Genomic DNA, 576,716 nt, shown 5'->3' with positions numbered 1-576,716 from the left:
ATGAAGCTGACCACTTTTAAGACTTCCTATGTACATGGCGCATTCTGGGTGCAAACTATGTGTAAATGCACATTGCCTGTTCACGTACGAGGCCTGATACTTAATTTGTGCTCAGGAAAGACTCGGTAACTCTTCTCTTTGCTGTCAACTCAGAATTTACAGACAGCCCAAAACAAGGAAAAACTAATTTCCCTAATCGTCCATTTTTTGGAAAGTTAGTTATACATTTGCAACCATATAAATATGGATCCATCTAGACCCTGGATTATCTCAAATAGTTGATAAAAATTGGAAAGGCATTACTTTTGGTCATACTCGATATGCCCAAATCATATATGCATATTTACACACACACACACACATCCAGAAAGCATTCTGTAACGGGGCACCTGGCTGGCTTAGTCAGTGCAGCATGGGACCCTTGATCCCAAGGTTGTGAGTTCAAGCCCCATGATGGATGTAGAGATTACTTAAAAATTAAAATCTTAAAAAATAAAAAAAAAGAGGGGGCACCTTGGTGGTCAGTTAAGCATCGGCCTTCAGCTCAAGTCATGATCCCAGGGTCCTGGTATTGAGTCCCGCATGGGGCTCCCTGCTCAGTGGGGAACATGCTTGTCCCTCTCCCTCTGCCCCCGGGTCATGCTCTCTCTCTCTCTCACTCTATCTCAAATAAATAAATAAAATCTTAAAAAAAAATAGAAAACATTATAGAATATATATAGAACATCACACTACAGTAAAAAGCATTGTTACATATATATGCAACGTCATATAACAATTATACAATGTATAACACTGTACATAGTATTATAATAATGTATAACATAAATGTATATATTGCATGACATGTATAAAGTGTAAATGTGCATATATATGTGTATATACATATTATAATGCATGCATATATCAATGTATTATAACATTATAACATCAATATATGATATTGTTATATCATATACATTTCAATATATATTTGCATTTCAGCGTGAAGTTAGACTTGTTCCGCTACCTTCCTTCAGAAGTTAAGTCTGACAATTTCTGGAAGTAGCTCAAAGAGGTTTACCTTCCATTATTCTCTGTACACAGAACAGTATCTTGTTCTCAACACTTTGCTAATGAGAGTACAGAAATGAAAAGGAAAATCTAATAAAAATGTCTTCTTTTTACTTTATTTTTGGTAGCTACACTGCAGAAAACTTTAAATCCCCTCTGAAGCTTAACAAATGTTCTGCAGTGGCCTTCGCTGATCTCCTCCCCCCACCCCTACCCCCACCATGCTTTCCTTTTTGGATCTGAACAAGCAGGTTTGATACTATACCCCCCAAAAAAAGGCAATTTATTCGTCTCCCTTGTTCTAAGGACATTCAATGAATCTCTGGACAATTTTAAAAGATTCATATATCCTTGAGGAAAACCTCCTCCTGACAAAATGAAGCAGAGATTTTTTTTTTTAAGTGAGAAGAAAACAGAAGTGCCACTAAAATCATAAAATTACGTAAATTATGCAAATATGGGTTAAAATTCAGGCAGAGTGAATTAACAAGTCTGGATTCCTGCACAGTGAATTTCTAAGGTCTGTAGCACGTAGAGGAAAAAAATTCCTTCTCCTTCCAGTTTCCCAGTTTCATAGCAGATCTCAAAACCTTTCATCAGTGGGACGGATGGTCCTTTGTAATCTGGGAAATACCTAGAGAGTCCGGTTTCCATGGAAAGCCAGACCGTGGGTGGCTGTCACATGGCTTTCTTACACTCAGTTAACTCTAGGTGAAGTCTGCATCCCGAGTGTGGTCCCTCCATAGACACGAGGGAGGCGCTCTATCTCCATCACTTCCCTCATCAGACCTGGTTCTGCGTCTCTCACGGAGGAAACCGAAGAGTAGCAGACGTTTTCAGTACCGTATTCTCCCTGGATCTCCCTGTGTAATTTCTTCATTCACACTCCAATGTACCTGAAATAATCATATATGCTCGTGTACTTGCTTATCAACTAAACACAACACCCCCACAGGAGGAATTGGCTTTGGATTTCATGACCCAGTCTGACCTTCACACCAACCAGTGACCACAGTGTTGGGAGTCCCATTCTTGTCTTACCAGCAATTTATCTCTAGATTCTGATCCTGGCTGCATTTACATTTCCTCTGTAAAATAAAAACTAACACTTAGTGGGCACTAACCACATGTCCAGCCTCGTTCTGTCTGCCGTACAACTAATGTTGCATTCTTCAACATCCCCATGACACATGTGCACCATTTTCCCCGTTTCACTTCTGAAGACCCCGAAGAGCAGAAATGCAGACTTGCCATAAATCATGCAACATTAGGACCAAAATCTGTGGCCAGGACCCTGATTCCCAAGAAGTTTCCATGCTTTCATCCCTGACACTATGAATATGCCAAAAGTCACTTTGCAGGGGCGCCTGGGTGGCTCAGTTGTTAAGCGTCTGCTTTCGGCTCAGGTCACGATCCCAGAGTCCCGGGATCAAGCCCAGCGTCGGGCTCCCTGCTCAGCAGAGAGTCTGCTTCTCCTTCTGCCCTTCACCCAGCTTGTGCTCTCTCTCTTGCTCTCTCAAATAAATAGATAATCTCTTTTAAAACAAATTTTTAAAAAGGTACTTTGCAGATATAATTAAGGTTCCTAATCAGTTGACCCTAAAATGCGATTATCAACGTATGTATCCTGGTAGGAATCCAGGAAAGTTCCATGTAATCAATCACATAAACCCTTAAAAGCAAAGACAGAGGAAATCAGAGAAATTCAAAGTATAAGAAGGATTTGGTAATGGCATCGCTGACTTTCAAAACGAAAGGGGCATAAGCTGATAATGACCCCTGGCTGAAAGCCAGCAAAGAACCAGGGAACTCAGGTCTGCTATCACCTTCATGCCAATAATCTGAATGGGATTAGGAGCAAATCCCCTCCCCCAGAGCCTGCAGGTAGGAGGCCAGCCCCATTAACACCTTGATTTCAGATTTGTGAGACCCTAAGCAGAGATCCCAGCCAAGCCCACCCAGACTCCTGACCTACAGAAATCTGAGTCAATAAAATGAAGTTGTTTGCTGCTGATAAATTTGTGGTAATTTGTTATGTTGTGGAAGCAACAGAAATCGAACACACAATTTTAAACAAACCAGAAACAGAATGGTTGCTGTTGACAAAGAAGCTTCTCTGACCCGACCTTGAAACCTGAGACACATTCAACTCACGAGGATCACGGTACTCAGCTCTTACCTGCTCATCTTTGCTGCAAACTCCCAGCCCCGCTGGGATTTACCTCCTTGCTCCCAAGCACCTCCCTTTTCCAAACATTCTGCCTTTCCTAAGGCCAACCCCTTCAGTTAAATGTTTGCAGAATGGAAAGAAACATGGAAATTTCTGACTTGAGTTGCTATCTTGCTTCCCTCCATCAAGGTGAAGATTAAAATTCCACACTCAGTCATCTTGTCTTTTTGACCTCTTTGTCCTTGATATTACCAAAATTGATATATTCCACTATGAATTTTTATGTTGGTCTTCCAATTGAATCATAACCTAGTAATTCCCTTGTCTGAGCATCTTTCTCTTTATTCAGTTGTCTGTTTCTTCCACACTTTTGTGAACAAAATAGAAACACTGGCAATAAATACATAAGAAATGTTGACAGGGGGATAAATGTATGTGGATCTTATTTCATAACAGATTCTCCTTCAACTTGTACTAAATTTCACTTCTCATCAGAACCCCTAGGGCTCCTCATAAACCGGTCCCTCCTAAACATCCACCACATCATTCTTGCCCCTCTCCCCTTTATCCACTGTTTTCCAGAGGACTGGCTTTCCAGTTAACCAGTCAACTACAGCAGTGTCCCATAACTGCTGAATTAATTCACTTACCTAGGAGGGGCACTATTGGGAATTCCTTACCTCTCCCCCAGGGATTCTACTAGTCTTAGGAAGTTCTTTAATTTTCCTAATAGGATCAAAGAGGACATGGCCAATCTTGGGGCCATTACAATATGAAATTGAAATTTGATTAGGTTGCCTCTGATTCTCACAGATTCTATGGTAAATCTAGCCTAAATACTAATAATGTAAAGGTAACAAAAGGTACATCATTTGGAGGTAGAAACAATTATTGTTTAGATTTCATTAGATGTCAAACTCTGTCATGCCAGGGCACTTAGACGCTGAATCTTTTGAGGGCAATTGACATCACCATCCAGGTACCACCCCACCTTAGCCCTAGACAGAAAACTCACATGACTTGGGTCTCTGGATTGAGAGCAAGGCAGAACCCAAGTCCCCAGTGTCGAAAGGCATTGATCGTTTCCTTGAGGTATGCCTGTAGGTTTACTATTAAAGTTTCATTATTCAACTGCTGCACCCAGTTAATGGGTTGATTTCTTCCCCAGGTATTTTTAAATTTTTCTAAAAATATTTCCATGTTAAGAGTGTACATAAATGGAGATAACCCAACCAGCCTTACTAAAACTCTCCTAGGGCACAGATATTGTATGCCTATGGCTCAAACGTTGGTGGCCAAGGTATTGTAACTTACTCTCAAAGGGTCAGGAGAGAAGATACAGATAAAATGGAGGAAAATGCATACAATTGATGAATCTACATAAAATGTACACAATACTCTATGTACTACTTTCCCAATGTTTCCGTAAGTTTAAAATAACGTTAAAATAAAAATATTCCAAAGTTTTAAATGTTGACACATATAAGCATTTACTAGCTCAGAAAAGGTGACTCCCAAGAACGGGATATAAAATCTGGTAATGAGTGGATACACCCAACATATAAAGAGTTGAGTTGCCATCTTTAAAGGAAGATATGAGCTCTGGTTCAAATGATGAATACATATATATTGAATAGACTCTACAAATCCATACATATGAGGTTGCAAGACTGCAATAAAAACAAATTTATTTCCATTGCATTTGTTTTAATCTCCAGCTGCCCGTTTTATGAGATTCAGTACCCAGTGTATTTTCAATTAATTCAACATACAGAATGCATCTGTAGTATGTTTACGGTCGTTTAAGACCCTAGTAATCTTCTTAATGGTTTCAGCAACCAAAAGAAAAGAATAAGAAAACACAAAAAAGTCTCCCTTGGTTTGCTTCATTGTTTCCTTCTTTCATATGGACACTGACCTCTTAAAGATTTTCTTTCACTTAAAAAATATGCATTTGAAGAGGATGTGCGCTTACATAAAAAGGGAATAAAATGATGGAATACAGCATTGATTGTGTGAAATCAAAAATTCTGAATTATGGCTTCTCAATTTTCACAAACCCTTCCCGTTTCCATGTCCATGTCTTCCATTGAATAGAGATTCGAAGAACACATACATTTTACAATCACTGATAACCACTTCAGAATAAAAACCTTCCAAAGTTAGAAAATGATGCTGTCAGCTTTTCTTCTAACTCCCAGCCCAGTGACTCCCCAGCCACGGATCACGTTTTGGGGATTATCTTTGAGTCTGGCCTGTTCTCCTTCTTTACTCCTACACCACGGAGCTGTGGATTAAGAATTATTTAAATTCAAAATCCACTGGTCTTTGCTTTTGCTAGTTTAGCTTACCAAAGTTTCGTGATAATGTTGCATGTACCTGAGAGTTCTATTTGATGTGCCCTGACTCACCAATGAAGAACTAAAATATTGCTAGAAGAGTTTCCTCTGCCGGGGTACTTTTCAGTCTCCCATGCGGTCAGGATTCACATTCAATGTGAAGATGCCTCTGTATGAACAATGTAATCAAATTGTTTTTGAGGTTGGATAGAAAGACTCCTACCCTCTTGCCTCAATTCCACAATTGCTGGAGAATAAGTAAACAATAAATGGTTTTGTAATGCCAAGATGACACAGCAGCCAGTAGAAATGGGAAATAATTTCCATCATACCGAACTCCAGGCAAAAAAACTTTCACAGTTTAAAGACTGACTGGAGATATAAAAAGTCCCAGATATGTTTCTCCTAAAATTTTTACCTCTACTTTAAAGTATTTTAGATACCAGATTCACAGGTTTGCACCTCCCTCGGAAAAGTCTTACTGTCATAAGTTAAAAGAATTCCTAGCTTTTTGTAAATTGAGTTTTGTTTTGCCTTTATCTTGTGCTCCTGTTATATAGAGTCCCACCTCCATTATGAAATAAATCAGAACTTGCGGACACAGTGGTTAACCAAGAGCTTACTAGGTTGAAGTGACTCCATCATTAAGAGCAGCATTGCTAGCCGAGACAGAAAACACATATAATGGACTTTTTCTTAAAACTTCATCCCTTACACAATGAAGTGAGCCTGTGTCCTGCAAACAGATCAGAACTGGGGTAAACGTTGTGGCCAAAATGGGGCCAATTAGATTCCTCCTTCTGGGGGTAGGAGCTCAGATTTAAAAATATACCATTGACTGGGCGCCTGGGTGGCTCAGTCATTAAGCGTCTGCCTTCAGCTCGGGTCATGATCCCAGGGTGCTGGGGTCGAGCCCCACATCAGGTCCCCTGCTGGGCGGGGAGCCTGCTTCTCCCTCTGCCCCTCCCTCTGCTCGTGATTTCGCTCTCTCTCAAGTAAATAAATAAAATCTTAAAAAAAAAAATACCATTGACTATGCAACAGTTTCTTGAAATTAGGGACATCAGCCCAGGAGCTAACTAGAGGAAGACAAACTACAACAAAACAAAAATCCAGTACGTGGGCTTGTTCAAAGATCCATTTGCAGGAGAAGGTAAAGTCATGCCCGTGATACAGATAGAAAATGAGTATGTGTTAAAGATTTTATTCTACTCTTGCAATAGGGGGGCAACAGGCAGATGTTACAGTCTATGGATAGGCCAAGTCAACAATACACCCGAATTGCATACGGCAGCAAACCGTTTTTTCTGCTGGGAGGAGGAAAGCCTACCTAAGTCTACAGACTCTGCAGATCCATCACTTACCTGCAATGTAGAGACGCAAAGTAGCTAAAAGACAATGAACTGTGCGGGAGCAGACAGCCCAGAAGAGTGGGCTCCAGGAAATGCAGAGATTTCTATTGCAGAACACCTGGTATCTTTCCACGTCTTCCCACCCCCAACCCCACCACACCCCTACACCACACAAGACAAGTTCCAATCTGGTCTGTTATTCAGGGTCCACATGGACTACTAGGATAGCAGAAAGCCATATTTAATTCCCTCAACCAGGATGTCATGGCAACGTCTTCCAGACCCCCAACAACCTTTATCTGTCATGCTTTACAGTACTTATTACGCACTAATTTGAATAACAGTGAGTCCTATGTCTGTTTTGCAATCCCTTGATCTACACCAGAGCCCCCCCGCAAGGGCTTTACATAACAGACATAATTCAGTGAAGTTTTGTGAGATGAATGAATGGACATTGCCCATTCCGGTTTAAGGTCCTCTGTCCTTTCCCACGGATACCTGAATTCTGTAAGGCATGTTTGAGTTACTTTTATAGCCATTCTATCTGTAGGAGTCAACTTTGAATATCTGCTCTGCGCAAGAACCATTCCCAACCACCAAGAGTACACAAGTGCACTCTCTCTCTCTCTCTCTCTCCTGGGAACTTCCTCCCCAACATCCCAAATATGGGGTCCATTAAACATGTGGGCAGTGGGCGGTCTCACCCTCTCGACTCACCTAACCTTACAAGGGTGGAATGATGCCTGCTGAACACATAAAAACACATTCTTCTCTATCGGGAATTTGTAATTGAGATTTCAAGGCACTGTTCCTTTGAACCGAAATCATGCAAAAATCAGCATGGGATGAAACGGCCACGTTCCTGGGTGCATGCAGAATCAGTAAAAGCAAGAGAGGAAAGATGATTTAAAAAAAAAAAAAAAAAGATGAAGCTTGACTCTTATACAGATGAAAAATGAACACATCAAAGATTTTATTTTACTCATTAATCCACAAGAAACCCAAACACATGTTAGAGCTGGTTCAAAGGGGGGAACAAATGGAGCAAAGGAATTGAACTGTAAATCAAGGCAAAACTTTTTTTGCAGGGGGGAGGGACACGGTTGGTAAGTTAAAATTTTCTTGAACAAGGCAGAGTTTGCATCTCTGTCAATTACCTCCCATTTGCAAAGTCCAACACAGTTCACAGAACACGAACAAGTTGAGAGTCAGCAAACTGGAGGGGCACATGGGAGCCAATGCCAAGTTTTTCAATGAAGTACGATTCTTTCTTACAAGACCGCGCAGGAAGAGGGAGAGAGCCAGTGCCTGTTTTCCAATACCTTTGCTGTGCACTGTTTCATTCCTCAAGAGGCCCAGCTATCCATCTGCCCAGGGGGTTCTAAAGGATGTTGTTCTAACCCTGCAATAAATTCCTTTTGCTTATCTTGTTTAGCACTACTAGGTTTTGTTTGCAAACAAAAGTGCCTCTGATAAGATATTCATATCATCAGAAAAAAAAAAAAAGGTCAAAACTTGCTGATGAAACTCTCCAAAGCCCTGATTTCTTTCCTTTTCCAGGACAGGGTTTCCAGAACTGTTTTGGTTAAAGCAAGACCTAGGGAACCGTGGATAGAGACACTCACATACTTTCAGAATGTCTTAATGCTGCTCTGTGGTTCAGAAAAACAGACAATAAAATAAATAATGGAAAGAAGGCAATGGTCTTAGATAATTGTACTTGGAACAGAGGTAAGGGTCCTATCACCAGAATCATGACAGAGAACATCTATCTTTTCTTGCCTCTAACCCCCACCATAGGGTGTGTCCTTGTAGGAAGACCCTCACTACTTTATTATGTTTCCTTCCTACAACACAGGCTGCACCAGGATATTTTCTGTTCCTCTTCAGGCTACATTAGAGGTTTCTCATATTTAGTTCACCTGGGGTCAACTTGTATTTGCATGCCAACTGTCATATCCGCTAGGGTCCCCCAGGGAGTAGTCTACATGTGGATTAATGACACCCAAGAAATTCCTATGACATTGCCTTTCGGACTCAATCTTTCCAAGAAACTCATTAAGACGTTAAATAAGGGGGAAAAAAAGGGCGTTTTATTTTATTTTTTAAGCAGGCTCCACACCCAGCATGGAGCCCAGCACGGGGCTTGAACTCACAACCTTGAGATCATGACCTGAGCTGAAACCAAGAGTCAGACACTTAGTGGACTGAGCCACCCAGGCATCCCAAAAAAGCAGTATTTAATTATATTTTGACCCCACCACATATATAGATAACTACAGAAGTTCCAGGTAAAATTCCATTTTTCTCCCTAGTGCCTAGAGAACTTTTTCTCTTTAACATATATTTCAAAATTTAAACATCTGTTCATTGCATTTTGCTTTATAGTGCTTTTAGTTTTTTTATTACTTCATACTAATAATTCATTTGATTTCAAAGAATGAATTAGCTACGTTTATTCTTTTCTCATAGACCTGCTTGATTAAAAATGAATGACTAAAATAAATGAAATAGCTTTTGTTAGGAAAATTATAAATGCTTAAGTCACCCTAATTTTTTTATCTTCTCATAATAATTAGGACCTCAGTAGAGAATAATGAATACAAACGCCTCTACTTTTGAGCTATATTAAAATTTTTGCTCAGTTTCCTAGGCTCAGAAGTCAGTTTCCTAACAAATAAATAGTTGTATGGATCTTAAATCTTTCACCGTTCCTTAGCTATGGACCCCTCTTTTTAAATAAAACTTATCAAAAAACTTAGTTTCACTATGATAAAAACAAACTACAAGATCAGCAGAAATCATTAGAATATGAGGAAAAAGAAAAAAGTCCATCTATGGCAAAGGAAGAAAATATTTTTTTTTTTTTATTTTTAGCTGTCTTAAAAAGAAAAGAGCTGAGTTTTAAGAAGTAGTTATCTTATACATCTGGACCAAAAAATGTCTTTGTTTCAACAGGTAGATCAACAAAGATGAAAAAATTTAGTACTACCGAATACAACGTCAATAGATGTATAGAAGAACAGCTGGAAATACATTATAAAAATCTTACATGTGCATGGGCTCCTGGGTGGCTCAGTTGGTTGAGCGACTGCCTTCAGCTCAGGTCATGATCCTGGAGTCCCGGAACCGAGTCCCGCATCGGGCTCCCTGCTCTGCGGGGAGTCTGCTTCTCCCCCGACCCTCCCCCCTCTCATGCTCTCTCTCTCTATCTCATTCTCTCTCTCAAATAAATAAATAAACTCTTTTAAAAAAAAAATCTTACATGTGCATGCCTTATCTACTCACCAATTCCACCTGAGGAATTTATCCCCGGGAGATCATCAGGCAAATGTGCAAACACATGTACAAACATACTTATCCCATTTTTGTTTAAAAAAGTTTAGAAACCGTCTACATATTCATCAATAGGGTTGGTGAAACAGATTATCATCTAATTGACAGAACAAAAATACCAGGAAGCTACTTAAAACGATCCTAGATAGAGAGAAATACTAGTAGACAGACAAAATCTCCTTAATATAGTCTTATAGGGGAGGAGAAGCAAATTCAAATTTTGGAATATTAGAGCAGCCCCGTGATCATGGCAAAAATCAGAAGTTACATTTTTTAATGCCAGGATCAGCTGATTCCTCAACTGATAATTATCACCAGGGTTTGGAGCTATGAAGTATCTATCACTCCTGGAAACTCTGGTGAAGCCAGATTCCTACTGGTCCCTGGAATTACGTACATCTCCTAATTTATCCCCATTCAATGATGGGACTCTCCATTCCGTTAACAGGTCGATCTGAGCTAGATGAAATGAGAAGGTATTATTGGCATCCCTTACTTTTTCTCCCACACCTGGCTGGGATCCAGCTCAGGGACCCTGTCTTCCATCCAGCCCAAGCATCAAGGCCAAGGAGAGCTGCGAAGAAATTATTCTCCTCTCTTGGGACTATTTGCACATTTAGGTCTCTTTCATCCGGTGGGTCTATATCCTCAGGACTGGGACTCGAGGCAGGTTACACAAAATGTAGGATTTACAAGCCCAGGTCATTTTTCTGCACAATGTGTTGTAAGTATCTTACTCCATCCTCACTTTAGAGTGATTTTTTCCTCTCTTTTCTGTCAGTGAACAGATGGACAGGAACAGGAGTTTTCCCCTATAATATCAAATAGTGTGTGTTCAACATTTGGGAAACTTGCTGTCTTGGAAACTTGATCAGACAAGTTTGGATTAAAACCAGATATATGGTAACAGAACAAAATTGGGCTTCTTTCATTCTATTTTTTTTTTTTTTAAAGATTTTATTTATTTATCTGAGAGAGAGAATGGGAGACAGAGAGCATGAGAGGGGGAGGATCAGAGGGAGAAGCAGACCCCCTGCCGAGCAGGGAGCCCGATGCGGGACTCGATCCCGGGACTCCAGGATCATGACCTGAGCCGAAGGCAGTCGCTTAACCAACTGAGCCACCCAGGCGCCCGGGCTTCTTTCATTCTAAATTCATACTTGGCACAAACGTATTATGAATAACCACTGCCCAAGATAAAATCAAAAGAATATTAATTAAAGGTTGAGGAGGTCTTCATTCCCCAAATCCTTCTCTTCCACATCTCCTAACTTAGAAGAAGTACAACAAGAAAAGAATACCCAAATCAGAACTTATTAGTTTTATTATCACATAAAGTTCTCTAAAATGACCTCGATGTAATCATCTGGTCAAACTAATCAACAGAGAGCCCATTCTTTCTGTAAAATGTTCCGGCAAATTTGCCAGCACGCTGACCTCCTTGTGGCAAACTAGCTAGCCTCTAAGTTAGGTGAATATATATTCATATATAAATATATAATGTGAAGACCAGAGCTCATGAGATGCTCCACAAAATGTAGAATTTAAAAACTTAGATCATTGTCCTGCACTCAGAGTTGGGAAATCTATACATATTCATTTATTCATACTGTTTAAAGTATGCATACATCATTTTATACAATTCCTTATATTAATGGACTGTTGACTAACTGAATGAGGATAAGCCTTGGTCTTTTTGGATAAAAAATGAGGAAGCTCATCACAATCCTTCAAAAAATGCTCTAGGAAATACCTGAGCTTTGTTCCAATATTCTTGCAGTGCCAGTTAGTAGAACAAAACCCCCAGCTTTCTAGTAAAGGCTGAATTAAAGACCAGTGGGGCTCCTCGCGGTGACCCCTAGACTGGGAGATGGTCAAGCCCTCCCACCAAACCAAGGCGCACAAGAACATGCAGTCGTGCGTGCTTCCCAGAAGGAGACAGAAACTGAACAAGACTGCACTCGTTCCCAAACTCCTTAAAACACAGTAATCCTGCCCAGGGGTCAGGTGATTCTCCCATGGGGAGTAGCTGTTAAGTAAGGCAGGTCATGGGGAGAAACGTGGAGGAGGGGTACAAAATCACCAGCCCCTAAATTTATGGAGACATGAGCAAGCTATTTCCACAGCCCCGCTCTATGGTTCAAACCAGGAGTATGTTAGGTAGAACAGAAAATGCTATGAAATAAATTATTTGCATGTCAATGAACTAAATGTGACTTTTATAAATGCCATTAGAATTTGAAAAAAAATATTTGTAGTGTTGGGGCGCCTGGGTGGCTCAGTTGGTTAAGCGACTGCCTTCGGCTCAGGTCATGATCCCGGAGTCCCGGGATCGAGTCCCGCATCAGGCTCCCTGCTCGGCAGGGAGTCTGCTTCTCCCTCTGACCCTCCTCCCTCTCATGCTCTCTGTCTCTCATTCTCTGTCTCTCAAATAAATAAATAAAATCTTTAAAAAAAAATATTTGTAGTGTTTAGCTATGAACCAAAGGTTTTAAAATAATTTTCCCCCAAAATAACTTTTTTTTTTTTTAGTTGAGAGATTTTTGCATTTGAGAAAGAAAATCCAATATATCAGATGCCTGATGTCTCAAGAAATATTTCAGTCAGGCTCCACATACCCTGGAAGCTGGAATTATTGATAAATATATCAAGAAGTGTCTTTGCTTGTCATATTATTTCTGAATCAAGCTGATGACGCTGTTTACCAAACTATTCAAATGGATTAGTTCCATGAACACAAGCTTCCTTTCTTTTCCAGATTATAGGCACCATTCCAGGATGGATTTTTCTCCCCGATCAATCCAGAACAACATTCCCACCATCTCCCGGGCCTATGCCTTGGGGGTACAAAAAAGTGACAGAAACTTACTTTTTCTCCTGTGTGCACTTGACCTAAACGTTGACCTATCCTTGAGTCCCACTCCTCTTAGCACACTGGATATAGAAACTCAATCACTTTTCCATAAATGCAACATAATCGGCCATGGGTTTTCTGAAAACACTGTGTTCATATGAAACACAACTTCGTTTTTTTTCCTGTTTAGCGTGAAATCAATAATCAGCAAATCCCAGCGCTGTGTGTGGTGAGCGAGATAACACACCTCAGGAATTCCAGACAGAAGCTTGAAATCTGGAGATTTAGTTAAGCTGTTTACCTGCAGATGGCATTGACTTTTTGACTTTGAAAAGTCTTTTGAGCTTGCTTATTTCTTCATCCTCCAATTGGGGGAGATGCGATCACGAGCACACCTCGCTCACATGTGGAGAAGAATAACTAACCTACGACACGATTTGAGTGCTGTGGGACCACCAAGGGCTCACGAGACCCACCAATTCTTTGTGGGCTTCTTTGGAGGACAAGTGGATTTGCACTCCGAGCTAGGGGACTGCTTGATCCAAAAAATGGCAGCTGTTAGCAACTTGGATCCTTCTCAAAGACTGCCTTGCTCCCCATTGGAAATCACAGTGCAGAGAGGACAGGCTTTCTTGAAATCCTTTGACTGGAATATTTCTATCAACCTCCACTGTCAGATAAACCCCTACTGAGCCCACAATTCACTCCCCCAGTGTAATTAAAAATCATCCCATCTCTGAGCATCAAAGCAGAGTCCAGCATGACAAAATGACATTATGTTGCCCTTCACTGCATATGTCTGTCTTTCACTGTGCACTGTGAACTCTAGAGGGTAGAGAATGTGCTTCATTCATGTTTATGCTCCCAAACTCAAGCACAGTACCCAGAACACAGCAGGTGTCCAATTAATATACATGGGATGATGGGAAAGACAGACCAGCCGATGGGCCATATGAGAAAGGAACTGCATGCATATTCTTTCTCCTAACAATTCCCATTATTTATATTTATAGTCACAATTATATTATTACAACTACATTTCATTCCACTTGAGCCTCTCCTGACAAATAACAAGCTACTCCCTCTTAGCAATTAGGACATTTTCTAAAGCCCTCTAACTTCCTCAGCTTTTATTTCTCTGCAGTTTATTCTCCCATTTGTCCATATCTGACTTAATTCAATTTGCCGGTTCACTCTTGCCATCTGAGTTATTTTTCAGCCGTGCTAGAAATTCAGGCCGATTTACCTCATGCAAACTCAAATCCACCAAGCACTGCCACTTCCAGTCCCTGGTTCCCCAGAGATGTCTCCTCCTATCGGCCGGGAAACCCTCCACAGGGCAGAGCACAACTGATACCTTGGCTTTGCGGTGGACTGCAGCCCAGAGAACAGGGACGTGGGAGAAGGGGCTTCCTATCCTGGTGGACAATATAATCACTGGACCCCAGTGCTACCTTGGCTTGTCCCCCATGCATATCATGCTCTTTCTATATTTCAGTCACTGAGCGCTAGGAAAAAAAAAAACAAAACCAATAAACTTGAACATCCCTTTCTTTAGCCTTCATAACCTTTACTATCTTCCCTTGGGACAGATAATACCATCCAGATCCTATCTCCTAAATTTAACACTCATGTCCTCGACCTGAAAACAACTTCTGGATATGAATCACTCAGAATGGTGTTTCTCTCCTACAATCCACATAAACAGTGTGAGTGCTTTTTCCGGGCACCTTCTCTACTTAGAGCATATTTGTTCACCCGGAGTCTTGCAGTCCATCCCAACAGATTGACATTGGGACCACTTGGCCTGGTTGACCAGATATTCACAAAAATGCCTGATTCCAGGCAGCTGTTTGATGTTATTTCACGGGGTGTCTTTCAATTCTCAAGCATACCTGCCTCACTGCGATTAGTCACAAAGACCTGGATACTCCTGGTCTTCCGGGCCTCAGAGTCCCACCCCACTGGCGATCCCGCTTCAGCCTCACTTCTTGGAGTCCTGGAGTTCAGTGAAATGCCTCCAGACCATGATACAGATTAGGAGCATCCGACAAACCCAGAGCTTCTGCAAATCCCCTGCCTTCCCAAACCAGGATTCCTCAACATCGGCACTATTGGTATTTGCCCCTAGATTGCTATTTGCCCCGGGGGCCATCCTGGGCACCGCGCAAAGTTTCGCAGCATCCCTGGCCTCTACCCACTGGATGACAATATGCTATATTCCCCTCCTCTTGTAACCAAAAACATCTCGCCAAACAGCATCCCCCAAAAAGCTGTACATTACCACTCTCTCCTGTACATTCACGAAGAACAACCGCTTGGTAAAGGCTCTGAAAAGTCCTGCGGTACGAAAAAAAAATCAGATCGACAGCATTTTCCAATGTACTTAGCCATTTGCTAGAGGACACACAATTTTATCTCACGAGAGCCAGCCTTGAACAGAAGAAAATTTTGGAATTACTGTTCTAGAAAATATTCCTAATAACCCTATTTTAAGTACATGAGGCAAACCCACCTGACCTAATTTCAGCACTTGTGAAAATATGCCCCACAATCAAATGTCTATTTAAAACCTCCAATTACTCACTTATGAATATGAATGCCCACCTAACAGACAGATTTGGAATGCAGATGATCACGCTAAGATCATTTAATTACTATATGATTTGTTATTCGTGAGCATATTTATCTAGAAATATATATTTTTACCAATACAGAGTGCCCCAACAGGAGCACTTTGTTGTACTCTTGTTGTATTGGTGATGCATTATTTATTTATTTGTACACACCTCATGTTTCAAATGCAGTTAGTAGCTGATCATTTTTACTGGTGAAATCTGAAAATGCCAGGAGCATTAAAGTCCGTTTTGAACCGAACTCCCTGGCAAACACAGCTTTATTGGGAAAATTAAAGTCTTGTGAAGTAAGAATGGGAATATTTAATCCAGAGAACTCAAATCGTGTGAAATTCTGGTCACTACATTCAATGTGTGGGGTTTTCTTGCCCACACACCAAGCCATTTCCCGCACAGCAGCCGGGTGTCCTACAGTTCAACTCACTCTACCTGGAGGGAAAGTCTGATTCCAGGGGTAAGGGCTCCGTCCTACACGACTGCCCTCCCCACCCACCCACACACACAAACACACACTCAGACTCGAGATGGCAATCGCAAGTCCGCACTGTTCCCTGTGCTTCTGAGCGAAGGTCCCCACACCCACTTCCTTGGGTTCCATTCATCTGCTTGAGCAGCTCACAGAACTCGGAGAAACAAGTTACTTACTAGATCACGGGCCTATTACGAAAGGGTAGAACTCAGGAACAGCCAGCTGGAAAAGACGTGTAGGACCCGGTGTGGGGGGAAAGGGCACAAGGTTTCATGGTCTCTCCAGATGCTCCGCTCTCCCCAGATCTCCACGTGCTCACCAACCCAGAAACTCTCCAAACCCAGGCCTTATGGAGGAGGCTTTGTTACCTAAGCAGGACTGATTAAATCATTGGCCAGCAGCAACTGACTCAACCTCCAGCCCCTCTCCCCTCCCTGGAGGTGGGACTGAAAGTTCTGTCCCTTTAGTCCAGGCTGTTTCCCCCGCCGGCAAGCAGACCCCTTACTCAGGTGCATTCCAAAAGTCACCTCATTATCATTACAAAAGACACCTCTGCAGTTCTCTTTACAGGAAATGCCAAGGGTTTTAGGAGCTCTGGGCCAGAAACCATGACAAAGACCAAACACGCATTTCTTATCATAAATCACAACATCACGTCATGCTTATAGAGGATATGTAAAATTATCCAAACACTTAAAAATGCTCATTAAATGTTGATCTATGTCCAAGACCCGAACCCACCATCTCCTAAACCGGGGAGAAAATAATTCTCTGAGAGCTTTTACAAGTCTGTAGCTTTGCCAAAAGAAATTTGTTTTCTTGCATGTGAAGCTAATATGACAATGTATGTTAGCTATACTGAAATTAAAATAAAAACCTTGAAAAAAAATGTGTTTTCTATTATAGAACGTATACCTGCATATTTATTGTTAAAATGCAGAAAATAAATACATGTACAAAGAATAAAACAAAATCCATCTATCATTTTAGTAGTCCGAGATAAACCATTGTTTAGAGTTGGATGTGTTTCCTGTCCGTCTTTTTTACTATATAATTTGGAGACTGTTAAAGAAAAGATTAGACATTAGAACATGTTGTTTTTCTGACCTTTCGCACTCTCCCAGGATCTTGAAAAACACAGTTGAGGAAGGAAAGGGGTGCTGGGTATTTTGGAATTCCCGATACCCTAATGCAGGGGTCAGCAAACTTCTTCTATAAAGGACGAGAAAGTAAATATTTTAGGCTTTGTGGGCCATATGGTCTCTGTTGCAACTACACATCTCTGGTCTTGCAGCACCGAGGGTGGCCATTGCTCTGTTCCAATAAAACTTTATTTACAAAAGCAGGTGCTGTACAGGATTTGGCCCTTGAGCTGTAATTTGCCACCACCTGTCCCAACAGTGTGAAATGCTAATAAGGAACAAACAAGTAACAGAAGTTCAGAAAAATAAAACAACCCTTGTATCTAACTGCTGGAACAGTTCCCGCTCTATGATAAGAAAAACAAACAAGCAAAAAAAAGAGCTCCAAGGTAAAACTCCATCCAAGTATGGGACTAAATAATCATTTGTTAAAACTTTTTATCGGGGAAAAATAGAGCACCTCCAAATTCTTTTCTAATCGAAGGTCTGTCATGGCTTTTGGACCAAGCTTCACGGAACGTTGTTCTATTCTCAGGCAACCTGTTCACAGGAGTATTGATTACATTATAATCCCTCTGATTCAGCATTTTCTGGCTCCTTTCCAAGTTATAACCATTTCTGCCACTACATAAATCTCCTGCATAATTTTCCCCAAATTAAGTCCCCTCTGTCTATTCTGATCAACCAATTTCCCTCCTACAGACTCCAGATCGGATCAGCCACACTTGGCTGACCGAATCTGTTTGTAAAATGACGTTCTGTGATTAGGCAATTTTCTTCAAGGATGATTGCTGAGAAAACCATCAACAGTAATATTATTTTCCAGACAAAAACATATTTGAGATGGAGATGAGTTTCTTTCCTTCTTTCTTTCCTTCCTCCCCACCCTCCCTCTTTCCTCCTTTGTTTTTTCCATGAAGTCTTCAATTTGCCACAGACGGAATCTCTGCACAATCTATAGGCAGATTTCCATTCAATAAATACTGAACGTCCACTCCAGCCCATGTTGTTACAGCTCTGTCGTGTTCCCAGCACATCCCTTCCCCAGTCCTTTGTGCCCAACACTCAGTTTTGGGGTGTTTTCCTCCAGCACCTGCCTCGGGGGACCGACTGTGTTTGGGCTAATGGAACAGAGAAGGACAAGAGCCCAAAATGCCCTCCTCACTTTGCATCTCCATCATATCCACTGGTGCATCCCAAATTGTAACCAGCCCTTGCATCCGGGATAAACATGAATGCCCAGCTCCCAGACCTTCAGGCAAAACAAAAACAAAACCTCTAAGGCATTGTTTATGTCCCAGGACTCTCCAGAAATCAGGCTGAGGATGGGATTTTGCAGAAATCACCCTCTTTGGGCCCTCTCTTCTTTCCTGTGCTGCATTCTCACTCCTTGGCTGGCTTTCCCTGCCTGGATCCCAAGCATCCTAGCCCAGGGTCTGCCTGTGGGGGAATCTGACCAGAGTCTCAGGCTGTAGTAGGCACTCTGCCAGTTATCAGGAACGTTTCTACACCCCTAACTACTAAGGGCCCATGCTCACCTAGTTGGATACCACCACCTTGCACAAATATCTTAAGTCAATGCACCAAACATCTGCAATAAGAGAATTAAAACATATTTATTATATATATATAATATACATATATATTATATGTACATATATATGCAGGGAAAAACTGGGTCTGTAGTCATTTACATTCTCTCTGATCTTCCCAACTGGCTTTAGGCCATCTCATGGTTGGGGTAATGTGAGTCTCCCACAAGGCATCCTAAGAATTGTCCGACACCTAAACTAACCAAAGTATTCCTTAAGCACAGGATATTTCTATCGGGTTCCATCCAGTGATTGAGATAACAAATAAGAGTAGGGTCTCCATTGATTAATACGACCACCTGTTCTCTTGGATCAATATAGTCTGAACTGGCTCCCAAATACAATTTTTATCTATTTACCCGGCATCGATCAGACCCTGGTAAATTGATTCAGAATGATACAGAATAATTTATGAAAAAAAATGTCAGCGTCCACGACAGCCACGAGAAAGAAAGTCACACAGTTCAGCTCAGCCCGCCTTGGCCACTCAGGATGTGCCTGGGAAACAGGGCATATCATCACACCGTAATTTCTGTTGGAATTAGAGAAAAGTAATTTGAGACAGGTCCCAGCTAGGCTTCCGCATAAACGTCCTAAACCCTTCCAACAAGGGGGATTTGCATGTGGAATTAGCTGGAAGGCTTCCTCCCTCCTAGCTCACTGCTGTGGAGAGCTAATTGCTTACATAATGGCAAGTGGCTGATATCAAAATGCTTTCCTTGTATTAGACTTTGTTTCACATCTATGTGTGTTCCTGTTCAGGTTGTTAATGATACTTTAGAGTTACACTGATTATCTTCACTTTTATTAGCGATTAAGCCTGAGCCTGTTATGTACATTTTACTTTCCATTCTTCAACTCTGATGACACGTCTTGCATACTAATTATCTGACTGGATGGGTATTAAATACTTCAGAAGCCAGATGGTTGTGAAGGAGTGCTATTTTGAAAGGAAATGTAATCCACTGTACCTGAATGTGAAAAAAAAAAAAAACACTTTAAAACTTTGACAAGAAAATATATTAAAATGAGGTTATGACTGAGTAGTAAAAGTTTTCTTAACTGGTATGAAGAATACAAATCAAGAAGGAAATGACTGATGTGTTGATAACCTCAAAATTATACAATAAATTCTGTAGCCTTAACTTTAACGACCAATAATAAACAAAACACATAAAACACAGCTGATACTGTTTTTTCATGCATAAAACTGATGAAAGTTTTATAGCGATAATATATAATTAAGATACATCTTATATAAATATATATAACATATAAATCATATATTGTAGGATACATATTATATAAATATATATGATATTTTGTATCAATAATATATGCACATATCTGCATACGTGTGTGTCAAAAAAACCAAAAACCAAAGAAGCAAAACTGGCAAAGAATATAAACAGGAAATTCTCAGAAAAGGATATTTAAATGGCTAATAAATATACGAAAAGATATTTGAGTGCACCAGTAATCACAGGAATGTAAATAAAACACCAATGAGGTGTAATTTCCCAACAAGATCAACAAATAAAAGTCTGCCAAAGCCAATTGTTAGAAGTTGGTTCAAACTCTACATTGTAGAGCAATACAAAGATGTACCTTCCCTCGGAGCCAGTAATTCCATTCCTAATTACATATTTTAAAGAACCACTCATATCTGTGTTCAAAACAACATGCATAGGTCACTTGAGGCATTTCTTAGAACAGCAGAAAACTGGAAACAACTTAACTTGCCATAATAGAGAAACAAAGTCCTATGTTAGATATTCAAGCAATGAAAGAATTGTCTAGCAGATCAAATGAATCAACCAGAGATACGCCAACATGCAAAAACCTCTAACACAAATAGGGGGAGCACAGATCATAAGTACCAGAAGGATAGGCACAATATGAGACCATTTATGTAAAGCTTTAAATCCTGCAAAACAAATCAACATATTATTTCTGAAAAGATGTCACCCATAGCAACATTTTAAAGACAAATAATGAAAAATAAATGCCAAATTTAGGATCCAGATTTCTCTGGGGGGAAGGCAGGATGGGAATGAATGGGGAAAGTGTACAAAGAATATGTCAACTCTGTAACTTTCTATTACTAAAGATGATAGACATTCATAGATGGATGAATGGATGGATGGATGGATGGATGGTTGGATGGTTGGATGGATGGATGGATGGCTGGTTGGTTGGATGGATAGATGGTTGGATGGATGGATGGATTGAGACACAGATAGATGATAGACAACTGACATTGAGGTTACCAATAATTTTCTGAGAAAAGCTATCCAACATACAACAGTCATTATGTATAATTTTATGCCAGACACTATAAACTAGTTATTTAGTGAAAATAAGAAAGCCACATTATTTTCTCAAGGCAAATGATATGTATCTAAACTACCCATGCCATGGATTGGCAATGAACTGTCCACCAGCCCCCAGATTTTGTGCCACTTCTGTCCAGTGAAATGTGTTCTGAGTAGATAAACATTCATTTTAGGTCCCTTTAAGGTGGACATGACTGGAAACTTGACTCTGATGCTAAAGTTAAAAATGAAATCCTAACGAAACCAAAGCCAGCATTTTCTTCTGAATCCTTGTGAGCACTGCATCGCCATCGATAGTGTGTATGTGAAAGCCTTACATAAGGGTTTCACTTAAAACTTGGTTTCTGGGATTTATTTTCATAAACACAATTTGGAGTGTGGACAGGATTGCATGTCAGTATTCTGTTTTCTGTTTGGATTCACAAGGTCATTTCAAGGAACAGAAGTCCTATCAGGTTTCTATTAAAGTAAACACAACTTGAAGAACATACATAGAGAGAAATACACGAAGGAGCGGTTCTCAGAAGACAAGAAGCAATTAACTTCTTGCTCTGTAAGAAAGTCTTTGCAAATTATTTTCAGGAATTGTAATAAGAAGGTCAGTTAAGTCTTAGGTATTAAGAGTATTCAAATCCTGTAATGTTTAACTTCTATGAATCTCATCAACAGTCATGGAATTATTAATCTGATAATAAATATCCCCGAGTTATAACAAGTTGATATTTTTCAACTCAACACTTGCTTGATTTTAAACAGTTCCAAAAAGTTACTTCAACCAAAACAGCACAGAGCTGCAGATTTTCGAGTTTATTCATAATCACAGCCAATTCTATTAAAGAAATTGTGTTTCCATCCTCAGCGTTTGGCCTATGACCCTCTATGTACACATAATTTGAGTGTCATGTCCTATTTAGATGACTGACATTCTGACTGACATACACAATGCTTTGTGTCACTCCTGAAGGCTGATATCATTTACTCTTAATTCTAAGGCTTATTGAATCTTCAAGATGTGACTCATGCAGAGTAGATGGAGCAAAATGAAAACAAGGAACATAGCATCCAGGTCACAGTTTGGTGGACCATATTACATGGAAGAAAAAAGAACATTCCAGATGAGACATAAAAGAGAGCTTCATGCTTGGCACCAGCATCAATAATCGTTTTGTTGGATACCCTTTATCATATGAACATTGGAATATTAGGAATAAAACACACAAATACCCAGTCTTCTTGCACAATACAGGTCGTATGCACAGACACCTATATCGTTTTGTGGATGAAAATCTCACTGTTGTTCTGCTTCTAGTGTACTCACTAGAGGATTCTAAGGAAAGATCATAAAACCAGAGCACCTCTTTGAGGGTCAAGCAGCCCAATTAATAGCATCCCTCTGCCCCATCGAAGCTCTAAAGTAATTAAGAAAAAAATGATTTATGGAGACAAAACTGTCCACCTATCAACATCATTACAGCAGAGACTGGAGAAGGTTGCTTTAGTCAGGAGCAATCTTGATGCTGACCCCAAAAATCACACTCATGTTCAGTTCCCACCACAGCACTGGATGGAAGTAGGCTTCCCTTAAGACTGCCCCCTTAGGACTCCCAATATGAAAAAGCAGACAAGATGGACTGTCCCATAGGCTTCTGACTCCCAGGAGACAAGGGAAAAAGATGCCGCTGGTGGAAACATGCCTCTTACAACTCAGACAAGGCATTCCACTTCCCATGGGGATTGAGTGGGGGACAGGGAGTCAGGGAAAGGCAAGAGACATTGCAAGATCTACAGCCACCATTGGAAGGACACACCAGGCATGGAGAAGCGTCCCCTCTTTCCTCAAATTAGGAGGAAGAAAATTATATATGTGAGGACTTGAAATCCATGGTACTCAACATGACATCTGTCACACAGATATTCGTTCCAACACCATGTGCCACGTGCATAAATGCACAATGTGTGCACCCCTGTGTCCATACTTGCTGGAGTATGTGGGTCTCACTGGCACATGACATAGCAAGGGTTTCTTTATGCCCATTATGCACTCACAGAACAAGAACAGTTTACAGCCAATTAAACAGAGATCGTGGTATCTAAACAAGATTTAGAGGTAGGTTTTACCCATGAAATGAAGCTGAATGAACCAGCCTTGACAAAGCTGGGAGGGAACCTTAGGCTACTCAACATGGTACCAGAACCACAATGGATTTAGAGCTACCTAGTGCATGGTCTCATGTTCTGATGATGGAAGGGAGGGAAAGAGGGAGGAAGGAAGACAGAAGGAAACAGAATGACATAAAGGCTTGTATCTCCACCTTGCTAACAATGCCAACATAGTTGAAACTGACTTCTCTGACAGTTTTCGGGTTTTACCAACCATGGCCAACAGTTAACAGAGAAGCTGTGCAAGAAACACAGAGCAAGAACGTATTCTAAGCCAGAAATATTTGAAGAGTTAGTGAATGGAAAATAAAAATATGAAAATATGATTTATAACGCTGATACTACTCATTGAAGAAGTAATGTTCTGAGCTATCGGATTAATCACCACTATTACTAGAACACAGACAGGGAATCAGTGGGCTATAAAGATATCTTTGTCTATAAAGAATTATGCTTCTAAATTTTTGTAAAACATTAAATTAAAAATAACTTATGTGTATCTCTACGTATTTGCAATGTAATTTTAAAGTCAATAGGCTCCATAAATTTTAATTTGTTAGAGATGCATAGCCCTTTCTACACAGATAATTTTATGAAATCTTTCCTGCTTACCTCTAGTTACACAGATAAGAGAAAATGATTTTCTTTCTGTTATATACATCAGTAAATTTAAATCCAAGCAAACTTCCCCTGAGGAGAAAATTCTGGTTATTAATTTTTCTTCAGTTTTATAAATATCCTCTGTACCTTTGAGTACAACTACTTCTTTTCATTTAAAGCTCTAGTATTAAAGAAAGAAGAAGAAATTATAGGGAGGAAAACTCCAGTAACTACATGGTATACTGTTACCTAATTGATTATAAAACTTAGGAACATTAATTAAAGAACATTTTTTAAACCTGAGAAGCTCCATTTCCAGCATTATGGCCAACTGGATGTTGCAGCAACCCTATCTGGTACAGTAACTAGAAAATGACAGATAAAATGTACTCTTTTTTAAAGCAGATCTGTGCTGGTGACTGAGAATCAGGTACTATGAAAGACAAGTCCCTGAGGTGAGCTAGCATGGAGGAATGCTAGCCCTTGAAGATGCTTTCCAGTCACTGGCCACCACGAGCCTGTCATTGAAGGGGTCTATGTGCCAAAGACAGCAGTCTAAAGCTTTGGTCTGCAAAATGAAAGCTCTGTTTGAAACTCTTGCATTCATGTGAAGACTCAGGGTTACCAAGCTTTGTCATGCCCCCAAACTGGCATATCAACTTAATTCAATCACGATCGTAAAAAAACAAGCAGACTTTCGTGGAAAGTGAGAAGCTGGCTCTAAAATTTATATACAAATTGAAAGGACCTAGCAGAGCCAAGACATTCTGGAAGAAGAGCAAAGTTGGAAGACGTACACTACCACATTTGGGGACTCAGAATTGTGGAAATAAACAAAGACATCCCTCTCTCTAAATGAGAACAAGCCAAGACTCTTCAGTCGGTCGAGGAAGATGGAGGTAGGCTAGGTAGAAGCAGGACATCTCAGGTGATTGGATTGGAGAGTACGGTTGTCTTTCCCAGGTTGGTTCTGAGTTGTAAGAAAGGGGAAAATTAGGGCAACTGGTAGACCGTGACCAGGTCCTGAGCATTCCAGGCTAATTGCTGCAGAGACTGGGGTTTGGCTTCTGGGCTGGTCCAAGTTCTATTTTCAGATTTGATCTGGACATTGTCCATGTAATATTCAGTCTCTCAATATAAAGCTACTCATCAACATGGTATGGTCCTGGCTCAAGAATAGACAGAACTGAACAGAGAGTCTGAAAGAGACCCACACTAGACTGACAGATTGATTGGTTTTAAATGAATAATTCTTTCCCTTTTTATTTTAAATATTTTATTTATTTATCTGACAGAGAGAGAGAGAAAGTGGCAGAGGGAGAGAGAGAAGCAGACTCCCCACTGAGCGGGGAGCCCAATGTGGGGCTCAATCCCAGAACCCCGGGATCATGACCTGAGCCCCAGGCGGATGTTTAACCAACTGAGCCACCCATGCATGCCCCCACACACTTGATTTAGGGCAAAACTGTGAATGCAGTTCAGGTGGGGTAAAGATGGTCTTACATGGAGTGGGATTAGCTGGAGATTCTCATGGGAAAAACTCTGATTAATATTAAACTTTAAAAAGCTAAATATGCATATTAAAGGAATAAAAACAGGCTGAACAACTTTCAACTATGCAGACAAAATGGGAAGGGGATCAGAATATGGTACCCCAAAATACACCACTTTGGCGTGAGGATCATTTTGAGCCACACGCAACTGAGAACTAACAAATGCAGGAAGCGTTATCTGCCACCCAGTATCTGCCTAAAAGCAGGGTGTACGTGGAAGTTCACCCCACCTGCCCACCCAGGAGTGCAGCATTTCTTATCAGCACAGAGGGGAGTGGACACCACGGTGAATCTGCACAAACAGACCTTACTAAAATAGCTCCCCCCATTTCCTAGTCTCTTTCACACAATTCATTACCCCTTGAAGCCCAAAGGGTATAGAATCTTTGTTAATAGGGTATATAAGCCCCTGAGCAAAATCATTTGTGTTTTCCTACCTTTCTGTGCACATAGAAATTAATAAAGACTCTGTGCCTTTTCTCCTGTTCACCTTTCTTTTGTTCTTTTAACTCTCACACGCCCAGTGCTCACTTCGGCAGCACGTATGCTAATTCTCACACGCCCACGTAATGAACCTTGAGAGGCGAGAGAAGAAATTTTTCTTCCCCAACAAATGAAGTCAGGAAAGAAAATTAACCTGGGGCCCTGTCTGAGAGCAGTTCAGGTTTGCATTTTCTTTACTGTGCATCAATGAATGCAAAATTCATGGTCTAAAATAAAAAAGTCTAAGGGGCCCATGTTAATGAGCTGAATCTAATTATGAGCGGTGCAAAATAACAATAGCGATCACTAATTTGGATACAATGGCCTGGCTTTTTAAAGATGGGCAATAAAAGAAGGTTAATCTGTGACTAGAGCCCTGGTTTGCAGGAGTGTCAACTGTTCTTTCAAATAATAACCTCAAAATGAGTTTGCTCTTAGCCAAATTTACTCTACATAAGCATCAGGATAAGGGAGAGAGGATAAGTTCTGAAGCTTAGATTCAGCAGTTAAAAGGTTGAAAGTATTTGAATAAAGTGACGTGAGTTAATGTGATAATTACTGCAGTGTACTCCCCACAATGGCGGCCTCAAAGCTTCCTGCTGCACGCCTGTCCATGGCTGGCCATGCAAGCATCTGCCGAGCAGAGCCTCACAGAAGAAACGGGCCATCATCTCAGTTACGTGGCGTGTAAGGGCCCAAATCAGGCAGAGCCCCCAAAAGGGAGCATTATGCAAGGGGATATTAAGAAATTAATATCATTAAGAAATGATAGTCTCAGGATTGGCAGGTCAGAAGGGAACAGAATGATGGCTGATTGTTTCTTCACCCGGAGGCAGACACGGGCACACCTCCCAGGCATCCTCTTGCTTTAACAACTGGGATAGTTAGATCTTCCATACACCTAAATCCAGGCATGCAAAAGAGGCAAGCACACATACATTCACGCACACTTAGCTAAGTCTCTGAGAGTAGGTCACCATGGTTCTTCAAGAGCACATTCAGGCAGAAGGACCCTGCCTGCTTTCACAGCCCTATAAAGAATTCTAAGAACGTACTTGTTGTCATACTCAGGAAAGCTGAGTGAGAAACAACCCAAGCCTGACAGAAATGCAATCATTGTTTCAAATGAAACACTTAAGGGCAAATTGAGACCTCTAAGTCCTAGGACAAGTTCTGCTCTAACTAGGGAGTCAGCTGCCATCCCATGTGTTTGGCAGAGAAATATATTTCAAAGAGGAAAAAAACAAATTTTCTAAAGCAAATATTCTAAGCAAAGGAAAGGGAGGACATCTCATCCCTTATTTTTAAAATATCAGGGAGAATTAAGTCTCTTATTTTTTTATTTTGTATTTGCCCTTACAGTGCCTGGTAGGTCAAAAAGAACCTCAAAGAGGAAGCTTCTGAAGAGCTTCATACCTCCCTTAGAAGTCTTCTGTTATTGTTCAAAATGCCCTCACATTTTCCAAAATGAATGCAGTCGTGCTAAGTACTGTGACTGTCTCTGGAAACCCGACTGGACAAGGGAGAAAAAAAATTTTAACTCCACCAAATAAATTAAATAGTGTTTAAAAAAAACAAAACAAAACAGTCTATTTCTTGGCTCTGTATGTGGGTCACTCCTGGTAGGACGGAAGGGAGAGAGGGGTGTAAGGGAGATAAGCGGTGTTTTTGTCTGCCCCTCCTCCAAACTTCTGAGAGGATGTCAACAGAGATGCATCATCCAATGTGGCCCAGACATTATAATGGTATCAGGCTACAGGGATACCAATTTAGGAATTGATTTCAGAATTATTTGACGAAAGGAGCAAGCAAGCAAAATCAGAACTTATGGCTTCTCTTATGATTTAATGAGCACACCATTTATGCCATGCTCTACCCAACACATTATCCTCCAAATTCAGATCCTGAGAGCTGTAACCAGAGATGGAAAATCAGAGAAGAGCCTGCTTCTTTCACCCAGCCTCCATCTGTCATATAAAACATTTTCTATTTTGTCACAAATAATCTTCTGATTCAACCTGCACTTATCAATCATGACAGGAGAAACCATGCTGAGAAGTAGGGTCAGAGGCCCACATGTGGCCTATGGCTTACTGAAAATCCATAAGAAGGATGAATAAAACCATCTCCTCAGATTTCTGGAGGCTCAAAGCCAACAGAGCGATCCATGTCTGCTTGTTGATGCCAATGCTGACCATTGATTCCATTGCTTTGTTTTCTGGTTCTCACTGTAGTTACACAGAACTTTGGGGCTAGCTGTATGGCACAGGACCTGTGCAGTCAGTCACACAGGACCCCATGCTTGCTTTAATGCTCTGGTGTCATCATTGAAATTCTTGATAATTTTTTCTTTGTACTTGTGTCTCGTAAGTGAAATGCAATGGGAGAATGGAGCATGCATGTGAGAAGAAGAAATGCACACAAGATGCGTGTTCAGTGTTTCTTGCTGCCCTGTTCATGTACAGCACATGCAGTGTTCCAAGAGCACTGAGTTCTGGGGGACCCCCAACGTGTGGGGGATCTGTGAGGCTCAAAGTGAGGACAAGGTGAGCACGTCACTTCTATAATGAGTAAGTGTGAATGCTAACAGCTCAGAGAGGCCCTGCCTTCCATTTGAACCACAGCATGCTTCAAATGCAAAAGGAAGGGAAGGCAATGATATTCTACAGAAATGCAAGAATGGAACCCATCATAGCCTTTCTTGTGGTACTTCCCAATCACTCAGGCTGAAACTAATAACACAGAAGGAAAGACAAAGCTAGGTCAGCCCAGAATTCTTTTCCTATTCTGTCCCTCATCTTCCAACAGCAAACCAGTGATGGAAAGTACTGGTAGAAGGTGCACACAGAATGAAGCAAGATAAAAACAGCTGATTTAGTTTTATGCAGTGTTTCCCCTGTTTTGGTGAGAACAAAATACATATGCATGTACCAGCAATGAAATATAAATTGGGTAATTTCAGTGGTTCTGTATATAAGTTAAATGCTCTCACATTTGCATTTAAAACTGGCGTTGCACAATAGAAAGAAGAATGGTAATACCCAAGCTAATAATTTAAAATTTTAATTTTCCTTTACTTAGGACAACATTAAAGAGCAAATACAAAATACCATGACAAGGCAAGAGACAGAGTGTGGAAGAAGGGAAACAGCTTTACACCTTGTTCCTTTGACAGCATGTTTTTCCTACTTTTTGAACTTGGGGCCTCACATTTTCATTTTGTACAGGACTCTACAAATTACATAGCCAACTGTGTCTGGATCTGTACCCTTTGTATATTCCACCCACATTTCTAGAAGAATCTAGAGGTTATAAAGAAAATTCTGCCATTAGCTTCATGGGTAGCTTTTGTTTTTTAAGTAATCGCTACACCCAACGTGGGGCTCGAACTCATGACCCAGCGATCAAGACCCACTCTACCAGCAGAGCCAGCCAGGTGGCTCCTCATTGGCAGCTTTTATTTTTTTCACTCTGATATTCAAAAACATCTTACTAGCAGACGCTGTGCAGTTATGCTTACATTTTGGGACATTTTAGAGTCAATCACTTTAATGAGTAGACTTGAAAGATGAACTGACATTCTTGCTTTGAGGGAGTCAGTTTTATAGGAAAGTATATATTTGCTCGAACAATTGTCTCTATATCCCTTCCCCATTGGAAAGCTAAGCATGGATACTTGATAGAATCTTCTCCAGTTACTGATATTGAGCTTGCTCTAAGTCAGCAGTTCCCAACTCTGGCTGCATATTAAAATGCCTGGGTAGCATCTATAAAAAAACAAAAAGAAAAAGCAAAACCAGTCCCAGGGCTTCACTGCAGACAAGGCGCCTCAAACTCTACAGGAGTCTTAAAATACAATCAAAGTCTAGATAGGCTGCCTAAATCTATGACAGTGTTTTGCAACTCAGCCTGTGCACAAAAATATGTGAGCACCTTGCTGAAATTCCAGACTCCTAAACCAATTAACTGAGTCCTAAAGGGTAGAACTGTGCACATTTCAAAAGCACTCCCAGGTGATTCTTATGATCAGGGTCATTTAGAAAGTACTGCTCTGGAGTGCCTGGGTGGCTCAGCTGGTTAAGCATCTGCCTTCGGCTCAGATCATGATCCCAGGGTACCGAGATCGAGTCCCGCATCGGGCTCCCAGCTCAGCAGGGAGTCTGCTTCTCCCTCTGCCTCTACAGCTCACCTTGCTTGTGCGTGATCTCTCTGTCAAATAAATAAATAAAATCTTTAAAAATAAATAAATAAAAGGTACTGTGCTCAGAGATGAGAGGGAGGGGAAAAAAGAGAAAGGTAATCAACAATGAAGCTGCCACTGATAAAAAGGCTTTGAGAACCATGCTGTTTTCTAAACATAGTAACCTTCCTCCATTACCTACATCTGTGCAACAAATAACTATAAGCTTAGGGGCTTCAACCAGTGCAGTTATTATCTTGTGGTTACTGTGGTTCGGTAATCCAGGCGTGGTTTGACTGGGTCTTCTACTTCAGGACCCCTCACAAGGCTGCAATTGAGGTGTTGGCCAGGGCAGTGGTCTCATCTGAGGTTCAGGTGAGGAAGGATCCACTTCCAAGTTCATATGGCTGTTGGCAGGATTCAGTCCTTGTGAACAACTGGACTAAGGGCCTCAGTTTCCTGTTGGCTGAACACAGCTCTTAGTTCTCTGCCATCTGGGCATCTGCAACATGGCAGCTTCCGTCTTCAAAGCCAGCAAAGAAGAGAGACTCCAAGTAATACAGAAGTTACAACCTCATGTTACATCATCACAGCAATGGCATGACACCTCCTCTGTTGTGCTCTGTTAGTTAGAAGCAAGTCTTAGGGGGTGCCTGGGTGGCTCAGATGGTTAAGCGTCTGCCTTCAGCTCAGGTCATGATCCCAGGGTCCTGGGATCGAGCCCCACATCGGGCTTCTGGCTCAGCGAGGAGCCTGCTTCTCCCTCTGCCTCTGCCTCTCTCCCTGCTCATGCTTTCTGTCTCTCTCTGTATCTCTGTGTCTCAAATGAATAAATAAAATCTTTAAAAAAAAAAAAAAAGAAGCAGGTCTTAGGTCCTTCCCACACACAAGACAAGGCAATGACATGAGGGTGTGGATTCCAGTTCAAAACGTTAGGAGCCAGCTTGGAGTCTAATAAAAGGCTGAACGGTGCACACACTAAGAGTGGACATGGAATCTAGTGGGAGAACCCCTAGGTTCATGTGCCTGGCATCCCATCTTACCATCATATAACCTTGACAACCCCTTAGCTTCACTGGTCCTCAGTTTTACAGATCTGTACAATGGGGTTAAAAATGATATATACTTTAGAGTGTTGTTGACATGGTCACCCGAATTACTACATGCAATGAGGCTGGCAAAGTGGGCAGCGCATAGTAACAGTTCCACAAATAGGGGTTTAGTATTGTAGTTCCGTAACACACTTGGTTATGCCATATTCAAGGCTCATTCTCTCTTTTGTCCCATATTAGTGAACAAGAAAACATGTGATCTTGTACAGTGGGCTGATGAGACAGTGGTATAACAAGGAAAAGCCTGTTTGACCCTCTTAAATGTGTACTTGTAAAAGCTTGGTGCAAAACGACCAGCACTTTGTTTTTATCACATCTTTGCTATGGTGGCTCAAGATGGATCTATAAATACTTCAACGCGTCCTCATAAATGCTCAGTGCAAATTGAATAGCATTGTGCTTCCATCGCACCTTTGCTACTGGGGTTCAAAATGGCTTCATTCACACATTCATTGAGCATGGATTCTGTAAGGCACTGTTTCATAATGAGCAGATAACCCCACTGCCCAAAGCAATGTAGCATATCCACATAACTGTAATAGAAGGAAGATCATAATCAACTGTTCAAGAAAGTGACAAACAAAACACTATGGCAGTTCATAGGGGAGAGAATCACTTCAGGCCTCAAATCCCATGTACATGGCATCTAAGGAAAGAGCAATAAATAAAATATATCACTATTGGAAAATCTGTAAGAAGCAAGTTATTCAAATATTGATGGGTGAGTGCATTTTGGGCTCAAAGGAGTGAAGCTCTGGCTGTCCTGCAGAATGATATTGGCCTCTTCCACACTATTGCTCAGGACTGGGATTTAGCATCTGTTAAAGTCCTTCCACAGTGGTGGGTTAGACCCCCTTCCACTCACAATTTGGTTTAGACGTCAAGATCCATAATAGCACAAGCATCATATATATATTAAAAGATTTATTACTCGCATAATGAAGCTTTCTGGGGGAGAACAGGGCAGGCTCGCAAACTAGTCCAAAATGGGTCTACAAAGCATGGAAAGAGACAGCTGAGCTTTCATGGTGGTTAGGGCATGGAGGTGGTCTGAGGGTTTCTGAACACAGGTTGGGGCTTGCAGGGCTTAAACCTTCCACCCTGGCCAAAGGAGGGTGCACCTAGGCATTCTTACCATTTTGTTTGCATGTAGGACGGAGAGGGAGGAGGGGTTCTGCTTAAAGGCTGTCAGCAGGCAAATGTCAAAAATGGAGGCAGATCCTTTAGTATAGTATCTTATTTGTGCACGTTAAGTAACCATATCATTAGAATTCATCTATTTGCCCAGGATAATGAACCAATCCAAGAATTCCAGAAACAGTAAGAATCCAGGCTTCACTTCACTACCTATGCTCCAGGTTAAGCTTGTGCCTGCTTCCCATGCGGAACAGATAATGAGAATAACAAAGGGTCTTCCCCTGCATGTAACCTCCTGAAATGCATACCCAAGGCTGGGGGTGGGGGGGTCGGGAATCACAACCCCTCCAGACCACATCAGAGAATAAGATGAGTGAAGAGACCAAAAGTCTGGGGAAAAGGGCTCAGCTGTTACAAGATATAAATCATCATTCTTTCTTTTTTGTTGTTATACCTAGAGATTAAACACAAAGATTCTACACAAGGATTTCTCAAAAAAAAAAAAAAAAAGGCATTTTTATGCCTCAAATTAAACACAGGTATTCTTTGCAAGGATTCTTTTTTTTAAAATGGCATTTTTATGTCAGGGTTATGAATTCCACATCTCTAGAGGAGACAGCTTAAGGCTCTTTATTATGACAGTATTATTATTTAAGAACCAGTGATCAGAATCATCCCCTCCTCTTCAAAGAGCTGGATTTCTTAGCAGATTGTGAAGAATAACATGAGTTTTCAGACATGAGGGTCCTCCACTGAAGAATCTGTCTCATAGAAGAAGTAAATAAAGGTCAAGGAGGATGGCCAAGGACTTAGTTATCTGGGGTACCTCTTACCACCAGTTAGCCATGCCTTTTAATATGGGGAGTAGAGAGTTTCAATTCCCATTCTCCAGAATCCACTTCTCCTTCTCAGTAGCCAAACCCAATTAGCCAACAGAAGTGATAGAGACATCACATAGCAGATATTCTGTCTTATAATTAAACATCCTTTTAAAGTTTGCAAAAGGGCTAAACATGAAAGGGAAAAATAGGCAATGTTTCCACTGCCTGAGAAGTTGTTTTATCTGATTTTTTTTTTTTTCTAGCAGACACACACTCATGCATCTACAGGCATCTGTTCTGTGCTTGGCCCTGGGTCAGGCATTGAAAATATCCCAAAAAATAACTAGAAACGTAAAGTAAGTTCAGGGTGCTAAGACATACATTGAAAAAAGTAATGTGCATGGTGTAAAATGAGCAGAAGTAATCTCAGACTAAATCAGGGATAAAATTCAACTCATTCTTTGACACTGAGCTCAAAGGACACTTCCTTTATCAAGACTTCTTCAATATTTTCCTATTCAGTTTATTGTGGATGACTAAGCTGTTTCCTGCGTGAGGTAATCATAAACAGTGCTGCTAAAAAAAACATTCATTTCCATGTGGACGGTGAATAAATGTGTGGATTTCTAAGACTGGAATTGCTGAACCACAGGGTGAGCATACATCCTTGCTTTGGCAGGTGATTCCAGGTTTACGGACCGACCAGGGCACACACCCATAAGAGTTCCAGTTGCTCCACACCTTCACCAACACTTAATATTGTCTGTTTTTTCCATTTTAGCAACTTCTGGAGGTTGTACAGTGCTAACACTCTGTGGGCTCAATTTGCATTCTCCTGATTAACAAATTTGGGAAGCTTTCAATATGCATCTTGGTTATTTTGATGGTATCTTCTAAAGGTGTCTATTCAGCCCATCTTTTCGATTGTGTTTTCTGCATATCTGGTATTGATTTAAAGGTGTTCTTTATATATGCAGTATATAACTCTTTTCTCTGTTAGGTGTCACAACTACTTTCTCCAATGCCCTAACTGACCTTTTCACTCTGTGAATGTTGTGGGTTTTTTTTTTTTTTTAAAGATTTTATTTATTGACAGAGCACAAGCAGAGGGAGAGAGAGGGAGAAGCAGGTTCCCTACTGAGCAAGGAGCCCGATATGGGACTCGATCCCAGGACCCTGGGATCATGACCTGGGCCGAAGGCAGCTGCTTAACCAACTGAGCCACCCAGGCGTCCCGAATGTTGTGTTTTGATGAACAGAAGTTATCAATACTTTTACTTTTGATTGTGGCATGATTTAAATTTCCCTGATGACTACACCTCCCACACTGAGGCACTCAAAAGCCCACATTTTAGTCCCAGTGTTTACTGAATGCATCCACTATAGCTTCCAAAAAGCTGTATCTTGAGTATTTGTTCATATGCTTAAACCATCATACATGAGGGTCCTCCACTGGAGGACTCATTTTACACCATGCATACATCATACATAGAGCATAATCTTCACCACCACAAGCCTGTCCTCTTCATCACAGTAGGAGCATAATAACGTTTGGTTTCTATTTCTACAAATGTGAAGATTTAAGCAACACCATTTGTTTACTGTAAAAAAAAAAAAATCAGCAGGCAGTTTACAACATTTGAAATCATCGAATAATTTCATATCCAATGAACAGCCTCTTGATGCATTAGAGGGAATTTCTGTTCTATAGATTAATCCATAATTTACCTGTATTAGTCATTAGAGTTACACATTGAGCTACATTCAGTTTGTTTTTATTCTGATATCCAACTGGTTTTGCCTCTGGGAAAGTTTAACTGCGGATACGTTATCTCTTGAAAAGCTAGATCAAAGAAGCCTGTTAGCTTCATCTTTGACAATCAGGATGCTTGAAAGACCAGTGCATAGGGAAGGTGCTTGGTGAGTGCAGTAGTTAGCAGAGAAAACAACAACTCAGGCCATGGCTGAGATCAAGGATCTGGGAGGCAGAGCCTGATGGAGAGTCTTGTAAAGACAAGATAACCCAGATTAGAGGGAAGACAGATTGATTATTAACATGCCCACCATGTCCCCAGACCAGCTGTCAAAGAGAAATGATCACCCTGGGTTTAAGGAGTTGACAAAGTGAGTGAAGGAGTGGCTGGATTCAGAGGATAATCCACGCCAGTAGCCGGCAGGAGGTAGACGGAGAGACACTTCAGGAAGCCCCAAGGTGTTCGTGATGAAAGGGAGGATATGAAGGTGGTTTTATAAACCTCTGCAGCAGATGTTGCCCTGTCCTGCCCGGATTAGTGTTCACACAGAAAACCGACATCAGAACTGAAAATGCAAAGATCCAGGCTGAAGTCAGTTTGGCTCCCAGGAATGTTCCTGTCAACATCGCGTTAACACAAGATTTGCCAGCAATGAAACAGACTACGAGAATTACATGTATTTAGAAGGCTTCAAACAGCTGAAGATAAAGAAATGTCCCATAGACTGCTGTTTCCTTGGAGGTGTCACTAAGAGATTGATTTTATCTAAGTAATTTTTGGAAACCTCTCCTCACGTTGCTAAATAAGAAAGAAGTTCCTCCTTGTCCTTGGATCTCTGAATGGAGACAGGTAGCATTTGCATGCACAAGAAATGACCTGGGCATCTTGTCCAAACACAGATTTTGAATCAGCACATCTGCATGTGGCCCAAAGTTCTGTATTTCTAACAAACTCCCAGGTGATACTTAAGCTGCTGGTCCGCAGACCATATTTTGTGTAATAAGGGGCAAAATCCCCTGAGGTCAAAAGGGAGTGTGCCAAAATTATGGCATGATACACCTGTATTAGTTTTCTGTTGCTACTGTAACAAATCAACAGAGATCGAGCAGCTTCTAACAAATCAGCAGAGATCACGCAGCTTCTAAAAATACCCATATATTAGCTCACCGTTCTGCATTTCTGGAATGTAGCTGGCTCTTTAAAGTTCTCTGTTGAGGGTCTCCCAAGGGTGAAGTTAAGGTGTCACCCAGGCTGGGTTGTTATCTGCAGGCTCTGGGAAGAATCCATTTTCAAATGCATGCAGGTGCTTGGAAGAGCCCAGTCCCTTGAAGTTGTAGGGCAGAGGGCCCTGCTGTCTTTCTGGCCGCCAGCCTTGGTCTGTCCTTTGCTCCTGGACTGGCCTCTATGGTCCCTGCATGACGTCAGCTACATCTCAGACCCAGCAAGGATGCACGCAATCCTTCTCATCTGGCTGCATTGCTTCCTTTGCTTCTGCTATGTCTGATGGACTCCCCCACCTCCCTCTTTAAACAGGTCAAGTGATCAAATGAGGCCCGTTCCCATAATCCAGGATCATCTCCCTATTTCAAGATCCATGACTTTAATCGGATCTGCAAAGTCCCTTTTTGCCATGAACATATCACCTTCACTGTTTCTGGGGATCGGGGCGTGGAAATCTCTGGGAGGCTATTATTCTGCCTATCATAAGGCCAGACATTATCATCATGTGATCACCTCAAGGTGTATATCCTCATTGCTTTAGGGGTTGGGAGTGAGTTAGGTCTCTGGATTGATCTTTGTTTTTTTTTTTTTTGTTTTTTTTTAAGATTTTATTTATTTATTTGAGAGAGGGAGAGAGAGCACAAGTAGGGTGAGGGTCAGAGGGAGAAGCAGGCTCCCCGCTGAGCAGGGAGCCCAATGCGGGACTCGATCCCAGGACTCTGCGATCGTGACCTGAGCTGGAGGCAGATGCTTCACAGACTGAGCCCCCCCAGACAACTTCTGTATTTATCTTTGAAAGACAGCTACACCCAAACACATGTGTATGCATGCATATACATACACACACACACACACACACACAGTGTCCTTTCAGAATGCATTCGTCTGCTCTGGATGCCATAACTAAGTACCATACACACTAAGAAGCTTAACCAATAGGGTTTCATTTTCTGACACGTTTTTTTCTCATTGCTGGTGTGAGCATCTACATGCAAATATCCTCTTCTCATGAGGACACCACCCATAGGACCTCATTTTATATTAATTACCTCTGCAAAGACCCTTGTCTGCAAATTCTGAGGTCCTAGGGGCTAGAGCTTCAATGCATGGATTTTGGGGGCACACAATTCAGCCATAACACATAGGAAGGGCCTAGTCACTGGTCCTGTCGCCAACCCTCATTTCTGACCGCTTCTGAGCAACTCTAGTCAGTAATGAAACTGCCTCTAAAATGGAGCTTCCATTTCCCACCCTCACCTACCCCCCCAGGCATCTCAACTCTTTGCTCTTGCAAATGGACCCCTCATCCTGTTGAGGGCACAGGGAGGCACTTCAAGAGAAGAGCTAGTCTGAGCACTAAGTAAAAATAAGACTAAAACTGAATTCTTCATAATAGCTTTGCAAAAGACCTGAAATGGTTTCAATTATATGGTTTCTTAAGTTATCTGCATTTGAGTTATTCTCTGAGGTCAGATTCTAGAACAAGCAAAGCAATTAGCTTGAAAAGGGTTTAGGAGAAAGCCCAGGTAAAGAGAGAGAATTCACTCTCCAGTATTCAAATGCAAACTCTAACTGCAACAATCCATAGTTTGTATCTTCGTCAACAGTAGGCGGATCTGCATAATGTTAGATTCCTTTGTCACCAGGCTGGCTTTGTTTGCCCAGCAGGGACAAGGCAAGGACTCTGAGCTGGTTCCTGCGGGGTGGAGCCAAATTGGCCTCATTCCACATATATGGACACCCTTGGCCCTTTAGTGAGGACTGCTGTGTGTTGAAACAGAGTTTCCAGGGTTAGGGTTTGGACTGTGGGCAAGGACTGCAACCAGCACAGGAAGCTCTTCTACTCTCAACCTTGCTACTTCAGAAGACAGCTCTCTCTGCCCAGCTGTTCAAACCAGAAACGGCTGAAGTCACTTCAGACTTCAAACCTAGCCATGGCTAGCAAGATACCCTTGTCCTCCACGTCTCTCACATCATACTGATTTTATTTCTTTATTAAGGCTAAATGAACACTGGCTGACTGGATGCTGAAAAGAGAGACCGTCTCATTAAATGCACAAAGAAAAATGTGGTTGTGTAAGGCAATGGTACTTTGAGCAAACTGGGCAAGATGGAGGAGGTGGGCCATTGGAAATAACTTAGTGTCGAAATGAGTCCTACGTTCTGCCCAGACTGGCTAAATAAAGCACTTGACAACGACATCTAGGCACAGGGAAGACTCCATGGGTGACGCACAAGATGACTTCAGGACACCGCTGGTGCATCTATTTCTAGGGAGCCTGCCTACACGGTGCAAGGTGCCAAGACCCTTTCTTGACTCAGCACAAGTGCCCCCACCTGCACGCACTGGAATGTAAAGCAACGTGCTAACGAATATGGCTTTTATTCCTGGTCACAGCCTTTGTATCCCTGTCCTATCCCTTGTTCTCCTCTAATTTCTCACCTCCTTGTTCATCTCTCTACCTTCAGGGTTACACAGAGCAGAACCTAAGTCAACAGAGACATTCTTCCAAGTAGCATAAAGGAGAAGACCTTCCATGATCATTTCACCACCTCCCCCCAAGATCAACTTCCCAGCAACGGGGACACAGGTAGGACATTTCTCTCCAGAGTTCCAGGTGGGTCCAAGTTCCTGGTCACCAGCCACAGCCCCTGTTAGACCTCAGAACTCTGAAGACTAGCCAGTTCCAACAGGGAGAAGCCTTAATGTCCTGGAATCAGCAGACCATTCGTTAGAGCAGTAATTTCTAATCTTGCCCGAAAATCATCCTAATTAAAGCAGCAGCAGAAGGAGACCTAGGAAAGGCAAGAAAGTGGAGAAGAAGCAAGACTGCAGGATATGGAAATGCGGTGTTTGGAGACCCCTGGGCTGTATAGGGCACCGCTGATGGGGAACACAATGAAGGGGGGGCAATAGAAAAGAGAAAATCTGTAGGCATCGTAATCTTGACCCTCTGTAAGGTATCATAAACTTACCGCCCTCTCCTATGCTACGCAATCACTTAATTTTCAGCAATGAAAGTTTTGAATCAGCTAACCTTTTCTTTCTAAATTTGACATAAATAACTCAAGCATTTCCAACCATTATTTATGTTCAAAGAAGTGACGAATTCTCTTCGTGCAAAATCAGATTTCTTGAACAAGAAAGCCAGGTTCATTGTCCACATTGAATAATTCTGACTCACCATATGCCCTCTTTGTCTTGTGTTCCCTTTTAATTACTATTATTTTAATTCTATATTAGATCAGTACAACATTGTACTGTGAAACAAACGTCAGTAGACTTTATTATCACCAAACAAGAATTTAAGCAGAAGTGGACTGTGAAATCTCCAGCCTGCTTCCACGTAGCAGCAAAAAATTGTGGCAACGCTTAACTTTGTTCATCTCTGGATGTTTTGTGGAAAAGGGTTTTATCCACCCCAAACTATGCAGCTTGGGCGTGTTTCTATTGTGTATGTTGTCAGATTTTGTCTGCCGAGTTTCTTATAATTGAAAAGAGATTAGACTGCACTTATAATTGTATCTATAAATATAATGGTTGAGTTTCTCTCTCCCCGTAGGGATAAAAGGAAGATTTGGAGAATATGCTCTGCATAAATTCATATTTTCTACTAAGATCAACTCTTCCCTCTTTCTGTCAAGCCTACCTTTTAATTTTTCCCCATGGCCATGATCCTAATTTTACTTGAGTCCTCAAACCACATAACACTGAAATGACAGCTGAGTTTAATATTATTGCAATTTAACATGTCGAAATAGCTCCACTCCAAAAGGATGACATTTCTGTATATTGACTCTGGGTAGTCAGTTCCGAGTGCCAATTATTATTAATTGCTAGTGATATTAGGAGTGTTTGTGAATGCTCAAGATGTTTTTACTCCAGTTCTCCACCGCTCAGGCAAAACTAGGAACTGTGTGCCCCTCTGAAGATCTGCACGCTACCCTCTCGGGATTTCTGACTTAATGAAGTTTGTCAGAGCCATACAGTATGCTAGCAAGGGTCCAGCACTTCAGAACTCATAATGTCAGGAGTTTTGATAACCTCCCAGGAAAAAGATGTTTCCAAATAGGATTTCTAGTAGGTTGTAATCTCTGGGACCAGCCAGAGCTTCTACAGTGGCTATTTGTACCCTCTGAATGTTATATTAAATGCTGACTACAAACTTATCATCAACAGCAAGCACCACTGAGTACTGCCTGCCATAATTATTTACCCCCCCTGGAGACTTTCAGTGAGAATAAGCCAGGTTCTAGGACCATACCTAACCACTCCAAAATCTCTCTGGTATAGAACACAAAGCTGTATTTCTTGCCTACTCTTCAACCCCAGTGTGATGAGCAGAGAGACTCTGCTCATCCTTGTCACCCACAGACTGGCCAATGGAGGCTTCGCCATCTTATGATGCCACCATGTCAATACAGCTGTCAGGCATTCTAGCACCAGGGAACAGACCACTGGAGAGGCAAGTCAAAGCAAGGTTAGTTCATCCTCATCCCAGAAGTGACACACATCACTGTTGTGATGCCTCACCATGTAGAGTCTGCAGCACATGGACGGTCCTCCATGTTTCCAGAAGTAGAGGAGGACCACATGCAGAAGTGTACAAGGCACACCACAAGGGCAAGGAGATTGAGCATGCTTAAACCACGGCATGAAGCAAAACCCAAATCCCCGGAGGTTCTCCAGGCCACTTTCTGAAAGAACATCCATGCATTTCTCTGAATTACTTCAATGCGCTTGCAGAGCTATATTATGAACATACAAAATTGCCATGACTGAATATTGCCTATTTCAGACCCTTTACATGGAATGCTGTCAGTGTGTCTGAAATAGATTTTATTAAGTAGATGACTCTGGTCATGTCTGCATTTGGGGCAGGCAGGGGGTACATCAGGTTCTGGTGTGACAATAGCAACTTCATAAGGGAGACACCAGGAGAACTTGAGACTAATCATGCCCATTTCTAGTCTCTTCAAGGCACTGGAGATTTACTCATATTTACCTTATGAAAAGCAAATTGTACGACCACAGGAAAGTGAGAGGAGAGAGGAAAACACTCTAGAAGCATGCTGATATCTTATTCTCCTACAGTTTCCCATCTCGTTTTGGTCCCCTCTCCTTTCCCTGTATTTTCACTTCACGACTGACCTGGAAAGTTCATGCAATCTGCTTTGTTTTCACATGGAAAACCCCATCCCAGCAGGATGTTTGTCCTGCCCAGTTATGTGCCGACTGGCTATTAGGATGGCTGAAAATTATTCGTAAGAATAATACACGAACAGACAAGATCCCTCGAGGGGAAAATGGAGCCCCACTGGACACAGATTACAGGATCCGTTTCCAAAGAATAAATTGTCTTGACCATCTTTGCTCAATGTCATATAATCCTCTTTCAAAAGGGCAGCGCCGAATGTTTCCAGAAATTTTCAAATTATAACAGCAATATTCCTTTTCTGACACCATTAATCTTAGCATTGTTACAAAAAAAAAAAAAAAAACTAGCAAAGGATTTTTTTTTTTTTTTAACTAGTAAGGGATGTTAAGTAAGGTTTGGTTTTACTATACTCTAAATGTTAGTATTTTGAGAGGAAAATGATCACATTCAGACACATCCACTTTGCATGGATTGTGAGAATGTGAGCAGACAATGCCAGTTAGATCACCTACATTAGCCCTGCAGGTACTTATAATCCTTTAGTCCAAAAGGCCAACATCTTCTGCTGTGTCTTCCGATGCCAAGTGTCCCAGGCGGTGTTCTGGGGTGACGAATTACAAGTTTACAGTGTGCAACACAAATTTCCAAAAATGCATAAATTCACAGCCTCATTATGCAGGTTTTCCACGTATGTAATGGCACGTGGCTGTGAGTACCAAGTAGGTGGCTCTGCAGATATTAGAGGGAAACAATAAAAAAATATGTTCAAGGAAAAAGTAAGCTACTATGTACAATTGTCCATATTCTGGAATGACTACGGACAGACGGAAATGGGGATAATGGTCTTATTAGACCTTCTAGACTCTGCCTTCCTGAGCTTGTAGATTAATCTTCACAAGTGCCACATGGTAGGTTTAAATGTTTATTTTTACTTAATTCATATACAATATATATTCATTCATTATGCAATAAATAGGTCTGAAGGGCTGGCAAGTGCTAAGCATGGTTCTAGCCATTGGGAATACAAAACAAAGTCCTGCCCTCATGTATTCATTTCTTTAATCATCTGGCCAAGGAAACAGACAATCAACGTAGATACAGATATAGATATATGTGTAATGAAAGGAACGGAATGAGTGCCAAGCTGGAATTTGGAATTGGCACTTTATACAGATTGCCATTATATACTGCCATTTTATATACTTCAGGAAAGCCTTGCCAAGAAGGGAATTTTTGAGAAGAAATTGAGCCTAAAGACAAAGCCACCCATCTTTCCACCCACATACAGGCAACAGTGAGTACAACCAGTATATCTGAAGACCGCATGGGTGGGAAGGAGCTACTCCAGGTTGTCTGGAAACGACACAGAAACCAGGATGATGGCCAACAAGACGGTAATCTGAAGGAGAGGGACTGAGACTTCCCGAGCCTACAGGCTCCCAAGCAAAGGGATCATGGAATTTCATTGCTTAAGGTCACTTCTTCAAGACTAAAAGGATGAACATGAAACCAGTCCTCAAACGTGGTGGCAGGCAAGGCTCTGGATGATGGACTTACCCAGAGCAAAGGAACCCAGACCGTCTGATGGCAGAAAGCCCAGGCTCCCTCCCGCTCCTGCAGAGCTCCTCTCCCCACCAGGGTGAGACCATTCTCTCATGCATCTTCAGTGCCCACCTTGTCAGATTCTTTCCCTGCTAAGTCCAGACGGAAGCTGCTGTGATGCTCATTAGAATGATCTCTTAACCTTGTTCCCTCAGATGTGCTTTTCACTCTTTATCTAGTTTCTTACACCACTCTAACAGGAAGAAGCACGTACACTCACAATGCACGGCCATTTTCACAGCCCCTCTGTCCTTAATATCCTACACTTGACCTTCTGTCTCAGCAATATTTTATTAAGCCATGCAGATAATTCCCCCTTTATCACGAATCATGTACCTCTGGTGTATGAGTATTCTATTGCTGCTGTAACAAACTGGCCCCAAATCAGCAGCTGAAGACAGCACTGAGTTACTCTCTCATAGCTGTGTCGTTCAGAAGTCCGACTGGGCTCAGCTGGTTCTTCTGCTCATGGTCTCACAGGCTGGAAATAACATGTGGACCGCTACAGACTCTCATCTAGAGACTCTGAGAAAGAATCACTTCTAGGTTCATTCTGATGGTTGGCGGATCCAGTTCCATGGGATTCTAGCACTGAGGTCTCACCTTCCTCACTGGCTCTCCACCAGGGTTGTTCGCAATTTCTAGAAGCTCCTTGAATTCCTTTTTTTTTTTTTTTTAAGATTTTATTTATTTGAGAGAGAGCAAGGGCGAGCATGAGCAGGGAGAGGGGCAGAGGGAGAAGCAGACTCCCCACTGAGCAGGGAGCCAGATGTGAGGCTCAATCCCAGGACCCTAGGTTCATGACCTGAGTGAGCCAAAGGCAGACACTTAACCAACTGAGCCACCAGGCGCCCCAAAGCTGCTTGAATTCTTTAACACACTGTCACCTCCATCTTTACACCAGCAACAGCACATGATGTCCTTCTCAGGCTTCAGCTCCCCAGGACTCCCCCTTCTGCCACACCTGTTCCTCTCCTAGTCAGCAAAATTCCCTGCTTTTAACCATTCATGTGATTCCACGCCCACCTTGATAAACCAGCATTATTTCCCCAAATAAGGTCAGCTGATGAGTAACCTTAATTATATCACTAGAGTCCTTTTACCATGTAACATCACTATGGGAGTTATGCCAGGGGTTAGAGGTCATGGGGCCAGAATTCTGCCTAGCACACCCACTGAACACCTCCATATGAGCATCTATGTTGTTCCTCAAGCTCAACATGTCCCAAACGCCTTCTCTTTCAAAGTTATCTGTCCTCTGATTTTCTAAATATCTGTAATGGCACCACTATTCACCATTTTTGCCCCTTCTGGTTTCTCCCTCTACTTGTTAATTTCTCAATATCACACCCATAACATGGTGAGACAGCATGCATGCCAACTCTTTTCTTGTCCCAGCAAATATAGAAAATTAGCACATCTTTATGCCATATTGGTATCAATAAACATGGCAGCCGAGAACTCTAGCCACTCCTGGCTCCCCTCAACCATCCCAAGTTGGAGTGTATTGATATCTCTTATATGGCAACGTTCTCATGCTCTGCAGACCACCACCATTAACACCACCTTGGAGCTTCTTAGAAATGAAGAGTCTCATGCCCATCCCTGACGGACTGAATCCAAATCCAACATAATCCCCAGTTGATATTAAGCCAGAGCTACAGAAAGAGGTCTTATGTCGGGGGTCTGGGAATTTCCTCCCTCACTTTCAGAGTGTGGGAAGAAAGTTTTTCAGGGTGCCTGGGTGCCTCAGTCATTAAGCGTCTGCCTTCGGCTCAGGTCATGATCCCAGGGTCCTGGGATCCAGCCCCACATCGGGCTCCCTGCTCGGTGGGAAGCCTGCTTCTCCCTCTCCCACTCCCGCTGCTTGTGTTCCTGCTCTCGCTATCTCTCTCTCTGTCAAATAAATAAATAAAATCTTTAAAAAAAAAAAAAAGAAGAAAGTTTTTCAGGTCAAAAATACAACAAATGAACCATGTAGATTCCTTCTTTCTCTTTCTGGGTTTTGATATCTTATCTCTTATGTCCTTGAGATATGAACGTCCTTGCCATCCATGACCCTTTCAGTCAATTTTATCCTGAATTCTCCACACTGATTTACTGTCCATCACAAACACCACCTAAAGATGATCCTTCCTGAAGGTTCTTTGAACACCACTGACAGCACATTTAATCTTGCTGGATAATCATGCATGTCTGGAGATTTTCTGACACATGCTCTTCCCCTAGATATGCTTTGTGAGGTCTGAATATCTGTCTACCTTATAGGAACAGCAAGTATACATAAATCATGCCAAATGATGTATCTCTATGTGGTCTTGTTTTCTTTTGTTTCCATAATTCATATTGTTATCAGCGTTCATACTCATGTTCACAGATGGATTACTGCCTGGTTAAAATAAATATCTATTATTGCTATTTGTTATTAAATGTTCAAGGTGCAATGGAGTTTGATTTCTTCTTCATTTTTGTAAGGCAAGGAAGAGACTGAATTTTAATCTCGGTAATATATCTTCCAGTCTGTTACATCTGTAGGAGAACATGAATCTTAGACTTAAGTTGTTTATGGTGATAAATAGTATATCACTCAACAGGCACCATGTTCCTTGTACATTTAAAAAACAGGATTTAATTGCAAGTGTCTAAAATTACGATATAAAATTATGATATAGATTGTTTCCTGGCAGTGTCCTTTAGGTGATCAGCATTTTTAGATGATTCACGTTTTTTTTTCTACTTTTAGAAATTAGAATGATTTCAAATCTTAAATTCCTTAAATGATACGCATTCTTTTTTTTTTTTTTTTTTAAGTGAACGTAGTAGGCATAAAGCCCAACACAGGGCTTGAACTCATGACCCCGAGATCAAGACCTGAGCTGAGATCAAGAGTAGGACACTTAACTGATTGAGCCACCCAGGCCCCCCAGTGACACACATTCTTACAACTAATAACTAAATGTCACTTTTAATGTAAGATGCATACTGCAATCCTATTGTTAAAATGTATAATTATCATATAATTTTCAAATATAGAAAGCAACTATAAAAGGACAAAAATGAATAAATAAATGGGCAGATTTCAATGTTATTCTAGGCCTTCCAAGTAACTATGTTCCACATGGTTGGGAACTACTGCAATTCAGTCAACATTATACATTTTATTGAGCATTATGAGAATAAAAAAATAAGGAAGACACAGAGCCATCTTAAGACCTTACAGTATAATTGCCAAACACACTCATGAAAAGAGCAAGTACTCCTTTAGCACACATGAGAGAAATCACAGTAGACAAGAATGGCCAAGAAATGGATGGCTTTGTGCCTTCAAGTGTAGCTAGATTTTGAATAAATGAAGGGCAGAGGGAATTTGGAAAAAAACCTCAGTAATGGGAATACGTGTGGTTGTGCAGAAGAAAGCCACATACTTCAAAATCCTAATTATCTGAGGCATTGCACGTGCTGCTGTGGTTTTAAGTCTAGAGAACCAAAATGGCGGTGCTGATAGGAAGAGGGAATGAGGGGAAGATGGAATGTTTCCCCTTTTGCTGCACTCATTCCTTAATATCTTGGAATTCTTGGGGGAAAATTATGGACTTCTGAACTTTCAGTGACAGGAGAAGTTTCATAGGGAACAAATGATGTGTATTTACCAATTTTCAAGTTCTGTTGCAAGAGGGAAACGTCCTCTTGGGTCCTTGAGAGATTCTCCCACAATTCAGATGGTCCATAAATGTATCACATTCACTATTTCTTGCATTCTACAAACCAGTGCCACTGGTCCATTTTCAGATCGTGCAGCAGCTATGATGACATGCAATTTACAAAGGTGTGGGAAGAGATCTGGCCCTGGTGAGTTGCAATATGGAAGGGTCTTATTTTGTTCTCATTGGGTTTAGAGATGATTTACTTCATGGCCTACTGAAACAGTTTTATACTCAAAGTTGCTAAGGCTTCTTGCCTTTTCACCTCTTTTTGTGGCTTTTCTTGGCATCTGTCTAACAATAGCAGGGTTTGGTAATTTTTGTACATGTCTGCTTCTTTCACTAAAGAATAGCCTTCCTGATGTCTTCCCCAAGTCTGCATCACTCACTGCCTTAATATGGCAGGTGTGTGTTGTTTGGAAAGGAGGTAGGAGGAATTGCCAAAAAAAAAAAGGCAAGAGAAGAGGGAATGTAATACTGTCCAAACAGAAACAGATCAAAGGCGCATGGAGTCAAGAGACACTGTATAACACATATTTCCAACCTTATCCTACACATGGTTTCCATGTTCTCACCATGGGACATGTTAGGAAGCTCTGAATGCAGCATCTATACGTGGCATCTCTGTACACAGCATCTATGAACTTTGGTTTTCGAGGTAGTTTCCGTGTGTAACTTGATGGCCACACTGATGTGGACATTTTCCAGTTTGGGCAGTTTCCTTCACTACATTTGAAGTCAAGGAGTCCTGCTCAATGGCTTACAAATGGGATATTAAACTTTTGACATTAAACTTTTGAACTAGAAGCAATTGCTGCTCACAGATTGGGACAGAAAGTATGAACACACAAAACTAAACACATCTCTTAAGTGTTGGAAGAGGGCTCAATACCGCATATTGGGAGAAGAATCTTTTAACCAAATCTGTTACCGTTTCCCCCTTATCTAGAGACATTTATTTTCATTAGCATTGTTCACCATTCCCTTGAGCCTGTAACTCAAAGTTCTAAAACCTGAGAAACTGTCAACCTTCCCCCACACCACTGATAGGAAGTTGAAGTTTGCAAGGAGTAACTCTTAATGCTCCTCGTCACAAAATCGGTATTTTCAGATAGTTCAGGAAGGCTCTGCAAATGCACGTGTAACTTCATTCTGAGCTAGTGTTGAAGAGAATTTTTACACTTGAGTAGCAACCCAGGAGCCATAAGAAAGACTTCACCAAAACAATAAACTTTATCACATTGTGGCTGGTGGAACTAGTTTTCTCTCCTATCAGGCTAACAGTTTATGTCTTGGTTTATGTCATTTTATTTAACGAAAACACACACATGCCTGAATTTTCCCAAGATCCTCCTTATAAAATTTTTACTGGGACATGAGGACTGCTGGAGGAGAGGCTATTTATCGTCTCCATGCCCTGTGTTCATCAGATGGCACCAATATCTTTGTTTCCCTTAGTTTTTATTGCTTCTCTAATCTGTCTCTGTCCCTCCAACCATTCTTTTCATCCTTACTTACACTGGAACAAAACTGGATCTCTCCATCTAAAGGCCCCTCCGAGGAGCCCCCTGGGAATAAATCTCTAGTCCCTGGCATGCTACAAAGATTAAATAAATGGTAAATATTATGATTAAGAAAGAACACGTATCTGCTGTGTGAACATACAAGTTCCATGTTCTCTAAGGGAATGAGCTCTCATACAAGTTTTAAATTTTATAACTAAAAATAATCCTGTATCAAGTACACCTACCTTTGAAACTCATTTTTTACTCAACATCCACTTTCAGAGTGAAAGGCCATCGGTTCCTATGTAACCATGTATGGCCAAAATTCTCTTCCCACAATGGACCCAAAGAGACAGAAGCTTAAAACGTTTTTCTCTTATCACACAGTGTTTACAACATTTTATTTTGGACAATGTTTACTGTGGATTTTTCTGAAGCTATTATATCAAAGTCACTCTATCTCTGACTTCTATAAACGAACATGACAAATGGCTTCTGCTATTTCTTTGTAATCCACAGCCCAACACGCTTCCCTAAAACGGTAACCAGAGCCTTCCACAAATTTTCCATGACTCACCGTGATCACCCGCCTTTGAGAGCGAGGCATGATGGTAGGGAAGTGAACAAAGGATGTGCCTTTGTTTTACTCTCCAGGTTCATGTGCAGAAAAGTGTTTTCCACTCCCTTGTCCTATGATACTTTTACTAGGGCATTGCTGCATAATTATCTCTACTCAGCTTCCAATATTTCCTTCCTTTGTCTGGGAACTGGTCTCCCTCCCATTTATTCTTTGAAGTTGAGAATAATTAAAAAGCCATTAGAGTTCTCTCTTTGCAATGACACTACATAAATTAAATCTTGGTGGTGTTGAAAAGCTGTAACGTGACCTAACCCTTCCAAAGTGTCACTTTATCTACAATTCAAATTTCATTTGTGTGAACAGGTCTCCTTCAAGTGTTGTTAATTTGAAACTCAAGGATTTAGATGTAAATAATGAAAATATATTACTTATTATTAATGTGACAGCTTCTTGATTGTCTTCAGTCTGGGGAAGTATATTAATCGGTAAAGAATTATATTTTCTAAAGGACCTACCACAGTAGGGAAATCTCTACTGGTATTTTTGAAGTAGAGTAGAAGATTCTCTTGCATTTTTGGTGGAAGGAAGGTTCTTAATCCTTACACTCTCTGTCAATGTTTATGTAGTCAAAGAGGGTTTTTTATTGGTTTTCAAATAGAAAGAATTGAGGTCTGAATGAAACCAATTGAGGGTGACTATGGTAGCAGGCTGCAAAGACATTCAAGAGAGACCAAGACGTGTTCTCATAAACATGCGTTCACTCTCCCACCCTCTTCAGCTGAGTAGCATGCAACACTTATGAAGATTCAGGGTTGAACAAGAGATTGTTTTTGCAAGACTGAATCACATGGCCTTGTACATACAACAGCCCCACGAACAGAATTACAATATAAGGTTCAAGTATGTAGCAGGAAATGTAAACTCAAGATAGCATGGGGACACATGAGAGGCAGGAAATCAGCCCTGGAGAGAGTAAGAGCTATCGTTCCCCAAATGACTAGGCGGGGGAGTCTTTGAAGATGAGGAATAATTAGCATAGGAAAAAAGTAATTAGTACAGGGAAAAGGTCTCTTCCAGGAAAAGCAGCAAGTGAAAATGGACGTGGGTAGGTAATTGTATAGAAATTCTATGACAACCCATTGACAGGGAGAAGATCACCAAGGGCTTCGGCACCATATAAAACAGCTTAGAGTTTTATCTCAAAGGAAATCAGGAATGACTCCTACTGGATTTTAAACAGGCACATGACAAGGTTGAGGTTTTATAAAGATCCTCTGGCTCCAGCACAGAGTATCAGCCCAAGACAGCAATAGAGAAAGTCAAGAGAGAAAACTTGTTGTAATCGATGAACTTCAACTATGACACTAGCAACAGTGACCGACAAAAAGGGGGAGATTAAAGAGATTTTTATAGTGGATTCTATCCACTGTGGTGGCTGAGAAAGGAACACAGGCATGAGTCAGGGTGACTGTGGGGTTCTGACTTGGACAGTTGGGGTGGGGGTGGGGGGAGTGATGTTCTTCATCAAAACTGAAACATTAGGGACGAGAGTGAATTACTTTTATATACAAAAGTATTTAAGCATAAAATAAATAATGAGTTCATGGAAAAAGAAGTTCTAAGGAAAGAGCAGATTAGTCTAGCTATAAAAGTTACATAAAAGATTCAGGATTTTTAAATATATATATTGATATGATATATATATATATATATATATGTATATAATCAAAACTCATTAACTATTGATAGGCCCACCATACCCAAATCTATTTTAAAAATACCCTTCCTTATTTACACTGTGAATTAGCTGCAGCTTAGTTAACCATCTATAAACTGTACAGTTGAAATGATGAACACTAACTGTGGGAAGAATCTGTTTCGCGGTAGAATAAACAGGGAATTGAGAGAAATTTTTGGAGATGTATTAAAAAAGAACAGAGAGCATAAAAGTCAGATGCAATGCCGTTACCATTTGGACTGTCGGTGAAGTCAGCAGACTGAAGGTTGAGCTCTCCACAGCACCAATGAAGCCATGAAAAAGAGAAATGTAGGGGACCCTTCTCCAAAATCATTAAGAGTTTCAAGACAGTGACAGAGGAACTTGTACAAGGCAGGAGGCCCTGTGGGACAGCCCAGCTCACACATTCATGACACCAGCTCTGGGCCCTGGAAGAGAAATCAACTGGAAGCTTGCAACACAGGCTACGGTCCATCATCGGACCCTTTCCACGAGCCCAGGACTGTAAAGGACTCACAGAGATACAAACAAGTAACTGGTGCTGATGGAGAGTTTTCTTGTGGGCAACTGCAGAGGTGGATGTGGAAAATTAAAGACTGGCTTAAAAATCTGAAAAGAATGATGTGTCTACATTGGACAATAATGACAAAATGACAGTATGATTTTAAGATGAGGACAGTACCAACAGGTAAGAGGGATTTAGAAATTAGATGAGCAAGAAAGAAAGGTGAACAGGAGGAGTTTCTAGAGTCAATACTTAAGAAGTGGGACTCAAGAATCAAAAAGTAAATGCAAAGAACTAAGGAGAGCATAGAGTTGGTAGACGCTGAGTGGGGAGTGGGAAACATGCATCCCACTTGAGGTTCTAAACTGTAGTGACAATGGATGACAGGATGGGCTGAAAATGTAACCAAAATCTAGGACAAAATCTGTCTTCCCACACGCCACCTCCCATGTCGTTACCTTTTCAACACCCTGTTTCCAGAAAAAGAGAAATACAGGATCTTCATTCAGAATTTCAAAAAAAAAAAAAAAAAAAAAGGAGAGAGGCAAAAATGTTCTGAAATAAAATATAGCTAAACTGATAAAGTAACATAATGTGTGCATTGTCTAGCAAGGTATCCAAAGGACTATGAATGAATACGGTGTCAAGACTGTCCATGTTTTAGGGAGAGGATCTTCAGAGCCCAAACACACGGTGATCCAAAGAAAATGATCTGTTACGAGAATATCCCAGCTACAAAGTAAGCCAGAAAAAAGCTGCTTGGGGGTGCACATTATTCTTCACATTCTTGCGACCCAAGATGCATCTACTAGAAGGTATGCAAGGGAAGAAATTTTTTTTTTTAAAGATTTTATTTATTTATTTGACAGAGAGAGACACAGCGAGAGCGGGAACACAAGCAGGGGGAGTGGGAGAGGGAGAAGCAGGCTTCCTGCAGAGCAGGGAGCCCGATGCAGGGCTCGATCCCAGAACCCTGGGATCATGACCAGAGCCAAAGGCAGACGCTTAACGACTGAGCCACTCAGGAGCCCCAAGGGAAGAAATTTTTGAAGGACAGGTGTAACACACGTGACAGTGGGATGTGCAATGATTGCACACATTGGGTGTTTGTCTCTATAATAAAATCTCTATGGAAGATTATTTCACATCTCACAAACAGAGCTTCTGTTGTGTCTTACTCCTGCCTAAGGCTCTGTCCCTATTACCCACCCCAGACGGTCTAAATTCCTCCACCTAGCAGTCAAGATATTATAATAACAGGACCTCTACCATGACGTTGACCCTAATTCTGCCCATCTTCCAAAGCAGGCATATTCCTGAGTTCCCCCTGCATCCATTTACTCCTTATTTGAGAAAAATCAAAATCTCCGCACCCTGTAAGGACCACTGCAAATGACCCCATGGTCAATGGACAACAATGAGGATGAATTGGCTGTGTGCATGTTCACAACACTAGTTAGTGAAAGAAACACCATCTGGGACCTCAGCAAGCTGACTGGAGCAGGGAGGTATCCAAGATTTACAAGTACAAATAGAATCTCAAATTCTGAGCATGGCAAAACAAAACAAAAAAATAAGTGTTCTCTCAGAATGGTAAGAGGAACCTCATTGCGATTTGGGCATGGAAAATGATAAGTTAATGAAAGTGGACTTCTGAAGGGTTTTAAAGACACCCGCAACATGACCTAATTTACTTTTTCCAAGCCATAATCCTTCTTTAGTTTTCTAAGACACATATTCTTTACCCAGTGACAGGCTTTGCTGAATTATCCCGCTGACCATACTGGCTTCTTCTTCTTTCCCGTTGGCACATGTTGGCTTGGTGTATGACTGCGCTCTTCATGAATCAATCCTACTATTTCTCTTTAATATCTTAACCCATCTCTCCTCAACGGGAGAGCCATTGCTATAGACTTTACAACCTGACAAATACTTGTTTTTAGCAGTCAAGTGGGGCACGGGAATAGTCCAAAGGAGCTAACGTTAAAGCAGGGTTTCTCAACACCAGCACTGCTGATGTGTGGGGTGGCTGGATGCTCCGCTGGGCAGGCTGTGCTCCCATTAGAACCTGCAGTGGCATCTCTGGTCTCCACCCACTAAACGCCAGGAACAACCCCTTCCCACTTGGAACCATCCAAACAGCATCCAGACATTGCTGGATGCTCTGTGGGGAATAGAGGTGACCGAGAACCATTATGATAAAGATGTATCTTTCTCCCCCATAAAAGGGAAAGCAACATTCAGGAATCAGGAGAATAATTTTTGGATACAAGAGATATTCGAATTGCATAAGACCGTAAAACATAAAAACTCAGACTATATTACAAATTTCAGAAAATATTAAAAGTCAGAAGCCGTATTAGTATTGGCAGAAAGACAGGTGTATGGAAATACTGGTAATGTATTCTCCTAATAAGATATGAAAAAAGAAATGCAGACTAAACATAGGGCACTCCTGCTTCTTCTCCAATGCAAAAATAAAAATTCTTTCAATTTCTTCCAGTGCTCAATGATCAAGCCATAGTTCAGTTGTGGGTAACCTTCAGAGTCAATGGTGCTCACTCTCCCAAAATTAAGGGCATGACAAATCTAATCCTGTTCCACCATGAAATCAGTTTTGCAAACACTGTAAGCCCTGTCCCTAGATCATAAACTCCTCTACTTCCTGTAACTTTCTCAAAGATAAGCACATTTTATATCTGAAATTTCGCTGTGTGTAACCAAGAGTACTTCTCCCTGAATCGGACACAGTTACTCGGACACTAAAAACAAAAACAGGATTTTGTGATAATGGGATTTTCTATCCAGGTCTTTTTCCTTGCAGCATCATTTCTGGACTTGACTTAGTTAATAGCTTCTTCCAGGTGTCCTTAGTTAACTGATATTTAAAAATATTTGCATTCTGCAACAGCAGGTATAGGATATTACGCATTTTTCAAAACCCAGACAACGGTACAACACAAACACAGAACGCCAATGTCAACCCTGAACTTCAGTGAATAAGGATGGATCCATGCTAGCTCAGTAACTGTGAGAAATGTAGCATGCTAATGTAAGGTGTTAACTCTCAGCAGAAACTGAGGAAGGAGGAAAAGCAGGGGACAGAGGAACTCTCTATACTTCCTGCTCATTTTTTCTGCAAATATAAAACTATTCTTAAGAAGAAAAAAAAATTTTTTTAAGATTTTATTTATTTGAGACAGAGAGACAGAGAGGGAGAAGCAGACTCCCTGAGGGAGCTGAGCAGGGAGCCCAATGCAGGACTTGAGCAGGGAGCCCAATGCAGGACTTGATCCCAGGACCCCGGGATCATGACCTGAGCTGAAGGCAGATGCTTAACCGACTGAGCCATCCAGGTGCCCCCAAAGAAAATCTATTAATTAAAAATGTGTGTGTTTAATAACATTCAAACTTATTTAAATCCTCTTGGACACCAGCCAATTAAAATGGAAAGGCACATTTTTTTTTTAAAGATTTTATTTATTTGACAGAGAGAGACACAGCGAGAGAGGGAACACAAGCAGGGGGAGAGGGAGAAGCAGGCTTCCCGCCGAGCAGGGAGCCCGATGCGGGGCTCGATCCCAGGACCCTGGGATCATGACCTGAGCCAAAGGCAGACACTTAACGACTGAGCCACCCAGGCACCCCAAAAAAAGGCACATTTTTTAAAGACAGGACAGATAATGGGCCAAAAGGAAATGGTAATTGGGGTGCCTGGCTGGCTCCGTCATTGGGGCGTGTGCCTTGATCTCAGGGTTGTGAGTCCCACGTTGCGTGTAGAGATTACAAAGGAAGGAAGGAAGGAAGGAAGGGAGGGAGGGAGGGAGGGAGGGAGGGAGGGGAAGGAAGACATTTTTTTGAAAAGTAAAAGTTAATTATGGAATGGGTTCTTCTCTCATGTCTCCCAAGGTAGAACCTGAACAGTAACTTCAGTAACTGGAAGTAGCTACAGATGGGTGTGATGTTATGAATCCTCAGGATTTGTCTATAGCTGGACCACTAATTTAGATGCTTAGCTTCCTCATTTAAGAGATGTCTTCAGGACCTCATCAAGCCTCTGAGCATCATCAAGTAAGATGTGCTGCCTGGTGCAGGTTGATTAGGATTCAGCCCGATTTCTCTGTTTTTCCCATGGTCTGAGCTCATGACTACAAAGCTGAGCTGAGTCTTCTATGGGTACCCTGCCCCAGGGCTTGTCTATCAGGAACGGGATAAGTATGTTCTAATGACTTCAGTTCTCTATTTCCCTTACTGTAACATGAGTTGGTGGTGTTGGAAATCAAAATATTTCTCTATGACCAGGATACACTGATCAATATGAAATGATCCCTTTGGGGAACACTGTGGCCATTTCTCATAAAGTTAAACATGACCTAGCCATCCTACTTCTGGATATTTACCCAAGAGAAATAAAAGAATATGTCCACATAAAGACATGTACAAGAATGTTCATAGCAGCTTGATGCAAAAAAGCCACAAACAGGAAACAGCCTTAAAGTCCATCAACAGGTGAATGAATAAATGCACTATGGTACTTTTATAACTGAAACAAAAATAGACAAAGAGGCTGAAGCAAATAGATGGAAGAATATGAATCTTGTAAAAAACCAAATAAACAAAAAGCAGTGCAACTGTCTTATCAGACAAAATGAATCACTGCTAGATAAACAAAATACATTGTGAGAAAGAATATAACACAGCCTTAAAATACATAAAGGAAAAATTGAAAAAAACTAAAAAGAGTTGTGAACAAATCCGTATTTATCATAGGGGGGATTTAACGTATCTTTTGCAGGAACTGGTAGAACCAGCAGACAAACATTAGTAAACACAGAGATTAAAATGTTTCAGTTAGGGGCGCCTGGGTGGCTCCGTCAGTTAAGCATCTGCCTTCGGCTCAGGCCATGATCCCAGGGTCCTGGAATCGAGTCCCGCATCGGGCTCCTTGCTCGTGCTTCTCCCTCTGCCTCTCACCCTGCTTGTGCTCTCTCTTTCTGGCAAATAAATAAATAAAATCTTTAAAAAAAATGAAATGTTTCAAATTAGCACACTTAATAGACATATATATGGGTGTATGTATATATATACACTAAAAATTAGAAGTATACATTCTCTGCAAGCATACAGAAAATGTCCAAGTAAACTGATGTTCTGCTGCACAAAAAAACAAGTCTCAATGTACTTCCAAAGACTGAAAACACATACTGCATCTCTCTGATCACTATGCAATTAACTTTGACATCCCCAGGTATTTGGAAATGTTTTTTAAAAGCTGCATTATCCACCAGTAAATGCGGAAAGCATAATGGAAACTGAAAAATATTTTTAAATAAATGATCTGGAAATTACCTATCAAATCTTTTGGGTGTACCTAGAGCAGTGTTTCTAGAAACAGTGTGCATTAGCCAAGAAGACAGACTGAAAATTCACAAACCCATCACCATCCTAAAATGTTAAAAATTGGTAAATAATCAGGAAGGAGGCAGAAAGAAGGAAATATAAAGAGAAGAGCAGAATTTAATTAGAGAGCAAATATGTAATAGGGCACATGGATGAAAATAAAAATTGGTTCTTCAAAAGGTCCAATAAAATGAGCAAATTAGGAAGTCTGATCATTCAATAGGCAGGGAGAGAGAGAATGTAGAAATAACCAATATCGCAAAGGAAAATGGGGGTACCTTAAGATCTTACGGCATTAAAGAGATACTAGGAAAAATATTAAGGCAATAAATCCCTAAAAAGATGTCACTTAAAAACCAAGAGAATAAATAGAAAGCCTCAAGTCATATATGTCTTAAGAAAATTAAATTCCGGGCGCCTGGGTGGCTCAGTTGGTTAAGCAACTGCCTTCGGCTCAGGTCATGATCCTGGAGCCCCAGAATCGAGTCCCGCATCGGGCTCCCTGCTTGGCAGGGAGTCTGCTTCTCCCTCTGACCCTCCCCCCTCTCATGTGCTCCCTCATTCTCTCTCTCAAATAAATAAATAAAAATCTTAAAAAAAAAAAAAAAAGAAAAGAAAATTAAATTCCTAGTCAAATATTCCCAGAACGAAAATGCTAGGCTCACACAGCTTCATCAGTGACTGTTAAAAAAGCACTCAAAGAACAAGTAATTCCAATTTTATTCAAACTCTCATGGAGAACAGAGAAGGGAAGGCTCAAAAAATCATTTTATGATGCTAACATAATCGTCCTTCCAATACCTGACAAAGCAGCATGGGAACAAATACTTATGGGCCAATCTCCCTCAACAGATCCAAAAAAAGAAAAAAGAAAGAAAAAATTTTAGCACATACAACCACCAGTGTGTTACAATTGATAAAGCATCATAACCAAGGGGCTTTACTCTGGGACTGCAAGGGCTGGTTTAGAATATTAGTATCATGCTGGAAACCATTCCCCAGGGATTATGTTTTTGTTGCATGCATTTGCATTTCAATATGAAATTAATAACCTCATTGGACTACTTGAATCAAAACGATGTGAAAGGAAAGATACGGTTTGTTAAGAAGGAGCCAATTCTTTGGAACATAAGGTTGAAAGTGGGTCATATGTGAACTGATTGTGGTTAAGTATTGCCTGATTCCCATGTTACCCTTAAACACAAATTTTTAAAGAAAACTCTGGGGGCGCCTGGGTGGCTCAGTCGGTTAAGCATCTGTCTTTGGCTCAGGTTATGATCCCAGGGTTGTGGGATTGAGCCCTCCATCGGGCTCCTTGCTCAGCAGGGAGTCTGCTTCTCCCTCTCCCTCTCTCCCCACTCATGCTCTCTCTTGCTTTCTCAAATAAATAAAATCTTTTTTAAAAAAACTATGTAGATGTATCTTTTTCATGTTGTTACTTCCAGTAAACACTGCTAACAATAAACACTCCTGAGTGTGTGTCTTATTATTTGTGTACTGGGATTAAGCACTCTGAATTGACCAACAATGCATCCCAGATTTAGGGGAAATGTAGCTTAACCACCTTAACGCTCAGCACCAACGCATTCTTCAGTCTTCTGGGGTTGAGGGTGGAGGAGATTTATCCCCTTTACCCCTGGGTTACTCTTTGTTCGGTGTGGTGTACTTGGGGATGTGAACATTATAGAGCAAGGTCTTCTCTGAGACCCTAGGGACTCCGGGTTTTCACGTCTGCCCTGTGGGTCCTATCGATCATCTTCATCAATGCTCGTTCAAGTAGTCCCAGGAATGTCTTCTGAGGAACAGTGTCTTTGGCGTTCTGCCCGTCTCTCTGTGCTTCCCATATCACTTAGATTTGACCAACAGTCCTCTTGCTATTTGTCACCTCTTTCATCCCGTGGAGGAAATGTCTTCCTGAGTATTTCAGGCATGTGCACTGAGAGGGACACCGTCTGTTATCTGTTTGCCAGATAACAAATAACGTGATCCCTTAAACATTTCATAACGGTTCACAGCACAGTGTCGTTTCTTCCACCAGGAAGAATTTTCGCCCTTCTCTGTCTACCTAAGGCAACTTACCCCTGCAGCAACAAGCTCCCATTTCCTACAACTTCTTGAGTTGTATTTTGTCCATTTTCTCATCAGACCCTCTCTAGGCTATAAGCTCGTTGAGGGATAGCGCAGATCTAATTTGCCTTAGTGTCTCCAGACTCTAGCCCAGACCTGGTACTTAGTCCGTTATCAATACTAGACACAATAATGTGTCTACTCAGTGGGATGTGCTAAAGGCTGGGGGACAGAGTCAGGGGCTAGTCAGGGAACAGGTCAGTGAGAAAAACAATAAGTTCTGTTAATTGATAGTAAAAATTCCTCATAGTCCCTGTCCTTCTCGTTGGCATCCTCTACCATTGAGCTCAGAGACTAAAACATCCATAACCAGTTGACATGAAGCTTAACTGGATAGTCTTCCACAAAATGGAGCTAAATCTTCCTTGTTATGGGATTCTCACCTACGAAAAAGGATTCGTGAGTTGAAACTATGGCAGGACTGTGGACATGACCATGTCAAAGCTCAGTGCACATGGCATCTGGACACTTGTCATTCTCCTAAAAACAATCATCTTTAAAGCAGGGGGATCATATTCCTCTAAGAGAAAAGCAAGTAGGGCATATCCTCAAAACACAGGACACTGTAACTGTTTGACTTTAAAAGCAATCATAAAAGAGTGTTCTAGTGTCAGGAAAAAGAAAGAGGAAAAAAAAGAGCTAAAAGCATTGTAATTTCAGACTACCCGGAAACCATGCAGCTGAATAGGTTTGCAGATCTGTGGCTCAGATTTCAAGGTTATCACTCCAGGCACTGACAGTCTGTTGTTGGTAAAATTGACACAGAAGCATATTTTAAAAGAAAACTCTCACATCCTGGCTGCCACTGGGCTTTGAAGGTCATGAATGCAGGTAGGGTGTATCCACCAACAGCACATGAGAAGAACCCTCTACGAGCGCGTGGGCAACCCGTGTTGCCGCTTTCCTCTACACATTGTCACCATGAAGTTGGAAGCCAAAGGAGGCAAGTCCAAGGATAAATCTCTGCCTGGTAGTTAGCATCAGGCCATGCTGGCTGGACCCACATAGATGAAAAGGCGCAAGACTGTCGGTGGGTCTTGGACAAACTGTGAAGGAGAAGGGTTCCATTCCAGTCTGTGTCTTCTCATTCAACGCCAATTCTTGTGAACTGGCCAATTCACTTATCTTGCTGTTCTTAATTGTTTCACTTTGGGATTTAGTGAGTGAGGGTTGGCATCTGTAGAGGGCAGACTTCCACGATGACCCCTGCCTCCTAATATTCAAGTCCGTCTGTGTTCCCCTCCCCTAGGGTGAGGGCTGGGACCTAGGACTCACTTGCATAGAACACAGTAATGGATGTTGCTTCCGTGACTAGATAACAAAGGACTGCCACTTCATCTTGCTGGCAGAACCTCTCGGCTTTAACGGCACAAGATGCCATGTTGGAGAGACCCAACTCCTTGTTGGCCGTTCCATGGCAAGGAACGGGGGTGACCTCCCGCTAACAGCTTGTAAGAAATGGGACCCCATGTTGGGCTCCCTGCTCAGTGGGGAGTCTGCTTCTCCCTCTCCCCCGCCCCTCCCCTGCTCATGCTCTCGCTCTCTCTCTGTCAGATAAATAAATACAAATATTTAAGACATAAAATGAAATAAAATAAAAATCTAGGCTGACAAATCTAGTGTATTTCTAGCAACCTACTAGTATATTCCCCCAACGATCTTTAAACTCCTAAAAATGAAAGTAGAAATTATATTATCATTTCAGAAAACGGTTTACATACAAGTCAAGACCACATTACCTATTGCATCAACATCCTGAATAATGTACCATATTTTTTGGGATTTATTATGGATAATACACAGAATTGAAACTGCAACACAATTTTGATGAAGCCCTTCTACTTCAAAAGTTATAGACCTGCTTTGTGCATTGGGGTGGGGGGTTACTTTTATTTTTACTTTACAGAAAGTAATGAAATTGTCTTCATGTCACGAGATCTGTGATTGTATGATGATATCATCTGTCATGCAACAGTGATCATTCATGAACCTAATTTTGTAATTTGCCAAATATTCCATGAAGATCTAACAACCAAAATAATTAGCAGTCATTTTTTCCTTCTGGATGAGAAGATGCATGATGAAATTGAAATTCTGCTTGACCATTAGTTTATAATGTTTACTGCTCCTTTTTGTTCATTTGTATTGTTTTTACATTTCAGTGTTTTGTTTTGTTTTTTTTTCATTTGATACTTGATACCAATAATCCATGACATTGTCACTATCATATAAACAGTGATTAAAGTTAGGAGGAGACTTTCTCAAAGTCACATTACTGGGGAGAATGGTCAAGAATGTACTCAAAAATCCCCATCTCAAATCCAGAAATATTAGATATCATTTCCTACGTGCCATGTTTTCATGACAGATTCCTATGTTTTGTATTATTCTGCCACTTAAAAAAAATTTTTTTTTAACTAGCTCTACCCCAACGTGGGACTTGAACTCATGACTCTGAGATCAAGAGTCACATACATATTCTACTGACTGAGCCAGCCACGTGTCCCTCATTCTGCCATTTTTTCTCAACTAAAATCTACCTTCCCCAATTTTAGTACCAACAAAGTAGTATTTTCTAATCATTCAAGGTGACCTCACCAATGAATCCTATTCAATGCCTGTCCATAATATAGAGACTATGAGAAACTCTGGTTTGGTTTTACTAAACCAATGACCCATTAATAATGAGACAGAAAAGATAGAGCAATTCCTGGTTTCTAAATCTTACCCTGACATACAAAATCTGAAATAATTAGAAAAAAGTAACATTCAGTTAGAACAAAACTGGAGGTCTCACAATCCTTGATTTCAAGATAGACTACAAAGCTGTAGTAATCAAAACAGTATAGTAATGGCATGAATATAGACAGAAAGATCAATGAAACATAATATAGAGTTGAGAAATAAACCCATGTTTCCATGGTCAATTAATTTATGATGATGAAGGCAAGAATATACAATGGGGAAAATTCTCTTCAGCACATGGTGTTGGGAAAACTGGACAGCTACGTGCACATGAATGAAAGTGGACCACTTTCTTATACCATACACAAAAGTAAACTGAAAATGGATGAAAGACCTAAGTGTGAGACCCGAAACCATAAAACTCCTAGAAGAAAATATACGCACTAATCTCTTTGACGTCAAATGTAGCAACATCTTTCTAGATATGTTTCTGGAGGCAAGGGAAACAAAAGCAAAATTAAACTATCGGGACCTCATCAAAGTAAGAAGCTCTTGCACTGTGAGGGAAATGTCAACAAAACTAAAAGACAACCCATCAAGTGGGAGAAGATATTTGCAAATGATATATCTAGGGGCTACTATCTAAAATATATAAAGAACTTTTTTTTTTTTAAGATTTTATTTATTTGAGAGAGAGCGAGAGAGTACCAGCAGGGGGAATAGCAGAGGGAAAGGTATTAGCAGACTCCTGCTGAGCAGAGAGCCCAAAGTGGGACTTGATCCAAGGACCCCGGGATCATGACCCTGAGCCGAAGGCAGACGCTTAAAACTGAGCCACCCAGCCGCCTCCAAAATATATAAAGAACTTATACAGAGGTACCTGATTGACTTGTAGAGCATGCAATTCTTGATCTTGGGCTTGTGAGTTCAAGCCCCACATTGGGTGTAGACATTACTTAAAAATAAAATATATTTTTTAAGATTTTATTTACTTATTTGACACAGAGAGAGACACAGCGAGAGAGGGAACACAAGCAGGAGCAGTGGGAGAGGGAGAAGCAGGCTCCCCCCTGAGCAGGGAGCCTGATGTGGGGCTTGATCCCAGAACCCTGGGTTCATGACCCGAGCTGAAGGCAGACGCTTCACCGACTGAGCCCACCCAGGAGGCCCTAAAAATAAAATCTTCAAAAACAAAAAGAACTTATATAATTCAAGACCAAACAAACAATACAATTAAAAATGAGCAGAAGACATAGAGAAACAGACTCTTAACTACAGAGAAACAATCTGATGGTTACCAGAGAGGAGGTGAGGGGATGGGGTAAATAGATGATGGGGATTAAGGAGGGCACTTGCTGTGATGATCACTAGGTGTTGTAGGCAAGTGTTGAATCACTATATTGTACACCTGAAACTAATATAACACTATATGTTAATTACACTGGAATTAAAAAAATATTTTTTTTTTAAAGTTGAGACAAAGATGTTTAAATAAATGGATTAAGATTTTAAAAGGAAACATTCAACTGAGCTGGTACTATCATCTATCAAGTGGAAAAAAATCTTTTTAAGATTTTACTTATTTATTTGAGAGAGAGAACGAGTGGGGAAAGGGCAGAGTGAGAGGGAGAAGCAGACTCCCCGTCGAGCAGGGAGCCCGACTCGGGACCCAATCCCAGGACCCTGAGACCATGACCCGAGCCAAAGGCAGATGCTCAACCAACTGAGCCACCCAGGCATCCCTAAGTGGAAAGTTTTAAGCATTTTTTTTAAATGTCAGAATGCTAAAATACTATTTCTAAAATCATTGTTCTATTTCCTCTGTAAAAAAAGGTTCTTGCATCTTACTACTGATCAGAAAGTTACTGGCAGCCACACTCTCACCTTTCAAAATGTTGGACCTTTTCCATTTCAACATGGGGTCCTTTAAAGAAATTTTTTTTTTAAATAGGCTCCATGACCAGCCTGTAGCCCAACGCAGGGCTCAAACTCACAACCCTAAGATCAAGACCTGAGCTAAGATCAAGAGCCAGAAGCTCAACTTATGGAGGCACCCAGGTGCCCCCCAAATTTTTAATAGTCCAGTAGGTATGAGGCTATTATGGGATGAACAGGCATAGAATATGATTGGGGATTACATGAATGCAGGTGACCCTGAAAGGCAAATCAGACGCCCCTAAACATCACCCAGAATAATCCTGAAATCTCACCATTAGCTCATAGCAAGTCTGTCAGATCTGTTTTCTGAAATTACGCACTGCACAGGGATTGCCTCTGAATCGATATCAGAGGCATGGCTGTAGACGGAACTCTGTCCCTCCAAAATTCATACATTGAAGCCTTAACCCCCAACATGATGGCATTTGGAGAGGCGGTGGCGCGGGGTGGGGGACGCACTTTGGGAGGTAATGAGTGTCAGAGGTGGTCATAAGAGGGAGTGCCCATGATGGGATTAATGCCCCCATGAGAAGAGACCCCAAAAGCCTCTTCTCCCACTTTCTCTGTCTCTACCACACAAGGTCACAGTGAGAAGGTGACCATCCCAAAGTCAGAGGAGGGTCCTCAAACCTCTGCATACATAACTATTTCCTTCTGTACTAATTGATTTAATACACTATCCTCAGACTCTATAGTAGTATAAATATTCTCTCTCCCCCACCCCAGAACCTAGCATGGTTTATCATAGAAAGACAAACAAACCCAAAGTCAGTAGAAATGGGCTTAAGCTCCAGGTTTCCACCTAATATATGATCTTCAATCAGTTTTTAACTGCTATTTGTGTTTCTATGTGACATCCTCTGGCAACTGTGAACCTGATTCAAATACAAACTTTTGTTGTTCTCCATATTAATACTACTGCTGTTATTATAGATGTTCAGCTAGAATGGGCTCACGTGGTTTCTAACATCTCGATTAATAATATCTCAACTCTCACAAGATAGTCATCTTATGATGCATGTGGACTATAACTGCATTTTTTGATGTTTGGATAATTTTGGAAATCATTAAAAGACCATTGGAGTCTTGAGCACTTTCTCTGCAATGCATTTCATCAAATGCTTGATATGATGCACACGGACTGACCATTTATGTCTCTTTGCAGCAGGGGAGGGGAGCCCTTATCAAGCTGAACCTTAAGTCCATCGGATGCATTAGCAGTGACTAGTTATTAATCTTACAACCTTTTCTAATTAACAGAATAAACTGTAAAATGAAGACAAATTGAATGTATCCAAGGGTAAAATACATTCAACCACTAAATGCATGCTTATGCAGGGAAAAAAAAAATCTATTAATACTTCACCACAGAGGAGAGCTGGTCTGTGCTTATTTATAGACAAAATGCGAAGATGCAAACTCACTCCTTTTTCACTTGCTTCTCTATGTCTTCTTTCATGATGCTCATGAAACTGCTAGGGATAAATACTATACACATCATCATTATTGTTATTTATTTTATATAGCACCCCTTTGAAGGATCCCAGAGCTTCAGAAGACACAGCAAGACACAGAGAAATAACAAACAAATTTGTAACAGAAGAACACCCACAGGGAAAATCATAAACAAAGACTTGAAGAGAAGTAAGAGGCACGAATCATAAAAATGAACTGGATTAAATGCTATGGCCAACAGCAGTGAATATTTACGTCCAAAAAACAACTCCAAAATAGCAAAGGGGTGTGGGCCTTTTGTTTCCCTCTAAAAGCAATGCTTGAGAAACAGTTTATTAAGTCAAAATGTAGTGCAGGGTGTCCCAACCTCTACTGACGTTGGCACTTTGGACATTTTAAACCAATTATTTCTTTGCTGTGGGGGGCTGTCCTGTCCATTGCATGGTATTTCCCATAAGCTCTGGATTTCCTTCTGGCTTTCTTCTCAGCATGGCAGAGGGAATGGGAGTGAAGTGGTTTCACAGATACAGTTGAAGTCTACCTCATCAGTTGGCTTTGGGTTCATCAAAGGGGAGATTATATTGGGTGGGTCTGACCTAATCAGGGGAGCATTTTTTTTTTTAAGATTTTATTTATTTATTTGACAGAGAGAGACACAGCGAGAAAGGGAACACAAGCAGAGAAAGTGGGAGAGGGAGAAGCAGGCTTCCCGCTGAGCAGGGGGCACGATACGGGACTCGACCCCAGGATCTGGGATCATGACCTGAGCCTAAGGCAGATGCTTAACGACTGAGCCACCCAGGCACCCCCAGGGGAGCCTTTTAAAAGAAGACCTGTGGACAAAGCTGCAAAAACCCCCTCTCCCAGCCACTCAGTTGCTGGTTTTGAAGGAACAAGTTTCCATGAATACCACCATCACAAGGAAAGAATTTCCCCCAACATGCTAAGGGAGCTCAGAATCAGATTCTCCTTCCATTGAGCCTCCAGATGAGAACACAGCTCAGCGGACATCCTGACTGCAGCCTTCTGAGCAGAGGACTCAATGAAGTTCCCAGATTCCCAACGCATGGAATGTGTGAGATAATAGATGGGTGTTTATTTAAGCTGCTAAGTTGGTGGCTATTTGTTATACAGCAACAGATATCTGATACACTATCCACTACCGAAATGTCTTCACAAACACCTACTCTTTAAAATCAGACTCCCCAAAGTCAACCCTGGCTGGACTGGTCATAGGACAAGACACTAACATGTACTCAAGTTCAGAGGCTAAAACTCACGCTGGAATTATATATAGTTTCATTAAGAATGGAAACCTCTGTGGTATGTTAATGACAACAGAAAGTGTGCAGATCCAGCTCTTCTTCTGAATATTAATAGAGAGCATTTGCTATGACCCTCAACCAAGAACAGTTTGGGGGACTTGGCTACCAATACTATGCTCATAGTTCACTTCTAGGTGGAAAGGGAAGAGAACCATCAATAGCATGGATTTGGGTGGAATTTATCCATATGCATCATGAAGAGCTAACCAAGCAGCTTGTTCTCTACACAGACTTCATGCATCCAAAGTCTTTGGCATTTAACATTTTCTCTTTTCTTTTTTTAAAGATTTTATTTATTTATCTGACAGAGAGAGAGAGAGAGCGCACAAGCAGGGGAAGTGGCAGGCCGAAGGAGAAGCAGGCTCTCCGCGGAGCAAGGAGCCCAATGCGGGGCTCGACCCCAGGACACTGGGATCACTACCTGAGCCGAACACAGACACTTAACTGACTGAGCCACCCAGGCGCCCTGCATTTAACATTTTCTGATGAACTCTCCTATAAAACTGAAGGTGAATTTTTAATATGAAAACTTATTTTTAAATACAATTGAAGAATATGAAAGCTATAATCCCTAAAACATTTCTCAGCCTCCGGGCAGCCTTAATAAACACCGGACACCACCAAAGATCTTGAAAACCGCTGTGAGAGGCAGCAAGCTTGGGATGCATGGCCAGTGTTCCTGAATCCTGTTTGCGCCTGCCAATTCATTTTCTGCAATCAGAAGAGATTTGCCCCAAGGCTGCCACTGGATTTGGAATGTCCCTGACTTTCAGGAAACGCATATATTGGCAGAGGGCCCTGGGTTTAGGTCAGGGCAAATTTGGGATAAACTAGCATGCTCCCAAGTGCCCTGGGAGACCCACTGCATCAAACATACTCCCATGGCAAAGGGTTAGAGCTTACTATTTGTGTTCCCTTCAAAGTCCAGCTTTATTGGGTCTTTTCTGGGCCAAGAAAACCATCATGAGGCATTTCATAGGGCATGCCTGGATTGAGTTCCAATTCAAATGCAGAAAGTGACCCCTCTACCACCCCACCCCACCCTAAAATAACTGGCCAGTCATTCCAGCACGCCCACTGAAGTCTAGCAACGAGCCTTATTATAAAATATTAAGAGGAGAACTTTTATCTTAATCAGAAGGGCTAGAAGCCAGGATAATCCTACATGATGGACAGAAAGACTTTGGTTGAAAGGGCCTTTGAAAACCAGGGAAATAATGTAGCAGGATTTCCCTACAGTTGCCAGGAGAGATTAAAGAACCTCTTCCCCTATTTCATTTGTGTAAAATTTTAAAAGTACAATTTCCAGAGGTTTCCAAACCCAAAGTACAAATCTAAAAAAAAAAAACCCCAAACCCCCCCACAATATATAATAGTGCATTTGCTAGATTGATATGGCCAGACTCACACATTACCATCACGAATTGCAATTATGGGTAACATTAAGTGTAACAAATCTATCCAAATAAAAAAGGGATATATGCTGAAAATACTTACACATATACACGCAGCATCATTTCTGCTAATATGTGTTTACTTTCCATGAGTCTGCAATGCAGTCGGGTTTCTCTAGTTTCAAAGAAATCTAAAGAATCTGTGATGCTTTCCACAGTCAACCGAAGAATCTAACTGTGTATATGTCATGAAACAAGAAACTGCAGTACGTAATCCACGTATTCTGGTGAATCCTTGAAGGTTATACGTTTGATGGTGGGTTTTTATCCCGCTCAAAGAATGTCATAATTATTGATGATGATCTAAAAGAGTCATTTTTCATCACGGACACTGAAGAAAGATAAGAAAACAGATGCTGTCCTATGTGTGAACGTCTTTCCTATTTTGGGGGCAAACAATTCACGACTTGTTCTGGGAAAATAGGAAAGAAGAGATGAGCATAATGCCAGAGGTTAACAGAATCAATGTAAATAATTGTGCATTTTAGACTGTTCCCTTCCAAATATTTTGAAGGCTCACTGAAATGATTTTCTGACACACACACACACACACAGAGACACACTTCTGGAAAAAAAATAATGTGCACATCTGTATTCCTGGAAAGAAGATGTACAAACAGCACATCTTTCTTGGAATATGTGAGTTGATGGTTTTGCCCTTAGGAGAGAAGAGAAGTATCTGCACCATTTTGTCTGAGCGCCATAGCAACAGGAGGCAAATGATCAAGTGAGGAGTCGCTTCAAAGGGTCGGCCTGCCGTGCGATATCTGAAACACTGCTCCCATGTACGTCCCTGTGAATCAGGACACGGCATTTAACGTTAAAGAGCTCTGGGCCAAGCAAGGACACTAGGGGGAGAAAAGCAGGTGGGTCCCAGAACTTAGCTCACTCCATCTGTTTCCCGCACTAGCTGTATCAAAACGAGTGGTTTAAAACAACACAAATTGAGTTATCTGACTGCTCTTAAAGCCCTAAGCCTGAAACAGGTGTGAAAGGGACAAAATCAGGTGTTGATAGGACAGCATATCTTCTATAAACTCCAGGGGGGAATGTGTTTCCTGGCTCTCTCCAACTTCAAGAGGCTGTCCACATTCCTTGGCTTATACTCACGTCATTCTGACTTCTGCTTCTGTTGGCATATCTCCTTCTCTGACTCCAACCCCTCGTCTCTCTCCTATAGGACACCTGTGGTTACATGGAGCCCACCTGCATAATCCAGGATAACCCTCCCCCGCCCAACTCAAGGTCCTTAACTGAATCCCATCTGCAAAATCCCCTTTGCCATGCAAGCCCCCATATTCTCAGGCTCCGGGGATTAGGGCATAAATATCTTCAGGGCCAGGGCAGAAGGGTCATTATTCTATCTAGAGTACTCATTATTCTAATGGCAATGTTCAAAGATTTCCTCGAATGGATTCTGAGGGGATGCTTCCTGCATGTGCATAAACAGAGTGAATTCTCCCCATGGCCTGATCTTGCGGTTTTCCTTTGGTGGGTTCCGAGACAATTTTTATCCACATTGAAATGCATTCTCTTTCCCTTTTGTGACTCTTGGCTTCTTGACCCTCTGTGCTGATCAAATAAAATGTCCTCTGTTCCACTAATCCTTTCTGGCCACACACTTGGAAGTTCTCTTTTTGTCCAAGAACTCTCTATTTACATACCACATCTATCTTCAGTTGCTGACATTTACAAGCAAGGCAGATTCCCCATATCAGAAATGAGAGCAGCATCCCTATTTCGGTCAACTTTTTACCCCTTAACCCAAGAACACCTTCTTACACAGGAGTTGCTCGTTCATTCATCTACTCAACACATATGTATTGAGCCATACTATGCACAAGGCACCCTTCTAGGTACTCAAAACATGTTGGTGAATCAACAAATAAGTAAGTAGATTCATTGCTTAATAGTCTTATAAAACTGATTGCCATGGAGCGCCTGGGTGGCTCGGTCAGTTACACATCTGACTCTTGATCTTGGCTCAGGTCTTGATCTCAGGGTTGTGAGCTCAAGCCCCACGTTGGGCTCCATGCTGGGTGCAGAGTCTACTTAAAAAAAATGATAGGGGTGCCTGGGTGGCTCAGTCAGTTAAGCATCTGAGTTCAGCTCAGGTCATGATCTTGGGGGTCCTGGGATTGAGCCCCCTGTTGGGCCCCCCCCCATTCATGCTCACTCTTTCTCCCTCAAACAAATAAATAAAAATCTTTAAAAGAATTTAAAAAATACTGACTGCCAGCATAAAGCCTTCTTGGCTTCATTTGGAACCCTGTCTCTAGAAATTAGTTTGATGCACGTCCTAATGTGACAAATATGGAAAACAACAATTTACACCATTAGGAAAAGTTTATACAGTCTATGTAAATTGCTGCGTGCAGAGCTCATCATGAGGAATGTCAAATATCATAGTTATGTCATCAGAACTGTGTCAGAGGAGGGATTTTTCGAGAGCCATGCCCACTTCTCCTACCAGCAATGTGCAAGCTACATGGTGGCATGGAATGCGCAGAATTCATTTATTTTTGCAATACTTTGAGATAACGGCAGTGCAAGGCCAATATATTTCCTTAGCACAAACTGTGGATGTGTGTGTGTGTGTGTGTGTGTGTGTACATGCACAAGTACTGCTTCTCCACTGTAAGAAACATTTTTTTTCTCTTAGTGGCACTTGTATTCATTTCATTTCTCAAGCTTTTACGCAGCTGGAGTCCCACTGAGAATTGCATTTCTTTCTGCATGGCCTATCCAAAACCTCTGGGAAGATGTGAGCAAACAAATCCCTGGTTGTCTTGCAGCACATTTACTGTACTTGTAAAGGGTGTTGTTTTGTGCTAGACTCTTAGGAGAGGTCCTTGAAAAAAAAAATCGCTTCTCTATTTTAAACTGAGAAAATGAACTTTACATTGATTAGAACACAGACCTTTAGTAAGTATCTCTAATAGACTTCATCGACTCTGCATGCCTGAGATAATAGAAGGATTAAATGCAAAGAAATTATACTTGAGACACATAAAATATAGAGAAATGGATTCCTTGATCTATTATTCCAACCACGATTTCATTCCCTTTTCTTCTGCCCGCCCCCTTTTTAAAGATTTTATTTATCTATTTGACAGAGAGAGAGACAGCGAGAGAGGGAACACAAGCAGGGGGAGTGGGAGAGGGAGAAGCAGGCTTCCCGCTGAGCAGGGAGCCTGATGTGATGCGGGGCTCGATCCCAGGACACTGGGATCATGACCTGAGCTGAAGGCAGACGCTTAACAACTGAGCCACCCAGGGGGCCCTCCTCCTAGACCTTAATCAACATGCTCACACAGATGTTCTACAGGTCTCAATATAGTGCATTCTTTTTTTAAGGTTTTACTTATTTATTTGAGAGAGAGAGGGAGAGCACAGAGTGAGAGTGAGATGGAGAAACAGACACCCCACCAAGCAGGGAGCCCAAGGTGGGGCTCAGTCTCAGAACCCTGGGATTATGATCTGAACCAAAGGCAGATGCTTAACCAACTGGGCCACCCAGGCATCCCAATATAGTGCTTTCTTTTTTCCCATTTGAGAAAGGCTCTGGATTCCCAACATGGAAACAAACCGGTAATGCTTGAAACTGAGGAACACAATTAAAATGTACTTTTGCATTCCACTTCTCCCTATCCCTACCACCCCAGTCTCTCCGTAGATGCTGGAAAATGTAGATTTCTACTTCCTGGACTATAAAAAGCAGTGAAAAAAAGTCTAAATCTCTTGTTTTTCATGAATTGTCTTTAAAAACTGATGGATGGGTTTCAGATTACCCAAGATTGGAGGGGACTGTAAGGAGATTAGGAAAAAGGGGCAGAGGGCCCCCATAAGACAGAATGCTTACTTGCACCATCTCACTGTACTTCCCATCTCTGAAGGCTATCCGCAGAGAAAAGGAGTCTCTCAGACACCTAGCAGCCTCGCCACTTCCTATGCCATAATAAGGAGTCATGCTCAAGAAAAATCCAGCTCAACGTAAGACTGCTCGATTGATTTCATGTTTGAGGTCATCTATTGCTCTTCTTAGGAAATGCATTTGAATTCCTCCCTGCTGGGTTCGCCATACAATAAAAATAATTCTCTGCCACTGTCTGCATGAGAACAAGGCCTCAGAAGGAGAAGACAGGTGCTCACTCACGTTGGCTGAACTCACCCTTGTGTGGAAAGCAGGGTGAAACCTGCATCTCGGACCAGAAGGGACATGCTGGGTACATCCCAAGCACCTGCTCGTCTTGGGGCTTACCTGCCCAGGAATGACAGGTCGGGGAGATGTGATGTGAATCCGTGCTCCACCGTAGTCTAGCCTGGAAACCTCAAAAGGGCCGTGGATGGCCAGGAATCCAGACTGCTACCATGCGTGTAGGCTGCCTTTCTCTGTCACTGTGTTTCTGCCTCTGTGTTCATCCTAAGCAATGTGCCTACAGCTTTCACTCTCCTGCCCACGGTCACAGCAGCCCTGACTCATAATGTGTGGAACCAATGCTATGATATCCCGAATCTGACTTTAAGAAACACTACTACTGAGCCACTGAGGTTCAAGGCATCCAGTGAGGAGAGGGAGGATACAGAGGATGATAAGCTGAATTAGAGTAATGCCCCTTTCCAGCACAGAAAGTGATTAAGAAAATGTCTCTACTGAAAGAGACAGAGATATGGACAAATGACATTAATACAACGTGCTTGGGTCTGTATCTGAGATATTTACAAGGACGGGTATGATTAATTTTTGTTGAGAAGGAGTAACAGAAGACATGGAAATCACTACTCAGTTGGTGTTGCTCAAAAACGGAAGGAAGCCATGCACAAAATAAGAAATGGGATGACAGGAAAAAGAAACACAAAATTAATAGAGAGCACGGAAGATGTGTTCCTTATTGAAGTATGTTTCAGAAATGATTTGTAATACATCCCCTACTTGAATTTTCACATTTTCAGAAATAAAAAGGCCCAAGAAAAATCCAGTTAAGAAACCTATTTTGAAGAACCAGGATTTCCCAGATGGATTGGACACTGGACCCTTTTTTTCAAGGAATACCACTTGGGACATACTGAGCTGGGGTACCGTGTGTCTTGAGAAGACAGTCTTGGGAAAGGAGGGTGCAGGGGTTGGAGGGGCTTCTGTAGTTAGAGCAAGCAGTGAGGACAACCCATCTTCTCACGGATGCTCGACCTGAAATCACCATCCCCTACACATTGGGGAGGTCTCTCCCAGCCACGTTGTAGCTCGAGGAGGATCCTCTTTAGCGAAACATGTACAACAGAACACGGATGTGTGCATGTGCATCACAAATACAACTCCCATGAAGAGCAGCATGATTGCATGGTCAGCCTATTCTCTCCCCTCCTGAGCATCATCAGGAGAAACTCCAATCCAAGAAGACAGTTACTTGATGAACACGTGTCTTGCTTTGTTAGGGCTGCAATAACAAAATACTGTCTCCTCACTGTGTCTTCACATGGTGCAAATAACCCATCAGAGGCAGAGTCACCCCATTAGAACCACTCCTATAAACTTTGAGGCTGGTAAGTTCTATCAAAGATACTAATGTGACCTCTACAAAACGGAAATATAAATTGCCTACTACACATCTCTACTAAATATAAATTGCCTACTACACATCTCTATTAAAATGAGAAGCCAAGTCCTCAGAATACCCCCATTCCCTTGGTGCCTCTCCAACTTCCTTTGTCCCCAGATCTCCATGCTTCTGCCCCTGGCTCATGCCCCTGCCTACAATACCCTCCCCACCCATCTCTATCTGGCTGGCTCTTATGCCTCCTTTAAGACCTGCTCAGGATGCAACCCACTGGTGAGACTATCCATCTCTTGGCACACGGATATAAATGCTTGAAAGGTGCTGTTGAATGAACGAGGTAGTATCACTTTCATGCTTCAGCAGAATTATCTGTAGGCATGACCCAGGCTCAGTTTGCAAGTCTGGAAGTGAGCTGACAATAGTCATACAAAGGATATTGATTAGCCCTTATCCTCAGGGGACAAGAGTGAATAAAACTTTAATTTCACACTCGGTGCATTCAAGGCAGTGTATCAGAGACCCTGCATGTCAAGATAGGCACTGGAAAATGCTGGGGCAATCATTGGAAGGATTTACTGGCCACGGGCTCTGAGCCAGGGGGGTGGGAGGCCATGAGTATCACACAGGAGTGTGAAGAAAGGCAGAGAGTTTCTAGACAAGACCAGTGGAGGCCACTCATCTACCCTACTTCTTGAACTCCAGAGAGTGAACAAGAGGCCATGAAAATGCAAAGGCCTTGACCCAAAAGGCTGTTGAGAAAAGCTAAGAAGGCTGAGCTAGAATCTAGGAAGGACTCTGGGTTTGCCTTGAGAATAAAGCATGAGTTACCAAGTGAGGACAAGATGGGTCTACAGAGGGTCGAGAGATCTCCCGTGGGGACATCTATGCCATCCCATCACACAAGCAGATGGGGCCCATGCCGTGAGGCTCATGTGGTAGCTGCACGACTGCTGCATATCAAACCCTCCAACTAGAAGAACCCATGTGTTGTCCATGCATCTGGAGTGGAGGCATGCGCATCACCTGGGCTTGCTCTCACGTCAGGGGGGTGGCTGGATGCTGGGTGAGTCCAATGGCCCCGAATGGGATGACTAGGGTGAGCCAGGGCTGCTGCAGCCCCTGCCGCATTCTCCTGCACCTGTAGGCAAGCCTGGGCTCATCCTCGTTTTGGTGGTGGTGGGGAGAAGAGCAAATGGCAGGACACTGATGCTTTCTCTAGCCTCTGCCTATGTCATGTCTGCTCGTGTCCCACTGGCCGGACACACAGACAGGCCCACTCTAGGATGACAGGGGAACGGCCATGAGCACGGGGAGGGGGGTGCACTGGGACCATCAACACTATGCGTCTGCGCTCAGCACACGGGAGGGTTTGGAGGAGCCCCCTCCAACCGTAGTCCTAAACACTTGTGTTGGATCTGCTCAAGAACAGACAGACTGCTTTACTTAACCCAACGAAGAGAGTTCTATACTGGAAATCAGTGTGAACGTTGGCAGAGTACTTGAAGAGCAAACAGGAGAGGCAGAGGTGATGCCCGTGGAAATGGCTTTCATCCTGGGGCTGGGCACAAAGTGAAGAGATGATGTCAGGCCACCTAGGAGCCTGGAAAGAGGGGCCTCAGGACCTGTTCTGGGACCTCCTCGTTCATGTCTGAACCTCTGAGGGTCCAAGAAAGTGGGTCTAGAAGGTCCAAAAAGATGAGGACCTTGGCCAACGGCTTCTCCTTCTTCCCGCTTTGCTGTATCTCTCTAGCATCCCCGATGGGCAGACTCCAACAGGAAGCCAAGAGGTAAAGGTGAAAGTAGACAACCCTGGACCACATGAATTGCCCATATTCCACTGTTTTTGCCCCATAAGGACTTGAGTTTCACTTGGATCCCACCACTACTTTCCAGAGATCCAGCTCCAGTCTCCCAGAGCAGGGCACTGAAGGATCGCTAAGAACAAGCCAATACTCACCCTACAAGTGCTTTCATGGTATCTGACCATGGACCCCGTATGCACTGGTCCAGTCTCCTCTGCATATCCATAACTCGCTTCTGAACCACGTGATGGAGCTCCCGCTGTCTGTGGTAGGGCTTCCATGGAACTCTCCATGGACGTCCAAGACTGTAGCCCAGGGCTCGCCCTGCAAAGCCACGGGACAAGAGTCTGCTGCTTCACCAAGTCAGGACGCCACGGGGGAGGGGTACACAAGCATGTGCAGACGGGTGAACATCTAAAAAGAAGAGTCATGTCATACTCTCAATGAGAGTATTTGTCTTTTCGTAGCAGCTTCACGGAATGAGGATCAAAAAGAAAGGCATCAGTAAACGCCCTCCCACGCCACATCTCACCATCCTCATGGTGGTCACTGCAGCAGGTGGACTGATGAAGTCTATGGCACGGATTATTTTTCACGGGCCACGTATGACATTTCCACAGAGCATGTGGAAACGCAGGATATCTCTGGACAGCCATGAGAGGCTGCCAGTATCAGAAGGATCCAGAGTCAGCCGTGTGAGAGGGTTCCGCCACAAAGCATTTCCGGCGGGGCCTACAGTCTTCCTTCGGCTTCTGGTGGAAGCCGGGAAACCTCCATGTACACCAAAGAATGAATAAATGAAATTAGAGAATGTTCTTCAAGGCTAACCAGAGACTTTGTGTCACGACTGCATTGAAGGAAAAGCTGAAGTCTGGACATACACTAGCTGAATCCACTGGTTTTCCATTGATAAAAAATACCTCTTCCAGATGTTTCTCTTCCTCCCCCCTCCCGGTGTCTTTCCCTGCTTTTCCCTCTGTTTTTCTCTCTCTCTCAATTATTCTCCCTCCTTTTTAAAGCTTTTATTTTTAAGTAATCTCTACACCCAACGTGGGGCTTGAACTCACCACCCCGAGCTCCAGAATCGCCACGCTCCACCAACTGAGCCAGCCAGGCGCCCCTCAAGTGTTCTCTGTAAATCTTTCTCTGTGCCCACCCACTGGGTTACACCTTTCAAATGCTAACCCCCAGGTTCTACTCTGACACATAGTTTTCTTCTGCCTCTGAGCAAAAAACCGATTCTACCAGCAGAAACCGCGCTTTGTTCGTGGATGCGGGCAAAACTGCCAAGGCATTTACGACAGCAGGTGGATGGATGTTTCCACACATGTAAAATTTTTCAACACACAACTGTAATCCCGCTTCTCTGGCATGTCCACGCCTACTCCCCTTTGGGAACTCTCCAGCCTTGAAGCAGAGACAAGCGAGGGAAGTCGAAACCCTTCAGGCTAATCGAGGGACACCCTATGAATCGATGTGATGTTCCAGTGACCTTTTCTATGCCACACATGGGAAGCAAGGGCCCTTCCTGAGCAAGTGTGAACGGGTCGGTGGGTGTGCATCTTAGGGTCCTGGTGGTTCTGGGGGCTGGTGAGAGGAGCCCTACGAGACTAGTCACACCCTCTGCCTCCCCACACCACGTGCATCCCCTGCTTCTTACTTCCTTGGTTCTTACCCTCTCAAGAAGGCACAGAAGCAAAGTGTGAACATTCTAGCTGAGCCGAAAGACATGGAGTAGGACGCAAGGCCAAAGTCAGAGCAGAGGGGAATGAGGCCTGAAAGTGCGGAATGCTGGAGTCCCCAGAGCCAGAGGTCCCAGGCTTCCTGTCCCTCCGCTGCCACAGAGTGGGGCAATGAGGAAAGAGGGGGGTCTCTCATTCTTCTCCAAGGCTGACAAACGCAGCCGGCCCAATAACCTGACCCCAAGAAGGAAAGGGTTGGAGGAAGATTCGAATCTGTCTGGAGGATTGGAGTCTGCCCTGAGCTATAAAGACGCTCTTTGAGGAAGAACTTGACAATTGTCGGTCTTCATATTCTAGTCACCCCTCTTCAATCACTCTCCCCTTTATCAATCACTCTCCCCTTTAGAATATTAGAGTTGAAAATTGCTACTTACCCTAATAAATATGCAAAACTCGTTTATTTCAGTAAGTAGCTGTAGGCAGGGAATCAGTGATTGCATAGAAAATACACATATATTAATATATAAAGCTAACAGTCTACTTGGAGCATTAAACCAAAATAGTTGTTTTTTTTTTTTTTTTTAAGATTTTATTTATTTATTTGAGAGAGAGAATGAGAGAGAGCACAAGAGGGGGGGAGCAGGCGAGGGAGAAGCAGACTCCCCGCTGAGCAGGGAGCCCGATGTGGGACTCGATCCCGGGACTCCAGAATCATGACCTGAGCCGAAGGCAGTCGCTTAACCAACTGAGCCACCCAGGCGCCCAAACCAAAATAGTTTTTATTCCCCGTCGTTCCCAAGGCCGTGCCCACCGCACCCAGGGAAACAGCACAGTGGGTTACTTCAGGAGGAGGCCCCCGTGCCTAGAACAAAGAAAGCCTTGCTCAATCTTGGGTGGCACAGTAGATGCATTTCGAACTTTAGGGATACCCACGTCTGTCGTGCCAGGCATTGACGACAAAGGAAAAGGCTTTCGAAGTTGCAAAAGCTTTTTGTCATAGACCAAGAGCAAAACTTGGAAGGATGAAACTGGCATTTCGCTGCAAACAGCGCATGGACGGGTGCACAGGTTAACAAGTAAAGATGGTTCTCAGCAGACAGCAGGAGAAGCTGAGGGGGAGGAAGGGGAGAAGCGAAGCCAGAGAGCTGAGATGTGGGCAGGCTGAGCCACGGAAGCTTCAGACCCTGAGAAGGGGAGAGACCCGGGAAGGTGAAGGCGGGAGTCCGAGGCAGACGGAAAGCAGAGCAGAGTGCCGCGACGGCCTGGCTTGTCTACACAGAGAAACAGCCCCGAGAAACAGTTCCAGACAAACCTGCCTAACACCTCGACGCTCTGGCTCTCCAAACAACTCAGGTGAGGTTCAGTCTCTCCCAGCTGGAAGAGAGCGGACTTTTCTTCCAGACGTGGGGGAACATGACTCCGTATTGCAGGACTGCAGAGTGCAATGCCCCACACAAGGGACAAATGGAAGTAAGAGCCCGAATGCTGGGAGCAACAGAGCCAGCCACGGAAGGGGCCCCGTGAGCAGCTCCATGGGGGTCACGCTCGCTCATCCAGAGGGCTGACCCTGGGCTATGCCAACTGCAGGTACTTGAGTGGGGCAGGAAGCAAGGAAAGAAGGGAGAAGGAATGCCCCCCAGCCACTCTCCCACCTCTAAGAAGCTCTGGAGGCTCCCTGTGAACCATCTTGAGACAAGGTTGGGGGACAGGTTTTGAGATGGGTGGTAGAGGATTCCGACCTGGTCGGGAGTCTGATTCTGAATACTGACCCAAAATATAAAAGCAGAATTCACTGAGCTACCCTGGACCACAAGTTGAGTGTTTGAGAGGTTTCTTTTCTTCCCCCAGCACCAGTGTGCATGGGAGTTTTGACAAGACAATGAGGCCACATAGAACATAATGAAAGTTACTCCTCAGCCCCCACCCCCACGGGTGAAATGCAGTGTAAACTATTTTAACATGTTTTGTTCTTGGCCTCAAGTCTCTGGCTATTGTAGCAAGCTTTCCTTTAGCTTTTGATGGTTGTTTTGTGATCGTGATCCAACAGCCTGAATCCAGAGCCAGAGACAAACAAAGAAGTGTCACACTAATCCAGATCACTGGCAAGGATTCTCTCCTCTGCCAGGACTGTGTCTGGGAATTTCCCGCAAGCTCATCTTGATGCAAACTCATCTGCCAATCTTTTATGAATGCTTAGCCCCCATTGCCTTAAGTCCGGTGGTACACACGTGTGATGGTTCAGAGGCTGCAAAAAGATGCACCTGCTGCTGACAACTGGCAGCAAAGAAACCTGACATATTCAAGGGAGATTCCAATCTTCCCAAGATGCCAGGCTGAGTCTGCAGAGCTGGCTCTGAGAGACATCCTGTGTGTGTGCCCACAGTAAACCAGGATTATTTTAGAAAGCCACGGCCATCCTCTGCATCAACCACGTGTGTATCCACATGCTACATGACAAATGTTAAGAACCACATATATATCCATCTGGCAAGCAGCAATAATGATAATTCACGACATTAAGATATGATTGTCAAGATGCACACAACATTCTTGGAATTAGTCAACAGGAGTGCCTTCTGTGGCAAGCGTGTTGGTTTCAGGATGGTTTCGCCGGGGCACACACAGCTTTCCCTTCAATCTCCTCGGCGATCAGCAGTTGGCACCTCGAGCAATAAAGACTCCTTTGGTTTATATGAGAGCACAACAGCACAGATGAGAAATCAGATCCTATCCCACGTAACGCATTCCAAATTCTGCATGGGCAACTTCTGGGTGATCAGGGAGTCATCCCACGTGACATGAGTTATATGCAGTACTTAGGGACCCTATGTACTATTTTGAAAGTACTTGCCAATTACAGATTTTGCAATGATACTGTGATACAGCCTTATGAATAAATCTTTTATGCCCAGTAAGTACTCAAAACATCCTGAGCCTGTCTACCGCTGTGTTCGTATGAGTGCCAAGGTCATAAAACTACAATCTAACACGTTTGTGCACCTTAGATATATTTATTTAGCGTCTATGGGATAATTACTCCATGTAACAGCTATATTTTGCCGATTAGTTTGAAGCATTGGATTCCTCGTGGCCTTAGCTACTTTTGTGACACGAATGAATTGGCCACCTCTTTTCTCATTTGCAGATGGATCCCGGATGCATCCTTACCCTACTTCTGAGAAATCTGAGAACCTGGCGTAGGAAAAACACATTGTCATTAAAAGGCTCATCAAAGAATACCTCTATGACAAGAGAAAATATACTCAGCCTCATTAGTATGAGAAAGAGCTCAATCATTCCATTAAAATTAGGTTACTGAGTTTCACTATTTGACACATATTTATTCCAATTAATTTCAATTAGGAAAAGCAAGTGTAAATGGGTGTGTAGACACAGAGTCACCAGGCAGCTTGTCTGAGATCATTAGATGTGATATCCATGCGTAACTATTAGTATAACTACTAGACAGTGAATCATTCCTTCTCACCATCAGCTGTACTGGATAGAAGTCATGCTGGGACAATCCTTAAATTACATATCCATTAAGGATTCTCATCAATCTTGATATGCACATTTTTTTTTTTTTTTGGTTAAGAAAATTAATAATGCATCAGAATTACAGAAACCTCCAAAGCTGTCTTCCTGCCATCTCTTTTATCTCGTCTCGAACGCAGTGCACAAAGGAAGGTCAAGGAGGGGCTGATACGTTTGAGGCAGACTTTGGTAAGGAATAGTCAAGACAGATTCCCAACAGGATTGCCCAGTCATGGCCCATTCATCTTGGAACTTGGGATCTACCATTCATGGTACAGATGAATCAATTACAGTAGCCATATTAGCAAGGGATGTCCCTTTTTTCTGAGGGTTCCAGACCCACACACCACAGAAAGTCAGCAAAATGGAAGCAGACATGTAGAACCTTTTCCCAGGGAAAAGTTTTTCAAGAACATGAAGCCCACGTGACAGATGGAAATGCAGGGCATGTGAACCAATGAGCTCAGGATACAGGTGGGGGTGGCAGAGAGAGGGGGCCGCTTAGCATCATTAGCAATAAGAGAAATGCCCCCAAAAATGTGTCCTTCAAGAGGTGAGTTATGGGGATCATTGAATATTTTTAAAAACCTATTTCTTGGAGAGCAGTGGATTGGAAAAACCATTATGTGAGCATACAGAATGGACCTTATGAAAACAAATTACACTCATTGCACACAATAGGATTTCTGACTTTGACAACACGATTGAACAGCAGACGTCTTTATTCCCATTTTGCAGCAAAGGGAGCCGAGACCCCGAGAGATGTCAAGGCACTCCCCCATGACCCAACACTCTTGGGACTGGTATCCCGCCAACTCGGCCATGCTCAGAAGACAAACAGGTCAGTGCTTTATGACCGAAAGGTACTCCAGGTTCCATACAGGGAATCAGATGTGCAGCGGTAACACCGGGAATAGCACATGGTCCTTCATCAGAAATTTATACAAATCTCCTCCCCGTAGCATGCAAAGCAGCGAGCCTTACAATGGGAATGCCGCTGGGGCGTGAACGTCGAGAGTCACAGCTAAATTTTAAGACCGCTCCCTCATGCAAGCTCGACTGATAACGGGGCAATTAAAAAACAGTTGCTTTTAGAGGTACGTTGCTGTTCAATCAATATTCATTTTAAGTCCTATTTATCTATCTCAAGCACGGCTTTATTTGTAATAGCCAGTGTTGCCTGTGGTGTAAGTTTCTAGAAGCTTTTCAAGGTGTGCTTTAAGCAGATCAGAATTAAAAGATTGTTTCCATTTGTTTGTCTTTCCAATCCACTCTTTTGTTATTACAAAAACAAGGACAGCTCCTTTCGCCATGGGGTTGATATGCTGAACTATATCTTTATTTTCTTTACCATATGATTAGATGGTGCCCATTTCTTTTTTTTTTTTTTAAGATTTTATTTATTTATTAATGAGAGACAGAGGCAGAGGGAGAAGCAGGCTCCCTGCGGAGCAGAGAGCCCGATGTGGGACTCGATCCCAGGACCCTGGGATCATGACCTGAGCCGAAGGCAGATGCTTAACCGACTGAGCCACCCAGGTGTCCCAGATGGTGCCCATTTCTTTATCTTTATTTAACAAAGATCTTTGAAGGGTTTCATATTTCAAAGTATCGTGCAATAGACTAGGAAAGGCAAAGAATCTTCAGAGAGCTACCGAATCTAGTTGGACAGACATTTGCAAACACAAGTAAATCAGTAAACAACACACACGAGTGACGTTCTGCATAAAGAAGGAAAAGGTAGAGGTGTATACACGACAATTAAATTAAACAACCACCACTAGGAGAACCCAGCAGGCTCCGAAGACCCGGCTGTGGCTACTGACTGTAGAAATAGCCAGTAATAAGTTTCTTTCCCCGTTGAGAAGCTTTGCTTTGTTTTGGTGACCAGCAACGTGACTGATGGCGGGCAGAGACAATGGCCAGTGGAGGCTCAACCACAGAGTTGACGGCAGAGTGTGCATGAGCTCTCAGTAGAGTCGATCTTGACTTTCCTGACCTCCAACAGCCTCCCTCAAGGATACTGCATGCTGGATTCTAGCTGAGCGGTTTGCAGAGGCTGAACCTTGGTCCCCTGGGAGTCTGAGAGTCATTTTTACAGGGTCCCGACGAACACATCTGTCTTCCTAATAATACGGAAATGCCATGGACTGTTTTCAGTGTGCGAACCATTGCACTCAAGGAGCAAAAGCAGGGGTACGTGGAACTGCTCTCACCTTATGCCTGATCGAGGCAGTGGTCCCAAACGGTGTTCACATCCATCACTACCACGCTCCTGAGAAGAACGTCACTTTCACTTAAGAATGTTGTGGAGTAAGCTGTAAAAATCATTCGTTTTCTCAAGTATCTCTTGAGTATATATCTTTTTAAGATTCTGCACGATAGGGCGCCTGGGTGGCTCAGTCAGTTAGGCGTCTACCTTCAGCTCGGGTCATGATCCTGGGGTCCTGGGATCGAGCCCCACATCAGGCTCCCTGCTCAGCGCGGAGTCTGCTTCTCCCTTTCCCTCTGCTGCTCACACACTCTCTGTCAAATAAATAAAATCTTAAAAAAATATTCTGCATGATAAAATGGGGAGTACACATAGCATTGTTCTCTTGCATGAGGATGTTTGATGGTTGTCTCCAGGAAAAAAAAAAAAAAAAAAAGTATGCCACTGTTTGAGTTGGTGACGGGACTTAGTCGCGACACTTTTTATGTGATAGAATGCCTGGGAGACGATTGTGGTAATTCAGACTCGGCTGTTTGGCAGACATTTTCTCAAAAATGAACAAAGCGAGGCTGTCACTTGATGGAATACAACTGACGAGTCTTTGCTGCCAATGACAAAAATCAAGATTTCAGGAAAAATTAGTATTTTAGAAATCTTGTATCTGCCACCATAAATGTGATGGCCTCCCAAAACTTAAATCCATTCCTAATAAAACTGGTGGCGATGTTAATAAATGTGAGCTTCCCATGTTGTATAATGAGATGTGTGAATATTTGGAAGGCCGACATAACTTAGCGAACTGCTATTTTCTGAAAGAACTAATGCATAATGTTACAAAATTGTGCATGGGTAAAATATGCACTTTAAATGCAAGATAAAACAATGAATTTTAATGGTATAGAGAACAAAACGCGTATGGATATGGTCATAGGACACTTTTTAACCTGTAAAAACCTACTGGTGTTGAGTTTTGCTGTAGTACTAGAAAAAAATATCCACAGCTATTAATTATCCTATTTTTTTTTCAACTACATAACTGTGGGAAGCCAGATTTTCTGAGTACACACCAACCAACACAATACATTTCAACAGACTGAGTGCATTATCGGCAATGAGAATCCAGCTGTCTGTTGTTAAAATCGGGACATAAAGAAGACTGGCAAAAATGTAAAAAATATATATATAATGCTACAAGTTTGCCATTTTGTTTTACTTTAGAAAATATAGTTATTTATTTTTTAAAAGATTTTATTTATTTATATAACAGAGAGAAAGAGAGAGAAAGCATAAGCAGGGGGGAGCGGGGCAGGGAGAAGCAGACTCGCTGCTGAGCAGGGAGTCTGACACGGGACTCAATCCCAGGGCCCTGAGATCATGACCTGGGCTGAAGGCAGACGCTTCACTGACTGAACCACCCAGGCATCCTGAAAATATAGTTATTTTTATAAATATTTTTATGTTAACATGAAATAGGTTTATTATTGTTACTTTTAAATGAATGAGTAAATATTTTTAAGCATCTTCATTTTCACTTCTAATTTAGCACACATCCATAGCTAAAGCCCATATAAATATCTCTGTGGGGTCCTCAGTAATTTTTAAGACTAAAAAGGTGTTCTGAGACCAAAACATTTGAGAAGGACCATCCTAGAAGCATCCTGCTTTCAACACACAACGAGGAGCTCCATGGTGCTGCCCTATGCCTTCAAGTGGGCAGGCAGGGTTGTTAACTGCTAGACTACGCCCTGATTATTTTTTTCAAGGCCAGGAACTCTGGTCTCAGTCTCCCATTCATCTTCTCTCCATATACCAAGTCAGTTTCCTCAAAGTATCACCAAGCTCTACCAACACCTGCTCTTGTTCTGTCCTCCCAGTGCACCTACTCTTCAACCCACTGCGTGACTTCATATGGTTCAACATCCCTGTCTCTGTAAAGATGGATGTGGCAGGCACACCCTTCACTGACCCCCAAAGATCCAGCCTCCTGATAATCCACACCTTTGTGTTACCTGCCCTGGTATGGGCGCTGACCTAGAAACCTGCTTCGAACAAAGAGGTGGGACATTGCTTCCATCATTATCTTACAAAAGATTAGAACTTCATCTTGCTTCTGGTCTCTCTGCCTTCTCAGCTTGAACTCTTGTAAGAAGCAAGATGCCCAGTTGGAGTTGCTCATGTGGGAAGGAACAGAGACAGGCCTCCAGCAAACAGCTGGGAAGGAACTGAATCTGCCAACAACCACATGTGCTTAGAGGGGACTCCTTCCCCAGTCAAACCTTCAGATGAGACCCCAGCCTGGACTGACACATGCATGGCACTCACATGAGACAGGCGGAGCTGTGGACCCACTTCAGCTGCGCCTTTATGCCCGACCCACAACGAGTGGTTAAGCTATGTCATTCTAAGCCTCTGATTTCGTGATACTTGCTTATGCAGCAACACACAACTAATATAGCAAGTGTGGGGCATAGGGGTGCCTGGGTGGCTCAGTCAGTTAAGCGTTTGCCTTCAGCTCAGGTCATGGTCCCAGGGATCATGTCCCACATCGGGCTTCCTGCTCAGTGGGGAGCCTGCTTCTCTATCTCCCACTCCCCTTGCTTGTGCTCTGTCAAATAAATAAATAAAATCTTAAAAAAATAAAAAAAAATAAAACCGCAAGTGTGGGGCATATTTCTCCTTCCATGTAAGCCAGAGTGTATCTTGATGTGAGGAACACTAAGGAAGATTTACCTATCATGCATTTACTTTTGTAGATTTTTTTTTAATTTTTAAAATTTTTTTGTAGATTTATTTATTTAATTATTTGAGAGAGAGAGAGCATGCACGAGCAGAGGGAGGGTCAGAGGGAGAGGGAGAGAGAATCTCAAGCAGACTCCTTGCTGAGCACAGAGCCCAATGTGGGGCTCAATCCCAGAACCCTGAGATCATGACCTGAGCCGAGATCAAGAGTCAGACGCTTAACCAACTGAGCCACCCAGGTACCCCACCATTTACCTTTGTATTAATTGATGCCTTCAAATGGCTCATGATCTGGAGGTCACAGTGTCTCAGACATGTCAAGTATTTCATAAATATTCACCAAATTATTATAAACATATTCATTTTATTTGACAAATGCACATAAAGCAGTGTGTTGGAGGCTGCACATGAATATCAAGGTGATCGCAGTGCCTTTCCTGAGCTCATGCAATTTATAATTGATGGGATGAGGCACACCTGTAAATTTGTATAATAAAATATTACATAAAGGAAGATAATGCATTAGGAGGACATTAAGAAGCACAACATGAGGGTACTACTTTGAAGGAAGCTACTAAGCAAAAGTCACTTTATAGACAGATTGCGTTTTCCAAAATCAAAGGGCTTTTGTGTAAGCAGAATGCCTTCCGAAAGATATCCACACCCTAATCCCTTGAATTTGTGGCCATGTTAAGTTACAGGACAATTACACGTAAAGATGTAATTAAGGTTATGGATCCTCAAGAAGATAGAGAGACAATCTTGAATTATGCAGATTGGCCCAATCCTATCACATCAATCTACAAAGGCGGAGAACTTTCTCTTGCTGGAATGGAAAAGATGTGCCACAAGAAAGAAGTCAGAGAGATCTGAAGTCTGGCAGGACTTGATGTTCCTGCTGCTTGTCTGAAGACGGAGGCACAACATGGCAAGCAACACTGGTGGCCATGAGGAGCTGAGAATGGCTGCCGGCTGAGCCAGCAGGGGAAAAGAGAATGCACAGTCCCAACCCGGAAGGAACTGAATTCTGCCAACCACCTGAATGAGTCTATAAGCTGATTCTCCTTCGGAGTCTCCAGAGAAGATCTCAAGCCACCCACCACCTTGATTTTAGCCTTATGAAACCCAAAGCAGACAAACCAACCAACCACCCTCCCCCCAAAAAAACTTCTGACCTCCATAACTGCGAGGTAATAAATGTGGGATGTCTTAGGGTGCTAAGTCTGTGATAATTTTCTTACAGCAGCAAGAGAACATGAAGGTGGACATCCATGGGGGGCTGGAGAAAAGTCATTGCGGGCGGCACGGTCTGTTAGCATGAGCCAGGCTATAGAGATGGCCATGAGCAAGAAGAAGAAATGGCAAGTTATCTGATGTGCCTCGAACATAATAAATATGAAGAAAAGAGCAAAGACAGACAGGACGATAAGGTCAGGGAGGGAGCGTCGAGGAAGACAGTTGTGGTGTTTATCTGCAAAACAGATTAGAATGGGCCAGGAGCCGCAGTGGGAAAGACGATCAATCAGAAATTATCTAGATAAGAGATGACAAGACCCTAAAGTTAGAGCGTGGCATTTGGAATCAATACGAGCGTACAAGTTCAAGAGATGGTTCTCGAGTGGAATCAACAGAACTTGATAAAGTTAAATGAAGAGTTGCCCAAGAAGAAAAGGTGACTTCAGTATTTTGAGGCTACATGAATCAGAAGATGGGAGTGCAATTAAGCAAGAGAAAGAGGGGGGATACATGGGTTTTTTTAAACATTATTGGGGAAAGGGGAGGTGAGTCCATTCCATGGGGAGTGTGCTGAGTTTCAAGTACGTGGGGAGGAATTAATATCATGGACTGCAACTTCGAGGGGGTTAGAAGTCACTTCTAACAGGAAGGACGGACAGCCAGGAGGGAGTCTAAGGAGAGAGGGCAGAGAGCTCCAGGAAAATCCCGACCCTGAATAGCAAGGCAGCAGGGCGTTGGATTAAGGGTGAGCTGGTAGAAAAAACAGGTTTTGGGGTGGTCACAAAGAGTGGGATGCAGTATTGGTATACAGAGGAGGGGGCCTGAAGGGAGTGTTGAGGGCAGGACAATCTGGTAGGAAGCAAGAGTGGCTAGAAGTTACCAGAAACAACATTCAGATGGCTCAGGGTCCTAGAGAAATGGCACAGTGACTGGACCCCAGCACTGAAGAGCCCAGCATGGCAGGTGGACCTCCCACAGGGCTCTGAGCTCTGGAGTCCAGAGTGGGGAGATGGGGCACAGGGCTAGAGACTTGAACTGGGACCCCAGGTCAGCAGCCACTGTGGAGAATGGGGCAGATCCTGCAGAGATGATGCAAGGTCTGCCAGAGGGTGGCCAATGCTGTTGGGTATCTGGGGGCCAAGGAGTGTTGGGAAATGAGGGTCAGCCAGACCGTCTACGTACTGCAAACATGCCAACACGTGAGCGCGTGTCTGTGTGTCCATCACATACACTACAGCCCTCCATGGTGACAGCGGTCTGCGCACCCACCCTACAGGAGAGGGATTCAGTGCATGGGCATTGACCAAGGGCTTTTAAGAGCAGGTTTGGTGGCTCGCAAGCCCATGTTCTCTGCAACAGCGTGGAACAACAGGGAAGGGGGGAGTTTGCCTGGGATGTAGGACATCTGGAGAAGTATGCCTCAACAAGGCCAGCGAGGGTTTTGTTCCTGGGACTCATGCCTCACCGTCACCCCTCACTCAACTTGCTCAAAACCACCCAATGGATACAGTCAACAGAACGACTTCCCCGGTTAGTCACCTAGGAATGCTCCTTACACTGACGCAGCTCTTCAGGTGTAGCTGCAGTTTTGTCTTTTTCTTTCTTTTTCCTCTAGAGCTGCCCTCTGCGTCATCACCATCCACCAGCGGTTATCGGCTAAATCACTGGGAAGCCCTGGCTCGGCATTGATATAAGTCTTCATGCAAAGCCAGTCCAAGGGCTGTCCCCAGCACAACGGAGACTCCTCCATCATACGCGGACCAATTAACACATAAAACATACCAATTAACACATAAAACATACCATAAAACCCCACATTTCTTGGGGTGCCTGGGTGGCTCAGTCGGCGGAGCATCTGACTCTTGGTTTCAGCTCACATCAAGATCTCACGGTCATGGGATTGGGATCACACTTAGCAGGGAGTCTGTTGGACATTCTCTCTCCCTCTCCTTTTGCCCCACCCCCTCCCCATACGCACTCGCTCTCTCTCATAAGTAAATACATAAATCTTTAAAAAATAAAGTAAAATCCACATTTCCTTCTGTTTCACATGCAATGGAACACATTCCCATGAGTCTCTCAGCCTGGTGGCTAATGCAGACGCTAAGGGCGTGGCATAAGAGTCGCATTACAACTCTGACACTTCCTTGCATGGACGCTTGAGGCAAGGGGCTGCCCTCTTTAAGTCTCAGTATCCACATCTGGAGAATGGGGATAAAATACCTCACCAATGTTCTCGGAGAAATAACGGAGTCGATATGTATAAAGCTTTTCGAATATTGTCTGGCACCTGAGCAGTATTCTAAATATTGCAATCAATATTAGCTAATTTTGAGTTAAAGTGGGCTTTGTGCTTTTATAGAATTATTAGGTGTTCTCTTGAGAGAACTCTGGTTCACAAGGCACCAAATGTTATTGTAAGAACTCACCAAAAGCTCATGAAACATAGAGAAAGGCAACCAAGTATAGCCCACCACCAGGGACTCTGGACGTGGAGCCATGTTTTTGCAGAAAAGACAACTTTTGCTCACTCTGTCTTACACTGAGCTTTCGTGCTTCTCCACCTCTCTGTTCTCATCTCTCTACCTACCACCTCCCCCTATTTACCCAGCTTCTCTGTATGACTCCCGCCATCTGGTGGCTCCCAATGTCACCCCAAGAGAAGACTCATCATTGGGGTCTTGGCTGGAGGTCTTGCAGGCAGGTGCCTGACTCCAACCCAAATTGTTGGTAAGACATCTGCCCCCACTGCTCTCCTCACCTGCAGCGACCCAAGATCATCTATTTCTTACCGGCCGACAGATGCATTCATCATCTACTCCAAGCTGCTTATGTGAATGCCTGGGGGACAGCCAGGTGAGCTGAGAAGGGGATTACCTAGTTCAGAAAGAGGCATGGCCTCCGAGCAGGTGCTCTGGGCAGAACTCGCCCTAGAAGACAGTTCATTACCTTGAAATACCTCGAGTACAGCCTGCCATGCATGGGATTTAGAGCCCTTTCACTCCTCGTACCGCCACTGTATTTGACTGTGAGGCATTTTCTATGGCACCTCAGAGTCAATAAGGAGAAAGGAGGAAGAGCCGTTTTTCCTCCGAGATATACAGTTTGGCATAGATGTCATATCTGAAGACGGCAACCAGTTTACAGTATCTGCCGCTCCTCCAATTCATTTACAACCCTCATGTGATTTAAATCTGCCTGCAACATGACATTCGAGGCTCTCCCAAAGACACTCGGTGCGGAGGGAAGTGGGTGGGAAGAGACCAGGGCTGAGCACCTCTGTTCAAGGGTCATTTCCGCCTTCATCCTGGGCGGGGGGGTGGGACACAAGCCTCTCGTGAAAATGACGCTCTCCCTCCTGGATGGAGATTCCAAGCCCCAAAGCACAACTCGCTGAAACGTGAGGAAGTGCTTCCGTAGTTTAGAGAACGCTGCACAGAGCCAGGTGTTTTATCCCTCCAATCCCACAGCCTGCAGTCTCTTGTCGAGACCGTGGCACAGAGACCGACTTGTTACAAATACTAAGCCTGCAACTTTTATGTCCATCGCCCTTCGGCCTGCCTGACCCAGGTGGGCTCTGAAGCTGCCAAGGAGCCACCGCGGACATGCACCTGCTGCCATCTACACTAGCTCGGAGTAGATGATGATCGTTTTATGTCGGGGAATCATTTCAGCCTCTTCCTTCAAACTCGCAGTGCTTGCCTCTTCAACCAGACCTCTAATTGCAGCCCTCACAGGGAGCACATGCAAACGCACACTCAAACACTGACACACAAACACACACAGGCATGCACATGCACACACAAATCCAGACATACAAACACACGCAGGTATGTGCACACACACAGGAATTCAGACACTCGAATCACACAGGCATGCACACAACACACAGGAATTCAGACACACACAAACACAAGTATATACACGCATACACACAGGTATGCACACACATAGGAATTCCACACAGAAACACACACAGATATGCACACATGGGGATTCAGACACACAAACACACACGCACAGGAATTCAGACACACACACAGATATGCACACACATATGAATTCAGACACACACACAGATATGCACACATATATGAATTCCACACAGAAACACACACAGATATGCACACATGGGGATTCAGACACACAAACACACACGCACAGGAATTCAGACACACACACACGCAGGTATGCACATGCACAGGAATTCCACACACACACACACACAGATATGCACACATGGGGATTCAGACACACAAACACACACGCACAGGAATTCAGACACACACGCAGGTATGCACATGCACAGGAATTCCACACACACACACACACACAGATATGCACACATGGGGATTCAGACACACAAACACACATGCACAGGAATTCCACACACACACACACAGGTATGCACACATGGGGATTCAGACACACAAACACACACGCACAGGAATTCAGACACACACGCAGGTATGCGCATGCACAGGAATTCCACACACACACACACACACAGGTATGCACAGACATAGGAATTCCACACACACACACACACAGATATGCACACATGGGGATTTAGACACACAAACACGCATGCACAGGAATTCAGACACACAACACACACAGGTATGTACACACACGGGAATTCCACACACACACAGAGATATGCATACACATATGAATTCAGACACACACACAGATATGCACACACATAGGAATTCCACACACAAACACACAGATATGCACACATGGGGATTCAGACCCACAAACACACACGCACGGGAAATCAGACACACACACGCAGGTATGCACACGCAGACACACAAGCACAAGCATATTAACGGGCTTGCAATCGCTAGAATGCACAGTACCATTTCACCCTCCCTTCCTCAGCTCCTGTCCCACCTTCTGCCTCCAAGTCCTTCCCTGCTTTACCCACTCACTCAAAACTACCTCCCTCCAGTGAGGCTCCTTTTTCTCACTGGTAAATTAAGGAAAATGCTTCCTCCCTCACGGATACAGCATGAGAATAAAATAACCTAATGTGGGCAAGAGTGATGACAGGCGGGATGTAGGTCATCCTGAAGGGCAGCTGAGGCTGCCCCGCATCCATACCTATTCTGCACGTCTTTCACAATTATGAAATCATCTGAGCACCTAGCTCTCTGCTAAAGACTACATTTCCCAGGGGGCGCCTGGGTGGCTCAGTTGGTTGAGCGACTGCCTTCGGCTCAGGTCATGATCCCGGAGTCCCTGGATCGAGTCCCGCATAGGGCTCCCTGCTCGGCGAGGAGCCTGCTTCTCCCTCTGACCCTCCCCCCTCTCATGTGCTCTCTCTCTCTCATTCTCTCTCAAATAAATAAATAAAATCTTTTAAAAAAAGACTACATTTCCCAGACTCCTCTGTGGCTTGGTCATGTGATGATGTTCCAGCCAATGAGAACTAAGAGCCAGACACCTTCCAACTTCTACAATAAGGTCCTAGACAGAACAGGCATGCTTCCCCCTTTCTCCTTTCCCCAGTGACTGTAATATCGCATGATAGTGAATTGTCTCGGAAAGCAGCACCCCGAGGATGGCAAAACAACAAAATGGAAGGACTATAAACCCCTGACAAACTATGAACAAAAAGGTGCCCAAATACTAGCACATATTTTATGGGGCAGAGAAATAATACTCAGTATTGTGTAAGTCACATTTAATTTAGGTCTCCGCTACAAGTGCAAAGCCCTTGATTGTAATTACTATGTGCAGTCATCCAAGCCCTAAATCGCAACTAATACCTGCAGTCATCAAAGCCCTTGATCCCAACACTACCTGCAGTAATCATGGCTCTGGTAAGCAGTGAGAAAGCCAAAGTTCATTTTGAGTATCCATTTCTCTTCTCTGAGCCCACGTCCTCCCGGTCTCCCCTCTTCCCATTCCCTGACTTCATGCCCCAGGGGCTTAGGCTGCCCTCAGCCTGTCCTGGAAATCATTGGCTCCCCATCTGCACTGCCTGCTTCCTCCAGAGTGGGTGAGGGAAGCCATGGACACCTTGAGCCCTTCAAAAGATCAGCCACCCTAAGAAAGGTGTCATCCTTTCCTCCTGGGGTGTTTCTTCGTGTCTCTTGTTCATCTTACTCTTTCCATGCAGCCCTCAACTATCTGCTTCCCCAGAGCTCCCTGTGTAGTCCACAACCCTTGTCCCCATAATTGTTAACCATGTTCTCTGTGATAATCTCTGAGAAAGAAGAGAGACCCCATCAAGGGCTGCACCAATCCCTGTATGAGATGGGGAAGCAGAGCTTGTACCCATTCTCTACAACCCTCAGTTCCACACTAATACAACTCCCCACACCCCTCCTACTCACAGAAACCCGCCTTTACACCCTGGAGATAGTTATGGGGGGTCCCCAGCTACCCTCTATGCGTATTCATATTCCTGATCTCACTCTTCTATTTTGTTAATTTACAAATTTATTTTATATTAACTAGGCATTATTATTATTATTTTTAAAGATTTTATTTTTTTATTTGACAGAGAGAGACACAGTGAGAGAAGGAACACAAGCAGGGGGAGTGGCAGAGGGAGAAGCAGGCTTCCCACTGAGCAGGGAGCCCGATGTGGGACTCGATCCCAGGACCCTGGGATCATGACCTGAGCCGAAGGCAGACGCTTAACGACTGAGCCACCCAGGCGCCCTTAACTAGGCATTATTTATTACACAGCCTGACTGATGAACTTCTAGGCTCCACTCTGAGCTTGGCACTGGGGATCAGCAGGAACCATAACAGGAAGTCTTGCAAATTCCAATGGAGACTCTGGAATAACACGGCAGTACTCAGTCCTAGGGCAGATGCCCACATCACCCAGAAGGTTTAGGTAGTTTTGTTTTGGGTGTATCAGTAAAATGATAACACAAGATAAAAATTTCTATAGAGAACTCACAGACAGACACTCTGGTAATCAATAGACTACAATTGGGAATCCTTACCCCAGAGTATATGTAAGATCTTTACAACTGTATTGGGTCCCCTACTAGGGAATCTCCTTTCTTTTGCCTCAACTACTATGTCTGGTCAACCGCCAACTCTCGTCCACTTCACCTTCTAAAGAACTCTTTTTTTTTTTTTTTTTTAAAGATTTTATTTATTTATTTGACAGAGAGAGAGATAGCGAGAGCAGGAACACAAGCAGGAGGAGTGGGAGAGCGAGAAGGAGGCTTCCTGCCGAGCAGGGAGACCGATGTGGGACTCGATCCCAGGACCCTGGGATCATGACCTGAGCCAAAGGCAGACGCTTAATGACTGAGCCACCCAGGCGCCCCTAAAGAACTCTTAAATATGCCCGTTTTCCACATTCTACAATGCTACACCCAAGCCAGGCCACCATCATCTCTCACCTAGATGACAGCTATGGCCATGTACATAGTGAGCCCTTACCCCCAATATATTGCTCTGTCCTTCCATGCAACGTGTTAACAATGTTCTTTCAAATGTGATCAGCCCTCTCCCCTGCTTCAAATCCTCCCATGGGGTCCCAACATTTTTAGAATACAGGCCAAGATCTCCTATGAGACTTTCCACACATGGTCCCTGCCTTTTCCCAGCCCCATCTCCCCTCCGTGTTTCAACATGCTCATGAACTTGGCATGTTCTGTGACAGTTAATTTCATTACGTATCACCTTGCCTGGGCTAGGAGGTGCCAAGATATTTAGCTAAACATCCTGTTCTGTGTGTGTCTATGAGGGTGTTCCTGGATGAGATTAGCATTTGAATCCATAGACTGAACAAAGCAGATTGTTCTTCCCAATGTGGGTGGACCCCATCCAATCCACTGAAGGGCTAAACAGAGCAAAATGGCAGAGAAGGACTTCACCTGCTGTTGTCAGTTTAAACATGGAGGAACCTATGTAGAAAGTGTGAGAAAGAAATTAATTCTGTGAATAATCACTGAGTGTGGAAGAGGCTCTCAAGCCCCAGGTGAGACCTGTAATCAACCCTAGCTGATGCCCTGATTTCAGCCTGCTGAGACCTACATAGAGAACCCAGCTTAGTTGCAATGGACTGTGGCTTGTGTAACTATGAGACAATAAATGGGTATTATTTTATGCTGCTAATTTTGTGGTATGCATTACTCAGTAATGAAAACTATCTAACACAGTCCCCTCAACATCTATGGGAGGCATAGAGTTCCCTGCCACACGCTTTGGCCAAAGAAATGTGGACAGAAATGGCAATTATAGGCATAGACCTGAAGAGTAGCAGGTGTCTCTTCTTGCTCTTTGGGGGAGGGGGGGGCTTCTGTCCTCTGCCCCTGGGTCCTGAATGCAATACACAGAGCAGAGACACACCAGATAACCTGCAGACCCAGAAGCATGAGAATAAATGCATATTTATATGCCATTAAGTTGGGGTGACTTGTTACATAGCATTACTGTGGAAATAGCTAACTAATACATGACACTTTCCAAGCCAAAGCCTGGGTCAGAGTGATACACTTCTCTGAAGGTCTACAACTATGTGTTTCTACTACATGGACTTACACAGAATGAGAAACTAGAGTTGAAGACCAGAGATCATTACCAAACAGACTCAAAACCAAGAAACTGACAAGAGCAAAAATAAACCTATAGAAGTGTGTTCTGAACCAGCTCTGCTGAATGCCACATACTGAAAACATGTGAATGTTTACACAAATTAACCGCATTATAAATGCCTAAGAAATTTTACTTTTTTAAGGCACCAAATGACACAGTTCATGCATTAACAATCTATCCAAAGTTGAGTCCTTCTGTGATCTACCAATTCAGTAAGTCAGTCAGTTAATTCTGGGCCTGACATCAGCCGATTAGCTCAGATTGATTCCATTTTGCACTTGGAAAATCTACATCTTCTTCAGAACATCAAGCCTTAGGAAAACTGTTTCATGTCTTTAATCCCCAAAATGCAAGAACAGCTCAGACAACGAGAAAATAATTAACCAATCAATTTGGTTGATGGGGTATCACAAACACATGCACGTTAACACCCTGTTTTAAGGTTTTATTCTATGACTAAAGTTCAATTCTTGTTGCCAAACCCTAAGTATTTGGTCTCTCAAATAACGGAAAGTTGTATTATCTTATATATTGTTAGGAATGATTTTAATTAGTCCAGGGCCCTATTCCTCTTATATTCAAACATGCATCAAAACTATCTTAGGTCTGTGTTATCCACACACACACACACAAATATATATATATATAATAATTTTTGTTTTGTGGCTCTGCTACCTTTATTCCTAGAGCTAGCTAAGTTTGCATTTTGATTTTTTATTACTAAAAATTTACCTTTCCAAAATCACCAAAATATCACTGGGGATGTGGAACCTGGAAAAAGTTTAGAATCTCTTGTTCTAGGATTATCTCATGAGATGTTATTTCCAAGTAGCCGAAAGAAAAACAAGAAGTTGTCCTCTAAAGCGGTAAGTGGATCCAGATGACACAAAATCAGTCATTTAGTTGAGATTTTTAGGTTAATGAGAAATTAAGTAAATGTGCTGGGTATATAAATTTAGATTATTATGATTCTTACGGAATCATTACTTGTAAGAGAGCCATTTTTAGTAGGTAATCTGGATGACTCTGAATGTAGCTGAGCTGATGTGGGTCTCAAGTGATCTGCACCTTCTGGGTGCCCCAGATGAGGAGACAGTCCAAAAACGTGTGTTTCTTTGAAAGATCATGTTAGCACCCTGGTCTATTAAGAATTTTTCCAAGGCAGAACTTATTGGGTCATACAGAGGAGGGATATGAAAATATATACAACTCCGGAGATAAATATTATCACAGCGATTTATGCAGTTGATCTTGAAACACTGAAATGTTTATGTTCTGCTCATGGACGATGATGCGCAATTTTAAAATATGGTAACACAATGGTGTTTGAAGACTGACACAGTGGTGATAATTTTTGAAGCTTGGGGATGAGTTCACGGAGGGTTCCGTATTATCGTCTCCACTTTTGTGTATGTTTGAAATTTCCCACCACGCGTTGTTTTGTTTTGTTTTTAATTATGGTTAGCAACTGCAATGCACTCTTTCTATCCTGTCTCCCCATTTGGAAGAGCACAGATAAGAGCGGATTTTAAAATTTAAAATTTCATCTGTGTCTCTCTCATGAAACATGAGGACATTATTGTATTCTAAGCTTTCATTCCAAATTGCTGAGGCTTCAATGGGTGGATTGAAAGCATGTTCCTTTCAGCATAAACACAGTGCAATCCCATGCATATTATAAATAGATGGTCTTTACCAATACCACATGTAATATAAAAATGCAAAATGCACAGAGTCTGTTCTAGAAGTTCACGTCTTATTTTAGCGTTTGATGAAGATGTGTTGCTTTTGTAACACCTATGGTACCAGCAGGTAAAATGAACCACAAAGTAGTCAGACAACTGAGTTTCGTGTTGGAAAGAGCTCTCTATTTCTCTGCCAAGATAAAAGAAAATCTAGGGCAATGTGATTAACTCTCTCCATTGGCAAATCCACACTTTATGGTTGAGGAAAATACTCATCGACCAAATAGGAAATGGTTTAGAGTACAATTTCAGTTTCCATTTGTCCTTAGAAACTACAATTAAAACAGTAGGAAAGAGATACCAAAACAGGTCTTAATATGGTGCTGCTGAAAACATTTCCTAATTGGGTAATGGTCTCTTATCAGGATAATTAAAATGTGTTCTATAAAATAATCGTGTTTAATCACAATGATGCCTTACACTTCAGCTACCACTGTCTTGACCATCCTGCCTGCTCAGGCACTAGAATTACTCATATTATAGAGATAGAATTCTTTTATGTTTGAAATCCTCAAAATTCGTGATTTGGAGTATTATTCATGGGCTGGGTCAAATCCTTTCCCTTTCATAAATGCTACTTTCTGTGGTCGTGTTGCAAAAAGGAGAAATGAGAACGCTAGCCAAGGGTAAGGTTAGTCTGGAGAAACAGCAGAAATACAGAAGAGGCAGAAGAGGACGGGGCTAGCTCCATGCCATCACAGAATGTTCCAAAATGGATGGGCGATGCTAATTACCTATGGTATTCACAGAGTGAGCATTTACGTAGCTGCCTGGGCTTCAGTAGAAAAGAGTTTTGTCACTGCCATTAATTTCTCGAAAGGGCACCATGCCATCTAGCTGTTAGGGACACTGCTCATGGCCAGATCTCATCAGAAGATAATCCAAGAGCACTGTCATTTCCCAGAATGAACGCTTGCCTCCATCCAGAGTGATTTCTTGTATTTCATGAGAACTGTGTGAAGCAGAGAAGCAGAGAGAGCATCTTCTGCAGAGAAATATGTATTTTTAAAGCTTGGTAAGTGATGAGCTGACACTCGATGCCTGCTTGCTTTTGACACACAAGACAGTGAGGGGGGAAGCTCTTAAATTCTGGCTTCTCTGCCTGCCCTGGAGCTAGACAGTGGTTTGGACAGAAGCATTAATCAAACGCTTTCCTGTACATTATCTAAGATTGTTGCATATTGAGTCTTACTGGGTAATTGCCACACCATGACCAATGGCATGCTGGATCCCCAACCTCTAATTTATCATCTTGAAAGAGCACGGGACCACACACAGAAGTGGGGATGATGAAGCTTCCATCCTGCACACCAATCTCTGTGTAGCCTTCCACCTCCTTCTGCCACTGTTAACATATAACTCGTGGCCTCACCTTGCTTGGTGGTTCTAATTGTCACCGTTGTGAATATAAACAACTAACCATGAGAAGAACCATTTATAGTCCTGGAGAGTCTCTAACAATGCCTTACTGGGACAGAAATTATACAACGTGGTTTTCAATATTTCCCTAATGTGAAATTTAAATTGCCATGGAAGATAATGGCAGTATATAATTTTTTTTTTTAGCACCAGAATTCAGTAAACATTACTGGGGTGGGGGAAAAAAAGGGGCAAACTTAATTCAAATGATAAAAGGTCGAAAGATGGTTTACTTGCATTGAAAAGCTAACAGCAGGATGCAGATAAACATTAGTGTTCTTATTATCCTTTTTTACTTAAAATACATTGTCCCCAAATTTTAACATACAATTAAACAGGACTGAACATTTTAAACACACTTAAAATGGCATTAAAATGTAGGGTTTGTTGTTGTTAAAGCAAAAGAATTGAGCTTGCGGAACGGTTACTGAATCTCTATGTGATGTAAGATATTCGAAGTGATATTTACCTCCCTCATTCCCACTCTGGAAAGGTTAGCAGATGTGTGTATTTCTGAAGATACAGTCAATCTAGACGTTCACTTCTGTTGTTTCTTTCTTTCGTTTTAAACTGGCCCAAAACCATCATTTTCCTCTCCTCCAACTACTTAAAATATCTTTCTATAAGCCTGATTAAGCCTCAATTATTGCAGTGTCCAAAATGCCACAGGATTGCTTAGCATAAACAGCAATGAAGTATTTTGCCCAATTTAATTAACTATTCGTTTGCAGGAACAGGGCGGTAACAGGAGGTCTGCAAGATGAGGGGAGTGTGCTCGTTCTGTCGTGACAACATGCAGCTCTCACTCACTAAAGCAACAAAAGAGTATCTTGTGGTCACCGTGCGTGCCCACCAAGGGTCATCTGGGGCTCTGTCGCCTGTCAGCTTCACTCAGGCCCCAGGCTGGGGGAGCAGCCTCTACCTGGGATGTTGATAACGTGCTGGGGGATTTGTATACTGGCTAATGCTCTAGCCCCGGAGTAAGAGGTGACATTTCTACTCACGATTCGCCAACGGCCAGAAGTACCCTCTTACTACGTGTCTGGACACTGGAGCGAGCCGGACCTCTGTAGCAAATCCAAGGATGAGACGGTGCATAATGGTAAGCACACAAACACAAATCCAAGTGCCTTTTTCATCTTTGAATGCAATAAATCAACTATTTGAACTCTATTTTCATGATTGGCACACTCGGCTTGCTTCTTTCACTCTGGAAAGATCTCAAGTCTGTATGCTAGCTCATGGATTCAACACACGGCTTTTTTAAAAAAACATTTTATTTATCTATTTGAGAAAGAGAAGAGAGTGCATAAACACAGGCAGAGGGAGAAGCAGGCTCCCCGTTGAGCAGGGAGCCCGATGCAGGGCTCCATCCCAGGACCTGAGATCATGAGCTAAGCCAAAGGCAGATGCTTAATCGACTGAGCCACCCAGGCGCCCCAACACATGGCTTTAATTCACACACAGTGCTTCTGTGTTCTTTGCCAGGCAAACCAACGTAAGAAGCGCTATCACTGACTTCTCTATCCACCTAATCACACTATGTCACAATCTAACCAGTACTATATATGGTGGTATGTGTTGTGCACTGCACAAATTTAGGAAGCAGTCTTCCCAATGCATTGTGTTAATGTGACCCCTAGAGTTGTGCGGTACACACCATGAGCAGTAATATCTGGAGATCATGTAAATCTATCCATTTACTTATTATTTTTTAAGATTCTGTTTTTGGGGCACCTGGGTGGCTTAGTCGTTCGAGCGTCTGACTCTTCATCTCAGCTCAGGTCTTGATCTCAGGGTTGTGAGTTCGAGCCCCGCATTGGGCTCCTTGGTGGGCATGGAGCCTACTTAAAAAAAAAAAAAAATTAAGGATTTTATTTTTAAGTAGTTTCTACACCCAATATGGGGCTCAAACTTAGCCTGAGATCAAGAGGCCCCTGCTCTACAGATTGAGCTAGCCAGGTGCCCCATTTTACTTATTTTCTTAACCAGGAGATCACTACATAAATCTAAGTCTAAAGCAACCTATTTATGTCCTGGTTCCATGTACCTCTTTCCTCCTCTGTAACAGAACCATTATAACATCTATTTGACAGATGCGGAGTGAAGATTAAGTAGATTAATGCACAGAAGTCCTTGGAGGCAAGCCGGGGATGCACGAGCCTAACTGAGCATGAGCCCCTATTCCATCCTCTCCCAGGGGGCCAGCTCTGGGACCAGTTCCTACCTCACCTGCAGTGCCAGACAAGGTGCTACAGAAACTTGTATGATCTCTGCTCTGGACACGATGGCTGGAAACAGGTCTCCCTGAGACCAGCTCTAACAGATGGTCTGTCTGATCCCCCCACTCTCTCTCAGCAGTTCCCGACCCAGGGCATCTCCCTTTTCTGAAAAAATACCACACGCATCCTCTCCTGAATTATCTGCAACCCTGACTTCTCCCAACCTCTTCATACCACGCTTGCTGCCTTCAACCTGAGAGGCAACAACTCTCAGATCTTCCTGCAGAAGGTCCTGATGTGTGGCAGGAACTGAATGTGTTCCACCCTGACTTTTAAAGAAAAGCATCAGAAGCACGAATCGCAGGAGTTACGTGGTATTATTTCAGAGGGTGCAGAAACAAGTCGGCTTGAAGACATTACATTGTCTTTTGATCTTTTTTCTAAGACTAAAATCTGATTAACAAAACTAAAGCACCACAGTCAGCAGAGTGCTTAACGTATGCACAGGAAATATGGGTTTAAGGATTTCAAAGGTTATAAAGTTTATAGGGATTTCAAAGACTATTTTATTTTTATTTTTTTGAAGATTTTTGTTTATTTATTTGAGAGAGAGAGTGAAAGCACAAGCTGGGGGAGGGGCAGAGGGAGAGGGAGAAGCAAACTCCTCGCCGAGCAGGAAGCCCGATGCAGGACTCGATCCCAGGACCCTGAGATCATGACCCGAGCCGAAGGCAGATGCTCAACCAACTGAGCCACCCAGGTGCCCCAACTGACTGCAATTCTTTTGGATAAATACCCAGAAGTGGGATTGCTGGATCATACGGTAATTCTATTTTTAATTTTTTGAGGACCCTCCGTACGGTTTTCCATAGTGGCCGCATCAGTTTGCATTTCCCCAATGCATGAAGGTTCTCTTTTCTCTACATCCTTCTCAACACTTGTGGCTTTTTTTTTTTTTTTTTAAGTAATGTTCACCACCCTTCAATCTTGAAAAGGAAGAGAGTCTCGCAAAATGCAACAACACAGATCAACCAGAGGGACGTTATGTGACATGAATTAAGTCAGTCACAGAAGGACAGACACTGCAGGATTCCATTGACAGGAGGTATGTACAATAGTCAAACTTACAGAAGCAACAGAGCAGCATGCTGGTGGCGAGGATCTGGGGGATAAGAAAGATGGGAAGCTGCACATCATCGGGTAGAAAGTGGCAGTTATGCAAGATGAATTCTGGAGGTCTGCCATGCAGTCTAGGGCCTAAAGTTAACAGTATTGCATTGTACACTTAAAAGTCAAACAGGCTAGATCTCAGCTGAAGTGTTGGGACAACAATAAAATCGAAATAAAAATATAAAAGAACAACACACACACACACACACAAGAATTAACACATGGGGCTTCTACTGAAAGCAACACCAGTGAATCAGAAAAACCGTCTGCAATACAAAGAGCTTTCACAACACGTCTCGCTCATCTAGTGTGACCAACCTACTGGATTAGCCAAGGTAACCAGTCTACCTGCTATGACACCATCAACCTCCGGATCTCAGTGGCTTACGAGAGAAAAGTCTGGATCTTGGTCAGGTTGCAATCACCTGGTAACCAGGCAGCTCTCCCTGGTTGCCCCAGCTGGTGACGTGGCTCAGGGTTCCAGGCTCTTGTAACTGCACCGTGGCATCCTCATTCCTCAGGATCTTCTCTGAGTCCTTACCTGGATGTTCTGCGCTCAGCGGCCACGGCAAAGATGACATGCACGGAACTTTCTGGCCAGGCCCGAGTGTCTCATGGTCCCAACACGACAATAAGGGAAGACAGAAATGCGTCCCTGCCTCGTACCAACAGACATGAAACTGCCCACTTGCTGCAGGAGAAAGTTTCTGCCTCAAATGTAATTACAAAGAGGCCATGCCCACTGGGGAACACGCCCTATCTTTGTAAATACGGCACTTTACGTACTTAATTTTGCACCTTGTGCTCAATTTAGACAATACGCATTTTCATAGTCAACTCAAAGTACATAGTTATAAAAAATACAGTCACTGGAGATTTTGCCTTTAGGAAAACACCACCATAGACAATACAGGTTGTAACGTGAGACTCTCACATGAACCGTGAGGCCAGTTTTATATCCTAGACTTCAATACGAAAGTGACGGGTTGCACACTGGGTAAAGCAAACCCAGGCATTGTGCAATCCACCTCTAAAAAGATGTGATGGATTTGCCGCGTAAGCCAAACAGCGCTATCCTGCAAACTCATTTAGAGCATTTGAACCTCATGAGTAGAACCCCAAGGATGACCAGGGCGCTAGAGTCCCCCACTTAGACCCACTGGTGGTGTCCTGGAGGGAGCCTGGATTTAACAGGGACACTGACATCACACAGCACGTTCTCTGAGGGCTAACGAGCGCATAATGAGGCTCGAAGCCAGCTCGGAGCATCTACAAGTCACCACGCGTCATCCACACAGACCTCTCCCTAAGGACCCACGTTAGCGTTTGTGCAGAAGTGCTGGGTCAAACGGGAACCCACGTGGGGCCCTCTGTGCCCGCACTCTTCCTCGTCCTTCTTACCGCTGCCGAGCTTGATTCTGACCCGGCTTCGGTCTTCCAAAGGAATCCCGTCTCAAGACCGGACGAGAGATCAATGTTTTCTGTTTCTCAGTTTCGACCCTGCAGACTTCTCTGCTGCAAATATCTCATGAGCACAAGAGGTGTTTCCCCCACGTACAGGGCCACTCGAGACTTTGACGTGCACACAAAGGGAAAACATAGTAAATAGGTTTTAAGATAATGACGTGTTGCGTGCGATCCTAAAACACGTGAAAACACATTAAGATCCTATTCTATGACTGTATGGGTACACAGGTGTATGTGATCTTCAACCTTCAATGTTCATCTTGTTCCTTCTGATTTTAAAGGGAATTAAGGCATTTTTCACGCGCCCCCGAAAAGACCTGAGGCAGTGTGCATGTCCGATCAGATGGGAGGGGCTGTTTTACTTCCTGTCTGTCTCCACACTTCCGACCCCTCCCTGCGGCTTAGGGATGCAATCAGTATTTGTCCCATCGAAACCCGCAGCCCCCATCACTTCAGACAGTCAACCCTCCACATACTTGCTGCATCTAGTCACGCGAGAACACAAAGCACTACAACACATTTCGTCGCCAAGGAAAATTTTATTTTACTTTTGCATGGACATCAGAACGGTGTTTTCAGAAACCTTAAGCAGGTGCGTCACTTTACAGACGGCATCTCTCAGACGTGGACCAAGTCCTTTCCCTGCATCTTTTCTCCCCTCTCCCCTGTACGTCCTCCAGGACAATCCGATGTCTGTTTCTTTTCTTGAATCCTTCACGATGCAGGCTGCGATTCTGCTTTTCACGCAGGGTTACTGACCTTGGGAAATGAGGTCTGTCCATAGTTCCTGTTTGCTTAGGATGTTAGCTAGGACATGCTACGAATAGAAAGCCTTCTTTCTTTTAAAAGAATCTGTTTAAAGCTCCAAAACCCAGTAAGGTTTAGACGTACAACTCAAGAGGCAATACCAGTGAGATGTTTTGAAAACAAGTAGCCTCTTACAGACTCGTAAAAACAAAACAAACTAGGTCATAAAGAAGGCTTGCTAGGTGTCTGCTGAAAAAAGAATTCCAATGTCCTGCTGTGGACCCCAAGCAAAACTTTCAGATGGCAAGTGGGTTGAAACCTAAGAATTATGCTTATCATGAATAAATTTGATTTTCCAATACCCTGATTCATAACAGTCATAAGTTATTTTGAGGCCAATAGTTTTTTTTTAAGATTTTATTTGCTTATTTGAGAGAAAGAGAGAACACAGAAGCAGGGGGAGCGGCAGAGGGAGAGGGAGAAGCAGGCTCTCCGTTGAGCAGGGGGCCCGATAGGGTACTCGATCCCAGGACCCTGAGATCATGACCTGAGCCAAAGGCAGACGCTTAATCATGTGAGCCACCCAGGCGCCCCTTAAGGCAAATACTTTAAAGCTGATTTTATTTCTAGAGGTATATGTCCTTCATTGGCTGCGAACATTCAGTACAGACTGAACAACTCTACACATACATACGTATTCACATATTCTATAAAAGTGCTTCCTTTCACTTAATCCTCCAACACACATCCCCACCCCCTGAAGTGTTGTCTAGAAGAGTCCACTTGCATTGAGTGTGTTAAACTTTGAGTAAACATGATCAGCGTAATACCGAAGTTTGTAATAGTGGTTTTAAATAGTTTCTGCATAGTAATACCAGCAATAACCCCACCCCGTTATTAACAAGCTAGTACAGTCGTTAGCGAAGGTTCCTAAAGCAACAGGACAGATTCTCAGCCACTTCTGGAGTTAGAAATCCACATGAAAAATAAGAAACCCGTTTGCTCGCCAACCTTCAACCTTTCCCGGGGAGGGGAGGAAAAAAAAACATCACTTGTAGGTTGTAAGAAAAGAAAGATGTAAAATGTGAAATCACGGATCTCAAGAGGAAATGCAGTAATACTACTGGATTTGGAAGTTCTTCCCGGGGTGGGGAACACGTGGAGAGACGTGTGGCCCACGGTCAGGGCGTCTGAGAGCACACATTCTCTCCACAGGGCCACGCGGGGTCCAGGCTTTGCATCGATCTGCCGTCTCCCGGAACAGAGCAAACACTGGGCCAAGAGGGAATGCTCAGACATGTGCACTAAAGAGACGAATGGATAAGCACGGAACAGCAGGTCCTCTCCACTGACCCGAAAAGGAATCCCCACGATACCGTTGGCAGATGTCTAGAGTCTGATCGAGTGACATGAGCATCCTCTACTCAGGTGCATCCTCTCCTCCGTGGGGGCTGGTGGTGCAGACTCAGGACCTTCCTCCTACAGAGCCACTGCCCACCGCCTCCTACGTGGCCTGCTGATGCCCTGCCCCTCAATTACTGATGTCGGAATAAGCAGGATTAAAGCGAAATTGTACATCTCATCGAGGACGGAAGGCACAGGTATTTGTTAGCCACACAATACAAGTGTAAAAAACAAAGGTACCTATATGAACTACTGTGGTCTCATCAGTAAATTCTGCAAGAACGAAAGGTATCATGATATTGTGCCAGGGTCATGGACTCCTTACGAGTTCTCCCCGCTGAGTAACACACTTTCCAGGCCAATAATTCTGCACTGCATTGGGAGGGATTCCTCGTGCTATACTATCCCCGAGGTAGCCTTTATCTGGGAACTTCCATTCACCAAAGAAACAGTAAAACCCAAATATAACACTATAAAGTATGCAACGGAAATCCATTCAGGACAGATTTGTCTTGGGATTATGGTTCCCGAAGGATTTCACAAAAAAGTCTGCTGCACGAGGAAAGTCTTATCTGTGAACCTCTCTTGCTTTTACCTAAATAGTGTGAAGCTTCTAGTTTTATAGTTCAAATATCTCTGAATTCCCGAGGAAAGAAACTGTGTATCTGTAAATATATCTATCATGCATAGTTTTTAATATGTGCTCTAAATAACACTGATAATAACTGCCTTCCAAATCAAACTGCAATTGAGCATCATCTATTATTGGTGAAGAAGATGGTCCTTTACTCATTCTAGGTTGCATATATTAAGATTCAGTAAGTGCTGTTTAAATGCTATTCCGTTGTTTATTGGTGTGCCAGGGAAATCATGGCGGCCGATGCACCACAAGGCATCGTGGAGTAACGGCGCCTTATGCCATGGGTCCGCTCATCTGCAGAGGAGTCAGCATGATACCTTCTGCTCCTCACCACCCACCTGACCCCCCACACTTACGGGACTCTAAGAATTTTGGCCACGGAACCCCACGTCTGGCATTTATCCCTGTGTATACCGTAGACTTTGCTTTCCCCCTGGCGTAACCGGGGGGCTCTTGACGGAGCCTTTGGGCAGTAAGATGGAGAGAGGCTCCCAGTCCGAGGTGCCGACAGGGTGCCGGGCCTCTGTCCCCAGACGTGCACCTAGTGGCTCGCCCTCCGGGCCTGTTCCTCCCGGTCACACTGGCAGGACAGCCCGGAAGACGAGCAGCACATCTGAAGCCACGGCTTCCAGAGAATGTTGCCCAGTGACAGCTGATTGGGGACCTCCTGCAGGGTCTCGGCGTGGCGGTCTGCGGCCCGCCGCATGACGTCGACGATCTCCTGGAAGCGGGGCTCAGTCGTCGGCGATAGCGGGTTTCTCTCCCTGGGGTCTCTGGAAATATCGAAGAGCAGCGGCGGGTGATGCTGGTTCACAAACGGCCCGTGGCATAAACACACGTGTGTGGAAAAGCACCCGTTGGCGCCCTCGGGGCTGAACTTGGGCGTGAAGAAGAAGGCCTTCCAGACGGACGTGCCTGTGGTTTACAAGGACACAGGTTGGCGTGGGGTGGGAAGCGCCCTGAGCCTCACCGCAGCAGGGAGCAAGCACACACACTACGCGGCCAAGTGCTTCCGGAATGCGGGGCACCGGACGGGCGTCTCGCCCTTCCCGCTCCGAAGAAGAACACCATAGCCCCCAAAAACAGCAAGAGCATGCATTAAGCTGTAACGGCCAAAGAAGAAACGGTAAGACGGACAGAACGACGGCTTCTATGAGGCAAATTTACACAAGGTCACCGTGGCGTTTTCTTCTGATGCACAAAAATCTCTCTATTTCCTCCCATCTCCTTCTTCCTCCTCTTCCCCAACCCCCAACGTCCCAGGCAATGCTGTGCAGGCAAGAGAAGAAAAAGCCTGTGAATCGTCTGCTCAGAGAAAACTCAGCCGGGATGGTCGTTTGGGTCTCATGGACTTTACAGCTTGGAACCACAGGGCAGACATTCGATAAACACACACACACGGACAAACAGATTATTTTTGTTTGTCTCTCTACCACCCAGCTCTACCACCTAGCTCTAGCATTTCCTGCTCTCCAACCTTTTCAACCTGTGGCCTCTATTTCCGTTTAAAATTAAGAGGATCTGGGGCGCCTGGGTGGCTCAGTCGGTTAAGCGTCTGCCTTCGGCTCAGGTCATGATCCCAGGGTCCTGGGATCGAGTCCCACATCGGGCTCCCTGCTCGGCGGGAAGCCTGCACTCCCTCTCCCACTCCCCCTGCTTGTGTTCCCTCTCTCGCTGTGTCTCTCTCTGTCAAACAAATAAATAAAATCTTTTAAAAAATAAAATAAAATAAAATAAAATAAAATAAAATTAAGAGGATCTTCCGAAAGAGGGAGGAGGCTCCCTGCTGACATGTACAGAAGAGATGCGAAAAGCACACGCACACACACACATGCACACACACGGCCATCACACACGATCTTAAACACGCAAAGACCTCGGTGAACATTTTATTTTCTCTGCTCTGACAAAGCCTGAAAGCAGCAAATCAAGAATTAAATGAGCCTGCTAGCGAGGATGGGGAGGGACCGCAAATGGGCAGCAGAAGGGAATGTTCTCAGATTAGATTGGGGCTGGGTGCGCACAGCTCCACACATTTGCTAAAAATTGTGGAATTGGAATTTTAGGGTGCATAAGTTATCTCTTAGTAAAGCTGTTAAAAATGCCAAATTAGGAGAATTCACTGACCCCAGAGTAGGATGGTTACATCATTTAAAAATTAAGTTTTTTGTTCTTTTGTTTTAATGCCTGTGCGGGGCTTGAACACATGAACCTGAGTTCAAGAGTCGGCGGAAATCAAGAGTCGGATGCTTAGCCAACAGAGGCACCCAGGCGCCCCTAAAAATTAAGTTCTTTGAACATCAGGTCTGTGTTCCGTTATACTCCCCAAGTATTAAAATTTTCAGGAAAAACCTGCTTTACAAAAAATTGTTATCAAAAAACGGATTCCCTATTTATTCCAGAATGTCCTGAGTCTGTGAGGGGCTGAGTGCTCATCAAACAGGCTCTGAGAGAGCTCAGCAAGTGGCTTCCTTCGTGAAAAAAGTGGCAGGTAGCGAAAGAATTAGCAGCTACTGACCTACTGCAATCAGATGCAGAACGAGAATGTCGAGAATGTCGTCCTTTGCATTTTCCTTACAGCGCTTTTAATGTAAAGCCCTGAAGACCTTCCCACTGTGTGGCATCCCATATGCATTTATTAATCCACTTCCATAATCTGCATATATTCTGGTGCATATTTAGTGACCAACCAAGGCCAATACAAAATAAACCAACGGAAGCAACTTAACACAACTGTAGTGGGCGTCCGCGTTGTATCCAAGCAGCCCCTGACCTCAGATGAGCGTATGCAAGGGAACGTGAGCCTCTCTGTGGTTTTGGGGGGCAGGTGGGGGACGTAGGAACCACAGGGCAAGCCCTGTGCATGTGCTAGAAATGAATACATTACGGGGCATCCGTATCAGGACGCCTCCCGCCTTAGCCTCACTGATGCCGGGAGAGACCACCCCGCACCTGTCTCACCTCCCAGGTGCTCGGCACACCTGCCTTTTAACGATGAAGTCAGGCAGACACGCCAGGCTGCAGACACCGTTCCCTGAGCACCCTCTCCACCAGACTTTTTCAAAAGCACATGGCTTTCCTGAACGTTCTCTCCATCCACTCCTCTTTTCCCCGTGTCCTCACAAGTATGACCGATTTCCTTTAGGGCTCTTTCCGGCTACCCAGGCCACAGCCACTGAGAACGCATCCCCGGTCAGGGTCATGAGGGCCAAGGCTGTTACAGACAGATGTGTGCGGGAATCCCCTCGGGCAGCTGCCGATCCAGAGGGCGTTTCCAACCTGACATTCGAGTCAAGTCTCGGTGTGTTTAAAACCCCCAGAGAATGCAGGCTCCCGAACAAATTCATTTTAAGGGCCCGTGCTCCCCGCTTGCTTTTGAAAGCCATGCACACAGAGTCCCATGATGACCACCTTCGCTCAGGCCTGCCCGGTTGTGAACTGCAGAACTGACTTAAAGGCTGGGCAGGAAATCTCCAGCATCCTCACAGCGGGGGATCGCTATCCAGCCCGGACAAGTGTACAATGAAGAATTCATTTTTCTGATTCTTTGCTTGTTCGGTATGCTCTATGTGGTATGTGCCTTTTTATTTTCTGATCTGAAATTTCAACATTTTTGCAAAAAGATCGCTTATTCTCTGTGCTATTTCTTTGGACCATTTTGGATTTGCTCCACTTAGAGCAATGGGAATACATTTTATTGCACGTAGGCTCACAAGACACGGACCCCGTTCCATTCATTATTCACCAGGAACCCAGGAATCCACATCTTCAGAGCTGCCATTTCAAAGGAAAACACTACATCCCAGGTGTGTGATAAAATAGGAAGGATCTGGTCACCTTATAATGCTAACAGCTATATTCCGTCCTATCTCCCAAAATTATTTTGATAACGTATTTCATCCTACATTTCTCCATATACTAGAAAAATGTTTTCTTTTAAATACATTTTTTCTCTTGTTAAAATTCCACTGTACTCTAAAGAAAGACTGTTCTTCTCACCTCTGCAGAGCCTCCTTGAAAACAGAACGGGTTTCCTGTTTCCGTGGCTCATGTCGTACGATCGGCTTGAACCCCGGCTGTGACGGACAGCGTGGGTTCTACTCTCAGCCCCACTGTGTCCCAGCTGTATGATGCTGGGCACGGCTGTGACCCTCTCTGTGTCCCACTCTCCCCTTCCGTGAAGTCAGCATAATCACAGTCCCTGCCTCGTGACATTGCTTTGAGGGCCCTCAAAACCCCGCTGCTACCCAGAGGGGGTGCACAGTGAAGACCACGTACGAGTGAGCTGTGAACATAAAGCATCCGTCCAAGCAAGACACGCAGTGGATTCCCTCTGCTCTTAAATCCCTTCACTGTCATACACGTCTTAAGACACTCCCCACCCCCCGAAGGATTCCTAAAGAGCATGGACAATTAAATGTAAATGGCTTCAGCACACGGATTCTTAATTCATCACTCGGACCCAGGCTTCCCGTGATGAATGCCGTCGGACTGCTAGGCCTGGCAAGATGTACTTTGGACGCTTGAGGACTCCGTGTATATACCGTGCAAGGCACACACAGACACTGTGGGTTTTCCGTCTGGCAGGGTTTCCTGCTACACCGCCATCTTGAAGTTCTTCAAGAACCATTTCAATAACACTTTGTTTTTGCACCGCGGGGGGCCCACACCCGAGGGACCCCAGGAGTGCCCCCTCAGGAATGCGGACGCCATCTACTGATGTCTGCAAATCCGTCCCACGACCCCCAAGACCACAGCGACCTCCCTGCTTCCAAGATACACCTCAAACAGCACACCGTCTGCTCCCCTATCCTCAGCCATCCACCCTACACCAACGCCCCCGTTCCCTTCTCAGACCCAGAAATGTTACATCGGGGGTCCCACCTGGAGCCGCCCGGGGGCACCAGCATCTTCTAACTCAGTACGCACTCACCGTGGACCCACACCTCGTTCTTCTTGACCCCCCAGGCTCAATCCCACCTGTTCACCTTAGCCCAGACCCTGAACGGTCCAGCACTGAGCCAGTGGATTACAGGTCCGACTGCTTCCTGGCTGGAACCCCATATGAGAACAGTAGCACAAATGAGGACGCAGCTAAGGGCTCTAGCTAAGAGCATCTGCCTCAAATCCAGGCAGGATTTCCAGCAATCCTAGCTCCCCCAACTGATGGCTGATTGTCAGAACAAAAAACACTCCCTTTGACTAACTCTCCGCTGTAGAAACAAACCAATCATTGGGGAAGAGAAATATCAACCCCAGTACAAAATGGGTACACGATGCATGCTAAACGCCCTGCCTCTTGCTCTTCGCCTCTGCATGTTGAAATCTCCCATCGTTCAAGGCTCTCCAACAATCGCCGTGGGCCTGTCCGAATCCCAGCGGGACTTGATCAGGGTCTCTGTCTGCTCACCCGTTCTCACTACACATTCGCTGTCTATGGACTCACTCCATTTCCTTCACTCTCTGAAAATGAAGGAGGAGGAGGAGGAAAAAGAGGAGGAGGGAAGGAGAAGAGAAGAAGAAGGAGGAGAAGGAGAAGAAGAAGAAGTAGCTCCCATTCATGGAGGGCCAGACTCAAAGCACACGGCGTGGCCACAAATCCAACTCTGCCAACGACTCTGTTGTAATATGCATGCCAATTACGCAGCTTCCCACACCTGTGTGTCCCCATCTATAAATGAGAGAAATACCTGTGCGAGACACTATTACCTCTCCTCTGAGCCTTCCGCACTCAGCAGGGGTTAGATGGACACACAGACACCCATAATGAAGACGCCACTTCCCGGCCTCCTTTGAAGCTAGGTGTGGACAGGTGAGCACCTTCTGGCCTGTAGGATTTACTTGGGAGGGTCTGCATATCTTCCTTGGGAGAAAACTGACCTGCACTCTTTTCCTCCCATCATTCCCACCCATTCCTCCATCCCGCTGCCCCTCGGTGGACACTACCATCATTCATTCACCACACTCAGGAAGCTGCTCCACCCTCCAGATGGTGGGGGGGAGCCTGGAGTCTGCAACTCGAGACTGCGTAGACCATCCACCTCTACGTGTCACTCATGAGATGGACAAGGGAATCCCCCCCACCCCGATGTACACTACAGTTTCTTTGTGTTTTCCTGTTACAGATGAACCTGACACTAATGTAATCAAAGCCCCTTTAAATTATAAGGATTAGAACAGGTATCAGATGCAAAGTGTGCAGTAGGAATATCTGATAGGCTGTGGATAAGGAAGAGATGCCAAGGTTTACGGTTATCGAGTATGTTTTCAAAACACAGACAATGGCCACAAGAGAAAAAGGTGACAAATTTCAAGAATAAAAGATGAACAGAGGGCAGAGTGTGTTACCACATACAACACAGTTTTGCATAGAAGATGCGAAGATAACAAAGACTTGTTAAATAGGACGTGCCTTGGTTGGCACTCCAATGTCCCTGTAGCAAACAGCAGGTCCCAGAGCACACAACAGCAAATCAGGAGGAAGCTCCAACATCAGCAGGCATCCTGAGAGAACGGGGATAGGCCCTGTGTCGAAGAGAGGAGATGTGCAAGCCAGTGCAGACAACCGATAAAACGGTAGAACCCAGTATGCAGGCTGAAAAGGGCAGAAGACAGGACGTCTGGTAAGATGAGAACAAGCCGCATTCTGAGCTTCGACCGAAGAAGGTGCCTGAACATTCAAAACACTGTCTTTTTTGGTATTTCAGAAAGAAAATCTAATTTTGATTCACTCTGTCTCTAGAAGGAAGTAACTTTTCATTTCTTCCTTGAAGATTTTATTTTTAAGTAACGTCTACACCCAACGTGTGGCTCGAACTCACAACCCCAAGATCAAGACTCGCCAGCTCTACCCCCTGAGCCAGCCAGGTGCCCCAACGTTGTCACAAATTAACCAAAGTCACGGCTGACACTTTTTTCATCCATGATATTAATGAAATCTTAGGTCAGGCATATGAAAGCTTTAGTAGAAAAATGGATGTCTCTTTTAAAGATTTTATTTTTAAGTCATCGCTACACCCAGCGTGGGGCTTGAACTCACGACCCCGAGATCAAGAGTCAGGTGCTTCACGGACTGAGCCAGCCAGGCGCCCCTGGATGTCTATTTTAAAAACTGCCTAATACTGTCTAATATAAGAGAATACAAAATGTCATAAGAAAATATATGTTTAATGGACTACATTGAAGAAAACGAAAAATCCATTTATGAGGTTTTTTTTTTTTTTTTCCCCATTAAAGGAAATGAACAGCCGGGAAGTGCAGCTCGTTCCTGAGAGCCTGAGCGCTAATGAGATAAAATAAATGAAATAGAAGTCTCACAGTTTCAGGGAAGCCTCCTCCATCCTCGTACATCCCTTGCTCTCCCCGGATTGCCACAGTGGATCCCGCTGTGTCGTGGGACACCATCGGGCCCATACGGCCACAAGTGTGCGTAGGCGTGCTGTCCCTTCCACCGGGCTCAGAAGGCACATACAGCAATGCGTGCGTGAATGCCTGCAAAGGCTGAGCTCACGGGCTGCGGCTTTTGGTGCAGGGATTCACACACCAAAAGGAAAGCCTGAGACCTAACGTATATCCCTCCAGTGGCTGCGGTCTATCCACCTGCCACACGCGTCACAGCAGAGGGCAAGAGCCGTCCTTCTCAAGGTTAGCTGAAGGACGAGCACATCCTTAGCAGGCCCTCGCTGCAAAATGCCACAGCCCATGTCACCATGGTGTCGGCCCTTGATATTTTATTTCTGACCCTTTAGATCCCAAGTCTGACTGACGATCAGACAGGGAAAGGCTTCCGGCGGAATGAGTCACGAAGACGAAAGCCAAGCACAGCCCTGCTATCCTGGTTAACCGTCAACCCATGAAGGCATAAGCAGCTGTAAGTAGGATATTCTCTCTTCTTAGGTGTAGTTCAGAGGCAAAATTAATTTGTTAACTGTGTGGAAAATTTAGATGGTCCACAAAGCGAGCATTTTTCTTTCCTTAACCACGGTCATGCTGTCTTGATTTTAAACCTTACTTATCTCTTGCATAGGTATGGGAAACAAAAAGGAGTTAAAGAAATCTGCATATTCATTACAGAAATTCTAATAATAAACAAGATTACATAATCGAGAAAGAATAAACCTTCCTCATCCCCTACTTTGGAAAGTAGGCACCTTTTAAAAAGTTGGATATGAACACATTTCTTGAGAAGGAATTCTATTATCCTACAGCATTCTGTTCTGATTTTATTTTTTTTAGTCACAGATAAAAGTTTCCAGAAAACTTGAACTGAAAACATAGCTGGATTTGTGAGGCCCTGTGGGTTCAGCAATAGGATAACCACATCCCGTGGATTTTTGTGTGACCAGCTCTGCTGGGGGCTTTCACACATTCACATGAACATTTATTTTATATGCTATAGTCAAAAGCTTAAAAATCGGGGCGCCTGGGTGGCTCAGTTGGTTAAGCGACTGCCTTCGGCTCAGGTCATGATCCCAGGGTCCTGGGATCGAGTCCCACATCGGGCTCCCAGCTCAGCAGGAAGCCTGCTTCTCCCTCTCCCACTCCCCCTGCTTGTGTTCCTGCTCTCACTGTCTCTGTCTCTGTCAAATAAATAAATAAAATCTTTAAAAAAAAAACAAAAAAAACAAACAAAAAAAAGCTTGAAAATCGGTAACAGAATCCTAGAGCCAAGTAGGTACCTGCTTTCTAAGATAAATTTTATCCATAAAACCAATTTGTCATTACGCTGAATTTTTAATAGCACTGATTCATATGCCCAAACTTAAACCCTAGACTTATAATGCACATCGAACACTCCGTTTTAACTCAAAATTCCCATTTTAATGCAGGAAAACTTACGCATGTTCTAATAATGTGTTTGTAAGTTCTTTTCACAATGTAATGGGAGTAATGATACTCACTCATGATTAAATTATGTCATTCAACTTGCTGAGACAACTAAATTATAAAATTATTATAATTACAGATTTATTAAATTATAGAGAAGACATTGTATATAGCAGTTAAAAGGGATTCATGTTTCAAAAGGGTGGAAACAGAATTGTAGCTCCATGTGTTTGGAAAATAAGTATTTAATAAGTCCGGAACACTCCGGCCTCCAACTAATCAGGACAAATGGTAACTGGACCTTAACATTTGTGGTCAGGTCTAACGTACCAGCACCAGTGACCTGCTGCTAAGCCAGCTCTTTCTGAGGGAGGAACAAAGCCCGGATTTGCTGTGTCTGCTGAATCCCGTGGGGTAAATATGCCCAGCATGGACTGACTTGAAGTTAGCCATGGTTTAACGGCACACGGGGAAGATTCTCGACCAAGCACCCCTACCTGCGACTAAATCCTGATCCTATATTTTCTTTTCTTAAGATTTTATTTATGTATTTGAGAGAGAGAGCAAGAGAGAGAGCATGAGCGGGGGGGGGGGGGGGGAGACTAGAGGGAGAAGCAGATTCCCCGCTGAGCAGAGAGCCTGAGGCAGGACTCGATCCCAGGACTCTGGGATCACAACCTGAGCCAAAGGCAGACGCTTAACCAACTGAGCCACCTAGGTGCCCCTGTTTTCTTTTCTCTCCTTTTCCTCCCCTGTTTTCTTTTCTAATAACATATTGTGAACTCAGGTGCAACCCTCTTATCTTTAAGACTTATGGACAGTGTCCCAGCACCTAGTAGAGCGATCACTGGCAATCTCCTCCCAAAGTAGATCTGCGATGATCTCAGCCGACCTACCCAACTAGTACTACCCAAGTCCATACGGACGAGAGTCCACTTCCCCCACGCACCTCTGCATTCCTAGCATTTGACCCCGCCGGCCGTGCATCATGGTCTATCTAGGCTGTAACCAGCCGCCCGGCAGGGCATTTGGTCTGTTTTGCTCACTGACAGACACTCATCCGAGCATGGAAGGTGCCCCATAGCAGGTGCTCAAAAATATTTGTAGAATAAATAAATAGATGCAGTACTGGATAGACACTCCCAAAGCCATGGGAGATCGTGGACAAACGCCGTTACTGAGTTTCAGATATAACATCAAAGCCAAGTAAGAGATGGGTCATAAAAACCATGGTGTGTCATGACCTCTTAGCTGGATGGATGCCTCCAGCACTGAAATACCGCCCTGTCTCCTTTCCTGTTGCCGGTTCAAGGCAGCAGATGTTCAAGAATTGCACAGGAGGAAATGTTACTTGGGTGTGTCTGAGAAGCAAATTTTAGCCCAGCTGCCTGTCACAATCTGGGTCTTGTTTTTCTCACGTACTCTTATTTTCTGTCTCTCTCTGTCCCTTTTGTCTTTCCTCCTCCACAGAGTGTGTTTCTCCAGCCCCTGATCCAATATGTTCCTTCGGCTTTTCCGACTGGGGGTCAGGGGGGGTGGCGGGGGAGTGCTGGCTTTACAGAAATGCGGTTCCATGAGGTTCTGGACATGCTATCGCATTTCTTTAATCAGCCAAGAGTCACAGAAACTTCATTCTGTGCATTTACGGCTCCGTGTAAACACAAGCGGGAAGGAGGACACCTCCCATTCACTGGAAGACTCACACCCGACTGTGTCGATTATTCTGAACAAGAAACCGTTCCCTACGGATGTTTGGAATTACAGACACACTGATGAGATCAGTATAAAGAACGCTTCCTGGTCTAGAACCTTAAACTCATGCTTCTCTCATATTTATCTTCTGGAAAACATTGCAAGGAAGCCACCCGGGTTTAAAGTAGAAACTCTGAAGGGTAAACCTACTGCGATTTCTGTGGCTAATGGAAGGGTTGTGATTTTCCACTTTAAACAGAATCGTGAGGCTGCTCTTGAAACAAGCCCTTGGCGAACTGGCTGGGTGTGCAGGGTGGGAAGTGGGAGGTGTGGAAAACCAGCATGAACATCATCCCGAGTTCAACAGTGAGCCCTCAGGTGGGAGGTCCGGCAGAGTATAGCCTCCCGAAGCAGGACCCAAAGCACAACACAGAAAAAGGGGAGTTTTCTTCCACCTCCGAAGATGAAACGGGAAGTCCCTCCTCGACATCTACCTGCCGCAGGTACAAGCCTGGCAGGAACTGTTTTCCACACACTCCCACGTCTCTTCACGATCTGAACATCACTACGATTCTAAGTTTAAAGACACGGGGAAAAAAAAAAAATCTAAAGCCTATCCCCGCACCGAGGATTACCGCTCGGTTGCATTTGCTCCTTTATGCCTGGGACAGATACAACCCCAAACTGGTATCAGAAGACCCAAACGCCATCCTGATTCGGGTAGAGTGCATGGTGCAAAGAACACCCAGTCTGGGATGTACGAGGACCTCGAGGCATTTGAACTGAACGTGAAAGGTCTGAATCTGGCCCAGGCCCCGCCATGGCTGAGGCTTTGGAGAGAAAGCACAGAAACATCTAAATGCCATTCTGCTTGACAGCACAAAGCTCCAGGAGGGCACAAAGCGCTAGAGAGAGGGCACCGGGGTGGTGTTTCAGGGGGGCACTGGACGGCAGGCGCTGCTAAGCTGCTAAGCATTCCCCAAAAGGCAAGAGAAGGAAAGTCCTTCCAGGCAGAGGATGCACAAACACAAGTCGTGTGCCCCCTAAAGAGGAACGTTGGTTTGGCTCCAAGTCACAGCGAGAAGGGACTTGTGCTACGGGCTTGAAGCTGGGCAGCCAGCCAGCAGGCCATGAAGGATGGGGACCACCGTGCCCCAGCTGCAACCTGGGGCTTCCTCTGCCTAGGAGGAAGAGCCACTCGCAAGTCAGGGCCAGGGTCCGCTGATGTCGTGCCTGGACTGTGGCAAGACCGGAAGGAACAAGACAAGTCACAGGAGGAGGAGCTCGAAGCGAAGCACCGTGACATGCGGACGCATCCCCCAGCCTTTACAGAGCAAAGCACTCTTGCCATCTCATCTCCTTGCACGGCCCCAGTGGCGGACATACTAGAATCACGGAAAGGTCTGTTTTACTCACTATTCCGAGGGCTCCAGCGCACAGCGTTTAAGTAGAAGTTGCAGTAATGGAAGAGAAACTCATGATCGGAGAGTTGGGTCTTCCCTTGAAGCAGAGGCATGAGGTCCCGTCCATCGATGATTCTGTAGGACAAATGTTAGACAGGCATCAGCTGGGGAATGGTCACATCGTCTTTGGGCTAAATCGCCCCAACCTTTGACCTGTCCTTCCAGCAAATGAGAGCATGAGAGAGTCACCTAGTTATAATCCAGCAACCAACACAAAGAACACTCACTGACCCGTCGGGCACCATATGCAACTTCATGAAGCCAGTTCTGCTCTTGCATGAACTCATTTAATCCTGCACCATGAATTGGGACCATTATCATCCCGTGGTGATGAGTTGAGGAGACATCAGTCAGAAAGCGTACATGACTTACCCGAGGTCATGGGACTGGGACCAGCTCATGGGATGCAAACCCAGCTGATTATTGGGTATCGGTGCTCTCTACTGCTCTCCCTGCTGCTCATCCTAAACCCAACTTCTGCCTATTGCCTTGGCACAGAGGAAGCTTCACTCACAAAGTACATAGCTCTATGGAAAATAAGAACATCTAACAATTTAGGTGACAAAGAGGTAATACAGAGCATGGCCACAACTTGGATTGGATAGACGTCCGTGGAAGCACATATCTAAATCAGAATGAACTAATTTGTGAATAAATACTAATGACAATGATACTAAAAACCCTCTGGATGCATTGTTCCCAGATGCAAATATCTCTTCCAGGCCTGCATGTGTAAGTAGACCAAAGGGAACTTCCAGACTGCAAACATTTGATAATATCCAATTGGTTATGAGCAAAAGCAGATTATTAGGCATTTAAAGAAAGGAAAAATGTACATTAAGAGCCACTAGACCAACGGAAGCCATAGATACCATCAGGCCCCATCATTAAAACTAGGGACACAGAGCAACTTTGAAGGAGTCAGATGGTCTCACCTGAGGATTATCTTCCTCTCATTAAAAACACGCCATCCCTATCATCTCTTATTATGAGGAATTTAGAAACTGGAAGGCAGAGTTGGCTATATAATTTGGGTTAGCATTCTTGAGAGGCCCCACGTCCCTCAAGCTTTGTGTGTGCTTTATTTTGGTGTCCCTAAAACCCCCATCCTATAATTACAGCCCTGTTGCTTAGCACTTCTCCGGCCCCCACCCTTGTTATTAATCTCGAGCTCCACAGAAGCCTACAGACTGAAAATATCCTACTATTGTGAGCTAAAAATAAGAACAAAAGGCAGACTTGGCCCCCTTCCCAAGCCCCCGCTTCCGTTCGCCATGACAGGAGGAGGAGGAAGCAAGGTAGAGAGACGCTTCTATTGAGAAACGCTATGCTCTCTGAAATACTCTTTCTATCCCGAAATGGCAGTCATTGTGCTTTGGTCCTTTCAAATCCCTTTCGAGAAAGACTCAGTCCGTACTAATATGCAATCCTGAATAGGGTGGAAAGAAAGAAAGTGGTGCACTAGAGTGAGAAGGTGTAAGTATCTGAAGAGGAAAAGCCCCAAGCGGTGAAAAATGACCCAGAGGAGGGGACAGAGGGATGCAAAACGCGCCCCCCCCCCCCACCCCGGGACCTCTATCTCATGTGGAGAGCAGGCCTTTCGAGGACCATTCAAGATGGAGAACCCATCTTCATTCCCAGGACACAATCTCTACCTCTATTTCCTTGTGCTTTAGATGTAGACCTAGAGCTCATTTTTTTTTTTTTTTTAATATCTTACACCTAATGTGCTCATATTCTTAGAAGCGGGCAGTAAATCACACGGCCATGGAGAGCCACCATTGAAGAGAGCTACAGAAATATGACCTGTCAAAAGGGGCTCGTTTCTGCCATGAAAAATGGAAAGGGACCCTACTTGAGCTCAACTTTTAAATGGTGTCTAAGCCATCAAAACACTTGGGATTGTTTTAAATCGCATGTGTGAGTCACAGTTAGCCGTGGCCATAATCCGAAGACAGCACATGACCCCTGACGTTGCCCGTATGGAAATGTTCCCATAACGTCACAGCCTGGGGCACCGGGGCCGAGGTTCTCTCAAAGTGACATGAAGCCAAATTCCACATTCCTCGGACGTGGTGTTGAATTTGGAGAGTGAGGTAGGAATATTCCCCATGGGCTCCTGTCCCACGACACGGTCATGATTTCAAGCATTCATTTCCAAGCACTGTGCATTTCAGAATGTCAGGTCAAATTAAATACCGTGGGGATGACCTTCACATCATTGCAGAGAGCATGTTTTGGGAACGTGCCCGGGCTACAGTGACCCTCATTCCCCCGTGAATGTGCTGGCCTCTCTCTTAGCTCCGAACCAGTGAATCGTCTGCCCGAATGTCCTTGCCTCTGCCTGGCCGGCTCTCAGAAGGATTTGGGGATCATATGAATAGAGAAAGCTTTGGGGGTGAGGGGACAGAGAAGAGACAGTTTTGGGGGACTGACAAAGAGGTTAATTTGGGGCACAATGCTACCTGTGCAATATTCAAAATAAAGTGATTTCTTCAATGTAGAAAGTTTATCTTTCATAAAGTAAGGAAAATCCCAAGAAAACAGAAAGATATCTTCATAAAGGAAACCCCAAGTGACCAGAAAGTTATAACCTAAAAAACACCTCCCTTCGTACATATTAAACTCACTGCCTAACTTGAACATAAAGTAAGGTCAGTCGTAAGTGGTGGTGCATACATGAAGAGTTTCACCTTTTATTCTGCAAAATGCAGAGGAATTAGCTTTATCTGTAGGACTCTACTGAAATACTCCTCTAGAGCTATCGGGCAGCAAAATTAAACAGGAGAATGAAGTCACTCCCCTTGTCTTCATTACACAAAACTGGTATCAAGCATTCAAGCACTGATTTCCTTTCTTAACTTGAAAAAAAAAATCACATTTTAATTTTATTTTCTTTATGGGAGAGGAGACCTAAGTATTTCACCTTCTTTAAAATGTGATTCTCAAGGATGTTGGCACCCCCCTTTTCTTCCCGCCCAGCCGAATCATCTCTGGCCAGAATATGGATGGTTTCCAAAGGTTTAACCAATTAGGGCGTGGTGCAATTCTTCATCACCAACATCTGTGGACGAGGAGCATCGTCATAGGCTTCCTCTGACAATATTCTATCTGCTTGCAAAGATGTGACTGATGGTAAGGTTTTTCATTTTTGGGAATTAATACATTTCATTATACATTCTTCTTATGTACATCCATGTTGCTTATGTTTAATATCACACACACAAAAAAGGGTTGCCCTCCCTTTATTTCCAGAATCAGCTCATTTGGAGACACAGGGGGAACAATTTTTTCTGAACACGCCGGAGATAATGGCCACCAAAATTCTTTTGATAAACTGTGCCGCTGAATGCAAATGGATCAGTGAAGTTATGTGTGAAGGAAAAATTCACGGCAGAGAGGAATCTCATGCGGGCTCAGCACGGGGTCGAATGAAAGAATTATTCTCCCAGTAGCACTGAGACTCTGCTGAACGAGTATCTCTTATGTGTATCCCCGGAGCCCTGCTCTCTTGACTGAAGTAGAAACCCTGCATGGAAGGGCTTCTCATCTCCCACCGAGCTCTGATTGGTCAGGAAGGCCACCCACCAGACTCAAAATGGTTCTTAAGAATGACAAGGTTGTACCTGAAGGCTAGCGGTCTTTTGAATAGAAATCCTCCTGATCCCACAAAACACACAGAAAGATGTGAGGGCACCTCATTAAGTCCTCGTCAGACAGCTTGGGGTTCGACCCTTCAAATGAGTTTATTCTCCTGAGAAATGTAAATTTAATACTGCTAATGCAAGAAATCAGGGAAGCTGACCTCCACCAATCTTTGTGGGGGAGAGTTAAGGTTATCTTGTGAAGAATAGATATTGTGAATCATTTGTAGATGGATATACATATGGGGATGTTGTCCGGATGCTTTCATTGAAAAGTTTTGATGATGTTAATACACCATAACAATATTTTCCATAAAAGAGCAACAGTGAGCCTGAGAGCAGAATCTGTCAACCCCAGCACTACTAATATATTTGGCTGAATTATCTTTTGTTGTGGGAAGCTGTCTTGATCTTTGTAGGATATTAAGCAGCATCCCTGGCATTGGGATGCCAGTAACACTGAGTTAAGACAATCAAAAATATCTCAAAGACATGGTCCATGGGCCCTGGGAGAAAGAGTCACCCCAGTGAGAATCACCAAGTTAGATGTTCCCAGTCTCAAGGGCAGGTATATGAGGATGTTTTCTGGACCTGGTTGGTAACACGATTTAAATCAGACATTTTGTGACTAATTTTATTTCCATGAAGGATGTGGCCAACGCAGTTCTGTTTCCTTCTCTGTGCGGTCTCCAGGATGACGGTAGCATTCTCTGGGGCCTTAGAGCTCCACCCAGAGATAGCATCGTTGCATTGAGCTGGATCAACACACATCAATGAGATCCATGAAAAGCATCTTCTATATTGCAAAGGCGGTTCTTACCAATGTCTTGGCTCCCACATGAAATATTTTGGACCTGCCGAAGAGGGAGGCCGCTTTTTTCTTCAGTGGGCACATACAATGAAAACAGACTGACCTCCATGAGCCTCAGACTGCCGTGGGCAGGAGGCCGGAGCCACAAGATTTCCCTCAGCAGATTTTCCTCTTTGCCTCTGACCTTTCCCTTCCCTTGTCTTTCCCCGATTGCATCAAAGCCCATTTAAAGATACTGTGAAGGCAAAGGCAGCGCTGATTTTAAGATTATGAGCCATGAGAAAAAAAGGTCATTAATGAAATGGCCTGAACACTTTGTCTGCACTACTTAAGGAGACACTAAGTGTTACTCCAAGGCTAAGAACAAGGGCCCATGAGTAGATGAGACAGAGCGTGAGATTCCTGGCTTCATATAAGGTAACACTTTCTATGACCTCCTGCTGTCATGTTTTCCGTCTGTCACTGAGGTAGCAAAGGACTAGTTTGACCAGAGTAAATCCTAAAAGTGCCCTTCAGCCCTCCCCCTTTAGGATTCTATGATCCCGGATGAACGTTGACCGTGGAAGAAGAAAGAACTGCGCTGATGTACTTCTTCCCTCTCAATGTGGCAGGAAACCCGACAATGGCCACCATTCATGCACTTACATGCTCTCCTGCTCTCAGTCTTTCCAGGAAGCCTGCAAGGTCAGTGCCCTGACCGAAGCCACGTTCCAGATGAGGAATCAAGGCCCACGAAGTGAAACACAGACCCAGCGGGGAAGCCAAGATCAGAACCCAAGCAGGATCCCTGCTCTTAGGCACAGTAGCAGACGCTCTTAGAGTGTGGCCCAGAGACCCACAGGGACCCCCAAGACCCTTCCACACGGCCCACACGGCCAATACTGTTTTCACGAGAATACCAAATGCTCTCTGCCTTCTGAGCTACGGCTCCTGCAGGAGCGCACAGTGCATTCCTCCAGTGGATTCACGGCGGGTGATGACATCATCACTGTCCGCGGATGCAAGGTGCACTTGGGCACTCGTGTGTGTTCAGAATTTTTTCAGGTTTAAGGTCTCCTACGATAAATGTTGACAGACATAAGCCACATATACAAAAGGTCTTTGGGTTCCTCAATGACAGAAGAAGTACATGGGTGTTGAGACTGCAAGGTTTGTGAAGGGCTGAGCTGTCCAATGTTGCCTAGTCTCTAGCATGTGCGTGTGTGTGTGTGCTGGGGGTGGGGGGAGATACAACTACAGAACAAACTTCAAAACAATAAGGAAACAATAAACGATAAAACGAGCTTAAAAGCAATGGGAAATGAGCAAACCTATCCCGGACTCAGTGCTGGCTGAGCTGCGCTCTCCTCTCTGTTTCCTGTTTCCTCTTCATTCTGCTGGCAGCTGAACTGAAACAAGATGTGCAGCCCCGCCTGCATGACATTAGCCTGGCCTGCCACCAAACTAATGAAAACAATTAGTCTGCATGGTTCACTAAAAACTCTTCAGGTTGGTAATAACGCTTAAGAAGAAACCATTGGCAATGTCATATGAAGTTGTATTTAAATTCAAGAGAAAGACGTTTCATTTAGAACTTGCTAAATGAAGACACACTGGGAGGGAGGGCCGTTGACGGGAGAACCAGCTGCCTTTCTTGCTGCCGCAGCAAAGAGCAGCTGAGTGGGACCCCAAGCAAAGGCAGGGGAGCCAAACATGGTGGGTCAAAGAGGTGGCTGCCCACCTGCCCTGTGACAGGCCCGTGGAAGGCACAGCCGGGACAGACAGGATCAGTAGGACGTTGAAAGTCGAAGACTCGTGAGAGCCAACACAGACACCGCACCTTGCCGCTCATTTCCCACTGGGAGAACGGGATTGACGGCTTTTCTGCGTCGGCAGCCCCATCAGTGAGCCCCCTAACTGGACGTGGATAACAAGTCCATCTGGAGATAACAATGACGTCATGCAGGCAAACCAGAACACACTTGCCCCTGTGAGATCTGAATGACACAATACCAACTGCGTCTGAGTCACAGTACCTGTCCTTGGGCAGTGGAGATCCTGCGAGGTTGACCACCGTAGGAAATATGTCCATGTTGCTCGTTGGCTCGTCAATCTCTAGCCCAGCCTTTATCACCCCTGGCCACCGAAGAATGCCCGGAATCCGGATACCTCCTTCCCAGTTGTTTGCTTTCCCCCCTGGAAGACCAAAAAAAGAGGCAACAGGGAGACGTATGTCTTTTCAAAGCTTGCTTTAAGGCTCATTTCAGTATACTCTTCCAAATGTTCAGCATGGGGTGGGTGATTTGGAAGAGCCAAGTGCTCTAATTACATGGATTCAATAAAAATTTTGTGAGCAATACAGCATACATGGTGGTGAAAAAAAATACGACATGGTCCCTACTATGCACAGCACAGGCCAGCATCGCCTAGTGGTCACGAGCTATGACTGTCATCGGGGAAACTCAACTCTCAGAGTAAGAAAGGACTCAAGTCAATGACTATGGAGTCACAAAGTTGAAATTCTATTTCTACTTTTGCCAGTGGTCATGGGCAAACCAATAGTACCCCAAAATGCCCATGTCTACATCCTCAAAACCTGGGGATGTGGTACCTTTCATGGCCAAAATGCTTAGGATTGTGGATTATCTGAGTGGGTCCAGTGTGATCACAAGGGTCCTTAAAAGGGGAGGAGGGAAGCAGGTATATGGTATATCTTACAGGGGAACCATATCCCCAGGATAATCTGGAATATGACCCTGGATTATCTGAATGGGTCCAGTGTGATCACAAGGGTCCTTATAAGGGGAGGAGGGAAGCAGTTATAGAGTATATCTTACAGGGGAACCATATCCCCAGGATAATCTGGAATATGACCCTGGGTTATCTGAGTGGGTCCAGCATGATCACAAGGGTCCTTATAAGGGGAGGAGGGAAGCAGGTATAGAGTATATCTTACAGGGGAACCATATCCCCAGGATAATCTGGAATATGACCCTGGGTTATCTGAGTGGGTCCAGCATGATCACAAGGGTCCTTATAAGGGGAGGAGGGAAGCAGGTATAGAGTATATCTTACAGGGGAACCATATCCCCAGGATAATCTGGAATATGACCCTGGGTTATCTGAGTGGGTCCAGCATGATCACAAGGGTCCTTATAAGGGGAGGAGGGAAGCAGGTATACGGTATATCTTACAGGGGAACCATAATCTGGAATATGACCCTGGATTATCTGAGTGGGTCCAGTGTGATCACAAGGGTCCTTATAAGGGGAGGAGGGAAGCAGGAGACTCAGAATCAGGGCAGAGAGAGAGGCTGGCTGATGCTATGCAGCGGGCCCTGAAACTGGAGGAAGGTGCCCCACACCAAGGAATACAGGTGCCTCTAGATGCTGGAAAAGGCACAGAAACACCTTCTCCCCCGGAGCCTTTACAGAGGCACACAGCTCTGTCAACACCTTGATTTTAGCGCAGGTGGACCCATTTTGGACACCTGCACTCTGGAACTATAAACTAATCAATCTGTGTTGTTCCAAGCGACCGAATTTGCGATCATTTTCAGGGCAGCCATAGGAAAAGAAAACGCCAGCATCCGTGCCTCACATCCCCAACACATCCGGTTCATCTAGTAGAATACTAGATCTACTAGTATTCTACTAGTAGATACTTCATCTAGTAGATGAGTATTGGTTGAGTATTAGGTAGAATTATCGCAAATGCCACATCCAGTGTCTAGAACATGCAGGAAGCACACAGACAGAGGTAAAACCAGACGGTTTCCCAGAAAGTCCTTCCCCACAGCTTTAAAATGCACTAAGCACAGCTGAACACCACAGGAATAATAACCATGGGATGTCAGGCTGGAAACAAGGGAGAGAATGGATGTTCAACTCCTTGAAAATACCTTTTCAGACTTTAGAAAAAAGAATGAAATAAAGAGTGAGATGAAGAAAGTTGAAGGACAACGCAGATACATAGCAAGGAGAGAAAGCATGAATACGAGGCATGCTTAACAAAGGATGCAAATGCCATCGAAACTTAAAAAATGGACTGCCGGAGACAGAGGTTCAAGGGATCTTGAAGCAAAGCTTCACTTTGTCATGCTGATTTTTGATGATGGTACACTGATTTCTGACCATTGCAGAATGAACTGTAGCTCACGATTACAGCCTGAACTCTTATAAACAAGATCTTAAAACTTCAGGCACTAAATGTTTTGTATGCACAGACATCAGGGAAAATTCACACATAAATTCATATTATAGTCTGCAGTTTCTAGAACGGCCTCCACGAGAAGTTAAAAGTATCGCACTAAATCTTTTCAACATGATCTTAAGGTAATTATCTGACAAATACTGTTACTCTTGCATCACAGATACCACATCAAAGAATAGGGAAGTTCAAACACTTTGCCATAATTTATTCAAGTTGTCAACAGCTGACTGAGCTACAGGAGGAATCACAACCTGTGAATTAGTCTGATTATCCTTCTGTGACATCAACTACATAGAACTTTCACCTGCTTATTCGTATAGTAGATGAGGCTCACGGCATTTCACCTGCTTATCCTTCTACTCAATCAAACTCAGAATGTGCACCTGTTTACCCTTTTTACCAGATCAAGATAATGGGATTTTCACCTGCTTATCCACACTCACAGAATTTAAATTTGCTTATCCTTCTACTAGACCAAGCTCATAGACTTTCATCTATGTATCCTTCTACTAGATCAAGCTTACAGAATTTAAACTTGCTTATCCACCTACTAGATCAAGCCCATAGACTTCCATCTGTTTATTCTTCGAGATCAATCTCACAGATTATGCACATGCGAATACTTCTACTAGATGAACCTTGTAGTATTTTCAGCTGCTTGTCCTACTGGATCAAACTCACAGATTTTTCATCTGTTTTTCCTTCTGTAAGATTTAGCTCACAGGATATGCACATGCCTTCCTTTTACCACATAAGCCTCATAAAATTTTCACCTATTATTCTACTAGATTAAACTCATGGAATTTAAAAAAAAAATCTATTCTACTAGATCAAACTCATAGACTTAACTCTTACTCTTCTTCAAGTTCAAACTCACAGAATATGTACCTGCTATCCTTCTTGATGAACCTCATAGGATTTTCATTTGTTTTTCCATCTATGGGATTAAGCTCAGAGAACTTTCATGTGTTTATTCTTCAACGAGATCAATACATACAAGACTATCCTAGATAAACCTCATATAATTTTCAGATGTTTATCCTTCTTTGGGATCAAGCTGATAGAATACGCAGATGACTGTCCTTCTACTAGATCAAGTTCGTAGAACTTCACTTAATTTAAGAACAACAAAGGAAGTTTGCTACATAACATAAAGATCTTGTTTAATTAATGGCTACAGTATATATTTATTGCCCCACTGGTTAACATAAAAGAAATAAAGAAGAAGGTAGACCAAAATACCACAATAATGAAAAAGAATCCTTTAAAATGTATCATCTAGGTGCAATGTGGCGTTGCAGATTGGATCCTGAAACGAAAGAGCACATTAGTGGAAAATATATAGTTCAGTTAAAGGTGATGTTCCAATGTTAATTTCTTGACAGATAACAGTGGTTATGCAGAAGGTTAATGCTGGAGGAAGCTGGGTACAGGGAAAGCAGAAACTATCTTTAATATTTGTAATTCTGTCAATCTATACTGATTCCAAAGTAAAAACCATACTAAATACACAGAGATGGTTCCCCAGTTGATTAAATACTTGCATTCTCTAGATGACATCAGGGAAAATGATATGGATTACTTCACGGGGTTTTATATGTACTGTTTTTTAAAAATGTTTTAAAGATTTTATTTATTTGAGAAAGAGAGAAAGTGGTGGAGAGCGGCAGAGGGAGAGGGACAAGCAGACTCCAGGCTGAGTGGGGAGCCCGACACGGAGCTCGATTCCACGACCCTGAGACCACGACCTGAGCCGAAGTCATTCGCTTAATTGACTGAGCCACCCAGGTGCCCTATATGTGCTGTTTCTAATGGCTAAATTTAACTGATCACATATGATGTGATATGGACTATGATGTGCATTTCATTAACTAAATCCTTACATCTCCCTCACAAGGGCACTACCATGACTCCCCATCTATAGAAGAAAAATATGATGGCCGAGGATATGCATTTCATCTCATTAAATCATTACACCTACCCCACAGTGGTGCTACCTTTACTGTCCAATTTATAGATGGAGGCTATCTATACATACACCTGAGGGGGCTGAGCAAAATTACGTGCTGAAGGTCACTGATCTAGTGAGCTAGAGCGCAGATACAAAGCTTTGTTCAACACCAAAGTCTGAATTTGCACAGTTCCTCAATACAATTTCACCTCTGGTGCAAGAGAGAGTGCTGTCTTGCCTGTATAACGTTGGAAGAGGGCCACAGGTGGGCTGGATTTAGAAATTCAGAAAGACAACTCTGAACCACAGGCTTAAGAAAAACTGGGACACTGAGCACATTCTTTTATGTTCCCAAGAGTCAACAGATGTACTCTTGAAGGAGAAAGGCAATGTCCCAAGGATGGTTTCCCGGGGCTCCCCAGGTGAAGGCAAAGGGACAACTAGCTCCAAATCCGCATGTGAGCGGGCCTGAGACGTGCCAAACCTCCCATGCCTTGGCTAGAGTCTCCGTGTCTTAGAATAGCACTGCCATGAACATGGGCCACAGATGTCTCTTCAAGATTCTGACCTCATTTCCTTTGGATATGTACCCAGAACTGGAATTGCAGGATCACAGTCTCTTGAGGAACCTCCATCTGTTTTCCACAGCGGCTGCACCACTTTGCATCCCCACCAAGAGTGCACGAGGGTCCCCTTTTCTCCACATCCTCACCGACACTTACCTTTTGTCACAACAGCCAAGATATGGAAGTAAATGTCCGTGAACAGATGAATGCATAGAAAAAATGTGGGATTATATAGACACACACACACAGTGGAATTGCAGGCATAGGCAAGAAGGAAGTCCTGCCATTGGAAACGACATGGGTGAACCTGGAGAGCACTATGCTCAGTAAAATACACCAGACACCAGAACGATGAATACTGCGTGATCTCACGTACGTGAGGAATGGAGACTAGTCAAACTCAGGGAAGCAGACAGTAGACTGGCGATTGCCACCAGGAGGGGGTTGGGGAATTGGGGGGATACTGGTCAAAGGTACAAGGTTTCAGTTATGCAAGAAGAGTCAGTTCTGGGATTGAACGTGCAACAAGAAACTACAAGTTAACCAAACCGCATTGTCACGTTGTATACATGACCTACGCTGAGAGAGTAGATCTCAAGTGTTCTCACTACAACAACAACAACAACAAGACAAAAATGGTAACTATGTGAAGTATCAGCTAAGTTAAATAACTTGATTGTGCTGATCATCTCACAATGTATACACATCCCCAGTTTTGAATTGTGTATCTTAACTGTGTACAATTTTTACTAGTTTTAAAAAGCTGAAAAAACCAGCAATGGATATACTTGCTTTTATTTTGTAAATATGACTCAATCTTGTCATAAGAAAACGGAATGGTTCTTCCATCTCTCTTACCATTTCTGTAAATGCCTATCCACTTATATAGGCGTGTGCACATGTCCACATACACACACACAATGTAGACGGTGCCACAGGAATCCACAGGCTCGTCCGAGGTACGTATCTATCATGAATCCGACATCAGGGATCTGTTATGCTCTAGGAAATTTGCTGAGGTCCCAGGCCTCCGGGTGATGGAAGAGAAGTCTCTGAGATGTATAACCACTTGGAAAACAAAACAAAACTCCTCGAGAGACCCTCAAGACGTCACACCCTGCCAAAGATTCAAGATCCCCCAGAGAGTTCCAAGCCACGAACAGCCCCCTGGCGGAAAGAGTTCTATGTGGGTGCAGGGAAGGGGCTTACCTGTGCTCAAGTGCAATGCTCAGAGCACCCTCAGGGAAGGCACAGGATTTCCTTGGGATCCAGTGTGGTGCAGCCCCCAAACCCAGCCATCCACTGACCACTTGCATGTACGGGTGGCAGGACCAGGTACAGTGTCATCCCCAGCTACTTTTCGGAAGACAAACCATCATACTCGGGACGAACTCTTACACCTTGTATGAAAATACGAACCCACTGTGTATAACCTAAGTCTCTCATCTTACAGTTACAAATTTATATTCAGAAACTAGAGAAATATATCAACAAACAGAATCTCACCCAATTTTCTAAAGCTGTAAAAGGAGTGTTTTTTTACAACAGCAATGGTAAAAAAAAAAAAAATTAAAAACTGTTTAACAGATGATAAACACATCCGTGCACACTCTCCCCAGGGAACAACATGTTTGATAAAGTATGATCACACATTTCCAGGCATGTGTTCATGAGCAAATATCCTTACTTGTCAGATGGTGTAGCTTTGAGTCTCATTCCTCATTCCCTGGAAAGGGCTATGTGCAAAATGCACCCGTCGGACTTAAAAAGGGCAGTACACACTTCTGCTCTCCCAGGAACTGCTATGGTTGCTACGGTTGTCCCCGAATGAAGTTCACAGGAGCTCGAATGCTGAGCTCCATTCATTTGGCAAGTATTTATTAAGCAATGACTTACAACGACCAGGAATAATGATGGAGTGCCCCATGTTCCAAGAACGATTCAAGCTCCTTGCAGATATTAACTCATTCCTTCCCCACCGCCCTCTGTAAGGTAGGTACCCCATTCCACAGCTGGCAAATCTCTGGCCAACAGGACATGGCAAGCAAGCGATAGAACCAACTAGAGCTCCAAAATCGGGGCTACTGAACCCTAGCTTTTCCTGATTCTCAGAATCCCACAGGGAACACAAATAAATGTGAGCTTTGTAGGATGTATGAACTGTATGAACTGGATCTCAACTGTATGAACAAGGATCTCACCCCACAGAAACTCCAAGTCTCCAAGGACAACTCACATGACCCCACAGATCCCTCTGACTGGGAGTCAACAGCACAGGAGGGTCCCTAGAACACCCGCCCTGACTCAACAGAGTCTTGATTTAAGTCGTGAAGGAGAATTAAGTGCAGGAAAGTTGGAGGCAGCTTACAAGAGAAATAAAGAAAAACAGGGTAAGAAATCTGGATCTTTTTTTTCTTCTGAAAATGTATGAGCAAAGAAAAGAAGCAAGGTCTAAATTTAAAATCTGGTCAAGTAACTGTCAAAGTCACATGTCTCTCATCTAGATGGTCCTTTGCCATGATGGGAAGTCACAGAGGTATGATGGCTGAGCTCATCAGTCTCTCCAAGCAAGTGCAGAGAAAATTCTACCATTTATTACCAGACTGTTGTCAGGAACAGCTGCTTCTGAACCAGGCTTCAATTTTTGTCCTTTCTAATGCTGCCACCTGGCAGGTCAAATCACTTTCAGTGGCAAGAGTATATGACAGTCATTCTAATGCTTGATCAGGGTGCAGAGTTTTATGAAATACATTCTTGGCCATTTTTCTCCTCTTGGGCATCTCCATGTCTGCATAACATGATTTCTCTGGATTGATGCAAACCCCAAAGGGTGCAATTTGCATTCAATGCTTTCTCACCCAAGATGCTATATTTTACTCTTTCCTTAATTTATTCATGCCAGACGGGAGATACGATAGAATAATGATCTGCGTTCTATCAACCTATTCTGATGGCAAAATAAAGAGCAACAGTCTCCTGATGTCAGTGCTCAAAGAGGGGTAAAACTTTGGAAAACACGCTTAAAATGAATTGACACAGTTTGAAAAGAGTAATTCCTTAAGGAACATGACCTCAAACTGCTAACTCGTCTGTGTAGGGGTCAGTCAACATAATTGCTTTCCCAACACTCATCCTCTGCTGTCATATTTTGAGACATCACATCAAGGAATGAGTGTGGCTGTATTTCAATAAAACTTTATTTACAAAATCAGGCATTGGGCTCCATTTGTGGATCCCTAACACCACAGTTGCCTAAGCCCTGCCCTGAGTTACTGAATTTAGATTGTGCTGTCAGGTGAGTGACTCACCCAACCTTATTCTGAATTTAGATTGTGCTGTCAGGTGAGTGACTCACCCAACCTTATTCCACGATATTAAATCCTATAGTATTGAGTGGAAATGTCAGTGAGGCTCCTACTAACAATGCATTTCTTCACTCAGCTGAGCACCTTCTTATTATCTCCTGCGAGTCGAAAAACTAAAGCACATATCTTCCCCGAGAATGTAAAGCGAACCATGTCCTGGGACTGATCCACCTCTGCACCATCACACCTTGGTTGAGCTAAGTCTCACTTTAGTGCTACAGGAAACAGCTTGTCCCATCTTGCCTTCTGGAAAGTTCTGTGTCTGGATGTCTGCTCTGCCAACCCCCAAATGATTCTACACATCCTTGAAAGCCTGGACAACATGATGCCCCTCCTATTGAATTAAGCCCCCAACGGCCACCACTGCAGGCGACGTTTTCCTACTGTCCATTTCCTTCGTATGTTTCCAGTTCCTTGTTTATGGGATGCCTGACAATCATGACGATCAATTCTGTGCACATCTCATCATCCCAGCAGGACCACAAGCACTTGAAAACAAACTAATTCAGCACTTAATCAACTGACGTCCACAGCATCATCTTTTCCAAATTATAGTGGCCAATCTCTTTCTTGAATGAATGAAATAATGGATGAATCAGTGAACAGTATGGTTGGGGAAAAAAAAGGCTCTCCTGTAGATGAGTGTGATGAGAAATTCTTATTTCCAACGTTCTGTTTGTCCGTTAACATTGCTAGGACTTTTCACTTCCCTCATCAACTGCATTCCAAAAGTTCTCTCCTCCAGAGTCTTACCAAACTCAGAAGAGAGCCTCACCTTGCATGTCATCCAGGAAAAGGAGCTCATTACCATGAAAGACCCCAACTCCCCGCCTGCCCAGAGCTCAGTTTATATACCACCACCATATCCTTCCCACTGTCCTGCACTTTGCCGCCATGCAACCTCAGACTCCCTCCGCACAGACCACAGTAGACCACATCACTTGCATCTGCTCCGGCTCAAACGTGAGTAAATCAAACACCCATCCTCCAACCACGAACCCTGCCCCCTGATATGGATTCTGCAACCATGGGCCCAAACTGCGGTATTTAACCTTGTGGTATCACGGCCATACATTCTACCAAATGAAAACAGTGCAATGAAATCCTTCTGTCACGGCACTAAGATGTTGATCATTCGGCAGGTCTCTTCTCTGCTTAAGGGGACAGTCCCAATCATTCCAAATGGCACGGCAGTGTTCGGGGTGCTTGCTAAACTTATCCCATCTATGTGGTTGTGACTATTGGCTCCGATCATGTAATACACCATTGTCCATCATATTCTTGCCCAAACACTGACCCCCGTATAAACTCTGACTTGAGTTGACATCTCCCCAGTAAGACACCAGCTGTCAACGAAAAATGTATCTGTTCCCCATAAATCTTGATCTTCTCAGCAATCGGAGCTTCTCAGTGATGCCTTGTACGTTAGCTCTCTATGGAAGTTTACCCCTGATCATCACATATGCTCCAACCTTTCCCACAACCAAGTCCTGCTTATAACAGCCTGCCTCCCTGCACAGAAAATTTCTTAAAAGAACGTGAGAATTTTTTCCCCTTCCCCCACCCTTCCATCCATCCAGCCTCTGTCCCCACACCTCTCCACTAAAAATATACTTGTGAGCATCATGTGAGTAATAAATGAAATGGACCTGTGTCCTCATCTTACTGGCCATTTTAGCACCACTCACCATTCATGCTTTTCCCTGAATCTTCTCTTCTCCTAGTTTTCTTCTTATTTCCCAAATCACTCTGTCAACATTGCCTTTATGATATCATCATTGTCCACATCACCTTTTAGGTAAGAGTTCCTCAGGGCGTGGTCCTTGACTCTCTTCTTACACCAAACCATCTCATACACCTCCCCACCTGCCAACCAAATATAGCTCTCTGCCCATGAGTCTCAATTCATCAAGAGAAATGTCCATCTATCTACACAACCACGTAAGCCAAAAACACAAGACCCATCATGGATGTCTTTCCTTGTCTCCACAATCAACAACCAAACAGCAGTGGATTTACCAAGGTCTTCCAGTCCCGTGTTCATCTACTCAAACTATGTATCCTTCGAACCCAAGCTCAAGAATTTTTTTTCCACTTATGTATTCAGTCAGAAGTGAGGCACTGTTGTAGGTCCTGTGGATACAGAAGTGAGTAAAACAACACGTATGCCATCACAGATCTTGTATTCTCATGGATGACAGTAATGCCTTGCATGTACTGAGTACATTTGCCAACACTTTGCATGCACTGACTTGTTAATCCTCACAAAAGTTCTTCATGATATTCCTCTAATAACAACCATATTATTCCAGCTCTAAAGATGAGGGACTGGATACACAGTCATTCCTCAGTTTATTATTTGCATGCGTCTACCCTTTCCTTATACTGGATTTGGGCGATATTCTTCACACACAATTTTAACTACTACCCAAATGGCAATAGTTATTTTTAATACATCCCTATTGGACATATTAACTTGGATGTGGGGTATCTCATGAGCCACATCCCCTGACACTCCTGGTTTAGTCTTCCATCTCTAGAAAGGCCAAGCTACTTTTCTGTTCACCGTAAGCATCTCACTCCCACCTAGAATGAATTCCTCACTTCTCCTCTCCTTGCCAGCACTTAAAAACATCAGCCTGCAAAAGGTCATCTCTCCCTGGGAGGCTCTCAGAAGTCCAGGTTGGGCTGACTACCTCTAAGCATCCGTTCCCAAGAGTTCCTTTAGTTCGTTATTCTAAACTATCTCTGTAGATCTGCATCTCAGCATTAGAATATGAGCTACAAGAGCTCAGGGACCCTGTCTCCTTGGCCTTCATGCCCTAGAAGCTAGCCCCACGCTTAGCATACTGTACAGAGTCAATATACGAGTGCTTGTTGCTCGAATGTAACTGAATGAGCACACTCAGAAATGAAGACAGAATGCGGTCTTCTTTCAAAGCTGAAAAGGCTGCAGATGCCTCCCGGCACACTAAATACCCACATCAGCAAGACAGGGCTACTTTGCCTACTCTGGGGAAGCTGATGAAAATACCTGTCAAAATCTGAAGTCAGAACCTACATGTTGCATAACCACCTTCTAATAAACTCCCAGACCCTCTTGCTGTTTGGTCTTGTTTTTGTTTTTTTGTTTTTTTCCTCCAACAAAAGCATCCACTGCTCTCTGAAAGTTGTGTTACTGCATGAGGGCACGACACGCCAAATTCATGGAGTATAAGAAGCAACTCATAAGCCGCCCAGACAGGAGCCAAATTGGTTGCTTTTGGAATCCACACTTAAGGTAAAGGAGAGATGCCAGGAATGGGAGGGCCTCAGACGCGGGCGTCAGGGAATTTGGAAAGCCTTTTTCTGCACGTGGGGGAAGTCTATGTTCCTGAACGGCTCAGGAAAATAGGATTTCCACCACCCCCATGCTTATGCAGACGCTGTCAATAGAGTTAATTTACCCATCCCATTGACCTTTATTACTCACGTTTAGGCAGAGTAAAAGGGAGGTAGGGGGAGAGCCTCCTTCAGGATGACCTTGATTGGAGAGAGGAATGGAAATGAAGCCAGAGCTAATCTAACCGTTCTCTTTCCAACACTACAGGGACTTTTCTGCTCTGAGAAAGAGGCAGAAAACTCTAAACGCGACTATAAGAAAATCTTAGGGAAGTTATTCTGGTCCCAGCAAAAAGAGGCTATTTTAGGGGAGAAAGGGGGAGATACTCAGGTATGGTACCAGGAGCAGAAGGAAGAAAAATCTGGGACATGTTCACTATTCATTCAGCAAGTATCTACTGAACACCTACAATGTGGTTATTGTAGCAAAGAGACAGAGAGGTGAATAAGGCACCCCAGATCCCCGCTCCCATGGGATTTACATTATAAGAAGGGAGACAGATCATGAGCACAAAATTATAAACAGACAACATATCAGATGCACAAGAAATTTTACTAAGTTGGTATGTTGAGTTCTGATTGAGGGAGATCTCCAGGGTGATCTTACAGAGGCAACGCGGGAATGAAAGATCAAATCAATGCAAAGACCAGGGGACGAGCTTCCCGCCAGAAGGAACTGCCAATGGAGAGGCCCTACAGTGAAAACAAGATTAAAATGCTGGGGGACCCCAGAAAAAAGCAGACAGGCATGAGGAAGATAAAGCAGCTCTCTGTCATGGTAGGACTGTGTACTGCCAAGGTGCAGACCTCACATTTCATTCTCAGTGGGTGGGAATATAGTAGAGTGTTTTAAGAAAGGAAGAACAGTTGAGAAGTCAGAGGAGACAGAGACTGGAGTGATGTGTCCACAGGCTATGGGAAGCCAAGGATTGCCAGCGACCAGCAGAAGGCAAGGAAGGATCCTCCAGTAAAGCCTTCAGAAGGAGCATGGTCCTGCTGATCCCTTGATTTAGGACTTCTGGTGTCTGGAAGTGAGACAGAACAACCTTCTGTTGTTCGTAAGCCATCCACTTTGTGGCTGCCCTAGGAAACTCAGCACGGTACAGTGAGCGCATGTGTATTAAAGCTCATCCAGGTGCCTGGGTGGAGAGTGAACTGACAACAAAGAAGAATCAGGAAGGTGCGATCCCAGAGCATGAGTGTGTAGGTAAAGAAGTGAGGGGACTCAAGGCAGAGCCCCAGAGGTCCCCACCTTTGAGAGGTAGGTCAACGGAGTAGGAAGAGCCGGCACTGATGGTGGAGCAGAAGCTTCCAAGAGTTTGCTTACACCCATCTCTACAAGAAGCGTTCTAAGAGCTTCAAACGTTGACTTAGACATCAGGTGACGCAGAGTGGGGCCAGCCGCTCCTTCCATGGGAGAACCACTATTTACAGGACTATTGCCTTGAGCTCTGGTCCAGATGAGTGTGCAGAATGAAGAGAGCCTTCTGAGGACTCCTCCACCACAGACCCAACACCTGCCCAGGGAACATTTACACAAACGGAGAGCCGGGACTTGTGCGTCCCAGAGACAGTACAGGAGCGCAGGGAGATCGTACATCCTCTGTTCCTTTAAAAGCACCGATTCCCAATCCCCGCTCTCAAATTAGCAATGTGCACATTTTCAATATTTTAACAGCCCTGCTGGAATTTTTACATTTATCTGCTATATGTGGTCACAGGCCAGTGTAAACGTTCTGACATTTTGTTGTTCATTTATTTATCTTGCTCTTGGCGAAAATCCTAACAGCTCAGTATGGGAACGCTGTCAGATTAACTAAAAGCACTAACGGAGGCAATGCTTCCTGAATTCTTATGGTGGGAACACGGATTGTTACTTGGTGGGCTAGGTTTATTAGGTTGACACAATCATTCAGAACACGTGGACAGTGGAAGGAAAATTGATTTAGGAGATTCTCAGAAGTAAATGTATCAGGATCTGTTAGGATGAAGACATTGCCAAGACTGCTACAATTTCACTAGGTCCACACTGGACCCTACTTCTATCTCTCAATTTCCTTTGATGCCTTTTGACCAACACGGTTTACCCTTCTCTAAATCTAAACAGGAGATTCATGCTGCAAACACATATCCTTCAAAAAAAAAAAAAAAATGAGAGAAAGTATTAATGGTGTCACTATTCCTTCACCCCTATAATATTACATTATTTTTTTTAAATGAAGACTACCACAGGAATCTTCTGTCCCTACGACTAAAAGGAAGATCGTGTTGAATTCTGGAGAAGGATGATTTAACTGTAGCCATTCTATCCAATTCACCCGCAGATTCCATTAGGCAAGTCGACTTGACTGGGTAATAGGGTAGAAGCACTCACTCATATGCTAAAGATCTTTCCGAGAGGTTTAGATTGAGACTAAAAATCATTAACTGTTCAGAAAAAGATGCTCTTTTGATCAGGGAGTTTAAACAGCGCGATTCCTCTGTGTACGAGCGTGCTGGAGTTGACAGCTTTACAAAACGAGATGTGACACTGAGAAGAGTCTTTGGTCGTCTCCTACGGCTAGAAGGAAACCATATCTTCCTTTTAGGGCAGCCGCCTTTTAACAATGTTGCCCTGTAAGCCTGATTCCACCTCGATCTGACAAAGGGATAATGCTTTGCCACAGCAACGTGGCTGAGATATTAACACAGCGTCATACTCTGGTAGTATTTCTAGCACTCAAGCGAAATAGCAAAACACTGCTCACACATCCAATATGTTCCTCTTAAAAAAGAAAATCAGGGAGTAGCTCCTGACATGCTGTTAGGGTTCTATGGTAACCCTGGCTTGCGACCATCCTTCGGGACCCCTGACACTCTTTCCGACCCACACCACTGATATCTCCAGGAGAGTCAACTGTCACAGCGAAATGCTAAGCCCATCTCGTCTTGCTCCTCACGCATCCCAAGATCCATTGGCCGGGGGTCATCTGGTCATCTCCCTGAACCGACGCGCTTCACGGCAGTCATAATGTGACTTTCTTAAATCACGTATTACTTTGTAACCGCTTCTGTTACTGTGATTTACGTATGTGTCTCACCGGCAGCCGCTTACCTACTTTGGAACGTCGCAGGCCTTCAGCGGAAGAATAAATAAAAGGCTGAATGCGTGCATGCGATACAACCCATCACTCCATCCTTAGAGACGCTGTCATCTCTAAAATAAAATAAAAACGACTCTCTCTACACAGGCCATAACCTCGCTGAAATACGGCGATACACCTAATCTTAATCTACGGGAGTAGAAGTTTTCACTTCTCCCTACACTAAAATAAGAGGATGAACAGAGGGAGGGCTGGTCGGAAGAGGGGCTGCCGGGGATGGTTAATCCTGTGCCGAGGAAACACGACGGGTCATTCACCCGACCCGAGTCAAACAGCATTTGCGTGCCGTGCTCTGCCCAGGTAACAACGGCAAGCAAAGGAAAGGGCCGTGCACATCCTATGAAGGTCACCCGGACGGGCACTCAACAGGAATCTTTCTGTCCGAGGTTCCAGGGAAACAAACGTGTGAGCAAGGTCCCTGCCCCGAGGTGCTCTGAAGAGGACGGCAGACACACATATGAAGGTGTAAAGAGAAGTACATGGTAGGCATGTTTGGGACAGATAACACACGACCCTCTCTCCACCTCTCTGCCTCGCTGCTCTGTGACGCAGAGCGATCCAACTCCTTCTCGTTGCGGGACAAGCCGGGTGCTGTTTCTCACCCCCAGTGCTACGGTATTGAGTATGCGCAGAGCTAGACGCAGAACAAGAGAGCAAGCACGCACCGTGGCTAACTTCTTCCAGGCTTGCCAACTTTGCAAACATTTCCGGGGCCCCCGGGCCTCCTGAGGCTCTCCTTGTCGTATGCACCACTATTTCTTGTGCCTATAAATATTGATGCCTTTACTAAATTCCACGGTCTTGGTTTCCTGATTCCACACACTCAGTCACCCACCCACCCAACCACCGGCTGACCCTGAGTTCCTCCAGGGCACAGACCACATTTTATATTTATTTTTGCGTCAGGCCCAGGGCCAGATGCACAGCCCAATCAATATTTCTAAACCAATTAATGGACCAAAGCATCCTATTTATTATCCTTTCATATCTTTGGAGGTAAACTCGGATTCCCTGCATCCCTGGGAATCTCTGAAACATCCATATGAGAGAATATAAAAGGGCAATCAAGCACTTTTTCACCTTATGCTAGGGAAATTTTACCGTCACCTGCTTTCCTGGGTGTTACACATCTTGTTGTCTTAGGGAGGTGGTCCCCACTACCTGGGACACGATGAGTCACCATGGTCACCTCCACTCATCCTGCCCCACGGTGCAAAAACCCACAGCCACCGCAGATTCGGGTGGGTGTCCTAACCCTTCGCACAGATATGCCCCTGTGGGCCTGTCGTCTAAGTCTGTGGAATGGGTCGCCTTTTATCGCAATGAGATACGTATGTCTTGTATTCACCATGTGCGCACGCTACAAGGAACCTGGGATCAGTGGCTGGGTCTGATCTACTTTGGACTACCTCACATCCCCAACGACTAGTCTGATCGGTCTTGGCGGTGGCTTAGCTGAGGCTGTGTCGGGAACGAAGCATGAGCCCGAAACGCTACTGCACATCGAGGTCGGCAGAATAACCATCTCCCAAAGAGGGGCACAGCCTCATCCTCCAGAACTGGTGCCTCTGAGACCATCCACAGCAAAAGAACTTTGAAGATGAGATTAAGAACTCCGAAAAGGGAAAATCAGCTGCATGACTGGGTGGGACAAGTAGAATCAGAGCAGTCCTTCGGGAACCATATGTTAGAGTAAGTGAGGGAGGGAGATGACATTATGGAAACAGAGGTCAGAGAGAGAGAGAGAGGAAGGGAGGTCCAAAGACTTGTGCACTGTTGGCTTTAAAGATGAAAGAAGAGGTCACCAGCCAAAGAACGCAGGTGGCCTCCAGAAGCTGCAAAAGACAGGAAATCAACGGCTTCCCCAGAGCCTGCAGAATGACACAGCCCTGCTGTCACCCTGATTTTAGACCAGTGAGACCCATCCCAGACTTCAGACCTCCAGAACAATCACTTTAATAAACTATGTTGTTTTAAGCCAGAAGTCTGTGTTATTTTGTCACAGTGGCAACAGGAAGGTAATACACAGCTTTATTGTTTTAACCAGCTATCCAGTAAAGAGGCTGAGTTTACCCTGGGTGAACAGGCCTTCATTCCAATGTCCTGACCTACAAAGTGTGCTTTTAATCTCCGTGGGGACCGTTAACAGAAACGGCAACATGGTCACTTCCCTGGTCAATGCCTGCAACGCAGTCAGGTCCTGTATACTGCGAAGTAGCAGAGGGACAACATCAAAGCTCAAAGATCAAGGCAAAGTGCCCAGCAGGTGAGCTGGGAGGCCAGAGCTTACCGGTGTCGGCAGATTCCTCACCTTTATAGATTCCGTTACTGCCTCCGTGGACTTCTCCCTTGGTGCTCACCTCTTCCACATGGGCTCCTTGATCCGAGGTGAAGTAGACGAGGGTGTTATTAGCCAGTTTCAACTCATCGAGAACATTCAAGATCTGCCCTGAAGGGGAGAAATGTTCAATTTTAATACAGTTCCATCTTTACAAAAGAAAGGGAGATCATTTGCTCTTGACTTCTCTGAATATGGGAAGGAAATGCTCCCGTACATGGCAGCTAACCCACATTGATGCCAAGAGGGATGCAATGCAATCAGAAAGCCCATTTGTGGCAGGGTTCTTAGAAGGTTTAGTCATGGAACCAAGTGTCACCTAGAAGCACCATTTGCAACTCTAGGCATTATGGAGTGGTTCTGTACAGAGACGTGAGAAAGCATTCTGGAAAATCAGGCCCTGAGATCATGACCCACTTAGAGGAAGGTGCAATGGGTTCTGAAGATATAAAGAAGTCTACCAGTTTCCCTTATTCAGTGCAAAACACCAAACCATCAATGTTCTTCTTTTTTTTTTTTTTTTTTAAAGATTTACTTATTTATTTTTGAGAGAGAGAGAAAGCGAGGGTGGAGGAAGGGGCAGATGGAGGGAGAGAATCCGTTTCCTTCTACTTTCCTTTTTCTTGTCACATCTAATTCCCCACACCTAAGATTGTATACTACCCGCCCACATAGCAATGCTTCAACACAATCACAGTTTCGACAAAAGCAGTAAGAGTAACAGGTACCATCTACGGAGCAGTCTCTGCCCTCAAATGACTATTACACACTCTCTTATTTAGACACTTGAAACCCTGTGAGTAAACAGTGTAGGCTTCCTTTCTCAGATGGGAGGAACTGCGCTCTGTAAGGACAGTGACCTGCTCAAGCTCACACTAAGTTAGGAAGTTGAAGAGCCAGGAAGTAAGGGTTAAACCTTATTCCAAAGGCCAGATTCGAAAACCTTACATAGTTAACTGGATGGACTCAATGAGAATCACAGAGCACTAAACAACATATAAGGGGAGAAAAATAGAGACACCTACTGAAATACTCCTGGATAAAATGGTATCATAGCCGCTTGTCTTCTTCAAATTAGTAGAGGAAGAAGGGAAGGGAGGATGGGGTATAGATTAAACAAGATTAGGCATGAGTTCACGGCTGTTCAATGCACATCAGGGACACATGCAAGTTTACTGCACTTTTCTGTCTACTTTCTTTTATGCCTAAATTTTCCATAAGAAAAAAAACAGATGCTGCTTGAAGACAGAAGGGGCTGAAATATGGATGATCTGATTAGGACGTTGCTGTCAGCTGTCAGATCAGAAGTAAATGAGGGTCAAACTAGAGGAACACAATTTGTAATCTCCATGGAGAACCATATACTCATATGCTGCCGGTTTAATTTCGTAAGTTAACGCATGCACTTACACTCTGAGGTATTAGGGTCTGACTCCACTTTTGATGCTTGACTGCGAAGAGCTCTTAAGCCTCGCCAGTCCTTATTTGACTTGTGCCCAATGAGTCAATAAGAAAGCCTGGGTGCTGCCCCCTGCAGTGATGTGGGAGATTCAAGCTATGCCAGTCTCTGCCTGAATGCCCCACCCAGTCCCTGCCTCCTCCCACCATGAAAGGTCAATTATTCTCCTTTCCCATCACTCTCAAGCTATTTTCAGACCAGCCTGGGAGCAACCTTGCTCTCCCACCCCCAGAAAGCCTCATTATGTGAGTAATAAACCTTTTCATAGACTCTTGCTGTAGGTGTGGCATCATTAGTCTAGACATGGGAACCAAATTTGGGAGGGGGACCATCTCATTACTGCAGGATAACCCACAGTAATTGAAATTTTATAAGGACGCCAGGTATCCCTTGCAGCAGGGATAATAAGTGAATATGAGCACATCCTACCCGGCACATAGGTCATGCCCCAGTGGGTACAAGCCCTCTGCTTTGGGGCTGCACCTTTACCTATGTGGTCCAGAAAAGGAGGACAGGGGCTGCAGAGTCAACTCTCCACAGAGGTGGCACGGATGACTTCTGAAGCAAAAGCAAAACCCAAGTCATCTGTTACAAGACATATTTTTGCTATTTGATTGCCAATGCCACCGGCTATGGTATGTTCAATCTTTCTCAATTTTTTAACTCACATAATAAACATTCCAAGAAGCCACATCATATACATAAATGCCAGACTCAGAACCAAGGAATAAGATGCATGAGGGCCATTTTAGATTTGTCTCCCATGATAAATCATTATCAGGCAGACGTTGATTGTGGTGTTATTTGGTACAGCAAAGCAAATCACCTGTGTGCTTGGGGATATTTGGCTCTAACACTAATTTAAGCTGTATCATTCTGAATATGATAATTAGTTTAATGAGTTAAAGTAGGGAGCAGAAATAAGACAATATAACCCCCACTTATACTTTGAAGGAAAAATGCCCCTTTTGACTCATACAACAGTTTCTAAGTAAAATAATACAGACTAAGCAGTTAGCAGAGGACTGAAGATTTTACTTCCTTGTGTTGTAATTAGTATTTTGCAAAAGGGTGTGCAACCATGCACCTCCATTTCAAATATAATTCACCTTTCATATAAGAAATTTTTATTATTTTTTTAATTTTTTTTTAAAGATTTTATTTATTTATTTGAGAAAGAGAATGAGATAGAGAGAGCATGAGAGGGGGGAGGGTCAGAGGGAGAAGCAGACTCCCTGCTAAGCAGGGAGCCTGATGCGGGACTCGATCCCAGGACTCCAGGATCATGCCCTGAGCCGAAGGCAGTCACTTAACCAACTGAGCCACCCAGGCGCCCCAAGAAACTTAGTTTTAAATGTGCCATCCGTGATAATTTGTATGGACACAAAACCTGCACACAAATATTTATAGCAGTTTTATTTATAATTGTCAAAACCTTGGAAACAACCAAGATGTCCTTTAGTAGGAGACTGGATAAACTACAGTCCACCAATGGATTATTATGCACGCTAAAAAGAAATGAGCCATCTAGCCATGAAAAGACATGGAGGAACTTGAAATGCCTGTTGTCTGGTGAAAGAAGCCAATCTGGAAATGCACATACTATAGGATTCCAACTACGCGACGTGCTGGAAAAGGGAAAACTATGGAGACAGTAAACAGATCAGTGGTTGCCACAGCCTTAGACGGGGAAGGGAGAGGGCGGTGAATAGGCAGCACAGGGGACTTTTTAGGGCAATGAAAGTATTCTGTCTGATACCATAATAGCAGGCACATGTCATTATACCTCAGTCCAAATCCACAGAATGCAGGATTCCAACAGTGAACCCTACTGTAAACTATGACGTTTAGTCGGTAACAATGTATCAGCATTGGTTCATCAACTGCAAAAAATGTACTGCACTATTTCAAGATATTCTAAGGGGAACTGTGTGCAAAAGAAAGGGATAATATGAAAACTGTACTTACTACTCAATTTTTCTGTAAACTTAAAACTGCTCAAAAAATAGCCTGCTACTTTTTAAAAAGCACCTTTTCAGATACAGTGTCCCATCCCAGACTCCCTCATCCACATATTCAACCACGTATTAGGAAGCACCTACTGAACGTGGGCTTTGTGCTGAGGGCCGGGGGCTCAGAGCCTCCTGGAGACCCGTTTTCTTTGTTCAAGCTAGCTACAACTCCTTTTTACCATTTCCCCGGCAGGCTCTTTCCATCTCCAGATGATCCTGTGGTGGCACTTACTACCCGGACTCCTTCTACTGAAATACATACTAGGGTGCCTGGGTGGCTCAGTCGGTTAAGCGACTGCCTTTGGCTCAGGTCATGATCCTGGAGTCCCGGGATCGAGTCCCGCCTCGGGCTCCCTGCTCGGCGGGGAGCCTGCTTCTCCTTCTGACCCTCCCCCCTCTCTTGTGCTCTCTCTCTCTCATTCTCTCTCTCAAATAAATAAATAAAATCTTAAAAAAAAAAAAAGAAATACATACTATATCTTTCCCCATCCCAACATGCCCCCCCTTCCCCGGGGGCATTTCCTCCAAATCCCAGTACTCCAAATGACCATGTTAAGATAATCACTTTGTCCCCATCAATTTTTCTCATTCATTGCCTAGAGTGATGACTTCATCTTTTTCATCAAAATGCCCTATACAGCTGGGCTGGGATTAATAACAAGGGAATCTAGCTGAGGTCACCATGCATCTATAAACCATACAGTATTTGGCCCAATGTGTGCAGAAACTGTCAGATTTCTGATTTCCTTTGTGTTCCTTCTTCAACAAAAGATGGACTCTGGATCCCATACAGTTTAGGTCTTATGCCAGAATCTTATTTGTAAAGCCCAGAGTCCATTAACTGTTTAAATTTTCATAAGATTGATCCCATAAAGGTCTAACATATTTCTCTCCTAAAAATTCTGAACGGAAATCTCCCATGAGAACAAAAGCTGGTGTATTATTCTTGTTTTCAGAGCAGTGTGCTGTAAGTCAGAGGTCCACAAATATTATTTTTCGGTAAGGTTCTCAAGGTGTAATGATACCAATTCATACAGGATGATAGTTCTGAATTACCGATGGTGGGCCGCAGGATAGCTTATAAATGAAATGTGTTATTTCCAAAGCTTTCGCACATTGTTCCCTGAATGAAACAAATACAGAAAATAAGCCATTTCAGGAGCACTTTGTTATTTAACCGGGGACAAGAGCAAGCTTATCAAAAAAACCAAGAACTTCAGACCAGAGTTTTGTACACTGAAGGGACACAACTTGGAAATGTACAAATGTGGCTCCTTCCTTCTCCAGGTGTGAATGTGGCTTCCGGAGGAAGCCTAAATTCAACAGAGTTCCTTCATTCCATTTATTCATTCTACAAACAAGTGGTAAGCCGCTGTTGAGAATCAGGCGGTGGCACTCCATGCAGGAGACAGAAGGCTTCCCGATGCACACGCCAAATTCTACGTTTTGCTCAAGAAAGAAGCTATCAAACAGAACTAAGTACTCAAGCTCTGCCTCCTGGTTTCTAATAGGACCAGACCTGGTTTGAATCCTAGGTCCCCAGAGTGCTCAGTGGGCTTCTTTGCTTCTAAGTCAGAGATAATAATGTGAAATAGTTAAAGTGCTGCCAGGAGGCACCAAAGGAGGAGAATTTCATCCCAAACAGCCCAAGACTGGTCCCACTATGATTGCTCAATGCACCTTAGCTCTTACAATGGGCTTAAAAAATGGGCTTGCCCAATTGAAGACTTGTGATTTCAGCTGATTTGGCTTTCTCTTTTCTCCTACGAGGTAGGTCAGCTCAGACAAAATATTGGAGCAAAATGCTGTGAAGTAACTATTTACCCTTTTGGAAGCACTGTGCTCATTAAGGAAAGAAAATGTCTCAAGCAGCCACAAAACATGAATAATTAAGAAAATTTCCACCTACTCAACATGACTCCAGGGAACACAAAGAAACCCTAAAAAGGCCCCCCAAAACTATTTTAGTGTTTTATCTGATCAACAGGTTAATGGTGGAACTGAAATAATCCTCCTGGGGTTGGAAGCTGAAGATAAATAAATGAGAGTAGCTAATTATAGCCCCTAGTGGTGGGACTCTCCATCGGGCATGTGCAATGCTTGGAATTGGTCTAGAAAGCTGGCTTTAACCTGTGTCCTCGTGCTCTCCCAAATCCATCATTGACTGGCACAGAGAAATCTGTCAGTGGCCCTAAAGAGGCAATTCTTTCTTGGCTTATGTAGGACTAGAAGTATAGCCAACATCCCATATATCAGGACATATCAGCCAATGTACAGATAGATTTATTTTATCTCTGGTTGGAAGCAATGCCCATTGAATTCAGGTAAACCTGACCTAGTACTTCCTTCCAAAACAAGATTTCCAAAACTTTGGTCCTGATCTTCTCTATGACATGGACCTCAGAGATTCCCCCAGATGGGGCACTGGAAAGCCTATGAGTTATCTACAGTATAAAATCAAGTTCAAAAGCTTACACATAAAAAAACAGTATATGAGCAAAAATAAAATTCCTGGGATTGGATTATTTATCTGCCCTCCTTTTTTTTTTTTTAAAGATTTTATTTATTTATTTGAGAGAGAGAGAATGAGAGAGAACACATGAGAGGGGGGAAGGTCAGAGGGAGAAGCAGAGTCCCTGCCGAGCAGGGAGCCCGATGTGGGACTCGATCCCGGGACTCCAGGATCATGACCTGAGCCGAAGGCAGTCGCTTAACCAACTGAGCCACCCAGGCGCCCTTTATCTGCCCTCCTTAAGTCACCAGAGATACGAATATGATGCGCTGGCTTCCGTGGTGTGGAGGGGAGAGTTGAAGTTCTTTGTTATGACTTTTGTTTTGCGAGGGTATTTTTAGAGAAGAGCAAGCAAAATATTGTAAAAGGTAAATGGACGTTGTGGCGTTCTGCCTTACTAGACTTGGATCTAACACAGCTACTGCCTGAAATGCAGTCTGGGTCTCGATTATTCGCATGGTGCCTGTACGTGAAGGTCTAAGGAGGCTCCGAACATCAAAATCTTGCAGGATGATTTCAGACACTAAGGAAGTGGGGGCAAGAGGGTGAACACCCCCGCGTTGTATATCCATGCCTGAGTGATGCGAGAAGGATGCCGGCTTCCGCTGTCACTAATGACCGAGCAAGAGAAAAGGGGCTGGAATGCTCTCCCCAGGAAGCGACTCCTGCGAGCCTGGCTGCCACACGTGGATTCTGGAGGAGCCGGGGACCATCCCTCCCAAGGCCTTTAATAGAAGGATAACTCCCTCCCTGGCCGCCATGGGTGAGATATCCATGGACACGCCCAGTGCCAGATCTTGTTTGATTTCGATTCAATCAGACTCACTATATCCATTAACGTGGGGATCACCCTTTCATTACCTCACTGACTTTCACATCTCCCAAGGGAACATGAAAATTTCCCTCAAAACATGTTTAGAAGACATGCCTCATCATTTTTGCAAAAAGCTATGGGAAAGTAACCCAATGTGACAGCAAAGACAGTGATTAGACTGCTTTAGGCATTGATGTAGGTATTTTGTTTTTCGTTCCTCTGGGTGATGAAGACTAATAATCAAGACCTTGTATTTAGAACATAGGTTCCTTAGCGCATTCATACCACACATTAGCGTTCTTCCACTTTTAATGGGCTGATCGATCACCTTGGGAACCACGTTAACATGAAGACTCTGATTCAGTACATCTGGGGCCTTCGGAACTTCTAAAACACTCCTCAATGACACCTGCCTGAAGGCCATACTTTTAGAAGAAAGCTTATATGTGGCTAAATGTTTAATAAACACTAACATAAAATAAAAGGACATGGTTGGTATTTTACGGATTTCAGGAACTGCAACAATATTGAGATTTGGGTACAGTTTCAATTTCACACCTAACTTTTACACCCAGGAAAGAAACATAATAACGTAGACTCGGGATTATTAGGGCAGTTAGGAAATGGAAAAGCCTAGGATTTCAGTGTTGCTTTTCTACAGATAACCCTTTGCTCACTTTTGCTGGAACTTCTCGCTCCAGTCAGTTTTTGTCTGAGCTCCCCTTGTTTCTGGGAAATGCATCCTTATTTTGTGCTGTACCTGGTTGTTATGATAATGTTGTGATTTCCTCCATTAAGCCTGTCTCTGCCCTCATCACAGTTGTAATGTGTGATTTATCCCCTGCACCTGCATCTGCTCTCACCATCTGGGGTGCTTTCATGGCTCAACTCCAAGATTTTCTTGGGTTAAAAATAACCTGTGGTTTTTTTTTTTTTTTTTCCCCAGGGCATTGCATTGGCTGGAAATAATCTGAATAATTCCAGCTCGTTCTCATTCCCGGTGAGCTCACCGGTGTTCTCCTGCGTCAACGAGGAAAATGCACGCAGAAGAACAGTGTCACTGTGTCTGTTCACTGCAATCACACACGTGTGTGGGAGGAAACCCAACGCTGGCACACCTGTGAGCCAGGGGAAGCCACGCCGAGTGCGTGCTTGAGGTCACTGCTTCCCTAGGGTCCTAAACATCACAGGGCTGACCTGGGCAGCAGGGGCTCCAACTACTGGTGGGGAACTGTTCTCAAGGGCACTGCTCAGAGGGAGCATATGGTCTTCCCACTCTTGATCGGGCCGTTGTACTTCCTGCACTTTACTGTCTGCTAAAAAATAAGGTTTGGGGGCTCTGGGGGCAGCCCTTTGCTCTTTTGAATGGCCACCGGCTGAACATGCCCTGGGGAGTTATCCAGGCTGTGTCATGGTGTGCAAGGTTGAATTCTTATTGTGATGCTCAACCACACCATCCACACTCACTTTTATTTTAGGACTGGGTTTTTTGTTTGTTTGTTTTTTGGCATTGGGTTCTACCATCCATAAAGCTGAAGGTACACAATTGAAAATTCTGTTTCCTTTCATGGACACCCTGCACGTACATCACAGAGTCAAGCCCTCCTGGGCACCCTGGCTCACACCACACCGAGTTCCTCTCTTGGGTTTTGCTCCTAATCAGTGTGACCTTCAGGTTTCCTTATGTGCAGCTCCCCTGCAATGTCTGCCGAACTCCAGGGTGAAGGGCTGGCTTGATGGGGAGATCTCAAGCTCCTAGGGGAGAGTTCAGTTGTTCCTACCAAGGCTCTGGGCAGACGGACTCTTCTGGAGAGTGTGAGGTCCAGAGCGCACCATCTCAAGTAGAAGCTATAGTAGCAATCATATTAAAAGATGGTGTGAATTCATGTTTACTTTTTCATCACAGACTTTTTTCTCATCCATGAACTATTTCCAAGAGTTTGAGATCTCCCCATCAAGCCAGTGCTTTGCCCTGGAGTTCGGCAGACATTGCAGGGAAGCTGCACCTGGTAAACTGAAGGTCACATTGATTATGAGGCATAATATGCACATTTCAAGCAAAGATGTTTCACACATCTGGGAAACAATAATAAGTAGTCATCGTAGTATTTGTTGAGCATTTTGAGCAAGCCAGGCACCATGCATTGTGCTCTAAACACACGACTTCACAGAATCTGATTCACTGATTCCACTAATTCAAGCAGGTGGAATAAATCTCTATAGGGGGACCGTCGTACCCGATCTTCTGACGAGCCCTGAGTGGGTCCTGACTTAAAAGCAACAGGTATTCAAGAGTCCAGATATCCCTCCAGCTCATGGAGGTGCCGCTCTATCCTGGCTGGTGGGCAATCACGCACAAGCTACTTCACCCCTCAAAACCTCACTTTCTCACCTGTAAACGACACATGATAAAAATACCTCCCCGTAAACTCATTAATCCACGTGCAACGCTTCAATAAGTTACCAGAATATCACCAAATGATTTCACAGGTTATGGACTGTTGGTCAATAAACGTTTCTCATTCTCACACTGGTGGTTGCGGCTAACGTTGGTATTATTAAAATGCGCCCACATGTTTTATTAATCCTGTTTGAATTAATTGGGACTTGATTTCCTGGATAATTTATGATGTTATTTTCTTTATGGAAAGGATTTCTCAAACAGCATTAAAATCGATTCCTTTTAATTCGAGATGTAAATTCAAGGTAATATAATATCCGTCGAGGGCGCCTGGGTGGCTCAGTTGGTTGAGCGACTGCCTTCGGCTCAGGTCATGATCCTGGAGTCCCGGGATCAAGTCCCGCATCAGGCTCCCTGCTCGGCAGGGAGTCTGCTTCTCCCTCTGACCCTCCTCCCTCTCATGCTCTCTGTCTCTCATTCTCTCTCTCTCAAATAAATAAATAAAATCTTAAAAAAAATAATAATAATAATATCCGTCGAAGCCCGAGAACGTGAAATTAAGCTTTGGGCTTTGTAAAAACGGTAACACTCCTACAGAGTTTATGAAACCCAGAGGTTAATGATTTATGAACTAAATTAATTTGGAGAACCAGAATCAATATCCCACACAATGCATTTACAGCTACATATTACAGCAAAATGTTTGTTGGGATTGCCAGATGTGCCTTGGTCCTGCCCCGGTGACCTTCCCCTTGTTTCTCTGTCCCCTACTCTGTAGTCTTTACACCCCTGGGCTAAGGATGCAAAACCCCTTTTTGCAGAAAATGGACTACTTTGCCACAAATGCAGTTTTACTGGAAACTCGCATAGGAATGGAAGAGAAAGGAAAATGTGCACCGTACACGTTTCCTTTATTCTTCCTGCCTCGTCATTGGGTTTTTCTGATACTGTGATTTACGTGAAGCTTTCCAGATGTGCATTCATGCAGTGCACACATACCATCAAAAATTGGTTAATGGAGAAAAGCATGCACTGTTGAAGATAAGGATGAATCTGTTAGAACAAAGCACCCGGAATGAAGGCAGTTGAGAGCAGAGTCTGGGACCGAGCACAGCAACTATGCAGCGTGTCCAAAGGGTGGGCGAATGGGTCAGACAGAGTCATGGAGGAAGAGACAGGAAGTAACTTTAAGAGCGCCACCCATACAAGACACGGGAAGAGAGATGATTAGATGGCTCTAACTTTATGTCCCTGGTGGCCCTAATGTGTCTATGTCTTTAACCACACACTATTTGGCTCTCTGGTAGGAACTGTATCCTTTACTCTTTAGAAAGTGCTGAGCACAAAGCCTGATAAACATGCTTGGGGAGCTCACGTCCAGTGGGCACCAAGAGTCTCACTTTCCAAAGCCAGGAGGCCGCCCAAGTGCACAGATGACGGATCCTGCTGAGCAGATGGTGACGGAAGGCCAATGGGCTCTGCAGAACTGACCTCCAGAGGGCCGATGGGATCTGCAGAGTTGACCTCGAGAAGGCCAATGGGATTTGCAGAGTTGACTTCCAGAGGGCCAAGGGGATTTGCAGAGTTGACTTCCAAAGGGCCAATGGGATTTGCAGAGTTGACCTCCAAAGGGCCAATGGGATTTGCAGAGCTGACCTCCAGAGGGCCAATGGGATGTGCAGAACTGACCTCTAGAGGGCCGATGGGATCTGCAGAGTTGACCTCGAGAAGGCCAATGGGATTTGCAGAGTTGACTTCCAGAGGGCCAAGGGGATTTGCAGAGTTGACCTCCAAAGGGCCAATGGGATTTGCAGAGCTGACCTCCAGAGGGCCAATGGGATGTGCAGAACTGACCTCCAGAGGGCCGATGGGATCTGCAGAGTTGACCTCGAGAAGGCCAATGGGATTTGCAGAGTTGATTTCCAGAGGGTCGATGGGATTTGCAGAACTAACCTCCAAAGGGCCAATGGGATTTGCAGAGTTGACCTCCAAAGGGCCAATGGGATTTGCAGAGCTGACCTCCAGAGGGCCAATGGGATGTGCAGAACTGATCTCCAGAGGGCCGATGGGATCTGCAGAGTTGACCTCGAGAAGGCCAATGGGATTTGCAGAGTTGATTTCCAGAGGGTCAATGGGATTTGCAGAACTAACCTCCAAAGGGCCAATGGGATTTGCAGAGTTGACCTCCAAAGGGCCAATGGGATTTGCAGAGCTGACCTCCAGAGGGCCAATGGGATGTGCAGAACTGACCTCCAGAGGGCCAAGGGGATCTGCAGAGCTGACCTCGAGAAGGCCAATGGGATTTGCAGAGTTGACCTCCAGAGGGCCAGTGGGATTTGCAGAACTGACCTCTAGCGGGCCAATGAGATTTGTAGAGTTGACCTCCAGAGGGCCAATGGGATTTGCAGAGATGACCTCTAGAGGGCCAATGAGATGTGCAGAACTGACCTCTAGTGGGCCAATGGGATTTGCAAAGCTGACCTCCAGAGGGCCAATGGGATTTGTGGAACTGACCTCTAGAGAGCCAATGGGATTTGTGGAGTTGACCTCCAGTGGGCCAATGAGATTTGAAGAGCTGACCTCCAGAGGGCCAATGGGATTTGTGGAACTGACCTCTAGAGAGCCAATGAGATTTGCAGAGCTGACATCCAGTGGGCCAATGAGATTTACAGAGCTGACCTCCAGCGGGCCAATGAGATTTGTAGAGTTGACCTCCAGAGGGCCAATGGAATTTGCAGAGCTGACCTCTAGAGGGCCAATGGGATTTGTGGAACTGACCTCTAGAGAGCCAATGGGATTTGCGGAGTTGACCTCCAGCGGGCCAATGAGATTTGCAGAGCTGACCTCCAGCGGGCCAATGAGATTTGCAGAGCTGACCTCCAGCGGGCCAATGAGATTTGCAGAGCTGACCTCCAGCGGGCCAATGAGATTTGCAGAGCTGACCTCCAGCGGGCCAATGAGATTTGCAGAGCTGACCTCCAGCGGGCCAATGAGATTTGCAGAGCTGACCTCCAGAGGGCCAATGAGATTTGCAGAGCTGACCTCCAGCGGGCCAATGAGATTTGCAGAGCTGACCTCCAGAGGGCCAATGAGATTTGCAGAGCTGTCCTCCAGAGGGCCAATGAGATTTGCAGAGCTGACCTGCAGCGGGCCAATGAGATTTGCAGAGCTGACCTCCAGCGGGCCAATGAGATTTGCAGAGCTGACCTGCAGCGGGCCAATGAGATTTGCAGAGCTGACCTCCAGTGGGCCAATGAGATTTGCAGAGCTGACCTCCAGAGGGCCAATGAGATTTGCAGAGCTGACCTCCAGCCGGCCAATGAGATTTGCAGAGCTGACCTCCAGAGGGCCAATGAGATTTGCAGAGCTGTCCTCCAGAGGGCCAATGAGATTTGCAGAGCTGACCTGCAGCGGGCCAATGAGATTTGCAGAGCTGACCTGCAGCGGGCCAATGAGATTTGCAGAGCTGACCTCCAGAGGGCCAATGAGATTTGCAGAGCTGACCTCCAGAGGGCCAATGAGATTTGCAGAGCTGACCTCCAGTGGGCCAATGAGATTTGCAGAGCTGACCTCCAGCCGGCCAATGAGATTTGCAGAGCTGACCTGCAGCGGGCCAATGAGATTTGCAGAGCTGACCTCCAGCCGGCCAATGAGATTTGCAGAGCTGACCTCCAGCGGGCCAATGAGATTTGCAGAGCTGACCTCCAGCCGGCCAATGAGATTTGCAGAGCTGACCTCCAGCGGGCCAATGAGATTTGCAGAGCTGACCTCCAGAGGGCCAATGAGATTTGCAGAGCTGACCTCCAGCCGGCCAATGAGATTTGCAGAGCTGACCTCCAGCGGGCCAATGAGATTTGCAGAGCTGACCTCCAGCGGGCCAATGAGATTTGCAGAGCTGACCTCCAGCCGGCCAATGAGATTTGCAGAGCTGACCTCCAGCGGGCCAATGAGATTTGCAGAGCTGACCTCCAGCGGGCCAATGAGATTTGCAGAGCTGACCTGCAGCGGGCCAATGAGATTTGCAGAGCTGACCTGCAGCGGGCCAATGAGATTTGCAGAGCTGACCTCCAGAGGGCCAATGAGATTTGCAGAGCTGACCTCCAGCAGGCCAATGGAATTTGCAGAGCTGACCTCCAGAGGGCCAATGGGATTTGTGGAACTGACCTCTAGCGAGCCAATGGGATTTGTGGAGTTGACCTCCAGCGGGCCAATGAGATTTGCAGAGCTGACCTCCAGAGGGCCAATGGGATTTGTGGAACTGACCTCTAAAGAGCCAATGAGATTTGCAGAGCTGACCTCCAGCGGGCCAATGAGATTTGCAGAGCTGACCTCCAGCGGGCCAATGAGATTTGCAGAGCTGACCTCCAGCCGGCCAATGAGATTTGCAGAGCTGACCTCCAGAGGGCCAATGAGATTTGCAGAGCTGACCTCCAGCGGGCCAATGGAATTTGCAGAGCTGACCTCCAGAGGGCCAATGGGATTTGTGGAACTGACCTCTAGCGAGCCAATGGGATTTGTGGAGTTGACCTCCAGTGGGCCAATGAGATTTGCAGAGCTGACCTCCAGAGGGCCAATGGGATTTGTGGAACTGACCTCTAAGGAGCCAATGAGATTTGCAGAGCTGACCTCCAGCGGGCCAATGAGATTTGCAGAGCTGACCTCCAGCGGGCCAATGAGATTTGCAGAGCTGACCTCCAGCCGGCCAATGAGATTTGCAGAGCTGACCTGCAGTGGGCCAATGAGATTTGCAGAGCTGACCTCCAGCCGGCCAATGAGATTTGCAGAGCTGACAGTCACAAGCCTGGATGTCATCCTTCTTCCTAAAATAAGGGCAAGCCCTGCGACCTCTCCCATGCTTGCTACCAGAGCAGAAAGCCAAAGCGATACCAAACAGCAGGCAAATGGCATGTCAGTCAGGGAGCTTGGGAAGCGATAGCCCTGGCCTATGACTTGCCCTTCCAGGGCCCCCTAGACCCGGGTAGGAGCAAGGTAAGAAGAGCCTTCCACCAAATAAGGAAATACTTCAGGTGGGACCGTGGAGCAATCGCAGGCGGGGGATTGAAGGCTTTCTTCCGTGAGAATAAGGGCCCGACTCCGGGAAATGGCCTTTCTGAGGCTGGCCGCCATGGCATGGGGATGAACTCCAGAGTGAGGTCGTGAAAACCAAAGGTGTGGACAAAGCCAAGCAGAGGCCACGTGCAGAGCCACACTAGCTATAGGGGATCTCCTGACTGCTGGTGAGACTGGCTGGAAGGAACGACACAGGATATTCATGTTCAAGCAAATACAGACGCAGATGAGTGCATACTCTGTACCATGGATCCCACCCGTATTCACCAACCCTTGTGGCTGTCCTGAGTCCATTTACACCGTTCTGGTCAAGGATTCCCTTTCTCCTCCCCCAGGCTAATGGACTGCAACCTGCATGGGCCAATGATACATGAGCAACACCCGCTCCTATCCACTAGAGCTGGGGTTTGTACGGAATCCTCCCCCTGCTGGGATGCCCTCCCAGAAAGACCCCAGTGCATAAAAATGACAAAGCGTTCAGAGACAGAGGCATCCACCCTCTGTGTGAATATGGTAATTCCTCCCGTGTCAAAATAAATCACAATGTCCTCTGACTTCTTTTCCTCCCCTTTGCTTAGCTGCAAGGCAGCACGAAACAAAAGCAAAATGTCACGTTGTGTAAACAAGGCAAAATGGTTTTTTTTTTTTTTTTCCTCATAGTCCTCGAGGCTTCAGAGATTGTCAAACAAGCTTATTGACTGTAGGTTTTCTTCTGCCTAAAGTGCGGCATATTTACTTGTTAAAATTCAGACGCATAAATGCATTTATCCGATGGCTGTTACTGATGAAACTTGGCAACATACAGCAGAGCCAACAAAGGTATCTGACAGGCAATTCCACCTTCCAGTGATTTAAGTTAAAATACTTAAAATGCTGTAATTCTGTCATATTTGTTCTCTCCCGAGTATTGTCTTACTTCAGAATGAAACGGTATTATGACAACAGTGTTCTTTCATAACCACTTTCTATTAACTGGAGACGTGCACATACGCAGAAGTTACATTTTGCCCCCACTGGCTCAAAGGAGATTTTGCAGGTGAATGTCACTGAGGATTTGTTCTACAGTTTCAGGAACTGATAAACATCAGAGGCCCATGGGTGCGCCTACAGTTGGAGACGTTAAATGAACGACATCGAGTGTGCAATACAGCGAACACCCACTTAACTCCAAAAATGACAGACATCTGTCCCCATTTTAACTCCCTGCATCGATGGTGTCTGCGGTACCCAGTGGACGAGATCTGTTTTGGATCGAGAAGGAGTCGTTTATGCAAATACGCTACTTTATAATCTGCCTTCACTTTTTTCCTACTGCTCGGGAGCAAATAAAATGACGTACAGAGTCCTGCCATAAAGAAACTGTCCTTCCCAAACGCTTGAGTCCCTAAGGAAACAGAAGAGCCCTGAGCCATCACCGTCTCCAGCCCAGAGCTCCGGCCACCATGTTGAGAAATGCGGCTCCGGTGCCTGAGCCCAGCAGTCAGCTCAGAACACGGACGGTGAGCAACCAGCAGACTCTGAGCAAACCTGAATTTCCGTTCCACAGGGCTCCTTGGAGATGCAACTCTTACAGACTGTAGGCACACAGTCATGCTCCAATCATCTCCAAGGACAGAGACTATGGAAAGATGGCGATTCATTCTGTTTTCTCACGGGCAGGCAGCAAACCAAAGGTCCCAAGAGCCTGGTCCATGAAACTGTGCCCTGGGACATCTATGGCCGTGTGCTTCCTGCCTCCACCAAACAAGCATTAGGAAGTCGGTGCAGAATGACAGGAGGAAGTGAGTGGAAGGTGTGTGTGCGGCCATCATAATAATAACAGCACACTGTCGAGGTCTTCATACATCCCGGGCATGCCTCAAGACATCCCAGCAACACAGGCAGGGGTATAATCCCATTTCACAGATGAGCAAAGAGAGGCCCAGTGAGAATGGTAATGTGCCCTGGCTTGCCCGCCAGGGGGTCCTGGGGCTGCAGCAGGACCTCAAGCAAATGGCCCCAAAGTCTCTGCCCTTTCCCAGCACTCCTGCTGCCACCACCATGCACAAGTCACATGTCATGAGGCCATCCGTCCCGCTTAATACCATTTGGGGCACAGAGGCATGGTCTTGGGTCTGAATTCCGCCCCTGCCCCTTGCAAGCTGTGAGAGCTTGCTGGGGCAAGCCACTTCCCTTCCATATGCCTAGGTTTCCATATCTGCAAAGCGGACTAGTGAGGGCCTGTCCTCAGGGGACTGGATGAGGACTAGGATGGATGCATAATGCCCGGAGAGAGAAGGTGGCCCCGAGTAAAGATGGGGATGCTTATTATTAGTAGCATTCAGTATCATTACGGCAGGGGGCAGGTGGTAACGCTGTGGCAACGGGACATCCGGAAATGACAGAGGAAACCGGAAGAGACAGGAGATGCAAACACATGACCCTAAGCCTCCACTTTAACACAGCCAAGAACAGTTGACATCCCTAACGGCCTTTTGAGAACAGTCTTATTAGGTGGAAGAAAGGACCGAGCTCATGAATTGCTTGCTTTTTATTAAATCATATGTTCAGTAACATGCTAGAAATGTCTTCTAATGATCCCTAATTGTTCTTTTCCTGTTCTAAATGCAAAAATCAATGTAGCTTTAACACAGGTTGTTGAATATCCTGGAAACAAGGTGAATATATGCTAGTTTCTGCCCCCTTCCTATCCTTAACTCTCTCTTTTTTTTTTTTTTAAAGATTTATTTATTTATTTGAGAGAGCGAGAAAGAGAGAGAGAGAGAGAGTACATGAGAGCAGGGAGGGTTAGAGGGAGAAGCAGGCTCCTCGCCGAGCAGGGAGCCCGATGCGGGACTCGATCCAGGGACTCCAGGATCATGACCTGAGCTGAAGGAAGTCGCTTAACCAACTGAGCCACCCAGGCGCCCCCCTAACTCTCTTTAAAAGTGAAACAACTAATCTGGAAGAAATACAAGTGGAGACCATCAAGGGGAAGCAGAGCAGGGTTCCAGGAGTACACCTGGAGCTTTGGGAAGCAGGTGGGATCACCAGTGAGGTCAGGATGCCCCATGGCATCAGCCACCTGCTCCCTCCTTGGTGCCCAGGAAGATGGTGGGGAGCAGAGCAGGAATGTCCTGCTGGGGACATTTGGGGACAGCCTCTCCCCTATGTGATCTCAAGGGTTTATGTCCCTGGCCAGGAGGAGCAAAAACACCTGAGAGGAACAGGTAGCGGAGGAGGGGTGCAATAGACAGTCCTGCATGCCCTAATGTACTTTAGCACCAAATCTACTGGTGACGACGCAGGGATGAACCTGTCAGCGCTGCCCACTCACAGAGCAGACCTTCCCTGATGCATCGTCTCGTGCTGGTCACCCTGGGAGGTGACCACTGGACTACACCTACCTGGCTGAAAGCAGCCACAGGGTTCTCTTTAGTGTGAACTCTGCAAAGGCCTTGCAGAAAGAGCCTGACCTGATGCCTGCTGCCCAGAGGCAAAGTACAGCCCTGGGACACCACACCCCATCTTCCTTAACAACCACGCTAGCCAAGAGCGCTGAGCACCTGAGCCCAGTAGGCATAGGCAAATGGTCACACACATGTTCCTTTCCATACTTTACGTACCTAACAGTAAAGCATGAGACCATACACATATCTGGAGGAAACACAAGAGAAAAGGTACGTAATTTCGTAGGTAGAAAAAGCCTTTTTAAAATCCATCATCAATCCCCGAAGTCACAAAGGAGAGGCTCTTAACTCTGACCACAGAAATTCACCACAAAAGGGTCTACAAATAAAATGAAAAGACAAAAAAGCAGGAAAATATTTGTAACATACAACAAATAAACTACTAATGTCCTTAATATGTAAAGAGCCCATACAAATCATTAAGGAAAAAAAGATGGACAATCCAATAGAAAAGCATTCAAGAGATACAAGAACGGAATTCTTAGGAGAAAAAACATAACCGTGGATGAGAATGTATAGTTTCAATGGCAGGTGTAACAGGAAGGAAAACTGAAATGGTGAAATAGCATTTTTCACCTGAGAAATGTAAAAGTAAACATCTTTTCAGAATCATAATATCTAGAGTTGTTGAAATTATGAGAAAATGAGCATTCGCACAGATAATCAATGGGTGCCCCACTGTAGAGGGTCATCCGTGTCCTGTAAACCATTACTCACAAGGGAGTCCTCAAACATACATCTCAGAAAGTGACAATAATGGAAAATCTTGGCACAGCTGATTTTATTTTCATTTATCATAAATTCATTTACTTTTTCTTCAAGGCTGGGAGGTGTATGAACCTAAATAAAATTATATTCTAGGAACAACACCACATATACAATGTTGAGGAAGCCCCGTATTTTGAAAGTATACATTAAGTGCTCTGACATGGCTGCACTGAACATTTCCTGAATTCTTTTGCACATGTCCCAAAGCTTAGTGCAAACTTTTGCAAATCAAGCATGCGATTTTTTTTTAAAAGATTTTATTTATTTATTTGAGAGAGGAGAGAGAACACCTGAGAGGGGATAGGGTCAGAGGATGAAGAAGAATCCCTGCCGAGCAGGAAGCCCGATGCGGAACTCGATCCCGGGACTCCAGGATCATGACCTGAGCCGAAGGCAGTCGCTTAACCAACTGAGCCACCCAGGCGCCCAAGCATGCGATTTTTTATAGTGTCTCTTGATTAAATCAGTTTGACAACTGTGGAGAGAAAATTATACCTGGGTGGGTCCGTATTAGACATCCCTTTACAATTTATTGGTTTTCCTCATTTCCTAGATGTCTTCCTCAAGTTTCCACAACCTCATTAGGTATCCTGCTTTCAGGTAAACAGCGGTCTATAAGGACTATTTCATTTCTCTCCTGGCTAGATATGCTGGAATAAAAAATCTGCCCATTAGGCAGGGGTGTTGTAATAGCAGTCCCCATCAAAAGTCCCTGGGAAGATACTGTCTGTCAGCAAGCTCTATGTCATGATTATCTTGGTAAGAAGGGCTTATGGTGACAAGACCGGATGTCGTATTTTTTCTGATTCAGAGCTGAGGTGTCACTCCAAGCATATACCCAAGATTTGACAGTCTGGGATAAACTAGTAGAGTTCCTTGTTTTGTTGTCTTTTTTTTTTTTTTTTTTAAACATTGGGCGCCTGGGTGGCTCAGTCATTAAGTGTCTGCCTTCAGCTCAGGTCATGATCCCAGGGTCCTGGGATCGAGTCCCACATCGGGCTCCCTGCTCCGCGGGGAGCCTGCTTCTCCCTCTCCCACTCCCCCTGCTTGTGTTCCTGCTCTCGCTCTCTCTCTCTCTCTGTCAAATAAATAAATAAAACCTTTAAAAAAAAATAAAAAAAAGAAAAGAAACATCAATTTCCACTTTGGGGAATTAGCGTAACACTGAAGTTATTGAATTAAGCAGATTTTACAAACTCTGCCAAAAAAGTATGCTATTTAGGATGCACTTGAGGAGACACCTGATGTCAAAGGACCCCATGTGCGCGCACACACACACACACACACACACACATGTGCATGCTCCCAAGCAACTTAAAGTCTTCTGAAAATTCCAAAAGGGAATTTTCAATGAAGAGAAGCACCAGTGTGAAAATAAAATCCAATTTGTTGCTTGAGTTGAGTTTTAATAATTGTGTCATAGATGCCTTGGGATTCAGAAATGGCGAGTGCTGGCTGAGTCGTTAAACAATACTTTGTAAGTAAACTGACTGCTATGGTCAGCAGCGGCAACTGGGAGAAGACCAGGCAGCCTTAGCTCTTCATCGGCTCATCCTGGGACGAGGGGCTTAAGAAAATATGCTGACTCTGCTGCATGAATGACAACAGACTTTTTTTTGTTTGTTTAATTAAAAAAAGAAAGCCAAGAGAAATGTCTGCTTTAGGACATTTTTAGGAATCAATATAATGTGGCACATGGAATTTTAACAGGTTTATTGTGTCATTCATCATATTAGTAAAGATATTTTCGGGGGGTGATCATCATCATCATCATCATCATTATTATTTCAGAAATCATAATGCTCAATGCTACCAAGTGTGTAGTGATCGGACACACTACTTTGGCACAACTAGGTCCCTTTTCCAGTAATTATCTTCTAGTCAATTTCTTTGTATAAGTTCCTTCCTATACCTCAGGGATTTTCTCTTTATTTTAGGTAGATACAGCACGTGCTTTTAAACCGGTTTGTTACCAGTACTTTGAGTTATCTTTTTTGATGTCAGGAAATTTTAAATTTTATATAAGCCTATAAATATTGTCCTTTACTATTTATCTCTTTGCTTTTAAGCTTAGAAAGAGCTTGCTCAAGGATATCCCGGATAAGTAAAGCCCAATCATAATAATGTCCCTGCATTCATTCGTGGGTCGGTTTTCCAAATTCAATCTGCATGGGGAATTCAGTTAGATGAATGGGACACAGCAGTACAGCACAAAACAAGATTAACCTTCTAGGTGTTCATATGCCACCTCCGCGAACGTGGGTAAGTTACTCTAGGTCCCTAAACTACAGCTCCCTGAGAAAACTGCCTTCCTTGTCTGGACCATCATCACTTCTTTCCTCTTCTCCTCATCTTTGTTATTTTCATTATCGCCATCTTCTTTATCATTCTTCATTTGTCATCGTTTTCTTCACCACAACCATCATCACCATCACCATCATCTTCTTCACGAATCACCTTCAGCACCATCACCATCATCATCATCATCATCTCCATCACCATCATCATCACCATCATCACGATTATCACCATCATCTCCATCATCATCACCACCATCATCACGATTATCACCATCATCTCCATCATCACCACCATCATCACGATTATCACCATCATCTCCATCACCATCATCACCATCATCGTCCCCATCACCACCATTATCATCACCATCATCCTCCTCTTCAAAATCATCACCACCTCCATCACCATCATCATCACCACCATCATCACGATTATCACCATCATCTCCATCACCATCATCATCACCACCATCATCACGATTATCACCATCATCTCCATCACCATCATCACCATCATCGTCCCCATCACCACCATCATTATCATCACCATCATCCTCCTCTTCAAAATCATCACCACCTCCATCACCATCATCATCATCAGAACCACCATCACTGTCTCTTTTAAGTGCATGCAAAGCACTTACCACAGTGCCAGGCACTGGCAAGGTAATTATGTCTCCCAAAGTTTAATCATCCTATTGCAATTAACATTATCATCTATTCTTAGCTGTCTGCCTTGAAAGGCCACCTTTACATTTACATGATATTCTCTTTCTGGGCTTCCTATTCTTTTCCATCATTCTATCTGTTCTGGAGCCAGTGAGTCCTAGCTTCATTTCTTTATTTTTGTTTAAACTCTACAGAGCACACTTTTAAACACAATGCAAATTAAAAACACGTTTAAGAATTCACAATGCATCCAACCTTGGCTGCAGAAGACTGGAGGTTGTGCTTGTTCTACATGAGAAGCTTAAGAGTTTTATGACAAAATGCTTCCATGTTCTGCTTCACACTGCCTAAGAGTAGGGACTGTCCTGAGCATAATTCACTGTGATGTGCCCCACAGCTACAAGGTGACAATGAGTCATGTGTTATGAGCATTTCACTCTTAATACTGCCTTCATGCCATGGAGCTGACAGATGGGGCTTTGCTGTACAGAGCTGGAAGCCAGCATGCTTTAGTGTGCATAGACCACCTCCCTTACTCCCTGAAACCTACTAAAAACCTGGAACTTTGGCTGGTGACCAACCATTGAAATAATTTTCAAGTCTCCACTGACTGTCTGATAAAACTGGAAGCTCAGTTAACGAATGTGTGGTCCATAATGGCTCTACATTGCTCCCTATAAAGTATACTATTATTCATCCAGTGTCTTGCCCAGACATAAACCTCCACTCTGAAAATGAGTGAAGCTAATCAGCTATTCCAGTCATAGGGGAGCTGAGCTTGGTGTCTTTCACGTGAGCGCACTCACAAGGAAGGAGCCAGCTGGATGCCCTGGCTCTCCAGTCCCTTGATGTGCTTGACACAAGACGCTTGACTTCTTGTCCTTTATCCAAACCCCTAAAAGCACACCACACACCGGTGCATACCTGTAATGGTTCTACCTCTGTCACGTAAACACTTTCACATCTTCCCAGTCTTCCAATACCTTCCCTACATCATGTTTGGACGTGCAACCCATCACCTCCCAAGCCACCAGCGCCCGCCCCCCCCATTCTTCTCATTCCCCTGCCGTGGCCTGACACTTGGGTCATTCCCTAATGCCCCAAACTCCAAAGCTGAATTGTCTTTTGTGATACTCTCTGGCAACATTTCAGTTATCAGTCAATTCAATGATCCATCTCCTGCCTCAACATTGGACTGAAAATTATCCAGTTCCACATCTTGAGCCAACACCCGACTCCTGGTCTCCCTCCAAGCAGAACAGAGCTCAGACAGAATCCAGTAACTTATCCCTCTGCCCACATCCCTCCATGCTTCTTGAAGGAATATCCAACCCCACTGACCCTGAGCTCCTCAAATATCGCTCATTCAGCAACCTCCTACAACCATAAAGTTTATAGTAGCTAAATGCACTTGTGTCTTTTCACCTCTTCCTAGTTGGAGTTGATTGTCTTTTAAAGTGTTCTTTACCCCTGAATTCTGATACCCCATTTCTCCTACTCTTCTTGGTCTCACGGGTTCCTTTGTTTCTCTTTTGGGGATTGTTTCTATTTTGCCCTTCCTTTGAATGTTCTACCTGGCCTTCCATTTTCGGTATGCATCAGAAGCGAACACATTATTTTCACGCTTTAGAGGGAGGCCACATTTATCAAGAATAGGAGTGTTTAAAAATTCAAGATAGAAAACTGATGTATTGAATCCCAAAGGAAATACACAGCATTATGGCCCAGATTACATTCCTTAGAGAACAAAAGAATCACAAAGAGAATATTGCCATTGCTTTCTTAGACCCTGTAATGCTAGCTGATGAGAAGTAGAAACATGGAAGTTTATTTCTAAACTTTCACCTTGAATTTCAATGCAAGTAAACCTTGAGTCACGAGTTACTCAACTGCTTTCAATATCCTTTCAAAGCAATCTTATCCACTCCCACAGGTGGACCATTATTATCCACACAGGTAAAAGAAAGCCACATTTCCCAAGCAATCTCAGCACCTCGGACAGGGCCTTGCAAGTATCAGGCACCTGACTCCCCGGATTTCTCCCTTAAATATGATTTATTGAGCCCCTGCCGTGCTCCTGGTCTGCAGCATTCTAGAAGCAAATGTCTTCTGCATGAACCCAACCAGAGCACTTTGGCCCAGGCAAATGGGACCTACTAAGTGAGGGGTTATCCACTGCACACTACATTTCAGGGTCTCACAATGGTCCTAGAAAGAGTCCATGTTTAAATGGATAGTCCATTAGACTCATGCCCCAAAAGCCAAACCCTGGTTAGAATTATGCCATGGGTCTGAGGGGCTTTGACCAACATCCAAGTCTCCTCATTTGCTTGGGTTACCTGAGGTTCTTGCCACTGTCCTGATCTGCTAAATGAGACCTTCCATCCCTGCACCCAGAGAAGGTGGTACTGTCCAGCCCCACAGAGGGAAAGGCAGGGAGAAACTGAGGTATCTAGCACAAGCACTAGCAGGTACTGAGCATACTGAGCTATCACAGATACTGAGCAACTGAAAACTCACTCCTGAAGACTTCTCCATGCCACCAGCAAGGTTGGTGCTTCTTCCACTAAAGAAGAAAAGCTTACGGTTTTTGTTTGAAAGAAAAAAATCCCACGTCAGCCACTGGATCCCAACGCTTGGAAGTGGCAGGAACTTTTTTTTTTTTTTTAATTGGAAGGTTTGATCTGAAGCTAGAGATTTACATCAGCATTCACTCATTGTTCTCGAGTTGCATCTCTCTTTGTAGGATACAGAATTTGGTACTTGAATCCTGAACAAGTGCTGATTTATGATGCCTTCCCATGGCTCTATTAATAGCATGGGGCTCTAAGTAAATGCTGAGTGCATGCAAGTTCCACCTGAATCTGAGCCAACACCCGACTCCTGGTCTCCCTCCAAGCAGAACAGAGCTCAGACAGAGTCCAGTAACTTATCCCTCTGCCTACAGCCCTCCATGCTTCTGGAGGTGTCGTCTAGATCGGTACAAGCCACAGAGAAGAAACCAGTGACAGCAACCACCTCCATCCCTCCACCTGCTCCCTCTGCCCCGTTCCCATTCACAGATCTCAAGCAAATATCACTCCATTTCCGGGAGAAGATAAACAGCTAGGATGGCATGCCCCCAAGATACTCGGTGCACATTTGAACACACTGTGATTTTGCCCGTTTGTTCCTCTCCAAATCTCTACGGCTTCAGAATTACTTGGGATTGAAAATCGCACTTTGCGACGGTGCCCCTACTGCCCCCAGGATTCGACGGCGGGGCTATCCTGCTGAAATGACATGGTGGGCTGTGTCCACTGGCCCTGTATGCCCATCCATCTCCTCTCCAAACTCTCAAGCGGCTTATCTGCATCTTCGCTGGGACACTCATTCATCACTTTCCGCGCTGTGTTATTTTAAGATCTCCTGGAAGAATCTTTGATCCCTCCGTGGCTCCTACCTTCCCTTACATCAAGGGACTCGTCATGATTACACTCCCCCTCCAAAAAAAAAAAAGAAAATTAGGCACACAGTATTCAACAAACGTGAGTAATGCAGGAATGAGTGCTATCCCTCTGATTGATTGTTGACCATCCAGCGCTCATGAGGAGGCCTTTCTCGTTCCAGGGAGAGTGGTGGAACCAGGTGCAGCAGCCTTCACACTCTATGGGAACACCTGCATTCGGGTTCCTGCTCATCCCTTGCATTAATTCTGTAAGTACTACACCTGAGGCCGGCAGGTGCATCAGCCTTCAGCAACCCTCACCTGCCTTACCTGCAGAATGGAGACAAGGAGCATACCACCTGCTGGAACGATGGCCCACGGCACAAAGGAGGGAATGCGTGCAGGCTCCAGGGCTTGGTGTGGGGCACTCCCTGAGCCCGCAGTCACTGAGATTATGAAAGAAGGCTAACCACCCCGCGGGTTACTTAGAGGGATTCTAGATCCAGGGTGTGAGCCACCCACGTGGTGTCTCGGCAGGACCCCTTCTGTGGTCCTCACTCCAAAGCTACCTGCTCACTTCCATCAGTGACTATAACCAGGCAAGACAGCGCCATCACACAGCTAGGAATAAGGCAATAAACACAAGGACGTGGCATGGGAATGGCCCTGGAGCACAATTAAGTAGTAAAGGTGCTTCTGTTGTGACTATGCCTTTCTAGGTTCAGAGAACCCTGCCGTGGAGAAAGTTAGGCTCCATGTAATTAGGCCGCATCCAACAATTTTGAAAGAAAATGCTCCGCATGGCTGAGATGTGCCCTCTGCAGCTCTCCGCTCCTCTCTCAGGGGCCTTTCCTGCAAGATGCATCATTTTTAAGCAAATATCCGCATTTTATTTTATTATGTAATTATTGAGAACACTGCAGTCCCCTCAGCCTCATAAGGAAAGGCTTTTCTTGGAAAGAAGGGATGTTCTTCGAAACGCTCAGATGTACTGGATGGGTAAAACAGCAGAAATATCCCAAGAAATTAACGTCATGGCTTAGGGGGAGGATTTCATTTTTTGGCAAAAAGAAAAGCACAGAATCATCTACAAATGGGACATCAGGTTCTAACGCAGATCTCAAAGACTGAAAAACACTCTCTGTTTTGTTCTAGAGGGGACCCAGAGTAGGAAAACACTGAAAGTCAGACTTGCTAATGAGTCAGGGCACGCATGTGTGGCATGATAATGAAATAAAAATTAATCAGTCCGCTTGATGAGACCAGCATGAGCTCACGTGCTAGCCCACAGACGTCTTGGAGGCGTCTTTAAGAAACCTGTTACTTAAAATATAACACTCATCAAGGAGATGAAATATTCTACTGACTCACACCGCGAAGATGTGGAAAACATACAGGGATTCACATGCAACATTTAAAGAAGCAAGAACGAAAAGAGGCAGGCTCATCCTGGTGTATGGGAGAGCCCTAGTACATGCATCTGTTCTGTAAACCTCGTGAAGGGGAATGTTGCGTCACAGGGACTCCCTTTCTGTTCTTCTACAGAATCACAGACCCTCGGAGAAGAAAAACCGAGGACTTGCCTCATCTGAATTCTTCATGTAAAGATGACAGACCTGAAGCCTAGAAACTTAAGACATCTCTCCAATTCACAGACTCTGTAGATGGAGAGCTAGAAGCTGGCATAAGGGTCCTGTCCTCTTGTTTCTTAGGACGGTGCTGCTTCCAAGATTCAGCAAAACGAAACAAACCAAAACTTGTTCTTGTCATCACCAGAGTAGGCTAAGAGCATCACATTCAATTTGCAGCTTAAAACAAACCAACCAACCAAAAAAAAAGAATGCTCCTTGGCAATGATCAGGTTATTTCCAAAACATCTAGATGAGGGGCGCCTGGGTGGCTCAGTTGGTTAAGCGACTGCCTTCGGCTCAGGTCATGATCCTGGAGTCCCTGGATCGAGTCCCGCATCAGGCTCCCTGCTTGGCAGGGAATCTGCTTCTCCCTCTGACCCTCCTCTCTCTCATGCTGTCTCTCATTCTCTCTCTCTCAAATAAATAAATAAATCTTTAAAACAAACAAACAAACAAAAAAACCACATCTAGATGAAAGTTAAAAACTATTAATTTGGTACACGAAGAAAAGGAGGAAGAATGAGAGAAGGAAAAAAAAAAAGAGGAAAAGAAAAGAAACACCTGAAAATCCTAAGCAACCTATGGACTGGCGACATTTGGACAACGGTGTGCCCTTTTGTCCCCAGGGATTGCGCAATGTCCACACAAGAGAGCATGTCACCGGCAAAGACAGGCGCTGAGTGACGAGTTCAGAGCCCCGTGGGTGTTCCCCTGCCTCGCTTCCCCTGCACACTACAGAACAGACCCGACATCGCTCAGCTCTGCCAGAGAAAAGCAAAGACAGCAGGGTCCTGATGATCTCATGGAGATGGAGAGGACACATTTTTTTTTTTTAAATAAGAAGTCTTCCAAGCACCTCTGGAAAAACAATGGCATGTTTTTCAGGAAGAGAGCAATCTGCTTAGGAAGGAGGAGACAGGACACAAAGAATGAGACAATCTTGGCGTCCTGGCAGAGGCGGCCACAGAACGCTGGCCCTAGAAGATGCAAACAGTGGGTTCCGACGCCAAACAGAACGGCATCACCAGGAGACCCCACAGCAGCGTGCCACGGCTGTGCAGGCCCGTGGTCTTCTGGAACCCCAAACCTGACACTTATCTAACAACGCTGCGGAAGACACTGCTACCTCAACCATGCACTAGGAGCTGAAGATGCTGTTTATGTTCCATTTATCTTTCTGACTTAGTGTTTTATTACCTTTTTGAAAAACACAGAAGGGCACCTGGGTGGCTCAGTTGGTTAAGCAACTGCCTTCGACTCAGGTCATGATCCTGGAGTCCCAAGATTGAGTCCCGCATCAGGCTCCCTGCTCGGCGGGGAGTCTGCTTCTCCCTCTGAGCCTCCTCCCTCTCATGTTCTCTGTCTCTCATTCTCTCTCTCGCAAATAAATAAAATCTTAAAAAAAAAAAAAAAAGAAAAGAAAAACACAGAAACCCATCTGCTGTCTATAAAGGCACGGGGCCCAGAGGTGGACCTTCACAGGACGTGGGGGAGAAGGAAGAAGACTCGGGCCCACCGTGAGCACACACAGAAGAGAAAGACACACATACCAACGCCCCAGTCCATTTCCTCGACAGCGTCACCGTAAGCACCATGTTTGCTTTTGCCGGAGAAGTCCTTGGAAGCGAAGAGGGCCGTGTGCACGTGGAGGTATGACAGGACCAGCAGGAACGGCGTCTCAGCGTTCCTGCCAGAGGAGAGAATTTCAGAGCAATATGAGCATGTGCACCTCCGACCCCACCACCATCAAACTAGTATGACGTGATGCCATCTGAAAAGTCAGAAAGCACCACCAGGTGATGTCTAATATGGAGACATCACTTTTATTTGGAGAAATGGAAGTGTCCACGGCGTACCTATGAAGAGAAGACTCATGGTCACCTTGTCCAGGTCAGCAGACTGAAGCGCTATTTTCTCGACACATTCCCCGAGGACACAACTCTGGAAGGAATGTCGTGGGAATGGCCTGCTTTGCCCTCGAATTCTATTCTTCCTTCTCTATTCGGTGATTAGTAGGAACTCATGGGCCTTCAAACGCGTATTCTCTTTGGAATATGTACACACACACAGATAAGCTATTGCCTAATAAACACCCATTTCTTGACTTCTTACGGCAACACCTATCTACCCATCTAATGCCAACTCAACTGTTCCGCCATATTGTCCACCTTCTACGACCAAGCAAGTCTCCTAGAATAAATGTTCAACTGTCAACACTGACGTTTTGGAAGTTGCATGGAACATTCTTTGAACTAGCCCCGATCTATAAAGAGTCTCAGGTTATTGCAAAAGCATTTCTTAAGTCAGAGCGTATCAAAACATCCTGTGCTGTAATGGGTGAGAATACACAGCTGGGGGAGAGCTGTAAGTCATTGTCAACGGGTGGGCCTTGTGACAACAGTCATGAGCCTGGTGAGTGTGGGAAGGTGTGGGTGTTTTCGCCCAGGTCTGCTGAGAGGGGTCAACAACTTATATCCCCTCCTCTTTGCATTGTGCCAATCTCTGAGAAATGCACTTAGTTGATGCACTTTGGTTTTATGTAACCGGTTCAAATTTCACACTAGTCCAGGAGAGCGTCAGAAATGCCTTTCCGTCTAAACAGGACCATTGCCTAAGTGCCCTTTTGAAGGCTGCTGGGGCACAAATGGAGTGAATAACGGAACAGATGGGTGGCCCAATGCCATTTCTCCTAGAGCATCAGGTGCACTACCCACGAATCCCTTACGTGCTTTCCTTGTCCCACTAGACCATGAGCTGGGGCATGTCACAGACATCTCGGGGCGGCAGGGACCAGCACGGTGACTGCCAAGGAGCGTAAGCTCAGTCAACTCTGTTAGTCGATGAAACCCTGCATCAGCTCTCCCAGCTTCCTCAGGTCCACCCAGGACTCCCAGGCACTGCAGGGATGCATCAATGCACTGTGGTTGGAGCAAAAGGTGCTCTAGAGTAGGTAGCATTACACATAGTAATGCATGTACATGCATGCACATACAAAATACATGCATGACATATACGCGCACATATATAACACATACTTCTACGTACCTATATTCATATGTATACCCATATACACACAAAGATACACTGTGCACCTCTACATATTAGTATAGGGCTGAGTGTATATGGGCATATACATGCACATACACCTCTATATGCTATTAATATAGATACGTACGTACACAGAAACACAGACATGCACACCTATATATGTTATTATCATACGTGTGTGTATACATAGATTGTACACACATATATCTATACATAGAATTACTATAGGCTTATATATGTGTATACACACATGCAAATAACATATATTGTTAGTATAGCTGTGTATAAATATATACACACACAAATACATAAGATATAAGCTCTTAAGTCAGAAATCTCTGATCATTTCGAAGGGACTATCCCCTCCGTTCATCATCTTTGCCAGCCAGCAAGAGCTCTCAAGGAATAATCTGTTTCATGAAATCAATGACACTTTTACATATTTATTTGGACTCCTTAAGTCCTCATGATAACGAAAACATTTCAAAGTTAGAACTGGGTATCAGAACGCTAACAAGCTGAGCTCTGATAAATGAATGCATGCTTTGCTAAATGCATTTTTAACGCATTCGTGTGCATAGAGCTTGGGTGCGTCCAGCCCACTCAGCGCCTTACGGGGTCAGTGCTCAGACCTGCTGCTTATCACACTTTACATGGAAGGCTGTTCCTTGCACTGATGTTCCCCTTGCCTTTTGAAACAGAACATAAGCCTAAAACATCAACTTTGAATGAGCCAGGTCCCTGCTGGCTCAAGATCAAATTGAGCCAGTTACTGTGAATCATCTGTATGGCGCTTTAGAGTTGTAGGGCTTGTGTTGGATTCTGTCGCTTTCCCTTTTTACAAGAATATACGAGGAAGCAGCACTCTTATTGTTTCACAACTAACTAGAAAAGACCAAAAATAAACAAATACACAAAAAATACCCCGCCAAAACCCAACCAGTAAACAAGCAAAAAGCTTGCATGTAGTCTATGCCACATCTCCACATAAAGTAGAATTTGCATGAGAATCCAAACCCTAGACATCTAGTCAACCATGACTTGTCCCCATTAATTTTCAGAAAGGAAAGAAGATGCGTTCACGTTCAGATGGACCCACTGGGGCTGCCATCCGAGCTGATGGTCTGCACACAACGCATCGCTCTGGGTGCTTCTAAGTGCAGATGCCTTCCAAGACCCTGGGAGAAGTGACGCTAAGCCGTGATAGGGCATGGACCTCTGCCCTACAGGAGGCCAGCCAGTGCGGCCCCCTTCCGAGTCATCCTGGGGAAGGTTTACTCACACCTGGACACAAGGCAGCTGCTTCTCAAGAAGCAGACTACGGCTCTAAAAACCGGCTTAGATTCCCCCAAATCAACATGCAGTGACACTGTTCCCAAACAGTTACATGACCTATGGTTACAATGTCACCCTCCTCTGCTCTCCTGCTTATTTCTAGATTTAAGGAAAACAGATCGGGTGGCTTAAAAATTCAACCTTCTGACCATGTATGTGATCAGAGCTGGTGATACGGGATGTGTCTGAGAGAATGTGCTGAGAACGAAGAGGCGTCGTGTGCCCAAGAGCTTCCGAAAAAATAATAAATAAACAGAAGATGAAGAAGAAAGAGCCCGCCATTGACCTCCCTGGCAGGATCCCAAGTTGGAGGCATTTTGAAATATGAGCCCAGAACGAACAAACAGATGACCAAGTCCACCCACCAAGCAGACGAGGGAGCCTGACATAAACACCGTTCATGACCATGGTAATTGAGAGCCGTCAGGCCAGTAGGGGAGTTCAAGCCAAGCCGTAGAGTGGGATTCCTGTCCTGCAATGTACGCAGACCCTCCGTGGAAGGGGAGAAGGCCGTTCCTGCGTTCATCCTAACACTGTGCGTATTTATAGAATGCTTGTTTCTATCATCTCTCTACAGAGCCGTTTTTCATTGAGCAGGCTAGACACTGTGGGTAGCAGCCAAGGTCCTGGGAGTCCAAGCACAGTGACGAGGTTTTAGATGCACCAACAATCCTGGAAAATGCAGAGACGCGTATCAGCTTGCAAAGGACTGCACGGCAAAGACTGACCGTCCAGGAACACAGGTCCGGTGGACGGTGAACGGGAACGTGGGCTACACACCCATAAATCCTCGGCTGTGACTGACAGACAGCCTGCTCTCCGGTGAGGGAATTCTCACTGAGCAATATCCTTCCCGATGCAGAGAGCAGCTCAGGCTCATGGAGGAGGTCTGGGTCTCCCTTTCCTATGACCTTGAAAACTCCATGACACTTCATCGAGTCGGTGGGCGGGAGATTTCCCATGAACAGCTCAAGTCCTGTGTTATTCGCTGGAGCTATTCAGTAAACAATGCTTTTGGAAATTTTTTTTTTTTTAAAGATTTATTTATTTATTTGAGAGAGCGAGAATGAGAGAGAAAGAGCACATGAGAGGGGGGAGGGTCAGAGGGAGGAGCAGACTCCCCGCCGAGCAGGGAGCCCGATGCGGGACTCGATCCCGGGACTCCAGGATCATGACCTGAGCTGAAGGCAGTCACTCAACCAACTGAGCCACCCAGGCGCCCCGCTTTTGGAAATTTATTGCCACTGGGAAAAGACTGAACTTTTCTGCTGCTCCATGCCTTCGTGCTATTTGTGAAAAATGCCGAAGGAAGCTGCTTCCCAGCAACCTGTAATCACTTCAATCTGAGGATCACAAGACTGACGACCTATGAACACAGACTGAAAACATACTCAAGGGGATGGTGAAGCCATTATTTTTTTTTTTCCTGTCTGCCACGAAGCTCTTGAACAGAACATCCCTCATCCGAGGGCTTGACCCTTTTTATGCCACCAAGGTCCCAACTTGACCGGCGTCGGCCACCACTGTGAACATCACACCAATGTGTAAACAACCCGGCTATTTCTTTGTTCTGTCCACGCACTGCGCATCCACTGGAAGTACATCCGGCTGACACGGTCCTAGCGACTAAAACCTAAAGGTAAGCTCTGCCGGGTCCTGCCACCAGATCGCACCTCAAGCTGGCAGGGTCAGAACTTGCTCCCGGAGAGAGGCGGATGCCAGGGGATCGTGCAGCGGGTCAGCGCCCCCGAACGCTCTCCGCAAACACGTCGGTGTCCCACCTATCCCCGTGCATACTCACACAGATGACAATGGCAGACACCTGTCCTGGCTATTCACCTGGTGAGCTAGAAGCACAAGTTCTATTACACAGAGCCCCCCAAATTATTCATTCAATAAATCAGAATATTTTTTGAAGATTTTATTTATTAGAGAGAGAGCGAGCACAAGCAGGGGGAGGGGCAGGCAGAGGGAGAGGGAGAAGAAGACTCCTGACTGAGCAGGGAGCCCGATGCCGGACTCGATCCCAGGACCCTGGGATCACGACCTGAGCTGAAGGCAGACGTTTAACTGACTGAGCCACCCAGGCGTCCCCGATCCAAATTTTTTTTTAAATATTTTAAGTCATCTTTAAACCCAGTGTAGGGCTCGAATGCACAACCCCAAGATCAACAGTCGCATGCTCTACCAACTGAACCAGCCAGGTGCCCCTAAATCAAAATAATCTTTAAACTAAGGGTGCCTGGGTGGCTCAGTTGGTTAAGCAACTGCCTTCAGCTCAGGTCATGATCCTGGAGTCCCGGGATCGAGTCCCACATCGGGCTCCCTGCGCAACAGGGAGTCTGCTTCTCCCTCTGACCCTCCCCCACTCTCATGTGTTCTCTCTCTCTCTCTCTCAAATAAATAAATAAAATCTTTAAAAAAAAAATCTTCAAAATAATCTTTAAACTAAAATCCCATCGGGGCACCTGGGTGGCTCAGTCAGTTGAGCATCTGACTGTTGGTTTCAGCTCAGGTCGTGGTCTCCGGGTTGTTAGATCAAGCCCCACATTGGGCTCTGTGCTCAGCATGAAGTCTGCTCGAGATTCTCTCCCTCTGTCCCTTTCCCCCACTCACTCTCTCTCTCTAAAATAAATACGTAAATCTTTTAAAACTAAACTAAAATGAAAGCCCACAGATGTGCAAAGAAGCCCAGAAAGATACCACTAACACATGGCCTTTGCTATATCTTGGGTTGGGGAAGGCAAGTCCTTAGTGTGAAGGAGTGAGGACCAGCAACGATTTCAACTTCTTACTTTACACACTTCTATTCTTCTTCAATTTTTTAGAGCCTCACATGTTACTCTTGGACCACAGAAAAATGGAAAGACATTTTAAAAATAAAAACGAAGAGAAGAAAAATAAGAAAGCAACCCTCCTCCCAAAAAAGATGAAACGGACACCGTGGTCTAAAAGCCAGTCTGTGTAAGCAGAGTTTAAAAAGCGGCCTGAGGGGCGCCTGGGTGGCTCAGTCATTAAGCGTCTGCCTTCGGCTCAGGTCATGATCCCAGGGTCCTGGGATCGAGCCCCGCATCGGGCTCCCTGCTCTGCAGGAAGCCTGCTTCTCCCTCTGCCGCTCCCCCTGCTTGTGTTCCCTCTCTGTCGAATAAATAAATAAAATATTAAAAAAATAAAAAAGTAAAAATAAAAAGCAGCCTGATTTCAGTCTTTGCTCACGCTGGATCTCTGCGCAAGGATTGTGCATGCTCAGCCCTGTCTGTGTCTCCGTAGTCTCACGTTAGATTCGAGGGCTTTTCAGCCACCAAGGATGCCGGACTCTGAATCCATCAATCACCACCTGCGATGCCCGCTCCCCAAACCCACTGTGATCTGAATGCAAATACCTGAAGTCACCCACATGCCCCATCATACAACAGGTACAGGAAGGATCCTTTGCTGGTTCTGGTTGTAAATTTCCTAGCATGCATTCATTCATTTTCTGAGCCCAGAGAGTGCAAGATACTGAGCATATGCAGAAAACAGATAGATAGATAGATAGATAGATAGATAGATAGATAGATAGATAGATAGATAGTTTCCCTGTAGTTTAGGTAATAGGAACTAAGAAACAATTAGAATTGTTGTAATAGGAAATGAGATTCTGAGGAAGGAGATGCATTTTCCAAGGTGCCTTTGGAAAATCAATCACGTGTCTTTGACGTCACTAGAAGAACATCCTAAAAGGGTGCAGAGAGCCTCCTTAGATGGACCCTCCGAGGGAAAAAAAAGAAAAGAACAGGAGAGTATATCCACCCCATCAGAGTAAATCTGTCCTGCTAGGAATAACTGTCCTGATTCAGGCAGACAATACCAGACAGATTGTCTACTCTTGAGGTTCACACTCAGCCTGGGGACGGGGAGAAAGCCCATGAAGGACCTGAATAGATGAGCATGGGAACGGAGTCAAACTGGGGTCTATGCTAAGGGGCAGAGAGGACAGCAATTCATTCATTCAACAGGGGTTCTGAATGCTAAAAAAAAAAAAAACCAAGCTAATATCAAAAACGCTGGGAAGTTTCCTCCAAATAGTTCCCTCTCGCAGACAGGTGTTTCTGCTTTCTCTGGGAAAGTCAGCAGAGTGGGAAGTCAGCAGCACCAGCCTGCGTCCCTGTGGGATAGCTGTTCACCACTCTGAAAGAGCTGAACCACATCCCGTTCCCTGGGGCCTCAAGAACCATACCACCCATCCCTAATTTCGTCATCAGCCTGGACCCCCGTGAACCTGTGCGCTCCCATTCCCGACATCCAGAAGCTCACGCTTCCCCATTTCCAGTTTAAGTCACGACCCCCAGGGCATAAAAGAGATCTGTGTGTTTGATGGAAAAAGGGGGGTCTGAAAGTGCTTTATCCACGCCCCATTCAGTTAGGAATGACATGGATCGGGATGCAGAATCACGAAAAGCAAGCATCCCTCCACAACTTCACGCGGCATGCTCGGCCTGGAATGGGGGCTTGTCCAAAGAGCCAAAGATCCCCTCCACTCCGAAACCTGTCTCCTGGTGACCCATGCACGGTAGAGGCCAATCGAGGGGCACCTACCCTTACTGAGCGAGACAATTCTTTAATTACTTAACCTTTCCACTGGTGAACACGTGTGCGTGCGTCCCTGTAGAATTGCCCTTCATTGTTAATCTGATGCACTTTTCTCACCGTGAATTAAAGATCAATATCACCCCTATCCCTTTCTGGCTTAAACGCTTATTGAAACTAATAAAGTCCTCCCACGATCCCCTTCTTCGGAACATGCTTTGGGCCGAATCACAGCCATTCATTATGGCCACTTACACCACGGTCTGGCTGCAGATGTGAAAGGCTAGGTTGAAGGTACCCTGTAAATGCATTTCAGGATTCCGACGGTGCCCAATACCGATGGCAGCAGGACAGGAAGAAAGGGCAGGTCTTCCGATGATACGTTTACCAGCTGTCCCAGGTTTTAGGGCATTACGATGAACCATGTTTGCAGGAGCAAGTCTCGATTTCCTGTAGAGCTACAGAGGACAGGACACGGCAGAGGGAGCTCATGATCACTATCCTCCAGTAAGGGCATAATCCCTGCACGGCAACGCCACGTCCCCCCACGACTCGTACTTTCCATCATTCCCACGGCGTGCTCACTTCCCTCTGGGGACCGGTCAGGGATCGGGGTTTGTTAAAGTTGCAAAAATGAGCTCTTACCACTCCAGGAAGTCAGTGATTAAAAATAGAACTGTAGCTCTTTTCCAAATTGTGTATTTGTTCTCTTCAGTGCTGAAGGTCCAAGACATATCCCATCCTAAGCGTAACTGAAAGTTACTAGCATTTATCTCACTTCTACTGACAACCTCTTAGAATACACATCGCTGACGTTGAATATGTTCCATGCATATGGAACACATCCTGAATTTGTTCAATACGCGTTTAACGTGGGGGCCTGGACAACAGAACACTTGCGGTAAAGTTCACGGGAATTTATGAATCCAGTCACTGGAGATCATAAACTACAGAAATCACGTGGGTGCGTATAAAGCTATCATCCTTGAAAACATCCTCTTCAGCCTGAACATCTGTATATTCGCAGAGAAAAAAAGAGCGGTTTCTTTCAACTTAAATGTTGTTCCTAGCCACGAAGCACTGTTTTCGATGTATCTGGGGAGGAAAGGGGCCAACATTTCTGGCTCCTCGTGCTGCAGAGTGACCAAGGTTCACCTCGCTCTGCCGAGGACGATGTGAAACGCGGCTCGCATTCTACCCACTGCCATTAACCTTTTAAAATGTGGCCTTGACCAGTTACGCGAAAGAAAAACTACTTTGTGAATAAAATTAACTCGCTGAATTCACCTGTTCCTGTGCGGCCTCTGATTTCTTTTCAGAATAAGCAAATACCTCTCCATCTCCATGGTAATGAGGATACGGACATCAGAGCTCCCGTGAGAACTATCAGGATGCGTTCTACTTTTGGGGCATGAGACCGGGACTCTTCCGCTTCCACCTGTAAATTTCCCTGGTCTTCTTCCACCTCCTCTGTACTGAGACCTAAGCGGTAAGTCGGCAGAGTCTTCATGGTCCACTCCGACTGAGAAAAACAGCCTTCACAGACATTTTGCTGTGCTTTCTGATCCATGCTGTACTATTACCATAGGGCTTTGGCTATTCACTCCAAAGTGTGGAGCCTCAAATTCCTCTACCAGAAGACATCTCTTTTTCCCATCTGGTATGGATGTTTTGTAACAAGAAGGAGGTGATGTGGGTGGTGAGATGGGTCCCAGTAACGTGTGTATCTCCAGTCCCTAGCGGGTCATGCACAAGCACTCCACAAGGGTCACTTACACTTGAACATGTCCCAAGCTGAGCCAACATTTGCACTGTGCACCCGAGCTGGCTCTGATTTACAGAGCCCGGAAGAGACCGATGGCCAAGGGAGCAAGCTGGGTGGCTGCAGGATCCTTCACTCAGGACAGAGAGAGGGTTGGGAATCTCTTAGAAATCCACAGTTCATTCCTGCCTGTAAGAGCAACACAGACTTCTCGCTAACTAAATTGCATTAAGGATGACCTGTCTCTTGCATTACGATATAGCTCATAACATGGTGTGGTGAGCTAATTATCTAGCTTCCCCATAGAAGCAACTCCCCAAGGTAAATTTTATCCTTAAGAGTAAACTAGGAGGGGCGCCTGGGTGGCTCAGTTGGTTAGGCGACTGCTTTCGGCTCAGGTCATGATCCTGGAGTCCCTGGATCGAGTCCCGCATCGGGCTCCCTGCTCTGCAGGGAGCCTGCTTCTCTCTCTAACCCTCCCCCCTCTCATGTGCTCTCTCTCTCTCATTCTCTCTATCTCAAATAAATAAATAAAATCTTTAAAAAAAAAAAAAAAAAAGAGTAAACTAGGAGGAGGCACCATGGAGTGCACGGTGATATATTCCAAACCACTGCTCTCTTCAATGCAGAAGTGTGCACTTTACTCCAGGCGCACATTTGCAGCAAATTTGGCTAAGGAGACCTCATGTGAGAGCATCATCCACCAACGAAGCATCTTTGCCTCACGCCCTTGCCATCCACAACTCCATACCTCACGTGAACATCTGCACTGTCAGTCGTTCCAGAGACGAGGCTTAGAGAAAGAAGATAAATTTTAGAAGTAAGAGTTTAAATCATCTTCCTCACTACTCTCGACGTAGGAATTGCATGGGAACTGTGCACCCCCAAACAGTCTTTTATGTTAATGCACGAATTTCACAAGCACTGTCATGGCTTTTGGTCATTTTCCTTCTGCTCCTAAGTCTGAATCCGTTTCTCACACAAAGGTGGTAAAGACCTGCCTACATTATTCAGGATATGCTGGCCAATGACACAACACTTATAAATGCGTCTTCAGAACCTCAAAATACTATTTTTTTTTTTTTTTGGTAAATACTGTTATGTTTCTTTGGTGATGTATTGAGGGGATTCTCAAGATACGTGGCTATCCCATGGACTGAATCAGATATCACACATCGCACAAGATGACAAATGTAGCCAAGGATGGTTTTATCCAGATGCTTTCGATCTTTGCATCTTCAGGTGACGTAGGGAGAAAGCTTTCTATGAATAGCAACACGGTACACAAAAATGCGGTATTTTCACTAATACTGACCATGCACATGCTGTGTCAACATTCGCAATAGGCATTTCCTCTGGAACCACCTGTTGTGAAGGATAAACCCTCCTGTAGTAACTCGATAACCACAAGGTTCAACTGTGGTGTTGGTACAATGTCTTAAATCTCTAGTTCTGCCGCAAAACTGCAGAAACTCCACATCATCAAGATCAACTACACAGGCTTCAAGGCCCTTATGATCAAATTGCTTTTGGTCCCCTCCCAAAGGCACATGCTGAGGAACCCATTAAAATGCCTTGCAATCATCTGAATATTCATATTCTCTACAGATTCAATCATTTCTGTCAAAATACCGCATGTTTGAGAGAAGGAAATCATCTGGACGCCGAGGATGATTCCTGAACCCTGTGATTTTTGCAGGGGGCCCTGTATTGTTCATCTCCTCTCATATGTTTCTGAGAGATTGCTGGTAGATGCAGGCCAATAGGTGAGCGTTCAGCTCTTTTAGCAAATTTGGCAAACAGCATACTGCTGGGTTTTGAGCTTCGACGGACAGGTCTGCAATCCCGCAGGGCGCCATCCTATCTTGGAATGGCTGTTCGCTTGCTTATAAAACGCAGCGAGGTTAACCCACGAGGTAAGAGCTTCGTCATCCACGCGGACTGTGCCCCACTCTTGAGTGATGACACTGATTTACTGTCCCAGCCAGAGAGATTTTTAAAAAATAAAACGCAGTGCAATAAGATGGAAAGTATTAGAAGTGATCACTCTGCTGGAAGAAAATGAAGAGAACCTTGTTTCTATTAACCATCTCTGTATATCTTACTAGATGACGATATAAAACATATACCTCATAAAGTTCTTAGATTTTGCACCCGATCACAAGGCAGCATCCCCTTGTGGAAAAATCTACAGGCGTAACAACAGTTGTGACTTTTGCAAAAACCCAACCATGCTGCAGTTACTTCTCCGAGTGTCCTAGGAGACGTGGGGTTTAGACCCTCTCCGGGCGCATGAAGCCTTCTCTCAGCACTCCACAGTCGGAATCTCAGAGAGGTAAGACTGGCAATCCTCAGTACTCACCACCTCTGGGTTCTGCTAACACAAAGCCTGAGCAGTGGCTGCTCTGGCTGTGTAGGCCAAGAGTTAGGCTTACGTAGGCACCACTAACTCAACGGTACCTCCATGTGCCCATGGTGACCACAGATGCTCAGGAGCATGACCACCAGCTTAAAATCCTCCTCCTTCTGTCCAGAACCGCATTACGTCCTTCCTCCTGCCACTGTAGCTTGGACCCACGGGTGTCTCCAGTCTTTGGTGCCTGAGAAACTCGTGTTCTCGGCATGTGCCCGGCAACTGACCACACAGACCAGGTGTCTGATTTTCACATGGTATTTCCACCTTTCTCTAAAGTTCCAAATGGAACAACATGGTTTTGTCTGGTTTTGATAGCAGGTGTTCTTGAGATAGTCTCTACTCGGGACTGCCATCAACCCCTCTGTGGATGGTTATTCCCTTTGCTCACTGCAACCCTCAACACTGTGCACCCAATGTCTGGTTTTGATAGCAGGTGTTCTTGAGATAGTCTCTACTCAGGACTGCCATCGACCCCTCTGTGGATGGTTATTCCTTTTGCTCACTGCAACCTTCAACACTGTGCACCCAAGGGGTCCTAACCGACCTAAACGAGATCCTTCGCTCCACCCAGGCTCCTCATACACTTGTTCTGCTCAGAAATTTACACAGACTGTTTGGACTTCCCTATGTTGTTTCTGTCACAAGAACCACACCTATACTCACCCAATGCACACTTTAAGAGTAACGACCGTGGTGACACCTGAAGCCCCTTTGATCACCTGGAAGACACTTTCTGGCCTGGCTTCAGAAGCACAGGACGTAAGGGACACCTGGCAGAGCCCCTCGGATGAGAGCCCACTCCATCACACTTCCTTGCACGTGCCATTCCACTGTGCACACCCCTCCTCCCGGGAGCCTGGCTGGAGAAATCTCCGCAGCTGGGAAGGGGAAACGTGGCTAGAAGGACCACCCTGTTTCTCCAGCCTCCATGGAAATCACCAAGCACCATGTGGCAACAGGCAGCACCCGGATAAAAGGCGATACCAACCGTTGTATGAACTGGACCGCGTCCGCCGTCAGCCTCTGCATGAGGTTGTCGTAGGATATGGGCTGCTGGGTGATCTCATGGTTCCTCATCAGGAAGCAGTTTAGGGGCCGGAAGTAATGCAGGAAGCACACCAGAAGGCCGAGTATCATGGCGGCCAGGCAGAGAAGGCAGACGAAGATCCCGGGGGGCACATGGGCCAGCCCAAGGAACTTGAGCACCGCCAAGGTGAGGAGCGTGATCGCAATGATCTGAAGGGGGATGAAGACCAGCACCCTGATGCCTCCACTGAAGACGCTGCCTTCTCCGGGCTTGCAGTCCCTCAAGTTGGTCATGGGGATCCCATGGAAATAGTCAAAGCCGTGGCTCAAGGGGTGGTGACAAAAGTCTGTCTTGTTGTGACAGTTTGTCCCAAGGTGCCACTTGCCTGAGAAGACAAATGGATGATATGTTTAGACCCAATGAGCACCCCCACCTGAATGTGAGCTTCTGATCCCCACACACAGAAAAGTGGGATCACTCTGCACATTTATTAGCCAAACTCCTATTCTGTAGAACTCCACAGTGTTTCACTTCCTTTTCCACAAACAACAGGGTATTAACTACTCACTCTACCAGAAAACAATAACTTAGTGCTGAAAATAACAAAATAAAACAAAAGGCAAACACCTGACATAATTAATAGGCAGTTGACAAAAATACACAGAAAAACACAAGTGTCTTTAAAAGACATTTCCTTAAAATTAAAGTCGTAGAACCAACTTGGTTTTGTCCCTTGAATATTAAAAGTGAAAATGAATCCTTTCTCAAAAAACTACCCCTGAAGCATGAGGAAATCACACTCATAACTCAGCAATTATTTTAAACATCTATGAACATTTCTTATAAAATGTTAATTACACCACTAAATTAGTGAATGCCTAACAAAAGAAAAATATGATGAGGGTTTTATGACAAGAGGTGGGAGGAAAGAAAATGGTCATTTTGCTTCTTTGAGAGATTTTAGGAGTCATCTGATGACCGGCATAGACCTATGTTTATCAAGTAAAAAGGGAGAATGGATCATTCCTATCAATTGAATAAAATCAATGAGAATGTCAACTGAGAAAAGTCTGACACAATTTTAGTATTAATATATAAAATGAAAATGTTCAATAGCCTAGTGTGTATATGTACTTTTGTATGCTGTATGGCTACTCACAATTATCTATTTATCAATCTATTAATCTGTCTCATCTCTGTGTCTCATCTATCCATCCATCCATTATCCATTTATCCAACTGCCCATCATCCATCCATCCATCTACCATCTATCCATCCACCCATCACACACCCATCATCCATCCATGCATCCATCATCCATCCATCCATCCACTTATTATTCATCCATTCATTATTCATCCACCCAACCATCATCCATCCATCCATTTACCATTGTCCATTCATCCACCCATCCACCCATCATCCATCCTTACATTTAACCATCATCCATTCATCCACCCACCCACAATCCATCTCTCCATCCATCCATCTACCCATCACACACCCATCATCCATCCATACATCCATCATCCATCCATCCATCCATCCACTTATTATTCATCCATTCATTATTCATCCACCCAACCATCATCCATCCATCCATTTACCATTGTCCATTCATCCACCCATCCACCCATCATCCATCCTTACATTTAACCATCATCCATTCATCCACCCACCCACAATCCATCTCTCCATCCATCCATCTACCCATCACACACCCATCATCCATCATCCATCCATCCATCCATCATCCATCCACCCACTTATTATTCATCCATCCACCATCCATCATCCATCCATCCATCCATCCATTTAACCACCATCCATCCACCCATCACACACCCATCATCCATCCACGCATCCATCATCCATCCATCCACTTATTGTTCATCCATTCATTATTCATCCATCCATCCATCCATTTAACCATCATCAAACTATCATCCCTCCATCCATTTAACCATCATCCATCCATCCATCCATTTAACCATCATCCATCCATCCACCATCCATCCATCCAACCACCCATGATCCATCCATCCATCATCCATCCATTATCCATTTCATCTACTGATGTATCCATTCCTGCCTCTATCACCTATGTCATCTACCTTTCCATATATCCATACATCCGTCAGTCCATCCATCTATCCATCCATCATTATCTATCAATCTCATCTATTTAACTATCTATCCATCCATCCATACACATACACACACACACACAAAACGACACATATCTTTATTTTCAAATAGCCCAGATAGGTGCACTGCATTTTAATTTAGAATCGAAATCATTTCTTCCCCATGTGAAGTTGTGCAAACTGTTATCAGTGATGTCATCCTTAAGAAGACAGTTATCATGCCCTCTCCCTCTCGCCCTGCCCAGGCCCTCGACTCCCCCTCCTCAGCTGCACATACCTATCAGAGCTGTTGAATAGCCTTGATTCTTGAGAAGCTTGGCAAAGGTAATCTCACTGGTGGGAAGTCCTCCAGAAGAGGCCGAGAAAATAAACACCCCCACGAGGGACTCAGATGCCATTCCTGAAGCCAGGACAAAAGACCTATTGAAAGAGGAGGTCGGGGATGCCCCCAAGAGGACAACAGCCATGGCTATGGAGCCCGGGGGTTACCTGATCGGATGGGGTACCGGCCTGTCATGAACGCTGCCCTACTTGGTGTGCACAGGGGTGAAGCTGCCAAGTGGTGAGTGAGCTTCACTCCTCCTTCAGCCAACCGGTCAATATTGGGCGTCCTAGAACAGAAGACTCATGTCATTCATGATGACCTTGAAACATGCAGTTTCCACTGTGCATTTTATAGTGGGTCACCTCTCAATCATCCAGGGAAACTACCAGAAGGATAGGTGATGCATTCTGGTGCCTCTGCTCTGGGAATGGACTGGCCGATCCTGTCGGGGTGTCAAGCCACACTTGCTAGGCATTCAGAAATGAACCTCTTCCAGTTCTGGGACCACGCTGAGCTCTCATCCCACGTCTTCCACTGGGAACGCAGCCCCTGCCTGTCTGCCAGCCTGGCTACCTTCCATCCTTCAGATCCTGGCAGAGATGGGATTCTCGCGGGCCTCCTACCACCAACCTTGTCCCGTAAGGGGACCTGGTCCATGGGTAGGACACAGATCCTATCACAGCAGCTCCTCACTATAAAGGGAAAGCACAGCTAACTGCTCCCTCCTACACAGAGGCCCAGAGGCTGGAGCACGCATCCTGTTCAACATGGCCTGCAGGCCCTGCTCCAGCACCCACACAGACTAGCCCTTGCTAATGCACAGCTTGAAGGTGAAGGCCATCTCATTCCATTGCTCATGTCCACCTGCTCTCCCATCCATGAATTTAGTGTATGCATTTCACACTCCACATTTCCACGGTGCTTCTGCCTTCCATCACAAGATCTAGAAGGCTTAGAAGACCAAATCTGTGTACCTGACTTAAACCTCCTCATGCCTAGATTGGCCCACTGAAACATCTGACTACTTTGGGGTGTGAGCTGACAAAATATAAAATGAAAAATGAAATTCATAAAAAACTGGAACCCAATATGGAACAAGACAGATGTGGGGTACGTTGTGACGTGAATTCTTCACTGTGATTGTGTACGCTTTTTTTTTTCTTTCGAGATCTGGTAGAAATGGCATGTTAAAACGTGACTGTAAATATTTTGATTACAACACCTGAGTAGGAAAGGTTATCTATTATCTCAGTGAAATTCAGGAATACATATAGTATTAAAAATCATATTTGTCTTTCTCTGACTGACTGATTCCACTTAGCATAATAGTCTCTAGTTCTATCCATGTCATTGCAAATGGCAAGATTTCATTCTTTTTGATGGCTGAGTAATATTCCACTGTGGAATTTAAGAAACAAAACAGATGAACATAGGGGAAGGGAAGGAAAAATAAAATAAGATGAAATCAGAGAGGGAGACGAACCATAATAGACTCTTAACTGTAGGAAAGACAAAGTGTGGGTTGCTGGAGGAGAGGTCGGGGGAGGGATGGGGTACAAGGGAGACGGGCATTAAGGAGGGCACGTGATGTGATGAGCACTGGGTGTTGTACGCAACTGATGAGTCACTAATACTACCGCTGAGGGGTGCCTGGGTGGCTCAGTCAGTTAAGTGTCTGCCTTGGCTCAGGACATGATCCCAGGGTCCTGGGATTGAGCCCTGTACTGGGTCCTTGCTCAACGGGGAGTCTGTTTCTCTGATTCCCTCTGTCTGCCACTCCCCCAGCTTGTACTCTCTGTGTCAAATAAATAAATAAATAAAATCTTAAAAAAAAATACTACTCCTGAGGCTAATAATACACTATATGTTGACTGATTTTAAATAAAAATAAATATTAATAAAATAATAGACTGAAAAAAATGATAAACAAAACTTAAGAAATGATCACGACTCTGATAAGAGGAACTAAATTAGGAGCAACAGAGGTATGAGAAGCGTCCAAAAGTAAGATCTACACGTTTTACAGAATGAGGCCAAAGGTGGGGCGGAAAACGTACGTGGCCAACTGAAATCTCATCCTTGCCCACGTGTTTCAAGGTCTAGCAAGTGTAGGTGAGCACACATTCCAAACACGACAAGCAGAATCTGATGCAAAGCTTCAGCTCGGGACGGACACACACATGCACGCCGCGTTCTCCTCCAAAGAACAACAGATGCCCGCTTTCTGTTTGGCCTGACACATAGCAAATGCAACACTCTCCCAAGCTGCAGTGTGGTGTTGAAAACAAGATGAGGAGCCGGCGTGAGGCCGTGACAGTCAGTCGGCGTCCACAGCACTCACCGGCGCGTCTGTCCCCCTGCTACATGCTATTATTATTCATAGATCTTATAAGGAAATTCTAGTAAAAGCTAATGATCTCTGCCCCCGGCTCGCGCCATTCGGTTTGTACTGATCGTGGGTAAGATGAGGCTCAGAAGCACTTTATGACATTGTGTCCCCATGATTATAAAGAGAAAATGCAGTATTGATGCCAATATCCTATGAGACAAGGACCGACTCTCCTTTTTAAATCAAGGGGCCCTCCAAATACGTCTGTCGTGACCGTGGTGTTGAGCAGACGGGTGAGACACAGAACGCCCTCCTCTGTCCCGGACTCCAGTTCCCCTTGTGCTTCTCCCCCCATTGCAATGACCCCTGGAACTTGAGAATTTGTGCAGGCTTCCAACCTGGCATCTGTCCTGTGCTACCTGACCCGGCCAGGCTGGCTGCTCATGGTGACAGCAAGGAGGCATGGAGGTGGCCAGCAGGGACGGGGGCCGTGGGGGGAGCCAGTACCCAACAGACAAACTTGCCTAAGAGAGGGGAAGCAATGGAAAGGAGAGAAGGAGGACGGGTGCAAAGCAGTACAGTATCTGAGTAAGAAAGAGTCCTTATGAAGATCTGTCTAGCGGTCCCTCTGGGTTTACCTTCTGCGAACAGATCGCGTCCCACCCGCCTTCCTAACGCCCGTATCCGTGTGCATCTCCGTAAAGCCCCACGTGAACCTGTGCGCCCGGAAGGGCTCTGACACGTGTAGGCGCTCTGCGCTCTGTGCGCGTGAGCTCATGTCCCTGCTGCCCAGCTCTGCACGCAGCAAGCCCGTCCCCGCACCTGAGCGTCTCGTTCCCATAGCAGCCAGGGTCTCCGATGCCAAGGTCGTCGGCCATCAGCAGGACGAAGTTGGGCCTTGAGGCTGCGTGGCTGTGGGCCTCAAACAGGAACAGCAGGAGGAGGACACGGATCCTCATCTTCCTGCAAAGGCCAAGCACACAGACGGACGTGAAGGACGCCAGCGTGCCGCGTACCCTCTCCTTTTGTGCGACCTTCCCCCAACCCGTCCGCCCCACACAATATGTGTTCCAAACACATGCTGACGCATCGCTGGGCAAGGAAAGTGATGCTCTTATTTCCAAAACAAGCACTTCTTCCTCCAAGGACGGCAATGACCTCCCATTTCTTCCCAATGCGAAAACATACGCTCTGTTTGGAAAAATGCAAACAAGATCACGGGCCATCTCTTCCTGGGGGGCCAGCTCCATAATTCGCTAAAAGCTCTCTATTTGAGCCCTGGATGGACAGGCACTCCAGACTCGTCTCTTCTCTGAAATTATCTTTCTTTTTTTTTTTTTTTCTAAGGGTAACACGGGTACATATTTCCAAACTCAAGGAGCACCAGGTTCAATGGCTGAGGCTGCAGGCCCAGGTGCTGGATAATCGCTTAGAGCAAATGCACAAATCCACAACCTTATCCCTGCAAGCGGTGAGCACGTGACGTTCCAGACGGAGGGGCCTCTGCACGTGGCATTCCAGATCTTGCAGTAGGGAGATGAGCCTGGACCGTCCAGTTAGGCCCAACACACTCGTAAGTGTCCTCACAAATGGGAGGCAGTGGGGCATTCGGTAGGTGACAGGACCAAAGGAGGGGTCCGTGGTGAGCAAAGCGACGTAAAAGGTGACGTAATGCGGGGCCAAGAGCCCAGGAGTGCAGGGGCCTTCTAGAAGCCGCTAAAGCTGAAAGTCCCGAAGGAGCCCGCTGACACCCTCATTTCAACCCCGTAAGACTCACTCCAGACTTCCTACCTGCAGAACGTTAGCATAAATGAATTAGCGTGGTTTTAAACCTCCAGGATGGTGGTAGTTTGTTACAGTATCATGGGAAACCAATTCACGCAGAACACGAAACAGGTGTACTGTATGCTGTGTGTCTGTTCACTGCTCCGTCCTACAACACAGAACAGTCCCTGCCACGTGCTGGTGCTCATGTTTTGGGCTGTGTCGTGTTAGAGACTTTGCTCGCAGATACCCGGGGTTCCTGGTGGTCTGCTCCCCTTGAAGGGTAGGACACGGGAAGCCGGAGGGAAGGCCTGCGTGTGTGTGGGTAGGATGAACTGTCAGGACCTGGGAGCCTCTTCTCCTGACCTGTGTCTCCACGGAGCACCCCTCAATCTCCTGCTTGGGGCCAGGTCCCTCTGGCGGGCCGCATTCTGGGACTGCAGTGGGGTGAGGACTTGGCTGCCCTCCCTTCCCAACACGGACATTAATGACTCTGCCTCGATCCAACCCTTCGTTTCCCTGTGTCCCAGCTGGGCCTGATGCCCCGAGCTCAGAGCCTCCCTGACGCACATTCTCCAATGACCCAGCCTTTTCCCTCCCGGGGCTGGCTGACGAGGGGGACCTGCCAGGTCTGTAGCCTTCGGACGGGGACCTAGAAATCCAATCTCTTCCACACAGATGTGCAAACCATCCTCAGGTTTCCACCCTCACTCCTGACCCCATCTTCAGAACAACCTGGAGCTTCTGCTTTCTGGCCCTTTCTGGGTCCTGGGATGCTAAGTTCAGTCTTCCTGCTGGCTTCTGCATCCACAGTCAGGGAGGGACTTCCTTCCTGTCTTCGGCTAACCCCACTCCTGCTCTGCCATCTTCCATCCTTGTCTAGCCCTCTCTTGGACAGGCGGTGGGGGTCAGTGTTCCTGTCCCACTGGAACCAAAAGCCTGACCTCCTTGGAATCACATTCTCAGCTCTATGGGTGGACGTCGGCTTCCCACTTCATCTGGCATCTGCCTCCCTCCCCACTCTGCTCCCCGTCCGAGTGGTTCTCAGCCCCAAGCCCGTGTTCCTGTCCATTCAGAGCCAGAGCTGAGGCGGGGGCTATGGTGGGGATGCCGTTTACCAGGCTGCCCGGCCAGGGAGAGGCCTGGCCCCCTGGACCATGGGGACAGCAGGGAGGCGTGCAGTACATAAGGCCATACAGTGTCCGGCCACGTTCCGCAGCCGTGTTCTCCGTACTCTCTCCTCTCTGAACATAGCCTCTGACGTCAGGCGGTCTCTGCGACGGAGCAAATGAGCAACCAATGACTGACAACTTGTGTGGATACGAGGCTGGAAAGATGCTCTCTTTCCTAACCACACTGGGGACCCCACGAGGGCAGTGGCTGGGGAAACAAGGACCCATGACAGCCGCGTGAGACAAAGTACCGACGTTGTCTCTGCTCCATTAACAACGCCTCGCTCCAACTCCACCAAAGAGGAGATTAATGAGGACGGTACCCTGTGTTTTAGATGGCTGGAAGGATTTATGGGTAATAGAAGGATTCCAAAATTAGCATCCATCTGTCAGCATGAGGAGTGACACACAGGAGAGCTTTGAGGATGACTAAAGACCCCCGTTAGGGATGCCCACGGAATGCGGAGGGTTGGCACGGCAGGGGTCCCTAAGTGGATTGAACGCCTTGTGAAGCCGTAACTAATACCAGCGACATATAAAAGAGTATGCTCACTAACCTCCCGTCCCCGCAAGGATGCCACGGGGGGCGTTCACACCCAGAGAAGCCGACAGCCACAATCCTGCGGTCACGTGCTCCCAACTCCTTAGTCTTTTCACACTTCGCTTCATATAGAAAATAAATAAATACAACTTCCTACTGCAAAACCCCAGCTTTCTGAGTGCGTGCAGGCACTCTACGTGCTTTGCCTAGTTCTCTACCGAGTCAGCTCTGTGAAGAAATACTGGGAGCAGGCGCTCATCACCCTTATTATTTTAATTGTATTTTTCTGCTATTAATGATTTGTTATGTAAAGAAACGATGATTGGTTCTTAGCTTATTGCTGTCATTAACAGGGCTTCCCAGCCTTGGCATGACCGGCACTCGAGATGGCAGAAGTCCTCGCTGTGGGGCTTGCTGGTCACTGGACAATGCTAAGCTGCACCCCACGAGCAAAACTGCCCCCCACAGAGAGCCTCCGAGTTCCTATCTGCCTGCCACCCTTCCCGGCATCTGTAAAGTCATCCGCAACATCTCTGCATCCTGCACCTTCCACTCACCCTCTCGGCTGTCCCACGCAAGCTGCTTGGCGTCTACGGAAGAATTCGGAAACTGCCACCCATCCGAGTGACCGTGAATTTCTCCCTTGCACCCACAAGCACGTCTTCAATGCTGACAGATGATGTTCCTCGGCCAGGACAGGCCCCCAACACTTACAGAAGCCTTTCAACTCCCACGCACGTGGGCACCAATCTCGGGAAGGGTCTTCAAAGAGAAAGTCAGGCCCTGAGCATACCTCCTTCCCTGGCTTTACCTGCCTCCTGTCTGTCACTGGTGTGTGTCCATGTACCACCTTCCCTGTTCACCAGGGGAGACCCATTTCCCAACACTCATCTTGTCCGCTGCCTTTGAGAACCCACATCACAGGATCCTTACCCTCATGTGTCAATGACCCGAAGCAACACCTTCCTCTCTGTCCAGACCTACTTCCGCTCCCCGCTCTTGCATCTCTCTCGCTCTCGAGCATCCTCCCTTCTCGGAAAAGCAAACTCTGCTCCCCACTCCTCCTGTCCTCTAAAGACAACCACGCAGGGACCCATGGTTCTGACTGCAGCAACTCGCTCATCCCTAATGCTGCCCTCAGTTCTCTCTTTGGTGGCTTTTTCTCCCTGCTTGTCAGGAAGTAGGGGAATGTGTGGAGAATTACGAGTCAGGGGTTATGTCCCTGCTCAGGTCACCAGCCACGAGGTCTTGGGCACAAAGCACCAGCTGTCTGTGCCTCAGGCTCATCCACCATTCCCTCCGATCCTGTCTCTGCCATGGGGAGTCAGTGCACATGGTGGAAATAAAGGGTTTCCACAAAACCGGGATCTCAGGGACCCCTGCACTCCCGTGTTCTCTGCATGGTTCACGGCAGCCAAGGCTCAGGAGCTAGCCAAGCATCTGCCAACAGATGGATAAAGAAGACGCGGTCTCTATACAGACAATGGAATATTACTCAGTCGTAAAAAGAAGAAAATAGTGCCATTTGTTACAACAGTGATGAACCAGGGGGCTATGATGTCAGACACAGAGAGACAAATGCAGTATGAAAAGAAACGTGGAATCTTGAAAAAAGAAAAGAGGTCGAACTCACAGACGCAGAACGGAACACACTAGCTTGGGGCAGAGACACGGGGAGGTTGGTCCAAGGGGACACGTGTTCAGTTTTACGATGACCACGTTCCGCGGACCCTGTGGACAGCATGGACACCGCAATTAATAATACAGTGCTGTGTACTTGCTAGGGCCTTCAACAGTAGATCGTAAACATTCTCACCACACGCCAAAAAATGGTGAATAATAGGTGAGTTGATGAGTATGTTAATTAACTGATTTGTGATAATCATTTCACAATCTACATGTATATGAAATCATCACGTTTCCATTTCAGATGTACACAGTTTTGTCAGTTATACCTCAATAAAGCTGGGGAGTAGGGCAGGAAGAACATCCCCCTGCCACCCCACAATGAAAAGAAAAAGAGAAGAAAAAGTCTCCAAAATGATGAAGCGCTAGACAAACAGCCCTTGTTAGGAGGAAGTTAATCCATCTACACCTTTACAACTACAAGCAATTCACTGACAGTTCAACCAAATCCATTCCAATTCAACACACTTGTGGGGCAAAAACCGGATAACCGACACTGTGACAGCCTCGGGAGGGTTTCACGGTTGCACGAGCTGCAGAATGACCCCACACGCCTCCAGCTGGTCAAAGGAGGGAATCCATATGAGCATGGTGCCCACTCCAGTGACCACTGGAGTGGCAACCGTGGCTTTGGCAGGTGATGTGAGGTTTCAATCCCGGCCCCCCGCCTCCTGGCGGAGAAACCTGGGGCCATGACTCAGCCTCTCTATTGGTACTTTCTCGTGCAAAATGGGGATAATCAAAACAATACCTTGTAAGCATCACGGAGAAGATAAAATTACACACTTAGCACTATGAACACATAAGAGGCTCATCACTAGGAGCCAGTGGTTGTTAGTGGTAGTCATCATGGCGCTATTATTATAACTTTGTGTAAACTATAAGGACAGCAACAGAGTTTCAAGCAAAATGTGGCAGCTGACTACATGCTGGCCCCAGTGACACCCTTCGGGTATTCCCATCTTGTATAATCCCCTCCCCTTGGGAATGGCTGGACCTCACAACCTGGTTCTCATGAACAGAATGTGGAAAATGGACAGCACGTGACATCTGTGCTCAGGTTGCAAAACACTGTGACTTCCATCTGGCTAGCAGACTCCTCCTCCTGCTGGATTTTAATGGAGTGAGATTCTATGTAGGAGAGACCCCCTCCCCCCCATGACAAGGAACTGAGGGAGGCCTGCAGCCCTCACGCTGACCACCTACAAGGAACAGAATCCTGCCCACAACCACCTGAGTGAGCTTCGGAACGGAGCCTTCAGATGAGACCACCACCCTGGCCGGCACCTCAATCCCAATGCACCAGCTACATTGTGCTGGATTCCTGACCCAGACACTCTGAGATAAGAAACCCTTGTTGCTTTGAGCTGCTAAGTTTTACACTCATTTGTTACACAGAAGCAGAAAAATAATACAAAGTCCAAGAGCTTTGGATGGGAAGTTCAGTTGCGTTAATGAGGATCTGCAAAGGCTTTTGATGGCAGAGGCTCAGAGGCCATGCTGAACTTATTTTAAGAACATGCTTCATTAGCAATGAGTGGTCAGAATTTATGTAAATAATTTAAAGACACATTGCTCAGCTCACCAACCATGTGAAAAATGAATTTTTGTTTTACGATCGAAGGTTGAAAATACCGGGAATGGAAAATGTACTTATGGGAGCCCAGAGGGATATGGTTGACAGAGAGATTAAATGAAGCAAAATCCAGGCTCCGTGTGTCTTAAGTAAAGTTTCACCCAAAATCCAGCTATTTCGAGCATTACTTTGGTCCACCCTGCCTTTACTGTACACGAAGATCAAAATTCATTTTTTTTCAAATAAACTATTTTGTTGTCTTTTTACTTTTATTCTGGATGTACAGAAGGAAAATATATATAAAGCCACTATGCAGAGAACCACTCAGATGATAGGTTTCCCTATCCCTATCCCATTCTTTTTCTTGTGCTACTTCTGGGAATGGCCGAATGCACAGCGTTCCTATGGTGGCACACCGTTGTTTTGGTTTTGTTTGTTTTTCCATGCAAGACTCTCACTGTGCATTGGAGAAAAGTTTCAAGGAAGAGCAGGGATCAGAAATGGGTAGCACTGTCAGCCCACCCAGGACATGACGGGCAGACAGTGCAGAATTTAATCAGGGGATGATGTGCCTTCTCCATCATTCTGCTGTTCTGTGGCAGATGGATCTGGCAGAGTTTAGAGGCAAAGTGAGCCCAGTGGCCATGACGTCACAGAGATGCTGGTACCCAGTCTAGGTGGGGGCAGGCGGGACAGAACATCAGGACTGATTTGAGATGCAATTAATACAACCAGGTAATTAACTGGATATGAGGTGTCAGACAGAGAGAGAGAGAGAGAGTAGTCAAGGAGACTTCAGCCTTGCTCTCCGGAAAGACATGGGGGCCATTAGCTTTGCGGAGAACAATGAAGACAGAAAATGTCTGGGCTTAAGATGATATCTCCTGCACACCAGGATGTTGCCACAATAAAGACCCATTGTACATATGTGTCTTCCTTTGGAAAAATCCATTCCAATTTTCTGTGCATTTTGCTGAGACGTTTAGTTCAAGTATAGACCTTTTCTTTTTTTTTAATTGGAATTAAACCCAATAGGATATCAAAGCCCTTTAATAATTATTAATATCTACAGAGTATTAATTTCTGAATCACAGAATGGGTTTGGTTAGCTCAATGTGACATTACGTCATTAACTATACCTCCAAAATGTGACTGCATTAGATATGGTTAGGCCTTTCAACCTAGTTCAAAATGTTAGAAAATGTAAGTTTGTTAATAGCCATTTAGAATCCCCCTGCATATAAATTACTACTGTCTGAAGTAACCAGAACTTATTTTTTCCCCACAGCATGGACATTTATAAAGATGTTTCAAAGTATTAAAACACAGTTAGTTGATAAAAGTACTTAAAAAATAAATGAAAGTGCTCTACTTCAAAAAATGAGCATGGCACATTTCTGAAAACCTGCATAATTTCCCTCCTTAAAAAATTATTTTCCTGAACAATCTTAACTTGGCAAACAAGCAAGAAAACACTTTTGCGAGGAAGTAGTTATTCCTAAAACAGAATTATCATGAAGGAGGGAGACAAAAGAATATTTTCGTAACTGGAGATGTAATTACATTAAATTTGTTCATTAAAGAAAAACTAACACTGCGTTTACATAACAGAAACTCTACCATGGCAACGAAAATGTTCCTAATCTCTTTGCTCAATGGGGGAAAAAGGCATATTGAAAATAGAGAAAACCCCACATTACAAACCATATTTTTTAGAAGAAAGGCAGATTTATTCAATTCAAACTATCTACAATAAATTTCTTGACCAATAATTGGTTAACAAAGTGTTAACAAAGCGTTATCTAAATAGACATCCTGTTTTAAAACCATAAAAATTATCTAACAAAAACCTATCTGAATATGTGTTAAAACAGGTGTTTCCATAGATTTAAATAGCCCTTTAAACTGTTTATGATTTTTCTAATGTAACATTATGTGCCAAGTATACTTTAATAAAAAAACAATAAATTGCTTGCAATTTTCTAAAATAAATATTTATGTTTTACTTATCTAGCGAATCGCTATTTTTATAGACTCTGCCACAGTAGACGGCGCTCTGGTCTTGGCATTTCTCAATACACTCAACTACACATATCACAATTAAGTTAATTATATTAATGTAATAGTATTAATAATGAAAGCTATTTGAAAATTAAGTTTTTCTCAACCTCTTTCTTTACAACTAAAATCTTTAGACAGCTTGGGGAAACACCAAGTTCAGAAAGTCTTTGGAGGACCCCCATGGCTCCCACTGACTTTTCTGTCTTCTTTGCTGGTACAGCTTATGCTCTAGGACATGACGAAGAGGGTAGCATGCAGGCAGTCCAGCCATGATGCTTCCCAAATTGGTGGCAAAGTTCCTTACCTGCCAACATGCAACTGAGGAGCCTGATCTTTGCACACCTGTGTCTATGGCTGGACAACACCAGGGCTCCTACCACATCTAAGCTCCTGTAATATTTATGTTCCCCAAACCCAATGGTTTTTCCCTAAGTCTGCCTGGAACTGACTCCGTATTTTCTTCCAATTTGAGAGGAGAGGGCTAAGCCCCTGAAAGCATCCACACAAAGCAAAATAGTCCATGAAAATTGTAAAAACCCGAGTCTGAGGAGCCTTCGGCACCCCGTGATGTCTGGGTTCCTGAAAAGCCTTTCCCCTCATTGCCCAGGTCCACATCTGGCTGCCTCAACTTGTATTCGGTTCCTCGGCAAGGATGAGCATTCCCATTGACACTGAGAAGGTGCTCTATGGCAGTGATGAGACTGAGCCTGTCATGAGATGAGACCCCTCCCAGCCCGGTCCAGGAGGTGGGGAATTTCTCAGGCAAACAGGGTAGTGGTCCCGTAGTCTCCTCAAGACCCAACCCAACCCAACCCTCCTCAAGACCCAACCAAGCCAGATGAAGGGGAGCCCCTCTCTCCCCTGGAGTTCAGAGCAACCAGTAATTACAAACTGCACCCCAGTGGGGAAAGCAACTCCAAGAGCAAAAGGCTTCTGAAGAAGACATGGTGGTGTAGACATGCACCAGTGGCCAAAGGAACAGTAACAAGTTGCAGCCTTCAGTTTGTGTCAGAACATTAGCCGCGAGGTACCCATGCTCCAGAAACCACTCTCTACATCCAACAGCCAATGTGGGAGGCTCTGGATGACTCCCTTGTTACAGGCGAGGAGAGTCAGCCTGAGAGGTGACATCCCCGACTCAAGGACATGTGGCAAGTGACTGATGGAATGGGGGGGGTGCTAGTCTAATACTCTTGGACCCCAAATCCATTCACAGACAAGAGGGGCTGGGCCACGAGGTACCACCAAGGGGCAAGACGTGGTTGGAAGGAGCATTCCATTTCACTTTATACATGGCTGGGTTGTTTGAGTATTTGATGACTGATTTTGGAATTTTTAAATGATTTTTAATTGTGGGAAAGATTCCCATAAAAGTCACCCTCTTAACCATTTCTAACTGTCCCCCTCCATCAGCCCCTGGCCCCCACCCTGCCACTCTCTGTCTCCATGAGTCTCACTACTCTTGAGTATCTCATGGGAGTGCAATCATACAAGATTTGTCCTTCTGTCCGGCTTATGTCACTCAGCATCACGTCCTCAAGGTTCATCCAAGTGGTAGCAAAGACTCAGCACTTCCTTCCTTTTTAAGGCTGAATAATATTCTGCTGTGTGGATGGACCACATTTTCTTTATCCATTCATCCAGTTTTTTTTTTTTTTAAGATTTATTTATTTGACAGAGAGAGACACAGCGAGAGAGGGAACACAAGCAGGGGGGGTGGGAGAGGGAGAAGCAGGCTTCCCGCCGAGCAGGGACTCCGATGCGGCACTCGATCCCAGGACCTGGAATCATGACCTGAGCCGAAGGCAGACCCTTAACGACTGAGCCACCCAGGCACCCCACATCCAGTTTTTTTAAAGATTTTATTTATTTGACAGAGAGCAAGAGAGCACAAGCAGGGGGAGCAACAGAGGGATAGGGAGAAACAGACTCCCCGCTGTGCAGGGAGCCTGATGTGGGACTCGATCCCAGGACCCTGGGATCATGACCTGAGCCAAAGGCAGGCGCTTAACCGACTGAGCCACCCAGGCGCCCAATGTCCACTCATCTGATGATGGCAATTATGTAATTTTAAAAGACAAAATGTACAAAATAGCTAATCAGCATTAATTGCACTCTTGGACTACTGACCACAGTTACGGAATTCTTTTTTTTTTTAATTTTATTTTATCATGTTACATTAATCACCATACATCACATCATTAGTTTTTGATGTAGTGTTCCATGATTCATTGTTTGCTTATAACACCCAGTGCTCCATGCAATATGTGCCCTCCTTAATACCCACAGCTATGAAATTCTTCACAGCTCTTTGCAGGGGTAAAATTAGTGAAGATGTACATATTTTGAAAAAACTATATCATGTACATGCTAATAACATGTATGTTGGTAAATGTGCCCCTGCATATAAGACATTTTTGTAGAACCCAAATGAACATTTTTATTCATCATTAAGTTTCTCATTGAATTCTTAAATAACTTCTGGGTGTTAAATTCATAAATGCATTCTTGGCATACCACATATATGTATATATATATGCACACTCTATATATTATATTCTCTCTCTCTATATATATGCATATATACATATGTGTATATATACATGATGTGTGTATATATATATATACTATATATAAACATAAATATGTATATACAGAAGGATAAAAAGTATGTGAAAATATATACCTGTCTCTGTTGATAGATTACACACATGCACATCTAGATCACCTTATATTAGTTCGCTGAAATATCTTCGAATATCAGTGTCTTATAAAAGTTAATACTTGAACGTTATCCCAAATGTCACAGGAGAAACTTACTGCTCCTGATTCATTATTTTCATTCTACACAGCTGAATGTTTTGTAGCTAGATGTTCACATCTAATGGCTTGCTTTTAAGACAAAAGAGGATTATCAGTTTCCCCACTTTGCAGATAATAATTCATGATTATCATAAGCAAATAATTTACTTATGCTCTCACGGTCCCCAGAAGATACTTAATGCCATGGAGCTTTGATTCAGTGTCATTTTGTGAAAAGTATATTTTGTAACGAGTGGATTGCTTTTAAGATGAGAGGTTATCTTAACGGTGAACTGCGTTTCTCTCCACACTAAAGAACAAAGTGCATTTTGAGACGGAGTCATGCTATCAAGATAAATAAATAAATTTAATATTTAATAATAAATAAATAAATTTATCTAGCACATTCACCGATGCAAATGCCCAACATGGAATACTGCTGTCAGCACTTCGTTTCTGATGCTTCGGAAGAGTACAGCCCTGAAAACAGTCGTTCTTTCGGGACGTCAGAGCCCTGTAAGGAAGAGATGCCTACCCTACCAGCAGCCAACTGGGAGAGACGGAAATCACGTGTGTCACGGCCATGCATGCCCCCTCCGGGCTAGCACATTTCCACGGGGAATACGTCGGAGGGAGTTCACAAACGGGATTCTCCCATTGCCATTTCAACTGGAGAAACTCTCTGGGATCCCCAAGGTCTGTAATGTGGCAACTTTGTGACTTGGCCGAGCAGAGATGTCAAGGGCGCCCGCCGTTAAGGGCTGAAAGGCAAGTGTGTGAGAGGAGGAAATCGCCCCGGTGCCGCTCAGCCTTGTAACACCTCTCCTTGAGCTCCACATCTAAACGCTCCGCCATCATTCCCTCGTGATCACGGCGTACCTCGCGTGGTTATTTAGGTAAAATTTACTGCATCTTGCGAACCACAGGGGTCCTCAGAAGTCTGGGGAATGTGATCATGTCACACCTTCCTCTTGGGCTTGCTGGGGGTCACCAGAACTGGAGAGTTCTTGGTACCGGACGGCACTGCACGGAAGTCTCATTACAACAAGACATGGTAGAGGGTGAGGGGGCCAGACTTAGGTGACCTGTTTGCTGGCAATGCTGAATCCCAGCAGGATTTTGTGACCAAACCACAAATAGAAACTGTCTTGGTCTGAATGTTTGTGTCCACCCCACACTCCAAAGAAATTCAGATGTTGAAATCCTAACCCGCCTCCGAGGTGATGTGATCAGGACGGGCAGGGCTTTGGGGAGGGGATGCAATTCGCACCCTTATAAAGGACACTCCAGAGAACCTTGAGCCGTCCCCACCATGGGACAAACTGATGCTGCCTGTCTCGTTCATGCAGGACAGAAGCTCTGGGCAGGTCCCAGTCTAAGTTGCTAGATTTCTTTGGAGTTTGGTGCTGGAGCAAGTAAGAAAACCTAACTTTGCCTAAGGAGGTCACTGCTCTACACAGAGCTTTCTTGGAGACCTCACAGGAAGACACAGAGCCTGGATCAACGCAGGTTGGGAATTATGTGCATGTTCCTGGATCCCCTGGCCAGGATCCCCCTGAGCACCCCGACTTCACCTTTCTAACATTTGTAGTTTCTACCATTCGGTATGAAGGAGTGGGCCTACGTCACAGGCAATCGGGAGAGAACGCTCAGCAAACTTAAAAGGAGAGAAGACAGAGCATTGCAGAAGGTCTGAAGGAGAAAAAGGGAAAGCAAGAAGGGTTGAAAATAGAGTGAAAAGTTTCTTTACGTCCTCATCTTGTCATTGGGGCTGCGATGTCAGAAGGCCTCCGGGGTTGTTTGCTCTGGTCTTTTGGGGGGTGAGATGCATTCAGCTGGGCAATGACTCGAGATGAGAAAGAGGAACACGATTTTAGCTGTTAGGGATGGGGGCCGGGCATGACCGATTTCACAACCAGATCAGGGATCAAGACCAAGATGGCTCAAAACAACTAGGCCATCCCCGCTAAGTGCATGGCCAGCCAGCTGTGACTGTCAACCCCACCCTTCAGCAAGCTACTTAACTCCTCTGTGTGAACGGCATTTGAGAGAAATGATCATCAGCCTGGCCATCTTTGTAGGGACGAATGGAGGTGGGTGCCCCCACCCCCAACATAGAAGCTCTCACAGAATCACGACTGGTTTTTTAAGTGACTATAAATATATGGACATCGCTGTCAGGATATCTAAGCAGAATGTAGAACCTTTTTTTTTTTTCTTTCCATTTAACTATTTGGATATTAAGATGGTGAAATTCACATGACATCAACTCCACCATTTAAAGCACTGTAAGGTGTAGAATTCAGTGGTATTGAGAACACACACAACGTGGTGCACCCACAACCTCCAGCTACTTGCAGAACGTTTCAGCTGCCCCAAGCAAACCGTGCGTCCTCCACACTGACATTCCTCATTTCGCCCGCCCGCCCTTGGCAACCACTAAGCTGCTTTCTGCAAGGATGTGCCTATCCTGGACACATCACAGAAGTGGGATCATGTACTATGTGGCCATGAACGTCTGGCTTCTTTCTCTGAGCACAATATTTTCAAGGTCTGTCCACAACGCAGCAGGTACGAACACTTTGTTCCTTTTCGTGGCTGAATACTATTCCATCATAAGGGGCTGCCACCTCTTGCTCAGCCATCCATCTGCTGATGGACGTTTGTGTTGCTTCTAGTTTAGGGTTATCTTCCTGACCCTTGTTGCTGTGAACATTTGTGCACAGGTTTTCACCGGAACACCTGTTTACAATTCTTTGGGGGTACAGACCTAGTGGTGGGATGGCTGCATCATATGGAGATTCTATGTTTACCTTGGTGAGGAACTGCCCGATGGTCTTGCACACCAGCAACACTGTATGAGGCTCTTGATTAAAGCCCTAGTGTTTTTGTTTTTGTTTTTTTTAAAGATTTTATTTATTTATTTGAGAGAGAGAATGAGATAGAGAGCATGAGAGGGGGGAGGGTCAGAGAGAGAAGCAGACTCCCTGCTGATCAGGGAGCCCGACGTGGGACTCGATCCCGGGACTCCAGGATCATGACCTGAGCCGAAGGCAGTCACTTAACCAACTGAGCCACCCAGGCGCCCCTAAAGCCCTAGTGTTTTAAAAAAAACCATCAGAAAGCTGAGGATGCACTGAAAGCCACATGCACTACAATCCAGAACGGGATGAAACTTGCTACACACCAGAGACCCTCGTCTGCTTCCCTCGCAGGTGGAGGGAATGTGGAGAAGAGGGGAAACCAGCCAGCCAGGCAGTAGGCTGTAGCACAGAGTGGAGTCCTCTGAGCCTCCCTGGTGGTCAGACCCCAAGGGGGGAGAATGTGGATCTCCCATAGAGCCTCTGAAGCCAGAGGGAACTGGACTTAATTTGAGCTTAACACACAGCATCTACACTGAGAGAGCAGCTCACACAAGGGGCCAGATGGGCAAAGGGCTGTGATGTTTTCTTGTGGCAAATACTGAATTTAGTGTCCACCAGTCTTCTAGACTCAATGTCCGCCTTTAGAAAAAAATCTATATATGTATATACACACATATATGTAAGTATTCATAAATACACATGTATGTTACATACACATACAATGTGTGAAGTAGTGTAAGATGTACAAACGTTAAAATGATCAGGCACAGCCTCTAAAACGTCCATAATAACGAATAAGGACGTTAAAGGACTTATAAAAGAATTCAAGCATTTCCACTGAATTCCAATGGTGGTACCTCCTGGATAAACAGTATCTATAGACTTCGTTAAGCCTTTAGTAAGATTAAATGCAAGTCATTCAAAATTGCCTTCAGCCAAAAATCAGTTTTGATATAAATATATAAGGAGAGCCAATCTTCAGAATAAAAAGTTGGAACAGACAGTTGGAGGTAGAAAGGAAGATAGGCGTGCAGGGACTGTATCCTGCAAGTCCAGTATTTAGGGTAACGTTCTCTGCTCTCAGACAAGCAACACCATGAGACCCTACATAGTACTGGACACTTAATGACGGTAAGTGCCTTTGGGTTAAATGTTAAATCTTGAACAAGACTCAGGATATCACATCTTCAGCCGAGAGTACGTTTCCCCCTACAGAACTATGTTTTCTGCACTCAGTTCCACCAGGGGTGTCCGAACGGAAGAGCGTCTTCTCTAAAGTAAGACATGCCCTTGGCCAAGATCTTCACATGCTGAGTTTGCTCACACTGCAAGCTAATTATCACTTGCTGATAGACGGTTACAACAATAGAAAACCAAGAAGATCCAAGTTCAAACAGCAACACGATTATACTTGACAACAGACTATAATCCTACTTAATTAATTAGCAAGTAATGCCACTTCCTTATTTTTTCACATGGTGCCTACACAAACGCAAACAATGGACTCCCAATGTAGTCACACAGCGTGCTGACCTTATTAGGGAAATGTCCACAGACGTGCATTTACCAATTGGAGGGACATGCTGCCTGATCATGTCCTCTCCTCAACAATCACATCATGTTTGCAAGTAAAACAAGAAAGGTATTAGAAACTAGACCCTAGGTAACCAGCTAACTCAAGATGTATCTGCCACCAGATTCTAGAATCAATATTTCTGTAGATGGTCCGTGTGCGCATAGGAAGCTAAGTGGCAAACGTCTGATACCGTCCTGAGCTGGCTGAGAACAAGGCAGGTCTCCGCTCCTGGAAGGTCATGCAACTGGACCTCTTCAGTTCTGCTAGCTTCCGCAGCAGAACAAAGCATCACGGTAGCCAGGAATCTGGACATCCCATGCTGTGGTCCCTATGGTGTTGCAGGCTGGCTGAGGAGATATTGCAGAAGAGTGCCTGCGCTCTTAGTAACTGATACCAATGATCTGTACGAACGTGCTAGGAGAACATGCATCCAACACGCGGAGGACAGTGTGTACCTCGGAAGAGGGGACGGTCTCAGAAGGACGCTGGTAAGTGAAACAAGAGATGAACACTCGCAGAATCAAATCCAGAGGTGACACACAATCTACTTAATTTAACGAATATCATCAATGGCGGGAGGATGCTGATATCAAGAAGGTGTGATCTCACCATGAGTCACATGGAGAAGATGTTAGCCAATGAAGGCATAGGCGTTAGCTAGGTGAGCGATGATGTGACTTGGTCCCTAAGGCTAAAATTAATGCTCCTTTAGCACACATTATGTAAGGGGATGTTTCTGAGACAAAGAAGAGAAGTTCCAGCCAACTCTGCCCAGGTCGGACCATACTTGAAATGATACTTTTCAGTTCGTATCACTGCTATTTAACAGGGAGGGACAGACGTGGGCTTATCGAGGTGCAGGCAAATAAGATGCTCGGGAGCACAGACACCATTCTGCATACGTGATTGCTCACGAATTGCTACCCTTTCTCCCAGCACACAAAAGACACGAAAAGTGCTTTTAAATCTGCGTGAGCAGCCATCTGCAAAAGACAGAAAGGACTTATCTGCTGTCTCAGAGGCCAGAGCCAGGACTGTGTCCAAAACCAGGAACGCAATCTTACAGGAGCCGCCAGACCATGAAATGATCGGCCTGGCACGTGGCATCTTTTCCCAGCCACGACCAGGCAGAGAATGAAAAGCCCCATCTGCTGGGGCTATTGTGGAAAGGGTGACTTGGTGGAGAAGTAGGGAATTTGATCAAAGGGACGGCTATGATCCTTCCCAACACGCAGATCCTGTCAGCTCACACGCAAACTCAGCATCTAAGATGGATCCAAGTGGAAAGAGAAACATGAAAGTCTACCCATTGAGAGAGAAGCCCAAGCAGATGAGCACTCTGGTTGTTCTCTGCAAGGCATCCATCTGCACGATGCTCCTTGCTCTGCACATTAAACTGTGCATGACATCTCCTGATGAAATAAACTCAATAGGAAGATGATAATTAAGAAATAATTTGGCAACATAATTTAATTATGGGTCATTTAAATGTTTGGAAGAAGCCATAAAAGCGATTTGCATCTCACTAATTAGCCCCGTTTATAACCCCTTCTAAACCTTCCCTTGCTAAGCATCCCAGAAAATCATTGTAATCAATGGAAATCACCAAGCAACAACAGATTTTAAACACCAGTGCGGGACAATACGTCTTAGGAGAACACCCCACGGAAGCAGGTAGGTGCCGTGCACGTCCCAGCTCTGTTTGCTTCAAGGTGGAAAGCCACAGGCACACCTGCTGGAAGATGTGCTTATCTGCAAGGCATCTTCCTGCTTCCACCCACCCGGCCCATGCCATCGGGTACACGGGCTGGTGGCCAAGGAATCTGCAACACCACTCACGTCCCCTCCTCTGTTGCTTCCTGCATCAGCGGGAGGTGAACGAGTATATTCCCAGGGGGAGCCTTCTCCTTGAAAACAGGGCCTGCCCAACCAAGTCTTGGCATCCCTCTCAGGTACATCTTTAAGCACAGCTTGGCTCGGCTGCAAGAGCTTGGCCAGCTGGTCATGGGACGGAGACACGCCCAAGGATGCATTCTCTCGGAGTACCCCTGAACATTTCCTGCCTTGAAACTCAACCACACTGAACAGAAGAAAAGGCTGTTAGGTTCACGAACAATGTTCGGTTTCACCCAAGCCCTGTGATCCTGGAAAACACAAATGGTTAAGAAATATGCCCACTCGCGCTGTTCTGCCACATGGCTGAGTGCACTCCTTTCCTTGGATGACTCAGGTAAGATTTCCTGATGCCCCCAAGACGACCCTGGACAAAGCCAGACACAGATCCTCCTAATTCCCTTTCTTTGTCTCAAATGCTTCACGGAATGGCTTGCCCCTACTCATCAATCAGAAGAGAATAGTTGTCAGACTTTGGTTCAGCTTCTCTCCTGCTCGCAGGACCCTGCGTGTTGGCCCAACTCTCAGCCCGAGCCATCAGACAGCCTCTCCCGAGGACAGCCTGGCCCCAGGGAAAACCTTTCTCGGATCTACCGTCCCATCAGGCCACCCTCTCGTCCCATTTCCCACGCCTGGTTCCCCCTGGCTTTGTTTACTTCTCCTTATATGAGTAAAACCCTTTTTGCCTAAGCTTTGAAACTATGCAGACCTTGTGACAAGTGTGCTTTTCCCACTGAAAGAAGGCCTTTGGATAAAAGTCTCTCCTTCCTGGCTCTGCATTTGTGTGTCTGTGTGTCACCATGGAGACCAGGTTGTCTTGGGGGGCGGTGGGAGGGGGAGGGGGGTCTTGCCCGGGCAGAGATGGAGCCCTTTCCAAGTGTGGTTCTGCCATCAAATCAAGCTTCCTGTCCCGTGAGAGATCATAAAGAAGGTGCCAGAATCACAGCCCTCTGTGTACCGTCCTCAGTACTTGGGATCCAGAGAAATGCAGATGCAACTTCACCAACATCACCTCGAGGATCCTGGAGGAAAGCTGATGCAGGTGTGTGCCTGCCCCATCGCATGAGATCTTAGTCATGTAGTTGTTAGGCTGCAGGGCAAAAACATCTCACTATTTCTCCGTGATGAAGGGAAGCATCTCTGCTGGGTCTGAATGAGCTACCTACTCCAGTATGTTTGCTCAACACGTGAGCTGCAAAGGAGCAGTACCTGCTCTGTTTGAGGCTACCGTGGATGGCCTTTGGGGTCGACGAATGAACTGCCATTTTCCTGGGGGCACCAGGAAGAACCCAGAATCGGTCAGACATCTCAGCAGGAAAGGGGAGATTCATGCAAAATACGAAAATTATGGAAGAATTCACTAAAAGGTTGACAGGGGTGTGGGTAGGAATAGGGAAGCCAAGGGGGACAGGGTTGACCCCGAAGGCTGGTACCATCCTGATGCCCAAAGGGGAGAAAGGGGTCACCAGAGCCAACAAGGGTCCTTGATGGGAGCAGAGACCCCAGTCCAGAACACAGCCCTTCCTCTGCAGACCTTTACGGAAGGACGAGGGGCTTGCATGAAAACCTCAACCCGAGTCCCCTCCCCTTCTGGATGTTATATCTCCCCTTAAGCACATACACCAGGGCCAGAGGAAATGCAGCCTGCTGATGGTAGTCCCCAGGGGGCTTCCTCCAGGGAAGAGAAAAGAATGGGTGAGGGGGACAAAGTGAGGACAACAGGGAGGAACCCAGGACGGTCACAATGCCGCTGAGGTCTCCCGCCGCATCACAGGGCAGTGTTCTCTCTCTCTCTGCTCAAGAGAACCCTGAGCTGACCCGCCCAGGAGTACAAGAGGCGAAACCATGAACGGAACCCTGGTTCACCTGCTTCCACAAAACCCGTTTTTCTCTTCAGCACCACCCACTGCTGTGTAAGCTGCCTTCATTCCTTCCACAAGCCAGGGGGACCCAAGGAAACCAACCACAGAAGGCCTGCACGGGCTCAGACGCCCATCACAGCACACAGACATCAAGTTCTTCTTTCTAGACAGCAGGTTTCGATGGCGGGCACCCGGAGACCATACGACCACGTGAGTTCCTGGAGGATTTGGGGGCTGCTTCTATGCGAAGGTAAAGAAAGGAAAGACATAGATCAATCTGCCCGAGTTTCCAGTGTTGTACTGGGCGTCCTTGGCAAGCCATCCAAAACGATGTGACTCGAAAAACTGACCGTGCTCGGGTGGGAGGGATGTCGAGAGCATTTACAGTGCACCTGCTGTATGCCAGGGACAGCCCTGCCGGTGCATATCAAGGACGGTGATACGGACAAAGAGGAGCTGAGGGCAGGGCCAGCGCCCGGGGTGCACGTGGGCACCCTGCAAGCATGTTTCAGACGCCACTCCAGGCTAAGGGCCGTGCTCGTTGTCCCCATCATTAACACCTCCTTTCACTCTCAAAAACGCCCCGCGGGCAAATGAGGGACAGGGTGGGCCCACATCCAATCCTCACCATGGACGCCCCATCACCATCCGCCTTCCATAAAGGAGAAAGGCAAGGAACGCTCCTAGGAGCTTAAGGGGCTACATGGGGGGTCACACCGCTAATCAGTACAGAGGCCACGATCGCAAGACCAGCTAGGTCCAGGGTGACGGTCTGCATTCAGCCACCGTAAATGACTCCACCCAGCCCCCTGGTTTGCAGACAGTAAATCAGAGAAGGTCTTATTTGGATGGCCAAACAACCAGGGAAGAGCCTGTGAGGACTTTTCACATTCTTGTGCACCCATCTCCAAACACACCCACCTGCGATGTAATACCTCTGCGGAATGTGCTCTATTTGGCTGAAGGGCTGGCATGAGTCCCCTCAGCACTGATTGCAAAAGAGAATTTGCAGTAAAATTACAGAGAAAATCCCCAGGCTGCAGGAAATGACCCTCCCAAATTCCAATGTGAGGCTGCCTACTATATATATATATATGTATATGTATATTTTGTATGTACGTATATATATATGTGTGCGTGTATATATATTTGTATGGGCTCCTTAGGGATACATAATGTTGAAAGGATGTTTCTGATAAAAATAAAACTCCTCTTAGGAAACTCGATCCATGGGGGCGCCTGGGTGGCTCAGTGGGTTAACTGTCTGCCTTCGGCTCAGGTCCTGATCCCAGGGTCCCGGAATCAAGTCCCACATCGGGCTCTCTGCTCAGCGGGAAGCCTGCTTCTCCCTCTGCCTGAGCTCCCCCTGCTTGTGCTCTGTCTCTCTCTGACAAATAAATAAATAAAATCTTTAATTAAAAAAAAAAGGAAACTCGATCCATGGATGCAAAAATAATTATTTTTACTCTCACCATTTCCCCTGAAGGGGTTCAGATCAAGCCTTCCCAAAATGTGCCACTTTGGCATGTGTATTATTTTGAGCTGAAGACAATCAAAGCCCAAAAGACTCAGGAAGAGCTATTTACACCCTCCCACCACCCCACTGCCTGGGAGAATTTAGACAGAGGGGCTGGTCCAGGAAGACAGCGATCATCAGCGAGAACGACAGAGTCTGGGCTGACTGGGGGGTGGGCGCTGGGGGAGCTTGGCACGGCTTGTTTGTTCTCTGTGACCCTTATGCTTCCTGTGAATTCCCTTCCTCCCCCTTGAAGTCCCAGACTCTGACCCCTTTGTCCTTAGCTCAGGATGGTATATAACCTTCAACTGCCTGACTGTCTTGGGGCCCCTCACGACTTTGTCTGTACGAAATTAAATTTTTCTCCTGTTCATCTGTCTTATGCCAATTTCATTAAAAGACCGGCCAAAAGCACCTAGCAAGGGAGGAAGGGAAAATATTTCTGCTCCTATAGCCCCCACAGGAAGTGCACAAAAACAAGTGCCTCTTTGGAATTAAAATTAAACACTTAATAAAAATTTTTTTAAAAAGGAAAAAAAAATCGAAGTGTCTGCTAAAAGATATGCAATATTCCAGAACTCAGTTCCCATCTCCTGGTGATCTTGTGCAATAGTATGTGAGCCCAGAATGTTGGGTCAGCCACCTGAATCTGTCGGCTGGTCCTTACAAATCTCTCCTTTGATTTATCCTAGATATGGAGGTCTCTGTCATGAGATGTCCCCTGAGCTTGAAAGGACCCATACGGAAGACACTTAATGGGACATCCAAGCTGGAGTTGAGTCTGGCTCCCCACGGCTGACAGGATAACCCTACCACGACCAACCCAGTCCACTGCCTCACTGCCCACCTCTGAAGCCGAGACCCAAACACCATCCTGCGTCTTGTGGTCAGTTCTGGATTTCATTGATGGGATCCTATTTCCACACTGGACGCCGAGCAGTGACCTTCCCACACTCAGGTCTGCGTGCGGCTCTCTCGATCCTCATCCATGGGATCTTCTGGGATACAGGATTACAGACAAGTCCTTTACACAGTAAGGTCCCAAAGAGCCCATGCAGTCCTTCAACAAAAAGTAGGTAACAATCTTTGGAGCAGACAGGCAGGGATGGGTTGGGAGAAGCCAAAATCCCAATGGGACGCAGAATAAAGTAAGGAGCTGGCCTGGGAGGATGGCTGTGTATACGGTTCCTTTCCCACAGTCAGAGACAGATACAATTTTTACACATAAAGAAGAAACAGTAGCAAACCTGTGTGTTGATTACAAACCTCTTTAGACTGTAGCATTCCCAACAGCAAGGAGGTGTGTGGATATTTAAATGGCAAGCATTACATTTAATGCTGAGTACAATCATATCATGCAAATTCATTAAAGCACTGCATTTGTTAGCAAGAAAACTGTTTAGTGCAATTCCTGATCACTTGCATCAAAAGAGAAGAACTGTTTTATGTGTATGTAAAGAAGGAAGTATTCTGGTGATCTCAGATGGATTATCTTCAGGATCACTGGAAGACTTATCTACTTAAAACAACTCACTCCTAGGGCAAGTCCAATGCAAGCAAAATCCCCCCTATGGATAGCAAACTCTCAGTGAGATAAAGTCTGACAGACCCTCGTCTAGCTTGAGACCTAATTCTCTCCAGAGTACTTACAACCGCACGCCCTTCTCAACTGAAATCTTCCACTAAGTCAGCCATTATGTGAGTCCAACTTTATCACAGCCCACACTGCATTTCTTTACTGATGCAGTCCTGAAAGGTTCTGACGGGTCCCAGGATGAGCAGACGGAGACAGGAACACACAGACAACAATTTGGTACATGGATCTGCGTGGGGGAGGCCCCAGAAGGAAGGGGAGGAAAGCGGACATGGCAGGTGTTTGGATTCCATCCCAGCCTGGCTTTTAGACTTGGAGACATGCCTTCTACCCATCTGGGGCAGGGAAAGGCCGCTCCAGCCCTGAGATGGATGGAAGGAAGGAAGGAAGGATGGATGGATGGATGGAAGGATGGATGGATGGATGGATGGAAGAAAGAAAGAAAAGCAAGCAAGCCAGTGTGAATTGAGTCCAAGAGCAGTCCAGCCTTCTCCCTGAACCCCACCAGCAGCCATCTCGTTGCCTATTGGGAATCTCAGCAAATGAGGGGTGGCTCAGGATATAAGAATATACTATGGATATAAGAAAGAGAAGGAGGGTTGTTTGCATGCAGGACAACCTTCTACAAAGGGATGAGGTCCAAATGATAGAGGCCAGAATAACTGGGGAATGACAGGCAGAATTCCTAGATGGCCAGCAATATTCCTGTCACCCTGGTATGCATGCTCTGTATAATCCCACCCCTGTGAGGGGAGGACAGGACCTGTGAATACAACGGATGTCATTCCTGAAATTAGATGACGACTCATCTGTTGACTTTCAGTTCATTCAAAAGGGAGATTTTCTTGGGTGGGCCTGACCCAATCAGGTGATCCCTTGAAAGGGTCCTGAGCCCTTTGGGGAGCCAGATATGCTCCAACTGGCCCAGAGAAAGCAATGAAGAGTTCTGACGTGAACTGCCTATGGAGGCTAGTGCCGCCCAGGAGGCATGGGTGACCTCTAGGAGCTGAATGTGGCCCAGGGCCTACAGGCAGCAAGGAAACTTGGACTCAATTCAGACCCCAACAGCAAGGAATTGAATCCTGCCAACACCCACTGAAGCTGGACAAGGATCCTGAGCCTCCGATGAGAAGTGTGTCTGGCTGACACCTTAATGTGACAGCCTGAGCAGAGGATCCATCTATCCCAGGCCTGGACTCATGACCCACAGACACGGGGAGATAGTATAAGGGTGTTGTTTGAAGCTACTGGTTATTACGAAACGAGAAGCAAATACAATGGGTATCAATGTTAAAGCAAATGTGCTCCTATCCAAACCTAGAGAGATCTCAGGCTCAGGATATTTGGATTATAAATGCCTATACATAACCCACTTATGAAAAAAGAAAATCTGTGCCCTTCATCTTTGCATCCAATTTTTTTCTGTATTCTATCTCCAAATACAAACAGATATTCCTGCACCTCTGGTGGTGTGCTCATCCCCATAAACCCACTGCAAGTTGAAAATATCGGAACGTCAAAAATGCATTGAATCCACCTACCCTACAGAGCATCCCAGCTTAGCAGAGCCTGCCTTAGACATACTCCGACGCTTCCATTAGCCTACAGTTGGGCTAAATCATCTCACACAGGCTTTTATCGTAAAGTGTTGACTATGTCATCTCCTGAGTCCTGAAAGTGACAGATGGCTGTCTGGGGCCAGAATGGCTGTCAGGGTGTGGGTTCTCGCCCCCCCGCCCCACCGGGATGGTGTGACCGACTGGGAGCTGTCGCTGCCCAGCATCACCAGACAGGATGGGACTGCGTGAATCTCGTCTGGGAAAAGATCCAAATTCAAAATCCCAAGTAGAGTTTCCACTGACTGCTTTCACACCACTGTAAGATGAAAAGTGGAAAGACCCTAATTCGAATGGTCACAAGTAGGGGACCATCTGCATGGAGCTGCAATGCTATGTACAGAGCCCCCCAGGCTTAGCACAGCCCCGGGCATCCGATCAAGACCCAGGAGTCACTGTCCGGATGGACCAACCTCAGAGCCGAAGGAATAAAGAGAAGTGGGGCAGGGCAGAAGACAGTGATAGTCAGGAATTTCCAGGTCTAGAAGTATAGGAAATACGTCTGTCTGTCTGTCGAAAACAATAATCCTTTGCCCAAGACACCTCCCTCCACTACTGTTTTGTATCTATCTCTGAATCTATAATTGTTTTCAAATACAATGTTACAAGATGGAAATTATACAATGGAACACATAGTATGTTGTCATTTTTATACATTATCCCTAAGAATTTCTGCAAGGACACACATACACACCCAATTACAGGAGTTTGTATGGCTGATGCAATTATGGTGGGGTTTTTTTTTTTTTTAGGCTTCTCTGATTTTAGATTTTTTTTTTAACAGTAAACATGTCCTTTTTTTTTTTTTTTTAAACATTTATTTACTTATTTGAGAGAGCACAAGCAAAAGGGGCAGAGGGAGAGGGAGAGAGAATCTCAAGCAGACTCTGTGCTGAGCCCACAGCTCGATCCCACAACCCTGAATCACGACCTGAGCCAAAACCAGCAGGAGGATGGGTAACCAAGCGCACCACCCGGATGTCCCAAACATGTCCTACTTGTATTACGACAGTGAAGACAAACACACTTAATAAAGCACAAAGGTGTGAAGAATCAGGAAAACTCAGCACGCCATGGAGGGAAACAGCTACATGCCCACGTCATGGAGGGAAATAGCTAAATGCCCACATTCTGTTTGTGCATATTTACACCCTCTTGTAAGCACAGCAACACAGGAGCTCCCTCCCACCCCAGATTGTGGAGCCAACAGCCAGCTTTACTGTAACACAGAAGCGGGGACTTCAAACTCTGTGTTGGCTCCAACAGCGTCACCTTGACGGCTGCATTTCCCATTGTCCTACCAACTCTGAGAGGCCAGGAGACCATTCTCCTTATGCTCCCCCAGACAATCAACTCAGCTCCTGGGATGGGGTGGGACTTAGGAAATATCTGTCATGCACTGATTTGTGCAAAGGTCATGATTTTTAACAGGTACGTGTAACCCCGGACCTGCCCCAAGTTATCACATAAATGATTCTTTCCCAAGTTAGGAAAATAATTCTTCTCTTATAAGCAAGTTCACTTGTACATATGGATCCTTCTTCCGCTAAAGCTCCAACTGGGAACACAACGTTGAAATAGCTCAAGCTCTAAATTTTCCTGTCAAGCACTACATCTGTGCTATATGGTGAAACCTTAAATTAGGGTTTGTTTTTTCACCATTATCCACAAGACCCTTTTCTCACATCATTTAGAAAAATTAAAATTTTAAAATTAGTGTTTGCGAATTCAAGCAATAGGGAAACTGTAAATTCAGTCCTTCCTCTACCTGAAAGTATAAGGAGAGACTTTTTTGACTCAGTCGCTAAAGATAACCAATATTGTGCAACCCTCCACTTGTGAGAACTGCCTTACTCTCTACGGTTTCCATACATCCTGGAAATGCTCGAAGACAATGCCAAGACAATTCACATGTGGAGTGCAAAGGGGGAGATGAAAACAGTATGCTGGTTGTTTCCTGAATAAAAACGTCATGTCCTGAGCGATGCAGAAAAATCAATCAGCGCCTCTTAAAAATGTGTTTCCTCTACAGGACGGGACAGGTGTAATTTTTAATAAAATTTGTAAGCTCTCAAAATGGATTACAGGAAAAGAATATCAATTTGCTTGCCAAACCTAAACGAGTAAATTATTTTCTCTGATAGCCATGGGGTCTGTGTGATCTATCAAATAATAAGTAAAGTCACAACACAATTTTTCAGCATAACTTGGGTTAGCACTTCCTTCAACTTAGGATATAGTTTTACTGAACACGGAAACACCCATGCCTTTTCTTTAATGCTTCTGGATTAAGCTATTATTATTTTATTATCATTATGAAAAAGCTTTAATTATTGATAAATGGGACAGGATCTTTTTTCTTTCTTTTTTTTTTAAGAAAGAGAGGGTTGGGGGAGTGGAAGGGGCAGAGGGAGAGGGAAAGAGAGAATCTTAAGCAGGTTCCATGCTCATCATGGAGCCTGATGCGAGGCTGGACATGGGGTTCCATCCCACAACCCTGAGCTGAAACCAAGCGTCCGATGCTTAACCGACTGAGCCACCCAGGCTCTATAATTAATAAATGGGACAAGATCTTTTAATCAAAGTAAGAGGACAAAACATTTGAAATGCCCATCATGTAGGTCAGAAATGAGTATCAGCCCTGTCGTATGGCCCAAACAGATACCATAGATGAAAACTGGTAAAATGTGAAGTTTGGAGTCAGGGTAAGCTGGCTCCAGCCTCAGTTTTAATGTATTTCCTGTGTGGCTCTCAGGAAATTTCCTAACCATTTTGAGGCTCAACTTTCTCACTGTCAAATATTGTTGTTGTACGGTTGGGGAGGCAGCCAATGAGAGTTTTTAGGGTAAGGTAGCACATGCATCGTCATCAATGGCCTCTACATACCAGTTAAAACTGCAGTAAGGAAATGTTAAGTGTCTACTAACCCAGGTAGATGAAGGCAGATGGAAAGAAGGCAAGAGCAGATGGGTTCCTGGAGCATGGCAAGCGGACGCTGGAAGGGTCTCTGAGTAAGGAACCAGGAGGGCGTGAAACCCGAGTGCCTGAAGAGGTGGCCGTGGTACTGAAACGGGGTGGGCCACCCTGCCCCACACGGCCAGGGGCCTCCTCCTGCCGGCCCTGAATCTCTGCGTTCCTCTCTGCAGAGGGTGGGCATTCCCAGACAACAGCTATTGATAGCTGCAGGTCATGGATGTCAAGGCCAGGTCTCTGACAAGCAAGACCTATGTAAGCATCCCAATTAGCACACATATTCCCCTCGGCTTTGCACAACCTCCCTGTTCTCTATAAACACAGGCAAAGGACCACAATACAGTTGCAAAGGGTCTCTAACATGAGGGTCAGAGACAAAAGGACCAAAAAAAAAAAAGAATTCTTAAAATCATCAACCAACCAATCCATCAATCAATAAGAAGACAAATAAAAGATGCTTTGAAAAAAGCACATTTAGAGAACAAAACACAAGTTTTGGAAATGCAGCATATGACAGACGAAATAATTCAGCCGGGAACAGTAAGTTGAGGGTATCTCAAAGGAAGATGGAACAAAACATTGAGGTGATTGGTAACAGGGGACAAGATAGGAAACCAGGACATCCTAAGAGGGATCCAACCGGCGGAAAAAAGAAAGAGAAAGCACGTACAGGGATAAAGTACCGAAGCAGTAACACAAGACAGAGTCTCAGACATTAGAAGATGTGAAAGTCCATATTGAACTGATGACCACGTGTCCAAAATCCTGAGTGAAGATAGACCCAGAGGAAAAGCCCGTTATCGTCGAATCTTAGGACACAGAGGGCAAAGGAAAGGTCATACGTGCATGCGAAGGGGGGATGCGTGACATCCAGAAACGGAAAGACTCAGAGTGGCTTTGGTGTTTCAATAGCCATACTGAATGGTATCAGATAATGGTCCCCAAATCCAAAGGCAAAATGATTTCCAACCAGGAGTTGCACACTGGCCAAACCATGGGGGCCCCAGCTGTGTGGGCCTAGGAACAGAGTCCGTGCACGTAACCAGCACCTGTGCAACTCAGGCAGCTGGGCTCTACTTCCAAGGAACCTGTCACTTGGCGTAGGGCGAGAGCATTCACTCAATTGCCCGCCTTTCTGAATGTTACACTCTCTTCACCAACATCCCCAAACAACAACTGGGTAGAAATGTCACATTTCTCTTGGGGGGAACAGCAAAACATGATTAATAATAATTGCAACAATTAAATCCCCATTCCTTCTCTCTTTTACTGTGAAATTGGGATGCTGGTGCTGAGGAAGCAAAAAACCACTCTTTACTCCCAGCGTAATTCAACCAGAGGGAAGCTACCTCCCAGAGCATGGAATTCACCCTTCTTCACTGGGCAAGCCTGCAGGATCACATACTAGCTCAAGACCCTGTTTTATGGGAAAGTGACCCCAAATAGGGTCTTTCTCTTTTCTCTTTCCATGAGGTCTGGGCACCAGACATGTCCAAGCCCAATAGTGTTATCTGCAACAAGACGCACCAGAAACTGCCCTTGAGAAGAATCTGGGGTGGGAAACACTGTGAGCAGCCACAAAGCGGTTTGAAGGAAATAGGCCATTATTACCCATCGGGTTAGAAGATATCATAAGCCCTTGGCTAAGAAAGAAGCAGGAGGGAAGGCAGGGTGGGCGGGAAGACAGGAACAAGCAACATCCTCACTAAAAAAATGTCAAATGACGAACAAGAAACCAACTATAAAACTAACAGAAACATGAAAAATACCCAGTCTCATCAGGAATCGAAAATTAAGATGAACACACAAGGAAAATGCTGCTTGCAACCTACCAAATTTGGTAAATATTAGGTTGTGCTAACACTGTCTCTTGCAAAAGAGGAGGCGTCATGGGGACTCTTGCTCACTGGTCGTGCAAATGCAAACTCGGACAGACTTTCAGGAGCACATTGGACAATCACGTATCTCAACAGTTTCAAAGTCTTGGACCAGCGTTTCCGTTTCTAGGAAATTATCTTTTTTTTTTTAAACTAGAGAGAGACAGAGATAGTGAGAGAGACCACGAGTGGGGAGGAGAGGGAGAAGTAGGCTCCCAGCTGAGCAGGGAGCCCGATGCGGGGCTCAATCTCAGGACCCTGGGATCACGACCTGAATCTGTGTGTAGAGATACATGTACGTAATTGGAAGGAAAGAGGACATAATTTCATTTATAATCAGTTTTGAAGGCATGGGACGACCAGACATTTTGACATGGTTTTCAAATAAATTCTTGCATTTATCAAATATTCTACTTATTTTTATAGTCAGAAAAAGGAAGGCCTACAAGTACAACTTAATCATATTGCCTTTGTGCCGAAGGATAAAATGTCACAATTAAATTTACAAAACTGCTCAAATACGATGATTTGCACTAATGAGAATAAAAAGACAATGAACCTGTGCATGCAGTTGGCCTGAAGAGACCCTAATTGAGACAACTTCAGTGTGATGAGTTCTGATTTTTAAATCATGATGTTCCGTCAAAAGCTGTGCAGCTGGTCCTTGTCATGCAATCGTTAAAAAAAATTCTCTTTTTAGAGAAATCTTTTTAAGTGCTTATTCTTTTAGCACAAGCACATGGTAAATGCTTAATAAATACTCATTGCTAGAGAATTGAATTAACACAGATTTCTCATCTCTGGAGTTTTTCCCTCGTGGAAGAAAGCTCTGATTATAACAGCGCAGCGTCTCAAGAAGCTAAAGGTCTAAAACCATGGGTCTAAATCCTTGTATCTGAAGCTCTGCAGATTCCTTTCTTTGTTGCAACTTTTTCGATATGTTTAGCTGGAAAAAAAAAGAAAACCACTACCAAGGTGTGTGAAGAGGAGAGGGAAAGAGATCAAAGGCACAGACAAAACTGTTTCAGATCGGGGTGGGGACACTGGATTTGAACGGGGGACGTTAAGAACACGACACCAGTGGTCATGACTTCATGGGGTCCGTCCTTGCCCACAACACCACAAGCCCAGAGTGCGGGGAGGGCTCAGGTTCATGTCTCAAAACTGTTCTCATATTACATCATGGGTGGGTCCACGGCCCTGCCACCCACACAGCGGGTCGGGAAGCTCTAAATCAGTGTCCCAAGATCAGGGGATCAGGGTGCCAAACCTCCAGGGCAGCGCCCTTGAGCAGCGGGGGACCCCCACAAACACACACAGAAGCCACGAGGGCCAGCACCTCCCGGGGAGATTGCTCCCTAGAAGAATGCACTGGAAGAATGGCACGGATGGAGGGGATAGAAGGACATCCTCCTGCAGCACAGCCGGAAGGCAGACCGGATGCAAAGTGACATCCTTCCCAGTACGTGAAGGGGCTGATGTCTACCGTCTGCAGTTACAGTAATGACTCACTGCACCTTAGCTCTGCCCCGAAACGTCTCCGGATATGTGCGTGAGAGAGAAAGAGAGAGCGTGAGGGTGTCAATCCCATCAATGAGGCAGGGAAAGCTGAAACATGTCTTCTTCCACATCACATACGCCATAAGCTGATTCAAGATAAGAAAGTCTAGAGTTCCTATATACAACCTCGACATTTCCTGCTAGTCTGACAAAAAGTTCTCTTAAGGGAATGACCTCATACCTCCTGCATGCTTTTCAATATTATGAAGAACACAGATCACAAAAAATGTCACTTAAATACCATTGTCAAATGATTCACAAGAAAACAGGACTGTGGGGACTAATTCAGTTTTTGACATTCCTAATGAAGATGACCTAGAATGATATTTCAAATAAACTAAAGACCAGTATTATTGGAAAAAAAAAAAAGAAGTTCACAAAGTTCTCTGATACTTGAAATGTGAAATAAATCCGAATAGAAAAATCACAAGTGCTTTTAGCTATCAGTATTATGTTCAGAATTATTTTATTATTATTATTATTTTTATGTTCAGCATTATTAAATGTGCTTAACACCCTCCTCTCTGCACTGGGATAGTAATGTCTCCAAAAGCTAAGGATGTGGTGAGGCCATTTCCCATTTTGAGCAAAGAGAAATGTCCCTTAGAGGCAAATGTATTCTGGAGTCCATGCTTTTTCTTTCCCCCTCAGAAGAACGAGTCTGATGCTTATTTTTCAAAGCAAAGGACGTATGTAAGTAATCAAGGAAATGACATCTGAGCCACTATTGTAAATATATAAATATACATGAACCGTGCACTTCATCAACCCCCAACCCGAATGAGAGATCTTGAAATACATCAACCTGACAGACAACTGAAATCAGCCCGCTCCCCATTCATGCCGTAGGAAATGTTACATAATTAAACATACTCCGCAAATCCCCTCAGGCGCTGGAAACAGACTGTAAACATCTAAGGACCCCCCCACAGACTAAAGTACGGTTATAAAAACGTAGAACTCAGGGGATGCCTGGGTGGATCAGTCGGTGAAGAGTCTGCCTTCAGCTCAGGTCATGGTCCCGGGGTCCTGGGATCGAGCCCCGCATCGGGCTCCCTGCTCAGCAGGGACCCTGCTTCTCTCTCTTCCTCTATCTATCTATCTCTCTTTCTCAAATAAATAAGTAAAAATGTTTTAAAAATTTTTTTAAAAATGTAGAATTCAAAGAAAGAATGCACATCTTAAATTACAAAAGAAGGATATTAGGAAAACATGATATTCGATGGTAAATTTCCATCTTGTCGTCAAATCCAGAGTTGATTTTAATAAAATACAGATATAAAGCAGAACAGGAGTATAGTATAGATTTAATAAAGAGATCTAAAGTATCACCGCAGAACAGGTTTCCATAGTATTATGCTAACCACTCATCATCAACTGATTACTGTTTTAAAATTAGAAGGCTATCAATCTAATTACAGGCATTTTATTACTGTCTCCTGACATCTTATACGAATATGAAGGTGTGGTATGGATTATTTCCTGACTTCAAATAATCTCGTATTTCATACCTGGAACTACATGGTCGTTGACTATCTTTGTACAGAACTCACTCTTTAAATGAAAAGTTTACTAATAGAAGCTTTTTAAAGGAAAAAGAATCCTAATCCGTACAACACCCCACACGTAGTGTAGCTGAAGGGACTGTCTTTCTTCTTCGATATTGTCAGCTACACGACGAAAGCACGTGCGGTGGAATGTGGTAGAAAATTCAGGGACCTGATTTTAATATGTTGTTTCTGTGTATAAAGAAAAAAGAAAAGCACATGCTTCTTCCAGGAATGAGATGCTTTGTCTCCTGTAAGGAACCCGCACAGGTTAATTGGAGATCATCTTTAACGAGGGCCAGCCTCCCTCATATTTGGCGAAGACACGGCTCAAGGCACCCCAGAGTTAAAGACCATTCTCTACACTGGGGTACGTGAGAGGCCAAATTGTATCAGAAAGGTGATTTTTTTTTCTTTTTTGCAAATAACCTTATTTGACTAAAATCCAAGGAACGTAATTTACCATTAATAAAACATTGGAAGCATTTTTTTTCATTCATGCGTTCAGCACTCATTTATTACACAGCTACAAGGCTCTCTGTGCTGTTGGAACATCGTAGGGAGCACTGTGTGTTTCCTGCTCCCAGAGAGCATGCAGTAGGTCTGCAAAGACAGAGGTGACTCAAAGCATCAGGACTGGACCGATGATCCCACCCGCGACAGAATAACACTCCACACGGGGCATGAGTGTCGGGAGCGGGGAGAGGGCCTCACCTAGCTGGAGGCCTCGAGCCAGGAGAAGTCTGCTGGTGGGGGAGCCCCCGGGGGGCGGGGTGGAAGAGCACCTGGCCAGTGGGAGAGCTTTATAATGCAATGTGTCTGCAGGGGCAGAGACTGCAAGGGGGCCACAGTTGGGAGGAGTCCCACAGTGGAGCTCCTCCCAGCCCTGGTTCCAGAATTCCATCTCCTTCCCAACGGGGAGCCACTGGAGAGCCCCAACGGGGCCAGACAGAGCATCACGCCTGGGTTTTGAGAAAATGCGGTCTGGCTGCTGGTAGATGAACATAGTCCATTAGGTCCCTGATGTTTTGCACACACGTCCCTGGAGGACAGCTCAGCCCAAGGCGTGCTTGGACGCGGCAGTATGGATGGACAGATGTATGAGTGGACGGACAAGGGGCCCGTGGGAACAATGCAAACAGTGGCTGATCTTTTTGCATGAGAACCCTCTGCGTCTAAACGTCCTGTCTTCCAGCGTAACGTATGTCTCTGCTGTTGTTCTCAGTCCCCATGGCTGGACGGTCTTGCTGCTCACCGAACCGTGGCTAAGACCCAGCTGAGACCACGGGTAGACCCACCTCATCTTTATCTCAACCATCACAAACACGGGTCAGCATCCGTGGTCCTCAGTTATAAAACAGGACGGACAGACAAATCAGGAGTAGCCACTGAGTTTACTCATAGCATCTTCCGCCCACAGGAAAGTCCAACATACATGAAACACAGAGTTGCTTTGCTAGACGTGGGTGGGACCAACTTGGACCACGCCCCCCAGGCCTGACGAGGCTCCCAGAGGAGCCTTCCTTACGCTTCCAACGGGAACAGTGCACCACGCACGGCCTATGGGGCCAAGCGTCCTACATGTTTTCAGTAGAATGGATGTCACGGTCGCAAACTAAGTGCTTGGCTCGAGTGTGACTGTAGATGCCTTCCTAAAATGGAATGCTTTATTCCTTACCTGCGTTTTTTTTTTTTTAATGGACAATAAAATTATTGCTCTAAATTCTGAAGCCAGACTGTGCCTGTCAAAAGAAGCAAGACAGGCTTTGATAGTCCTGCTCTGATGCAAACACCCACAGACCCAGGGCACCTGAGCTCAGCCTGCTTCGGCAAACCACGCATCCTGGTATGCATCTTGAGTCAGCTCCCGTGACGGTATTCCACCGTGATCAAGCTCTCCTGGGGACCCTCTCAGGGAAAAGGAAGCAGGAGTTGGGTAAGTTTGCAAGGTGGCCCAGGAATTACCAACAACACGTTGTGAATGCACCTCTTGACAAGAACGCACTAAGCACTCGATACCACGTAAACAAGCCACATGGAAAAGCGAGATGACGGGGCCTACGGTTATTCTGCAAACATCACCCAACAAAGGACAATAACACTCCGTACATATTTTGCCCAATACTTATTTTTGCAAACTTCCAAACTCGCGAAACAGTTGAAAAGAAAAGCGAACTCAAGTATAGTCCTTCACTTAGGTTTACAGATTGCTTACATTTTGCAATGGTTGCTTGCTTTCTGTCTCTCCACACGTATACACATGCATATACACACCTGTATGTCCACACATACCTTTTTTCTGTATCAGAAGAAAGGATGAGAAATGTATTTGTATTTGTGTATCATGATGTTTCATGGATACCTGCAGAGATCAAAAGCGTGACCCTCTAAACAGTTGGGCGTGGGTCTCCCAGAATAAGGACATTCCCTCCAAACCACGACTCCTTAATACCAACCATGCAGACAAACAATGCAATATCAGTCAACTCACCGTCCACACAGCCCCCAAATAACTCTGCCTCCGGGTTCCTTTTTCCCCCGTTCCACATTCGGGGACCGCTGTTCTGTTCCTTCATTTTTCTAAATCTGGAATAGTCCCTGACTTTCTTTTCCATCCCATGACCTGACTATTTTGGAAGAATCCAGGTCAGCCTTCTCTTACAATGTGCTACATTCTGGATTCGTCGATTCACTTCCTCGTGAACAGATTCCAGTGGAAGGCTTTCGGCAGGGACATTACACTCATGATTTCATGTTCTTGTCACCTCCCATCAGGACGCACGTGACACCAAGGTGCCCCACTGTCAACGACATCACTCGGTCAACTGTACAATCTGCAGACTGCTTGATTTTCTCTCACCATGTATCTGATCATGAGCCTCCTCCCATTCACTTTCTCAGACACACACAAAACAGTTAACCATAATTTTCCTGGTTGGCATCATCTTGACCCCCGAACGTGCTTATTAGCATGGGTATCTGCTGCCACAAAATATCCTTACTAAGGATTTACAGTCTCCTGGAAACATCTTTTCATTGTCACCAAAGGATTAAAAAATTACTCTGCTAGTATATATTTAAGCAGAGTAAATCAAGAGACCGCGGGCAGGCCTTGCCAAATAACATGAAGTCTCATAAAAAGGAAATTTTTGTTTGTTTGTTTCATAAGAAAACTTTAATTGCACTAAGCTTTTTTTTTTTTTTTTTTTTTTTTTTGGAGGGGAAAAAAAAGAGAAATATCAGAGATAAAAGTATTTTCTTGATTATCACCAATCCACTTACGGAGAGGGGAAAAATGTAATATGCTGTATTCAAGAACCCTGAATTTTAAATTGTGAGGTACATTCAAATATCCCATGAGGATGGCTTTATGCTGATGAGATATAATGAATATTGTTATTAGATATTTAGGCACAGATATTTTAGTCCCCACTGAAAGACTCCCACTTTGCATCAGAACATTAAGAAAGAATAATGAATGCTGTATTCGTTTATCATGAATTAATCATGAGCCTTTTCAGCTGCATACTTTTAAGTAGCTACTGGGTCTGTCAATTTTTTTTCTCAGCTCTTCTAGCTGGGTCCAAAGAATGTCAATGTCCCCTCTAGACTAAAATCACACACACACACACACACACACACACAGGATTCAAAATATTTCCCTGCAAAATGTACAGTTGTTTTCTAGAGGAATAGAAATAAAACTCTACTTAGCAGGTGCTTACGGCTTAGAAAGCTATGTCAGAACTCAAAGCCAGTTCCTGCACTAATGATAAGTTTAGAAAATAAATTATTCTTTAAAACCCCCCAGAAATTTGTTTCTGAGACAGAGAAAAGGAACGAACGAGTCTTTTAAGGAACAAATTACAGAAATCACAATAGAAAATGGATCTGTTAAGCTGCTAAGCATTAAGAATGAATACAAGCCAAGACTTTAAGCCTCCACAGACGTTTCCTCTAGTAGGAGAATCCTCTGCTGTGTGGTTTCAGTTTAATAGGGAAAAAAAAAATCCTAAAAGGTCTTTCTCTTTTTGTTCTCTTTAATTCTTATTCTAACGCAGATCCCTGAAAGTAAAAGACCACTGAATATATTACAGGAAGAAAGAGAAGATTAAGCGAGCAAGCAGGGTTTATGCAGCTCTGCACTGTTGAGGTTCGGGGCTGGGTGGATCTCTGCGGGGGGACTGGGCTGTGCAGGGTGCTGAGCAGCACCCCTAGACTCCACCCACCGGATGCCAGCAGCAAAGCTCCCCCAAAGTCATGAGACCAAAAATGCCTCCATACTGGCAAGAGTCCCATCCCCGAGGGCAAAATCGCCCTGATGGGAGAACTGCCTGCCTGCCATCGGCAATGCAAGCATCCAGACTGGAGTTTTAGAGATCCTTAAATCTCCCTGCCTGCCACTCTCCCTCCAGGGCCTATCGACCTGGGTGCCAGGAGCATCCTGGTAATCAGCATCATTGCCCCCCAACAACGTCATCCTTCACCTTTCAGTCACACTAGGAACCTGTCCTTTGCACCCCCGTTTTACAAGAGGGAATGTGGACACGGAGAGCTTAATCTGCTTCCTGAGGACATGAGGTCAGCGGGTGGAGAGCTGGGATCCATATCCCAGTATCTCTGAGCCCATGACATGGTTCCGTCTTCTGGAGCCTTCCCCACCGACGGGAACCCATATCTTCTCTGAAAGCATCTCTGTGCCCATTTCTCTGAGCCCGCTGACACAGGGGACAGTGACCTGCTCTGAACACCCAACAGTGCCCACCTTGACATCTTGATGGCAGAAGAAGCTGCCCTGTCCCTCCTCACTCACCACTACCAAGTGAGGAGCTCCTCCTGCAGGAAGGGAGCTGCCCTGTCCCTCCTCACTCAACTTCACCAGGGGAGGAGCTCCTCCTGCAGGAAGAGAGCTGCCCTGTCCCTCCTCACTCACCTCCACCAGGGGAGGAGCTCCTCCTGCAGGAAGGGAGCAGTCCTGTCCCTCCTCACTCACCTCCACCAGGAGAGGAGCTCCTCCTGCAGGAAGGGAGCAGTCCTGTCCCTCCTCACTCACCTCCACCAGGAGAGGAGCTCCTCCTGCAGGAAGGGAGCTGTCCTGGCCATCCATGCTCACCTCCACCAGGGGGAGGAGCTCGTCCTACAGGAAGGGAACTGCCCTGTCCCTCCTCACTCACCTCCACCAGGGGAGGAGCTCCTCCTGCAGGAAGGGAGCTGCCCTGTCCCTCCTCACTCACCTCCACCAGGGGAGGAGCTACTCCTGCAGGAAGGGAGCTGCCCTGTCCCTTCTCACTCACCTCCACCAGGGGGAGGAGCTCCTCCTGCAGGAAGGGAGCTGCCCTGTCCCTCCTCACTCACCTCCACGAGGGGAGGAGCTCCTCTGGCAGGAAGGGAGCTGCCCTGTTCCACCACACTCACCTTCACCAGGTGAGGAGCTCCTCCTGCAGGAAGGGAGCTGCCCTGTCCCTCCTCACTCACCTCCACCAGGGGAGGAGCTCCTCCTGCAGGAAGGGAGCTGCCTGTCCCTCCTCACTCACCTCCACCAGGGGGAGGAGCTCCTCCTGCAGGAAGGGAGCTGCCCTGTCCCTCCTCACTCACCTCCACCAGGGGGAGGAGCTCCTCCTGCAGGAAGGGAGCTGTCCTGTCCCTCCATGCTCACCTCCACCAGGGGAGGAGCTCCTCCTGCAGGAAGGGAGCTGTCCTATCCCTCCTTGCTCACCTCCACTGGAGGAGGCACTTCTACAGGAATTGAGCTGTCCTGTACCTCACTCACCTCCACTAAAGGAGGCACTCCTTCTGCAGGAAGGGAGCTGCCCTGTCCCTCCATGCTCACCTCCACCAGGGGGAGGAGCTCCTCCTGCAGAAAGGACTCATCTGTCCCTCAAGCATCGGAAGCAGAAAAGCAGTTGAGATCAACCAGGAGAACCATGAGCAGAACCCTCCCCACCACTAGTTTGCAGGCTGGGCGATTCACCTAGAGTCACCTCAAAGGTCTAGGAAATGCCTTCAACCATTTATAAACTCTGCACCCCATAGTGCTCACGTCCCCCACACATATACCACATGCTCCTGCAGTCAGATCATGCACACTGCCCTCCTCCATGGTAGTGCCTTTGTCTAGAAAGCACGTGTGCCCCCTACAGATGCTCCCCTTGGCAAACATGACCTTTCATGGGACGTTCACCTTGTCCCTGCAATGCTGGATCTTGCACAACATTTTCATGCTCACCAGGTACTCAGATGTGACTTAAACAGCGGTCACGGGGAGGCACACACTTTGTCAACAATGAAACGTAGTGAAGGGACTACATGGGCGCTTCCTATACTCACATGGGTGCCAACTAAAGATTGTCTTGGACGGTTGACTTCAGAGATGTTAGCTTCCGGAGAGCACCATGTGCGGGCTCTCAGCAGACACGAACGAGGGGCACTGGACTCATCCTGTGAATTCGTTCGAAGGAAGAAGAGTCAGACGCTGCCCGAGCACAGACTGAAATCCTCCAGTGCAACAAGCTCTTTCTTGCCTCGAGGATCTCTTCTCCTGCATGTCTCTTCTTTCCACTCGCTGCCTAACCCCTGCTTACCTACGGGTCTTGACAGACTCGCCACCACCTCAGAGAAGCCCCCCTGGTTACCAATACCAAGCAAATATATCCCTCCCAGCTGACTATCCTAGCACCTTGTTTCCCCTCGATACCATTGATCACTCTGTGCAATAATCTATTTAGGGGGTTTCTTCTTACTTGGTATCTGTCCTTCCCACGGGCTCAAAGGATCAAGGGGGGGGGGCAGGCCATGTGTTTGCCACAGCAAGCTCTCAATAAATATTTTCTGACTAGAGCTGGGCTTGCAAACACTGGCTTATAGGACTGTCCCCTCTGTGTTTTTATAGCCCAGGAAGAATGTTTCTCACATGTTTAAATGGTTGAGAAAAGAATACTTGGCAGCACATGAAGAGTATATGAGATTGATATTTCAGCGTCCACAAAGAAAGTGCGAGAACACAGCCACATCCGTTCGCTCCCTTATCATCTGTGGTGGCGTCCACACGACACGGTAGGACGTCACTAGCTGCACAAGAGATTGGCTGCAAAGCTCGAAATATTGACTGTTGGACCCTTTACGTGAAAAGTTTTTCAGCCTCTGGAATAGAGTCCTACAGGTGAGTTCAGCTTTGAATCTACTCAAGAATATATATATTTAGGGACACCTGAGTGGCTCAGTAGTTAAGCGTCTGCCTTCGGCTCAGGTCATGATCCCAGGGTCCTGGGATGGAGTCCCGCATCGGGCTCCCTGCTCCGCGGGGAGCCTGCTTCTCCCTCTCCCTCTGTTGCTCCCCTGGCTCATGCTCTCTCTCTCTCTCTCTTTCTCTCTGACAAATAAAATCTTAAAAAAAAAAAAGAATATATACATATTTTTAGTTGTTCACATTTACACAAAACTAGCATATGCCTTGAAACAATTAACCTATAAATTTATTGTTCATGCTTTAAAATATGAAGTATAGTCCCACTTGTTAAGTCATATTCACAAGAGAATACCACACTGGAGAAAAATGACTATTCTGTAGATTTTCATAAACAGGGATCTTGCTTTATTGAAGTTAAGCTTCCAGCAACAAATTCTTAGGTTCAGTCAGTGTCCCAGAAATGTTATTTCCCACACCTCTCCCCCCGCCCCCCACAGATGGCATTTGAAACTGCAATCAATCTTCCAGCATGGCATTTCATGTCGGATTCTGGCGGAAATGGAATGCTGTGCTGTCAACATTGATCCTTGACCTCCCACTGCCGGGATGACAGAACCACCAGCCACGGTCATCTCTTCTGCCCACTCACCATGACATTATCGGGCACGACTAAGATCGTATGGATGTGGATTTGAACAACTGGGTGACTCCCCCTTGCGAGGAAGCAGAGATCCAAATCATCATTTTCCTTTCTCTCGTTCCACCCCTTTTATTTACAGAAAATAGATTTTAAGGTATCAGCATGGAAACGCTTTGACCCATATTGGATACTTTGTGCTCACGACCCCTGGTGACTGATGAAGAAGAAGAAACAGGTCTAAGGAGATTAAGTCACAATGCCTACCACAGCGGTATTACTGCAAGAAACCCCACCTGCCGAAGGAAAATAGCACAGGAAAATCTAAAGGCCCATGCTCAAAGGACGCTTTTCAAAACAGTAGCGGCATTGTTCTCACCCAGTGGTGATTCTGCCCCACACGGGTCATTAGGCAATGTCTAGAGACATTTTTGGTTCTCACGGCTGGGCAGGGACTACTGGCATCTAGTGGGTAGAGACCAGAGATGCCCTTAAATATCCTATGATGCACAAGACAGTCCCCCAGCACAGAGACTCATCCACCCAGCCTTCCACCATGAAGGCGGAGTTGGTCTCAAATGTCAGCAGCATCAAGGTTTAGAAACTATGCACTAGGGTACGAGTCCAATAATCACTAAAGTGGGTGTGATCACAGAGGAAGGAAAAGAAGCTGGGAGGAGAGATACAGGTCATGTCCAGTTTGTTCCAATGATCACACACAGCAACAATGTTCCTATCAATGAGGCCTCCACTATTATAATGGTAAGTGACGTGAAAGTAAGTCTCTCTAGACACAATTTATAATCCAAGTTATAGTCACAGAACAAGAACACTGGAGACCAAGAGGTTATGTCTGCTTTATTATCAGGAGCCCATACAGTGATGAGTTGGCGAATTTGCAAATCGTAAGCATGCTTCATTACCCCTTCCTGTCTCCATTTATCTGTAATGATTGTACCTGTCATTTACTTGCTCATCTGTCCATCACTCTCCTGCCCCTGTCAATTCAGTTGTAGAAGGCTACAAACCACAACAGGGATCTAAGAATGGAGTCAGCAACCACCTCCACCCCCTGCCTTGATTTTGAGATGCAAAAAGCCCTTGAAATCAGAAAATTTTTGTAAACTCCAAGTTGTACTTGGCAGCAAAACCCCACCTGAACTGTGTGGACGTATCAGGTTGTTATCTTAACCTGTCAGTCTCTGCTGCTGGCTGGTACCATGCTGCTTTGTTGTGACATCAGGCTTACCTGCGCTGGGAAAACGTCAAAAAGAGTTCAAGACACCCCATGAGTAGCAGTGAGAGGAAGGAGAGAAAGCACCTGTCACTAGCGGTAGCCGAGAAGTGTGGTCCTCAAAGATCTCTGGTTGTGCTGTGTCTCGGAAGGAGGTAGGAAGAGAAAGATGGTAAAGAAATGGAAAGGCAGGTTGCTGAAATCTGGCTGACTGGCTTGCCACTGGATGGCCAATCCTCCCAGTCTGTCCAGGACTGAGGGGTCCCAGTGTTCAAACTGAGATATCCCTGGGCAAACGTGGATGAGCTGACCAGCCTACTTACTTGTAAAGGTTGGCAGAATACAGAAGTAACGACCGCAAGCCAAGTGTGAATACTCAGAAGATCGACTGAAGGAGTTTAAGAAGCTAATGGAAACCCACGGGGAAAACCATCTTCTGAACATGAAGAAGTGGAATATGCTGTTGAGGAATTTGCAAGAAGAGCCTTGGTGGATGCGACAGCACGTGTCCTGACATCAAGTGAGGACAGAGGTCACCTTCCTTGCCAGCTGCTGGTTGTGTTGGTAACCGATGGCTCTCCGCCATGTGGGTCTTTGGAAACTGCTCTCAGCCAGAGAGACTTGCCTTTCCCAAGGTGATGCCACCCCCCCACACCCTCAAGGTAACCATGGCTGGGTCCCAAAGGTGTACCCACCTTGCTTCAAAGTGAGAGAACTCTGAGAGTCATACAAGCTCCAGAGCTCCCTGTGACAGAGGCTGAGATCTTTATTACAAGGGCATGACAATCCAACTTCTCCCTCTGCCTCATCCTCCTTACAAGTGCGGATCCTAAGAACTCACACCACCACCACCACCACCACCAAAACCCTCCTTTTCCCAGAATTTCCTGGGACTGAACATAAGACAAGGGCTGATAAGAGCTTTAATCTTGAATATGCATACAAGATGTATATGGGTGAAACAGCCCCATCTTCCCACTAAGCTATAATCCTAGGCAAACCCTCCAAAAACAATGGGAGAGAGGTCTTCAAGCTCAGCTTGACGGTCCCTAGGTGTGTCAATGCCTCAGGCAAAGGCAAGATAGAGCACTCATTGATTAGAAAAACCAACAGCCAAGATGACTGTAATGTGAAATCAACTTACTGATTCATCAACAGGCAAAAAAGGACTTTCCAGAGAATATTTTCTGAGTAATCCAAGACCCGGCATACCAATAACAAACAAGCTGGGCTAGGAGTAAACCATGAAATAGTAGAGTTTCTGGTGTTCCCACTCACATACTTCTTCTGAAATGTAATGCTTTAGGTACTTATTTGCTCTTTAACGTGAAATCTATGATATGGCCTTTTGACCAAGGAATTTTGCATTCTGGGAAGAGCAAGAAAGCTAACCAAAACTGAGATAATCAATACACTTGATAGAGAATTTAAAGTAATGGTCATAAAGATACTCCCTGGACTTGAGAAAAGAGTAGAGCATCTTGGTAGAACCCTCAACGATGAGATAGAAAACATAAAAAAAAATCAGAGATGAAGAACTTAATAACTGAAATTAGAAATACACTAGAGGAAATAAATAGTAGACTAGAGGAAGCAAAAGAATGAATCAGTGAGCTGGTGGATGGAGTAATGAAAGCAATCAAGCTGAGCAAGCGAGAGAAAAATAATAATAATAAATGAAAACAGACTAAGGGAACTCAGCAACTCCATCAAGTGTAATAACATTTGTATTATAGGGACCCCAGAAGGAGAAGACAGAGAGAAGGGGGCAGAGAATGTATCTGAAGAAGCAATTAGCTGAAAACGTCTCTAATCTGGGCAAGGAAACAGAAATCCAGATCCAGGAGGCACTGAGATTACCCAAAAAGATCAACCCAAGGATGTCCAAACCAAGATACAAAGTAATTAAAATGGCAAAAATAGTGATAAAGAGAGAATTTTAAAAGCAGCAAGAGAAAACAGATACCTACAAGGAGAACCCCATAAAACTGGCAGTGGATTTTTCAGCAGAAACTCTGCAGGCCAGAAGAGAGTGGCATGATATATTCAAAGTGATGAAAGGAAAAAAACCTGCAGCCAAGAATACTCTGTCCAGCAAGGCTGTCATTCAGAACAGAAGGAGAGACAGAGTTTCCCAGACAAACCAAAGTTAAAGCAACGTATCACCATGAAACCAGCCTTATGAGAAATGTTGAAGGGGACTCCTTGAGCAGAAAGGAAAGACTCTAAGTAGGAGTAAGAAAAGTAGGAAGCTTTACAAAAGCTGTAAAATTAAGTATATCTATAAAACTCAGTCAAGGGATTCACAAAATAAAAGGATGCAAAGTATGACACCATATACCTAAAATGTGGGTGAGAGAAAAGAATGGGTATGAACTTAAGTGGCCATCAATGTAATGTAAACTGCTATATGCATAAGATGTTATAATATAAACCTAATGATAACCACAAATCAAAAACCAGAAAAAGATGTGCAAAAAATAAATAAATAAATAAATAAATAAAGAGCAAGGAACCTAAGTATATCACTAAGGAAAGCTAGCAAGCCCTGAGAGAAAACAAGAGAAGGAACAAAGAAGAACTACAAAAACGACTACAAAACAAGCAACAAAATGGCAATCAGCACATACCTATCAATAATTACTTTGAATGTAAATGGACTAAATGCTCCAATCAAAAGACAGAGGGTGAGAGAATGGATAAAAAAGCAAGACCCATCTATATGCTGCCTACAAGAGACTCATTTCAGACCTAAAGACACCTGCACATCAAAAGTGAAGGGATGGAAAAGCATCTAACATGCAAATGGCAGTGAAAAGAGAGCTAGGGTAGCAATACTTATATCAGACAAAATACACTTTAAACACAAAGACAGTAACAAGAGACAAAGAAAGACATTATATAATTGTAAAGGGAACAATCCAATAAAAGGATATAATAATTCTAAATATTTATGCACCCAACATGGGAATACCCAGATACATAAAGCAGCCAAGAAAATATAAAGGAAGTAAGTAAGAGTAATACAATAAGAATAGGGAACTTTAACACCCCACTTACATCAATGGATAGATCATCCAAATTGAAAATCAAGAAGGAAAGAGTGGCTTTGAATGACATATTGAACCAGGTAGATCTAACAGATATATTCAGAACACTTCATCTTAAAAACAGCAGAATACACATTCTTTTCAAGTGCACACAGAACTTTCTTCAGATCAGATCACATATCAGGCCACAAGACAAGTCTCAACAAATTCATCAAAATAAAATGCACGACATCAAAATAAAAAGCTTCTGCTCAGCAAAGGAAACCATCAACAAAATAAAAAGACAACCTCCGGAAAGTGAGGGGATAATTACAAGTGATATATCCAATCAATGGTTAGTATCCAAAATATATAAAGAACTTATAGAACTCAACACACAGACAACAATCCAACTTTAAAAAATGGGTGGAAGACATAAACAGACATTTCTCCAAACAGATGGCCAACAGACCCATGGAAAGAGGCTCAACATCATTCATTATCAGGGAAATGCACATCAAAACAACAGTGAGATACCACCTCACACCTGTCAGAATGGCTAAAATCAACAACACAAGAAACAAAAAGTGTTGGTGAGGACGTGGAGAAAGGGGAACCCTCCTGCCCTGTTGGTGGGAATGCAAACTGGTGCAGCCACTCTGGAGAACAGCATAGATGTTCCTCAAGACGTTAAAAATAGAACTGCCATATGCTCTCGTAATTCCACTACTGAGTATTTACCCAAAGAACACAAAAACACTAATTTGAAAAGATACATGTACCCTAATGTTTATTGTAGCATTACTTTCAACAGCCAAATTATAGAAATAACTCAAGTATCCATTAGGAGATGAATGGATAAAGAAGGCGTGATATGTATGTATATGTGTGTGTGTGTGTGTGTGCGCTCGTTCAAGCGTGTGCACGTGCATGCCTATAGCGGAATAAGATACAGACCCTCAACTCTAGAGAACACACTGATGGTCACCAGAGTGGAGGTTGTTAGGGGGATGGGGGAAAGAGGTGATGGGGATGAAGGAGTGCACTTATTGTGATGAGCACTTGGTGTCCCATGGAAGTGCTGAATCACTAGACTCTACACCTGAAACTAATATAACACTGTAGGTTAACTGTATTGGAATTCCAAAACAAACAAACAGGCAAACAAAAAAACCCCAAAGAAAAGCAGAAGAAAAAGAAAATAGAATAGATGTGTCTCCTTAATTCTCCCTCCTAGAGCCCAGGGAGTCAGGGAATGGGAAGGGAAGCTGGAGCTGACCCAGAACTTACCTACTTTTCTCATGCCTGTCGGCTCTCACATGTCTCATGGCCTCATATCTACTGTTTCTCAAACCAGCACCCACCAATCCACCCCTGGAAGCCCATACAATCCATAGGCACTCATCATCATTTAAACCACTTTCCTATCCAACAACCCACCCATTCCTCCGGTAACAGGTGGTGTTTATGAAAAAATGATCTCCCCTGGTGACGGGTAAAAGGACCTGAGAGGTCAAAGGTCAGGACTAATGCCAGAATCCATTTCGGAGTCTAGTCAGGTACACTGGTCGAAAAGCTATCCTGGAGGCCTGGATGGACTTACCCCATGATGTGGAACAACCATCCTGTGGTGAGGCCAGGGAGGGGATGCCTGGTACTGGGCACTGGGGGGCACCTGATCAATGCTGGCCAGCACCTACAGTACGCACATGTGAGCTAGTGTTACCTGGCTTCCTTACAATTAGCTCCTGAAGGTTTCTGGTGCCCACTGTAGGATGCACTGCTAAGTATCTGCCTCGTGAAAGTCAGGGTCAAGCAGTCATCAACTTTACCGCCGGGTAGATAAAGCCAATATGGCAAAATGTGGACAATTACTGAATCTATGATCATCTGTATATCCTTCCTTTCGATTACCAAGGATAATTCGTACCTGAAAGGAAGGATATACCAATGCCCATCCTTTCATATGAGACATAAATGGGGAAAATTTTATAATTCACAGTTGAGTAGATCCTTAAAAAACAGAATCAAGGTGTAACAAAATTAATTATAATCGTTCCTTAGAAGGCCATCTCTGTGGCATCAACTCATAGGACAAACTTCATCTCAGCCATGACGGCGAGGCTGCTGACACTGCTGCTAGCTTGGAAGCCCAGTAGTAATTCAATACACCTGACACGCCATGATGTTGGTGTGAGCTCGCATTCTGCTGGGTGTCTGGTGGCAGTGGTCAGTTGTGTGGCCGTGGCTGATGGGCCACCAGTTAGGGACCTGCATCAGGGCACACCAGCAGGTCTTTGCAGATTCCTGTCCTTTATCAGCCCACACTGTTCAACTGTTCATGTGGGCCCCTCATAGACAGTTACCTTCCCAGATGGCTCCCTAAAACAGTGTCTGTCACTCTTCATCCTTACCCTTTCTTGGCCAGACCTTGCCCTACTCAGGGGAGTTTTCATGAGGACAGCGCCAACAAACAGGGTTCTGTTTTACCCTGAGCACCCAACAGTTGGCAGACCGGTCTCTATAATCTTAACATTCTATGCCGAAGGTGATACTATATTGAATTAATATGTGTAGGACTTTGAACACATAAATGGCTACACACCACATTTGTGCCTTTTACCATGGAATAGAGTCCCTTATTCTTTGGATGGTAGACACGCTCGCCCTGCTGACTCAAACAGGAAGGGTTTCGCTGGTGGACATTAAACACCCCCTTCTCTACAGGCACGGGTGAATCAGGGCATCGACAATCAAGCCATCCATGAAAAACACCAGCTTTGGGCTTTGCTCACTGGTACTGGGCTGGTAAGTGGTGTCTGACTTATGAGGACAGTCTGTCAACTTTCGAGTGTGGGTTTTAAAAGTGATTTAGAGTCAGATTCATAATTACTTGCTTTCAATGTAAAATTATCAATCTTGGGGGGCTGGGGGGAATTTATGGCACATGCCAGTTCTCTCAGGTGAAGACTTTTATAAATTACCTAATATTTGATTCACACCCCCACCCCCTAAAAGTGCAGTACCATTCATTAACACCAGGATTTACAGGCAGATGTAGACTCAGGACACTGAGTCTGGAGCCCGAGAAGGGTGGGTGTCTTGCTCAATGTCGCAGGTGGAACAGCTGAAAGTACAGCACAATCCCACGTCTCTGCTACCTACCCAACACCACCTGCCTCACCCCAAGGACCCACGGAGCCTTGGCCAGTCATGACAGCAGAGGGTGACTCATCTCTGGTACCGTATGCTCGTCAAGAAGTGACTTTAACCAGTAGGAACTATGACTTTTCCTGCTTCATCCCCCACTGGGTTTAGAAACCTGAGACTACAGGTCGGAATGCCCATGCCATCCACGGAGATCCAGTGAATAGGGTGGAAAGCAGAGGTCAATGGCTAGCAAGAGCTAACTCTTGAGAAGTTTGTCAGGAAAGGAAAGGAAAAGAAAGGACAAAGTTTTGACAGAAGGGAGTATGATCAGAGGCAACAGCAGTGAGGGGAAAATCAGCAGACTCAGATACCCCAGCCAGGTGGTGTCCAAGTGAGGTGGTGTCCCAGCCAGGTGGTGCCCAGCCAGGTGGTGCCCCAGCTGCACCTGGCTGGGAGCATGCAGATTAGGAGAGGTGGCCAGAGCTGAAACTCCCCTCATTGGACCTCCAACAAAATATCTCCCCCTCCCCACTCCATTAAAAATCATTAAACAAACACCAAAAGACAAGATCACTGAATAGAGTTAGTTCCTTTTAGCACTGAAGCTGTAGCTAAAAAAAATTTTTTTTGGTAATGCTCAATTATGATGAACATTCTCATTTGAAAGGTTTTGCATTGATAGAATGCATCTGTTTACAGTAACCTTTGTCTCTCTTTGCAACCACAGATGTCCCTGAACTGGCTCAAGAACACTGACCCGAGAAAACGTCTCTATTGTATAAGATCAATGCAGGAAGAGACAGCAGGAAAAGTGAACGTTCACATTACTTGTCAGTGAACACATAGATATTACTTATACAATAATTTCATTTTAGCAAGCAATTGCAATTGTTATTAATGAACTCCTTAACACACAAATAACTAAATGATAGGCCCACGGAAAACTGATCAAAGTCTATTTTTATTTTTTTAAGATTTATTTATTTATTTGAAAGAGAGAGAGTGCACACCTGTTGGGGGGAGCAGAGGGAGAGAGAGAATCTCAAGCAGACTCCCCACTGAATGCAGAGCCTGATGCAGGGCTCGATCTCACCACCCTGTGATCACAACCTGTGCCAAAATCAACAGTCAGATGCTTAACTGACTGAGCCACCCAGGTGCCCCAAGGTCTATTTTTACAAGCTACATCAATGGAACCCAACGATGGCCACATTCCTAATCCCCATAAACCGGTGACTATGTCACCTTACATGGCAAAAGGGACTTCACAAGTGTGATGAAGTTGAGGACTTTGAGATGGGGAGATGATCCTGGATGATCCCAGTCCAATGTCATCACTGGGATCTTTATAAAAGGGGCGTGTTTGGGGCAGAGTCAGAGAAGGGGACACGAGGAGGGAAGGAAGAGGCTGGAGGAAATGAGGAAGGGGCTTCAAGCTAGGAATGTGGGAGCCCTCTGGAAGCTGGAAAAGACAAGGAAACAGCTTCTCCCCCAGAGAAGGTGCCAACGCCTTGATTTTAGGATTTCTGACCTAAATGTGGCAAATGTCCACACTTCCAACAGGTCTGATGCGGTGGGTGTGCTGTTCTGTCCAAGGGCATGGAAATTCAATCAAGGTAGACCTGGGAACCAGAGCACCAAGGGAGTATTTTGACCAGTGTGTTTGGGGTTTTGATCTTCCTGACCTTCCATGGAGAAGGTAAGCCATTCACTTCATGATTCTCTCCGTCTTCCCCGACCTCGCATACATTCCCTTTCGAAGTCTGGGTTCGAGGCCATCATGCCGCTTTCTTTAATTCCTTATTAAGCTTTCCTTCCTCTGCTGGACCCTTTAAGGTTCTGTGAGTGTACTGGCAGACATTCATGTTTGAGTACATCCTAACGCATGAGTCATTCCTGTTTCAGAGTCCCCGGCCAGGAGAGAACATTTATATTTTTCTCTAAACGACTCTGAACCCCAGGGCACATGCCGAATTTAGTATGTTGGTCATTTATGATTACAGATTTTAAAAGAGAATGGTCACTTTTCCCCAAGGATAGCTCGCTTGCCCTTCACCAACCGATTCTTCCTTGTTTATCACAGCCAATTTCAGAGCAATACTTTATCTGCAGCATGAAGTTTACAGAAAGAAAAAAGTCTACCACATATTAAGCTTTTTGCTGGGTAAGACTCCCAGTGGATGTACAATAGCTGAAGTCCCAGATCACCAATACATCAGGGCTTTCTGCCAATTCTGTTATGCACAGGTAAGAATTCATTATTCATGGTCCGGATCAGGCCTAGTGGCCTATTGTCTATTCCCCAATCACATCATTTTGGATTTTTGTTCTTGAAAAGCCCTACCCAAATAATCCCCAGCATGCTCCCATGTCCAGATTTAAAGTCTTGAGTTTTATTTACAATGGTGCGGATTGTCTATGCGCAGTGCATTTTCCCCACCCTCATTAACTGTGTGTTTTGAAAAAAAATCGTGCATCTGTTCAGCTGACAGCAGTCGGGGATGTACAAGTCAGGGCGGTCTCATTGACAGGTGAGTTGGATTGCTCAAGGGAAAATCAGTCTTAAGGGCCCGAGTGTAGGTATTTCCTTGGGAAATAACCAGATAGGAGGAGGAGGAGAAACCAGGAACAACGGCAGAAGAGAGGTTACACAATTTCACGTGAAGGCAGACGAAAGGGCAAGCATTCCAAGCAGGGTCACGGAGACAGCACGCAGAGCTTTTATTTTCCTCATGCCTGAGTGACTGAGTTCTGGGTCTTTCCCAGAAAATGATTATAGGGTCATGCCATAGAGTGATGTAACTGGATGCCTGTCAACATCCCGAGGGCACCATTCCCATGCCGTGGGTTCAAAAAAATTGGAGGGAAGCTAGAAAAATGTGCCTTCGTGAATAGCTGCTCAGGCAGGGGTCGTCATGGGGATTGGGAGATGGGCAGGAGGGTTTCTTTGGGGGTGATGAGCGTGTTCTAAAACCGACTTAGGGAGCTCACACAACTTGGTAACCTGATAAAAACCACTGAACCGTACAAGTAGGTGAATTAAATGACATGGAAAATGTGCCTCCACACTGTAAACATGCATCTCACCAACTACTTAAAGAAAAGTAAGACGACAGAGTGCATTTGTCCAAACAAATATATTCATTTAGAGTTCATCCTCATGGGCCCCTGGGAATGGCAGAAGGAGTTGGATCTTATCTGATTCTTACTCTCTTTCTGCTAAGTGTGAATGTGCAGGTATGACTGAATGTTCTCCTGATGTCTCTGAAGGTCTATAGTCTTGCATCTCACCCTGCTTTAGGAGACCTACTCTTGCAATGAGGATTTGATGGACACTGTTGCCCTAACTAGCTTCGCCTGCCTCTTACAACATACACTGTCTCATTTGGTCTTCACGGCAAGCAGGTGAAGGTGCAAAGGCTCTGCCCAGTGAACCTTCAAGCCTGGTGGGTAGCTTCCTAGGACACCAGGAGGAGAGGAAGCAGCTGGGAGATGCCTCCATTTGGAAGGAGCTTCACCAGGGTCTCTTGTAGGCAGCACAACCAGGACAGAGAACCAACATAGCTGAGAGAAGCCAGGGTCTTAATATAGAAGTCACCAAGGTGAGGACAGAAACAGAAAAGCAAAAAGCCTGACCCACAGAGTGAAAGGGCAGAAGCCAGAAAGGAGGCAAGGGCCCAGGGAAAGGACTCAGGCCCACATTCAGCAAAGAGTGCTGCTCATGGGAGGCATTCTACACTCTAAGCACCACATGGACGGTGGGGGCATGGCGGCTTAAAGGTATTACAGACTTCCAGGGAGCAGGCACGATAATGTTCATCACCCTTCTTTTAAATATGGGCACCTGATGCTCTCACAGTTCAGAGATACCCCAAAGCCATGTTTTTTAGGAAGATAACCAAAGACAGAACGATATCTTCAAGATGATTTCCTGGTAATGGTAGAAGTTTTTTAATCAAAGCATATTTTTATTATCAAAGGGCTGCCAGGAGTGCCAATTCTTCCCAAATTTACTTAAATTCAATTATTCCTATATCGTACATGGGAAATAGCCCTATTTCTAAACATGCTATTTATGGATGCAGCAATGACCCATCAGCTTTGGTTTTCAACCATGACTGAGAGAAATTCCATCCCAGAATCTCTGTCCTTTTAACATGCCTGGAAAAAGCAGCCATGTGAATCCTTGCCGGAAACGAGATGTATTTCCTGCGTGAGATGATGATGGATGTGAGAATATAATAAAATATGTGTTACAGGGAAAAACTCTTTGGGGGAAGGTCCCTGTATGATGACACTATAGGTCTGAAAACTGCAAAACTCCAGCACTAAGGAAATAACAGCACGTAGAGTTCATGGCTTTCCCCCCATGGTTCTTTAGTCTTTCAACTTTTTTTTTTTTAATTTTATTTTTTTCTCTTTTTCAAAAATTTATATTCTTTCCTTTTTCAACCAATTTCTTATCAGTTCTTTTAAAATCTTTTTCATTTTCATTTTTACAGTCACATTCTATCCCTTCATTGTATTTAACCTTATTTTTGTATATATATATAAGTTTTTCTTCATTTAAAACTTTGGGATGCAGTTTCTTCTAACAGATCAAAATACACCCAAAATCTAGGGTATGGCTCTGTTCTATTCACCCACCTGATCATAGTCTCTCTCTTTTTTTCTTTTTCTCTTCTTCCTTCTTTTGTTTTGTTAAAGTCTTTTTAAATTTTCATCTTTACAGTTACATTCTATCTTCTCAATGTACTTAACTTTATTTTTGTACATATGTTACTCTTTCTTTACAATTTTGAGATGTAGTTTCCTCTAACAAACTGACCAAAATACACTCAGGAGAGAGTGTATTGCTCTGTTCTGTTCACCTGTTTGTTTATACCCCTTCCTTTGTTGTTGTTGTTGTTGTTTCTTGTTTTTTTAAATTTCCATTTTTACAGTTACATTCTATCCTTTCATTGTATTTAATTTTATTTTTGTACAAATACAAGTTTTTCTTTCTTTACAATATTAGGATCTAGTTTTCTAAAAAACAGACCAAAATACACAGAATCCAGTATATTGCTCTATTCTGCTCACCTGTCTGATTATATTCTCCTTTTTTCCCCCCTGTTTCAGGTCTCTCCTGATTTGTTTAGTGTATATTTCTCTGGGTTGCTGTTGCTATTTTAGTATTTTGTTCTCTCATTCATCTGTTCTTCTCTGGACAGAATGATGAGACAGAAAAACTCACCTCAAAAAAGAGAACAAGAGGCAGTACCAACTGCCAGGGACCTAATCAATATGGACATTAGTAAAGTGTCGGAACTAGAGTTCAGGATGATGATTATAAAGATACTAGCTGGGCTTGAAAAAAGCATCGAAGACACTAGAGAATCCCTTTCTTGAGAAATAAAAGAAAATCTAACCAAGTCGAAATCAAAAAGGCTATTAATGAGGTGCAATCAAAAATGGAGGCTGTAACTGCTAGGATAAGTGGGGGCAGAAGAGAGAATTAGTGATATAGAAGACCAAATGATGGAGAATAAAGAAGCTGAGAAAAAAAGAGATAAACAACTACTGGATCACGAGGGCGGAATTCGAGAGATAAATGATACCATAAAGTGAAACAATATTAGAATAGTTGGGATCCCAGAAGAAGAGGAAAGGGAGAGAGAAGGGCAGAAGGTATACTGGAGCAAATTATAGCAGAGAACTTCCCTAATCTGGGGAAGGAAACAGGCATCAAAATCCAGAAGGCACAGAGAACGCCCATCAAAATCAGAAATAGGTCAACCCCCTGACATCTAATAGTGAAACTTACAAATCTCAGAGACAAAGAGAAAATCCTGAAAACAGCTTGGGACAAGAGGTCTGTAACCTACAAGCGTAGACACATTAGATTGGCAGCAGACCTATCCACAGAGACCTGGCAGGCCAGAAAGGACTGGCATGATATATTCAGAGCACTAAATGAGAAAAATATGCAGTCAAGAATACTGTATCCAGCTAGACTGTCATTGAAAACGGAAGGAGAGATAAAAAGCTTCCAGGACAAACAAAAACTAAAAGAATTTGCAAACACCAAACCAGCCCTACAAGAAATATTGAAAGGGGTCCTCTAAAGCAAAAAGAGACTCCAAAGGTAGCATAGACCAGAATGGATCAGAAACAATATAGAGTAACAGTTACCTTACAGACAATACAATGGCACTAAATTCACATCTTTCAGTAGTCACTCTGAATGTGAATGGAATAAGTGCCCCAATCAAAAGACACAGGGTATCAGATTGGATAAAAAACAAGACCCATGGATATACTGTCTGCAAGAGACTCATTTTAGACCCAAAGACACCTCCAGATTTAAAATGACACGGTAGAAAACCATTTATCATGCTAATGGACATCAAAAGAAAGCTGGGGTGGCAATTCTTATATCAGACAAATTAGATTTTGAACCAAAGACTGCAATAAGAGAGAAGGAAGGACACTGTATCATACTTAAAGGGTCTAAGAAGATCTAACAATTGCAAATATTTATGCCCCTAACATGGGAGTAGCCAATTATATATAATTTTAATAACAAAATCAAAGAAATACATTGATAATAATGCAATAATAGTAGGGGACTTTAACACCCCCCTCACTGCAAAGGACAGACCATCTAAGCAGAAGATCGACAAGGAAATAAAGGGCTTTGAATGACATACTGGACCAAATGAACTTCACAGATATATATAGAACATTCCATCCCAAAGCAACAGAATACACATTCTTCTTGAGTGCACATGGAACATCCCCCAGAATAGATCACATACTGGGTCACAAATACTGTCTCAACCAAAAGACTGGGACCATTCCCTGCATATTTTCTGACCACAATGCTTTGGAACTAGAACTCAATCACAAGAGAAAAGTTGGAAAAAAATTCAAATACATGGAGGCTAAAGAACATCCTACTAAAGAATGAATGAGTCAACCAGGAAATTAAAGAAGAATTTAAAAAAAAAATTCATGGAAACATGAAAATAAAAACACAACTCCTCAAAACTTTTGGGATGTGGCAAAGGTGGTCCTAAGAGGGAAGTATATAGCAATATAAGCCCTTCTCAATAAACAAGAAAGGTCTCAAATACACGACCTCCCCCTACACCTAAGGAGCTGGGGAAAGAACAGCAAATAAAGCCTAAACCTAGCAGAAGAGAAATAATAAATATTAGAGTAGAAATCAATGAAATAGAAACCAAAACCAAAAACCAAAAACCAAAAACAAAATAGTAGAACAGATCAACAAAACTAGGAGCTGGTCCTTTGAAAGAATTAATAAGATTGATAAACCCCAGGCTAGACTTATTAAAGAGAAAAGAGAAAGGACCCAAATAAATAAAATCATGAATGAAAGAAGAGAGATCACAACCAACACCAAAGAAACACAAACAATTATAAGAACATATTATGAGCAACTATGTCAACAAATTAGACAATCTGGAAGAAATGGATGCATTCCAAGAGATGTATAAACTACCAAAACTGAACCATGAAAAAAGAGAAAACCTGAATAGACTCATAACCAGCAAGGAAATTGAAACAGTAATCAAAAATCTCCCAAAAAACAAGAGCCCAGGGCCAGATGGCTTCCCAGGGGAATTCTACCAAACATTTAAAGAAGAATAATACCTATTCTTCTGAAGCTGTTTCAAAAAATTGAAATGGAAGGAAAACTTCCAAACTCTTTTCATGAGGCCAGCATTACCATGATCCCAAAACCAGACAAAGACCCCACCAAAAAGGAGAATTACAGACCAATATCCCTGATGAACATGGATGCCAAAATTCTCATCAAGATACTAGCCAATAGGGGCGCCTGGGTGGCTCAGTCGTTAAGCGTCTGCCTTTGGCTCAGGTCGTGATCCCAGGGTCCTGGGATCAAGCCCCGCATCGGGCTCCCTGCTCAGCGGGGAGCCTGCTTCTCCCTCTCCCACTCCCCCTGCTTATGTTCTCTCTCACGCTGTCTCTCTGTCAAATAAATAAATAAAATCTTAAAAAAAAAAAAAAAAAAGATACTAGCCAAGAGGACCCAACAGTACATTCAAAGGATTATTCACCACGACCTAGTGGGATTTATTCCTGGGCTGCAAGGTTGGTTCAACATCTGCAAACCAATCAATGTTGTACACTACAGGGATAAAAGAAAGGACAAGAACCATATGATCCTCCCAATAGATGCAGACAAAGCATTTGACATAGACCAGCATTCTTTCTTAATCAAAACTCTTCACAGTGTAGCGATAGAGGGTACATACACCTCAATATCATAAAAGTCATCTATGAAAAACCCACAGCGATTTCACTCTCAGTGGGGAAAAACTGAGGCTTTTCCACTAATGTCAGGAACATGACAGGGATGTCCAGTATCACCACTGCTATTTAACAGAGTATTAAAAGTCTTAGCAATCAGACAACAGAAAGAAATAAAAGGCATCTGAATCAGCAGAGAATCAAACTCTCACTCTTTGCAGATGACATGATACTTTATGTGGAAAACCCAAAAGACTCCACCCCAAAACTGCTAGAACTCATACAGGAATTCAGTGAATTGGCAGGAAATAAAATTAACACACAGAAATCAGCTGCATTTCTTTTTTGTTTTGTTTTGTTTTGTTTTTAAAGATTTTATTTATTTATTTGAGAGAGAGAATGAGATAGAGAGAGCATGAGAGGGGGGAGGGTCAGAGGGAGAAGCAGACTCCCTGCCGAGCAGGGAGCCCGATGCGGGACTCGATCCCGGGACTCCAGGATCATGACCCGAGCCGAAGGCAGTTGCTTAACCAACTGAGCCACCCAGGCGCCCTCAGCTGCATTTCTATACACTAACAATGAGACTGAAGAAAGAGAAATTAAGGAGTCAATCCCATTTACAATTGTACCCCAAACCATAAGATACCTAGGAATAAGTCTAACCAAAGAGGCAAAGGATCTGTGCTCAGAAAATTAGAATTTTCATGAAAGAAATTGAGGAAGACACAAAGAAATGGAAAAACATTCCATGCTCATGGATTGCAAGAACAAATATTGCTAAAATATCTATGCTACCTACAGCAATCTATACATTCAATGCAATCCCTATCAAAACAGTATCAACTCTTTTTCACAGAGCTGGAACAAATAATCCTAAAATTTGTATGGAACCAAAAAAGACCCTGAATAGCCAAAGGAATGTTAAAAAAGAAAAGCAAAGCTGGCGGCATCACAATTCTGGACTTCCAGCTCTATTAAAAAGACATACCAAAGCTGAACTTTATGAGAGAGGTGGCCTTGAGTTTGTCACTCCCAACCTAAGACCTCAAATACAATGAATACAATACAATGTATTCATTGTATGTAGTCATGCACCCAGCTCTAGACACCTGCCACCATAACCTCCTCGATGAATGAACCTGTCACTTGGACTAATTTGCAGCCAGAAGCTCCTGGAATCCACTTCATGGTGCTGACTATTGTGAGTCGGCCTCGTGATATGTGAATTATTTGATATGGCCCAGAATGCCCAGGAAGCAGATGGCTTCCGACACCCCCCTGGATGAGTCACACATGTGGTGTGTGACCATATGGTGGGGCAGAAAAGATCTTGACCCTAATGCATCTATAGAACATGCTTTTTTTTTTTTAATCAAAATAAATTTATTAAAAGTATGCAGAGACTGCTGCAAAGCTGAGCTGCCCCCAGGACTGTTTTTGGACACTCTTAATGGGCACTGCTGTTTTCTACAGAACTGCATTCATTGTATTATACCTCTTGACATTTCAAGAAACAAATATTTATACCTTCCTGATGTCGTAGATGTTAAAGAAACTTACTGCGGTGATCACTTTGCAATATGTATCAAATCATCACGATTTTATCAAATCATCACGATATGTATCAAATCATCACGATATGTATCAAATCACCACAATATGTATCAAATCATCATGCCCTATCTTCTAAACTCACAAGACATTGTACGTCAATTATAACTCAGTAAAACTTGGGCACATACATACCTCTATATTCCAGTTTTATTGAATGTCAAATATATATTCCAGTTTTACTGAGATATAATTGACATGTGACGCATTAAGTTTGAGGTGCACCACATAATGATTTGATACACGTACATATTGCCAAGCGATTGTCTCGGTATGTAACAGATAGACACACATATGGAAGAACACGATGACGATCAGTCATACACTCTGTAACACAGCCCGGAACAAACTTCTGGGGTGCAGCCTGCAGTCACTCATAGGAATTGTTCTGCAGCAAAACAGAAGGAGTATTTGCATTCCGTGGGATGAAGAAACACTTCAACTCTACATCAGTTTTACGTTCACTGATGTAGAACTGCCAAAAATAAGCTACCCAAAAAACATGGTTTCCAAGCCTTTTATTTTCTTTGTTCTTGTTGGTTATGGACAAAGGGCTGTAGATCTGTAACGCAGAAGGGAGGACTTGGAAACGAGTCTTAGGGCGCCTAGGTGGCTCAGTTGGTTAAGCATCTGACTTTGGCTCAGACATGATCCCAGGGTCCTGGGATCGAGTACCGCATCAGGGTCCCTGCTCAGTGGGGAGTCTGCTTCTCCCTCTGCCCCTTCCCACCAGTTACCCTCTCTCTCTCTGTCAAATAAATAAATAAAATCTTAAAAAAAAAGGAAAGGAGTCAAGACACCAGGCACTGGGGAAGCCCGTCCATGCTGAAAAGGATTCTGGCCAAGTCACTTGAACTTGTGTAAGCCCACATTTCCCTTGTGACAGAAGGGGCAATCAGGGACACACGAAACTCATGCCCAATAGTGATCCAGGTCAGACCAGCTGGGACAACCTCCGGCACCACCAACAAGCCTCCTGGAACCCTGGCAAACAGCTGAGAAGAGGTGACGAGGCTGATCTCCACACCTCCAACTCAGCAACTCTACACCGGGGGCGGCTTTTCCTGTCCAGGAAACACTTGGAATGTCTGGAGACAATTTTGCACCGGGGGTGGCACTGTGATGGGGCATGTACTGGGTAGAGTCTAAACATCCTACAAAGGCTGAGAAACCTCGGAGCAGACAAATCACTTGTAACCGGGGCCATCCCAGTCCTGCGTCTGTCTCTGGACGAGACCTCCCCCGGTCCTGGAACCCCTCAGAGGAACTCCCCCCCACCCCCCCCCCCACCGCCCCATTGCACCTCCGTGCTTTCTATCAGAGTGGAAAGTCAAAGGCGCTACAGTGAATTTGCCTGGTGTGAGTCTCTGCACTATACTTCCTCCTCATTAATAAGCACTTAATTATAATTGACATTGGCCCCTGCAGTATTTACATGGAGTGTTTGTGTTCCCACTTGGACAACTCCGGAGTAAGACTGGACTTCTGTTTCATCATCGCAAAATCTTTCATTACCTGAATCCCAAGGGTGCGAGGTAAGGGCTTGTTGACTCAGTGACCAAGTTTTACAGGGTTAATTTCCAAACAAGGTAGGAATTTTAATGAGAGGACAAGATACAAACAAAACAATAGATACGGAGAGTGGTCTGGAGAACACGTCTTCGGATTTTTACCCACAAACTTTTAATGTTTACTTTAATCAGCCCTTTAAGGGATGCCTGACATTTACTGCTCACTTTTAAATGCAAACAGAAGGAAGGCCTTGTATCTTTTTTGTTTTTGTTCTTTCCCCATGCACTGAAAGCTTTTACATTTCTGGATCCTGATATCATCAGTTGTTAGGTTATAATCTCATTATACATGAATATGGGGCAATTTCTCAGTTGGTAAATATTAATGTCACTGTGGACACCAATTCATAGGGATAATCTGTCAGGTACTATCATGTGTTTGTTGAGACAGAGTGCCTGTCGTAAATGACCATAAAATGGAATAATCTCTCAGTAAGTGTTTCACCATTTTTAGTGACATCATCTCCAAAGACAATTCTTTTTATCACCCCTCCACTTCAATCCTCAAGGCTTAGCTCAGAGGATGGAATCCATGCATACTTGAGAAATGTCCAGGGGTGCCTGGGCGGCACAGCGGGTTAAACATCCGACTCTTGATTTAGGCTCAGGTCATGGGATGGAGCCCCGTGTCAGGCTCTGCACTCAGTGGGGAGTCTGCTGGAGACTCTCTCCCTTTGCCCCTCCCTCCGTCCCTCTCTCTCAAATCAATAAATAAATCTTAAAAGAAAAACGTTGATACTCAGATAAGAAGCAAGCAAGCACGTGACATCATAATTAACTAGGATCATTCATTTGGACGACAGCATGGAGGGTTTATCTAGAAAGGATTGTACACATTCCTTAGCATCTCTCTCTGCAAAAAAAAAAAAAAAATCATACATTTGGCTGGCTCATGATTGCTAGATTATGTACGCATGCATCACAAAGGTCACGCTCTCCCGGATGCTTACCTCCTGTAAGCGATATACATTTTCAGGACAAAGAGCGGTCAATTTCTGAGCCACATAACGTTCCTTGCTTAACCCTGCTCCTTTGTAAAGACGGCCTACACAGCCCGACACAACCTCCAACACTTGAGTAATGAAGCCTGCAGCCTAGAGCAAAACCAACACAACTTGCTAAGCCACAAATCGACTAACTGGGATCACTTGTGCTCTGCTTCAAGGGGTTCATGACAGATCTTGTATCTGTACACTTAAAATGAAAAATATATATTTCAAAAAATTTATTTTTTAATTAATTAATTAATTTATTTATTGACAGAGAGAGAGAGGGAGAGACAGCCTTCACAGCAGAGGGAGAGAGAGAAGCAGACTCCCTGCTGAGCAGGAAGCCTGATGTGGGACTCGATCCCAGAACCCTGGGATCATGACCTGAGCTAAAAGCAGATGCTTAACTCACGGAGCCACCCAGGCGCCCCAAACATCTCAAAAAATTTTTGTAAAAAGCTTAAGCAAAGAGAACTGCTATGAGTTCTGTCTCAGATTTACTCTTTAAGAAAGCAATGAGTCGTAAGCTTAGGATAACACCAATGTTTCCCAGCCTACGCCTGATGGCAGATACATCTTATTTACATTCATTCTATCTAACTCGGAAGCACTGGTTCTAATATTTTGATACATAAAGTTAATTCAATTTCTCTTCCGAGTAAGCTACAGCACAAAATGCAGCTCTTTATTTGCTCATTTCCTCTTGGGTTTCTTGCCTCTGGGCTCTCCTTCTTTGTATCAAGCGTGTGTTTTCAAACTACCACTTTAATCTGGAAAGAAAGAGTATTTCGCAATTGCTTTCTTCTCCTGAAAAGACCTCCCTCCTTGCCCTTTTTCAGGGCAAGGGAACAAATGAAAACAGATGCATTCTTGTAGGTGGTTCTACAGGTTTTTAAAAAAATGTCACACAACAGGTAGGAAGGCACATACTTTCATTATTCCCCCAGAAGATCCCTGAAAATGCTATCTCCCGCAGTAGCTAAGACTTGGCTCGACCACTTCTTTAATGAACTCTCCCCCTGCATGCTGTTTAAGGATTCCAGAAAGGGGCAGAAAAAGAAACTCTCAGATTCCGTTTGAAGCAAGAACACTAGGCTAACTATTCCCCGGTAGCCGTTTGCTGGACATCATTTATCTCAGTATCTCAGCAGCAGAAAAACAACGGCAAAAAATTAATCCAACTCACCAGTTCCTGCGAGGCTTTCCGACAGGGTGCTCGCTAGGAGACTCGACGATACCCTTCCTCCCAGGACCTCACACAGCTTTTCAAAGAACCATGCTGGACGGCACCCAGCCCAAAGCTCCGGGGGTGTGAATAATGATGAGACAACCCGGCTGGGTTCCACTAACCATCCTCGGCCACACAGTCATCACGGGGTGGTTGGCGAATCCATCATAAAAAAGTTATTTAACTGCTTGTATGTGTGCATTTGGTCCTTCCTCACACCCTACATGGTTTACTTCTAAATCAGAGGGAAGATGCACTTCCTGAACAGAGCACATCAATCACAAGGTAGCTCTCATTTCGTTAAAGACGTGTATCAGTTTCGAACGCCTGACTGCAAACTTTATTCACCTGTCGGCGTGCTCAGGTGGGGAAGACAAAACAAAACAAAACCCCAGACGTGCACTGAGCGTTTGCTGTGCTGACGTGCTGTATCCCAGCACCAAGGCTGGGGGACGTGGCTGAGGGTGCTGATGGCTGGGGAGATGTCCTCAACACTCTGTGGATAGCCTGCTGCACAGAAGCCCTGTAAGCCTGTCTGTTAGGTGACTTACACCTACCTACACAGCCCACACGGCCCCGAGGAATTCATTCACCTTGTCAACACCGAGGGTTAGGCGGTGAGCAAGGTCACCACGGAGCTCCGTGGGTGGCAAGAAGGCAGGCATGCCATCCACCGTGATGACATGCGCAGGGAGTCTCCACTCCCACGTCCTGGGGGGGAAATCACACCCCAGGAAAAAAAAAAAAAAAAAAACTTCCAGGGCTTTTCTCTTTCATATTTCCCCTCCCGTCATTCATTGTGTTTCATTTAGGAGAAGAAAACAAAGGTAAAGCCAAGCTCTGCATCTTTGTTTTCATTATTCCACGTCTATAAATAAAACATTACTCATTTTTAATGATTTTGTGTGTCTCCAGGTCCTGGTAGGCACTCAAATAATTAATACATAATGTAGAGGGTGCTAACGTATTTCCCATTCTTAACAGTAACCCCAGATGCCAGTGCACCGAAACCTGAAGAAACATTTTATCCTGAATGACCAGGACCCAGATGTCATCACAAGGTGACGTCTGGCCTCCTGGGGTCTCTATAAAACTTCTGTGTTGGAGAGAAGTTTTATAAGCTCTTGGTCCAAACTCTAGCATGCCCCAGGATGCTTCTAGCCGCTGAACGCCATAAAGCTCAGAATGCAATGTCTAGGGCAATACCGAAACGCTACCCCTTTGATGCCCGGGTGAGTCACTCCCAGCAAAAGCATGGTTTTGGTGGTCCCGGAGGGGTGCATGCGGAGAGCAGCTCTGGCTTTCTCATTCATGGCCCAGCGCATCCTCAGCTGCTGTTACAGTTCCAGCGCAGGGAGCATGCAAGGAAAGATGGGGCCAAAGGGGCAGAAAGGTCTCCTCTCAACAGTCCTACTGAGAGATGGCTTCAGGCACACTGGAAGCAGACCCTCCCTCTGAAGGGCATCTTCACGGGTTCTTGAGAGCCTTGCAGGTGACTCCTGCCCATCCACAAGCTGGTGGTACCTTCTCTATTGGAGCTCCCCCACCTTCCTCATGCTCAGAAGATGTCTTACTGAGCAGGAGTTCAAATGGCTGCAAGCCTTCCCCTGGGCTGGTCCCCATCTAGTCACTGAGGTGGTCGGTTCGTGTGTCTTTGCTGCCGAGAGTGAGCCTCTATGAGCACCTGGAGCCTCTCCAGCTTCCTCACTCGGGATCAGGTGCCAGCCCCTTGTGCCCAGAGATGCACAATCAGATCTCATCCTCTGTAAGCAGTCTCGCCAAATCCTCCTCACCAGGCCGGGGTACAGACAGGAGCGCAGCACCCTCGGGGCGGGGGCAGGATGCCAGAGCCAAAGAAACCCCTTCACAAGCCCCTCCTGTCTCCTTCTGTACCCCTGCTCCAGGGCCACCGAACCCACGGGGATCCGGGCTACCTACATCAAAGATTCCCCTCCTCCCCACTTTATTTCCTTGCCCCTCTCCCGATGCTTTCAACCTAGTTCCTTACTACGATAAATATCCCCCCAGAATGATTTACCTTAGAAAGTACAAGGAGGACTTGGAGGCAGATGGACATGAATTCAGTTCTGACGCTGGTACTGGCTTGCTGTGTGACCTCAGAAAAGCACTTAACCTCTCTGAGCACCAGGCCTCTTTTCTGTGGGGCAGGCAGAATACTATGTTCCAGGGAAGCATATCGATTAGGGACAATCACCCAGGGCACAATGCCCGGCACTTAAATAGACCCTCGTTGTTGGAACACTTTAGTTTACGGAAGTGAAAATGTTTCACTTGATAGAACTCTGTAAACCGCTCTGCTTTGGGGTCATGAAAAGAAGAGGCTTTGTTTTATTAATTCACGTAGGTACTTAAGGAAGTTGTTCAGTGCTGAACCTAGCTGCTGTCTGACGGCCCTCTAACGGGGCTGGCATCACAGACGTAACACGGGAACCCTCAAGCCAAAACCAGGTATGCCTTCTCACTCTGGACTCTACACAGGAAGAGCCCAGTGGAGACACTGTTGCTGGAAAATTCTCAACTCCCACAGAACTAGGGTGCAATGCAGTCATTCAGGGATTAGTAAGCAAAGACTCATTCTCCAAGACCGAACCTAAAGACCAAGGCTTGGTCATTAGGGCCTTGAATCAAGGAACAAGCATCTCAATGCAAATCAGGCAACTGGACCAGCAACATGGTGCTCACAGAAGGGTTCTTGTCTTAGCCACATGGGGAGGAGAGGGTGTGGAGCCCCAGGACTCCACTATGCAGTCTTCCTGTTGTATGATCTACAGCGACCCAGCACTATCTGTGTGTGGCTCTCTGTACATCCAGGATGAACCTGGTTGTTCTCCAGCAAGCCACCCACCACCTTCGTAAAGCCCAGAAATGCTAAACCATCTCTCATCTTGAGACGCTCCCTGGTGATCACAATGAATGTTCCTGGGCAGCAAAGAAACCCACGTGGGAAAAGCCCCCCACCCCCATGCAATTCCTACGTAACATGGACAGGCGCCGAACAAAGAAGGCAGATGGACATTCCTGAGTTGTTTCCGGGTAGCTGCTTTCGGTCATTTATGGTTTCCAATTACCATGCACTCCCCATTGTTCAGGAGCATTGTGCGCAAATCACGCCCTGCTCTTTGATATAATGCATTCTGGGGTGTGAAGCTTTATGAAGTCCTGGTGTATCACCTTCCCTTAAATGGCACTGTGGTCCACTCATGGAGGAAGGACTTATAGGAAGTGATTGCATCTGAGGTTCATCCAGAGGAGCTGAAATGGCCCTGGGGAACCGACTTGAAATACATGCTTTTTCAATGTTACCCCTTGCACGTTAAATATAGTGGGAGCCAACAAACACATTCAATGGAAGTGTGCCCACAGAAGAACACATTTATGGTATCTGTTTGATCCACCCATTTCACTTAAACTATTATACAACTCTCAGATCTGTGCAATTATATGTATACACATACACACACACGTTATATAGAGAAAATTTCCCTCTGAAGGTTCTTAAGGGCACAAACACATCCATTTACATATATGATGCACGTGTACATGTTAGTCTGTTGAAATGATATGTAATGACTTCTATTCATGGGTTTTTGAAGACCACAAACACATTATTTATAAGAATATATGACATAAATGTGTGTATATGGAAGATAAATATAATTAAGTTTTATATATTTATTCAAGTTTCTTAAAAACACATACAACGAGGGGCATCTGGCCGGCTCAGTCATTAGAACATGCAACTCTTGATCTCAGGGTCGTGAGTTCAAGCCCCATGTTGGGCACAGAGATCACCTATGGAAACAAAAGAAAACACCCCCCTCCACACACACACACCTAGATCATCTACATACACGACATCAATGTGCATGTCTGTATGTCTATACATATAGACACACACATCCCCTTGCTCTTCAGATCCTTGAAATCCAGGTACTATTCCAGGTACTAAAGATTCTCATCCCGTACAATTCATTATGTAGATTTACTCTGCCGTCTCAACGTGTTAGATGTCACAAAGACGAGTTCAGATCCCAAAGTCATACTCAACGATTGCTTCCGGTCACATTCAGACACTGCTGATGCTGCTGCAGGGGTTCTAACCAAGCTTCCCCAAAATTGATCATTTTGACACATGGATCACTTTGAGCTGAAAACAATCATGATCCTGCGGGCTCAAGAGAAACTTTGGCCCATCCCTTAACTGCCTAGAAGAACCTAAATGGGGGATCTTTCCCAGAATGAGAGTTATTATCAGAGAGAAGTCTTATCTGAGCAACCCATCCATGTGACAGGGCAAACATCTAATTACCAAACACATTCTTATTGCCCTGTGAACTGCCCTCCTCCCCTTGGAGGCCCCCATCCCATTCCTTAGCTTGGGATGGCACAGATATCTCATTTTACCTTTCTGACTTGGAACCTCTCATGTATGTGGGGTTCTTGTACCGATGAAATTAAATTTGATTTTTCTCCTGTTAATCTGTCTCATGGCAAGTTAATTCTGACACCAGCTGGAAGAATCTATGAAGGGTAGAGTAAAATTCCTTCTCCCCAACTGCCATTATGGATTTATACTCAAACTGCACGAGAAAAAACAAAACAAAATAAAAAACGTTTCTTCTTTTTCTTCTTGTTTAGTTTTTGAACCTTTTTCTCTTTTTTCCTGCTTTTGTTGTTGTTTGTTTTTTTGCTGGTGGTTTCCACAATATTTTTTCCTTTTTTTTTTTTTTTTTTTGGTACAATCATAAATGTATTTGGTTTTCACATTAGTTGTGTATTAGGGTTATAGTTTTGATTACTTACCCACAATATAAAACATTTTAAAAATACGTAGAGAGGCACATGGGTGGCACATCGGGCTCCCTGCTTGGTGGGGAGACTTCTTCTCCCTCTCCCTCTGCTGCTCCCCCTGCTGTGCTCTCTCTCTCTCTAATAAATAAAGAAATCTTAAAAAAAAGTATATAAAAAATGTAAAAACAGTTCTGCTTGTTGCTTGTTTTCGAGGAAGCAAGACCAATTTGGGCTAGGACTCCACCCTGCTCCTTCTCAGGTGTGTGGCCTGAGGCGACGCAGTTAACCTCTCTCAAGCTCCATTAGCTCATTTATACATAAGAATAATTACACTGCCTCCCCAGCAAGGTTGTTGACACGGTTTATAAAGCAGTGAGCATGTCCTACTCATTGGAGGGCTGGTGGCTTTTACTACAGTTGTGATGCAACGGAAGGCCAATTTTAACCACGAACACCCAATCATCCTTTCCTGTGGACTCTCCACACCTGTCTTATATAAATATTTCCAGGACTGGCGGTGGGGGGGCCCTCCATCGTGTAGGGGGGGCGGTGGGGGGGCCCTGCATCGGGCCACTGCCACGTGGGATCAAAGCCTTTCCAGAGCCCCTGGTGCAAGGTGTGCTCTCTGTAAGGTGAGGCCGAGCGTTCACTCTGTCCCCGGGGAGGAGATTAAGCACACTGGGCCCTGGGCAGCACTCCTGTGAGTCGGGGGAAAGACACAGAAGGAAGGAAGATGCTGAAATCCCCAGGCATATCCACCATGGGCTAACCCTAACAGGTCCTGGAGGGAGGGCACTCTGCCAGAGGATTTAGCCAGACCCCAAAAATCAGGGGGGAAAGAATGAAAAAAGAGCAGGACGGTGGGAGGGAGAGAGAGGGCTCTCCATATGTGCAATTTTAGAATGCTATCTACTTATATACCAATGCTACGCGTGATTTTCCTCATCAGAGAATGCTATAAAGTTCATGCCAGAACTTACCTTTCCTTGTCATTCACTTGGATCTGCATCGTACTTTTATCATAGAAGTTTGTTTAAGTCCTTTATCCATCTTGTGAGGGTTGGTTTAAAAATGAAATAAATAACCCATAAATACACTTAACCCTATAACATCCGTTGCATTAACCTGAAATCAAACAAACAGTCGAGGGCACGGATGCCGCCCCCACCCCCTTTATGCCCCCCAAGATACGGGGAAAGCTGATCGGGACACATGACCACCCACGGTGGAGATCACCCACCAGTGTCCGTGCTGATAATACACAGTGGTAAGGCGTAACTCACTGCCTACCCTTTTACATAACAATAATCAGCAGCAGAGGTTCTCATATGACACCACAGCCCAACAGAATGAGTACCCAGCATGTCCCAGCTGGGGATCCGTGGCCCAGGCTACCTGGGCACCTGGCTGATTCGGTGGGTCTGGGTGGGGCGTGACCGTCTGCGTGTCCGGCAAGAGCTCACATGATGCTGCCCCGGGGACTTGCGTTGTCTATCACAGTGAGGAGCGAACTTGGCTCCTCTCCTGGAGGCAAGTCCTCTAGATTGTACTCTCATAGCAAGAACATCAAGAATAATGACCCTCTCCACAAGGCATCACCCACATCCTGGAGGGAAAATGCCATGAGCGGTAAGTTCAGCCAGTTATACACATCCCCTCCAGGGCTGTCTGAGCTTGTGGGGAAAGAAGGGGAGAGTAGGGAATACATCCAAGGCCTCCCAAGCACGGCACCCCCGAGTTCCCTACTCCCTGGCCAGCCGTATGTGGGAAGAAAGGGAAGGAATGTGAATCCGCAGTTAGCAATGAAAATCAGGGTCCCTTCAGATGCTCAGTGTCCTCAGTGGAAGTCTCACTTGCAGACCCATCCCGAGCCTGAACACAGTGCAGACACCATCTCCTTAGGGTGGAGTGAGGGGTCAAGGTTTTGAAAGAGCCCAGGGCTGGAGCAGACACAGTCCACCTGTACCCAGCCACAGAGAGCACGGGTCCCTGCGGCACCCTCTCAGCATGCATGCATGCCACATGGGACCTGTAGGTCCAGACGTGAAAGAAAATACAGGAAAAGGCAGGTCATGGAACGCAGGCACGGCATACTCGAAACTAGAGAAACAGATTCTAAGTTCTCTACGGAGCTGCGTGGCCTCAGCAAGTTACAGTCATCTTGCTCACCCACGGTCTCTCTGGAGAATATTCACGAGCAGGACACGTAACTGTTCCTCAAACATGGAAGGCCTCACGGTATGAGCTGCAGTGAGCATGTGTTTGCCAGGAAAATGTTATAAAAATGAGCTGGTGAAATTTTTTAGCTGCACTGGGAGTATGTTCTTAATTTTCTCCCTCTTGGATCCAAGTCAGAGAGTTCTTCAAACTGGGTCATGACTTCTTGGGAGTCAAGGGCCATGGTCAAAGGTACTGCATATACGGGCCAGAGCCTCTGAATGTCCAAACCTGCTTTCCTGCTTCATTAGGCGGCTGGATTCCAACGTATGACTCCAGTATGTGTGCGTATGTATGTACGGAAGCATGGAGGGGTGCATGGATGGAGGGATAGATGGATAGATGGATGGATGGATGGATGGATGGATGGATGGATGGATGGATGGATGGAGAGATGGATGCATAAGTAGACACCTAAATACATACTTCTATCATAGGAGGGATGGATGGATGGATGGATGGATGGATGGAGAGATGGATGCATAAGTAGACACCTAAATACATACTTCTATCATAGGAGGTGCTACTGATCTCTACCAGGTAGAGACTACGGATGCTGTTAACCATCCCACGGTGCACAGGACGGCCCCCACCACATAGCATTATTGTGTTAGTCTGCCATGGCCGCCATAACAAATTACTAGAAGTCCAAGATTCAGGCATGGGTAGGACTGTTTTTTCCTGAGGCCTCCTCCCTCCTGGGCATGAAGAAGCCATCTCTCCCGTGTCCTCACGTGGTTGTCCCCTGCGTGGGTCTGTGTCCTAATCTCCTCTTCTTATAAGGACACCCATCAGATCGGATCAGGGCCCATTCCTCATTATTCACTTTGTTACCTCTTTAAAGACCCCATCTCCAAATGCCACCACATTCTGAGGTTCTGTGGATTGGGGCTCCCAATACATGAATTCTGGGAAACATAACTCAGTCCATGTCAGTTTTCCTGCCAAACGATCAACAGCGTGGAGGGAAAACCCTGGACTAGAGGTATGTGGGTGGGTGACTTCTGCACTTACTTTTTGCATCTCTACCCACACGCCGAGGCCCCTGGAGTCACCTGTAAAGTCTCCTTGAACGGTATGCTGTTTCACAGTGAGGTGTTTCACATCATGCTTATGCCCATGTTGGAGGGAAGACTGACCCACGTGGACACTGAGGTATGGAGGTCTACAGAATAACCTGCCCTTCCAGTCCCCAAAGGCATGTCTGGATGATCACTGACAGCGACATGCACTTCAGTCATCCGTCCCCAACCACACCCTCCCCTTGCTTTAAAGGCCAGGACAGATGGGTCCTATCGCCACTTTGCTACCTTGCTGAGACTGTGAGCTCAGTCATAACCCACAAGCTACCTGTACCTTACACTGGGGGGCAGCTAAGGGAAAGCTACCTTGCTGAGACTGTCGGCTCAGTCATAACCCATAACCTACCTCTACCTTACATTGGGGGCTCAGTCATGACCTACCTGTGGCCAAGTGTCTTCTATGAGCCTGTGGCTGAGGGGTTCCCGGGGACGCAAGGCTTTCAGTCTGAATCTAGTACAGTCCCAGGCATGCTAGGACAACCTGGTCACTCCACGCAGGAGAGGAGTCACCAAGGGTGTGTGTTATCGAACCTGAAAATAACTCAATTGTAAAACACTCTATAATGGACTGAATGTTTGGCTCCCGCCCCCGGCCTCCCGACAAAATTCACAGGTCAAAGCCCTAACCCCCAGTGGGATGGTATTTGGAAGTAAGGCATCTGGGAGCATGATTCTGACACCAGTTCCTATTTGTGGATTCTCCCACACCACGAAGCGATGCTCCAACAGCAGCTGAGTGTCCTACACTTCAACTCAGTATGTGTCAGATCCCACAGGTGAAGGACTCAAGTCTACAACCCTGCTCCTCCCACCATCGGATGCCAACTGCAGGTTCAGCTTGTCACCTGTGGTGGCTTTATCACATACGCATGATTGATTAAATCATTGACCACTGAGGCCTGACTCAACCTCCAGACCTCTCCTCTCCCCAGATCAGGGGTGGGACTGGATGTTACAACCCTCTAATCACATGGTTGACAATGTGCCACCATGTTTACTTTATGCCTATGTGCATATCCATAAAGACTATAAGTATAAAGCCCACGCATAACATATAATAAAGCACAAATATATGTATGCGCATACACATACGGAAAGATACGCGTGCTTTGATGCATGCCCTCTGCTCCTCCACCATTACGTCTGAAGCCGCTCCCCTGCAAGTTCTCCAGCTAAAGGTATGTTGAGCCGTGCAAGGAATGCTTGCCGTTGGAGAGAGCACCGTGGGCTCTCCAAACTCCCCACAAAGCCTGACTAGTTTGCCCAGCAGTGACCTCGAGCGTCCCTCGGGGCTTGCCTGCACACATCCCTTTGAGACCTAGCCCTGGCCACCAGCTGCTGCAGGGGTCCGCACAGGCAACGCACAGGAAGGGCATCGTGCTTTAGCCTCACACTCCCGGGGACCAGGTCAGAGCTAGGGAAGAAAATGAGAGCTGTTCAGGCTGAACTGCAGAGCTGGGTCTGCTCCCAAAGATGACTTGGGCAGTAAGCAGCCTTCCAAACACAACACAGAAAGCAAACATATGCACGGAAGAACCAACACAACAAGATAAAGAAGCTGAAATAAGCTAAGGCATGTATATCTTTTCGTTTTACGAAAAACGGCACATTTGAGTTTATTCATTGTGTGGGAAAGCATCCTGCTTTTAAATGTGCACAATCCGTCCTGAATGTGTTTTTGGTACCACCGTACCAGAGTTTACTGGATCGTCTGCTGCATTTTAAGGTTGTCAGGACGGGTACCTCGGTGGCTCAGTTGGTTAAGAGTCTGCCTCAGCAGGAAGTCTGCTTCTTCCTCTCCCTCTGCCTGACACTCCCCTGCTTGTACACTCTCTGTTGAATAAATAAATAAAATCTTTTAAAAAAATAAAGTTGTCAGAAGAAGTGAGCCATCATCCCACGGGGAAAGTACAATTTTGCAAAAATAAATTGTAATTCGTGGAAGGAAATCTATCCTGCCTCTCCAGAAGCTTGACTGTTAGGAGAATTAACAAAAGTTAAAGTGCATCTAGTTACTTGCATAGAAACCACTTCAACTGTGAACACGTTTTCAGTTTTTTACAGTCTAGCTTATGACAAAAAAAGCATGACGGTTCTCAGTTTGGTTTGCTTTTGTTTTTATAAAATAAAGAGGTGTCTCCAGTCATATGCAGATGTTTCTGAAGAGTGTGGAAAACAAGGCTTAAAGAAAAAAATGATTCGGACCATGTTTTTACGTCTGTGGAGAGGGTAAGTACCCAAGGCTCCCCAGTGCACCTCTTCTGCACTTGCAACAAGGTTTTTCCAGTTCAGAGGAGGTAAAGGGGAAACTCTCAGCTGGTGCTTTGGTTCCTGTAAGTGAACCAACTGGATTCTCTGTCAAGAGCCATGCCCAGAGCCACAGTGGCTGGTACAGGGCAAGGGAGACAGACTCCAAATCTCTCTATCCCTGGTTGTGTGTCACCTTCTTCACCTGCATTTATGAGTTGGCTTATTTTTGCGGCAAATCTGTAGAAATCCAGACAACTCCTGAAGCTCCTTCTAAGGAGCCAACCATCCCTGACGCAGAGATCCGCCATACAGCTTCCAGGTTATTCCCTGCAGTTCTGAATTCTTAGTCTTGGCCCTGGAGGCATTTTCTCCCCTCTTATCTAAGGAATCAACAGAACTGCAATGTTACGATGGGAGAGAAAAACATTCCCATAGAGCAAGTGAGCATGCACATACTGTATGCATTAAAAAAAAAGGAAAAAAAAAATTTGGAGTCCTAATACCTAAGTAGCTCAGGTGACTTTATTTAAAAATAAGAGTCTTCACCCAGGTAATTGGATTAAAGCTTGGGCATTAATTCGTGATAACTGGGGTCCTCACAAAGAGAAGAAACTTGGATGCAGAAATAGACCCACAGAGAGGAGATGATATAAAGAAATGAGACAAGAAGGCCATGCGCAAGCCAAGGAGAGAGGCCTGGAACAATCCTGTTCTCACAGCCCCTCGGGAGGTGTTAATCCTGCTGCTGACACGTTGTTCTGCTAATTCTGGCTTTTCCAGAACTGTTCTGGAACACATCTGTGGTTCTAGCCACCCAGTCTGTGGAAATTTGTTACAGCAGCCTGGCACGCTGGGTTCACAGTCCCGTCTCTAAGCGGCTGAGGGATTGCTTTCTCTGAGGTCCACTGTCCCCAGAAAGAAATCATGCTTAGACTCTCTCACAGCGAGAGCTCTAAAAAGGCATTCGTTCATTCACTGACCATGTACTATTTGCTGATACTAAGAGCTTGACCTGCCTGGTCTCCTTTAACGCCCACGTTTCACACACAAAGAAACTGAGGCACACAGGTTCCGCTTGCTGAATCAAAGCTGCCCCCAGTGTAGTTTTTACATTTTCTCAGAAATACACCTTCGTGTTTTAAAGCGTCTGGAACTTTCTAACTTCTGCTTCTTTAAAGAGGTTCTATCCTTACACATAAACGTGCACATGCAACACCAACCAACACTAAACAGAAACAGAGTCAAAAAGGTGTTTGAGAGTGGCAAAAAAAGAAAAAATTCTTTCCAGGTTGCATTCAGAAAGAACGGAAAAGGAAAAGAAAATTCTTTCCGGGTTGCATTCGGAAAGAGTGGAAAAGGAAAAGAAAATTCTTTCCGGGTTGCATCCGGAAAGAGCGGAAAAGGAAAAGAAAATTCTTTCCGGGTTGCATCCGGAAAGAGCGGAAAAGGAAAAGAAAATTCTTTCCGGGTTGCATCCGGAAAGAGCGGAAAAGGAAAAGAAAATTCTTTCCGGGTTGCATCCGGAAAGAGCGGAAAAGGAAAAGAAAATTCTTTCCGGGTTGCATTCGGAAAGAGCGGAAAAGGAAAAGAAAATTCTTTCCTGGTTGCATTCGGAAAGAGCGGAAAAGGAAAAGAAAATTCTTTCCGGGTTGCATTCGGAAAGAGCGGAAAAGGAAAAGAAAATTCTTTCCGGGTTGCATTCGGAAAGAGCGGAAAAGAAAATTCTTTCTGGCCTGCATTTGGAAAGAGCGGAAAAGGAAAAGAAAATTCTTTCCGGGTTGCATTCGGAAAGAGCGGAAAAGAAAAATCTTTCTGGCCTGCATTTGGAAAGAGCGGAAAAGGAAAAGAAAATTATTTCCTGGTTGCATTCGGAAAGAGCAGAAAAGGAAAAGAAAATTCTTTCCGGGTTGCATTCGGAAAGAGCGGAAAAGAAAATTCTTTCTGGCCTGCATTCGGAAAGAGCGGAAAAGGAAAGAAAATTCTTTCCGGCCTGCATTCGGAAAGAGCGGAAAAGGAAAAGAAAATTATTTCCTGGTTGCATTCGGAAAGAGCGGAAAAGGAAAAGAAAATTCTTTCCGGGTTGCATTCGGAAAGAGCGGAAAAGGAAAAGAAAATTCTTTCCGGGTTGCATTCGGAAAGAGTGGAAAAGAAAATTCTTTCTGGCCTGCATTTGGAAAGAGCGGAAAAGGAAAAGAAAATTCTTTCCGGGTTGCATTCGGAAAGAGCGGAAAAGAAAAATCTTTCTGGCCTGCATTTGGAAAGAGCGGAAAAGGAAAAGAAAATTATTTCCTGGTTGCATTCGGAAAGAGCAGAAAAGGAAAAGAAAATTCTTTCCGGGTTGCATTCGGAAAGAGCGGAAAAGAAAATTCTTTCTGGCCTGCATTCGAAAAGAGCGGAAAAGGAAAGAAAATTCTTTCCGGCCTGCATTCGGAAAGAGCGGAAAAGGAAAAGAAAATTATTTCCTGGTTGCATTCGGAAAGAGCGGAAAAGGAAAAGAAAATTCTTTCCGGGTTGCATTCGGAAAGAGCGGAAAAGGAAAAGAAAATTCTTTCCGGGTTGCATTCGGAAAGAGCGGAAAAGGAAAAGAAAATTCTTTCCGGGTTGCATTCGGAAAGAGCGGAAAAGAAAATTCTTTCCGGGTTGCATTCGGAAAGAGCGGAAAAGAAAATTCTTTCCGGGTTGCATTCGGAAAGAGCGGAAAAGAAAATTCTTTCCGGGTTGCATTCGGAAAGAGCGGAAAAGAAAATTCTTTCCGGGTTGCATTCGGAAAGAGCGGAAAAGAAAATTCTTTCCGGGTTGCATTCGGAAAGAGCGGAAAAGAAAATTCTTTCCGGGTTGCATTCGGAAAGAGCGGAAAAGAAAATTCTTTCCGGCCTGCATTCGGAAAGAGCGGAAAAGGAAAAGAAAATTCTTTCTGGCCTGCATTCGGAAAGAGTGGAAAAGGAAAAGAAAATTTTTTCGGGGTTGCATTCGGAAAGAGCGTAAAAGAAAATTATTTCTGGCCTGCATTTGGAAAGAGCGGAAAAGGAAAAGAAAATTCTTTCCGGGTTGCATTCGGAAAAAGTGGAAAAGGAAAAGAAAATTCTTTCCGGCCTGCATTCGGAAAGAGTGGAAAAGGAAAAGAAAATTCTTTCCGGGTTGCATTCGGAAAGAGCGGAAAAGAAAATTATTTCCTGGTTGCATTCGGAAAGAGCGGAAAAGGAAAAGGAAATTCTTTCCGGGTTGCATTCGGAAAGAGCGGAAAAGAAAATTATTTCCTGGTTGCATTCGGAAAGAGTGGAAAAGGAAAAGAAAATTATTTCCTGGTTGCATTCGGAAAGAGCGGAAAAGGAAAAGGAAATTCTTTCCGGCCTGCGTTCGGAAAGAGGGGAAAAGGGGAAGAAAGCGAGCAAGGCAGGCAGATGAGGCGGCAAGGCACGTACACAGCTCGGATCCGGCCCTGTGCTGTCAGCCCCATCGGCCGGGGTCGCCGGGGGAGAACGCAGCAGCCCGGACCGCCGGCACCGCCGGCACCGCCGGGACCGCCCGGGACAGGCAGGCGCGGGCGAAGCGGAGCCTCAGCCCGCTCGGCCCTGCGCATGCGCCGCGGAGCCCCGCGGGGCGGCGGGCGCGCGAAACGAAAGGGAACCCGGCGAGGGTCCCGGGACGGCCGCTCCGGAGCACTGCCCGCCCGCGCGCCTTGCGCTCCCGTCTGCCGGTGGCTCGCGGTGATGCCAACCTGAGCACCTTTACAGCCCGCCCCTCCGTCCCCCGAACGGCCCCACGCACCGGCCCTCTAGGCTCGCCCTCCTTCCTTACGCCCCCTCCAAACTCAAGTCCTGCGTCCGCCCCCCAGACCGGGAACCAGGCTCCGCGCGGCCCCGTCTGCCGGGGTGCACGCGGGCAAAGTCGGGCCTCTACGCGGTGCATCCCTACCCCGCGGCGCCGGCGGAGCGGACCGTCCAAACGCGCCCGCGCGCGCGGGACACAGAGAACGGAGGGCGCGTGCGCGGCTCCGGGCGCGCATCCCAGCACCCCCGGGAGACGCCAGAGGCGCGCGTGCGCAGTACGGCTCGGGACGCGGAGCGCGGCCCCAAGCGCGCGTGCACGGGAGCGGCTCAGGGCGCGGAGGCGCGGAGGCTCGGGGCGCGCGTGCGCAGAGCGCCTGGAGGAACGGGGGCCGGCGCGCAGCCCCAGAGCGCGCGTGCGCCGCCCGGCGGGCGCGCGCACCTCCCTCCGCCCGCACCTGGCCGTGAGGGCGGCACAATGGCGGCTTCCGTAGCCCCGCCGCGGCCCGTCACCCACCTGCTCTTCGACATGGACGGCCTCCTTCTTGGTGGGTAGCTTGCGGCCGCCGCCCGCGAGGGGGCGGGGGCTGGGGGCGGGGGGCCGCAGAGTGTCGGCCCGAGCTTGTGTCCGGGACCCCCGGGTGGGCGGCGGGGGCGGCGGGGGCCACGGCAGGACGGCCGCGCGCGGGGCTCTGGCGTCGCCGGCGCCCGGCGCCCTACTTCCGGTGGCCGCGCCGCGCGTGGGGCCGGAGTGCGTGGGGGGAGCGGCGCGCGTGGGGGCGGCGCTCGGGGACCACCCTGCGGGCGGGCGGCTCCTTCCGGCGGCGGCGGCGGCCGGCCGCGCGGCCCGGCCTCAGTTTCCCCGCGGGCTCGCCAGCGCAGCGCGGCCCAGCCGGCGCAGCCCGGGGCCGTCGCCGCGGGCGCCGCGGTGCACGCACCTCGCTTGGAGCGTCGCACAGCGCGGGGGTCCTCAGCCCGCCGTTTGGGGGCTGCGGCAGGCGGCGGGGTGACCCGGCCGGGGGGGCTGTTGCTGGCTGCGGGTGCACAGGAGCGCCTCTCGCCCCGGCGCATCACCCGGCCTCGGATGTCTGTACCGCGGAGGCGGAGGAGCCCTGCTCCGCGCCCCGGCTGCCCGCGGTGACCGCCGCTCAGGCTTCGCCTGGGGAGGGGCTTGGCAGTGCAGAGCGCGCGGCCGCACCCCGCGCTCGCCCGGCGCCCCACCGCAGCCCGCAAGTTGGCCCAGCTGCGCGAGAGGTCGGGAAGCTACCCTCGGTTGCAAGCACTGGGCGCCCTCTTGCTGCCCGCAGGCGGCCCGACTGACAGTCGATGGGCAGAGGCGGGACGGTCAGCGGCCCGGAGAAGTCCAAGTAGAATCCGAAGAAGAAAGCGCCCGGTGCGGGGATCGCGAGACAAGCGAAGCCTCCACGTCATGTTTCCCAACACCGTTAGGTTCGTTGTATAGAGATCTGACCTCGTAAACCCAGAAGCCCTCCTTGAACTGGAAAAATCCCCCATTACTTTGTGTACACTCATGACCTGGTGCAGATGTTCACACATTATCTCTTCTTTTTTTTTAAAAAAGATTTTATTTATTTATTTCAGAGCGAGAGAATGACAGTGGGGAGGGTCAGAGGCAGAAGCAGGCTCCCTGCCGAGCACAGAGCCCGATGCGGGACTCGATCCCGGGACTCCAGGATGATGACCTGAGCCGAAGGCAGTCGCTTAACCAGCTGAGCCACCCAGGCACCCACACATTATCTCTTCTTTTTTTTAAAAAAGATTTTATTTATTTATTTCAGAGCGAGAGAATGACAGTGGGGAGGGTCAGAGGCAGAAGCAGGCTCCCTGCCCAGCAGGGAGCCCGATGCGGGACTCGATCCAGGGACTCCAGGATCATGACCTGAGCCGAAGGCAGTCGCTGAACCGACTGAGCCACCCAGGCGCCCACACATTATCTCTAATTGGCCTAAAACCCTGCAGAGGAGGAGGAAATGTTTCCATTCACTAATAAAAACAAACACTGCAGCTCAGAGAGGTTAAGTCACTTGTCCAAGGTTGCACAGCGAAGAAGGAACAAAGCTGAGGAATGAGCCCAGATCGATCTGATTCTAAATGTAAATGATGTGTTCCTCTTCCCTGGTCATTGTGACCTTGCCCCCCTGCCAGTCATATTGCTGGATGGTTCTGTGGTAATAACACTGATTTTTTTTTTTTTTAACATTTTTTTTATTTATATGACAGAGAGAGACACAGCGAGAGAGGGAACACAAGCAGGGGGAGAGGGAGAGGGAGAAGCAGGCTTCCCGTCGAGCAGAGAGCCCGATGTGGGGCTCGATCCCAGGACCCTGGGATCATGACCTGAGCCGAAGGCAGACGCCCAACCATCTGAGCCACGCAGGTGCCCCAAGACTGATTTTTTTTAAGGCACACAAAAAATAGTGGACACTTCTTGGGGGCATCATTTCCCTTGCTCTTTTATGAGGCATCAAATCTGCACCTACCCCTGGACAATGACAGAGCATAATGTAAATCACAGGAGTTAAAAAAAAAAAAAAAAAAAGAATCAGAGTAAAAGGCACGTAATCAGAAAGACAAAAACAGACCAAAGAGCCCCCAGTGCACTGCTTTTCCAGAAGAAAGGAGGAACAAAGTAAAAACTTTATTTTACATAAAATAACTTTATTTTATGAACCCAGAGAGAGAAACGGATGAATTCCTAAAGAAGAAAAAAAAAAAAAAAAAAACCACCCCACAGAGGTCACTAATTGCAGAGAAAAGTGTATGCAGATCCTAAATCTGAAATAACTCAATTTCAGAAACCTTCTGGGATTCATAAGTATATTTTGTAGACATGAATTTTCCTGCTTAGGTGGTCAAGAACTTAAACTGTCAAATAAATTCCTTACTCTCAAATGGAAGGTCCGAAAGCCTGTTGTGGGTGGGCAACATTAATATTCATATCATGAATATTAATGCAGCCGAGATGTCTCATTAAAATTAAATTTATTAAACTTCTAAATGAGCTGGCTGCTTACTTCTGACTCCAGATTCAAACACAGCTGTTTCCTGAAGCCATGAATGTGGTGTATCTGACCATGGTACCTGCAGGGACAGCGATTAACCAGGAGCTCCACCCGCTGCTTCAGGCCCCTCAACGGTCTAGCCCCTGGCAATGTTACCCAGTCCTTTGAATTGGTCAGAGAACCGAGAATTAGTGCCATCTGGGAAGATTTTCTCCATATTTTCTGCCCTTTTTTCCTCCTCCCTGGTTTAAGTGTTCTTTGAGGTAGTAAGGCTTTGCAGGACTTTCTCAGAAATTCATTTACTCCATTCTTTTACAAAACGTCTTGTATAAAACACCGCTGTCCAGAATGTACTGCTCTATCTCGTTCGGTCTAGCCAGTTACCCCTGCTCTAGTTCTTTAGCTCCTGACTTCATCCCGAGTGTCTGTTGTTTGCATAACCCTGTACCATCAGTTCATAATGAGTCCTTTTGCAGTAGGTCTGCTTTGTAGGACTGTGAATGCGTTTTCCCTGGAAGTTCCATTTGCCAGTGTAGCCCCCAGGACTGGGGTCCTCAGAGAAATGAAACTGAAAACGGTTAGTTTCATGGGGAATGCTTATATTCCGGAGAAGCTTGTTTAATCAGAGGAGAATGAGGAAGTAAATGGAGATTTTTGTAGAAATGTTGACAATGACCGGGCACTTGCCAGTACATTTGAAATAGAGGCGCTTTCGGGTTCTGTTTTTTGTTGACACAAGGCAACAATCAACTATGATCGAGGTAATAATTTTGGTTCTCAGATGCCATTTAGAAAAAGAGGAAAGGGGACTGAGATTGTTTGTGAACCAGGACAAGATTTCTAAGGAAGAAGATGATAGGTATTCAACAATATCTAGGCTTCCAGATAGGGAAGATTATCTAGTTCGTAAATAAGTGAAATTAGGAGCACAAGGGGTGGGCCCCTTCTCTGTAAAAGACAAGAAGGTTGTTCCACGGAGCACTGCTGTCTAATAGAAATAAGACTGCATGAAACGTTGCACAGCAATACCAAAGAAGAAAAAGGTACAGACGAAATGAACTTGAATGGTCTATTTTTTCCTGTCTGAACATACCCAAAATAGTGTTACTCAACACATCAGTGTGAAAATCCCCCAGATCTATTACATTCATTTTTGAGACCTAGTCTCTGAAATCTGTGTGTATTTTACACTTAAAAGCACATCTCAGCTCAAATTAGCCACATTTCAAGTGTTCCTTAGCCACGTTGGGTAAATGCCTGTCGTATTGGACGGTCCCATGCAGGTCTTTAGGAAGCAGCCCATGATGTCTCCTACTGATAACGGGGCCAGGCAGAGGGTGGATGTTAAGAATATTCAGAACGTTGGACTATGTAAAATGTAGTGCACATAAAATCTATTTTCTAGGCGTCGGATAGTGATTATTTAACATCCATTAAAAATTAGCAAAGAAAAATAAGCTTATCTTTACATTCTTAAAAATCAGAAAATAATAAGAGAGACATCTGTGCAAGGACATGATAAGATTTGCACTATTGATTATAATTTACCACATCTCTGTAAATGCACACAGTTCCAGGATTTCAGCGGGTGACGTGTGGCTTCTCCTTTGCATAGTAGAGCAGGTGACCTGTGCTGGACGTCTTTGTGCTCCCTTAGTTCCCGACCTGAAGCGCGTGCTGGGGTTTTAGTTCAGCTTGCTAGGTGAAACTTAATTAAGTTCCTTCCACCTTTGCAAAGAAGTGTGCCGAAATTTGGAGGCCAGTCGGAGGCCTGGCGGTGGAGGAGAGCCCACCGGAGGCAGCCCTGACTCCCGACTTCCTGAGTTTGGAATAAGATGCTGGTGGGGGCCCCGGGCAAGGACCCTCCTGGAAGAAGGGACTCTGTTTTATGTTGTAGAACACTCGTCATGAATAGTCCAAGTATGGACTGAAACTGGTAAACTCTGTTCCCTTTGGGGTTGCTTTCTAGTAGACCTGAACGGTGCCCCTCTCAAGTTTGTTCTTGTAGTTAGTGGTCACTTGACCAGTGGTCACCACAGCTGCTCCTCTTTCTTGAAGCATTGAGATATCCACATGGCAGAATGGTGCTGAGAAACGAGAGCTCTTGAGCAGATCCCTGTCAGTGCAGGCGTGTGATGCCCTGTCCTTGCTGTCTCCTACATTCCTTCACCTCACAGTGTGATTTGTTGGGCACCTTAGATTCACAGACTGTCTCCTACATTCCTTCACCTTACCACACCTTAGATTCACAGATGCTATCGTCATGGGACAACCATCCTTCTCTTACTTTCTCATGATCCAGTTTTTACTTTGTTCCTCCTTTCTTCTGGAAAAGCAGTGCACTGGGGGCTCGTTGGTCTGTTTTTGTCTTTCTGATTACGTGCCTTTTACTGTGATTCTTTTTTTTTTTTTTTTTTTTAACTCCTGTGATTTACATTATGCTCTGTCATTGTCCAGGGGTAGGTGCAGATTTGATGCCTCATAAAAGAGCAAGGGAAATGATGCCCCCAAGAAGTGTCCACTAAAAACACTCATTACATAGATGCCCAGATGACGCGTCACACCTGGGGGTGAAGTATTTGAAAAGTGATTCAGACACAGCCCATAGCTGGAAAATAGAATGTCGTTCCAGAGTGGATTACGTTTGAAAATAAATTTCCTACTGAAAAGGGTACGTGTGTACCAGTGAGTAATAATTAGAGCATTTGATCTATGGAAACCTTCACTTAATTGTGTTAAAATGGGTGGGGGCAGTCATGTCTGTAATGTGCAGATAGCTGTGATTAAAACTGGCTCTAGGGCACGTATGGAGAATTTGCTTGAAAACGTAGTAGTTGGAACGCATGTCATTTCTGCGCAAGAAGCTTTGTCCCCTTTGGCTTTGTAGAGGTGGCCTACCTTAGCGTACCTTTTGAGCCTTTGGCGGGCACCTCAGCCCCTCCCTTTATGCTCTGACTCCCTCGCATCCTTCCCTGTGATGTCTACAGTCAAGAGCTAAGTGTCAGTGGGAAGAGTGTCTGCACGGAGAGGGGCCCCTGTCTGAGAGGAGGATGGTCACCTCCACACACCCTGGCCTGGCGGACAGTTTGTGCTTGTGCTCGTGCTCCTGGGCTGGACAGTTGGTGGCCATTGACTCTCCTCTCCTGGGCCTAGGAGCGAGATCAGGGTATATTCCCCTTTGTGATCAGGGATGCTCTACTTAAAAATATTGCAGATCATGTGGCTAGATGGGGAGAGATCCAGAAGCAAACCAAACTGCGTGCAACCCCCAGTAGACTGTCCTGTCTCTACACGAATTGAGAACAAGACCAGAATCATAGTTTGCACATCTGAGCTAATTTGAGGTGTTGGGGACGAAAGCCAAACGAAGCAGCAGGCTTCCCTTCCTTTCATGTCCTGAAATCCCAACTGCACCCTGTATGTGTAAGGGAAGTGGAGTGTCCTTGATGAGACCTGTCGACCTCTCTGCTGTCCAGACCAGCACTCTCCATCCCGCAGAACTGCCTGCCGTGTGGGAATGTTCTCTATCTGCACTGCGGACAGGAACCACACGTACTCCCTGCGTCCATAAAATATGACTAGTGCAACCGAGAAACAGAATTGTTCCTTTTATTCAGTTGTACGTAGGTTTCAGTAGCCTCCTTTGGCTGTGGTCACCGTGGTGGACCGCACAGCTGCAGAGATGTGCCTTCGCTCACCCTTGTCTGTTCAGAAACTATGTGGTGGCCAGGTGCGGTATGGGATTCAGAACAAGTCTCTTCGCCTCAGAGTCCAGATGGGACATGAACCATGGTGAGTGAAATCTGTGCATAACATGCTAACGAACAAGGCAAGGGCACGGTAGGGACAGAGCCGTGCTTTGAACAGGAAGCGCCCGGAGGATGTTTGTCAAGTACAGAAAGGGGCAAAAAAGACAAATGGACATTCTGGACCAGGAGAAGAAATGGCTGAGCAATGCACCTGTTTCCTGAAGCAGAGAGACAGTATTTTTATCAAGCACAGAGTTTGAGTTTAAAAAAAAAAAGGATTCTGAGTATGATTGTATTGGAACATGGAGGCGAGGATGGCCTCTTGGTCCAGCTGAAAATGCTCTAGTATTTTCCAAACGTGTTCCTCATGGTAGCCATGTCCCTTTATCCTGTTTCAAATCAGAACACTTCCCCCATCCCCGAATCGCATAACCTTTGTTTTCCCCCACGATGGTGACTTTTGGAAGAGTCCAGGCTGGTTATGTTATGGAATGTTCTACATTTGTTCAGGATTTGGGATTTGTCTGGTTGTTTCCACCTGGTGTCTCCTTACCTGTTCCTCTATCCCCCCTGTCTCCTCTAACCTGGAAATGATGCCCAGCTGGTCTCAGCTGTTTCCGCAGGAACATGCTGCGGCACGCTGTTGCCTTTTTGGGGACATGGTTGCGGGGGGTCCGTTCTGTCGCCCTAGTCCCAGCCTGCTGTCAAGTCTTGTCCTCAGAAGCATTGTGGAACCCACTGTCGTCCTGCACGGTGGCACGTGGGGCATTTTGGGGAGAAGTGTGGAGCCCGAGAGAGCAAGAATAGGCAGTGGCCGTGGTGCCCGTGTGTCTCGAAGGCCTGAAGCATTAGGCACAGAGACGGGCCGGGTGTGGCTTCGGGAAATGTGGAGGCCTCGCTGGCACCACTCACCCTGAAGAGAAGGTGTTTCTGGGAACCTAGCGTCGTTTTGTCCGTGTGCGTACGTGTGCAGCCTGCCGAGTATAGTGCTTCTCCTTCCATCTCAATCCGATCACAGGCCGTGATCTCTCCCCGTCCAAGGGCGTTCAGACCTCTGGCATCAGACTCCCTGGAAACCAGGGACAGATAGAAAGCAAATTCAGTTGTCTACACTTTGTCCACTTTGGAAGGGTTAACTTCATTTTTCTTAACTTATTTTGGCTGTGTAGACGAGCGTCTGTATTTTTTGGAGAAGTGTGCAGAGGAGTAAAGGAATGAAGTGTCATGGTGTCTGCAGATTGTAAGGTTTGGTTGCACAGAGGCCTGGGTTGTATGGGTCTTTCCTGTACTACTTGGGACTTTTCCAGGCAGTAGAAAGCTACGAAGACGGAACAGGACGATTAAGCCTTTAGCTCGTAGCACGAAGAAACAAAACCAAATGCAAATGAATAGGTCGTAGTCAGTAGGTTCTGCTTAAAAAGACAAGGACATAAAAAGACGTTGTTAACAACATTCATGTTAGAGTATGATGTAAGAGCTCCAGAGCCCTCAGCTCCCTGGACATTTGAGGTGGCATTCCTGGATGTCGTGGGACAGTGGGAAACATTCGGAGAAGACGCGTTCCCCTTCCTGTCCGGCCGTCCGTTTCCTTGTCCTGTCGTCACGGTGCGGTGGGAGCTGGCCTGGGGATTTGCAAAGCAAGTCTGCGCGCACACCAGATTTTTTTGCGGTAGTGCGTTACATGGAAGCTGACATTTTGTCAGGAGGTCACACGCAACAAACAGGAATAAAGGCTTCCTCAGTTCCTTCAGAAAGTGGCCACCCACCATCCTCTGCATTCACACGGTGCACTGGTTCGACCAGGCGACCGTGTCCCTCTGTCACCCATCTGCCGACTCCCTGCACTCTGCTCACCGATTCTCATGCACCATGTCGACTGACTTCGGCAGCTCTGGCCATGGGTTTGTTTTCTCTCTCACTACTGTGGGCTACCACGGTCTAAAGAATCTGGACGTTAGACGGAGCTTGAGTGACACAATGGGATGATGTTCAATGTGCTGCCCGCGCGCTCTCTATGCTCCCTTGGGCCCAGTCTTACTCCTGGCATCAAGGCCCTGGGGGTCACCGATTCATACGCGTATACGGACTTCTCCTTCCCTTGTCTACCTCAATTTCAAGAGCCTGGAAACCCTGTAGCTCTTGCTTTTAAAAACAAAAATCACATGGTTATTGAAGAAACATTTCCTGCAGCAAGGTGTTACTCATAGTTTTGTTCTGGCCACAGATACTCTTGGATTGCATTAAATACCCACCATTTTGCTGACTTCAGTACACTCCTATAGTGCATGCTTATTTTCACTCTACATCTCTTCATTCCCCTCCTTTGTCTTTTTTTAGAAAATGATTTTATTTATTTATTTGAGAGAGGGAACACAAGCAGGGGGAGCTCAGGCAGAGGGAGAAGCAGACTCCCCACTGAGCAGGGAGCCCGATGCGGGACTCAATCCCGGGACCCTGAGGACATGACTTGAGCCGAAGGCAGATGCTTAACCGCTTAAACTGCAGAGCCACTCAAACATCCCTCCCTTCTTCATGTGTTAACATGAAGCATTTCCTTTGGTTAAATTGATTATTGACTATAATCAAGGTAAACTTTAAGGCCACTTTGTCACTCTGTTCTGAGCTTTGTGCACTCATGTTGATGACCATGAATCAGCTTTTAATATGGCACGCTTAGGTGCCTGGCTTCTCAGAGTGGCATTATCCTGGACTTTGAGATTTAGAATCGAAGCACCCTGTCCTCCCTAAAGAGAAACTGAGGCAGGCCAGCCCGGTGAGCTTGTTGCGGAGCTGAGTAGAAACCCTAACTTCTGCATCTCTGTGGGCAGGCTTGGAGCCAAGTGCATCTTCAGCATATCATAGACACGGTGTCCCGTCTTCTCGGACTTTAGAGGCTTATCCAAATACAAAGACGGTTAGATCAAAGGCCACGCTGATATGTGACCCAGGGCCCTTAGTGCACTGTTTAATATGATTCTGCAAAAGAGATTTAATCATCTGAATACGTTATGCCCTTCTTTATCCTATCAGGGTGTATTGTTCGATCAAGTAAAATAACATGCTGCTTAGTAGGAGGATGGCCCTTCTGTGCGTGAAGAGCTTCCCATATTTGTGTAATCGCTTCTGTAATACCGGACGTCTTGGTGTTTACAGTCTCTTGTGCTGCTGGGGCTGGGAATAGAGTGGGTCCTGAATTTGGGGGTGTACTTCTAAAGTGGCCTCTTCATCAGTGTGCTATGTCGCGGGAGGTTTACAGGAATCTGCCGGCATGGTTTCCCCTTTCCAGGCAGGGCAGGAAATGGTCCTCCTCACGCCCATGCCTCCTCCTGGACCGGGTTCCTGGCCCTTCCTTCCTCGAGGGAGGAAATGCTTGCCTTTTCTTCGGGATGAATCGCAGCTGCTCATTCCTTATTTCTAACGCTTGCATGCGTCAGCATAAAGCATGCCACGTCTGCCCTTCACACGGAAACAGAGATACTGCTTCAACCTGCTGGTCCAGCCAGAGTGCATTTCCCCCATGTCCACTTTGCCAAGTTTCTTGGAAAGGCAGCTGCACTCTGAGCCCCTGCTGCCTCCCTGCCCCATCTTCCTGAGAGCTGGCTTCCACGCCACGGCCCACAGAAGCTGTGCCCACGAAGGGAGCAGTGACTTCTGTGTTGCCACATCCACTAGGCACAATTTTCTTACAGTTCCAGAACTTTCTGCGTCAGGTGCCGCTTCTCCACTCTGTCCTTGGGAATCTGTCTCAGTGGCTTCCAGGACCATGCCTCTTCTGTGTTCCTCACTCCTTCCTCTTCTCTTTAATTTCATGTGGGGGCCTGGTGACTGGCTTGGACCGCCTCTGTGTCTTGGAGATCACTTGTGAACCGGCTTCAGCAAACGCTCTTGCTTTCAGGACTCTCTGACCCCATGGTCTGCCTTCCCCTGTCTCTTGCATTCACCCACACTTCCTGGTCACCACCATGCAACCTTACCTGGATACACCGTGTATCTCACACGGAGCCTAGAATTCCCTGCCTGATCTGCTCTTCTCCTGCCTTCCCGTGAGCCACACGTGCAGAGACTGGGACTTTCCTGCGAATCTTCCCTTCCTCACCCTCTGCCCCACCCCCAAAGCAGTGCAGTACTTACTTCTAAGTACTCCAGAGTCATTTCTACGTCCTTCCGACGGCCACTGCCTTTCTCTAGGCTCTCAGTGGCTTCCTCCCCAAAGCAGTGCCCGTCCAGAGACTTTCCTACCAACCCCGCGCTCTTGGGAGCAGTCTCGTGCCCCCCTCACACGTGTGTCCTCGGGCCCCCTGGTCACACATGCGTCCTCAGGCCCCCCCGTCACACGCGCAGCCTCGGGCCCCCCCATCAGACACATGGCCCCGGCCCCCCGTCACACGTGCGTCCTTGGGCCCCCCCATCAGACATGCCTGGCCTCGGGCCCCCCCATCACACACGTGGCCTTGGGCCCCCCTCACACTTACAGCAGAGAGAGGCAACAGATCACTGAAAGCAGGTCTGCTCAAGGGCAGGTCTGTCAGCTCTCCTCCCCCCCCCCCCCCCAAACACCACTGGCGATGCTGGAGTCCAGGTACTCCTGTGGGTGGAACTGCAGGATCCTGGCACCCAGGAGCATTTGGATGACGAGTGTAGCCCTCACCAGCAGCTTTCCCTGAGAATGTGCCTACATTCCTTTGAGGAGTTTGGCCATGAACGGGTCCCTGATTCCTTTCCAAGAGGAAGAGCGTGGTGCAGATAGAAGCAGTCGGTCAGCTCTCCCCGTGGTTCGTGTGGTGCCCTCTCCTGTGGGCTGCATTTTTTGTGCTTGGCTATGTGCTCATAGCACAAACGTGGAAGTCATCTCTGGCTCTGCCAGTTGCAGCCTGACCAGCTGGTCCCTTCCGGAAGGCTCCAGCCGTATCTCAGCAGCCATCTTGTTAAACCAGTTGTACGGACCTTGCCTGATGGCCAGGAGCCTGATAAAGGCATTTGAAGTCACCCACTGGGTCACTGGAACAAGACAGGTGGCCAGCCATCCAAGGCAGTTAAGGTGGTTTCAGGCGGCCAGCCTATACGTGGGTCCATCCAGATGGCTGAACACAGGTGGCACTCTGCTGTTGAGGGTTTGTTTGGGGGTAGAGGTTTAGGTTCAAAAGCAGCTTAAGGAAAGCGTGATAGGTCAGATCCACAGGACTCTCAAGGAGAGAGAGGTGGTCAGTGCATTCATTCAGTTTGTGAATCCCACAGACTTTGCTAACTGGCCCCCCAAATGCCGGGTACTGAGACCAGGAGTAGATCCACCCGTGTGCTTCCAGGGACATGGTCAGGGCTGCAGTAGGTTGTGCACTGGGGGAAGCAGACTTCCTCCATCCTGCTGCATTGTCATTTGTCTGCTGAGCTGACCCAGTTTCCTTGGGAGTCAGGAAGAGGAAGTGGGCCAGCAGCCCAGGGTGCCTTCTAGAACATTCATCCCGTGCTCTGAGCTAGAGCTAGAGTACTAAGTTAGGTGGAGGAGGAAGAAGGTGGAAAGTATCCCAGGCCAGGGGGACAGGGTGCTCTGGCAAGGTGTATTTGATGATGTGCATGACCAAGGCTTACGCTCAGGGAGACCTCGGGCTCGGAGGCTCGTGCAGTCGTCTGGTTCTGCAGGCCACAAGTCCGAAATCAAGGTGTGGCCATGGCTGTGCTCCCTCCCAGGGTTCCAGGGGAGGGCCCTTCCTGCCTCTCCCAGATCCTGGGGGCTCCGGGCATTCCTGGGTTTGTGGCCACGTCCCTCCGATCTCTGCCCCGGTCTTTACGGTGGCTTCTCCTCTGTGTCTGTGTCTCCTCTTGTGTCTCTTATAAGGACATCTGTCATTGGATTTGGGACCCACCCAGCAAACACAGGATGATGTCATTTTGAGATTCTTGATGTAATCACATCTGCAAAGATCCTTTTTCCGAATAAGGTCCCATGCACAGGTTCCAGGAGGGCAGGGCATGGGTGCATCTTTTTGAGAGCTGCAAGGACGCATAGGGTTGGCATGGAAGGAAGAGGAGAGGCTTGATTCAGAGGCTGTTTAGTTCACGGTGGGGCTTACAGGGACCCAGGGAGATGGAGGCGGCCAGCATTCCTTCCCACCTTGGCTGAACAGCAGTGTCTTGTCCTGAAGTACACACTAGAGGAAGCAATAAATAAAGCACAACAGAAGTGAGGAGTTCTGTTGTGGGCACGTGCACACGTGGAGTTTCAGTCGCCTGAAAGTTTGGCAACTTTGAGATGGATGTCATGGAGGAAAACTACCGTGGTTTCCCACTTGACACAGAGAAGACCCTTGAAGCTGACACCCTGCCAAGAAAACCAAAACCGATGGCCCTCCATCTAGGCCCATCTTTGTCTGGTGGCAGTCCCTGGAAGGCAGTTCAAGTTGACGTCCTGAAGCCCCCCTTTCCACATGCAACGCAAACACTCACAGAGCTGGGTCATGGGTCTGGGAAGGCAGGATCTGGACATCAGCTACACTGACTTCCACACATCTTGTTCCACCATGTGTCTTACTTTGCTTTGTTCAGTTTTGCATGGAAGTAGAGAAAAAGAAATGGATCTGGAAGCCAGGAGGAAAGCGTGTGACCGGGCACAGAGGGAGCAGGTCGGGATCCTTCATCATTCTCAGGCTTCCCATCAGCCCTCTGATTCCTCCCTAAGCCCTGCGCCAAAGCCTGCCATTTTGGGTCCAGCCCAAATGGACATGTCAGCGTGCAAAGTCCTCCCATGCCCTTTGAAAGGGTCTCAGTCCTTCAACGAGACAGGGCATTGTAGGCGGAGGGAAAATTACAGGCTGTTCCCTCGGATGAACTGAGTACGTGACACTTCCCAGAGAGACGGTCATTGCTGGCGAAGGTGTTGGCATGCAGTTTATGTTTTCCTGTGGGGACTTGGGACAGGCGGAATGCTCACAGCGCCCGGAAGGCACAGAAGGGCTCAGCCTGACTCTGGAAGCTGGCAGCAAATCCATGAGCAAAACACTGACTGCTAGACTGTGTTCTCCACAGAGGTTTGGATCTAGGCCAGTTCTGCGGACTCTCTGGGTCTAAGCACTTAGAACAGTGCCCAGACACAGTGTGTTTATCGGTGGAGAAACCTTGGTCATTGCACGCCCATTGGTGCGGATAGCTGCTATTTATGTACATATATATACAGGGATGTGGGGAACTCGCTGGATCTGATGTATGAGACCACTCCCTTCTCCCCCGACTCCATTTTCAACACAATGCGACCAACACGAGCGTAGAAACGAGAACAGAACCTGGGACATCACTGGGTGTGTGCCCTGTGATCTTTGAGTGTTGTTAAGTGTGGTTAATGAAGTGTTGAGCTGTAATTACATCCTGGCACCTCTCTCATAGAGACTTGCCTTCTCTCATTACGTTCAAAGCCCTGGTTACCACAACTGCCGAAGGCCAAGGACTCTCTTTCCTACCTACCCACATAACGACCACGTTCACCTTGTCATTTCACCTGGAGGAACGCACAGTCGACCTGAAAATGCAATTAAACCTAATACCCAGTTGCCAGTTACAGAAAAGAGATGAAGGGGGCTGGAACTGGGAACTTGTAATCTAATTTACAAATTCTTGATTCTTCACAGAATCATCACTGTGGGCCTTGCCCTCTCATCTGATGGCTGTCTGGATTTTGTCCACGACATCACTTGTGTGCACAGACTCTAGCCTGTAAATAAAGGGCCTTATGTAAGGTGGGTGTGTGGTACTTGGGTGATGGGAATGCGTGTCCCCAGATAGAGGTGTTCTAAGTGGAAACTGGGTACCAGATTCACGTTGAGAAAACCCTGCTCATACACAAGGGGCTGTCGTATTTCCAAAGGTCCCTGCCCACCTCTGACTGAATATGGGAAACTCCATTCCAGGATCAGCTTGGAGTGCCGGCAGCACGGGTTGGCCTTGGGGCAGCGACTCTCCGCCTGCGGTGCCATGGATGCTCTTCCTTCCTCAGTCTCTGCTCTTCTGTGGCCGATGGACCCACGCCGTCTCAGGTCCCTGATACCACCGAGGGACGGAGGGCCTCTCTAGAACTATTGATGTTAGTAGACCTAAGCCATCACCGTTAAGAGGCCATAACAGTGTCTGATTCTATTTACAATTTCTTTTATCAACTTAAACGCCTTTATGGTCATTAAACCACGCTTAAAAAGCCAGTAGATTTTATTTCCTTGTTCAGTGGTTCTCTTGTACGAATTAATAGCCAACGATCACTTTGGCCTATAAATGAAGTTTGTAAAAATGATGAATGTGAAGTTCACTTGACTGTTCCAATAGAGTTCCCATAATGTCATCTTAAATTGTGAGCGAAGATTAGTACTTTGAGTGTGCACTTCGACGTTTATGTACATCACCGTTGCCCCAACAGGCCAAATTCAGTTAAAGAGTATAAGTCATAAAATATTAAATAGCACACAAGAATTTATTTGGTGGTCTTCCTTCTTCTAAGTGTCACTGAATATTTTGGGCACTGAATGAGCTACGTGTCCATTAGGGAAGACTAATGGTCCTCTACCACATTCTTTCCATTGCCACCCAGCCGATTAGATTTTGCATTTTTTTTTTAGCATATATGTAAATGTGTTTCCACTTAAATCCAGTACTCTTTGAACTCAACAAGAACTCTACATTCTCATTATACTTCCCAGGTTTAAGCAAGTCCCAAGGAGGGCTATAAAGATGACATCTGATGGAACGCTGGTATCTTTCATGTGCTTTGAGTTAGAGTAACAGCTTATAAAAGGCGTATACTGACATGAGCCAGAGACTGAACACGCAGTCAGCCTTTACTCTCTGTCCAAGGAGCCTCTGCGGGTTCACAGAGAGATCGCCTCTCATCACCTGCCACTTTCCTGCTGGAAATCAGGATACAAAGCTTGTCCCCTTGGGTCAAGAAGCTTTGCACGTCGCTACTTTTGAATTACGGCAGCATACTCCGCGTAGAAAGAGGGACCCACACCTTACTGCTCTTGGGATCTTTGCAGAAATCCTGGGTAGAGTTCAGTAAAATCTGAGATATATAAACTAGTTTCTAGTGTGTGAGCATATTCTTCTAAAAAGGATCTTGATTCTTATTTCTTGATTATTCTCTTAGTCCCTCCCCCTGAAAAACAAGATCTGCAGGGGTAATTCTAAGTGGTGGTTGCCTTTGCCTTTGCCAGAAGGAAATAACCAAATAGATGGAGATCTATAATGCTGTGTTGTGGACAGAATTGTGACTCCCCAAGATGCGCATGTTGAAATCCTCACCCCCAGGACCTAGCAGTCCACCCAGGCACGTGAGGCTGGGAGTCTGAGATCCAGGCGGGGCCGAGGCTGGTTGCTCTTCCAGCAATCTGGACCGCCGTCCTGGAGGTTCTGTGGGCAGACCGCGCCAGGGTGGTGGACAGTGGACGCTCAGGGCTGTTCGGTGAGTGCCGCACCGACAGGAGTACCGCCGAACTCTGTCCAGTCTTCCTGTCTCATCTTTTCACACTTGAGTTTTCTGACATTCCTCCACCGCCACCCACCCAGGAAAATAAGTGAACAGAAAGCACACCCGAACAGCCGAAGGAGGATGCCGGTGACGTGTGGCCCTTTGTGTCTTCAAAGGAGGAGTTCTCTGTGCTGTTCAGCGCTGATTTCACCGCAACGTGATTGCTAGATTGTGTGATGATTAGCATCGCCCTAAATCAAAAATGTTTCTGGCACTGTCTCCGTGGTAATGCTTCACTGGTGTCCTGTTCCAGCAGGCCCTCTGGAGGGGATTCCTCCGTACCGACAGTAGGGACAGAAACAGACGGGTAACAGGAGAGGCCCCGGAAAGGTAGATAATCAAACTGTTCTTGGAGTTGGGGGAAGAACGTCTTTAAACTTTGCATTTTGTGGAGGACAGCTCCTGGCTTTCACTTATTCAAAAGGCTTAAGAATATATGGATTCACCGTTAAGCCGTGACGCCCAGAGCTTTCGGAAGCTAATTCTTCACAGAGTCTCTCCATCTAGACCATGAGAAAGACAAATCCATCTGGAACGCCGTGGTCATATATTTGTCTCTTAAAATTGAAGAACTTAAATTACTGACATTCACCAAATGCAAGTGTCATGATGTGTTAGTGGGAAATGGGAAAAAAGAACCTGGTGATTAATAAGGTTTATACATGGGTGAATATGATGTAGGGGTAAGAAAGACCGAGGCCACCGTGCTCTTTTAACATCTGGTGCACAGCCTCGGGGAAGCTGCAACACGTACTTTTGTGAACTGTCTGTAGTTGCCGTTGACCTTGGGTTGTGAAAGCTCGTGTGAATGAAATGCTAAGAAAGGTTTATTCGTAGACTGTGTTTTTGATGTGCTCAAGAGTCCCGTAGAGGGGCGCCTGGGTGGCTCAGTCCATTGAGTGCACGACTCTTGATTTCAGCTCAGGTCATGATCTCAGGGTGGCGAGGTCAAGCCCATGTCAGCTTCCGTGCTCAGCGGGCAGTTGGAATCTGCTCGAGATGCTCTCCCTCTCCTTCTGCCCCTCCCCCTGCTGTGTGCTCTCTTTCTCTCTCAAAAATAAATAAATCTTAAATAAAAAGTCATTATACACAAGTCCAGTTAAGAAAAAATGAAAATAGATGGCCGAGAAAGTTTCTTATTATGTTGGTTTCCTGTTGCTGGAGTAACTCCTTACCACAAACCAAGTGACGTAAGACAAGGTAAATGTATTAGGTCGGCGTGGTTGTGGCAGGCAGAAATCCCGTATCAGTCCCCCCCACCCCGGGCTAACATCAAGGTATCCACAGGGCTGCATTCCTTTCTGGTGGTTGTAGGGGAGAACTGATTCCCTTGCCTTGTCCAGCCACTCACAGGCTACCCCGTTCCCTTGGCTCACAGCCCCTTCCTCTTCCGCAAATCCATCGACACGCCCCGCGTCTCTGACCGTTCTTCATTAACAAAGGTGTTTGTAGTCAACCACTTCCCTCCAAGCACGGCTTTCCTCGCACCCCATAGGTTTGGGGGTGTTGTGTTTTCATTTTCACTCATCCCACAGTATCTCTGAGTTTCCCTTCTAATTTCTTCTTTGACCTTTGAATACACAGGCGTGTTGTTTACTTTCCATGTATTTATGAATTTCCCCATTTTTTTTTTTCTATTCTTCTAATTCCATTTCATTGTTGATTGGGGAAATACGGTGTATGATTTCAAGCCTTTGTAAGTTTATGGGGCCTTGGCCTCATATACGCCTTTTCCTACGTTATGGTGCCTTTTCCTGGAGAAGGTGTGTAATGTTACAGTTCTATGGAATGTTCCATAGATGTCTGCTAAGTGCAGCTGGTTGGTGGTGTTTAAGTAGTTAATGGCATTAAATCTGTTCTTCTGTTTCCTTGCTACTTTTTAATCTAATCCTATCCCATATTAAAAGTGTGGTATCCAAATCTCCCAACTGCTATTGTTGAATTACCTATTTCTCCATTTTTTTGTGTGTGTTACTTTCTGTTTTATGTAACGGGGGCTGGGTTGCTCAATTCATGCATGTTTATAATTGCTGCATCTTTGGAATGACCTCTCTATAAATTGTTTGTATTAGATTTCTTTGTGTTGTTTCTAGTAAAGATACTTGTCTTGAGTCGGATCTTGTGTCCGCCTCTCTTCTGGTTTCTGTTTACATTGGATATTTTGTCCATCCTTTAAACCTGCTACACCTTGCGATCACGCCTTAATAGTAAGATCATACTGTTTTTCTTTCTTAAAATCCATTCTGGCAATCTTTACCTTTTAATTGGGAGGTTTTAGCCATTTACATAAAATGCCATTCTTGATAAAATATGATTTTTGTATGGCATGTTGTTTCTGTTTGTCTTATTTCGTTGTTGTTCCTTTATTTCTCCCCAACCGCCTTCTTTCACATTAACTAGATATCTTTTAGCATGCCACTTTAATTCTCTTGTTGTTTCTTTTATTATATGTGTGTTTAGTTTGTTTCTTCGTGGTTGCTCTGAAGATTACAGTTAGTAACTTAACAGGTGACCATCTAGTTTGCATTAATGCCAACATAATTTAAAAAGTATACAGAAACTTTGCTGTGATAGGGCTTCAGTCTCACCCCCTCCTTTGTGCTTTTACTGTCATTAGGATGACATCTTTCTACATTATGTGTTCATAAATATTTATAATTATTGCTTAATGCATTCGTCTTCTACGTCAAATCAGAAACAAAGATTTACAAACGAATATAGCCCTGTGGGCAAAATCACCCCCCCGTTTGTGAACCATTGCTTTAAGGTATAAAAATAGTGTTACGGCATCCTGATGGAACATAATTTACAAAGACTGCCAAAGGAATTTTTGAGTTGGTCATTGGCTGATGAACCAAGAAACAAACATTCATGTGTAAAAAGTATTGCATGTTTAAGTATTTCCAAACTGTGCATGAGGATATTTTCCAAAACAAGACATAAATGTGGATCATTCTTGGGTTGCATGCCACCTTCCAGTGAGAACTTCTCTTGGTGTGGTAAGGTCTACTCAAATCCTGAAAACGGGTGCTGATGGAGAAGGGGCATATACGTGCAGTTATCACAGGGCTCTAGCAATACTGTCAGTTTGACCTGGGGAGACGTCTCGTAGGAGAAAGTGGCAGAGTTTTAGGAGGCTCAGGTGTCGGGGCATTACATACTGTGGGGACCCCTCTCTAACGTGACACCTCCTACATCCACGGTGGTTTGCAAGTGGGTGATCAGAACGCGAGCGTGCCGTGTGGGCAGCCTTTCCCAGTTGTCCAGGAGTAGATGCAGAGCCTCGTCTGTGAGTCCTACACCCTGACGTCCCGTGGGGGTGCTCGAGGATGGCCACTGGTGCCAGGCGGGAGCTGCGGCCCGCGACTCTTGCTGGTGGAGCCCCCGTGCGGAAGCAGGGGCACATCGGCGTGGGGCCCCGTAGAACAGCGGCAGCCTCCTTCCAGGAAACAGGAAAGCAGGCTGCCATCAGCCTCTGCACCTTCTGAGAGTCCGCTTTGAAAAATCCATGCGGGAAAGGCAGGAGATGGGGCCTCTGTCAGTATCTGGCCCTACGAGAAGAGTCATTTGAAAAGCCTTTGTTTCCATATGCGATCGGCTGAAAGTACGCTTTTAAAAAGAGAGAGAACAATATGCCCATACAGAGTGTCTGTCGATGTTACTCACATCCTTCTGGGCTCTTTCCCCTGCATCATGTGTATCAGCTTCTTGTACAAACGGATGTGAACACACTTGATAGGATTTAAGGCTTGCTCTTCTTTGGACAGCTCACCCCAAAGGTCGTGTAGCTCCCTTGAATTTATGAGTCTACGCCCAGGCTCTTTGCCCCAGAGTTCCATCCCGTGACTGTGGAGGGAAACCATGACACAGCACACCGGAGGGAACGCCCTCCCCGTGGGACAGGCCCCAAGGTTCTGATGCAGCCTGCAACCTCCACCGGCCCCAGCCCCTCCCACCCACCTGTCTCCCCTGGGCCACCTTCCTGCGGGTCCTTTCTGTCTGGGGAGCCTCACCTTTCCATGCATGGAGCCGCCTGTCACTCCGGGAGTCACGGAGCCTCGAGCTTCTCTTCAGTTGTCCCTGCCAGCCTGCCTTCCCCTGCCTTCTCCATAATTAAAGACAGAAGAGGAGTGCAACCTACTTTGGGCCAGGATGATGTGGGAGTGTACAGATGACTGTGCGAACTCTGTGGAGCATGTGGTGCGTCCGGTGGTCCTGTGCCCCGAGCCTGGGGAAGCGTGGCACTCAGGCCCCCGAACGCATGGGACGTGCCCTTCTAAAGACAAGGCCCGCGAGGGTCTTTATTTCCAACCTCACTTTACGACAGCCCCCGGGCGTGGAGCACGTGCTCTGTTGTGGACAATTTCCACAAGTATATTTCATCCTCAAACAACCTTAGGGGACAGGGAGCATCCTCCCTATTGCACCATTGAGTAAACTGAGTTCTCAGTGAGTTTTTCCTTTGACAAGGTGACACCTCTAGGAAGTGGCAAAGCCAGCATGCGGATCCATGTCTGTCTGGCCCCGTCGTCGCTCTGTGTCCTCCACGGGGAGAGCTTCCTACAGCTTCCTCAGTGCTTGCCCCTGAGACGCCCCTGCTTGGAAAGATAGCTCCGCATGGCGTGGAAGGCGCGGCCGGTGATGACACCGCCCCCTTCCCCACACCTCTGTCCTCCCTGCCCGCGCTTCCCAGCAGGATGCGCTCATGCTCATGCCATCGGGCAAGCATGCTCCTGTCCCCAGACGCCAGAGCCATGTTGACATAGCCTCCGTGGGGGCAGCCGCCGTCAGGAGCCAGCGCCGCCCATTTCCGCCTAGACGGCGACCAGAACCTGACACTCCCAACGCCCACCTCGCAGATTTCCAAACCCAGAGAGAGGTGTCTTTGTGGCTTTCAGCCTCTAACACTTTGTCTTCCGTTTCCCAAGCGACTCTACCCTCTATGAGTGACAGTGGTCCCGATCTTCCTCTTGGCTGTTCAGTGACAGATGCCATTGGTTCCTGCTCAGCGCCATTTCGGGCATTTCTCCCACCAGCTGCAGGGGCTGAAGGTCCTCATAGATTTCGACGAAGTGGGACATGGGGCAGATGAAGGATAACGGGCCTTTTCGGGGACAGGTTCCCTGTAGGAAAAGCAGGCATTCATGTCCCTGTAGGACTCTGTAAGCTCATGGAACCCCCCACGACCCCCAGTTTGGGGAGTGCTGCTCCAGGTTTAAGAGAAATCTTCGGGGAGAATTCACCCTTGGGTGACTGCTCGCTCGTTGCCAGACTCTGGTAACGCTTTCCCTTCATTCCCTCCGCTGAATAACTCCAGATTCAGGGAGTACCGCAGCAAAGTGTCGCTGCTCCCAACTTCCAGATTAGCCTTTCCAGCGAGAGAGAACGAAACGGGGCAAACGTGAAACCTGGAGCCTGGGTTTGCACACAGAGGACGCATGGGGTTAAGGAGATGAACCTGTCCAGCCTGTCACGTCCAGCTCCATGCATGGAGCCACCTGTGACTCCGGGAGCCACGGAGCCTCGAGCTTCTTTTCAGTTGTCCCCGCCAACCTGCTTTCCGTGAGAATCCAGGTGCCGGCACACCTCGGCTGTTCTGGGAGAGGAGGTTTGGGTAGCACCTGGGAGCCCGAGTGAGGAAGGCGGGAGGCCACTGACCCTTTCTCTGCCTCCGTATGGTGTGGACAGTGTGCCCGCCGGCGTCAGGCTGCCCGTCTGATCTTGCTGGCTACGGCGTGCCCCTAATACATACCACGGACGCTGGTGACAGATTCCAGTGCCACTCACTCCGGCGGGGAGTGGCCGCAATTACCGCCCCTCTTGTACTGATCAGGCTCTGTCATGTCACGGCCGTGAACTCCTGTGGCACGTTAGCCCCGCGGTTCTCACACTTGGGCGGGCGTCAGACGCTTCCAGAGGGCTTGTTACAGCCCACAGGGCCAGGGCCCCAGGCTCTGTCGTTCGTGGGTACGAGTGGATCCCAGAGTCTGCATTTCCCCTCTAGCTCGCAGGGAATGCTGGTGCTGCCCGGCCATCCAGAGGAGCCCAGCTGGAGTCCCCATGCGCGGAGCTGAGGGTGCGGCGTACAGAGGCCTTGTGTAGAAATGACAGCCCGCGGGATGGCACACGTCAGTGCGTTTCAGTGCCCAGTAGCCCGTGGGCACAGCTGGAATATGTCGCTGAAACTCACAGAGTCTCCGTTTCTTATTTTTATTTATTTTTATCCATTCATTTATTTCATTTTCTTGATTCTAAACTGGCCTAATAGCGTTTATGGATCAGTTACATATCATTAAACATTAGAAAGCAATCGGCACCTTGTAAAGCGAGTCCAAGGCTGAGTTTGGGAGATTTTTTAACTTGAAAAGCACTTCGTTATCACCACCACATCCCACAGGAAATTCCCGGAATTTCCCCCCATTTTAGAAGATACTCGTCTCTGACGTGCAGTTTCTCCGAGCTCAGTAGAGTCGCCCTGTCTGCTTTTTGCCGCTCTGCCTCCGACCTTCCCGTTCTCCCCGTCGTTCTGTTTCTCGGGACCCATGCTGCATCCCAGCGCTGCTGCAGCTGGTTTCACAGACAACCGATGCCAACACCTGGCCTTTCCCCATCATGCTAGTACCTCTGTAGGGCAGGAGGAGGAGCGAAACGGCACGCCAGGTGCACAGGAAGCAGAAGGCACTGAACCAGGGAGGCCCAGATGCAGGGAATAAATTGTCTTATTCGTCTGCTTTTTACCCATTCGTAAGAAAGGGGATGGGGTCATTTATCCTGTGGTTTCTGTGAGAAGTGCTCTGTGTGATCGTCGGGGTACCTGGAAGCCTGCACGGCTGCACCCCCTGGCTCACTGAGCAAACCTGTGCTTGACCTGGCAGGTGTCCAGGGGCACCTGGGATTTCCCTAGGGAAAGCTTAGGCTACACCTCAAATCCCGGGAAAGTCTTTATTTCTTCCTAGGCCAAAGGTACGCGGCAACACTGCTAAGTCTTTTGTCCTTGGGTACAAATGCCATGGTTCCTAAAAGACAGCTTTCTTTTTGGTGGGCCGAGAACCACCTTCACGGAAGCTGTTGTTTGTCCCTGCATTCTCGTCCTGACAGCCATGGGCTGACCCCAGGGGCAGCTCTGTATTTGACAACAGTAGGACCACGCTGTGCTCCGCATACCCTTTTTGACCTTGTACTGTGAACAGTAGCTCTCAATGTCTGTTATATTCAAGGGGAATCTTAATTCATTTGTCCTGTCCTGTCCTACAATGGCCGCTCTGAAACCCATGGGAAGGGCAGTGTTTTACGTGTTGGGTGATTTTTTTTTTTTTTTAAAGATTTTATTTATTTTTTAGAGAGCGAGCGAGAGAGAAACAACATGAGAGGGGAGAGGGTCAGAGGGAGAAGCAGGCTCCCCGCTGAGCCGGGAGCCCGATGCGGGACTCGATCCCAGGACCCCGGGATCACGACCTGAGCCGAAGGCAGACGCTTAACCATCTGAGCCACCCAGGCGCCCTTACGTGTTGGGTGATTTTTGCATGTTCCCACAACTCCCAAAAGTCCTGTGCCCCCCCACAACCCCTCCATCTTTTCATCCCATCCCAAGGTAGCTGCCAGTCTGCCTCTCAGACATCAGATAAACCACCAGACTGTTTACCAAAGCGGTTCCTCTGATGGGTTGAGTATTAGATTCTTATCGATGCTATCGCAAATTATCATAAATGGCTTCATGGCTAGTGGCTGGAAACAACACACATTTCTTATTGTACCGTTCTGGAGGCCAAAAGGACATCGGTCTTGGTGGGTTAAAATCAAGGTGCTGACAGGGCTGCATTCCTTCTGGAGGCTCTGGAGGAGACTCCATTTTCTTGCCTTTCCAGCTTCTAGAGGCCGCCCGCATTCCTCGCCTTGTGGTCCTCCCTCTGCTTCTCTGCTCAACCCTCCTCCTCTGACTCTGACCCACTGGCCTCCCTCTGTGAGGACCCTTGGTGATAACATCGTACCTGCTGCATAATCAAGGACCACCCCCCATCTCAAGACATTTAACTTGATCACACCGCAAAGTCCCTTTGCCTTGTGAGGTACGTTAATCACAAATTCTGGGGATTAAGTTGTATACATTTTGGGGGGGCTGTTATTCTGTCAACGGCAGGTTGTTTTTGTCTCATCCTTGAGTTGTAGTGTTAGGTTCTTTGTATATTCTAGATGCAAGTCACGTGCCTGTGTGTGTATGTGTTGTAAATATTTTTTCTCCATCGGTGGCTTGCCTTTTGTTTTCTTACTGGTGTCTTTTAATTTTGATGAAAGCCCCTTTATACATGTGTTCTCCTATGACTCTTGCTTTTTGTGTTCTGTGTATGAAAGCTTCATATAACCTAAGATTCCCAAGATGCGCTGTGTTTTCTTCTATAAGTTTTATAGTTTGGGTTTTATATTTAGATTTATGATCCTAAGCACCTAAAAAATGTGTTCATTTTTTTCCATTATACAGGTATATTTCCATACATATATGTGTGATCTAGCAATATTTTTTGAACCAGTTCCATCTTTTAAATGACTTAAGGGCGCCTGGGTAGCTCGGTTGGTTAAGTGTCCGACTCTTGGTTTTGGCTCGGGTTGTGATTTCAGGGTCGTGAGATTGAACCCCACATCAGGCTCCATGCTCAGTGGGGAGTGTGTTTCTCTCTCTGCTTTTCTTTCTCTAAAATAAATCTTTTTTAAAAAATGAGTTTTAGAAATTGAGTATGGATTACCAGGAAAAAAAAAATCCTTAGAGCAATACCCACACCTACTAAGTGGAATAATTGATAATGACAGTGAATCATGCCAAATGCAAATCAAAGGTTTTACTTTACAAAGGATGACTCAGATTATTATTACTGCTCCTTATTTGAAGCAATCACATTTATTATTACTCCTTTACGGTTCAAAACCGATAGTTTACAGCCTAAGGAAGCAATACATCCAATACTTAAATACTTTTCTCTAAGCCTGCTAGAGCAAGCAGGATTGCAGTTTGAAGCAAATATTACGTGACTCATAATTTCATGCTTGTTAATTATTCATTTCCATCGTTTACATCCCTACATACAAGCAAGCACTACGTTTTACACGGAGGCTCATTGGTAAGGGTTAAGTAGCTAGCACGGAGTCAATGCAAACGTCTCTCTCTCCCGTGTCTCACGGAGCGTCCGTGGCCGTGGGAGAAGGCACCTGAGTGCCTACGGCGGCTAAGCATCTGCCGTGTTTGCTGGAGAACACATGACCGTCCTTCCCTTCCTTGTATGTGCTCACCGTCTTGTTTTCTTTCTCCTGTCCATACTGGCAGGAGTCCTGTCCCAACACACCCTCCCTGCCTGACTTCCTCGTGCACGTCCAGGAGGACCTTTCTTGGCCACCCGTGCATTGGGGTTAGTGGACGGTGACATTTCAGCAGGTCTTGAGAAATACGTGGATTGATATATCAGCATTTTCTCAATCATTCTTTTTGCAAAGTTTCTCAAACCTTTGTAGGTGTTTGCTCCTTTGTTTACTTTTTTCGACAAACATTAGTGAGCTGTTTGGTTTGACATCACAGATTTATGTCACTTCCAGCAAGACCTGTTTAGGCCTCAATCATCAGGTTTTTCTCAGGGCCTATCACACAGTAGGTGCCCAATAAATATTCTTTGAATCGAATTGACCATATTTCAAGCATGGGCCATTGCTGTATACCGAAGATCGATGTCTGGTTCTAAAGATTGTTCATCTGGCTTCGGCTCCATGGTGCATGTCATATTTACTTTTGTAACACAGGATGTTACTGATTTATAAATATTTGTTCCAGAAGGACCTCTGTGCTCAGTCATTTGAAACTTGGGCTGAATTTTAACTTTTGAGGGGAAAAATCAATTTTATGTTGGGTTGAGCTTTAGCTTATAGCATTACAGGTTTTTTGTGGGTTTTTTTTTTTTTTTTTCAGTATCCAAAGCATAAATGAAATAATATGTGTTCAGCAGTGAAGAACAGTGAGCAGATAATATTTTTGGATCACCAGTAATTAAGCAAACTGAACAAACAGTACAATTAAATATCCAGGTAGCTTTATTTTTTGTTGCGGTTTACATCGCCTGCTGTTTTTTAATGGAAGATCTGGATAAAGATTTGTGGGAATCCTGAAAGAACATGGTTTCTGTGGCTTTCCACTGCACTAGATTCTTGGAAAGCTTTTTGGTGGTTGGTGGGTGTGTGTGGGGGGTACTTCCTTTGCCTGTGACATAGTTAACCTCTGGTTTTTGTTTGGACCCAGCTTCAGTCCGCTAAGGCTTTGAAGCGTCCCCCACAAACCACCGTTCTTATGGCAGAATCTTCATGATCCGTTGCAGGATAAGGGAAAATGTGCGGACGGGGTTAGCTGTCAGGCCTGGAGCACGGAGCAGAGGGTCGAACACAAATGCAGCTGTGTTCATGCCCAAAGCTGTGCAACAGCTGTTTAAACCGCTTTAATGTTCCCTGACTGTTGCAGTTCCTCCGACGAATAAAGACCTCCTCATCCTCCTACAGGGTCTTTTTGGTGTGGAGGCGGCATGGGGATATTCCCTCCTGAATGGCCGTAAGCACAGCAAGGCTCAGAGGATGCAGGTGTTCCTGGGTGAAGAGGCCTACTGGGGTGGGGGGTGAACAATGCCAGGCAGCAACCGAGATCCCACCCCCTGCCTGGGATATGATAAAGGTTTGTTTATGGGTCGCTGGGTGGCCAGGAAGACATGGGAGTAGGCTGGCAGCATCCACAAAGGGCCTGTGGTCCCCGATTTTTGACTGGCTCAGGGACTGTTTCCTTTAATGGGACCTGAATGTCTGGGGCAAGCCAGCACACTTTCTGCCCCTTCACAGCTCAGCAGGTGGCTTTCCGTGTTGGCATCTCGTGTCCTTTAGAGACATCTGCCGCCTGGGGTTGCATGCTCCGGCTTCCCCATCTTGGGTCATGGTCCAGAGGCAGAGGACAGCAACCTTTGGGCTGTTGAGCAAGGATGCAGTGTCAGGCAGCCAAGACTCCATGTGCTAACAGTGCCTGGGCCGTAGGTGATGGCCCAGCTCTGGCCCTCAGCCCCCCACCGCCCACCCCCCAGCAGCTAGCCTAGACGCCGGCCAGAGCGCATCCTCCGCAGCAGGCCCTGCTCACCACCGGCTCAGTCCGCAGTGACTGCCGGCCTTCGGTGCAGGAACAGCCACCAAAACCAGATATGCCCCCAAACCATCACATAGGATGCCCGCTTCTAGAGACGCACCTCCTGCTCCCCCATCCCCAGCCTGCATGTTCTCATCAGGGGGCTCTTCGCCGGCTTCCACACTTCCTCTTGTAACTTAGGACTTCGACACTCGAGGAGGGCCTCCTTTCTTCCCTTCCAAGCCTCTAGGAGAGTCTGGTGTTTCCATACCCCCCTCTGTCCTCCTCCAGCTGGTCTGTCTGTAGAGCCTTCCTGCCACACCTGGGCGGACCAGCGCTCCCAGCAGACACGCTCCTCCAGTCCATACACGGACATGGCCCGCCCTGGCCTTGGCGTGTCACAGTGGCCAGGCAGGCCGGTGGACAGACGGCAGCCAGCCTCTGCCGGCGGGAGCGCTCCTGGGCGCCCCTCCGAGCCACGCTGTAGCTCCGCCAGGAGGATCGGGGCTGGTGCTTTGTGGCAGGAGCAGCAGGGACAGCACTTAGCGCCTGTTGCCTGGGCTGTGCTTACAAAACAGCCTTGCCCTCAGGGTTCCAGGAGTTACTAAGCAAGCTTGGCTGCCTTAGGAAGTCAAGAAAAGCCCAAGGCAACCGAGATAACAGATCAAGCGCTTTCAGACGGCTGCGCTCCTGTTTCCTGTGAATCACCAGGTTTCCAGGCGGGTGACCTTCAGAGCTCAGGCTTTCCCAGTTCTGCCACTGACCCAGTAGTCCAGTTTCGGAAAAGGACTCTTAGTTTGCGATGATGTCCTTCATAGGGTCGCAAGCCTGTTCGCTCGGGGGAATCAAAGGCCACCCTAGAGCATGCAGATGGTGCATGCTAGAATTTGAGAGTATGCAGGCAGCAAATGCGAGAATTTGAGTAGCTGTTCTCAAACAAGGCCCCCCGATGACAAGCTGTGACTTTGGGTTCACTGGTCGCAGTGCTACAGATTAGTCTCTTGATTTCCAATGAAGAGAAAAACGAGCCGATTAACTAGTTCTTTCAATACGGTATATTCCAGGAAGCCGTCTATACTTTTATTCTTTAAAAGAAAGTGTAGCTATTTAGGTGTTTTTTCAAAGCACGTGCGCCCTTGCTGTGCATAACCATGCTGTGCAGAGCATCCCCTGGCCGGCTCCTTCTCCGCCCCAGGGACACCCAGTAACTCCGGTTCACCGGCAGCTGCAGTTAATTGAAGTCATCTGCAGGTGTTAACTTCGGAAAGAATGGGGCACATTCAGAATTTCTTACTTTAAAAAATCTTTCTTCCACTAAAGAAGTATTAACACAGATCTCATTTGGGGACAAAGAAAGGAAACAGAAACATCAACATTGGGATTAATGTCATAGGTGATTTTTTTCCCTTAATTTCTGCTCATAGATCTATATATGTCATTTTTGAAATTAAGCTTTTTTTAAAGTTGATCCATTTTTAAAATCACTGAGTTTATAAAGCACAGGGCTTCAGTAAACATGTTATGTTAGTTAAGTGGTTTTCAGCTTTGGCACACAACCCACTCGCCTGGGGGTGCTCGATAAAACACACATTGCAGGGCCCCACCCCAAACTCTGAGTCTGCAGCTCTGGGGTGGGACCAGGAATTTGCATTTCTGATACTGCTTCTCTGGGGACCACACTTTGAGAATCAGTGCAGAGAATCAGAAACTAGTGGCAGAATATCTTAAGGGAACAGAATCAGTAAATAAGAAATATCCGTTCAGGGCTCCAGGGTGGCTCAGTCTGTTAGGCATTCGGCTCAGGTCATGATCTCAGAGTCTTGGGAATCCTTGCTCAGCGGGGAGCCTGCTTCTCCCTCTGCCTCTGCCCCTCCCCCTGCTCCAACTCCTCTCTCTCTGACAAATAAATAAAGTCTTAAAAAAAAAAAAATCTGTTGAGCAGTTACCAGTCACCTACTACATGCTATCGAAACAGCTTAGAGAAATGACACCCCCACATTTATCAAGCGGTGTTCTATGCTGGGTATTTATTATTAAAGCTGTTTCACAGTTAAAATATGGCGTGTTCACCCCGTTCAAAAACACTGCTACATTTGTGAGTGAGAGAAAGCTGTCAGCTCCATCTTCATCTTCTGATCTGCCCCATTGTGACAATTTGATTTTCACTCAAGATGGGCTCTTCCATGTGAAAATGTATTTGTATCTTCGAGGAACTAACCTGTCAGACCAAACACTGGCTTTTGATCACCCCACCCCCTTTTTGTAATTGGAAATAATAAAAGTACAACTATTTTGGAGATAACATTATCTTGAGAGAAAGCATTCAATTGCTTTTATTGTATTTAGATTTTTCCGTTACCAGTTTTAAAATGTATTATAACGTGCATGCTGTGTGATATATATAGTCTCAGTGGGGCGGGGTCTGGGGCAGGACCCAGAAGCAAACCCATAGCTCTTCCTATAGAGAAGTGTGTGAAGATTCCCGCTAAGTAAACATTAAACCCTCCTCATGCCCGTCCAGGTCAGATTTTACTGCTAAATGAAGACGTGTCAGCTTGCAGAAGTTTATGGATTAAGGAATTGGAAATGAGAGATCATGTTCATGTACCAGGCTGGGAAATTAGTTAACAAGTATTTCTTAGTTCTGTATGCCTGGAAGGTAAATACATTGCAGAGAGTTGACAGTGTGGTGTTTTGTTTTGTTTTGTTTTAAGATTTTATTTACTTATTTGAGAGAGAGAGAATGAGAGAGAGAGCACGAGAGTGGGGAGGGTCAGAGGGAGAAGCAGACTCCCCGCCGAGCAGGGAGCCCGATGCGGGACTCGATCCAGGGACTCCAGGATCATGACCTGAGCTGAAGGCAGTCGTTTAACCAATGAGCCACCCAGGTGCCCGGTGTTTTGTTTTTTTAAGTAAAATATGTCTCAGGGGGCTCTGTGACTTCTCAGATTAAACAGGTCTTTGCCCTTACTGGAGCATTGCTGTACGGAGAGAAAGCAGATCTTGTGTTCTCCGAACTCAGGGATGATTACTAGTTACAAGTCCTTCTGCCCATCATGTGCAAGTCGGGCTTTCCCACAACAAGGGTTCCACAGGACGATGCTGGAGTTACCCCTGGCCAGGTGCTGCACTCAGAGCTCAGCATAGACTATTCCACGTAACTCATACAGCCGCCCAGAAGGTGTGTCGTGGCCCCATCACTGTCCCTGTTCTGCAGATCTGTAACCCACAGCCCAGCTGGGGGCTGAGCACCTACCTGTTGGCAGATTTCAGTGGCTTGTGAGCTGCAGGACAGGGTTGCAGACCCAGGTACCTGGCTTCAGAGAGCCTGCTGCCGCCCACACCTAGCGTCTGGTCACACCCAGCCCTGCAGGCCCGCGGTGACTAGGTATCACTGCTCCCCAGGCAGAAACTACAAGTCATGAAGCTTAAAAACCCGTCCCAGGACTGTCAGCTAAACAGTGGCCGAGCTGGGAATTTACTGTTCACCTTTCAGATTCCTAATGCTCACACTTTCTCCCAATACCTCATTCCAGGTCTGGTCTGGGAGCGAAAATGGGGATGGGTAAGAGAAATCAGGTCTTATTTTTTTTTTTTAAGATTTTATTTATTTATTTGAGAGAGAGAGCAAACACAAGCAGGGGGCAGCGGCAGAGGGAGAGGGAGAAGCAGACTCCCCGCTGAGCAGGGAGCCCGACTTGGGGCTCGATCCCAGAGTGTACCAGGATCATGACCTGAGCCAAAGCAGACGCTTAACCAGCTGAGCCACCCAGGAGCCCCGAGAAACCAGGTCTTATAATACATGCTTGTCAGTGCCACATTGATTAAGGAGTTTTCCTATGAAGCCATGCAACTGCTTGTTTTTAAGCTGGAATTAAGCGCCTGTTTGCATGGCCCAGGGGCGCAGCTTCCTGCAAGGGAGGCGTGGGGAAACACCCTCTCCCCTTCATCTTTATGGGAAAAAGTGCAGACTGGCTCTGGGAGCCAGGGATGGACTCAGCAAACATTTCAGTACATTGTCGATGAGAAGAAAATGATACCATTATAGACCCCCTGCCTCAGAGGCCACCGCGCAGGCCACCAAGGCCACCGAGCATAGCCTTCCTTCAGGTACAGGAAGCAGGGATGCCCTTCTGCATCAGTTCAATGAGTCTAAACCTACACGCCCCGTTTCCCCACCTGGGAGGGCAGCGTGGTAGCCATGAGACACGTGCCTTGCGGCCACTGTGCCCATTTTCCCAGGGTCCCATCCCCCGTCTGATGCCCTCTTGTTCCCGCTTACCTGATCAGCTCACCTGCAGCGGCTCCCCAGGGCCCCATGGGCTCCCTCTTCCAGCCCGGAGGGAAGTTGGCCTTTCCAAGGAACGTTTTTCTAACACACCTGAGGACAGCGGCGGCTTATGTCGCCGTGACATGTTACAATGACGTTCTTGGGAAAAATAACACAGAAGCAAGTGGCAAAGCTTGGGGCTCGCTCCCTCGCTTCTGAACAGGGGGACCCCATGCCCCCGATAAAAAGATGGCGTCCTTTTTGCCCATCTTTGGAAGGGTTTCCTTTCAAACCGCTGTCCCTTTAATTTGTAAGTATGCTGTCAGGCACTGGCGCGGTCATCGTTGGACCCGAGGAGTTTAATTACTTGTTCAGAGCCTCGCTTATTCACCGAGGATTTGGGGTGATTTTATCTACGTTGTGGAGAAAAGTGGTCTGCACTGTCTCCTGCAGATTTATAATCCCACAGCTCAGTGTCTTTTAAATTAAAAGCTCTGACACGAGGCTTTAAATAAACACCGTTTAAAGCGTTTTAAAGGCCATTGCTATGTTTCTGTCTTTGGGATTAGTGTTCCTTTCACACCCCTTTCTTCTCTGTCGTCCACTTGCGTTAGCAGGCGTCCCTGAATGCTACGTCCATCTTCTGCCAGGCTTCTGCTGCTTCTCCTCGCATGCTTGCTTCTTCTCCTTACACGCTCGACTTTGCTTTTTAGACCCCGCACTGGTTTCTTGTTCACATGGTGCTTGGAGTTTCCTTCTGTCGCAGACTTGTCTCAAGCACTAGAGGACAATGTCCAAGTGAAGAAAGTAAAACATACAGCATCACTGCCTGTCCATCCTTCTCCGTCCCGTTCCTCCGACCCCCTCACAGGGCTGCACTTCTAAGGAGCACCCGTGACCGGAGACCCTTGGCCACAGAAGGCTTGAGAAGGCCTTTCTGCCGTCGATAACGAGGAGGAGCCATCCTTCCCTCCATTGTGTGTCTTCCTCAGGAAGAGTACGTGCAGGTGCAGCGTGCGTTCTAGAAAACCCTGAGTCACTCAGGTGCCTATCCAAACCGTGGCTTGTTCTACACATGACCCCGGAACGGTTTCCTTAAAGCCTCACCATCTTTTGTGCCAGCAAAACAAAACAAAACCAACACAGGCATTCCTTAATGCAGAGGTCATGTGTGAACCTACAAGGGTGGGGAAGCTGAGATCTGTTTGTTCTGTGCATTTTCCAGTGCCACAGGAAAGTTCAGCCAGTGCTGGGCAAGCAGGGGTCCCAGATAGTTCACATGCTGAACATGAAATTCTACCTGATACTTGGCTCTGGGGAGTTTTGCCTCAAAAAGCAGAAGGAAGTGAAAAGCTCTTTCTGCTGCTGATTGTTGTCAAGACTAGGTATCCCACCATGGGGCTGAGGGTCCAGGGCTGGTCCAGGGGATGGAGGCCACAGCGAGGTCCTGTTACAACACATTCAGAGGGGCGGGGGAGGAATAGCAGGGTCGGCAGCCAGGGGAAGCAGGTATGGGGGCTGGGGGGTGGCCCACCCTGAAAGCTGAAAGAAGAGCCGGGGTCCCATGGAGCAGCCGGTGCCAATCCCGAGAGCCCATGGGGGAGGCAGCCAGGGTGCCTGCCCAGCCCCAGTCCAACCAGGAAGAACCAGAGATCCTCTAGCAGGTGCACTGAGCCCACGGACAGGATCCCCTGGCAGGTGCACTGAGCCCACGGACAGGATCCCCTGGCAGGTGCACTGAGCCCACGGACAGGATCCCCTGGCAGGTGCACTGAGCCCACGGACAGGACCCCCTGGCAGGTGCACTGAGCCCACCGACAGGACCCCCTGGCAGGTGCACTGAGCCCACGGACAGGACCCCCGGCAGGTGCACTGAGCCCACGGACAGGACCCCCGGCAGGTGCACTGAGCCCACGGACAGGACCCCCGGCAGGTGCACTGAGCCCACGGACAGGACCCCCGGCAGGTGCACTGAGCCCACGGACAGGATCCCCGGCAGGTGCACTGAGCCCACGGACAGGATCCCCCGCAGGTGCACTGAGCCCACGGACAGGATCCCCTGGCAGGTGCACTGAGCCCACGGACAGGATCCCCGGCAGGTGCACTGAGCCCACGGACAGGACCCCCGGCAGGTGCACTGAGCCCACGGACAGGACCCCCGGCAGGTGCACTGAGCCCACGGACAGGACCCCCGGCAGGTGCACTGAGCCCACGGACAGGATCCCCCGCAGGTGCACTGAGCCCACGGACAGGATCCCCGGCAGGTGCACTGAGCCCACGGACAGGATCCCCTGGCAGGTGCACTGAGCCCACGGACAGGATCCCCTGGCAGGTGCACTGAGCCCACGGACAGGATCCCCTGGCAGGTGCACTGAGCCCACGGACAGGATCCCCTGGCAGGTGCACTGAGCCCACGGACAGGATCCCCTGGCAGGTGCACTGCGCCCATGGACAGGGAACGGTGATATCCACAAGCTGGCGGCAAACGGGTGGTGGGTGTGCCGTACTGTGCAGGTGTCCCTTGCCCTCCCGTGGGAAAGATGCACACAGACCGCACCACGACACCGCCCCAGCCCAGCTCACAGGAGACAGCACCACGCCTCCTGCCATCTGCAGGCTCAGGGACGCTGCAATGTGCGCCGGCAGCCCTCAGACTGGGCATCGGCGGGGAGCAGATGTGTCCGGAGGAAAGCGGCCATGCGCGGGTCACACCCTGACAGCTTTCAGAACCGCTCTGACAGTGTTGCCGAGTGTTCAGTTCTCACACTAGTATTATCGTAGCTCATATTAGTGTATTGCGAGTATAGGGTAGTATTGCTCATATAGGGTAGTATTGCGAGTATCACTACTGTTGACCTTACTTATGTATGAAATAGATGAGGACGTTATCGTGGCTCATGGTACTAGCGTTTGCTGGCATCACTACTGTTAACACTGTTTATGCGTTAAATATATAAGGACGTAAATGTAAATATACCGAGTGCTATTTATCATGCTGTAGTTAATTTACTATGCTATGTATTGGTAGTAACACTACCAATCATGACCATAGTACCCTTCGACGCTTGGTAACCCGAAAAGGCCCCAGGACGCTAAGTCGTCTGAGGCTTTACTGTTTAGAAAGTCTCCAGCTGGGATCCAGTTCCCAGACTGACCTTTCACCGTGACACAATACAGCCTTGTGAAATAATAGAAACCGTACGTATTGGTCTGTGCTCCCTGTTCCTGGCACAGAGCTCCCCAAATCCTCGAAATGTCCTAAGTGATAAGATCACTAGGAGCATCTTGGCTCTAATGTTTGCCATCTGACCCTGGTTCCTGGTACCGAGCTCCTAAAGCCCTTGTCCTTCCCTGAGTGACGGAGCATCTTCTGTTCTGCAGAGGCCATCCTTGGGGGGCTCCTGTGCCGGGGCTGGTCGGCACAAACACCAAGGCGTGCTGAGAACCTTGGAACTTCCGTTCCGTCCGCATCCTCCAGACGGGGGAGCAGGGCTGCAAGTGGGGTTGTTGATACATCATGCCTCAGTGATGAAGCCTCCATCCTCCTGAGAGCTTCCCTGTTGGCGGACACGTGAGGGACCGGCAGAATGGCTGGGGAGACCATGGGAGCTCCGCGGCCTTCCCCGCACACCTCACCCTCTGCACCTCTTCCCTATGCACGTTCCTCTGCATCCTTGATCATATCCTTGCATAATATGCCGGGAAGAGTAAGTAAAATTTCCCGGGCTAGGAAGACTGGGAGCCACTCTAGCAAATCGGTGGAACCCAAGAGCAGGTTGTGGGATCCCACTCCCATCTACAGCACAGATGACAACTGGGACTGTGATTGGCATTGCAGGGGGCATTGGGGGCAGTCCTGTGGGACTGAGCACTTTCTAATTTCGGTATGACCGATACACAATATCCTGTTCGTTTCAGGCTTACCTCGTAGTGATCGTGTATTTCCATGCATTGCAAAATCATCCGCACACTCAGTCCAGTTAGCAGGGTGCAGCATGCACACTTACTACAGAAGTATGGACTATGTTCCCCACGTCGTGTTCACCATCCCCATGACTTCTTTCATATGTGCAGTGTCTACCTCTGAGTCCCCTTCGTCTCTTTCCCCCATCCACCCCCCCAGCCCCCCGTGGCGACCACCACTGTGTTCTCTGTGTTTAAGACTCTTTTTACTTTCTTGGTGTTGTCTTTGAAGTTTCACATGTGAATGAAATCATACAGCCTCTGTCTTTCTCTGACTTTGCATAATACCATGTAGGTCTCTCCATGTTGTTGCAAATGGCAAGATTTCATTTCTTTTAAGTAGTATTTTCTGTATACTGTCCTATTCCATTCATCTATTGATGGATGCTTAGGTTGCTTCTATATCTTGGCTATTGTAAATAACACTCAGTGAATATGGGGTACATGTGTCTTTTTTTAAAAAAATTTTTTTAAAGATTTTATTTATTTGAGAGAGAGAATGAGAGAGAGAGAGAGAGCATGAGAGGGTGGAGGGTCAGAGGGAGAAGCAGACTCCCTGCCGAGCAGGGAGCCTGACGTGGGGCTCGATCCCAGGACCCTGGGGTCATGACCTGAGCTGTAGGCAGACGCCTAACCGACTGAGCCACCCAGCGGTCCCCATGCATATGTCTTTTCGAATTACTGTTTTTGTTTTCTCCAGATCAATACCCAGAAATGGAATTGCTGCACTTTATAGTAGCTCAGTCGGTTAGGCGTCTGCCTACAGCTCAGGTCATGACCCCAGGGTCCTGGGATCGAGCCCCACGTCAGGCTCCCTGCTCGGCAGGGAGTCTGCTTCTCCCTCTGACCCTCCACCCTCTCATGCTCTCTCTCTCTCTCTCATTCTCTCTCTCAAATAAATAAAATCTTTAAAAAAATTTTTTTAAAAAAAGACACATGTACCCCATATTCACTGAGTGTTATTTACAATAGCCAAGATATTTCTTAACTTTTTTTTTTTTTAAAGATGTTATTTATTTATTTGACAGAGAGAGAGAGAGACAGTGAGAGAGGGAATACAAGCAGGCGGAGTGGGAGAGGGAGAAGCAGGCTTCCCGCTGAGCAGGGAGCCCGATGCGGGACTCGATCCCAGGACCCTGGGATCATGACCTGAGCTGAAGGCAGACGCTTAACCGACTGAGCCACCCAGGCGTCCCAATCTTTTCTTAACTTTTTGAGGACCCTCCATAGTGTTTTCCAGAGTGTCTGCACCAGTTTGCATTCCCACCAACGGTGCGCGAGGGTTCCTCTTCCTCCGCATCCTGAGCACAGTTGTTCTACTTGTGTTTTCGATACGGCCAGTCTGACTGGTGGGAGGTGGTATCTCGTTACGGTTTGGGACCCTTTGCCTGTGGGACCTGACACTGTGCACATTGTCAGAAGTGAGCTGGATTGTCGGGTACCTGGCTGGTGTCATGGACTTGCTTGGTGTGGAAAGCCCCCCTGCCCCCCCCCAACACACACAGCGGGCGTCAGGAGGGCACTGTTGTCCGAATGCCCTGCGACGTTTCCAGCATTTCCATAGCTCTGCGTGCACGTGACCCACACTGCGTGACACGTGGTCATGTGGTGGGGACCCTGCGTTAGCATAGCTCGCACCCCTAAATGTCACCGTATCTTTCTTTCTGCAGATACCGAACGGCTCTACTCACTGGTGTTCCAAGAAATATGCGACTGCTATGGAAAGAAATACAGCTGGGACGTCAAGTCCCTCGTTATGGGAAAAAAGGCATTGGAAGCGGCACAGATCATAATAGACGTCCTGCAGCTGCCGATGTCCAAAGAGGAGCTGGTGGAGGAAAGCCAGACGAAGTTGAAAGAAGTGTTCCCCAAGGCTGGTCTGATGCCAGGTACCGTGCCCTCCCAGTGGACGGGATTCCGTTCATGCACCTCACCGTACTGTTGTGAGTCACGGTTAACGACCAGTGCCCAGCTGGCTCTGTGTCTTCTTCTGTCTTCACGCGTCCTCAGAAAAATCTCATCTCGGGTGAGGCTCACAGATACTCCAGAGAGAGTGTGGTTAATCCTCTGCTGTCATTCCATCTTGTCGTTTTTAAGGGCTTCTGCATTCCTTTCACTGAGTCCCAAGGTGCAAAGACATTTGAACGGTGTTTGCTTCAACATTACATAAACATTATCTTCATGACGGGATTGCTTCCAAGTCTGATAGGTGGCTTTCCCTTTTCCTGTTCAAAATCAGGTACAGGATGATCTTGGCGACTATTTAAACTTCAACAAACAGATGACGAGCAAGCGCTAAATCTCGCCAAAGAAGCTTAATTTTTTTCTTTTTTTGAAGTTACGGCATAATTCATTTTCAACATGTCTGTATGCCCTTCACGCCTTTCTTTACTTGTTTTCCTTTGAAAGCAAAGATGACTTTTCTCCCTTGGGGCTTGTTAACTAAAGATCGATCAGAACTAAATTGTCTGCTATTTCTTGCTAAAAGTGAGAAGGTCAAGAATGTTCTAGATTGCAGGGCTGAAAGATGCTTAAAAAGGGAGGGCTATTTTAAGAATCTTCCAGGAAGAAAGGTGAATACTCTGTCTTTGGAATTCCTGGTGCGAGGGGAGAAAAAAAAATTGCAGTTACAAAGCAGTGATTTTGGATTTACAGTTGTATTAACATGAATCGTAGTCATTTTTGAGACATGTGTTTTTTAGAAATATTTATACATCCATCCGAGAGTGCGAGTTGAGTAACGCTGGAAGTTGAGAATTTTCTGGAAAGGCCCAGCTAGCGCCATTGCCCATGGTGTGACATAGAAACCACATGGACTGTACTTGGGTGAGACGCATATCTGAACGTCAGGCGTGGGTCCAAGCTCTGTGATACGCACTGTCTGCATCTGCCCCCGTTCTGCGCCCTTTGCACACAGACGTGTCCTCACAACCCTTCATGGTGCAAACACATCCGTACAGCTCACTTTTTGAGATTTTTAAATTTTATTTATTCATCTGACAGAGAACGCGCACAAACGAGGGAGGGTCAGACAGAGAGGGAGAAGCAGACTCTTTGCTGACCAGGGAGTCCGACCCAACACCCGGCTCGATCTCAGGACCCTGGGACCATGACCCCGTACAGCTAATTTTTTAAATCACGGTTAAAAACAGACACAATCGGGGCACCTGGGTGGCTCAGGCAGTTAAGCGTCTGCCTTCCGCTCAGGTCGTGGTCCCAGGGTCCTGGGATCGAGCCCCGCATCTGGCTCCCTGCTCTGCGGGAAGCCTGCTTCTCCCTCTCCCCCTCCCCCCTGCTTGTGTTCCCTCTCTTGCTGTGTCTCTCTCTGTCGAATAAATAAATAAAATCTTTAAAAAAAAAAATGGACACGATAAAACTTACTTTCTCATACATCTTTAGGTGTCCAGTTAGGTGGCATTGCGAGGGTCACACTCTTGGGTCATGGTCCCCACCATCCACCTCTAAAACTTCTTCATCTTGCAAACCAGAAACTCTGTGCCCATCAACCGCTAACTCCCCATTCGGCCTCCCTCCAGCCCCTGGCACCATCATTCCACATTCTGTCTGTAGGAATTGCACTATTCCAGGTCCCTTATAGAGGGGGGCTCCTACAGGATTTTCCCTTTCCTGACTGGCTTTTTGAACTTAGCATTATGTTCTCAAGGTGCTTTCATGTTGTAGCATGAGACAGGATGTTCTCCCCTTTTTTCCCATTGTATCGCTAGACACGCTGTGTTTGTCCATTCATCTGTTGATACTCATCTGAGTGATTGCCTCTTCTTGGCTAATGGGAATGGTGCAGCTATGAATGTGGGAATACGGATACATTTCTGAGACCGTTCTTTCCATTTCTGTGGTTATATACCCAGAAGTGGGCTTGTTGGATTATATGGTAGCTCTGTTTTCAGTCTCTTGAGGAGCCAGCATAATGTTTTCCAGAGCGGCCGCACCATATTATTTTTTCTCTAGCTGCCCACAGGTGTTCCAATTTCTCCACGTTTTCACCAACACTTAATTACTTTCTGTGGTTTTTTTGGTTGTTGTTAGTAGCCATTCTAAGATGTGTGAAGCGATAACTCATTGTAGTTTTGATTTGCATTTCTCTAATGATAAATGATGTGGAGCATCAGCCCGTATGCTTTTGGCTATTTCTGTATTTTCTTTGGAGATATATATTTTTAAGTCTTTTGCCCATTTTTTAAAATAGGGTTAATTTTTGGTTGTTGTTAAGTTCTAGGAGTTCTTTATATTTTCTGGATAAACCCCTTATCAGATACATGGTGTACAAATTTTTTTTTTCCTATTTCATAGGTTACCTTTTCACCCTCTTGATTGTGTCCTTTGATGTGCAGAATTTTTTAGGTTTGATGCAGTCCCATTTGTCTATGTTTGCTCTCCTTGCCTGTGCTTTTGCTGTCCTATCCAAGACATCATTCTATAATCCATTTTCATAAAGCTTTCCCCCTGTTTTCATCTAGGAATGTTACAGTTTTAGGTGTTTAATTAATTGCAAGTTCATCTTTGTATGTACCATAAGGGCTGAACATCATTCTTTTGTCTGTGGATACCCACTATTCCCAATTTGGTGGGAATTTGTTGAAGAGGCTGTCCTTTCCCTGTCGAGTGGTCTTGGCATCTTGTTGAAGGTCATTCAGCCATATATGTGAGGGTTCATTTCTGTGCTTTCTGTTCTGTTGGTCTTCATACCAGTACCACATTGCTTTGATTCCTATAGCTTTATAATGTATTTCCAAATCAAGGAGTTCAAGACCTCCAACTTTTACTCCTTTTCGGTATTTTTATGGCTGTTCAGAGTCCCTTGAGGGTCTGTGTAAATTTTAGGATGAATTTCTGTATTTATGCAAAAAAAATGTCCTTGAGATATTGGATCTGCAAATCGCTTTGGGTAGTGTGGACGTTTTAACAGTATCAGATTTTCCAGTTCATGAACATGGGGATGTTTTCCATTTACTTGTGTCTTCTTCTTAAATTTTTTTCAGCAATGATTTGTAGCTTCAGTGTACAAGCGTTTCACCGTCTTAGAAGTGTATTCCTTTTTGATGTATTATAAATGGAATTGTTTTAACTTTCTTTTCAAATTGTTCATTGTCAGTATATAGAAATGCAACTGATTTTTGCATGTTGATTTTTGTATCCTGGGATGTTGCTGAATTTGTTTATCAGTTCTAACAGTTTTTGTGTGTTTGAAACCTTTAGGGTTTTTTACATATAAGATCATGTCATCTGCGAACAGGAATCACTTCACTTCTTCCTTTATGACTTGGATGCCTCTTATTTCTCTTTCTTGCCTGATTGCTTTGTCTAGGTCTTCTAGTACTGTGCGTAGAACTGTTAATCTTGTTCCTGATCTCAGAGGAAACACTTTCAACCTTTTTCTCTTAGGTATGATGTTAGCTGTGGGCTTTTCATATATGACCTTTGTTATATTGACACAGTTTTATTCTACCTATTTTTCTTTTTCCCAGTTTGAGTGTTGGTATCATGAAAAGGTATTGAGTTTTGTCAATTGCTTTTTCCATGTCAGTTGATAGAGTTTTTGTCCTTCATTTTATTAATGATTATCAATGATTTTTGTGTGTTGTGAATCATCTGTGCATTCCAGAAATGACTTCCACTTGGTCATGGTGTATAATCCTTGTGCTGTTGAAATCAGTATGCTTGTATTTTATTGAGTATTTCTGCATCAGTATTCATTATAGATATCCATTTCCTTGTGGTGTTTTTGTCTGGTTTTCATATGAGGGTAATGTTGGTCTCATAGAATGAGCGTACGTACCCTCCTCTTCAAATTTTTGGAAGAGTTTGAGGAGTATTGGTGTTCATTCCTCTTTAATTGTTTGGTAGGCTTCATCACTGATGGCTTTTTCTTTGTTGGGAGGTTTCTGATTCCTGAATACATATCCTTAGTATTTTATATCTGATCAGGCTTTCTGTTTCTTAATTTGATCTTGATACAAGGGTATATGTTTCTAGCAATTTATCCATTGCTTGGTTACCCAGTTTGTTGGCATATACTTTTTTATATTATTCTCCTAAATCCTTTTTTTTTTTAATTTATGTGGCATTCATTTTAATGTCCCCTCTTTTCATTTCTGATTTTAGTTATTTGAGCCTTCTCTTGTATTTTCTTAATCTAGCTAAGGATTTGTCCAGACAGTTAACATTTGACGTGGATTACATTTCGTTGTTTAACACGCCAAGCACCTAGAATGTATTAGGCATGCAAATGCCTTTTTTCTTTCTTACCCACCCAAGCCTTTCAAGTGCTTCTCCTTGTTGTATTTTGTCCTGTATTCTAAGAAATCCTTGAGATATGTTCCACGGCAGTACCCAGAAAATGTGATGTCTTCTTCCATAAAATGGAAGCATGGCTGGAACGCTAAGACGTCTGTGTCCTCAACTCCACTTGGTGAATCCAGTCGATGCAGTGTTCCCATCTGGCTTTCCCAGTGACCAGGTATCACTTCAGTAAGGTACCAGTCACAGATAATCACAGAGAATCACCGAATCCAGACATTCCTACCTTAAAAGTGAGGCAGGAGCTAGTTCGTCAAAGAGAGTTTAGTCCTACAGAACTTACCTGGATGACTTCTTTCTCTACCACTTATTGACCTCTTAACCTACTCTCATCGGTAAAGCTGGTTACAATTAAAATCAGTAAAAGCAAGATATCTTATTTGATTCTATGGATCCTGCATAAAGTAGGGCAAGTTTTCTACCCTAAAACACACACTTCACTGTGTCTCCCTTCCATCCCGCACCCCACCCGTTTTCTCGGTACCCCAGCCGAACCTGAAATCCACTGCACAGGTGACCTCCCAGAGCCCTGGGTGCAGGGACAATATTCAGAAACAGTGGCCACCGCCCTCTTTCTAGATCTGGGTGTTCATTTTGTTCACTCCCTGCTTTGTTCCCATTATTAAACTGTGGACGATCACATGACCCTGGATGACTTTTATCCCTTCTCTTTCTGAAGGTACTTTCTGCTAGGGTATTTTTGGTTGTGGAAGTCACCTTGAGTTTATTAGACAAGAAGGCTGCCTGTCGAGAGGCTGTATTATTAATTCACGCGCATTCATTTTTTCATGCTTTCAAGGTGAGAGCTGCGGCCCAAGCAGGTATTTAGCAAGTTAAATTGGAGGAATGGATGGCAGATTGCCAGGGGCAGGAGCTCCTGGGTATGATGCAGGAATGTGTCCTTGCCTGGGCCCATCACCGGGGACAGCATCCTCTGAGTATGATGCAGGGGTGTGTCCTTGCCTGGACCATCACCAGGGGCAGGAGCTCCTGAGTATGATGCAGGGGTGTGTCCTTGCCTAGACCATCACCAGGGGCAGGAGCTCCTGAGTATGATGCAGGGGTGTGTCCTTGCCTGGGCGCATCACCAGGGACAGCATCCTCTCAGTATGATGCGGAGTGTGTCCTTGCCTGAACCATCACCAGGGACAGCATCCTCTGAGTATGATGCAGGGGTGTGTCCTTGCCTGGGCGCATCACCAGGAACAGCATCCTCTGAGTATGATGCAGGGGTGTGTCCTTGCCTGGACCATCACCAGGGACAGCATCCTCTGAATATGATGCAGGGGTGTGTCCTTGCCTGGACCATCACCAGGGACAGCATCCTCTGAGTATGATGCAGGGGTGTGTCCTTGCCTGGACCATCACCAGGGGCAGGAGCTCCTGAGTATGATGCAGGGGTGTGTCCTTGCCTGGACCATCACCAGGCGCAGGAGCTCCTGAGTATGATGCAGGGGTGTGTCCTTGCCTGGGCGCATCACCAGGGACAGCATCCTCTCAGTATGATGCGGAGTGTGTCCTTGCCTGAACCATCACCAGGGACAGCATCCTCTGAGTATGATGCAGGGGTGTGTCCTTGCCTGGGCGCATCACCAGGAACAGCATCCTCTGAGTATGATGCAGGGGTGTGTCCTTGCCTGGACCATCACCAGGGACAGCATCCTCTGAGTATGATGCAGGGGTGTGTCCTTGCCTGGACCATCACCAGGGGCAGGAGCTCCTGAGTATGATGCAGGGGTGTGTCCTTGCCTGGACCATCACCAGGCGCAGGAGCTCCTGAGTATGATGCAGGGGTGTGTCCTTGCCTGGGCGCATCACCAGGGACAGCATCCTCTCAGTATGATGCGGAGTGTGTCCTTGCCTGAACCATCACCAGGGACAGCATCCTCTGAGTATGATGCAGGGGTGTGTCCTTGCCTGGGCGCATCACCAGGAACAGCATCCTCTGAGTATGATGCAGGGGTGTGTCCTTGCCTGGACCATCACCAGGGGCAGGAGCTCCTGAGTATGATGCAGGGGTGTGTCCTTGCCTAGACCATCACCAGGGGCAGGAGCTCCTGAGTATGATGCAGGGGTGTGTCCTTGCCTGGGCGCATCACCAGGGACAGCATCCTCTCAGTATGATGCGGAGTGTGTCCTTGCCTGAACCATCACCAGGGACAGCATCCTCTGAGTATGATGCAGGGGTGTGTCCTTGCCTGGACCATCACCAGGGACAGCATCCTCTGAGTATGATGCAGGGGTGTGTCCTTGCCTGGACCATCACCAGGGACAGCATCCTCTGAGTATGATGCGGGGTGTGCCCTGCCTGCCTGGAGAATAGGGCTGATCCTGGGGCTTGGAGACAGCGACAGAAGTGAGGGACTCACATCAGTAGGGCTGCGTCGTTCGGTTGTATAGAAAGTCTCTCCTCTTGAAGCTGTGTGCCATGAATGTCCCTGGCAGGAAATACTTGGGAGCAGTGTGTTCTGTAGGCATTTTGTATGTGACTTCATAGGCAAATGGAAACCATCTGTTAGTGAAGGGTTTATTTTATGAAAACAGAGCTCTTTTAAATTGTGGCAAAATTGGAGAAAACTATACAAATGTGGTTCATCTATCGTCAGTTTTCTGGGGCTTTAACAGGTATCGTTTCACACATTGAAATGTATGTTGGGTTACAGAAGGAAAGTCCTTGACTTGGCATGTAGGAAAACCTTTTTAACAACATTCCTCATGAAAGGTGTTGGTTACCTACGTTGTGTTTTCGACCAGTTCCTTCATCCACGGATTCTTCGGGATCAATGCAATAATATGTTTTGGCATAGCTTAGCGTAATTTGGCTTAGAAGGCCAGTAACAAGAAAGAGGTATCTTTCATGCTATGGACTCCTCCAGAAGGCTTCCCTGTTCTGTTCTTCCACTGGCTGTGGGATTTCCCAAGGCAAAGCCTAGGGCCTGGCTCTGAGTCAGTTCACAGGAGTGTGACAAGGCCAGGTGGGTGCACGGTGGTCAGCCCCGCACTGCTCCCTCCCACTCGGGCCCCTCTGGGCCCCCTGCCTCTTTGCTCCCAGGAGATCACCCAGAGGGACAGACAGATGACAAGCTAGAACCCTGGTCCCCTGGACAGCCAACAGTGGGGCGCCCACGCCTCGTCCGCAGGGAGGGGCGGCCGAGGGAGGGGAGCTGGCAGGTGTCGTGGCCTCTGAGGTTGGGGTATATGCGTGTGTGGGGTCAGTCCCCACTCTCCCACCGAGCTCTCTCAGTGCTCCTGGGGCTCAGGTCCCCCCAGGAGAGCGCAGGTCCGTTTCCACAGTGGATTATTGCTGCGGCATATGCAGCGGGGCGTGGGGGGGCCTTCCCCAGGCCGCATCCGGTCCTCACCGGGGCGAGAAGTGCGTCATGGTCTTCTCCATCTCTGCTCAGCCGCATGGACAAGCACCGCCCACCCACGTAGCGGGCACGACTCAGCACCGTGGGGCCCTCGTCCCATGGCTCCCCGCGTCCGTTCCATCTCGTGTGGTAGCCTGTCTCATCCTGCGGCCTTCCGTCCGATGCTAAGCGTGCGCCTTTTCTTTCCCTGCTGTCTTCCTTGTTCGTGTCTCTTACAGCCTTAGCCCCTGGAGGCCATCAGCAGGGGTGTTAGCAGCCTCCCTCGTCTTCTGCACGTGCTCCCCACCACACAGCTGCGCAAGAAAGCGTTCGGCCCCTTGGCGCCATCTTATAACTTTCGCCTTTCCTCCCTGAGCCCTTCAGTGCGTCTAGTGCTGAGCGGGTGCTCAGGGGGACCCTTCCCCGTGGCGTGTGTAGTCAGTTCGAGGGACGTGCTCAGCCATGCGAGGGAAGGCCCACAGCAGCATAGTTCACGCCCAAAACAAGTTCAAGACAGGACGTAGACGAAAATGAAATAAGGCACCTTATTCCTGGAGCAGTGCGAGCTTTTTGGCAGGTGCTAGAAGTTGGGGTAAACTGAGGACAACGTAGAAGGCATGGGCAGGTGAGCAGGGAGGACACGGCCGTTCAGACGGAAAGGAGCGGACGTGGAGGATGTCAGGCAGCAGAGGAACTTGCTTCTGTGACGGGCGGAAGCCGGGCCTCTCATCGTTTGTGTGCCTGACGAATAGGCAGGCTCTCAGCTCGCTTAGGAAGGTCCTTGGTGCCGAGCTCCTGTGTTTGCTGCTTCCCAGGGTGGGAAACCACCGGGATGTTTGAAGACGAGTTGTGCCAGGCTGAAACCATGCTGGGGGGTGGGGGGTCGTCCCTGTGGGTTTATGGCACATGATGATGGGGGCATGGGCGAGCTGGGCTAGGAGGACACCGGGATGGACGGACTCACTCAGGTGGAGTCCGAAAGTCTCAGTGGAGTCAGAAATGTCCCCGGCCCAGTGTCCCGTGATGTCGGCACAAATTAATACTCACCTCGAAAACCAGGGCTGGAACTCAACGAGGCGTCGGTACTTGAACGTTTGAGGCCATAGGATTGCAGTGGTGAAGAGTCTTAAATCACTGCCTGACAGCAGGTGAGGACGGAAGGGGAGTCTCAGGATGGTTTTTCACACGTGGAATTTATCACCGTAGGAGTGAAAGGACGGTCATTATGGAAACTGCCCCTTCTTGGGAACAAGCCACAATCAGTGTCGTCGACTCTGATGCCGAGTGCAGTTTGAAGAGGACATCAGCAGGTTCCGTGCCCGTTACGGGGTCTGCGTGTCTCACAGACGCGGAGCCCGGGAAACCCCAGAAGCCCCCGGACACGCTCCGTGTGCCTGTGCCGGAAGGAAGCCGCGTGGGTGTGCGGTGGCGCCGGGCGAGCCCCTCTTCCCCGGCAGCCTCCAGGATAGTGACGTTCGCCACGGGGCCTCGAGGCCGGGCCGGCGACGGGGCCTCCGTGGCCTCACAGGGGTGAGTGCGAGTCTGCCTCTGGTCACGCACAGCGGCTGCCTGGCGCACGGGCCGGCCTCGGGGCCTGCGGGGTGTCCGCTTCTTGCCCCGACACTGGCCGGCGGCCTCAGGGCCTGGCACGCCGTCCGGAATGCCGGGGTCTGGCCGCGGCACGGTGCTGCCCTGACCGTGTGGCAGCGGCCTCACGGCGAAGAGGTGGGCCTCCCAAAATAACGTAAAAGCCTACAGCCTGCCGTGGGATGCCGTCCTTTACAAATGCATGCAGAACCCACCAGACAACCCTACCTGCTCGAGCACCTGGCCTTTCAAGTTGACGTGCCCGGCGTCCGCTCTAGCATGGGGGTGCTTTGCTGGTGCTTCACCCCTGGAGAAGCCTTCCAGGCTGCTGGGAGCCCCCTCGGTTTAACTTCGCCCGCTGCACTCGTTGAGCATTGCACGGTTACAGGGCACACGTGACAAGTGACAAGGAAAACCGTAAGCTAACAACCAAGATAGTCCATTCGGCTTATCCCGTGCTGCTTTTCTCTTTAAGAAACAGACTCGGGCACATACGCAGGAAAATTCAGGATTGCAGGGCGTGGGAAGAAGCCATAGGAACAGACTATTTGCTGGTCACATGTAACTGGCAAAGCTCGGAAGTTCTTCTCCCCCTTTCCTTAAAAATGCCAGCTTACTTGATGTTGTATGTAGACGTTATTTCTTTCTCTGCGTTTAAAATTTCCATGTTCAAAGACTGCTAATTGCTTTCATTGTTATTTACTAAATTATGATGGAGACATTGTAGACTAAGCCAAATGAGACACAGGTCTTTTCGCTCTAGGATCCTAGATGTTACATGCCTGTGGACATAAATGTTTTTCTCAAATAATTACAATTTCTGGGATGCCTGGGTGGCTCACCTGGTTAAGTCTCTGCCTTCGGCTCAGGTCATGATCCCAGGGTCCCGGGATCGAGTCCTGCATTGGGGTCCCTGCTCAATGGTGACCCTGCTTCTCCTTCTGCCTGGAGCTCCCCCTGCTTGTGCGATCAATCTTGCTCTCTCTCTCTGACAAATAAATAAATAAAATCTTAAAAAAAAAAAAAAAAAGAATATCAATGTCTGTTTTTAAATGTGTGGTGGTTTTGCCGTGGATTTTTAAGTACTTGGAAGGATAAGATAACGGATAAAAGAAATCCTTGTCTCAAAGACTTGTCAACTCCGGAAGAGAGAAAATGAGCAGGTAAAGGGTTCTCAGGGACGGAGCCAAGAGACCGGGGCGGGAGAAGAGCTTCGAGTCCCCACAGACAGGCTCTGGGTGCGTTCGGAGCAGGTGCTCTGCACGGAGGAGCAGAGTTGGGAGTGGGTGGCACCTGCTGGGCGTGCGGAGTGACGTGTTGTACTGGGGCGCGGCCAGGTCCTAGAAGGCTGCCCAGCTTGCCCCCACCTGCACAGCTGCTTTCTGGCACACTGACCGCGGTGATGGGGATGCCGTGTGTGCACAGACAGGATGGGGGCATATGTTGTTAGTTTTGCATCTGGGAAAGGCACACAGCCTTGTTTCAGAGATACAGTGCACGACAGGCAGAACACGTCCACTGGGGTTTGATGATGTAAAAAATCACATAGCTCATTTAAAGAATTGAAAGCAACTATTCGTAAAAAAAATCACATAGCTCGTTTAAAGAATTGAAAGCAACTATTCGTAACAGCAAAAGGCAGAAGCAACCCCAGGTCCATTGATGGATGAACGGATAAACAGGAGGTTGTAGATGCATACAAGGGGATACTCTTCAGCCTTAACAAGGAAGGACGTTCTGACACCTGCTACGACACAGGGGAACCTTGAGGGCATGATGCCGAGTGCACTGAGCCAGTCGCAAAAGGACAGACTGGCTGATTCCACCCCCGGAGGCACGGAGAGTCATGCCATTCATAGAGACAGAAAGTAGGAGTGTGGGCGCCACGGCCTCGGGCAGGGGGAGTGGGGCGTTAGCGTTTAACGGGGACAGCATTTCAGTTTGGGAGCGTGAAGTTCCTGGAACTAGCTAATGGTGTCCATTACACAAAAATGAGTGTACTAAATGCCACTGCACTGTTCACTTAAATACAGTTAATTTAGGGACACCTGGGTGGCTCAGTTGGTGAAGCATGTACCTTCGGCTCAAGTCGTGATCCCAGGGTCCTGAGATCGAGTCCCACATCGGGCTCCCTGCTCAGCAGGGGGTCTGCTTCTCCCTCTGTCTTCCCCTCCCCCTGCTTGTGCTTGCTCTCTGACAAATAAAATCTTTCAAAAAATAAATAAATACAGTTGATTTTATGTCACATGTACTTTACCACAATAAAGAAAAATTAAGTTTCTTTTCTAAAATGCCAGAAGCCTCGGGAAGAGGACGTAGTTGTATTTTTGGTAAAATTCCTGGACAGGCGACGTGGAAAGACATGGTGACAGTATACTACAGAGGATGTTCACATGAATGTGACAAATTCGCGTTGTCTCCTCAGCCCCAGGGGGCATTACACACTGCATTTGGGCAGAAACCCTTCCTTCGTGTGCACCTGAGCACCCACCCGGTGCTGAGTGGGTCCCAGTGTCAGGGACACAGTCAGATGAACTCTTAAGCACACACAGCACTGGGTACTTCTTTGCCGGCTCACCGGTTGAAAGTGGGCACCCCTCAGCCCATGGTTCCTGCATCACCTTCCAGACCTGGTGCCTTTCTCTGCGTCTCTCCCCAGCAGAACAGACACAGAAAAACGCATGGAAGCACTTTATTCCTTATTCCTCCCTCTCTCAGCGATTCCTCAGAGCACAGACTCTAATGGCAAGAATTTCATATTCGAAATGATTCACGGAAAAGGGCATCAACACAAACATCACAACACAAATTCCGGCCACACAGTTGAAACTCGTGCAAAGTGCCAGCAAGAAAAAATAGTCAATGATGGAAACAATCATATATTAATATTGTGCTCCCTGCAAATGGGGCAAATCACTTTCAGATTATTCGGGGATCGCCGGGGTAGGGTCTGCTGTTATTTTGGTCACATTTTTGGATGCATGAGGCAGGCAAAAGGAATCCAGTGCTGATGGGAGCTATTTGGAAAGTGGTCACGTTTCTTTTCCATTTCCACGTACGTGTGCACACGTTGGAAACCCAAGTCTGTCCTGTACGTTCGTATCATCCGCAGCTTTACTCCCCTTCGGTGATGTTGGCAGCACTGGGCTCGTGTTGTATCGATGAGGGTGGACCGCGGCTTCAGAGAAGCATGAACAGTGAGCTCTCGGCCTGTGCACTTGCAGGCTGTTAGCACACGACTGTGATGGTGAACATGGAGTTCGGCGGCTTCGTCTGCGGTGAACCAGATGCGTTATTTTAGGCTTGGTTTTGTAACGTTCCTAGTACTTCCTTGGGCAAGTGAACTTCAAGAGTTTTATCTTATTATTCAGAGCTATAAGTGAGACTCACCGAGATTCAGTGAGCTATCAGCATTTCCTGTGATATTTTTCTCTTGGGCTATAAATAAAAGTCTATTTAAATAGCTGTTTTGTACGTTGATTTTGAGTGACAAATCCTTAGAAGCAGCAAGCTTAAAAGTGATTCATAGTAAATAAAATCAACACTTTAAGCAACTTTCAGTCAAATAAACAAAGGCACAGAATGAAATTTTTCTCCAGAATTGTCAGTGTTTTGAAATACAGTTGACCCTTGACCTGCATGGGTCCACTTAGATGCAGATTTTTTTTTCTGTATTGCAGTACAGTACGGTAAATGTATTTTTTATGATTTTCTTAGTCACATTTTCTTTTCTCCAGCTTACTTTATTGTAAGAACACAGTATATAATACACATCACACACAAAATATGTGTTGATTGGCTGCTTGTTATTGGTAGTTAATTTTGGGGAGAATCAGAGTTACGTTTGCATTTTTTTTTTCTAAAGATTATATTTATTTATTTGGGAGAGAGAATGAGTTGGCGGGGGGAGGGAGGAGCAGAGGAAGAGGGAGAAGCAGACTCCCCGCTGAGCAGGGAGCCCGATGCAGGACTCGATCCCAGGACCCCAGGATTATGATCTGAGCCAAAGGCAGACGCTTAACCGCCTGAGCCACCCAGGCGCCGTTATGCATGTGTTTTTAACTGTGTGAGGCTCAGCACCTCCACCTCTGCGTTGTTAAAGGCTCAACGGTAATTGGCCACTCTCTTCAAATATTAACGAAACAGAGGGAAGGAAACATTGAAATTCGGTATGCTTTTTTAAAGAGTGTTTTAGTCTTTCTAGAATCTGTGCAAACCTAGGAGGCCCACGTACTCCAGTCAGGTGTCAAAGAATAGACTACCACGTGTTCCCTTGTGTTCCCCATTCACTACTGACAACCAGCCACACCTGTTGAAGAGTCTCTGTAACGATCCCTGTCACTGTGTAAGGATAGGGCTCCGGATCGTCACGTCTGTTCAGTGGAGGCTCCTAGTGCATTTGACAACCACTCAGGGCCATTTCTTTTGGACAGAAGAAATGGAGCAAGGACAAGACTTGCTGTCCTGTTGTCTGATCCTTTACGTGACACAGAACAGTGGCCTTTACTCAGTTTGGGAAGCAGAGATAGCTGATTCTGAGTTTTCCAGGTGACGTCAGAAGTTACGAAGGGCAACATTTATCACTTGGACGGAAGAGACGACCGTGTGCTGAGGCGGGGTGGGGCTTGGGGCTGACTCGGAGGGCAGAGGGCAGGACCTCCGGGATGTCTCCAGATCCTCCTGGAACAAAGGATCTTCTCGGGTGGAAACCAGCAGCTTTGTGAGTTGACATTCTAGCTGCAGAACAGTGCATGTGATCAGAGGGTCACTAATTTGCTGGAAATGGTCATCTTCTGAATGTCCCACATTTCAGAAAATAATGTGCAACTTCCAACTCAGATACTCTCTGGGTCATATGAATCTTATTTGACTGATTTTCTTTGTCTATACACAGTCTATTGAAATGGCAATTTAATAAGGAGATTTCAAACATGTTTGTATATCAGAGTGATTTGATTTTTATACACACAATTTTTGCTCATTAGGGATTTCTACAGACTAAATTTCATAAGATGAAGAAAATATTTTGCAGATTTAAAAATTCTGCCCCTTTTCAGTTGCATTGAAATGGTGGACCTTTGACGAATAAACTATTCTATATGGGAAATTATCCAATATCCAAAGCGAGATTGAACTGCATAGTGCAGTAGTTGAACATTAGCCATCGCTAAACATGAATATACCTGTGTGCTGTGTATTTCCCCGTTAGATATCACATTTTATTATACGATGTATACAATATGTACATCCTGTACATATTTAAATTCTCAACTTTACTTTGAGTTTGCTCTGATAACGCTCCAGTAATTTTAGCATAATTAGCAAATAGTTAAGTGTATGACGGAAGAAAGCACTGGGGTTGTGGATTCATTTTCTAGAATGGTAATTCCCCGCTAAGGCCTCTGGAAGAATCCCTGTTAACTGCGATACTTCTCACTAGCATCCCTGGCTAAGAGGCAGAAGACTTAGATCCCAGTGCCTGGCTGGCTTCTGTCACGATGAAATTTACCTCTTATTTGTCCGTCACTTCCGATGTGTTTTCTCTGGTGCATGCGCAAGGTCTGTTTGCCATGTAGCAGAGGTAGGCAAACTTTTTCTGCTTTTTTGGCTTTGTAGACCATGCACGGCATTTGTCTCAACTACTGACTTCTCTACCTTTTGAGCTGAAAGCAGCCACAGTCCACACAGATCTGAATGGGTGTGGCTGTGCTCCCACAAAGCTTTCTGTGTGGACATTGAAATTTGAATCTCAGATCATTTTCATGTGTCACAAAATACTCTTCTTTTGACTCTTTTTGCATTTAAAAAGAGGCGGCAGGCTGGATGCGTGTTTCATAGAGGGCAGGATGAAACAGGGCAAACAGCACTGCAGGGTGGGTAGAAATCCTGGATGCGAGGGAGCTGGACCCCTCGGTCCTCTGCCCCATTTTGTGCATCCAAGATGCCATCCCTCCCCACCCCAGGCAGAACACAGGATTCTCTTCCATACGCTGAACCAGAGAGGCTTCAAATGGCAAATAAGAAGGCTCCCGGAGGATGCAGAGAACATTGGGGATGAAGGGAACATTTGCCCGCTGAAGGCCCTTTACCTCAACAACCAGCAAGATCCTGGAACGCTCTTCTCTGGAGACATGAATCACCTCATGACAAAGATGCAAACACCAGCATTTCAAGGCCCAACAAGGAAAAGGCCTACTCCAGATGATAGCTTTCCCTTGTGGAAGGCTCCCACTTGTGCCCCAAGCCAGCACTAGGGGAAGGTCCTTCCTGCCTCTTCCAAATTCTGGGGCGCCAGGCATCCCTTGGCTTGTGGCTGCGTCCCTCCCATCTCTGCCTCTCTTCACGTGGCTTTCTTCCCCACATTTCTGCATCCTCTCCTTATAAGGACACCAGTTGTTGGACTTAGGGCTCACCCTATAAATCCAAGATGACTTCATCTCCAGATTCTTAACCAGTTACACCTGCAAAGACCGTATTTCCAAATAGGGTCACATTGTAAGGTTCTGGGTAGACATGGATTTTGGGGAGTATACTCTGTATACCCCAGAATCCTGATTGGGAGTCCTCTGTGTAGGCCTAGTTGCTTAGTGGGCTTCATTGTGGGGTGACAAGGTTGTAAACATCATGTGTGAGAGGCCTATTGCTTTGGGTCACCTGGGGATGTGCATCTGAGCCATAGAAATGAGGGGAACTCTCTTCCTCTGTCCAGTTTAATACAGGAAAGACATTAACTGTATCCAATATCTTCTAAGACTTGAGGGTGTAGCCTGAGCATAACGTTTTCACCTTTGTGTCTTAGCGCGAGCTGCCATGCCAAAATGCTATGGACTGGGTGGTGTAAATCACAGACACGTATTTCTCACTGTTCTAGAGGTTGGAAGTACAAGGTCTGGGTGCCAGCATGGTGAGGTTCTAGTGAGGTGTGTCTTCTTCTGATAAGGGCACCGATCTCATTAGGGGGCTCCACCTCATGGCCTCATATAACCCCAATCACCTCCCAAAGTCTCCACATTCAGCACCACCCCATTGGGTCTTAAGGCTATAACATGGGAATTTCAGGGGGGCTCCAGTCCATACCAGTGACTTTCTCTTGCCTGGAACCATGTGATGGGGACATCCCACCCCATCCTATTTTATAAATGATCCGGCTTTCAGACAGGGCATTCTGTCTGCCGTGCACAAAAGTGAAAGCACAGGAGCTGGGAAACTGGGGCACATACCAGGTCAGCATGACCTCAGACAATGGTTGAGTTACAGAAAAGGGGAGGAGGCAGACATGAAACATTGTCATTATCACACTGTGATTTGCTGACATGCGGACCCCTCTCCAGGCTGGGAACTCTGGACCAGAGCAACATGGATGGCACTGTTCTTTCTTATTCCTTATCGTACCCTTAGGCGCACTCTGATGCTGGACACATAGGAACAGTCCAGGTTTCTCTTAGAAGCCAGAGTTTCCAAGACAGAGTCTCTCATGCTAAGGCAGGGCTTCTCAGCGTCAGCAGTGGTGACATTGGGGTCTGCATGACTCATTCTGTGGTGGGGAGTCCTGTGCACTGTAGTTTGGATATTGACTAGCATCCCTGCTCTCCACCCACCAGATGCCAGGAGCATTCCCTTCCCCAGTTGTGACAACCAAAAAAAAAAAAATCTCCAGACATTGCCAAATGTCCCCCAGCAGGGATGGGAGCAAAACTAACCCCTCCCACTTGAGAACCAGTGCCTTAAATGAAATGGTAGATCAGGAAATCATTGTCATGTCCACCTGAATATGGTAGGAGCCTGATGGAAATATCAGTGCTCCTAAGCTATATCCACAGTGTAGCACCACTTCCTGGAAGGGGAGCCCTTCACCTGAATTGTCCTCACTTCAGAAGGGCCTGTCTTTCAAATCCTGCATCCTGGCACGAAGGTAGAATGTGCGGTCATCTCCGTCACCGTCCCCATACTTAGGGCAGAAGGACTTAGAATCCAGCCCTGAAAGGGCTAGGGTGAGTCAGTACTTGTTGATCTCCCCGGGACTATGAACACATTGCCTGTGGGCCTTCCATCACGAGGCACTGACTAGAAATCAGTCCAGTTGAAGTCCAGGCACTGCCGAATATCTCCTCTGAGTGAGGACAGGTGTCAAAAAACCCCTGTTGAGAACACTGCTCCTCTGAGTGAGGACAGGTGTCAAAAAACCCCTGCTGAGAACCACTGCTCCACCACCTCCCGGGACCCTCCACGCCTCCCTGCTCTTGGCCCCAGGGGAGTGACTGCCCCTTGCCAGCTCTTTGGGTCTTGGAGTTAGTAGCGAGACATTCCTGGGGCCTCTTCCTACTGAAATGGAGAGCATCTTCGAAGCTGTTTATTCCTTTGTGTGTTTCTTTACCTTCCCCTTCCCGAGCGCTGTCCTTCCTTGTCTGCTGACAATTTCTGCAATGTCACCAGTACATTTTCACGCTTACTGTCATGAATTTCACTCTTTCTCAGAGTCAAGGCCCCAGTTTCTGGTCTCCTACCATGTATTAGCTTCTTGCAGCTGCTGTAACAAGTGACCACGAACATGGTGGCTTACGACAACAGATATTTATGTTCTCACGGTTCTGGAGACCAAAAATCCAAAATCCGGTCTTGGCAGGGCCATACACCCTCCTGAAGCTTAGGGGAGGATCCTTTCTTCTTTCTCCCAGCTTCTGAAGGCTCCAGGCATTCATCGACTTGTGGCTGTAGCTCTCCATTTTCTGCATCTGTCTACGCAGGGTTGTCTCTCTGTCTCTCCTCTTCTCTTATGGGGACACAGTTGCTATGGTCTGAATGTTTGTGCCCCCCACAAAATTCATACCTGGAATCCTTGATCCCCCAGTGTGAAGGTGTTAGGAGGTAGGGTGTCAGGAGGTGATCAGGTCATGGGGGTGGAGCCCTCACCTATGGGATTAGTGCCCTTATAAAAGAGACCCCGTAGAACTAGCTCCCCCTTCTACCATGTGAGGACACAGTGACAAGTTGACTGTGCTCCACAAGGGCCTCACCAGGTCGGAATCTGTGGTGCCTCTATCCTGACTTCCAACTTCCACAACTCTGAGAAATAAATATCTGTCTTTTATAAGCCACCGAGTCTGGGGGCGTTGTGTTCTAACAGCCCAAATAGACTAAAAGACTAGCCATTGCATTTAAGGCCCACCCTAAATCCAGGATGATCTTTTTTCTCAGGATCCTTAATCATATCTACAAAGACCCTCTTTTCAAATAAGATCATTAGACCAAGGGTTAGAATTTGGACATATCTTTTTGGGGCCACCAGTCAACCCACTACACTCCATCCCAGGCCTTTGATCTGTAATACCAAGGTATTAGCCTGTCTGCCTTCCCGGTGATTGTGAAAGACACTTTCCAGGAGAGGCACTATACCCAAGCCCCTTACACGTGGGTGGGTCAGGGTGAAGCGGGGGCCGGCCATACACTGTCACCAGAATGCATGTGTAGAAGGTCTAGGCTGGGCAGAGTCCTACAGAGTGTCTGTGGTCCCAGGACAGGATCGGTGTCTGTCTGGTTATGGGTAGCTGGTGGCATTCATCAACTGACATTATCTTCCTAGGTCTAACTCTAGAGAAATCTACACAGTGCCCACTCCATAGTTCCTAATAGCAGGCACATTTCGGTATAAGTTTCATCTCCCCCATATTGTTAACTCCTCACTGTAGGTCTTTGTGTTTAGGGTCAAGTGCTAGTCGTGCTAGTAGGACACACCGGCCTGAGTTAGTACGATGTTCACAGATATATCCACTCAGTGAATGAATTCCAGAGAAATACCTTAACTAATGTCAGATCTCAATCTTTTCTACATTTTTCCTTTTCCAAATCCATTTTAATGGCAGCATCCCTGTTCTCTCTCATCAATCTTAGGTCTTTAGGATGAAGTAAGAGGAAAGCATTCTTCCTATCAAGACTGCTAATTCTTCACATTTCGTATTTCTTCCCCTGTAGATTAATCCTCCGAGAGCTGATTCTTTGTAGCAAGGGATACCTGTCTTTCTGCCCTTCCCTTAAACCGACTTCATCACACCAAGGGCCAGAAGCTGTTAGCTGGATTTCATTTATATACTTAATTAACCAGCTTCTCTGCAGGGTAGAACTCCACTTATGTTTTTAGTCTTTTACTTCTCAGGAGCAGTGACTGAATAAGAGAGTAGTTAAAGGATACAGAAGTTTTTTTATGGAGTCAGCCAATTATATATCCAGAGATTTGAATGATTTCTTAGTGACTGTATCCTCAGGTTTTATCGGATGATCATGAAAATGGCGAGCTTTTATTTGGGGCTTACTATCATGCCTGTCAACTAGCCACCGAGGTGATTTCACATGCGTGACCATGTGCTTGCACTCCCATGTAGCAGCTCCATGAGGAAAGCTGATCATTGCTATTTGATAGGCGATAACATTGAGCCTGAAGAGGATGCATGTTTGCCTGATGTCTCACCCAGAGGCCTGTGGTCACATCCTTCTCTTGGGTTTCATGTTCACACTGGTCTCAGCCACTTTCAAGACGCTCAGTACGCTGTGGCTGATTGAAAAAACAGTCCTGCAGAACCATTTGTGATTCATTCCCCTATCAGTGCAGGTGTTGAGTATGCACCCTCCCATATAGGTTTGTTGCTGTGCTTTTGTGTATGTATACTACTTTACTATTACGTTAGGTACAGGACAAAACATTCACAGAACTAGAAATGTTGACGGGATTAGCTAACATGATAGAAACTATATTTGATTTTTTTTAAATGAATAGCACAAAAGAACATTTTCAGCAAAACTTTCTTTTCCCATGTGTTTTAGAGAGAGCTGGGTGTTTAAATATGCTCCATTATTTTTTTTAAAATCGTGGTTTGTTCTTGTGTAATCTAGTAATTTGAAAATCTTGTTTTAAATTCATATCATTTTGATGCTGTGAACATATATAAGGAGAAGCCTCACTAAAGTGAATGTGGGATACGAGAAGGGAGGCTGGTGGGTGAAGGTGTCCCACTCAATGTCAATCACAGAAAGAATGATCAATTACAGTTTGAACAGAAGAATCCTCAACAAGAAACACTCACCAATTACAGGCCCCAATAGGGAAAGATGTACTCTGCATCTTCTATTAGAAACCTACCTCCCCTGCAACTCAGCCAGTGAGAAACCATCATCATTCTGGACTCTTGCGTTTCTCCAGTCGACTTTTGTTCAAAACAACCCCTCCAACTTCCTCCTTCTTCTCCATAAAATAATGTCCCTCTCTTTGGTTTGTTGGACTTGCCTGTGGTTTTGCCGTAGCTCGCTTCTCCTGGATTGTGATTCTCTGCTATTCCCGAGTCAGTCCATTTTTGCTGGTAGAATGACTGTCAGTTTTATTTTTAAGGTTAACAGTTAAAAGTTAACTTTTAATTACCATATCCAGACAGAATTTTGTTATTGGCTATGTTTTTATCATAAGCATTCTTTCCTGCCATCCACCAGTGAGGTAAAGGTTTTTAATTGAAATTTAGCTAATAGATGTAATCCATGATATTAATCAGTGGTTGTTGCAAACTAATTGAGTGTTTTGGCGTCTTCATCCTTTCAACTAATGTATTCAACCTTCGTGGAAACTGATTATGTAGAAAACTAGTACTGGTTGAAACTGTTTTTAAGTGCAAAGAAGGTATTAACATGAGATATATGGATCTTTAGTTTTCTTGTCTGGCTTTTGGTCAGCTCTGGTATCAGAGAAATACTTGGTCTCATGAAATGAGTTGGAACACATTCCCTCCTATTTTCTGAAAAGTTTGCTCAGAATTGGTGTTGTTTCTTTCTCAAGTGTTTGTTAAGTTCACCAGTGAGGCCATCCAATCCTAGATATGAGAAGGTTTTTTTTTTAACTACAAATTACTTACAAGGTATAGGGCTGTTGAGGTTATTACTGTCTTCTTGAGTGAGCTTTGTATCTTTTAAAGAGTCTGTCCATTTTATCTAAGCTGTTAAATGTATTGGCATAAAGCTGCTCATAATCATATTTTTTAATCCTTTTAATGAATTTAAGGATCTGTAGAGATGTCCTCTGATTATTAGCACTGTTAAATTTGGATCTTCCTTTTTTTCTTGATCAGTTTGGCTAACAGTCTGCCAGTCGAACTTTTCAAAGGATCAGCTTTTCGTTTAATTGATTTTCTGTATTCTCTTTTATGCTATTTCATTGATTTCCTCTTTATTTTTTTCTTCCCTTCTATTTGCTTTAACTTGATTTTGCTCTTTTCGCTCACTTTCTTAGGGTGAAAGCTTAAATCATTGGTCTACTTCTAGTTTTTAATGGGACAACTTAGATTACCAGTTTTAGACCACCTTCTGTAATATAAGCATTTAGTGCCATCAGTTTTCCTCTAAACAATGTTTCAGCCACATCCCACTAATTTTGATATGTTAGCTTTTTGTTCTCTACAAAAGATTATCTAATTTCCCTTTGTGACTTCATCTTTGACTCATGTCTTACATAGGAATGTGTTGTTTAATGTCCAAATATTTTTTCCCACATACCTTTCAGTTATTGATAACTATTTTAATTCTTTTATCATCAGGGAACATATTTTGAATGATTTCAATTATTATAAAATGTTTTAGAATTTTTTATAGCTCACGGACTCATGTTCTATCTTACTGAATGTTCCAGATGCACTTGAAAATAATTTGTATTCTGCTATTTTGGGTGAAGTGTTATATAAGCGTCAATTCAGTTAAGTTGCTTGATAGTGTGTTTGAAGTCTGCTGTATTCTACTTTCTGTCTACTTGTTCCATCTAACCTCAGTGTGTTTCTCTATTCAGTTCTATTAGTTTTTGCTTTATGTATTTTGAAGCTCTGTTATAAGATGCATACACATTTAAAATTGTCTTGTTGATCAATTGACCTACTTGTCATTATGAAATGTACCTAGTTATCTCTGAGACTTGTCATTCCTTGTTTTAAAGCACACTTTTCTGCTATTAATATAGCTAACCCTACTTTTGATTAGTAGCTACAAAATATATGGTTTTCAACCCATTTATTTTTAACCTGCCTGAATATTATATTTAAAGTAAGTTTTCTGAAGATAGTATTTAATTGGATATCAATTTTGTTTTTGTTCTATTTTTTCCATTCTGATGGTAGTTTCTAACGTGGGCATATTTATAATGTTTATAAAGCTTCTAGAAGGTCATGATATGCTAATTCCTTCATCTCAGCCATGTCTCTGTTCATTTCTGTTGATTGCTGTTTTCTCCTGGACATGCGTTGTATTTGTCTGCTTATGTGTAGGCGTGGTAACTCTTGATTAGATGTCAGACACTGTGAATTTCACATCCAGCAGAGTGCTAGATTTTGCTTTTTTTTTTTTTAAAGTTTTAACATTGTCCTGGCACAGAGTTAAGATCCTTTGAATCTTCCTTTGAACATCTCAGGACTATTTCTCTTAAAGGTCAAACACTCATAGTATTTGTTGTCTTCATGAACAGCTTTAGCTGTTTGAGAAAAATGAGTGTGTAAGTCTTTTCTGTAGCAATTAAGAAAGTAGGGACATCGCCTAATGCAGTTACTAAAACAGTAATGATTATATGATTATTTAAAATATTGCTTTAGATAATTAGTGTTATATGTGGATTTAGACGTTACTGTCATAGTCGGCAAAGGTTTCCAGGTGGAAAGTACTGTTGTATTCCACACGTTTCTGATAACCAGCCCTCTCTCCAGTGGCTCTATGAATAATGGTATTCGCCTCCATGTTCCCTGTACTTAACCCTTAACAGTTACTGAGAGTGTGGGAGGTGTTCCTTCCATGTGATGTGTTACTGCTGTAGCTCAGCCGCATTCAGCAAGGTCTGTTTCATCCTCTGTTCCCTTACCAGGTAGCGTTACAGCTCTCCTTCAGCTCTGGCCTTTGTCCTCAGCTTCTGATAGAAGCCCTTTCAGGATTTCCTCTCCCTGGCAGTGACGAATGACTGAATTGCTTTCGGTAGCATGGCGAGTTTTCTCAGAAAACACCAACAGCATAATCTTTTTTTTTTAAAGATTTTAGGGGCGCCTGGGTGGCTGGGATCGAGCCCCGCATCGGGCTCCCTGCTCGGCGGGAGGCCTGCTTCTCCCTCTCCCACTCCCACTGCTTGTATTCCTTCTCTCGCTGTTTCTCTCTGTCAAATAAATAAATAAAATCTTAAAAAAAAAAAAAAAAGAGGACCGGCAAACAAAGCAATGTTTCTTTCCAGTAAAACTGCCTTCTGTTACTTTGGGAAATGCTATAGGGAAGCCCTGAATTGCTTTTTGAGTTTTGGTTTGAGTAGGTGTGTTTCAGAGCCCCTAGCCCTCCCGTTCGGGTCATGTGTGTCAGATCGGATCGTTCCTGAGAATAGGTGGCAGAGAGTCAAGGTCCCACAGCTAGCATGGCATCCCCAGGAGGCCTTGTGGCCCTCTACCTCTTCCACCTCCCTGAAGGCTTTCCCTTCTCTTCCCTAGGCGTGGAGAAACTCATCCACCACCTGCGAAAGCATGGTATGCCCTTGGCCGTTGCCACCAGCTCTGGCCGTGCATCGTTTGAGATGAAGACCAGCAGTCACAAGGAGTTCTTCAGCTTGTTTGACCACATCGTTTTGGGAGATGACCCCGAAGTGAAGAACGGAAAACCAGATCCCGACATATTTCTAGCCTGTGCGAAGAGATTTTCTCCTCCTCCTCCCATGGAGAAGGTAAGACCAGCAGCGAGGAGAAGTGGCGGCACAAATTCCACCAGTGCCCCCGTCCTACAGAAAAACAGAACCCCCCTCCCGCAAATGCTTGTTGAGGGATATCTTGTTATTGCAAGGTTTTTGCTCATAGTGACCTTTGGTTTTATCATGAAGTTTCCAGGTTTCTGTTTTTCTGCAGGATGGGGGCACTGGTGGAATTTGTGCTCCAGTGCCCTCTCCAGCCTGTGTACAATACTTCATCATGCAGGGCGCACAGGGACATGGGGCAAAGGGTGCCAGTGACCTGGAAGTATGTTTAGAGCCAGTGGATAGTGTTTGTTCAGCTTTGCTTCGGATTCTCCTCCCTGCACCATTACTGTTGGGATGGATTGCTTAGCCTCCACTGCGTGCTTATGCAGATTCCAGAGCAAGAGGGAGACGGCCTTGAGAGGGGGCGGGCTGAGGTCTGACTGTGTGCCTTGCAGATTCCAGAACACCAGGGAGACGGTCTTGAGAGGGGGCGGGCTGAGGTCAGACTGTGTGCCCTGCAGATTCCAGAACACCAGGGAGACGGTCTTGAGAGGGGGCAGGCTGAGGTCTGTGTGCCCTGCAGATTCCAGAACACCAGGGAGATGGTCTTGAGAGGGGACGGGCTGAGGTCTGACTGTGTGCCCTGCAGATTCTAGAACATCAGGGAGACAGTCTTGAGAGGGGACGGGCTGAGGTCTGACCGTGTGTCCTGCAGATTCCAGAACACCAGGGAGACGGTCTTGAGAGGGGACGGGCTGAGGTCTGACTGTGTGCCCTGCAGATTCCAGAACACCAGGGAGATGGTCTTGAGAAGGGGCGGGCTGAGGTCTGACTGTGTGCCCTGCAGATTCCAGAACACCAGGGAGATGGTCTTGAGAAGGGGCGGGCTGAGGTCTGACCGTGTGCCCTGCAGATTCCAGAACACCAGGGAGACGGTCTTGAGAAGGGGCGGGCTGAGGTCTGACTGTGTGCCCTGCAGATTCCAGAACACCAGGGAGACGGTCTTGAGAGGGGACGGGCTGAGGTCTGACTGTGTGCCCTGCAGATTCCAGAACACCAGGGAGATGGTCTTGAGAAGGGGCGGGCTGAGGTCTGACTGTGTGCCCTGCAGATTCTAGAACATCAGGGAGACGGTCTTGAGAGGGGACGGGCTGAGGTCTGACTGTGTGCCCTGCAGATTCCAGAACACCAGGGAGACGGTCTTGAGAGGGGACGGGCTGAGGTCTGACTGTGTGCCCTGCAGATTCCAGAACACCAGGGAGATGGTCTTGAGAAGGGGCGGGCTGAGGTCTGACTGTGTGCCCTGCAGATTCCAGAACACCAGGGAGATGGTCTTGAGAAGGGGCGGGCTGAGGTCTGACCGTGTGCCCTGCAGATTCCAGAACACCAGGGAGATGGTCTTGAGAAGGGGCGGGCTGAGGTCTGACTGTGTGTCCTGCAGATTCCAGAACACCAGGGAGACGGTCTTGAGAGGGGACGGGCTGAGGTCTGACTGTGTGCCCTGCAGATTCCAGAACACCAGGGAGATGGTCTTGAGAAGGGGCGGGCTGAGGTCTGACTGTGTGCCCTGCAGATTCTAGAACATCAGGGAGACAGTCTTGAGAGGGGACGGGCTGAGGTCTGACCGTGTGCCCTGCAGATTCCAGAACACCAGAGAGACAGTCTTGAGAGGGGGCGGGCTGAGGGTCTGAATGTGTGCCCTGCAGATTCTAGAAGGACATGGGGACTGAGTCGAGAGGATGGTTTCTGTTGGTGCCATTTGTGTGCTGGCGGCAGGGAGGGCATTCATCAGGGTGACAGTGGGTTCCTGTGTTCTTGTAGGTTCCTGTTTTTCGGGACTTGGGGTTAGAATTAGCTCAGGGAAGAACATTTCGTGACAGTTCTTTTCTAGCTCTCTCCTCCCCTCACCCACAGAGAGTCAGAGATGCGACGCTGCCCTTTTCTGACACAAATCACAAGCACAGTTCAGATCACAAGATTTACTCAAAAACCTGCTTCCAAATGAAGCTGAGGGGCTGGGGCATGTGTCATCGATCTGTTATTGTGTTTGTTGTATTTTGTTTTGTTTGGCTCGGGGTCCAGCGAGGAGCACCTGACTCACACGTGTTTACTGCCTTCGCAGGGTCAGGTCAGTAAGCTGGACCCCGAAGCATTTTATGTGTGTTTTCTGATTCATTACGAAGGCTACAACTCAGGAGCAGCTCGGTGGAAGGGATGCTTAGGGCAAGGCATGGGTGGCTGGGGGCGTGGAGCTCCCGTGCCCTCCCGGTGCCCCTGTCCCAGCTCCTCAATGTGTCCCTCAACCCAGAAGCCCTGAGAACCTCATGGTTGAGGGGTCTGACTGGAGGTTTCATTACGTAGGCTTTATTCATTAAATCATTGCCCAATGGTGATTAAGTCACTGCATCTGGAGATCGGGGTTAGGGCTGGAAGTGCCATCCCTCTAAGTGTGCCTTGGTCTTTCTGGAACCCATCCCAAAGCTATGTAAGCAATCACAGATAGTCACTTGATTAGCAGAAACTCACGAACGGGGCTCATCACGAATAACAAAAGATAGCTCCAAGATTGTTCAAGAAATTCCAAGGGTTTTAGGACTTTTATGCCAGGAGCCAGTGACCGAGATCAAACATATGTTTTTTAATAACATTGCCGCCCTAAGGGATCGTTCAGCGATAGTAGTATCATTGATGGTGTGTCGATACACCTTGGGCTGGTTCAGATCTCATCACCGAATCCAACTCGACGGCAGTTGTACGATGAGGGACGAGCCCACGGTCGCCGGGCCCCTGAGCCATGGAGTGAAAGAGGAGCCCCTTTCCAGGGCTGCCAGCCCAGATCCGGGGTGCAGCGTGTGTCTGCTTCATGTATCGGGACATCGATATGCCTGCGTGCTTGGCATCCTCCTACAGATTCCATGGGCGTGTCTTCTTTTTCTAAGAACCTCACTTCCCAAAGTGTTCTGTACCTTCAGATGATGAAGTGCTCCTGCTAGGAAAGCCATTTTCCTTGTTGGGTGCACGTTGCTGTTGATTGACAAGTGACGTGAAGCTGCCACACTGGACACACTGGTTCCCAGAGCCGTTCAGAGTCTGCAGGCATCTACTTACAGTAGGATCTGAAGGAGCTGATAAAGATTACCTAGGATATTGGCCCGCACATGAGCTGCTTGTATGGTGGAGGCCGTTAAAGGGAAAACATACTACGTCTCTTCCCATGATAGCTGTTCTTCCTTGGAAAGGTGCCGTATCAATGGAAACGTGGCAGGAGACATTAAATAATCCTGAAGCCATTGTATTTTGCTCAGTGGTTGTGAGGGACAAACAAACGTGTTTTAAAGCATGTGGGGAAATAGAGTTTATAGGGAAAGCACACGCTCGCCCTCATACTCGCTTTGCATGAAGCCATTTGCAATGACACCGTGGAAAGCGAAGACACAGCTGCAGAGTGAACACGGAGCTCCAGAGCTCCCATATTGTCTGCATATCCCCATGTTCTTCTCACTGACAATGTTTGTTTTAAACTTGTCAAAGAAAAATGAGCAACTGCATATCTTAACAGTAATTTAGCTCATAAAGTGTTCTACACATTACCCTTGTTCCTAATCCATGTTTATTTATGCATGCATTTGTCTTGTAGAAATGAAACCTTTCTTGTCATATTTCTTAGGCAAATATAGTCAGGGCTTTTGGGGTTTCTCGTCGGGTGATCTGCATGTGGTAACACTAAAGGAAGATTTGAACAGGCTCCTTGTTGTGGACACACCCTTAATTTTGTGCTTGGATTCTTTTTTCTACCTCATACATGAAGCACTTGCAAAGAGGGTTGTTGGAATAGGAGAAGGTTCTTCGAACATGTCCCGCTGCTTTCTCTTTGATCCAGCGCCGGCCGTAAGAGGAGCGTGCCTGCCAAGTTCAAGGGCATTTCCTATGATTATTAAGTCACTGGAGAGATTCACAGTTACCGGCGGGAATTTATTATGCTGTGGGTGTCATCCAATTAATTACGTACAGTAGTAGTAATAGAGAGGAGGACAAAACAAGCGGTATCAAAGGAAGAAATTATGTTAAAGTGTTAGTTACCATTTTTCCAGGAGAAGATGCCTAAGAGAGCTCGCATGAAACACGTTCTCACTGAAACGATTACTTCTAAGCTGTGCATGTGTCATTCTTTGGTGCTAAAAATAAGCAAAAATGGTGCCATCTCCAACAAGTCCCCTCCACCCATCGTCAGCACTCAAGAGCACTCACTGAGTGCCTGCAGTGTGTCCAGGAGGCATGCGACATGCGTGAGCCGCGCCCCGGCGGTCCGAGAGCACGTACCTTCTGCAGCCTTACAGGCGTGAGCGGCCGGGCCCCACGCCACCAGGCGGGTTGAGGGACAAGCTGGGAGTCACCCCCAGGTCCTTGGGGTGTGTGAGTTCTCCCTTAACTGCTCTGGTGCAAAGTAAAAAGGATGATGACGTCATGGACACGGGACATGGGTTGACTTTCATTACAAGTCAATCCTGAAGTCCGTTCCAAGAAGCATGGTCGTTACTACTGGGCTATTTTAGCTTCCTTGTTAAGAACTGAGTTTCAAGGTTTTTTGTTTATTCCTCTTTTGTTTTGTTTTTAAGAAAGTTCTGCAATTTCGCCTTTATACACCTAAAGAGTAAAAAAAAAAAAAAAAAAGAATGATAAAGGCATTATAGTTGGTGAATTCTAATTGTATAACGTCTTCCTGGTAAAACTAAGACCATTCTCTCAATTACAGAAGGAATCACCCGAGTTGACTTTTCAATGTGGGAAAAGGGCAGTTAATATATTTTACCTGACCTCTTGCCAAAGAGACATGTTAATTTAAGAACCACTTTCAGTACCTCTTTTTACCGTACGCTGTCTCTGTCCCCAAAATCTGTGGACAGGCGTGGGCTGTCAACGTGCTCCTGCCATTTTTGGCTCTCTGGGAAGAATTTCTTTACCTCCCAGAATAATGGGAAGCAAGCACATGCATTGCTGTGTCAAATTTAAACTTAATTGGTGGCCAGGTGAGCAGTGGCAGGCCCTCTGTCTTCTGTGTGATTGGGTGTTCCTTAGGTAGCTTCCCAGCGCCCCTAGTAGAGGCATGCTGGAGCACCTTCTGGGGGTGAGGAGAGTCACTGTACCCTCGTAGTCTGCTCCTGCAGGGGCCTCAGGGATCCAGCAGCCTCCACCGTCACTGGCCAGGCCTCAGGACCACTTTCTCCTCTTGTCTCTCACAACCACTGAGCAAAATACAATGGCTTCAGGATTATTTAATATCTCCTGCAACATGATTTATCAAGCTCTCCCATATTGCATTAAAAAAAAAAAAAATCCCAACTATCTTGAATATTACCTGCATGGTCACTACCCTTTGATTTCTTTTCTTTCACTGAACCTACCTGTGCTTGGTGTCCATACTCAATTTCCCTGGACGAGGTTGCTTGTTTTCCAGATTCCACTGTCTGGGAGGAGAAACATTTCCTGTACTCTCTTAGGTTCTGTATCGGGTGCCTGTAAATTAAACTGACAAAAGGCATTAGTAAGAGACAAGACAGATTTTTATTCGCTTATGGATGTGGCAGTTCACAGAAAAAGCGTGATTCAAGGAGGCAGTTGGAGTCTGGGGCTTATATACCATCTTAATAGGGGTTGGAGAAAGACAGAGGGACACTTTCAGGAGAACAAATAACCGTCAGGAAAAATAAGTGGGCTCTTAGAACAGGTGGGAGATGCAGTGGCTTTATGACAATGTCATAATGTTTAGGCGATTTCTTATCCAGGTGCTGACCTGTGCTGACTTGCCTTCAGCAGTAAGAGTCAATTTTCCCCAGTTATAAACCTCCCAGGGAGGGCATTTCTGACAGCTGAATTCTTTAAGAGCCTGTGCTTTGTGGAAGATAAGGAGAATTCATAAAAACCCTCTTCCCTCAGCTGTTGATTCTCACTTGTCCCAGTTCAGTGTAATCCTTGAAGCTCTGGAGCATGTTCTGAATGGACCTCCTTGACCCCCGAAGCGTCCCTCTATTCCTTTTCCAGCAAGCCCTCTGTCACTTCCTTGCTACCTCCTGTGTTCAGCATCTCACTGGCCAGACTCAGCACCCTTTGCTTGCTGAGCTCCCATGGCCTCCTCGCTTTGGAATTAGCTTGTCTGTGGTTCTCAAACCCTGCCTTCATCCTGGACCGCCACCCACATCAGGTACTGTGATCCTGTGTGGCCGCGTCTTTGCCTTGTCTCTCCCGCTTTCCAGTCCGTCTACCCTCCAGCCCGTCGAGACCTCTCCTGGGACCTGCTGCTTTCCTCCAGATCCTCCCTTCCTGCCCACATGCCTCCACTGCCCTGGTGATTCAGTCCAGCCATCCCGCCCAGTGACGTCCTCAATGCTAAGGACCTCACAAATGCCCCCTCTCATCTTTCCAGACCTTCTGCGGCATCCCCCCTCCTGGCAGTGCCCTTGAGTAAAGACGACAGCACATGATGGTCTTCAGTTCCGGGGGGATATTTGCAGTCGTCATTTAGAAATGGGCTAGCCACAATTTATAGGCGTAGACTACTTCTGTAACAATACCATGTTTGCAGGGATCACACACATAATTACCTGGTGTTCACTGTAGCTCATGGAAGAACGGGAGAGATGTAATCTCCCTGGACAGCAGGTACGACGTACCTCCCATGCACTCTTGTGCCCAGATCAACTGAATGGGCGTTCGTCTTCGTTTCAGAATCGAGTGTGGGTGCTAACTGCTCTTGATGTTTGCCCAGCACCTTCGGATCGGCTGAAGCGAATAAGCAAACACGATGACAGCACCTTTTTCCTTTGCAATTACAAAGACCGTTAACCCACCAGGAGCTCCGCGCTCTATCCACGTGTTCTGTTTCTGGTCACTTCTGTTCAGTGTGACTCCCAGTAAACCCATCGTGAAGCAGTTAATTTTTCCCCCTCATTCTTGAGATTCATACCCACAGACGCATCTATTCACGAAAAATGTAAACTGCTGAGATGGGGTGCCAGGAGCGACTTCTGTGACCATGATTTGTGACGTAACTGGAGGGGCTCCTTCATAACTTATTCTTACAATGTGGTTGTAACAGTGCAAGTGCTCAGCAGCTTTCTCGGTTCCACGTGTGTTTGTGCGCGGGCTTGTGAAATCTTCACGTTATCAGCAGCTTCCGAGAATGATCGTTCTCATTAGGCTGTCCTACCAGCATGAAGAGTGTGACCTATCTGTATCAAGCCACCACGCTCCCAGGAACTGTGGGACAGGATACCAGGTATTTAAACAGGTGCCTTGTATCTTGGATTTCTGAGAAAATTCACTAAACAGTTGTGCGTTCCACTAATTCCTCCTAGACAGGAGCCATGTTACCACAATGGCAGAGCGGAGACAGCCAACGGTACTGTGGGTTTCTCCGTAAATCAGTGCTTTTGCCTTTTCAGGGTTTGTGAACACTGGTGTGGTAGCGCCCTCGTGGCTCTCCACACCTCCCCCGCCACCTTGCAATGTGAAAACCCCTCGGCCTGGCCACTCCATCCCTCGCTGCTCCCTCCCACACTCCGTCTTAGCCTACTGCGTGCATCGCTAACATGTCATGCACGGAGCCTTTTGCGGGGGGGGGGGACATGTCTGCAAATGCTCCATAGCGAGTGACCATGAATACCATGGTTGAGAAACATGGCATTCGTCACAATTTGGGTTAAATAAATACTGAGTTAATTAATACGCCCCAGCAATTTCCAAGGATGCCCTTTAACAAATCGAAGGGTGATTTTCTGTTTTTTTTGAAAAGGCTTGTCCAAACTAGGACATGTCCCCATTACTTTGTGTGTTTAAGCTAGAGTGCATAGGTCACCTCGAGTGGCTGGGGACTGTCGCAGTTCTAGCCCCGAGTCTCTGTGCCCTGGGAACTCAATCCCAGGCCGATGGGGACATCTGGCCACCCGCTTCAGCCCAGACTTGGCAGCAGCTTTGTCCGAAGTGTTTGTGAGAGGATCCAAATCTCTGAGGGGTCCTGGGGGCCTTGGACCTGTTATTCTTGAACACTCTCCTAATTCTGAAAGTCCACAGCCCCATCACATATCTCATTCCATCAACAGGATTAAAATGCAAGGTCTCATTGTTTGCTAACACAAAACATCGTCCCCCAGATGAATGCATGAGGAACTTGGGTGTGAATTTTGCACAAGGAAAGCAGATTGGCCATTGGGATGGGAATTTCTTGCCCAGTTCCTTTCTCTCAGCCATCAATAAATTAGTGCACATTCTTCCTTGATACTTCAGGGAGGAATAGCTGGTTTGTTTTATTAGCTAGAGACCTCTGTGCACAACTAGAGGGTGTGTTGGTTGTTTTTTAATTTTTTTTTCCGCAGTGATTTATAATATCTATAAGTATATTTGGAAAGCCTTACACATGAATTCTGAGGCTTAACCTTGGACTAGTCCCTTTTAGTCACTTCTCACTGCCGCCACACACTTATTCACTTGAAACAACATTGGGTTTCATCTCTGGGTTCCCTAGGTCAGAATTCGGGGTGTAGCTTCCCCTCTCCAGGACTCAGGTGTGGAATCAAGAAGTCAGCCAGGCGGGGCTGGGCTCCTGTCTGGAGGCTCTGGCAAGAACCCATTTCCCAGCTCATCAGGTAGCGGGCACAGTCAGGTAGGACCATGGTCCGCTTTCCCTGCTGGCCATACCTGGTTCTCTGCCCTCCGCTCGTGCAGGTCTGATCTGGTCCCATCTCTCAGAGCCTAGGAGGAAGGTGCATCGAGCCCTTCCTACACTTGAAATCTCTGTCTCTGCAGCATCTCTCCCACTCCAGCCAGAGGAAGTTCGTAGCTTTTCAGGGAACACCTGATTGGATTAGAGCCCCCCCACCATTCAATCTATGACACCCGCCCTAAAATCAGGTCCATACCTGAATTCCATCCGCAAAGCCCCTTTACCACGTGAGGGACCACCATCCCAGGTTCTGGTCAGTAAGGCGTGGACATCTTTGGGGCCTGTTTGCCCACTACCGTGCTTTCTCTCAGTTTCAGTTTTCCCCACTTATAAAATGAAGGTAAGACTATCAGGATGTGTTGAAATTACATTTACTGAAGGAGTAAAGCTGCTCCCGGCCACCTAGCCCTGGGCTTTCTCCCTGAGCTGCTGGTTCTAGATTATCATCTAGGGGATCGGATTCCTTTTCCTCCAGGATCCTGTTGCTGACCCGCTGCTACTTGCCCCCGGGTCCTGAGGTGCTCCTGGTCAGGAGAAGGCTGGTGCCACACTCAGAGACCTGGGTCTAGCGCTAGCGACCATTCACTCGGTAGAGATGACATGTGGCTGCATGTGGGTCTGAGCTCCTTACTGCCTCTGTGTTACTAAAGGGAGAAACTGCGCTGGAAGCTAAAAAGATTGAACTCTGTAAGATAAACCCGTGGGAGGTCAAAGGATTCTCCTTCTGGGTCTTCCCTGGGTAGAGCCGAAAAGCTGATGTATTGTGCAGTGTCTGCTGGCCAGTCTTCCGGAAGCAGAAGACGACCCAGAGTGCGGTTCTGTGACCACGCATATAACTCTGGACAGGATTTGGGTTCCGCTTAGAATCTTAGCAACAGATACTCCCCACATGCCATTTGCAAACCCCAAGAAGAGCCTTGGAAACTCGGGGCTTGTCCTTTATACTCCTGAGAGAAGCTCTCAGCCTGTTTGGACCTAGGACCCTTTCCCCACTGTTCCCCACCCTCTTTCAGGGCTCGGACACCCTCTCCACAGTATCCCCGGGCTCTGCCCAGCAGTGCCCCCTTCCCACCACCCTCCTGCCAGGCTCCAGGACATCCTTGCCCTGCTCTCTCACACCTTGTCCCAGCTAGTCTGACAGAGACTCTATCTGAATCTCAGGTTATAGATGGGAAGGAGAGATGCCCCTCTGCATCCCAAGACTGAGATGATGTTTGTACTCTCCCTCTAAAGGAAAGGGATGGTGGACAGGACACCCTCCCCGGTGACCTGACCATGTGTCCCCTTGGCGCATTTTGTCCTGGACACTCAGCAGAGCCCACACCTGAGCAGGCGTGGGAGGGAAGGGCAGGGGTCCCAGAGCTCCTCACCTTTTCACTCACTTTCTCATGAGATACAAACAGAACCCCAGTGCTGAAGCCCTATAGACATTTAGAGTGAAACTTGGTGTCAATCTATTTTCATTTATTGTGAGTCCCTTAAAGTGATTTTGTAAGGGAAGATTGAGGACATCTAAGGAAACAAGGCCGGTGAATTTTATTTGTGTCCACGTGACTTCTGCCACGGTCAGGTGTATGTTGTGGAAAACTTCCCCCCAAATACTGTTCCTCAGAGCACTGCTTTTGGAGACATTCAGTGCCTTCCTCTGAAAACAAGCTTCTTCATGTGGGAAGCTTGTTAAGCAAAGTTGACCCAACAGATTTATGCATAAGCAGGACTTTGCAGGTTCACTATTGTGCTTGTTGTCCATCACAGACCTACAGTCCATCGTTTAACGCGCAGCCCTGGACTGGTGCATCGGAGAACGTTCTGGAAACCCCACACATGATGACATGAAGGTGGACAGTTTAGCATTAAATGTTAATATATATAAGCCTCGACAGACCAAACGAGATGGTTGCAAGCCTCTCCCGAGAATCAGCGGACCTTCTCTCTGGAAATGCTGAGTTTGCCAGGGCGTGGTGTGAAAACCAGCTCCCATCCCCTGAGCAGGCGCCTTAGATGTTTGAGGGAAGGAGAATCTAGGGCGTCTCTGTGGACACCACAGTGCAGATGTGTTCACCGAGCTCTCCTCGTCAGTAAGTAGGGTGCTGGGTCAGCAGTAACAGGGGTCAGGACCCACACACCTGAAGACACGCTTCGTGCGTCGGCTGGCTCGGACATAAGAGGTGAATCCCCCCAGGCCCAGTGACTTATGTCGGCCCTCCCTGTGTGTGTATCGCTTCCCAGAGTCCTTGCCAACCTCTGCTGCCCGGGGCCTTTCAAGACAGCGCGGAAGAATCACGTGCACAGGGTAGCAAAGGGCACTCTCGTGGCCCGTGACAAGTCCGCGTGCTGAAGCCTCTGCAGTCGCTCGCTCCAACCTCTGCTTGGCTGTGCTGTTGCTGTTCTAGGGACGTGTGGAACTGGGCCGTGGAGGAAGCGTTTATTCCCTTGGATCTGAGATGTCTAAAGGCGGTTCTTCCGCCGAGAAAGTCCTGACAGTTAGTTACAGCTTACTGCTCTGCATGTCATGACAGTCCCCTGGGGCCGCCAAAGCAAGATACCACTGACCGGGTGGCTTGAAAAACGGACGTTTATCCTCTTGTGGTGCTGGAACAGGTGGGAAGTCCAACGTCAGGGTGCTGGCGGGGTTGGTTTCTGCCCTCACATGGCTTTTCCTCTGAGTGTGGGAGTGGGGAGCAGAGCAATCTCGTTCTTCCTCTTCTGTGAGGACTCCAAGCCTGTCTGATTGCCCCCCCTCCCAGCCCATTTAACCGTAAAATCCCCCTAAAGACCCTGTCTCCAAACAGTCACATCGTGGGAGTTAGTGTTCCACGTGAATTCGGAAGGAACCCAGGTCAGCCCATGCGTCGCGTATGTAGGCGTATTAATTATGTTGATGGATAATCTTCAGGGGGCTGATGCCATAGTTTAGCTCCTAACATGCAAAACCAACAGGGTCCCCGGCTCATACCTGTGTGTCATGAATATTGTGCAAAACACTGACGAAAACAGGTGCGATTTTGCACATTTACTTGAATATATAAAGTAGGAAAAGGGAAAAAAGGATTCTGTTGACTGTCTAGAAACTACTAAGACTTGTTTTATGAATCTTTAAAATCCCCAGTGCCTTTGAGAGCTTTGTTGGGCTTTTCAGTGGCTCCTGACATACTTGGTGGGCACAGAATTTATGTTATTAAGAGAGCATTAGGCGAAGGTTTCTGCGCTACATCGAAGTCCTTTGCTCAGCAGCTAATTTGCACGCATTCACTTTAAAACGGACTCTGAGAGCCCCACGATGTAGTTTTCATGAGTAAAATGAGACAGAATTTCTTCCGCACGTGCCCAAGACCACCAAGTTGTTAAATCCTACATTCCTTCAAAGGATTTTCTCAAAAGGAAAAGGAATCCATTTAGTGGTGCCGTTCATTCATGTATGTAGCTTGGAACTCTAGAGGATTTGGTTATGAATATGTTTATGTCAGTATTGGTTTTGTTCTTTGATTTCCAGATCAAAATTAATTCAAGAAGACAGTAGCTCTGCTTTGCAGTACCAAAGTACTTGTCAGGTGTGTCAAAGTCAGACTCTGTTTCATAGGGGACCACAGCACAGCTAGGATCTACACCTACAGGTAGGGGGATGGGTGCATAGGTAGGTCGGTAAGTCAACAGATGATAGTTAGCACATGGATGGATGGATGGATGGATGGAGGGAGGGAGGGAGGGATGGATGATGGATGGAGGGATGGAGGGAGGGATGGATAGATGACGGATGGATGGATAGATGGCTGATGAATGGTGGAGGGACGGATGAATAGATGATGGATAGATTGGATGACTGGATAGATAGATGGGTGGTGGATGGAGGGAGGGATGAATAGATAGATGATGGATAGATTGGATGGGTGGATAGATAGATGGGTGATGGGTGGAGGGAGGGAGGGATGAATAGATAGATGACGGATGGATTGGATGAGTGGATAGATAGATGGCTGATGAATGGATGGAGGGAGGGATGAATAGATAGATGACGGATAGATTGGATGGGTGGATAGATAGATGGGTGATGGATGGAGGGAGGGAGGGATGAATAGATAGATGACGGATGGATTGGATGAGTGGATAGATAGATGGCTGATGAATGGATGGAGGGAGGGATGAATAGATAGATGATGGATAGATTGGATGGGTGGATAGATGGGTGATGGATGGAGGGAGGGAGGGATAGGTAATGGATGGAGGGAGGAAGGGAGGGAGGAATGGGATGGATAGATAGATGGCTGATGCATGGAGAGATGAATAGATAGATGATGGATAGATGATGGAGGGAGGGAGGAGTGGATGTATAGATAGCTGATGGATGAAGAGATGGATGGAGGGATGGATAGAAGGATGGATGGATAGATGATGAATAGATGGATGATAGGCATGAATGCATGGTTGGATGCATAGATGGATGCATGGATGGACAGACAAATAATATAAACAAAAATACAAATTAATAACAATACATGCAAACTTCTGTCATTTTTATATTACTTAAAGGTTTATTATTTACACGCCTAATGAAGTGTGTCCATATTCATCCTCACACTACTGTGGTAGTTATTTATACTAATTCACTGTCTGACAAAGAACATGGAGATAAATAAAACCAACCTTAGCGATGAGCCCTGCTGACTGAAAACCCATCAAAAATAAAGTTTAAGGTCCCCTTCAAGTTTTGATGTCTCACAGTGTAAGAAGTGAACTCGGTATTACAAAGTGAATGCATAGAATAAAATCTGCAAAAAATCATTCAGGCACAGTTTTAAATTAAAAATAGTGGTTTAGTTGAGTACCGGTTTCAGGGATTAGAGTCAGATCATACCCGGTGGATCATGACGGGCGCGCCCAGGGGAGTACTTAACCTGTGCACACGGATAATCCCAGATCGTCTTCTGAGTGTTTGGGGAGTGAACCTGAAGTGACTTCCTATCAAATTTTGCTTCACCAACAAAGGGAGAAGGCCTGTTCCCTCAAGACGATGTAGTCACATTTGAAAAGTATGCTCGTTCCGGAACAGCATGTATCGACCCTTATAACTGCTGGAAAGGCAGGATTAGTCACCACGCGAAATCCTGAGTCTGTCTGTGCACTTCTGTCCCAAGGGAGCACAGGGGCAGAGTTGACGACTGGCCCTCGTCCCATTGGTCCCGTCCGTCTGGGGCCACCGCCGCCCTGTCCTAGCTCTGCTGACCTGAGCTGGTGAGGACACGGGAGAAGAGGGCACAGTGGGGACACTGACTCCCTTATGACCAGGCACAGTGTCGGCACAGCGTGGGGCTGAGCAGAAGGCATCACCCTGGAGTCAGAGCAGAGGGAGCGACAACAGGACGCGCTGGGTGGCCGTCCCTCCTTCCGGACCAGCCCGTCACCTGGTCCTGCTGCTGCCCCCTCTGCTCACTGTCCCTCCTGCATCTTGAGCTCACCGCAGAGAAGCCCACAGCTGCCAGGGCCCTGCCCGCTCTCCCCCGTCTGTCTTCGCAGTCACGGCTGGACACCTGGCCACTCAGTGCTGGCCTCGCACCCAGCATCTCACAAAACCAAGCTGCCTTCCACCAACACAGTGGCCCCAGCGCCCGCCGTGCCAGAAAGTTTGGAACGACCTTTGCCTTCCTGTCCCGCGCCTCCACCATCACACTGCCTTTTGCTTAAGTATTTGCTGAATCCCACCCATTTCTGTGCATCCCCACCACTGTAACATGAAGACTCTCTTATGGCGGGCTGGATCGTCACAACATGGAACGTCTTACTTATAGGATGGTCACCTTTAAAAGATTCAAGTGCAAGGACCTTGCGACGGCCCGGGTGCAGCTGATGACCCGGCTGCGAGGAGACACACACGGACACCGCCCGACCTGGCGCGGCTCTGCTTACACAGCTTCAGAGAAGTGGTTTCAGCACCTCCGGGCAGTAAGCCCCCGAAATACTTCACCTCCCGGATACTTGCAAATGTCATTCTTTCTAAATTAAACCCTTCAGGCTACGCTTTAATTAAGCTCATCTCCTCTTCTGGAGATGGAATTCAGATTTATTTTCGCCTTCAGCGTGTAATGTGAAAAGAACATTACATTGTGGAGACCTGGGCTCTGGTCCTAAATTCCGTCGCCTGCGTGCCCGTGTGATCTTCAGCTTATTTCCGAACTTCCTGTGGCTCAGAACCCTTCCCTGTGACAAGGCCAGGCCTGGGTCACCCGGCATCCTCCAGCTCGCACACCCTGTAGCCCCTTTGTTGCTTTGTGTGCTGGGCCAGGACACCTCCAGCATCTCTAGCAGCGGTTCACCGGATGCTCACTGTTTGCCGTGGCACCCCGAGAACGTGCGGGTACTCCAGCCCTGCCTCCTTACCGCCAGGGGCAGTCCCCGTCCTGTGCCCACAGGTGGGAGGAGGATCTTCTTCCTGCCCAGCAGCTTCCTCAAAGTCATGGAAGCGTGTTCTGGAGTACCCACCCCCTGTGCCGTGCTACAAAAAAAAAAAAAAAATCACTACATTAATTATAGTGCACCACACGCATGTCCACACACAGGACAGGTCCACATGTGAATCTCGTGGCACAGTGATGGGACGCCGGGTCAAGGACAGACAAAGGTTTCTGCTGCCCCAACCCTCCTTCCTGCAAAGAGCTAAGTGCACTTAAATAATTCCCATTTTACGAGTGGGTATGAAGGAGTTTATGGCCCAGTGTCATGAGTCAGTGCAGGCTGGGAAGGGCTAGGTCAGAGCTCGGGGAGCACCAAAGTACTTAAAAGAATTGACCAGAGCCCAGGTCTCCACAATGTAATGTTCCTTTCACGTTACACGCTGAAAGAGTGAAATTCTTTCTCTGTGAGCCGGGTGTGACGGGTAGAAACCACACAGAGTTATTTGGGTATTTGAATAAAACACATTCTTCCTGCCTTTATGTGTGCAAGATCTGAACTGTGTTATTCTAGCTTATATCTTTCAATGGTTTTATGACCTTTGAGTGCTGTGATTAATAGGCAGAGTTGTTTCGGGCAACTTTCAAAGATTTATTTTTAGGTTTCAGTAGGTAGATAAGCTATGCTAGGACTATTCATAAAATGTCTAGGTGTTTAGGCACTGGGCACTTTTTCCCCATGCGTGGTCCTTAGAAGCACATTAGATCTTAGGAATCAAGACACAGGCCAGAAGGAAGACATAAAAGGCTTTTGCAACGTTTTTATAGGTGCTTCGAAATACAGGAGTTGTTCTGCTTTGTGGTTCTGGTCTCAGAAGACTCCGGAGAACGTGTACCGTTCCAGATGCTGTGGCATCAGGAGGAATCCAGTCCCGGACGCAGCAGGTGGGGAGGCTGGCCATGCAGACTCAGCACCGGCGTGGTTCTCGGCAGTGTGCATGTTTGCTGTGCATCTGCTGTCCTGCGTGTGCTGCCCCAGTTACTCTGCAGGGAGAGCAGCCTGGGCACGGATGCTCCCCAGACGTTCCGCTGTTCTTTGTGTCTTCCAAGGTTCTGCACTCTCATGTGCGCCAGACACATCACAGTTCAGATCTCAGTGCCGTATCTGGGTGATTGATTCTAAAATTAGTGGGGACAAGTTACGAATAGAAAACAGAGAAACCAACGTGATGTGCACACCGTAGGAAATGGTCACACTTTGCGAAAGAGGATTGCCAGGTGTGCTCTGTGCCGTGGCCATAAATGCCCGCGAAGCTTTTCCTCATCACTCTTAATCCCTCCTGCTTTGTCCTGGAGTGCAAACAATGGCATTTGGAGGGAGCTCTCAGGTGTGGGTGCTCTCTGCAGCGTTCTGGGCCTTCTTTTTGGTTTCTGAGGCACCACATCTCCCTCCCACCTGGCCGCCCACCAGTGTCCCTCGGAAGGAGCTGCACAATGCAAAGCAAAAGCTTTTATGACTTTCGCCAAGCACAGTTACCCCAAGGGATCAGCAAAATCTCTTCCTCTGTTCCGACTGACATTTCACAGGTGGACTGCACAAAGCTTCCAAATCCTCAGAGAACATACGGCGTCATTCGAAACCACAATGCCACTGGACATTTAGTGCCCATCCATGGTCCCAGATAAAACAATCGAAGACATTTAGAATGCAATTAGGTCTTAAGTGTGAAGAGGCAGGGATGGAAATGTCACTAAGAAGAAGTCTCTGAGGCAGAGCTAAAGAACAAAACTAAGCAGACTCAATCCGACTCAGATGGAAACCATTGACTCAGGGTGGAAGCCAAGAGCTTGAAAAAGAACCCAGGGGCCTTTGTAAGTTCTCAGAACAAAGGCAAAAGGACTGCATGTACTGTTTCTCTAAATCTGCCTGGTTTAGTGCTCAAAGGCCCATTTCCGGGGCAAACCAGCTTCCTCTGTGAGGGTAGCCTCGTGCTGACCCTGAGGTGTCCTGATGATACGTAGGGCTTCACTGGGTCCTTACTTCTGCCTCATAGGGGAGACGGCTCACATCTCTTAGCCCCAGGCCGGAGGGAAGGAGGGGGAAGGGAAAAGGAAAGAGTCAGTGTACCTGCTCCAGAACACCACCAGGAAAGGCCGTAGGTGTGTCTGTGTTTGAATGTACATGAGTGTTAATGAGTGTGCACATGTGTATCTGCGTGCGGGTTTCTGAGTCTGATGTGCATGTCTGTGAGTGTGGGTGCCTGAGTGTGTGTGAGTTTGTGCACAGGTGTGCCTGAGTGCCAGTTCCTTTGTGTGTGAGTGTAAGAGTCTGTGCACTTGTGTTTGTGTGATTGAGTGCGAATGTGTAGGTATTTTCCAGGGACCTCAAGGCCCCAGAGAATGCAGAACTTGCAGTGTCACACTGCACCCAGAGCAGTGTCCCTGAGCCTTGCCGGGTCACCAGCAGAGTGAGCTGCCACTACCCATCGGGGACAGAGTTCTCGTGGTAAGAGGAGGGGGACAAGGGTTTGGGAAGGTGGAAAGGTGTGACCTTGGCACCTGCTGGCAGCTAGGGGTCAGTTGAGGGCAACAGTGGGAACAGTGGGGGAGCATCTCACAGCCATGACTGGAGCCCCCTTTACACATGTCTGGCCCCTACAGAGTAGAATCTTCACTGAAGAGAATGAAACTGTTTCAGGAATGAGGGAGCTTTCTAGGTACGTGTCTTCCTGCATAGAGAGTGATGTTGGATGACTAGCTGATCTACCCATTCATAGACTTAGGATCTGTCGTTTGGAGAGTCCCAGGGCGTTGTTCGTGGGATTGAATGTTTAGGAGCTGCCTGATAAACACAGTGCACAGAGACCCTGTTTTAAATGTGGGTGTCTGACGGGGTGGCAGTCGTCCTGATAATAGGGTGGGTTTGCACAGTACGTCAGAGGAGATGCCGCTCCTGGCAGCTGGTCTTGGTGCTGGAGATTTTTGCTGCATGCCTTGTGCACACACAGAGCCACTCACTTTCCACACTGCAGTTCCTGAAACATTTCAGCTCTGGAGTGACTTCATGTTTAAAACATGTGTTTCCCCCCCCACACACACTTTACTGTAGTGCTCTGAATGTTCAATTATTGATGGCACAGATCTGTATGATTCCAAGAAAACATTAACCCAGCATCCTGTCTTGCCATCCACCCGCACCACGTGTCGCTAGCGCCTTGGCAGCAGGGACGGAACGCGGTCCCCTGTGAAGTCACGGCTGTGGGAAGCCCGCGGGCCCGTGGGTAAAACCCAGTGTGCTGGCCTGACCGCGGTTCACAAACTGGAAAGCCTCCCCTTCATCTCTGTGTCCATGTATACCGTAGCAACACCGCTGAGCAGGTCAATAATAAAAATCATGAAAACCCAGTCTAGCTGCCGGCTTACGGAAAAGGCCGTCTCAACCTTGTCTTTCTTCCTCACCCTACAGTGCCTCGTGTTTGAAGACGCTCCCAATGGCGTGGAGGCGGCCCTTGCAGCCGGCATGCAGGTGGTCATGGTTCCAGATAGGAACTTGCACCGACACCTGACGTCCAAAGCCACCCTGGTGCTGGATTCCCTGCAGGACTTCCAGCCTGAGCTGTTTGGTTTGCCGCCCTTCGAATGAGCGGCCCGCCATGCCTCCCTGGGCGCCACGGGTGACCCACGGCACCTGAGCGGTCCTTCCAGCCCGTGAGGTTGGCCTTCTAGCCCGTGTGGGCTCGGCCTCTCCTGACGAGTGCTGACAAACCTCAACATCCCAGCTGAGAGACAGCAAAGCAGTCACAGCCCAGAACAGAGACGGAAACGCTCATTTGCATAATCATACGGGAATGATCATTCAATGTTACTGCATTTGAATAGTCATGTAATAGTCATGTGCGGCAGATACACATGCATACACGTGCTTGTTTGTGAGTGCTCCTGCATGTGTGTGTATATGTGCCTGTGTATTTATACATACTTATACATATATATGTAAAATGCTTCCTTTCCCAAGACAAAATTAAATTTTATTTGTGTTCATTTCTTTTCCTTTTCAGTTTTTCTAAACCCTGGCTAGAAACAGTTAAATATGTGTACATGCATCTATGTGCTCACATATATGTGTATATATATGTATGTACAGATAGATTATATTTATATACTTCCTATACAACTTCACTTTTTTAAGTGTTAGTCGTAATGTGCTATAGCAGCTGATAGGAGTGAGATCATATCTGCATTTCATTTGCAATCTGAGTGGAAACACCACGTCATGTACGAGCCCTGAGAAATCATTCTCCTTATTAGCAAAATGGACCATCTTTCTGTGCCCTAGAAACCTCTCTGTGGACCTCCACTCAGAGGCCATGCCCTCAAAACCTCTCTGTGGACCTCCACTCAGGCCATGCCCTCAAATCCTCTCTGTGGACCTCCACTCAGAGGGCTACTCTGAACAGTGCCATTGGCAGTTTGTTTTCAGTATGAAGATAACTGTGGCCTGTATCTTACTTACATCTACGAGCATGTCCACATTTGAGGATGTGGTTTCTACCTCACAAAAAACCATCCCCCTTCTCTAAAAACAGACATATTTCTAACACAGCCTTTGATGCAAATATAATTTGAATTCAGAATACATACCTAGTGTGACCGAGAGCCTTATTAACACATTTCTGGGGTCATTTATCTGATGACATCACACTTTGGCAGTGAACTCCTTTTACTGGATTTACTCGGCCTTTTGTAGCGGGAATGTTGAGAAAGGCATTGGAATATGGGAAGAACTCATTCCCTGGGTGCACCCTGCCTGCTGATGTGTCACTGATTGTCATGGAGCTAATTTCCAACTGGGAGTGGTAGCAAAGTCATGGTAATGAATGCGAATGTGCCCAGTGTTGGTTGTCTGTTGATGGTTGCCTCTGGCTGTTGATCAGTTTTATATATTCAGCAAATTCATTTCCGCATTATTGATCATCAGTGTACGGGTCTGTTCTCTCGATTCTCCCTCAAACTGGTTGTAACATCTTACTGGATCCCTCACCAGTTAATTGAGTTGAATAAAATCCTTGACATCAGTTCACATTGTGTATGGGAGTTTGATTTTACCTTTTTTTTTTTTAATTATCCTTTAACAAATGCAAGACATAAGTGTGACTCTTTGACCTGTTTTTTTAAAAAGCCAAACAGCACTCACACTGTAAAATGGCATTTATATATTGTAAGGGAAACATTAGTGCCTTTGAGAGCAGTAAACGAAAGGTCTCTATGAAATTATCACTTGTTGGATTTGATATCTCCTTCTTCCAAAATATGTCTGTTTTCTAATCCTTAAGGCATTTTGCATGAAGAACACAAAGTGCTCTCATGCTTCTCTCAAAGATTTAGCTCTAGATCAATGTGCACTTTCCTCTAGGGTAAATTTGATCTCACATACGTTGTTCTTACTTTTGCTGTTATGACCAAGGCGAAACTCTTATTTTTTTGTACAAAGGAAAATACTGGCTGTTGGCCAAGGTACACGTGGTCTTTCTTATTCTCCTACATCAGCCTCATTGCCCCAGTGCCTGTTAGTGATGACATCCCACTAACGACCCATCAGTTTCACAGAGGAATAATAATAATGCCAATTTAGACCAGGGTGACTCCTGCCAAGAAAGTTGCTCTGTTGGGGACATGCAGGGATTAATGGCTGCTATACGGTGTTCCCCTAGCAGGCAGCTAGCATTTACCCACCCACTGCACCTCCTTTGGAAGCATTTGGTATTGATGACAGCCCCTGAGATGTGATACAATCAGTCTCTTCTTAATTCCTCTTCAGTGAAACAGCCTCAACACTTTTAAGAACGTACTAATGACTACATATTAGGGTTCTTCTTCCCAGTACTCCCTCACTTGGGAGTTCAGTGAGCTATGGGAGAGAAAGGAGGTCTGGAAGACACCTGCTTTACCCTGAAGAGAATTTGCCTTATGAAGACATATGGATCGTCTCTGCTCTGCAAACAGTGATCCGTTCTTGGCCACTGAAGTTCCTCTTCCTTTGAATATAATAGTTGGACACTAAATTTGCCGTGTTTTGGATGGTGTTACTGATTTTTAAAAACAAATTTGCACATGATAACCGAGTTTTATAATAAAAAAGATATGTGTATTAACTCCTTTGCTTCATGTTGTATACCCTCTCCTATTCCACAGGATAAAATGCAAACCTCCTTGGCCTCATATGGAGGCTTTCTGACCTAAGTCTATCCCCAGCAAAGCAAAGGATTTCAGATTACATAGAGTTCAATTCAGATCCCGGCTCCACCACTAAAAAGTTGTGTTGCCTCATTTTGCTCCATTTCTACCTCAGATTCTTTACCCGTGAAATGGGGGTAATGCACACTCTGGGGTGTTGGTCTGAAGAACGGGCTGACGTCACACATGGAACGAGAATACCAAACACAGAATGGATGGTTTAGTGAACGGCACTTTACAATCACTGTTTCAGATCATGTGGCATTTTCCAGCAGTTTCCATGGTTTGAAGATACTTGGTTTACAAAGGACATTTAGTGATTGAAGACCGGATCTTCAGAACACCTAAAAATATTCTGGTTTCTTGTGAGTCTCTTTAACAGTATCTTGTGCACATAGCACTTTTATCTCCTTCATTAGGCACAGGATGTGTATCCTGGTTGTAATGTTTCATCAGAAAAAATCCTCTGTTAATGCAGAACCGAGTAAGAGCCCATCCGAGGGTATTTATCAAGTCTGCAAAAGGCGGGGAGGTAGAAATGTAAGACTTGCACTCAGGTCAACGTGTTGCCTCACCTGATTTGGTTGCTCCTCAAATCAGCTAACTTTTTCTGTGCATCTTTTGACCCAAGTGGCTTTTGAAGGACTTAATAGTTACCTCTCTCTTCCTGGTTCTCCACAGGATGACAAGTGCCTGACATAAAGTTGTTTTGGAGACTGTCAGACTATCCCATTAGTATTAAGGCATTGTATGAAAGCATTGCTTTTTGTTGACTGAAACCCATGATTGCCAAATTCTACCTGCATTTCTCCAACATCGCATATGAAATGAGTACTTTACATTAAACTATTAGCAATTATTTACCATAATGTTAATAATATATTTCTGTAGGGCATAAAAATCATAAAGAACTATTTAAATATCTTAATGTTCTCTAGTTTCTTAACAAGCATGAGGCCTTGGAAACATGCCATCAAATACATTGACTTAAGAAAATCCTTGTCAAAGGGATAGGGAATTCATATGTAATGCTAAGTCACTTAAAATGGCATATTTTCAAAATCCACTCTAGGAATGAGTGGGTATGCATTTGATATTCAAAGTCTTAGTAAATTATGGATCGATATTTAACTAAACAATAGTTATTTTTCTGTAAGTCATGTCAATTCTATAGTTGGTAGTAAAGAACACATTCCATGTGAAAGTCAGAAACAAAAAAGGAAGCCAACTTATGCGTAAACTTTTATGATTGTTCTAGAAATCCCAGTCAATGAGTAACAGCATTGAGTGTTTACATAGATGGGTTTCACAATGACAAATTATCTCAGTTATTTGTCTAAACATGTCTGTCTCACCACTGTTTAAGGCTGTCTTCACTGGTTATTAAATTGTGGTTTGAAATTAAATTTCCTCTTACCGTTTAAAGATACAGTTTCTGTTATCTGACTTCCATCGTTCTGATTAAATTACCTACATTTGAGAGCAATCCGTCTCTTTCCTCCAGCTGCTGCTAATATTTTCTTTATGATCTTTGGCCTCCCGAGGAATGGCTTGCTTTGTTTTGATCTTGTGTGCACTTTATACAGCTCCCTGAGTCTGTGCCTTGCTTTATGTATCACTGAACTTCTCAGTCATCACCCAGGCTCGCCTCTTGGGGTCCCTTCCATATAAGCAAAGAGAAAGGGTGAAGTCTTGGCAGTGCATGTAATCAGTGAGTCATGCCCAAGCCTGGGTTGTACCACCAAGGAGAGGGCTCGGGGACTGCACAGCTTGAGTGCGCCGGCAGGACAGGTAAGAAACCAGTGCTAGCTGGGCCTTAGGGATGACTTGGAAGCAGAGCACACACACCTAAAAAGGATTAGAATTCTAACATAGCCCAGAGGCCAGACACAGTGATACCAGCCAGGAAAAGTCAACCACCCAGAGTCAAGTACACCAGTAGTCAGAAATCCAGAGAACCAAGACAGCCAAGAACCAGGGGATCCACAGAAGGCCCAGGACAGAGCACCAGCAGAGCCTGTGTCCCTGGAGGGAACCTTTCCTTCCTTCGCCTCTGCTCTGTGGGTGCATGCTCTGTGTCTTCTCTGAAGGCAAAACCAAGACCCTATTGGCTCCTATAGAAAAGCGCTTACCTTGAGAAGAAAGGCAAAGAGCCAGATAGTTGCTGAAATATGAAAAACTCAAAACAGTTTTAATTAGGATGAAGTATTCACATATGCAGATCACTTGAAAATTGCAAAACACTCTAAATTTCTGCATAAACTAGGTCGTCTAGCATTTGTTGAGAGTGCTCATCATGAGCTAGGCACTTTTTATTTATGAACGTACATCCTTGCCTTTTGCTTTGCTCTTTTTGTTTCTGTGTGCTCTGTGTAGTGGCTGAGAGTACTCCCAGCTTCCCCTCTCTTACCTCTAAGGGAAGCGACTCATCATTAGGTTATGTAACTCAAAAGTCCACTTGGTTATGAAGTGGTGGGGCTGAGGATCAGGGTCATAAAGTTACACTCCCTTCATGCTGCAGAAAATGTAGCTGTTCCCAACATAATTATCTTTAACCATAGGGAAAGAAATAAGTTTTCTTGGTAGTTAGAGTAAAAAAAGGGATGTTTGATGTCCTGTAATCACCTTCCTGGTGTAGACCCAGCCCATACGGGTGCTGCCTGGGAACAGTGGATCCTACATTTAAAGATAGCTATCTACTCACACTGTCTAAGGCCTCACAGAACACATGCTTGCCTTAGCTGCACTAGCAATTTTTATCAAGAAAGATACTTTGTTTAAACAAGCTTGAGATGCCCTCTAATTGGGGAAATATTAAGGTCTTTGGATGGTACCACTTGTCTATGCATGAGACAGCTCCCTCATTACTTTGGTCTTTGGTATTCTCAACTTATCTCCAGAAAACACTGAAAAATATCATTCTTGAGTGCCATCTCTTTGTAAGTACTTCTCGGGCCTGTGTGTGATGAGCTGTTTGTTCTCTGCTGATGTTCTTACCAATGCCTAGTTGTGTTGATGAAGCAAGTTGTTTGCCAGTTCAAGCCCAGAACTGAGTTAACAAAGTTTGCGGGTGTTTCCAGCCACACTGCAGGTCACCGAGAGTCATCCCTTTCCCAGACTCTCCAGTTCCTTAGGAATGGCGTGTGGTTATTCCAAAGGAGGGTGTCGTGAAGGCCTCTCAAGGATTAAGACTGAGGCTTTTCACCCATCACTCCCCTCCCTTAGACTATTTCCAACATAGGTTCTATTCTCTACCTTGATTTCTTTCCTCCAAACTGCTATTTGCAAATGGCCCATCCCACCACCACCTCACCGCATCCAGGGAAAATTCTCCATTAGGATGATGGAAGTCAGCCTTGGGCCCATTGCTTAAATGGTTCCCAGGGTCCCAGTGACGGCCCCAGAGACAGGCGGATCAAGTCCTGTGACAGTGCCTGCAGACCCATGAGCTGCCTACTCCTTCATGTTAGCTATGAACACTCACCTGCCATTCTCTGGCCAGAACCTCCTTGAAGAAATAGCTCAGCATGTGTCCCAAGAGTTCGAGGGGAAAAGAAAGTGCCACCCAATTCCCCTGACTGTTTTGGTTCCCATCTGTAAACGAGATGGATGTGGCCCAGACTCCTCCATGCAACTTGTAATTTAGTATAGGACACACAGTAAGGAATCACACACATAAAGGTGCAATTGTAAATTGTCACAAACACTGCAGAGTGACAGAGCAGGATCTAAGAACAGCAGTGAGTACCTAATTTCATTTGGGGCTTACAGGGTCAAGGAGACCTGGCCAGTTTCTGAAAAAGTACAGCAAATATTGCCCATACAACCCAGCAATCCACTCTTAGGTGTCTGCCTGAGAGAAAGGAAAACGTCCACCCACACAAAAACTTGTACACAAATGTTCATAGCAGCATTTTTTTGTAGCCGTCAAGGGAGGAAAGTACAGAAGCCATCAGAAGAGAAAGTCTTGGTAGAAGTTGGCTCTTTGATGAAGTTCCACAAATTCCAATGTTATTGGCACTTTTAACCAACACCCATGTGTTGTTCTAATTAGCTTATATAAAAGTATCTTCCTTTATTTCTAACCAATGATGTAATTTGGACAAATGATCAATGAAGATCTCTATGAGGTATTTAGAGTATGCCCAATGAATCAATGGACTCAGTCCATTTTCTAGTATAACAGATGTGCACTTTTAAATGTCATTAGCAGGCTTAGCAATGCGTGATGTTGCTGAGAAGAACCTACAGAGGTGACAGAGTGGGAAGAAGGAGCTCAAATCACTTCTTGCTTTATATTATATTACTATTGACATTGTGGTTCTGTAGTTTGGCAAGATATGGCAATACCCAGCTTGAAGGAATCTATATACCTTTCTGAGAGCCTCGGTCTTAATAGATGAGAAGGTGCCCCATGAAAACAGGTAGAAAGGAATTGGCGGTGGCACCTAGGACAAGCCTAAAGAGCATTTCATCAAAGTGAAGGTCAACCTTCCAGTGTTGCCAAAAGACCAAGAAAGATCAGGACAGAGGACAGACATAGGGTTTGGTTATCTGTGCTTGGACACATCAGCCCAGGGGACTGGTGGGAGTTAAGAGCAGACTGCAGAAGAGTAAAGTGAAGCAGAGATCGCAAATGGAGACTGCAGAGAGGAAAGAAATGGGGCTGTCAGTACAGGGCAGGAAGAATCCAGGAGGGAGTCCTTTGTGTTTGTGGGAGTTCGGTGTGGAATGAAAGTCTGAAAGCAGAAAGAGGGGCAGAGCTTCTCAGCTCCAGATGGTGAAGATTCTCGTGAAGGAACCTCAGCTTTGTCCTAAAGTAATAAGGATCCATAGGAGATGCACAGAGTTTCCATTTGTCTTTCAAGAAGTGAAGCCTCCAGGAGAGAGGGAAGGAAAGAAGAGGCTGAGAGTCTAGCCTGGTGGAGGTGAGGCACAGAGGAAGGAACTCCCCTTGAATCATACTGGCATGTTCCCATAAAATCCATTTAACCCCACAAACCCAACACAGCCCACTAACTAAAATTCTCTCTCATTGCCACGCTCCCCAGTTCTTGAGATGGCACTCATCAGAAGCCACGTGTGTTTACAGGTCCACCAAGGAAGCAGCCACATGCTTGCATGATTTAAGCACCCTCAAAATACTTCCCACCTGCCAAATCTCACTTCCTGCACCGAAGGGAGCTCATTCTTGCTCTCCAGTGGTCTGCATTCTATGCAAAAGTCCATGCCCACAGTGTCAAATGCGTCCGTTAATCCCCTTGTGAAAATGCAAATACCCCTAAGAGGGTGAGTCCCCTCTTCACCTCCTTAATCAGATTGCTTCCTGCTCGTTTTTTTTTTAGCAGAGAACTGCTCACCAGAGGGAATCAGTTGTTGATGCAGGAGGGTGGATAGTGAAGGGCTTTTGACTAGGAAGCTTGGGAGCAGAGAAGTAGGTTTGAGTGGGCACTTCACGGGATGCTGGAGAGGTTGAGGGTAACAGGAGTCCAGCTAGGAAAGGAGAGAAGAGGGATGCCACAAGGTAGGGCAGGGGCACAGGAAGGGGATGACCATGGGCATCCACCATCTCGCTAGTGCTAGGTCTTGTGATTTGTTGGGTGCAAGAGGTAAGTGTGCGCATAGGCATGTGCAGTTAGGAAGCTTTCATCTGGGCTGCCCGGGGCCTTTCTTGAATATCAGAGGAGCCCGGTAACATTCTTTGTAGTCTAGTAGTGCGTGCCTGCTACTGTTTGTTCAAGCTCTTATTTTTCCTGGAAAACTCAGAGCCTGCTCTCTTCTTTGAAAACTCAGCAAATCCCCCCACGGTGGGCAGCACAAACACAGCAAGATCAGGTTCTGAGAAGCACGTGCCTTTTTATGGGGATGTGTCCCACGGCACTGTTTGGATTTGTGTCCAGCCCTACAGCAGCACACGCTGAATTCAGCTGGCTCTTCTTGAGGGTGGACATAGATTCGGTCAGGATGTTGTGTCCTAAATCACTTCCTAGAGCAGGCTCCAAGCTCTGTGGTGGCACAGAGGCCCACAGCTGGGGCTCTGAAGAGGACGGTGGTTCTATACTGGACCAGTGGGAAGTAGAGATGGGGCTGATTGTGCAGACCAGTGCCCACAGGTAGGGTTGTTACACATTGCCATGAGATCTCCTCCATGCTGAATGTTCAACCTCATTTGGACAAAATATTGAGCTGGGAGATGTCTGTGTGATGTTTTTTGCTGTGCCTCAAGCCCCGTCCTTACCTGTGAAGTTCAGAGGCAGTGCACTGACAGAAAGAAATCTACATATACCTTTTAGGATTGGAACGGTCGCTCTTCCCAGTCATAACGCAAACCAGATGGTGGCTTGGAGAAAATGTCAAAAACGAAGCATTATTCTGTGCTATTTTCTCCACTTACCAGGGTCAGAATTTTCCCGGAAGAGTGCCAGTATTATACCCCCAAAGTATACACTTACCCACAGCAGCATCTATAGAGATAAAGTGTTTGCACTTGCCACTGGGTAGTCATTTCCAATCTGACATCATTATGCATATTTTAAGAAAGTCCTATTACAAAATAAGCTCATAAATATCAGATTAATTCTCAAAGAAGCCTTGGTAATGACTGACTCAAATTGGCCATCCTTTAAAAAAAAGACCTTCCTGCATTAGAAAAGAGGAACAATCGGAGGAAAGAAAAACACTCATCCCAATGGAATATGGAGCCCTGAGTTAAACACAGGATTTATTTCTCCTTTAAGTCTATGATCTTTTCCCCCTAAAGTCACCTTATTTTACTTCAATATAAATCCATTACAATATGAAATTACTAAGTAACGTTAATTTCCACCCAACAATAATGGTATGAATTTTGAGAATTATGTTGGTCTATTTCTCAGTTTTGAAGAACCCTCCTTTTAAACCTTTTATTTTGTTGAAATACATCAACTGGTACAAGAAAGAGGTATCAAAACTCTTATCTTTGTTTAATCATCTTTCCAAAATCACACTTGACCTAATTTTAACTCTGTTTAAAAGGTGATCCTAAGCACCATGAAAATAAGAAGAAGCCCCTACGTGTTCACTCTTGGGGGCTCTCAGGATGATTTATACAACAAATCAGAATCCTTCTTGTATTGCCAACATCAGTCATGCACCCCAGATGGATCCTTCCCTGCCATTTCATGTAAATATCTACTGTGCTCATCTGGGCCAACAGACTTTTTGAACAACAGCGCGTCGAGCTCAAACAGGGAAAATGCACTCTATGGGCAGAATCCAAAGGGAACAGAGAAAATAGAAATTAAGGTAAAAAGAGGGGAAAAATGTATCCTTTGGTACGTTTTGATCAAAATAGCTTTGAAAAAAATCGGCTATCTCTATATGCAATCTAATTGTTTTGCATTAAAGAGAAAAATTACTGTAGTTTATATACTCTCCATCTGATAGAGTTAAAATTCTCCATCAGGTTTGTTCCTATGGCTCTTCATCCTCACTAATAACATTTTCTAGGCTGTCCATAATAGCATCAAGAAGTACATCACTGCTCTCTTTGAGTGTCCTGTGCCCTATATCCGTGACTATTTGAACATATGTTGTTGGATATTCTCTTCAAGTCTTCTCTCTCTGGTATTAAATTCATTGGGGAGAAAAAAAGAAGACCGGATTGCAAGAAAGGAATGGCTTTCAATTTCAAATGGTTATATACATATATGTCTGTCTTGTTTCTTCTATGAAACTAACCCAAAGCAGCCCAGAGACTAAGAAACAATAAAATGTTATCTCTGATGGAACTAGAGATCCTCTAGAGCCCTGGATCACAGTAGGTGCAGAAGGATGGCCAAGTACGTGAGAAATTGGTTGACAATGACAGAGGACACCAAGAGAAGACATCTTTTTCTGCATGACTCAAGAGTTTTCCAAAGTGGGCAGCACCCACTGAAAGGAAAAGCTATGATTCCTTACTTACAACAGTTAGGTCAATGTCCACGGGCTGCCTTTGGAAGCCTCCTTACATCATGCTTCAGTCATGGCATAGGACAGGAGGTAGGGGTAGTTATTAAGAAAAAAGAGCAGAGGGCAGTCTTTGCCCAGAGCAGACTGTGGGTTTGAGTTTGGCAAAGGGACGAGAAATCAGGTGTCACATAGCCTTGCAACTACTAATCTGTAGTGAAGATAAGTTCAAGGAGCAATACCCACACTCAAACATTCAGTGTGACTCCAGATAACTTGCTGTCAGGCTGGAGAAGTCTTAGCCACTGGGCATGCACAGTTAAGAAAACCCCAAGAGACACAGCCTGGGACTTAAGCTGCCCATCACTATTGCTCCTTCTGTCCATTCCCCAAAATTTTGCTCAAGTACCTCATCCATATAGACATCTCCTTCCAACATGAGAAGCGATACTGCTTAAAAAGGTGGTAGCCAGCCAGGGGCCATTAAAAAGATGCTGGGGCACCTGGATGGCTCAGTCAGTTAAGCGTCTGCCTTCGGCTCAGGTCATGATTCCAGGGATCGAGTCCTGCATCGGGCTCCCTGCTAAGCGGGGAGTCTGCTTCTCCCTCTTCCTCTGCCCCTCCAGTCTCCACTTGTGTTCCCTCTCACTCTGCTCTCTCTCTCAAACAAACAAACAAACAAATAAATAATCAATCTTAAAAAGAAAAAAAAGATGCTGCAAGGAAAAACGAACAGGGTAAGACTGATGAAGACATATACCAGAAAGACTACCACACAGCAGCCAAAACTGTGAACCGAGAGATGTGCAGGAAATCAAACCAGTTAAAGAAAATGTTGTTTCTCTGAAATGAGAATTTAAAGAGACATATAGCCTTAGGAAAAACTGTGATAAGACATTACATGGGAGGAAGGAGGCAGAGCCTCAGAAATAAATGAGGATGAAAAGTGAGTATGAGAGAGACAGAAGCAGAGGCACAAAGACAGAAAGACACAAAAACAAACAGACATGAGACAGAAAGAGATAGAAGAGATAGAACATCAGTAAAACTGGTGCCCTGCCAAGATCAAGCATGAATGAAACAGGAAAAGTATTTAAATATGTGATTCAAGGTAAAATTTCTGGAATACATGGAAATTTGAATCTGCAAGGAAAAAAATTGCACGGTGAAACGCAAGGCTGTACTTACATAGATGAATTAACAAATGTTGTAGTAAATTAATGTTATATTAAGTTTTGGAAGGAATTCAATCGAAATTCTGGGAGAAAATCTAGGAATGTAAGATTTGTCTATGTCAGACATGAAGTACTAGTACGCAGTGGAACAATATGTAAAAAATCCTGAAAGGAAGTGTATCAGCTGCAAAAACCTAACCAAAGGCGTCTGTAAGTTTTAAAAGATACCACGGTGTGCAAACGCACACCAATTCAGGGAATGTGTGTTTCTGAAGAAAACGGGCAGAGAGAGAGAGGTCGAATCCTCACTAAACAAGAGCAGCAGGGTGAAAGATTCACTGCAAACATAAAGGATGCATTTAAGTGTAGAACCATCGGAAGCCTGTGCAAATGATGGTCACAGAGCGGAAGATGAATGCCAGCAACCATGGCAATATGGCAGGAATAATGTGACTAACTAAAAACAATCATACCAGCAAGTGCAGTTGGAACTGAAAACAAGATGTACTCAAAGTGAGATGCTGGTGTTTCTCATTTTTAATTCCAGGCGCTCAATGGACATTGTTTTAAAACTCACATCAAACAAACAAACAAAAATATGTATATATATATATATATATATATATATAAGCATATTTAAGTGGATACACGTAACCACCAGAACTAAAAAGAGACTAACATTCTTTCAGTTTATTTTTATTTTTAGTTTTGGGGGTTTTACTTTAGAGAGAGAGCACGCTAGCTCATGCATGTGAGTGGGGTGGAGTAGGGGCAGAAGATAAGGGGGAGAGAGAGAATCTCAAGCAGGCTCCATGCCCAGTGTGGAGCCCGACGAGGGACTCCATCTCACGACCCTAAGATCATGACCTGAGCCAAAATCAAGAGTCACATGCTTAATCGACTGAGCCACCCAGGCGCCCCTATTCTTCCAGATTTTTTTTTGAAGGAAAATCCAGTAGTTCAAACCAAATATACACCATGCCTATTCACTTTGTAAAAATAATTGCATAAGGACTACTGATACCAGTAAAAACAATATTTGAAGACTATACATATTACCTCAAAATAAGAGTAGTAAAATATGTTATCCATTCTTGAGCAGATATTCTGTAGAAAATTTCAGTAGATTTTATTCTAATACAGTGAACATCACCATATTCCTTCTGCCCCAAAGAGTTTGGACCTTACTTGGTAGGCAAGGAAGAACGCGTGGAGGGTTTTCGGCTCCTAATGGGTAAAATCCAATTATTACAAAGATTAGTTTGCATAGAAGATTCTGGAAACCCAATAATTTTGACTCCACTCTTCCTCCTGCTTCCTGAACCGAAGTTAAAAGTTCTGGTTAAGCGGCATAAGATCTCTTGGAAAAGCCCTCGGATATCTACGGAACAGTGAGCAAAGTGTCATCTGGAAAGAGGAATAAGCATTTCTGAGCATTAGTTCATTGCCATTGAAGATCCAGGGACACAATAGGATGGGCAGGAACGCCATAAAGGGCTGAGCGATTTTTTTTTAAATTAATGGACTTTATATTTTTAAATTAAAAAATAGTTACCATACAGTGTTATATTAGTTTCAGGCATACAATATAGTGATTCAATGATTCTATATATTACTCAGTGCTCATCACGACAAGTGCCCTGCTTAATCCCTTTCACCTATTCCCTCCATGCCCCACCCACCTGCCCTCTGGTGACCATCAGTGTGTTCTCCAGAGTTAAGAGTTTGTTTTTCGTTTGTCTCTTTTTTTCCCTTTGTTCATTTGTTTTGTTTCTTAAATTCCTCATATAAGTGAAATCATGGTATTTGTCTTTCTCTGACGGATTTGTTTCACTTTGTATTATACCCTCGCAATCCATTCATTTTGCTATATATGGCAAGATATTCTTTTCTATTGCTGAGTAATGATCTGTTGTGTATATATATCACACCTTCTTTATTCATTCATCTATTGATGGACTCTTGGGTTGCTTCCATATCTTGGCTATAGTAAATAGTGCTGCAATAAACATCAGGGTGCATGTATCTTCTCAAATTAGTGTTTTTGTATTCTTTGGGTAAGTACCCAGTAGAGGAATTGCTGGATCCTATGGTGATTCTATTTTTAATTTTTTGAGGAACCTCCATACTGTTTTCCAGAGTGCCTGCACCAGTTTGCATTCCCACCAACAGTATAAGAGGGTTCCTTGTTCTCCACATCTTCACCAACATTTGTTTCTTGTGTTTTTTATTTTAGCCATTCTGACAGGTGTGATGTGTTATTGTGGTTTTGATTTGCATTTTCCTGATGATTAATGATGTTGAGCATCTTCTCATGTACCTATTGGCCAACTGTATATCTTCTTTAGAGAAATATCTGTTTGTGGCTTCTGCCCATTATTTTTTCCCCTGCTCATTTTTAATTGGGTTATTTGTGGGTTTTTTGTTGTTCAGTTGCATAAATTCTTTATGTATCTTGTGTACTAACCCTCTATTGGATATGTCATTTGCAGGTATCTTCTCCCATTCAGCAGGTTGTTCTTTAGTTTTGTTGATTGTTTCCTTTGCTGTGCAAAAGCTTTTTATTTTAGTTTATTTTTGTGTATGGTATAAGAAAGTGGTCCAATTTCATTCTTTTGCATGTAGCTGTCCAGTTTCCCCAACACAGTTTGTTGAAGAGACTGTCTTTTTCCCACTGTGTATTTTTCCCTCCTTTATCATAGATGAACTGACCATATAATCATGTGTTTATTTCTGGGCTCTATTTTGTTCCATTGATCTATATGTCTGTTTTTGTGCCAGTATTATACTATTTGGATTACAACAGCTTTGCAGTATATCTTGAAATCTGGGATTGTGATACCTCCAGTTTTGTTCTTCTTTTCCAAACTGCTTTGGCTATTCAGGGTTTTTTGTGGTTCCATACAAATTTTAGAATTATTTCTTCTTGGGGTGCCTGGGATGGCTCAGTTAAGTGTCTGCCTTTAGCTCAGGTTATGATCCCAGGGTCCTGGGATCGAGTCCCACATCAGGCTCCTGACTCAGCGGGGAGCCTGCTTCTCCCTGTCCCTCTGCTTCTCCCCCTGCTAATGCTCTCTCTCTCTATCTCTGTGTCTCAAATGAATAAATAAAATCTTTAAAAAAAAAAAAGAATTATTTCTTCTAGTCTGTGAAAAATGCTGTTGGTATTTTGAGAGGGATTGCACTAACTCAGTAGATCACTTTGGATAACATAGACATTTTAACAATATTTGTCCTTCCAATCATGAGCATGGAATATCTTTCCATTTGTGATGTCTTCAATTTCTTTCATTAATGTTTTATAGGTTTTTATCTCTTTGTGCTACTTTATTATTAGTGTATAGAAATGCCACAGATTTCTTTTTTTTTATTTAATTTTTTTTTTGAGAGAGAGAATGAGGAGGGGAGGGGCAGAGGGAGAGAGAGTGAATCTCAAGCAGACTCCCTATGGAACTTGGACCCCAAGGCAGGGCTTGATCTCATGACCCTGAGATCATGACCTGAGCCAAAATCAAGAGTTGGATGCTTAACTGATTGTGCCCCCCAGGCACCCCACTGTGCTACAGATTTCTGTATATTGATTTTGCATCCCGTGACTTTATTGAATTTATTTCTCAGTTCTAGTAGTTTTTTGGTGGAATCTTTAGGGTTTTCTATATATTAGTATCATGTCATCTGTAAGTAGTGAAAGTTTTACTTCCTTACCAATTTGGATGCCTTTTATTTCTCTTTCTTACCTAATTGCTGTGGGAACGATGTCCAGTACTATGTTAAAAAACTGTGGTGCGAGTGGACATCCTTGTCCTATTCCTGATCTTGGGGAAAAAGCTCTCAATTTTTCACCATGGATGATGATGTTAGCTGTGGATTTTTCATCCATTGCATTTATTATGTTGAGGCATATTCCCTCTAAACCTACATTGTTGAGGTTTTTATCATGAATGCATGTTGTATTTTGTCAAATGGTTTTTCTTCATCTATGAAATGATCATATGGTTTTTATCCTTTCTCTTCTTGATGTGATGTATCACATTGATTAGTTCATGGGTGCTGAACCACACTTGCATCCTGGGAATAAATCCCACTTGATCGTGGTGAATGATTTTTTTAATGTATTGTTGGATTCGGTTTGCTTATATTTTGTTCAGGATTTTTGCATCAGGATTTTTGTTCTCTTTTTCTGTAGTGTCTTTATCTGGTTTTGGTATTAGAGTAATGCTGCCCTCATGGAATAAATACAGAAGTTTTTTTTTTTCCTCTTCTAGTTTTTGGAATAGTTTGAGAAGACTAAGTATTAACTCTTTAAATAGTTGGTAGAATTCACCTGTGAAGCCATCTGGTCCTGGCCTTAGTTTTGTTGGGATTTTTTGATGACTGATTCAATCTTATTGCTGATAATGTCTATTCAAACTTTCTATTTCTTCCTGATTCAGTTTTGGGAAGTTACATGTTTTTAGGAATTTTTAGGAATTTCTTCTAGGTAGTCCAATTTGTTGGCATATAATTGTTCATAATATGCTCTTATAATCCTTTGTATTTTTGTGGTGTTGGTTGTTTTTTCTCCTCTTTCATTTCTGATTTTGTTTGAATTCTCCCTCTCTCTCTCCTTCTCTCCCTCCGTCTTTCTCTCTCTCAATGAGTCTGACAAAAGGCTTATCAATTTTGCTTATCTTTTCAAAGAACTGGTTCCTGATTTCATTTATCTGTTCTATTGCATTTCTAGTTTCTATTTCATTTATTTCTGCTCTAATCTTATCTCCGTCCTTCTAATGCTTTGGGGTTTCATTTGTTCTCCTTTTTCTAGCTTCTTTGGGTGTAAGGTCAGGTTATTAGGTTGTTTATTTGAGGGTTTTTGGGGGGTTTTGGGTTTTTTGCTTTTGTTTTGCCTCTTGCGGTAGGCCTGTATTGCTATAATCTTTCCTCTTAGAATAGCTTTCGCTGCATCTGAAAGATTTTGGACCATTGTTTTTTCATTTTCATTTATATACCTATATTTTTTATTTCCTCTTTGATTTCTTGGCTGACCGATTCATTGTTTAGTAACATGTTAACTTCCATGTATTTGTGTTCTTTCCAAATTCTTCTCGTTGTTGATTTCTAGTTTCATAGCATTGTTTGAAAAAGATACATAATAAGACTTAAGTCTTTTTGAACTTTTTGAGACTTGTTTTATGGCTTATTATGTGATCTATTTCAGAGAATGTTCCATGTACATTTGAAAAGAATGTGTATTCCACTGTTTTTGGATGGAACGTTCTGAATATATCTGTTAGGTCCATCTGATCCAGTGTGTCATTCAAAACCATTGTTTCCTTGTTCATTTTCTGTTTGGATGATCTATTCATTGGTGTCAGAGGGGTGTTAAAGTCCCCTACTATTATTATATTACTCTCAATTTCTTCCTTTATGTTTGTTAATAGCTGCTTTATGTATTTGGGTACTCGCATGCTGGGCACATAAATATTTACAATTGTTATATCTTATTGTTGGATTGTTTCTTTTATGATTATGTACTGTTAATGGACTTTATAATTTTTTTAGAAGTTTTAGGGTTATAGAAAACCTGACTGCAAGTACAGAAAGCCTCATATATGTCCATCCTCCCAGTTTCCCCCTCTTATTAACATCTTGTGTTAGTTTGGTGCATATGTTATAATCTATGTGGCAATATTTTTATGTTATTATTAACTGAAGCCTATAGTTTTTGTTAGGGCTCACTGTTGGTGTTGTACATTCTATGGATTTTGACAAGTTATAGTGAATGTCTACCATTGTAGTATCATACAGAATAGGTTTCACTGCCCTAAAAATCCAGTGTCCAGTGTCCCATCTATTCATCCATCCCTCCCACTTAACACCTGGTAACCACAGTTTTTTGTTTGTTGGTTGATTGATTGGTTGTCTTGTTTTGTTTTTTACTGTCTTTATAGTTTTGCCTTTTTCACAATGTCATAGAATTGGGATTGGCTTCTTTCACTTAGCAATATGCTTTTAAAGTTCTGAGGATTTTTAGAACAAAATAAACATTAGTATTAAAGACTGAGAACAATCAGGAATTATATGTTACCTTAAGTTGGGGTCACTTGATTTTTTTAACATTTAACATTAAAGCACTTGCTTTTAAGCAATATCGATGAATGTTTGTTTATTTATGTTTAATGCCAGCCTCATTTGACACATGTATCATATGCATTTTCAAACATATTTTTCATGCATTCATGCAAGAGTTATCGGTTCATTAAACCCTTGCTTGAAAGGAACTTACCACTTTTTTTTCAATTTTTATTATAAATAGTAGGCCATATATGCATAAGGTTTTATCTGAAGAAGGGGGAAAATATATATGCCAATGATATTTGATGGCAATCAAAACATGGTGTATTGAAAGGTTTTTATACACTATATTTTATGTGCATTAATATTCAGTCTTTTATTTTCAATATATTTAATTGGGACATTTATCTGAATGGTTTTCAATTGTGAGTTTACATTGTCTTAAAGAGGTTTACATCCCTTAATTGAAACTATCAAATGCATGAGGAACAAAAATACTATCTTCCTTGAGCTGAAAATACTTGTGCCCATAAACATCACCTATTCAAATCCATCAAGAAATCATGAAATTTTGATATCTAACAGCTCCCTAATCAGAAAAAATATTTCATAATGAAATTAAAATACCCTCTATGATGACAGGAGAATTACAGCTGATATTGTAAAAAAAAGAAAGAAAGAAAGAAAGAAAGAAAGAAAGAAAGAAAGAAAGAAAGAAAGAAAGAAAGAAGAAAAGAAAAACCCAGTTGGACGTTGCAGGTTTTCATGAGCCACAGAATGTCAGCCCATTGGACATGAGCTGTTTTGTTTTCTATTTCACAGCCCTGCATCCAGAAATTTGATTTTGAATATTAAAAACAAGGGCATGGGGATCATGGACCAGTACTGTAATTTTTATAGTTTTGCATATGTGTGTATATATGTATATACATTTGTTTATTTGCATCAACTGAAACTATAGGAAATAGCCACATGGCTGTACAACAGTAATTGGACCCAAGTCTCTAAGAAATGTATGTCTACATAATCTGGGCTAGAAATGACATCCTTTTTCTCTTCTGAATACCTTTTCTAGAAACAGTTGCATGACAGTGATTTCTTTAGGGTACTACTGAAAAATCTCCAAATAGAAATTCAAACTTCTCGTGCAAAAAAATGTTACATAGGTGAATCCAGAAAATGTTTTCATGTTGCTAAGTGGATTGATATCACCACTCATGTTGGTTGGAATGGTTCAACTTCATGTAACATGGTACCTGATGCCACCTGGCTAAAACAATACTGACGTGTACTATTGAAGGAAAGAGAGAGCAGAAGTGGGGCTGGCTTCCTGCTTGGTTGTTTTAGTTGCTCTGAACTGTCCTAAGGATGCAGGGTCTTCCTTTTTCCACTGTGCCCTCACAGATTTGCCTTCCCCTGAAGGTTAGGATGGCTGAAGCAGCAGCAGAGCACACTGTTTCCCTGTTCCCTCTAGGAGGAGAAAAGGGGAACATTGGGTCTTTTCATCAGTCTCATTACCTCAAGTTAAGACATGTGGCCCTCTGTGCCTGGAATTCAGCTGTGGATCCAGGGATATGCACAGATTGGCCTTCAGTCACTAGGATACTCCTCAGGAGTTGGAGATGAGTCCAGTCACTGTTGAGTCTCATGGGCTACTTGTGGAAATGAGGAAGCTTTGAACAACTGGGGCCTGATTAGAAGCAGGAAAGGGAGATGGGAGAGTGGATATTGACTAGGCAGTCTCCATCTCCTGCTCTCCCCTACAAAGGATGCACAGCAGATGATCTGATGTCATGGTCACTCTAGTCCTTGTCCTCAGTAGGCAGCCCAGTGCCATATTGCTTGTTTGGAGTGGAGTATGGGACATCAGATGTGTACCTGATTACATTGGATTGACCACCATACCTCTCTTGAACAGTGAGAAGTACAGCTGGTGAGGTCACAGCACCACTTGGAAGCCCTGCTAGAGTTATAGACCAAAACCCAAAGATGGCCAGAGGCCACCCTCCCCTGGTACTGCCAACTGACGCTGGTCTGTGCTTCCCTGTAGGAGATTTAGGAGACAATCAGCTGTAGGTACTCAGCCTGCTGCGACCCCAGGAAGCAAGAAGGAAACTGAATGAGAACAAGGAAGAGAGTGAAGAGGTCACAGGATAAATGAGAGAGGTGAATTCCAACATTTGTCCATGCTCATCCGGAGCCTCCAACTCCACAAGTCAGATCACTTTACAAGTGTTGAAGCAGCCCCTACTGTCTACTCATATGCTACAATGAAGAGGATCAGTGTGGTTTCCACCCTGCTCACAACTCACAACCCATGGCTCTTATAGTCACTGCTTCTTATCCTAGTCCCCCATCTATTACTCACATAATGCCCACTTTTCAGCACCCCCAAAAGATGTATAAAGGTTACATGTAAGGGCATAGCCATTCCATTCCAATGATGCTAAAGCCATTGCAGCACATCATCCTGAACACATGCAGACTTTGATCCTGTCAAGCTCATTTTATTAAAATCTTTTTTTAAAGATTTTATTTATTTATTTGAGAGACAGACAGGAGCAGGGGGAGGGGCAGAGGGAGAAGCAGACTCCCCGCTGAGCAGGGTGCCTGATGCGGGGCTTGATCCCTGGACCCCAGGATCATGACCTGAGCCAAAGGCAGATGCTTAATCGATCGAGCCACCCAGGCACCCCAAGCTCATTTAAAAGAAGAGCAATTACTTCGTTTAATGTTGTGGAAGATGTTTTGTTGCTTGCCAGTCGGTAGGCTATTAACTCCCCACCTGACTCAAACATAGTCAATTGAGAGTAACAACTATATAAAAAACTATTGTTCTCTCTTTAACATTGACGGGGAAAAGAACACATTTTCATGAGAAATTCCAGCATGGTTTGTCTAGATCCAAACTGCAAATAGAAAGAACTGGAAACATTTTCTGTACTGTGTAAAAATTCATGTGTTCATTCTAGGCTGAATGCCCCCATGCTTCTTCCTACCACTCCCGTAGCCCACGCTCCCGTCCAATTTCTCTCTTATAGTCCCACCCCCACGAATGACACATAGCCAGCTGACCTTTGGTTGCTCCCATCCTTACAAGTCCTGCATGGGCAGCACCATGTTTCATGCTTGGAATGAAGTAGGGAACATCTCAGTGGGGTCACATCACTAATTTTCTAAGAGTGAGGAGAAAACAGATGGAAGGGTGGTTGACAGCTTCATGTATTTTGGGTAACACCTCTCCTTAGTAAAGGGGACAAGAAGAGTGGAGATCTGAGCTCTAGCTGCCATACAGCACCACAGACATTCAGAGGCACTGATAGATTCAGTTCCCCACCCTACCATTTTGTGCCTGGGAGGCACCCACTATCCTGGGAATTTCCCATTACTTTATATTGTGTCTTTTCCATTCATCATTATTCAGGTGTCCCCTTACCTCAAAACAACATTATGGAACTGCCACTAAAAATATGTTGAAATGGGCCAAATTGTGTCCCCCTCCCAAGTCCATATGTGGAAGTTCTATGCCCCAAGACCTCAAAATGGGACTGTATTTGGAAACAGGGTCTTTAAACTGGTGATTAAGGTAAACTGAAGTCATTAGAGTAGACTCTAAGCCAATCCTTATAAGAAGAGAAGATTAGGACGTAGACACACATACAGAAGGACGACCACATGAGGACATGCGGAGAACACAGCGTCTACACTCCAAGGAAAGAGGCATCAGGAGAAACCAACCCTGCCCACACCTGGATCTTGGACTTCTAGCCTCCAGGACTATGACAAATAAATCTCTATTGTTGGTGCTGCCTAGTCTGTGGTATTTTGTTATGGCAGCTTGAGCAGACTAATACAGATACTTATGGAATTGTTTCAGTTCTGGCAAATCTGTAAGTTGAAGTGTTCCTTCTTGCCCATTTCATCTGGTGGCTAGCAGCAGCTGAGTGTTGTTCGGTCCTGTGACCATAGAACTAAGCGCTGTTAACTACCTTGTTGCCAGTTTCCTCCAGCAAAGTGTATTTCTTTAGTACCATTCTTCCTGTCTTCCTGGCCTGACCCATACCTTTCCCTTTGCATCTCTGCATAGACTAGCTGTTCCAGTGTCCCCTGTCCTGACTTCATTGTCTTGCCCCTGGGTAAACTGAAACCTCTCATTGTTGTGGATTAGTCAGAGCAATTTGACAAGAGGGTTAAAAAGCCAGATTTTTTTTTTTTTTTTAACAATTATGTATGGTACCTTGCCAACAATTTGAATCTTCTTGTCTCTGTTGAGGTGTCTTTGCTCCAGTAACACACGTTTATGGATTTCACCTTGGATAAAAAGTGAGCTATATATCCTTCTCCTTCAAAAGATATATATAATCCTCCCACTTTGCAAATGAAGTGTGAAAAAGTTCTCTTAGGATAGGTAGGCTCAGAGAAATCAGCAAAAATATTAGACGACACCTGCATATATGGTTGTTTCTGCAGCAAAGTTTTACTCAATTGGTGGCAGGAAGGATTTGAGAGAACTTTTGAAACTGGCATTGTTAGATGTTGGCTCACGGCCATAGTTGCATCCCAGTGAAGCAAGGTCAGGTGGGAGACCTACTAGGAACCAAGGATGTGGGTGCAGGGCTGGCATGGGAGGATGAGCTGAAGCAAGTCTGCCGGGATGGTTCTGGCATGAGAATCTTTGCAAGCTAAACACAGCATGTCACGCTGATACATGGTTGGGGCAACATGGGGATACCTGAGGGAATGCAGGAAGGGGTTTCCAGAAAACCAATAAAAACATAAAGTCAATCTCCAGCTGGTAAACACTGGCAAGATAATCAGGTTTTCTGAGGGAAAGCTGGAAAAGTTTAGGTATCAAAATCCCAGTTGTGTAAATAGAGTTATAGATCAGAGCTCAATCCTAGAGGAGAGAGAATCTCAGATATCATGTCGGGCACATTAGGGTTTCCCAACCTGGGCATTAGTGACATTTGCACAAGATCATTCTTTGGTGCACGGTGGGATGGGGGACTGTCTTATGCATGTTAGGATTTTGGGCAGTATACCTGGCCTCTCCCCACCAGGTGCTAGTTGCACTCATCCCCATTTGTGGAGACCAAAAATGTCTCTAGACATTTCCAAATGTCCCCCAAAGTGGGAGTGGGAGAATACATCATCCACAATGAAGAAACACTGAGGTATAATGGAAGGAATGGGTGCCATGCAGAATCTCAGCACCGTGGGCAAGACCAAGGAAAGTGAATTTGTGCTGTGTCCAATTCCCAAAATGTCAGGTGGAGCTGGATTTCTGACACACTGTTTTAGAAGGATTTGAGGCCAAGCTTTGGGGGAAAGAACTGAATGATCAGTTAATGATGTGCAAGTGAAACAAAGGATAAGGAGATGACAGTACTTTTGCCCCCTATTTGTCACTCTAGGACCCTGGCAGGTCAGGGAAGGGATGCTGTGACTCTCTAGGCCTCAGATCATGGGTCTGCTTTCCAACAGGACTTACCGCCTTTTCCTGTAAACAGGGGACACTGAGCCTACTGATTTTTCCCTCTCCTTATGCTGTCATGATTGATGCAGGGGCTAGTATGGCCTGGGCAGCCTGGGGCCATCAGAAGGTCTAGCTGGACAGAAAAAATACACACTTATAGTCCAGGGAGGTTGTGTACTATAGATCTCCAATGCAATACAAGAATAAGCGATCTGTTCTCTAAGACCCTAAAGACTTAAGGGGGAGACTGACACACACTAGTTTAGAACTTCAGCAGAAACATCTGTTCAGTAAGTTGTGCCTGGTCTACCCTCCCTTTCACATTTGACTAAATGATATGGCCCCCATCATGCACACTGATATCTGATGGTGTAAAACAATTAAGCAAAAGCATCTATTTGCTTACCTAAAAAACCTGAAGTTTTTATAGTCAAAAGTGCTAAATCAATTTTCAAAGTTGACATAGTATATTTATCACTTTATGCCTAATGGTCTTTCTATGATGAATTGGTGTAAGTGCTGTGCAATGGAGAATTAGCACAAATTACCTTTTTAAATAAGGGGAAGGCTGAAATGACAAGTTTGTCTTCCTGGGGTTTAAAGATGCAGTTCTCTCTTAGAAGAGGGCATTTTGAAGTTGGAAGACCTCTGAAAGCTCAGGGTTAATCCCAACTACAAGACACCCATTCACCAAGGAGTTAAGGATCAGAAAAGTCAGGCCCAGATGGATAAAGTGATGTGTCCAAGGCTTCACAGCAGGGAGTTTTCACTACAGCCCCATGACGGTAACCCTTTGCTGCCTTCCACAATCACTTTTCATACATCTGAATTTTATACATCAAGCTCAGAGTCTGGCAGAACCTTGGTGTACCTTTACAATTACTGAACAGTGCATGAAAAATGTCGAGAGAAGCCTTGCTTAGAAAAGACTTCAGGTGTAAATGGAATTTTGGAAAATGGAAGTTCCAGTGAATGGCATTAATGTATAGAGCAGACCAAGAGAAGACTAGCAGCTAGTAGAGAGCAGAGACCAGTGTGTAAGTGAACCCTGAATACACCCCCAAAGAAGAGGAAATCATGGTGGATAAGGGGGGGGGGGAATCAAGAGGGACAGTTGTTAATAGTCACCTGAGCAGTGAGCAGTGCCTTCCTCCTTGGAGTAGGATCTGTAAAAATCATCCCAGTGAATAACACCCTAGCATACAAACTGGAATCACAGCCATAGAAGGGAGCCCTTTATATCTGGGCAAATTTACTCTCTTCTATTCAATTGCTTCTGAGGGCATTGCTTAGATTCCAGTGCTACCCAGTAGTGAAGGACTATAATACAATCATGTGAGTCACAGTAGAATGGAACAGAATATTGTCATTATTTAATAATTCACACACAGCTGGAGCAGGCTAGTTTATGTCACAGAAGTAGGCTACAATATAATATTGTTTGAAACATTTGAAAAGCAATCAATGTAATCCACAATATTATCAAACTCCAAAAAAAAAAAAAAAAGACCTCAGTAGATGTAGAAACGAATTTTTTAAAACCCTATGTCCAGTACTGATGAAAACCCTGCAGCAAACTAGGAATAGAAAGTAAGTTCCTTAGTCTGATAAAGGGCATCTTCTAAAAACCTAAAGTTAACATCATGATAAATGGTAGGACTGAATACTTCCCCCTTCAGTTCAGGAACAAAATAGGAGTGTCTGCTTTTACCTCTTCTATTCAACATCGTACTATAGATTTGAACCAGTGCAATAAAAAATATAAATAAAAAAAGCACCTAGTCAGAAAGGAAAAAATAAAACTGTCTCTATGCATAGAGACATGAGCAAAAATCCAATGGAATATACAAATAGTTATTAGAACTATCAAATGAAGTTAGCAGAGATCTTTATACAAAAAAAATCAACTACATATATTAGTAATGAACAATTAAAATTTAAGTTAAAAATCAATACACTTTACAGTAGCATCAAAAATATGAAATATTCAGAGAAAAGATGCATAAAACCTGTACACTGAAAACTACAAAACATTCTTGAGAGAAATAAAAGAACTAAATAAATGAAGAGTTATGCATTGTTCGTAGGTTGGAAGACTCCATATTGTTAGGATGCCAATCCTCCCAAATCGATCTATAGATTCAACACAATTCCAATCATAATTATTAAGATTTTGGCTTTTTTTCCTAAAAATAATCCTGCTGATCCTAAACTCATAGGGAAATTCAAAAGACCCAGAATAGCCAAACAACTTTGAAAAACAAAAAACAAAGTTGGAAAACTAACACTACCAGATTTCAGGATGTATTAAAAAGTTGCAATAATCAAGAGAGTGTCATGTTGGCATTAAGATAGACAAGTAGATCAACAGAAGAGAAAAGACCCACACATTTTTATGGACAACTGCTGTTGGCAAAGATACAAAAGCAATTCAGGGAAAAAAAAAAAGATAGTCTTTTCAACAGATGATACTAGAACAGTTGAATATCCTTATAAAAAACAAAACAAAACAAAAACATGGACTTTGATCTATGCCTGCAAATAATACATACAAACAAAATGCATGCTAATATTAACTCCAAATGGATCATAGACATAATTGTGAAACCTAATACCAAAGCACTTTGAGAAGAAAATATAGGGCAAAATGTTTGAGACCCAAAAGCATGATCAACCTTCTGCATCAGTTAGGGGGTCAGGTTTTTTTTTTTTTATGTTATGTTAATCACCATACTTTACATCATTAGTTTTTGATGTAGTGTTCCATGATTCATTGTTTGTGTATAACACCCAGTGCTCCATGCAGAACGTGCCCGCTTTAATACCCATCACCAGGCTAACCCATCCTCCCACCCCCCTCCCCTCTAGAACCCTCAGTTTGTTTTTCAGTGTCCATTGTCCCTCATGGTTCATCTCCCCCTCTGATTTACCCCCCTTCATTCTTCCCTTCCTGCTATCTTCTTTTCCTTCTCCTTCTCCTCCTCCTCCTCCTCCTTCTTCTTCTTTTTAACATATAATGTATTATTTGTTTCAGAGGTACAGGTCTGTTAGGGGTCAGTTTTAAATTATTTTTTTTTAATCATGTGTCATTTTTCCTGCATCTTTGCATGCGTAGAGATTCATGATTGGATGCTAGACATTGTGATTTTAACTATTAGATACTAATGTTTACCTAAGGCATTCCCAACATATTTTTTTTTTTTTTAAGATTTTATGTATTTATTTGACAGAGAGAGAGACAGCGAGAGCAGGAACACAAGCAGGGGGAGTGGGAGAGGGAGAAGCAGGCTTCCCGCTGAGCAGGGAGCCCGATGTGGGACTCGATCCCAGGACCCTGAGATCATGACCTGAGCTGAAGGCAGACACTTAACGACTGAGCCACCCAGGCGCCCCCCAACATATTTTTGTAAATATTCTCGAGCTATATTATTTTCCATTAAGTTCCTTAGAAACAATTTGCAACTTTAGGGTCTTGCTTTTAGATTTGGTAGGAAGCTCCAGAGCAATGCTCAGTCTAGGTTTAATTATTCTCCACCGCTAAGACAAGACCTTTCTGCATGCAATGCCTTATGTATTATAAGTCTTTTTGTGGCTGGTAGAAATAGGCACTCTTCCCAGCCCTGTGTGAACACCAAGCACTATTCCTTTAATCATTTCAGGTGATTCTTTCCTTGACTTCACATAGTGTTCTCATATGTATGCACTGATCAGAACTGCTGAATCCTCAAGAGGACCCTCTGAAGATTTCTGGGGTGCTCCTTTTTGTACAGCTCTTTCCTCTCTGGTACTCCCTCCCACTGACTGTGACCACCTTGGTCTCCCTGGACTTTCAAACCCCTCTCCTCCACTCAGAGATTTGCTCAAGCCCTGCCTCAGTTTCCCCTCTCTGCACTGCATCCTGGAAACTCTTTCAAGATCAAGGCAGTGAGCTTCAGCAATCATAGCATGCATCTTGTTTGTTTCTGTCCCTCGGGATTCACTATCCATCACTATCTGATGTCCAGGGTCATGAAAGTCACTGCTTCATATATTTTGTTTGTTTTTTTCTGGAGGTTTGAGGGGGGAGAGTTAATCCAGTCCTTGTTATTTTTTTCTTGGATGAAAGTGAAAGTTCTTTCATTGCTCCTACTTAATTCCGCAGAAACAATAATACACAATGAATACCCTCACTTAAAAGAGGAAGAAATTGAAAAACAGACTTCTCTGACATCTCAGAAACATTAGGGAGAGCTGTAAAATAATCATGTCCTATGTCACCTTTGCACTCAGGACTTCCTCAGTATGGATAAAACATTTGTAGACTTTGAGGCGTGCCCTTCCAGATATAATTCTGCCTAGATTCATAACACAATAGGGGGAACTTTCCCTTTATCACAGTACCAACAGAAGGAAGGTAGAAGAATGTACCAGAGTTGATGAGACCGTGCCCACAGTCCAATTTGTTAATGATGTGGATGACGTGGATTTTAATGATGATGATAAACCAAAGGATGCCAGCAAAGATGGGAGAACATGTTTTTACAGGTGCATGAGAAAACCCTTTGGGCAGAGAATCCTGCAGTCCTTAATTCTGCAATTACTTTTACATAAGATCAGCCATATTATAGTGCCCAGAAAATTAGGAAGCAGACTATTGTTCACTGCCTCCCAGGAGTTTGCAAGTATCTACAAGGGACGCGTTACAGGCATTTTGTGCATGTAACGTTGCAGTGAACATCTCTGAAATAATACCCAGCTGTTGCTGGTTCTCCCCTCAATACTAATATGCACATCTGCATCTATAGCTATATTTCTGACAATCTGAGCATAAAATTGATGTCCATAAAAATAAATCATAAAGACATTGTTAAACACATAGCTGAAAGCCTGACCCATGAAAGATTAGATGTGTATAATTTTAAGCAAATTTGCAACCAAACAATGTTTACCTAAGGCATTCCCAACATAAAGGGTTCACTGGTGGTTCATGATACAGAACACACCTTCCTGCCACTGTTAAGTAACTGGGATGGCAATATGATAAGAAATAAGGAGGTACAGAAGGCTTAAATGTATTTGGAGGGCAGAGGGGAGACACTATATTTGTTTTTTGTCCTTGAGGGCTTCTTCTTCTTCTTCTTTTTTTTTTTTTTTTAAGATTTTTTTATTTGACAGAGAGAGCTGGAGAGTACAAGTGGGGGAAACAGCAGACGGGAGAGGGAGAAGCAGGCTCTCCCCTGAGCAGGGAGCCCGATGCGGAGCTCAATGCCAGGACCCTGGGATCATGACCTGAGCCAAAGGCAGATGGTTAATCAACTGAGCCACCCAGGTGCCCCGTCCTTGAGGGTTTCTAGTCTATAACACAAACGCTTCTACCTAATTATATTTCTAGTTTGCTAAACAATGAGATCCCAGTCCAGGTGACCCATCTCGTTGACTTTTCTGCCTCATGAGTTTGTACCAACAGCAGCAAAACTAACATTCTCATATGCTGCCATTGGAATAAAAGGCAGGGCATTACTTTTATAATAAAAGGACACTTCTGTGAGCAGAGTACCGTTTGCAGCTAGAAAAGACAAACTGCTGACAGTGGCAGAAGCAGGAGGCCCTCAGAGCCTTATCAGGCACCCCTGTGTACTCGAGAACTTTTCTAGACATGTTGAAGGTCAGGAGAGGAGCCAGGAAGCCCAGCCTTGGCAACCTCACCAGACACATCATGGGGGATGGTTGTGTGGTTTCCCAAAAGCCATCAGGCTTCTGCTCAGAATGGCTCTGGGCCACTTTTCCATGGCCAGTCCAAGGTGTGTGTGTGATTGCACATCCAGTTGCTAATACACAGGGATGTGTGAGCTCTCCAGCTCTGGGCTGGATTTTAGGCACTTGGGGTTGCCCACTCGCTTTGCTACCTACATTAGCTGGCCACCTGGAGATGGATGAAGGCGAGACCACGCATTCTGATCAGCAGAAGGGCCCAGCACATCTCTATTTTACCCTTCATCAGAGCATGGCCTTAACATCATTTTGGTGAAGGAATGGTTCCCTGGTGACAAAGAGCAGTTTAATGTGGAAAATGGTAGGGAGAATGAAGACGTCACCATAGGCCTTCCTAAAGGTAGTGGTACCTGTGAATGTAATACACGCATGCTGTTCACATTTAAACTGGCCTTGCAGATTGCTACCATAAGCATGAAGCCAATGGAGACATTCTTCCCCTTTCAGGATCCATGACAGTGGGGAGCTTTTAGGCAGTGGAACAGCTCAAATGGGAGACAAGGGAGAAGGTGAGGTCTGAGTGTTAGGATTGACGGGTTGGTGCATTTCCGGGGAGAATACCCAGAGGCTTTAGCTAAATGCAAACTCTGTGTGCATCAGTTGATGGGCACTTTGTTTGAAAAGGCTGATGAACCATCATGCTACTTTCATGTAAAGCTGGGAAGCTTATTTCCCACCTCGGGTAGGCATCCCATGGCAATGGAAACCATCTCTGGCATCCAGAGAAGTCTCAAAAATTGTGCGTTTTTTTCTCCAAAATTTATCAAACAGGTGCACAGCATAACCATTGACGTTCATATTCCTCCAATATGTCTTGTCAGTATCTGTCCAGCATATCAAATGATCAAATGTGCTCAAACCCATCTTCCACCTTCCCAAAACATACTCTTTCTCCCTCTGTCCATCTCTCTCTCTCTCTCTGTGTCTCTCTGCCTCTCTGGCTTTCTTCTTGCCAACCCACTTTTGGGTATTCTTTTTTTTTTCCTAAGAATAATTCCTGTATCTCTAAATATTTAAATCCACCCCATCTTTCAAGAGCTTTTCATATTACATCTGAATTCATTATCCTAATAAGCATAACAGCCCCTGCCTCCCCAGAAAGTGACCACATGACCCATCATCCTTCTTCTAAAGGGAGGGAGGGACAAGAGATGCGGTCTCCTGTAGGTTAGCATTAATCTTCTTTTTTTATCTTTTTTAAAAAGATTTTATTTAATTATTAGAGAGAGAGAGCGCGCACAAGTTGGGGGCGGGGAGTGAGCAGAAGGAGAGGGACAAGTGGACTCCGTGCTGAGTGCAGAGCCCTACACAGGGCTCAATCTCGCAACCCTGAGATCATGACCTGAGCTGAAATTGAATTGGACCCGTAACTGACCGAGCCACTCAGGTGCTGTCTCAAGGTGGAAAATGGCCACACTCCTGTTGTGCTCTGTGGTTAATCAGTCCCATCACCAGGCCAGAAACAAATACATATGGCCTAGTCTGTAAATGATGAATTTTTGTTTTCTTTGGTTATTCTGCAGCGCTTGGTTTTCTCCAAAGTCCTCAGATACCAAAAATGCATCTGTTTGTTTTCTCAACATTATCTTTGATTTGTAATGCCTAGAAAGAGTTTTAGCCTCGATACACCAAAACCGTGCTCTTCCTGAGACATTTGGGATTATGACTAAAAGTACAATAATATAGTTTTTCTTATTTATAATTATCGACACTTGAAAAGTGATGACCAGAGGTAGAAATGAATGTTCCACATTGACTCCTGGTACTTTTCTTTTGCGGGGGAAAAAACTGGGTGTGTTCATACCCTGAGGGTTCATCAGGCCTCGGTGTGTGCGAGGCAGTGTGCGTATCAAATAGATCATCCATAACATCCAATTTTAGGAAGAACGCCAAGAAATCTCAGCTGCCAAGAGAAAACAAAGACTTGCTTTTCGTGCATTTGCACTGTAGGTAAAATGAAGTCTATTCTTACTTCCTTCCCTTCCCTTCCCTTACTTTAACAGCAAGTGCTGTTAAACGTGCAGTCTGCCCAGCCCCATTGTCCCCACTGCACTGGGGTATGCAGGACTGAGAAGGGGGTTTGGCCAGAATATCCCAGGCAGCATCAGCAGTGCGTTGTATGATATGCTAATATTATTCTTGTAACAGCCTTCAAAACAAGCATCTTGGGTTACTAATTGTCCCTTAACCCTTCCTGAAGCAGAGTGAGCAGATGCACCTAAAGCGCTTGATATGTTCTATTACTCTACATTCCAGGTACAGTGCTCTCCTGGACCATCAAAAAATAACAGTGCATCCCAAATAATATAAAATGAAAACGTCTGATATTGCAATCTTTGAAGTGGGAAATGATGGAAGCTTTAGGGCAGGAGGGCAAGGCCACATGACTTGCATTCAAGAACATGGGTGTCTGTGGGACCATCAGAGAAGCTAGCTTATCAATGAGGGGGTCTGGCAGTTGAGAGGGAGAGGTGATGCTGAGGGGGAACCAGAGCTGCACCCCTACAGGTGTTGGAAAGACCCCTGAGAACCGTTCCATCCCCAATCATGGAAACCTTGTACCAGGAACAATGGGTTAGCAAGCCAAGTGTGGGATCAGGGTGTGCATGAGGCTCTATAACCAGTGTCTGAAATATTGTACTGATTGTGGACTTCAGGAAAGGTCCTGTATTAGAATCCCTCCCATGTTGATCTGATTATTGAAATGGGGGAGGCACGAAGGAAGAGGAGAACTTGTAAGTTGTCCTGCTCCGTCTGTTTATCTTTTTCCAGCTTTAAAGAGATATAAATGACATTTACTATTACGTGAATTTAAGGTGTACAAGGTGATTATTTGATATATATTGCAAAATGATGACCACCTCATGCAGTCACATAATTACCATTTTGTGTGTGTATGTGATGAGAGTATTTAAGATCTGCTCTCTTAGCAAGTACACTGTAATATTGTTAACCAAAGTCACCATACTGTACATTGTATCCCTGGAACCGTTCATCTTATAATTGAAAGTTTGTACCCTTTGACCAACATCTTCCCATTTTCCCCTTCCCTCCAGCCCCTGGCAACCACCATTCTATTCTGTTTCTGTGAGTTTGGCTTTTTTTAAATTCCTCATATGAGTGAGTTCTTACAGGATTTGTCTTTTTCTGTCTGATTTATTTCGCTTAGCATAATGCCCTTGAGGTTCATCTATGTTGTCACAAAAGGCAGGATTTCCTTCTTTCTTATGGCTGAATAATATTCACACATGTGCTTGTGTGTATCACATCTTTATCCATTCATTTGTAGACATTTAAGTTGTTTCCATATCTTGACTACTGTGAATAATGCTGTAATGAACATCAGATGGCACCTATCTCTTCAATATCCTGTTTCATTTCCTGTAGAAATATACCCGGGAGGGGAATTGCTGGATCATATGGTAGTTCTGTTTTTAACTATTTGAGGACCCTCCATACTGTTTTCCAGAGTGGCTGCACCAGTTTGCATTCCCACCAACAGTGTAGGAGGGTTCCCCTTTCTCCACATCCTCACCAACACTTGTTATCTCTTGTTTTTGATGAGTTGATATCTCATTATGGTTTTGATTTGCATTTCCCTGATGAGCAGTGATGTTGAACATCTTCTCGTGTGCCTGTTGGCCACCTGTATGTCTTTGGAATCCATCTCTTTTCCTGTCCCCACCCACCAAAGGTCTATGACAGGCTTATAACTAAGAATGTCTCCTACTAGCAGGCTTGGGAGTCACATGAGCATCCTCAAGTCAGGAAGTTCTAGATTCTGGTATGTACTTCCCTTAAGATTCATTACTGTAGAGTGATGAGCTTGATGTTGATTTCAGTTCACAATATGGAACACTTTATGTAATTTTTCCCTTCTGAGTACTAAGGAGGGGAAGGGGTGAGTTAGATACATCCTGTGTTACCCCAGAGGATAGAAGTGAGAACAGTTGATAAAGGTTAAATGGAGGCAGATTTTAATTTAATGTTAGAAAACACATTTAAAAATTGATATCAGTTATCTGTGGAATGTTACAATTTGTTGAATCTTGACTTTGCTTTCCTGGACATATTCTCACCTTCCTGGTCCTCCAGGTTGAGTTAATTGCCTCAAGTTTGCTTTAAATGCTTCTCCTTTGTGCTCCATACCATTTCTAGAGTGTTCTAGATAAGATATCTGTATTTTGGCTATCTCCCATGCTAGGTTGTCAGACTTTTAAGGGCAGATGTCTTACTCATCTTTGTATTTCTAGCATCGAACGTAAGTTTTGGGTACAGCAGAATTACTGAAAAAAAAAAAAAAATCCCTGACTTTAATAGGAGTTGCACCTTTCAGAGGCAGTTATACTTGTTGAGAGGTAGCATTTTATGAATGTAAAAATCCTTCTAAATTTTAAGAATCTCTGAGTCTGCTCCCCACCAAATGATGCTAACCACATCATTACCAAATTAGATGCTTTGAACTAACACCCAGTAGATTTGAATGGATTCACTCCTGCTTTCCAATTTCCAAATTCTTGGTTCATGTTGTGGCCAGACATTCACAAAATGGCTAGTTGTGGGTATGGATTAGAGTTTAAATATCCTGAAAGAGACCACAGCCAGCATGGCGTTTTAAGCAGCTTAGCTTGCTGGCAAGGCACCACAAAACTGAGGAAACAAGTTATTCCCATGGAAAAAAAACCCCGAATCACTATTGCCAAATTACCACCTTTACTATAAAACCAACACATGTTGTTACTCTAATTATTTTCCTCTTATTTCATTTCTGGTTGCTGGCCTATTCTCTTGAAATTTATATTGGATGGACTGGATCCCACATTCCAGGAGTAAAATTTTTATTTTTTATTGTTTTATAAAGATTTTTATTTTTTATTTATTTGAGAGAGAGCATGAGTGGGAGGAGGGGTAGAGGGAGAGGGAGAAGCAGACACCCCACTGAGCAGGGAACCCAACGCAGGGCTCCATCTCAGAACCCCAGGATCATGACCTGAGTGGAAGACAGATGCTCAACAGACTGAGCCACCCAGGCACTCCTCCAGGAGTAGAATTTTTTCTTAAATCACTCCATTCTATAGTTTGGAAAATCATCCCTAATCTTAGCCATCACTTTACAGGACTGCTGAGTGAGTACCTATGTAATTCGCTAAGCCAGTCCTCATGAAGTAAAGGAAGTTTTTGATATCATTGGCTCAGATAATTTACTGTCGTATTTTTCTTTCCCTGTGCCTGCATACATCTTGAAAACTAATCGAGTATACGTCTTATGAATTCTTTTATTTTAATCTTTAAGGACTTAATGGCATTAATCATTTAATTTATTCCCTCTTGATAATTCAGTCCTGATTTACAAAAATGAAGAGAGAAATTAAGAGTGAACATTATTCACACAGCAAGGATGTCTCTCTCTCTCTCTCCTCCCCCTCACTCATCCTCCTCTTCTTCCTCCTCTGACTTCTCTCTCTCTCTCTCTTCCTTCTCTCTCTGAGGCATTTCTATCTTCACAAATGATCTTTCCCCATGTTGCTGAATGGAGAACAGTCTCAACATAAAAGAATGTCTTCGAGATCAAGAGAGGACATAATGTTGAAGATGCTTTAGGAGCAGGTCTCCATCTGTGGCAGAATCTCTATGTCCAGGGGCAACCTATTTGTGGGGAGGAATCAACAAAAAAGCTCCACTGTGTGCTCAGGGCTGAATGGCTACCATCTGTTTCCTTCAACACGGAGTGTTTGCTACAACAACTTTGCACACTTTCTCTGTACTCACCCCTCAGCGTGCCTCTCCAGGTCGATGGTCACCTCCACAGGAGGAACTCCTTTCTTTGTAACTCCTTCCCACCACCAAGGTCCTCCTGCTGGGATCAGCAGCTTGTCTACCTCAGACTCCGCAAGGCGGCATGGCCGTCCTGTGATGCTCAGAAGCAAGTCTGCGCCAAGAGCCATGGCGATTCTTGTGGAGTGAAGTGGATCTCTGTAAAGACAGAACTATCAGGAACATGTGTCCAGGGGCTAAAGATATGAGGTTTTAGAAGAGAAATACTTGTCAGTTTCCAAAGATAAAATCTCCAGAGCTTGCTAATAATATTTATGGAGCAGCTAACTGCCAGAAGCTCAAAACTTTTTTCTCATATAATCACATAACGGCTGGCATCAAAACATTACTCTGAAATGGCTAAGGGGTGTCTATTATCCCATTTTCCCACAAAGGAAACCAAGATAAAAGGTTTAAGTGCTTTTGCCCAGAGGGACAGAGAAGAATTAGAGGTAGTATCAGAAAGAGAGGAGAATCGCTCAATTTATACTCTAGACTGTTATATCATACAACTTTGTGAAATAAATAAATGCTTTGATATGTATATTTTATTGCATAAATCACACACATACACTTCTATTCCCCAACTGCCAGAGTATGCTTGATATTTCAGTCTTCCTTTTCAAAACCCAAATTACCTGAATGAAAATGCCTATATTCTAGTCCTAGTGTTAACCTTCCTATAAGCCACAGATTCACATGGCAAACCATAGCAATCAGGTCTTTCCTATGGATATCATTCCCAGAAGGTAGGTCCAGACGCCCTTTCTTTTGAAATCTTAAGTTTAGTGCCTGGGCCCTTGGAGGATTAGAAAAACCAGTCTAGACAGGATTAGACAGAACCTGCTCTGAGGAGGGAAGCCACAGACAAACACCGAGGAGGGAAAGCCAGTGAGCAAATGCCGCAGGACAGTTAGGGGGTGCGACCTGGTGACGGCCCCATGCCCCCCACAGATCTCCTCCCTCACACATTCCCGAGTCTTGACCTTGTAGAGAGTCTCCTGCTGATGGAGGGAGGGTGATGATGTCCATGAGTGAAAGCATTCATTACTGGAGAAAAGAATGGCTGAGAGACTGTGCTTTCACTTGTGATAGTTAAATAAAGGAAGGAAGGAGAGAGGGAGGGAAGGAAGGAACGAACGGAGGGACGGTGGGAGGGAGTGAGACAACAAAGTTTCCAGGCACTTTTTGTCCTAAAGGTAATAATATTGTCACTGTACAATAGCTGTTGAGTATTTCCTGTGCCAGACACAATGGTCAAGGAGCTCTTTCTCATCGACCATCCTCCATCAATATTTTGAATCTCTGAAACAAAATCCAAAAACCAAGCAGTTTACTCCCTAATTGATGCTCATGATTTCATCAAGAGAAGATTCTGTTGTTTCACACACAGGGAAACTGGAGGGAAGTAAATATTTTGGAAGAAAACCAGGCATTATGTCTCACTATTGTGAGGATGTCCTCAGTGTCTACCTACATTGATGTGATCTCCAGTGGCATTCTTACGAACAAGACACAGAAATGGTTTCAATGCTTGTACAATCATGTTAATTAATAACCATGTTAACAGCCAAACCCAAAGGGCTTTCTCACTAGGCCATGATCAACCTAGTGAGAAGTTTCTAATGAAGAGTCTTCAAAACCAGGCTTGAAAGAACTGATAATGGTTCACTTGCTAAGGTTTGGCCCTGGCTTTGTTGAAAACATCCAGTCAGATTTGACTCTGGATCCTGTATAATGATAGCACTCACCCACTTGGATTGGAGTTTGCTTTATGGAATGAAACAGAGGGTTGGTTAGCAGTCCGTCATCCTACTACCCATAAGAGGGTGCCAGAGAAGAGAGGGTGGTCACATGGCTGGACGACAGTAGGCTTCATGTTTGGCTGCTTACCACTGGCTTCATGGAGAGATTTAGAAAACCCCTCATGTCCAAGTCCCACCACATAACATTAGGTCAGAGTCTTGATTTGTGAGATCCAGCCTCAGTATCATTAAGGAAGGTAGTCCTCAGTGTAGGGCTTCTAGCTTTGAGAAATTGATGCAAAGCCTCTGCTTTTATTTTCTATCAGCACCTTATGGATGAAGACTTAAGGCCGTCCACACTGAAGTGCATGAGATAACAGCACTTTTGTCTCAGAAGGTATAAGACTCTATACACTGTTGACAGAGCAGTGGGTCAAATTAAAGTTTCACGTGACTGGGCGTAATGATTTGCCCGTGAATTCAAACCTTGGGGTGCAGAATCCACATGGGGGTCTGTGGCTTGCCAGCAGCAGCTACAGCATGGCTCGCAAACAAGATGGTGGAGAGTCTTGGCGATCAAATCCTAGAAAGAGTGGTTGAAGAAATGGAGAATGTTGGCCTTTGGGGATGGGAGATTTGTGTGGGATGACTGTCCTGGACATGTGAAGGGTGCCACATAAACCAGAGTTGGATTCATCATCTCCCACTCTGGAGTATGAGCATCTTGACTAGTTTGCTGATTGCTCTAAAAATGCCAATGGGTCCTCACCAAATTGCCTTCAGTGATCATTCCGGGGGACAGATGGCTGGAAATAATTCATATTTGCCTTTTACCTCCCCTGTGTTTGTGGACCCAAGGGACGGGGGTACAGGAAGGACAAAATTCAATATGATTTTTTTTTTCATAATCCCAAATCCTTGAGCCTCCAAAAGAAGACATGTTAAAATTTGACCTTGGGACGTGCAGGCGTCAAAATTCTTTTAGCTTGAATTCTACACATCTACAGTGTCTTCTTTTCTTAAAAGAAAAACAACCTTGGATATTGTTTTTGCCCACCCCAAATAAATGTCAAAAAAGATGGAGCTTGCTCATGTGTAAGTCCTCTCCAAAGTGGGTAATGTCACCATACCAGTAACATTCCTAACAACCAGGTTAATTATATGCTCACTTTAGTTCTTCATCACACAGTCACTTGCTAGAATAATTTGTCCTTCTTTTTTTTTTTTTTTTTTTTTAGCATCTATTGCATACAGTCTTTCCATCTGTCTATATGGCCACAGAATTAAATGGTCTATTCTATACACTGAAAATAATACTGTCTATATAGGACTTCCCTTTAACTGGTGGATGAGGCACATTTTCCCCAAACTGTCTTTGCTTTGGTTTTTTACAGAGAGAATAAAAACATTCCTTCAACATCCTAAGTTCCTACCCATCCTGGATTGCATCCTGTCCCTGCTTTCTTCAAATTCTCAAAATTATCTCCTGTCCTTTGTGACTTATGATCATGACACTGTATTCTTTTGAGTCACAGCAAGAAGGTTCCAGATCCCCTTCCACTAACAAAAGCCCTCCCATTGCCAACTCCAGAGACACTTGATGCCCAACATTTACATAATATTTTCATTTCTGCCTGTGTCAGGTATTGGTTGAATAGTCTAAGTATTACCCTTGGCTTTGGGTTTTTCTGAAGTTATTTCACAGGTGATACAGTTTCCTATCTTTTTTTAAAGATTTTATTTATTTATTTATTTATTTATTTATTTATTTATTTATTTATTTGACAGAGAGAGACACAGCAAGAGAAGGAACACAAGCAGGGGGAGTGGGAGAGGGAGAAGCAGGCCTCCCGCTGAGCAGGGAGCCCGATGCGGGGCTTGATCCCAGGACCCTGGGATCATGACCTGAGCCGAAGGCAGACGCTCAATGACTGAGCCATCCAGGCGCCCCTCCTATTTTTCTTTATTAGAGCAAATATGATTTTATAAAAGCCTCTGTATCCTTGTTTTCAAAAACTCCTATTTTGCTTCTACCTCTCAACAACTTCATGGATCCATACATTAAAAAAATGTAAATAGTTAAATAATGATTTTTTTTTCTTGACCTGACTAGTATAAGGCTTTTCCTTAAGTACAGTATTTTTTTTTTATTTATTTTAAGGCATAAGGGTTTTTTAATTTCTTTTCAAAGCATGGATTATGGTGAAGACAGACCACATCTCAGTGATGCTTATGTTTATGTCCTTTTAGTTACTTTGAGCACAGAATTTGCAAGAACAGTGTTACAAATAAAGCAGTTAGGTAAGCATTTTTCTACCTGCAGTGAAAAATCAGAGACTGAAAATTGCTTTTAATGCGAGCAGCCTGAGGTGTAGAGAAACAATGTGCTGTGGCTTTCGAGTAGCCACCTGGTATTGATCACAGGTGGGGGACCAAGGAATCCTGAGGGTTTCCAGTCTTGCAAGGTTCATATTAGTATGTGAATGGTACCTGCACTAAATGTAACTCGTTTCCGCGTCAGATAAGACAGGATATACTTGGTTTGGAAGTACTCACTGCCTCCACATTATATTCAAAAAAGAGTGCTTTAATTGTTTCTCATTTTCTTCAGTTAGCATCAGAACTTCATCATACATAATATAGCTCTTGCGTACCTATTAGACTTTGGCATTTAGATGGTCTTCTTGGGGCTTCAAAGAATAAGATCATCATTCATTAATGCCCAAAATCCCCCAAATCCTTTTACGTTGGGTAGCTCCACAATGACCTTCATCATTTAATCCAGGAGGGAGATTAACACACTAATCCTGAAGTCTGTGTCAAAGTGAGTCACAAAGCTGGCATTAGGTGTTGGACCTGTGCATCCGCTTCTGTGCCAAACGATTTGCCTGTGGGGGCAGCATGTGGCGCAGTGTAAGCTACGCCACCACTTGCCGTGCTCCTGCAGCTGCACCTGCTCACAGTCCTGGGGGATGGGCGGCAAAAGCAGGATCTTCAGAGATGCGTCATTGTTGCAGAGATACCTAAGTAAGGAAAATGAGGTGGCCAAGGAGGTGTTGACCTTCACAACCCTGGGTGTTGACCCCAGCGCCTAGCTGGAGTCGTAGAAGCTTAGTAGTGTGTGTCTGCACTGTTGCGTTTCCCATGCTTTAGCTCATTTAACCCTCACAGGGATACTGTGGGGAAACTGAGGCACACGATCACGTAACAGAGCTGGGATCTGAACCTCAGGTTCTGGAGTCTTCTGTCTTGATTCTTTCTCTACTTTTCTGCTGGTCTGTTCCTCAAAGGGGATCCATGGCACGGTGAGCATCGCCTTTCCCCAGTTGAAGGCGCCCCCTCTCGTTGCAGCCTGCTCCTGCGTCTCACACCTGTACGGCCTTCTCACGGGCATGAGACAGAAATTCCCGAGTCAGAGAGCATTCAGGACATAGACTTGCCCTCAAACCCTCCCTGGCTTCAGATGAAACCCACACTCCATCTTGGACAAGTCATTCAAACCCATGTGAGCCGTGATCAGAATTCGACTCACATCTCAGATTTAATGCCCGATATGGCTCCTTATGAGATCAGTGACTCAGCCTTCCAGAAGCATCACTGACATTCCAAGATTGCCTGACTCAACAACAAAAAAGTGAACAATTCAATTAAAAAACAGACAAAGGCCTTGAATAGATATCTGTTCGAAGAAAATACACAAATGGCTAGTAAGCACATGAAAAGATGCTCAACGTCTTTTAGTGCAATGCATATCAAAACCACCAATGGGATACCAAATCACACCAGTTTGGATGGCTGTTATGAAAACCAAATGAAACAACAAACAAACAAAACCAGAAAGTAACAAGTGTTGGTGGGGATGTGGAGAAATTGGAACCCTTGTGCACTGTTGGTGGGAATGTATAATGGTACATCTGTCGTGGAAAATAACTTGGCAATTCCTCAAAACATGGAAATATAACTACCATAAGATGTAGTAATACCACTTCTGGGTTTGTCCCCAAAAGAATTGAAAGCAAAGTCTCAAAGAGAAAGTCACATGCTCATGTTCATAGCAGAGTTTTTCATGATAATCCAAAGATGGAAGCAACCCAAGTGTCCCATCGGTGGGTGAATGGATAAGCAAAATGTGACATATACACACAACAGAATACTATTCAGCCTTAAAAAGGAAGGACATTCTGACACCAGCTACAACATTGATGAACCTTGAAGACATTACACCAAGTGAAATAAGCTAGTCCAAAAAAAAAAAAAAAATACTGTATGATTCCACTTATATGAGGTAGTTGGAGTGGTAAAATGTATACAGATAGAAAGCAGAAGGGTGGTTTTAGGGTTTGGGGTGAGGGGGAACAAGGAGTTGTTTAATGGATACAGAGTTTTAGTTTTGCGGGATGAAAAAAGTTCTGGAAATGGATGGTGGTGACGGTTGTGCGGCAGTGTGAACGTACTTAATACTTCTGCTATTTTAGCACAATTGAAAAATAAAATAAGACTGCCTCACTTCTGTGCCTCTTCCCATTCTGACCTAGTTTCTTCCTTTGGTGCTTTTCCTTTTAAAATCCTACCAACTCCTAAAGGTCTAGTTCAGACATTACCGCTTCCGTGAAATAATCCTTTTTGCAAACAGTTGAATTGAATACTGCTTTCTCTCAGTGGCCACCACAGTTTAGTAAGCTTTTGATCACAGCACTGGATGCAAAAGCTTGTGTATTATTACTTAGCGCTGGTCCATGCGCGTCACCCTGATGTCCCCCTATAGCCCCAGCAAGACTGTAAAATTCATGGGGATTAGAGTCTTGATGTTCTCCACTTTGTAACTCACACAGTGACATACATAATAAGTACTCAAATTGAATCATTTGACAGCTCTTCTGACTTTTTTTCCTCTTTTTACCAGAACTTCAGGGAAGATACCGGAATTGTCCGCGGTGCTTATGAGATTTTGCATTCTTTCATTGCTTGGCCACATATGGTCTTTCGTTGAGCAATTTAAATTTTGCAGAAGGACCTCAGAGTGGCGTGAAGCTCTTTGAATGAATCGAGATAAGTTCCTTTCTGCAGAAGGAACTTAATGACCCCTTAATACTACTTCCATGCCCTAATCTTTAAATAACATTTCTAGCAATAATTCCATTTTCCACATACATAGCAGAAGATCTGCATATCATCCAAATATAAAATCACTGTTTTTCAGATATTATTAGGTCTCTGTTTAATGTGCAGTAATAGCTCTGTCAGGCGAATGGATATAAATGTATGGTCTATTAAAGAAAATAAAAGGAAAATCTTTATGATCTTTCTGTGATGCTAAGTTGTAGATGTTTTATAGGCGATTGTGAAAAATGAGTTAAATGTTAGGGATGGACAAAGAATTTCATATTGGTCTTTGTTTATTAATTGTTCTGATGTCAAAAGCAGTCTTCTCAGTCATCCTGCCTGGCTCCAACTTGATAGATTGGCTCATAGTAAATATTTATCATGCTGTTGTTCTGCTATTTGAAAAAGTGATTTTCAGAATTCTTGAACAATCTCCTTTTCTCTTACTTTTTTTTCCCCACTGCTGTATTATTTTTTTGAAGGAAATTGGTTCAGTTCTTCAAATAGATGATCATGAATCTCCTGTATTTCCCTGCTGCTGTTTCCTGATATTTTAAGCTGCACTTCCTCATTTTCAAATGGATCCAAGGAAAATCCTTATGCACAGACACGCCATACCCAAGCTCATCTTCAAACACTGTCTTTTGATTCAGTTTCTCTTCATTCCCTAGCTTTGCGTTGTGTAGTTCTGGTTTCAAGGCGAGATGCGAGTTGCTGATTTGGATCGTTTGCAGACATGTTCTCTTTGTGAATTCCACGACCGTCTGTCCTCCACGCTTGCCTCTCCCTTAGAGCACATGGCAAGTTTGCTTTCAGCTCAACCCTTCTGCACCTCGGCTGCCAGTGCAATTGGACCCTGTCCAAGGCGAACATTCTCTAGACTTCTCGGGACATAAAAGAGTCCTGCCACTATTTGTCAGTGAAACTGAGTCCCTTCATAGCAGTCTTTTTTTTTAAGATTTTATTTATTTATTTGACAGAGAGAGACACAGCGAGAGAGGAACACAAGCAGGGGGAGTGGGAGAGGGAGAAGCAAGCTTCCTGCTGAGCAGGGAGCCCGACGCGAGGCTTGATCCCAGGACCCTGGGATCATGACCTGAGCTGAAGGCAGACGCTTAACGACTGAGTCACCCAGGCACCCCATAGCAGTCTTTAGCCCAGAAGGGGGGAATATAAGAAACTCAGTCCTTCAACACAAAACACGTAAGTGGAAATCCTGGTATTTCAGGCTGACTGGAACACCTGTCACTTCTTAAAATTGGTAGTTTTCTTTCTCAGGAATCACAGTGATTATTCTAAGCTTTGAGGAAATAATACGTGTGTGAAGGTAGGGTCATTTGATATTCAATTGGATTATATGCCTTTCCTTTGCCTCCCACCAAAAATGGACATATTTGATGTTGAAAATATTAATATTAATATTTGTAGAATGACTATAATTTATCATCAAAATCAGGAGAAGTAGAAAGTGAAAGGCATCTTTCAGAATTAAGCAGGACAGCAGGGATAAACCAGTATGCTTCCTGGCAAACCAGCCCCGAGAGTTTCCCTAGCTATGAATGCCCTAACTCAGCTCCCTGGAGACCATTTTCTAGCTAGTCTGACTGAAGGAGCGGAAAAATTTCTAACACATTATGGAGAAAAGAAACCATAAATCTTGACTGTAATGACTATATCTCTGTGGGCATGCCAAAAGTCGGCTTGCAAATAAAATTTTTGATTAGTTCTCCCCATCCTGCAAAGTTAGTTGGGTCCAATTTCAACCAGTAGAAGAATGCAAGAATCAACACAAGAATAAGCACCACATTCATTCATTCATTCATTCATTCATTCATTCATTCATTCTTGTGCAAACATGCCACTCCATCCTTATCTTCTGAGTTCCCAATCAAGACAACCAGAAAGATCAGCCAGCAATCACAGTATGCTGTGTTGAGATTCATGGTGGAGGTACGCCCAGTGGGCTATGCCTTGCTTTGTGCCCGTGTTTGTGGGAATTTGTCACAGCAGCACTAGGATGCTGATACAGGGTTGGTGGAAGCTTCCCAGGACATCTGTGTTTTGCTAAACACAGAGATGGGCCAGATAAAAACAGGCAGGAACTCGAGGAGGACCCAGCAAGGGTGTCTGCCCAAACAGAGTGGAGAACACAGAGATTGAGACAGCAGGGCAAGCAAGAGGCCATCATACTACCGAAGTCAGAAACCTACAGCCTTCCATTAAGCCTTTACTAAGTGATGAGGATAGAGAGCACAGGATTAAAAACCTATTTACAGCAACACAACGGCTTCCCTGTGGGAGAATTCCTCCAGGGTGCATAAATAATTGTGACTAGTTATGCTTTCAAGGAGCCTTCAGAAATCTAAGATCTATATATACACACATACTCATATATATATATATATATATATGTATATAAAATATTTGGATAGATTGAAAACAGCTGACAATCTAGTAATAAACCCCATCACATATTTCACTGGAGGCAGATCACTTAATCTCTTTACATTTTCCTCATCAGAAAAGGGGGACAATCCCGCCTATAATGTCTGCATCCTAGGCTTCGTTGAGAAGTAATAGTTTGGTACATACGCACTCAACAAACAAGGAATAACTCCTTATTACTTACACTTAACAAAGAGAGTAACCATGTATGCAAGGGACATACGAAAAAGGATTGTTCAGTCATCTTTGCTCTTAGAATTGTTGTTAAGTGGCAATGCTCAAAAGCACAGCGACAGAGAGGGATTATGGATCATTACTATAGTTTTCCACTCTTGAATGGGTGAAAGTGCAGGATGGAACATTGGCTTGCCCTACTGAAACCAACAACTGTTTTTAGGGTGTCTTCAGTGCACTGCACACCAGTCTGAGACACAAATGGGGCACTGAGTTCCTGCAGTCTGCATAATCCCAATCTATGTGAGAATAGACACATGCAAAGAAAATAATGTCTATTCATTTATTTTTCATTACTCCAGTCATTCACTCTCGTTATAAAAAGCTAGAACATCATGCAAAACAGCAAACCACCAATAACTGGACCATCTGGACATAATCACTGTTAACAGTGTAGATAGTTTTGAAATCTTCCTGAAGTCTTCAGCATCCTCATAAATCCTCTCATCCGTGTCTACCCCCCTATCCCCCTTTCAGAAAATCCTGTGGACCTGTGCCTGTTGTCCGGGGCAGAGAAATATAAAAGAATGGCATGTAGAGGGGGAAAAAAAATCCTTCCTTTGCTTTTCAGAACCCTGAAAGCATCAGGGACCTGGACCACTAAGGGCATAAAAACTATCTCAGATCAGGAGACATGAAAATGGAAAAAAAGAAAAGAATTTCTTGGATAAATAAAGGTCAAATAAAATAATAAAGAACTTCTTGGTCAAACATTCACTTATGCTGTCTTCTAGGTTTTTTTTTTAAATCATTTCCCTTTAAATTTTTTTTATATTAAATATTGAATGCTTACAAAAGCACATGTAACAGATGATTAGGGAATGGGGAATAACAACATGTCAGCCGGCTGCACCCCCACCTCAGAGCACAGAAGGTTACCAGCAGCTCGATCGCCTTGATGTACCCACTCCTGAATTCCACCCTGCTCCCTCTACTACCTACTATCAACAGTCTCCCCACATTTTGTTTTTTAATCATTCCCTGGCCTTTCTTTCTAATTTTACCAACTATGGAAAGGATATAGTGCCAAAATGTTGAACAAGTATCATACCTACAGTTTGATCTCCAAATACCTTTTTAAACACTTGGAGACACTCATCATATTCAAAAAATAAAATAACCTCCCGTGACTTTTGTTGAATGGGATTAAAGATGAGATTCAACATAAACTGAATTCCAATCTTCACCCAAATCCCACGTGTTGCTCAAACACTGGTAAAATTGATAAAATGAAAGGATATCTGGGAATTGCTTTAACATAACCCAGGAGTGAGGGAGGGGAAGATGCATAGAGGTGTGGGTGAGACAGAATGGGCCAGCAGTAGAGAATGGTTGAGCTGAGTGATCTGTAGTACATGGCGTTCATTGCGATTATTTCTCTACACTCTATATGTTTCACTTTCTTCATTTAAAGAGGTTAAAAAAAACACACAAAAAACCAAAATCCTAGTTTTTAAAATTGGCATGTGAGGTGCCTAAGTGTCTGACTCTTGATTTCAGCTCAGGTCATGATCTCAGGGTTGGGGGATTGAGCCCCGTTAGGGCTCAGCGCTGGGCGTGGAGCCTGCTTGATATTCTCTCTCTCTCTCTGCCCCTCCTCCTTCTCTCTCTCAAAATAAATAAAATAATAAAATTAAGTCGGCATGTGTGTCATAAAACTTTCTCTATACACTTAATACCATTGCTTACCCACTAATAACTGCTTATTACTGTGGTGATTCCCATATTCCTACATGACCAGCAGAAATAGCATTTTGAGTGCAATTGCTAATATAGAAAAATATACAAAGTTTCCCTGAAAATACCTCCTGTTCAGAGAGTGAGAAATCATTATACAGCCTGTCCATTAACTCATGAATGCCAAACTCTACTACGTACAGAGTTCATTGTTCCCCGTGTTCTAAGGAAAAAGTATCCCAACCCCATCCCTTCATATACTTTATTTCCTTGAGCTACCTTAGAAAGCATCTATTCTAGCCTAGCGTTTTACAGATGTGAAAACCGTGGTCAAGAAACATTTTTGCCTTTTCTCAAATCATAGAGTTAATAAAAGAAGGAAAAAAAAAAAGCCAAGGGTAAGACCCAAGTCTTCAGGCTACATTTTCCCATTCTCCAAGGATTTGTTGAGTACCATCCATGTGCCAGGAGGAATAAAGGATGCAGACAAAAGTCCAGGCCCTCATGGGGACCGTCCACTGTCGTGGGGGAACAGACAAGGGGCAGCATGGTGCTTAACCATACGACTCAGCAGCTCCACTCCTAGTTGTATGCTCAAGAGGAATGAACCACCTACACAAAAGTCACGTGTGCATGGGCATTCACGGCAGCATGATTCGCAATAGCCCAAAGGTGGAAACAACCCAGATGTCTGTCAATCCATGAACGGATAAACAAACTGTGGTCTGTCCATATAATGGAACGTTATTCAGCCCTAAAAAGAAAGGAAATACTGACACATGCTACAACGTGGATGAACTTTGAAAACGTCCTACTGAGGAAAAGAAGCCAGTCACCAAAGAACACAAACCGTGTAACTGTATTTATATGAAATGTCCAGAATAGGCAGGTGCACAGGGAGAGAAATTATATCCATGGCTATCTAGGGCTGCAGGTGTAGACGGATTGGGGGGTGGGGGGTGATGGCCACAGGATGCAGTCTTCCTTTGTGTGGTGACAGAACGTTCTGAAATGGACTGTGGTGATGGTTGCACAATTCTGTGAATACACTAAAAGCCATTAAATTGTACGGCATGTGAATTATTTCTCAACAAAGCTGTTAATTAAAAAAAAAAAAAAGGAAAAATACATAGGCCATGAGTGTGCCACATAGAAAAATTAAATGGGAAATGTGTTTAAGGAGTGCCAATGGGGTCAAATTTTAGTAGAGTGCCTACCCAGCCATCTCTAAATTCCTATAAATAAGTAAATCTTAAAGGATTTTTTGAATCAGAGTCAACTAATGACATGCCCAGAGGTACCCACTGCCCTCCTGCTACATTAATTAAATTGTATCACCGTGGGCTTAAAAAACATCCAAATGATTTTTGGCCCCAGGAAACGCAGGGTTTGACCAACGAATGCTGCCTATAAACCCACGGGAGGATCCCGCCTCAAGAATAAGAATTCTATCTGAAGACTAATTGGGTTTCACACAATATGCTCACCCAGGGGCTCTGCTTTGCAGGCATAATCTTGAACAAAAATTGGAAGGTTTAATAGCAACAGGCCCACTGAATCCACGGAGTCAAGAAATCAGCGCCTTTCTGGCCATTTTATCATCTCTACGTATTATCACTTCTGGCCATAATAGGGCCAGAGTTTTTAAAAATGAGTATGCTTGGTGTCTTTCCAAGTTCTATTACTAAAGAGTGCTGTTAGGTTTGTCAAAAGCCTTCAGAAAGTTTTCCCTGAGATGGCCAGTCCGGAGGCAGCCTTTTGCCCCCTAAAGATTCTTGGAGTGCCCACCTTCTTTAAGCCATGATTGCAGTCCCCCTCTACAAGCTGGCCTTGGCATGTCTGCCATTTGCACTTGGCTCTTGCCTCCAGAGTGCACCTGCTGCCTCCAGCCTTGGGCAGCCCAGGTGCCCAGCGCCCACTCTCACCAGCTCCAGATCCATGACAGCAAAAAACTCTAGGGGATTGCAACAGCCCCATGAGTCCCTAGAGGACAGACAGACTTGGCCCTGTACGTTTATAAGATCTAATAAATTGTACCCTGAAGAAGGGATGCCCTTGAAAGCATTTTAAAGGCATAACTTGACCACGAAGTAGAAAAGTCAGGAAGTTGCCGAGGGCTCTGATCTGACCTTTCCTTGCACTTTTTGCTATTTCTGTGGTTACATTTGGCTCTGAATTTAGAGTCCTCTCTTGGGCTTCCAAGAAAACATGCATCCTGGATAGCCGCCAGCCCTAGCGGGTGATAAAGACTAGCAAATATGAAATATAGATTTAGAGGTGTCAGAAGAAAATAAATTGGGTTCACATCTTATTTTCTTCTGAATCTGAATGTCCCGAAAGCAGAATTTCATTTCCAGTTTCAGACCCGAGGCAGAGATGGCCTGTTGAGCTCCTATGAATCAGAAAGTTTGCATACAACCTTCTCCTCCAGCTGCAAAGACCCCCGTCTCATCTGTTCTCCAAACAAAATAAAGTTAAGGGCTGGGAAACCTGCTCTGGGACAGTAACTACTTATGCAGGATACTTAGAAAACTGGAAATCACCAACAAAGAGCATAAAACATGTGACTGTCATGTGGGTAGGATGCAATGAATTCAGACAGAACAGAAGAGAGAAGGCTCAGGAGGCATGCATTAAAAAAGTCTGCAAAGAAAAATGCAAAATCCAGCATGCTTGGAGGCAGCAGAGGAAGGAGAGTAGATTAGAAATATAGCCACAAGAAGAATGAACACTGATTTTCCTAAAGAACATCATCATCATCAAGGAACGTTAACCATCAAATTAGGAAGGAGACGCCATAAAGAAGCCAGCTACAGGGGATGGAAATTAAAGATGCAGGGTTTCATTTTCTAACTGGTGTTGATCGTGTGAATTTCTTAACATCCCTGGGCTCTCCTTGCTAAAGGAAAGACAGTTAATACCTATTTCTCGGGGTTGTGGGATTGACAAGTTATATATGTGACAGAAACTAAGAGAAACCACTTAATAACATAAATTGGGTATCACAACCCATGGAAAATGTTCTAGATGGGGCTCAGCACCCTATGCCCATGGGCCAGATGTAGTACACCATCTATGAATGTAAAGAAAATTTCATTGGAACACTATTATGTCCATTCAATATGTATCCTCCACTGGTGTGTTCCTGCTACAGCTGCAGAATCGATTAGTTGAAATAGAGACCATATGGCCCCCAATGCTGAATATATTTGCTGTCTGACCCCTTACAGCAAAAGCTTGCTGACCCCTGGTCCAGAACATCAGTTTATCATTCACTTGGGAATAGAAATGTTTCCATATATTGATCATCTGTTTTGTCTGCTCACAGATGATTTCATTTACTCTTACAAGTTAGGTATTGTTATCTCCACTTTATTTTTGAGAAAAGGGATGCACTTGGGTGTCATTTCCACAAAGTCACATAATGAAAACCAGCGGAGCCAAAATTCTGATTTCAAAGTCAAGTGTACATCATTTCTCAGTGGCATTTTTATTTCATTTTATTCTTTTTTTAGAGAGAGAGCGTGCGCACAAGCAGGGTGAGGAGGGGTAGAGGGAGAGGAGAGAGAGAGAATCTTAAGTAGGCTCCATGGCCAGCGCAGAGCCTGACACAGGGCTCGATCCCACAACCAGAGATCATGACCTGAGCTGAAATCAAGAGTTGGACGTTTAACTGACTGAGCCACCCAGGCACCCCAGTGGCATTTTTATTAAAAAAAAAAATTAAGGACACAATGCAGGAGGAGAAAAATAAAAGTCATCAATTAAATAGAGATTGTTCAGCCAGTTGATGGAAGATGGCATACCAATGAAGAGAAGCATCCAGCCTTTGGTGGTGGTTGTATTCAGAGTTGCAGAAATCCCTGTCAAGGCTCCAATTTCCTCCACAATTCAGTGCAGTCAGGCAAAGGAGGATTTTGGTGTGTTAGTCTCTGTTCATCTTTTCAACTGCACTTCCTACCTCACCCAACCTTGCACCTTAAAATTTGCTAACTCCCAATGAAAGGGAGTTCTCCTATCAACTCACACCCTAAACTCACACATAGACACATACGGTATTTCCCATACTTGTGCTTTCTTCCTCCTGAGAAATGCATAGGCAGGGGTCTACATCCTGAACCCTTCAAGGAGTTGCTTCTTCAAGAGCCCCTCTCCAGCCCCAGATTGAACCCAACGCTACTGTCTGGGCTCTCGGTGCATTGTTTGTCATCCCTACATTGAACACACCTGTCTATTTGCCCATCTATCCCAGTGCTTTGGGGGCACTTCAAGAATGAGGACCATGTCTTTTCTTAGCATGAGGTGCCCAGCTCAGTCTCTAGTTAAGCAAAAATCACTTGATTGGAAGAAAAGATTGGAGGCTGGAAGGCTGGAGATTGGAACCAATCTTTGCAAGTGTCACATCAAAGAATAGATAATTCTGAAAAGAGGAATCAACAGAAAGTTAAGTTGCAATTGCCCGTCTATCTCTCCCATCCAAAGTGCACTCTTTTTGGTTTGACTCTTCCCCTAGTCTTCTGTTAACTGTCGCTAACACCTCCATCAGAACAAGAGGAGAGCTTTCTAAGTTCTAGAGGGGTGGTGGTAGTGGTGGGGGGTCCTCTTATCAGCAGCTGAGGGGATAGCGAGGAGGAGGCAGAGGGAGAGCTCACCTCATTGGAAATGCCACTGCCTCTGGGGTATGTGCCCATGAAGTCATGAGGTGAGAAAAATAGGATTGGTATCCCTCCAAAAAAGGGCGGAGGGTCATGTCGGAGAAACGGCATGTCTCAGGCTCTTGAGTGCCAAGTATAAAGAACATAAGAGTGGAAATAAGAGTAGAAATCTTTGCTCATTACTAAATCCTGGTTTAAGGAGACTTCAGATGGAAAGTCTTGCACTTATCATGGCCGTGCTGATGGTTCCTTATTCACATCGGAGCAAGCCTCTACTTCCCGTGTTTGGCTTTTCTCTATTATACTTTGCTGCCATAGGTATCAGGCTTGGGTTTGTGGCATTGTCTAAAATTTCATGACTACCTCACCCTTTTGACATTATGCTTCTTCAGTACACAACTTGCCAGTGTACTCTTCTCCCCAAGGAAAATATTTTTCTCTGACTCCCACACATGGAGCTGGTTACATTTTTGGCTCTTAACTATCCAGTTGACCACACAAAACCAAATCACTTGCACTCAAGTTTTGGTCTGTCTTTAAGAACTTTTTCTTGCCTGCCCTGCAGGCAAGTATCTTGTTTGTGACCGCCAAAATCAGCTGCTTAGATAACCTGCCATGGCCCATTATTTTCACTATGTATTTGATACATTAAAAAAAATAATTTAAAATGGAAAAAGAAAGTGAGTAACAAAAATATTCTGTTTATACCATCTTATGGGAAGAGAGGAATTTGAGACTGTGGTAAATAAACATAAAGAAAGGACATCTATGTGAAAATAAAAAGATGTTCATCACTGAGGAACATAAAGTCTCTGCATGCCCTGGGTTTACCTCAATGTCACATTTATGTTGATGACATACATTATATTTTATTTTTACTTGGAGATAAAATGGAAGTTTGAGTAACTGCCAAGTTGTTGAGCTTCAGAGCGATGCTATATGCTTCTAAGGACATAATTGCTGTTGCACTGTGTGTACTTGTGTACTTGTCTACTCACCTGGTGCCCAAGTTGAAAATAAAGGCAGTGGAAAGAATATGAGACCTGATCTCAGGAAAAGTCGATCTACTGCTTGCTAGCTGAGAACTTGTGCATATCTCTCAGTATCCTGGCCTCAGTTCCTCAATCTAGAAAGTAAGGGAGCTGGAGGTAGATTCTAAGAATACTTCCCGTTCCAAAATACCCTGGCATTATTGATCCACAGGAAGACATAAAACAATGCCAAAAATAGGAAGAAAGATACAACCAGGCTGAGTCTATTTATTGCCAAACAGCTATCTCTGAGTTTGTGAAGATATGGAAGAGGACAGTAAACAAATTGTTCCAGGAGAATTGTTTTCTTTTTTTTAAACTTTTTTTTTTTTTTTAAGATTTTATTTATTTATTCATGAGAGACAGAGAGAGAGAGAGAAGCAGAGGGAGAAGCAGGCTCCCAAGGAGCAGGGAGCCCGATGCGGGACTCGATCCCAGGACTCTGGGATCATGACCTGAGCCGAAGGCAGACGCTTAACCGTCTGAGCCACCCAGGCACCCGTTCCAGGAGAATTGTAACAAAGGAAATCCAGAATCCTTCCAAGAACGTGGGAAAGCTGTATTCATTATGACATATGCACTTTTTTACATTCATAAGGAGTCAATCTGAAGTAGATTTGATATATGGATTTGATAGCAGCTCATTTGAAAATTGAGGGAAAGATAGTCACATTAAATGATGTCAACCATCTGAAAATTCTCAGTCTTGTATATACAAATAAATGTGATCAAATTTGTATTGCTCCCCCTGCCCCCAAGGACTATTATATCTTTGTATGAAATGAGCAGAGCATAAGATCATTTCTCTAATTGGGCCAATTTGACTCAACAACCAACCAACATGTGCTAGATGAGTCAATACTCATGGAATCGGCAGTCTCATAGGAGATATGAACCAAAAAGTAAAATATTAAAAACATATAAGGGACCCATATGTAACTGTATGGCAATTACATGGAGATAATTAGCATATTATATTTGTTTTTTATTTCCCAATTTTAGAAATAACAAATTTTCTCACTGATCATGTTAGCTATAGATATCTCTGCTTTCCTAACCAAAGCAGTGGAAAACAACAAAGAGAAGGAAAATGTTAAATTTCATCTTTGATGAAGTGAAGAACCATGTAAATGTTGAACCATGATACATGAAGAAAGCCTACCAGTATAAGTAAAACTTGGACAGTGTGAAGGGGAGATGCCAAAGGAGGAGAAACATCTCCAATATGTTCTTCAGAGTGGTGGCAAAACCCCAAAGGCAAAACTTTTTTGGGAAAAAAGCAAATCAGAGATGCTAGGGGAGGATGCAGAAAAGAAGCAGGGAATGCAGGATGAGTCAAGGAAACATTCGGTCGTAACACCTGTGCAAGATGTGTCTACAAGCATGGCATGACAGAACAGAGTTTAAACATGGTAGCAACTCTGTTGTGCTAGTCTTGCTGAGCAAAATGGGTGAGAGTTTTCACTCCCTGCCCCCAAAATTGTGAATTTTGAGGTGGGGAGGCCCCCTGTTAACTGTGAGCAGGGGTGTATTATAATACAAGGTACTGATGGGCAAAAATGCTTGGAGACAACAAAAACAGGCATAGAGTGTGCAAGGCACATGTAATTGGTACTCATAGACAGAAGGAGAAAATACAACAGGAAAAAATTAAAATACGGAAAAGAAGATTGGACAAGAAATGGCAAGGAGGGGCACATAACCAGGAAGGCATCTGAAACCTTTCCATGGGCTCGTAGGAGTATTATGGGGAATTCTCAGAGAGAGGTGTGGCTTTCTCTAAAAGAAAATGCTTAAGATGATAAGAAGAAGTCATTCATTTCCATGTGGAGCAAGAGCAGAGAATGGACAGGCAGTTCTCAAAAAGAAAAACATGACGGGGCAATGGCAAATAATCCTAATGGATACAAGAAGGCTGACATTTTAACAAATTGTGATGACCACAAAGAAGCCCTCTAAAGGAACTCAGAAATTACAAGAACATGGGCCAAATATGAGAGGATGGGCACAGAACCAATGAAGGAATATAAAGTCTTTGCAGAAATTTTTAAGAAAAGTATTAAGACGTCTTAATCTCAGGGGTACCTGGCTGGCTTAGTCAGTAGAACATGTGACTCTTGATCTTGGGGACATGAGTTCCAGCCCCATGTTGGGTATAGAGTTTACTTTAAAAAAAAAAAAAAAGAAAAGAAAAAGAAGAAGTCTTAAGTCCAGAATGAGGTAAGGCATCTAAAACTATGAAAGATATCACAAGAGTTTTTGAGTTCACACTATAACTAGAACATAGAGAGAAGATCTCACTTTGTGTTCTATAGGATCAGTTAGCTAGACAAAATATGTGAAGCCTTCACAGGTACTTCTCTGGATTCACTGAAAATTATCCTCTAAATCTTTCTCTCACAGGGCCCAGGTAGTTAAAATTCTCTCTCTCTCTTTTTTTTTTTTTCTTTTTTTTTAAAGTAGGCTACACGCCCAGCATGGAGCCCAGTGCAGGGCTCAAACTCATGACCCTGAGATCAAGACCTGAGCTGAGATCAAGAGTCTGACCTCTTAACCCCCTGAGCCACCCAGGCGCCCCTCTCATTAATTCTTTAGGGCTGCCACTGTCCTTTCCATCTGCTGATGTTCCTCTTACTGTCTTTTCCCCAAAGCCACAGTATAGTTTAAACAGTCATTTCTGTTTGCCAATTTAATGATAGTCCTGGAGAGAAGGATATATATTCTTTTGTTGTTTAAGGGCTTAACTAATCATCATTAAGGGGAAATATATAGGCTATAGTAAACTTGGGAAATTAAAAAAAAAATGTCTCCATCCTGTGATAGCTAACTCCCTCTCCTTTACTTTGGAACACTTCACATCTGTCCACCTTCTGCAGACATTTGTCTCTTTAGGCAAAGTTCACACTGTCTTTAATCCTTTTTGAAGCACAGATGGAGGGGTTTGAGAAACAAATATCAGTTTTTTACTGACTTCTTCCCTCAAAAAGGCCACTAATTCCCAAAGTAGAACAATAGGTGGTATTTAGCTCTGCTCAAGTAACTGCTTGTACTCAAATAATGGACATTTTGGGGGAACCCTTGCAGCTTCCTGTCAACAAGCTTGGTGGTTGCCCTATGTAACACCAAATTTTCCTTGGATCCTTGTTTCTAAAATTATGTGATGGCTGTGGTCTTTCCACAACTCACCACAATTAACTACAATAACAAAATGGTCTTAATTTTAAAGATTTCCTCTCATAATTCTTTATCATTTTTCATTTTTCTATTTTCCATAATTCTTTTTCATAATTGTTTCACATCCTCTCTGTTCTCTGATTTTTAACTACTGCTCTCCTCAAAACGAGCAAAAACAAGCAAGCAGTTATTAACAGAAAACCCCAGAATAGGATGATTTTGGCTGGCCAAATTGGCCAAAAGATGAAGAGAACTACCAATAATTATGGTCTTTCACAATATCAAGGGGTTCCACAGAAAGAACTCTAAATTCCAGGTGTTCCATCACCTAAATAATTATAAAAACCATTGATGAGTTCTTTCATAGCAAGACAGAATCTCTCTAGGACTTTTATTTTCCTTCCTCTGCTCTGTCATTGAGAATAACCTGCAGACAGGTAATTGTGAAACTAACATTAAGAGGAACATTAAAATCCCAAGACCATGAAGATGTTAGAAGAGGAAACCAGTTGTGGAAGAAAGATTTTCTAGCCTGGATAAGCTGCTTCTCAAATTTGTGAAAGAGCTTACAAATTGTCTGGACTAATTACCATTGGCAATGTTGAGAAGTCATTTATGAGACAGCAGAAATTTCCATCCAGAAAACTGAAAGTGAACAAATGTTCTGACTTTTCAAAGACCAAGAAGATGAATTGCACAAATGTGTGAGCAAGAAAGATGGGGTGTTTGACAATGTCAAATGCCATGAAGAGGTCAAGCAGGAATAGCTGAGAAGAGGACCCTGGATTTGATGATTAGAACTCACTTGAGATCACCAAGAAAGCAGTTTAGCTCTGAGAGAACATGAGCTTAATGTCATCCCTGAGGATAATTTAGAAACGGATTATTTTAAACACTGGTCGGTGAACACTTAAATTAGAAAGTGGAGGCCACTATGAGTCAGGGTGGGCTCATTATGAAAAAATCATGCCTGACTAAAATCATTTCACTGGACTGATAAATTCAAGAAATGCAGTAGACCTGAAGGATAGTATCTTCATTTGAGCAAAATTTTGACAAAGTTTTGTAATCATAGCTTTGAGGACTGGGTGATGATACAATTAAAATCAGGTTAAAATTATTGAAATTAATGATTAAAGGATAGATGTCCTTGGGGCGCCTGGGTGGCTCAGTTGGTTAAGTGACTGCCTTCGGCTCAGGTCATGATCCTGGAGTCCCGGGATCGAGTCCCACATCGGGCTCCCTGCTCGGCGGGGGGTCTGCTTCTCCCTCTGACCCGCTTCCCTCTTGTGCTCTCTGTCTCTCATTCTCTCTCTCAAATAAATAAATAAAATCTTTAAAAAAAAAAAAAAAGGATAGATGTCCACGTGGAGGGTTGTTTCTTCATGGTCTCTCCCTCGCTTGCTTGTTGGTTCTCTCCCATGGACCATTTTAATTAATGATTTGGATGAAGCAAAGGATAGCCTGCTGACCAGGGTTACAAAGTAGAAACTAGGATGATTAGCTAATGGATTGAGTGACACACTTGAGACCGAAATAAACCAGGGCTATTCCTGGGCTGGATCAGTGGAATGAATCTAACAAGATGGAGACTGATATCAGCAAAGTACTTGGTCAAATACACCAGCCTCTCAAGTACCAACTCAGGGACACAGAGCTCAACAACTACATAATCAAAATAACCAGACATTTTAATTGACTGTCAAGACAATATTAGTCTTCAGTTAATCCATCTAACAATAACAAAAACTTGTCTAACTTCACACAATTATAATGTAAATGAAATGTTGGGGGCGCCTGGGTGGCTCAGTCGGTGAAGTGTCCATCTCTTGATTTCAGTTCCGGTCATGATCTCAGGGTTGTGAGATTGATCCCCACCTTGGGTTCTGTGTTGGGTATGGAGCCTGTATGGGATTCTTTCTCTCCCTCTCCATCTTCCCCCTCTCCTCACTCCCCTCCCCCACTGTCTGTCAAAGAAAGAAAGAAAAAGAAAGAAAGAAAGAAAGAAAGAAAGAAAGAAAGAAAGAAAGAAAGAAAGAAAGAAAGAAAAAGAAAGAAAGAAAGAAAGAGGAAGGAAGGGAGAAAGAAAGGGAGAAAGAAAGAAGGAGAGAGAGAAAGAAAGGAAAGAAGAAAGAGAAAGAAAGAAATGTTGAACATGGTGAAAGTAACCCCAGTTTGGACCCCACTTTAGGTGATTGCATTTGTTAGAATAATACAGAGCATGGTAACTACTTAAAAATATTCTTTAACATTTATTTAACAGAATTGTGCAGTTTTGTCCCAAGCACCGAATAATATGTTTCCAGAGAAAGACAACTATGGTAGTGAGGAACCAAAAGGTAGACACATGGATGAGTGGAAGAAAGAGGAAAGAAAGAAAGACATGAGGTCCTGGTGGAGATAGGGAGGGGGATATGGATTAAAGAGGAATAGTGTAGAGGGACAGACCTGTACTTGAAACTTTTTTGATGATTCATGTACTTGGGTAGCTTTTTTATATTCTGTATCCAGACTTCTGAGTACTACAGTACCTTACCAACGTCAGAACCTACCTCATTACACACCGTGCTTTCCCTTTGTGGCATTTCACACAACAATAATTCAATAACCACGTGTGTACTTATCTCTCTTCCCCTCTAGACACTAAGGTAGGTCCATGGGAACATGCACTGGGTTGGTCTCTTTCATCATTGTATTCTTAATGCCTAGTATATAGCCATACATAAGCATGTGCTAAGCACTCTGTAAACTAATTTGAATTAATTTTTGAGCATTGCTCAGCAATTCAAATACTTTCCCACAAGGTGGAAATTTTTTAAATAGAAAATATAATGAAAAAATGTATTTAATGTTAGCATGTGAATGTTGCAGGCTGCAAAGGAAAAATAAGTTCTCTCATTACAATACATAGAACATTTATGAAAATTGAACACATACTTCATAAAGCAAATTACCAATAAATCTCATCAGGCTGGTGTCATATAAGTCACGTTCTCTCTTTATAATGTATTAAGTTAGAAATCAAGAACAAAGACATAAATAGAAAACCTCCATATTTTGAATTTTAAAGCACACTTTTTTTTTAATTCATGGGTCAAAAAAAGATCATAATGGGACAGAAGATACAGATAAACAATAATACAATACACTTTAAAAATGGGAGAGACTGTAGAGAAGGATCTAAAGGGAAATTTAAAATTTTAAGCGTTGATATTAGAAAAGAATGTAAGATGGACATCAGTGAGTTGAACATCTAGCACAGGGCATCAGGGAAAAAACAACTGATTAAACTTCTCCAAAGTAGAAAGAATAAAATAGTAAGACTGAACAACCTCTGGTAAGATTGATTAGGAGAGACAGAGAATATGACATATTCTATCTATGAATATACTATCAGAATAAAAAAAGAAAAAAATACAGACTGCCAAGATCAAGAAGACAATAAAATGATAGCATTAACAACTTCACACCAATAAATTTAAAAAATGTAAATTTTCAAAATCCTAGAAGGATATAACTAACTTAAGAAGAAACGTAAATTTTAAAAACTCTCAGGCCTATGCCCACATGGTTTTTATATGTTGATTCTAACAATCAACAAATAATTCCAAACCAATACAACTCTTCCAGAGACCAGAAAAATAAGAAACTTATCTCAGCTCATTTTATGAGACTAGCTAACTTTAGTAACTAAGTTATCCAAGGAGAATAACTTTTATTAAATCTAGGAATGAACATCTTAAAATAGCAACAAAACAATCTACCAACATATAAAGAATAATAATCACATCATGGGAAAATTTGGTTTATCTTAGAAATACAAAGCTGGATTAATATTAGAAAGATCAGTCCGTTAATCACCAGGAAAAAACCTATATGATCATTTTAATAGATTAACAAAAAGCATTTGATAAAGTCGATATTTATCCCTGACTTTCTCTTTTGAAAAAGATCCTTACCAATTAGGGATAGTGAGCAACTTTCCTACTCTGATAAATATCTACTTAAAACAAAACCGAGTTGAGGGGTGCCTGAGTGGCTCAATCAGTTGTGCTCTTGATTCTTGATTTTGGCTCCAGTCATGATCTTGGGGTTGTGGGATCGAGCCCTGCGCCCAGCTCCACACTCAGCGGGAAGTCTGCTTCTCCCTCTCCCTCTGCTCTTCCCCCTGCTTGCTCGCTCGCTCTCTCATAAACAAACAAACAAACAAACAAATAAATAAATAAAATCTTTTTAAATATTTAAAAAACAAAACTGAGTTAAAATATATTTAATAGTGCAAAGGTAAAAGTATTTTTGTGTCTGGGTGGCTCAGTCGGTTAAGCGTCTGCCTTCGGCTCGGGTCATGATCCCGGGGTCCTGGGATGCAGTCCTGCATCAGGCTCCCTGCTCAGCGGGGAGTCTGCTTCTCCTTCTCCCCACCCTCCACTTGTGCTGTCTTTCTCTCTCAAGTAAATAAATAAAATCTTAAGAAAAAGAATGCTTTTTATTACCACCTCTATTCAGCTTCGTATTGGACATACGAACAAATAAGAAGAAATTAAAATAAAATCTGTGAAGGTTATAAAGGAAGGAGCTGTTATCCTTCAGAGCTTATTCATTGTCTACCTAGAAAACCTCAAACCTCAGAGAATACTTAGATAAATTGTTCAAACCAGTGAGAAGAACCTGAAAAACTATTTATCAGAGTTGCTGGATACAACGTAAATATTCACAGTCACTTGTATATTGGTATATTGGCAACTACTAAACACACATTTTTAGAAAAGACCTTTCACAGAGGCACACAAATATAAGGAATTAGTAATGAATAGAATAAAATTGGTGAAAACACTTTATGAGGAAATTATAAACACATATTGAAAAATAATAAGATAAAAATAAATGAAGCATTAAACATAACAGTAATACCAATGTTAGAGAGTGCCTTTCTCCTTGAAGCCAAAACTGCTGAGATCTCTACTTAGTCCTGGTGTGTCTATAACTCCTGGTTTGCAGCAGGGACCAGGAAATGCCCTAATCTGTCCCTAAGAAGGGCTAGCAAAGCAGGAGACCTGATGCTATGTTTCATCTTTCAATAAAACGGTTGTTAGAACATGTACAGTTTAAAACACACGTTAAACAATTATATGCAGACACTGCATGTAGGATCACACTTACCCAATCAGTTTTTTAAGCAAAAGAGTATCTCACGCATGATTACTTTGGTGACCCTATTTTTTTATTAATGTATTTTTCACCCTTGCATTCTATTTCCTACTTATGCCTTTTGTACCTACAAAGTGACCCCCATTACAAGCATATGCCTCTTTTTGTCCAAAGTGATAGCAGCTTAGTTTTCACTTTTATTTTATATCTCCAGGGATTTTGGGGAACAAACTTACCAAGGATCTAGAACCCTGTAATTTGTAATTTCATTCTATTCCCTTCGCTAATATGTCTAGGAAAGGCTGAAGAGAGCATCTTATTTGCTAAGTGTTATCTAGATATATGTGCGGGAGGGGCGGTAACCAACTTTGATTAAAGAACTAAGCAAAATATAGGAAGGTACTTCCTAAAGATCCTGCATCGTATTTATTTTGAAATATTTTAATCACAGTACGTTGATTTTTCCTATCAAATGCCTGCTGATTTAGCTGCAAGGAGACATAATTTGGAAGATAACACACATATCATATACTGTCAGAGAACATGACATAAATTATTATAACATTACATTTTATACTGAATATTCAAGGATATAATGCCATGAGTCTTGAGGCTTTATTTCTTGTCTAACAATGCTTATCCTCCACCTGTTCCTTGATATGTGATCGTGGAGGTGTCTGCTTTGAGCTTCTCTGGATCTTTAACAAGCAATCCTATTTAGCAGTTGTTCTGAGGTCCAAGCCTGGACATCTGAAGTTCAGAGGTCATGAGGTCAGTGAATGGACTTGATAGTGGAAGGTGGACACAGTTTTATCAAGACACAGGAAACCTAGATTGTGGAATACAATTCACATTTTCTGCTGTATCAGAAGTCTTACCTTTTTGCTCATGGTGACTTCTTAGTTCTGTCATGACTAATCATCCCAATCTGTAAAAATATTCCTTGGCTAAGATGGCCCAGAATTGATTCTTGAAAGGTTTTTTTTTTTCTTCTTTTCTTGTATCTTCTTTGCTTTTCTTTTGTTGTTGTTTTGGGTTTTTAATCTGAGAGGCTCTGAGAGGATCATTGTCATTCATTTTTTCTGTTACATAATCTTTGTTTAAACATCATTACCAACATCTGACCTAAATTGAGCCAACTATTGCTGCGTTCTCATTCCTTAGTGGTGATTTAAATCTGGACAAGGGTACAAATTTATTAAAAATTAATGAAGACTACAATTAAACCACTGGCTACTTTTTTTATTCCCAAATGTTAATGACAGAGGGAAAAACAAATCCATGTTTCCATTCTTGATTCATGTTCTCCTCTCTTTTCTTTTAGAAAGAACTCTACATGGTATTGCCCGCTGAAGATGGAATTCAACATAAAAACTATCTTGGGCTCCACTAAAGACATCACTGAAGCACCAAAAGGCCTCCAGGAGGTAGCATCTTAGGATATACAGAGGGTTATAGTGTATTCTGCAGAATTGGGTTTGAAAAATGAAGAAGGTAGATGGAGGTTAAAGTAAGTTTCTCTCCTACTGAAAGTTTCTTGAACCCATGGCCATCAGCCCATTCACTGAATGCTGCATGTCCTTGAAGCACCGTTGACTTGCTTCTTGCTGCATGAGGATTCATCAGAGAAATACTGCTTCATGACAGCCTGAGACTCTGGCCCCCAAACTTCAGTGTCCAAGCTCATGGGAAAGATGATGCATTTTGCTAGAAGAGAAGGTTACCTGGGCCTGGAACCCAAACGCATTCCCAGAAGTACTTTGACGTCTCCCTACCAAATCCATGGTCACCATATTGCAAAATGATGGTGCTCACATTCATATTCTCACTGTGGATCCCACACTTTTCTCATTGTGCTGACTTCCTTTGCTATGGTGGACCTTTGCATGGTCTGGGAGGATAAGGGCCTCAGCACTTTAGCATCAGTTAGTAGAGACTCTTCCTCCTCCTCCTTGCCTTCAGTTCATCAGATCACTAACCAACGAGCAGCATCACATGGAGAGCACCAAGCAAAGGTCTCAGGTGGCAGTCCCTGGGATGTTCTAGCTTTGGTGTTCCTGAGAGTTTGCAATTAGTTTATATCCTTTGCCTTGATGATCAGAGGGTCCAAAATCATAACTTCAAAGTGCGAGGAAAGAAAATAATACTTTATCCAATGACTGCAGTAAATGCAGTCTGGTGTCTCAAATTTAGTCCACTGATTATTCTTCAAACCAGAAAAGATGCGTGTCAACATAGAAATGGTCTTTGTTATGGGGAACCAATTCCATGACTGCATACTATTGATTCTCAGTCACTGAAGCCAGTTTCCTATTTGTGGGTCAAGGATGTCTTGCACAAAGCTCTCTCCTGTAAGATAATAGCAACTAATATCTTAGTATCTACAACTGGAAGTCTTGGTATGAAAGTTTCTATGTCTCTTAGATGAGGGGCAGCCTGTGGTTTCCACATGGGATCCAGTTCTTTCTGCCCATTTGTGGAGTGACTTGGAGAACAGGAAGCTGGTTTGCTGAAGGACCACTGGGCAGAGAGGTAAGAAAGTCCTCATTTGTTTAAATGCAAGCTTAACTATATATAAATATAGAAAAGCATGTAGGAAGATTTCTTTTACAGAGCACATTTCTGTTGCCTAGGATATGAATCCTTAAAGTCTTTCTAGGTAGTGATTGGAATTTACAAACAGAATCTTCCCTGTTTTGCATGGCTACCTGTGCGCCAATGTTTGAAATGCTTTTCGAATCATTAATTATTTTGTTTGTTTTCCATGCTCAGACAATCAGAGGGGAGGGTTTTCACCTTGATATTTTGGCTCCTAGAATGGTAGGCACATGAGAAGCTGTAATTTTCTTCCAGAGGGTGTAAGGTGGGTTGAAATCTCTAAATAAACCATAGTAGGATGTCCCTTTGTTGCTGTATTGTTCTTTTAATGGAACCTGCATTCAGAATTCTCTGAGGAGGTAGCTGAGAGAATGATGTTTAACCTTACTTCAGGAGGGCTATTCCAAGTCTCCTTGTGTGCATTCATGCCGAGAATTATACCAGGAGCCACACCACAGCTGCAGGGGCACCATCGACTGTAGCCTGTGTGAATGGATCCACCAACCCACGCCATTAGCTTGGACCACCATCTTGTCAGGGGTGTGACCTTGACCCTTGCAGGGGCCAAATCTAGGAATTTCTCTGACATCTCTTGACCCCATTCATCCTACAAGTTTTTCTCTCTTTTCTTTTAGTCTACCTTTATGGATAAAAAGTTTGGCTTGTTAAGTTCGTGTCTCAATTAGATCCTGGAAATCTGAGTTTGCAGCCACATGGAGAGCACTGACTATTCCCTTCTTTGAAAACATGAATAATTATTCTCTTGGGCAGTTTCATTTTAGAAGATGAATGCAAAGAGGCCCAACCCAGACAGCCTAGCCTATTCTGCATGCCATCATATCCCGCCCGAGTTACAGTCTTTCTACTCTGAAGTTTGCCAGAGTCCAAGGTCCATCTGCCTACGGGCCCACTTCCCACCGATAGGAGTCTCCAAAATTATTTTTTTCTGCCAAAAAGAAATATGAATTTCAAGAGGCCTTTTGCACATACCTTCATGCATTCTACAACGTTACGTAACACAGAGTAATTATTGTATAAACTTTTAGTTTTACATAACAGCATACCTTCCAAAACCTGATCTTACAAAATAGCTACATGATTCATGAATGGCAGCTCCATTGTTATGTAGTGTTAAGTCAAAAATCTATTGGTAAGAGCTACAATAAAAAAGATCTATTGATAAAAAAAACTTTTAACTGATACTTTTTTTTTTATTCAGATTTGCTTAGACAAAGGGAAGTACTCTGTGTTTAGAAGCATGATTACGTCTTCAATCTTACCAGATACAGTAGATTGTGTCCCACAGTTGTACTAGGGTTTAAGGGCTAATTAGCTTCTGCAAAGAGGTCTGTTCCAAAGAGCAGGTGAGATCTGCCTTTATTCGTAGAATGGGCCTTCCGTGGGGACATTTCTTCACACCCACTTGGTTGCTCACCAAGAGAGAGTCAGTCTTGGTGCAGCCTCCAAGAGACAATGACACATGTGGGCTTGGTGGAGGTGGACCACCAGGCTGTCCTGCTGTCTACACACAGTGAGATGCAGTGCCTACACCCATTTTAGGAACAAATGTCTTTAGGGGAAATTTATGTGAGCAGCAAGGTTTAGAATCATATACCTCACCGTTTGGGTGCTTTTGGAACCATTCATACCTGCTCTGCTCATAGGGACCCCACAGCCTTCTCCTCACAGGTGCTTTAGGAACAAAGCTGTCTGTTGTTTTTAGGAAAGACAGTCAGTGTATTTGGGGAGTTGCTGGTCTCAGTTAATCCTGGAGGTGAGTCGACTACATTGGCCACTACTGATATGTGAGCAAGATTTTGGTGATGATGAAGGATAGTCTATTGGACATACAAGGCATGAAAGAGATGGAATCTGATCACCCTTTACCCTCCACTCCTTGGACACAGCCCCATATTAAGCCAGCCAACCCCAGCCTTACAGGTTGATGGATAAATCAAACCTCTCTCTGCAGAGGATGGGTTGGCACCACCATTGGTCTACGGATCGTAGACTCTAAGCTACGGTTAGGAGATTCACACCTTACCTTCCTCGAATGTCAAAACCATGTCATAGATCTGGAGTTCTGTTGTTCAAGGGACAGAAAAGTCAGTTCCCCTCAAATGTGTGGGGATCTTCATGGTAAGATCTCTCCGCACTCTGCCACCAGTCCAACCACATGGGACATCCATATAAAACTCATGCTTCCAATATCAGTTAAGTTTCTCTCTTTCTTTTGTCTCCTAAAAAAAACAAATTTCAGATGGGATTACTGAATCAATGCCCATATCCTTGATTTTGGAGTAAAATAAGAACTCAGGTCTTGGCTTTTTGTCGGGACAGACTTGGATAGCCCCCCAGCGATCCGTTTTGCAATACATAAGTAATGTACTATTCAATGTACTAGATGGATAATCCAGAGATAATTTGCTTTTCCTCTCAATTTCTTGGTTTCTTCATCTTTAAAACTGAGATTATAATGCCTATCTCATGGACTATGGATGGTCCCTTTCAGAAGGTCTGGAATCCCCCAAATACCAGAGACTGCAGCTTTTTCAAGTATAAAGTGAGAATTCTATACTCTGATTTTCCCAGGAGACTCAGAAAAAAGACCCTCTGCCTGAGAGTTTCCATGCCGCTTGTTTTGAACCTAGAGCTTTTTCTTGGCTCCAGGGTAAAGCAACCCATACTCCAGAGGACCCCATCTAGAACACAGAGTTTATTCACCCACGGGTGTCAGAACACACTCAGAATTACAATGATCTCAGGCCAAGGTAAACATATTCCCAAGCACCTGGAGTTCCCCTACTGCCAGGGAAAGCAGCTAAAGCAGCTACTCTCTGTAAGTGTGAGAGTCCTGGGAAGTAAAGTTCTCCTGACCTGCAATTGGACTGGGATAGTCCTTACCCTTGACTGGACATGAGCGTGATGTGGGCAGCTTGTTCTGAACATTCTCAGCTTGAGGCTGCACCCCACATTAGTAACCACGGTATTTCTGGGGTGGGACCCTGGCAGCAGTATTTGTAAAGCTCCCTGGGTGATTCCACTGAGACCATAGACTAGGGCTCCCCACATCCCTGCCTGGGAGATGAACTCATCTGGTCATCACAACTACGTCTCCTGAACTCTTGGTCCCCACCATCCTCCAGGCTCCTGACCCAGCCTCTCACTACTCTTCTCCGTCTGGGACATCTGTTCTACAATGAGCAAACACTTCCACGTTTTCAACCTTTCTTCCACTGCCTGGCTCTTCCCGGGGGCCACCACTGCCCTCCAGTGCTCTCCCAGGGACAGCCATAGATCTGGACCCTGAGAGGTTCACGGGAGTCGCACTTACGAATTCTTGGTCTTCTCCCTTCAGGATCTGCTCCTTCATTCCTCTCCAACCACCTCCATGGCCACACCCTGCATCTAGTCTTCGTGCCATACTAACACCTGCCTGAACTCCCCACTGCACATATTCCTCTCTCTGATGTACACTTTCTAGTGTTCCCATCAGATGAACCCTCCTTCCCTTGGGAAAGCTTTCCCTCTTGTCTTGCTTGGCCTCATTCCCCACATATCTTATTTATCTTCTTAATCCTCTAGCTGATCCTCCCCTGGTATCTACCCATTAAAGGGTGTTCTCATTTTCAACCCTCTTTTTGGGCAGCGACATCCAATCCTTCAAAGACAGCATTAAGTGGCCCTTATAGTGAGACCCATCACAGAGCATTCAGATAGCCTATTTACTTGTGGTTCTCCCTGCCTGAATTAATCGGGTTCTCTAGAGAAACAGAACAAATAGGATATCCATAGATAGAGATATAGAGATACATAGATATAGGTATATATATACCTATCCATCCATAGATCTGTCTATCTGTAGAGAGAGCCAGAGATAGATCTCCCTAGATAGAAAGACAGACAGGTGCATAGGTGTATCCAATATATCTTTGTCTATACAATGATAACTGTAGTTCTATTGGATCTATCTATTTATCATCTATCTAGAGAGACCTATACTATATAGATAACTATAATTCTATTGCATCTATTTATCTATCCATCTAGAGAGATCTGTCTCTGTCTCTGTAGACAGCTATATTTGTATTTCTGTCTCTCTCTCTCTCTCTCTCATTATTTTAAGGAATTGGCTCGTGATTGTAGGGGCTGGCAAGCCCCAAATCTTCAGGGTAGACCAGAAGGCTGGAAATTCAGCAGGGATTCTATGTTGCAGTCTTGAGAAAAAATTGTTTCTTCTTTGGGAAACTTCAGTCATTGCTCCTAAGCCCCTCAAATGATTAGATAAGACCCACCCCGGCCCCCATCCACTCCCCACCCAACCACATTATGCAGGATTTATTATTATTTTTTTATTCTTATGTTAATCCCCATACATTACATCATTAGTTTTAGATGTAGTGTTCCATGATTCATTGTTTGTGCACAACACCCAGTGCTCCATGCAGAATATGCCCTCCTCAATACCCACCACCAGACTAACCCATCCTCCCACCCCCCTCTCCTCTAGAACCCTCAGTTTGTTTTTCAGAGTCCGTCGTCTCTCATGGTTCGTCCACCCCTCCAATTTCCCCGCTTCATTCTTCCCCTCCCACTACCTTCTTCTTCTTCTTTTTTTCTTAACATATATTGCATTATTTGTTTCAGAGGTACAGATCTGAGATTCAACAGTCTTGCACAATTCACAGAGCTTACCAGAGCACATACCCTCCCCAGTGTCTATCACCCAGTCACCCCATCCCTCCCACCCCACCCCCCACTCCAACAACACTCAGTTTGTTTCCTGTGATTAAGAATTCCTCATATCAGTGAGATCATATGATACATGTCTTTCTCTGTTTGACTTATTTCACTCAACATAATACCCTCCAGTTCCATCCACGTCGTTGCAAATGGCAAGATCTCATTCCTTTTGATGGCTGCATAATATTCCATTGTATATATATACCACATCTTCTTTATCCATTCATCTGTCGATGGACATCTTGGCTCTTTCCACAGTTTGGCTATTGTGGACATTGCTGCTATAAACATCGGGGTGCACGTACCCCTTCGGATCCCTACTTTTGTATCTTTGGGGTAAATACCCAGTAGTGCAATTGCTGGATCATATGGTAGCTCTATTTTCAACTTTTTGAGGAACCTCCATACAGTTTTCCAGAGTGGCTGCACCAGCTTGCATTCCCACCAACAGTGTAAGAGGGTTCCCCTTTCTCCGCATCCCCGCCAACATCTGTCCTTTCCTGACTTGTTAATTTTAGCCATTCTGACTGGTGTGAGGTGGTATCTCATTGAGGTTTTGATTTGGATTTCCCTGATGCCGAGTGATGTTGAGCACTTTTTCATGTGTCTGTTGACCATTTGGAGGTCTTCTTTGGAAAAATGTCTGTTCATGTCTTCTGCCCATTTCTTGGTTGGATTCTTTGTTCTTTGGGTGTTGAGTTTGATGAGTTCTTTATAGATTTTGGATACTAGCCCTTTATCTGATATGTCATTTGCAAATATCTTCTCCCATTCTGTCGGTTGTCTTTTGGTTTTGTTGACTGTTTCCTTTGCTTTGCAAAAGCTTTTTATCTTGATGAAGTCCCAATAGTTCATTTTTGCCCTTGCTTCCCTTGCCTTTGGCAATGTTTCTAGGAAGAAGTTGCTTCGGCTGAGGTCAAAGAGGTTGCTGCCTGTGTTCTCCTTTAGGATTTTGATGGACTCCTGTCTCACATTGAGGTCTTTCAACCATTTGGAGTCTATTTTTGTGTGTGGTGTAAGGAAATGGTCCAGTTTCATTCTTCTGCATGTGGCTATCCAATTTTCCCAACACCATTTGTTGAAGAGACTGTCTTTGTTCCATTGGACATTCTTTCCTGCTTTGTCAAAGATGAGTTGACCATAGAGTTGAGGGTCCATTTCTGGGCTCTCTATTCTGTTCCATTGATCTATGTGTCTGTTTTTGTGCCAGTACCACACTGTCTTGATGATGACAGCTTTGTAATAGAGCTTGAAGTCCGGAATTGTGATGCCGCCGGCTTTGCTTTTCTTTTTCAATATTCCTCTGGCTATGCGGGGTCTTTTCTGGTTCCATACAAATTTTAGGATTATTTGTTCCATTTCTTTGAAAAAAGTGGATGGTATTTTGATGGGGATTGCATTGAATGTGTAGATTGCTCTAGGTAGCATTGACATCTTCACAATATTTGTTCTTCCAATCCATGAGCATGGAACGTTTTTCCATTTCTTTGTGTCTTCCTCAATTTCTTTCATGAGTATTTTATAGTTTTCTGAGTACAGATCCTTTGTCTCTTGGGTTAGATTTATTCCTAGGTATCTTATGGTTTTGGGTGCAATTGTAAATGGGATCGACTCCTTAATTTCTCTTTCTTCTGTCTTGTTGTTGGTGTATAGGAATGCCACTGACTTCTGTGCATTGATTTTATATCCTGCCACTTTACTGAATTCCTGTATGAGTTCTAGCAGTTTTGGGGCGGAGTCTTTTGGGTTTTCCACATAAAGTATCATATCATCTGCAAACAGTGAGAGTTTGACTTCTTTGCCGATTTGGATGCCTTTGATTTCTTTTTGTTGTCTGATTGCCGTGGCGAGGACTTCCAATACTATGTTGAATAGCAGCGGTGATAGTGGACATCCCTGCCGTGTTCCTGACCTTAGGGGGAAAGCTCTCAGTTTTCCCCATTGAGAATGATATTCGCTGTAGGTTTTTCATAGATGGCTTTTATGATATTGAGGTATGTACCCTCTATCCCTATACTCTGAAGAGTTTTGATCAAGAAAGGATGCTGTACTTTGTCAAAAGCTTTTTCTGCATCTATTGAGAGGATCATATGATTCTTGTTCTTTCTTTTGTTAATGTATTGTATCACATTGATTGATTTGCGGATGTTGAACCAACCTTGCAGCCCAGGGATAAATCCCACTTGGTCATGGTGAATAATCCTTTTAATGTACTGTTGGATCCTACTGGCTAGTATTTTGGTGAGAATTTTTGCATCCATGTTCATCAGGGATATTGGTCTGTAATTCTCCTTTTTGATGGGGTCTTTGTCTGGTTTTGGGATCAAGGTAATGCTGGCCTCATAAAATGAGTTAGGAAGTTTTCCTTCCATTTCTATTTTTTGGAACAGTTTCAGAAGAATAGGTATTAATTCTTCTTGAAATGTTTGGTAGAATTCCCCTGGGAAGCCATCTGGCCCTGGGCTTTTGTTTTTTGGGAGATTTTTGATGACTGCTTCAATTTCCTTAGTGGTTATAGGTCTGTTCAGGTTTTCTATTTCATCCTGGTTCAGTTTTGGTAGTTGATACATCTCTAGGAATGCATCCATCTCTTCCAGGTTATCTAATTTGCTGGCATAGAGTTGCTCATAATATGTTCTTATAATTGTTTGTATTTCTTTGGTGTTGGTTGTGATCTCTCCTCTTTCATTCATGATTTTGTTGATTTGGGTCATTTCTCTTTTCTTTTTGATAAGTCTGGCCAGGGGTTTATCAATCTTGTTAATTCTTTCAAAGAACCAGCTCCTAGTTTCGTTGATCTGTTCTACTGTTCTTTTAGTTTCTATTTCATTGATTTCTGCTCTGATCTTTATTATTTCTCTTCTCCTGCTGGGTTTAGGCTTTATTTGCTGTTCTTTATCCAGCTCCTTTAGGTGTAGGGTTAGGTTGTGTACTTGACACCTTTCTTGTTTCTTGAGAAAGGCTTGTATTGCTATATACTTTCCTCTTAGGACTGCCTTTGCTGCATCCCAAAGATTTTGAAGTTGTGTTTTCATTTTCATTGGTTTCCATGTATTTTTTTAATTCTTCTTTAATTTCCTGGTTGACCCATTCATTCTTCAGTAGGATGCTCTTTAGCCTCCATGTATTTGAGTTCTTTCTGACTTTCCTCTTGTGATTGAGTTCTAGTTTCAAAGCATTGTGGTCTGAAAATAGGCAGGGAATGATCCCAATCTTTTGGTACCGGTTGAGACCTGATTTATGACCTAGGATGTGATCTATTCTGGAGAATGTTCCATGGGCACTAGAGAAGAATGTGTATTCCGTTGCTTTGGGGTGGAATGTTCTGAATGTCTGTGAAGTCCATTTGGTCCAGTGTGTCATTTAAAGTCTTTATTTCCTTGTTGATCTTTTGCTTAGATGAGCTGTCCATTTCAGTGAGGGGGATGTTAAAGTCCCCCACTATTATTGTATTGTTGTCGATGTGTTTCTTTGCTTTTGCTATTAATTGCCTTATATAATTGGCTGCTCCCATGTTAGGGGCATAGATATTTACAATTGTTAGATCTTCTTGTTGGATAGACCCTTTAAGTAGGATATAGTGTCCTTCCTCATCTCTTATTACAGTCTTTGGTTTAAAATCTAATTTGTCTGATATAAGGATTGCCACCCCAGCTTTCTTTTGGTGTCCATTAGCATGGTAAATGGTTTCCCACCCCCTCACTTTCAATCTGGGGGTGTCTTTGGGTCTAAAATGAGTCTCTTGCAGACAGCATATCAATGGGTCTTGTTTTTTAATCCAGTCTGTTAGCCTGTGTCTTTTGATTGGGGCATTGAGCCCATTTACATTCAGGGTAACTACTGAAAGATAGGAATTTAGTGCCATTGTATTGCCTGTAAGGTGACTGTTACCGTATATTGTCTGTGTTCCTTTCTGGTCTATGTTGCTTTTCGGGTCTCTCTTTGCTTAGAGGACCCCTTTCAAGATTTCCTGTAGGGCTGGTTTTGTGTTTGCAAATTCCTTTAGTTTTTGTTTGTCCTGGAAGCTTTTTATCTCTCCTTCAATTTTCAATGACAGCCTAGCTGGATATAGTATTCTTGGCTGCATATATTTCTCATTTAGTGCTCTGAATATATCCTGCCAGTCCTTTCTGGCCTGCCAGGTCTCTGTGGATAGGTCTGTTGCCAATCTAATGTTTCTACCATTGTAGGTTACATATCTCTTCTCCTGAGCTGCTTTCAGGATTTTCTCTTTGTCTATGAGACTCGTAAGTTTTACTATTAGATGTCGGGGTGTTGACCTATTTTTATTGATTTTGAGAGGGGTTCTCTGTGCTTCCTGGATTTTCATGCCTGTTTCTTTCCCCAAATTAGGGAAGTTCTCTGCTATAATTTGCTCTATTATACCTTCTGGCCCTCTCTCTCTTTCTTCTTCTTCTGGGATCCCAATTATTCTAATGTTGTTTCGTCTTATGGTATCGCTTATCTCTCGAATTCTGCCCTCGTGATCCAGTAGTTGTTTATCTCTCTTTTTCTCAGCTTCTTTATTTTCCATCATTTCATCTTCTATATTACTGATTCTCTCTTCTGCCTCATTCATTCTAGCAGTTAGCGCCCCCTTTTTTTATTGCACCTCATTAATAGCCTTTTTGATTTCTACTTGGTTGGATTTTAGCTCTTTTACTTCTCCAGAAAGGGTTTCTCTAATAACTTCCATATTTTTTTCAAGCCCAGCTAGTATCTTTAAAGTGATGATTCTGAACTCTACATCTGACATTGTACTAATGTCCGTATTGAGTAGGTCCCTGGCAGTCGGTACTACCTCTTGTTCTTTTTGTTGAGGTGATTTTTTCCGTCTTGTCATTTTGTCCAGAGGAGAATAGATTAATGAGAGAACAAAATGCTAGCAGAGTAACCACGTCCCCAGAAAATATACTCTAAACAAATCAGAAAATACCTGAAGCAGTGGGATAAGAAAGGGAAAGAGAGAAAAAAGAAAAAGAAAAAGAAAAAAAAGAAAAAGAAAAAAAAGAAAAAGATAAAGATAAAAACAAAAACAAACAAAACAAAACAACAACAACAAAAAAACCAGAATGTGATCAAATATGATCTATATGGTATATAGATCAGTGCCACACACTAGATTTGGGGAGTATTTTGGTCTTTTAGAAGAAAGTGCCTCCCAAAATTTTAAAGAAAGAAAAACTTATATATGTACAAAAATAAGAGTTGATATGATGAAGGGATGGAATATGACTGTAAAAATGGAAATTCTAAAAAATTTTATAAAAGGAATTGATAAGAAGTTGTTTGAAAAAAGAAAGAAGAGGATTTAAAAAAAGAAAAAAGAAAAAGAAAAAAAAAGGGAGAGGATGTGATCAGGCAGGGGAATAGAAAACACCATATACTAGAGATTTAGGGTATATTTTAATCTGTTAGAAGAAACTATCTCAAAATTTTAAAGAGAGAACAACTTATATATATAAGCCAAAAATATGGGTAACTACTATTAAGGGATAGAATATGACTCTAAAAATGAAAAATAAAAATTTTTTTTTTTTAAAAAAAAGGGATTGATAAGATGTTGGTTGAAAAAGGGAAAAAGAAAAATTGAAAAAGAAATAAAAAGACAAAAAGACAGTTAAAAAAATTAACTTTAAAAGACTAAAGAATCATGGTAAAAAAGCCGTGAATTCTATGTGCAGTAGTCCCCTAGCGCTGGAGCTCTGCCGTTCTCATTGATCGCTAAACTTGGTCTTGGCCGGCTGTTCTCGCTGATCATCTGGGGAGGGGCCTGTTGCCATGGTTTCCAAACGTCTCTGCCGGAGGCGGAATTGCCCCGCCCTTGCCCCCTCCTGGCTAAGTCATCTGCTCGGGTTTGCTCTCCGGGGCTTTTGTTCCCTGCGAGCTTTCCCTACACCTTTGGAGGCGGAGAGTGAGAATGGCGGCCTCCCAATCTCCGCCCCGGAGGAGCCGAGAACTCGGGGCCCCGCTCCTCAGTGAGCCCCCAGAGAAAAGCCGTCAGTCACTCCCGTCTCCCCGCTCTCCGGCCGCACTCCGTGCTCACCCGGCCTGTGACCGCGCGTTTCTATCTCTGGCCCCCGACCCCGGGTGGAGTCTCCAAACCCAGCAGATCCCTGCGGTGCCCTCCCGCGCGGCTCCTCCCGGGGGAGGAAGGTGAGTCTCCCCAGATCTGCCGCTTGCTGGGTCCCTGCTGGAGGAGCAGGGGCCCGACGGTGCCGCGGATCACGGTTTATGGCCACCCCGAGCTGAAAGCCCGCTCCTCGGCTCTGTCTCTGCAGCCGGCTTCCCCGCTCCGATCCCTGGGAGCCCTGCCAAACTCAGGCACCCCTGGTCTTTCTGTGACCCCGAGGGTCCTGACACCACACTGTCCCGGAGGGTTCTACCCCCCGCTTAGCCACCAGAGTGACGTCCCTCGGTGGACTTTTAAAAGTTCCGATTTTGTGCTCCGCGGCTCTATCACTTGCCAGAAGCGGCCGACGGAGGCCCCTCCCCCGCCGTCTATCCTCCTGAATATCGCCTCGGACTCACTTCTCCGCACGTCCTACCTTCCAGAAAGTGGTCGCTTTTCTGATGAGAGAGTTGTTGCTCTTCTTTTCTTCGATCTGTTGAGTTTGTAGGTGTTCAGAATGGTTTGATCCCTATCCAGCTGAATTCCTGAGAGGAGACGAAATCCAGGTCTCCTACTCCTCCGCCATCTTGCTCCGCCCCCCCACATTATGCAGGATAATCTGCTTTACTGAGAGTCTACTGATTTAAATGTAATCACATCTAAAATACACCTTCACAGCAACATCTAGCCTAGTGTTCAGCCGAATACTGGCACCATAGCCTAGACAAAATAAATGTACATCACACTACCTATCTCAGATATGGAGCAGAGCATGGTACCTGGCCCTGTGTATGTAATAATTTTGTGTATAACTCCTATATAACAGTAATACTAACAGTGATCAGTACAGTTGTTGAGTTTACACTAGGTACATAAACCATACACATAGTCTATGTACATACACTATATATTTGCTTCTTAGCTTTTGCTCACAATATTGCATTTAAACTTCACCCCTGTCTTTGAGGCAGGTGGTTCTGCTTTATCTGAGGTGGCTGAGCTCAAAAAGCTTGATTTGTAAACCAAAGGGATATAATCAATGAGAGGCAAGGCTGGGATTTGAATCTAGGTCTCTCAGCTTCTAACCTTACCCCCAAAATTCTAGCACCTTCCTCTCTTCTCCTTATTTATATTGTTATTAGGTTATAATTGTGTGCTCAGATGTAAGAATTTATCTTTTCTGTGTCTCTTGAACTGTTTCTGTAAATGAGTATTTATGAACAATCTTTCTCCTCCCAAGCATGTTAAAAAAATTCCAAGGGTCGCATTAAGCCTGTTATAACCCAGAGCCTCTCTCTTGACCCCCAGCTGCCTCTTGTTTTAAAACCATACTTGGAAGAAAATAAATTGTTAGCTCTCATGGCAGAGCCTTTATGCCAGGCTTTAGGGGATCATTACCATAATATTATGTGTCAGGAAGCAATTTTCCAAATGACACTTCAGTGACCCCAAAGAGCCTTAAATCAAAGCAGAGAGCCTTGGATTGTGACTATTTAGTGCAAAAACAGTCATCGACTTCTGTTTTTTTAGAATAATCAAGCAGATATCACACAGAGGACAAAGTTATTCAGCTTTCCATTCTTTAGACTATTGTCTGGGTCCCAGTGGATATCATCATTTTGTTGGTGAAGGCACTAGATTTGGATGGTATTAGGAGCAGGGAAAAAGAAAAAAACCCAAACTTAGAAATGTGTCATCCCCTCACATGGTGGTTGGGGATTCTTGACTGGAATGTTCATAAAAGTAGATTGTAAATGTCCTTAGAGAAGGAACCGTATCTTATTCAATGTTTTACTCCTGCCTGCTTCATCAGTGCCTCGCTCCAAACACAAAGGAGCCCAAGACTCTTATCAAATAATCTTATCAAACCTCTCCAAAGTAGAGAATCAGGTCTTTCAATAACGACTCGGTTTTCCTCTTTATTCAGTAGCTTAGTTCTCCCAAAGGCACAGAGAATGGACCTTTCTCCTGCAGTTTCCAATACATTTTCTGGAAAATAAGATGCATGCTAATGCCATTTCAATTGAAAGAGCTTTTGACTAGGAGTATTATGGCCATTTGAGAATAATCACTTGCTATTTGTATTATGCAAAAGACTTTGTCTAAAGCACTCTGTTTGTAAATAAAGCCCAGAAACTGCCTATAATATAGATCTAGGTCCACTATTCAGTTCTTGATAAAGTACCAGAATAAGCACGCTAATGTGAGCCACTTATTTCTGTGTGGTTAGAACAGTTGTGGTTTTAGGAAAAGGACACAGATGAAGAACCTGGCAAAGAGTTCCCAAACATTCAGTTCCTCCTTCACGTAGAGTCAAATTTTCAGGAGACTGAAGTGATGGCTGTCAGACCTGCTTCTTTCCTTAGAACAGCCCACAGAATATAGAACAGGAAGGGGTTGAAACCAACAACCCAAAAGACTACGGAGGAACATTAGTTCACATAATACAAAGGACTTATGGTTATCGTCCCTGTCCCTGTGTGGTGGGAAGCCCTGGCTAGAAATGCATGGGTAAACACTCAGCACTTCAAGAAAATGCCAAATAGAAACTAACTCAGTTAAAAGCAAGAGTTCTGGGTACAGATCAGCTGGGGAACGAGAAGAAAGTACCAAGAGAAAATCCCAGCCAGCTCTGAGGGGACATGGCTCCCTCTATCCCTTGCTCAAGCATTGCTCAGTGGGCATGTGAGAACACAAGGTATATCCTTTGTAACCCACCGTGTGGCAGAAAGTCACAGTTCTCATCATAGACCATAGGCTGCATCATCACCAAAAAAGTCCTTTTACCTTCTTCCAAAAGTTCCAAATCAAACAGCTTCTCCAAGGATTGCTGTGTTTTGAGAATCTGATTATCAGTGGTAATTCAACTTGTTAAAAGAAAACAGAGGATGGACGGAGGGAGTCCACAGATGAAGCAAGGAGATGTCCTAACAAATCAATTCCATCAGTGTTGAGGAAAGTAGGCCAGGGTAAGAACTAATGATGGTGTTGGGAGGAACCACTTGGCAATTTAATCCTGAGAGCCCCGTGTGGGTTTGGGCGTCAAAACGCAAAACAAATAAAAACAAACAACCAGAAACCAAATCCAGACTTAGTCAGGAGAGAGTTTTATTCCGAAAGATTTTTGCAAGGGGGAAAGCCATGAGGGGCATGAGGTCTGTGGTCTATGGTCCGCCTCCTAGCTGCTCAGGTTGCATGCACTCAGCATATAAAGAAGGAAGCTGAGGATGTACTGAAGGAATGTGTTGTGGATTCCCATTTCATGGGATGTCACTGGTGCCATGGCTCTGTGGCTACAACTTTCCTTGGCCATGTTGCTAAGGGAATCCTGAGGCACTCTGGAGGCCCTCCAGGGCCTCTTGGTTGTCCCTTTGGAACAAACTCACTGCATGCCCCTGAGAAAGGACTTCATTTCTTTTCTTGGTAACACCTTCATTAAGATGGAATTCACATGCCATTCAATTTACACAGCTACATTCTACAACTCAGTGTTTTTTAGTAGATTCACAGAGTGGTGCATCCATTACCACAATTTTAGAATATTTTCATTCCCCCCAGAAGAAAGCCCCTACCCATCAGCAGTCAATTTCCATTCCACTCTCTGCCAGCCCCTGGCAACCACCAGTCAGTCTGCTTTCTGTCTTTCTAGATTTTGCTCCTCTGGACATTTCATGTAAATGGAATCTACAATATGTGACCTTTTGTGTCTGGCTTCTTTGTGCATAATGTCTTTGAGGTTCATCCACATGGTAGCACCTGTCAGAATTTCATTGTTTTTTTATGGCCAAATAATATTCCATTATATGGATGGAACACATTTTGCTTATCCATTCATTGGTTGGTGGACGTTTATGGTTTTTCCACATACTGGCTATTATGAAAAATGCTGCTGTGAACATTCGTATATGAGTTTTTGTGGGGACATGTGTTTTTATTCCTCTTGGACAAATGCCTTCATTTCTACAAGATCTCACGACCTACAGAGGCTGCCCACTCTTACAGGGTAGGTCCCAGTAGGTACCTACTTACATGTACCTACAGAATCCAGGATTCTGGTGCTGCAAACCCTGGGCAGGACCAAGTAAGCAGCACCTACCCCCAAACCTTACACTCTTGACATGGTTCATTCTATCTGTTTGTCCCATAGCTTAGATTTGCACTGAATGTCTTAGCCCTTGGGGATCAATCGTGTTCTCAAGAGATAAAAAGCCAGTTTCCTCCTGGAGGAAAATGTTGGCTGGCAGAGTGTTGGCCAGAACACAGCGATGGGTATATCCCCTATGACAAAATGTTTGTAATGAGGAAGCAGTCCATTTGATCCAATGATACTTTAATTAAGTCCAGGCATTCAGGCAGTGATGGATAGAGAGAAGATACAGGATTTGAGTCAGAAGAACTTGGCTCAGTCCTGCTCGGGCTCTTCCTTAGCTGTGGGAGAGACCGTTTGCCCAGCCCTTCTTCCATATACCCAGCTATGTCCATTTCCAGTCTTCCTCATAGTTAGGTGTGCCCAGCTGACCAGGTGCTCCCAGAAGTGAGCAGAAGTGAATGTGCTAGGCATAACCTTGGAAGTCTCTCATAAGATGTACCCCCCTGCACTTCCCTCCAGCCGACTGCAGTGCTGATGCCCAGAGGGTCAATGCACGATGTGAATTGAAGATGGTAGAAGCATGACAGCTTGGATCCCTGAATGACCGTGTGGAGCAGAGGTTTCCGCTGCCCTCAACACAGGCTCTACACTGTGCATGGAAATGACCACGTCTGAGCCACCACGTTGGGTCTGTTTGTAGCTGCAGCTTACTCTACCTTGACGCGCTACCTCTGGTAAGTGATATTTCTCCCCGGAACCTTGTCTGACAGAGATTATAGCAGTGCTGATAGCTTCTGTTCTTCTGAGAATAAGTTCAACAACACGTGTAAAAAGCTCCATAGCTATAAATTGTAGCACAAACATCTATTGTTAGAATTACCACTGACATGAGAAATCATGGTTTATCAGTCATAGCTGAAGCTCTAGATTTATTCACACAGAGGGGAGCTAGAGATGTAGTTTTTAGAAAATGTGGAAGGAGACCAGTGATCACCATATAAAGCTAATTTTGAAAACTCCGAATATTGGCTTGGTACAAAACTGAGAAACATTAAATGTAAAACCAGAACAATCCTTTGCAACAGACATGGGACATTTGAAAGCAATTTTCCCACTAGTTGAATTTCATGGCATAAATGTTCTCATTTTTGAGGGACTGTAATTATTTAGACATTTGCTCAGGGACACGTTTAGCAAAATAAGAACTTTCCAAAGTGACTGTGTTATGTTGAAGAACAGCTCGTGTGGCAGAAATAATAGACTCTAAGCTAAACACAGGACCGTCTGGAATTGTCTTCTATTTTATAGCAAAGATTTGATTGAAAACCAGGCAGAAGTATGGAGCATTAATACCAGCAGTTATGCATGCCTGGAATCTATTGTGTGTGAATGCTCTGGTCGAGTCATATGTAGGGGTCTAGCATTGCCATCAACCACAGTATATGGAATTACTGAGAACATGTGTGTTATTTTATTTGACTTTTTTTTTTTTTTTAATCTCTCAGTGGCACACCCTACCAGATTAAAACAGTGGTCCAACAAAATATAGACTGACATCTCTACCAGTGGTTCAAACTACACCTCATAGCATGGGGAATGGATTTTGTGAGCCCGACAGTGGGACTGTTATGGGTTCTCAATACATGCAAAATTATAATAATTGTTTCTACTTGCTCTCTGTTTCAGAATCATTAATTAATTTTCCTTATTGTATTCTAATTAGAGTACATTTAAAAATGTTTTATTAATTGCCAGGACACTCCTGGCTCCTTGGCAGTAGCTCTCCACTCTGTAGAAGCTGTTGCTTGTTTTTGTATTATTTATGAAGGGTATGTTTATTCTTTCTTAGCATAAAGAATACTTCTTCCAAGCACTGGATTGCTCCCAGGAATAACGATGACGTGTTGATACAGAGAAGTGGAGTGATGTTTAGGCTCCTGGATCTGTGCTTGGGTCTTCCACTTACTAACTGAGCCGGCTTGGAAACTTGGCTTAAATTCTCTGTGTGTCACTTCTCTTGTTTATAAAATGAGAATGGAAACCCCAGTGTCTCCTTCATAGGGGTGCTGTGAGGATTTAGGAGATAATCAGAACCGTCTTTGGTCCCTTGTCAATGTTCAATACTTGTGAGTTATTTTTATAGTTGACCTTTTGTTCTTAGCTGGTTTACTTATTCATGAAATGATTATGTAGCACTTCCCAGGTACTAGAGACACTGCTGGTTTCTCGCAAATAGAGAGATAATTACAAGGAAGCTCTGGTGAGCTTCACACGGAAGGGGAGGCACCCTGACCTCCTTTCGATGCTGGTATGGTTATGGCTGAAGTAAATTCAAGAAATTCTTGTGTCAAAGTAAGGAGTTCTCAGTTAAGGTTGAGGAAGATAAGGCTTCACAAAGGAGTTGCTTTCTTTCTTTTTTTTTTTTTTTGGGACATTTTCTTTTCTAATTGTACCATTTCCCTCCCATGTAAGTTTAATACCGTACTTACATTGTTTATCTATTTATGTACCGCGTGCATATTTGTGCTTTATACATAAAAACACTAAGGTTTCTTTCACCCCTAGGGTTCAGTCTTGGTCCCTTAGGGGTTCTACTGTCTGCATTGATAGTACATACTGTAGTGAGAAATAGCACCATTGAACGGGCAGAGAAGAAATTTGGATAAGACAAATAAGAGAGTACCCCAATGGCCATCCTGGCTGAAGCATCTTATATAGAGTGACACAATCCACACGTGTCCATGTTGACATCTACATATACTTGTGTTTACATACGCATGTCTCTTGTGTGTGCTGATGCTGCTTAGGTGTGTACTTAGGGTATTTTACTGTAAAACATGCCTAGTTCTAATTAGCAAGTAGAGTTTACATTATTCTTAACATACCCTTTTTAGTGATTCTTCACATAATTCATGGGAGGAAAAAGTACGTACAATCCTCCAAATATTATATCAGTGACCTACTGAGTGGACAAATCTTGTAGTTCATAGTGAACAAAACTGGATAGGCAACATGTAAAAAAAAAAAAGCCTCATTAAAATCTGTTTTCCCATCCTAATTATTGAAGCAACCATTTTTGTAGGATATATGGATATAGTAGAAAAGTATAAATGAGAAACAAAAAAAAACCAACCATAATCCTAGCACTGTGGAAACATCATTGTAAATGTCTGAGTGTCTGCATACACACACATGTTCTGGTTGTGGTAAGAAACATATGCAGAGCTAAGTGTCAAAAAAGAGGATGAAGGTCCTCAAGACAGTAAGAGATACCCAACGGTGTAGTCTAGAATTTAATCTTGTTCAAAAAGAGATCTGGCCTTTGCCACTTAGCTTCTGGAAGTGACCTCTAAGCCCTTGGAATGTCCTGAGACAGGGGTATCTTTGTTTGCCCCGGGGGCTTTGGGTCACTGGGTTGTGTAACACTGTGATTTAGGGTGGGGGTCCTGGGCATGCCAGAAAACCAAACAAAGTGACAGAAGGTAGGGGCTTTGGGTCATGAGGTATCAGCTTGTCTTCCTGACTGGCTGGAGACTGAGGTCAGCCACGTGGTCAGTCTGTCATTCTTACATGATGGAGTCTCCATAAAAACTCTAGACACCAAATCTCAGGTGAGTGTTCCTACATGGCAATACTCCCTGTGTATTGTCACACATCAGTGCTGGGAATGTAATACTGTCCATGTCTCCAAAGAGGGAGAGGATACCTGGAAGCTCTGCATTTGCAGTTTTCCCACATGCATCTCTATGTCTTTTCCCTTTGCTGATTTCCATGTGTACCCTTTCAGTATAGTAAATCATAATTGGGAGAAAACAGCTTTCTGTGAGATCTGTGAGTCCTTCTATAGAATTATAGCGTGGTCTGGGGAAACCCCCCAGATCCTGCAATTAGCATCGGAAGTGATAACAATCTGGGGCGCCTGGGTGGCTCAGTCGGTTAAGCATCTGCCTTCAGCTCAGGTCATGATCTAAGGGTCTTGGGATCAAGCCCCACAATGGGCTCTCTGCTCAGGAGGGTGTTTGCTTCTCCCTCTGCCCTTCTCCTGTTCATGCTTGTACTCACACACTCTCTCTCTGAAATAAATAAATAAAATCTTTAAAAAAAAAAGAAGTGATAGCAGTCTTGAGGACTACTCCCTCTACCTTGGTAGCTGGCTGACTTTTGCATGGGTGTGTAGTCAAATGCAAGGGGAGGCCACAGGAGGGGGTCAAAGTCAGGAGGTGGGATGTGGTGAGAAGGACATAATGCATGGCTCCAGCCAAGAAGCCAGAGACCATTCCTGAGGGTTTCCTCATGTAAGCATTGTTAATCAGGGCTGGAAGTTGTGTACGCTCCATGGCATGGTGAATGGATGGACTAACCCTGTTTAACAAGCTGGATGCAGGGGCGTGAAGACCATCATCTAGTGCTAGTGAATGCTAGAAAACAGCACACTCAGTACAAGGGAGAAGATGTGGTTGTGGGCGTCATATTCAGTGGGAGCTTCCTGGAGGAGGTAGGCTTCAGCTTGGAGTTGAGTGATATTTAGGATGGCCACTTGGAGAATAGGGGCTGCAGGAGTGAATGTTCAAGGCACTGATGTTTAGGGAATGCTTACAGTGCAGGGCATAGACCTTTCTTTTTTTGGGGTGGGTGGGAGTGGACCCATGTAGTAGAGTGACAAAGTCAAATTTGAAAAGTTTGTGGGTGATCTTGAGTCTTTGGGTAAAGAATCTAGGTTCTCTCATACATGTTTTATTACTTACTGTCTTTAACTATGGCCTTGGGAAAATTAGTTTCTTCATTTGAAAAAACGGTCTGTTAATATTTAATTTAGAGAGCTCTTGTGAAATGTAAGTAAGAAATATATATAAAATATTTATTACTTTCCCTCACACCTTGGAGATGCTCAAAATATGGGTTTCCTTTTATCCCAACCAAGAATAGCCTGAAGGTTTAAGCAGGAGAGTTCTATGAGAAATATGGTATTTAAGAATTTTTTTCTGGGAGAAAATAACAAAGATAAAGTTGAATTAGAAATAAATTGAAAACAAAAAAGGAACTCAATAAAAAAAGAAAGAAATACCACTTTAGGTATTTTGAAAATTGATACTTTTTTTAAAAATCCCATGGTCACACAACACAAGAAATGATTAACAGTGGAGAAACGCAACAGATGCGGCCTTTACCAAGTGACCCTGGTTAACATCATTAGTGATGAGTCATATGGAAATCATGGACTCCCAATAGGACATGATGAGAAGGGCACCTCACCTCTGAGGACTTCTTCCCCAGAACCCATATCTGCAGTTTCATCATTAGAAAGCATCAGACAAATCCAGGTTGAGGGATATTCTGAAAAATATCTAACTGTCAAGGTTACAAAAAGCAAGGAAATTCTGAGAAATTGTCATGGTGCAGAGGAGACTAAGAGGTATAGTAACTAAATGCAATGTAGTATCCTGAATGGGATCCTGGAACAGAAAAATCTCATTATTGGATAAACTGGGGAAATCCTCGTAAAATTTATAAATACAGTTAATAGTAATGTCCCAAAGTTGGTTGCATAGTTTGGACAAGCAAGCCATGGTCGTGTAAGATGTTAACACTGGGGGAAACTGGGTAAAGTTCATATGGGAAATCTCCATGCTATCTTTACAACTTTTCTATAAATCTAAAATCATTCCAATATAAAGAACTTTACTAAGAATGCCAAACAAAACAAAAAGTGTTAAGAAAAATTACTCCTGATTTACTATAGGCTATACAAAGAAATTTACTTCTAGGTAGACCACTCTAATCAAGAGCTCCAGTACCTGAGGGCAGAAGAAGATGGACATGCCAGCTCAAGAAGAGAGAAAGAGAAATTCCCCTTCCTCTGCCTTTTTGTTCCATTCAAGCCCCTAATGGATTAGATGAGGCCCACCCACATTGGTGAAGGTGGATCTTCTTTACCCATGCTACCGATTCAAATGTTAATTTCTTGCAGAAACACCCTCACAGACACACCAAGGAGTAACATTCTCTCAGCTATCTGGGCATCCCTTCGACTGGTCAAGTTGACACATAGAATTAACCATCACATCAACGTCTAAACGAAACAGTACATGGTTTCTAAATAGCCACTTAAAGGGAGCAGCATCCTTTGGTTTTGTGGAACATGGAGTTTGATAGGGCATATGGGTTTAATGCCATATGGCCTTGCTTCATTGAGGGGGATGAAGATGATCATCAAAGGAGGAAAGAGACAAAGAGGGAGAATAGGAGATGGAAATCTTTAAAGGGGAACATCTCTACAAGGGAACAAAGATCTGGAGGATTAAAAGCTGTGAAATGTGTGAAGTCTGTCCCCCTTTATCTCACTTATGATATCTTTAATAAAGTCTACAAAGCAAATCCACAAAACATACTTTGGGTGGCTGGATTTCCCATAGAGATTGGTGAGGGAGACAAATGGTGCATGCCATGCGTATTGCATGTTGGATGACTCAGATAAGGGGGTATGTTCTGGGTTGTTGATGTAGTAAAATTGTCTAGAATGAGTGCTCCTTGGTTTATACCTTCCTAGTATTTCATGGCATCATGGGTTGACTTAATGTGTCACAGTCTTTGACTTCTGTGCAGTGAAGAGGGTTGACCTAGGAAACACTGATTTTACCGGCGTCCACCACTACCACAAAGTTGGTTAGTGTGCCTGTGTTCTTAAATTGTGTTTTTGTCCTGCCTCCTAGCAGGGGCATGATGCCACCTAGTTGGTTCAATTTCCATGAAAGTAGACAGTACCCTCAGGTCCCAGGCCAACTAGATTCTAACACCCTGGAACATCTCTTTCTTTACTGTTTGATCCATTTCAGGGACATTTCCTTCTGTTGTAATTACCCAATCTACATTCTGGGATAAAACATGAGTATACCCAGAAACACTGCACAAGTTGACCATATAAGGTGCAAACTATGGAAAATTCTCATAGGCAAGAAAATATTATTCTTTCCTCTAGCACTGTTGAAAACCTTCAAATTTAGGCATTGTTCAGGCAGCATGGGTTCACCTGAGAGCTTGTAGGAAATGTAGAATCTCAGGTCCCTTCCCTGCCAAGATCTATGGAATCAGAATCTATAATTTTAACAAGACCCCTAGTGGATTTGTGTGCACATTAATGTTTGAGAAGCTCTGCTCTACCATATGAAATGTGAAAGCTCAGCTGCCCCCACCAATGAAGGGAGAAGGAAGCAAAGGAGACCAGAGTTTGTACTTGAGAATCTGACTCTGGGTTTGAAAAAGCAGATTTCTAACTCCTGGCTTCTTTTTTTTCTGAGAGCCTCAGAGGAGTTTCACCCTAAGACCAAGATGTCAGTTTAACATAAGGACTCTTATTCAAACACTGAGTGAGAAAGGCGATCCTTTCCTCCCCTTTTCTAGAACCAGCAAATAGCTGCCAGAACCGAAGGATCTTTTTTTTTTTTTTTTTTTTTTTTTTTTTTTTTTTTTTTTTTTTTAGGGGAGTTCTCTCCTGAATATAAAAATAGTCTGTTTGTGTGCTAGGAGAAAGGGCTTTGCTCTTTCTGGGACCTCTTCATTTGTTTTATCTGCAGTCTGCAGTCATGGAGGTATGGAGGGCTACGAATCATGTTTGATATTCAATTTTCCTCCTGTTCCTTTTCCTTTTAAAAGGCTGGATGTGAAAGCTAGTATCATCGGAAAGCCCAGAGGAGAATGTTGTGGGAAGAGGCTCGATCTGTGTAAAGGACAAATAGAATTGTCCACGTCTCAGCATTTCTCTGTAACTTTCAGTCATGGTCAAATTAAGAATGATATATGGCCCACAATATTCACATTGAATTTAAATGACCTAATATTTTTTAAAGCCCATTTTATGTGGTTACTGCTTGAATTGATAGCCTCAGTGATAAGATGTAACAGGGGCGCCTGGGTGGCTCAGTCGGTTAAGTGTCTTCCTTCGGCTCAGGTCATGATCCCAGGGTCCTAGGATCGAGGCTCGAGTCCGGCTCCCTGCTTAGCCGGGGGCCTGCTTCTTCCTCTCCTCCCTGCTTCTGCTCTCTCTTGCTATCTCTGTCAGTATCTCTGACTCTGTCTCTCAAATAAATAAATAAATAATCTTAAAAAAAAGATATGATAACAATCCATGTACATGTCAGTCCCCATCTGTAGCCACAAACTCTTAAATGTGCCATCTGTGTTTGCTGACTTTAAACCAAGACTGTATAGGCAACTCTTAATATATCTCCTCTTTGTCAAATATCAGATTAGTACATACTCATTCTAAACCTAGAAAGTGTCTATACACATAAAGAATGCAATGACAATCTACAGTGCTCCTACCACTGGAATGACTGATGTTTACATTTTATAGCACAACCTTCCATACTGCCTTCATTATAGCGAGACCTGGAAAATGTTCCTCCACAACATGGGATCCTTAGATAAAACAGCTTTGTGAATTAAAAAAATTTATATATTGTTCATATCTTTCTGTACAAATTCATAATATCCTTTGATATCATTGTTACTAAACAGACATGACTTATATTTGTGAATATTACACATTTTGTCCCATCTATCTGACATTATTGGGCACTTAACTTGTCAATGAATCATCATAGATTTTAGTTTTTTTAATTGTCATCTTTGTTAATACGGTTTTCTCTGGTTTTCTTGTGTTTTTTGTTTGTTTTTTGGTTTTTTGACCATTCAGATTTCCTCCCTCCATCTTTTCCCCCTACTTTTTAATTAATGTTTTGTAGTTGTTATAGCTTGAAAACAGGTAAAATACAGACACATTCCACTTTAAAGCCCAAAAGAAAAATACTAAAATATTTGTTTATAAAGACCCCCCAAAAAATGGAAAAAATATAAAAGTGTAAATGTAAATTGGAAAACCCTGTCTCCTCATTCCCAGCTTTCTTGCAAGTTATTCCTCCAAATTTCCACTATGCTGGGGTAATGACCCCTTGGGTCTATGTTCTACCAGACTTTTTAGTAAGTACATGCAATGTAGTATCAGCACATACAGTGTATTTTTCAAATAATATGGAATCACCCCAAATATTCTGCTCTGTGTACATCTTTGATATCCTTGTTTTCAGTGCATTCAGATGGGGTTACACTGTGATAATCACACTTACATGCCCTTGGACATTGAAGCCCTTGGAAACATCTGCACACCCATGTGCATCTCAGTCTTGGACACATCCAAACAGCTCTTGGGAAGTCCCAGAAGTACCCCCACAATCCATCACTTTGTGTGCACAGAGGAGATGACCAGCTGCATACAGACAGAGATGTATGTGCCAGGGCCATATTTCTCCTGTGAAGAACAGAAGCCCCCTTTCTGACCTAGACCCAGAAGATAAGCACTGCCATCTGCTTTTTCCCTTTCAACAGAGCGTGTCTCATGTTTGAGTGGGCACTATGTGCAAAATCTCTTCTTAATTCTAGAGGCAGTGACAATTCTGTGGATGAGAGCTACTTTCCCAAGACTCTTCAGGTCGTCTAATTCCACGTACCTAGGAAGGCAAGGAGGTAGCACCTAATTCCACATACCTAGGAAGGCAAGGAGGTAGCACCTAATTCCACATGCCTAGGAAGGCAAGAAGGTAGCATGGGGCAATAGTCCATGGTGGTAAAAAAAACAATGGAGATGGGTTTCAGAAGACTCGAAGAAGGATCACTGTGAAAGGATCACACCTGTTGGAGGATCTAAATCCAGAATTCTCTGTGGCCACTCTTTGCCCAAGATGTGGGAGGTTCTATGTCTCTGTTAAATCAATATAATCAACGGAGCGAAGTAAAACTTTCTGGATAATACCGGTAGCTTTGAACTTTTTTCTTTCTTCTTCTTCTTCTTTTTCTCACCTGTGTTCCTTTTGAGTTGTGCAACCATGGCCTTAGATCATAAAACCTTGCATGGCTGAGAATGGATGTGTTTAACTGTTTTATTGAGGGAGAATAAAATATTCATGTTTGCCTCAAGTGTCAGTGTGTTTGATGCTTTGTGAAGTGTTGAAAATGTGGTACCATTTAAGAGAACTTAAGACTCCTGTGGAAAGGCACTTTATCTTTATTGGTGAAATGCCAACATCCTACATTTGAGTCTTAGATCTTGTGAGTGGAGATCACAAGTACCCACTGAATATTTCTGGCACTAATAAAAACATGGTTTTCCAGAATGCCAAGGTTTTATTCCCCACCTGTCTCTCTGAATGCGTAGTATTTAGGGTGAATGTTGACTGCTTTCTCAGCTCCTTACACTAGAAAAAGTCTTTGCCTAAAATTTTCATTCAGTTCCAAGTCTGTGAACCACAACAACGAAACCCAAATAACAAAAATCTGGGATAATAAATGAAACGGTTTTGCCTAAGGCTGAAATACATCTTTGAGTCACAGCTCCCTGGGTAGAAGGACTTTCTGCTGAGATGAAAGAAACCTTTAAAATATTTTAGATATTAAAGTAATTGCTGAAATGATAATTGACAAAAGAAGAAATGTTCTATTATTCTATTAAATATTTTAGAAGTGCTAGTGATTAAGACTCTGGAGATGTGTAGGTGGTAGCACAATTTGGAAATAGATATATGAAAGCCTTGAAATGTACGTGCAGTAAAAAGCCACACGTAGCGTCCGGTATATGTTAAGAGTTCAATTATTCAATAAATAGTGCATAATAGTAGATAGTATGGCACCTTGTTGGGACTTTTCGGTACACAGACATAAATGTGAGCATGTAATAACTGAACAATGTTGATGAGGTGTTTGTTTATGTGTATTACACTCAAACCTTGAATAATGTGGGGGTTCAGGGAGCCAACCCCCACCACACACAGTTGAAAATCCACATATAACTTTGACTCCCGAAAAACTTAACTACTAATAGCCTACCATTGACCAGAAGCCTTACCGACCACATAAACAGTCAATTAACATATTTTGTATATGTGTTATATACTATATTCCTACAATAATAAAAAAAATGTGACTAAGAAAATCATAAGGAAGGGAAAAAAAGAAAATCATAAGGAAGGGAAAATAGATATACAGAACTGTACCGTATTTTTTGAAAAAACACAAGAAGTGGACCCGTGACGTTCAAACGTGTGCTGTTTATAGGTCAGCTGTAGTTTTCTTTGGCTGCTAGAGCAAAGTCCTACAAACTGGTGGCTTACGATGACGGAAATTAATTCTCTCCTAGGTCAGGAAGCCAAAAGTCCCAAAGCCAAGGTGTCAGCAGGGACATGTTCCCTCTGGAAACCCTAACAAACCCTCCTTACTTGCCTCTTCTAGCTTCTAGTGGCACCATGCTTGGCTCATTGGCCCATGAAAGCATCACTCCCTTCTCTGCCCCCCTCTCCATATGGCCTTCTGCCCTGTGTGTCTCTCTGTGTCCTCTCTTCTTATAAGGATTTAGGGCCCACCCTAAATTCAGGATGATTTCATCTCCAGATCCCTAACTAATTACATCTGCGAAGACCTTTCTTCCAAATAAGGTCACATTCTGAGATTCTGGGTAGACATCAATTTTTAGGGAGCACTATTCATCCTTAGGATATCTGGTGGGGGTGGATAAGAAGATGCCATCCCAAAATATGCCACTTTGGCATAAGGTTATTTTGAGCTGAAGGCAATGAAGAAGTAGCAAATGCAGAAAGAGTGCTGTGCCATCCCACTATCTGCCCCAAAGCACGGCATACATTTGCCCTCATGAAGGTATTTCCCTCCCCCTCCCCCGTACCAGGAGGAGAACAGCCTTATCACTGGAGACAGATCAACAAACAAAACTTACTAAAATAATCCTTATCTTCCATTAGTTTCCCCCCATATATTTACCCTCCCACAATTTACTACCCGTAGATGCCCAAACCCCTTTGCCTTTACTTGTCACTTATATACAATTCATTGTCCTTTGTTAAAATGGCATATAAGCTCCTTAGTCTAACTCCTTCTGTAGGCTCTTCTTTTGTATGAAGGACTCCATATGCACAAATAAACCCTTTCTCTTGTTAATCTGTGTCTTATCAGTTTAATTCACAGGCCTCATTACTATATCGTAAGAGGGTAGAGGAAAACTTTTTCCTCCCCTGAAAATGCATGGATGCTGAACTATATCCTCAATTTCTCCCCCCACAAAATATAAGCATAGAACACAGTGTCTGGAATGTGAGGATTCTGTATTACCATTCACCCCAAACCCCAACAGGGAATCCTAGCAGACCACACCAAAGTAGTGCATGCCATGCTTTAGCTCAGCCTACGGGAGACCTTGAGTAGGGACCAAAGCAACTTGCATGGGCTTTCTTCCCTTCAATCCCACACTTAGACTTGGATAGTTCCCCCTCATGGAAAAGAAAGACTTTCTTCCATGCAAAGGAGAATTGGCCCCACAGTCTAGGATAGTCAGGCCAAGAGCTTCTTCCCTGGGGGCTGGTACGGACAGCTTGGGGTCGAGTGGGCATAGGCAACAGTGACAAATAGGCTTTCTTTACCAGGGCAGCCAAGCAGGAGAGAAAGAACCCAAAGATTCCAGCTCAGTGTTCTCACATTATCCAGAATGGCTTTTATCCCTTGATTTCAATGAATACAACCATGCAGAAGAAGAGCTAATCCAATGTCAATGATACCAAATGTAGAAATAATGGTATGCAAATCTTCGTGTTTTGAAAAGATCGTCATGTGACTCCTTCTCTAACAGCTATCTAGAATTCTTGAGCTCTTTTCATGGAATAACACCTCTAAGTGGTAACAATAAATATATCTTCAAGTGTCAGGAAATTCATATTATAATATATGGTTATTTTCTCTAATGCTGTGGATTCTACGACATCTTTAAGGAAGACTCTCCCAGTAACACACATCTCCCCCCACACTTTGGCAAGACTGTCAGTAAGGATAAAAATCTATCTTGCCTCAGCCACAGAAGGAAGATGGCGGCTGAGTAGGACCCTAGACTCCTTTTGTCCCATGAACACTACTAAGTAACTATCAAATCATCCTAAATACCCCAGGAGTCGATCTGAAGACTGACAGAACAGACTCCACAACTAAAGGCACATCAAAGAAGCCATGAGTCTTGGGGGGGAAAAAAGTCTCCTTTGGGAATTCTTACCACTTCAAAGTTTCCTAAGGAAGAAAGGCAATAAAATCATCTGCAGCTACATCCATGATAAATCATGTTCAATCCAGATAGAATAAAGAATAAACACAAATTAGGCACATTTTGTTCTCACTACCAAACTTTAAAAGGACAGACTCATAATAACACTTTAAGAAGACAATTTTTTAATAGATTTGAGTCCATGGAGGCTAAAAAAAAAAAAAAAAAGTTTCTCAAAATAATTGCTTTATCTTGCAATTTTCAGTCATTTGCAACTGCTGAAGGATTTTTAAAAATCTGCCCAATTTATGACTCCCAGGTGCAAAGTTCCTTCTACAAACCAGGTTATTGAAAACCTTTCTCTTAAATTATATTTTACTATGCACTAGTTAGTGATATGAAATAGCCATATTTTGTATATCACACATCTGGACATAGAGAAGCAGAAGTTTTCTTAAAGTTCAACAGCATAATAAATTAATGATGAATTTTTTAAAAATCTCTCATCTTGGGAGAAAAGAAATTGGATTACCCCCATTTTCTTAAGTGTAAAAGATTTCACCAGATCTCTTAAAATGAGGGATGGAACCTAGAGATAAAAAGTCACGGTTCACATAAATCAAAAGAGCCAAAGAGCTGAGAACAAGTTTTCAAAAAGATAATTTTAAGCATACATTATAATTGCGCTGCCACAGTACTTACCCATTATCTGCTTTTTTTTTTAGTTATTACCAATTTTCTGGGACATAATGGATAATTGTGCTTAGGAATTTGAAAGTAAAATGTGACATTTGCATAAAGGTTTCCTGTTCACCTTTGCACTTTTTAGTTTTGGCGGGATTGGTATTGCAAAAAAAAAAAAAGTTGGCTTTGTGAAGGTGGTTCTTAAATTGACATAATTCGTGTGAACCTTGACCTGAAACGGTAGCTTGCTCTGCTTTATAAGGTTTGATCTGTGCTTTAATCCTTCCCTGGGAACAAGTGCTTAACTCTGCAAGGATGAAAGCAGGGGGGGTTACCAAGGACAACGGATGAGATACACATTTCCAGGAAGGTGGCAGAAAAGAGAAAAATCTGTGCCTGTCACCCTGCACAATTAAGAACTGCAGAAACACATGCGTCCCGTGTGTAATCACAGGGGAAAGGTCCTCCTGGCAAGTGCCATCCATCATCCATCAGCCGCTGGATTGCAAGGGATGAGGGAGCCCAGGTAAGCATGCCTTGACCTGTCCGAGATGAAGTCATCGTCCTGCCTGGAAGGCTCCACTCTGTGACTGCCAAACTGAGCTAATAAGCAGTTGCCGGGCCGAGGAACGAAGAGAGGCTTGGTTTTGAAAGTTTGCTTTAAGCAGTTCTTGTGTATGGCATGCCCATAAACACATGCACACACATACATTTATGTATAGACATATATTTAATTAAAGAAGAGGCTGCTTGCATAAGGTGTTCACAGCGATAAGTGATGAGCTAATTTTTACTAATTTAAAAGCTTTGGGGCATGAACCTGCTTAAGAGTTGAATATCTTGAAGCTAGCATTTTAAAACATTAAAGATGTTTTTTGATGGAGCAAGAGAGATTGTTGACCTACTCACCACACGGAGGCTCCAGGAAGGGTAGGAGAGAACTGTGGAGGAAAATGATTTATCTTGTTTATCTTGGAGTGAGTCTTCGGGGTATAGGCTGGGTCCTGTCCACTGCACCAGAGGTCCACGAAATCCTTTGCCTCCAGCAGAGCTTCTTTTTTTTTTAAGATTTTATTTATTTATTTGAGAGAGAGAGACAGAGAGAGAGCATGAGAGGGGGGAGGGTCGGGAGGGTCAGAGGGAGAAGCAGACTCCCTGCCGAGCAGGGAGCCCGATGCAGGACTCGATCCAGGGACTCCAGGATCATGACCTGAGCCGAAGGCAGTCGCTTAACCGACTGAGCCACCCAGGCGCCCTCCAGCAGAGCTTCTTGCTGCCTCTTAAATTTTCTGATTTACACTGACTTGCTCAGTCGCAATTATGAACAGAAATAGAAATAGCAAAAGCCATTACTTTATCGGCTCTATACACTTCCATCCTGTGGTGTAGAACAAATCTACCTAATTATTCCCTTTACGTTGGACATTTTTGCTCTTAAATAGAACACGAGCTCAAACGTTGATGTCCTTTGTTTTTCTCTCTCCTCCTTTCAGGAGCAAGCTTCTCAGGGCACCGGTCCACGCTTGCTGTCTCCATACGCTAACTCCCATTCCCTCCTGGGCCAATTTCAGCTTGGCTTCTGGCCCTTTCATCCCTACCCCTCAAACAGTTGTCACAAGGGCTCCAAAAATTCTGTGTCATTGGTCACAACACACCTGTTTTTTTTTAAAGCTTTGTTTTTATGGACTTCTTGCCAACATGGCCTCTTGGCCACTTCCGCATGGCGTATCACTATCCTCTTTCATTGTTCCTTACTTTCCCTGTAACCTTTTGCAGGCTCATCCTCCTCTGCCAGATGATTATGTGTTATAGATGAGCAGGTCTTTGTCTTGAGCCCCCTCTTGCTCTTCCTCTGGAAATGTCTCGCCAAGCTACCGTACTCAATCCGGCAGCTTCATGGAGAAGCACCTGTTGATGAGAGTAACAAGATGGAACACTTACAAGGTGTTCACACCAGACACTCAACACACCTAATCCTCATAATATCTCTAGGAGGTAGGTCTTAATATTCTTATTGCCCTTCAACAGGTGAGAAAACCAAGGCATATAAAGATTATGGAACTTGCCCAAGGTCAACATCTAGGGTGTAGCAGAGATAGGATTTAATCCAATCTCTTTGTGCTTGTAACCTTTACACTCAATTACACTATCTCCTGATCTCCGGATCTGTTTATCCAACTGCCTCTTTGTGTTTTCAAGCTGAACATGTCGAAACTACACAAATGAAGTCGGAAACTCTGTTACTCTTTGGACAAGACCACCATCCATCAGAAACCTCAGAGTCATTGCAGTCCTTCTGCAGGCATTAGAACATCTAGCCCTGGCAGGAGGAGAGACTGAACCAATCCACATGTTGTGACTTTATGCAAGTGCATTTGGGGAGCTACCATTGAGTTTAGAACGAGGCTCCCATCCTTCAGGTCACAAGAGGGCACTGGAGCCGAGCATCACACTGAAGTTCCAGGAGGAAAAAGACAGAAAAGCAAGGTGTAGAGCTGAGACCTTGCCCCAAGCTGAGACCTTGCCCCAAAGGAAATCTCCCAGTGGTGAAGTGGACCCATCCTCCTAGCCTCTGTCTCATTTAGAGGCACAAGTGTCCTGTGGTCATCTTTGTCCTGTGGAAGACCTGGAAGTTTCTCCTCCCTGTACCCCTTGCACCACCTTCATTAACTCCTCTGTACACCCCTGGAAAATGGCAAAGTTCTGTTTCTAACATCGGCCTGGGGTAGAAGGAAATGGTCAGTAACCAAGGCATTCTGGACCACACAGCTCCATCATATGAAAGGATATATAGAGACATCATAGAAAGGAAGGTTGGTATAGGGCGTAGGACAGGAAGAGCCAAAGGAGCAGTGCATTTTGGCAAAGTGTGATTTTTTTTTTTTTGTACACCAGTATAAAACAGGATTGCTAGATAAAATACAAGGCACCCATTTAAATTTGAATTTCACATCAGTATGGATGGAACATACACTGAAAAAAAAATCTGTTGCTTATCTGACATTCAAATTTAACTAAGTATCCCTTATTTGTTCTTATTTGTTAAATATGGCAACGTTAGTACAAAGTAATTCCTGTGCAATCAATATATGGGCCTCCAGTTTCTGATCTGTTCAAGTACATGATTGATACCAGCGGTCAGGAAGAAATATTTAAATAATGATAATGTTTCTCTAAGACCATGCTTTTCAAACTGGGATCCCCATATCCCTAGAGTATGAAACAGTGATCTGGAGTTTACAAAGTTATAGGATAAATATTGTTCAGTTCTTTGAGATGTCAAAATATGGGACGTGGCAAGTAATTTATAGCACATTTCTGGGGAGGTATCAATTTGACTAAGTGGGAACTAATTTTTAACGCATCTTTTTGGATGTGCCCGTTTTTGGTAATTTATAGTTTTCATTTTATATTGCACCCAATATTGGGATATTCTTATAGGATGGAGTGACAAATTTAATTGAATGTACAAAAATAAGCATAAGATATTGAAGAGAATTTACAAGTCATTATTACACATCCCAAGAATCGCTGCATGCTAGACTCATGGCACCTAAGTTGGAAAGATTGAGAAGGACGGTTCCAGCCCAGGGATATCCACAAAATGAGATGAACAGAGTTGATCTGAATTAGCTCAGCGGTCCCATAGGATTCTAAGCACGGGGACAAACTCATGGTCCCAGGTACAAGTGTCAGCCCTCACAATGGGAGCCTTATTTGAGAAGGAACACGGGGGCATTCTTTTTCTTAAAGGAGAGAAAATTACTTCCCAGCTTCTTCAATGTCATTTACTCAGCACTTCATAAAAAGATAGGGTAGCTCTTGCTAGTTGTATCACCCTACTGACCACAGTAGAGTAATTTTTAGTTACTTTCAGACTTAGAGGCACTATAAAGAATCATTTTCCTAATATTCATTGGCGATTGTTGCTAAGACCTTTTGTAGGGGGGAAGAAACAAACCCAACGTGGTACCAGTTACTAAAAGAAATAGAACGATTTTAGTGATGTTGGTGAGATTTTATTACAACCTGCCCCAGACAAGCCAAGCCAACAGACAGACTTTCCTACCTCCTCAAGAGCCGGTGGTAAAATGAGGTCATTCTCTACAAACCACAGAAATGCTGTTGGAATAATTCCAAGTTCCATTCTTGGTAGCAACAAATGGGTGATAAAATGGTTTTGTAAAAATATAGAGAGCGGTTAAGGAAGGGCAGATACAGCTATCTTGCATTTGCAATAATTGTTTGTAGACTAAAGAACAGGATGGCATTAATTAAACTAAATTAGTGCTGAGCTGCCTCCTTGTTCCCTTTCAAAGGCTTTGTGTTACATTCTGTTTTCTTGGAATTAGAGTCCTTTTTTTTTTTTTTTTAAAGGAGAACAGAGTCTTCCAAGAAAAGATCTTGCTTTTCAGACCTGTAATTTAAGTTTTGCTTTTCCCATTTGAGTATGCCCATAATTCTTGCTTCCTTTGTGTTTTCTATTGTGTGTTTATTCACTTATATTTTTAGACACTAATTCCATAGCGCACTCCTGTCTGTTAGTGGAAGGCTGAGAGGCAAACCCAGGTGCAGAATTTGTTTGAAGGATTTGTCTGCCCAGGCTCTCCAAAGAGCATTTCCTCCTTCATAAAACATAACGTCGTCTTGGTAAAGAGCATGGTGTACCAGGACAGAGTCTACCCAGAAACTTCCAAGTGTGGGAATCCACTGGTCTGGCTTCTGCATCCTTGCTCCCTGTCACCTATATCGCTGGATCACAGATCAAACCCTGTCACCCCACTTGTTCATGCACACATGGCTGAATGGGGCACCACAATTTATCTGTTGCTTAAATAGGGTTTGAAGAGGATAAGCACAAATGCAGAACTGTAATCCTTGGCTTGTGGCAGATCAACATAGGAGGGAAAGAGAAAAAAATCCAGAGTTCAGAAAGATAAGAAAAATGAATCACCTGGTTACCAGCATATTTACAACTAACTGTTTGGGTCACACTGTTTAGATATTGGATCTGAAGGAGTGATTCAATTTCTTTTTATTAAAAAAAATACCTTTTAATTGTAATCATAGGCAGAAATGTGTCCCTTAAAAGCAGAATATAAAGAAAATTAAAATAGAAGGTAGAAGAGAGCTTTTTCTTTGTTTGTTTATTCATTTTGTTTTTTCAAGACATGTTGTGCATCATATTTGTACTTGGGCATCATAATATTTGCCAACTGGTCTCAAGTACCAACATATCATAACTCCTCCTTCCTTGGAACATTCTGGCACCTAAGAAGTACATAACCAAATCCCTATCCCTGCAGCAAATGCTTATAATGCCCAAATGCTTACAAGAAAAACAAATCTGTTAGAATACATTTGATAGCTATAGTTTGTATTGACATTGTACTTTTTTTTTTTTTTGAAGAAAAATGCAAGTAGCTCCAAAAAGACAGTAATTCAGACAGTGGTCCCTGGAAACTCTAGTTCTGTTCTTCTTATGCAACTGCCCTCAAGTCTTTCAGCTCTTTCTACTGGTAGTCAGCATTCACTCAACAATTGGTTATCACACAGTTCCTTGGCATGGGGATTGCAGTCGTCAACAAAACAGATAAAAATCCATGCCATCGTGAGACTTATGTGCTAATGTGGGAGACAGGTCATAGATATGATGATAAGTACATAAAATATGCAGTATGTTGGATGGAGATGACATTTCCAAGAGCACAAAGAAACAGGGACTACTAAGCATCAAGGCTGTGGTTGAAATGTGGGACAGCGCTCTGGGGAGGAATTCCTGCGATGCAGAATTTGCAGGTGCCTGAAGGAAATGAAAGCAGTCACAAGGTTGCTGGGCTGGGAGCGGGTGGAAGGGCTGTATGGAGAGGGAACGACTTTGGGGGCCAAACAAAGGGGAAAGGAAGTTGAAGCACAAAAGAGAATGTGTGGGTGGCTGAATACACATCCAGGAAGTCATGAGGGACGAGACAGTCCACAGTGTGAAGAGTCACCGTAAAGCCTGTGAGCTTGAGTAGATGTGGAGCGAGGTGATGTGGAAGCTGTTTGCTGAGATGGTTGATGATGTGTCCTAACATTTTAGTAGGCCGATGGGATGGTGGGGGCAGTTCACACAAAGGGGGCATCAGAGAGACCAGATGATGGTACCAGGGCATTGGTGAGAAGTCATGTGATTCTGGATGTATCTTGGTGGATTTCTTAGCAGGGCCGATGAGGGCTGAAGAAGATAGCTGGCAACTGAGGGTAACAGGCACATTTGTGGCTGAGCAACTATAAGACACGCACAGTGTGGAAATCAGCAGAAGGCTGAGGGCGTGGCTGATTTGAGGGTGAGACCAAGATCTTGGTTTGGGATGTGCATTGTCTTAGCTATCAGATATCTAAGTGAAGATGTCATACAGGGATGATCATATATTTCTGGAATTCAGGGGAAGGGTCTACAAATTTGGGAGTCATCAGTGTCCAGGTGGTATTTAAAACCATGAGGCTCAATGACTCACTTAGGAGTAAGTGTAGACAGAGAGAGAGAGAGGAAGCACAAGGATTGAGTGCTGGGCATTCTTGCCAAGAGGGAGAGGAGGAAAGAAGGACAGGGGGAACCAAGAAAGCAGACAAGAAGGACCACCCAGAAATCCAGGAGGCAAATAGGGAGAGAACAGAAAACTCTTTGAAGGAGGAAGTGCACTCAACAATGTCCAGTGCCTTTGGGAGGTCAAGTTAGAGGAGGTGTCGGAGCCCTGACTACACGGACCCCATCTTTGGCCCCTCTATCTCATTCATGCCCATGCAATGACCTCCCTTGGGGCTATGTGCTTCGGCAGCCATGCCTGTTCAAGAATCCCCAACCTGAGTGCAGGAAGACCTGTTCTGATCTTCCCCAAAGGGGCCCACAGAAGGGCCCCACTTCAGGTCACTAGTAGAGGTCACTGGTGCACAGATGGTGCCACTTTATTTTTTTGTTTGTTTTTCTAAAGTGGTAAAAACAGATTTTGTGCAGGACTATTGCAATAGGGGAAAAGAAAACTCACAGTAGAATGGGGCTCAGTTCTTTTTTTTAATTTTTATTTAAATTCAATTAACATACAATGTATTATTGGTTTCAGAGGTAGATGTCAGTGATTCATCAGTCTTATATAACACCCAGTGCTCATTACATCACGTGCCCTCCTTAATGCCCATCACTCAGTTACCCCCTCCCTCCACCCCCCTCCCCTCCAGCAACACCCGGTTTGTTTCCTAGAGTTAAGAGTGTCTTATGGTTTGTCTCCCTGTCTGGTTTCATCTTGTTTCATTTTTTTCCTCTCTTCTGCTATGATCCTCTGTTTTGTTTCTTAAATTCCACATATCAGCAAGATCATATGATAATTGTCTTTCTCTGATTGACTTATTTCACTTAGCATAACACCCTCTAGTTCCATCCATGTCGTTGCAAATGGCAAGATTTTTTTTTTTTTTGATGACTGAGTAGTATTCCATTGTATATATATATATATACCACATCTTCTTTTTCCATCCATGAATGGACATCTGGGCTCCTTCCATTATTTGGCTATTGTGGACATTGCTGCCATTTTTTAAAAAAGATTTTTATTTATTTGAGAGAGTAAGAATGAGAGAGATCACAGAGGGAGAGGAGGAAGCAGACTCCCCACTGAGCAGGGAGCCCGATGCGGGGCTCGATCCCAGGACCCCGAGATCATGACCTGAGCCGAAGGCAGACGCTTAACCGAAGGAGCCACCTAGGCGCCCCCAGATGGTGCCACTTTAGATAACGAGTACAAAGCCTCTAGCACACAGATGGCCCCATTTTAAACACTTTTCATTCCAACAGTACGTTGCCCTGGATAAAACTCTGTGTAAACAGTATTGAGTGACTTGCTTCATTTTCCAGCCTTTATGTGCCTTTTCAGTCTGGAGGATGCTATATTGACCCTCCTCCACCTTCTAACAGGAGGCGTGAGAAATAATCATTGGCTTGACAGCATGGAGATCATTGGTCATTTTGACTGGTGGTGGTGGTGATGGAGTGACTGGGGAGGATCCAGGGCAAAATAGTAGAAAAGAAGTTGGAAACATGATTATAGGCCATTCTTTCTAGGAACCGTGTGATTAGGAACACAGAACATTGTGGTGGTTGCATGAGGTGGAAGGAAGCTCAACGGAGGGTCTGTTCATTCTGTTTAAGATGAAAGAAATGATAGCCCGTTTGTTTGCTGATGAGAACGGGGAATGGGTCCAGTAGAGACAATGGGATTCCACAGGAGGGAGAGGGCACTTTGCGGGAGCAGAGGCAGGAGAAGCGCTGGGAATGTGTTCGCATCCTCTCGCTAATCTTTCCACTTGCCTCAGCCAAGTAGGAAGCAATATTGTGAACTCAGAGTGCAGGTGGGGGTGGACGTGGAAATTCAAGGAGCCAGGAAGAGTCATTGAGGAGGGTGGTAAATGACAAAGGTGTAGAGAAATATAATATGCTTACCCGCCTGCATGGCAAGACTTCCCTGGGGATTTCCGATCTCCACTGAAATGAAGCATCCAGCATGATCTGGATGCGTTTTGGCAAGCCACGTCCAGCTGGGGTATGTTCAAACGTGGCGTAGGTGAATAGTGGGATTTAAGTATCTGTTTCGACAGAGGAGCTCAAGGGAGTGAAGAGGAGGAGGCGAGAGAATTTAGGGCACATGTAAATGACATTATAATGTTTGACCACAAAATTAGAGTATAAGACAAGGGGGGAAATGAATTCAAGAAGGCTGTGAGGAATCAAGAAAAATGGTAGGATCAATGGAGGGAAGGTTCTGTTTGGATAGCATAATTGTAAGCTTTGGGTAAGACGTAGACTGTAGAAAAAATAGGAGGAAGTGGTCTAGGGTGGGCTAGCTGACATTTGTAAAGAAGAGGCACCATTCATATTTGCAAAATAAAGGGTATGGCCAGAGGAACAAATGGCTGAGATGTGTGTAGGACAAGACCACTGGGACACCCACTGAAAAGCCCAGAGTTGGTATGAAGATGAGTTTAAGCTGAAGATGTTTCAGATTCAACAGATGCAGAAAGAAGGCTCCCTTTTTATGAGCCCTTTCTTGTAAATTTTCATTTGGATTTAAAAGTTCTTCTCTTGTAATTCTGTGCGGCAGAATTAATGAAGGCACCAAGTGAGAACCAAATGGGTAGCAATGCAAGAGAATTCAGGAGAAGCATCTCTTGGCTTCTGAATTTCAATGAGAGATATATCCTTGCCTCAGGATTTTCTACTTCCACTGGCAGGATACGGTGCAGAGGAAGGAGACTTTCTGAAGGTCAGGATAGCATCGGTCATGTGCATTTCAGCATTTCAAAGAAAAGCTCGAGATAAAAGAAGGTTTGCACCCCCAGCTGCGATGCATCTCAGCTTCCACGCAGTAGGACCCTGAATGTCCATGGACTTGGAGGGAATCAGAATTGATGTGTGTGACACTGATTCACGAATGTCAATGTCACTGGGGGCTCATTGCTTTTACTGCAGATGAGGGGGTCACAGTATTTCTAGTACCGTTTGATCTGAGCTGTTGAGATGTCCTGATTCAATATGCATTTAAGGACTGCCTGTCTGCAAAGAGCTGTGGGAGGGACCTTGGCTACTCAAAGGCGAGTCAAGAGCAGAGTGATAAGGGCTGGTATCTGTGGCATCCTCCACAGTTCATGTCTTTTTTTTAAGGTTCGTTAAAAAGCAAGAAAATGTTACGGGGGGGAAGGTTTAGATCTGACGCTGCTTAGAGGTGCATGACTCCAATGTCAGCCAGAGGGCTGGGGTTGTTATCTTTAGCGACAGTTCCTTCTGAATGCACGTGCTGACCCACGTGGCAGGATTTCCACGTGGCTTCTGCCTCTTTTCCCCCAGGGCGGCCTAACTACCCATCGCCACCCTGTTGTCCAGGGCCTCTCCTTGCTCGGTGTGATTTGGGCAATACATCCACTGGCCACAAAGCCAAGAATCAGGTGATGGTGTAAACATACAAACCTAACACCATCCTTTAGGAGCCAGGTCAAGTTCTATTTTGTAGTATTTCACATTGAACCACCCCCTTACATGATAACTACAAAGGCATTACACACTGAAGTCTGAAGCAACAATTTCGAATGAATACAGATTACAAGTCGGAAATCCACAGGTTTCTTTCACTGTACACCATCCCTACTTTATTTTTAGAGAATTTTTTTTCAATGATTTCCATTGGGTTTTTTATTTTGTTTTTGTGTTTGTTTTGGGTGGATATTTGTTTACTAACTTGATGTTTTCAAACCTGCTAATATGTTTGCAAGATGTAGGAAGTTTTTAATTTAAATCAAAGTCAAGGGACGCCTGGGTGGCTCAGTCGGTTAAGCATCTGCCTTCGGCTCAGGTCATGATCCCAGGGTCCTGGGATCGAGCCCCGCATCAGGCTCCTTGCTCCGTGAGCCTGCTTCTCCCTCTACCCCCTCCCCTGTTTGTGCTCTCTCTTTCTCTCTCTCTCTCCTCTCTTGAATAAATAAATAAAATCTTTAAAAAAATAAATAAGAAGAAAAGGAAGGAAAAAAACTCTGGCATTTTTCATTGCCCCCCTGCATGTTTTTAAGGTATTTTAATGCACGTTTTCCATAAACATAAAAAGAACAAAATGTTAAAAAAAAGTTTTGTGGATCCTGAATACTTTGTCTTTATTTTACTGACAAAACTCTATACAGACATAGAAATAATACTTTTATTAATTGCAACATTGTTTGACAAATTTTTTCAGTGAGCATCAAATGAAAGCACTGGATATTATGAATGCTAAGCATTGAAGCAAAATCAAATATTACATTTTCTTCCAAGTAGATACACTTCTGAGTAAAAGCTGTCAAAATCAAATGAAAATGCCAGTTGCATTAGGGAACGAAGTTATGTATTTGCAGGGTTGGTTTGGCAGCCCCCAAATTGTATCAGTAGCCAAAGCTTTGTCCATCTTCCTGCTCTGCCTTCTGTATCATGGGGATTTGGGCCTTATGGTCACATGATGGCTGCTGGACTTCCAGGCATCACATCTGCATTCCAAGTAGTAAAGAAGGGGCAAAAGAGCAAAGGGGGAAGAGCTGAGGGAAACCTGCCGAGTCTGACCCTTTTCGTAAACTTAATGAGCTGAAGAATCAAACCAGTACTTCTTAAATGTCTTTTTGTTTTTGATTATATTTTTTTACATCTTGTTGTATAGATTGGTTCTTTTGATAGTCTTAGTTGCAAAGAAATCTGGGGATGTGACAGAAGAAGGAAAGGAAAAAGGAGGAATGAAACCAGGAAAGTGCATGGCCATATTGGTGGCCAGGTGGAAATGTATATGCATGGGTGTGCTGGTTAAATGTACTTGTCAAGTTAACTGGATCACGGAGTAGCCAGATATTTGGCTGAACATTATTTCTGGATGCATCTGTGAGAGTGTTGCCTGATGAGATTAGCTTTTGACACAGCACACTGAGTAAAGCTGATAACCCTTTCCAATGTGGGTGGGCCTCACTCAATCTGTTGATGGTCTGAATAGAACAAAAGAGTGGAGAACAGGAGAATTTGCCCATTTTCGTCGGACGGGTCGAGCTGGGACCTGCCCTCAGACTGCAGCTCATACCATTGGCTCCCCTGGTTCTCAGGCCTCCACACCGGTGCTGAATTATACCACTCCTCTCCTGGGTCTTCAGTTTGCAGGGGGCAGATCGTGGGATTTCTCAGCCTGCATGATCGTGACTGATTCTTGCTAAAAAGTCTTTCTTATATATGTATATAAAGGAAACATGGAAACATAGAGGGTGAATATCTGTACAGGAGACATGGAAACATAGAGGGTGAATATCTATACAGGAGACATGGGAACGTGGAGGGCGAATATCTATACGGGAGACATGGGAACGCAGAGGATGAATATCTATACAGGAGACATGGAAACATAGAGGGTGAATACCTATACAGGAGAAATAGAAACATAGAGGGTGAGTATCTATACAGGAGATTTGGAAACAGAGGGTGAATATCTATACAGGAGACATGGGAACAAGGAGGGTGAATATCTATACAGGAGAAATGGGAACATAGAGGGTGAATATCTATACAGGAGATTTGGAAACAGAGGGTGAATATCTATACAGGAGACATGGGAACAAGGAAGGTGAATATCTATACAGGAGAAATGGAAACATAGAGGGTGAATATCTGTACAGGAGACATGGAAACATAGAGGGTGAATATCTATACAGGAGACATGGGAACGTGGAGGGCGAATATCTATACGGGAGACATGGGAACGCAGAGGATGAATATCTATACAGGAGACATGGAAACATAGAGGGTGAATACCTATACAGGAGAAATGGAAACATAGAGGGTGAGTATCTATACAGGAGATTTGGAAACAGAGGGTGAATATCTATACAGGAGACATGGGAACAAGGAAGGTGAATATCTGTACAGGAGAAATGGAAACATAGAGGGTGAATATCTATACAGGAGATTTGAAAACATAGAGGGTGAATATCTATACAGGAGATTTGAAAACATAGAGGGTGAATATCTATACAGGAGACATGGGAACATAGAGGGTGAATATCTATACAGGAGAAATGGGAACGCGGAGGGTGAATATCTATACGGGAGACATGGGAACACGGAGGGTGAATATCCACAGGAGATTTGGAAACAGAGGGTGAATAGCTATACAGGAGACATGGGAACACGGAGGGTGAATATCCACAGGAGATTTGGAAACAGGGTGAATATCTATATAGGAGATTTGGAAGCATAGAGGGTGAATATCTATACAGGAGACATGGGAACATAGAGGGTGAATATCTATAAAGGATACATATATGTATATATGGAGTAAAGTTATGTATACATGTGAAGAATATATATGAAAGATACATATAAATATGAAGGATATATAATGGATATATATGTATATGTAACTGATACTTGTGGGAAGGAAACATGTAACTACAAATTATATATATAAACACAAAGAATGTATACAAAGGATATATATATATTTATATCTCCTATTGGTTCTGTTCCTTGGGAAGATACAGTGGGGGGATCTAGCAATACGTGTGTTTGTATGAGAAACCTGGAAGAAGCATCAGTTTGGTGATTTGGAGGCATGAATGTACATGAGGGACACAGCAGTGCTTTGGTTTCAAGTTAAGACGGGTTAAAATTCTTGCACTGACAGCCTCTTGCGGGCGACCTTGGCTAAGCTACTAAAAGTCTCTTTAAAGGAGCTACGGCGTCCTTTTCTGTAAAAATGACAATAATAATCACCGCCCCAGAGATGAGGAATATTAAGTAAACTCACACATTAAAAGCTGGGGCTGTACTCATTTAACAAAAGGATGAGATTATGGACAAAGTATCAGAGAGTCAGAATTATCCACAGGACAAGATTTTGAACGGTTTTCATTTGAATAGGCCCATTTAATTAAACAGTTGATTGACTGTCTCTTTTGTTGTGAGGTGGGGATAGCAAAATATACAAAAGACAGTCTCTGCTTTCGAGGGTCTTGAGCTGTATCCAGTAGGCAAGACGAGAAGCATGTGGACCAGAATATGGGAAACAGAATATCATCAGGGGTCAGATGTGCGGTCCAGATCATTATATTGCCTTAGAGTCCTCCATCCCTCCCGTCCATTTCTCGTTCTGTCCTTTCTCACATGCATGTGACCAGCGCTCACTGAAGCACCTCTTTAAGTGGGTTGGGGGACACAAAGTTGGAGGAAGCAGGCACATTCATTAACCGATTCAAAAGCACTTACACCTGAATGTTTCTGCAACTCTAAAACAGAGTCTATCTCGTCGAGGAGACATACACACTCATTCCTTTAAAATGCCAAAAAAGATGGAAGCAAAATGGCAGCAAAAATGTGTAATTATTCTGGTTTTTTTTTTCTATGACTGAACACAAAGCATGTATTTATGAGTTGGACACATGTAGGCAGATTTTAGAAAAATGTCTATGGGCAAATGAGGAGCCATTCAAAACAGCCCTTCAGATCAGACTGTTTAGGAATGGCTGATTCTCCGTGTTGCCTGAAATTAGTGGAAGGAGGTTCATTTGAATGCAACATTTCTGAGAAAAAGCACCGCTGGGAGCTGACGTTATTGTAGATAGCAATCGAACACTAACGGGACTCATGAAATTAGGTTCGGTGTATTTAGTTGTATGTTTGCAATCTTTGACTATATAATGACATTTTATTACAATGAGCAAAAAATTACTGGTAAATTATGAACAAATTGTGGGAGGGCATTTGTCTTCCTGTCCAGGCGAGATCCCAGCAGAGATTCAAGCCCTATTTGGTTTAGGCATTTGGACAGTGTGGACCCTGTGAGCATGGTTATGCTGTAGGCATGACATGTATGTGCATGCATTCAGTCTCTGGAAATCAGGCTTGGACCAGGAAATGAAGGGGGCACACATAAATATACACTGTAAGCAATTAGGAGACACACAAACAGATAATTGGGTCTAAGCATGCCCCAGGTCCAGCGTCCTTATGGAAATGGTGACCACTGTTCCTTCTGGAGCATTGCGGGCACATTGAATACATTCAAAGATGCACCAAAACACACTTGAGTGTGCTAAAAATAAAACATGCAGGACGCTCCATGGGGCTAGAGAGACACAATTGAGACTCTGTGTCAAAACACAGCATTCCTGTGCCCACTGCGTCCCAAAAAGGAAATGCAATATTTCCCTGAGCGAACCCGTTTTGTCACCATCACGGGGATGTTTATCACTAATGCAGGAAAACGAGGACTGCTTGTCCTTCTTTCTCTTCAGCCTACTTTGGCGTATCTACCCTACACAGTCCTGTGGTTTGTATGCATCGAATCTTACTTTTGTCCCTATTTACAGCTATACTTGACTCTTGAACAAGGTGGGGGTTAGGAGCATGGACCCCCCAACAAAGTTATGCATATAACTTTAGACTCCCTCCCCCCCCAAAAAAAGCTTCACTACTAGTAGCCTACTGTTAACGAGGAACCTTGCGGTTACTATGTATTATACACTGTATTCTTACAATAGAGTGAGCCAGAGAAAACACAGTGTGATTAAACTGTATGAAAATTGCCTTTGCAGGACTGGACTGTATTATTGAATCAAATCTGCACTGTATTATTGAACTAAATCTGCATGTCACTGGGACACACACAATTCAGACCCACGTTGGTCAGGGGTCAGTTATCTATCTACAAAGCTGGAGGAAAAATTTTGACAAATATCTTAAAACCCTTCACTCGTGTACCTTCTATATATGATTTGGATATCAGTGTCAGGATATAAAACTAATACCATGAGGAACATTTGTAGCCTGCCAGGTGAGAGAATTTGGAATGAGGGACGGCCAATGCTTTTTGAAATGTTTTTGTTTCTTTTTAAAAGATTTTATTTATTTATGTGAGAGAGAGAGAGCATGAGCAGGGGGAGCAACAGAGGGAGAAGCAGAAGCAGACTTCCCGCTGAGCAGGGATCCCGACGTGGGGCTTGATCCCAGGACCCTGGGATCATGACCTGAGCTGAAGGCAGACGCTTAACTGACTGAGCCACCCAGGCGCCCTGAAATAAACAATGTTTCCTTTATGAAAATTTCTACAGTTTTTGACAGTGCTTTTTTTTTTTTTTTAAATAACGTGGTAAGCTTCGTAGATCCAAAATGTAGTACATATTAAACCTGTAGTATGTAAAACCAATACATGCCAGTTTCCTCAATTCAAACCATATACATAACAACGTATAGTTATCCCAGGGGTAAAAGGAGTGAGTTGCTAATAATCTAAGCAATACATAGATGTACTGATCACTTTGATGCAGTAGTTCCATTTCTAGAAATTCAACTTGAAGAAATTATTCAGTGTGTCTAAAACATATAGGCCTCAGGATATTGCCCAAAGTCACTTCCAGAAAACAAACAGAGGACACAATTTATAAGCCCAACCATACTAGATTGGCAAAATGAATTTTATAAATTTGTGTTGTCAGTTATGATATAGAAATGATTTATTGACATGGAAAGGTGTTACAGTATTAAGAGGAAGAGAGAGTGAAACAAAATTTGTAAACTCTATTTGCAAATGTATGCAGAGAAAATGATTTGGAGTGATTTATATAAAACTAGAGATGCTTATTTCACGGTGATGATGATCGGTGATGTTGAGCCCATGGCATTTCCCTGATGATCGGTGATGTTGAGCCCATGGCATCATAGGAAAAATGTCTATTTAGGCCCATTTTTAAATCAGGGTTGTTGTTTTTTTTTTCCTATTCAGTTGTATGAGTTCTGTGCATATTTTGGATATTAACCCCATTATCAGACATAGGATTTGCAAATATTTTCTCCCATTCCGAAAGTTGCCTTTTTTTTTGTTGATCACTTTTGCTGTGCAGAAGCTTTTTAGTTGGGTGTGGTCCCACTTGTTTATTTTTTGCTTGTTGCTTGTGCTTTTGGTGTCCTATCCCTGAAAACGAGTGGCGAGACCAATGTCAAAGGGATTTCCCCTTTGTTTTCTTCAAGGAGTTTATAGTTTCAGGTCTTAGGTGTAAGTCTTTAATCCATTTTGACTTCACTTTTGTGAGTGCTGAAAGGAGTCCAGTTTCATTCATGCTCATCATTTCCCAACATATAGGTCTTCCTCAACTTACCAAGGGGGTTACGTCCCAGTTAAAGCCATTGTAAGTTGAAAATATTGTTACGTTGAAAATACATTTAATACACGTACCCTACGGAACATTGTAGGCCTGCCTTAAACGTGCTCAGAACAGTTGTATTAGCCTACAGTTGGGCAAAATCGTCTCACACACAGACTAGTTTATACTAGAGTGTTGAGTATTTCATGTAATGTATTGACCACTGTCTGGGAAGTGACTAACAGACGGTTGTGTGGGAATAGATGGGATGTAATTGTATCAGCTGTTGGCCCTCGTGACTGCGCGGCTCACCGTGGCCGCCCAGCATCACGAGACAGGATTGTACCACAATCGCTAACCTGGGAAAAAGATCCAAATTCAAAATCTGAGGTGTGGTTTCTACTGAAAGCACACCGCTTTTGCGTTATGGTAAACATGAAACATCGTTAAATCATCCTGAGTCAGGGGCCATCTGTCTGAAGGTATCAAATCAGCACATTGTTGTGTTAAATGTATACAATGTTATATGTCAATTACATCTCAATAAGCCTGGAAAAAGATAAATTCTGTGCCAAATACCAAAAACTTCTGGTGTACCGGGGAAGCGGAGACGCAGGAAGGGGTTGGACCGCCTGCAGCCTTGCCTTCCGTTTAGAGTTTTGCATTTTCACTGTGATGGAATCCACTGGAAGTGTTGGTTTGAACTGTCATCTGAACTTTGCATGCTTCCTATCAGCGGGGATCTACCTCTTTGGGAACAGGCGGTCGATTTTTTTCCTATCTGGAATTGGACTGGGGTTATCCTACCCTGCTCTGCCCTTCGTTTGACCCTACCCTGGTCTGCCCTTCATTTACACTGTCAGACCCTCCGCACGTTGAGACCCCTTCCCCAGCAATTCCCAGTCGTTTTTCAGCCTTCGTGGCTAGCCTCAGTTTCTCGTTTCAGCCATGCCCAGCGGGTCGGTTTCCCAGGTGCTCTCGACACTGTGCCCTAACTGCACCGGGAGCTAGCTCTGACGAGAACCATCCTCCCTTGGGATCTCTGCCTGGAACACATTTAGAATTCACTGTGTCTCTAAACTCAAAGCGATTTTCAATGCAGCCAGAGGTGGGGGGGGGGGGGGGGGTGATTCATAATCACGTCTTTTCTCTCCTTTCCTTGTCTTCACACAGTGTCTGTCTTCCACAGCTCACTTTCCCTAGAAGCTGTGTTTTAAGTTTTTCACTAAGTTATTGAGTTATCTCCTGTCTTAGGGAGGAAGCTGAGAGGGCCACCCAGCAGCAGCTTGAGCATCCTCCCTCCTACTTTCTGGATATGCAAGAGCAATCGTAAACTTAGGATTGTAATGGTAAACGGCAGGCCTTTGCAAACTGGCTTATCTTTACAGAAGGAACCTCTCAGCCCCAGAGCAACTGCCTGGTAAAATGTCTCACAGTGAGCTATTTATTTGTTTGTTTGTTTGTTTGTTTGTTTATTTATTTATTAATTAACAGCGTCCTGGGGAATGGTACCAGCAAAAGATAATGGAAAGGTTATGATTAGCAGCCTTCAGGGATAAAATGCATTAAGTGGAGAGCACAAAGGTTGCTTCCTAAGGATTGCTGGGAAGAAAATAGTTCAATATCATCAGAGGAAACAGTTGTCAATTCAGTCCAATCAGAGGGAAAAATTGTCAGTTCAATGTAATCAGGGGGAAGATTGCCAATACTATCGTTGACAATGGTTTCAAATTACCCCATTGAATCTGAGACTTTGAGTCTAAGTCTAGTAAAAATAACTATCATGACCGTGCTTCGGTCTTTAAGAAAATTCACGGACCTCATTCCCTCATCCTAACCCTGAAAACAGGAATTGCCACGTGCTGTTTTCTGTTAGTCTCTGAGCTGATTGCAGCACAAAGGTCGTTGGATAATCTTTGCCATGGTTATTTATCCTCCCGAGTTTACCGTCGAGCAGACCTCAGGCGAGGCAAGCCCTGCTCACTCGAGGCAGGACGCATCAGAGGTTCTGGTGCCAACAGATGTCAGAGCTTCGACTCCCATGCACATCTTCTCAGTTCAAACCGGTTTCTCTTTCCAAGAAAGACCGTTGTCGCGTTCCACGTGAATCTCCAGGTTATCACTTTGAGGACTGATAGACCTGGCTCCTGCATGAGTGTCAAGCACAACTTTCAGGAAAATGTTGGCAGCTACTAGAAGGAGCACTACAAAGGAGGCGGGGTGAGGAGAGGAGTGGGGATGGAGTCATCCAAGGAGTCTGGGCCATGTGTTGGCCCTGAGGATCCCAAAGTAGTGAATGCAGCGGGCGGGCATCCAGCAATCAGAAGTGAAATAGACTCAAGCAGTGAAGAGGTGACTGAATCTTGAGGAATTTTACTGTCTGGAGGCCTTGCACATGCCTGTCCCCTCATGTTCTTCCTCGTCACTGCCGTGCTCTCTGCCCTTGGGAGGCTGATCGGTATAGATGCTACCATCCAGGCTGATGCACCTCTGGCTTCCTGTTGGGTTTGGCCGGTGGGAGCCCCAACTGCACGGGGAGTCAGGGATAAGAAGAACGTTAGTCTACCCATTATCTTGGCTAACAAGATGCCTGGTGCTGGCTGAGCTCTCCACCAAATGCCACTGCCCCTGCCCTGATGGCTGAGTCTACACAATCTCTACCATTGTGGTGTCAGCCATGACTCCTTCCCTTGGCCCAATGTGCCTAGGGGTTCAAGCAGTCCGGATGCTACTGGCCCAAGGCGATTGCAGGCTGCCCACTGTCCCCCTAGGCCATGGTTTCTCAACCTCAGCATGACTGAGCATTTCAGGATGGATCATTCCTTTTGCATATGTTGAAAGTTGTTCTGTGCATTGTAGGATGTTTAGCCTGGCCTCTACACACCCCCGCCACCCACACGCCTTGGATGTGGCGACCAAGGATGTCTCCAGACATCTCCAACTTCCCCCTGGGGGACACACTAGCTCCCTGCTGAGAAGCACTTCTCTACACCCACACTGTTATAAATAGGCCCATTGCAAGGAGATCCTTCTCTAATTACTGTGTCTCAATCGAGACCCTGACTGATTCAATGAGGAAAGACGAAAGAATGTAAGACTGTTTATTCCCGAGGAAGCAAAAGGCTGTTATGAAAGCTTTATATCCGTATTGCTGAAAAAGAAAGAGGGGCTGTTTTTCAAAAGAAGCTAAAATGGCATTACTTAGCTCTAAGAAGATGATGCTCATTTGCTAAAGCCTTTAGTTTTTACAAACTTAACGGAAAGATGTGTCATCTAATGTAGAACCATTTTTAACTATTCAAGTCAAGGTAAGATGGGTCTAGGGCAGTGATTCCAAACCACTGGCAACTCTGCATCTCAGGGGGCCCTTGGCAATGTCTGGGGGCGTTCTTGGTTGTCACAACCAACATCCGACAGTGCCCAGGAAGCCCCACCCCAGAGAGTCATCCGGCCCCAGATGTTAGCAGTGCCAAGATGGAAAAGCCCCAGTCTAAGGAAGGAGAACCCAACTGGGGACACAAAGACTGACATCCAGTTTTACTTGCCTCACTAAAGCTGTGTCACTTTAGGCACCTAATTTAACTCTGGAGACTTCAGTTGACCACCTAGGAAATCCAAAGGGTCAGAAGAGAATTATTTCCCCAGCATCTGTCCAGTTCTTGCTTCCCAGGATACCAACTATCTTTTCCTACCAATGGTTAAAATTCTATCACCTAGTACTTGTGTATGGCACGCCCACCCTCCCTGCCCAGGGCCCTGTCTCTGTGGCTATATGGTTACTTCTTATTGTCATGTAGACTTCTTTAGCGAGAATGACACCTCAGATCCAGTCATGTTGCAGTTGTAATTCTGGTGGGACTGTCTGGAAGATGGTCATTGCTGCTTTTCAGATGAGTGAGTGGAGGGTCATTGTCACCAAGTGCATTGCTCAACAGAGGCAGGTGCCTCATGGGCCTTGGAGCATGCAACGAAGTGCAAGGCTTACGTTTTTCCTTCAGTTAGCTTGTAATTGAGTGAGACAGGGAAGACGGGCTCATGAAAAGTTAGGTAGCTTTTTAAATACCCACACAAACAAGATGGCAGCATGAGGATGCGACAGAGCCAACGTTCATCAACTCACCTGTAAATGGCCCGCTTGAATGGGAATCTACCTTTGATCTTGGGCTTCTAGATGCTCCATTGCTCACACTAAGGTCACATGGATTTTAATATCTTCATTTTCCCACCGAAGCCTGCAACAGCAGTTTGAGAGGGAACCATGTGTTGGGACGTACAACACTTAATCTGGAAGGAGCATGAATATTTGACATGACCACAATGAGCATTAGCATGGAAGGGTCGGGGTGGTTGACGTTCACAGACCTCGCTAATCCACTTACGTCATTGCGTATGATACCACTTAACATCACCATCATCTTCCTCTCTACCATAGCCCCACTTTGTGAGTTTCTCTTCCGAGCTAACGCCATACTGAGCGTTCTAAATGTATGGTCTGTTTTTGCGCTCAACAACCCAGTCTTACTGGGTATGCATGTGTTATGATGACGACTACGGGACAAGATCAATGGGACTGGCGGCCCAACCATGACTGGTCCATCTCCACTTGTCCTTGCAAAGGGAGTGGCCCATATCTCACTGCAGGACCGATGGATGTTCATAAATGTGTTTAGAAGGAGCTGGAGAAGCTTCACACACGAGGTGGGCTCTCAGCCAGCCCTTGAAGAACAGGCCTTTACTAAGTGAAGATGAAAAGGTAGGAGACACTTCTCTTGAGCAGATGTAGGCAGATTCTAGAGGCCCTGTAATCTCAAGTTAAGGGCCTTGGATTCTATCACTTAGAAAACCATGGCCCCCGGCTACATCCAGCCTGTCCCGTTTTCAGCATTCTTGCCCACTTGCTAAGAATGGTTGTTATGCATATTTAAATGCTTGGGGAAAAAAATCAAAGAATATTTCATGACACATAAAAATGATATGAAATTAAAATGTTGGTGTCCATAAATAAAGTTTTATTGGCTCTTGGCCATCCCCAGTCCTCTATATATGCTATGAAGGCAAAGCCAGATTGCAGTGACATGGACCATATGGCCCCGGAAGCCAAAAATAATCCTTATTTGTCCCTTTACAGGAAGCATTTGTCGACCCCTTCTTTAGCTACTCAGAAAACAACCAGCATTGTTTCATGTCATAAGCAGAAAGATGAACCCTTTATCACATTTGTTAGTTAAATGTAGCCATTTGAGCAAGAATGGTGGTTGTTTAAGGCAAGGCCAGAAAACCAATAAATGGGTTTGGTTCTTACATGTGTCTGGAACCTTCCATTGTTAAAAAAACAGCTGAACTTGGTCAATCTTGACATGAATTTTGGTAGGGTGAGTCGGAAGACAGATGTTATTTCTGGATTCATGTAGCTGTTTCCCAAAGGGCGTGCTTCCCTGATGGGTAGCCGAAGATGCTCAGAACACATGGGATCCCTCCACAGTTGTGGGCTCATGTGCCCCATGGGTCGCCTTATGCTTAGTCTTCCCTCTTGGGCTCTTTTGTCTTCTGAATCCAATCCCACAGCATCCAATCCTACAGGTGGCCATAATAGGGGAAGGTTTCTCAAAGTCTCCTACCACACATCCTTAATAATAATATTAACTAACAAAGAGCAAGCACCTGCTATATATGGAGTGCTTTTTGAAGTCCATGATTTACATATCTCATCTTCTATATAAACTTACTTCTATAAAACTCACAATCCCCCAGGTAGATATGTGATTCCACTTTACGCTGAAGGAAACTGAGGCACGGGGTGGTTAAATGACCTGCTCATGATCATGGGTTCCAGTCCAGTTCCAGGTGGACCTGAGACTCTGTCAAACCAAGACCCTCTGAAGGAAAGTGAGTGTTTAATCCTGCGCATCCCATGCCCTGGTTACCAGTGGCTGTGTGGGGAAGTAGGTCTTCTGGTTCATAATAAATAATAGGGGGATGCTGCAGCCTGATCCAGTCTAGATCAGATCATACACCACACAGATCCACATCTATATTTTAAGAATCATCTGTGCATTCAAAAAATCAAACCATGCTTCCAAGGTATGTGACCTAGGAACCAAAAGTCTCCGTGGTGGCCTGTGTTGGTTTTCCTGTTCAAAGGATGTTTCTGTTACTTAGCGGCTAAATGATGTTCTCTCCCTGAGATGCATGGTTTCTCCTCCACCTGCCTTGTCTACTCTACTGCAGGAGGTCCAAGAGCACAAGTGGGAGCCATCTGAGGATGAGGGCAAGGGGGAGGCCTCTCGTTCTGGATGTGTGGACAGCAACCACAGATCTGTAACGTAAACACAAACTTCGTACATCTTGTGAACTATGGGATTTAAACCTGGCTTTAGGAACCAGCTCATAACATGTTGAGTGGCAATTTCCAAATTAAATGGACCTTAACTCTACTTTTCAGAAATACACAAAGACCAGCATCTGTTATCCATCCCCTGTCCTGCTAAATTTTCGTCCCTAGAACTCTGTCAAAACACAGGCCAGAGTAGCTCGGAGCTAGAAAAGTCTGCATCTCTAAGTACCAGGGTCACATAAAAATTGAAAGCCAAGTCCTAGACCCCCAAGGCCTCTTCTGTGAAGCACAAAACACCCACTGCCTCGTACTACAGGGGGGAAAAAATGGTATAGAGTGAAGGGAGCCCTCAGCGACATCAGAGTTTGGGGACAAAGCCAGTTAAACCACATTTAATTGTATGAAATTACACACCCACCTTATACAGTGGCTCCGATAACATGACCCCTGAAAGAGAGCTCAGGCATCAGCAAGCTCTCGGGTTCTATTGTAGACATGTTTACAGTGTTTGATCTGCCCTGTGTCAGCATTAAGATGCACAGATGAAAACGTCTAGCGTTCAAAGGAAACACTTGTTTTTCTGACGGCACGATGTTAAATACAGAACTTATCACAGCACTGTCTTCTTGCATCACATGTTTGAATCACCGAATTCTGCTTCAAGGTGGAAGAGTCTGAGACTCTGAAGAAATGCAGGAGTGTCCTCTCTGCTTGATGACTGACCACTGGAGAGCCAGAAATAAAAGTGTAAATCAGTGATAACAACTCAGCATGTAAAAACCTGTCTAATCATCTGCTTCTAAAGCCAAAAAAAACCCCACAAAAAAACAAAAAAACAAAAAATCAAGCTTCATTCTGTAACACAATCAGGCATGGACTTCTAAATTTGTGTGTTTTTGTGGTGGGTAGAGGTAATTTCACAAATGCAGTCCTGAGAGGGTCCTCCTAGGAAAGAATATTGGGTGTTCTGTAGGACGAACACTATGCCTAGCATTATCCCGGCACAGAGAGTTACGCGAGTTTTAGTAATTGTGCGATTTTATTCACTCCATGGGGACCCACGGTGGGTATTGTTTCATGTTAGATTTCCCTGTCAAGGCAGCAGGGAATTCTGGAGTTTTAAAATGAGTTTTAAATTGGCCATTCACTGGCTTTACCTCTCCAGAGAAATCCTATATATCTAATATATAAAATATGCAGTGATACACAGTATTTTGTAGTTGTGAGGAATTAAGCGTTTTACGTTTTCATTTTGTCCTCTCTTTGCAAATATGGAATACTTTTTTTCTCTACCAACAGAGCCCAAACCTTACAACCAACAAACATCCTATTCTGGAATTCCTCCACTGTTTGGTCCCATTCATCCCTTGTCAGACCTCACTTTTCCGGTGGCCAGCATCGAAACAAGAAACTACCTGACAAATGCCTTAACAGTATCAGCCATGTCCTGGAAACAACACACATCCCCTTTTCCGGGGAAATCTTTGCAAAATGAGCTTCTGAAAGTCTTTTGTTTTTTTTTAATGTTACGTCCAGTCTTCTTCCATAAGTAGATTTAGAAACAAACACACCAGCACATTCATGCTTTGCAGGATGGAATGACCCGTGGTTTGGTTTGAAGAAGACTTAGCTCAGCCAGGCGCCTTCAAGAGAGCAAAAACCCCACTCAGTTCTTGGCTTGACAGTCCTGTTCATGTAACTTTATCAGCCTGGGAACCAGCTGGGAGATCTACTTTACACGGATATTCACAAACTGTGCTGGTGAGAAATCATTTTCATCTGCTTGTTTTCAGAAAATGAAGCTCATCTTAAACTTGTATAAAAAAAACTCTGTTCTCCAAATCCTGCTCTGAGGATGATTGAGGCCGGTAAACTTTGCAAGTCTTAACTATAGAAATGTTCCTAAAGTAATAGCTGCAAGCTTTGGAAGTTCTTGTTATAGGATACTGCATCAGAACAGTGTCTATGACCTACTTGGGGCACGGACAAGTGATTATTATTATAACTCTACTTAGCCAAAATCCCCCCAGTATTCCAAGTATGTTCCTTTCCTGGGGAATGAGGTGAGTCTTATGGTTCCAAAGCATTTACCCGTGTGTTCCTAAGTTTATACTGCTTGCGTAGACTCATATCACCAATAGGAATTATCATCAGAACCTACACGAATACTGCCTTCTGGTGATGAAGTGAGTATCTTGATGCTTGCCTCTTTGAGTCTTCTTTTTACTTCCCCTGCACTTGGAGAAGGGGTTGTCATAGTTCTTTGTGACTAACGAGGTCAGGCTTTGTCATTGACAATCCAGGAACAGGATTCTTGGTATTTTGAAAAAAATGGTAAGAACAAACACACAATGCTCCACAGTAGCCAAACTGTGGAAAGAGCCAAGATGTCCATCGACAGATGAATGGATAAAGAAGATGTGGTATATATATACAATGGAATATTACGCAGCCATCAAAAAACCCGAAATCTTGCCATTTGCAATGACGTGGATGGAACTGGAGGGTGTTATGCTGAGCAAAATAAGTCAAACAGAGAAAGACATGTATCATATGACCTCACTGATATGAGGAATTCTTAATCTCAGGAAACAAACTGAGGGTTGCTGGAGTGGGGGGTGGGGTGGGAGGGATGGGGTGGCTGGGTGATAGACACTGGGGAGGGTATGTGCTATGGTGAGCGCTGTGAATTGTGCAAGACTGTTGAATCTCAGATCTGTACCTCTGAAACAAATAATGCAATATATGTTAAGAAAAAAAAAAAAAAGAAGAAGAAGGTAGCAGGAGGGGAAGAATGAAGGGGGGGAAATCGGAGAGGTAGACGAACCATGAGAGGCGATGGACTCTGAGAAACAAACTGAGGGTTCTAGAGGGGAGGGGAGTGGGAGGATGGGTTAGCCTGGTGATGGGTATTAAAGAGGGCACATTCTGCATGGAGCACTGAGTGTTATACGCAAACAATGAATCATGGAACACTACATCAAAGACTAATGATGTAATGTATGGTGATTAACATTGCATAATAAAATAAAATTTTTAAAAAAAGAACAAACACACAAAACCAGATTGGCAATGCTAGACTCAAAAAACCAGGATGGATATACTTGACAGTCATTTCTACAATGTCCGCTTTTCCAGGGACATTTACCTGGTGTTATGGGCTGGCTTGTGTCCCCCTCTCCCAAATTCACACATTGAAGCCCTAACCTCCAATGGGGCTGTATTTGGAGATGGGGCCTTATAGAAGTGATTCAGGTAAAATGGGGTCATTAAGGTGGCCCTAATCCAATACGACTGGCATCTTCATGAGAAGACATGAGGACACAGACACAAACGGCGGGATGACCACGTGAGGACACGGGGAGAACACAGGGTCTACATGCCCAGGAGAGAGGCCTCAGGAGGAACCAGCCTCAGCCCCACCTGGATCTCAGACTCCCAGCCTCCAGACTGGGAGAGAATAAATGTCTGTGGTTGAAGCTGCTCAGTCTCTGGTATTCCACTATGGCAGCCCCACTTGACTCATCCAGTTGGTTTCCCCATCTGAAAATCCATGTCTTTTCTCCCTCAAAATTCAGCTTTAAGGACTTGTCCTGGAAACCTGAACCAGTTCATCAAACCTGACTTGAATTCTATTTTGTGCCTCCTCAGCCAGTGTATGAATTGAGTAGAACTTTCTCCCTATGGCTTAAATCTCTTTATTCTTTATGGCCTCTCTTCACAGCTAGAAGGCAAGACATCTGCTACTTTTGTATTTCCTTAGAAAGCAGTTCATTCCAATAACGTATTGGGAATACTAAAGCTGCTCTTGGTAAGGCTACCAGATTTGGCAAATAGAAATATAGAATGCCCAGTTTAGTTGGAGATTTAAATAAACAGCCTATCTTTTGGAGTTCAAGTATATCTCTGCAATATCTGGAACAGGCTTCTAGTGAAAGAGCATCCGTCGTTCATCTGAAATTCAAATTTAGCTGAGTGCACTGTATTTCATCTGGCAACCCTAGTTGTTAGAAGTCTTGATTTGCTGGAAACGGGAGAAAAGTTTAATCAGCAACTGTACAAAGTGCTAAGGACAATCTTGAGAAGCAAAAAGAGGTCACCCATTCTGCTCTTAAGAAGCATCTGGCTGTGTGATCTGTGCACATTAACAAAGAAGTTGACTGTATCCGTTCATCAGCCGAGAGCCTCGGGCTACAGGTGCTCTGCAGAGTATAGGGAGAAGGAGGTCGCTGCAGAATGTAAGCAACACAGAGGGCTTCATGGAGGAGGTGGACCTTCAGCTGCACTTTGCAAAAGGGGGGGGTGCACTTCCCTGGGAAGAAAAAGGTGAGGACGTAAAGGCAGTAGGCAATAGCTTTTCCAGGCTATAGAAAGGAGAAGAGCAGTTAGGAAGTGGGGAGAACAGCTAACAAATGGTAGTGATAATTCAGCTAGGAAGTAAGCTCTTGAAAGTGTGGCTTGCATGGATGATAGAAAGAGAAGGGAAGGGAGAAACACTATGAAGTGGGGTTTGGGTGCATACGATGAAATGGGGGTCTTGCCCGAGTCATGGAAGTTGGGAGAGAAGGGAAACTGGCCAAAGACAGTTGGGAAAAGGAACTGTGGTTGATTTGCATTATCCACTGAAGCAGTGTTTACTATAAAGTCCAGTGAACACTGAATCAGCAAATACTGAACAGGGCTCCTAGAGGAAACCCAGGGGTAGGTTCCTGTGAGCCTCTGCTCACAACATTTTCATTGACCAATCAATACGTAACCTTGTTTTATGTGAATTTCTGTTGGAAGAAAGACACCTTATGGAACCTATGGTTGAACTGGGGTCCAACAGCACATGAGCTCATGTCTGAAAAAGGAAGCTTATCTAGCTCATGTATTTTTTTCGTAAGGCACGTTGAACATCTCTTGAGCTTAGCAATACCAAACAACACTTTAGCACTACACTCGGGCCATTTTAAACAGTGAAATCGCCAACAGAAATCACAAAAATGCAAAAAAAAAAAAAAAACAAAAAAAAACCTGTGGCTCTAAGTCTACTGCATAAAGGACACTTTTCTCGTGGTATGAGAACTGAAACGAGGCATTGCTGCCTTGTTGGATTCTGCTAGGAAAGTGCATGTCAGCTGACTCAGAGTTTTTTGCCACTCTACACATGTCTGTAACTGAGTGTGAAAGCTTCACAAGTCTTGATGAGAAAGTTATAAATATATGTAAGCAAGTAAGAGAGTTTGAAAGCGCAGACCCTACAAACAATGGGGTCAGCTGTGTTTGGTTTTAGACATGAGTTACGGGAGGGAGTGGAAGACGTTGGAATTCCACATTCCCAGGGTTTTTGAAGGGTGGCGATCACTGCATACATGAATATAGTCAAGGTCATATATGAATATAGTCAGTGTGCACATTTTTGCCTTGTGTGTTTCTTCAGACAGTAGGCATCCCTGGTCTATTCCAGTTGGCTACGGGGTTAACACCAGGCAGAGCAAGCACTATAGAATCTGGCACATGTAGACCATACTCCTGATTCCAACGCCATGCTTTCTCTTCTTGACTGCCTCCCGCCTTGGTTGGTCCAACCTCAGTGTTGGCTATCCTTCCTAAGGACACTCACCTGTCGTTCATAGCTGCCTTCCTACGCTGCTAAGAAATGACCTCTCAACTCACCGAATCATGTCTCACGTCTGCCTGTCCACATTTCTTCAGGATTACCTGTTTGTTCACACCCCCATGCAGATGGTTCCTTCCCTCCTTCTTTCTGTCCTACCTCTAGTGGGTTTCTGCACCCACACATTCTGCTGGTCCTAACTTCATCTGTCAGGACTAAGGAGGACTCCACAGATGGGGAAACAGCTGAGCAATGAGTCTCGAGGAAAGTCCAGCAATAATGTAAAGGACAAGGTCATTAAGTCAACAAAGGTAAAACAAATCAGAAAGGTAAAAGGAGAAAGAAAAAAAATATGATGAATTCCTTTATTCATCCATCCACCCAACAAATATCTATTGAGCACGTAACAAAACAAACACATCACATGCCTGACAGAAGAGAAGCTCAGACATAATGATCAATCATATCCAACTCAACAGAAAAGTAAAGGAAAATGTTAATGCAGAAAGTCGGAGAGAGAGCGAGCCAGACAACATCACAAATATATAAGAACTAAGAACATGCTTATATCCCCTGTCACATTCATGAAGCGAGGAAAAAGCTTAGCATGCGTTATCTTTGCGTCCAAAGATAAAATATAATGAGTTGGACTCACATTTATATTTGGCAGCATCTTGGTCTTTTTATTATACCGAGACTACATCTTGTGTAATGATTCACAGTGTGTGTCCTGGGTAATCAGCTCAGTGAGTCATACTTAATTTCTTCTTCTAGTTCCAAAACTCCTCTCTGACACGGTGGCCAAAACAGACTTTTCCCTCGCCAGAATAAAATATGAACTTCCAAACCCATCTTTTGTCCGGGTTCCGTTCCACAGCGTTCCACTGCTGGAGGTTCGGGCTCTCGTTGGCGGTACTCTGGCCGGGAAATGGCAGGGCATCTTGAAATGGTGTTTGGAAGCCTCCTTTTTGGAAGGTCCTTCCTGCTTCACGTTCAGCCAAAAACATGAGATTTCAGTGTCCTTGTCACGTTCTGTCACTGGCAGCTCTCCCAAAGTCATTAATGAGGATTCCAGCTACTGTCAACCGTGATACGTCTTGTTGTGGGTTCTGTGCCTGTGAAATGAATTTCCTCTTGATAATAAAATGTTCACCCACATGTGGTAAATTGCCTTTTCTGGGGCCATTTGAGTCCGATGTAATGCAATCTTCCTTCCCACGTGGAACTGAAGAAACACCGTCCGTGGTCATCACACAGCCATCCACATTAGCAGCCAGCTTGCTCCAAGAAATTATTCCTTCAGAAATGAATTTTTACATTTCATACCAGCTGACTACATGCTCCTGACCTCCAAACTTTTGTCAAAGAACGATGATGAATATTTTGGAATGGTGGCACTCTCTCTTAAAAGGAGCATGTTTGGGGTTTCATGTCGCCATAGGTGTGTGTTCTACAGAACCGACTGTAAGAAACATCGTCAACCCTTCATGTTCTTACGATGTGAACAAGACCAAGCTTGGGTTCTGACCTCCATCTTTTTGATGGTTGAGAACCTGTGGCTATAAAATCCTACAGGCTCTTGCCCCAAAGACAAGCCTATTCCAGTTCGACCGTATCTCAATTCCCAAATTTGACAGGGAGTTGCAACATGACAGACTCTTGACTCCTTGTCAAGCCATCCGAAGTCTTTGCCGTGGCAGACTCCAAGTGAAGGTGAAGACGGGGATTTCAAATAAAGCATTTTGAAGATGTATCTTAATAAACTATTGTTGTCAGATGCCTGAAGCTCATACCCTGATGTCCTTTCTAACATGTCTGTTCATTATTACCTTCCTTATTCATTGTTTCAAATTGGCTTCATTTATAGTTTTGCTTTTAAAACGTTGTTATTACTGAGGCTCCTGGGAGGCTCAGTGGGTTAAGCATCTGCCTTCGGCTCAGGTCATGATCCCAGGGTCCTGGGCTCGAGCCCCATATCGGGCTCTCTGCTCAGCAGCCTGCTTCTCCCTCTGCCTGGCTCCCTCTGCTCGTGCTGTCTTCCTGACAAATAAATAAATAAAATCATAAAACGTTGTTATTATTGAACTATAGTTGACATACATGTTACATTAGTTTCAGGCGCACGACATAATGATTGAATATTTATATAGATTGCACAATGCTCACACCACATAGTATAGTCACCATCTGTCACCATACAACGTTATTACAGTATTATTGACTATATTCCCTATGCTGTACTTTTCATTCCCATGACTTACTTATTTTATACCTGGAGGTTTGTATCTCTTAATTCTCTACCTATTTCACCCATTCTCCCACCCACTTTTCCTCAGGCAACCACCGGTTTGCTCTTTGTATTTAAGAGTCTGTTTCTGGTTTTTGTTTGTTTATTCATGTGATTTTAGATTTTACATGTAAGTGAGGTGATGTGGTATTTGTTTTTCTCTGTCTGACCTGTTTTACTGAGCATGATACTGTTTAGGTCTATCCATGTTGCCACAAATGACAAGATTTCATTCTTTTTATGACTGAGTAATATTCCAATGTGTGTGGGTGTGTGTATGTGTGTGGGGGGGGTTACATCTTCCTTATCCATTTGTCCATCATGGACACTTGAGCTGCTTCCATATCTTGGCTATAGTAAGTAATGCTGCAATAAACAGAAGAGTACATATATCTTTTCAACTTAAGTGTTTCTGTTTGCTTTGGGTAAATATCCAGTAGTGGAATTACTGGATCATAGGGTAATTCTATTTTTAACTTTTTGAGGAACCTTCATACTGTTTTCCACAGTGGCTGCACCAGTTTGCATTCCCAACAGTGCACGAGGTTTCCTTTTTCCCCACATCCTTGCCAACACTGGCCCATGGCCTTGAAGTTTGATGCTGTGATCTACTCTCCCCTGGGGCCCTTGAACTTGACTGCACATTGGAATCACCTGGGTAACTGAAAAGGTACTGATACCTGGATCCTACTCACAGAGATTTGAGGTTGTGACTGGGGCAACAGGATTTTACAAACTTCCCAGGAGATGATTATGTGTGGCCAAGGCCATGGACTCCAACTTCCTTAAGACCTTCTTTTGCATTTCTTGCTTTGCCATGAAGCCACCAAGACTTTTCTGCCATTAAAAGAACAACCAGGAATGTTTCTTTCAAGAAAACAATCCCAACCATCTTTAAAACAGAACAGGGGCCAAAGATCCATTTGGCAATATTTTTTTTAATATTTGGAGCTGTTTTCCTTTCTGTCCCTTGTCACTTTGAAGGAGGTGGTAATGCCAACTCCTCCTTCAGTTTCTACAAAGTAAAGTGGTGTCATCAAACACTTGGCTTTTCGTCAGGCAGTACTTTAGCTAAATGATAGGATTCTTGAGGCAAGTTTGTAAGTTTTGGTGACTTACAAAGAGACCTAGCGATTTGCTATTCTTTGTTCAACTCTTTGTGTCTTGGATTTATTAATTCTCTTGCCCTTGCATCCCAACTGCTCTCACCCTAGAAAAAAGAGCTAAGAAAGTAGAATGCCACCCAACCAAATATAAAAGGAACGGATAAACCTTACTCACAGAAGATGTCTCTGTCGATTACAAGAGTGTCTTGGATCATGAGTACCTATGATAGCGCAGAGGGAAATGGTTTATATCTGTACTTTCATCCTGCCTTTGAAAATCTCTTTGAAAGAAAATTAGCATTTTTTGTTACCGTTACTTTCAAAATAAACAGTTCATGTGTTCTCAAGGCAGGGGAACTCCAGTTATCAGCCCCGTGAGAAATTTCATATCAATTAATAAAGGACCTGTCTTTTTTATGTATAGACCTACTTGTGCAACAGCTGCAGTCGAGGGGGTTTAAAGTGAAATACCCTTTAAATGTATTCTGGGAAATGATTTAGCCTTACGCAGATTATACCAGAAGAATGAGTTCCTATTTGCCTAGGTATTATACAGTTGGATGTTGATGGCCAGGGAGCTGTGATAGGAATATCGCATGGACCATACTTCTGTTTCTCTGCTTCCTGGGAAGACTAAGATACAATAGATTTTTCTTTTCTTTTGTTTTGTTTAAAGGTTTTTTGTTTTGTTTTGTTTTGGTTTTTTTTGAATTTCTACACCCAATGTGGGACTTGAACTCACGACCCCGAGATCAAGAGTTGCATGCTCTTCCAACTGAATCAGGCAGGCGCCCCTGTTTTGTTTCACAACAGAAAAGCATTTGGAACTTCAAATCCTGGCAAGGTTTAAATGACCATTTATACATGATCAAAAGTCATTCCATACATTTCTAGAAAGTACGGTGATAGCAAACAGCAAGACAAGTGTACACATATCTTTTTATTGAATTCCATTCGTTCTGTTGAAGAGATAAGGTAATAAGGAATATTACCTTATCCATAGTATATCTGGTACACACTTATGTGCCTCTTGTGATTTTCTGCAATGTACGATGCTCTGATTTAAGCTGGAGCTGGCAAACTTTGGCTGTAAGGGGCCACATAGTAGACATTTTTAGTTTTACAGCAGTTGAGACCACTCGGCCTTAATTACTTGCTACTGACATACCATGAAAAATGATTAGATGTAAACTGCAGGGGATCAGAATATGTCACTCCAAAATATGCCACTTGACAAGTGGATTATTTTGAGCTAATAGCAATTGAGAAACATCAGACACAAAAAGCTTGCTGCCCCCACCTGCCGTCCATCTGCCCAAGAGCAGAGTATGCATTTCTTGTGAGAAAGGTGCCCTCCTTTCTTTTCCTTTTACCAGGACGGGGGTAGTGACTGTCATCATGGTAGAGGGGACATTAGTGCCTATATGAGTCTGCATAAACAGCCCTTACTAAAATAACCCTGATCGTCTGTTAGTTTCCTTCATGCATATCCTAGTCATTTTGTATAACTTATCACCCTTTATTAAAATGATACATAAGCCCCAAGTCTAACAGCTTGTTTCAGTTTTCATTCTTTTTCTGTGAACCTCCGTTACATCAGTAAACATTGTATGCCTTTTCTGTTAATCCATCTTTTGTCAGTGTAATTGCAGACCCCAGGCACTGAACTGAAGATGGTAGAGGAAAGATTATTCTTTCCCTACAGTACAAACAGGCGTGACCATGTTCCAATAAAACTTAGGTTGTGGGCTGGATTTGGCCTCTGGGCTGATACAAACATTGACCACCTGGATGATCTCTTTTCAGGTTTATATTGAGTAGTAGGAGGAGACCCCTGGTGAGTGGACTTAATTTATTGTGATGACACCCCTCTAAGTTTGCATCTGCTTCAAGCTGTTCCTCAGAAGATCTGAAACTTTCTGCCACTAGAGTAGACATTTTTGAGCTACTTCCTTCTTATGCATGGTCACAAAATCTTTATTGTGTGTCTTCTCAAGAAGACTTGGGTTCTATTTTGAGAGGGGCAGAGGGTGTGTTGTTAGCCATTGTATACCCAGCACTGAGCATAGGAATGAGTATAAAGAAGACCCTCAGATATTCATTGACTCTGGGTTTTGTATTTACTAAGTTCAACCACACAAAATTGTCATGTTTGTTGGCTGAAAATGGTTGCGTTGCATCAGTTTCTTGTGGCTCAACCTATAATCAAAGACCGCTATGAAACTCAGAGGTGACCACTAACCATTACACTTCCTAATAAAGATAATGGGGAGTGGTTAGAAGGATGTTCTCCACACTCTTATGGTCACCCCCCCATTACACTTCCTAATAAAGATAATGAAGAGTGGTTAGAAGGATGTTCTCCACACTCTTATGGTCACCCCTCCCCCCATTACACTTCCTAATAAAGATAATGGGGAGTGGTTAGAAGGATGTTCTCCACACTCTTATGGTCACCCCTCCCCCCATTACACTTCCTAATAAAGATAATGGGGAGTGGTTAGAAGGATGTTCTCCACACTCTTATGGTCACCACCCCCCATTACACTTCCTAATAAAGATAATGGGGAGTGGTTAGAAGGATGTTCTCCACACTCTTATGGTCACCCCCCCATTACACTTCCTAATAAAGATAATGGGGAGTGGTTAGAAGGATGTTCTCCACACTCTTATGGTCACCACCCCCCATTACACTTCCTAATAAAGATAATGGGGAGTGGTTAGAAGGATGTTCTCCACACTCTTATGGTCACCACCCCCCATTACACTTCCTAATAAAGATAATGGGGAGTGGTTAGAAGGATGTTCTCCACACTCTTATGGTCACCCCCCCATTACACTTCCTAATAAAGATAATGGGGAGTGGTTAGAAGGATGTTCTCCACACTCTTATGGTCACCCCCCCATTACACTTCCTAATAAAGATAATGGGGAGTGGTTAGAAGGATGTTCTCCACACTCTTATGGTCACCACCCCCCATTACACTTCCTAATAAAGATAATGGGGAGTGGTTAGAAGGATGTTCTCCACACTCTCACGGTCACCACCCCCCATGGGTAAAACAAAGTCCAAATGTGCGCATCTGTCTTTTGTAAGTGATACACACATCAGACCGTTATGTAACATCTCATGGTACAATATCCATTCCCAAGAAGATTCCTCATTCCTGAGGGTGGATGCAGATTACTCTTCGGTGGCCTTCTTGGAGACTCGGCATTTCATTTGGAGCGGGAGGGGACATTGTGTCAGCCTTTGTTAGAGCGTTATTGCTTTTAATCTGAGAATGTGCTGACAAGAGTCAGGTGCTCCGTCAGCTGCACCACTTTCCGTAGTTTGCTTGATTGACGTCAGTCTTGGTGTCGTCGTTGGAGCCTTTCAGTCACTCATCCATTTCCTGGGGGCTACCTTAGTGAAAACTAGACGGCATCATCACTTGTACATGGCGAACGAATGGTTACAACTGGCTGAAGATAAAAATGAATAGTAACAACCAAACCAGCCCTGTCTCCGCCATACAAACGCACCTTTAGCGTCTCACAGAGGGACCGCGTGGGGCGGGAAGCGTCAATCAAGATTGGAACTCTTACTAAACACCTTGAGTTGACTCACTACATACGAAATGGAAATCTGAACCTTTTCCTTCCCATTCACTGAGGGATATCTTTGCAATCCCCCAGAGCTGGGTACATCCAATATAAGAGCCACTAGATCATGGAATATTTATAATGCAGGAGACGGCATGATAGTATTCTAAGCAGAGTCTTGAAGGAGCAAGGTGTGATGACTGAACTAAGCACACCCTGATCGACTGAGGAGATGCTTCTCCCAGTTTCCTGATGAGCAGAGCTGAACCTCAGTTAGGGAGTGTTTTGTTAAAGGAGGGTGCACCTGCTTCCATAAGCTCTAAGTGAGCCCCCTGACTTTGGGATTGCTGACCACCCAAGTCTATATTTTGGGTGGATGCAGTTGTCAAGAAAAAGTTGTCAGCTCGCAGGCCAAGGGAGGGTGTCTCTGGAAGTTTCAAATCCAGACACAGTGTGAAGTCTCAGTCTCCACTGATAGGTTCTGGTTGGTGAGTTTATTAACTTTTTCCCTTGCTAAGATATAAGGTTCTGGAGAGGACAGACCACAGCTGTGTGTAGAACAACATATCTGTGTCCAGGTCCTGGTAGTTTATATCTGTTCAGTGAATGGACGCATGAATGAAAGCATATAGTAAGTGGATGAAACAAGATTGCAGTTGTAGTCCTCTGACAGTAGGTGAAGTCCCGTGCAATTTCCCCATTCTCTCTGTATGCTCCTTATTTAGAATAGGCTTCTGTTTTAAAATTACTTCTTAGGGGCACCTGGGTGACTCAGTCGGTGAAGCGTCTGTTCCTTGGGCTCAGGTCATGATCCCAGGGTCTTGGGATTGAGTCCCACATCAGGCTTCTTGCTGTGCCTGCTTCTCTCTCTGCTTGCCAGTCCCCCCCCCCACTTGTGCTCTCTCTCTCTGACAAATAAATAAATAAAATATTTAAAAAAGAATAAAATTTCTTCTTAAAGGTTCATGTTAATATAAACATCTCTCATTTAAAAGTTACAGACTTGCAGAATGCTCTATACTGACTTAGGATGAGACACATAACTTAGTGCCAAGCTGGCTGGTCAGTGAAACGCAAACAAGAAATCGTCATAAGGTTTGAAGGGAAGCCATTTGGACCATCTGAAATTTGGGGGCTGGACAACATTTTAATTGACGGAGACATTAATACAAAACTGCCTTGAGGATTCTCTTATTATTTGCATTGACTTCTAATCCATTTGTTTCTGACGGATAAACAGAGACCCAGAGGCATGAAATGTCACAGTGTGAAGCAGAGTTAACCCAAACCCAGATAGTTGCTCTTGCACTGAACTGTGATGTGAGTGTGGACGTGTGTAGCTTGCATTTTCCAGCCCATAGTCAGCTTCAGAACACAGGCTGAATGCTAGAGAGAGGAACCTCAATAACACAATTCAGTGCCATCCTGTCAAACCAACGAAGATGGCCATCCGTTCATGCTACCATCATCTAGTGTTGGCCCAGCAAGGTGGCTCGTGGGTATGTCTCTCAGAACACTGCAAACGCAGAGTTTCCTCTGAGCTGCATCTTCTCCAGACACCACTTTCTTCATGACACACACAACGGTGACCTCGGGAGTTGATGGTCCTGCGCCATGAGGAATGGATTTAGACCTTCTCCGACCGTTGATGTTAAATGCAACATGCCCTCAAGTTTTCATTTAGAAAAGTCCTTTTCCATTGAATAGGATATTCCATAGACACTTTGCATCATGAAAGTGACCATGGAAAATCATTTTCGAGATCCTCACGCCCTTCATTATCATTGATCCTGCCCCACAAGACATCCTGACAAGAGGAAAGGATGTGATAGATTGTACAAACAATCTGATTTCTAAATGATAACTGTAGACATCTGTACATAACCACAAGTGCTGATATGCAAGGGATCTCTTGATCTTTAATGGGAGACATAAGGATTTTATGAAGCTGCCCTCCACTGGATGGCAAGTACCTTCTGTCTGTACCCAACCAGCTTTTGCCAGTGTTGGAAGCAGATACGCATTGCTACATGTGATAGCTGATGCAAATTATATCTGATGGAATCTTAATTAAAAAACTGGAAAGTTCTTCCCGCTAAAAGGTTTGCAATATACACCATCAACACGACTCACCAACACTGGGTGAATGTTGTCTTTAGATGCCTTTGATGGTACTCCAGTGACAGGAATTTCTTGTTCTTCACAATAACTGAAGATGGGCAGGATCACAGAGACACCTAATTTATTCCGTCATTTAAGCAACACAAGTTAACACTTCTCTTTTATTTAAACTTTGCGGAGCCGACCCCCACCCCCACCCCCGGCAAGGACAGTGCCGCCATCAATCAGAATAATACCTGAAAATCATGTGTGCTTAATGCTTTATGAGGGTGGGGAAGACATTGTAGGTTCTCAAACAGACCTACCATGCCAGTAGCTGGAAGACTAAGACTCTAAGCCAGTTGCTGAAAATACTCTTTTCATTGTGGTCAGCTCAACTCCAGAATTAGAGAAAAATCAAATTAAAATTAAATTAGAGAAAAATGACAAACTGGAGAGGGTTGTGTTCTTTCCTCTGCAGTAACCTGAATTATTTCCTCCCACCATGCATTCCCCCTGCCCTTATTCAATTTCCAACCACCTTCATCAGCATCACTTGAGGAATGGGGGATAGGTGTCTGAGCCCAAGCCTAGGAATATGGGAGGTCGGGGCTTGAGAACCCTTCTTTTAACAACTTCATCCATCCGAGAGATTCGGATGCACCCTGAAGACTCAGCTGAGTAATTACCTAACAAGCTCAGTCACTGCTTTTCAGCCATTGGGAAGTGTTGTCTATTAAAGACTTTGTGAGCTCCCTGATGAGTGCCTGTGGATATTGCTTATTGAACTGGCCAAATCAATGACACTCATCTGCTTTGCTGCTGTGTTTTTATCCCCGTTCCACTTCAAACCCTACTGTGGGGTGCTTGTAGGGAAATTTAATCCTTCCTTAGTAACACTGTAAGAAAACTTTCCATGCTGTGGTTCCCTCCTCTGGCCTTGTGCTGTTTAATCCCCTGCCATATTGAAATCCCCTAAGTGTAAGAGGGGTGGTTCAGAGACACTTTTTGGTGCTGTAGGCTTTCTACATTTTTTTAAATTGCTTCATCTTCTTTCTTAGGTTAGGGCCGATAATTTAGACTGTTGTCCTGAGAAGGAGTACCTAAAGCGACAAGAGTTCAAATAAATATACAATTTTGTTAGGACGTAAGTTTACAGCTCTGCCTGCTTCATAGGAATACAGTTTGAAGGGTGAACTGATTAGAATGATCCCAGATTCCAGAACAAATGGCTAAGTTAGACACGATGGCCTTTGAGAAGATAGCAAACCCGTTTGTAGTTGATACACCTGCTTATGCAGTGGTTATGTGGGAAACTAAGGTGCATTGACTGACTCAGTGCCTTCCTAGTCCATGTCCTTCAAGTGAGGCATCTGATACGATACAGGCTGGAAGGTGAAAACTGCATTTCCCAGATGCCCTTGCAGCTAGGAAAAAACTACATATCCCAGGTGTCCTTGCAGCTAGGTTTCCAGATATAATTTAGGTTCACCTGTCAGATGCATTCTCTCAATACTTGCTTCAGGAACTGAGTCAGGTGCCTAGAAAAGGGCAGATCTGGCAGGTGAAATGGGGTCTAGGGTTAGGTCGTAGCGGCAGTTCCCGTGCCCCCCAGCTGTGGCAAAACCAGAGTTTCCCCAGAGGGCTGTTTTAGTCCTGTTGATCTAGGGGTGCTTCCTAGAGACCTAGACTGTGATTTGTAAACATATTTTCCATGTCAATTGCTTTCTGCAGAAAATAGCTAGAGCAGTGCTTCTTATGTGCAACTGAACTCCAACAGTTATTCGACATCAGAAGCATATGAATGTGTGCTCTTGGGGGAGGGGATAGAGGTGCAAGGTTATAACTGATAAAAATCATTTCTTGCCACATTTCAATTTGGAAATAACCATTGAATCGTCAGTGCTCACACACTAGTTAAATTGAAGGTTATTGCTGGGAAGTCTAAGAAAAACTTAACTCTATTGGAATAAAAATTAAAAAACAAAACAAAACAAAACATTTCCCCCAAGTCTTTGAGTTACTATAGGTACGAAAAGAGAGGGGACTCTTGGATTTTGAAACATAGTTTTAAAAACTTAGTATTGAAATTAAGTTTCAATATCCAAATAAGTATCATAGCTCAGAGGAAAGGATACTACAGAGTCTTCTGGAGAGAAACATGGTTATTGCTGTAGTCTCCCGGAAGGGACTTTAGTTAATAGTCCCAGCATTCTTATTTAATCCAAGTGAGGAGGCACAGTGGGGAACTTAGCCATGGGAAAGGCAATATACCTGCTCAGAAGAAAGGATGCGCTTCCTTTTTCATACGGACTATTTGATTGGCAACTAGATGGATCAAATTCACCAGAATGGGACAATTCACACTTCATTTGGTGCATGTAAACACAGCCTATAGTTTCCCACTTTGAGCTCACTCCTGGGCTATTGGATGCTACACCATACCCTCATTTGACTGACATCTGTACTGATAACAGAATTGTCTCCAGACAGCCGCTCATCTTCTCAACACATTTACATCTCTATTGGTGGTCTGCTTGCTCTCTTCTTGGTCTGAAACGACTTATGGGGAATTTAACAAATAATAATCAGTGAACCCTATTAATATAATCAGATGGGGGCCTTGATTTCTCTTTGTCAAATGATGTTTACTGCTGGATACACATGAGTTAGTTAATACAAATGCTTTCACATAAAATGGATAAGAGATTTTTAAAACGTAACAGAATTGGACCAAAGAAAGGGCGGGGGCAAGATCTGATGCACAGTCAGCATTCATGATTCAGTAAATGCTCAGTTTGGGGGGGCGGGGCACAGAAATCCTAACCCATAGCATTGAGTTGAATCCTGCTAGAGGTGTTTAATCTTTAATCTTTCTGATTAGTATTTTGCTTAATGGAAAAATGGCTGCATATTCTTAGGTCATGTCAAGATATAATGCAATTTGATGTAATGGCACCGTACAAGAATAAATTGGTTACTCCATCAATCTGAATGACAACTAGTTTTTGTAGTACCAATAAAAAGCAGGTAATTACCTAGTGCCCATGGGTGTTGACAGATATCGAATACACCGTGAATGTAATATATGGTTAGGTTTTCTGCTCCTAGCACACTTTTAACATACATAGGATATGACGTGATGTAATTGCCGATTCATAATTTGATCTTAGTGCTGATTCTTTTAATAGGTTTACTTTGTAAAAAAAAAAAATTATGAGCCGTTTGAACATTGACTTAATCAATGGAATCTTGTTCATGAATTGGGGGTGAACTCCTCATTGTTTGATGATGAGTGCATGGTTTTAGGCCACCAGAGTATCAACATTTAATGAAACAAATATTTATCAGTGGGAATCTACTAAGCCAGAAGGATTACTCTTTAAAAAATATCTGTCTGTCTATCTATCTGTCTATCTATCCATCTATCCATCCATTTATCCCTCTATCTAGCTATCCCTCTATCTAGCTATCATCTATCTATTATCTATCTATCTATCTATCTATCTATCTATCTATCTATCTATCTATCTATTATTGGCACTTGCCTTTACTTCACAGTATCCCAGAACTAAAGATGAACATAGATTCCTTACTATCTCTTTATTTTTAAAATGGGGAAAACTCAAAATGAACTATTGGGACTACATCAAAATAAAAAGCTTCTGCGCAGTGAAGGAAACAATCAATGGAACTAAAAGACGACTTATGGAATGGGAGAAGATATTTGCAAATGACATATCTGATAAAGAGTTAGTATCCAAAATATATAAAGAACTTATAAATCTCAATGCCCAAAAAACAAATAATGCAATTAAAAATGGGCAGAAGACATGAACAGACATTTCTCTGAAAAGACATCCAGATGGCCAACAGACACATGAAAAGATGCTCATCATCACTTTACCATAAGGGAAATGCAAATCAAAACCACAATGAAGTATCACCTCACACCTGTCAGAATGACTAAAATCAACAACACAAGAAACAACTGGTGTTGGCAAGGATATGGATAAAAAGGAACTCTCTTGCACAGTTGGTGGAAATACAAACTGGTGCAGCCACTCTGGAGAACACTATGGAGGTTCCTCAAATAGTTAAAAATATAACTACCCTATAATCCAGAGATTGCACTACTAGGTATTTATCCAAAGGATACAAAAATACAGATTTGAAGGAGTACATACACCCGATGTTTATAGCAGCTTTATCAACAATAGCCAAGCAATGGGGAGAACCAAAATGTCCACTGACTGATGAATGGCTAAAGAAGATGTGTGTGGATAAAGAAGATGGAATATTAGTCATCAAAAGAATGAAATCTTGCCATTTGCAATGATGTAGATGGAGCCTAGAGGGTATTATGCTAAGTGGAATAAGTTAGGGAAAGACAAGTACCATATGATCTCACTCATATGTGGAATTTAAGAAACAAAACAAACAAATAAAGGGAGGAAAAAGGAGAAAGGCAAACCAAGAACCAGACTTTAAACTCTAGAGAACACACTGACGGTTATCAGAGGGGAGGTGGGTGGGGTGATGGGTGAAATATGTGATGAGGATTAAGGAGCGCACTTGAGATGATCACCGGGTGATTAAAATAAAAACTTTTTTTAAAATGGGGAAAACTCGGGTACAAGGAAGAATATGAAACGGTTAAAGCTCTTTAATAATAAATATCAAAGTGTGGAATAAATCCAAGATCTCCTAGAGTATAATTCAGAATACCTCTACACAAAAAGGTTGATAACCAAAGTGCTACACTGTTGGACGTCTCCCTCAAACCCCATGTGTGGTTTCCTTTGTACTTTGGGGATCTTAAAGATTGCCTTTCTAGCAAACTTAAGATCTTTGTTCCCATCACATGCAACCAAGCCTACTTTGATGAAGATACCTCAGGAAGTCATTCAATTCATTGATTGGGTTGAGTTGACTTTTAGTGTAGGCATATGTCCCAGAGTTCAGGGATTTCCACAGGGTACTTAGGACTGCCAGGTCTTCCTCTGAATTCTTACAACCTAATTTAGCTGACATGCTAAGTAGACTGCTCTCTGTGATGTTTGGCAGGTGGGTCACAAATGGAATTTGCTCCAAGCACTGGTGTAAATGGTGCAGTAGGACTCACCCTTTATCTTCCTGTTTTGTCAGAAAGGATCACTGAAGCTTGTGTGAGGGGGAAATGTGAGCATACTGATTTTGTGCATGCTGATCCTCAGCTTTCTGCATTTTATAGGTTGAATTGTATCCCCACTGCCTCCCCCCCCACCCCCCCCACCCCCCCATTATATGTTGAAGTCCTAATCCCCAGAACCTCAGTGTCACCTTATTTGGAGACAGGGTCTTTACGGAGGTAATCAAGCTAAAATGAGGTCATTAGGGTAGATTCTAACCCAATGTGACTGGTGTTCTTATAAAAAGGGGAAATTTGGACACGTTCATGGACAAAGGGTAGACTGTGTGAAGGCACAGGAAGAACAGGGCCCTCTATAAGCCAAAGAGAGAGGCATGGAACAGATCCCTCCCTCACAGCCCTCAGAAGGAAGCCACACTGCGGACTCTTTGATTTCAGACTTCTAGCCCCCGAACAGTGACACAATAGATTTATGTTGTTTTAAGCACCACATTTGTAGTCCTTTGTTATGGCAGCCATAGGTTACTAAAACATGCATATGCAGAGTCATGTTAACATTAGGGTTACAAAATCGGAGACATTCATGATTGATGAGGGTAAGCTCGCTGTAGGTGGCCCAACCCATCCTGGTTTGTGTGGGAGTTTCCTGGTGGGGACATTGCAAGTCGCATATCAGGTAAACTTCTTATCCCAGAGCAAAAAAAGGACGATTAGTCCCTCTCAGTTGGCACCTAAACATCCAACGGTGCTTCCCTCTGGTGTTCACCAGGCTGTGTCCCTGAGTTAGTTTCCTCGTTCTCAAGAGTAGCCTGTCAAAATGAAGAGTGGCAGACGTGGCCTTGGGAGGAATATGGCTCAGTGATTAGGACAGGTCCTGTGAGTGCCTGGCATCCTTCAGGGCTTACTCAAAAGTGCGGATGAAAAGACTTCCCTGTTTCAAAATAGATTCCCCATAGCCCTGCAATCATCTACAATTCCACAGCCCTTTTGACTTGCAATAGATTTTTCAGTCTCGGAGATGGTTTTAGGTCAGATTTCCTGGAAGTGGAGCCTGAGCTGAGGAGTCACAGGCAAGTGATTTATTGATGGAGGGCACTGAGGGGAAACGTCCCAGGAGGTGTGGGAAGCAGAAAGAGCAAGGAAAGAACATAGAGCGGGGTCTCACTGCAGCTGAGGTTGTCTGAACTTGATCCCATGAGTGGCTCTAGAGCACAAGTAGTACTGTGGATCCATCCCAACTTGTTCCATGGGGGCTGGCCTCTTGGACGTCACGGTTGCTCTCCAACACAGCAACAATGTTGTGATACCCTTCTTATCAAGAGGCGGGTCTGCATCCCCTCCTCTTGAATATCGGCAACACTGTGATCGCTTCAACCAACAGACAATAGTGACGTTGACATTATGTGACTTTTTAAACATTCTGATTTGTGGTCAAATACACATAACCGAAATTTAACCATTTTTAAGTGTCCAGTTCAATGGCATTAAGTACCTTCATATTTTTGTGCGACCATCACCACCATGCATGTCCAAAGCACTTTTCATCTTGCAGACTTGAAACTTTGTCGTCATTAAACAACAACTCCCCATGTCCCTTTTTCCCTTCATCCCTTCCAACTACTCTTGTACCTTTTTGTTTCTATGACTTTGACTATTCAAGCTACCTCATATAAGTGGAATCACACAGTATTTGTCTTTTTGTACCTGGCTGATTTCACTCAGTATAATGTCCTCAACTTTTATCCATCTTGTGGCTGGTGTCAGAATGTCCTTCCTTTTCAAGGCGGAGTCATACTCCATTATAGTATATATCACATTTGTTGGATCCTTGGCTTCCTTCCACCTTTTGGCCGTTGTGAACAATGTTGCTGCATGAACATGGATGTACAGATATCATTCAAGATCCTGCTTCTTTTTGAGTACATACTCAGGAGTGGATTGCTGGATAGAATGGTAGTTTCATTCTTAAGTTTTTGAGGAACTGCCATATTGTTTTCCATAGCAGCTGCATCATTTTACATTGCCCCTAAGAGTACCCAGGGGTCCCTTTTTCTCTATATCCTCACCAATATTTGCTATCTTCTGTTTGTTTGTTTGTTTTAAATATTTATTTATTTGAGGGAGAGGGGGAGAAAGAGAATGCAGAGGGAGAGAGAAAGGGAGAGAGGAGATGCAGAGGGAGAGAAGCAGACTCCCTGCTGATCATGAAGCCCAGTGTGGGGCTCCATCCCATGACACTGAGATCATGACCTGAGCCGAAATCAACAGTTGGAAGCCCAAACAACTGAACCACCCAGGTGCCCCAGTTAGTTTGTTTTTTATAGTAGTCATCTTGATGTGTGTGAGATGGTATCTCATTGTGGGTTTGATGTTCATTTGCCTGATGGTCAGTGATGTTGAGCTTCTTTTAACATTTTTGTTGGATACTATGTGACTTTTGAGGCCAGATCATAAAAGGCCAACCTCCTCCTGTTTGCTGATACACTCACTTTTGGAGCCTTAATTCACCACACATGAGTCCACCTATCCTGAGGCTACATGTTGGGAGGAAGCCCAAGCTTCCTGGAGAGGCCACATGAAGGTGTTGTCATCAAGAGTCCCATCTGAGCCCAGCCTGGGAGTCTTCCTAACCCGGACACCAGTCCAGTGAGTGAAGAAGCCTCCAGGGAATTCCAATCACCAGTTCTTCAGGTCACTTGAAGTCATTTGAGTCTTCCAACTGAGACCCCAATCATCATGGAACAGGACAAGCTGTGCTTACTCTGCTGAGTCCAAATTCTTGACCCACACAGATTATGACATTGATAAAATGATTATTGGTTTTTTGTCCCTAAATCTGGTTGCGGAGGGAGGCTCCTCTATACAGCCATGGATAACTGGACCATGCTCTTATTAGTCATTGGCTTTGAACCACTTCTGGGGAGGAAAGTTACCTCCCACATATTTTCCATTTGGCTAAGAGTAGTTGGTGTAGCTCTGAGCTTCTAGCAGCCAATATTCTTCTCAACTGGGGAGTGGGTACCCCAGTTGAGGTAAAGGGTAAAGTGGCAGAGAGTGAATCTGTTTGGGCCACAAACAGTATCTGTTATCCACCAACTGGTATCTACTAAACCTTAGTAGTTCATCTTCCCTGGGTTAGAGATTAATATTTCGCCAGGCAGTTATCAGTGCCAAGTTGAAAATAGATTGGAAAAGTGAGTGAGGACCAAGACAAAAGGAAAACAGGAAAAGTGAGTGATGGGCTAAGCCCATAATGGCCCTATTTCACAATTTTTCCCAGGACTAGGCTGCTGGTTCCTCGTTTAAAGACATACAAGGACAGCTAAATCAGTAGTTAGAAAATCACTAGAAAAGACTATTTTTGCAGCTGACATAGACATTTGCAGAGATGTTCTTAAGACTATAAAGATGCCAGAAGAAACGAAGTAGGCTTCCTATTTACAGCAAGGTAATAGGAACAGAACACTTTCTAGTAGCCTAAGAAAAGACACTTGAGTAGAGAAACACAAAGCAAACTTTAAAACAAATGCTAAATGCTCATCTGAATCTTTCCTTCAACATACAGCTTAGGTGATGTGATGAAAAAAATGTCATAAGAAGTCCTCAAATGTTTATAGAGCCTCGGAATGTGATTATAGGACAGTCAGCCCATTCATATTCTCCATAAACTTTCCACTCAAAGTCAATGCTCTATTGCTAATCTTCTTTAACCTTTAGACCTGGTCAATAAAATCTTAATCATGAATATGGAACACAGGGTGCCCTTCGTCAAGCCACTTAGCTTTGAGATCTTGATAAATATCACGGCTTCTGAGAGCTCTTTCCTGACCATCCATCCAAAGTCAACTCCCAGGGCCATTGCATAAAGTTATATATTCTACTTAATGCTTAGCACTTAATGCTGTCTGTTACTTCTCTTATACATTAATTTGTTGCCTACCTCTACCTCTTCCACAAATACCACCTCCACCTAAACCAACACCACTTCTCCGTTGGTTTCAAAAAACCAAAGGATGGCAAGGGCATTGTTTTTCCTTTATCCCTGCTGAATCTGTAACGCTGGAGTCCTACCCAGCTCAAAGAAGGTAGTAGGTAAATAAGTGTTTACAATGGGGATCCTGCATTGTTGACAATACCTTTGAAGAGTCGGGGCAGTGTGTTTTCTGGGCAAGTTTTGGTACAGTGGCTTAGGTCTCATTTCCAGAGGCTTCTTAGGGCTCTCAGCAATCAGAACATGTAGACCCTGGTGGGAACATTCTGTACAGGAGAGATTCTCAGAACATTACCAGTGCCTTCCCCAGAGCAATGAAAAGAATCTGGAAACACTCTGACTATGGTTCCCCTACTCCTTCCCCTGCCTAAAATCCATGTCCATCTTCTAATGGGACCTCAGACGAACCCACTGGAGCCCAGTGGGCTTCTTTTAATTATCCAGATCAAGTTTCATTTATAGAGCAAGTTATGTGATGTCTCTCTTTCTCTGTGTTTTATGGCACTTTGTTCCTCTCCGCTGTAACGTGACTTCCACGTAGCTGAGCCTCTCATCTATCTAGATAACTTCTGTGCCCCTCCCCCCAAGTCCCAGAAGGGCGGCTACTGCAGAGAACACTGTCACCTACATTTGTCAGAAGAATTGAATGGACCTGTGATATGCTCTTCTTCTTGGACTGGGACTTCCCTGGTCTTCATCTTCTTTGTGATGGTCTGTGTGAGACGCCAAGACAGACACCATTGCGCCTGTAGTCCTTAGTGAGAGTAACAGGGAGGCACCATCCCCCAAAGACAAATCACAGAATGGCACCCCTTTCTTGGGACACTGCAGGTCAACATGGGCTCTGTTTCCTCTTGCCCTCCACCCCTTGTCAGTCAGCACTTTCTGAGCTTGTGTAGGGGAAAACCACTTCTCCATGTCTATGAGCAGCCCTGGAGCTAATGAAGTATCTGTAGGTTCAATGAATTTTCTTTCTTTGGTATTTAAAATACACCTTTCCAAGGGCACCATCCTTGTAGCGCACATTGGATTAAAAACAACTTTTAGGAATTTTTGAATTTAGTTTCTATTTGCTAATTTAAAAAATGTTATTAGCCATGGGCTACTTCACATTCTGTGGTGCCCTGGAGCTAGCACAAAAAAATCAAAAGCATAAATTTTTTTCAAATTTTATTATGTTACGCTAGTCACCATACAATACATCATTAGTTTTTGATGTGGTATTCCATGATTCATCGTTTTCATATAACACCCAGTGCTCCATGCAGTATGTGCCCTCTTTAATACCCATCACCGGGCTAACCCATCCCCCACCCTCTCCCCTCTAAAACATAAATGTTAATGGAAACAAATTTTTCTGCCCATCACTTTGGTAGTTGTTTTGAAATCAGATTCGATTTCATATTTGACTTCTAATATAGTTCTAATCCCCCCTCCCCAATAAAAGAAATATGTGTGTTTTGGGATCGAAGTCAAGTTAGTGTGCTTAGATGTGTATCTGCTTGTGAAGTTTGTGTAAATTTCTTCCATTCTTTGCAAGTCTGCCATGATAGGCATATATGAGGGAATGCCTAATCAAATAACAATTAATTCCTTTGCCTAGGAAGAAAGTTACACTCTTATTTAAAACTCAGTGGCCCATTCACATATTTCTTTAAAAGGAAATGTACCTTTCTGAAAGTGGAAACTCTGGAAAATGTTGCTAATGGTAGGAACATTTAGTGCTGAATACTCATTCTGTTCCCAAAATTGACCCATTTACCAAGTGACTGAAAGTGTCACAATGTTTCTTGGCTTCTCTTCTTCCACATGTCTTATGGGAAAAGTCATCCTGTGCTCTGTGCACCATTTGCAAGTCTCTGAATGAGACAGCGTTTATACAGATATGGTGGAAAGGATTTCTAATGCAGAAGTTGAAGATGGTAGTTTGTAGATGCTTGTCTTGGACAGAGCTGTGCTTGGGAAAAAAACATTTACTGCTTTAGTCGGGCATCTTTTTCGTAGAACTTATGGTCTCATCAAACACAATGACATTAACAACAAAAGAGAATTATAATAAAAGGAGGCTGACGTTGGCAAAATAATGCCCCTCCCCAAACATCGATGTCTTCATCCCCAGCACCTGTGAATATGTTGTCTTCCTTAGATGGCAAAGAAGGAATTAAGGTTGTATATAGAATTAAGGTCGCTATTCATCTGACCTTAAGACAGGGAGATAGTCTTGGATGATCCATTTGGGCCCAATGGAATCACAAGAGTTCTCACACATAAGGAGAAAAAATAAAGCAGAAGAATCAGAGGGATGTGATTTGAGAAAGACTTGACCAGTTGTTGTTGGCTTTGAAGATGGAAGGGAGCCGTGCCACCAAGGAATGCAGGAGACTCCTAGATGCTGGAAAAGACTAGGAAACAGATTCCCTCAAACTCTGCGGAATAAATGAATCCTTACTGACCCTTAGATTTTAGCCCAGCAAAACCTATATCAAACTTCTCTTCTCCAGAACTGTAAAATGGTAAATTTGTGTTATTTTAAGCTACTAACTCTGTGGTAATTTGTTACGGCAGGCATAGGAAGCCAATACAGGCTCCTCCTTCAATTAGGGGAATAAAGGACAAAGACATCATGAGTGGGAAATGGGAACATTTCTCGGAAAGTAGTGTATTTTGTTGGGGATAGGTGGTTCCAGAAAGGCAGGGCTGGACATAGACCAAACTTGTCATTTTCCCAGGACTTGAAGTATCATGTACTTCCAAAGTACTTCTTCTCTTATCATTTTGACTTCATCTACGCTCAGTTTTCCAGAATGTTCCTCCACCACATGAGTGAGAAATAAGGACACCAATAGAGAACACCTGCATTGCTTTGAGGATGGGGACGGGTGTAGCACATACAAAAAAGAATTTACAATCTCAGAACCATCAAGGCAAGATATTCCCTTCTCTGCCCTAAAACCCATTCATCAACTGCAACTCCACCACACACCATGGTCCACCCCAAGATAAGCTAGATTCGCGTGATCCAGTATGGCAGCCACTCACCACATGTGGATTTGGCATTTATAATGTGTCGAATCCTACCTGAGATGTGCCCTGGATGCAAATTACAAAGCAAATTTCAATGGCTTAGTACAAAAAAAAAAAAAGAATGTAAAGTATCTCAATGATATCTAAAATATTGTCCACACATTGAAATGCTTTGGGTATATCGGTTTGTATAGAATATGCTATTAAATTTAGCTGTTTCTTTTTACTTTTTTTTAGATGGAGCTACTGGAAATTTTAAAATCACATACGTGGCTTGTGTGTGTGGCTTTCATTGTATTTCTCCTGGGCAGTGATAGTCTTGAACAAAATTGCAAGTGACCACAACCCCAGCCAATTACCTCTAGAAATTAATTATCACTAGACACTGGCAGTGTTGATTATAAATATTTGAAATTTCAAACTTAAATCTGATCATGGGAAGAACCCTCTGAAAATCATGCCATTGGGTCTAAAATATATACAGGCTGTGAGTCATGCCTATATACCCTCTACATTGACCCCCAGCCCCCCGGGGAAATTTAGATGCCTGGTCCTCTTCCTGTAGAGAAGGTACAGCAAGTTATTCAAAATGAATTAAGAAGATATAAAAGGATCATAGGAGATACAGAGTATCTTTCAGTGGTTCTTTTTATAATTTTTAACCTAACGACTCATTTTGTGTGCTGTCTAATCTTAAGATGATGTGAAAAAAGATGGTTCTAAAATTTCATTTCTTCTTTCAGACTTTTGAATGAAAAGTGAGCATCTTCTGGGATTTCGGCACATGTCCCTCTGTTCATATGACCTAAGTGTTTAGGAGACTGTTTATCTATCTATATTCACATTCATCCACATTGTTAAACACATTTATTTAACAAAATAATGACTGAGTGCTTTCTGTGGATGAGGCAAATTGCCAACAAAGGAAACCTAGAGCCTACCTCTGTGGCCTTCCAACTCTAGTGGGGGAAGATCAGGAAGAATTCTGGGGTACCCAGGAGCGCAGCCCTGGGGTGCTTTCTCATCTGGATGGTACTGTAGAAGCACAAATAGAATTGACAGGAATTTCCTTAGTATTTCCTTAGTATTCTGAGCATCTGAAAATAAGAACTCAAAATAAATGTGTCAGGGAGCACTTTCAGTATGGTGCCCTAAGCCTCTCTTGCAAGTTCTGTAGATGCCCTACCCTCATCCCGTTGGCCTACCCAAGTTCCCCAAGCAGATTCAGTGGACAAGGGCTCTCAGCAGACGGACAGCTTCTCAGTCAAATTCTTCTGTCTCCCTTCTTCACAGCGGGGGGCTGAGTGGATGGGTCAAGTGCTTTAGCCTCCATCCTAGGGCAGGGGTGATATTTCCAAGACCACGCTTGCCCTCTGAAGGATTTCCCCAGAATGACTGCAGCCTCAATCACTGTCCAAGTTAGCCCCTTACTAACACATCCTCTTTGGCTTATCTCCTTCTGTCACTTTCTCTGCTTCCTCATTTATGCTTCCTGGAGTCATCTTGTGAATAAACTCTCTACACCCAACTCCTTGTCTCAGGGTCTGCTCCCAGGGAAACTCAAAAGAAGACATCCATAAGAAGAAGATGCTATTTTGAGCCAGGATTAGCAGAATTTCAAAACATGTCTATGTTCTTGACATTTTGATACATGCACTTTCCAAATATCATAATTTTTTATTAATAGTAGGTAACATTAATGGCATATGGAATCATGCCACCTTAAGCATTGCTATGTAACATTACAGAATTTATTAAGAAGACATTGGGGAGAAGGTAGTGGTGACAGACCAAGAGTCTCACACACAGTTAAGAATCCCACTTAAATAAATTAATTAGAAGCTCTCTCGGGGCACCTGGTGGCTCTGTTGGTTAAGCAGCCAACTCTTGGTTTCAGCTCAGGTCATGATCTCAGGGTCATGAGATCCAACCCCGCATCAGGCCCCATGTTCAGCTGGGAGTCTGCTTGAGACTGTCTCTCTGCTTTCCCCTCTGCCCTCCCCCCTCCATGTGCTCGCTCTTGCTCTCTCTCTCTAAAATAAATAGATTGAAAAAATAAAAATAAAAAAAATTGCATCTGGAAACCCTCTCTATTCTCATAGCATTTCAAATCTGGGGGCACAGATCTTGGTTTTTATGGTGTGGGAGTATATAAGGGACTAGTAAAGTCTTGAAAGCCATGGGCAGTGTTGGGGACTTCAACCTTGAAATCCCCCGGAGGCAAATCAGAGACTTGGCTCCTCCGTGGAAACACAAGTTATGTACCAACTGTAAACGAAGTCAAAGGTATTAACCGATGAAACTTTCATCAGATCTCTCTATACTAAAGTCAATATAGACGGGATTTTCAAGGCTTTTATCATGTTGGAAAATGTCTGCATATGCAAATATGGCCACAGGGTTCAAATCAGCTATATTTCTCTCTATATAAAATCCCAGGGAATTTACTTAGGTTTATAGCAATAAAGCTATCTGCATGGTGGTGCCTGTTCCTTTCATTATAGGGTAACTGTACGCTTGTTTACCTGTCTTTCTCTCTCTAGGGTTGAACCCTCTGTGACAAAAGACTACCCACCACTGAAATAATAACTATCATTTTGGAAAGTGCAGTGGTAACCTAACTAACGTATCTTCTGAAGACAGAAGCATTTATTAGGAGGCAGAGTGGGAGACTAGTAACAGCATAGGCTTGAAAGCAAACTGCTGGGTTCCAATCCTGTCTCAACCCTGAGCGGACCACTCTGTGCCCCACTTTGTTCAGCTGGAAAATGAGATTCATGTGACTGTCTACCTCCAAATGTGCTGATGTGTGTTATTCTGTTTCAATGCCAACTGTGTGTACTGCAATTCAACTCTGGCACTAACCGCCTGGACTTATTAGCGCAGACCCCACAAATTAACACCCCAAGAAGACTGTCCTAGCTTCAGATGCCAGCCTGTAGGTCCCCAGGCCACCCACATTTTGGACCAATTGGCTTTGAATTCAGGGGGACTCTCACAAACCCCTCAGGTTGTCAAATTCACTAGAATGACTCACAGAACTCAGGAGAGGACACTTACAATGGCAGTTTTATTATAAAGAATGCACCTAGGCTGCGGTCTGGGAAGGAATGCAAAGCTTCTGAGCCCTCTCCCCATGGAATCAGCACTTACCACCCCAGAACACCACAGTGTTCACAAGCCAGGGGGCTCCTCTGATCTTCACTGTCTACAGCTCTTATGGGGGTTCCATTTGGTAGGCAAGACTGAATGATTGCATCATTGGCCACATGCAGGAATTCAGTGTCCTGCTTCCTCTCCTCCCCAGGAGTTGGGCGGCTGAAAGCCCCAAGACTCTGGTCATGTGTTTGGTCTTTCTGGTGACCAGCTCCCCTTCCTGAAGCTATCCAAGGGTCCCACCATGAGTCACCTCATCTGAATAACAAAGATACTCCTGTCACTCAAGACATTCCAAGGATTTTAGACAGCTGGGCCCAGCACTTAGGCACCAAGACCCCACAAATGACTTATTATCCCATATGTGTTAAGGATGTTCATTTAAGGCGGGCACATAGTGAGTGGCCAATATATGGCAGCCAAACTTGGAGTAGGAAGGGGACAGAGTATCAAGGGACATATTTCATCTTATTTTAAAATCTTCTTAATTTGAAACATGTTCAGGTGCATTTAAGTTTCTGTATTTCCACTGTTCTGTCCACTCAGAGGAAATTCTATGGGAACAAATTTATCAACTCTTTCTGTGCTCCTCCAAATTATTTGCTCCTGTTTGGTTCCCCTAGTTTATCACATTATTTTCTGTTTGTTGTATTCCTCATTTCTTTGGGGAACATTTTTATTCTTCATTCTGTCTGCTCAAGAATTTTTCCTATGTCCCAGAGTAAATGCTCAGTGATTTTTTTTTTTGAACAAATGAATCAATATTTGCTGAATTTCCTCAGATTTTAACCTTTTGCTTTCGCTCTTAGCAGATATGTATGGAATGAACATGTGTATTCTTTCATTCAATACATCTTTATCCATCATAGCAGCCAGATGAAAACCATCTCAATTTCCTAGTGACTGGCCATGGTTTCCTAATTAAAACTATTTGATACAAGGTATAAACAAATTTTAATTTAATTTGAATATATGTGTCTGTGCTGGAGCATCCGACTTCTTAATTGGCTAGTTTAAATCAAAACGTCAGGAATCAGGTAGAAAATCAAAACTAAAACAAGAAAACGGGGCCTATGGTGTATATAAATCAGCTATAATCTGTTTCTTTAAACTGCTGACCCTCCTGGCTGAGTTATTGCATTTTTCATAATCTATAGATTCTGGAGAGTTGCTGTGTTCTACAGTTAGACATAGTGTAATTTATTCAGAGGGTCCTTCCCACAATCAGATTCAATTTGTGAAATTTCAAATATTCTTGGGAGACACTGCCAACATCTACTGATAATTAATTTATGAAGACAAGTGAAGAGGAGGATGGTCAGTTGCGATATTACTTCAAGGCCAACACCATATAATAGGTCAATTGAACAGTCTTGTGTGAAGGGCATGTACATTGAGCATGAATTTTTTGGATGTGTGTTTGCTTAGTGTCTGGATTCCAGAGCTGGAAATGGTCAGTAATCATCAGTGATGGTTAGAGAGCCCTCAGGGGAGCCTTCTAAGGGAGATGGAGAAGGAGGTGTTTTAGGAGAAAAGGTGGTATATTTGACAGGTTCTCCAGGGAAACTGAACAAATAGGAGATATATAAAAGAGATTTATTTTAAAGAATTGTGACTGTGGAAGCTGAGAAGTCCCATGATCTGTCATCTGCAAGGTGGAGACCCAGGAAAACCAATGGTGTAGTTCTAGTCCGAGTCTTAAAGACTGAGACCCAGGAAGACCAATGAAATTAGTCCCAGTCTGAGCCTGAAGGTCTAAGAACTAGGAGAATCAATGGTGTAAGCTCCAGTTTGATGGCAGGAGAAGACCTATGTCCCATCTCAAATAGTCAGGTGGGCAAGCCTACTTAGTTTGTTGTTATTGTTGTTGTTGTTGTTGTTCTCTTCAGGTCTTCAACTGACTGTATGAGATCCACCTGCACAGGAAAAAGCAATCTGCTTTACTCAGTCTACTGACTCAAATGTTGATCTCATCCCAAAACACCCTCACAGACACACCCAGAATAATGTTTGACCAAGTATCTAGGCACCCCTGGCTCAGTCAAATGGTCACAGAAAATTAGCCCTCACAGTTCTCAGAGGGGTGTCCAGGTACCCACATCCCCTCTTTGAACAGAGTGGCTTTATTTTTCCTATTGCACCTCTCTAGTTCCTACAGAGTCTGAATGCACATAAAAGACATCACCCTACAGTATTAGGAAGTAAGTCAAGTGTGTGCTCTATTATTCTGACCTAAGAAACCACAGGGCTTCCCAGGAGCTCTTGTTAATGTCTGTTCTCCCTCTTTTCCCTTAGTCTATCCCCTCCCTTATTGCAAGCCATACTTGCCCCTAAATTTATTTTTCATTCTAAGGTATAAATATTTGAAAAAGGTCAAGAGCAACATTTTCCATGACTTGTACTGAGGAACATTAGCCCTGATTGATAGAGGCTTCTTGAAGGAAGGTTGTGAGACCAAATAAAACTGAGAAATGTTCTAATGTCTACTCTTGTGATGTCGTATTAGCATATTGAAGATATACAAATCAAAAAGTCAGAGATAAGAAACTGATTAAAACTTTAAACTTAAAATTTTTCCGACTTACCAGATTATAGTGCCTTTCTTTTCCTCTTTCCTTGCATCTATTAGTGTCTTTTGAAACCGTTGTTCTTACCATAATTTGGGAGATGCTGGTCAAAAGTGATCTAGAAATCTAGAGTGATATGTGTATGGAATATGTAGCAAGACTTTACTTTTTAAAAGATTTTATTTATTTATTTGAGAGAGAGAGCACAAGCAGGGGGAGCGGCAGGCAGAGGGAGAGGGAGAAGCAGGCTCCCCGCAGAGCAGGGATCCTGATGTGCGGCTCAATCCCAGGACCCCAGGAGCATGATTCAAGCCAAAGGGAGACACCCAACTGACTGAGCCACCCAGGGACCCAGGAGCAAGACTTTAAACTCAAGACTCAGTATCTACTGTGTTGGTGTGTAGGACATAGTGTGGCTAGACATCTTGGAAAGTGGAGCCTACGATTTCTCCGACTGCATTGGGTGAAATCCAGCTAAGAATAAGATTAAAGAAGATGAGCAAAGATGCAACATTGATTCAAATTCAACTCTACTTTATAGTAATACAATTGGTGCCTTGGTATTATTTTGTGAGAACTAGTCATTGACATGAATTGTTTAGAAACGGCTCAACCCTGGATCAAAAACATGCGTTTCAGTTTTCAAAACCTAAAAGAAAAAGATAACCCATAGAACAATTTTTACAATCTGAGATGGCTGTTGATACGTAGTTTACATTTCTAGCAGATTTTTCTCTTTTTCTCTGATTCTGAGTGTTTTGAGATTTGGGACACTACTTCCTTTAAATTATATGTATATTACAATTGCTGTGGGCTGAAGTCATCAATGAATCAGAGTGTTAAAAAAAAGAACTACATGTGAAATTTTGATGGTCTTTGATATATACATGATGGAAGATTAAAAACTGAAGGAAATAGAATATTATTTGTTCATAAAAAGGAATGAAGTCCTGACCTATGCTGTGACATGGATGAACCTTAAAAGCAGTATGCTGAGTGAAAGGAGCCAGTCACAAAAGGCCACATAGCATATGATTCTATTTATATGAAATGTCCAGAATGGACAAATGTGTAGAGACAGACAGCAGATTAGTGGTTTCCGCGGGTTGTAGGCAGCAGGGGAAATGGAGATGGATTACTCATGAGGTCAGCATTTCCTTTTGTGGGGGTGAGCAGGTCTGCAATGAGACAGCACGACACTTTGACTGCACTATATGCCATAGAGTTATATGTATATTTTGAAATGCTTAATTTTACATTGTGTAAATCTAACCTTAGTTTGCAAAAGAAAAAACGAAAGGGCAAAACACGTTAAGACTTGCCAAAGCCACTTATTTTTCGCTGATACCAATGACTCTGGACATGGGATCTAGGGGACAAATTTTTACCATGAGCCAGAGAATCTCCTTCCATTGCCATAATGAATATGTCACACACACAATGAATTTAAAATATTTATCTCTTTATTTTTTTTTAAAGGAACCTCTCTCTCTGTGAATAAGATGGTAGGAGCTTAACCAATGGTTTTTGCAATTGTGGTTTTGAGAGGGACTTTATGATAATCTAGTGTTTTACAGAACTCCCACACTTCTTTGGCTACAAATAGACCCTGGGGAGAGCAGTAGTCATTGAGCTGGATGGTCTGTCCTATTCTCGGAGGGTCCTATGCCCATTGGCTGTGGCTTGTCTGCTGGGGGAGCCTTACCTCCTCCAGCCTGGAAATCAACGTCATAAGCTCTGGCTGCTGTAGCCAGCAAAGGGATGCAGGGTGCCATCAGGCAGATGGGGCTGTGCTACATTCGTCTCCCTCATACAGGAACGTGTGACATTCTAATTGGTGGGGCTATCCTATGAGTTCTGTTCCTCTGCCAGGTGACAGGATGTTCACTGGGATACCTCACAGGAGCACTGCACCTGTGTGGGGACCGTGCTTTTTCTCTTACCTCTGCCTCACCCACACAGCGAAGGGCCTCCCAGAATTATCCAAGCCCACTCTTCAGATGCAGCATCTTTGCCCACATGGCTATCCTCTTGTACACAATGTCCTCAGCAGTGCCTAGGAAAACACCAGAAGCTGAATGTGACAGACAGAAACAGAGAGATCTGCATGTCCTTTAACAGATGTCTCAACTTTGTTCTTTCACAAAGAATGGTGCACAAACACCCACTTCGCCACTGGGAATGGTCAAGATTGCTTAGAATCAGGGCATCCCAGACAGAGAGGATCCCTGGGGGGAGGTTTGCTCTTTCTCCATCATTTCATGGAGGAAGGGACTGGTGTCTCGGAAAAGGAGTTTTGCTGTTTCGGAGTAGGTCAAGAGTAGAAATGATGTCCCTGACTCCAAGTTTGGGCTTGCTGATGCCTGGGTTAAGGTGGTGCCTACGTTACCTTACATTCCCCAGCACCACCTGGTGTTCTTGTGGTAGTATCGCTTGGGGCCACAGCATAGAAGGTCGGTATGGTAAGAGTTTACCACTGCGTATTCCCTGTAACAGGCTTAAAAATGCTCTGTAATTATAAAGACGGTGAAATAACATTTCAAAATAATGTAATTCATGCGGTTTCTTTTATGGGCTTAGCGTCCTCTTCCCCCCCAACTCCTACGTCTCGCTGTCCCTCCCCCTCTCTCCATCCCTCTCCACTCCGAGGAAGCTCATAGTAAAATTCTGTCCACGCTTTATTTTCGCAATGACAAAGTGCCACCTGCAATACGTACATCATCACCGGCACGTCTGCAATGTTTGGTAATGAGATTCAGAACAGAAGAAATGAAGGATAGCGCCTAATTGCTTTTGCTTCTCTGGAGATCCTCAGAGAAATGTTAACATCTGGCATTGTCTCATTGCTTGAAAGGTGACTGGGTTTTCTGAGAGTAGCTCTTTCCTGATTTTGCAAATTCTCCTCCCTCTTCAGAGATGCTTCAGAATTCAAGAAAGGAAATTATCTTCTTTTCATGTGAATGTGATTTTGGGGTGGGAAGGAGGGGAGCACAGGTTCTAGAATGTATCTTTCCTTAATGAATGACAATTTTCCAGGGATAAAGATTTTTAAAATATATATACATGTCTGTATGATTACAACACCTATATATAAGTTAGATGCCTGGAAGATTTTATTAAAAGTTAATTTTTCAAAATATTTCATTGATTTTCAGCTTATCTTTGTCCCTAGAAAGGCTGCACTATTGTTGTCAGATGAATAATCATGCAGCTTATATTTTATTTTTTCTGTATAATACTCCATGTGTGCATTCGGTTGTCTGCATTGGTTGTTAGCCCCAGATTTTTTTTTTTTAATACATCTCCTGAGGGTGACTGTGGTGTCAGCTGCTTTTATTTTAATGGGTGTATTTGGTAATAGCAAAGCATGGCAATACATCTTTGGAGAGACCCTAAAGAATGCTCCTAATTTTTCTCTTCTTTAGGGATCATGAGCAAATACGTTATGAGGCTCCACGGTATTAGGCTGTAAAATTTAGAATAATGCTGTTTATAAGGTGAATTGCTAGACCAGACTTCCCCTTTATTATTCTTTTTCACGTGGGTGTTCTGCTCGTAGGTGCTGCCCACCTGGTTTGAGATTCACAGGTAATTTATCATTTAGATTAATTAAATACTCTAATTCTGTGGTTTTCTTTATGATATGTGACAAATTGGTGTTGGCTGGAATCTCAATTTTCAGTTTAAAGACAGTAATCCTTTACCCCACGACAGTCTCTGTAACAACCACCACCACCATCTCTAGCCTTGCTCTATCAGTTCTGTTTTTAAAAATGGATGTAGCAGTAGCAAGGTCCTTTGCCAACTGGATATTAAGTTCCTGAACAGCCGACATGTGCCACATTTTTCTGTCCAAAGACACTAAGCAGAGCCTCATGACTGTAGAGTGTGTTGAAAATGCTCATTGAAACATGCACACTCATGTTAAGTTTAAGATGCATGTGGCTCGATGACACTGGGGGCTTTGAAATACTTGTTCTTTCAGAGTTGCAATCTTCACCTATTTTTACCAGTGTTTCCCCTCTTCTAGAAACACACTGAGTGTGCCTACAGAATGGAATGTTATGTCTTGCTCCAAATCAGGAACTAGAGAAAGTCATGTACATCGTAAGAAAGGTGAATCAAAAGCTGCTCTAAACTTCCAAGAAATTTCTACTTTGATTTGTGATGTTAGTAATAAATAACATCTTCTATGTTTCGAATAGAAATGGTCCAGGAATATAGAATCCTGTGTGGTGAGTTTGACCAGAGCACTATTGTTTGGGTTACGGAAGAGGAGACAGAGAGGTTGAGTGACTTGCCCAGGATCACACAGCTCAAGAGTGAAGAATCCAGTGTGTTCCTGTAGAGTTCTTCCTGCTCTTTGTGCTGGGCCTGATGTTCATGACTTGAAGTTATCCTAGGATGGCCCAAGTCGAATCTAAAAACCAACCTATACAAAGGCAGTAATTAAGTGGTGCCCACTTATTAGAGGACATTCAAGCCAAGGCAGTTGCCAATTGTGGGTGGTGAATGTTGGGGGACCCTGAGAAATTTAGCATTTCCGAGAGGGAGAACTAAGAAACAAAAATAGTTTGCGAAGATGCCCAAGACCATCTGTGCGATTTTCTGATAAAATACGGGAGAAATTATGTGGGGTCATGGATGACACCCCAGACATAGGGTGCTCGTCTGAGGCCACAGTTTAGCAATCTGTGGTTATTAATGCTCCAATAAATAAATGCGTAAGTGAATCCTAGGGAGAGTGGGGAAAACCCAGAACATGGAAAACTTCAGAGGTATCTTTGATGGGCCTTAAGCAGATCAATATACTCTTGATTTATACAGATGTGGAGAAAGGAGAGCTGTCCATCTTTTCTGTGGAAGGAGTTCAGATAGTTCCATCCAGAAGACATAGGTGGAAAGATTGTTAGGATATTGTCAGGTGAAGGTGTGAAAGATGTGGCAAAAATTGGTAATCCAATGTGTACTGGGGGCAAAAAATGTGATTGAGTCCAAATCTTGCTGATGTGGGTTGATTTCGAGGCAGAAGTAGGGGCAAGCTTGGGTCTGGAGAGAGATACATGGTGAAGATGTGGGAGTATCTCTGCATCTCGCTGAGTTTCTGTTTCCTAACTGGTAGAATGGAGACAATGACCACCTCCTAGTGGGATTATGGAGTCTTAGTTGATGTTCTATGCAAAATACACAGCGGACACTGACGTCACTCCTCTTCCCCTTGCTTCTATTTGTTAAGGAGAGAGATGGGGAATTATCTTCAAGGGGCTGGGAGAGGATGAAAAAAAGCTCATGTGATCCATTTATTTGCGTCCAGTTTCTACATTTACCCAATCAGTTCAACCAGCACAGCAGTTACGATGGAAGCAAAATAAAAATTCACCGCATCTCTGTTTCCTCTCTAGCTGTTATTTAGTGGGAAACTGTTGCTACCAGGTACCATGCTTTATGCAAACCCCCAAGTATCAAGTAGGCTACAGACAATTTATGGGGGAAAAAATGCAGTTTTGAATTATATATGAGAAGGTCCAGTCCATTTCAATTTCACTGAAAACAAAGACATCCTCTCTGCCTCCGCAGCTAAGGACTGTGGTTAATAGGCTGCCAGTGTTTTGGGAAGAGGTAGCAGTCGACTTCTCCTTCCCTAGTTACTATCTGGATGTTTCAGAACCTGCCAGGATCTGTTGTGGAAGCTGGAAGTATGAAGAAGTTTGAGCAGTTCAGACTTGCTGGGCCGCTGAAATGCTCCCTGACTGTATTAGTTTCCTCTTGCCGCTGTAACAAATTACCACAAACGTGAGACAACACAGATTTATTATCTTATAGTTATGGAGGTTATATGTGTAAAGTCAGTCTCCTGGGGCTAAAGCCAAGGTTTCTGCAGGGCTGCACTCCTTCCAGAAGCCCTAGGGAGGAATCCTGTATTCTTGGATATTAGCCTGCCTGCTGCAGTCTCCCCCTCGGTCTTCATACCACCTCCTACCCACTCTGATTTCCTGACTCTCTCTTCTCAGGACACTGTGACTACACTAGATCACCTCCCCATCTCATAATTCTTGACTTCATCCCATCTTCAAAGTCCCTCTTGCCACACAAGGTAACATATTCACAGGATCTGGGGATTAGGGCATGGACATCATTGGGGGGCATGTGTCATCCTGCCACACTGGGCTCGGTGTCCTGAGGTTAGTGGGCTCCCAGGAGACCCTCCTCGGAGACCCTCCTGTATTGAGTCAGACACAGACACAGAGGAGCACACACCAGCCGTGACACAGTCACCTGCTCCCACACCTGTGGTCCTCTTTCTCTTCCCTGGTGTGAGTCAGGCACCTGAGGCAGTTCTCAGTGCATCTCACCTCCAGGGAATGACATCAAGCTCTCTCGGGGCTTCTAAGAAAACCCATGCTCTTTACTCTCTTTGAAGCTTCCCCCAAAGAAATGTTGCTTCTGTCTTATGATCCACTGTTACATGCTTGATGTGGAGAAAGGATCTCAGAGCTGGGGAATAGATCCTTTCTGAACTCTGCATTTTTGTGTCTCACCTCCTTTTGGTATGTTGCATCAGTTACATCCTGGAGCCCCAACATCCTTCATGTGTCAATGTATACAACATTTTTGACAAGTTAACCAGATGAAGTCCATCCTCTTAGGGCCGTATAACAGAGAAAAGATGGCTTTATGGAAACAAACATAGATTCTGGAGTTCCACAGACCTGGTTTCAAATTACTATTTGCCCGACCATGGACAACTTCTCATATTTCCCGAGCCTCAGTGTAGTGGATTGATTGCATAAATTGCCCTGTGTAACATCCATCTCCACATCCATGTCCTTTGCAGTTAGCTACTTACAGCTCAGAACTTGAAATTGCTTTGCAAAAAGCCCTGCTTTGTTTCCTGAGGTATGTTTTTATAAAGCAGGTCAGCATGGTTGGATGTTAGTTTCCTTATGACTGTGAACTAGGAAAGGATTAACTATAATGATCTGGTGAAAATGCACATAATCCCATGGTATAAAATAAGTGTGGCAAAATAAAAGAATATGCACTGGGCTCAGACCTGACCCACAAACCCACTCAGAACTCATGTTATAGGGTGCCTGGGTGGCTCAGTAGTGTTAAGTGTCTGCCTTCGGCTCAGGAATCATGACCTGCTCAGCAAAGAGTCTGCTTCTCCCTCTGCCCCTCCTCCCACTCGTTCTCTCAATCCCTGTCTCTCTCAAACGAATAAATAAAATCTTTTAAAAAAAGGAACTCACCTTATAGTCCCTCTCTTTCTCCTGACTATGGACCTCGTCTTGTGACTTGCGTTGCCCAACATGACGTAAGCCAACATTGGAGAAAGCACTTCTGCCTCCTGTCTTTGACCCCGATTGCTTTGATCCCAATTGCTAGCCTGTGGGAGGATCCCAGTTGAAGTCATTCTATACTAGCTAGCCCACAAACTAGACCACCATCTGACCACAAACTCAGGATGGAGCCCCACTCAAGATCCAACAGCTCATTCTAGATCAGAGATACTTCCTAGCTGACTCGGACTTGGGACAAATAATAAATGGCTGTTGTTTTAAACCACCAAGTTATGGGCAGTGCTTTGTTATACAGCAATAGCTCACTGATACACTCAGTTCCCTCATTTGTGAGATGACGGTTATTATACCTATTGCATATGGATATTGTGAGAAATAAATGTACATAAAGAGCTTTATAATTATCTGGGACACTCAAGATGTCCAAGTGGTCACTGAATTTAAGGATGATAATGTAGAAAGACTGGGGTCTTTTTGTGTCATGGAGAAGCAAGGTTCTGATTAAAGCAGAACAGATTTTTAATGTAAGAATTCTTGTCTTCTCCTTGGTCATACTATTTGAATTTTAGATATTATGGAAATTCTTTTAAGAGCTTGGATTTAGGCAAAAATGTTTTTTGCCTTTTTCTTTTTTGCAGGGGGTGGGTACAGGGAGCAGCTTTAAAATCATCTCTGTTTCATATCTTTCCACTATAATTCCTTGGTCTAAAAAACAGATTTGCATCATCAAATGTTAATGCCTGACAATCTGCCTTTGAGAAAGTAAAGGCATATAAGTGACATTCTCATGATTTCTGCAAGAGACAGTGAGCTTTTATCAAAATTTATATCCTATTTAAATGATGCCTCTGAAATCATTAATTTTACTGTTGAGCAAAGAACCTTTGCAATTAGCTATTTAGAATTCCGATCTTTAGAAGCCTTCATGAAATGTGGCCACTGAGCTTCCTGTATAGCATTTTTACAGGTTTAGGTCAGCATGACTGGACTTTAGATTATTTATGACCCTGAACTAGGAAAAGATTACATTAAAATTATTTGGTGAAACCAGACATGTTCCCTTGGTATAAATTAAGTGTGGCAGAGCGGAAAGAATATACCCTGGTCTCCAAACAGGCCGTTCCTCTCGTTGGACTCCCATTTTGTCATCCATAAGGTGACTCAGTCCCCTGACGGTTATTAAAAGGGTGAAAAATAATGTATATAAGATGCTCAGTAGTGCTTGGGACGTGGTAGACAATCAATAGGTAGTAACGTTTTGTTAATACAAATTGGAATATTGAGGACATGATTTTGCTTATATCTGAAAAAATCATTTAAGATGCTAAAGCAAAGGTCAAAGCGTGAAGACAATAGCAATAGAAGGTAGGGTGTCATTTGGTGGAGGATTAACTGAAAGGGAGGGAGGGTGAGCACAAATAGAGGGATCTAGGAGCGCCTGAGTATCTCAGTTGGTTAAGTGTCCGACTCTTGATTTTGGCTCAGGCCATGATCTCAGGGTTGTGAGATGGAGCTCCGTTCCGTGCCGAGCTCCACATTGAATGTGGAGCCTGCTTAAAGTTCTCTCTCTCCCCCTCCCTCCCACTCGTTTCCTCTTAAAAAAAAGAATAGTAGAGGAATTTCACAACCATCAATCTGAGTCTACCTGCATCACAGCCTCAGGAAATGGAAAAGACCCTAGAGCAACACTTTAAAAAAAAAAGAATCTCCGATGTTTCATGGACCGAAACTTTTGTAAACCAAAATGAAGTACGAGAAAGATGAAGTAAAAAGACCTACAAAGTACAAGCTCACGGTCTCATTATTAGAGTCCACAGACGAGCATCGACTGTATCAAATTCCTATATACATTTCAACTTGCTGACTCTCCATTCCTGTACTTAGCTCACTGGGAATGGCAGCCGTCCATAGACTACATGATGGGTCGCACTGCCTAAAGACATCTGACTGAACCTTCTTCACAATGCAGTGCTTCCTTGTATGGTACCTTTCACACATCCTTGAGCCACCATCATTATTTCTAGGGAGGGATCACTTGTGGTTTCACGACCTGGTTTCTTCTATTTTTGGACAGCTTCAATTTATCTTTCCAAGACCTCAATGAGTGTCTGAAAAAGACAGCAGTCAGTGGCTGGGTTGAGAGAATACAATCCTGCCTTCCTGCTGGGATGCTCCAAAGCAGAACTTAGGCAAGTCCAAGTGGGTGGATCATGACGGTTTTACCAGGTACCCAGAGACTGGAACATTGGTTTGCAAATCAGAGCATGCAGTTAGGGAGAGAAAGCGCCCAAGTTTTGGACTGTAAATGCAAGGAAGGTTGTCACCAGAAAACAAAACTAGAACTTTTTGTGGTAGTCAGGGTGCAGGGTGACTGGTGTTCTTACCTCCAGACCCTTCTTCTTGTGGTCCCTTCTCCATGTTGTAGTTGGAGGGATTGTCCCAGTGTGCAGGTCTGGTCATATCAATCCCCAGCGTCACGCTTTTTGATATCGCTGCTCATTTATGTATGAGTACTCTGTTGAACACTCCTTGTATGTCTAATGTTCCATACACTTTCCACTTGTTAGGGAGTAGGGATGCCTGATGGGTGAAAATCTGCCTTTTTATCACTGTCACTCTTCCATTTCTCTTCCCAGCCAGACACTTTATTATATGACAAAACCTATAGGTTTTAGCATGGCAAATCCTTAATTTTGCCCATTTTCTAGGAAGACTACACCATAAAAATCCACTTGCTTGTTAACTCATCAGTTCTGGCCTTCATGCCTTGTCCGTGCTATTCCCTTTACTTGGAGTTCAATATCCCATCCCATCAATATCCCAATTATCATAAGATTAAAAATGTATAGCGTTGTGCAGCAAATGTTACAGCCACAATGGGAACCTGAGACAGTCACTTACAAATAGGGGATACTTACTCAATATTGGTTTGGACAAATGAATGCAAAGTTCACCCAGCGGGGAGAAGAATTTCTCAGGGTTGTGAGTGTATGTATGAATTTGATAACAAATGAGTGAAATTCTTGTCCAGAATCCCCTTCATGGACAGTATCGTGCTTAGGACAGTGTTGAATCTGCATGGGAGATGCTTCCATCAGGTGGATATTTACAGGGTCAGGGCAAACCTATCTTTCTTTGACAGTGTTTTTCCATACATCTTCGACTTTCTGTTACTGAGACTCTGTCTTCCTCAACATGATCATGACTTTTTTGGATACAGACAAAATACTGATTGTGGGTTTTTTCTTTGTTTTTTCCCCCAAGTTCCTCTTTTTTTTTTTTTTAAAGATTTTATTTATTTATTTGAGACAGAGAGAATGAGAGAGACAGAGAGCACATGAGAGGGGGGAGGGTCAGAGGGAGAAGCAGGCTCCCTGCCGAGCAGGGAGCCCGATGCGGGACTCGATCCCGGGACTCCAGGATCATGACCTGAGCTGAAGGCAGTCGCTTAACCAGCTGAGCCACCTAGGCGCCCTCCCCAAGTTCCTCTTATTACCCTAATAATTTGACAACAGGACCTGGGGTAACATTCACGGTACTCCCTTTCTTTCTTTATGGGGTATTCAAGTCTTGTTTCTCATTAACCTTCCACTGGGGACCACTGAGCCAACTTAATAGTCTGCTAATAGACCTGAGGCAGAATCTTTATGTTATCACGGCTACTGGTGTGTAAACACGTTGAATTCATGGAAGGATTGTCATTTCAAGGTCGTGGAGCCTGGAAGATGCCTTCCCAACCTCCTTACATTCCTGAGGGATTCAGGAGGATACAGTCCTTTCATTACAGTCAGGGTCCCTGTGATTGAGGGAATCTTTAATCACACTGTGTTCTGTCTTTGGTCTCTTGGAGCTTCTGGGTGCCCCATGTACAAGAAGATGATTGTCTTCGTGGTCTACTGCAAATCATCTTGAAACTCAGGGGTCTAGAATGATTAAACAAACATTTTTGTTTGTTTTTGCCTTATGATTTCTGTAGGGTCAGAAATTCTGGAGCAGCTTAACTGAGTGATTCTTTTTTTTTTTTTTTTAAGATTTTATTTATTTATTTCAGAGAGAGAGCAAGCGAGCATGAGCAGGGGGAGGGTGAGGAGCAGAGGCAGAGGGAGAAGAGTCCCCGCCGAGCAAGGAGCCCAATGCGGGGCTCAATCCCAGGCCCCTGGGATCATGACCTGAGCCAAAGGGCCTCTGCCCCTTCCCCCCTTGCTTGTGCTCTCTCTCTCAAATAAATAAATACAATCTTAAAAATAAAAAAAAAAGAAATGCCAATGTTTGGTAATCTTATTCCATTTTCAATTTCATTTATGCGCAGACCTGAATGGATGTATTTTCCCAATAAATATAACCATACATAACTTCTGAATGTACCTTTTCCTACCTACGTTCATGGTTGGGAGACAATGCCATGGATGGGACTATTTTGATTGTCAACATAGATCTATTTAACATTGTTCTTGTTTTAATATCTTTGCAGTCATAGAAATTCTATTAAACACTACCAAGACACAGAAACACCTGATGTGTCCTGAGTCGTGTTTTTAATGATCCGAGGACATGCAAATCGATTCTGTAAAGTGGCCACAGTAAGCTTACCACTGCAGGTAAAGTGCCAACAGGAGAGTCACAATGGGTACTTGCCTCAGGTGAAAAACAAAGGTTTTTGAGGATTTTAAAAGAGATTGAGTAAGTGACAGAGATTGACAATAAGATATTGTATATTTAAATATACATATGAATATATATACATACATACCTGTATGAAATTTTTCACAGTATTACTCTGCACATTTGGAAAGTATTTCTTCCCCCAAAATGAAAATTAAACTGGCGGAGAAACTCATTTATCCTTTCGTATTCATTTTAGCAATAGAAGAATATGAGCATTTGAGAGATCTTCTGAGCTATTTGCGTTAAAACAAATGGTCCATCACGTCTGCTTCAAGCTTCTTCCATTGAAGAAATTTGCCAAGTGCTCCCTTACACACACAGCTCACACACACACCTACAGCAGACACACGCCTTCGTGTATTCTGGGCTTTTTTTTCTTTGAAGAACTACAGTTGGGTAATACTTTTTGGTTATCTCAAAAATAGGTATCTTAAAATGCACAGATGTATTTACAGTTTGGGATTGGATTTTAATTTGCTCTGAAATGGGGTCCGGGATTTAATGCTGCTTATTTTTACAAAAAGTCTTTGTGGGTACATGCACTTCCACATTGGAATAGTTGGGAAACTTATTTGTTGAAAAACTCTTATGGGTCAGGCACGTGACAGATAATATTCCACTGTTCTCTGCAAGAACTAGAATGAATATACATTAGCATCTCTACTTTACGGATAGGGAAACGAAGGCTCAGACAGTCTTATTGTCTATATCATTTTCCTAGGTCACTGAGAGTCACGTTGATGAATAATTCCAAAAAGAATCCAAATAGAGGTAGACAAATATCTCAATATCTGTCAGTCTGTCTGTCTTTCTGTCAATGTATTCCTGTGAACTTTCTCTATCCCTCTGTCTCTATCATCTAGCTAGCTAGCTAGCTAGCTATTTATCTATCCATCTATTGTCTATCTATATATCTGTGTCTATTCATCCATCTGTGCAACATCTACTTTACAATTTTTTTTAAAGATTGTACTTATTTATTTGAGAGAGAACAGAAGCAGGGGGAGGGGGAGAGGGAGAAGCAGGCTTCCCACAGAGCAGGGAGCCCGACGTGGGGCTCGATCTCAGGACCCTGGGATCATGACCTAAGCCGAAGGCAGACATTTAAGCGACTGAGCCCCCCAGGCATCCCTACAATTTTTAATATATATGCATGTTATAGATATGCTTTTTATACAAAACTGGTATCGTAAAAACACAGTTTTGCCCTCCTCTTCACCCTATCTTCCTATTCATACCGTTTTTACGTGGTCGTAAATGGCCAGTTTTAATAGTTAGCCGAATGCACGTGTGGAAGTGTGTGTGTGAGTGTATGTGTTTGTGAGTGTGTGTGTATGTGAGTGTTTGTGAGTGTGTGCATGTCCAGCAGGATGTCCAGGACAACCGCAGACCTAGTCGAAGGCAGGTCTTGTTGCAGCAGAGGTTTGTACTCAGTCCAAAGTAAGAGATGAGCAGCAGGGACCGGCGGTGGGGAGGTGCCGAGCTCCACAGCAGGTTCAGGATGTGGGCAGTGCCTGAGGGGTCCCGTTCCAGCCCCCTGATGGGGCTTTGCTTCTTCACCACCTTGTCATTCTGCAACTCTGGAAATGTTCTAAATATCCTGGTTGGCGTCTCTTGCACGGTGAGCTCTTGCCTCAAGATCCAGGCCTTCCAGCCCCGTCATCCTGTTCCTCTACCCCAGATGGGCGAGTCTGAGGTTGCTGTTCACGGACCGTTTAGACAGACACCACAGTGGCTGATCTCTCCACTCCGTTTGTCACACACAGCCTCGGTCTCCCGGAGATTTTGGGAGCTGGCTACAGCCCTGCCCTTTGGAGATCCAGTGTGGACGGTGCTGGTGGAGTTTTCTGGGTTATCTTCCACTTATTTCCTACAGAATTACACTTGTCTCGGGAGGAGGTGTGTTGAGCTGCCCCAGTGGCCTCTTGAATTTAGGCCAGTTTGTTGTACACATGGCAGAATTTCCTTGCGGTTCGCACCTCTCTTGCTGCCGTCTGCTAGTTCGAACCCGCGACTGTTTTTCTTTCCGGGTTCATGTTTCCCTTGGTAATTTTTGTCAGGTTCTCTAGGTCTTGTTAATTAGAAGCACGGGGCTAAGGGACCTGCACTTAGGCTGTTATTTTCCCCCAAATGTTTGGATTTGGGTTTATTTACGCAATCTGAGAGACTTGGTCTGTTTATGTGGGAGTTTAACCTTTCCTCTGTTCCAGCCACGTGTGAAAATACAGGCGTGATTGGCTGCACGCATCTCCTTGCTGGTGAGGGATTTTAAGGCTTCCTCGCCATTTCCTTTGTTTTCCGTCTTTTGTCCTAAGATTCTGTCTTGTTTGTTCACATCTTTTCCAAAGATTAGGAGGGCAGACTCTGCTTTTGAAAACAGGCTCTCGTGGTTCCCATTCAGTGTTTCAAGAACCTGACTGCTATAGCCCGAATGTTCCCCCGAGTTCATACTGAAACCCTAACCCCAATAGGATGATATCTGGGGGGTCAATTTGGGGAGTGCACCTTTGGGAGGTGATCAGGTCATGAGAGTGAAACCCCCATGAAGGGGATCAGTGCCCTTCTAAGACACAAGAAGAAGACAGCCATCTATGAGCCAGGCAGCGGATTCTCCCTAGACACTGAATCTGCTGACACCTTGATCTTGGACGTCCAGCCTGGACAACTATGAGAAATAAGTGTCTCTTGTCTGGAAGCTGCCCAAACAGACTAAGACAATTATTGAACCCATGTTACGGATCTACACAAAAAATGCCGAGAAGAACACCTGGTACCTAGTAAGTGTCTCAGAAATATGAGTTACTTTCATTATTATTGATACATTGTTTCACATCATGTATGAAATGGTTCTCTTTACACTCCCACCATATCCAGTGATGGCAACTTATATTTTATTGACTCGTATTTTCATATTCTTCCCCAACAGATGATTGGATTTTAAACCCAAATTATTTTTGTGAGGCACGTTACAACTAATATATCCCTTTCGACAGGTTTTTGACATTTAATTCTTTTGGATAACCATATTTGCAACTTTGTTTTTGTATGAAACACTGTGCATATCTGGTGTATTTACTTTCAGACCCTGCTTAGAATTAATTTAAAATCAAACCCATAATTTCTCCATTCTTTTTTTTTTAAGATTTTACTTATTTATTTGTCAAAGAGAGTGAGCATATGCATGGGGAGGGTCAGAGGGAGAGGGAGAAGCAGACTTCCCGCTGAGCAGGGAGCCCGATGCGGGACTCGATCCCAGGACTCTGGGATCATGACCTGAGCTGAAGGCAGATGTTTAACGACTGAGCCATCCAGGCGCCCCTAACTTCTCCATTCTTGAGTTCTTCTCTGTGCTTCATCTCTTTGTGAGTTGAAGTAGATTTTATTTTTGAGAAGAATATTTGAGTTATAAACAAATGGAATCCTTGAATATTTGAGAATATTTGCTTTTACAATATGACAGATTTCTTGGTCTGATATAAAACTCTTCGGATACCCATTTTTCTACTTTCATAAGAAAAAGACGTTTCTGCCTTCAGCTCAGGTCATGATTCCAGGGTCCTAGGATCGAGCCCCACATTGGGCTCCCTGCTCAGTGGGGAACCTGCTTCTCCCTCTCCCTCTGCCGTTCCCTCCACTTGTGCTCTCTGGCTCTATCTCTCTGTCAAATAAATAAATAAATAGATCTTAAAAAAAAAAAAAAGACATTTCTAATTCAGGCTTCCATAGGAAATGTCTGAGCATCACATGATTTTGACTTCTTGTGGGTAGCCTATTTTTATTTTAGATTTTTGTTTTATTTTATTTCATTTCATTTCATTTTGTTTTATTTTACTTATTTTCACAACCTCAATGGTTGAAGACCTCTTTTCCTTTAACTTCAAAATTCAGGAAAAGAAAGATTCTGCATAACATTTTCTGTGTGAGTGACTTCCCCTTAATCTTCGGGTTGATACTATGTTTCCCCGTTTTACTTTTTTTTTCCCCATTGATCCATGTCAATTTTCACCCCTTTTCTTAAATGCTTGAATGAGGAGAGCTGCGTTATGGCAACAGGCTGGGTCTGTGGCTTCTCTTTTGCTCTTCTGTCTGTCCCCTTATTCGGGGAGCAGATTTCATACTGTTTCAGGGTCACATCGCAGGGGGGCTGCATTTCCTGCTAACACCAGACTTTCTCTCCTGCAGTGCTGTTTTTGCTGTGAAAAGTCCCCTTGTCCCAGTACTAGATCATGTTTTCTTTCCCATTCTGGATTAATGTGGTTTGTAGCCCCCTCCCCAGGTGCCCTGAAGCCAGAGCACGGCCTCCCTGGACCCACTCAGCATCCTGTATCCAGGGCTCATGCTTCCCGGGCCCTCTTTGTGGTTGACGGCCTCCCTGTGCTTCTCGCTCTGTGGTTTTCCTGAGAGCTGCCGTCTCTAGGGGCAGAGGGGCTGGGAGAGGAGGAGGGAAGGACCAGTATTCCTCATTAAAAAGGAACAGTATACTGTGTGTGCAGATCTGGGGCAGTTTTCCTCTTTGTGCTCTTCTGGAGGCCTTGTCCAGTGGAAGCAAGGCAAGCTTGGGGTGCTGTGTTCATTGATCGCATGTATTTTAGCTGCTCTGTTTGTTCCAGCATGCATGGTAAAGTAAGTGCTATGAAAAGGTTATGAAAAGGTATTCTAGGGGCGCCTGGGTGGCTCAGTCAGTTAAGCGTCTGCCTTCAACTCAGGTCATGATCCCAGGGTCCTGGGATCGGGTCCCGAGTCGGGTTCCCTGCTCAGCGAAGAATCCACTTCTCCCTCTGCCTTCTCCCCACCCCCGGCTTGTGCTCTCTCTCTCGCTCTCTGAAATAAATAAAATCTTTAAGGAAAAAAAAAAGGTGGAAGAAGAGTGAATTAATGCCACGGAGATGTGACTACAGTGTGTTAGAGATGTAAGTTGGCTGGGTTTAAGCTGGAGGAAGGGGCTGTGAGCTGAGGAATGGGGGCAGCCTGAAGAACATAGGTTCTCCCCTAGTCTAGAAGGAAGGCAACTCCACCAAGACCTTGACTTGAGCCTGTGAGACCCTGTGTTAAACTTGTAACCTAAACCACTGTACAAAAACCAATATATTGGGGATTTTAAGTCACTCAGTGGTACTTGGTGAAAGCAATAGCACCAGGAAACCTATCCATGTGTTTAGGTCTATTGATAGAAAATCCTGTTAATAACTACATTCTTCAAGCACGGGGCTAAAAGCAGAAACGTTGTCCTCCATGACTTCCAACAGCGCCTGCATGCCCACATTGCCATTATATAAACACGCGTGTGTCACTCTCAGAAATAATCCAAGAAACGTGTTGGTCCCTGCAAGAATCCAGGAGCCCGACTGCAGAATCCAGGAGCCCGACTACAGAATCCAGGAGCCCGACTGCAGAATCCAGGAGCCCAACTGCAGAATCCAGGAGCCCAACTGCAGAATCCAGGAGCTTCATAAGCTGAGGGTAGGTGCTCGTTGGAGAGGCTTTTGGCTGCCCCCCGCCCCCTTAGGAGTGCACACGTGTGTGTGACGTTTGTGTTCAGCTAGGCATTTTCCCCAGTTCAGAAACAGGTGGAATCCTTGCCATGCGCTTGTCCTTTCATGAAAGTGGGCGCCGATCCCGAAGAAGGTACCAATACACCCTGGGGTTTCTGTTAGGGAATACGATACAGTGTGGGGTCCCTCGATGACTGAGCCACACTCATCCCCAGCCACACCTTCTTGCTTGAGAGCAGAAGACAGAGTCACTGCGCAGGAGTCCCAGAAACGTCTTCTGCCTCCGGGCTCTTGGTGTTTCAGAGAGGATGTCCTATACTCCCATGACAACCTGGGCGCTGGCCTCTGCAATGCACCCAGCCTAGCTCACCGTATCAAAGGGCCAAGCTTCCTGCCCTCCCAGAACCCGCAGACCAGCTGGGGGGATGTGACCCCTGTTTCTCCTGCACATTATGGTAGCTCTGTGGTTTTCCTTTTACATGGAAAATCATAGAAAGACCGAGAAAACCTTACAGATGATGTTGTCTAGCAGCAGGAAAACCAAGAATTAGCTGTGTTTCTCCATCAGTGCAAGGACTTTATAGATTTGCTCCTAGATATTCAAACCTAGGACTTATAGCTTGTTGCTACATTGACATGAAGACCAAGGCTTCTTGAATTTTTCTTCTTTTTTGCTACTATACATCTTTGTGAATTTATGCGACTATATATATGTTTATATATGTATATATATATATACACACATATATGTTTATGCTGCTATGTGTATCTATGGAAGCTTACATTGCAGTGTAGATACATGTGAGCTTATGATACTTTGTATATCCATAAGGTTTATGATATATATATATATCTATATATATTATATATATTCCTTCCTGTCAGTTGTCCAAACTGTGCATTCTGGTCAAAGGTAAAGGAGTTTAGGGAGTGACCAAGTTAAGAACTACATTCTAAAATGAGACATTAGGGCGCCTGGGTGGCTCAGTTGGTTAAGCGACTGCCTTCAGCTCAGGTCATGATCCCGGGGTCCTGGGATCGAGTCCCACATCGGGCTCCCTGCTCTGCGGGAAGCCTGCTTCTCCCTCTCCCACTCCCCCTGCTTGTGTTCCCCCTCTCGCTGTGTCTCTCTCTGTCAAATAAATAAATAAATAAAATCTTTAAAAAAATAAAAATAAAAAAAATAAAATGAGACATTAAATCCCTCTATAAAGATTCTGTTAAGCGCATCGCTAGAGCCAAAAATGAACTTAGCCTTGTTGCTGTTTGGTAGACTCTGCACATTTGTTTTCAGCTGCAAGTAGATATTATTTTTTCAAGTGTCGAAGTTTGCAATAAATATATTGCTTTAAGATATACTATAAAGTTAAATAAAATAGTCTCCATTTAAAAGTGCATAGGAAATTTTTAAAACTCCAACTAAGATCATCTTCCCTTGGGAAATGAGAAAAGAAGAGGAGGTGCAGTCTAAATTTGGGAGAATTTTTAAAATCCTGGACACTATTTCCGATGAAGTCAAGAGAAGTTGTAAAGGTGATAGTAAATGTTTTGGGTTGGAATATAGACGAGATCAAGAGGCATTTTTGTAGTGACTCTGAGAATTGATCCAACAAGGCTTATTCGTGGTCTTAGGAGTAGCAATGGTATTAATTTAACTTTGTTTTCCCAAGATCATGTTGCTGAGCTGGTTTTGACCTGCTCCTTTGAATGAGTCTTAGGCACGAACAAACCAGCCAGAAATGAGCCCTGTTTGTGGTATGAAGGTCTGGGGGAGAAGGAACGTGCCTGACAAGGCGCATTCTCATTTTGAGCAGCTGGGGCAGGGCTCAGAGCTGCGGCCAACAGAATAGGAAGGAGAAGCGGGGATTCTGGAGGAAACCCCCAAATACCGGGCACCTCGCTACAGGTGGGCCGTGGGTTGCGTGCTGGAGAAGCATCGTGTTTGATTAATGCTGGAACCCGCCAGGCCACTCTGCTGCACCCCCTGCAGCACGCCTGGGGACATGGATTGATGCCCACCAGGCCACGGTCCAAGGAGAGCCAGACACACACACCCGGCCCCACCCCCGAGCTTCCACTGGACAACTTGGCCTTCGATATCACCCCACCGCAGGGCGCGTCCTTTCCTGTTCACTTCATCCATGACATTTGCTTCCTACGGTCCAGTACATCTTTCTCACACATGTACTGCACCTACCTGGAGCTGAGCGCCCCGCGGGCTCAGACCACCCAGGTGGGCTACAAACCACTCCCGCCCAGCTGTTCCTTTCTGCCCTACTTCTCTCCCTGCACCTACAAGCTCCTCTCCCACAGGGTGACGTATGGCTTTTCTTTCTCTGGGACCCGCAAAGCCTGCTTAGTGTGCCCTTGGGTGATTTGAAGAGCCGTGTGGAAGCATCTCGTGGGGCCGGGCCAACAGGTATTTTGTTCTATGTCACTGTATGGGGTCCTCAGCCATTCTGTGCTATAGCAAAAGTCAGTGCCGCCTGCACGCTCTTTTGGGGTCCTGCTCCTCGTCCCCGAGGCGGCCCACACCCCAGACCTGTCCCCCAGGACTCCCTTCTCCTTCAGGAGCCCGCTCACCATCAGATGCTCCTCAAAGCATTACAAGTCTTGGCTTCCAAAACACGGGGTTTTCTTAGAGAGATTTTTAACACTGAACATTTTAAAATTTAATTTTCTAACGTGAATGCCCGCTACAGAGACAATTTTATATGGAAAAGTATAAATGTAATTGCACACATGCCTCCCAGGTATTCTCTGAATTCTTCCCTTTTGGAAGAAGGTGACCTCAACCCTTAGCTCCCCACTCCACCACCCTAGAAAGATCAGCCAGCTCTATCGTGAACCCCGCCTCCACCCTGGTGGGTGTCTCTCCTGTTGTCTGCTCGCATAACCCCAGACTCTGTGACCCTGACCCACACCTCCTAACAACACGAGCATGAGACCCGCCTCACGATGTCTCGCTGCTTTATGGTGTGAATCTTTCACCGTATTGTCTCAAACTATCCTCCGTATTCTATCTTCCCCTTTCAAAATATTATGCCGAACACAAAGCACACTGCTCCTAGTCTGTGGCTACACATGAATATCCACGGAGCAAAGAAAGCCCCTCAGAAAAGTGAGGAGACTGCAGAATCAGCTGTCAGAACCTTGCAATCGTGAGTGGAGACAGATTATTGCACCTGTGGGCCCAGTTAGATACAAGTAACACTGAATCCATGAAGGCTTTTTTCGAATCTGATTTTGACTGAATCCATTCTTCCTCTGCCTCATTCATTCTATGTAATAAAGAGGAGGAATGACAAATGTCATTTGTTCATGCAAATCTCTGAACTGACAGTGCTCTACATCTGTCTGTGTAGCCTCTGCACGGACCACCCTTGGATTCAAGAACAGCAAATGCGTACTGAATGTATATAGTAGTACGTGTGAAATAGAACCGTGTCTCCTTGGGGGAATAAGTTTAAAATTCAGGAGAGAGAGACAGAGAGTCAGGCTGTGTGTTGTGAAATCAGTAAGATTCAGGGTGAAGGCATCAATAATTATGGGGTGGGACCTCCATGGAAAGCAATGAGCAGCCTTCTGAATCCTATTCTCCTCTTGGACAGAAAACCCCATCTTCACGTTGTTAACTTACATCACCATTTCACCAAATTCCTTCATTCTCCACTCATACTTAAGTACTGTCCCTTAAGCTTTAAACTTTTAGGGGTCTAAGTACATTTTACCAAATATTAGCAGTGACAGGTATGTCTTTCCAGAAGGAACGTGTTACCAAGCTCTAGAAATAATAGAGACAAAGAACGAACAACTCTTACAAACATTTTGTTCTTTAACTATTTCATTAAACCTTTTGAATTATCACCACGACCATCATCCTAAATGTGATTATTCACATTTCTTTTTTTTTTTTTAAGATTTTATTTATTTATTTGAGAGAGAGAGACACAGTGAGAGAGGGAACACAAGCAGGGGGAGTGGGAGAGGGAGAAACAGGCTTCCTGCAGAGCAGGGAGCCCGATCAAGGGGCTTGATACCAGGACCTTGGGATCATGACCTGAGCTGAAGGCAGTCGCTTAACGACTGAGCCACCCAGACGCCCCAGATTATTCACATTTCTTAAATGATAAAAAAAAAAAGTAGGCTCAGAGAGAATCAATTATTTGTACATACTTCTCAAGCGGTTTAATTAAACTCAGCTATACCCCCCCAAATGTGTGTGCCTGAAAAGCACATGATTTTTTTTCCATCACGCTACATGGATATTATAGTTTAGCTGTGGCAGGGGACACAAGCCAGAGGAAAGAAAGCAAGCAGGCACATCCCCGATCATAGATGCTTGCTCTGTTCTGGGCTTCTTCCCAAGGTGCATTTACTGTATAGATACCCGAGGTAAATCCCATATGGACCCAACACTACAAATGCCGATGACTATTTTAAAGGCGGGGTGGAGATTGACGGTTGACACAACTTTGCACATTTTGAAAACACAGAATTGAATATGCAGAAAATGGAAACACAGAGGGTTTGTTCCCAGTGTGCTAGGAGCGCAGCACGTTCAAGACTCCATCCACTTTCAGTCAGGACGCTATGGCTGGCAGATAAACCGATTTATGGAATCCTACACGAAATGTTTTGCTGGGTTCTTGCAATGGTAGTCACAGACCAAAGGAGAGTGCAGTCTTTCTCAGGTCTGCTAAAAACTTCTTCAGCATGTGCATTTCAAACTGCCGAGATTTGGAACAGTTCAAAATAACCTAAAGGCGGCCCCTCGGGGAGATGGGGGTGGCTCGACAGAGTTTCCGTGTGCATCTCAGCCTTCAACGCTATTGGAGAACAAAGGTTTCCCAGCTTGAGCGATGAGGCTTCATCTCTAACACGGGTTTGGAAACATCAAGCAGACACAAGAAAAGAACCATAGTGCGACAGTAAGTGTCACAATACACGTTCACACATCCGGACCCCTAAGTTGTTGCTTTATGGACTCGTGCAAAAAATATCTGGGGTACTGCAGCCAGATCGAAAAGAACTGTCCTAAAATAAATATAACTAAAATCTGGGAAGAAGAACAAACCCAGACACAGCCTTCTGGTCATTTTTTAGTGAGATGGTTGAAGAACGATGGCCAAGGGTCCAAGTGGTCCAGAGGATGAAGAAATGCAAACGTGGGTTTCATGAGAGATTATCAAGTGATATGGAGATCTGGAGAAAAGAGAACTCAGAACCACATGTGTGGTAGGTGGCCTTCTGAGATAGTTCCCAACGATCCCGACCTCCTGATATTCACACCCCTGTATGTGCATGTGCAGGATGCCCAGTGACTCCTCTACAATGAATAAGAGATAAAGTGATCTGAGATTAGCATATTGTCTCCATCAGCTCAGCCTGCGATAGCAAAATACCATAGACTGTGTGCCTCAAAAACCTCAGAATCCTGGGAGGCTGGAAGTCTGGGATCACGGTGCCTCCACGTCAGGTTCTGGTGAGGATCCTCTGCCTGGCTTGCAGATATGGGCTTTCTCCCTGTGTCCTCAAGCTATGATGTCTCTGATCCCACCACGGGGACTCACCCTCATGACCTCCTCAGACATCAGCATGAGACGAAAGGACTTTCTTCCATCCATCATGAGGAGTTGAGTCCTATCAGCAACCACATCCAGGAGCTTGGGAACAGGTCTTGTCCAGGTGCATTCTGGAGACAAGGCCATAGCTCTGACTGGCAGTTGGATTTGTAATTTGTGAGAGATCCTCCTGACAGGAGAACCCAGCAAAGCAGCACGGAGCCTTGATCTGCAGAAATTGCAATCAATGTTGCTGTTTCCTGTCACTAAATTTGAGATAATTTGATCATTGGATACACAGCCATCATCAATACAATATGGTAGCCTTTCTTGAATATTGAAAGGGCTTTAAAAGCTGAGATAGGTTTAGATTTCTTCTTTGGTTCTCTAAGAGCAAGTCAGTGCAAATGAATCAAAGTGAAAAGGGGGGGTCGGTGTACTTAATTAAAAAAAAAAAAGACTTTCTAACCATTTGAGATTTCTGGGAATCGAATAACTTTCTATGAAAAGCAGTTAGATCTAGTCAGACAGTTTCAACTGGAGACCAAATGACCATATCTCTGAAATGCCATAGGGCCATTAAACCGTTGTATCAGGGATGGACTAGATCTCCAGTTCTCAAACCTGGATACCTATCACATGGGGGAATTTTAGAAGATGCCAAGTTCTGAGCCTCAGCACCAGGGATTCTGATCTAGCCAGTTGGCAGTGATTCTGCAAGTTGCATATTCTTTGACAAATTCCTCATGTCTGTTTGATGCCGGAAGTCCAAGGACTATTTTTGGGAATTCACTTGCCTAGAAGAGATCTGGATACCCAATCTTTGGATGTTAGTTTGCAATTTAAAACGTCCATAACTAATATAGGGAATGCTCTGTGTCCAGGTTCTTTCCAGGCTCACATTTTCTCCACCACATACATCTTCCCCGCCATTTATTTTTTAATTTTTTTTAAATTTTATTTTCTTATGTTAGTCACCATACACTACCTCATTAGTTTTTGATGTAGTGATCCACAATTCATTGTTTTTGTATAACACCCAGTGCTCCGTGCAGTACGTGCCCTCCTTCATACCCATCACCGGGCTAACCCATCCCCCTACCCCCCTCCCCTCTAAAACCGTCAGTTTGTTTCTCAGAGTCCATAGTCTCTCATGGTTCATCTCTCCCTCCGATTCCCCCCCTTCATTTTTCCCTTCCTTCTCCTAAAGTCCTCCGTGCTATTCCTTATGTTCCACAAATAAATGAAACCATATGATAATAGACTTTCTCTGCTTGACTTATTTCACTTAGCATAATCTCCTCCAGTCCCATCCATGTTGATGTAAAAGTTGGGTATTCATCCTTTCTGATGGCTGAGTAATATTCCACTGTATATATGGACCACATCTTCTTTATCCATCTGTTGAAGGACACCTCAGCTCTTTCCACAGTTTGGCTATTGTGGACATTGCTGCTATGAACATTGGGGTGCATATGGCCCTTCTTTTCACTACATCTGTGTCTTTGGGGTAAATACCCAGTAGTGCAATTGCATGGGGTCATAGGGTAGCTCTATTTTTAATTTTTTGAGGCACTGCCACACTGTTCTCCAAAGTGGCTGTACCCACTTGCATTCCCACCAACAGTGTAAGAGGGTTCCCCTTTCTCCACAACCTCTCCTACATTTGTTGTTTCTTGCCTTGTCCATTTTTGCCATTCTAACTGTTGTAAGGTGGTATCTCAATGTGGTTTTGATTTGAATTTCCCTGCTGGCTAATGATGATGAACATTTTTTAATGTGTCTGTTAGCCATTTGTATGTCTTCTTTGGAGAAGTGTCTATTCAGGTCTTCTGCCCATTTTTTGACTTGATTATTTGTTTTTTGGGTGTTGAGTTTGAGAAGTTCTTTATAGATCTTGGATACCAGCCCTTTATCTATAGTGTCATTTGCAAATATCTTCTCCGATTCTGTGGGTTGCCTCTTTGTTTTGTTGACTGTTTCCTTTGCTGTGCAGAAGCTTTTTATCTTGATGAAGTCCCAAAAGTTCATTTTTGCTTTTGTTTCACTAGCCTTTGGAGATGTATCTTGAAAGAAGGTGCTGTGGCCGGTGTCAAAGAGATTACTGCCTATGTTCTCTTCTAGGATTTTGATGGATTCCTGTCTCACATTGAGGTCTTTCATCCATTTTGAGTTTATCTTTGTGAATGGTGTTAGAAAATGGTCGAGTTTCATTCTTCTGCATGTGGCTGTCCAATTTTCCCAGCACCATTCATTGAAGAGACTGTCTTTGTTCCATCGCATGTTTTTTCCTGCTTTGTCAAAGATTATTTGACCATAGAGTTGAGGGTCCATATCTGGGTTCTCTATTCTGTTCCATTGGTCTAGATGTCTGTTTTTGTGCCAGTACCATGTTTTCTAGGTGATCACTGCTTTGTAATATAGCTTGAAATTGGGCAATGTGATGCCCCCAGTTTTGTTTTTCTTTTTCAACATCTCCTTGGCGATTCGGGGTCTTTTCTGATTCCATACAAATTTTAGGATTGTTTGTTCCAGCACTTTGAAAAATGTCATTGGAATTTTGATCAGGATGGCATTGAAGGTATAGATTGCTCTGGGTAGCATAGACATTTTAACAATGTTTATTCTTCCAATCCATGAGCATGGAATGTTTTTCCATCTTTTTGTGTCTTCTTCAATTTCTCTCATGCGTGTTCTGTAGTTCCTAGAGTATAGATCCTTTACCTCTTTGGTTAGGTTTATTCCGAGGTATCTTATGGTTTTTGGTGCTATTGTAAATGGAATCATTTCTCTAATTTCTCTTTGTACAGTTGCATTGTTAGTGTATAAGAAAGCAACTGATTTCTGTGCATTGATTTTGTATCCTGCCACATTACTGAATTGCTGGATGAGTTCTAGTAATTCGGGGGTGGAGTCTTTTGGGTTTTCCACATAAAGTATCATGTCGTCTGCAAAAAGAGAGAGCTTGACCTCTTCTTTGCCAATATGAATACCTTTTATTTCTTTTTGTTGTCTGATTGCTGTGGCCAGGACTTCTAGTACTATGCTGAACAATAGTGGTGAGACTGGGCATCCTTGACGTGTTCCTGATCTTAAGGGAAATGCTCTCAGGTTTTCCCCGTTGAGGATGATATTCTCTGTGGGTTTTTTCATAGATGGATTTTATGAACTTGAGGAATGTTCCCTCTATCCCTATATTCCCTGCCATTTAAAACAAAGTGCGCAAGGGGAAATATTGGAATGAGCATCTCTTCCCTGAGAGGAATGTGGTGATGCACCTCGCATGTTTGGGGGCATGTCGTTTTCATTACCTTTGCAAATACAAACACTGAGCATTTTCCGTTTTCAGTAAACCTTCATTGATGTGTCTTTCCTGACAACCTGAACATTTTGCCAAAGATTGGTCAAGGACATGAGACAAGACTGTGTGTCCATTCACCTCATAAATACATACCAATGGTGTTAGCACTGAAATAGCCACAAAGAAAAGAGAAAGTCTCCATCCTCAAGGAACCCAGAGGCCAGAGGAAGTGCAGAAACATTCTGATGTGAATGGAGTCCCAAGAGCCATGAAACAGGGAAAGAGGTACCTAACCCAGATTTGACAGCAGGAAAGGGAGACGAGATGTGGAATCAGCCCTGAGGCTGTACTAAAACATTACAACTTTATTCTAAGGGCATTTTCCGTTGTGCCGAAGAATGTCAAGTAGGGGAGTAACCACCTTGTTTCAGAAGATCACCGTTAGCTTTGGCACAGAAAAGATTGGGGCATGGGATGACGCATTTAATTGCATTTGAAGAATTTTTCACAAATACGGTTGACCCTTAAACAATATGGTTTTGAACTGTGCAGGTCCACGTGGACTTGAATATTCTCAATAAATACAGTAGAGCCCTGTAAATGTATTTTCTCTTCCTTATGATTTTCTTAATCACATTTTGTTTTCTCTGGTTTTCTTTTTTGTAAGAACACAGTATATAATACAGAGATCATACAGACTATGTGTTAATGGGCTGTTTATGTTATTGATAAGCTTTCCGGTCAACAGTGGGCTGTTATTAGTTAAGTTTTGGGGGAGTCAAAAGTTATACCCAGATTTTTGACTGTGTGTGTGTGTTGGGGGATGGTTGGTGTCCCACCTCCCTCCCCATGTTGTTCAAAGGTCAACCGTAATTTTAAAAGTCGGGAATCTTTTAAAGAAGGCTTGCAGCCAAAAATCACTTCCTTGTCCCACCTCATCGCCTCCCGTTTAAAGGACTTCCCTAGAGGCCATCAACTCTTCCACTGTTTCTTCTGGAATTTAGAGGAAAGCATTTGTTCATTTGTCTGCCTAAGAGGTATCTCTTCTCTATTAGCATGAAAATGATTTTTAAAAACAATCAGCAAAAGTAACAAAAGCACCAACCTCTCTCAACCCACTTCTTTCACCTCACTATCATTGGAAGATGTTTGGTGTTGGTGGAAATAGGGAGGTTAGTTGATGGAACACTTTCTGAAAACACTAGAACTTACTCACCTTGCATGACTGAGACTCTATACCCACTGAACAGTCTCCCCATTTTCCCCTCCCTCCAGCCCCTGGCAACCATTGTTCTGTTTTCCATCCCCTTTCCAGGCAAGACTTCTTTTCCCATTTGTTCTGGACCAAACTTGATTTCTTAAAGCCAAGAGAAGAGCTCTTTCCATGCATGGGGACTGAGCAATCTTTAAAATCTGAAGTTGCTCAATGTCCAACTGGGGAAAGTGTGGGTTATTGTTTTGTTGACCCTTATTCAGACCTTGATGGGCTCCCATACTTTCATGGTGCCCACACAGAAGGAGAGGCAAAATTGCCTCCTACGTAAAATATCACATGAAAATCCTGTCTTTGGTGTCTACCATTCCCCACATTGCAGCTGAAGGAATCCTTCCTAAACTCTGCACCCATCCCGGTCCCTGCCCTCACCCAGGCTCTGGGAGCAGCTTCCCAGAACCCTAGCAAGTGCAAACAGACCTCTTGGGGATGGCAATTTGCATGACAATGAAACCTTATAGTTCCACAGGTTTTAAAAGAAGGGATTACTGGAACTTTCATTTAAGACTTCAAGGGTTTGACAGAATTGTCAGAACTCCCACTCACCACCCTTGCAAGATGAGTGTTTCAAAATTCCCCGTGTAACATCGCTCCCCACTCCACATGGCGCTGCTCTGAGATGTCTCACCTTGAGCCTCTGGATGGTAGACGAAGGCGTGTCTGTGCACGCCTTTCTCACCATAATTTACAGCAGCGATTCTTGCCTGGAGATGCAAATCCTTCTCCTCAGAGGACGCACCCCTAAGTCACAGGGTCACTGTTCTGCTCTACCCCTGGCATGATTCCAACCCCGGAAACATCTCAATGTTAGCTGCTCACACTCTTGTTAGTCACTGTTCTCACTGCCCCCTGCATGTTCTATTTTCTCCTGTTTCTCTCTCAGGGTGACCTATTTTCCTGGAGGCCTCTCCCTCCTTCTTTTTCACTTCTGAATTGTCCGTAAGGGTGGTCAGGGATGCCTGGCTTTTTCATCTGCCATGTTTACCCACTGATTGTAGATGAACCCTCTGATTCATGCCATCCTTCTTGCATGGATGAGCAGGAAGTGTTGACAGATGAAAATGACATGCATGGAGGATGGAGGATGGCTCCCATGAAAGAACATACCTGTTCTAGAGCTATGCATCCCTGCTCCCATGGGTCACTCACTCCTCCCCAAATATTGAAGATGTTGAGACAAAGAAGAACTTCACTCACGCAAAGGTTCTCTTAACAATACCCAAAGCTGAACCTTCATTTGTGAGAATCAGAATTTGATTGTTGGTGAGGAAGAGAGAGGAGTGGTTGGATTTGCTGGGTTCTGCTTCAGGACAAAGCAATGCCTTCCAGTGTGGGTTGGGCCTCCCCAAGAAGGCCTAAATTACATGTAGGCTCCTGCCAGAAAGCAGTTGTGTAATGAACCAAGAGGATGAACATTGTCCAGTAAGCCATTCTCAGTGTGGAGCACCGGAAGGGCCTGGGGTCTGTAGACAGACCAGGGGGACAGGTAGTAGCTCAGTCACTGTATGGACTTGGGCCCAATATCTAAATCCTGAGCCTTAGCTGGTATTCACAATTTTCCACTCTCTTTTCCCTAGCATCCCTCTACATACTCTCCCCCATCCTTCATCCACTCAGAGGTCAGTAGTTACTCACTTAATAATTAGCTAATCTCAGGGACTTCTGGGAGTTCTAATAATTCTGAATGGGGATGGTGCTGCCCCCTTATGGAGCATGTGGGAAATTTGGGGGGGCATTTTTAGCAGTTGCAACAAATGGCAGCCCTTAAGCATTGGAGGTTGGGTCCGCTCTGCATGATATGCTGGAACCCATAGGCAGCCCCACAACAAAGAATGACCCCATATCCTGCATGGCTTTCAAAAGCCTTCCTAGATACCCCTTTAGGTAAAAAAACAAAAAAACAAAAAAACTTCTCATAATTATCTGTGCCTACAATGGAATTCTATTTTCTCTGTAAACTCATGTACTTTTCCCTCACAGTGTTAAAACAGTGAGTTTCTTGAGTCTAAGAATCATGTATCATTAAATTATATAGCTGACCCTTGAATGACATGGGTTTGAACTGTGCCAGTCCACTTAGATGCACATTCTTTTCAACAAATACAGTACAATACCATAAATTCGTTTTCTCTTCCTCAGGATTTTCTTAATCATATCTTCTTTTCTCTAACTCACTTTGTTGTAAGAATACAATACATCATACACAGAACATATCAAATATGTTGATTCAACTGTTTGTGTTATTGGTAGGACTTCTGGTCAACAGTAGGCTATTACTAGGTAAGTTTTGGGGGAGTCAAAAGTTATACATGGCTTTTTGACTGTGTAAGCAAAGGTGGGCATTGATGCCCCTAACCCCCATATTGTGCAAAGGTCAACTATACTCGGTTTTGTGTAGGATTTTGCCAAAGCTTGAGCACCATTATGGAAAACTATTTCACTGACCATATTGGAATTGTCTTCCACTCCCCATATTGGAATCATCTTCACATATAGAGGAGTTTCCATGTAGGACTATGTTTTCTGTGATAGTTTGCCACAGCTTGTTTCATTCCATATTCTGAAAAGTACATTCAATACTATGCTTATAAATAAAGCCAACCCAAGCTCGTGTGAGCAAATACCAGCCTGTCTTGATTTCTCCTCTTGGACAGCCTGTAATTTGTCTTGGCACATTTGCCTAAATTTATTTGCCATTATTTCTGTGGTTTTTTCCTCTTACCACCATCCAAGAAATCTTGTCTGGTGGTCCTTATCTTAATGCTATTGTTATTAGTGCCTTTTGGGTTCTACTCTTCTCACTCTTGAATTTTCTGTAGGAATGTTTTCTGATCTCCTAAACTCAGATTATGCATCCTAAGCAGGCACCAGCATCTTTACTTCCTTATGTATGCTTGCACAATCATGCCTAATTGTTTTTTTTTTGTGTTTTTTTTTTTTAAAGATTTTATTTATTCATTTGAGACACAGAGATACAGAGAGAGAGAGAGCATGAGCAGTGGGAGAGGCAAAGGGAGAGGGAGAAGCAGACTCCCGGCTGAGCCAGGAGCCCAATGTGGGGCTCGATCCCAGGACCCTGGGATCATGACCTGAGCTGAAGGCAGACGCTTAACCATCTGAGCCACCCAGGCACCCCGCAATCATGCCTAACTGTTAATACGTTAGGATACATATTATTTTTTAGGAGCTATTTTCCTTGCTTTTCTCCTTTATAGCATGGCTAGGGCATTATATTGCTTTATTTTCAAATTCTGATTGTGGTAGTTTATATCATACATGAGAGTTATGTCAAGAGAAAGAAGGCATTACATTTCTTATAAAGAAGGCACTTGATGCAGATAATGTTGAGGCACTCCAGGATACAGGTAGGAAAGTAATGTGAGATGGACCCCCACCACAGCCTGCCTTCTCCAAGAAACATGGCACTTCAGAATGGTGCTAGAAGGCATGCAAGGCCTTGGATGCCTGACTGAAAAAAAACATGAGCTCATGAGCGGGGCAAGAGCAGTGGGCCAGCATTTGGTCAGGCTTGGCCACAGGTTTTGAGACCATGTGCAGATCTTATAGGCTCCATCGTCTTCATGTCCCAAACGCCAAACCCACGTGTCCAGTAACTGAGTGGATGTCCACTCAACCAACAAGAACGTGTTCTTCTGTTGTCGCCTCTGGGAAGGTTAGCTCTTTTCATACTGCTTTGCAATGATTTGTTTCCAGCTATGACTCTGTGACCCAACCATTTTCTCTCTAAGGATAGCGGGTATTTCTTGTCCATCTTTGTGTCCTTGGACTTGAGTACTGAAAACCATAAGGTACTTCAAACATATGGGTAGACTCAATGCACTACTTCAATCATACATTTATTCCAAGCCTAGGTGAGTTTTACAGTTTTAACACCTCTGACTTAACTGATTTTGAGCAGCCAGAACCATTGTTGTGCCTACCGACAATAATGAGCATAAACCTGCTTAAGAGCCACTGTGGTTATTATAATTCTCCCTTGTTTATTGCAATTTTCGATGAAAGAGAAAGGGTGGCTTTATTTCCACTCCCCACTATCCAGGCATCAGAACCACAACATAAATATGATACAGCTTTATGCATATCAAGGGTCATTTCCTGGAGGCACACATCATAACCACGGAATAAAATTTACATTCCTGCAGGCTTTAATTTTGTATTTATGAAATTTTTATAGGTTTTCTAATAGAGAGTCTGCCTACAGTTTGGCCAAGGTGTGAAAAATATTATATAGTAAATGGATGGCTGTATCCACCACTATTCTCAAGACGTGAGAGTAAAAATGTAAATAGTTGAAATACCTGCAGATGAAAGACTACAATGTCCTAGACATTAATCACATGCCATGCCACACTAGTAAGTAGTTGGATATATATTATCCTATTTGATGCTTATAAAACTTGCTAAAGTAGAACTCACCAGTTTCCTTTTCTACATGAGGGAGCTGGGACCCAGAAAGATGGTTATACAGCCAGTAAATGATGGATATGTTGGAGCCAGATTTCCCTAACTCTAAAAACATTGCTCTGCTAGACTCTGTTCCTCATTTAGGTGATGTCTTTCTTTTGTCTTGACATTTTTTTTTTTTCAGACTTCCTTTCCCTAAATGGAGCTGCTACCATGGTTTTATGGCTATTTCCCTTCATGAACATATTTTCCCATAGTCAAATTTAGCCACTTTTCCTTGTCTCTCCTTGTTAACAAATGCTTCCCAGCGTCTATAATAGAGACGCATACATTTTCATCTCTCTGCGTATGGCAAAGGGACATTTCAGCCAGTTGGAATATTGCTTTGAGTATCCATCCTCCTATGTGGGTGTGAGGGCAAGCACTGTTCAGCCAACAGCCAGCACGGGAAGATGGCTTTGATCTTCGGGCCGGCAAGATGGTCTTTTTTGTAGGATGGTGCAGACCTGATTTTGTCCTCCTGAAAAGACATGTCATTTCTTGTCTTCTCCCACAACAAGCCTGATCCGGTCCTCACACACCACACCTTCTCTTCCAACAGCACGCACACTAAAAATGCACGGTGCCAAAGCTCCTGTTGTCCCCATGTCAAAACCCAGAGAAGCAGGGATGCAGTCTCTCTTGCACACGCAGTAGTCAAACCCTGACATGAAGGATCCAAAAACTAAATTTTGACGCACACATATTTCAATCCACCATTTCATGGAGATGGCTGCTTTGATGATCTATTGTGTTGTACTTACCTAAGACCTAAGAAAGCAATCAAGGGTTCCTTGAGTGGAAGCATTGCTTTAGCATAGCTATATAAAGATGATCTGGATTGTTTAAAAAAACAAACAAACATGCAAACTTGTGATTGGCACCCTTTCCTATGGCTCCTCGTGAGCATCTCTTCCTGTTCTCCATCACCTCCCTGTCCCGTAATGAGTGGCGTCCCGAGCCTGGCGTTGCCTCTCTGTATCCTGGTTGCTATGCTATGCCCTTCATGCCCTCTGCATGCTAACAGAATCCCTAAGTCACATTTCCAGTCCAGACATCTCGAGAAATCCAAGACCATGCAATCTCCTGACTAATGCATCTGTTTGGGTTCCCCAGAGGAATTTTAGCCTTAACAAGTGACAAACTTAATTCTTGGCTTCTCCCTTCTTGCTGTCCATTGCTCAACACTTAACCCCCCTGCGTGTTCTCCCTGTCTTGGTAAATACACACCTATAGCCACAGGACGCACGTGCTACCCACGAGCTGACCTTCACGCCCTCTCTCTCCCACCATCCTCCCATCCCAACCTCACATCTGTCCCCAAATCTCGTCTTGCTTACTCTCAAAATGGCCCCCGTTTGAGGATGAGGGAGTGGCTGGAAGAGGATTTAGGAAGGGAGATACACGTGAAAGAAAATAAGTGCAAGATAAATTGCATGTTATCAATGATATGTGCCATGAAGAATAAGCACAGGGAGGGCGTAGGGGTCCTGGAAAACCAGTCCAAACCCTTGGGAGTTGGTGGACCCATTTAGCTGACGGCACCCCATGCTCTTTCGTCTTATATGCCGTTAATTCTGGAGCCTTTCCAATCACACCATCTCAAACAATTTTCTAAGGTTTTATGCTACATCTTCTGCATATAACATGAAAATCATCAACGAAAAAAATATTAATTTTAATATTGAAGGAACAAAAGCATTCCCCTGGATTAAATTTCCATATGTTGGCCCATGAATATAATTCTCTCAAATATAATTAAAATATCACAAAAGAAAAAGCATCAATATTATTTACCTTGAAGCCATTGCTGTAGAAAGTGACACGAACGGTTGTGCAATTATCTGGCGAATTGATCAATGCAGACTGTTAATCTCTGTGTCTCAGACGCTCCAGCCTATTTTTCTTATCTCCTACCATTATAAATTTCTCAGCAGTGTAAAATAGGATTGTACCGTGGCCTTCACCAGGGAAGAAATGCATCAAGCTCGGAGATATGTAAATCTCTTATCAAAATTTTAGGAATTATCATGTTCATAAGAGAGAAATTTGAGATAAGGTTGAATTCCCATAAGGTGGTCTTTCAAAAGGGCCCACACTTTTCCTTTTGCACTCACTACCCTGTCTTCCTCTTCTGCTTAACATGGCTTACTTACAAAGCATATGTTTCGGAAGGGATGAGGTTGGTGAGAGTGATATATTTTATTGCCTAAAAACTGAAAACTGTATGCCATCATTGCTTTGTCTTAGTCTGGATTCTCCACTTCTTTTCTGTAAAGATTCCCACCGTAAGAAGATGTAAATGTCTCAGTGACTCGTTCCCTCTTCCAGTCTATGTCCCTTAATTGACGACTTGTTGCCGCATCATACTTTTGGTTAAGAGGTAGATTCTTAATCGGACAAGAATATTGCGTGGGTTTCGTTTGACGGATGGATGACAGGCAAAGGTCTGGCCCAGCCTCTGATGCAGTTTCATGACTCCAAGATCAGCTTGGGGCTCTCCCCGCTTCTGGTGCCCCCATTTGCCACGGACTAGACCCTCCTGATGTCGTCCCTCATCTATGAGCGGCTGTCACTGAGTCTGGTGTGAAGACTAAGGGCGTAGACTCTGGGGCCAGACTGCCCCCATCACACCCCTACATGGTCCTTGGTAAGTCTCCGTGACTCAGTTTCCCCACCTGTGAAATGGGATAACAGTCCTTCTACCATCGGCCAGTGTTATCATGCTCCTTTTATGGAAAAGGATAGTGTAGCCCAGTAGGGCCAAGAGGGTGTGATCTCAGCTTGGACCTCATGGTGGTTGGAGGAGGCTGGGGCTCCCCACTCAAGCTCCCTGAGCCTCAGTTTCCCACATGTCAAATGGGTTCCATAGTTTGCCTTCCTCATATGATCCCCGTGGGGACTTGAGTGAGAATACAGACGCCAGGGTGCTTTGTAAGCTGAAACACGTAAAGCACAGGCTCATTTCCATTATCACCCAGGACGCTATTGTTTTTGAAGGCAATACACACAAACACACGTCCACACCGTCTGCTTCAAGAACCCATCTTTGGTCTTCTATTCATCCTAAAAGTCTGAGGCGCCCGCCACCTCATGGAGGTGTGAATATGTAAACCCTTGGCCTGGGTGGTGTTGACCCCCAAAGACACAGGCGTGGGGCTCTTTGCGGGGGAAGGGGCGCCAGGAAGGAAACACTATTGTGTGGGCTTTTAACGCGCTTTCCTTTTTAAGTAGCCGCAGAGCAGGATTACATTAAATTAGGCTGCGCGTCCTTACTCCCCTGCGGCCTCATCAAACAAAGCTTGCGCCCCTGGGATCAAACAGCAGCTCTTTGGGAGCTGTGTCAGCAGCTTGACTTCCCCCATCCATCAGGCTCAAGACTGGAAGGCAGTTTGGAGTCTTGTTTGTGGATGCTGGGGGGAGCGTTCTCCCCCTTACTTGTGATCGTAGGTGAGTGTAAGCTGCTCCCAGGAATAGGACCCTCTTTCTTACCCAGAAGCCCAAGTAACTGACCACCAGAGCTGCTTGAGTTGTGCGTATCGATCAGTGACAGTCTGAGGCTCTCTTGCCATCACTCGTCCTGGGAGGCCTAATTAACAGAGGCTTGCTTGCTGAATTAGATAAAATTTATTGTCCGTTGAAATTAATGTGATATTGTCTGAGCATCCTTCACCTAATACTGGAAAATGAAGTTTAAGTGCTGGGAAGGTGTGGGCTGGGGGGTCCTATTGAGAGCTGAAACATTTAACAGTAGCAAAGAAGTCGCTTTTTCAGAGTTTGCTTGGGCCAGCTAGAAGAACAAATATTGTGTATTTGTCCTCACACCTGATAGCCAGCATGTAAACCTAACAACTAATTGTTATGCAAAACGACTCCTATGAAGAATTATTTGCTATGGTGGCTATTGTCATTTACTTTTGCTCCGCTGAGAATTGAGATGTTTCTTCCATTAAAGATAAGCAATACAGATTTACCACGATTTGGTAGCATTGGGGAAATAATAAAAGAGTTTGAACTTCATTATTTAATACTTTGAAAGGCAGAGGAGGGTGGACTATTTCTAAATCTAGATTTACAGTAAAATCTGAAAGAAGAAAATTTAATCAACTCTGACTATTTCAGATGCCAGGGCTGTTTTTGTATCTGCGACTTTTTTTCTTCCTATTGTATTCCAATTAATTGGTGGTGCAATTTTTTAAGGAGCTCTGTTCAGGACTTCACAGATTTCTGCCAAGATATCCTTAGTCTTCTGTATAGCACTCTCTAAATGGATATCCATTTTGTCTTTCTTGAGAAACTAATTAGAAGAAAAAAAAGTTAGGACTAAAACCATATTAATAGATGCTCTATAAACAATTAGGGGATCATAGTTTTAGACCCAAATACTTAACAACCTTGATTTGAAGGAATAGGGAAACATTTTTAAAAAATCAATATATATTTCTATTTCTCTCTTCCCTAGGTTTTTTTTTTTTTTAAAGAGAGTTTTGCCCTGTTTAGCTTGACTGGTTTGATAGCCAAATATGCATTGATCTTGGGGTTTAGTATTATATTTGAATACATAGAAATGAAGGCCTTATGAAAATCTTCAGACCACATTTCAAATATCTAGAGGTCATTATGTCTGAAGATACTGTATTTATTTATTTTGCACGTTTAGCCACGTTCATTTTGAATTCCTCTGGAAAGAGTTTGGTCTAATTCAACCAGTGAAATAATCACCTTACGAGCTGACACTTCCACCAAGTCCTTCTGGTCATTTTAGAGTCAAATGCCGTAGGAAAGATACGTCATTGTGAAGCTCAGGGCTCTTTTTGTAGGAACAAGGGAAAGGGTAGCAGCTCATCATGTGTAACCTCTCTAGGTCACCTGTTTTTACATCTTATTTTAGACACATAAAGGATCACTGGAAGACCGATCCATAATTATACTGAGATGATTCATCCTTTTAAACGCTTACATGCATTTTATTGAGAAAGTATATCATAATTCATCTAACCATTATTCTATCTGTAGACATTTAAATTATATCCAAATTTTATTGCTATAAACTATCATTTCCTAAGTACTTTTGTCATATCCTGTGAGCTAGAACCAAACTACAGTTCACCTTTGAACAACATGGGGGGGTTAGGGGCGCCAACCCCCCACATAGTCAAAAGTCCACCTATGACCTTTGACTTCCTGAAAATGAAACTACTAAAAGCCCCCTGTTCACTAGATGCCTTACCAATAATATATAAACAGTTGATCAACACAGAGTTTGTGTGTTATATTATTATAGCCTGTATTCTTGCAATAAAGTAAGCCAGAGAAAAGAAAATGTGATTAAGAAAATCATCAGGAAAAGAAAATACATTTATAGTACTGTAAATATTTATTGTATATATATTGATATATTCAATATATATTACATTGTATACAAATACTGTATACAAATATACTTGTATGTTACATATTGGATACAAATATTTATTGAGTGTCTTTATTGAAAAAACAAGTGGGACCCATGTAGTTCAAACTCATATTGTTCACGAGTCAATTATATTTTAATTACTCTTGCTTAAAATATGATTTAATACCTGTGGGGCATCATTTCCCCCCTTAATTACCTGAATTTCTTTCCATGAATTTTACTGGCTTTTTTTTTTTTTTTGCAGATCCCCCCTGCCTTGTGAATCTTAGAATAAGCTTGTCTATTTCAAGCATAAATCTGATTAATTATATCTTTTTTCTGAAACGTGAACATGGAAGTGTAAGAATGAAAACATAAACCTCTTTTATACTTTGGGACAATCATCTGAAAAGATTCTGTATTTTAATATATTGAATATAATATCTGCAAGAATGAGATTATGGCACCTGATGATGAGTTGCCAGTGAATGGGATTTATCATACATAGTCATTTACTATCAATGTCATCGATGTTACTGACACCAATTTCACTGAACACTGGTGTCAACCCATGTCAATGTTTTTTGTACTGAATACTTGTCATCTCAGCCATAGTCTGCATATTTTCGTTTTGCCCCCGCAGTGGAAGATGGTGCTGGTGTGTGTATTAGTCAGCTGTCTCATGCCGTGTAACAAATACACACCAAATGTCTCATCTTACAATAACACACATTCATGTTCTCACAGCTTCCGTGGCTCGGAAGTCCTGCAGTGGCTGAGCTGGGTATCTGTGGCTCAGGGCACCTCGTGGTGTCAGCTGGGACTGCAGTCCTTTGAAGGCTTGCCTGGGGAGGGAAGATGTGCGTGCAGGATGGCTCACTCGCATGGCTGTTAGCTCCGAGTCTCCGCTCCTTCGGATCTGTCGGAAGAACATCCGCTCTGCACTGTGCAGCCTGCTCCTCTGGGCTGCATGAGTTTGCTCACAAGACAGCGGCTGGCTTTCTGCAGAAGGAGGGAGCCAAGACAGAGAGCGAGAGAGAAACCAGAATGTATTTCACGAGCTCGCTTTGGGAGGCATGCTCCAGCATGGCACAGAGAGTAGAGTCCTATTGGCCATACAAACCGATCCTGGTAGAAGGCAGTTCAGGATGATGGACGGGTGTGAACAGCATGGGGCAGGGAGCCTCACAGCCCCTTTGAGTGCAGCTACGGCAGTGAGCAAGAGCTGATACTTTCAGTTCTCTCTCTGGAGCCTGAAACGCATCATTTGTATTCAAATTTTCAATTGCGTGTGGTCCAGTGCTTTCCTTTGATAATCTGGCACCATCACCAGCATGTGCAATGTAGTGGGCTACCATGACCACAGTTATGAATGTGGCCAATAAAATTACCTTGGTGGGGGGCACCTGGGTGGCTCAGTGGGTTGAGCATCTGCCTTCAGCTCGGGTCATGGTCCCACCGTCCTGGGATCAAGTGCTGCATCAGACTCTGCTCAGCGGGGAGCCTGCTTCTCCCTCTCCCTCTGCCTGCCATTCCCCCTGCTCATGTGCACGTTCTGTCTCTCTGTCAAATAAGTAAATCTTTAAAAAATTAAAATAAATAAAATAAAATCACCTTTAGGGGAAATCTCTTAAGTTATGGAGTTCTTTGTTTTAACATCATTCTTTTTAAAATTTAATGATTTTTTTCCTTCTCCATAGTTAATTCTTTATTTAGGTTGAACATTATTTCCTAAACCAAAAGAGCTCAAATTGTCAGAGATTATACCATCTGCGATGTACCCAACAGGGCTACGTGGTGAATCGTTCCAACAAGCTGGATAAATACTTCCTTTTTGCTGGCCACATCTCACCCCTTGTAAGATCTGTACTGTGTTCCAGAAAACTCAGATGAGGTGCATGTTAAGAAGGACTAAGTCCTGTGGCTTCCTGTCCTTCCTTAGAATCTGTCTTTCTCGCTCTCCTTCTCTCCCTGCATCCCTCATCCCTCCATCCCTCCCACTTATTCTGTTTTAGATTACCCAAACACACACAGGAGTCTATAATCCAGACAGAGTTGGATGTGCCAGTGATTCACACAGATATAAACTACAAAATATAACTTGTTTTACAGTGCATTCTTTTTTTAAAAAAAAGATTTTATTTATTTATTTGTCAGAGAGCATGCACAAGTAGGGGAAGCAGGAGAGGGAGAAGCAGACTCCCTGCTGAGCAGGGAGCCCGATGTGGGGCTCCATCCCAGGACCCTGGGATCATGACCTGAGCCAAAGGCAGACACTTAATCCACTGAGCCACTAAGATGTCCTTACAGTGAATTCTTTACTCAATTCTGTGACCATAAGGAAGGATGTGGAGATAATTTGTGGAAACTCACTGAATAGAAATATTAAAGGCACAGTAAGATATTCTCCCGTATTGGCCAAGAAGCTTTTGATCTTTCCTTTTCTTTATTCTTCCTGATCCACAATTTGACTGTCCTTAAGTAATAATTTAAGTCCAAAATATCAGTCATAATGAAGGGACTTACCGAGAAACACTTGCTCATAAACACACATGTATGTGCACACACACACACACACAAACATTCTGAACCTAATTAAAACAAAACTATTTTCAATTTCTACCCCTCAGGCATCTCTAATGGGATAAAAGGTGTCATGTTTGATGAAATAATGGTCTTCCATTCAGGGCCTTCTTATGGTCCAAGAGGCCAGCTCTCTCGCAATGAATATGACCTTGGTTTGGGATTGCGAATGATGTTGAATCACTGTACTTCACTTCTTTTCAGGGAGGTTATGGTAGCAATTAACTTCACAATTCACATGGTCAAGATGACTCACAGTTGAAAGCTCCTGAGTTGTCTGAAGATCAGTTTTTCTTTTAGGATTGCACTAGAAAGCCTAAAAGCAGCCGTGAAACAGGACGGTGTGAATAGCAAAGGTCTGATTTCCAGGAAGGAGACTCACCGTTGGGGAGTTTATCACCCTGTTTTCCCTCCGGGGACTGAGAGTCAGTATATCTCTGTTTTTGACATTTTATAAGGCTGTATTATACCTCTCAATAATTGTTTTTATTCATTCAAGACATCATATTAAAAAGATGTGTGGAGAGAATTCTTCTTGAGTCTCTTGCATTTCTGCATGTATTGGAATTAGAGGTCCTGACAGGCTTCCTTCTGGACAATTTTTCAAGGATGTTTGTGTCGCTAACAGCCTTGGGTTAGGTTGTTGCTAACAACATTGTCCTCCTCCCAAACAAGTAGCCAGTTTGCTTACTCATCATGACTTTATTAATAAAGACAATGTCTTCTGTGAGAGGAAAGATCAGACAGGCTGACCCCCCAGGATGACCCCCTACTGTGGATGTGCAGGATCCTCTCCTACAACACTATCTACTATGTGTGCATCTGCCGTGGGGGAGCCAGCCGCCATGTTGTGAGGAAACCCTATGGAGAGAGAGCAAGAGGCCCAGGAAACAAGAGACCAGGGCTTACCTTCAACCACATGAGCGAGCCACAGATGGGACTACAGCCCTGACCAACAGAGGGGCTACAAGCCCATCAGATACTTTGAGCCAGAGGAACCCAGCCAAGACACACCTGGGCTGTTGACCCACAGAAGCTGTGAGACGTGTGATGTTTGGGTTGCTACATTTGGGGATGATTTGTCACACAGCAGTAACTAAATAATACAAACCAAGAAGAGGCCTAGAACATGAGAGGGGTTCATTAATGAACGAGTTAAAGAAGATACATGTTTCTAGGTTCATGGATGTGGTCCTCTTGACAACCAGTGGGGCTCTCTGGTTCCCAGAGATGGCATTATAGTTCTCAGACAGCCTGGACAATGGAGCTGTGGCTCTTCTCCATCTATCTATCTATCAGCTATCTATCATCTCTCTACCTACCTGTCAGTCCATCTATCCAGCCATCTATCCATCCATCCATATCTCCCTCACTCCCTCCATCCTTCCCTCTCTCCGTCCATCCCTCCATCCATCCATCCTTCCATCTATCTATCCATTCATCATCTATCTATCCATCCATCCATCATATCTATCTATCTATCTACCTACCTGTCCATCCATCCATCATCCATCCATCTATCCATCCATCCCTCCCTCACTCTCTCCATCCCTCCCTCTCTCCGTCCATCCCTCCATCCATCCACCCATCCATCATATCTGTCTATCCATCCATCATCTATCCATCCATCCATCCATCCATCCATCTATCATCAATCTATGCATCAAAGAAATTAAGGACAGGGCAGAAGAAGCCTCCCTACGTGAGCCTACAGCCAATCCTAGACATGTAGCTGAGACAGAGAACATGGGATTCACTAGAAATCCTCTTGAACAGGACTGGCTGTTTGGGAGTTACCGTCTTGTAAGCCTACTGTGGATGGCCAAGTCCACCTGCTCAGGAATAAATGAACAACCTCCTCAGGAATAGATAAATAATCCTTACTCTGGAGGGAGATGCTGATTAGTTTTCAGGTTTCATATTTCTGAGTGGGGTATGCAAAACTGGGTAAGCTGAGACCTTCTAAATACATGTTTCAGAGAATGTCCAAGTACCTGCCTGCAGCCCCCACTTGTTGGTCCCATCTGCAGTGTCCACAGTCCCCTCTTTGATTCTGAATCCAGGTACTTTTCTTCCCACAGAAGGGAATCCAAACTAGTACTATGGTGAGCCACTCTCTTCTTACATTTTTTAATAACTTATTTTTTTCCCAACAAGTATATCCCCCAATGAAAATTTTCAAACATACAAAAACTTGAAGGAATTCTCCCTTGGACAGCTATGTCCCTGCTACACAGATGCTACCATTCATTAACTAAAATTAACATTTTACTAGATATATTAGTTTCCTATCACTGCTAATTACCACACTCTTAGTGGTTAAGTGACATCAATTTAGTACCTTTCTGTTCCGGAGGTCAGAAGTCTGATGCAGGTATCCCCTGCATGGTGTTGGCAGCACTGTGTTTTTTCTGGAGGCACGAGGAAGAATCTGTGTCCTTACCTTTCCAGCTTCTAGAAGCAGCCTAAATTCCGTGGTCTGAACTTCTCCCTGCGTGCAATCTTGCTTGTGTCCCTTTCTTTCCACAGGTGTTAATCCTGACAAACCTTGTGCTTGTTAATCACCCTCTCAGTCGGTTTCCTGCAGAACCCAACCCCAGACACCACACTCTGTCAAATAGTGCGAGGAGCATGGTGTCTCACAGTCAACTCCTGAAAATCTAAAATTATGTTCTGGAAGAATTCAAAGATATTTATAGTTAAAAAAGAAAGAAAGAAAGAAAAAAGAAGAAGGAGGAGACAGAGAAAAAGAAGGAAGCAGGGGAGAAAGGAAGGAAGGAGGGAAGGGAGGGAAGGAAGAAGGAAAGAGAGCTATCCTTCATTCAATGGAATGTTGGGACAAGTCTTTCTTTTCTAGATGGCGGGTCAGTGTGAATGAAAGTCTTCTCTAGGGCGACTTGCTTTTCTAAGGCCGTGAGTTTCAGTCCACATTCACACATTCAGGTGTTAGCGGACACTTTGCCATTTGACGGTGGAAAGGGGTATCCCATTGGGCTGAACTCTCAATTTAACTAAGTATTTCTTTTTATTTCTTTGAGCAATGATAGAGTTTCTCAGGGGGTAGTTTGCTATTTTGCTGAAACTAGCTTCACCTGGACCAAGTCAAAATAACTAAAACCAAGAATTATCTCCAGTCACTTTTTTGGTAAATGGAGAGAACCATTGAAATTTTCTATTCACATAACCAGAAAGAAAAAACAAATTGCTTACTGAATACCCTATCTCTCTCTCTCTCTCTCTCTCTCTCTCTCTATCTATTCATCCATCCATCCATCCACCCACCCATTCTATTTATCTATCTATCCATCCATCCATCTATTATCTATCCATCCACCCATCCATCATATCTATCTATCTATCTATCTATCTATCTATCTATCTATCTATCTACCTACCTACCTACCTACCTACCTACCTATCTGTCTATGCATCCATCCATCATCAGTCTATGCATCAACTATGTATTACCTATCATCTATCTACCAAATTATTAATCACTTATTTATCATCTATCTACCTATCTATGCATCCATCCATCATCAATCTATGCATCAACTATTTATTACCTATCATCTATACTGAATTATTAATCACTTATTTATCATCTACCTATCCATCTACCCATCTATGTTAAACACACAAAAAGCCTACCAGACCTCCTGATTCTTTTCCTCCCCTCACATCCTGTATACAATCTATTATGAGATACCACTGGCCCTATCTATGCTCTGTCTGACCACCACTGCCATGGTAGCCCAGATGGCCTTGAGCTCTCATTCCTACACCACTGTGCTGGTCTGTCTCTTGCTGCTTCTCCTCGTGCTTCCCTCACTGCTATATGTTCACACTGCAGATGGAATGATTTTTGGCAAAAACACATCCCAGCCGAACACCCTCCAGAGTGTTCCCATTAAGCCCAGGATAACACACAAACTTGTTCCCAGGACCCCAAGGCTCCAAGTGTCCCTGCTTCCTACTCACCTCTCGAGCCTCTTCTCTTCCTACTCCCCTCTTTACTCACTAGCCTCTGACTAGTCCTTTCTTCTGTCCTATTAAGTGACCAGCCCACTTCCCCAGGCTCTGCATCTTCCTGGCCCCTGTCATCACAAGGAGAATCCAAGTGTCATCTCTGCTGGGGAAACTTCCCCAACCACTTGTCGAGAATACCAACTCTACCAGCCAACTCGGAATCACTCTGAATCTCCTGGGACATTGTGACTATCCCATCTCTTTCAAATTCTCCAACATACGAGACACCATGTGGCATAAGTTATTTTGCTTTATTGTATGAATAGGCTTCACGAGAGTGACATTACCTGTCCTTTTCATTGCCCTGTGCCTCCCCTTAGAACGTTTATCAACACATAGTTGGTGCTCACCAAATATTTATTGCATGTAGGTTTAATTCTTTTGTTATGAACTAAGATAATATTTTTTAAAAAACCCTGAGGTTATATACAAACTAGGTCTTATTTTCTGCAATAAGCACACACTTTAGGAATGAAAGTATAGTAGCCAAAGTGTTGAGAAAACATTGGTCTGCTTCAAGATTCACAAGTGAAACTTTTCCCTAGCTTTTGGTGATAACTATAAAGATAATCCTTGAGTCTAATGATTAAAATAAGTGCAAACGATTTAACCGTAAGTACATATTAAATTCAAGTATCAAAGACAATATAAAAGAAAGTCATTAATGGCCATACTGTTCCATCCTCAGCAAATAAATTATATTTTCATTTTGGGGCTGAGGTTATTATGCTATAAACACTAGGAAACTGTGTAAAAGAGTTTCAGGGAAAAGTAATTACCTACAGTTACATAAAGGATTTTGTAGTGGAAGGAAACCCTTTTCTTCTGAGAACCCAGTAATAAAAGACAGGTTAACAAGAGAAAAACAGACAGACGTTTATGAACACATCTACATCCTTGTATACATGGGGGATACCCAGGAAAAATGGATAACTCAAAGAAGTGGCTTTAGAATTCAGAATATTTTTGTTTTTTAAGATTTTATTTATCTATTTGTCAGAGAGAGAGAGCACAAGCAGGGGGAGTGGCAGGCAGAGAGAGAAGCAGGCTTCCCACTGAGCAGGGAGCCCAATGTGGGATCCTGGGATCATGACCTGAGCCAAAGGCAGAAGCTTAACCGACTGAGCCACCCAGGTGTCCCAAACCATAAGAGAATCTTAAGGATAGAGAACAAACTGAGGATTACTGGAGGGAGGTGGGTGGAGGTTGGGTTAGACGGGTGATGCGTATTAAGGAGAGCACTTGTTATGCCGGCCCTGGGTGTTGTAAGTGATGAATTACTGAATTCTACTTTTTTTTTTTTCCAAATGTTTCCAGATTTTATTAAAAGCTTATCATTTAATATTATACTTATAGAGTTCATCCATATATTTGTACATATTTCTTTTTATTTTAAAGTCTGTTACTATTCAGTTGTTTGACTCTATGATAGTTATATTTTTATGCCTTTAATGTACTTCGATAAGTGCTCTTTTACCTGAAATAAACTTACTTTTTTTTAACACATCAAGAAAACTAAATATATGATTGTGCACATTCATCACAAAATAGTTAGAATGACACAATTACAAATCAGATCATGAATGATAAGTTTAGAGCCTCTTATAGCCCTAGCAACTTTTTTCCATTCAGTACATGCCCTCTTTAATACCCATCACCAGGCTAACCCATCCTCCCACCCCCTCCCCTCTAGAACCCTCAGTTTGTTTTTCAGAGTCCATTATCTCTCATGGTTCATCTCCCCCTCTGATTTCTCCCCCCTTCATTCTTCCCCTCCTGCTATCTTCTTCTTTTTTTTTTTTTTTTAACATATAATGTATTATTTGTTTCTGAGGTACAGGTCTGTGATTCATCAGTCTTACACAATTCACAGCACTCACCATAGCACATACCCTCCCCAGTGTCTATCACACAGCCACCCCATCCTTCCCATCCCCCACCACTCCAGCAATTCAGAATCTGAATACCAGAAGGGACGGGGCATGTAGGCGGGGAGAGTGAATGATTTTAGGAAAGATGACTAGGCCCTCGGGAGGACAAGTGGAGGTAAGACAGTTTGGGACAGAATTTGGGGGGGGGGGGTGTGGAGTCGACATCTAATGTCTCCTGTTACAGGAGACCATCTTTGTGGTTGAGGACACTCCTGGGGAAGGCGCTGATGACAGCTGAGTTCCTTCTGGAGGATGTGTCTTTAGGCAGATGAGGGAGGTTCAGGGAAAGCCTGCCCCTCCACCTGCTGGTTTTCAAGTGGCTAGAGCTCACAGTCATCAGTATACTCAAGTGGCATATTTTGGGGTGGCATGTTCTGCTACTCTCCAGTTGTGTCCATTGGATTGGTTTCAGCAGTAATGCCACAGAATTAAAAAAAAAAAATAACAGTATTCCACAGCACAAAAAGCAAAACACAATGGAATAATAAGAGACCAAGCAATGGGGAAATACTCTCTAACAATGACACAGACTTTCTATTTCTTCCCTGGGTGTCTACCTCAGTAAAGAGGTCAGAACATGATGATCTGTACCAGTGCTCACAGCTACAAAGAGCAGACACGCAGACCTTTAAGCTTATATTCAGCAACCAGCCCGAGGTCCAAAGGGTTTGAGGCCAGAGCAAGCAGTTTGGTGTTCTCTCATCATGATTTACATTCTGCTTTATTTTAGGTATTCACGATTCTGACTCTGTGTTGCTTAATTCTCGAATGGATTTTTGAGCAGCCATCAAATCATGTCTGAGGTCCGTCTACCGAGGCGAAGTCACTAAAATCAGGTAAACTGTGTGAAATTTGACCAATGCTGTGATGACAGGCTGTTGCTATAATCTTCTGGTGTAAATCAACCTTCGGGGGGGGGGGGGGTCGGGGAGAGAATGCTCAGGACGGAAATGGGAAATCTGCTGGAAGTGTTCTCCATCATGGTACAGAGCAGAAAGTTGAGAAAAAAACATGGGTTTTGAAAGGCATATAATGACTATCTGTTACTGAATAAGATCTAGGAGTGGTGGGGATATTTTGTAAGATCCTGAGGAACAAGACCCAGGGATTAGATGGATGTATTGACTGTGGGCTGCAGATAAGGGGCAGTCAAGGGGGCTCAGATGGGCCAGTGAGCAACTCCCAACTTTGAGAACGCGTTAGATGTTTTAGTCTGGTGTGCAGAAAAGTGCAACGTACTCTCCTGTCCCAGTCAGAGGTCTGTACATACAGAGACTCAAAGCATCAGAGAATGTTTGGAGAATCTCAAATCTGCACTATGACTTCTGTGAACACAGCAAGGAATCTGTACACAGTAAGAGAAATTATTCATCCAGAGGGTATCTTGTTCTTGTCTTTTTCTTTAGTTTTTCCTTTATCTCTCTCTCTTTTTTTTTTCCTCTCGAGACACTGCTGGGAATTTCACCCAGAGAAGCTGAGATCTATATGGGACCGGTCCTTATTTTATATAGATGTTCCTCTTCTTGAAGTGGGACTCATGATCTTAATAAATAAATACCTTGTGTGTGTCTCTGCTTGATGTCTGTTTCTGCTTCAAGATTTTAAACTCTTAAGAGCCAGGCATCAAATATCTCTCTCTCCCTATTGTCATGTGCTTGGATTGAGCCTTTGGGCTCATAGCAGATGATCAATAAATGGGTATTGAAGAAGCGAGTGAAACATGGGATGGCATTGAGTTGACACTTGCATTGAGCCAACAAGGAACTATACTATAAATGCTTTGGGGTCTTAGAAAGAGAGAGAGAGAGCAGTGCGCAGAGTATTTGTGGACGTGGTTCATCGTGGTTCAGACCTTAAATGGTGGATGAAGTTTTGAGGGAAAGACCTTGAACATCGTCCGATGAAGATGAGCAAGGTATGTTGTGGTTACATCATGCAGAATGTGCATGGGGGGAGAAGGGAAAGAGTCTCATTCCCTTGAAAGAAAGACGCGTATGGTAGGTAGGAAACCACTCAAGTCTACAAATGCCTTGCCGTCAAACCCAGATCCGTTTTATCAGAGATGCTGCCCAGTTTGTCCTTCCGTACAAAATATCTTCCTTATAAAGTTATTAGAGTTTTTATTTGGTGTGTGTGGAGAAGCTGTGATGAAAGCATATTACGGTTCAAGCGTTTGGCATGTTGCTCATTTCTTGCATCAAGCTAAGACAGTGATGGGGAAACAAAGCACAAGTTTATAACATTAAGGAACGAAAGGCAAATTTTCTGGACAGAAAAGTTACGTAGTGATTATTGGTTGCACGGGAAGGAGTCTCAAACCTACCAGATACGTGTGAGGTGAGGACACCCTCCCGGGAGATAATGCAGTGAAGGTTCAGGAAGTGGCAATTTCTATGAAAATGGAAAACATCGACGAGAGTAATATAATTTGTAGAGGAATGCTCAAATACTGAAATGGTGAATGTCTTGCAAACACATCCCTGGATAATGGGAAATTCGCTAATGAATTTTCTCACCCATAGGTGAAGCTATTTGGCGGGTAGAGGCATTTTAAAAGAAAAGCAAAATAAAACCTTAGGTAATGCAACATAGTGATTTAGTAGTTTAACTTCAGTAACATCTATACAGGTTCCTGTATAGAAAGGACCGTATCTAAAATTAGCCAATACTGAGTCTAAGGAGGAAACCCGTTTTGAGTCATCACTGATGGAATCAAATCAAACAGAATAACATTTCAAGTCCATCAAATCAATTGGAATAAGGAATAGCTCTTTGGTAAAACGTTCACGTTGGTGGAAGGGAGGATGGCAGGCGGTGGGATCGCAGGTGTCTCTGGGAAGGGATTTAAATTTAGTTTTTCACAGCAGCCGTGCAAAGTACAGTGTGGTGGTGAGACCCCGGGGTTCTGGTCAGTGTTTGTGGGAGACGGAGAAGCCGCCGCTGCAGGTGATGAGCCCGAGTTCCGTTTTGCGTTTGGTTCTCTGCGGGCATCAGTCTCCGTGTCTCCTGTCCATCCTGGCATGTGTCTCCTGGCGTAGGCGACGGCTCCGTCACGTACACGTTCTCCACTATCTCTCTCGGAAATGAGAGGCCTGCCTACACAGATGGCATGTTCATGTTCACGTGTGCAGAGACTAGGCTCTGACCTGACAGAAACAAGGTTCCGAGAAGTCAGGGTAAGGAGGGCGGTGCGTGCAGAGGAAATACAGAAGCCAGCCTGTCAGCAAGGAAGTCTCTATTATTGTGCATTAGGGAATAAGCTCGTGAAGCCAGAGTCAGACTGCAGAGAGGCCTCCACTGTTATGTGCTGGATGAGACAGAACGTGTGGGTCAACTACAGTGAGCACGTGGCTTCGCCCCTTTGACAAGGGATGGCTCGAGGCCATCATGCCGTAGACTTGCACCCCTCTTCTTAGAATCTGGGTCCTCTCAGACCCAATCAGTCAGTTCCCTGCAGCGTCCCAGGAATGCAATCTGATTCCAGGAGGAGGAGGCCAGCCCTGACCTCTGGGATCGTGTCCAGTACTTACCACCTTGCGGATTCCCAGCATCAAACACAAATGATGTAAGCACCCGTCCACCCAGGACAGCCCGTGAATAACACGCCAACGGCAGAATGGACGAGGGCACATCATCCACTTGCTAGACGATGGTTATGGGGATGCCTTTGTGGAGCCTCGGCCTCAGGGCATCTACCCCACGTAAAAACACAGACCTGCCGTTCTTGAATCCTAAATGGAGAAGTCCAGCCATCTGTAACGCTCCATAAATAAGAAACCCATTCATCGCTTCATTGTTCACCACCCACGTGCATTGCCAAATGATCGCCTGCTGATTAAGAAGCCTGCACTAATTCCCGGGGCTCACACAAAGCACTGTTCGCAAATTCCCTCTTCTCCCAATTTCTGAGTGAGGGAGTGGGGCCCGTTATATGTGCAGAACCTCAGGACTCACGTTTCAGAAACGATGCACATACGCTTGATAGCAGGAGAAGCGTCCTCGAGAAATTAGCTAATCTGATAAGGTAAACTCAGATTTCATGGTGAACCTACCAGCCCTCATATTTTGAAAATGCTGCCTAATCTCATTGCACACAGAACACAGAGGACATTTCTTCCTTTTTCTACCCAACGGCACTCTTATTGACGACCAGGCTGCTCTCTGGGCTCCAACACGCCCGGGAAAGGCCAGACCCAGGGTGAGTGTCATTATCGCAGTTTCTCGGTGTTGTCAGGAATCTCAGACAGGTTTTAAAATGGCCCAGTGCTCAGACAGAGTCCTACTGTCTCGGGCGGGGTTTGCCTTCAGAGGGGAAAATGGAGAAGGAGCCCCAGGCACCCGGACTTCCCTGCTGGGCGGGGACCCAGCCGCATCCAATATGGCCCACGATCCCAGGAATGACCCGCACATTGCTGACACCCAGGAGAGCCTGTGTTTTGTCTCGGGTGGTCCAGACGGGATGGGGTTTTATGGGATCTGGAGAGCCTTGTGGCACATTCAGAAGAAATAAGCCCCTTGCGAAATGACTTTCCTAAGCATTTCTGTTTACTGGTTTGTCAAGTTCAGGCCCGACTATTTCACGTAGGATTCAACCTGCCAGGCATCCGAAAACAACCACTCCTAAAGCAGGGCCTCAACTTTGAGATGACCAACATTTTGGGCCAGGTGATTCTTTGAGTGGGAGGGTTGTGTGTGCCTTGTAAGACGTTTGGCGGCATCCCTGGCCTCTGTCCCCGAGATACCAGCCCTGACCTCCAGCAATTTCGAAAACCAAAGATAACCCCAGTCATTACCACATATCCCCCACTTGAGAGCCCCTTCCCTAGAATTATTTCCCCTGGGACTTTCTGAAGAAGACAAAGATGTATTGAGATGAGAACTATGGATCTCACACCCCAGATACTTAAGGGTCATCTGTGACATGTGGTGTCTGTCCCTGCAACGAAATCAAGGCAGAACAAACACCAACCCTTTAACCTCGAGGGGGATTCAGAGAGGCAGGAACTTTTCCTTCTGTGGTTGTGTATCAATACCTTTATCTCTGAATATTGGGGAACAGTAGCATTTGGGGGACATGCTGTAGGCAGGGGCATCCCAAGGGAAGCACCACACGACACCAAGTCCTCATGTCTTACGGATCACAAAATGGGACACCGTGATCGGTGACGCACAGCCTCTTGGAGGGATATGCATCTCTCGAGAAAAAGACAAATCTGTATTACCTGGACATCCTGCAATGCCAGGCCCATAGAAGTTTGATGAATGAGTGCTATCTTCTCTAGTGGGTCATGCCAACGTGCTTCCTTGCCTCCTAGTGGGACATGGTGTGTGGGCATTGCTAGTTTGCTGAATGGATACTTCCTCCCATAGGTGATGTGATTAAGGTTTCCCTCCCTCCCACTTGGATTTTTACTGTTGCTGTTGTGTCCTTGGTTCTGTGTGTGTGTGCACATCTTTGGTTGGCTAGCACGTCCTCCTGAGACGAGATACTTGGGGGACGGGTTGCACTTGTTACCATTGATCAAAGGAGCCGCATCAGTGCAAGAACACGCTACGGAACATGAAGATGGGACTTTCCTTTCCCTTGATTTCACAGCGCCGCCATGGTGATAGTTAGAAGCTACAAAGCCTTGAAGTTGAGTGGGGAGGCTGAAGGTCAGCCACGTGCAATAGGTCTGGTCCAAGGGCAGTTCAAATGCTGTGGATCTGAGCTTTGTATTGTGCTGGGAAGTGCAAGAACGTGGAAGTTAACGGAAGGAACAATGGACAACCGTGAAAGCCCCCTGGCTGACAGACTCAGTGGGTGCCCACCAGAATACGCCCAGAGGTGTGCCCCCTGCTCCCCTCTTTGTGTCCTAAATAGCCATTTGGATCTCAGTGCTTCCTGTACACCGGATTCTGCGCAATGGGCTCCTCGCCTGAGTCCTCGTCCCCTGAGTCTTCCAGGCTGACACCAAGGGCAGGGAGGGAATGTCCCCGGAGCCCTTTGCCTTTCTCTGTGGGCACACTGAAGCTTCGCTTTCATTCCCTCTGAGAGCACATGCTCAGAATAGCTGAAATTCCCAACATTCATAAGGCGGGTAAATAATAAATTATTGACTAACACATAAAGGCCGTTCCAGAGCCTGGGAAATGGGCTTGGAGACAGGGCTTGCGAAGCCCAGCGTCATAAATGAGCTGTGTTGTCGGGCGCACCGCGGTCCCCTCTTCCTGATCTTTCTCGATGCCGTTCCTAAAAATAGCCCATAATTAGCAGCGATCACAAAGCGCGCTCTTATGGGTGCTTAGTATATTTTAACCCCGGTGGAGTCAGTGTGCCAGGCTCTGGTTCGAATTGGTTTTCCAGTTTGGTGTTCAGAGAGCTAATTCATTTCGTGGCAGGCACCACTGCATTCCTGATCAGCCCCTGACAATGAACACTGTCTGCATAACAAATGCGCCTTTCTCAGGCTGCCGCAAATCCAAAGTGATTAACAGGAAACAAAGCCTGCCGGTTTCCAACCAATACCTCCGTTTTTATTTAACCCTGCATTTGTCAGCTCCGCCCGAAAGAAAGCCTCTTGCTTACTTTTTTTTTTTCTTTTTTCCTTCTCCCTGGTGGGGAGCCCCTTTTCCTGCTGGGCTGCTCGCCCTTGAAAAGCTTCCTTCAGCACTCCACATGCAAATGATGCTCTGCTCCCTGCTTCTGACATTTAGGGAAGCAGACGCATCCAAAGGGGGCTGAATCACACCTTGTGTCCCTTGCAGCAAGCGCGGAGTCACCACGTTTCTTCCAGGACGAGAGAGATGCTCGGGTGGATGGGGAGGGCTTTAACTCTTGAAATCAAGCCTCTTTGCGGCAACAGGCTGAGGGAGGCTTGCCCGGAGACCTGGCATAAAGTCATGGCTACAGGTGCATCCCTCCTCTCCTCAGCCGCCCCATCAGGAAACACAGAGATAATCCTATTTGCCATGGGAGCATGGGTCCTGGTGCAGGTTGAGGGTGTGTTCAGGTTTCCCTTTTTTACACTGCCCCCTTAGCAAGTCCTCCCTTTGAAACTTCGGGGACAGTGCCCGTTTCACCGGGAAAGAGAAAAGGGAACGGAAAGACAGACGCCCCTCTCTGCTTCCGTAAGCAGTCCAAAGCACTCTGTTTTTCACAGATCCCATGCCTTCTCGTTTGGGCTCATGAAAACATGCCAAAATCTCCTCTGATCTGCTCCAGAATCGTCTTTTCAAAACCCATCTTTATTGCAAGAAATATCATTGATGGTGCAGGGACTGGGTGGGCAAGGACCTTTTAAAGCTATTAGAGCAGCTCTATAGCCTATTATCGCTGGTGGCACTTCTCAAGGTCTAGAGATTTTCCTAATTGAGAGCGAAAACCAAGACTTGTTACAGGCACCTCGTGGAAATGGACAGTGTTACTTATGTTCACGTTGGTGTCCTAGTTTCCAGTGAAGTAGGGACCATGCTATGGAGGTTTGGAAAAGACAAAGCACTACCAAGTTTGTCTGGCACCTTACCGTATCTGTTGGCTTGCTCGGTTTTGCTTTTCTGTTTTTCTGTTGCCTCTTCTGTAAAAAGGATTTGAGGTGACCTCCGTAAAGAGGAATATAAAAGAAATAGCACAGCATAAACATGGAAAGGCCTTGGGAGCAAATATGCTAACCAACAATATTAAATTTTCCCCTTAACTCTGCATCAGGGGCAAAAAAAAAAAAAGGAGGGAGAGTGAGGAATTATTCACATTTTTTGTTATCAGGGAAGATGCAACAGGGCTGTGTTCCTCCTCATACCTGGGATGTCCTCCAAACATATGTTTTATGTTAAGTGCACTGGGAACTTGATTTGGGTTCTTGATTCTTATCATCTCAAACTGGGCAGGTTGTTTGGTTTTATGGTATCTATATTTTTGATGTCACACCATCAAGACAAGAAGAGTTTTCCACGTTGGCTAGAATTTATTGAGTTCAAGTATTCAGTTATTAGAGTCTCCGCGTTTGTGGGCCTTATTCCTCGGCTGCTTTTTCCCACATTTTTCCTTGTTTGGGCTTTTTTTTTAAACTGTACAAACCAATGACAGAGCAAAATTGCTGTGTATAAAAACCAGCATACAAGGGGCGCCTGGGTGGCTCAGTCGGTTACGCATCTTGATTTCGGCTCAGGTCATGATCTCTGGGTTGTGGGATCGAGCCCTGTGTTGGTCTCCACGTTCATTGGGGAGTCTGCTTTAGGTTCTCTCCTTCTGCCTCTCCCCCCTCCCATTGTGCACACACGCTCTTTCTCAAATAAATAAATCTTAAAAAAAAAAACAAGCATACAAGCAAGGTAAATATTCTTTTTGGACTCAAACCAAACCTAGTCATATAACAGTGATGCATTCCCTCATCCGTGGCTTTTCTTTTTAAGACGTGGAATATAATCTAGGAATATTCTGTTTACAAATCCTACGTGAGATGAAGGGACACCCAGAAATTTGGGTCGTGGGTTCAAACAGGCACAGAACTATGCACATGCAAAGAACAAAGATTCTGTGGCCCCTTAAGAATTCAGAGCCAAGAAAACCGCTTAGGGCAGGCTTATTAAAGCCTCATATCAAATGAGGATACTCCTTGACGGGGCATCCTCTAGGAGTGAACTTCTCAAAGCAGTGGACAGAGTTAGGAAAACATGTCAGAAGTTGCATTGTGTTTCGGTGAATAAGTGCATTCCCCACTTGTTCATTCTCTCACCTGATGATGCTGAACAGCTCTGCGAACTCTCTTCAGTTGTAGACAGAGAAACGACGGACTGAGAAATTAAATAGCTGGCCAGAGCATCCTAAATATTGGGAAAAAAAAAAAAAAACAGAGGGAGACTGGAACTCTAGAGCATGAATACGGCTCCATATTTATCCCCCCCTGATTTGGGAAGTAAATCAACCCATAATTTGTGACACAACAACAATGTGCTAGACATCACCAATATTCCATATCGTCTTCCTCATTTGGGATGTATGAAAGTATCCATTTTCCATGCACAGAGAAAACCCACACCCACTGAATTAACCAACCCGTGTAAAGGAGGAAGGGGTCCAGACTGTAATCTGCTAATTATAATTCAAAACTTAACCAGTGGAAATATTCGGACATGTTGGCAAATATTTATTGTCAAGAATATTCACTGAGTACTGTTTATATTAGGCAGAAAGAATGGGAAGACCCAAATGTTGTCCCCACCCCCCAAAAGGAACAGTTAAATACAAAATGGGCTTGTTTTGTTTTAAAATCGTATATACAGGCATTTAACTATACTTTCAAATCATGATTCACAATGTGGGAAGACGCACAGGAGGTAGAATTAAGTGAACACATTGCAAGTGATGAAATTGTGTGGAGGGCATCAGTTCCGAAGTTGTAAAGTCCTCCGGAGGACTTGCTTAAAATGGGGACTGCCCCTCGCCACCCTCGGGGTGTCCGATTAAGTAGGCCTCACGTGGGAAACAGGAATTTACACTTCTAACAAGTTCCCAGCTAATGCTGATGCTATGGGCCCAGGGACCCCACTGAATTAAACAAATATGTATCAGGAGTGTTAACAGAGACAACCTGCCTTGTAGGACCGTCCTTGTCCACACTGGGTGGTGACAGAACTCAGTGGGGTACTTTTAAAAAATAGCAGTGTCCACTGTCAAAAAAGTTTGCCATTTCTTCAATAAATTAAAAATGCAATTAGCCTATGATTCTTCAGTTCCACACCTAGGCACAGATCTAAAAAGAATGTAAACAGGTGTCCAAACAGAGGTATGCCAGCAAGCATTCATAGCCGTGCGAGTCACCATCGGCAAAGGTCGAAGACAGCCCATATGTCCACCAACAGACTAACGGATCCACAAAATGGGGTCCAGCCCCTCTGTGGGATAGTACTGGGCCATAAAGAGCAGTAACCTTCTGACACCTGCTAGAGTGTGGCTGATCCTTGAGAGCCTCAAGCTGAGTGAACAGAGCCAGACACAAAAGACCACATATTGTATGATTCTATGCATATCAAATGTCCAGAATGGGAAGATGCATAAAGACAGAAAGCAGTTTACTTGGTTGCCGGGACGGAGCTGAGGTCTGGGGGCACCAGGTACAGAGTTTCTTTGGGAGCCATGCAATGTGCAAAAACAAGGTCGAGCTCATGCTACCAGGTTGTACATTGTTAAATGGTTAATTTTATGTTCTATGAATGTCACCCCCGATTTAAAAAAAAAAAAATGTCCAGACAGTGCTCTAGAGATACTGATTTCATCGTTCTGGGACCCGGCTGTTTTCTTTTGTTTAATTTTTTAAACATTGATTTATTTATTTTAGAGAAAGAGATGGAGAGAGAGCGAGCAGGAGGGGAGGCAGAGGGAGCATCCCAAGCGGACTCCCGATGCGGGACTCGATCCCACGACCCCAAGATCATGATCCGAGGTGAAACCAGGAGTCAGATGCTTAACTGACCGAGCCACTGAGGCACTACTGAGTTAGTTTAAAAGCTTTTCAGGTGATTATAATGTGCAGCTGTGCTTGACTTGGTGGGGATTCAAACAACAGTAACTAAGGACGGACGATACCGGGTGGTTCAAATGAAGGAGGCACAAAGCACGGGAAGACAGAAGCTGCAACTTTCGTGGGTGGTCCCCATCCCTTTGCTTCTCAGTGTCTATGGACCAGCAGCATCAGCCCCACCTGGGAGCTTGTCAGAAAGGGGCACTCTCCAGCCCCATCCCCAGGCCTCCAGAATGATAATCCGCCTTTTTTTAAAAAAAGATTTTATTTATTTATTTGACAGAGAGAGAAAGAGCAAGAACAGGAACACAAGCAGGGGGAGTGGGAGAGGGAGAAGCAGGCTTCCAGCCAAGCAGGGAGCCCGATGTGGGGCTCGATTCCAGGACCCTGGGATCATGACCTGAGCCGAAGGCAGCCGCTTAACGACTGAGCCACCCAGGCACCTGATAATCTGCCTTTTAATAACATCGTGCAGCCCTTCCAACATTGTATTTCATGCAATGCAGGTGTGTGGGAGGTTGTTATTCTCCCGAGACAGACAGTTTCTACTGCCCAACACATTTGGGAAGTGCTGGTTGGAAACTTGTACACCACATTCATACGGTTCTGTATCTCTGAGCTTTTGAGGAGCTCCTGCATCTAACAGCCTTCCATGAGTGTTGTAGCGTTTGGCTTGCAGTCGAATCACAAACCGTTTGAAAAATGGAACTCCTTTTAAAGGAACACGTGACAATTCTGAGGGGCACTGGTCTTCTACAAGGATAACTCTGCTCCAGGACAGTTCTGAATCTTCTGCACCTGTTCCATCCAAAGTAAAGCTTCAGAAACCACCTTGAATTTGGTAAAAACGTCAAGAGCGACCCTCAGTGCCCATACCCAGAGAGACCGAATCAGAAACTATGGTTTCTGACATAGACAAACCACAGACTTCACTATAGTATGGGTCTTAAAACAAGGGGGAGTTTGGGAAAAGGGGCAGGATCCCTTCATAACATGGCTCTTTGTCATCCTAACCCTTGGACTGGTCAGAGGTTTCAACCCTACCGTCAAGGTAAGCTGGGAAGACAGCACACCCATACTGAGCATGTTCCTGAGAAATTCTCAACTTTCCAGTTAACTCCAAGCATTGCGGACTTTTCTACCAAATCTTTCCAGGCAACACTGGAAACGCCCAAGGAAAAGTGTAATATGTATTTTTGAAGTCCATCTTGAGATGACTCCATTTCTATAAATAATAAAACTACCCAAACAGGAAAGAAAGTTCATGAACTTGTGGAGGGAAAGTCAACAGCCCTCTTTGTCCCATCAATGAACTTTTTTTTTTTTGCCCCTCTGTATTTCCCTGAAAGTCTGACAAGCCACACTCAAATTTGTTTTTCTGGAAATGGCTGGAAAGATCAATGTAATTTTTAACCCGTGTGAAATATTCAAGAAGTAGGATGCATGCGAGCCTCCGAGGTCAAACATGAAATTGGTCCCAGTACTGAAGTGATGAAAAATGATTTTCCCCATTGTGTCTATCAGTCTGTTATTATGAGTTCATAGATGGGATTCTGACTCTGTCTGCAACCCCTCCGACCAGAGGTGCCCTTCACTTTCACATCTCTGCAAGACTCATGAATTGATTAAAATAACCATTTTTAGAAAAATGAGGACAGATTTTTTTTCCCCATTTAATAGAGTCAAAAGAATTCCCACCCATGCCCACACACTTCTGAACTCAGTTAAACTGATTTCCATAGACTTAAGAGGTAGAGAACACAAGTGATTCACAAACTGTGCACAGGAACGAGCGAGCAAATTGACCAGCAGCCTGCCATTGCATAACCATTGGTCAGGTTCTGAATGATTTAGAAAGTGACATTCCATCCTTAATGCAGGTGGGCACAGTGTGAGTGAAGTGTAGCCCGAAATATTGTTTGGGAGTAAACAGCCCCAACTTAAATGCTGGCAATCCATCCATCCGCGCTCTCTTTTCTTCCTTGCTGTCATCACACAGACATCTCTTACAGGTGAAGTTAATTTGTGATAGAGAATGTGCCACCATGTGATGAGTGTTAACGTTTTTGATAAATGTTAGAGACGAACTTATGACTCTATCAGGAAGCCCTAAAAACAAACATGGTGCCTGCGTCCAACCTTACCTGCCTCTGTGGCCTTGGAAAACTATCTCCGCACTCTGGGTCTCTGATTCCTTACCTCCAAACAAGGGTCAGCAAACTTTTCCTGTAGAGTACGGTTAGTAAATGTGTTCGGCTTTTTAGGCAGTGCAGTCTCTGTCACATAGACTCAGTTGTGCTATTGTAGAGCAAAACCCACCATAATACATAATGACAACACATGAATGAGTATGGACAGATTTGCCCAGCGTGTCATAGTATACCCATCTTTGGACTCACTCTCCCAGGTCTTATTAATATCCTCTGATGGGAAGGCAAGGATAGAGGGAAATTCAGAATTTGCTTGAGCTCTTTCATCTCCCTTCACAGGAGACAGCTCCCTTTTGTCAAGGAAAAGACCCAGAAGGGGGGAAACATGCCATCAAAATAGAGCCCATACAACGGGAAAGATGTATCTACATCACTCAGTCACATGTCCTTTAAACTTGTCATGCCCAAGGCAGACTGAAGGAAACCATCTGTACAACAGAATGTGCCTCTAATTTATCTTCCTTTTAGATCACTTGGGTTCCACAGGTGAAAAGACCCCAGCAAATCCTGGGAAACTGTTTCCTCATATTGGTTCTCTCTAGCCATCCCAATTGCTATTTATTTAACTCTGACCGAGAGCCCAGCTGCCAGGCTCTCCCGGAATCCTGTCCAACAGACTCAATGAGTTTGTGATGGTTCTCTAAAGCAGCCCTCCAAGCCACAAGAAGATGCTGCCGTGATCACAAACCTTTGCAATTTTCTCAAATACAGTAAAACTCAACAATGAAAAAGACAAACTCACAACACAGGTGATCAGATGAGAGCCTCCCTGACAACATAAACAAGAAGCAAATAAGAGAGGAGAAGAATAATCCTGATTTTTATTTTTGAATCATGGAATTGAAATGGAGACTCCTGACAGCCTGCCTTGTTTTCGTCGGTGTCTCGGTGATAAAGAGTCACAGGTTTCCTCCCGCCTGCCCCTGTGGATTAATGAAGGGCGAGACAGGCGTTGCAGAGCTGCCAAGCGGAATGACCTTACCTGATAAGATTGTTCTTCCTTCTCCGCTGAAGGTGAGCAGGGCATTCAGGACGCGGCCGACTGTTTTCCCCATACCTTAATGAGAAAAACTGACCTGCTTATTTACCAGCTGTCTCCTTTGTTTCTAATCCAAATAATTTCTGCAGAATCTTTGTCTTTTTACACATCCAAATCAGGCTGGAGCCCCTCAAGTATGTCTTATCTTTGACAAACTACAGGGGATCAGGTTGGAGGGGTAACCCAGGCTTTCTGGGACACTCATGAAATGGGAGCACACATTTATACACTGTTGCACACCCATTCTTAGGAGTATGGGGATAAGAATGTGACAGCTCAAGCTCTATGATGGTCTAAGTGGCTCTTTTTCTATACTGGAAAAATGTGGTACTGTACTCTAGCATTTCACGTTTAATGGAGGGCAGCCTGTCCTGGTTTCAACAAGGTGGCCACTTTTCTGGGATGAAAACAATGCAAAACAAACAAACAAACAAAACCCTCAGCCCACAAAAAGTCATTGCTTACCTGTGATGAGCTAGCTTTCTACCTATAGAACTTGTACAATAATGTTCTGCCATTGTGAACATCCTGTTCAAAATTATTCCATTAAGCCAACATGGGTGCATGTTAGTTAGAAGGGAATGAGCTCTACTGGGCGTAAAAAAAAAAAAACCCAAAAAGCAAAAACTAGAATCTCAAATTAATTCCAGCAGTCTAGATACTTTTGATGAATTTTCTGTCAATGATTAGATCTTGCAATTTTTATCTTAAAGAGAATTCTAAAGGTAATAATAGCCAACATCAATGTACCCAGCACCATTCAAAGGAAATAACCTATAATTACTTACTCAATCCTTCCTATAAACCTGAGGCAAAAGTCATCATTATTACCGTTTTAGCTAATCTACTCAAGCAGACACAACAAGCAAGTGGTGAAACCATTAGAACCAGGCAGTGTGGCTTTGGGTGCATGTTCTTATATCCTACATCATATTGGATGGAAACAGTTTCTCCACCTTGGCACCACTGACATTTGCAGTAGATGATTTTTTTGTTGTGGGGGATGCCCTGTGCATTACAGGATGAGGATCAACATCCCTGGCCTTTACACACTAGATCCCAATAGCAACCCCCAACACCACGAATTTCTCCCAGTTGTGACAACCAAGAACATCTTCAGACATTGCCAAGTGTCTCTAGGATGGGGAGGGGGAAATGGGAATGCAAAATTGCTACTGTTTGAGAAGCACGGATTTAGTATATGGTTCTTCAACACCAGAGGGTTGGAAAGTCAGCTCTGTCCATGGGTCAGGCAGGTGGTGTAAAGACATGAGTAGGTTCACTGTAACAACGGAGGTTCAGCTGATGGTACTATTAATCTAACTACCATTAAGTTTGGGACAACACAGAAAACAAACAAAATGATTTGCAAGGGTTATCTGTGGCCCATGGATTGCCATTTGGCCCATGGGTGATTCCTTGGACTGTAGCAGGATTTCTCCACTGTGACCCTTTGAAATTTGGGGCTGGATGAGTCTTTGTTGTGTGTACGTGTGGCAGGGCTGTTCTCTGCATTGTAGGGTATTTAGCAGTGTCCTTGACCTCAACCTGACAAATTCCGGTACCACGTCCTCCCATTAATGACAACCCAAAATGGGTCCACACATTGCCAAGTGTCCTCAGGGAGGGCAAAATTGCCCCAGGTGGAGAACCACTGGTCATGAACCCCATGAATTTGCCAACCTTTAGTTATTCTTGACCTGTACAAATGGCAATTTCAAGTGATCCAATCTAACAGTCCCTCAGAGGTCCCTCAGATGTGGTTTGGCTGATAGGTGAATTTTTCAGATGGAGGAGAGGGGCAGTAGGTGGTGTAAATGTGAAGTGGAGTCCGGTGAGGCCCAGTCACATCCAGCAACTCCAAGGTGTGAACAGTCTCCAAGGCACTGATGGAGAGAGGCTCAGAGCAAAGTTGCTTAAAAACTCAAGACCAAAGAGTGTGCATCGCCTTTGTCATTGCTCAAGAAGGCCACTCCATTATTAAATAGAGCTTCCAAGACATTTGGGTGATTTCTAATGCACTCCAGAGCTGTGCCATAGAAGCTGGTTCTGAGCCCATCTGTGCTTCATGGATAAACGTGAAAAGACTGTAGCCCTATATTCCAAGGTCAGTAAAGGGCAGCTGCTATTAAGGGTGAAGTGGCTTCATCCTGTCTTCATTAGGAGCAAGGTGAGCCCATTAAAATGGGCTATTATTTCTGCCAGGCTGTGTATTCCACATTCACCACCAACTAATGAGGAAAATAAAATAGAAAGTAGCGCCCCTCCAGTGACGTCTTCATTCAGGACGATGCAGGGGCCTCATTAATGAACTAGTTCCATAATAAAGCAAGAATTTAGACACATGGCAGGACTGATACCAATGAGCCCTTTCTCTGGCAGGTGAATGGTAAGTAGTAATGACACTTGGTTTTGAGTTTGTTAACAGTGGGCCCAACACATGTCATTGTTGGCCAGATCTAGCTACACTAAATAACTATTCCACAACCTTCCAGTGCTGGGCCATTGGAGTATATTTTTTCTATTTGAAATGTAACATTTGTATGGAAAAGACAAAGTGAAGAAAAATCTCACAAATTCTTGACAAAATTTTTATATATTCTGACAATTTTTTAAATGGCATATACCATTTTTATTTTTTAGGATATATTTATTTTTGTTTGAGAGAGAGGGAGTGTGGGGGGGTGGAGGAGGGCATGGGGTGGGGATCTCAAGCAGACTCCCCACTGAGCACAGAGACAGACACGGGGCTCAGTCTCATAACCCTGAGATCATGACCTGGGCTGAAATCAAGAGCGGGACACCCAACTGATTGAGCCCCCTAGGTGCCCCCATATGTCATTTTAATGGTCATATCATGCATGTGCCTCCATCCAGTTAAAGGCTCTTCTTTGTTGCTGTTTTTGAAAACAGCTTTATTCCTTTTTTATTGTAATTAAACATGTTATTTTGAGATAATTAGACCTAGAGTTTCGAGAAATAAGAGATGTCACATGTACCATGTATATAGTTTCCTACAATAGTAATATTTTGCAAAAGTGTAGTACAACATCACAACCAGGATATGGATATTGATACAGTCAAGATGTATCATATTTCCATCACCACCAAGAAATCTCATGTTAGCCATCAAGAGTTGGATGCTCTACCAACTGGGCCAGCCAGACACCCCTCATGGTGGTTTTAATTTGCATTTCTGGAATAGCTAATAAAGTTGAACATTTTTTCATGTTCTTATTTGCCATATTTTCACTTCTTCAGTGAAATGTCCATGTATGTCTCCTGAACTTAGTCTCATTGGATTGTTTGCTTTTCACTGTTGTTTTGAGGGTTCTTTATATCTTCTAGATACAAGTGTTTTGTCAGATATATGGTTTACAAATATTTTCTCCCACTCTATAGCTTGTCTTTTTACCCTTTAATAGGATCTTCCACAAAGCCAAAGTTTTGTATCTTGACCAAGACTAATTTATCAATGATTTCTTTTATGGTTTGTGCTTTTGGTGTCACACCTAAGAATGGTTTTATTTCTTCCTTTCTGACCTGTCTTTTACTTTCTTATTGCACTAACTAGAACTACCAGCAAGTTGGGTAAGATGATGAGAGTGGACATTTTTGCCTTGTTTCTCTATCTTAGGGCAAAACATTCAGATTTGCACCATTAACTATCCTGTTAGCTGCAAGTATATAGCTGTCCTTTATCCAGCTGAGAAAGTTTCCCTCTGTTTCTGCTTTTCTGAGATATTTATCACGGATGGATGCCGATCTGTCTTTTAATTGGTATATTTAGGCCATTTACATTTAATATAATTTTTGATATGTTAGTGCTTAATTATGCCACTTTTTTTTTTAACCTGTTTTTCATTTCTCTGTTTTCTATCTCCTGCCTTCCTGTGGGTTACTTGAAGTTTATTTAGAATCTCATTTTAGTTTATCTACAGTGATTTTACTGTGTCTTCTTGTATAACTTTTTGGTGGTTTCTCTAGATATTATATATTCATAACTATCCCACAGTCTACTTTTTTTTTTTTTAAGATTTTATTTATTTATTTGACAGAAAGAGACACAGCAAGAGAGGGAACACAAGCAGGGGGAGTGGGAGAGGGAGAAGCAGGCTTCCCGCTGAGCAGGGAGCCCGATGCAGGGCTCGATCCCAGGACTCTGGGATCATGACCTGAGCAGAAGGCAGACACTTAACGACTGAGCCACCCAGGCGCCCCTCCCACCATCTACTGATGTCTCCATTTTATCAGTTTTAGTATACAAACTTTGTCTCCCTTCACCTTCTCCCTTTTATATTAAAATTATCTTAAGTATTTTTTCAGCAGACACCAAGAATGACATCAGACAATGTTCTGGTTTTTGCTTCAATCCTCAAATATAATTTAGAAAACTCAAGGGGAAAAAATATTTACCCATATTTTTGCGTATTGTATTTTTTCCTTCCTGATGTCCTAAGATTTCTTCTTTTACCATTTCCCTTTTATTTAGAGAATTTATTTTAGCCATTATTTGATGTAGGCCTGCTAATGACAGATTCTCTTAGATTTCCTTCATCTGAGAATGTCTTAATTACCTTTCTATTCCTGAAGGATATTTTCACTCAATATAGAAATCTGCATTGACAGCGTTTTTTTTTTTCTTTCATTATCTGAAAAATATTGTGCCACTTTCAAATGGCCTTCATGGTTTCTTGTGAGAAATCTGCTGTCATTTGATTTTTTTTTTTTTTCACCTCATGGGTAAGTTGCTTTTTTGTTTTTTGGGTGTTTTTAAATTTTTTAGTGTGTGTGTGTGTGTGTGTGTGTGTGTGTAGCTACTTTCAAGATTTTTCCTCCTGCGTGTTTAGCTTACTTTCAGAAGTTTAATTAAGATGTGTCTTGGCATGGATTTAATGGGGTTCATCCTCTTTGGTGTTCATTCAGCTTCTTGAATTATTCTATGTTCAAACTGGAGAAATTTTCAGCCATTATTTCTTTTAAGATTTTTTTTCAGCCCCTTGTCTCTTATCCTACAGAGAATTTGCCAGTTGTGATATCTCTAATTGGGAAATGCAGCTCACATAGTACAGACAAAGAAAGAGTCTGGTCTCTTCTTGGCTACACCTGTGTTAATCTTATATGGTCCTCATACATAAAATATTTTGCTATGTCACCTTAGTCTTCTCTTGCTAATTTTTGAAGGTCTTAACTAATAAGATTACTCATTAATTTCAGATGGACTTTAGAAAAAATTACATGTTCCTAAAAATATCCATTGAGGGTTTTTACTGTCATTATATAAATCTACAACATATTTGGAAATTTTTCCAAATGGAAATAATTAAAATATTCATATTTTGAATCCTGAAACATGTGTTTTTGTTTGTACAAGTCTAATTTTATATTGCTTAGTGAAGTTTTTTTATTATTCTAGATAGGTTTTAATATATTTCCTATTAAGGTTATGTCTAGGTTTTTTTTTGTTTTAATTTCTATTGGGATAGGCCCTTTTTAGATAATATTTTAAAACTAGTTGTTTCTTGTGCTTAGGAGAACTGCTGTTTTATTATATTTATTTTGTATTCAGCCATGTATTAATATTTCTAATTAATACTATTTGTTTTTCAGTAGGATTCAATATTTTTTCAGAATATTCTGTATATTTCCTGCTTCCTACTACAGATTCCCAAAATTCAGCTACAAAACAGATTAACGTATATTTTGAAAGATGCCTAGTAAACATCAGTGCCCATTGTCAATAATTTTAGCAAATGCCACATTTTACTTTCCCACCTGTTGATTCAAAATTTCACCTTATCATATTAAAGGCTTAGAGAAGTCTTCCATTAAACAGCCTTGCTTAACCTCACTTAAGGCAGTGTTCTCCATTTATAAGTCATACATATCAAAAACTCATGAGAAATGCATAGAAGTCTTGCATGAATTGTACTTAGGAGACAAAGCATTTATCTTCTTAAAATATAAAGAAATCTCACTGTAGTTCAAAGATGAACTCCCCAGTAATTCAAGGGGCAACTAACAGAAGTAATGCGAATGACCACCACACCATTTTCACCCATCAAATTAACAAACCAAACCATGGTGGTATCAAGTTGCCTTTTTTTCTGACATTCCATTAGATGGAGTGCAAAGAACTGATTTGCACTGAAATTTGAATTCTTTATAATTGCTTATGATTCTGGTTGCCCAGCCTCGGATGAGGAACCATCTGCCTTGCATTCTGCTCTATGAGCAGTTTGCCTCATCAATCTGTCAGCTCCATTGCCTTAGCAGGGATCTCTCTGTTGTTACAATTCTATTCTCTGATGCTTGCCTGGACTGATTGCTTTCCAGAGGTCAAGCAAACATATGGGTTATTTTACTGGTTCAAATGCCCACTGGGTGTTAAGATGAAAGTTTTGCAGCACTCTAGGTGCATGGACTAGGTGGATGTAGATCATTTTCTAGCTATCAATACCATGAAAAAGTGTTGTAAGAATTATAGAGAGATAAAGACAGCTAATAATTTCCTATTTGTGGGTTGGTTGGAAATGATAGACCTCTAGGGAGGAAGCACCATGGTGCCAATTCAGAGCCCCCATTTTTTCTAAGCACCATTGGCAATGAACAGGATATACCCTTTCTTTCTTTCTGGAAGACAATACGTGAAGAGGTATAAAAATATCCATGGCTTTTGGCCCATAGTTAATTACCCAGAAAAATATTCAGAGATGTCAACCATAATTTAGGTCAAGAAAATTCATAACCAAATTACCTAAAATAGCCAGGAGAAACTCCATGACGCTCAGTAGTAGGGAAATAATTATAAAATGTATAAACATGATAAAACATATAAATTATGATATATGCAGAGGTTATATAATTATATAGATCAGGGGTCAGCAAACTCTTTCTGTAAGAAGCCAAAAAGTGAAAATTTCAGGCTTTGAGGGTCACATAGTCTCCATCACAATTACCTAACTGCCTTTGTGGGGCAAAAAAAGGCCATGTCAATACATAAATGAATGACATGGCTCTGTTCCAATAAGACTTTATTTATGGACACTGAAAGGGGAATTTTATATCATTTTCATGTGTCATGAACAGTTATTCTTATTTTGATTTTTCAAGCCATTCGATTTCAGTGTGAAAACTACCCTTAACATGTGGGCTTTGTGAAAACAGATGGTGGTCAATATTTGGCCCATGAGTTCTACTTTACTGACTCCCAATATAACTAATAAAATCACATTTTGAAACACTATTTTACATGGGGAAATGCTCACAATATAATATCAAATTTTTTAAAAAGGAGAATCTAAAACCATTATTGTGTATGCCCCCATTTTGTAAAAATAAGGAATATAAAAAGGACTTGAAAGAAATACCCAAAAATGTTAAAATGTTTTTCTCTGTAGGGTGGTCTTTGAATGATTTTTATTCCCTTTGTATGCTTTTCTTTGTTTGCTGAGTGTTTTAAAATGAGTGAGCATTATTTTTATAATAAGAAACAGTACTTTGGAAAATAGTATTCTAAAAAAAATTTTCTCAAGCTGGTTCTTTCTTCTCCTCTTTTAAAGATACATTTTCCATATTTTGAAATTTATTTCCTTTCCATCATTTGTTTCCTTCTTTCAGGGATGTTTGTCTTCTATTTTGAGAACATTCCTCATTTTTTCCCTTTCCCCATCTCCCTCCCCATGATCTTTCTCATGTATGACATTTTTCAAAGTTCTATTTTGAGCCAAAAGGGAGAAAATATTAAACATATTCATTATATTGGAAATGAAGGTAGAAAAGTATACTGTGCTTTCAAGCCCCACTGATTTAATTTTAATGTTTTGTGAATCAAGAGATTCCTCAATGGTGTGACCATGACATTTTCAGTGGAAAATTTAATCGTACCAAAAATGATTAAAAATAGATCTTTTCATAATGGATACTGAGCCCTTCTTAGACCATTGGGCCAAGGTTCCCTTCTCCTAGGGGCAGGAAGAATGGCTTTATGCAGCTTAATGGGCTTTATGCGCATTTCTCATTTTGCTCATGAGGAACACACCAGGACTACCCATCTAACCTGAGTAGATGGGTATTAAAAAGATCCTATCTTTTTAATGTGATCATCACTGTCCTTCTGCAGACGTTCTGCCATCACATCGGCCAGGAAAAGGAGGCAACATGGCCACCACGCTGTGTGGCTCTCTATTCCAAACCCATCTGCATCTCAATCTCACTGCTCTAGGGGAAGTCCTATGAGAGTATTTTTCACATTCAGTCTGAGGATAGACTCATGGGTCAGACAGGTATACCTGGAGCATCTTGAAGTTGTCCAGTGGAATGACATAGCTGGTTATCCCCCTCACAAATCTTTATGAGTACCTGCTTTGCAACACATACTCTTCTAAAGGCTAGAAATTCAGGGATGGAGAAGATGGACAATGCAGCTGCCCGCCTCATGCAAGCACACTCTCTAGAGTGGCCTGGAATTAACCGTAATCAATAAGGGGATTGTGGGCTCAAATTGGAGAAGCAGCAGTACAGTTGGCATTGAGAGTTGAGGAACTCACATAAATAGAAGAACAGGCCACGTGTCCATGATTGTGCCAGAAAAAGTGTCGAGAGGATTGCAAATGAGGGAGGATGTTGGGAGTCCATTCTTGATGACCAGACACTTGGTATGGTGCTTCTTGGGAAAACCATGCATTGTAGGTCCCCTGCAGAATGGTCTAGTCCCGGGTCTTTCATGCCGTTGTAGAGGGGAAGCCACGAAGGAGGAAACAATAGGGCTCTGCAGGAATAGTTCATTCCAAAGAGTTTATACCACCTCACCCCATATCATGTGCTAGGCCTTCCTTAGCACTTCACATGCACTTTCTCACTGACTTGTCCAAGCAACCATATGGGGTTAGTATTGGCTTTACCCCATCTGTATTAGTCAGGGTGGGCCAGAGAAATAGAACAAATAGGATATGTGGATGGGTGGGTGCATGGAGGACTGGGTGGGTGGGTGGATGGATGGATAGATAGATTTATTACAGGAATTGGCTCACACAGTGATGCAGACAGGGAAGTCCCATGATCTGCTGTCTGCAAGCTGGAGAACCAGGTGGTATTGCCTGAATGTATGAAATTCATATATTAAAATCCTAACCAACAGTGTGATAGTATTAGGAGGTGTGATCCTTGGGAGGTGATTAGGTCTTGAGGATGGAGCCCTCATGAGTGGGATTTGTGTCCTTATAAAGGAGACCTTACAGAGCCCCCTCACCCTTTCTGCCACATGAGAATATAGCAAGAAGCCTCAGGCTATGCACTAGGAAAAGGGCTCTCTCCAGATCTCTGCCATGCTTGGACGTAGACTTCCCATAACTGAGAAATAAATTTTTGTTACTTATACCCAGTTTGCAGTATTTTGTTAGAGCAGCCTGAATGACTAAGACCCCAAGAAAGCCAGTGTTGTACTTCAGTCCAAGTGCTAAGGCCTGAGAACCCCAAGCACTGGTATCCAGCAGGAGCACATGGATGTCTCAGCTCAACAGAGAGAGTGAATTTGGTCTTCTTTGCCTTTTTGTTCTACCCAGGTCCTCAGTGCACTGCGTGATGCCCACTCACATTGGTGTGGAGCACATGTTTCCTTCAGTCTGTGGATTCAAATGCTAGTCTCTTTCAAAAACACCCTCACAGACACACCCAGAAGTATCGTTTCACCAGCTCTCTGGGCATCCCTTAGCTCAGTCATGTTGACATATAAAATTAACTGTCACACCATCCTGGACATGAAGGAAACGAGTCCTGGAAAGAAAAACAAACTTATCCTTGTTCACACAGCTGCTTAGCTGTGGAGCCAGAACCCAGGTCTACTATGGCTGCTCCAATCCATGTTTGCATGGATTGCATTCCTATGTCATAAGAATGACATAACCCATGACTTTGCAATGTGAATCAAACACTCTCTCAATCCCATTTCTCCATTAGAATATATTTCAGTCCAATCTATTGATCTTAAATTGTTAGTGCATGACAAGTGTGAATGGTAGTTAGGCTATTTATTTAATGCTGAAATGTCTCTTATTAAAAAGGCATGTTCTAATGGCATAAGGACCTCTATGTTAAAAATAAGGGAGAACAAATGTAAGAAGGAAAGCAGATAAGAATATCCTTTTGCCCATGAAGCTTGCCTACCTTAACGGAGAAACTTACTGGACTTTTAAAATGAGCACTGATTTCCAACATGCAGCTTGGCTTTAGAAAGGGTCTTTCCTGACCTTGGCGATTTTGCCTTGATATAAGTGGAGTGCCTTGATATAAATTGATAGAGGGAATTGACATGAACCATGGTCACGAGTATAAAGCTTCCACCAGCATGCAGTTGTGATGAATTCCATCTCTGCCAGAGTAGCTTCTCGTGACTCCCGTCCTGAGGAATGTTTGCAGGGTCTCTCATTTAACAGGAGGAATGAGTTCCACTGGAGTCTTAGCAAACCAATCATGTCTGACTCTACCGTGTTCAAGGGCTGATGCTTGCCCCTGAAGTCATCATCAACCCACGGGGGTCACATTTCTTCCCTTCAGTCTCAGTGCTTATGATCATTCAGGACGATAAAAACCTTAGTGGGCTGTGGTTGCTCAGAACCTCCAGGACTCAGAAGAAAGAAAATCAAATCTCCATGCCCAACCCGGAAACTGGCTGACAGCTGGGAGTGGAATGTATTTACTCCCACTGGGTGATAAGAAGGACAGCTATATAAGTGTGAGTGTTTTCTCCCCTTACATAATAAGTTGCTTGATGTGGAACCCGTCTTGACTGTGCTCCCGAAAACACTTTGCAGAGCTGTCACATCACCTTGCAGTTGGATCCTCCAATCTCCAGAAATTCACCTAAAAAACCTAGATGAATCCTCGATCAATAAAGAAAATGCAACAACACAAAAAGGACAAGGAGAGGAAACCTTTTGTCAACCTCACATTGTGCTTTTGGCTACTTCCTTCTGAACTGATGCCCAGGCTGCTTTGTGGACATCAAGGGCACGCAGATTGTTCAATAAGAAGGGCCCTGCGTTGCCATGGCAAAACGGGAAGCATCCACAATGTCACAGAGCTTGTTGGCAGCTCTGTGGTAAACAAAGCGGTTAAGGCCAGCGTTTTTGCCAACAGAAGTCAACCTCTTAAAGCTGAGGACAGTGTCCTGAAGCATATGAAAGAAATTGACAAAAGGAAGGAAGGAAGGAGGGAGGGAGGGAGGGAGGGAAGAATGGATGGAAGGAAGGAAGGAAGGAAGAGAGAGAGAGAGAAGGAAGGAGGGAGAGAGGGAGGGAGGGAGGGAGAGAGGGAGGAAGGAAGGAAGGAAGGAAGAAAGAAAGGAAGACCAAAGAGAAAAAGTACCTATGGATATAGGGGTCAACATATTCCATTACATGGGTTCTCAATGGGGGTCAATTTTACCCTCCATGAACATTTAGCAATTCAGGAGTCGTTTTTGGTTGTCACAGATGGGGAGAAGGTGATGGTGGTACTAGTGGGTCACAATATAATGCACGAGACCGCTCCCTACAAAAAAAACGACTACCTAGCCCCAAACATCAGTAGTGACAAGGTTGAAAAACCAGCGCTCTCTGCAACGAAGAGCTTTTCATGAGACCCTCCATAAGAAATCTGACCTGTGAAAATCTCTTCCCTGTAAATCCATGCCACAGTGGCCAAAACAAAAGACTTTTGGCTGGATATTTTAAAAAGTTAAGAAAACAAATAAAAAAATAAAATGTTGCACTGATGTCAACTCCCGGAATAGTAGAGAAGTCTCCTGAAAGATTTCGCTACACTGAAGACACGCAAAGCCCCCCAAAATATGGAGTCAACTGAATGACCCAGCTCACGAGGACACAGGCAAATCAGTTGGTAAGATATGTCTATCTCTGAAGTTCCCTTGCAGAGTCTGGGAAGGAAGACGTGTGTGTCGAGCTTCTGTCTGAGGAGGGAAGCTCACAGACAAGAGCCAGGCTGAGACTGCAGGTCATCTCCTGTCTGATTAGCAGCTGTGAACACCTTCTGCAGGCCTGATCTCCATACTCACCATCACTGTGGGATGCTTCTAGGTGACACCAGCCACTTAGCCTGGGATCCCAACCCTGCAGCATGGCTCATATCCAGTGATTTCTGTACGATGGCCCATGTCTGTGTCACATAGCCGGATGCTGCATTTCATGGTGCCCTTGTCATGCTTCCCCTGCTCACCTTGATGGGGCAGCTTCTCTTCAACCTTGCACAGACCCACGGTCATCATCTGGCTGCTGTCTCAACTATCCTATGACTGAGAGCCTGTTGGTTCCTGAGGGCATGGCTTTAATGAAGGTAGATGAATGCTACTCCAGAATTTTGTGCGCAAGTCTCCTTTTCTATGTGAGAACTGAGTAGAAATGTGGTAGAAAATCCATGGTGGGTTTTGTCTCCCTCTCATATGGTGCATCATTTCATATCACCTTGGTTGGATGAAGGATGCTGTGCTAAATCTCTGCTTTGGCTGCTAGCCAAGCAAAGGACAATCTTGTTTTTGGTGTTTACTCTTGTTACTATTTAACCAAGGCGTCTTGACACTGATTTTTTTTTTTAAGTCAGTGTATGGCCTCTGCCATCTTTCAGGTGACATAATTATTTATGAAACCAGTTCACTGGGAAATGTGCCTCTCAGTAAATCCCTCTCAGGAACAGAGAAAATAGCTCTTGATTATCCACAACATGACTATCCTAGAACATACAAGTAGTATCCATCTTAGGAATTGACTGCATCTTATCTAAAGGAGACAAGTCATTGGTGGAAGGATGGGTTATCATTGGAGAGCCATTATATTGAATTGAATGCTAGTCCATGCAACTCAGAAAGGTGGTTAAACAATCTTACTGGTTCAAAACCGGTCCTGCCTGGCATCATTTCAGAAGTTGCCACTTATTACAACCTAAAATTTATAATTTGGGGACTAATAGACATATTTAAATCAACTGCCATTGTTTTCTTGAGGAGTGACATGGGTGCCTGACATTCATATTCTAATGTTCTAATGTAATATGTGTGACTTTGAGAAGCTACCATCTCCTGCATAACTTTGTTTAGATTTTAGAATTGGTAAATCAAAGCAGAAGTCATAACCCCTTGCATCCCTTGCAACGATGCTTATTATACTTATCATTTCTCCTTGAGTTTTGTTCCAGTAAAAATGGTTCATCTTTGTTGTTGATGAATGTTGTCTTCCTCAGTCTGTCTACTCTGACTGGTCCCTTCCATCTAGGCTGGCCTCACTGCACATCCCTTCCTCCCACTCCTCACGGGAAGTCTCTTCCTGTCCATTCAGGCCTAATGCTAAGATTTTCACTTCAGCAGCTTTCTCCTTAATGTTTGGACTCCTGTAACTTTCACTTTTCTGTTTCCTCTGCCCCATCATTTCTTGAACCTTGGCTAAAAGTCCAACTTGCCTCTCCAGCACTAACTGCTGAATATTTTGGAGGGATTGGTATCATACCACTTTATTCACCTCTAACTTACATGTACCCCAAAGGCCATCAGCAATCCTGACAGAACTCTGGCCCTTCTGTGCTCCTCCAAAGAATAGTGCCAAATCCTCATCCCCTTTGCTCAGGGTACTCAAGTCCTTTTTTGTCTCCCTGTTTTTATCCCAGTAGGATGTATCCCCTACTTCAGAGAGAATAGAGAATCTATGGGGATGAGCTGCTTAGTGCTCTAACACTATACTTGTCCTTATAAACTCTGTTGGGATGATCCACTTAATGCTTTGCCACTGTGCATGTCCTTATAGATTCTGTTGGGATGAGCTGCTTAATGCTTTGCTACTAAGCATTGTCCTTTTCCATGACCTACTGTTCCCACCTTCAGTTCTCCCCTCTGATCCCATGCATGAATTATCTGTCCTTTGGTGAAATAACTTGAGTAGAGAGAGAAGAAAACCTGCATACCAGGTCTGAGGAAGGAGAGGGTAGGAAACGGGAAGGCAAAATATTGATTACCCTCCTGAGAATATTGGTGGGAGAGAAAGACCAAAGCAGCTAGAAAGGATGTGGGACAGGGAGAGGGATAAGAGGCACAGTTGATACTGAACCTTAATTCTTATTTTCCACACCTCTAGTGAGGCTGCAAAAGCGCCAATCACTCTTCTGCCTAAGTGCTCAGCTAAATTCCTCCTGCTGTAAGAATATCTTGCATAATTTATAGGTTTTCACACTTAAAACATGGAGATTTCTGAGGTAAGACACAAGAAGAAATACTCACCTAAGCATGGCTGATAATGAGTTTTATATTTCTGACATCTCTCAAAGTGTGATGAAAGGTTGTATTTATATCTTGAAAAATGATTGCAAGGCCCTCAAAGAGAGTCTCCTTAACTTACTTGGGCTACATGCTATTTTATTTCCTTTCCTTCCTTTTTTTTTTCTTTTAAGGAAAGCATTCAGTGTTTTCATTGCTAAAGTATTGATGAGCAGGCTGTTTACTAAATAAACTCATAGAATGTGGGGCTAGAGGAGGTAATTATGAAAACATGACTGGAGACCAAAATATTCCTGTCTCGGTAGCTGCTGTGATTTCTTTATTGGAAACCAGAGAGTTTGCACGGGGATTTGCCAAGTGAGTTACATAGGGGACTCCACATATGGACATGATGGGGAAAGCCAGAAGTGGCTTCTGATTTTTCCCTTTGCTCTCAGTGGGTGAAGTACGTGGTATTCTTTCTTGAGGGTTTTCGGCAGTCATGGCACCCGTTACAGTTTTGTCAACTAAAACATTCCCAGGGTTGTTGACTCTGGCAAGTGCTCAGACAGTAACTCCCCTTTAGGTCTCTCAGCTGAAGTAGTCACGGAGTTAATTGCCAAACCACAACTGATTTAAGCAAGTGCGCCTACAGCGCATCTTATCGTTGGGATGGAAACCTCAAATGATTTCCTTGACATTTTTAATTTAATTGTTTCTTTGAGGGAAACACAAAGCCTCCCCATACTCAGTGAGGGAACCAGTCGTCAAAGATGCCAACGGATAAATCCATCTGCCCGAAGACAGCCAGTCAGCCACACTCATGGGGCCCTTAGCGTGTGGAAAATACCACGTCTGCCTGTGGGGGTCTTTCAGGGAATCCGTGAATGGCGACCTCAGATGTTGACCGTCCTTGGGAGCAACTACACACACACACACCTTTCAGCCAAAGCACTGTTTCCAAAGGGTACAACTCAACAACCACAAACCTTGTTGTAAAAAACACAATGCCAATGGGCTGAGAGGCATAGCAGGGAACGGCCCAAGTCACCTGTGAGATTCAGTTGCTGAGACAGTCTTCAATCTGATGAAACCATCCTCTACAGTGTGGTTCCTTTACACCCTCAACATTGGGAAGCACAGACTGAGCCTTTTTTTTTTTTAAGATTTTATTTATTTATTTATTTGAGAGCGAGACAGAGAGAGCACGAGCATGGGGAGAGGCAGACAGAGGAGAGGGACAAGCAGATTCCCCAGTGAGCACGGAACATGACGCGGGGCTCGATCCCAGGACCCTAAGATCATGACCTGAGCCAAAGTCAGATGCTTAACTGACTGAGCCACCCAGGCGCCCCCAGACTGAGCCCTTTGCGTGCAAGTAGCTCAGTATTCCGACAGGACACTTGTACCACTTTCCCATGTATAGCCTTGAACTTGTCCAGCCCCTTGGTGCAGGAATCCAAGCTGCAAACCTCCTACAAGGACTCTGCCATTGCCTTTGCTTATGGTCACTTTGTCGAGGTCATCCCATTTAACTTGACTGACTTTATCCTGGATTCAGGTTGCTATCACCAGCCGGCATTTCATAATCAAATCTCATGCCCTGGGGCAAAAATCATCGCTGGAAGGGAAAAAAAAATTAATGCACTACATCGCTGTGGGCCATGGCCAGATTTTAAGGGCAACGTTCACTGTATTGTGAGAGGGTACCAATATAAGAGATGATCCTAGCAGCTCAACATATTCATTTCCTCCCAGATCACAGGAATCTGATTTTTCAGTGGCTTGTTAAACAAATGAGATGTTTTATATCTTATAAAAAGGACCACTTTCCATATCATAAGCAAAGGCATCATGGAAAGAAAATATTTAGCATGCAGTTCTCATGTGAAACTCAAGATCCACTGGCTGTTTCAGGAACCTCCACTGTCCAATATTTATTAAGTGTCCACCACTAGGTTCTTTCCATCTGGAGAATGTCCCCTACCAGTCCACTCTCCATGTGCCCTGCGAGGCAACTTCACGTGCTGTTCTCTCCTAGCAAGAGCATCACGGTTCCCATCCCCACACCCATCTCTCTCGACTCTCTTGTCCTTCCCTCAGATCAGCTCTGTGCCCCCTCCGCCCCATCCTCCCACCCCTGTTCTTATTCCCAGATCAGCCTCCCTTTCTTATGCAAAGAGAGAGTAGTCATTTTCAGGAATAACCCTCCTTGCTTTCTCACATCTCCTGGAAGACGATGATCTTTACCTGCATGCTTTCTTACCTCCTGTCTCTGGAGAACACAGGACCAGAGATGAGAATCTCCCCATCTGCTCTGCAAACTCCATCACATCTCAGGATGCTCTCCGTCCTTCACCTCTTTCTCTCCCTTATAGCCAACCTTTCCAAGAATAGAGCATGTATAATTGAATGAATTCTCTGTGCTTCTCAACATACTTGCCAAATATCATCAATCAGTATCGTTCCAAATTTAGCATACCCACTGCTGGGCAAACATTCACAAGATTGTCTTTGCTCACATTCACGATTTCACCTCCTACCTATTCCTTAAAGCCACTGGCATCTGTTTTCAGAATTCACTATTCTTCATCTCCAGGTACCTTCAAGGTCAGTTGTCAGTGATGACTTAATAATATCTTTGAGGTCATATTTCTATTTGATCTCTGTGAATGCATTATCACTGAATGGACATTAAAAAAAAAAGTTGTCTTCTCTGTTTTTAAAGGAGTGAATAGTTTCAAACTAAACCTCAGTTGTTCAAACAATATGCTCTTCTAGGACTCTTGTATTTGCTGAAGGTCTGGCTGCAGAGGCAAATTCGGGCCTCTAAGAGAGAGTGAACAATGATCTATTCAGTGGTGTTTACCACAATCTCACCTTGTTCTGTATTTCAGGAGTGGGTGCCTAGGATATGACTGCTTTTGGTCAGAGAAATTGTTTTATCAACCATAATATAGTTATATAATAAGGCTCTGTGTCAAACCTTTATGGTTGAACATAAAAGAAGCTTGCAGGAAACCCAAGAATTATTCAGATCCAGAGCCTGAGGGTTTTCACAGAGAAAACCGAAAATGAATGTGGTAAAGGTAGTGTGATTCAGACATTCACAGAGTTCCTACTGGGTCATGACCCTTGAACTGTGCACACAAGAAAGATGATCAAGCTCCTATAAACTTGCAGCCTGTTACTGGTGAGGCCCCCAAGGTGTCAAATAGATAAATACTAATATCTAAAGGTAACCTTCCATGAACAGAGGAGAGAGTTATATTTCCCTACAAGGTTTTTTCCTTCTGTCTCAGTATGGTGAACTGAAGGACACATAATAACTTAAAATGATTTTCAGAGACCATCTTCACACACATTTTTCTCTTATGTTCTTTGCTGCACGTTCTGCAGACTAAAAGACGTGAGTCTAAAAATAAAGACCCACAAAGATTCAATCACTACTATTCTTTTATTTAAAGCTCTGGACAATTACTGAGGAAAAAAACCCCCAGGGGATGAAAAATAGAGATTAGAAAAATCGAATAAGAAAGTCATTATGTACAATACATCATTTGGTATATGGCACTTCACGATCTTGAATTTTAATAATGAGTCAGAGAATAGTTAGGATTTTTACCGAGTATTATGATCCTGTAAAATTATTCCCATCAGGGCATTTTTGTAAGTACTTCAAAGATTAAATTGATATTTAAATATACCTTTCTAAAGCAGGTATTATTTCCTATATTTTCAAAAACGATTATGGTTGTCTAATTAACATTAGCCAATGATCAATATGGTCATCATTAATTGGAAAATTTTCTAAAATAATGCATGTAGATAATTGGGCAACAACAGAGTAATTTCTATTCATACCTAAAGAGTATTTAAATATCGACAAGGGTCTCATGCATATGTATGTACCTGAAAAGGTCAAGATGAGTCATAGTGTGGTACTGTACTTCTTGAGAATAGGTTGAAAAAAATGTGTGCGATGCCCTTCTCCAGCCTGTGGGTCTAGCAGATAAACTCAAGCAAAATACTGCCTACAACCTGAACCCAGAGGGAAATGTACTACCCTACTCTGGGCATCATTAATTCATTTATTTTTTTCATGCATGCATTACAAAAAAGTATATGTTGACTAAGGTACTGTGCTAAAGAATGATCCATGAAATACACAGCCCCTTGTTCCAAGCCACTTGCTGTCTCAAAAAAATAAGAAACAGATTAATAAGTGCATGAAGCAAAATCAGGTAAAATTTTTAAGAGAGGCAGAAGCAGGAATTCTTCATGTTCCCTAGTGTAACAATGGATCGTGATTGGAGAAGGCTGGGGGAAGTCAAATTTGGGGATGACTTGAGACAATGACTTTTAAGTTGCATTAGAAAGAAAAATGTGGGCACTGCCAAGTCTAACACGAAGTAGTGCATCTGATTAGCCACTAACTTCTGAAGTCCCAGGCCCAGGGGTTTGTCATGAGTGAGTGTCCTGCCCCTCTCTGTGGAAATGTGCAGAGGAGTCAACATTGGCTCAGCAAAGAGGCCATGAGTGACCACCCCCCACCCTCTTCTTTCAAGTATTCAAGTTCAGTATGGAATCTCTTGTCTTCGTTTATGGTAGAGTTTAAACAATTGTAGCATAACCGTGTTCCTTGGAGATACTTGAGAGCTATTTAGATCTGGTGTGGTGAGTGCCTGAGTTGATTCTTAAACAATGAGTAGTAATCTACCTGATGAACAAGGCTTGGGAAGGTTGTGCTAGGCAGAGCGGCCAGCGATGCCAAGGCATGGGATCCTGAGGGAGTGACTTAATATCTTTTGTTTGGCTAGATAGGCGTCACCAAATTATGGGCCACTGAGCTAAGAACAGTGCTCATATTTTTAAATGGTTGAAACAAAAAAATCAAAAGGAGGGTAATATTTTGTAACACATGAAAATTACATAAAATTCAAATTCCGGTGTCCATAAATGACATTTTATTAGAACACAGCCCTGCCCAGGACGTAGGCACTATTTCTTACATCTGTGGCTACATTCAAGCTACAGTGGTAGAGTTGTAGTGATAGTGACTATAAGGCCCACGAAGCCTAAATCATTTTACAGAAAATGTTAGCTGACCCCTGGACTACATCTGAGGAGGAGGTGGGTGGGGGACATGCTGAGCTAGAAAGGCAGGATCCAGAGGACAAAGAATCTTGCATGTCACACCAAGAATTTGGATTTTATTCTGTGCCAACTGGAAGCTATTGAAAAATTCTCAGCAGGGAAATGAGTGCATTTGAGAAAGTGTGCATGTTTGGAGGCTCACTTGGGTGGCCATGCGAATCAAGAACTGAAGAGCCAAAGCAGATGGAATTAGGGAACTATTGCAGTAATCCGGGTGAGAGCAAAGGAGAGTTGGAACGTGGGTGGCAACAGCATGGAGGGAAGCAACAAGTGAGAAAAAAGAATGTAGCATATAGTCCCAGAATAATTTCATGTATTGGCAGATGGCATCATCATCTTCCAGTTACCTGGACCATCTTGAATACTTGTCTGATTGTTGCAGCTTCGAGAATTTGTTTTTGAATCCCTTCTAAGATTGTGGTGGATGCAGTCAGAGACCCATTCACGTTGCTTTTGCACTCACCTCCACATGCCGAAGGTGCTCACCGCTAACACTCCCCATGCCCCGCTTGGGGTGGTTTTCTTGCCATGGCAACTCCAGTGGACCAAGTACAGGATAAGCCAAAAGTGCTAAGGAGTTGTTGACCTTATAAGCACCCTTCAAACAATGACAGATGGGTGGTAGGTGGATCAATACTCAAGTTCCATCACCCATCAGATGGGATAATTCTGAAGTGTGGCTCTCCAAGTCCCCAAATAGTGCTTGGCCTTTTTGCCTACGGGGGTAACTCACCGCTTACTGGTTTCCTTTCCTGCTCTGTCTCACTTCCCACTCTTCCTCTGGTCCTCTTGAGCACAATAAACTATTTGCACTCAAATTCCCATCTCAAAAACTGTTTCTCATAGAACCCAACCTAAGACATATTGTAAATGTAAAAAATCTTAATTCATGATGTACAATAACATTGGAAATAATTTTAATACGGTTTGCATGACCTGCCTACAAAAGACATTTCATGCCTATGAATAATTTTACCAACTTCAGCAAGATAGCATGATGAAGTTAATGACGAATTAAGATTCTCTGTTTCCATACACTCCCCACCACTTACCCCAGCCTACAAATCCAACTTCTCTGACCTGATCTTAGGAGAAAATAGTCATGTTGGAAATTGACTCTCACTTCCAAAACAACAGCCTTAAAGATGACTTATCAGTGGAGGGCTTACGATGGTCTCACACACAGGATCAGTGAAGATCCTTGAGGGTCAGGGTCAGGGTGGTGTCAAACAACTGAGTTCTGCCATGTGTAAGAGGAGGGCAGTTGTGGTTGGCAAACATGTGTGTTCAGATGGTGGCCTTATCTCCACACTCCCAGCACCAAAGTTTGGGCAGGGATTTATATAACCTCATTGGCCAGGGCAGCTCCCCATCATGAAGCATAATCATTGCAAAGATGCCCAAGCCATGGACGTATGGTTCCTGGGACCAGATATGGGAAAATGATGGGACAGACCATTTGCCTCACATTCTTCCTTATTTATCAGGTCTACAGTATTGAATAAGAGGCCAACTTTTTTTTTTTTTTAGCTGATTCATGTTGCTTGCTTAGTTTGTTTGACTCATGTGAGTAGATACTCAGTTTCCAAATGACCATCCCTAAGACATTCTGGGATGTCCAGAAATGGCAGAGTGACACTGAGTAAAAGGCAGGTGGTTCATTCCATTTTAGCACATAGAGTCTGATGCGCCAGAAACACCCTTGTCTACTGGGTAGCCCATGAGATAACATGTCTACTAGTTAGTTGATAGTATGTATCTGGAAAACAAAGAAAGACTGCCGTTTCAGATGTGGATTGGAAGTCCTCATGTTTCCTAGTCTGAAGGACCCAGGGGTAAAGAGACACAATCATTGTGAAAGAATGGAGATATCTGAGTCCATGTTAATGAAGACCCAAGGGTCACCCTGACACTTGTAGGACCAGCCCCATCCACCAGAGCTGGCATTCTATGCTGCCCATCCAACGTCAAAGTAACTCTGTTCTACCTGCCTGTTCCCTTCTAAGGAAAGTTATTCCTGGTGGCTTTTTTTCTGTAAAAAGTTGCTTAAGAAGTTTGGTTCAATTAAATGTAACCCTGCTTTCCAGGCATGAGATAATTGTATCCATTAGAGACAAGAGTCATGGAAGAGCAGAGCATCCCCCAACAGAGAGCAAGGAGCTGGTGTAGCACTCAGAGCTGGCTGTGCTATTCTCCTGCTAGACATGATCATTTCACACAACATCAGCATCAATTCTGTCCTTGGTAGACTGAGACCAAAACAAAACCCCTCTGTAATCATATCTGTGTGCCCACAAAATAGGAACCTTGTCCAAACCAGGAAATATGAAACACTCTCAGGATCCAGGAGTGACTGCTGCATCTTTGGCAATTACAGCTTTAGCTTACCTTCTCTATAGATAGGACTTATTGAGATACTCAGTCATAAAGTTGCTTCTGCTTTCTGAGAGCACCCAATGCAGAATGAACTCCTGCTTGATTGTCACTTTGTCCCTTCCCAAATCACCCAACCAAAGTCCAAATCCTATCATATTTTTTTTTCTTATTGAGGCTCCCCATGGAGTACAGTTTTTCTCTGCAACAAATAGTAAGCCCATCCTGCCCAACTGATGGTCTGTCCCTTGTGGCCCTTGGCCAAAGACCATTGACAGGCATGAGGAATCCTAAGAGTTGATGCAAGGAGGTGGCTTGGTGTGTTCAGATCTACTCCTATCAGATATTTCATACTAATCAGTAATAAAGCTGACTCAATCTAAATCTTCTCTTATGATATTTTTCACTGCTTCCTAAGAAAAGGGTATTCATCTCTATAGTGTGTCTACAACTGGGCATTCCAGGCTTGTAAGCAAAGGAGCCTAGAGCAGTATGCAAAGGAGCCAGGAGGCATAAACAGTAGAATCTAGAGAACTCTATGCAGCAAAGGTAACCAGCCTTAGACCCTGCTGCTCTTTATATTCTCTCCCAGTAAACTTATAGAGGTGGGTAATTAACATTGAGTGACATTTTATCACCAAGAATCAATACATCCCTAAGGTGTACCAAGTCTAAACAATGAGAATCATATTTCAATGTCATGTAAAGGAAGTGTTTGTTCACTGCTCCAAGAGTAAAATAGAACACACACACACACACCCCACATGGGAGATGGTCACATGAAAACTAAACCATCCTAGTAACCAGTCACTGATTTCTTTCTTGTCAGAGGTAATGGCTAAAATGTCATTATTTGGGCGCCTGGGTGGCTCAGTTGGTTAAGCGTCTGCCTTTGGCTCAGGTCATGATCCCGGGGTCCTGGGATCATGTCCCGTGTTGGGCTCCCTGCTCAGCGGGGAGTCTGCTTCTCCTTCCTCTGTCCCTCCCCCATTTGTGCACTTGCTCTCAAATAAATAAATAAAATCTTTAAAAATATAAAAAATAAATGAAATATGATTATTCAGCTGTAGTTTGACAGACCCATTAAAGAAGCAGCATGTTCCACCCAGGAAACCATATACAACATACCTAGAAAAAACCCACTGGCCATTTGTAGAAAGAGGACCCTCTAACTGACTTCCATTGAGGTGCAATACCAGTCTTAAACGTTGCATAATGGTGAGTTTCCATGGTGAGACTTTCCTCAGTGTCCCCCCCCCGCCCCATTACCAAGCCTTCTTTTTGCGCTGTGGTTCATTGTCATTGAGAGGGATGGTGGCCGTGACTGAGACTCTTATTCAGTTTACCTCAAAGAAGAAGGTGCTCGAGAGGCGCCATCATCAAATGGATTCAGGGTTTCCTGCATGCATCCAGCAGACAGAAGACCCTGAATGTGAAGAAAAAGAGTTTGTTCTTTCATGGAAATCTCTGTAATCAGCAGCAAGGGGAAGGGAAGGAAGCAGCACCAGAGAACTTAGTGCTCAGTTGTATGGTGAGATTTAATTTCACCCAAGTACAGTCACATTGTCCTTATTGCTTTGTTCAACTCATCCTCTCTACTAAACGGGTTAAGCAGTCTGCAATGGCAATCACCCTTTTTGTTTTTCAGCAGAACTGTGTAAACGTGGGGAAAGAAGGGATAGTGGCTTGGTCCATTTGGGCTGCCGTAACAAAACTCCCACAGACTGGGTGGCTCAAACAACAGACATTTGTTTCTCACAGTTCTGGAGGCTGGACGTCCTAGATCAAGGTGCCAGCAGATCTGGTGTCTGGAGAGCCCTCTTCTGGGATCGCAGACTGATGTCTTCTTACTGTGTCCTCAAATGACAGAAAGGGCAAGGCAGTTCTCTGGAGTCCCTTTTATAAGGATGCTAATCCCATCATCATCAGGGCTCCACTTTCAGTACCTAATCCCCTCCCAAAGGCATCACCTCCAAATACCCTCACCTTAGGGGTGAAGATTTCAACATATGAATTTTGGGGGTAGGGGGATGCAAACATTCAGTCCATAGTAGAGGGCTGTGTAGCAAAGCAGAAATAGGTGGGCCAAGGGATGACACAGTAGCTGCTTGCTCCCTGGTAGCGAAATGTCTTTTTTTTTTTTTTCCTAGAGTGTTTTGGCAAATCGGCTCAGGTAACTGTATTGTCTTTTTACTCTTGGTTTGTTAATATTATTATTCAGTTGAGCATTTTTTTGCTATTCAGATTGTTTTCATTGTCATTATTGTTTCAATCGATCTGGGCTTTAAAATATTGCAGCAGGAAAAAAAAAATATTGCAGCAGGGATATGGTATGCTTTTAAAAATATTAGAACTTGGTTCTCTTTCGTCTCACTTCAGGGTAGGCAGAAGCTTTCTGTGAAGGGCCGTTAGGGTAAATATTTGGCTTTATGGGCCACACAGTCTCTGTCACCGACACACAACTCTTCTTCTGTAGAACAAAATGCATCCCCATGCAGTACCTAAATAATAGATATGACTGTGTACCGATAAAACTTTATTTATAAAAACAAGAGAGGGCCAGATTTGGCCTGGGGCTCTAGTTTGCTGACCCTGTCCTAAATTAACCTAATATCTGAATCCAGAAGAGAATTTTGAGTTAAACAAATAATGCAATATATGTTAAGAAAAAAAAAGAAGAAGAAGGTAGCGGGAGGGGAAGAATGAAGCGGGTGAAATCGGAGGGGTAGACGAATCATGAGAGACGATGGACCCTGAAAAACAAACTGAGGGTTCTAGAGGGGAGGGGGGTGGGAGGATGGGTTAGCCTGGTGATGGGTATTGAGGAGGGCACATTCTGCATGGAGCACTGGGTGTTATGCACAAACAATGAATCATGGAACACTTCATTTAAACTAATGATGTAATGTATGGGGATTAACATAAGAATAAAAAAAAAAGAATTTTGAGTTAATTCAGTAAATCCGGTTACATGATTTCCCTATTATTTATACAGAATCTTCCAAACATAACCATTGGGAGGAAAAAAAGAAATCTTTCTATCAGCATGCATTTATTGTAAAGATTTATTTATTTATTTTTAGAGAGAGAGATAGGGAGAGGGGGAGAGAGAATCTCAAGCAGACTCCCAGCTGAGCACGGAGCCCAGTGTGGGGCTCGATCCCACAATCCTGAGATCATGACCTGAGCTGAAATCAAGAGTCAGATGCTTAACCAACTGAGCCACCCAGGGCCCTAGCATGAATTTTTTTTTTTTTAATAGCATGAAACAAGTTGATATCAGGAATTTATTTGTATATAAAAATACCAGGATGGATCATGGAATCTATGTGTCTATATATTGACATCTGTCTTATGTATTAATTGATCATCTATTTTCATGTATATGTATATCTAATCTATTCATGGTTGTGTGTGTCTTTGTGTGCATATACATATATATACACACACGCATGCACATCTGTACACACATATGGAATTCTTATTGAATTCATATATACAAATTATTTATATATGTAACCATTTCCCTAGATGTGCACATTTGAGAATGTTTTGGGTGTATGGTATCACACATTTGACATCACAAAGATAATTCCCAAAGATTATGTTGGGATTGATCCGGGTTTTCATTGTCTTAGAGCTGCAGAGGCAAACTGATCTTCTAGGAGCTACAAATGACTGAGGTTTCTGAAAAGGAGCACTGCTGAGTTTTTTAAATTAAAACAGCAACCCCTCTACCAAGTGCATAAGGACACTGTATTAGAATGCTTTGAGATGTTTTTCAAGTGTGAGATAATGGATACTCCAGCCTGATCGCTATCAGCCCCCTTGGTATCGCGGAGGTGACATTTCACAGGATGAACTCATTTGGGGCCAATGTGGGAGCTGGAGAACTTCTCAGGGATCTCTATGGTGGGTTCCTGTTATTAACAGGGCCATTATTGAAATGGGGTGCACGACCTTACATTTGCAGAGGAAAGAGTGAATTACAATAGTAATAGGCATGCACAAGAAATCCTTTCCATTGTTAAAAACCTTATCCTTAGGGACATCTTTGGTGGTCCTTGAGCTTTATCAAATTGGGTACAAATAAAATTTAATCTTGGAATGAGGAAGTTGGAATAGTTTACAAGCAATTCTCTAAAACAAGTATCTTTAACTGTTAGGGAGACAATCCCTTCTCTCCCTAGTTAAAAGACAAACTGTGTGAAGAAGCAGTGTCCATCCCACAACAAGAGAGGTTTAATTATTTATTTTCCAGATGGGAGAACGCTAATTACTGAGTTATGCTTTGGGAGGATATGCCAATGCAGCATTTTGCCAAAAAGACCTTACTTGAAAAACCAGTTCCATGTAGGTGACCACCCAGCCTCGGATTGGGAAGTTCACAGGACGTAGGACTTTTAGTTCTAAAATTGGGGCAGGAGTTGGCAAACCAGGATGAGCTGACCACAATAATGGAATTGGGAATAGTGGAATGACCCTGCCAAGGTTTCAATGGTCGGACACATCAGAGAAATTCTGGCATAGATGCGGTCCAACCTTTGTTTTCCCTGTAGTCACACCATGTTTTTTGGGGTGCTCCATACTACCAAGTACTAGAAGCTAAAATCCTTCTCAGAGGGTGGCAAGGTTATCAAACCTAGCCCAACTTCTATCCATCTTGGAACATCGAGACTGACTCAACATTTTATTGTAAAACCCCCTTGATGATAAGGAATTTAAAGACAGCAGATGAAGGAGCAAGTATTTGGAGAAAAAAAGAGGGTATATCAATATGTCTAACGAAGCCATAGTAAGATTATTTGTAAAGGCATGCATCTTTTTCTTTACTGTTCTCTTTCCAAGGCTTGACATTTGGGCTGGGTCATTCTTGATCGGCCGGCGAGGCGGCCGGCGGTGGGGGGGTGGGGTCCTAGGCACTGTGGGATTTTGAGCAGCCTTCCAGGCCACTCCTCACTAAATGTCAGTTGTACCCCCCAGTTTGTTACAACCAAAAATGTCCCCTAAGGAGCACACTCACTGTCAATTATAATTGATCATCTACTTGGGTCCATCTAAAAAACTGGCTCTCCACAAATAGAAAAAGCAATGTCAGGAAGTGCGCCCTCAGTAAACTAAATCTGCACTAGGACGTCGTCTTTGGTCTCCACCCAGTGAATGGCAGCTTCCTGAAGGATGCAATGCAATCTTTGAAAAACTGGAGGCCCTCCCATCATCCCTGTGCAGTATTTCAGTGAAGAGCAGGCCCTTTGGCTGATGCACTGTTCAAAACCTGGAAGGCACAGACACTGATGCTCAACCAACACCTGGCGTCTTGATAGGACTCTATCAGATCATTAACTCAGCTCTCACAGACACAATTCAGGAAGGAAAAGAACAAGCAAATACTTGTTCTGTTTGCTCTCAAAAACTGCTAATTGTCACCCTGACTACCTCCTAGAAGCACTTAGGTGTATGAGAGATGATGTTCAATCCAGGTGTTCTCACCCTTTATCCTTCTCTTCCCTGCTTCCATTTTGCCCTCCCACAACTTTCAATTTGTCAATTAAAACCAAAAGCGGCGCACACAGACACACACACAGACATTTAAAAATCTGGCAATTGCTCCTGGACTCATTAATACAATAATAAGATTCCCTGGGTTTGGGACGGGGTTTGTCAACCTCAGCAGTACTGATATTTGCGGTTGGATAATCCTCTGTTGTGGGGACGGTCCTGTGCATTGTAGGATATTTAGAGCATCCCCAGACTCTACCCAGTAGATGCTAATTGGGTTGTTGCAACCCCAAATGTCTCCTGACATTACCAAGTGTCCCTGGGAAGTTGAATCACTCCAGAATACCACTAGTTTAGGGGATGAAGATGAACAGAAAATGAAGGACAGTGATGTGAGACGCATTTAGGAAGGACTCTAAAGGGACGTTAAAAATACTTACGCCAGGTCCCACCCTTGGAGGCTTGGAACTAATTGGTATGGGGTTCAGCTTGGGCACAGGGTTTTCATAA

General features: G+C 44.2%; 3 protein-coding genes across 11 annotated transcripts; 1 reads left to right on the top strand and 2 right to left on the bottom strand.

Moving 5' to 3' along the window:
- Positions 1-103,358: 103,358 nt before the first annotated feature.
- Positions 103,359-263,302, bottom strand: STS (steroid sulfatase). Of its 4 annotated transcripts, none has more exons than XM_045874236.3 (10): positions 262,928-263,302; positions 187,289-187,429; positions 184,302-184,423; positions 184,090-184,212; positions 181,627-182,050; positions 169,059-169,195; positions 140,970-141,107; positions 124,077-124,236; positions 117,560-117,681; positions 103,359-106,540 (listed from the first exon to the last, which is right to left on the bottom strand). In XM_045874236.3, the coding sequence occupies exons 2-10, from the start codon at positions 187,423-187,425 to the stop codon at positions 106,167-106,169; spliced, it is 1,737 nt and encodes a 578-aa protein (XP_045730192.1). In that variant the 5' UTR covers positions 187,426-187,429; positions 262,928-263,302; the 3' UTR covers positions 103,359-106,166. The 4 variants fall into 4 exon arrangements, with proteins under 4 accessions (XP_045730192.1, XP_064429762.1, XP_064429764.1 ...); XM_064573692.1 differs by lacking the exon at positions 262,928-263,302 and adding an exon at positions 262,507-262,821; XM_064573694.1 differs by lacking the exon at positions 187,289-187,429.
- Positions 161,251-162,210, bottom strand: LOC135361896 (uncharacterized). The gene has a single exon (XM_064573699.1). It carries the CDS (start codon positions 162,206-162,208, stop codon positions 161,873-161,875), a length of 336 nt encoding a protein of 111 aa, XP_064429769.1. The 5' UTR covers positions 162,209-162,210; the 3' UTR covers positions 161,251-161,872.
- Positions 262,370-422,943, top strand: PUDP (pseudouridine 5'-phosphatase). 6 transcript variants are annotated; one of them, XR_010406015.1, is made up of 5 exons: positions 262,370-262,537; positions 299,298-299,516; positions 323,360-323,589; positions 334,070-334,915; positions 342,164-342,296. XR_010406015.1 is itself a non-coding variant. In XM_064573698.1 (5 exons), the coding sequence occupies exons 2-5, from the start codon at positions 299,384-299,386 to the stop codon at positions 342,338-342,340; spliced, it is 657 nt and encodes a 218-aa protein (XP_064429768.1). In that variant the 5' UTR covers positions 263,307-263,438; positions 299,298-299,383; the 3' UTR covers positions 342,341-343,772. The 6 variants fall into 6 exon arrangements, 3 of the variants coding, with proteins under 3 accessions (XP_064429767.1, XP_064429768.1, XP_064429766.1); XR_010406016.1 differs by lacking the exon at positions 342,164-342,296 and adding an exon at positions 335,808-335,965; XR_010406017.1 differs by lacking the exons at positions 334,070-334,915; positions 342,164-342,296 and adding exons at positions 403,667-404,874; positions 420,405-422,943 and having other exon boundaries at positions 262,371-262,537.
- The last annotated feature ends 153,773 nt before the right edge of the window (positions 422,944-576,716 follow it).

The sequence above is a fragment of the Mirounga angustirostris genome, unplaced genomic scaffold (genome assembly GCF_029215605.1).
Source record: "Mirounga angustirostris isolate CCGP_5_RB_7025 unplaced genomic scaffold, mMirAng1.0.hap1 SCAF_11, whole genome shotgun sequence".
NCBI classification, from domain to species: Eukaryota; Metazoa; Chordata; class Mammalia; order Carnivora; family Phocidae; genus Mirounga; species Mirounga angustirostris.
Note: the sequence above shows the minus strand (reverse complement) of the source record. Positions and strands in the feature narration are given on the sequence as shown.

Excerpts from the sequence above, each read along its gene's own strand:
- STS (XM_064573692.1), bottom strand. Across the intron at positions 184,424-187,288 it reads TATGGGAACGAGACGCTCAG|GACGCCCAATATTGACCGGT; the intron begins GTGCGGGGACGG and ends CTTCTGTTCTAG. Across the intron at positions 184,213-184,301 it reads CCGGTACCCCATCCGATCAG|GAATGGCATCTGAGTCCCTC; the intron begins GTAACCCCCGGG and ends TCCTGGCTTCAG.
- LOC135361896 (XM_064573699.1), bottom strand. The coding sequence starts at position 162,208 with ATGATGGTGGTGATGATGATGGTGATGGAGGTGGTGATGATTTTGAAG.
- PUDP (XM_064573696.1), top strand. The coding sequence starts at position 268,750 with ATGGGATTCAGAACAAGTCTCTTCGCCTCAGAGTCCAGATGGGACATG. Across the intron at positions 268,805-299,297 it reads CAGATGGGACATGAACCATG|ATACCGAACGGCTCTACTCA; the intron begins GTGAGTGAAATC and ends TTCTTTCTGCAG. Across the intron at positions 299,517-323,359 it reads CAAGGCTGGTCTGATGCCAG|GCGTGGAGAAACTCATCCAC; the intron begins GTACCGTGCCCT and ends TCTCTTCCCTAG.